The 474470-nt window shown below is 54.3% G+C and overlaps 24 protein-coding genes across 43 annotated transcripts; 8 read left to right on the forward strand and 16 right to left on the reverse strand.

The window, feature by feature from the left end:
• Positions 1-19005: 19005 nt before the first annotated feature.
• LOC140658060 (protein BTG1-like) lies at positions 19006-28274 on the reverse strand. The gene is made up of 4 exons (XM_072875996.1): positions 28077-28274; positions 25853-25993; positions 20186-20938; positions 19006-19995 (listed from the first exon to the last, which is right to left on the reverse strand). The coding sequence occupies exons 3-4, from the start codon at positions 20301-20303 to the stop codon at positions 19643-19645; spliced, it is 471 nt and encodes a 156-aa protein (XP_072732097.1). The 5' UTR covers positions 20304-20938; positions 25853-25993; positions 28077-28274; the 3' UTR covers positions 19006-19642.
• A 265-nt stretch (positions 28275-28539) lies between these two features.
• ATRIP (ATR interacting protein) lies at positions 28540-44550 on the forward strand. Its single transcript, XM_072875976.1, has 13 exons — positions 28540-29033; positions 30044-30126; positions 31676-31846; positions 32495-32610; positions 32914-33074; positions 34476-34571; positions 35367-35496; positions 36686-37417; positions 38004-38146; positions 38753-38844; positions 39765-39848; positions 40139-40388; positions 41750-44550. The coding sequence occupies exons 1-13, from the start codon at positions 28634-28636 to the stop codon at positions 41815-41817; spliced, it is 2526 nt and encodes an 841-aa protein (XP_072732077.1). The 5' UTR covers positions 28540-28633; the 3' UTR covers positions 41818-44550.
• Positions 44551-47544: 2994 nt separating this feature from the next.
• On the reverse strand, positions 47545-70948 carry SHISA5 (shisa family member 5). 3 transcript variants are annotated; one of them, XM_072875953.1, is made up of 6 exons: positions 70789-70948; positions 68544-68712; positions 68098-68172; positions 54054-54169; positions 52758-52976; positions 47546-50814 (listed from the first exon to the last, which is right to left on the reverse strand). In XM_072875953.1, the coding sequence occupies exons 1-6, from the start codon at positions 70844-70846 to the stop codon at positions 50735-50737; spliced, it is 717 nt and encodes a 238-aa protein (XP_072732054.1). In that variant the 5' UTR covers positions 70847-70948; the 3' UTR covers positions 47546-50734. The 3 variants fall into 3 exon arrangements, with proteins under 3 accessions (XP_072732055.1, XP_072732054.1, XP_072732056.1); XM_072875954.1 differs by lacking the exon at positions 68098-68172 and having other exon boundaries at positions 47545-50814; XM_072875955.1 differs by lacking the exons at positions 68098-68172; positions 68544-68712; positions 70789-70948 and adding an exon at positions 67275-67329.
• Positions 70949-74725: 3777 nt separating this feature from the next.
• LOC140658240 (PHD finger protein 7-like) lies at positions 74726-77158 on the reverse strand. Its single transcript, XM_072876411.1, is given in 8 exon segments — positions 74726-75180; positions 75337-75455; positions 75608-75721; positions 75939-76074; positions 76077-76294; positions 76526-76650; positions 76931-77032; positions 77126-77158. Coding segments are annotated over 8 exon segments (1302 nt in total).
• Positions 77159-82922: 5764 nt separating this feature from the next.
• Positions 82923-86430, forward strand: LOC140658241 (uncharacterized). Its single transcript, XM_072876412.1, is given in 9 exon segments — positions 82923-82965; positions 83300-83391; positions 83485-83574; positions 83855-83979; positions 84211-84428; positions 84431-84566; positions 84784-84897; positions 85050-85168; positions 85325-86430. Coding segments are annotated over 9 exon segments (2043 nt in total).
• Positions 86431-89727: 3297 nt separating this feature from the next.
• LOC140658242 (uncharacterized) lies at positions 89728-93224 on the forward strand. Its single transcript, XM_072876413.1, is given in 9 exon segments — positions 89728-89770; positions 90106-90197; positions 90291-90380; positions 90661-90785; positions 91017-91234; positions 91237-91372; positions 91590-91703; positions 91856-91974; positions 92131-93224. Coding segments are annotated over 9 exon segments (2031 nt in total).
• Positions 93225-110002: 16778 nt separating this feature from the next.
• Positions 110003-113514, forward strand: LOC140658244 (uncharacterized). Its single transcript, XM_072876415.1, is given in 11 exon segments — positions 110003-110045; positions 110380-110471; positions 110565-110660; positions 110941-111065; positions 111297-111376; positions 111379-111513; positions 111516-111584; positions 111587-111650; positions 111868-111981; positions 112134-112252; positions 112409-113514. Coding segments are annotated over 11 exon segments (2043 nt in total).
• A 33073-nt stretch (positions 113515-146587) lies between these two features.
• Positions 146588-198745, forward strand: RNF123 (ring finger protein 123). Of its 3 annotated transcripts, none has more exons than XM_072876437.1 (39): positions 146588-146837; positions 149234-149427; positions 150490-150574; positions 153152-153231; positions 154070-154167; positions 155350-155404; positions 155695-155780; positions 156548-156634; positions 157149-157216; positions 158123-158248; positions 158970-159084; positions 159913-160017; positions 160149-160274; positions 161540-161632; positions 161827-161900; positions 162376-162493; positions 162961-163060; positions 163532-163593; positions 163683-163754; positions 164438-164558; positions 165280-165381; positions 166592-166698; positions 167240-167438; positions 168075-168220; positions 168410-168493; positions 169086-169193; positions 172010-172187; positions 173236-173310; positions 173713-173800; positions 174051-174138; positions 174268-174352; positions 181754-181893; positions 182078-182266; positions 183921-183996; positions 184909-184993; positions 197309-197451; positions 197844-197938; positions 198052-198137; positions 198238-198745. In XM_072876437.1, the coding sequence occupies exons 2-39, from the start codon at positions 149346-149348 to the stop codon at positions 198335-198337; spliced, it is 3927 nt and encodes a 1308-aa protein (XP_072732538.1). In that variant the 5' UTR covers positions 146588-146837; positions 149234-149345; the 3' UTR covers positions 198338-198745. The 3 variants fall into 3 exon arrangements, with proteins under 3 accessions (XP_072732538.1, XP_072732540.1, XP_072732539.1); XM_072876438.1 differs by lacking the exon at positions 146588-146837 and adding an exon at positions 148807-148827; XM_072876439.1 differs by lacking the exon at positions 169086-169193.
• Positions 192907-196250, reverse strand: AMIGO3 (adhesion molecule with Ig like domain 3). Its single transcript, XM_072876440.1, has one exon. The coding sequence runs from the start codon at positions 195323-195325 to the stop codon at positions 193796-193798; it is 1530 nt and encodes a 509-aa protein (XP_072732541.1). The 5' UTR covers positions 195326-196250; the 3' UTR covers positions 192907-193795.
• Positions 198746-198821: 76 nt separating the features above from the next.
• Positions 198822-201286, reverse strand: GMPPB (GDP-mannose pyrophosphorylase B). Its single transcript, XM_072876449.1, has 8 exons — positions 201125-201286; positions 200978-201058; positions 200789-200837; positions 199926-200227; positions 199771-199849; positions 199547-199674; positions 199179-199361; positions 198822-199015 (listed from the first exon to the last, which is right to left on the reverse strand). The coding sequence occupies exons 1-8, from the start codon at positions 201251-201253 to the stop codon at positions 198884-198886; spliced, it is 1083 nt and encodes a 360-aa protein (XP_072732550.1). The 5' UTR covers positions 201254-201286; the 3' UTR covers positions 198822-198883.
• Positions 201287-201719: 433 nt separating this feature from the next.
• IP6K1 (inositol hexakisphosphate kinase 1) lies at positions 201720-241299 on the reverse strand. Of its 8 annotated transcripts, XM_072876443.1 has the most exons (9): positions 241179-241299; positions 240529-240584; positions 235893-235992; positions 215171-215479; positions 211075-211420; positions 208509-208719; positions 207728-207912; positions 205311-205486; positions 201720-204430 (listed from the first exon to the last, which is right to left on the reverse strand). In XM_072876443.1, the coding sequence occupies exons 5-9, from the start codon at positions 211295-211297 to the stop codon at positions 203921-203923; spliced, it is 1305 nt and encodes a 434-aa protein (XP_072732544.1). In that variant the 5' UTR covers positions 211298-211420; positions 215171-215479; positions 235893-235992; positions 240529-240584; positions 241179-241299; the 3' UTR covers positions 201720-203920. The 8 variants fall into 8 exon arrangements, with proteins under 8 accessions (XP_072732544.1, XP_072732547.1, XP_072732542.1 ...); XM_072876446.1 differs by lacking the exon at positions 215171-215479 and having other exon boundaries at positions 207728-207909; XM_072876441.1 differs by lacking the exon at positions 215171-215479.
• A 1666-nt stretch (positions 241300-242965) lies between these two features.
• On the reverse strand, positions 242966-249304 carry CDHR4 (cadherin related family member 4). The gene is given in 20 exon segments (XM_072875655.1): positions 242966-242998; positions 243144-243339; positions 244418-244450; positions 244557-244696; positions 244785-244987; positions 245062-245206; positions 245288-245427; positions 245508-245723; positions 245974-246096; positions 246099-246162; positions 246326-246476; positions 246573-246757; positions 246801-246954; positions 247027-247130; positions 247660-247755; positions 247884-247969; positions 248049-248211; positions 248283-248479; positions 248636-248683; positions 248941-249304. Coding segments are annotated over 20 exon segments (2733 nt in total). The 5' UTR covers positions 249197-249304.
• A 532-nt stretch (positions 249305-249836) lies between these two features.
• Positions 249837-252314, forward strand: INKA1 (inka box actin regulator 1). The gene is given in 4 exon segments (XM_072875657.1): positions 249837-250020; positions 251358-251383; positions 251385-251527; positions 251530-252314. Coding segments are annotated over 4 exon segments (945 nt in total). The 5' UTR covers positions 249837-249969; the 3' UTR covers positions 252255-252314.
• Positions 252315-252362: 48 nt separating this feature from the next.
• Positions 252363-260796, reverse strand: UBA7 (ubiquitin like modifier activating enzyme 7). Its single transcript, XM_072875654.1, has 24 exons — positions 260739-260796; positions 260441-260606; positions 259780-259914; positions 259606-259712; positions 259323-259413; positions 259074-259215; positions 258876-258973; positions 258606-258752; positions 258365-258523; positions 258063-258170; positions 257902-257982; positions 257666-257821; positions 257384-257549; positions 257111-257307; positions 256799-256863; positions 256450-256633; positions 256260-256334; positions 255754-255940; positions 255445-255554; positions 255243-255329; positions 254976-255167; positions 253039-253140; positions 252860-252960; positions 252363-252583 (listed from the first exon to the last, which is right to left on the reverse strand). The coding sequence occupies exons 1-24, from the start codon at positions 260777-260779 to the stop codon at positions 252457-252459; spliced, it is 3024 nt and encodes a 1007-aa protein (XP_072731755.1). The 5' UTR covers positions 260780-260796; the 3' UTR covers positions 252363-252456.
• A 113-nt stretch (positions 260797-260909) lies between these two features.
• TCTA (T cell leukemia translocation altered) lies at positions 260910-262015 on the forward strand. Its single transcript, XM_072875660.1, has 2 exons — positions 260910-261335; positions 261921-262015. Exons 1-2 carry the CDS (start codon positions 260959-260961, stop codon positions 261961-261963), a joined length of 420 nt encoding a protein of 139 aa, XP_072731761.1. The 5' UTR covers positions 260910-260958; the 3' UTR covers positions 261964-262015.
• A 54-nt stretch (positions 262016-262069) lies between these two features.
• On the reverse strand, positions 262070-264388 carry AMT (aminomethyltransferase). The gene is given in 9 exon segments (XM_072875656.1): positions 262070-262305; positions 262419-262574; positions 262706-262886; positions 262979-263124; positions 263282-263360; positions 263526-263657; positions 263790-263870; positions 263942-264217; positions 264219-264388. Coding segments are annotated over 9 exon segments (1266 nt in total). The 5' UTR covers positions 264255-264388; the 3' UTR covers positions 262070-262126.
• A 26-nt stretch (positions 264389-264414) lies between these two features.
• Positions 264415-268538, reverse strand: NICN1 (nicolin 1, tubulin polyglutamylase complex subunit). The gene is made up of 6 exons (XM_072875658.1): positions 268336-268538; positions 267585-267758; positions 267082-267195; positions 266549-266620; positions 265087-265191; positions 264415-264937 (listed from the first exon to the last, which is right to left on the reverse strand). The coding sequence occupies exons 1-6, from the start codon at positions 268504-268506 to the stop codon at positions 264896-264898; spliced, it is 678 nt and encodes a 225-aa protein (XP_072731759.1). The 5' UTR covers positions 268507-268538; the 3' UTR covers positions 264415-264895.
• Positions 268539-269978: 1440 nt separating this feature from the next.
• Positions 269979-323792, reverse strand: DAG1 (dystroglycan 1). Of its 3 annotated transcripts, none has more exons than XM_072875745.1 (3): positions 323674-323792; positions 285946-286355; positions 269979-272896 (listed from the first exon to the last, which is right to left on the reverse strand). In XM_072875745.1, the coding sequence occupies exons 2-3, from the start codon at positions 286225-286227 to the stop codon at positions 270488-270490; spliced, it is 2691 nt and encodes an 896-aa protein (XP_072731846.1). In that variant the 5' UTR covers positions 286228-286355; positions 323674-323792; the 3' UTR covers positions 269979-270487. The 3 variants fall into 3 exon arrangements, with proteins under 3 accessions (XP_072731846.1, XP_072731848.1, XP_072731849.1); XM_072875747.1 differs by lacking the exon at positions 323674-323792 and adding an exon at positions 322537-322686; XM_072875748.1 differs by lacking the exon at positions 323674-323792 and adding an exon at positions 291114-291260.
• A 279-nt stretch (positions 323793-324071) lies between these two features.
• MST1 (macrophage stimulating 1) lies at positions 324072-328979 on the forward strand. 2 transcript variants are annotated; one of them, XM_072875749.1, is made up of 18 exons: positions 324072-324245; positions 324718-324859; positions 325025-325137; positions 325273-325387; positions 325663-325799; positions 325873-325993; positions 326095-326213; positions 326306-326471; positions 326571-326701; positions 326772-326874; positions 327011-327147; positions 327276-327311; positions 327394-327505; positions 327579-327656; positions 327722-327868; positions 327951-328057; positions 328535-328674; positions 328755-328979. In XM_072875749.1, exons 1-18 carry the CDS (start codon positions 324194-324196, stop codon positions 328914-328916), a joined length of 2118 nt encoding a protein of 705 aa, XP_072731850.1. In that variant the 5' UTR covers positions 324072-324193; the 3' UTR covers positions 328917-328979. The 2 variants fall into 2 exon arrangements, with proteins under 2 accessions (XP_072731850.1, XP_072731851.1); XM_072875750.1 differs by having other exon boundaries at positions 326309-326471.
• A 45-nt stretch (positions 328980-329024) lies between these two features.
• Positions 329025-335731, reverse strand: APEH (acylaminoacyl-peptide hydrolase). Its single transcript, XM_072875700.1, has 22 exons — positions 335474-335731; positions 335274-335382; positions 335067-335193; positions 334860-334941; positions 334672-334747; positions 334407-334549; positions 333886-334023; positions 333721-333812; positions 333579-333619; positions 333385-333506; positions 333140-333200; positions 332939-333033; positions 332800-332851; positions 332640-332728; positions 330528-330669; positions 330320-330397; positions 330167-330247; positions 329999-330087; positions 329719-329909; positions 329542-329644; positions 329362-329468; positions 329025-329283 (listed from the first exon to the last, which is right to left on the reverse strand). Exons 1-22 carry the CDS (start codon positions 335708-335710, stop codon positions 329145-329147), a joined length of 2394 nt encoding a protein of 797 aa, XP_072731801.1. The 5' UTR covers positions 335711-335731; the 3' UTR covers positions 329025-329144.
• A 47-nt stretch (positions 335732-335778) lies between these two features.
• LOC140657933 (acylamino-acid-releasing enzyme-like) lies at positions 335779-340743 on the reverse strand. 5 transcript variants are annotated; one of them, XM_072875702.1, is made up of 22 exons: positions 340686-340743; positions 339627-339756; positions 339410-339536; positions 339231-339318; positions 339061-339136; positions 338805-338968; positions 338596-338733; positions 338416-338507; positions 338301-338341; positions 338103-338224; positions 337888-337948; positions 337722-337819; positions 337581-337632; positions 337407-337495; positions 337197-337335; positions 337040-337123; positions 336882-336962; positions 336687-336775; positions 336391-336581; positions 336221-336323; positions 336047-336153; positions 335779-335978 (listed from the first exon to the last, which is right to left on the reverse strand). In XM_072875702.1, the coding sequence occupies exons 1-22, from the start codon at positions 340695-340697 to the stop codon at positions 335873-335875; spliced, it is 2190 nt and encodes a 729-aa protein (XP_072731803.1). In that variant the 5' UTR covers positions 340698-340743; the 3' UTR covers positions 335779-335872. The 5 variants fall into 5 exon arrangements, with proteins under 5 accessions (XP_072731803.1, XP_072731802.1, XP_072731805.1 ...); XM_072875701.1 differs by having other exon boundaries at positions 339627-339777; positions 340686-340715; XM_072875704.1 differs by lacking the exon at positions 340686-340743 and adding an exon at positions 340551-340668.
• A 2500-nt stretch (positions 340744-343243) lies between these two features.
• Positions 343244-439858, reverse strand: BSN (bassoon presynaptic cytomatrix protein). Its single transcript, XM_072875699.1, has 12 exons — positions 439671-439858; positions 415753-416152; positions 388654-389433; positions 357215-357649; positions 349098-355721; positions 346233-348348; positions 345181-345923; positions 344739-344832; positions 344473-344616; positions 344221-344275; positions 344038-344134; positions 343244-343515 (listed from the first exon to the last, which is right to left on the reverse strand). Exons 1-10 carry the CDS (start codon positions 439856-439858, stop codon positions 344235-344237), a joined length of 11565 nt encoding a protein of 3854 aa, XP_072731800.1. The 3' UTR covers positions 343244-343515; positions 344038-344134; positions 344221-344234.
• A 4353-nt stretch (positions 439859-444211) lies between these two features.
• Positions 444212-465896, reverse strand: TRAIP (TRAF interacting protein). 2 transcript variants are annotated; one of them, XM_072876075.1, is made up of 15 exons: positions 465648-465891; positions 464248-464305; positions 462891-462974; positions 458771-458810; positions 455999-456126; positions 453143-453237; positions 452425-452538; positions 451398-451485; positions 449721-449810; positions 449403-449491; positions 448503-448658; positions 448254-448302; positions 447590-447715; positions 446992-447042; positions 444212-445531 (listed from the first exon to the last, which is right to left on the reverse strand). In XM_072876075.1, exons 1-15 carry the CDS (start codon positions 465743-465745, stop codon positions 445400-445402), a joined length of 1398 nt encoding a protein of 465 aa, XP_072732176.1. In that variant the 5' UTR covers positions 465746-465891; the 3' UTR covers positions 444212-445399. The 2 variants fall into 2 exon arrangements, with proteins under 2 accessions (XP_072732176.1, XP_072732178.1); XM_072876077.1 differs by lacking the exon at positions 448254-448302 and having other exon boundaries at positions 445441-445531; positions 465648-465896.
• Positions 465897-466049: 153 nt separating this feature from the next.
• CAMKV (CaM kinase like vesicle associated) lies at positions 466050-473821 on the reverse strand. Its single transcript, XM_072876078.1, has 11 exons — positions 473686-473821; positions 470379-470487; positions 469046-469177; positions 468892-468966; positions 468674-468812; positions 468475-468595; positions 467959-468034; positions 467741-467877; positions 467579-467657; positions 467410-467497; positions 466050-467190 (listed from the first exon to the last, which is right to left on the reverse strand). Exons 2-11 carry the CDS (start codon positions 470471-470473, stop codon positions 466930-466932), a joined length of 1203 nt encoding a protein of 400 aa, XP_072732179.1. The 5' UTR covers positions 470474-470487; positions 473686-473821; the 3' UTR covers positions 466050-466929.
• Positions 473822-474470: the final 649 nt, after the last annotated feature.

Below are 474470 nucleotides of genomic sequence, written 5' to 3' on the forward strand. Positions count from 1 at the left end.
AGTTTTACCTTTGGGTGTTTGTTTCCTGCTAAGGCTGTTTTTAAAGGTTACAGACTTTTTAGTATATAAAAGAGCGGCAGCTCTCGTGCTTGCTCCTGTAGTCGGTGTGTCTCTGAATAACTTTGTGCTTCCATACACCAGGTCTTTCGAAAACCTAATAGAGATGTTACAAGCATAAATACAAAAATACATGTAACATTCTTTAAAAAAAACTTCTAAAACATTAAGCTGTTTTCCTCACTGTTACCAACGTGGTTCAATATAGTTTCACAAAGTGCCTCAACACACACACCCCTATATACGAATATACACATATATAATGTGCAATAAATTTAAGACAAATTATCTAAATATCCAAATTCCCTATCACAAATACAGAATTAAATTCTAGATCCCTTAATCCAGTCAATTTTATCACCATGAGTTTTGACTACAAACAGCAAAACTTATCCTTGAATTAGCATTTTAAAATCACCACTAAGGGCCCTCTGAAATTCCCCCTTTACTCTCTTCCTCACAAGGCACTCCATGACAGCAGCCAAACTGACACATCGAAGGTAACTAACACTTGCAAGTTTTCCTCTGTATAATGAACATCTGTATAATTTGGGTAGTAGACAAATTTGACTCTGTATTACAGTCTTCTAAAAAAGTCAAAGCAAAGAAAATGATGCCTTTTTATTTTTAAAGGAGAGAGAAGATGCACCTAGAAGGCTGAAAATAAAACCTGCATGAATCTGCAATGAGTCATTGATCCTTTTTTTAAATGCGTGTGGTGCTGTAACTTAATTTATAATGTAATTTGACTAGAACTTTTTAAAAAAATGGGGGTTAAGTAATTTATACTTTCTTTTTGCCAAAATACTGATTGATAAGCACTTAACGTTTCCTTTTTATTTAACATTATCCTATATCTGCCTACATGAAAAAGGAAATGTGAATCCCGGCTCCTTTGGCCATTTAATAAAGACAAAAACAACAACAGAGGGATGTTTAAAGTATGTTTGTGTCACCTTCTGCATTTGCAAAGTTTCTTTATGTTGTGTAACAGCAAATGGATATATAAAACATACAAGAATTTACCATACTATCCTGACTTACCAAAAGTGTCATAAAGAAGTTTCACTCAGGACTGTGGGTAAGATTGTGGTATTTTATGATACTTGCATTAAAAATTAACTGTACTTCAGAGAAAAAGTATATGGACACTTACTAAGCTTACATGGAGAAGTACAAAGGCAAATAATATCAATATATTGTCTTGCAATGGCAAAACTAATTTGTCTCAATTTTAAAAGGAACTCTGGTATAGCAAGTTGATTCATTTTCTGTTCTTTCATACTTCTGAAAAATGTACATCTACAGAGGAAAAACAAAGTAGAAGTTCTGAGTGCAAGGGTAAACACACTGAGAACACCCACATTTTAACATAGTCTCTCTCTCTAGCAGGTCACTTCCCCTCTTCACCTTTTCCTCCAGCATTCCACAGTGCAGGACTACCACCTGGGCATGTTGCGGGGTTGTTCTGAAAATGCATGCTAAAACTTGGAAACTGGAGGGACAAAAGCCTATTAACATATTATTTCTCTCTGCATTATCAGTTTTTAAATATTACTAATTTCAGGTATTACCTACAATGTGCTTGAACTGAAATATCTTAAGCCTTTGTGCAATTAATGACGTTGAAGCGTGGCTCAACTGGAATTCCTCCAACATGGCTATGTCTTGTGGTATAACTACAGCTTGTGTAGACATACCTGGACTGGTTTTAATTAGCTACCTTGAGGACTGCTAGCACGGAGTTCAGCAACCTTCAAAATCCAGCTACGGATCTCAGTAGATGACCAGGCATTCTATGGTATTTTAGTATGTAAATAAGCTAGTTTAAAACTGCATCAGGAACGCATAAGGTAATGATACCTTCAGTTCTACTTAATGCCCTCACCATTTGTTTTTTGATGTAACGTGAAGGAGTCAGGAGAGCACCACAGTCCTGAAATACATTTCTGTTTCTCTGGGTCCTGTAAGTGCATTGGGTGACTAGGCTTTATGCCACAGTTCCTGTTTCTTGGGACTCTTCAGTGTTGGGGATACAAAAAAAAAATAAAATTAAGGTAAATCATCTATGACAGATCATATGATATGAAGAATAAACTAGTAAAATACTGACATGTAAGGCTATTGTCAAACAGATTTGCAACTAAAAATGAGAAAATAGCCATCCTGTCTTTACATGAAGACAAACAATACATTCACTAATATAAAAATTCTTCCCACCCTATCTTCTATCATCCCATGTCTGTAGTTTTTGCTTGTTTTTAAGTGGCATTTAAGCTATGGCACTGACTTCACATCTTTAGGTTATTCATCCCAGCTCCCCTGGGTCACGCCTGCTATACAGATCATTACACTGCCAAAGCCCACCAAAACATGATTCCCCTCCCAGCTGAGCTGAGCTCTAAACCTTTGCTATGCCCTTTTCCCAGGCATACCCCAGAGCTATTAACACTGGGGTCTCACTTATGCCATCTTTTACAACTTGTAAGTTTACCAAGGAATAAGAATTAAATGGTAAAATCAGTTTACTTATTCACTTTGGGGGAGGAGTATCAGGCAAGTATTTCTTGTTAATATTCGGATGGCCATAAAAAGTTCATTAAATCCAGATCCAAGGAAAAAAAAAATAACATTAGTTGAGACTCATTATAAAATTGGGTGCCAATAATACAAAGGTCTTGTAAGCTTATGAGAAGGATTTTTATGATAATAGCTACATCTTAGTTCTCCAGGTTCCTAAAATGAAAGGCCTCTGTAAAAGAGAGGATATTTCGTTCTTTATGAAAAGAGTAAGCATTACACAGAAGATTCTATCCTAGGACCTAGAAATGTCTGCCTGGAGAAATTAGGTTTTAAAATCACAAATTCAAGGCAGTGAGTCCAAGAATATTGAATGGACATGATAATATGACAAGGAAATTGTGCTACAAAATACTATTACTAATTTTTTTAAACTACTGCACCACTTTCAGTTTTCAAAAGATGCAATTATGTTTAAATAAGACTAACAGTTTTATATTTTTATTATACTCAGACCATCAAAAATGGACTATACTTATGTAACCCACATCTCATTAAAACCTTAAAGCTTTGCTTTTTTTCTATTATCAGGATGATACCACTGCGCCATGCCATAGTTTTCTATTGAATCCATGGTTTATCTATGTAATTCCATACACACACTAGAAATGCAGAAATCTCGTGCTCCAGCTGTCATTTCACCATCTCAGACTCACTGAGAAACACTGACCCAACAAAGGAAGAAAGATTAGAATAGGACTGGAGTATGTCATTTGATGGCTTTTTTAGAAAGGATTTCTGGTACTTCGAACCACAATAAAATATTTTAGAAACTAAGCAAGTCAATGGCTTCAGGAACAGGACTGTAAGTAGCAAGAAAGGTGACTTAAGGTCAATGAAGATAAAGCCACATATATGTTGTTAACAGACCAGAGCTTGTGCAAACTTACCCAGCCATCAATAACCACAGATGTGAATAAACAGACATTATAACTACTAAGAGGTTTAATTGCTACAGACAGTCTGAGGGAGGAAATGAAGTTACAGACACAGCATAAACAACAACTTCTCTGTACAGTATATATAACTTCACAGAATTGCCAAGACAGACAATATTTTTTATGCATAGACAAGATAATTAAATACTGTTTTCCATGCACAGGAGTCCTGAACATTTATTGAGGAAAAAAATACAACTAATTACCAGGGTAGGGGGATAGGACACACACCCAAAAACCAAACGAAAAATAGCATTGTGGTGAATTTTTGGGATCGGTAAGAGAAAATATACGGAAAAGAAGATCTAGTTAGAAACTGTAGGAGGTCTTTAAAGCAGAACACTATGGTGAAATCCTAGTAGCTTTGACAGGGTATTAAAGCAGAATGGAACAAGACCAACCCCATCTAAGCACCTCCTTAAAGTCTGTTCTTACAGCCTTTAATCCTGTGGGCAAGGAAGGAAAGATGAAGGGATAAAGAGCTTTTAGGTCTGGCCTTGTATTCAGTGACATATCAGCGACTGGAAAACAAAATGCTCTTTACATAAAAAGGTGAAAGCAAACTACCAGAGCAGACTCAGTAGCCTGGTCAGAAGTCACGCAGAAGCAGTATTTTTCCTGCTTTCAGGACAGGCTAACACTTATTGCAGATACTTTGCTGTTAGTGTTATACTATTCACTCATGATCAAACACCCTCTTGCAACATGTAACTGCCCCTGGGAAAACACCTCATTGTCTCATATGGCAAACATACCCTAACCTTGTGTTTAGTCCTTGGACCTGTTAATGGTTAAAAGAGAGCACACCTTAAACTTATTTTTGACACAAGCCCTGTGTGACCATCTTTAAATAAGGAAGAGAATATGGATATTAATCTGGTTTTCAGCTAATCTGCCATCATTTGGCAATGCACTTCTGTGGGAAACCTTGAGATCTTCCCCATTAAAACTTTTAGTTCACCAAGTACAAGGTCTCCAGAAAATAAATTACAAATTGACGTAAATTGGTCACACGTTACGGTTCAGTTTATACCCAGAAACACCAAACTGGGTAATATCTGGCGATGGTACAGGACTGAGCAGCAGTTTCTTTTGTACACTTACTGATAAATTCAGATTTGGGTTCTCTGACACAGCTATCAAATACTTTAGAAGACATAACTCCTTAAATTCATACACACCACATTTTATTGACTGTAGCGCTAATAATTTTGGAGTGATCTCTGTATTCAAATGGCAGCATACAAAATGAATGCTCCCCCCCAACCAACTCCCTTGAAGAACCCAGTTTACTGGAATAATAACGATTGAAATGAATAAACAGAACCTATATTTTCAAGAGACATTTTCTCAAATTTTAAACCTCAGATTATCTGTCATCTCCAATACATAAACACAGATATAATGCAGTTTCACAAGCAGAGAAGCCAACATAAAGACTATTCTAGCTCAAAAGGGTGATCTCGTTCTCCTTTTCAAATCTGTCCGTATATTCCTGTGCCCTCTCTTCACATTGCCCTTGGCACATTTACACCCATGTGGCACATTATAGCAGATTATTCATCAAATGAATGGTCAGGTTTTCTTGGGTGGGATTCTCCCCCCCTTTTTTTTTTTTTAATTCTTTAGTTGACTCAGCAAACCAGTGTGACACATTGCATAGCCACCCAAGTCCTCCAGCCATCATTAAAGGAGGAATGGGAACACAACCAAAACCAGTGGGGAGCGGAGGATTAGCCATTTTGTTGCTAGCTCTTTCTCAGACCAGATTAAGCTGATTATGAAACCATACTTCTAGCAGTGCTGCAGAACCTCCTAGCAGGATGAACGTGTGGGGGCCCTTTCAAGGAAAGAAGAAAACGCACAGAATGAACAGATATTTCTGGGTGTGCTCTGAAAAAGCAGTAGAGAGCACATCACCAAAGAAATGTTTTGGGAGAGAGAACTGTATCATTCATGGAGCAGTCCATGAGCTGTCACTTACAGGTTTTTTGGGTTGGTTTTTCTTTTGGTTGGTTGGTTTTTTTTTTTCCCTCCCCCAGAAAAAACACGTATTAGATTTCTGCCATCCCTTTACTGCTAGATCTACCCATGTTAAAACAGAGTGGAAATGATCTGCATCATCAGAGTGTTAATGATAAAGCATGCCACTAAACTATGCTTTATTGATTGAAAACAGCTATTTCAAAGGTGACAATCTACAAGTCTCTTGATTAAGGTGGAATGAAGTGGATATTTAACAAGTGATTATGAGATCTTCCTGATTTGGTTTTGGCAAACATTCAGTGTAAAACAATATCCATTGCAATAAAAATCTTTGTGAAAGTATCTCACTTGGAACAAAAGCATAAGTATGAGTAACGAATATACATCTCACACCTTCCAATAGATTTCTAGAAAAAAAAAAAATCCAAGTTGCCTGGAAAAGAAGAACTATTGCTAACAGTGACAGGAAAATAAATATACTGAAATATATAGAGATATTTTACATCTCTTAAGTCAAGCTTTTTGAGGAATTTAAGATGACTGAGCAAGCATAAATTCTAGATCAAATTCTACACTTCTTAGAACAGAATCAGGCCCAAAGAGCAGTGAAGCCCCTTCTCATGCAAGGCTTGGCACCTTGGAAGGTACAAGTCCACGTGGCATGAATCTATAGATTAAAAAAATATACCTTGATGTTCTACTTGGTGGCTGGTTTTGAACCTATTTATGAATCTGTGATACTAAGTTAGAGTGCAAAAAAAGGCATTTACAAAATCATACCTGGAGATAGACATTTAATTACAATTAAAGAACAGTGACAAAAATATATACTTGGAGCTACTAGAAACATAATTGTAAAATCCATTAGGGCAATCCTGCTACCCAACACAAAACAAAGACAGCAGACAGACCAAAAAGAATTTAAATGATCGTATTTGTCCCCCAGCTAGAAATAAGTATCTGGAAAGAGTAAACAATCTGACAAAAGCAGGAAAAGTAATGGACAGAAATGGTTGTTGGGTTTTTTTAAGAACATGAGGCTCCGGGAGCAGTATGTTTTACAAAGCAAATCTATCAATATCAGACAGACCACAAGAGAGACAGAAAGAGATTGGTAAATCTCTAAACTACTTATTACAAGACAGGTATATTTTTGTATGAACAAAATAGGCTGTTTTTCCATTTTCTCACTTTGCACTGCAAAAAGGAAGTTAAATGCTGTTCACATAATTGCTTGATATACTTTACTTCTGGATGTGTCTGAAAAGCAGCACTGATGATAAAAATAAAAACTCAAAATTGCTCTTCTGTAAGACCCAATTGATCAATATTAATACTTTGTCTGTCACACAGTTACAGGTTTCCAGGAGTTTACAGTGTTGCAAACTAGATGTAGTGGGAAACAGCCTCATCTGCTGGTTTGATGAGATACTATCAGGTGTCTACGATAGTTTAATACTTGCGGGTTGTTTTTTTTTTTCTCTCTCCACTTACATGTCCCATACCTCATACAGTAAAATCTACAGGATTGGGGTTTGGGGTTTTTTTGCTGTTGCATTACATAGTATAGCAGCAGCAAAAACATTTGCACACACTCCTCAGATGATTGGAGAGCCTAGGTAAATTCATTAAAAGGAGAAGCTCTGAATCTACTTTCTAGCTCCTGTTTGTGAATATAGACAGACATGTCTATAGGGATTGCTCAAAGACTTACCACTACTTAGTTTTAAGTTTCTTGTAATTTTACTGAAACTTCATAGTGTTCCTGATCAGCTATTCCATGGGACTATTTGTTTCAAACAAAGTGTTTGATGGAGACTTTTGCTGTTCTTTTTTTGTTTAAAAACTTAATTTAAAAGATTATTGAAAAATATGCTGGTTTATCTCATTAAAGATTAAACTTTTTATTAAGAAGCATTAGCATTGAAACAATCATGGAGAATTTAGTGGGAAACAGTACAGGATAACAGGTCACCCTGAAGTTAAGGATGTATCTTTCACTGTCTTTTTAGTCCCGATGAGATTAAAATCTAAGCTTCTGCTAATGTACAGATGTAATATTAATGTGGACATGAGCTAACTTCTGAGTGACTGGCTTTGCAGTATCAGTATTCTTACAATATTCATTTAAAAAACAACACCACCACCACCCCAGATAGTTACACATATTCTTAAAGTGTCCCCTCCTCCTCATCTGCTGTTACAGATAAACTGCTCTCGGGGCCCTGTGAGGGCACTGACAGGCTGTAATAGAGCTCTGACCGGCCTCCATCCATCTTTCTCTGTAATCCTCCTCTGCAAGCTCTCCCCAGCCCCTCAGAAGGTGCAGCTCTGATACAGCACAGCTGCATGGCCTTGGGTCTGGTGGATAAGCCTGATGAGGTACAGCTGCAAGAAGCCACATGTGGACCTCTGCTGCCGGCTGGGGTCCTTGTCCCTGCCCCAGCTGTGCTGTAGCAGTCAGGGAGCAAGTAAGAGTGGCTGCTCTGCAAGGGAAGGCCAGTCAGGAGCCAGGGTGACAGCAAGGCACCCCAGCGAGGCACAGCATTAAGGGGTGTAGTCCTACAGTACCCGAGGAAGAAGAGCAGGGTGGGTTTGGTGACAGTGACCAGGGATGGCCCCAGGCTGGTGACTGCCAGGCCATCTGTAGTGATGAGGCAGTCCAAGGTCAAGCCAGCAAGTTAAGTCACCAATGCAAGGTATGAGGCCAGTCACAAGCGTACCTAGAACCAAATCCATTGTGTCTCTTCCCTCCCACAGACTGCCCCCCTCTTTCACCTTTCCAAACAACTGGTCATTACCTTTATTACTGTTCTGTGTCTTACACACAGGTTTCCACTTGCCAAGGCCAGGGAATCCTACGCATAAGCATTTTCCATATCCCTGTGTGGTCTGTTAGCCTCATGTTCCCTCAGGACACTGGTCTAAAGTTAATGTAATTTGGTTTTGCCAAAGTTAAAGCTATAATGACTCTGTCATTATTCCATTATCTTGATTGCAGAAAGTATTTTAAAGAATGTGGGTCACTCAGGTTACTTAAATTACCTTGGCTTCACAATTCCATACTTCCCCTTTAGACAAGGCTGATCTCATTCATTTTCAAAGGGCTGATCAGTTCCAGTTCCCTTTCAAATCAGAAGGCTCTGCATTCACTTAACACTTCTGAAAGTCAGGCCACTATTTCAATGTCTATGCTCAGATGGGAGACCCTAGATGCACAGGAAGAGGTTAAAAGTCGATGGAAACAAACAAAAGGAAAAACTTAAAATAGGAATGAGCATAGAGATGGCAGTTATAAAGATGCACTTAAGTGGAAGAAAGGAAAACAGAAGCAAATAAAACAAGAAATGTGCAGCATATCAAAGGCCATAAGCCTGAACTGTTATTCTTGCATGCAAATTGCATTTCAGTGATTAGTCCTAGAACATACCTTATTATGATGTGAAAATCATACATTGACTAATTCTTTATCAAGGGCACTACACTATTAAACACAATTGCGTAAAGAGGCTTTACAGGAGACTCTTCAGGAGACTAGATCCACATTGATTCAAAGGGAAAGATGCCATTTCAGGAATAACCTATATTACTCGCCAAAATCTGACTCACCAAAAGTTGCTCACAGCAATTATTCAAAAAAGGAACACAGCCTAACAGGTACTTATATGTACTCTGTATAGCTATACGAGCTACACATATATTAATCTTCTTGGACAACTCAGAATCCCTGAAAGGTGTAAAAATGATTTATTAGAAGATCCTTGTATAAGGATCACTCTATGATCATTCGAAGTAAAAGGACAAACATATGGATCTTACTCTCTAAGCTTTTAGCCTTCCCCCAAATGTATTCCTTCCAGTTCATGAACATTTTTTCCCAAGGGACCCTCTGAGTTTTGAGAAGAGTCTGAATTTCCTGATCATTTTTATTCCCCATCACCTCTATCTCCCACTCCTGCCATCTGCCTACAAGCATCATTTTACCACATTAGGCTCTTTCTGCAGGGCATACTTTGCAAGATCGACAACACCATGTTTCAGTTGAATGCCAAGTAATCCGCTTATGCATTATCACTTTACAGAAACAAGAGATCATTGGAACACAATGACAGAGCTAACTGAGAAAAAATACACATATATAGATTGATCTATCAGGAATTTTCTCTTACTAACAGTAGATTTTAGAAATGATGCTTTATTTCATATCCAAAGGTGTTATACTTAATGAGATGTATTTTCCTTTCTGCTGGAGTATTCTTGCTGTATCATATTCTAGAAGGACAGTATGGTGTAGCTTTGCTATTTTTTATCTGTGTACATAGATAAGCTTTACAAGATGTTGAGGGTACTCACAAGATCTTCAAAAGATAGGCATGTCCATGTACATACAAGGAGTAAAGTGAAATGACAGCAAGCTTCACAAGCATCATACTGTTCTTTTACACCATGATGCATGATATAAAGTTAATTGTCCTTTCTTGCTATCACATTTTCAGGCCCACTCCTTCGTATTACTGCCAACTTAAAATACCCATTTGATTTCACAGATATTTTAACTCTAGCAGAAATGAAGAACTAGAATCTTTGGTTCTAACAAATATTTACCTTTACCAAAAGTAACTATTCTTCTGCCACCAATTTCCTAAAGCAATCATTCCAAACATGATGTCTAAAGTAAAAGAAGTGTTACTGATAAGTCATTTAAATTAAAGCAAATACACAGGAACCCTTTTATATGAATGGGGAGTTTATATAACACGTGAGAAAGAACATGACCTACTGCTTTATTTGTTTTTATATGGAGATGTCCACAAAGGCACCAAATGGATTACATAAAAATATTAAAAATAGTCCCTCTTCCAAAAAGCATAAACAAAGATGCAAACAACAGCTCCATAAATAAAGCAAGTAGAAAAAAATTTTCCCCCAATCATTAAAAAGCTCAGCTTTGTTGTCTTATAAAAGGGGCAACTACCTTTAGACTTTGCATACAAGTTTTTCAGTTCCTCCATTTTTCTGCAGCACAGTGAATGTTTGTCAGAACACGGGATTATAGCCTGTAAAAGGTAACCCTTTACATGTTCTATATAACGAACACTATCTCTTTAGGTTATAGGCCTCCCATTCCTCTGAAACAGGGAAAACATTCAACAATTACTGAAAAATGTTGGTGGGACAAGGTGAGAGCCATCAGCGATGTGACACACACAGGAAAGAATAATACTGGAAAACCAGAGAACAGTTTGATTACAACCACATGAATTCAGACAAGAAAAGAGCACTTACAAATTTTGGGGGGATAGAGGGAAAAGTAAAAGAAATTAAATGAATTTCAAACAAAAAGATAATCAAATGCCAATTAAAGACTTCAGCATATACCTGTGAAAAAAAGGTTAAAAATTGTAAACTAAGCATGAAACAGGAGACAACTGTATTGTAAATGAAGATGACTTACTGGGAAAAAGACCAAAGGATACATTTTAGGGCTACTAATTCACTGGCAGTTTTAAGTAAGACTAAAACTAGCTGTAGATACAGGCATAAAGCTTAGATGCTATTGCTGAAAATGGAACTCCAGCTTTAATTCGTTTAGTTAGGTGTCTGAAGCAGTGGAAATAATATGCAGTTCATCGCAGCAACATGTTAAATAATTAGTTTATAGACAATGAACCACACCAGGAGATATGTTACTAGAAGAACAATAACCCGGCACTGCTACCCCAAAAAATCCAATCTTCAGAAATATTGAAGTAATCACCAAAGGAAACAACTGCTGTAAAAAAATGCAAATATTCTAAAACATACTAGCAGTAGGTATAGGAAGAAATGTATATATGGCTTTTTAGGATCCTGTCTGATATGCTGAATATGTTACAGGTAACTTTTTTCAAAAGCGTAATTGTTTGCCCCCCACACTTAGTTAACAAAGCTACTACCAGATCTCAATATTCCCAACTATGGATCCTTGTGAAGTGATACTGGAACAGATAATTCTCTTTGCAAAAGTAACTTCCAGGTCATTCAAAATCCTATTGCCGCTAACTAAGAACAGAATACAAAAGGTACATTGTGGTATAGTGTTACACTCACCAATCTGGTACGAAAACAAAAAAGCTGTAATAATGCTGGAAAGAAATGCCTCAAAAGCTCTGGATCAATCTTCCGTTTTTAATCCAGTGCTGGTTACTATTCCAATCCTTACGTTCGTTGTCAAGACATGGTGTCTGCCAATAAACAAGCATTAATCTCTTTTCATTTCACATCGATGCAAAGGTTTAGCAAATTTAATGAGAAAAGATTATCTGAAGGATGAGAAATCACAGAAAGGTGAGAAGGGAGGAGGAGAGGGCAACGAGAAGTAGTCTTGCATGTGCTTTTCTTCCGATTTCTAGTCAAGTAAACTGAGATAGATACACACACAGCCTACTCTGGATCAGAGCTAAAAAGAAGCCCTTTAACTTCAGCAAACTTTTGCTCCCAGATTTCTTATTTCAGTTTTAATTCCACGGAGCATTCAATGTTCAGTGTTTTAGAACATATTTAGAAAAAGAATCAACGTTAAAGGCTTGTGGAAAAAAAGACAAATATCTGTTTATTTTAGAAAATACACACAGCTTTCCTCGAATATATACCATCAAGATATATGGCGCACACATACAGTTGTGACATACTTAACACAGACAAATTATTTTCTTTTCTGGTGAAGCAACTCACAGACAGAACAGCTAAGGTTTCAGCTTTCATTTGATACTTCAGAAACTAAAAGGAGCTCCATGAAGCTAATACACAGGACTCAGTTAAACACTGCAAGTGCTTGAAATGTTCATCTAGGCCTGAGACAAAAGGCTTTTTGTGTTAAACAAGGGAGTAATTCTACTGACTTCTATAGAAGCAACAACTTTCTCTTACTTAAAACGTGTAGCACTGAGTCATTGGAAAAAAAAAAATCTGAAGACTGTCAGAGATATTAGCTAAACATCATTTAGTGAAAAGACTAATGATAAAAGCAAGTGTTCCATAAATACTGCAGTTCATTATTCTGAATTAAATTCGTTCAGCAAAACCTCCATCCATCAAAATATCCAATTCCCCATTAAATGTTCAGCACTACTACTAAATTCAAGTACATATTTAATTACTCGACTGATGTCTTAGCATTCATGCTTCAACCACTTGAAAAAATAGATCACAATCCACATCAAAATATTCAATGCCTTCGGTTTCAGTATCGGTCCATCACACTGTGGGGCAAAAAGAACAAGATGACCCTCTTGTTCTCCTAACACATTTGTACATCTTTTTCCTCCCCCAGAGGAAAAACACTTTGACAAAACCCTTGTATCAACCTTTAACGTGCAGCCAAATGAGACATGCATTTGATGACTTCTGGTATATCCAGGAAAAAAACCCAAAACAGCATACTTCCCAGAAGAAAGGATTTGTATGAGTAACATGTTATTTTGAGCACTAAATAAAATGTTATCTCATCACACACATTAGAAGAATTCCATTTTCATTTATACTTCTGCAACCTTAGAAATACAGTCTTCCTTACAACACATGATAATCCAAATTCACAGAGTAAGAGAAGGCAAGCCTAAGGGGTCAGCTTTTGTTGTAATCCATTCCAAGAATATATAAAAGTGTAAACCACTATAGTTTTTATTCTTTTCCATCACTCCTACATGTGCCTTTATGCAAATCTTTATGCAAACCCTCAGGTTGCACATTTGCAACAGAAACATTCACATAACACTGTTTTGATGCTAATGATGCTGTATAAATAATACGTAGGGGACTAGTGCACAGTGTCAGTTGCATATTCATATCATCCATATGTAAGGTTATTAAAATAGAATTGCATATGAAGATGTTGTACACTAGGAATACTCATTAGTATTTTACTCACCTTTATACAGCATGCAAAGTAAAGCTTAGGTCTTGCAAATAACATAATTTCTAAGTATTTGTGAATATTCATAAATATTTATAAATAACAGGCAAGTTCCTCTCCTCCTCAGAGCCCCAGTGGAAGAAAGCAAGTTCCATGTTCACAGTTAGCATAAAATGAGGTAAGTTTAGTAGTTTGATGATACAACGACCTTGCTTCTGTGCAGCATTCTCTTCTGACTATCTAGAACTACTGGAACAACCGGGGGTCAGTGTTCAGTTTAAGAAGTATTTTCCGGTACAACCTACCTTTTTCCTTGTTTTTCTTGAGTGTTTGTTCATTCTTCATTCACATAGCAGACAATCCTGGGAATGGTACACAGAAGTAAGATTAGTCATCTGAGGCCAAAGTCACTAATGTCAGCTGTGTAAGATGATCAATTTAACAACAGTTTGCATGACTGGGCTCTACACTGCATCGTCCCAAACATCATACTGCAGTCACAAAAACTCTACAGTAAAAATTGCTTTATGAAGTTGATTGTACTTGCTACTACTGAACTACAAATAAAGTTTATGCTCCAGAAAGTTCATATTCAAAGCTACTGCATCACAGCATCTACAAAGACTGTATTTATACTTTTATACGTGCATTTTTCTTTTAAAAATGTGTTCCATTTCAAAGATAAACTTTCATACTTGGTGTATCTCTAGGATTACAAACTTATTTTTCTAATCTGGTTATTTATTTAGCAGAAGAGGTTTGCTTGAAACATTATAGAACCATTTTGTGATATAATTTTTCTTCTTCCTACTAAAGCACAACAGAATTGTTTTATCAGGAGAGATATTTGCAACTCTGTCTTTCAGTGACTCAGGACTGATTTGCTGTTTAATTTAACTGAACAGATGTTTATCTTCTTTTACAGTTTTTGTTTCTTTGGATTTTTAAGAACCACTGGGGAGAATAACTGATACTATATAGCTTCTTCTGCTAATGAGGCTATACAAATATTACCATCAATAATCTGGGGGCCAATAGCTTAAAATAATGATAAAACCAAGTTTGTAACAAATCACAATTTAATTTGCATTCTCATTGCTTCCTGACATTTTTTAGAGATCTGTTAGTCATACTGATTGCAAACAAGGGGCAGCTGAATCTCACAGTGCAAAGTGACTCTCCCAAGCAGACGAAAGATCCTTTCACACAATTCCATTTCAATTAGAATATATTGCCCCCCCCCAAGAAGTCACCCAAATTACAAGCTAAAATCAACAGTTTACTTCTCAATAAAAATTTTACATAGCCTTATAATGGAAAGCAAAATATCACTTGTTATTACTGGAATAAATTCAGTCCCCAGCAAGAAAACAATGAAAATATCTGGGCCTGTTATTCTTACAGCATAAAAATTATCAAGAGTGATTCTGGCACCACAAGAAAAAATAATGTCTAAAAAGTGTGGTGACAGTAAAAAGTATCAATCTTACTACTCAAGAACAAGAATGCCTCTATTAACCCAACAATACAAGTCTTCCCACTCTGCCATAGCAACATGCATCAGCCTGGAGGAATTGCACAAAGCCAAGCTGATGACTGTAGTGACACTACACTGATACAATGTAAGGCAGAAATTAAGATGAGATCAAAGTTCTGAGTCACACCCCTTACCATACCAGTAAGAAAGAAAGAAAGAAAAAAAAACCACCCACACCCAAAAAAAAACCCCACCCAGAAAAACAGAAACAGAAAAAAGCCAACATACATGGATTATTGTGAAGTAAAAAAATCTGAAGGAAGCTAAATATGTGAAAGGAAAAATCCATGGTTAAAATAGCTAAGAAAAACAGCTATGAAAAGGCAATGACCTTTTGAGATACATCAGCAAATAAATGAATTCTAGTACTGAAGAGATGAAGACGGTAAAATTGCTGAAGTGAGGCAAAAAGCCGTAAGTGTTCCATAAACATTGCCTATCTGTATTTGCTAATGCAGATAACTTTGTACTACATGAGGATAATGAAATACTTCCAATATAGTTATGAGTAAAACAGATAATATCAAGATGATAATTTTTAGGATTTCATAAGGAAAAACATAACCACAAGGTCTAGAAAAATGCCCAAGAGAACTGCCTCTGGATATCAGCGGGACCCGATGTCTATTTCCGACGCATGTGAGAATAACTAGAAAACTTCTCCAGAGGACGTATCTCGACATAAGAAAGTAACAACTAATAATTACAGGCAAGTTAGAACACTTTTAATCATGGATTAAATGTAAAAAGGAGGTTAATTAATGAAGCATTAATTAACTTCGTAATAAGTAGTATAATTAAAAGGAAAACAACGTCATTAATGCCAGTCAACATGGTTTTATAAAACAGCTATCCTGTTAAACAAACCTGGGGTTTGTCCTTTGCGTGAGTAATTGCAATAACACTAACTATTTAGACTTTTATAAAGCACTTCACCTAAAACACGTGGCATTCTAGACAAAATAAAAATAACACAGCAAAGAATGCATTACATGAATTAAAAACTAGTTAAGTGAAAGACTTTGTATTTAGCAATTATGTCAGTATTAGATCTGAAGTAATTTTACATCATTCTTAGTGAAGCGAGAATCACAGTACCATCCGCGCTGGTGGAATGGCAAATAATGGTGGGGACAGTGTGATCCGGATCAGTTGGTTTGCTGCACCCATTTCTTGAGAACACATTCTCACACACATATTAAAAAATGGAATAAGTGTTTGCAGAATGTATGTAAATCCCAGTTAAAAGAAAATGATTTATGCTCAAACTTAAAAAGCTTAACCTTTTTAATCCTTTAAATAAAAACCAGACATCATTTGATTGCAGTATAAAGTGCATACAAGAGGCCATACTGAAAGGCTTTTCATCTTGAGGATAAAGAAATAAGGACACCAATGTTTAGAAATTAAACTTAAAAAACATACCAAACTTCATATTTGAACTTACCTAACACTAAAGGTAATAGAATCTGAAACAAATACAGATAATACCCTTATGTCTTGAAGTTTTCAGATCAAAACTATACCCCTCTGTATTCTTAGGTGCAAATAATGAGTCAGGGGTGCAATACATAGGAATTGCAGTACATAAGTGGTCAGACTATATAAACTAAACAGGACCTTCTGTCTCATTTGGATTTTACAACTCAGAAAGACAAATGTTATTTAATTATCTTTGCAGCAAGGCAATGTTTTGGAGAAACAGGCAAATGTATGGTTTTGTTCCTCTATAAATGTTTCTTCCTTCAGCTTTACTTATCCCACAGTTAACCCATCCTCATACAAACAGGCACGAGAACAAATATACCCTTCCTCCATATATTTTTACTGATTCAAGGAGGCTAGCATGCAATCATTCTTCCTATAGAATCCAAACCATTCTGTTCTAAATCATGACTGATCAGATGCAGTCAGCCTTGTGTGATAAGTACATCATTTTAAATGTGTTAAGATTTTGGCTTGTTTGTTGCAATGGCAGAATGCAAAACTTATCACAAAGTTAATTTTATCTACCTCCTCCAAATAACAGCCTCCCTGGCTTACTACCAAGAGCTCTATTCCCTCAGAACAGCCTTTGTGCCGTTACTAGGTCTTTGACATTTTTTTAAAGCAACAGAATGTAGTTCTAGATGTCACAGATATTACAGCATATTTACTTACAGTTCAAGTATTTTATTTGCTTCAGTGGGTTTTCTTCAAGCTCCCCAGTCTCCTCCACCTGCTTGTCTGCAGAGTAACTTCAACTCTATGCCTGTAGCTTAAGTATATGAAGCTGAACTTGAATTACACTAACAAAAGTGTCCCATTCAATGATAAATATCAAACTTGCAGAGAGCATAGGATACCTGAGACATGATGTAACGTATGAAATATCCTACTGAATATGGTAGGATGAATAAATAAGAACGAACAGAATTCACCATGGCTGGGATTAGTCCAGGCTCTTCTCTATTCTTACACCGAGAGACACGAGGCAAAAAAAGAACATCTGAAAAACCTGCTGTACGCTACTTCATGTCAAACCACACCCAGTAGCTGGAAATCATACCTGTGTCCCAAGTAATCTTTAATTCCACTTTAAGTGTTTACCACTATGTAAAATCCACCGTTAAGCTAAAAACTTCATACTATATATTAACAGCCTATCTGAAAAGATGACGTGCAGCAAGGACAATTATCTTTAAAATTAAATTTAATCAGAGAGGGCATCTCACCCTTAGCAGATTTAAAGTTATTCTATTCAATTACTGACAAATCCATCAAATATGTCCCTTAGAGGTCCTAAGGAAATAAATATTCAGTGCAGATAATTCTATCAGGGAAAAAGCGTTCCTATCTCCCCAAGAGAATAAAACAATGTCACAAGAACTGATTTTCAATCTTGTATAATAAAAAAGCAATTTGCCACAAGACCTTTCACACCCATTTGTTAAAGTAACCCAGAAACTTATTTATTAGTGATAGACTAGAAACACACAATCAATTTTTACAAAGTTTTAATTACTAAGAAAATTGCACTTTGCATTTCATTCAGATTAAACAAATACTACTAGACAAGTCTGCCTCCAAGATAATAAGGCAAACAGCAAGAAGTAAGCCACAGCTTCTTCTAACGCAAACAAAGAAAAAAACCTCTTTATGTGAGCTGGAGTCCTACCCTTTCCAGTTTGCTCAGACTTGCCCCTTCCTTCGTGTATGTTTTACCATGTTATTGACATAGCGCAAGACTTTTTTTTTCTTTGCTGACGTACTAACACTAGACAAAGCTCTCTTTCATCAAGTAGTCAACTGTGCTTGAACACCAGACTACCAAAAAACCAGCAATACTAGATACTATGCAGTCTTCTATAGCTAGATTACAAACTGCTGCTTCTTAGAGTAGGAATCACAGTATCTGTAAATTGAATCTTTTACTGGAATATCAATACTAAGAGTCTCCACATAAACCAGCAATACAAAGTTTTGTCATTACATCAAATCCACTGTATTTGATACTTTTACTAAATGTATACCCAACTGGTATTAGAGACGCTGACAAAATGAGAAGGAACTCGACATAACACCAGAAATGGCAGGTTTTTACTTTCCAGAAGAGTGAAGGTAGTTACACTGTATTGATGATCAGTGTTTCACTCTAGCTTCCTAGATGGTTCTAAGTTGAAGTTTTAAATGCAAACTCCATTTCCCAATAAACTCAAGCATTTTTTGCAATAGATCAAATGTTAGAAGAGTACTTTTTCTGCCATTCAGTTTGATACAACACACACTGGAAAAAAAACCCAAACCTAAAAACCAAAACCACCACACACAGCTCTACACAGACAACTGAAGTCTACTCAGACACACAGCCAGCAAGCTTTACTGAAACTAAGCATTTCGTGGTGATCCGAAATAAAGATGAATGTTCAGAGCTACACCTTTCTAAGTGCAAAGCTATCTGTGATGATTAGAAATAGCTAGAGTAAGCTTTGAGAGCAACGTAAAAAGCCTGGGGGAGGGGAAAAAAAAACCAAACCAAGTCCAAAGCAGTTTGAGCAAGTCTTTATTGTTCTACTCCAATAACTAGAAATAACAAGACAAACTAATTCCCCAATTCTTTTTGTCAAAATGTTGGGGCATGATGGTATGCAGCCCTCAAAAAAGGCATGCTTTGAAAAAGGAAAAATAAAAAGTTATTTTTGTGATTTGTGCCTCGCACCAAACTTGAATGACCCTGAGAGAAGTCTGTACAGACAAGTCACTGGAAAGATTTATGTGCAGCTTGTTAGATCTGTTTCCCACCCCCCTTCGTGTTATTGCTCTGCAAATGGAGGAATGTTTTAGCAAGTGTTAATCTTGACTAAAATCCATCATAAAGAGTGCTACAATATTGCTTTTTATTACAAATAGCCAAAACGCCTTTGAAAATATAAATGTGTAAAACAATCAACTGACTGTACAGTGCATTTACAGTACACAATCCAGAAAGTAACATGCAGTGTAAAGAACTGCTTTATACATTAGCCCTTGGCCACAAAGAACTTGGCAGTACTACTACAACTTTAATGACTATAGAGTTAAAAAAAATAATTAAAAACCAAAAATCTCAGTTACATCTAAGTTTACCATGAGACTGGGATACATACATCCTTGTACAAGGAACAGCAACTTTTAACTAGAAACTGTCATCATGCTGTAATTCTTAGAAGGGCTGGATCTGCCAATTCTCCACTCCTCCTTACAGCTGGTCCTACTCTCCAGCGGTTTGGTCGTCTTCCCGCCAGGCTGGGGACTTTCGTAAAGGACACAGATAGACCCATCTTCACCTATGCGATATGACACTTCGAAAGGGTCGACCCAAAGAGTTAATTCGCTGGGTAAGAGCTGGAAGAGTCTCTCGTGGCTCAGTCCAATCATCCCCGCTGCCTTTCCTATCAAGGGGTCCATCTTATGGTTGATCCTAATGCACCGGTACCCGGAGCCCTTGGAGGGCACCAGGGGGAACCAGTGGTGCTTGTAGTGCTCTGCGGGAGGGAACAAAGAGGAGCTTTACCGCGGCCCCAGCGCCCCACCGCCCTTCAGCCCCGCGGAGGCTGCGCTCCGCCGGACTCCCGCGGGGCACAGGCGGCGGCGGCAGCTGCAGCGCCGGCCGGCCGACCGGCCGGACCGGGGAGGCCCCCCCCCGCCGCGCGGGCTCCCGCCGCCCCCGCTCACCGCGCAGCGCCTCCTGCAGGCACTCCCGGAAGCACCGCAGCTGCTCCTCGCCGATACCGCCGGCGGCCCGCAGGAGGCGGGTGACGAACGCCGCCGCCGTGGAGATCTCGGTCCTCATGGCCGCCCCGGCCGGCGCGCACCTCCCCGCCGTTGCCGCTGCCGCCGCCCCGGCCCGCTGCCAGCGCCGCCGCGCCCGCCCCGGCCCGGCCCCCGCGCCTCCGGCCAATGGCGGCGCCGCGCAGCAGCCGCATCACACGGCGGCGCCCCGCCCCGGCCCCCCGCACGGGCGGGCAGGCCGAGGCCCCGTTGGCGGCGGCGGGCGCGGGGCGGGGCAGCCTCGGCGACCGCGGGCGGCCATTGGGCCGCCGCCCGGGCCGGGCCGTGTTTGTTTTGCTGGCGGAGGGGCGGGGCCTTCCCGCCGAGGGGCGGGGCAGAGCACGCCCACCGGGGGAGGAAGCGGCGGGCCGGGACAGCGCCCCGCTGCCTTCCCCGCCGGGCGCGACGCTCGGTCCGCCACGCGTAACGATCAGTAGCAGCGCTTCGACCGGCGAAACACGACTGCACCCCGGAGCACCACGCCTGGGCTTCGCTCTGCCACGCCGCGAGTCTCCACCGGGCCAGCGGCCGGCCCTGCTCCGCGTCCCACCTCAGTCGCTGTGCATCCGCTGAACACCGGCTGCTCCCTGGCAGCGTACGGCTTCCGTGCTTGTTCCTCTCCCCCTCATCCTCAGGGTTCCTCCTCTGTAGGTCTTTCTTACGACGCAAGAGGAAGAACAGGTTAAACACAGGTTTCCTGTTCGGCATTTGCAGCTTTGGCTGCACACACTCCACCGCGTCTCTCCGCTTGCCCACGGGGAGCACCACATTCCTACCCCAGGCTACGGCAGTTCCTCTCATTTCCTGACAACCCTGACCACCCTCAGACATCCACTCCATCACTAGCAGCATTCCAGGCAGACGGGGCGGTTATCTTGCCTTCTGCCCTTTTCACTCTCATTTCCCAAGACCCAACGTGAGCAAAATCTAGAAATACCTCGCCATCTCTTTAGATGTACAACTCCATGGCCAAGACGCTCCCACACAACAGAGCAGCACGAAAGAGACCCCACCGTCACTTAGCTATGCACAAAACCAGTTTTCAGTAAGAACGATGCAAGAACCTATAGGTTATTTTCAGGAAGAGAGGTGGTCCAGAAAGCATCGGTTCTCTTTTCAAAGCCTATTTACCTGCAAGGGGTTGGGAATTCAGCACACTTGAAAAATACATGCAAGAGTTAAGTAACTGAATTCTGTTTAGTGTATGAACTACACAAATTTGCTGCCGAACGTATTGCAGTGAAAGGATGCATCTTTGGCCTGTATTTAGAGTAATGAATTGCATCTTTCGAGTATGATACTTGCCAGTCTGGAAAGATTTTTTTGTTGTTAGAAACAAAGACAAGCCTAATGCTTATTTGTGCATGAAAAGAGCTGTATGTACATCACACACATATCCAGCTTCTCAACTGGCCCTGCAGGCGATGTGGCAGATACCACCAAGAGGAACACAAATGGCTGGACTGAGCAGCATTTTTGTGGGGCACAAAGGTTGGAGCTGGGTAAGTGTTTAGTTCAACAGTTTGTCTTATTCTGATTAATAAAGTACATGGCTCATTCAAGACAAGGAACTTTGCTGATGACTCATTAGCATCATCATTGCTGAGCCTCTGAGTTTGAGGAATAACTACAATTCATCTCTTGACGATAAGAGTTTTCTCTTGACAACAGTTGTCCTGGCAAGTCAGTTTTCCCCCCAAGAGCTCCAAAACAGTAACTGTCAGTAACCCAACAGACTCGGTTCCTCCACACAACTGCCAACGTCAGCCGAGTTTCACAACAGTTTCAGTGACATGGATGCTGACTCAGCACAGTGCAGTAAGAGTGGCAATATTCTTCAGCTATTTTAAAGCTTTTAAAAAGTGGCTGCGTTGGGGAATCTTGGCTATACCTGAGTTTACAAAAAGCTTTCTCTCTAGTTCAAAGACTAAACACAAACTTTTTTCCCTCAGCCTTGAAGTTCTGTTCACAAGTGATTCTTCCTATCACTTTTTTTTCCTCAAGAACAGTGACTAAGGTCAGGATTTTATCACCAGGACTGCCTGCAGTCATAACTGAACACAATTCTCAAAAAGCAGTCCTCTGTCAAGAGTTCATGCAATGCCCCAACCATTTTTTTTTCCTCCTGGCCTTATTTAAATACATCCTCTCCCTTCACTAGTTTTGTGTCTTAAACCCACTTTGGGGAAAAAAAAAAGTTGATTTCTTTACACTGTTGGCTGGGTTCTAAGACTCTATATTCTCCTTTGTTAAAAGGAAGCTAACCACACCTTTATTCTTCTCCAAGGCCTGCCATATGCCAGAGAGCTGGAGGACCCCTTCTTCAGAAGGATCTCACCTTTGAGGAAATGAAGTAATATCTTGTTTCCCCAATTGCACATCTTACCCTTTTCACCTTCCTTGCCTCTCAGCTTTAAGAACCTGACATCACCTGTAGTTCACCAGCTGCAAAAGCCATGCCCAGGGAGTTAAGGGAAAGGGAGAAAAAAAGCCTTGTCTGTAGACCTTTAAAAATTAGATCCAGTTTTGCTACTATTTAGAGATTACCAGAGAGTACTCATTCATCAGTAGAAGTGTGAAGAAAAAACTCAGTCTGGCTAGTGTTTAGGTGTTACTAAGAACCAGTTTAACACAGGTTTAGAATTTACAGAAACTCTCCCCAAACCTCTGTCCCTTTAATCTAAAGGTCAACAGTCATCAAGGCTGTAATTACAGGGATATAGGAGAACAGTTTGTCACAGAGCCAAACCTCATTCCACACAGGAAGAGTTCCCAGGGGAATGCCCAGTTACCTGCAATAGCAGAACAGACAGTTTGTTCATTAAACTATTAGTGAACTGCAGTTCATTTTTGCTAGATTCTGCCACCCGGTACGTTGAAACATTCAAGTAAAAGTCTCATTACATTTACAATTAAAGCTTCTTCAGACTCTTTCTGTTTAAATCTATTTCAAGAAAGCAAGTTCCTATCCAATTTGGACAAAGCTATTTGTAACAGTATGACAGCATTAGGACTCATGTAGTGCCTCCTTACTTAAGGTTACTCAATTAGGATGATTAAGACTTCTCGCCCTCCCTTTCCTCTAATAGGAAGCAACAGGACCAAGACAAAAGGGCCAAGAACCTCAAATGACAAAACTATAGACATTTGTCCAAAACTCAGATGCTATCACCTAGTTTGACAGTCCCACTTAACAGCTTAACTAGAGTATAATTCTGTATGCCATTTTATAGCCTAACCAAAGAGATTCTTAAACAAACAAAAAATAATCTTTCACCTCCTCTTCAAGAAGAGACAGCGGATTTCTGTGCTGCCTCCTCCTCTCACTCACAGCTGCTAGCTCTAGACTACCTCCTTTGCTAATCAAGTCTCGGATCTGGATCAAGATGCTATTTTATTAGAACAAATCTTCACTGAAGTCCAGTTGCATTTCAGTACCTCAAACTTTAGAAGTTAAGCTAAAAAAATTAATCTCTGCTGGTACGTGCACATATCAGTCATCCAATTACTTCAGTCTTATTTTATTTAGTGTTTTGAGAATCAGAACACAAACCCCATTTCTCCAGCTTTGGAGACTTCACTAGTAAAGCTACCCAGGTACACAGGGACCATATCACCCCACATTTGAGCAGACACAATCATGACTTGCTAGTTAAGTTATGTGAAAGTCATTAAAAAAAATAAGACTGAGCCTGCATTACTCGGTCTAGACCACTATTCCTGCACAACAAAATTTTACCATTGCTTTAAGACAAGCTCTGAGTTTATTCTGCATGTTCTGTCAGGTGCTTATCTCAAACACTTCCCCACCTTATTCACAACCCTTCCCTTTCATTTGTGAAATACAGACTTCTCCTACCGTAACTACACTGCATGACTTCAAAGCCTCTAACACCTGACAGCACTATCACAAACACAGTAAGACAGCTACTTGTTTCCAGATTCATTAAAATAATGGACAAAGAAACAATGCTTGCATTGAAGTAAATTATGAAATTCTTACTAGTATTCAGAACAAACATAACATTACTGTTAACAGCACCAAGAACTGTACAAATACAGACATAAGTTATTAAACTTAATGCTTAATTATGCTAAAGAGCTTCTCCCTTCCAGGCTGCATGTGCCCATATGAATATACACACAAATTCCCAATTATATACAGTCTGATTTTACTGTCAGTCAGACAAGGCTCTGCTAAAGCCAGGACAGATATTAAGGGATCTGGTTTTAACTCGCTTATGAGAAACTTCAGCAAAGATCAGAGTAGAAAAGCTTTCTAAGCAAGAAAATAGAAGGTAGTTCAAAATACTGCAAGAGTAAAAAGTTAATGTTTTAACATTGCTAGCACAGACTAATGCTCACTAGATTGAGGTCTGGCACCTGGATCCACTAGTCCCAAGTAGACCACTCAATTGAAATAAGGTAAGAAGGTCTGGCTACAAAAATAAAGAGATGCCACAGTTGTCAGGTAATGTTAAAGTCACATTTTGATTTCCTGTGTTCTCCTCCATGAGTTTCACATTTAAGGCTCAAGGTAAGCAAGCCACAGAAAAACAAAAAGAAATTAATAGGTAGGTATGTATTTGACTTTCATCTCCCTGCCAGAAAATGCTTGCACAGGCAGTAGTATTTAAAACAAACTCTGGGAAGGGTACATCAAGAAACTAGTTATGTGCCAATTATTAAGCTAACCATTTATGTAAATAGGCTGTTTTAGAGAGTACTGGGGGTTCCAATAACACAGCACTGGATATGGTAATTAAACAACAATTTGGAAACACTGTACCAGCACAATTTATCAGTAGCCGTTGAAATATGTTATTTTTCATTAGAAACAAATTTTAAGTACTCGTACACAGAGGAAAAAACCACAAGCTTCTAGTTCAACCCCCTCCCCCCCATTTGCTGGAAGATTTCTATGGCTTTGACAGTTGAGAAGCCTCATCAGACAGCAGAAGCAGATAAACTACCACTACTGTTGACAATTGTTAGGCTTAATAGCCTTGCTTAGCACTAGAAGCTAAAGTAGTTAAAGCCTTAGGCTGCAAGAGCTAACCAAGAGTAAAGTTTTTGATGAAACTAATGTTGCAAATACAAAATTAGCTGAAACCAGCAGATGCAAACAGAATGAAGAAGAAAAGGACCGAGGAAACAACTGCAAGGGAATGAGGTAGCTTCAGAAGAAGGCCAGCCCAGCAACCAAGAAAAGCAGTAAGAAATCAAGAGACCACCAACCGGGATTAAGTGACTTGACTTGGGGATTGGGTAATGGGTGGTACGTTCCAGGAAAATCTGTATGTAAGGGTGTAACTGGGGTACGCAATCTGCAGCAGGGATCTCTCTTCAGAGGCACCCAGCTCAAGCTGCTCTACATGTTGGCTAAACTACTTACTCAACAGACTGGTGACTCGTCCTCATTGACCAGGAGCCTAGGGCCGAGCCCTGTAGAGGCACCACCTACATAGTTCCTAACACAGACTAGGTGGTGGCTACACAATTACTGCAACAGCTACCATACATATAACCTTCTTTCACAAATAATTTTTTAGCTCATCAACTCAGACTTACTTTGTTGTTCTGTTCATCTGCAAGTCATTTCTCTTCAGCAGGAACACCCAGAGTAGAGGAATACAGTCAGTATCTTGGTTTATCTTGTTAAAAAGAAAACACATGCAAGTATTCTATCATTCCAGTTTTCCTCAACTTCAGCTAGAGGAAAAGGAGAAAGTAAAACTTAAGCTATATCATTTATACAGTATATTGTTATTTAAAAGGAAAAATAGTAATAATTAAAAAAATAATGATGATAGCACAAGCCTATTCATTTATATTAAAAAGCACCATTAAGACCAAGTCAAGTCTAAATCAAGTTCCTTCTAGATTACTTAAATTAAGCTCTCAATATATATCTCTACAAACATAGCTGAAACAGAGCACTAGAACCTGCAAGAGGAAGTTTTAAACAAAACAACCAATTTTGGTTTTACCCTATCTCATAGAAGCATCCCTCTATAAACATAACCAAATAAAGCCATTCTTAAAAGCAAGAACTATCTTTTCTTCATCACTAGACTGTGAAGACAAGCATTATGTTACCATTCTTACTACAGGGAGAAAAAGAATATTCCCAAACACAAATAATGGTATCCTCAACAATCAAGCACCAAATCCCTCCATGACCTCCCCAGTTCAGTACACTAATTAATGAAACACAACTGCTTAGAGAAACAAAAAGAAAACGTTAAGCCAGCACCTCAGAACTAAAGTGATACAAGTGTTGTCTCCCCCTGAAACTGCCCCTTTTTGTGTACCTACGCTGACTAGATGCAGCTGCCCTGCCTGCTTAAGTTCAGAGGGATCACCTGTTGTCACCTTAGTAGAGAAGCTGGGGCGAGTAGCACAGCTGAGAACACTGACCCTCAGGGCCTTCTTTTGGCCTTACTGGCTGATCAGAGGCTACTGCTACTTATGCCAGAGCAGTGCATAGATACAGCAAATTACAGTCTAGTGACAATTTAAGTTTGCTGCATATAGAGAGAAATGAACAAGAGAAATCAGAATTCTCTGACAGAACTGGAAATACGTCATGCTAACAGCATAGTGTTTTTCACTTAAAGACTACTAAGGGATTTGTAAACTGATTTATAGCACTGAAAATTGTTACTAACCCTGTTTTAAAAATGTGCTGCAAGACTATAGTCTAGTCTACACTTAAAAAATTTATCAACATAGCTGTGAGCTCACACCCACCTAAGTTATACAGAGCTTACATCAGCTGGAAAGCCTATTTTTCAATCCACTGTATACACCTTTTAAAAACAGACTAAGATATGATTACAAAAGCAAGTTAATGCCAGTAAATTAATAGCAGGTTTTTAGCACAGAATTTTTGCAGATATTGTACTTCCCTGACATCATTATCTCTTACTGGTCCCACTTCATTGGGAAAAAAAACCCATGAAAATAACCTATTTAAGATCCCATTTTCTTTGCTAAAGCAACTAAACATTTAACCAGTAAACAACACGGTTGCCAGTGATTTAGCAGAGCAAATGAAAAATGACTCTGATTACTACCTTTGCAGCAATACTAATGAGGGCAAATATTACAGGGCAAAGTGTCTTTTTTGTAATGGGCTGTTCTATGGACTTAAGTATTTGATTAGGACTGCAATAAAAAAAAAAAAAGGACAAATTTTGAGGACATAACACCCTTTTGAGTCTGCAACAGAAAATCAGAGTAAGTGCTTTCCTGTCTTCACAAGCATCATGAGTCTGTAGAGTAAAAATACTTTCCTTTCCTTACAGTCTTGTGCCTCATATTCCCACGGCGTACAAGCAAAACCACCATTGCACATGTATAGTCTCATGTTCCTCTGCAGCTACCACAGGATGTCCTCACAAAGAAAGGATCAAGAATACAAATGGCCTACTAGGACAACAGCTAGGATCCATATTTGTCTAAATAACTGTAAGGTCTCTCCATGAGCCTGTGCCAGAGAGGTAAGAGCATTGTCCGTAAGTCTCCAAGAGAGGTGAAGACAGCAGAGGTGGCCCTGTCTGATGGCTGGCAGTGCCACAACCCTGCACGGGCAAGTGCCAGCAGGATGTGTCACTGCCACCCTCCCAGCACGTGGCCTGGCGCCATCTTGCCATGGAAAAGCTCAGGGCACCGGTGTGGCCATGCCACAGGATAGGCCAGCACTCGGTCTGGCTCCCAGCAGCCCACCAACCCTGCCCTGCAGGGCCTGTACACCATGACGTCACCAGCTGTTGCTCATGACATCACTGACCTGTCACGGCGGCCCTGCTGCAGCCTGCATCTGTGATGCGACATGAGGCCCAGACGCCTCGTGTGACCGCACCCGCCCAGGCGCTACCGCCACCACACCGTAGCGTAGCGCCTGGTGTTACATCAGTAGGCCAACCCCTCACCACGACGTGCTGTGACATCACCTGCTGGCGGCCTGACGTCAGCAGCCTTTCCCTCACGCTGCTGACAGGACGAACCCTCCCGCCGCCCTCAACCGCTCCGCTCGCGCCTGCCCGCGCGCCGCCCGGCCAATCAGCGCGGCGTTTGCAGCGCGGGTGGCCGCGGCCAATCGCGGGGACACTTACAACCAGCTGCTGCGCGCCGGCGCTGGGTTTGACCCTCGGGGGCCGCCGTAGGCCCAGCAGCTGTCCCATTGGTCTGCAGGAAGCTCTGCCCGCCGGTGATTGGTGGGCGGCGCGGCGCGCGCGGGGCAGCGGGTGGGGGGGCGCGGCCGGGCGGGGGCCGGCGGCGCGTGGGCCCGGTCGGGGTCCGCCGGCGGGGCCGTCAGCGGTTCCGGTGCCCGGGGCATCCCCCGCCATGGCGGCGCAGGCCCCGCTCGGGCCGCGGAAGCGGAGCGGCGCGGCGCTGTGCGGGGCGGGCTGGGCCGGGGCCGTCCCACCGGCCGCGGCGGGCGGCGGCGGGGCCCTGGAGAACGGCTTCCCGCCCCACAAGCGCCCCAAGAGCGCGGGGACGGCCGGGCCCGACGAGGGGCCGGGAGACCCCTTCGGGGACAACGACGACTTCACGGCGGACGACCTGGAGGAGATCGACATCCTGGCTTCGCAGGCGCTGTCGCAGGAGGCGGCCGGCGGCGCCGCGCCCCGGGCGGGCTTCCCGAGACACGCGTGGGGCGGCTGCGGGCCGAGCAGCGCCGAGCGGCCGGCGGTGGCGGGGCTGCCCCGGGGCAGCGCCCCCGCCGCGGGGGGGAAGCTGAGAGGTCAGTGTGCCCGGGGCGCGCCGGGGAGGGGAGCGCGGCCCGGCCGTCGCGGGGTTCGGCGGTGTGCCGAGGGCAGCGCCGGGGGGTCTCCTCCGCCCTGCGAGGCGGGCGCGGGTTTGCCCGGGCAGCCCGGGCTCGGGTCAGAGGCGATGCGGCTGTTGCTGTCACCTGGGTTCCTGAAGCCGCCCTGCGCTTTACACTATTGGGGAAAAAGTTTGTTATCCCTTGGGGAATTGCTTCAGGTTACCCCGTCTGGCTATCGGAGCGTCATGGCGGTATGCCAGGTGCCTACAGGGCTAGCGAAGATTCGAAGAAATGACGCCCGAGCAGCCACACGGCATTAAAGTAACAGTACCGGGAACCTGTTCTCTGGTAACGCCTGTGGTGACGCTTACCTGTGGCGCTGATGCTGCACCTTAAACCTGTTAAATAAAGCAAACGGGTTTCATAAACTGTTAACACGCTTTCAGGAGGGTTTATAGTAACATGCGTGTTGGCTACCAGATTTCTTTTTCCTAACCGTTAACTTTCACTAGTAAATGCACAGTATGTCTCACACTAACAGTTGACTTTCAGCTGTACTTTGAGAAAGCATACAGGATACAGGGTTTTGGTCATAATTAAGTAGAGGGCTTAAATCCTGTAAGTATGTTTTAGCAATGCTACCATTTGTAATCTCACCAGGTACAAAAGTTTTCAGTTAACTCTTATTTGTGCAGGGTGCGTGAATTAAAATTACCTTGGAGGAAATGCTTGCACTTATTGTGGGTCGTCTTACTGTTTTAAGGTATTAGAAATGTTTGGGGGAGGGTTTTCTTCTGTCTTAAGGATTGATGCACAAGCTCTAAAAAAGTGACTGTGGTGATTAGGTGTATGCAGTTTACCCGCTTGTAGTGACAGTATAAATATTAAGATATTCAGACGTACGTAATGGCAAATAACAAAAGTCATCAGTGATGTACGTACATCATCCGTGCTTCAGAACAGGTCTTGGCTTTTTTCTGCAACAGGAAGCAGTACAGAAGATAGTCTGATGAGAGATGCATTCCAGTTTGAAGTACTGCAAACACAGCATGAAGAAATTAAACAGAAGGTTAGCAATATCTTCCCCTCCCCTCTAAATACCACATTTTTTGATAGGGCTAACTGAAAGGTGGGAGAAGTTCGGTTCCACGTGTTTCATTCTAATCAAGTTGATCAGTAATCTTTGAAATCCATGGATCTATTAAAAGTGTCATACTAGAAACAGCTCTAGTAATATTAAGAGTAAGAGCTATATTTTACTTCTTGGTCATTTCAGATTAGCAAATGCTGATTTGTCAGTTTTACTTGTTTCCTACAAAATCCATTCTCTGTCCTGTCAGCTAGTGAGCAAGAGTAGTTTCGTGCAACTTAAAGATTTGAAAAAGTAAAGTGACTTTTAAGTTGTGTTATGTTATTTTACCTTCTGATGATCCCTTATGGAAAGATCCTACGGGCAAGAAATAGATGTGGAAGAGTAAGAAGGTACAAATGCCCATACCAAGTCCATCCTTTTTTGGCAGACAGCTTAGGAAGAATATAAGACCTGAGCAAGTTTATGATGATATTTTACCAGAATATTCTTTTAGCCTCTGGTAAAATTTCATGTAGGTAATTCCTGATCCAGAAATATATGTGTATTTAATATTCTATAGTGTGGGTTTTTTTTAAACGCTTGTGTATTTGGTTTTGGATACGTTTTAGTGTGAAAGAGGTCCACAGCTTAACAACACATTGTGTCAGGAAATGTCATCTTTGTTTTTATTTTGAACTTTGCACCTAGTGATTTTCAGCGGATGGGTCTTGGCTGTTACGAGAGGCAGTAAACAAGGCACAACTTGTGCAAGGCACTCGCACCTCAATAGATCTTTGTTTCCTCACAGTAGTGCTTTCTCCCAGATGGAAGGGTCCTACTCTAGTTACCTTTTTCTCGTCACCCTTACCTCTGTTCTCTGAATCTCTCCCAGCTCTATTATATCCCTCTTTATTGGGGAAGCTGCTACCTGTACACCATGTTCAACATGGGGGTAAAACCATGATTTTACATAGTGGTATAGAGGTGTCTTTCTGCTTTTTTTTTCTCCATGCTTTTCTGAGTAACTCATTTATTATCTCTACAAAGTCTTGTCTGAGTGGTGATGGCTGTTCAGAAAGTATTAGAGACTATATATGTCGTGAAGATACTGTCTGGGGGTGGTAGCTTGTCTTAGGACAGTGTGCTTGTTGGCTGCCATGCTAGATGAAATATTATAATTAAATTATCATTGTTATCATCCAAACAATGAATAAATTATTCATGTGTGTGACTAGAATACTTAAAAAAAAAAAAAAAGAACATAATCACAGAGAAGGCAAAAGAGAAGAATGGTCTTTGACAGATACCAGGATGGTATATGAAGACATGTCTTTGCTGTCATTTTATAATTCTGTTAGAGAAAACAGTAGCAGAGCCTGATTTAATCAGAAAAAGATTAGAAGCAACATTGCAGAATTTCTGAACTGGGTTACAGGAGCATTTTGCTCCATAGAAAGTATAAATACACCTAATTTTCAACCACATAATGATATGAATACAAACTCTTGGTTATATACATCCTTTAATGGAATTCATCTGTTTGCAGCTGAAAAAAATGCAGGATGAAATTCTTACTAAAAATGGAGAAATTAAAATTTTACGTGACTCAATGCAGCAGATGGAGTATGCTATGGAGGAGCAGAAAAGATCATACGTGCTGTTGGACCAGCAAAAATCTCAGACCTTAAGTGAAAAAGAGAGAGAGTTCTCCAAAAAGGTTTGTAAATATTGCAATTACCTGCACATCACATGCAGAAGCTGATTTTATGACTTAATGATGTCACAGACCATCTAGTCAAAGGAAGAACATTTGTGTGAAATTTCCAAACGATGTATGCTTTTATTTTCTTATCTAGAAGAAAGCATTTGTCAGAACTTGCTGAGGGTTTTCTGCCAAAATAAAAGAGTAAAATTCAAGCGGTAGAGAGGGTTTTGTTTACTTCTTGCTTTTTTTGAAGCAATCCCAAGAGCATTAAAACTGGAATGTATATTAAAATGGAAAAAAGTGACTGAATATGCTTTATGACTCTGATCAGATTGCTGTTCCTGTTGCAGTCATCTTTCTGAAAGCCCTGAAGTGGCTGCTTTTGTCCTGTTTACTCTGCTGTTAACGGCCTCACTGTAGTCATGCTCTGCGTGGCACTTGGTCTGTCTTAACAAGTCATATGCTTCTTGCCTGAAATTTTGACACTTGGTTCTAAGATAGTATTAATGGACTAGCATACATAAAAATTGGATCTTATGCAGAGTTCACAGTAAGTAGATGGTAATCTTGAAATCTTATGGTAATCCTAGTTGTTCTGCAGTTCTAACACCTCTAAATTATTCAGTAACAGTAAAACTGTCTTTTTAATTCCTCTTTCAGTTACTGTCATTACAGTCAGAGTTGCAGTTCAAAGATGCAGAAATGAATGAATTAAGAACACGACTTCAGAACTGTGAAAGAAATAAACATGTTACTCAAACAGTTTTAACGCCAAGGTAGGAGTTTTGGAAAATGAATTTGTGTTCCTTTTTACAATATGTGTTCTTAAACTATTAAAGGGGTTTTCTTTCTTCATGCAACTCTTAGCTCCGTTGTCTTTAAAAAATACAACCAAAAAAGTCTGTTGACCTCTGTGGAGTTTGCTCAAAAAGAGCCTTCCTTGTATCTGTGACAGAAATGCAAAGAGTTGATAGTGAAGTACTTTTAAAAGATCAATGTAAATAGATCTTTGTTTATTGTTTACTAAAATAATTACAAAAGAAATATTGATTGATCTAAGTGTTTGATTTTTATCTTAGCCCTAAAAAGAATTTTGCAATCCAAGTGAAATCAGAAGGATGTTCTCCACAGCCTGGAAAAAGATCTTTTCCTACAAAGGAATCCTTCAGTGCTGAAATGTCCACTAGACCATCGTGTTCTTCGGGAAATTTGATTGCCCCGACTACTTTGATCAAAGAAGGTAAACCCATATACAACCTGCAAAATTTTTAGCTGCATATGAACATTCTGCCTTAGGATTTGTACTATGTGATTGAACAGTTTCATTAAGTTCACTGTAGAGAAAAACAAGTAGCTGTTTTATTTTGGGTTTGCTTAAATTTCTTTCTGTTTTATACCAATTGGCATTAAATATCTATGACTGAAATTTGCATCAAGATCATTTTAATTCACACCTTGGGTAATGCCTGTATACCAGATGCCAAGGTGTCAACGATGAAGTGGCAGTTGGCCACTCTTAAAAACTTTCATGTATTATGTGATGAACTAAAATATCCAAATTGTTAATCTGCCTTTCTCATTGAATAAAGAAGAACAGGAAATAATTTGCCTATTTCTTCAACTGGTCTGCTAGTCAGCTAATGTGGTTTTTTTATTCTTGTGGTTTTGGCTTTAAAGCTGACCTTTTGGGGGATTTTATTTTAAAGGGTACATATTTAGCCATATTGAAAGAAGCAACTGAAACAGTATACTCATTTCCTCTTTTATGTGTAGGGCAGTAATTCTCACAAAATTGTATCTTGAAATTCATTTAGTAAAGCTTAGGAAATGAATATATGCATGTATTTGAAGATTGCTATAATATGAAACAAAAATGGTGGTTTTTTATAGCAGCCAACTGCCGTTTTTCCAATAGGAAATAATAAATGGAAGAAATCCGGATATCATCAACTAATCCTTACAGGAAGAGTCATGAAAAATCTGAGATGTTACTGTCAGTTACAGTATTCAATCTGAAACTGTATCGGCAGTATGAACTCCATCAAAAAGAAAAATACAGGAGCCTTAAAGCATTTGTATTGCTATTTTTTCAGCCTCCTGACTATTCGTTATGGTAACAACGCTCAATATGCCTATTTGTTTGAAAAACACACTTGATTATTTGTCTTCTGAACCCTGCAAGGCTTTTGGCTTCAGTTTGGCTAGTAATTGTGACACATGTAGATGATTGAAACATGATGAAATGTTCGATTTATTTATTTATTTTATTTTTAAAGAATTTTATGTTGATTTTTAACGTAGTCATGTAAATCTGTGCTAGTAGTGGGAATTCAACTTAAGGTATTGTTTTTTTCTAAAAGAAAAGTTGAGAGCAATAGCAATGAACAATCTGTGGAACATCTGACAGTAAAGGTGAAATTTTATTCACTTTTCTAATTTATTTTGGGGAGCAATTCTACTTGCATCACAGCTCTTAACTATTGTTTGATGTATCCGAGTTATACAAGACATTTTTTACTGGTCTACTGTCTGTTTACTTACTATGTAACAGCTATGGCTAACTGAATGTATGTAAAGGATAGGTACAGATATACAAGCAATTTAGTTCTCATGTTAGACTCATAATTGCTGTTTGCTTCAGACAGTAAGATAACCCATCCTGAAGTTCTATCCATGAAGCATGAAGCAATCGGAAAAAACGGTTCCCACAACTCTGCACCTAAACGAAATGCACAAGGTAACTTAATTCTGTTCATACAGAAATAGCGAGCATTTCTGAGGAACAGCTCAGATGCCTTTACTAAGCAGCATCGTGCTGAGGAGCCTGCTACATACAATGCCACTGCACAGAACAGTGGTGTTCAGCTAGTCGCTTTTTGCTTTGAATATTGTGATTTTGTAGTAAAACATTTCAGGTTATATTATTATCTTGTGTCGTAACAACATTCTTATGTTGTTATTCTATTTAAGAAAAAAGTTTGCCTGGGTTTTGCTTTATGGAACGATATGGATCAAGAAGCATCTTGATCAAAGCTGACTCTTTCAGTATGAATATATTATGCTTTTTATTGTAAACCAATGTAAAAACAGGAAAAATGTACTTTTTTTTTTTTAAATGAAGGTAAAAACAATAAAGCAACATCTACAACAGTCAACACCAGGACGTCTTCAGGGTACTATTTTATTTCCAATTCAGAACAGAATTGCATCACATAATTTTAATGTCTGGACTGGAACATGGAGGGCAAGTCATCAGGATAGCTATACGATCATTTGGCTTGAGCTGTTTTGCTAATATGGGATTGTAATTAAAATATCTCTAAATATAATCTGGTTAATATTTAAATCATATCTTAACTTAATTTTTCTGAAAATCATTCTTTTGTAGAGAAAGAAAATTTTAATGAAAAAATTCTTTTGAGGTTGAGAGCACTATAAATAAGGCTAATATTTTGAAATATTAATTTTTTGTTGTTGTTGATGTTGCAGTTGATGGTAAAGCTACTCCAAAGACAATTATGTATCCTTTCAGGTTCTATCTTACTAAATGCACTGATGAAGCAGCCCATTGTCCCTGGGTCATTACTAGGACTCTGCCATCTTCTTAGCAGTAACTCTGAGCCTCTACCGGGAGCTGTATTGCAGCCTAACTATTTGGATACGTAAGTTTTTTGTTGTTTTGGTTTGGGTTTTTTTTGTTGTTGTTGTTAAACCATATCTGACGTGGCATTCTCTATACTAAGAAATGCTTATTCATGTAGGATAACTCATTCCTTGTGTTAAATGCTGTTTTGCTTAGGCCATTTAATGCAAAATTTGGAACATCATTCTGCATCTTTGATTATTAATCTTTGATTATCATAGATACTAAACAGCGGAACAACACTAAGAGATAAACTAGGTTAATTATATATTAGGGGAAGGCACAGAAACATATTTTGTAAAACCTGGGAGTGACTGTTAGCAGCTGCTTAAGTTAACCACTTGGACATAAAACTTGCATTGCAATGAGGGAAGCATATAAACATGACCATGAGTTAAGTGGGAAGAAAATGTTGCAAATGTGATCAAAAGAACAGTAGGCTTTATATCTTCAAAGTCTAAACTATGTTCCATTTGTAATGTAGAATTTATGTGCAATTTTCTAATATATATTTATAGTGACCGGTAAAGCATTTTAAATATGAATATTGGATATAAATTATAATTAGTTTTCACTTTAAAGAATTAGATTGTAGCTCCTGAAATACCTTTGCTTTTCTGATACGTTATTTTATTAGTAAGTCTTGTGTTTTCTGGGTCATAGCAAGGCTCATGTCTCATTGCCCTTGCTATTTATGCAAGTAGAGGTGGTGCATTTGGCCTTTGTAGCTGCAGTTTGACTAGTTAATAGCTGAACTCTCTCTCTCTCTCATCTCTGGCCAAGAAAATAATTTTTTATTGTTGTTGTAGTCCTTTAAAGGCCCCTGTGTATTACAGATCAGTAATGTGCAGGTACTCGTCCTTCCCAGAAGCTACCAAATAACATCAGGGGAAGATAAGAATATATGACAGGTTATCAAAAGCATGAAACTGGGAAGCCAATGTTTGAAATGTAGTTTCAGACAATGGCTTATAGTGAGCTGCTGAAGTTACTCAGCTGTAAGCTCTGACTACTTTCACAAGACCTAGGAATGCTTTGAAATTGCTCTTCCATGCAGGTATCAAGGAGTAGGATTTTTTTCCCACAGGCATCTCTTATTACTGTAGCCTTTCTATTATTTGATCCAGAATATGGATAACTCAAATTTCAACTATGTTCTCTGCCTTTTGTTCTGAAGTATTTCCCTTCTTTTAATTTTATTTGGATAGGAAGTCCACACAACTACCCAGCAGCAGGACAGCTCAAGAAGAAATTGCTCCTCTTGTATCCCTGCGAGAAGCTCAAAAACTTGCAATAACAGGATTGAACTTGATTGCTATGGACGAAGGATTCTCAGAAGGAAGCCCAACAGAAAGCCGGAGAGAGTTTTTGCACCTCACACGCTGCAAGATCCGAGGCGCCGTGCATCTCTTGCCCTTGGTAGAACACCATATTGGTGCATACTGTCAAGCAGTACAATTGGCGGACAAGTCAGTAAATGGTTCTTGTGGAAACCATTCAGCTGTTTCTTCCAGAACCAACACAAATATGGTGTCAAGTAAGGAGGACTTCAGGTTGTCTCTTGAAGAAACTACAGTTATATCACTGGGTATTCTTTATTATTTGGCGTTTTATAGCTGGGATGTTGTCCACACATTGCTATCCGCTGAAGTGGAAAAAAGTTCTGCTGCTGGAGATGAACACGTTTCCAAGATGGACAAAAATGTGTTGTGTGATAATCAGTGTGATAATAAAGAAGATACCAGGACACAAGGAGAGCTGCCTGTAACTCCACAGGATGCTCCCAATAATGATCAAGCTCAACATTCTTTGTTTAAAAAGCTGCTTCAGGTTTTAGCTTTTTCTGCTGCAAGAGGCTCCCAGACTGATAGTATACTGAACCAAAGCCTAAAAGTTTTGGTGAAATTAGCTGAAAATTCAACAATGGACTTGCTAATAAAGTAAGTCAGTAATAGCTTTACAAGTATTTCAGACTCTGTTGTTTAGCAGTTTTCATTCTCTGTTGAAACTAATTTGTGCAAATGACAGTAGAAGTTTTGACATGTATGTAATGAATGTGATAATAATCGCCCCCAATTAGCAACAAGATTTGCTTATGATGTTTATATGAAGCAGATGCTGTTGCCTCATTGCATAGCTGTCACTTGAAAGTGAGAAAACTTCTTAAGGCCATATGCAGTTGATCAGAATATCTAACATGTTAATCGTGGTTTTTTTGGATTGCTGGGAGATGCATAAAGAATGAAAGCACATGATCTCATTCTGGTGGGTAAAATGCCACTCTTGGAAGTGAGATATTTTGTCTGCTAATGGTCTAATATACACAACCATAGTATGAATTGCAGACTGACTGCCAAATGTAACAGAATATGTTTTTCAGTATACTTTGTATTTATGATATGTAAGTTGAGATCAGGTATGTTCTGAATGGCTAAAAAGGCACAAATTATGATGCAGTCTACAAGAAAGTGTATTTTCAACTTGTCAGTGCATTTCCCATTTCTAACTCTGAGTTTTCTTTTGAAGTTTTCAGCACTTACTGAGTAGCCAGATACTGCTCCGTTGTCTGTGTCCAGAGACCTCTTTGCCTGCTGTCCTTTTGACTGTGAGACTGTTGTCTGTTCTTGCTCAACACCACATGTTGGTTGCTCAATTTTGTTCTCATTCAGGTAAAAGACTGCATAACACAAAGAGCTGTTACCAGTTGAATTAACTAAAAGTAATGCAAACAGGCCTTGCTCCAAGGTGTTAAAACCCCAAAAGGCAAAAAGCCTGCTATGTTACCTGAAAACTTGTTTTCTAGTACAGTGTTTCAGTTATTGTTTGAAGAGTATTTTGTCTTGTGGTATCTTTCTACATACAGTGCTTTTGATACCCATGTGGATTTTTAAAACTACTTTCCAGATTAATGTTTATTATATTAAAGGTTGATGAGGAAAAAAGGGCTTTTGAGGAGTTTTGAAGTTTAATTTATCTGTGCCCACGACACTGTTGAGTTTAGGGATTCCAGTACTCTGCATGACAAATAGTCTTTGTCCAGTTCCTTATGAATGAAGTAGGACAGTATTACCACAAATGCATATATAAAGTTTAGGGATACTAGTTACTTCAGCACTGCTTAAGATGTCTGAAGTAAAGCAAGAAGTTGAGCCTGTGTCATGAGTCCAAGGATAGCACTCTACATATTTTCTGAAAAGTTTTCTTGTGTGACAAAATTAATTTTTGTCATAAACAATTGACTAGTTGGGAAAAGAACAATGTTATCTCTGTTTCAGACACCTGCCTTCTTCTTGCACTGTACATGTATATTACATCAAGACCAGATAAATCAGCATCCGAAACGCTTTGGCTTCAGCTGGAACAAGAGGTAACCACAGCTGTTTGTTCATATGCTTTTTCCTGCTATTTCCAGTTGGGGGAGTGGGAGAAGCAGGGCAGTGCACAAATTGTCGGAAAACAAGTCCTTTCCTCCAGCTGAAGTAGAACACTGAAAGTATTGGCTTGCAGTAAGAGATTACATTGATTTTTAAGAGTAGCTGCTTGAAACTGAATCAGTAACTATTCTTAAAGGGAACATAGTCATAATAGTCATAGTGAAGTCACTGAAAAAGCAAGAAAGATCCTAGGATGGCTGTAAATGTTCAACACTAAGCTTTATTTTGCCTTTAGATCAATAGAGGAATAAAAGGAAGCAAGATCTATGATTCATTTTGATTGTATTAATTACCTCTGAACTGTATCTTATGAGTTATTACATATAAAAGGCAGTCTGTAGCAATTTACGATTATATTCATTGTATTCAGTGGAAATGCTAGCTTGCTGTATAATAGTCATAATTATATCTAGGAAGAATAGCTTTTGAACTTAATTTGTATTGTTTGTACTGACAGTGGTGACTTGTTTGAGGTTCTACTATTTGTTCCACTTCTGTTCTCATTTGAAAGCATTTTGAACTATTTTTATTATCCCCCTACCTATATTGTTATATTAAGTGTAAACACATTATTTGTATGCAGAATTAAGACCTGCTGCACCTCGTTAGCCTTTCTCATCAGAAAGTTGAAAAGGTTTCTGTGCAAGGCAAATTCTATGTCTATAAAGTTTTACAGGGAAAAAACTTTAACAATTTTTTGTGGTAAAAAAGATCAACTGTTAAGAAAAACAAGAATGTTTGAAACTAGTGATGAAATATCATTTCTGCCTCCCTTTATCTGCAGCTTAATTGTTTGATAATTCTGCAGAACCCTAGTACTCATTGTAATGCAATCTCCATGTTTTTGTAATAGACAGTTAGACTCCTGACAAGGTGTATGCGGTGTTCCAGTCCAGCGGCTTTATTACCTGGTACAGACTGCCAATGTAATCTCGAGGTACGTCACTAGAGTGGCTGAGTTTAACCTACTGAGAACTTAAAGGTACTCAATGCTGAAATAGCTTTTTGCCCTTTTTTTAGCTACAATGAAACAGAAGTGTACTGTGCTTTAAAGGATGCCACCTTCTAGGAAGCTTGCTTTTGCTTGCTAGAAAATATTCTGAAATTTGGATTTCAGATTTGGATTTGGAAATTTTGAAGAGATTAATCAGTAAAGTTCATAGTGAAATAAATTTTCCACTACTATAATTTTAGTTTGTGTATTGAGGTACTTTTTCCCTCTTGCAGGTGGTTAAGGCACTAATTATAATGTTACATAGACAGTGGATGAAGATGAGAAGATCTGAGAACAGCTTGTGTGCATATAAGGAACAAATTATTCAGTTTTTACGGGATGCTGTTTTACTCTTACACCGCCTATCTCAGAAAGATAAACTGTTCCATGAACACTGTTTGGAAGTTCTCCATCAATATGACCAAGCTATGCCAGGCATAAGAGCCATTCTGAAAAAGACTCAAAAATTGAGTGCCTGTGAAGGTAAAACAAGTCAAATGATAATGTTGACTTTTTTCCATGCTGTAGAAATAGAAATTCCACTTCTGTCCCTCATTTAACAAGTACTATGTACCAAATACCATGGATGGTTGTTGCTCAGACCTCTGAAGGTCTGACAGTCTAGTGCTTCTCAATCTTCATTATACTGAATCACTACTCTACTATTCTTCTTTAATAGTTTTATCTTGTTCTTCTCTCCATAGAAATATGCCCCTACTATCTGATCAAACAAAATCCTATACTCCAGCTCTCTTTAGTAGAACAATCTGCACTATATGTTACCTTATTAAAAAAAAAAATCATTATTCCAAGTTTCCAACTAGCATTACACCTCTCTCTGCAATTTAGTTGGGTTTTTTTCCCTGCATCCTTAACATCTCTCCTTTTTTCTTCCTCTTCCCTCTTCTACCCCCAACCTTCCTCCATTACCCCAAAAGCTTCTCTAGCCCATGTCCATCAGGACTTGCCCCTTGCTTTGCACACTTCTGGTGTCCACTTCCTAGAGAGCACCGATCTCATGAAGTTGCCTCTCCTCCTTGTACCTTGATGCCATTTCTTCGTTCACTCATGGCATTATTTACATGCACATTGTAGAGCTGATGCAAAGATTGTGCTCTTATGTCAGTATGTGGTTTGCTACAAGATACCAGACAAGGCATCTGATCTTAGAGCCAGAGTGATAAATCCTTCTGTGTTGGTGTGTGTATTGCATCAGTAAGGCAGGTCATGTAAGCATGCCACTATTAAGTTAGTGACTTTTCCGGAGATGCTAAACAGTGTGCCATGTATTTGTTCTACTCTGATTACTTAGAGTGTCCTGAGGTTTTCCAGAACTTTGCCTAACACCTTGTCTATTTACGCTTGGGAATGAACCAAAACAGTGTAACAGGTTGTGATTTTGGGGATGGTGGTGCACACATGTGCTTGCAAACCTGTAATTAGCATTCAGGTCTTCCTTTAAAACACAAACTACTATGCTTCTGTCCTAGTGGCTTTTTAAAATTAGTTAACAAAAATGAGGTTTTAAGCTTAATAAGTAGTCAGAACTAGTTGTAAGATAACAAAGTGCCCTTTCCTGTTTTTCTACTAATAGCTAAATTTAATTCACTGTCCAAGGTAGTTCTCTCCTCTGATCCCTAAAAAGGCATTAAAGAAAAGAGGGGGAGAAGTTTGTATGACAAAACACATATCTAAAGACCTGTTTGCATTGAACCTTGAAAAAGCATATTTGCTGTAGTCTTCTACAATCAGAATGTTTTAAAATGCAAACAGCTCCCAGCTATAATTGTACTATATCAAGTAGAAAAATGATTCTCTGAAACATGATTTTGTTGTTGTTACAGAGCTGATTTTGGATGAATTGTATCCTCCTGAGCCAGAAGCAGAAGACCAAGGAATGGACTCCAGTTAGCTAACACCTAGCAAAGAGCTCTGTCCTCCCTCATCTAAATCATAATAATCATTGCCAGTGTAAATCTGAAATTTAAATCATCTGTTTTATGAAGCGATGATCTAAAGGTTGCACTCAAATGCACCATAACTAAGAAACATTTCTTTGTTGTGATTATTTTATTTAAGTGCCATCTAAATGTAGCTGAAAGCAAAGAAATTTTGATGTAAGAATTATACTGCAATGTACTGTTTTGCCATGCAAAACCACTCAGTGGATTATGACTGGTTCTCTTTATGAATTTAATCCTTTATGAAATTGCTGTGAATAGAATGGAAATTTCATTATTGTGTTCTCTGTTTTACAGTGACTACAGCTGAATTTATGATGCTGAATGTGCTGAGATGTTTGGGATCACTGAGTTCATATGAAAGTCTTTTGAACATATTTGTTTCTCTTGCAGCTGTAACACTTTCTCGCTTGACTTCCAAAATTTTCACATTGATCTTAGTACAGTTTACTGTGATTTTAAAAACCTTTCTAGAAATAACTTATATGTTCAGTTCTGAGCAAGAAATTCAAAGCCCTATAACAATCACCTGAGTTCACTCATTTTTCTCACTTTCATGAATCTGCTGAGAGTGTAACTATTGAGATGCCAAAACAAAAAATACTAGAGCTTATTTTTTAAAAAAGTTGCCTTAGAAGAGTAAGATAGTAATGTTGAGGAAAGCATTCTATCTCACTAGGCGAGAGAAGGATATTTAAATGTGTGCAGAGTGACTCGTTTTTTTGGTTGTAGTATCTGGGTAGGCACTGCAGTGAAGATGAATGAGCATCTCATTCCTAGGATACAGCACTGATGACTGGAGGAAGAACTGTTGCTGTACCCTTTCAAGTGCGTATGATTTTCAGCTGTCCTACTCAGCTGCAGGTATCAGCTGAACCTTAGACCCTAAAAAGGGAGGTGAGCATGCTACTAAAATGAGCCTACAGGTTTGTGTTTTTAAATAATTTGGAAAGCTTTTTTTATTTTTTGACAGATACTTGATTTAGAACAAGCCTGGCTCCAGGGACCAGGAAGAGGAGGAGAAACAGTACTACAGTGGGAAGGAAGCCCTTGGAAAATTGGGAAACATCCAGTTCTCTGGTCATAACCCAAAGAGGCTGTGTCCTGCCCTGGTGTGCCTGGGCAAAGAGCCCCACTCCAGTGCACTGAACAAACTCTTGACTTGACTTTCACTTTTGAAGAGAACTTTCCCAGAAACTGCTATGCAGGAATAACCAGTGTAATAATCCAGCATCTCCCTAGGGCCAAAGCTCCTAGGTACAAAGCTTCACTCCTTCCTCCCACAACACAGCCTAGGGCTAAGCTACCTCTTCGAGCAACAGGTGGCAGAGGTCCACCAGGCATGGCCTGTTCATTTCTCTAAAACACAAGCTGCCAACTGCTCCTCTCAGTAACAGGTTTCAAGTCCCTTGTAGCATCTGGAGAAGTGCCATTTTCCTGCTTAAACGCAGCAAGGAAGGACACGCAGCAAAGCCACCTGAGTCTGTGTATGCTTGCATGGTAACTACCCTAGAACTGCCACCAGGGCACTGGACAAGACATGCTAGAGAAGTTTGAGCGTGACAAAACCATTTGACTTGTCCACTTTAAAAAAACAAACAAAAAAACCCCCAACAAACCAACACAGCACTTCCTGGCCTTTAGGATTAGAGAGAAGAGCTTGAGAATGTCAGTTAAAAGCCCCTTCCTTACTCAAAACCAAAATAAACATTAATTCTTTCAGAATAGGCCTATGAGCATGAGCAGTGGTAAAGCAGTATCTGGCAGTTAGCTTGCTGTGAGGAGCAAACGTAGAGCTGTCCTAACAAAGATATAATAGTCACAATATCCCAAAATGCAATGACCTGCCATTACTTTTCAACTCCTCTATGCTGTTCCGCCACCTAATTTCTCTAAACATAATTTGAGGTAAGATGCATTTAAACCCCTTCTTTGGGTAAATAGACCAAATGAAATGCTAAGAGAAGTTTGGATGAAAACTAGTAATGAACCCCAAATTGTTGAAGCAATCCATTTATAAAAACTTGTTTAAAAAAATTCCTGGCCTCATCTAAAGGGCATGTGGATGGCAACTTGGTAAAAGGGAGAAGTGTATTACTGCTGAACTTTATATAAACAGAAATGTTATCTGTGGAAAAAAATGCTAGGAAAATACCCGACTGTTCCCTTCTGGCACTGCATCCCTTCCCATCCACCCACTCTAACTGACAACACCCTAACATGTACATCTACACTCTTGATTGTTTTCTTCCACTTTTGACTTTAAAGTGGTACAGCCCAGGCTATATACAAACAAACCAACCCAAAACCCTACACCTTCACCAGTAGAAGTGACAGTAACATCATGGTATTATTAAACTGTAGCTTTTAAAAATGAAGGCATTTTCTGTAACTGGAAAGTTCGCACTCCTAAGGAAAAATGAGGCTGCACTCCTGAAGAGAAAAGGCAGACATAGGTATACTTACAGAACCACCATAATTCATTACTTCTTAAGTCATTTACAGTGACCAATCTTTTGTCAGGATTATTGCAAGATTGTACTGACCTTCAGTAATTCTTTTTTTACATTCTCTTGGGATTTTTCCTTGGGATTAAAGAGATCCAATCATGTATGCAACAGCTGATCATCCCTAGAAAAAAACTGAAGCATTTTTACAGATATGGGGCTACTGGTTTACTATCTTCATGACCTAAAAATAACAAAGCAGACTGTTCTCATCAGACACTCCCTGAAGAACTCACAGCATAGCAGCTCTTTTTTCAAGGACAGTTCGCATCTTCCCAACACGTTACAGATAAGCTGTGCCTCTGTATTAACTGGGAAAAGGAATTCAGTCTGGCATCAAGCACAGTCACAGGACTGAATAATGAAGTATTGAGCAACAACAAAAACACACTAGTCATGTTCTATACATGATTATCACATTCCTCAGTCAGCAGCAGCCACCCATCTGTTTTCTTGCCCATGGGGATGGCAACTAGTTTGCCCTTTGCTGAAAGCTGATATAAGTATAGCTGGCTTTTTCCTCAATGAATTAAGCAGACAGGACTAAGCTAGGCAGGAGCTGGATGAAGAAAGCAATCACCTACTAGCTTACTCATTCCTCAGGCAACTTTATGCAAAAAGGAGGATGATAGCCTTGCTGACTTATATTTTTAAGATCTACTGACACTACCCCTTGAAGAGTCACAGCACAGGAGGAGGTATCATTGCATTGCTAAGCATCTTCCTGTGGCAATTCAAGGACCTGAGGTACTGCATGGATTATAACACACAGCAGTTTATTTCTACTAAAGCTATGTAGAGAGATAAAGTAAATGAAGTTTCATTCACTAAAGTATTTAGGGAATTTGCACAGGTAACACCTTATTTTCTACAACTCGTAGAATCACTGACTATCCGTCATCCACCCGAGAGTGAAAAGTCTCCAGTAACTGATTTAAAAGTTACTTTGACTGCAGTAAGGGAAAGGGGATATCAGAGGTTAATTTATACATATCTTGAACTGTTCATCACTCTAGTGAAACAAAAAGCAAAACAGCAACCCAAGTTGTGGGTTTGCAGGAGAGGAGGGACAGCACTGAGACGGAAACGGCATCACTTCCGAACCCGCACAGCACGCTGCAGCCCCAGGGGAACCAGAGAGGGCCCATGCCTCACCGCACCAGGCAGAGCCTCCTCGCTATCCAGTATTGACAAACATAGTTAGTTGTGTCTTAAACCTAAAGAAATCAATTTACAACAGAAGGACATCCTTTATAACATGGCTAACTCACCCTTAGTGGAGATCGCCATAAAAAGGTGAAGCAGAGGCTACTCCATCAATACAGATGCCTGAGCTCTTAAAGGGATAAAATAACTTATTTTCTTCAGCTTTATCTCACCTCCAGCAGGTTTAACTCAGATACCTTTTTTCCCTCCTATACGGCTTACTTAAAAGCTGTAAATCTGACCAGCTTCCTGCCATGCAGGCTATACTAACAAGTAGATGAGGTCAAATAGTAACCGGGGGGGGGGAAGGCCCCAAATCACTGGCTAAAGCAAACCTCCCAAGTTATCATACATGCCTGGGTATGATACTAAGTTTCCATACTTGGGGGGGGGGGGGGGGGAGATAAGAGAAAATGGCTTGTTTTGCAACAATTGCTAAAGTTTTTCCCTCTTTTGCGTCCAGCTCCTCCATGCAATCCTGCCATGGGTTTTAAGATGCATGCCAAGTTTTGTTCTGGAAAAATCCACACTACCATAAACAACTTCTGATTAAACGTTACAAAAACATCACCAGCAGTATTCCTCACTTAACGCCAGGCTCCTAACTTTTTAGTTCAGCGGTTTGCTCTCCTATATGACATTTTGCTGCAACTTTAGAGGGTGAAGGTACCTTTGAAACCCTACGTGCTTGTTAAAGGAAATGTGAAGGTTTTAAACAAAACAGTAGCTCCTGTTCCTCAGACCTGTGCGCAGAGAGAAGGGACAGCACACAGCTTTTCTCTGAACAGAAGGAGGCTTCTCTGCATGTCACTTCTCAAATTCAGCCATATTGCACAGATGTACCTACTAAAAAGTCATGGGAAAAGAAAAACAGATGAACTAAAAAGTAGTGGCAACAAAACCCATCAGAAATAACTCTGCAATTTCCTGGTGTAATTTCTAGCCCAAGCTTTAATTATACTTATTTTCTAGATTCAGGTTTTTAGGAGCATACATTTTGTCTGCTGTCCCCAGTTAACTAACAGAAATTCTGTTGAGAAAATGTGAAACAAAATTCGAAGTGAAATGATCTACATTTCACCTGCAACACATTATCAGCCTGCAGCTGAAACTCCAACAAATTCAAGAAGTAACATTACAAAACTACCTGATAATTCCATGATAAACAACTCTTTCAGAACAAGTTGGGGGGTGGTGGGGGTGGGGTGGGGTTTGGTTTTTTTTTCGTTTGTGTTTCCCTCCCCTTCTTTTAAATCCTACATTGGAAACTTAGCTGGCAATTCAAGGTAATAATGATTATATACTGAACACCCTCAACCAATTCAGTACTACTTGGTGTCTTATAAAAAGCATTCTTGACCTGCTCAAAGAAAATATTTTCAAGTGAAAGACTAATAAGTCAGGGGCATGAATACAACCTTTCAAAAGCATTTTTTTCAAAACTATTGAAAGTACACAAAAACATTAGCAAAAATGTTTTCACACGGAGTAGAAAGCATCACTTGCCACAGGCTGAATTGGTCAAGTTGATAAATGAGGCATGATATTCAACACACAAGTAAAAATACATGTTGAGAAGATACTAAACTTTAATCAAATTACAGACTTCTTTGAAGTCTACCATCTTGTCTACACTAGACTTTTCAAATGTCTTGGGATTTGTTAGCTAATGCATTCAAACTTCATGCATTTAATTTACTCCTTAGGCTAGACAAGGTCTTAGAAGCAATCCTTTTAGATTAGCTTTGAAGCCTACTGCCAGAATATCATTCAGGAGCTTATATTGTCCTTGCTTTATGTGGTGACCTGTAATTTTGATTAGGCTTCAGTCTCGACTACCAAAAGTGATATTCATGATACAAGGTGACTTAAAGTACACTTGGTAACACTAGATGTCAAACACAATGAAGTAAAATGTAGCTTTGCAGATACACTCCTAAATAATACTCAAATTGAGGCTAAGAAAACAAAATTGATAGAATATACTTCAAACACTGCATTTATTACAAAGGTGCATAGAGTTTATGCCATTTGTTTTGAATACTTACATTTAAACTACAAACAACATACAAAGCTAGGTTACAGTATGTAATAAAAATCAACAATGATTATCTAGTAAATTCAGTACAACAGAATATACTACTGTATTTAATTTCACAAAACATTTCTGAAACAAAGGCACTTACAGAATTAAAAAAAATTAACATATACTCTTTCAACATTTAAAATTTTAATTCCATTCCCCCTCCCCTACGGCACTGTGGGTAACTAGTTTGACATGAAGGCAATAGCTACTTGGACTGACAGATCAGCAGCGCTTAAACTAAAAGTTTAAGGATCAACTCCTCCATCTTTTCTATAACCGTCCCATTTCTCTTAACTATATGAAAAGTTTCAACGGATGGCATGCCAACAACTAAATAAAATTTGGTCCTACGCCTTATTGTTAATGTTGATTAATACACTAACAATAAGAAAAGATCTGGTTAAGTACTCCAATTATGAAGTAAGTGGACCATTTTCTCTTCTTTCAACGAGTTTTGTAACTGAAGTAGTAATACCACTACTAAAGTAGTTCCTTGTATATTCATGATTTATCTCTTCACTTGTATATATAGTTATCATTAGCATATGTTCACTGAAGGAAAGGTGTAAATTTTCAGGCTCCTTAACCCTATCCCTCATCTCATCCCACTGCTCCACATACAGTGGTGTTCAGGGCAATTTATTTGGTCTGTACAACATCTACACCAAAACTTCAGATTTGGGGACCTCTGTTATTGTTGCCACTTTACTTTCCTACAATCTTTTCCTTAGGGATGATGGCAGATGACTGAGCCAACTTCTCATGAAATTGCAGATTTTCTTTTCATAACCAAAACATAACCCTACTAACACTGGCATAAACTGTATGCTTTGTCACATCAGATGGAGGAAAGGAAGAGCGGTGCAGAGTAACAACCTCATGAAGCCCAACACTAGAACACTGTACCTGTGCTCCGAGAGCTGCATGGCAGCTGTGTTCGCTGGCTGCACCTCACCAGCCAGACTCCATCCAGGCAACTGGCTAACAAAGGTGCTGGCATAGTCTGTGCCCTCCTTCTGTATGAATAAACACACAGGGGTAGGACCTATAGCAAGAGAATTATTTCTGCAGTTATTCAGTGCCCTCCCACACATAAAAATTCCACATTTCTAGGGAAACACTTCATCCTCCATACCAGAGACACTGTCCATTTTTGGTTGTTCTCACATAACTCCTAACAGTGTAATGAAGCATTGCCCAATTTTTCAGCTTACGAGGCAGGAAAGAGGAGGGACACACAGATATAGGACATGCATGCGCTGTGAGCGCCTCTCAGCACCATTCCATGCTATTAACTTCAACATTCTGAAAGAGGTGTAACAGAGGGGCATAGGTTGTCATGAATCCCAATGCTAAAAACTTTCTACAAGTTTATTCTGAAATGCCCTGAAGACTTTCTTGAAAAAAAGAATTGGAATAACCTAGAAATAGACCCAAAAATTAGGAAGATAAATAAGGCTGCCTTTGACAGCAGCAGTTTCCATCCATCATATGAGGTAAAATGATGCCACCATCAATGTTTTTCAAACAGTAATATACCCTAAATGTAGAATCACAGGACAAGTGGCTTAATGGCCTCTCTAAAAAAGTAAAATCAGTGTATGAGATATGTCAAAATTATTTCACTAATTCTGTCACAGCGATACATACAACAGACTAGATAGCTCTACTGAGGAATAACAAATTGTGTTTCAATGTTAAAAAAGATAGAATTGTAGAGGACACAAAAAAAAATCATGATTTGTTTGTTCAATACAAGGTGTATAGAGCCAAAAGCCTTGCAAATAGTGGTAATAGTCATGAGGATGTCTCAAGATGTTTCATGACTGCAAGCACTACCTTCTTGAAAATACACTACCTCGCTGTGAGCAAATCCTACCACTCTTCGTTTCCCTGACTTCTCATTCTCTTCTCAGCTTTATGGGAATGTTGAAGACAAAAGGGAGGTTTAATCTCTACTGTGTGTTTGTTGGGCTGGGATTTCTTATCCCCCCTGCACATTATTATTCAAACACAGAGTTTATAAAGATCTATCGTTCCTAGATTCCTGCCATCTACAGTTCCCACTAGAGACACAGTGACAAACCCTAAGCATTTAAAAACCCCAATCTATTTCTGACATCCCATCTCTCCTGTAAAATAAATTCCTTCCCTATGATGAGGCAGGACTGAACACTGGCAGGTACTTCTGCTTAACATATGATTAAGGTGCTAATTTTTCTTCCAAACTCATCAACAACGTATGAATTAAGTAAGCTTGTCCAATAATACTTGGACAACAAATACGCATCCAATAACTTTTATGAAGAATTCTCAGGTTTTCAGCTTTTGATATATTTGTTCTACTAAGTGGCAGAGAGTTTGGGTTTGTTGTTAATTTCTAGCTATAAATTAAAATGGCCTGAGAAAACACCCAATTAAGGTACAGTTTTTAAGCCTTAAAATTGGGAAAGAAAACAAGGAATTTATCAACTCATGTTATTTAGCACAGAAAAATGCAACTAGTCCAAAGACAATTAAATGTGGTTTGCTACCCCTTACTGAAGGCAAATGTGTTTCAAAAAAGGAAAATTCCCTTTTAAACGGTAAGTGAAATGTATTACATTGTAGCTTACCTAACAATAGTAGCTTCAAAATAGGCAGAACATACATAACATATATCAGGTAGTTTCTTAGAGACTAAGTTTTTATGTTTTAATACTGTGCAAAAGATTGCTACAGCTTTAGGTGTTTGATAATGCTCATACTAGACCATTCCTTTCAAAATTATTGCACAGCAAATGTTATTGTGGTTCTTATTTCTGAAGTACTCCTTCTTCATGCTTTTCTCATTGTATATAGAACAAAATCTTTTTGTATTTGCTTGAGGTATAAATTAACAACTTCTGCAAGAAAAATACTCCTTCCTCATACTCAAAGCATTTAAAAAAAAAGACACTGAATTAACTTTCACTTTACTTAGACAAAAGATTGCTGTCTTCCAGAAAAATATACTACAGTTGCACGGTGTAAACAGCACAAATTATACTTTAAAAAGTTTTGTATGCAGAAACATAGTAGAAGATCTTTTCAATAGGTGGGCTTCTGAGGATCCATATAAGCAGGGTTGTAAGGGGGCTGGCTGATTGGGTAAGGTGCTCCAGCACCAGCTGCAAAAGCAAAACACAAGAAAACACAGATTTGTAAAATTTACATTCTGAATTCTACATCTATAATGGCAACTTCTGTTTTGAGCACATGGTTAAGAGGTTCAACTTATCTAGCATCTTAATTGGACTGAGAACAGTTTGTGCTAACTCATAAAGCATCTGCATTTCAAAAGTAAGATCACAAAAACCTTTGTTCTTGTGGGGTTGGTTTTTTTTTTTGGATGCTTGAGTGTACATGTGTATTACAGCAGCCATAAGCACATGGTTAGCCTTCAGGGGAGAACATAGCCTAAAAAAAAAAAAAGGAACAGATCTAATCCAAAAAAACAGCCAGTGGAAGTCAGAAATGCACAAACAACAGGATATACCTGACAGTATGCTGAGAAGTGAAAATAAACCACTGTGCAAAAGAAAAAGGACTAGAGAAAGCATCTTGGGATTCCTTCAGGGAAAATGCTCTCCTGGTGTCACAGAGTTAATTAAAAAATTAAAATAAAAGGGAAAGAAGTATCCCACCACTACTGAGCATATTAAAGAGTCTGACTTGTATACAAGGTGTATATCACTCAGAAGATATGCTTATTTTCTAGTATTCTGAGACAAGCTGCTCTCAAGCAGCATCTTCATTTTGAGGTCTGTCAAATAGCACAAGTTAGTTCAAATAACACAGCACCTGATCAGATCCCTGGAACATGTAAGTGTTGTTATCTTTCGCTGATCTTGTAAAGTGAGTGGGTTTGGCTCCTGTGCGACAGAGCAGGTATTCTCTCCCTTGCATGTGACCTAATTAGAAGACTGCCCCTTGGTTAATAGACAAGAGAAATAAAGGAAAGAGCTCCCATTTTGAGGCATTCTCAGCTGGCAACATGGAAAGTGCTTTGAGATTTTCCCAGGAAAAAAAATTCAGAACTAACAAACCAGCAACAGTTTGAGAAACCAGAGTAGGAGAAGCAAAATGACTAGTTTATTGGTTCCCTCACATGATAAAGATGAAGCCAAAGCACTTTGGGGTAATCCCATAAAACCCACAGCTTCTTCAGAGTTTACAACAGAAAAAGAAAGTCAACAGGCCTGCCAAATCAGTGTTTTTACACGTGGGTCTGGTTTGCACATTGTTAATGTACAAGTTCTAACTGGTTTACAAATGCTTAAGACCACGAACAGATGTTTTATATTTGAGTTGTCATGAAAGAGTTACTTTCTAAGGGCATTATCTACTATTCAAGACTATACTTTGCTTGTTACTTAGAAGGATGAACAGTGTGGTTTGTAAGAGGGCTTGAAGATCCTAGGACAGATAACAGTCTAGTTTTGGCCTCTGTGAACAGACGGGAGCCAATTGTTCAGAGGACAGCTATTACCAGCAGAAGCGGGAATTAGTAATAGCAACAAAGCTGCATGAAAACAATGCTGTGAAAGAAGGAAAGCAGAAGAAAAGATTCTGATAATTCCAACTACTAGTCATCAGCAAACTTGTCTGAAGTTGATCAGAGACTTGTTATTCTATAAACATAGCGACGAACTACTAGAAAATGCCATCTGTGTATAGATTAAAACATCTAGCAAATATTAGATTAGAAAGGGGATGTAGAAACACCCAACTACTATACATATGTTAACTGGACTTTGATTTTAATATGAAATTTCAACTGAATTAGTAAAACATTCTTCTGGATCCACTGATAGTCCTACATACCACCAAACTTTGCCAATACAGCTCCAGCTACATCTCCTCTTGCAATGCTTAACATAGAAATGGTGATGGGTAAAGTTCAGCAAAGGTGAATTACAGCATCCACCACCACTTGAGTTTTACATAATTTGTTTACATTTACATTAATATAGTCATAGAAAATAATAGATGTAAATAAAATAAGATTGGCTCCAATGCAACTGTCTCTTTAGCTATTTAAGAGATGATGAAACACTCAGCATTGCCTTACCTGCCACTGTTTCATGATAAGCTGGGGGTCCTGACGGCTGCATGGGGTAAGGGGGAGGATACTGTGCAGGGTATGGTGCTGCCGGCATTCCCGGTTGTGGCTGGATAGCCACAGGCTGATATCCTTGATACGGGGCTACTGGGTAGTTGGGTGGCACTCCCTGTTGTTGGGGATAGGGAGCATGAACCACTGTAGTGGAAGTAGTGGTGGTCACAACAGCTACAAACAAGCAAAAGGAATATAGTTAGTGCTGGTAGTTCTAGGACATCACCTGGGACAGCCAACAACAGCAATGTAAAAAACATTCTCTGCTAAGATAAATTTCTCACTTCAAAATCTGGGTAATTTCATTTCAAAGTTCCACGAAAGATTTAGAAATGTATACCTCTAAATATCCTTCCATTGATCTCAGTGGTAATGAGAGCCTGCACACACTGGGACAGCAGCCAAGTTATCTCCTTGTCTCTCAACCACAAAGAGCAAAGATTTTTTTTCTTGGACTCTTCAAAAACCAGGAACTCAACCCTGCAGCCAAGTTATCTATCATTTGGTATGAGACTGGAAAAACGGCTCATTTTTAAATGTTATCTGCTTTTAAGGATTAAGGTGATAAAGATCTCCTTTATTAGGTAAGGAGCTTCCTACCACGATTGCCCAAATGAGTTTCCTTTTGTACGTTGTCTACACACCAATACATCCATGTGTTAGTACGTCTTTCTCTAAATAACAGTCAGAAAGGCAAATACACATTAAGTCATCGATTTTTGCAGGAGCTGACGGATCATTGGTTTATATCTCTTATTGGAATAAGGGACTGTTAACACTTTCTAATAAACTGCAATAATTTGTTTTCAAGATCTCCTTCCTCTTTATGCTACAACTATAGACTTTTCTCAAGATTGCACTGTTGCAGTCCTGGACCTTTGGTGTATTTTTCAGGTATATTTTTAAGAGACTGGGAAAAATTTAAGATTTCATTCTATTCCCTGGTTACCTAAACCAAAAGAAAAAAAACACACCACACCCCCACCCCCCCGAATCCACACATTGGGGGGGGTGGGGAAAGAGAACTTCTAAATGCTTAGAAAATATTCCAAAACATCTCTCTGCAACTTCACATTCTGAAGCAGCTTAAATACTTATTTTTAACATTTAGGTATTGCAACTTTTGTAGCAGAGAGGTAAGGCAAGATTATTTTCACCTTTTACAGGAACACAATTTTCCGGGGGGGGGGGGGGGGGGGGGGAAGTCTTGTTCAAAGATGTGAAAAAGAAAATAAATATACAGGTACTTACGCCGTGGTCTTCGACATGCTTTATACAAACAGCAACACGAACAGGTGAGGCACAGAATAATAGTAATTATAATCACTGCACAAACAGTAACTCCAATCGCAATAAGGGTTCCAAAACTGCAAGAAAGACACCAACAGAAGTAGTAAGAGTCTTTCACACAAATTTATTACTCTTTAACCTAACCTTCTGTGGCAAACACATTGCTCCTCCTCCAATCTAGTATTCTTACTACTTCATGCACTTGAGTAAGAAAAAACTGTCAAATGCAGTGCTACATGAGGTCAGGTCTCCTACATCAGTGGAAGCTGACCAAACCCGATCAAGGGGCACGCTCCCCTGTACATGAAGAGGACCCAACACGAGTCTTTGGTCCCTCTCATTTTAGCAGGACTGTGATTCTTGTTATTTTAGTGCAACTGTGTGTCCCTTTATGTATTCCAAAAGGTTACAGCAGTAAGGTTTCAAAATCACTAGTTCGATGATTTAACTTTCCAAGCATTACTTGACTGCTCTGAACACACAGGTAGGCATGCCTGAAATGAAGCACCTCAGACTTCGGGATGACAGCAAGTTCTTTGCACATTCATAAGACCTCCCAGGCCCAATCTTGAGACAATCTGCATACTGAGTAGACCTCTCCATGCTGCAGATTCTTGGCAGGTTCCATGGCATTTGTAAACAGTTGTTTTAGAAGCCACATTTCACATGATTTGGAAGATCTGAAATTCTGCCGACTTTACTGCAATGGCAAGTATGTTATGCTATGTTATGGGAGACAGAAACACTGCCTAAACCACCAAAACCTGGTACTAGTACAAAAAGGCCAAAGATTACATCAGCTTTAGCCTCTGTGATGAGTACCAAATGATGGAGGCAGACGTAAAGCTTCCAGAGATGACTGTTTATAACTTCTGTTTACCACACAGGGAAGAAAAAGTAACACTGTAAAGCATTAAATGCCCAGTGACAATTCCCTTTTAAGTGTTAATTTACATGACCTATTTCCTACTGTCTGAAATCAATAAAGCCCTTCTTCCATAGAAGCCAAAGTCTCCAGCATTTTTATTTCTTAAGAAATGCACCATGCATCAGTTTTGGGAACAATTGCAGGAAATCAGTTTTAATGAACAACAAGCTCTAAAATAACGAGTAGAGAGCTGATTTTATATCCATCCTGTTTTTGCTTCTTCGTAGAGATTTTGGCTACAGAACCCTCTAGTTTTTTTCCTGCTCAGTTTCCTGTTAACAGCTTTAAACAAAATGACACATCTCCAGAACCTCCAGCAATTTTTGCTTGGCTACCAAACAGCCATCAAATGTGAAAATTGTTTTTGAGTACTGACGACACTGGAAGGTTAAATCAGTGACAAAAAAAATGCAAAGCACTCTATCCCTAGCCCAAATTTGGAAGACCTCACCTCAGTCTTCTAGAGCAACTTAACCCTCAGTAAGCTGGACACTGAATATAAGCATTGACAAATAAAACAGGTTCAATTTAAAATGCATTTTTTTCCCCTAAGAGAGGTTCCATCAATTTTATTCTGTTTCTGCAACAGCTGTAAGAAAAAGCTTGGGTAAAATCTCTTTCAAGAATCTGAGCAACAATTTTATCTATCTAACTTGTGCACTGATTTTCTGAAGTACTAAATATAACACTATGGATTTACTTTTCAAGTACTAAATCTAATACTGTGGATTGCTGACGGTCACTGCACCTAAGCATTTACATGTAAAACAGGAAGCAGGAACTGCTGCAACCTCCTGAAGTCACAGAAGTCATGTCCAAAACACTGCCAGGAAAGCAAACAGATGATTGCAACACAGCTGCAAAATGTAAAGATGTATGCATGCTTTGTCACGTTTACTTGCACCTTTACAGAATGTTTTTCATATGCTGACTTGCACATGCAAACACATTCCTAATCATGCCACTTTTAAGTGCTTCCCCCATCCTCATGAGCATTAGTTTCACTTCAGCACAGTAAGTTCACAGCCAGCTCATCTCCATCCAAAAATGCCATTTCTTTCAAGCTTGGTATAAAAAGGAAGATAAAAATGAAATGGGGGGTGGGGGGGAGTTGATAAACATGCCTAATGATATCAGATCCCGAAACACAGGCTGCCTCCTGTCCATGAGGCCAACAGCAAACATAGCTCAAGTTATACTCATTATATAAATTCATATATACACTGGAGAAGAAAGAGAGAGAAGTGTGCACAATGGATTAATACATTAGACTTAACCATCTTGATTGCAACGTTCACAAGAAACAGCATGAATGTCTGTGTCTACGGCCAGCTCTAGAAACTGCAGGATGACAGATGTTAACTACAATTACTGCTACTTGTGGAGTGCCAACAACGTTTTCCTTGCTCTCGTTCCCACTTCTGTATCAACCCTGAGAAAGCTCTCTCACTAGGGAAGTTAACATTTCCATTACACACAATTATTACCAAGCGACATTAGCAGAGACAACAAAGGGAAAGAGTCTTCTAGGTTCCTCCTCGGGCTTTTTCCCCAGTAAAGAAGGAAAAAAATCCATTTTTGCTAGTGAACTATGCTAAGGAAAGAAATTCTTGTCTCAAGGAAAGAGATTAGGCCTGATAAAGGCAACTAAAATTCTTCACTTCTACAGACAATGCACCTCTTTGAACTTTAGCAAAGGCTGGGCAAAATCAAAGAAACCTGAGAAATGGAGAAAACAGACAAAGTGGAGAAACATCTACTCATCATAAACAAACTAACACAGCAGGAAATTGGCAGAGAGCCCTTATCTTTCACAACCAAATTCAAATTCATATGACAAGAGAGAAAACAGCACAAGACCATCTACAGCCAAGCTGGCCACCAACAGATAAACATTAGTCAGTTTGAAGCATGGACTCCATTTACTGATTTTTAATAAAGTTTTCTGCTCACCGAAGCACATATCTCATTGCGTATTTACTACCTCTAATAAGGAAAGTGACAAAAGCAAAGCTCAGGGAATAAAACCCTGCCATATCCTTATTTTCACCAAGTTGTTAGAGACACCCTGTGCATTTTCATCATTTGTCTGCATCTTTGCTAAAATGACACCACCACAGCATGATGACGTTTTGCATACATCTTTTAAAGAGCTAAATGGAGACACATATTTAAAGTACAGGCGTGCCAGGTGCATACACTTTAGAGTGCAGTTCTGTGTTTGTGTGTGTAAACACTGTGATTCAGTTCTAGACACTGAAATACTGTGTGATTACTACAGACCAAAATTATAAGCCTTCAGAAACAACCCAGTGAGTGAAATAACAGACAGGAGTTAGTTCTTCCTAAAGTTTTCTAAGGAGTGTACACAACTGGATTACCGTAGGCATTTTTATCACCTACTTCACAGCAGAAGCATAGTTTTCCTGCCAGTGCTTGGGCTCACGCAGCCTAATGTCTTGAAACAGCAGAAGGTAGCGTGACATTTACAGAAAACAAAACAGTATGTGCTATGAACTTGCAACTCGCAGCATCAACACCCTCTTTCAACACTGAAGCTCTTCAAAACTAATTTTTTTCTAACGATTTCTATTGATAATCAAAACTAGCAATACTCTTCTGGAATACCTGAATGGTCAGGCACTACCTTAGTGTAATAATGTCTGTCCTTTTACTGCCCAAGGAGTACTGCCCTGAGCACTTCTTCCTGAACATTCAGTAATACCCCACTAGTAAAACTACTGAAAAAAGTGCAGAAAGGCTACCACTAATAGAAGATGTTACTCAAGTGAGGCCAGAATGGTGCTCAGCATACTGAAAGGGTTAAATCCCTGACAATCCCTGACTAAGACCTTACTGTGAGTTTCACTTGCATCCTGGTTCTCTTTTGTTTTCTTCCCCTGCAAAGATAGTTTTAGTTACCTGCTGAGCAGAGCTGATGATAGGACATTTCCTGTAACTTCTTACCTGATAGGACTAAACAGGCCTTGAGCAAGCTCGTTAGGCTTCCTAATTAAATCACTGACAACAGGAACTCAGGAGGTTTGTGCCGAAGATAAGCACCAAAGAACTAGTTTAAATCGACCCCCTTGTAACATTCTGAGGCCGAAGGACTGATGAGCTAATTCAATTACTATATATGGACAAAGGAAGCCCAAACTTCAACTAGCAGACAACGTGAGGAAGACTATGGAAGACCACCGGGAGGGTGAAGAGACCCTAACCTTAATTTTACTGCGCATGCTTGGACTATGTAAATGAATTCTGGGAACTCATCACCATAAAACTGCCCTTTTCAGGAAATCTGATGAATATGTATTATTTTTCTGTATATGAACTGATGTGTTGTGCTAACCTGGCGGAGCACTTGTGGTGGAGCGATCCCCTGTGCTGCCCAGTGCTGCAATAAAGAATACCTGCTTAATAGTCATCCCGACTATTGAGTCCTGATTTCGGCTTTTCACGGCAACAATACTTTACTCAGCAAACTGTCTAAGCTTCAGAAGATGATATTCCAGATACTGTATAAAGACTCTCTTGCAGCGTGCTAAATCCAGAAAGCCTATACTCCTTTCTTAAACAAAAATATTGCTTCATTTAATTGCTTTCACTTGATGAATCTGTCTAAACGGACTCTGAAAATATTTGGAAAAAATATATTCACATTTAATGATAACTTAATTACCAACTGTTAGCATTATATGTAAATGAAAAAGAATAGACATAAGGGATTGTAGCTTAAAGATTCTTCCCCTGAATGGTTAACCAACCAACCAAATCAAACAAAAACCAAACCAAAAAACACACCTTACCCCCTGCATTCTGCAAACAAACGTCAGAGTGCAGAAATCAGGGTGGCCACAGCACCAGATCAGAATGCTCTGCTGGCGTCACAGTTTGAACACGGGTTTCCAGAATCCCACATTACATACAACATAGTCTCTAAATAAAGCGCAGTTATAAACAGCTTGAGCTCATTCACTGCCATTTCCTCCTTCTTTCCCTTCACATAAAAGCTAACTTTTGCCAATAATCTAATAGAAAACAAAATTGAGAAAAAACCCAAACCTAATAGCAGTTTTACTGCAGCAATGATAAACTGCAACTTCTCATAAAATCCATGGGAAAGTAAACATGAAGAGACAACTCCCTGCCCTTTCTACCACCACCTCTCTCCTTCCTTGCCTTACTCCACTCCTACCGCTATTCTCTCACCTTTGGAAAGCACTAGATTTTATGTGTAATAAGCATACCTCACAGACTCACCTTACCTTTAAAGTTGTCTAATTATTCAAAATATGTATCAGTTCACATAAAGGGATTTATGCAATCAGTGCCGGTTTTACCCCTTTTGGTACTGCATGAGATGCAATGGACATACTAAAATGCAAGAATCAAACCCAGGATCTAAATAGTACTATTTGTAGCAGTTAATTCTCAAGGCAGTTGTTCATATTGGAGATCTCAATCTTAAACACTGTCAAGTGGAAAAAAATGTAAAATGCTTTGAGTGTATTTAAGGCCTTTTAAAATATCCAAGTTTCAATTCCAGCAACATATTTTTAAACCTCCTTAGTAGTTTGAATCACATAAGTTGGCTTCATCTTGCAAGCCCTGCTGTAAAGAAAGTTTTTGCCTATCTATGCATTCATGACAATGTGACACACTGCAACTTTTGTCTTTAAAAAAGAAAAAATACCCAAATGAACAACCACAAGACCACCTAGTTCTGAAAAAATTGGTTTAAGCCTATTTATTTTGCAAGTTTTAATCTATTCCAAGATTTGTTGCATGCTGCAAGAAACATGTTGGCAGGGCCCTTTTCAAAGGCATGGCTGGTTTTAAAAACAAACATTTACAAATACTGAGTTACAGCTGTAACACAGGGTGGTCTGGAAAGACTTCAGAAGATAATTTAAGCCATTCCTAAAAGTCTAAAAAAAAAGTGTACGCATATCATTCTTTACTGCTCCAGAAAAGGATACAGTTCCCAGAAATGTAACAGAATGCTAAATGTCCTGACTTGCACTGACTCAGGTATAGGACATGACCAAACAAGTCCCCAGACTAAGATGCTTTCCCAAGTCCAACATTTTAGTAACAGCCATACAATGCCACACACTGCCTCCAAAGCTTAGCAGGAAAATAAAGGACAAACTTTTTTTTCTTTTTAAAGATAAAGCAATATGACTTCCCTAGAGTTTTTCAGAGGGATTAGTTTTTCCAACTTTACAAACACCACACTTCCTCAGTTTAATATTTTAGCATGAAGATTCAAAACATAAGAACCAATTTGCTAGAGACTAAAAAAACATTTCCTATTACACAAAAAGCAAACTTCTGTGAGGTTAATACTCACAGGAAAACATTAGCATGACTTTAACATTTGATAGACTGACCAGCCTATTTTAGCACAGCTGGGTTTTGGCCCACAGGAGCTTCAGCCCCTGCGGACAATCAAAATATACACCATATAGTTAAGCGTCATAGTCTGGGTGCTATCACACTAATCAGTGGTGCCAGCCATGGTCTGCTCCAGCCATTTTACCTAGGGGCCGCCTCCCCAAAACGAGATCTCTACATGATCAAGAAGTGTCTAAGAAACAAGGGCCCAGTGATTCCTCTGGTGGGCCACAGGAAACTTAAGACTCAGACTGAATAGCATGGTTTCACAATTATGAAATCTTGAGTAACTGCTAAGTCATCTTAGAAGCTATCCAATGCAGTGAAGTGTGGATTGGAACTGTAATGTCTGCACTGGTCTTTCAGACAAGTGTTAACTCAAGTTAGCACTTGAGAGTGTCCCTTCTAGGGTCCTGCCCACGTACAGTTCCTTAACGTGGAGAAAATGCTTTCATCTCATTTTGGCTAACCCATCAGTGCGGTACCAGCTCAAGTCATCGCTAATTGTAAACTGCTAAACTGCTCTAGCATGGACACAGATTAACTGCCACTGAAAACCACTAAAGCTTATCACAACTTTCCATAGTTCTTTCTGGGTACCCCCTTAAAGAAGGAAAGTTTGCAGCAGGAGCCCCCCAAGACAATCCCTGGGACACCTCTGCTTACCTGCAGTCTAAACAACCCTCAGCTACGTCCCTGAAGTCAGGACAAACCTACACAGCTGAGCACAGCCCAGTGACCCTTAGCATCAGCCAAACCAGCTCTGGCATGGGAACCAATACTAAAGCAACAACAATAATGCCATGGTAAGCCAAGAAGCCCTGCAACTGCAAAAGTGTGCAGCTGAAAAAGAATGCAAGAGTCTTTTGAGAAAAAAGTTCGCTAAATATGTACTGAATGGATCTTTTTTATTTGTTCAAATAGGAAGCTGATGTGGGTTGCTTTAAGCCCAAAATAATAAACTTTAATATAATGCACAAAGAGCTTCTAGAAGTACAGTTAAGTACTACTTTTTTAAAAGACACTAACTTCTCTATTTTTTCAAGTAACATGTAACAGGTTTAGCACAACAAGTTCTTAAACAGCCTATATGAGAAAGTGGCAGGGAGGGAACTTTGTGGAGTTTGTGGTTTTACTCAGACATCCGACACCCGGATCCAACAGATTATTATGGAAGATGTATACAAGCATCTCTTCTTGGTCTATAAACAGCTCACTTGTACTAAATATGTCTGTTTACATAAATTCCTTTGTAATGCATACTAAAAATACAATTTTCCAGGGAAGTTTCCCAGGAAATCTACTATCGTACACTTTGTAGACATTTGAGAATAATTGCTATAGGTAACTGCCACATTAAAAATATGCATGTAACAAGAGGGGAAAAGTCAGAGCTGCATTCAGAGGGACTAAAGTCTTTCATCAACATTGCAAGAGTTAACACTGCAGCTTCACGCAGGTCACAAGACAATTTCAGGCAAGTCCATTGGACCCTCAGCATAAAAACTGTCCTTAAACACAATACAAAGCACTTGCTTCCACAAACTATAAATAAATTTAAAATGCTCCTTTAGTGGCAAAAAGAGAAGGTAGATTGATTACAGGCACAGATATTTAAGGCAAACAAAGTAAGTCAGTCCCCCTCCTACCATTAGGGTCCCAGTTCAACAATACAGGCTGTTACCCTCCACCCTAATTAAAATTTGGGACCAACATAAAGGCAATGGGAAGGATTTTTCTGAAATGGTTAACTGAATTAACAGAACAAGTTTAACTGAAACAAAAAAATTAAGTACCACAGAAAATTTTCCCCACGTAAACAACAAGACTATGAATTTGCTACTGCCGATACCACACTAATTTGAGAAAGCAGATTTAAGCAACTAATTAGAAACTAACTTGGCTAAAGAGTTAAAGTTTTAAATAACATTTTTAAAAAAGGATTTTTTTCTGGCAAATTGCAAGCCACTGTATGACTTGCCAAACACACTGAAACTGCAATCAAAGGAAGTTTAGACTAGGTTACACCCACCAGCGTTGCTTACCATATAACCCAGCTCTTACATGAAACACACCTTTTTCTCTACCCACATTACTCATATGTCATCACATATGTAAAAGTTAGAAACACCGTGTTCAGGCAGGAGCAAAGTTTAAATTAGGTAAATTAATTATCCTATACTACTATGAACTGACATGCTGCCTCCCTCTCCCTCTCTTTGGGAGAAGTATTACTCATCCAGCACAATGAGGATCATCAAGGAAAATCTATCACTGCACAAATAAGAACAGACCTCTGCAGCAGAGGTCACATCTGGCTGACCACTACTTCTCCTTTTAAATGGTATTCATCATTAACAAGACCTTCATAAAAAAAGTCACAAAAGTTACTTTGATGACTGGTTCCTTCCATAACTTAAAAAAATAGAGGTTTTTAAGTTTACCTCTCAGTGGAATTCAGAGCCAGAGATCACGCTAGCAAACATGGAGAGGACTATCACATTAAAAATGAATGGTACAAAATGTTTTTAATAAAAATAGACTTTGTCAAAAGACCAACCTTTGCACAATTGCAAGTTTCCTGAAATTAAACTAATTTGTTCATTTCACAGAAGACACTACAACTGCAGTTTTAAAACGCTAGGCAATTTAAGGACATTCTCCTCCTCCCATAATACATCTACAACACAATCTATCACAGATACATCTGGCTACACCTCAGGCCATGGCAGAAGTATATGAAATGGCAGAGTTGGAGCTAGCTTCAGAACCCACATGCTCAAACTTTCATAGATCCTACTAAATAACAATCATGGTCTTTTAACCATGTTTTCAGGAAGGATTCTGTTTCTCAGGCTACAGGACCCTTCTCTGAGGGTTATTCTGCCTGTGGCTGCTTTGACAAACTCTCTCCAGAGTCAACCTATATGTTAAAAATTTACTGTTTTCAAAGTTACACTGTGTAGAGGCACAGCAAAGCTCACAGGGTTAGATGAGGGAACACTCTACCCTAGTAACTACATACAGTCAATGAAGTACACATCCACAAAAAAAATGAACTCCTGAACGCAATCCAAGTGATTACTCTTACTGTGTCTTTGCATGTTTAGGCCAGGTTGTCTTGGTTTTTGCCATGAAACTGTGTTCTGTAGTTAGAAGAGCACACTAACCCAGCCATGCACATCTGCCTCTTGAGCCAGGACAGCATTTTGCAATCTCTCCTTCCATCTTGGTTTCAGAGTAAATGAACCTGCACGAGCATTAAGCCCACAGCCTGAAGCAGGCAGCTGAGAAATCATTAACAGCAACTCACAACTGCTTTGTCAGCTTTAAGTAGCTTCTTCACTGAGAATACAGCGAACACAAAACCAACTGCTCTGTAATGCAAGTTACAAATTGTGCGAGCTTGTATTCACTTTTCAGGCTAGTAAAAAGCATAGAACAATTTTTTAGAATAGCTTCAAATCCAAATCTCAATTGTTTCTAGACAAGAAGCTTACAGTCCTTGGTGAGATTAGCCTGTGTCTGAATGCAAGCCTTACAGAAAGGGCTCTGTATGCAGTTTAACTCATTTATTACAGAAAATATTGAGGACCAGTAGTGGAAAAGAAATCCTCTGCTCATTAACTAGAGACTGCTTACATTTCTAGAAGTTCTTTTCCAATGAATAATCTTCCTAATTTATTTTCTTATCATCAGCAACCTATTACAGATGCTAGAGCATTCAAATACACCATAAAGTTTGAACTAAAGTCCCTGATAGTGATGGGGAGAAGAAGGAGAAATGGGATATAGTTCAACACCACAGTATTTTTTACTTTGTCTATGGAGAAAGCATATGCTTATAAACATTTAAATTGAGAGACAGCAAATTAGGGTAATCACATCTTCCACAGTTAGAAATTTACTAGTTTTACCAACTTATGCACACAGCAGACCATTGCAGATGCTGCATTTCAATCAAAGGCAGGCAGAATGACATGGATCTTCTCCATTTCACAAAAGGAGAACCAAGTCCCAAGACAAAACATTGATCAGCCCATGACAAAACCCGAATGAGAGCATCCCCAGTCTAACAAGGCCGTCCTGTCTCTGCCAGCTGAGGCTTCCCAGGAAGACTGTCATTCTGCCTCCCTCCTCTCATCACATGAGGATGAACAGTGTTTTCTCAAGCACTACTGTATCTGTTACACAATCTGCTGTAGCTTCAAGGCAGAAACTAATTCAGAAAGAGTCCAATTAACTGTGTACAAAGACAATTTGAAGTTTTGTTTCCATTTAGAAAGACTGACATCAGCTGCCCCAACTACATAATTTTCTTCTGTAACTGATACAGATGTTCTGAATTGCTCCACCTCCTTAAACACTCAAATACTTCACAATTAGTTGAATTGTGGATGTGAGTCATCTAATTTCCTTTTCCAGTAAGGGTCACTATTGGAAAATTGGCATACCAAGGCTAAATAACCATGTTACCAATGCAAATTATGACAACTGCTGTTCCTAAAATGCTTACATTTGCTTCCAAATGCAGTGTTCTGGGAAGCACAATGCTCCCAAGTACTTGAAAGCACATTATTAAGATGCTCAAAAGGAATGTCATTTATTGTCTTTAAAATGTCCAAAAGAAGATTATAGGACATGAACTGGACTTAATAGGGTTGCCCAAAGTGCCTTGCAACCCTGCCTCAACAGCACTTGATATTCAATACTAAATACTGAAAGATATTAACATCAAAGGATGCTAATAAAAAGAAACCTACTAAAAAACTGGTGCTTTGCTTGCACTTCTGCAGAAGACCTCAGAATAAACACAGCAAAAAAAGTAAAAGCACAAGCCAACTAAAAACTCCTCAGCTAGACAAGACAAGGAAGAACATACATACCACTACTAACCCTTCCCTAACGCTGCCCCATAGAATTAGAGCATAATCGTGGCAGGTTTTCCAAGCAGGGAGAAGAGACGCCCCAGCTCAGTCAGCCCTGTGGCAAGTCCACATGCAGTTTGTGACAAGTCCTCAGAGAGGTGAAACTCTCTTGAAAAGCCGGGATTTATGAGCAGTGTGCCAGAGTGGTAACTTGATCTAGGAATAAGCCCGATGCAAGAATGAGGAACTAAACGCTTTCTGACCCTTAATGCCAGGAAACCATCACCTCCTCCTTTTGAAGGGCAGTGTCAAAGGTGGTATTTGCAACTCATGAGAAAGAACAGGGCACTAAAGGAAGTTGCCCTTTGTTGCCTCTCCTCCTGTTACAAACTGCTCACAGACTATCCTCATCTTGCTGGGAGATACAAAGAAATATCTCAACTGACATCAGCCCTCCTCTCCACACAGTAAAGTATTAAACAAACATAGTCATCAAGAAACAATGTAAAATTTGCCTTTTAAAATAAATTGGCATGGAGCAAGAGGGTGGAGTATACCTTGCAGGCAGAAACCAGAGACGACTCTTTCAGAAGGAATACAGCTTACTGCTTGGTTTAAAAAAAAAAACAAAAACCACCCCACCAAACCAACACACACCACCCCCCCTCCCCCCGCTCCCCCCCTTCCCCCCCCCGAAACAAAACCAACCCAAAAACCCCAACACACACCACACAAACACCTGGGCAAAGTCTGTAATGAAACAGAAACCTACTTGGTGTCCAGTGACTACAGTCACAGAAAGCCCTACTCGCTTTCATTCCCGATGTTGAAACACCCTAAACTGGACACCTGGAGTTATTAGTCACTTTGGAAAGTTCTGGGATGTGGTTTTTCCTCTGCAGTCACATCCGGGTGGCTTTTCAAGAGCGATATTTCTGTGAATAATTACCATCTTTCTATTAAAATTGCCTAACCCGAAAGTAAGTTTGATGTTAAGGCTAGGCCTTTGCACAACACATTAATTTTTCACAGCTGTAAAGTAACCGAAAGGAAAAAGCGAAATTGCTAATGACCCATTTTCTCAAGGTGCGACATCAATGAGTCTCTCTTTTTAGACATTCCATAGCTGAAAATAAAGATAATTAAAGCAACTTAGCTGCTACTTCCTAAATGTTTTCTGTCATTTACAAATGCACCTCCGTGGACTGTGGGCCGTGGTAATTCCTTTGTGGGCCTTAGTAATTGTGCAGAGGTTTTTTTGTTTTGTTCATTTGTTTTTTAAAAGACTACATTCTTTCCTTTTCTGTGCTTTTTAATAACTATCCTTGCTGGCAAGGAAAAAAATGTATTTATTACATTCTTTATATTTAACCTTTATTACTCCAGCAGATTCAATACCTCTGCAGCCCCAAAGATGGGAAATGGAAGGTTTTTTTCATATCTTTCTACTAAAAATGCATCAAGAGTGAACGCTGACCGCCAGATGAGGCTCACACCTGCTGTACTCAAACCACGCATCTGAAGATACGCAAGGCAGCTCTGTCAGCTTAGCAGAGAAGAAGGGGCACCCCTGCTCCAAAATATTGGTTGTATCAACCCTTTCCTTATGGAAGACTATGGGGTCAAAAGACACCAAGGATCCAAGACATTCATTTACCCTCTCCACATCGATGTCCTGGCGTGTACCACGGCGGCGCTACCATTCGGCGCCTCTAGCGAGGCTCCCTCCCTACCGTGTACAGAATGCAGAAAGATACACCGATAGGTTATACAACGCAGGGTGCTCCACTCAGCTGTGGCAGAGAACGAGCACGGCCCCGAGTATCCGCCGCACCGTGCCATTCCCAGGAGGCGGGGGCGATGCCGCTTACGCCGCCCCGCCCGCTAAAGGCTACCGACTCCGCGCACAAGGGTTGCTCCGGTGCGGGAGGCACGGTCCTGCCGCGGCACGGCGTGCCCCCCCCGCCCGCCGCGCCCGCTTACCCCATGCTCGCCGCTGCCGCTCGCTCCCCGGCCCCGCCGCCGCTCACGTCACGCCGCTCGCCCCGCCCCCTTAAAGGGCGCCGCAGCCACGCCCGGGGCTGCCGCGCACCTTCCGCGGGAGCGCGCGGCGGCGCCCTCGCTGCGCGCGCAGGCCTGAGCGCCCCCCCGCCGGCCGGCCTGCCCCCGCCTGTGGCGTTACCGCCCCGCCCGGAGCTCGGGCCCCCTTTCTGTGACCCCCGAAGTATTAATTATTCCACTTATGCAGATGCATCGGCTACTCATAGCTCATGAACTACCCCTGTCCTCTCCCTGTAGTCTTCCACGCTATGAAAAATAGGCACGTTTTACAGCGGGACTCTTGTAACCACCAATATAATGCATAGACTTAAAATGAACTTATTTTGCCCGAGACTGAAATAGAACAAGAAATATTGGTAGAAACTAAGTGCAAAAGATGCTAAAAAGCAAGGAGATATTTCAAACCAAAGCAGCCTCTCCTACTGAGCCACTACGGCCCTAACCTGTCAGCATCGAAGAGCACAGAGCAAGTGTGCTAATGCTGTAGAGGACAACCTCCCGTTCAGTAACAAGGGTACGGACTGTCACGTACAGCGATCGTTACGGTCCAAGCCGCACAACCTAACCTCCTCCTCACATCTCTACTTCTTCAAACATTCTGACATGTACGTGAGTTTGAGCGCTCCACGTTCTTAACACACAAATCAGTATTTCTATTTCCATTTTCTATCGACACTGATTGATTACACAATGAAGAACATCTCAATAAATATCATTTTAAAAGCTGAGACTTTGCATGGCTTACCTAGGGCCAGAAGAAATGTAATCATCAGGGTCCGAAAAAAACTGCCTGTAATTTATGTTGCTTGAGTCAGAGAACCTGTATTAACAGAATTCATTTAAAAAATGGAATTTACAACTTAGTCAAGTACCTGGCTAAGTTCCAAACGCTTATGAAAGGTCATGTACACTAAAAAGAGAAAGAGATTAATTTTGTCATCCTCAAAGAAAAATTAAATAGGGTAAAAGTATTTGAAAATGCTCACGAGAACACACACCAGTTCACGCATCAGTTGGTCCACCTCATTGTTCCCATTTTACAGATAAGTTACATGCATTAATGTAGATCTCTAACAGAGCCAGATACAGAGCTGAAAGGTCCCTTTGTAAGTTTTTAACCATTAAACTGTGTATTTTTGTCATTTGATGACAGAATTATAACCTGCTGTATACACTCAGTTTGCCTCGTACCTTCCATCAAGCAGATTACACTCAAATTGTCGTTCTTCATCAAATTTTAAGAATGCGTTAGAGCAACAGTATCGATGCACGCAATCTCCACAGCAGAAGTTGGGACAGGATTTTGCAGGTTGTGCCTTGCCATGATGATCAATATACGCCTGACAATCCTCACCCAAAACTGAAAAGAGTTAAAATCCAGTAGTTAGTAACTAAAGAAATAATCATATAAAGTCTCTTTCTCAAACTGACCATCTCACCAAGGTTAACACTTAAATACGGTTCAAGTATTTTGGTTAGGTTTTAGAAATCAATTATTTCCTTTAGAGTATAGCAAAGGCAAATACTTACTCCTTGCACACAAAGTATCTCGTCTTTGTCAAGTAGCTCTTCCCAACTGTTTACACATACATAAAGAACTGAACTGCATGCAAATACACCTACGAGATGCTCTGTCTGGTGATATTCTCTTCACTACACCTGCTAGTAGCTACCAAATGACTGTGAAGACTCAAAGAGCAACATGACTACCCAGATACGTTAAAAATCCCACACAGGCCCTAAGACCAATTAGAAGAACATGTTAAATTTTCCTAGATATTTGACTTGATGCAAAAGATGCAACACAACTGCATTCACTGTAGATTTGGATTTCCATGTGACTTGGCTGTTTCTACCTGTTGCTTTGTTTACTTCACGGAAAATCCTAATCCTGTTAATCCATGACATAAAACAGAGATGTCACAAAACAGAGATTCCTAGGACTAAAATCAGTCAAGTGGCGTCTTCCCACTGCAAGCATCAACTGCTGCAGCTACAACGGTAAGGAAATAGAGATATTCATGTCATAGGATGTTCTTAAGAGGACATCCCATGGTTTTTCAGCATTGTATTGCATTGGGCTGTTTTCATACATTCCTTAACTGGCTGTTTTCTCTCTCTCTGCCCTCTCAAGCCTGAACAACTGCAATATAAGAACAGCACATTAAAAGCTTCCAACTGTCACATAAAAATACTTCTCAAAGCTTAAGCAAAAAGCATTTCCCAAGAAGAATCTTTAGCAAGAGTATAATTATAACTTTCAGTGATAAATGCCGCAGTCAGCTGGTTTCTATTCCTCTGACCATTTCAGCCATGCTTTAGCTCAGCCCTCAGACAAACCGTGATCCTTTACTACTCAGACCAAGTTAAATGTCCTCTTGCATGTCCACTAAAGATCACATTCACCTTTCCTGCACATCTGTGCAGAATTTGACCCATCAGATAAAGCAACGCCACTGATGCATACAATATCAAGAGCGCTTCTCCTTTTCTGAGACTTCACCTGATTAAGTCCTATGATCATATCTGCTTTTTCTCATCACATGACAAAGTTGGGGAAGACCACAGGCTCCATCCTTTAAGCACAATAACAAGAGAGTTACAGATAGGGCTGCTGAAGAAACCCCAATTATCAATGTTAGCATCTGATAGCTATGTATGAACTCAATTATCAAAAAAGTTTATATAAACAGTGCTGTTTATGCAACATCCTCACTTAACACCTAAGTAATTATATTATCTTGCCCTAAAAGGCTAAAATTTACTGTGTCTTTTAATTTACTGTGTCTTTAAATTTTATAAACTTTAAAATTCACTGTGTCTTTAAATTTTAAAGGCTAAAACTCACCGTGTCTTTTAAAGGCTTTTAATGGGAAGCATCAAGAGTGACCGGCAGCCACTTTGTGGTACGTCGTTTCTCCCTCAATAGTCTTACCTTAGGTTTACCAGTGGAAGTATTCATGAGGTGGGTCCACGCAGCCATTACTGGGGCACTAACTGCTGCTGTCTAGCAACGCATACCGGTATCAGCACAAACCTACCTCACTTCCAGCATAACTTTTCTCTCAGGGAACGCAATTCGCACCGAAACCGCTGTTCAGGCGTGGGTATCTCCTGCCCGCACTGGGGCCGGGCCGCGTGGGTTTGGGGCGCCCCACCCACATGAGCGCCCCAACCCCACCCGCCCCGGCCCCGGCGCCTGCCCTCGCTGGACGCGTCCACCGCCGCTGGGGCGGCTGAGCTGAGGGGTCCCTGCTCGAAGCCAGGGGCTCCCCCATGCCGGGGGCTTCCCCGCAGAGCCTCCGGCCGCGGCAGGAGCCCCCGAGGCCGCCTCAGAAAGAGACGCCGGAGCCCGCCAACCCCCCTTGAGGGTCGAGGCCCCCCTCGCTCGCAGCACCCGGCACCCCCCGCCCCTCAGCCGCCGCCCCGCGCTCACCGGCCGCCGGCAGCAGGCAGAGGAGGCCGAGGCCGAGGCCGCCCCGCCAAGTCGCCATGAGCACCGCCGCTCCTCCCTCGGGCGAGCGGGCGAGGTCTGGGCGCTCCGCCGGGACTCCGGCACCCCCGGGGCGCCGCCGCGCGGCCGCGGTAGCAGCAGCGGGCGGGGCGGCGGCCGGAGGGGCGGGGCAGGGAGGGGCGGGGCGGCGCACGGAGCGCTGGGCGGGGCCGCCTCACGCACAGAAAGAGCGGGAAAGCGCTGGGGGGGCGGTGGCTCCTCCCGGTGAGCGGTGCGGAGTGTCGTCCTGGGTAGAGGGGGCTGAGCCCGGGGTGCGGTGTTTGGGCCCGCTGCTGAAGGCTTCCTTCGTGCAGTAGAAGCCACAAAGTCCTTTTTACTAGAGATGGCAAACACCTGGTGAGGAAGTCACTCCGCAGAGTTCAGGGCAGTCAGAGCAGTACCTGTTCCTGAGGGCTTGAGTCCCGTCGGACACCCTTTAGAGCAAAAAAACCACACGTGCTCTACGGGAGGCTGAGAAGGGGCCTGGGAAATGTCGGTCATGCGAAAGGATTTCCCTCCTGTTGGAGACCAGCAAGCACCTTTCTAGTGCAGGAAGGAGGAAAGATTTGGTTGCAGAGTGACTGCTGAACAGCTCTGTGGAAGTTGGCGGAGAGCTAGAAGGCTGACTCAAAGAGTAATGGTGACCGAGGCGCGAAGGAAATCCCGTGGGGTGGCTGTACAGGTTTGCACAACCCTCTGCTCTTCAGGCAAAGTACAGGCGGTCTTACGGTGTGTGCATGAAGTGCCTTCCTGATAGGCCTTCACGCAGCGTGAAAGTCGATTCAGGCAAGTAGGGAGCAGCTGTCCTCTCTGAGGAAGGCAGGGGAACCTGGGAGACCCGATGGGCTTTTCTGCCCACGAAGAGGCAACGAGGAAGGAAAGGAGCTCTATCATTTCATGATCGCTATACCCATGACAGCCTCCAACCACCACATCACCCACAGGTCCTGAACAGTGATTTGACACTGGTTTAAATGGCAATTTAGATGATGATTAGACAATGATTTAGACAGCAGTTACACACGCTAATACTTACTACACTTCCAATGATTATGCAATAGCTGGATATATAAATGTCACTAGCGTACAATATACTTTTAGGCCTAATGTAAAATGTTGCTTACCTCATTATAGATACCAGATGCTGGGTAAGAGGTCTCTTGACCTCGAGGAGTAACCCTGAGAGGCATCCCTGCTCAAGGGGGAGATCGCTGTCGTGCAGCCCGCTGCCGTACAGGAGAGCTCAATGGGGGGCTACAGATATTTATAGCATAAAGTGATTGTCTCGTACTCAAACCCCCCTTTGGTGTATGTGCAAGAGTGCAGCCCTAGCAGTTTTAGTTTTGTCTAGTCCCAGCTCAGGCTGGTACTGTTAGCTCCTGATAAGACATGGCCTAGACTCCTCGGCTCCTGAGAAGATACGGCCTAGCACAATCCCCAGGGTTTGCACAGCAGGGCTGATTTCAGTCCAGCCTACTTGTGGGTGATGCCTGAACCAAAGTACTGCTCACCCAGTCAGAGTGGGTGCACCCGTCACACCTGGCAGGTTCAGCAGTGGACACAGTGGTGCTTGGTGAGGAAATGTCCCTGCTGCCTGGGCGCTCACCTGAGCCCGCAGCCTGGACTGCCTTCCCCTGGGGACTCCTCCTGCCTCGCCTCTGGATCGAAGCCTGTACTGCAGCACCATTGCCAAAGACCCCCAGGGACTCGTGAAACAGCTTCCTCGGCTGCCCTGTAGCTAGCCCAGGCACAGTAAGTGTCTGAGGGTAAATGGCCTCTGCTCTATACTTCCCTTGTTTTGCTTTTTTTTTTCTCCACGAGACGTCCTTGCAGGCCTTCAGGAAGGCGGCTAGCAAGGGAAGGTTTCAGTCTTCCCTACCCTACTTGCTCCTTCTTCAACTTTTGCAGAATCTTTCCGTCGCAGAAGGATGGGAAGCTCAGGTGTGTTAGGAGATGACTGTGAGCATTGGTAGAGGTGAATGGTCAGCAGTCAAGAGGCTCGTGCAAGTCTCTTCCACTGAGAATCCCTTGTTGTTTATTTCAGGTAAAGTCTTCAGGCTGTTTGAATCCAATTGAAGAGCCAGGGAGATTTCTCAGCCATGTGTTAGGTAAGTCCACAGTCATTGACAGACGTTTTGTACCTGGGACAATCCTGTTGTCCACAACCCTTTTGTGGTGGGAAGTGGGAAAAGTCTGGCTCAGGCTGTGCGGTTGCTCTCTCTCTGTAGTTCCAGCCTTCATGAGGTGCACTGTATGCCAAAGAGTTGGGCAGGTCCAGACTCGTGACTGGGAGGAAGATCTCCTGAGTTCAATAGCTTTCCAAAGGTGGTTTCTGCAGAAGGCTGTTTCTTGAGCTCCACCAATGCTATGACCATGTCCATGTGTGAAATGCTGATTGTTTTCCATACTGGACCTGAAGTTATAGATGAGCTAGAGAACTGTATCAAGTAGATTGTTGTCATATTTGCAGAGACAAGTAAACAGAGGCAGAGAAGCGGAGAAATTCAGTTCTCTTCCAGAAGTGAATTAGCCAGTGAGTCTGCAAAATGTAACACTCTGTCCCAATATCTGGTGCTGAGATGGAAAGAGTGCTTGAACTGCACAGTGTTGTGATGTCCCCGTACCTTGGAAGAGGAGAGAGAGACTGCAAAGTTATTGTTTCCCGGGTAGAAACCTTTGCACTTCTGTGAGTCTGCTGTAAGAGACCTGGGTTAACATAGCAAGTTACAGAGGAATAAACCCCCTGTAGTCTACAGAAAAGTCTTGCTGGTGCTTGGGTGGCTGCACACGGTCCTGCGGATCCAAGGCAGGACCCCACAAGGCCAAGCTTCAGGGCACAGAGTACTCTGCCCTCAATGGCCTAACGCAGTGGTCCCGTGGCCACAAACTGTTGCCGCACTGAGAGACATCCAATTAGAGCTATCCCTGCTCTGAACCCAGAGCTGAAAGCACAGGACTCTGTGAAGCCACCGGTCATAGACATGGGAACGGCTCTCGTCATCCAAAGGAAGCTCTGCAGTTCTCTGAGCTCCTCAGCTATTATCAAATGCCCCTGAGGCTGTCTTAGAACAGAAGCCTCCAGTGCCAACAAGGCCCAAAGCACACGGCCGTGGCACTCGGCAGCCAGCCAAGGCCAGCCCGCAGGGAGGGAGGTCTGGGGAAGGTGCTGCCAAGCTCTGGGGAGAAGACAACCCTGTGGGCCCAGCCCCTACCGCTGCCCCTCGAGAAAGGGAGAGGAGGAGGAGGAGGAGGAGGAAGCTGACAAACAAGCGTGGAATCTCCCAGTGCAGAGATTAACGGCCAACTTTATTGTGCCGGTGGAGAGGGATCAGGGCCAGCACTCGGGGACGGCGCACGGCTGGTCCCGCGGCGGCGTCCGGGCCGGCTGTAGGGAGTTTGGGCCCGACGTTGCAAGCGGGAGCGGTCTCGCATCCGCACGGGCCCAGGGGAGCTGGAGCGTCTGCCGCTCTCAAGTGCTGGGGAGCCACAGGAGGACCCCGATGGCAGCTGGCTGGCGGTGCTGAGGCTGCTGGTCTCAGGTGCCGGGGAGGCGTGGGACGGCCCCAGCGCTGCCTGGCTGGGGGTGCTGCTCTCAGCACTTGGCGCTGGCACGCGGCTGCTGTCACGGCGTCTGCTGGGCCGGCTGTAGGGAGTTTGGGCCCGACGTTGCAAGCGGGAGCGGTCTCGCACCCGCTCAGGCCCAGGGGGGCTGGCGCGGAGGCTGCCCTGAAGTGCTGGAGAGCCGTAGGAGGACCTCGATGGCAGCTGGCTGGTGGTGCTGGGGCTGCTGGTCTCAGGTACCGGGCAGCCGTGGGACAGCCCCAGCTCTGCCTGGCTGGGGGTGCTGCTCTCAGCACTCGGTGCTGGCGCGCGGCTGCTGTCACGGCATCTGTTGGGCCGGCTGTAGGGAGTTTGGGCCCGACGGTTCAACCGGGAGCGGTTTCGCATTGCGGTCGGGCCCAGATGGGCTGGAGCAGCTGGTGCCCTCAAGCGCTGGAGAGCCACGGGATGGCCCTAATGCAGCCTGGCTGGCGGTGCTGGGGCTGCTGGTCTCCAGTGCTAGGGAGCCGTGGGACGGCACTGCTGCTGCCTGGCTGCTGGTGCTGGGGCTGCTGGTCTTGGGTGTCGGGGAGTCACGGATCGGCCCCAGTCCTGACTGGCTGGCAGCACTGGGGCTGCTGGTCTCCGGTGCCAGAGATACAACAGACTGCCCCGATGCCGACTGGCTGCCGATGCTGGGGCTGCTGGTCTCCGGTGCTGGGGAGCCGTGGGAAGGCCCCAGTCCTGACTGGCTGGCGGTGCTGGGGCCGGCGAGCTCCGAGCTGGCACTGGAGGCTGTAACGGAAGCAGGAAGGTCAAGGGCACGGCCCCCCAGGCCCCGCGGCAGGATAGGCCAGAGCGGTGGCCCCGGCCCTCCTGGAGCAGAGAGGCTCTGCCAAGCCCACCCTGGGCACCCGCTGCCCAGGGGCACCCGGATGCTTTGCCTCTTACCGGTGCCCAGGCCAGCACAGCCGTCGCACTCCCAGCGGGCCGTGCTGTTCCTCGAGTAGGAGCAGCGTCTGTGGGTGCCCTCGGCAGTGCAGGAGCAGCACAGAAGCAGTTGCCAGGGCCTGGGGAAGCAAACGGGTTCATGGCTGTGAGGACAAAGTGACCGCAGCACGGCATTGTCCGGCAGAGCTCTTGCTCTTAGTCCTTCTGCTTCGAGGCCTTGGCGAGACAGAGATCCCGTGCGGAGCCCCAGGGTGCAGCTTTGGCAACTTACCCCTCTTCCTCTGCGTGCTCCCTGCCTCCTGGACAAAGGCACTCACTGGCATCGCAGCGGCTGTGCCTCTCACTTAGTCCTGCATATGCGTGGCTGTTCTCCCATGATGGCCGTCTGAAGGAGGAAGGAAACTTGATGAGCCCCTGCTGCCCCGGCATAAGGCGGACGCAGGGCGTCCTTGCTCTTCCCCCCCTGCCCTGTTTCCAACTCCTTCGTGAAGCTGAAGCCCAGAGGCACGGGACAGCGGAGGGCCAGGACTGCTGGGGCAGGCCCTGGCACGGCACAGCGCTTGCGCTCTCCTGTCTTGTGAGCCGGGCAGAAGGACACCAACCTGAAGGGGATTCGGATCCCCATGACGAGCATTTCCGAGAGAAAGAGATCCTTATCTCTACAGAGGGGGCACTGGAAGCAAGAAATGCCAGCGCGCACAGCCTGTCCCTGCAGGAGAAACATGAGGAGCGTGAGTGAGGCCCTGGTGCTGCTGAGCGCCTGCCGTGCCCCGGGGGCCAGGGAACGGCTCCTACCTGGATGCAGCCCCTGTGGAACCAGGCGTGCTTGCACGCTGGGCACACCATGGTGCTGTAGGACTTTCTGTCCCCCACAAGTTCCAGGCAGATGAGGCAGGTGGTGTTCTCCTCCGGAGCCGCCTCCACTGCCTGCTCTGGGCGGTGCTCCCAGCAGAAGGACCTGGAGGCAAGAGGAAAGGGATGGGTGAGGTGAGAAGCGCTGGGTCCTTCCCCGGTGGCGGTGAGGAGGGGAGAGCAGGTGTGAAGGAGCCCCAGACCTTGCCCGGCACGGGCTCTGCCTGTGACTGGCTGCTGGGAAGTGTCACTGCGGGTTTCTTTCTTGTTTGCCTGATGCTGGCAGGAAGAGGACTGAAGGCGAGGAGCCTTCCCCGTGAGGGCCGGCTGCCCTTACCTGTAGACCCCAAAGAACTGGGTGACGCATCCACCTTCCATGGCACAGGGCAGATGGAAGCTGCGGTCGCAGCCCGTCTCCCGGCAGGTGATGGTGGCCCCGCTCTCGCCACAGACGAAGCAGTGCTGGAAGGAGCAGAGCAGCCCCCATCAGCGGCAGCCTCAGGGCCTCCACAGGCAGCCCCACACCTCCGGGCAGGGCGCAGGACGTGGCTGCTGCTGGGTCACAGCCCGCAGATCCGCCTGGCGGACGAGGCGCCTGCGCTGGAGCCTCTGCGGAGCTGCTGGGAGCAAGACTTCTGTCCCAGAGCTGGTTGGAAGGGCTGGGAGTTCTTTCTCGGGGTCTGGGCTAAGCTCCCGCAGACCTCTCCTGGCACAAATCTCCCTGTTCTTGTCAGGTCCTCACCTTCTGTGCTGCCCGGGCGATCGTGCGTCTAATATCCTCCGGGAGAAATCCCATGAGTCCTGTTTCCTTGACCGGTTGCTGAAAAAGCTTGTTGGCGAAAAACTGCAGAAGAGAATAGATGAGGAGATGAGGAGGAGAGTGTGGCAGGCACTGCCTGTTGGAAAGCTGGAGCTCCGGAGCCCTGGAGGAACTCACCAGGCAAAACTCATGGGCACTGTTTCCCAACATGATTGCTGCTGTACCAACTGAAGGCTTCCTTCACCGAATCACAGAATCGTATAGGTTGGAAAGGACCTTTAAGATCATTGAGTCCAACCATAAACCTAACACTACCAAGACCACCACTACACCATGTCCCTAAGCACCTCATCCAAACGTCTTTTAAATAGCTCCAGGCATGGCGACTCAACCACTTCCCTGGACAGCCTCTTCCATTGCTTGACAACCCTTTCAGTGAAGACATTTTTCCTAATATCCAGTCTAAACCTCCCCTGGCACAACTTGAGGCCATTTTCTCTCGTCCTATCACTTGCTACCTGGGAGAAGAGACCGACCCCCACCTCTCTACAGCCTTTCAGGTAGTTGTAGAAAGCGATAAGGTCTCCCCTCAGCCTCCTTTTCTCCAGGCTAAACAACCCCAGGTCCCTCAGCCGCTCCCCATCAGCCTTGTGCTCCAGACCCTTCACCAGCGTCATTGCCCTTCTCTGGACATGCTCCAGCCCCTCAATGTCTCTCTTGTGGTGACGGGCCCAACACTGAACACAGTATTCGAGGTGCGGCCTCACCAGTGCCGAGTACAGGGGCACAATCACTTCCCTAGTCCTGCTGGCCATGCTATTTCTGATACAAGCCAGGATGCCATTGGCTTTCTTGGCCACCTGGGCACACTGCTGGGTCATCTTCAAGCGGCTGTCAACCAACACCCCCAGGGTCCTTTTCTGCCTGGCAGCTTTCCAGCCACTCTTCCCCAAGCCTGTAGCGTTGCATGGGGTTGCTGTGGCCCAAGTGCAGGACCTCGCAGTTGGCCTTGTTAAACCTCATACAATTGACCTCGGCCCATCGATCCAGCCTATCCAGGTCCCTCTGGCAGAGCCTTCCTACCCTCAAGCAGATCAACGCTCCTGCCCAACTTGGTGTCATCTGCAAACTTACTGAGGGTGCACTCAATCCCTTCATCCAGATCATTGATAAAGATATTAAACAGAACTGGCCCCAACATAGAGCCCTGGGGAACACTGCTTGTGACCGGCCGCCAACTGGAGTAAACTCCATTCCCCACCACCCTTTGGGCCCGGCCATCCAGCCAGATCTTTACCCAGCGAAGAGTACACCCATCCAAGCCATGAGCAGCCAGTTCCTCCAGGAGAATGCTGTGGGAAACCGTGTCAAAGGCTTTACTGAAGTCTAGATAGACAACATCCACAGCCTTCCCCGCATCCATTAGGCGCGTCACCTTGTCGTAGAAGGAGATCAGGTTGGTCAAGCAGGACCTGCCTTTCCTGAACCCGTGCTGGCTGGGCTTGATCCCTTGGTTATCCTCTACATGCCATGTGACGGCACTCAAGATGATCTGCTCCATCAGCTTTCCCGGTAGGCTGAGGTCAGGCTGACAGGCCTGTAGTTCCCCGGGTCCTCCTTCCGGCCCTTCTTGAAGATGGGCGTCACATTAGCTAATCTCCAGTCAGCAGGGACCTCCCCAGTTAGCCAGGACTGCTGGTAAATGATGGAAAGGGGCTTGGTGAGCACATCTGCCAGTTCCCTCAGTACTCTCGGGTGGATCTCATCAGGCCCCATAGACTTGTGAGTGTCTAAGTGGTGCAGCAGGTCACTAACCATTTCCCCCTGGATTATGGGGGCTCCATTCTGGTCCCCGTCCCTATCTTCCGACTCGGGGGGCTGGGTACCCAGAGAACAAGTGGCCCTGCTATTAAAGACTGAGGCAAAGAAGGCATTAAGTACCTCAACCTTTTCCTCATCCTTGGTCACTGTGTTCCCTCCCCCGTCTACTAGGGGCTGGAGGTTCTCCTTAGCTCTCCTTTTGCTGCTAATGTATTTGAAGAAGTACTTTTTGTTGTCTTTTACAGCAGCAGCCAGATTGAGCTCTAGCTCAGCTTTGGCCCTTCTAATTTTCTCTCTGCACAGCCTTGCTACACCTTTGTAGTCATCCTGAGTTGCCTGCCTCTTCTTCCAGAGGTCACAGAATCTCCTCTTTTTCCTGAGTTCGAGCTAGAGCTCTCTAGTCAGCCAGGCCTGTCATCTTCCCCGCCGGCTCGTCTTTCGGCACCTGGGGACAGCCTGCTCTTGTGCCTTTAGGACTTCCTCCTTAAAGAATGTCCAGCCTTCCTGGCCTCCTTTGCCCATTAGGGCTGCCTCCCAGGGGACTCTGTCGACCAGTCTCCTAAACAGGCCAAAGTCTGCCCTCCGGAAGTCTAAGGTGGCAGTTCTGCTGACCCCCCTCGCCGCTTCTCCACGTATCAAAAACTCTATCATTTCGTGATTACTCTGCCCAAGATGGCCTCCAACCATCACATGGCTCACAAGTCCTACTCTGTTCATGAACAAGAGGTCCAGCGGGGCACCTTCCCTCATTGTCTCACTCACCAGCTGTGTCAGGAAGTTATCTGCCACACGCTCTAGGAACCTCCTAGACTGTCTCCTCTCTGCTGTATTGTATTTCCAGCAGACATCCGGTAGGTTGAAGTCCTCCACAAGAACAAGGGCTAGCGATCGTGAGGCTTCTCTCAGCTGCTTATAGAATAGTTCATCTGCCTCATCATCCTGGTTGGGTGGTCTGTAACAGACTCCCACCACAATATCTGCCTTGTTGGCCTTCCCCCTGATTCTTACCCATAGACACTGAACCCTATTGTCACAATCATTAAGCTCTAAAATATCCAGACACTCCCTAACGTATAGGGCTACCCCAGCACCAATCCTGCCTCGCCTATCTCTTCTGAAGAGTTTATAGCCATCCATTGCCGCACCCCAGTTGTGCGAGTCATCCCACCACGTTTCCATGACGGCAACCATATCATAGTATTCCTGATGTACAATGGCTTCCAGCTGCTCCTGCTTGTTGCCCATGCTGCGTGCATTGGTGTAGAGGCACTTCAGCTGGGCTGTCGCCCGTGTCTCCTTCATAGAGGACCACCACTTGTGTGCTTTGAGGTGTTCCACTGCTGCTTACCTATTGGCTCCTATTGCCTCAGTATCCCCTAGCTCAATTCTGTTCGACTTCGGCTGTGCCCCAGCGTACCCTGCATATCTCAGAGACACAGGCTAAGTGTCCTCACTGGCACCCGCTACCTCTAACCGTGGAACGTCGTCCTCAGCTTCTCTCGGGCAAGCCTGATATTACTCCCCTCCCCCTTCTTGCAGTAGAAGCCACAAAATCCTTTTTACTAGAGATGGCAAACACCTGGTGAGGAAGTCACTCCGCAGAGTTCAGGGCAGTCAGAGCAGTACCTGTTCCTGAGGGCTTGAGTCCCGTCGGACACCCTTTAGAGCAAAAAAACCACACGTGCTCTACGGGAGGCTGAGAAGGGGCCTGGGAAATGTCGGTCATGCGAAAGGATTTCCCTCCTGTTGGAGACCAGCAAGCACCTTTCTAGTGCAGGAAGGAGGAAAGATTTGGTTGCAGAGTGACTGCTGAACAGCTCTGTGGAAGTTGGCGGAGAGCTAGAAGGCTGACTCAAAGAGTAATGGTGACCGAGGCGCGAAGGAAATCCCGTGGGGTGGCTGTACAGGTTTGCACAACCCTCTGCTCTTCAGGCAAAGTACAGGCGGTCTTACGGTGTGTGCATGAAGTGCCTTCCTGATAGGCCTTCACGCAGCGTGAAAGTCGATTCAGGCAAGTAGGGAGCAGCTGTCCTCTCTGAGGAAGGCAGGGGAACCTGGGAGACCCGATGGGCTTTTCTGCCCACGAAGAGGCAACGAGGAAGGAAAGGAGGCAGAGAGGGTCCAAAAGAGAACTCGGTGGCAGCACTTTGTCCTTCAGTTCTTGACTGCTGTGACTGGGAAGACGTGAGGTCCAGACGTGGCCAGAACAGGTCGTGCTCTTCAGGGGATTGCGATGAGAGCTCCGAGGCAGTCCCGAGCAATGGAGCTCGAATGGAGCTGGCCAAAGAGCTGTGGTCACGCACAGCCTCGCTCTGAAGCGAGGTGCTTGTTCCCTGGCACCGTTCACCTCTGTCGGCACCTAGCTCACAGAGCTCCGTGATGCCCTGGCATCGGAAGGGCGAGCGAAATCTCGGAAAGCCTGGTGAGAAGGAAACCCTGAGCACCAGCGTTTGGCTGGGAAGGTGGCTGGTAGAGGAGGATGGCTGAGGACACTCTAAAAGCAGGAGCAGAAGGGGGCAGCCTGGGAAGCCTCTAGTCACTGCCAGCAGTGTCAGCCAGCTAGTACTGGAGAAGGGCTTCTGGGGGTTTCAGGTTTCTCTCTTGGTCCCGAGTTGCATTTTGGGCCTGGATTCGCCAATACTGGACTTCGCATTCCTTTTCTCCTACTCTGGTTGTGCCTGCGACACCGCTTGGTTTTTGTCCTGGTGTCGCAGGTGAATAATTCAGAGAAGTCATCGTTGTGGGGTTAACTAAAAGGGTTTTATTAATGATTAAGCGATGATCAAATGGCAATTAATCGATGACTGACTGAAAATCAAACGGTAATCCAACGGTGATTAAGCAATAATCGAATGGTAATCAGAATCATAGTATCATTTAGGTTGGAGAAGACCCTTAAGATCATCGAGTCCAACCGTTAAGCTAACACTACCAAGTCCACCACTAAACCATGTCCCTAAGCGCCATGTCTACACGTCTTTCAACTACCTGCAGGGAGGGTGACTCAACCACTTCCCTGGGCAGCCTGTTCCAGTGCTTGACAACGCTCGGCCCATCGACCCAGCCTGTCCGGATCCCTCTGTACAGCCTTCCTGCCCTCAAACAGATCAACACTCCCACCCACTGCCTCCAAAGCTGCCCCACGGCCACTTGCAGCCTCCTACCCCGCCAAGGAAAGGCTCACACTGACTCTGAAAGGCAGTTTCTTGCCATGGCAAAAGGCCCTTTCCGCCCTGACTCCGCAGCTTGCGGTCCCGCTGCTTTTTCTTCTGGAGGCAGCACATCACCAAAGCGCTAAGGACTTCAGGAGAAAGATGTTGGGCCACCTGCGACATTTCGGTGCCCTCCTGCGGTCCTGTGCTGTGCCCCGGCCACCCCCCGCGTCTGAGCGGGTGGGATGTGTGAGCCCAGGCCAGGCTCAAAGGTCGCTTCTGTCCCCTGTATCGGGGAGCCCAGAACCGGAGGCAGTACTGCAGAGGCAGCCTTACCGGTGCGGCACAGAGAGGAAGGATCACCTTCCCTGACCTGCTGGCAGCGCTCCCGTGCCGGGGGCAGGAGCAGAGATTTCCCTTGGCCAGGGCTGGAGCCCTGGAGTCGCACTGCCTGAACAGCGCCTTTCGGCCAAGAGTGCCACCTCGACGGCTGCCCCGGGGGGCCCGCCGTTGGACTCTGCACTTGCCGCGGGAGCAGCCGCCCCGGTTACGCGGGTGCCGAGGGCTCGGGCCCCCGCCTCGGCACTTCACACCCACCCCTGTGAGGCGGTGGCCGTCTCAGAGTGGGTGGCAGGTGGCCGAGGGCGTCCCTGTCCGTATTTGGGGCGCACGCAGGCCAGCGGCGCTGATGTCACAGCGGCCACTGTGACCCGTGCGGGGGCAAGGCCACAAAAAGGAACGCTGGGCTCAGGCCGTGCGTCAGGGCGACCTGGTGAGGTGAGGAGAGGGCAGGGGACGGACGGGGCTTGCGCGGGGCTGCCGAGGGAGGAGGGGGCCCCACGCCTCGGGGCTCCGGGCCTGTGCTGCAAGCTCACCCGCGCCTCGCTTCTCCCTCACCCGCGCCCTGCTTCTCCCTCAGAGTCAGCAGAGGAGCATTTGGAGGAGACACCCCAGCGCTGCTGGGACAGGGACTCTCCAAACGCTCACCGTTGACGTGCGCCATGTCTGCAAGGAAGCGCAAGGCCCCCGACTCGATGGAGCAGGGTGAGAGCAAAGTATCCCTCCCGAGGCCTGGCAGAGGCCGTGTCGGGGTGGTCAGCGTGGGGCCGAGAGCGGTGGCAGGGGAGGCAGGAGCTCCCCACCCACCCCGGGGCAGGGCCCCTCCTTTCCTCAGCAAGCGGGGCCCCGGCTGGGCAGTGGGCACCTTTACTGGGACGCCCGTGCCTGCAGTGCCCCCTTCCTCTCCAAGGCCTCCAGCCCTGCCCATCAGCCAGCTGGGCAGGGACAGAGCAGGCCCTCGGGGGCCATCCCTCGGGGACGCGTCCCCCGGCCCCGCAGAGGTGCTCATTCCCGCTGGCATTTGCTCTCTCCCCTCCAGCATGCATGCTGTGTCGCCGGGCAGAGGCTGACCCGGACATCTGCGGGCGCAAACTGGAGAAGCAAGGGCTCCGTGCCCATGTGTTTTGCCTGGTGAGTTCCTCCGGGGCTCCGGAGCTCCAGCTTTCCAACAGGCAGTGCCTGCCACACTCTCCTCCTCATCTCCTCATCTATTCTCTTCTGCAGTTTTTCGCCAACAAGCTTTTTCAGCAAGGGAGTAGGGATGGAGTTCGCCTTGAGGATATTAGACGCACGATCGCCCAGGCAGCACAGAAGGTGAGGACCTGACAAGAACAGGGAGATTTGTGCCAGGAGAGGTCTGCGGGAGCTTAGCCCAGACCCCGAGAAAGAACTCCCAGCCCTTCCAACCAGCTCTGGGACAGAAGTCTTGCTCCCAGCAGCTCCGCAGAGGCTCCAGCGCAGGCGCCTCGTCCGCCAGGCGGATCTGCGGGCTGTGACCCAGCAACGGCCACGTCCTGCGCCCTGCCCGGAGGTGTGGGGCTGCCTGTGGAGGCCCTGAGGCTGCCGCTGATGGGGGCTGCTCTGCTCCTTCCAGCACTGCTTTGTCTGTGGCGAGAGCGGGGCCACCATCACCTGCCACGAGACGGGCTGCAACCGCAGCTTCCATCTGCCCTGTGCCGTGGAAGGTGGATGCGTCACCCAGTTCTTTGGGGTCTACAGGTAAGGGCAGCCGGCCCTCACGGGGAAGGCTCCTCGCCTTCAGTCCTCTTCCTGCCAGCATCAGGCAAACAAGAAAGAAACCCGCAGTGACACTTCCCAGCAGCCAGTCACAGGCAGAGCCCGTGCCGGGCAAGGTCTGGGGCTCCTTCACACCTGCTCTCCCCTCCTCACCGCCACCAGGGAAGGACCCAGCGCTTCTCACCTCACCCATCCCTTTCCTCTTCCCCCCAGGTCCTTCTGCTGGGAGCACCGCCCAGAGCAGGCAGTGGAGGCGGCTCCGGAGGAGAACACCACCTGCCTCATCTGCCTGGAACTTGTGGGGGACAGAAAGTCCTACAGCACCATGGTGTGCCCAGCGTGCAAGCACGCCTGGTTCCACAGGGGCTGCATCCAGGTAGGAGCCGTTCCCTGGCCCCCGGGGCACGGCAGGCGCTCAGCAGCACCAGGGCCTCACTCACGCTCCTCATGTTTCTCCTGCAGGGACAAGCTGTGCGCGCTGGCATTTCTTGCTTCCAGTGCCCCCTCTGTAGAGATAACGATCTCTTTCTCTCGGAAATGCTCGTCATGGGGATCCGAATCCCCAGGAGGTTGGTGTCCTTCTGCCCGGCTCACAAGACAGGAGAGCGCAAGCGCTGTGCCGTGCCAGGGCCTGCCCAGGCAGTCCTGGCCCTCCGCTGTCCCGTGCCTCTGGGCTTCAGCTTCACGAAGGAGTTGGAAACAGGGCAGGGGGGGAAGAGCAAGGACGCCCTGCGTCCGCCTTATGCCGGGGCAGCAGGGGCTCATCAAGTTTCCTTCCTCCTTCAGACGGCCATCATGGGAGAACAGCCACGCATATGCAGGACTAAGTGAGAGGCACAGCCGCTGCGATGCCAGTGAGTGCCTTTGTCCAGGAGGCAGGGAGCACGCAGAGGAAGAGGGGTAAGTTGCCAAAGCTGCACCCCGGGGCTCCGCACGGGATCTCTGTCTCGCCAAGGCCTCGAAGCAGAAGGACTAAGAGCAAGAGCTCTGCCGGACAATGCCGTGCTGCGGTCACTTTGTCCTCACAGCCATGAACCCGTTTGCTTCCCCAGGCCCTGGCAACTGCTTCTGTGCTGCTCCTGCGCTGCCGAGGGCACCCACAGACGCTGCTCCTACTCGAGGAACAGCACGGCCCGCTGGGAGTGCGACGGCTGTGCTGGCCTGGGCACCGGTAAGAGGCAAAGCATCCGGGTGCCCCTGGGCAGCGGGTGCCCAGGGTGGGCTTGGCAGAGCCTCTCTGCTCCAGGAGGGCCGGGGCCACCGCTCTGGCCTATCCTGCCGCGGGGCCTGGGGGGCCGTGCCCTTGACCTTCCTGCTTCCGTTACAGCCTCCAGTGCCAGCTCGGAGCTCGCCGGCCCCAGCACCGCCAGCCAGTCAGGACTGGGGCCTTCCCACGGCTCCCCAGCACCGGAGACCAGCAGCCCCAGCATCGGCAGCCAGTCGGCATCGGGGCAGTCTGTTGTATCTCCAGCACCGGAGACCAGCAGCCCCAGCATCGGCAGCCAGTTGGCATCGGGGCAGTCTGTTGTATCTCTGGCACCGGAGACCAGCAGCCCCAGTGCTGCCAGCCAGTCAGGACTGGGGCCGTCCCGTGGCTCCCCGACACCCGAGACCAGCAGCCCCAGCACCGGCAGCCAGGCAGCAGCAGTGCCGTCCCACGGCTCCCTGGCACTGGAGACCAGCAGCCCCAGCACCGCCAGCCAGGCTGCATTAGGGCCATCCCGTGGCTCCCCAGCGCTTGAGGGCACCAGCTGCTCCAGCCCATCTGGGCCCGACCGCATGCGAAACCGCTCCCGGTTGAACCGTCGGGCCCAAACTCCCTACAGCCGGCCCAACAGACGCCGTGACAGCAGCCGCGCGCCAGCACCGAGCGCTGAGAGCAGCACCCCCAGCCAGGCAGAGCTGGGGCTGTCCCACGGCTGCCCGGTACCTGAGACCAGCAGCCCCAGCACCGCCAGCCAGCTGCCATCGGGGTCCTCCTACGGCTCTCCAGCACTTCAGGGCAGCCTCCGCGCAAGCCCCCCTGGGCCCGACCGCATGCGAAACCACTCCCGGTTGAACCGTCGGGCCCAAACTCCCTACAGCCGGCCCAGCAGACGCCATGACAGCAGCCGCGCGCCAGCACCGAGCGCTGAGAGCAGCACCCCCAGCCAGGCAGCGCTGGGGCCGTCCCACGCCTCCCCGGCACCTGAGACCAGCAGCCTCAGCACCGCCAGCCAGCTGCCATCGGGGTCCTCCTGTGGCTCCCCAGCACTCGAGAGCGGCAGACGCTCCAGCTCCCCTGGGCCCGTGCGGATGCGAGACCGCTCCCGCTGCAACGTCGGGCCCAAACTCCCTACAGCCGGCCCGGACGCCGCCGCGGGACCAGCCGTGCGCCGTCCCCGAGTGCTGGCCCTGATCCCTCTCCACCGGCACAATAAAGTTGGCCGTTAATCTCTGCACTGGGAGATCCCACGCTTGTTTGTCGGCTTCCTCCTCCTCCTCCTCTCCCTTTCTCGAGGGGCAGCGGTAGGGGCTGGGCCCACAGGGTTGTCTTCTCCCCGGAGCTTGGCAGCACCTTCCCCAGACCTCCCTCCCTGCGGGCTGGCCTTGGCCGGCTGCCCAGCGCCACGGCCGTGTGCTTCAGGCCTCGATGGCCCCGCAGCCTGCTCCGTTTCCCCGGGGAAGTTCACACCCACCCCGGGACCGGCGCTCTCTGCTCCTGCCCCTGCCCCTGCCGCCGGGAGGGTGGCCCGGCACGGCCCAGTCGGTGCCACCGCCTGTCTCCCGGCCAGGTGGGCTGCACCCGCCCACCCGGCATGGCCCTCGCGGCTCACCCCCAGAATCACGCGCCACGGCCCCAGCGACTCTTGACACGCTTCAACTCTGTTTCGTTCTGGACAAGGCTATAACCCATTTCCTATCCTCGTTGCCTAGGTTAGTGAGAATTGTGGCAAAGTGGCAAAGCGGCCTTTCTTTAAAAGTTCAGCTCAGTGTCACGTCTGTATTTGTGGCATGAAGATTTCTTTAGATTGTGTTTCTACAGTAGCCAAAGGGCATTCCCCGTTCCCCAGTTCCGGGTCCTGTTTCCCACCTTGATCGCTGCTCTACCAACTGAAGGCTTCCTTCGTGCAGTAGAAGCCACAAAATCCTTTTACTAGAGATGGCAAACACCTGGTGAGGAAGTCACTCCGCAGAGTTCAGGGCAGTCAGAGCAGTACCTGTTCCTGAGGGCTTGAGTCCCGTCGGACACCCTTTAGAGCAAAAAAACCACACGTGCTCTACGGGAGGCTGAGAAGGGGCCTGGGAAATGTCGGTCATGCGAAAGGATTTCCCTCCTGTTGGAGACCAGCAAGCACCTTTCTAGTGCAGGAAGGAGGAAAGATTTGGTTGCAGAGTGACTGCTGAACAGCTCTGTGGAAGTTGGCGGAGAGCTAGAAGGCTGACTCAAAGAGTAATGGTGACCGAGGTGCGAAGGAAATCCCGTGGGGTGGCTGTACAGGTTTGCACAACCCTCTGCTCTTCAGGCAAAGTACAGGCGGTCTTACGGTGTGTGCATGAAGTGCCTTCCTGATAGGCCTTCACGCAGCGTGAAAGTCGATTCAGGCAAGTAGGGAGCAGCTGTCCTCTCTGAGGAAGGCAGGGGAACCTGGGAGACCCGATGGGCTTTTCTGCCCACGAAGAGGCAACGAGGAAGGAAAGGAGGCAGAGAGGGTCCAAAAGAGAACTCGGTGGCAGCACTTTGTCCTTCAGTTCTTGACTGCTGTGACTGGGAAGACGTGAGGTCCAGACGTGGCCAGAACAGGTCGTGCTCTTCAGGGGGATTGCGATGAGAGCTCCGAGGCAGTCCCGAGCAATGGAGCTCGAATGGAGCTGGCCAAAGAGCTGTGGTCACGCACAGCCTCGCTCTGAAGCGAGGTGCTTGTTCCCTGGCACCGTTCACCTCTGTCGGCACCTAGCTCACAGAGCTCCGTGATGCCCTGGCATCGGAAGGGCGAGCGAAATCTCGGAAAGCCTGGTGAGAAGGAAACCCTGAGCACCAGCGTTTGGCTGGGAAGGTGGCTGGTAGAGGAGGATGGCTGAGGACACTCTAAAAGCAGGAGCAGAAGGGGGCAGCCTGGGAAGCCTCTAGTCACTGCCAGCAGTGTCAGCCAGCTAGTACTGGAGAAGGGCTTCTGGGGGTTTCAGGTTTCTCTCTTGGTCCCGAGTTGCATTTTGGGCCTGGATTCGCCAATACTGGACTTCGCATTCCTTTTCTCCTACTCTGGTTGTGCCTGCGACACCGCTTGGTTTTTGTCCTGGTGTCGCAGGTGAATAATTCAGAGAAGTCATCGTTGTGGGGTTAACTAAAAGGGTTTTATTAATGATTAAGCGATGATCAAATGGCAATTAATCGATGACTGACTGAAAATCAAACGGTAATCCAACGGTGATTAAGCAATAATCGAATGGTAATCAGAATCATAGTATCATTTAGGTTGGAGAAGACCCTTAAGATCATCGAGTCCAACCGTTAAGCTAACACTACCAAGTCCACCACTAAACCATGTCCCTAAGCGCCATGTCTACACGTCTTTCAACTACCTGCAGGGAGGGTGACTCAACCACTTCCCTGGGCAGCCTGTTCCAGTGCTTGACAACGCTCGGCCCATCGACCCAGCCTGTCCGGATCCCTCTGTACAGCCTTCCTGCCCTCAAACAGATCAACACTCCCACCCACTGCCTCCAAAGCTGCCCCACGGCCACTTGCAGCCTCCTACCCCGCCAAGGAAAGGCTCACACTGACTCTGAAAGGCAGTTTCTTGCCATGGCAAAAGGCCCTTTCCGCCCTGACTCCGCAGCTTGCGGTCCCGCTGCTTTTTCTTCTGGAGGCAGCACATCACCAAAGCGCTAAGGACTTCAGGAGAAAGATGTTGGGCCACCTGCGACATTTCGGTGCCCTCCTGCGGTCCTGTGCTGTGCCCCGGCCACCCCCCGCGTCTGAGCGGGTGGGATGTGTGAGCCCAGGCCAGGCTCAAAGGTCGCTTCTGTCCCCTGTATCGGGGAGCCCAGAACCGGAGGCAGTACTGCAGAGGCAGCCTTACCGGTGCGGCACAGAGAGGAAGGATCACCTTCCCTGACCTGCTGGCAGCGCTCCCCGTGCCGGGGGCAGGAGCAGAGATTTCCCTTGGCCAGGGCTGGAGCCCTGGAGTCGCACTGCCTGAACAGCGCCTTTCGGCCAAGAGTGCCACCTCGACGGCTGCCCCGGGGGGCCCGCCGTTGGACTCTGCACTTGCCGCGGGAGCAGCCGCCCCGGTTACGCGGGTGCCGAGGGCTCGGGCCCCCGCCTCGGCACTTCACACCCACCCCTGTGAGGCGGTGGCCGTCTCAGAGTGGGTGGCAGGTGGCCGAGGGCGTCCCTGTCCATATTTGGGGCGCACGCAGGCCAGCGGCGCTGATGTCACAGCGGCCACTGTGACCCGTGCGGGGGCAAGGCCACAAAAAGGAACGCTGGGCTCAGGCCGTGCGTCAGGGCGACCTGGTGAGGTGAGGAGAGGGCAGGGGACGGATGGGGCTTGCGCGGGGCTGCCGAGGGAGGAGGGGGGCCCCACGCCTCGGGGCTCCGGGCCTGTGCTGCAAGCTCACCCGCGCCTCGCTTCTCCCTCACCCGCGCCCTGCTTCTCCCTCAGAGTCAGCAGAGGAGCATTTGGAGGAGACACCCCAGCGCTGCTGGGACAGGGACTCTCCAAACGCTCACCGTTGACGTGCGCCATGTCTGCAAGGAAGCGCAAGGCCCCCGACTCGATGGAGCAGGGTGAGAGCAAAGTATCCCTCCCGAGGCCTGGCAGAGGCCGTGTCGGGGTGGTCAGCGTGGGGCCGAGAGCGGTGGCAGGGGGAGGCAGGAGCTCCCCACCCACCCCGGGGCAGGGCCCCTCCTTTCCTCAGCAAGCGGGGCCCCGGCTGGGCAGTGGGCACCTTTACTGGGACGCCCGTGCCTGCAGTGCCCCCTTCCTCTCCAAGGCCTCCAGCCCTGCCCATCAGCCAGCTGGGCAGGGACAGAGCAGGCCCTCGGGGGCCATCCCTCGGGGATGCGTCCCCCGGCCCCGCAGAGGTGCTCATTCCCGCTGGCATTTGCTCTCTCCCCTCCAGCATGCATGCTGTGTCGCCGGGCAGAGGCTGACCCGGACATCTGCGGGCGCAAACTGGAGAAGCAAGGGCTCCGTGCCCATGTGTTTTGCCTGGTGAGTTCCTCCGGGGCTCCGGAGCTCCAGCTTTCCAACAGGCAGTGCCTGCCACACTCTCCTCCTCATCTCCTCATCTATTCTCTTCTGCAGTTTTTCGCCAACAAGCTTTTTCAGCAAGGGAGTAGGGATGGAGTTCGCCTTGAGGATATTAGACGCACGATCGCCCAGGCAGCACAGAAGGTGAGGACCTGACAAGAACAGGGAGATTTGTGCCAGGAGAGGTCTGCGGGAGCTTAGCCCAGACCCCGAGAAAGAACTCCCAGCCCTTCCAACCAGCTCTGGGACAGAAGTCTTGCTCCCAGCAGCTCCGCAGAGGCTCCAGCGCAGGCGCCTCGTCCGCCAGGCGGATCTGCGGGCTGTGACCCAGCAACGGCCACGTCCTGCGCCCTGCCCGGAGGTGTGGGGCTGCCTGTGGAGGCCCTGAGGCTGCCGCTGATGGGGGCTGCTCTGCTCCTTCCAGCACTGCTTTGTCTGTGGCGAGAGCGGGGCCACCATCACCTGCCACGAGACGGGCTGCAACCGCAGCTTCCATCTGCCCTGTGCCGTGGAAGGTGGATGCGTCACCCAGTTCTTTGGGGTCTACAGGTAAGGGCAGCCGGCCCTCACGGGGAAGGCTCCTCGCCTTCAGTCCTCTTCCTGCCAGCATCAGGCAAACAAGAAAGAAACCCGCAGTGACACTTCCCAGCAGCCAGTCACAGGCAGAGCCCGTGCCGGGCAAGGTCTGGGGCTCCTTCACACCTGCTCTCCCCTCCTCACCGCCACCGGGGAAGGACCCAGCGCTTCTCACCTCACCCATCCCTTTCCTCTTCCCCCCAGGTCCTTCTGCTGGGAGCACCGCCCAGAGCAGGCAGTGGAGGCGGCTCCGGAGGAGAACACCACCTGCCTCATCTGCCTGGAACTTGTGGGGGACAGAAAGTCCTACAGCACCATGGTGTGCCCAGCGTGCAAGCACGCCTGGTTCCACAGGGGCTGCATCCAGGTAGGAGCCGTTCCCTGGCCCCCGGGGCACGGCAGGCGCTCAGCAGCACCAGGGCCTCACTCACGCTCCTCATGTTTCTCCTGCAGGGACAAGCTGTGCGCGCTGGCATTTCTTGCTTCCAGTGCCCCCTCTGTAGAGATAACGATCTCTTTCTCTCGGAAATGCTCGTCATGGGGATCCGAATCCCCAGGAGGTTGGTGTCCTTCTGCCCGGCTCACAAGACAGGAGAGCGCAAGCGCTGTGCCGTGCCAGGGCCTGCCCAGGCAGTCCTGGCCCTCCGCTGTCCCGTGCCTCTGGGCTTCAGCTTCACGAAGGAGTTGGAAACAGGGCAGGGGGGGAAGAGCAAGGACGCCCTGCGTCCGCCTTATGCCGGGGCAGCAGGGGCTCATCAAGTTTCCTTCCTCCTTCAGACGGCCATCATGGGAGAACAGCCACGCATATGCAGGACTAAGTGAGAGGCACAGCCGCTGCGATGCCAGTGAGTGCCTTTGTCCAGGAGGCAGGGAGCACGCAGAGGAAGAGGGGTAAGTTGCCAAAGCTGCACCCCGGGGCTCCGCACGGGATCTCTGTCTCGCCAAGGCCTCGAAGCAGAAGGACTAAGAGCAAGAGCTCTGCCGGACAATGCCGTGCTGCGGTCACTTTGTCCTCACAGCCATGAACCCGTTTGCTTCCCCAGGCCCTGGCAACTGCTTCTGTGCTGCTCCTGCGCTGCCGAGGGCACCCACAGACGCTGCTCCTACTCGAGGAACAGCACGGCCCGCTGGGAGTGCGACGGCTGTGCTGGCCTGGGCACCGGTAAGAGGCAAAGCATCCGGGTGCCCCTGGGCAGCGGGTGCCCAGGGTGGGCTTGGCAGAGCCTCTCTGCTCCAGGAGGGCCGGGGCCACCGCTCTGGCCTATCCTGCCGCGGGGCCTGGGGGGCCGTGCCCTTGACCTTCCTGCTTCCGTTACAGCCTCCAGTGCCAGCTCGGAGCTCGCCGGCCCCAGCACCGCCAGCCAGTCAGGACTGGGGCCTTCCCACGGCTCCCCAGCACCGGAGACCAGCAGCCCCAGCATCGGCAGCCAGTCGGCATCGGGGCAGTCTGTTGTATCTCCAGCACCGGAGACCAGCAGCCCCAGCATCGGCAGCCAGTTGGCATCGGGGCAGTCTGTTGTATCTCTGGCACCGGAGACCAGCAGCCCCAGTGCTGCCAGCCAGTCAGGACTGGGGCCGTCCCGTGGCTCCCCGACACCCGAGACCAGCAGCCCCAGCACCGGCAGCCAGGCAGCAGCAGTGCCGTCCCACGGCTCCCTGGCACTGGAGACCAGCAGCCCCAGCACCGCCAGCCAGGCTGCATTAGGGCCATCCCGTGGCTCCCCAGCGCTTGAGGGCACCAGCTGCTCCAGCCCATCTGGGCCCGACCGCATGCGAAACCGCTCCCGGTTGAACCGTCGGGCCCAAACTCCCTACAGCCGGCCCAACAGACGCCGTGACAGCAGCCGCGCGCCAGCACCGAGCGCTGAGAGCAGCACCCCCAGCCAGGCAGAGCTGGGGCTGTCCCACGGCTGCCCGGTACCTGAGACCAGCAGCCCCAGCACCGCCAGCCAGCTGCCATCGGGGTCCTCCTACGGCTCTCCAGCACTTCAGGGCAGCCTCCGCGCTAGCCCCCCTGGGCCCGACCGCATGCGAAACCACTCCCGGTTGAACCGTCGGGCCCAAACTCCCTACAGCCGGCCCAGCAGACGCCATGACAGCAGCCGCGCGCCAGCACCGAGCGCTGAGAGCAGCACCCCCAGCCAGGCAGCGCTGGGGCCGTCCCACGCCTCCCCGGCACCTGAGACCAGCAGCCTCAGCACCGCCAGCCAGCTGCCATCGGGGTCCTCCTGTGGCTCCCCAGCACTCGAGAGCGGCAGACGCTCCAGCTCCCCTGGGCCCGTGCGGATGCGAGACCGCTCCCGCTTGCAACGTCGGGCCCAAACTCCCTACAGCCGGCCCGGACGCCGCCGCGGGACCAGCCGTGCGCCGTCCCCGAGTGCTGGCCCTGATCCCTCTCCACCGGCACAATAAAGTTGGCCGTTAATCTCTGCACTGGGAGATCCCACGCTTGTTTGTCGGCTTCCTCCTCCTCCTCCTCTCCCTTTCTCGAGGGGCAGCGGTAGGGGCTGGGCCCACAGGGTTGTCTTCTCCCCGGAGCTTGGCAGCACCTTCCCCAGACCTCCCTCCCTGCGGGCTGGCCTTGGCCGGCTGCCCAGCGCCACGGCCGTGTGCTTCAGGCCTCGATGGCCCCGCAGCCTGCTCCGTTTCCCCGGGGAAGTTCACACCCACCCCGGGACCGGCGCTCTCTGCTCCTGCCCCTGCCCCTGCCGCCGGGAGGGTGGCCCGGCACGGCCCAGTCGGTGCCACCGCCTGTCTCCCGGCCAGGTGGGCTGCACCCGCCCACCCGGCATGGCCCTCGCGGCTCACCCCCAGAATCACGCGCCACGGCCCCAGCGACTCTTGACACGCTTCAACTCTGTTTCGTTCTGGACAAGGCTATAACCCATTTCCTATCCTCGTTGCCTAGGTTAGTGAGAATTGTGGCAAAGTGGCAAAGCGGCCTTTCTTTAAAAGTTCAGCTCAGTGTCACGTCTGTATTTGTGGCATGAAGATTTCTTTAGATTGTGTTTCTACAGTAGCCAAAGGGCATTCCCCGTTCCCCAGTTCCGGGTCCTGTTTCCCACCTTGATCGCTGCTCTACCAACTGAAGGCTTCCTTCGTGCAGTAGAAGCCACAAAATCCTTTTACTAGAGATGGCAAACACCTGGTGAGGAAGTCACTCCGCAGAGTTCAGGGCAGTCAGAGCAGTACCTGTTCCTGAGGGCTTGAGTCCCGTCGGACACCCCCTAGAGCAAAACCACACGTGCTCTACGGGAGGCTGAGAAGGGGCCTGGGAAATGTCGGTCATGCGAAAGGATTTCCCTCCTGTTGGAGACCAGCAAGCACCTTTCTAGTGCAGGAAGGAGGAAAGATTTGGTTGCAGAGTGACTGCTGAACAGCTCTGTGGAAGTTGGCGGAGAGCTAGAAGGCTGACTCAAAGAGTAATGGTGACCGAGGCGCGAAGGAAATCCCGTGGGGTGGCTGTACAGGTTTGCACAACCCTCTGCTCTTCAGGCAAAGTACAGGCGGTCTTACGGTGTGTGCATGAAGTGCCTTCCTGATAGGCCTTCACGCAGCGTGAAAGTCGATTCAGGCAAGTAGGGAGCAGCTGTCCTCTCTGAGGAAGGCAGGGGAACCTGGGAGACCCGATGGGCTTTTCTGCCCACGAAGAGGCAACGAGGAAGGAAAGGAGGCAGAGAGGGTCCAAAAGAGAACTCGGTGGCAGCACTTTGTCCTTCAGTTCTTGACTGCTGTGACTGGGAAGACGTGAGGTCCAGACGTGGCCAGAACAGGTCGTGCTCTTCAGGGGATTGCGATGAGAGCTCCGAGGCAGTCCCGAGCAATGGAGCTCGAATGGAGCTGGCCAAAGAGCTGTGGTCACGCACAGCCTCGCTCTGAAGCGAGGTGCTTGTTCCCTGGCACCGTTCACCTCTGTCGGCACCTAGCTCACAGAGCTCCGTGATGCCCTGGCATCGGAAGGGCGAGCGAAATCTCGGAAAGCCTGGTGAGAAGGAAACCCTGAGCACCAGCGTTTGGCTGGGAAGGTGGCTGGTAGAGGAGGATGGCTGAGGACACTCTAAAAGCAGGAGCAGAAGGGGGCAGCCTGGGAAGCCTCTAGTCACTGCCAGCAGTGTCAGCCAGCTAGTACTGGAGAAGGGCTTCTGGGGGTTTCAGGTTTCTCTCTTGGTCCCGAGTTGCATTTTGGGCCTGGATTCGCCAATACTGGACTTCGCATTCCTTTTCTCCTACTCTGGTTGTGCCTGCGACACCGCTTGGTTTTTGTCCTGGTGTCGCAGGTGAATAATTCAGAGAAGTCATCGTTGTGGGGTTAACTAAAAGGGTTTTATTAATGATTAAGCGATGATCAAATGGCAATTAATCGATGACTGACTGAAAATCAAACGGTAATCCAACGGTGATTAAGCAATAATCGAATGGTAATCAGAATCATAGTATCATTTAGGTTGGAGAAGACCCTTAAGATCATCGAGTCCAACCGTTAAGCTAACACTACCAAGTCCACCACTAAACCATGTCCCTAAGCGCCATGTCTACACGTCTTTCAACTACCTGCAGGGAGGGTGACTCAACCACTTCCCTGGGCAGCCTGTTCCAGTGCTTGACAACGCTCGGCCCATCGACCCAGCCTGTCCGGATCCCTCTGTACAGCCTTCCTGCCCTCAAACAGATCAACACTCCCACCCACTGCCTCCAAAGCTGCCCCACGGCCACTTGCAGCCTCCTACCCCGCCAAGGAAAGGCTCACACTGACTCTGAAAGGCAGTTTCTTGCCATGGCAAAAGGCCCTTTCCGCCCTGACTCCGCAGCTTGCGGTCCCGCTGCTTTTTCTTCTGGAGGCAGCACATCACCAAAGCGCTAAGGACTTCAGGAGAAAGATGTTGGGCCACCTGCGACATTTCGGTGCCCTCCTGCGGTCCTGTGCTGTGCCCGGCCACCCCCCGCGTCTGAGCGGGTGGGATGTGTGAGCCCAGGCCAGGCTCAAAGGTCGCTTCTGTCCCCTGTATCGGGGAGCCCAGAACCGGAGGCAGTACTGCAGAGGCAGCCTTACCGGTGCGGCACAGAGAGGAAGGATCACCTTCCCCGACCTGCTGGCAGCGCTCCCGTGCCGGGGGCAGGAGCAGAGATTTCCCTTGGCCAGGGCTGGAGCCCTGGAGTCGCACTGCCTGAACAGCGCCTTTCGGCCAAGAGTGCCACCTCGACGGCTGCCCCGGGGGCCCGCCGTTGGACTCTGCACTTGCCGCGGGAGCAGCCGCCCGGTTACGCGGGTGCCGAGGGCTCGGGCCCCCGCCTCGGCACTTCACACCCACCCCTGTGAGGCGGTGGCCGTCTCAGAGTGGGTGGCAGGTGGCCGAGGGCGTCCCTGTCCGTATTTGGGGCGCACGCAGGCCAGCGGCGCTGATGTCACAGCGGCCACTGTGACCCGTGCGGGGGCAAGGCCACAAAGGAACGCTGGGCTCAGGCCGTGCGTCAGGGCGACCTGGTGAGGTGAGGAGAGGGCAGGGGACGGACGGGGCTTGCGCGGGGCTGCCGAGGGAGGAGGGGGGCCCCACGCCTCGGGGCTCCGGGCCTGTGCTGCAAGCTCACCCGCGCCTCGCTTCTCCCTCACCCGCGCCCTGCTTCTCCCTCAGAGTCAGCAGAGGAGCATTTGGAGGAGACACCCCAGCGCTGCTGGGACAGGGACTCTCCAAACGCTCACCGTTGACGTGCGCCATGTCTGCAAGGAAGCGCAAGGCCCCCGACTCGATGGAGCAGGGTGAGAGCAAAGTATCCCTCCCGAGGCCTGGCAGAGGCCGTGTCGGGGTGGTCAGCGTGGGGCCGAGAGCGGTGGCAGGGGGAGGCAGGAGCTCCCCACCCACCCTGGGGCAGGGCCCCTCCTTTCCTCAGCAAGCGGGGCCCCGGCTGGGCAGTGGGCACCTTTACTGGGACGCCCGTGCCTGCAGTGCCCCCTTCCTCTCCAAGGCCTCCAGCCCTGCCCATCAGCCAGCTGGGCAGGGACAGAGCAGGCCCTCGGGGGCCATCCCTCGGGGACGCGTCCCCGGCCCCGCAGAGGTGCTCATTCCCGCTGGCATTTGCTCTCTCCCCTCCAGCATGCATGCTGTGTCGCCGGGCAGAGGCTGACCCGGACATCTATGGGGAGAAACTGGAGAAGCAAGGGCTCCGTGCCCATGTGTTTTGCCTGGTGAGTTCCTCCGGGGCTCCGGAGCTCCAGCTTTCCAACAGGCAGTGCCTGCCACACTCTCCTCCTCATCTCCTCGTCTATTCTCTTCTGCAGTTTTTCGCCAACAAGCTTTTTCAGCAACCGGTCAAGGAAACAGGACTCATGGGATTTCTCCCGGAGGATATTAGACGCACGATCGCCCGGGCAGCACAGAAGGTGAGGACCTGACAAGAACAGGGAGATTTGTGCCAGGAGAGGTCTGCGGGAGCTTAGCCCAGACCCCGAGAAAGAACTCCCAGCCCTTCCAACCAGCTCTGGGACAGAAGTCTTGCTCCCAGCAGCTCTGCAGAGGCTCCAGCGCAGGCGCCTCGTCCGCCAGGCGGATCTGCGAGCTGTGACCCAGCAGCGGCCACGTCCTGCGCCCTGCCCGGAGGTGTGGGGCTGCCTGTGGAGGCCCTGAGGCTGCTGCTGATGGGGGCTGCTCTGCTCCTTCCAGCACTGCTTTGTCTGTGGCGAGAGCGGGGCCACCATCACCTGCCGCGAGACGGGCTGCGACCGCAGCTTCCATCTGCCCTGTGCCGTGGAAGGTGGATGCGTCACCCAGTTCCTTCCTCAGTACAGGTACCTCCTCTCCCCTCCTGGCTGCCACCGGCGAAGGACCCAGCACTTCTCACCTCACCCATCCCTTTCCTCTTGCCTCCAGGTCCTTCTGCTGGGAGCACCGCCCAGAGCAGGCAGTGGAGGCGGCTCCGGAGGAGAACACCACCTGCCTCATCTGCCTGGAACTTGTGGGGGACAGAAAGTCCTACAGCACCATGGTGTGCCCAGCGTGCAAGCACGCCTGGTTCCACAGGGGCTGCATCCAGGTAGGAGCCGTTCCCTGGCCCCCGGGGCACGGCAGGCGCTCAGCAGCACCAGGGCCTCACTCACGCTCCTCATGTTTCTCCTGCAGGGACAGGCTGTGCGCGCTGGCATTTCTTGCTTCCAGTGCCCCCTCTGTAGAGATAAGGATCTCTTTCTCTCGGAAATGCTCGTCATGGGGATCCGAATCCCCTTCAGGTTGGTGTCCTTCTGCCCGGCTCACAAGACAGGAGAGCGCAAGCGCTGTGCCGTGCCAGGGCCTGCCCCAGCAGTCCTGGCCCTCCGCTGTCCCGTGCCTCTGGGCTTCAGCTTCACGAAGGAGTTGGAAACAGGGCAGGGGGGGAAGAGCAAGGACGCCCTGCGTCCGCCTTATGCCGGGGCAGCAGGGGCTCATCAAGTTTCCTTCCTCCTTCAGACGGCCATCATGGGAGAACAGCCACGCATATGCAGGACTAAGTGAGAGGCACAGCCGCTGCGATGCCAGTGAGTGCCTTTGTCCAGGAGGCAGGGAGCACGCAGAGGAAGAGGGGTAAGTTGCCAAAGCTGCACCCCGGGGCTCCGCACGGGATCTCTGTCTCGCCAAGGCCTCGAAGCAGAAGGACTAAGAGCAAGAGCTCTGCCGGACAATGCCGTGCTGCGGTCACTTTGTCCTCACAGCCATGAACCCGTTTGCTTCCCCAGGCCCTGGCAACTGCTTCTGTGCTGCTCCTGCGCTGCCGAGGGCACCCACAGACGCTGCTCCTACTCGAGGAACAGCACGGCCCGCTGGGGAGTGCGACGGCTGTGCTGGCCTGGGCACCGGTAAGAGGCAAAGCATCCGGGTGCCCCTGGGCAGCGGGTGCCCAGGGTGGGCTTGGCAGAGCCTCTCTGCTCCAGGAGGGCCGGGGCCACCGCTCTGGCCTATCCTGCCGCGGGGCCTGGGGGGCCGTGCCCTTGACCTTCCTGCTTCCGTTACAGCCTCCAGTGCCAGCTCGGAGCTCGCCGGCCCCAGCACCGCCAGCCAGTCAGGACTGGGGCCTTCCCACGGCTCCCCAGCACCGGAGACCAGCAGCCCCAGCATCGGCAGCCAGTCGGCATCGGGGCAGTCTGTTGTATCTCCAGCACCGGAGACCAGCAGCCCCAGCATCGGCAGCCAGTTGGCATCGGGGCAGTCTGTTGTATCTCTGGCACCGGAGACCAGCAGCCCCAGTGCTGCCAGCCAGTCAGGACTGGGGCCGTCCCGTGGCTCCCCGACACCCGAGACCAGCAGCCCCAGCACCGGCAGCCAGGCAGCAGCAGTGCCGTCCCACGGCTCCCTGGCACTGGAGACCAGCAGCCCCAGCACCGCCAGCCAGGCTGCATTAGGGCCATCCCGTGGCTCCCCAGCGCTTGAGGGCACCAGCTGCTCCAGCCCATCTGGGCCCGACCGCATGCGAAACCGCTCCCGGTTGAACCGTCGGGCCCAAACTCCCTACAGCCGGCCCAGCAGACGCCGTGACAGCAGCCGCGCGCCAGCACCGAGCGCTGAGAGCAGCACCCCCAGCCAGGCAGAGCTGGGGCTGTCCCACGGCTGCCCGGTACCTGAGACCAGCAGCCCCAGCACCGCCAGCCAGCTGCCATCGGGGTCCTCCTACGGCTCTCCAGCACTTCAGGGCAGCCTCCGCGCTAGCCCCCCTGGGCCCGACCGCATGCGAAACCACTCCCGGTTGAACCGTCGGGCCCAAACTCCCTACAGCCGGCCCAGCAGACGCCATGACAGCAGCCGCGCGCCAGCACCGAGCGCTGAGAGCAGCACCCCAGCCAGGCAGCGCTGGGGCCGTCCCACGCCTCCCCGGCACCTGAGACCAGCAGCCTCAGCACCGCCAGCCAGCTGCCATCGGGGTCCTCCTGTGGCTCCCCAGCACTCGAGAGCGGCAGACGCTCCAGCTCCCCTGGGCCCGTGCGGATGCGAGACCGCTCCCGCTTGCAACGTCGGGCCCAAACTCCCTACAGCCGGCCCGGACGCCGCCGCGGGACCAGCCGTGCGCCGTCCCCGAGTGCTGGCCCTGATCCCTCTCCACCGGCACAATAAAGTTGGCCGTTAATCTCTGCACTGGGAGATCCCACGCTTGTTTGTCGGCTTCCTCCTCCTCCTCCTCTCCCTTTCTCGAGGGGCAGCGGTAGGGGCTGGGCCCACAGGGTTGTCTTCTCCCCGGAGCTTGGCAGCACCTTCCCCAGACCTCCCTCCCTGCGGGCTGGCCTTGGCCGGCTGCCCAGCGCCACGGCCGTGTGCTTCAGGCCTCGATGGCCCCGCAGCCTGCTCCGTTTCCCCGGCGGAAGTTCACACCCACCCCGGGACCGGCGCTCTCTGCTCCTGCCCCTGCCCCTGCCGCCGGGAGGGTGGCCCGGCACGGCCCAGTCGGTGCCACCGCCTGTCTCCCGGCCAGGTGGGCTGCACCCGCCCACCCGGCATGGCCCTCGCGGCTCACCCCCCAGAATCACGCGCCACGGCCCCAGCGACTCTTGACACGCTTCAACTCTGTTTCGTTCTGGACAAGGCTATAACCCATTTCCTATCCTCGTTGCCTAGGTTAGTGAGAATTGTGGCAAAGTGGCAAAGCGGCCTTTCTTTAAAAGTTCAGCTCAGTGTCACGTCTGTATTTGTGGCATGAAGATTTCTTTAGATTGTGTTTCTACAGTAGCCAAAGGGCATTCCCCGTTCCCCAGTTCCGGGTCCTGTTTCCCACCTTGATCGCTGCTCTACCAACTGAAGGCTTCCTTCGTGCAGTAGAAGCCACAAAATCCTTTTTACTAGAGATGGCAAACACCTGGTGAGGAAGTCACTCCGCAGAGTTCAGGGCAGTCAGAGCAGTACCTGTTCCTGAGGGCTTGAGTCCCGTCGGACACCCTTTAGAGCAAAAACCACACGTGCTCTACGGGAGGCTGAGAAGGGGCCTGGGAAATGTCGGTCATGCGAAAGGATTTCCCTCCTGTTGGAGACCAGCAAGCACCTTTCTAGTGCAGGAAGGAGGAAAGATTTGGTTGCAGAGTGACTGCTGAACAGCTCTGTGGAAGTTGGCGGAGAGCTAGAAGGCTGACTCAAAGAGTAATGGTGACCGAGGCGCGAAGGAAATCCCGTGGGGTGGCTGTACAGGTTTGCACAACCCTCTGCTCTTCAGGCAAAGTACAGGCGGTCTTACGGTGTGTGCATGAAGTGCCTTCCTGATAGGCCTTCACGCAGCGTGAAAGTCGATTCAGGCAAGTAGGGAGCAGCTGTCCTCTCTGAGGAAGGCAGGGGAACCTGGGAGACCCGATGGGCTTTTCTGCCCACGAAGAGGCAACGAGGAAGGAAAGGAGGCAGAGAGGGTCCAAAAGAGAACTCGGTGGCAGCACTTTGTCCTTCAGTTCTTGACTGCTGTGACTGGGAAGACGTGAGGTCCAGACGTGGCCAGAACAGGTCGTGCTCTTCAGGGGGATTGCGATGAGAGCTCCGAGGCAGTCCCGAGCAATGGAGCTCGAATGGAGCTGGCCAAAGAGCTGTGGTCACGCACAGCCTCGCTCTGAAGCGAGGTGCTTGTTCCCTGGCACCGTTCACCTCTGTCGGCACCTAGCTCACAGAGCTCCGTGATGCCCTGGCATCGGAAGGGCGAGCGAAATCTCGGAAAGCCTGGTGAGAAGGAAACCCTGAGCACCAGCGTTTGGCTGGGAAGGTGGCTGGTAGAGGAGGATGGCTGAGGACACTCTAAAAGCAGGAGCAGAAGGGGGCAGCCTGGGAAGCCTCTAGTCACTGCCAGCAGTGTCAGCCAGCTAGTACTGGAGAAGGGCTTCTGGGGGTTTCAGGTTTCTCTCTTGGTCCCGAGTTGCATTTTGGGCCTGGATTCGCCAATACTGGACTTCGCATTCCTTTTCTCCTACTCTGGTTGTGCCTGCGACACCGCTTGGTTTTTGTCCTGGTGTCGCAGGTGAATAATTCAGAGAAGTCATCGTTGTGGGGTTAACTAAAAGGGTTTTATTAATGATTAAGCGATGATCAAATGGCAATTAATCGATGACTGACTGAAAATCAAACGGTAATCCAACGGTGATTAAGCAATAATCGAATGGTAATCAGAATCATAGTATCATTTAGGTTGGAGAAGACCCTTAAGATCATCGAGTCCAACCGTTAAGCTAACACTACCAAGTCCACCACTAAACCATGTCCCTAAGCGCCATGTCTACACGTCTTTCAACTACCTGCAGGGAGGGTGACTCAACCACTTCCCTGGGCAGCCTGTTCCAGTGCTTGACAACGCTCGGCCCATCGACCCAGCCTGTCCGGATCCCTCTGTACAGCCTTCCTGCCCTCAAACAGATCAACACTCCCACCCACTGCCTCCAAAGCTGCCCCACGGCCACTTGCAGCCTCCTACCCCGCCAAGGAAAGGCTCACACTGACTCTGAAAGGCAGTTTCTTGCCATGGCAAAAGGCCCTTTCCGCCCTGACTCCGCAGCTTGCGGTCCCGCTGCTTTTTCTTCTGGAGGCAGCACATCACCAAAGCGCTAAGGACTTCAGGAGAAAGATGTTGGGCCACCTGCGACATTTCGGTGCCCTCCTGCGGTCCTGTGCTGTGCTCCCGGCCACCCCCGCGTCTGAGCGGGTGGGATGTGTGAGCCCAGGCCAGGCTCAAAGGTCGCTTCTGTCCCCTGTATCGGGGAGCCCAGAACCGGAGGCAGTACTGCAGAGGCAGCCTTACCGGTGCGGCACAGAGAGGAAGGATCACCTTCCCCGACCTGCTGGCAGCGCTCCCCGTGCCGGGGGCAGGAGCAGAGATTTCCCTTGGCCAGGGCTGGAGCCCTGGAGTCGCACTGCCTGAACAGCGCCTTTCGGCCAAGAGTGCCACCTCGACGGCTGCCCCGGGGGGCCCGCCGTTGGACTCTGCACTTGCCGCGGGAGCAGCCGCCCCGGTTACGCGGGTGCCGAGGGCTCGGGCCCCCGCCTCGGCACTTCACACCCACCCCTGTGAGGCGGTGGCCGTCTCAGAGTGGGTGGCAGGTGGCCGAGGGCGTCCCTGTCCGTATTTGGGGCGCACGCAGGCCAGCGGCGCTGATGTCACAGCGGCCACTGTGACCCGTGCGGGGGCAAGGCCACAAAAAGGAACGCTGGGCTCAGGCCGTGCGTCAGGGCGACCTGGTGAGGTGAGGAGAGGGCAGGGGACGGACGGGGCTTGCGCGGGGCTGCCGAGGGAGGAGGGGGGCCCCACGCCTCGGGGCTCCGGGCCTGTGCTGCAAGCTCACCCGCGCCTCGCTTCTCCCTCACCCGCGCCCTGCTTCTCCCTCAGAGTCAGCAGAGGAGCATTTGGAGGAGACACCCCAGCGCTGCTGGGACAGGGACTCTCCAAACGCTCACCGTTGACGTGCGCCATGTCTGCAAGGAAGCGCAAGGCCCCCGACTCGATGGAGCAGGGTGAGAGCAAAGTATCCCTCCCGAGGCCTGGCAGAGGCCGTGTCGGGGTGGTCAGCGTGGGGCCGAGAGCGGTGGCAGGGGGAGGCAGGAGCTCCCCACCCACCCCGGGGCAGGGCCCCTCCTTTCCTCAGCAAGCGGGGCCCCGGCTGGGCAGTGGGCACCTTTACTGGGACGCCCGTGCCTGCAGTGCCCCCTTCCTCTCCAAGGCCTCCAGCCCTGCCCATCAGCCAGCTGGGCAGGGACAGAGCAGGCCCTCGGGGGCCATCCCTCGGGGACGCGTCCCCGGCCCCGCAGAGGTGCTCATTCCCGCTGGCATTTGCTCTCTCCCCTCCAGCATGCATGCTGTGTCGCCGGGCAGAGGCTGACCCGGACATCTATGGGGAGAAACTGGAGAAGCAAGGGCTCCGTGCCCATGTGTTTTGCCTGGTGAGTTCCTCCGGGGCTCCGGAGCTCCAGCTTTCCAACAGGCAGTGCCTGCCACACTCTCCTCCTCATCTCCTCGTCTATTCTCTTCTGCAGTTTTTCGCCAACAAGCTTTTTCAGCAACCGGTCAAGGAAACAGGACTCATGGGATTTCTCCCGGAGGATATTAGACGCACGATCGCCCGGGCAGCACAGAAGGTGAGGACCTGACAAGAACAGGGAGATTTGTGCCAGGAGAGGTCTGCGGGAGCTTAGCCCAGACCCCGAGAAAGAACTCCCAGCCCTTCCAACCAGCTCTGGGACAGAAGTCTTGCTCCCAGCAGCTCTGCAGAGGCTCCAGCGCAGGCGCCTCGTCCGCCAGGCGGATCTGCGAGCTGTGACCCAGCAGCGGCCACGTCCTGCGCCCTGCCCGGAGGTGTGGGGCTGCCTGTGGAGGCCCTGAGGCTGCTGCTGATGGGGGCTGCTCTGCTCCTTCCAGCACTGCTTTGTCTGTGGCGAGAGCGGGGCCACCATCACCTGCCGCGAGACGGGCTGCGACCGCAGCTTCCATCTGCCCTGTGCCGTGGAAGGTGGATGCGTCACCCAGTTCCTTGGGGTCAGTACAGGTAAGGGCAGCCGGCCCTCACGGGAAGGCTCCTCGCCTTCAGTCCTCTTCCTGCCAGCATCAGGCAAACAAGAAAGAAACCCGCAGTGACACTTCCCAGCAGCCAGTCACAGGCAGAGCCCGTGCCGGGCAAGGTCTGGGGCTCCTTCACACCTGCTCTCCCTCCTGGCTGCCACCGGCGAAGGACCCAGCACTTCTCACCTCACCCATCCCTTTCCTCTTGCCTCCAGGTCCTTCTGCTGGGAGCACCGCCCAGAGCAGGCAGTGGAGGCGGCTCCGGAGGAGAACACCACCTGCCTCATCTGCCTGGAACTTGTGGGGGACAGAAAGTCCTACAGCACCATGGTGTGCCCAGCGTGCAAGCACGCCTGGTTCCACAGGGGCTGCATCCAGGTAGGAGCCGTTCCCTGGCCCCCGGGGCACGGCAGGCGCTCAGCAGCACCAGGGCCTCACTCACGCTCCTCATGTTTCTCCTGCAGGGACAGGCTGTGCGCGCTGGCATTTCTTGCTTCCAGTGCCCCTCTGTAGAGATAAGGATCTCTTTCTCTCGGAAATGCTCGTCATGGGGATCCGAATCCCCTTCAGGTTGGTGTCCTTCTGCCCGGCTCACAAGACAGGAGAGCGCAAGCGCTGTGCCGTGCCAGGGCCTGCCCCAGCAGTCCTGGCCCTCCGCTGTCCCGTGCCTCTGGGCTTCAGCTTCACGAAGGAGTTGGAAACAGGGCAGGGGGGGAAGAGCAAGGACGCCCTGCGTCCGCCTTATGCCGGGGCAGCAGGGGCTCATCAAGTTTCCTTCCTCCTTCAGACGGCCATCATGGGAGAACAGCCACGCATATGCAGGACTAAGTGAGAGGCACAGCCGCTGCGATGCCAGTGAGTGCCTTTGTCCAGGAGGCAGGGAGCACGCAGAGGAAGAGGGGTAAGTTGCCAAAGCTGCACCCCGGGCTCCGCACGGGATCTCTGTCTCGCCAAGGCCTCGAAGCAGAAGGACTAAGAGCAAGAGCTCTGCCGGACAATGCCGTGCTGCGGTCACTTTGTCCTCACAGCCATGAACCCGTTTGCTTCCCCAGGCCCTGGCAACTGCTTCTGTGCTGCTCCTGCGCTGCCGAGGGCACCCACAGACGCTGCTCCTACTCGAGGAACAGCACGGCCCGCTGGGAGTGCGACGGCTGTGCTGGCCTGGGCACCGGTAAGAGGCAAAGCATCCGGGTGCCCCTGGGCAGCGGGTGCCCAGGGTGGGCTTGGCAGAGCCTCTCTGCTCCAGGAGGGCCGGGGCCACCGCTCTGGCCTATCCTGCCGCGGGGCCTGGGGGGCCGTGCCCTTGACCTTCCTGCTTCCGTTACAGCCTCCAGTGCCAGCTCGGAGCTCGCCGGCCCCAGCACCGCCAGCCAGTCAGGACTGGGGCCTTCCCACGGCTCCCCAGCACCGGAGACCAGCAGCCCCAGCATCGGCAGCCAGTCGGCATCGGGGCAGTCTGTTGTATCTCCAGCACCGGAGACCAGCAGCCCCAGCATCGGCAGCCAGTTGGCATCGGGGCAGTCTGTTGTATCTCTGGCACCGGAGACCAGCAGCCCCAGTGCTGCCAGCCAGTCAGGACTGGGGCCGTCCCGTGGCTCCCCGACACCCGAGACCAGCAGCCCCAGCACCGGCAGCCAGGCAGCAGCAGTGCCGTCCCACGGCTCCCTGGCACTGGAGACCAGCAGCCCCAGCACCGCCAGCCAGGCTGCATTAGGGCCATCCCGTGGCTCCCCAGCGCTTGAGGGCACCAGCTGCTCCAGCCCATCTGGGCCCGACCGCATGCGAAACCGCTCCCGGTTGAACCGTCGGGCCCAAACTCCCTACAGCCGGCCCAGCAGACGCCGTGACAGCAGCCGCGCGCCAGCACCGAGCGCTGAGAGCAGCACCCCCAGCCAGGCAGAGCTGGGGCTGTCCCACGGCTGCCCGGTACCTGAGACCAGCAGCCCCAGCACCGCCAGCCAGCTGCCATCGGGGTCCTCCTACGGCTCTCCAGCACTTCAGGGCAGCCTCCGCGCTAGCCCCCCTGGGCCCGACCGCATGCGAAACCACTCCCGGTTGAACCGTCGGGCCCAAACTCCCTACAGCCGGCCCAGCAGACGCCATGACAGCAGCCGCGCGCCAGCACCGAGCGCTGAGAGCAGCACCCCCAGCCAGGCAGCGCTGGGGCCGTCCCACGCCTCCCCGGCACCTGAGACCAGCAGCCTCAGCACCGCCAGCCAGCTGCCATCGGGGTCCTCCTGTGGCTCCCCAGCACTCGAGAGCGGCAGACGCTCCAGCTCCCCTGGGCCCGTGCGGATGCGAGACCGCTCCCGCTTGCAACGTCGGGCCCAAACTCCCTACAGCCGGCCCGGACGCCGCCGCGGGACCAGCCGTGCGCCGTCCCCGAGTGCTGGCCCTGATCCCTCTCCACCGGCACAATAAAGTTGGCCGTTAATCTCTGCACTGGGAGATCCCACGCTTGTTTGTCGGCTTCCTCCTCCTCCTCCTCTCCCTTTCTCGAGGGGCAGCGGTAGGGGCTGGGCCCACAGGGTTGTCTTCTCCCCGGAGCTTGGCAGCACCTTCCCCAGACCTCCCTCCCTGCGGGCTGGCCTTGGCCGGCTGCCCAGCGCCACGGCCGTGTGCTTCAGGCCTCGATGGCCCCGCAGCCTGCTCCGTTTCCCCGGGGAAGTTCACACCCACCCCGGGACCGGCGCTCTCTGCTCCTGCCCCTGCCCCTGCCGCCGGGAGGGTGGCCCGGCACGGCCCAGTCGGTGCCACCGCCTGTCTCCCGGCCAGGTGGGCTGCACCCGCCCACCCGGCATGGCCCCCGCCGCTCACCCCCAGAATCACGCGCCACGGCCCCAGCGACTCTTGACACGCTTCAACTCTGTTTCGTTCTGGACAAGGCTATAACCCATTTCCTATCCTCGTTGCCTAGGTTAGTGAGAATTGTGGCAAAGTGGCAAAGCGGCCTTTCTTTAAAAGTTCAGCTCAGTGTCACGTCTGTATTTGTGGCATGAAGATTTCTTTAGATTGTGTTTCTACAGTAGCCAAAGGGCATTCCCCGTTCCCCAGTTCCGGGTCCTGTTTCCCACCTTGATCGCTGCTCTACCAACTGAAGGCTTCCTTCGTGCAGTAGAAGCCACAAAATCCTTTTACTAGAGATGGCAAACACCTGGTGAGGAAGTCACTCCGCAGAGTTCAGGGCAGTCAGAGCAGTACCTGTTCCTGAGGGCTTGAGTCCCGTCGGACACCCTTTAGAGCAAAAAAACCACACGTGCTCTACGGGAGGCTGAGAAGGGGCCTGGGAAATGTCGGTCATGCGAAAGGATTTCCCTCCTGTTGGAGACCAGCAAGCACCTTTCTAGTGCAGGAAGGAGGAAAGATTTGGTTGCAGAGTGACTGCTGAACAGCTCTGTGGAAGTTGGCGGAGAGCTAGAAGGCTGACTCAAAGAGTAATGGTGACCGAGGCGCGAAGGAAATCCCGTGGGGTGGCTGTACAGGTTTGCACAACCCTCTGCTCTTCAGGCAAAGTACAGGCGGTCTTACGGTGTGTGCATGAAGTGCCTTCCTGATAGGCCTTCACGCAGCGTGAAAGTCGATTCAGGCAAGTAGGGAGCAGCTGTCCTCTCTGAGGAAGGCAGGGGAACCTGGGAGACCCGATGGGCTTTTCTGCCCACGAAGAGGCAACGAGGAAGGAAAGGAGGCAGAGAGGGTCCAAAAGAGAACTCGGTGGCAGCACTTTGTCCTTCAGTTCTTGACTGCTGTGACTGGGAAGACGTGAGGTCCAGACGTGGCCAGAACAGGTCGTGCTCTTCAGGGGATTGCGATGAGAGCTCCGAGGCAGTCCCGAGCAATGGAGCTCGAATGGAGCTGGCCAAAGAGCTGTGGTCACGCACAGCCTCGCTCTGAAGCGAGGTGCTTGTTCCCTGGCACCGTTCACCTCTGTCGGCACCTAGCTCACAGAGCTCCGTGATGCCCTGGCATCGGAAGGGCGAGCGAAATCTCGGAAAGCCTGGTGAGAAGGAAACCCTGAGCACCAGCGTTTGGCTGGGAAGGTGGCTGGTAGAGGAGGATGGCTGAGGACACTCTAAAAGCAGGAGCAGAAGGGGGCAGCCTGGGAAGCCTCTAGTCACTGCCAGCAGTGTCAGCCAGCTAGTACTGGAGAAGGGCTTCTGGGGTTTCAGGTTTCTCTCTTGGTCCCGAGTTGCATTTTGGGCCTGGATTCGCCAATACTGGACTTCGCATTCCTTTTCTCCTACTCTGGTTGTGCCTGCGACACCGCTTGGTTTTGTCCTGGTGTCGCAGGTGAATAATTCAGAGAAGTCATCGTTGTGGGGTTAACTAAAAGGGTTTTATTAATGATTAGCGATGATCAAATGGCAATTAATCGATGACTGACTGAAAATCAAACGGTAATCCAACGGTGATTAAGCAATAATCGAATGGTAATCAGAATCATAGTATCATTTAGGTTGGAGAAGACCCTTAAGATCATCGAGTCCAACCGTTAAGCTAACACTACCAAGTCCACCACTAAACCATGTCCCTAAGCGCCATGTCTACACGTCTTTCAACTACCTGCAGGGAGGGTGACTCAACCACTTCCCTGGGCAGCCTGTTCCAGTGCTTGACAACGCTCGGCCCATCGACCCAGCCTGTCCGGATCCCTCTGTACAGCCTTCCTGCCCTCAAACAGATCAACACTCCCACCCACTGCCTCCAAAGCTGCCCCACGGCCACTTGCAGCCTCCTACCCCGCCAAGGAAAGGCTCACACTGACTCTGAAAGGCAGTTTCTTGCCATGGCAAAAGGCCCTTTCCGCCCTGACTCCGCAGCTTGCGGTCCCGCTGCTTTTTCTTCTGGAGGCAGCACATCACCAAAGCGCTAAGGACTTCAGGAGAAAGATGTTGGGCCACCTGCGACATTTCGGTGCCCTCCTGCGGTCCTGTGCTGTGCCCCGGCCACCCCCCGCGTCTGAGCGGGTGGGATGTGTGAGCCCAGGCCAGGCTCAAAGGTCGCTTCTGTCCCCTGTATCGGGGAGCCCAGAACCGGAGGCAGTACTGCAGAGGCAGCCTTACCGGTGCGGCACAGAGAGGAAGGATCACCTTCCCTGACCTGCTGGCAGCGCTCCCCGTGCCGGGGGCAGGAGCAGAGATTTCCCTTGGCCAGGGCTGGAGCCCTGGAGTCGCACTGCCTGAACAGCGCCTTTCGGCCAAGAGTGCCACCTCGACGGCTGCCCCGGGGGGCCCGCCGTTGGACTCTGCACTTGCCGCGGGAGCAGCCGCCCGGTTACGCGGGTGCCGAGGGCTCGGGCCCCCGCCTCGGCACTTCACACCCACCCCTGTGAGGCGGTGGCCGTCTCAGAGTGGGTGGCAGGTGGCCGAGGGCGTCCCTGTCCGTATTTGGGGCGCACGCAGGCCAGCGGCGCTGATGTCACAGCGGCCACTGTGACCCGTGCGGGGGCAAGGCCACAAGGGAACGCTGGGCTCAGGCCGTGCGGCAGGGCGACCTGGTGAGGTGAGGAGAGGGCAGGGGACGGACGGGGCTTGCGCGGGGCTGCCGAGGGAGGAGGGGGCCCCACGCCTCGGGGCTCCGGGCCTGTGCTGCAAGCTCACCCGCGCCTCGCTTCTCCCTCACCCGCGCCCTGCTTCTCCCTCAGAGTCAGCAGAGGAGCATTTGGAGGAGACACCCCAGCGCTGCTGGGACAGGGACTCTCCAAACGCTCACCGTTGACGTGCGCCATGTCTGCAAGGAAGCGCAAGGCCCCCGACTCGATGGAGCAGGGTGAGAGCAAAGTATCCCTCCCGAGGCCTGGCAGAGGCCGTGTCGGGGTGGTCAGCGTGGGGCCGAGAGCGGTGGCAGGGGAGGCAGGAGCTCCCCACCCACCCCGGGGCAGGGCCCCTCCTTTCCTCAGCAAGCGGGGCCCCGGCTGGGCAGTGGGCACCTTTACTGGGACGCCCGTGCCTGCAGTGCCCCCTTCCTCTCCAAGGCCTCCAGCCCTGCCCATCAGCCAGCTGGGCAGGGACAGAGCAGGCCCTCGGGGGCCATCCCTCGGGGATGCGTCCCCCGGCCCCGCAGAGGTGCTCATTCCCGCTGGCATTTGCTCTCTCCCCTCCAGCATGCATGCTGTGTCGCCGGGCAGAGGCTGACCCGGACATCTGCGGGCGCAAACTGGAGAAGCAAGGGCTCCGTGCCCATGTGTTTTGCCTGGTGAGTTCCTCCGGGGCTCCGGAGCTCCAGCTTTCCAACAGGCAGTGCCTGCCACACTCTCCTCCTCATCTCCTCATCTATTCTCTTCTGCAGTTTTTCGCCAACAAGCTTTTTCAGCAACAAGGAAACAGGACTCATGGAGTTCGCCTTGAGGATATTAGACGCACGATCGCCCAGGCAGCACAGAAGGTGAGGACCTGACAAGAACAGGGAGATTTGTGCCAGGAGAGGTCTGCGGGAGCTTAGCCCAGACCCCGAGAAAGAACTCCCAGCCCTTCCAACCAGCTCTGGGACAGAAGTCTTGCTCCCAGCAGCTCCGCAGAGGCTCCAGCGCAGGCGCCTCGTCCGCCAGGCGGATCTGCGGGCTGTGACCCAGCAACGGCCACGTCCTGCGCCCTGCCCGGAGGTGTGGGGCTGCCTGTGGAGGCCCTGAGGCTGCCGCTGATGGGGGCTGCTCTGCTCCTTCCAGCACTGCTTTGTCTGTGGCGAGAGCGGGGCCACCATCACCTGCCACGAGACGGGCTGCAACCGCAGCTTCCATCTGCCCTGTGCCGTGGAAGGTGGATGCGTCACCCAGTTCTTTGGGGTCTACAGGTAAGGGCAGCCGGCCCTCACGGGGAAGGCTCCTCGCCTTCAGTCCTCTTCCTGCCAGCATCAGGCAAACAAGAAAGAAACCCGCAGTGACACTTCCCAGCAGCCAGTCACAGGCAGAGCCCGTGCCGGGCAAGGTCTGGGGCTCCTTCACACCTGCTCTCCCCTCCTCACCGCCACCGGGGAAGGACCCAGCGCTTCTCACCTCACCCATCCCTTTCCTCTTCCCCCCAGGTCCTTCTGCTGGGAGCACCGCCCAGAGCAGGCAGTGGAGGCGGCTCCGGAGGAGAACACCACCTGCCTCATCTGCCTGGAACTTGTGGGGACAGAAAGTCCTACAGCACCATGGTGTGCCCAGCGTGCAAGCACGCCTGGTTCCACAGGGGCTGCATCCAGGTAGGAGCCGTTCCCTGGCCCCCGGGGCACGGCAGGCGCTCAGCAGCACCAGGGCCTCACTCACGCTCCTCATGTTTCTCCTGCAGGGACAAGCTGTGCGCGCTGGCATTTCTTGCTTCCAGTGCCCCTCTGTAGAGATAACGATCTCTTTCTCTCGGAAATGCTCGTCATGGGGATCCGAATCCCCAGGAGGTTGGTGTCCTTCTGCCCGGCTCACAAGACAGGAGAGCGCAAGCGCTGTGCCGTGCCAGGGCCTGCCCCAGCAGTCCTGGCCCTCCGCTGTCCCGTGCCTCTGGGCTTCAGCTTCACGAAGGAGTTGGAAACAGGGCAGGGGGGGAAGAGCAAGGACGCCCTGCGTCCGCCTTATGCCGGGGCAGCAGGGGCTCATCAAGTTTCCTTCCTCCTTCAGACGGCCATCATGGGAGAACAGCCACGCATATGCAGGACTAAGTGAGAGGCACAGCCGCTGCGATGCCAGTGAGTGCCTTTGTCCAGGAGGCAGGGAGCACGCAGAGGAAGAGGGGTAAGTTGCCAAAGCTGCACCCCGGGGCTCCGCACGGGATCTCTGTCTCGCCAAGGCCTCGAAGCAGAAGGACTAAGAGCAAGAGCTCTGCCGGACAATGCCGTGCTGCGGTCACTTTGTCCTCACAGCCATGAACCCGTTTGCTTCCCCAGGCCCTGGCAACTGCTTCTGTGCTGCTCCTGCGCTGCCGAGGGCACCCACAGACGCTGCTCCTACTCGAGGAACAGCACGGCCCGCTGGGAGTGCGACGGCTGTGCTGGCCTGGGCACCGGTAAGAGGCAAAGCATCCGGGTGCCCCTGGGCAGCGGGTGCCCAGGGTGGGCTTGGCAGAGCCTCTCTGCTCCAGGAGGGCCGGGGCCACCGCTCTGGCCTATCCTGCCGCGGGGCCTGGGGGGCCGTGCCCTTGACCTTCCTGCTTCCGTTACAGCCTCCAGTGCCAGCTCGGAGCTCGCCGGCCCCAGCACCGCCAGCCAGTCAGGACTGGGGCCTTCCCACGGCTCCCCAGCACCGGAGACCAGCAGCCCCAGCATCGGCAGCCAGTCGGCATCGGGGCAGTCTGTTGTATCTCCAGCACCGGAGACCAGCAGCCCCAGCATCGGCAGCCAGTTGGCATCGGGGCAGTCTGTTGTATCTCTGGCACCGGAGACCAGCAGCCCCAGTGCTGCCAGCCAGTCAGGACTGGGGCCGTCCCGTGGCTCCCCGACACCCGAGACCAGCAGCCCCAGCACCGGCAGCCAGGCAGCAGCAGTGCCGTCCCACGGCTCCCTGGCACTGGAGACCAGCAGCCCCAGCACCGCCAGCCAGGCTGCATTAGGGCCATCCCGTGGCTCCCCAGCGCTTGAGGGCACCAGCTGCTCCAGCCCATCTGGGCCCGACCGCATGCGAAACCGCTCCCGGTTGAACCGTCGGGCCCAAACTCCCTACAGCCGGCCCAGCAGACGCCGTGACAGCAGCCGCGCGCCAGCACCGAGCGCTGAGAGCAGCACCCCCAGCCAGGCAGAGCTGGGGCTGTCCCACGGCTGCCCGGTACCTGAGACCAGCAGCCCCAGCACCGCCAGCCAGCTGCCATCGGGGTCCTCCTACGGCTCTCCAGCACTTCAGGGCAGCCTCCGCGCTAGCCCCCCTGGGCCCGACCGCATGCGAAACCACTCCCGGTTGAACCGTCGGGCCCAAACTCCCTACAGCCGGCCCAGCAGACGCCATGACAGCAGCCGCGCGCCAGCACCGAGCGCTGAGAGCAGCACCCCAGCCAGGCAGCGCTGGGGCCGTCCCACGCCTCCCCGGCACCTGAGACCAGCAGCCTCAGCACCGCCAGCCAGCTGCCATCGGGGTCCTCCTGTGGCTCCCCAGCACTCGAGAGCGGCAGACGCTCCAGCTCCCCTGGGCCCGTGCGGATGCGAGACCGCTCCCGCTTGCAACGTCGGGCCCAAACTCCCTACAGCCGGCCCGGACGCCGCCGCGGGACCAGCCGTGCGCCGTCCCCGAGTGCTGGCCCTGATCCCTCTCCACCGGCACAATAAAGTTGGCCGTTAATCTCTGCACTGGGAGATCCCACGCTTGTTTGTCGGCTTCCTCCTCCTCCTCCTCTCCCTTTCTCGAGGGGCAGCGGTAGGGGCTGGGCCCACAGGGTTGTCTTCTCCCCGGAGCTTGGCAGCACCTTCCCCAGACCTCCCTCCCTGCGGGCTGGCCTTGGCCGGCTGCCCAGCGCCACGGCCGTGTGCTTCAGGCCTCGATGGCCCCGCAGCCTGCTCTGTTTCCCCGCGGGGAGTTCACACCCACCCCGGGACCGGCGCTCTCTGCTCCTGCCCCTGCCCCTGCCGCCGGGAGGGTGGCCCGGCACGGCCCAGTCGGTGCCACCGCCTGTCTCCCGGCCAGGTGGGCTGCACCCGCCCACCCGGCATGGCCCTCGCGGCTCACCCCCAGAATCACGCGCCACGGCCCCAGCGACTCTTGACACGCTTCAACTCTGTTTCGTTCTGGACAAGGCTATAACCCATTTCCTATCCTCGTTGCCTAGGTTAGTGAGAATTGTGGCAAAGTGGCAAAGCGGCCTTTCTTTAAAAGTTCAGCTCAGTGTCACGTCTGTATTTGTGGCATGAAGATTTCTTTAGATTGTGTTTCTACAGTAGCCAAAGGGCATTCCCCGTTCCCCAGTTCCGGGTCCTGTTTCCCACCTTGATCGCTGCTCTACCAACTGAAGGCTTCCTTCGTGCAGTAGAAGCCACAAAATCCTTTTACTAGAGATGGCAAACACCTGGTGAGGAAGTCACTCCGCAGAGTTCAGGGCAGTCAGAGCAGTACCTGTTCCTGAGGGCTTGAGTCCCGTCGGACACCCTTTAGAGCAAAAACCACACGTGCTCTACGGGAGGCTGAGAAGGGGCCTGGGAAATGTCGGTCATGCGAAAGGATTTCCCTCCTGTTGGAGACCAGCAAGCACCTTTCTAGTGCAGGAAGGAGGAAAGATTTGGTTGCAGAGTGACTGCTGAACAGCTCTGTGGAAGTTGGCGGAGAGCTAGAAGGCTGACTCAAAGAGTAATGGTGACCGAGGCGCGAAGGAAATCCCGTGGGGTGGCTGTACAGGTTTGCACAACCCTCTGCTCTTCAGGCAAAGTACAGGCGGTCTTACGGTGTGTGCATGAAGTGCCTTCCTGATAGGCCTTCACGCAGCGTGAAAGTCGATTCAGGCAAGTAGGGAGCAGCTGTCCTCTCTGAGGAAGGCAGGGGAACCTGGGAGACCCGATGGGCTTTTCTGCCCACGAAGAGGCAACGAGGAAGGAAAGGAGGCAGAGAGGGTCCAAAAGAGAACTCGGTGGCAGCACTTTGTCCTTCAGTTCTTGACTGCTGTGACTGGGAAGACGTGAGGTCCAGACGTGGCCAGAACAGGTCGTGCTCTTCAGGGGATTGCGATGAGAGCTCCGAGGCAGTCCCGAGCAATGGAGCTCGAATGGAGCTGGCCAAAGAGCTGTGGTCACGCACAGCCTCGCTCTGAAGCGAGGTGCTTGTTCCCTGGCACCGTTCACCTCTGTCGGCACCTAGCTCACAGAGCTCCGTGATGCCCTGGCATCGGAAGGGCGAGCGAAATCTCGGAAAGCCTGGTGAGAAGGAAACCCTGAGCACCAGCGTTTGGCTGGGAAGGTGGCTGGTAGAGGAGGATGGCTGAGGACACTCTAAAAGCAGGAGCAGAAGGGGGCAGCCTGGGAAGCCTCTAGTCACTGCCAGCAGTGTCAGCCAGCTAGTACTGGAGAAGGGCTTCTGGGGGTTTCAGGTTTCTCTCTTGGTCCCGAGTTGCATTTTGGGCCTGGATTCGCCAATACTGGACTTCGCATTCCTTTTCTCCTACTCTGGTTGTGCCTGCGACACCGCTTGGTTTTTGTCCTGGTGTCGCAGGTGAATAATTCAGAGAAGTCATCGTTGTGGGGTTAACTAAAAGGGTTTTATTAATGATTAAGCGATGATCAAATGGCAATTAATCGATGACTGACTGAAAATCAAACGGTAATCCAACGGTGATTAAGCAATAATCGAATGGTAATCAGAATCATAGTATCATTTAGGTTGGAGAAGACCCTTAAGATCATCGAGTCCAACCGTTAAGCTAACACTACCAAGTCCACCACTAAACCATGTCCCTAAGCGCCATGTCTACACGTCTTTCAACTACCTGCAGGGAGGGTGACTCAACCACTTCCCTGGGCAGCCTGTTCCAGTGCTTGACAACGCTCGGCCCATCGACCCAGCCTGTCCGGATCCCTCTGTACAGCCTTCCTGCCCTCAAACAGATCAACACTCCCACCCACTGCCTCCAAAGCTGCCCCACGGCCACTTGCAGCCTCCTACCCCGCCAAGGAAAGGCTCACACTGACTCTGAAAGGCAGTTTCTTGCCATGGCAAAAGGCCCTTTCCGCCCTGACTCCGCAGCTTGCGGTCCCGCTGCTTTTTCTTCTGGAGGCAGCACATCACCAAAGCGCTAAGGACTTCAGGAGAAAGATGTTGGGCCACCTGCGACATTTCGGTGCCCTCCTGCGGTCCTGTGCTGTGCCCCGGCCACCCCCCGCGTCTGAGCGGGTGGGATGTGTGAGCCCAGGCCAGGCTCAAAGGTCGCTTCTGTCCCCTGTATCGGGGAGCCCAGAACCGGAGGCAGTACTGCAGAGGCAGCCTTACCGGTGCGGCACAGAGAGGAAGGATCACCTTCCCTGACCTGCTGGCAGCGCTCCCGTGCCGGGGGCAGGAGCAGAGATTTCCCTTGGCCAGGGCTGGAGCCCTGGAGTCGCACTGCCTGAACAGCGCCTTTCGGCCAAGAGTGCCACCTCGACGGCTGCCCCGGGGGGCCCGCCGTTGGACTCTGCACTTGCCGCGGGAGCAGCCGCCCGGTTACGCGGGTGCCGAGGGCTCGGGCCCCCGCCTCGGCACTTCACACCCACCCCTGTGAGGCGGTGGCCGTCTCAGAGTGGGTGGCAGGTGGCCGAGGGCGTCCCTGTCCGTATTTGGGGCGCACGCAGGCCAGCGGCGCTGATGTCACAGCGGCCACTGTGACCCGTGCGGGGGCAAGGCCACAAAAGGAACGCTGGGCTCAGGCCGTGCGTCAGGGCGACCTGGTGAGGTGAGGAGAGGGCAGGGGACGGACGGGGCTTGCGCGGGGCTGCCGAGGGAGGAGGGGGCCCCACGCCTCGGGGCTCCGGGCCTGTGCTGCAAGCTCACCCGCGCCTCGCTTCTCCCTCACCCGCGCCCTGCTTCTCCCTCAGAGTCAGCAGAGGAGCATTTGGAGGAGACACCCCAGCGCTGCTGGGACAGGGACTCTCCAAACGCTCACCGTTGACGTGCGCCATGTCTGCAAGGAAGCGCAAGGCCCCCGACTCGATGGAGCAGGGTGAGAGCAAAGTATCCCTCCCGAGGCCTGGCAGAGGCCGTGTCGGGGTGGTCAGCGTGGGGCCGAGAGCGGTGGCAGGGGAGGCAGGAGCTCCCCACCCACCCCGGGGCAGGGCCCCTCCTTTCCTCAGCAAGCGGGGCCCCGGCTGGGCAGTGGGCACCTTTACTGGGACGCCCGTGCCTGCAGTGCCCCCTTCCTCTCCAAGGCCTCCAGCCCTGCCCATCAGCCAGCTGGGCAGGGACAGAGCAGGCCCTCGGGGGCCATCCCTCGGGGACGCGTCCCCCGGCCCCGCAGAGGTGCTCATTCCCGCTGGCATTTGCTCTCTCCCCTCCAGCATGCATGCTGTGTCGCCGGGCAGAGGCTGACCCGGACATCTATGGGGAGAAACTGGAGAAGCAAGGGCTCCGTGCCCATGTGTTTTGCCTGGTGAGTTCCTCCGGGGCTCCGGAGCTCCAGCTTTCCAACAGGCAGTGCCTGCCACACTCTCCTCCTCATCTCCTCGTCTATTCTCTTCTGCAGTTTTTCGCCAACAAGCTTTTTCAGCAACCGGTCAAGGAAACAGGACTCATGGGATTTCTCCCGGAGGATATTAGACGCACGATCGCCCGGGCAGCACAGAAGGTGAGGACCTGACAAGAACAGGGAGATTTGTGCCAGGAGAGGTCTGCGGGAGCTTAGCCCAGACCCCGAGAAAGAACTCCCAGCCCTTCCAACCAGCTCTGGGACAGAAGTCTTGCTCCCAGCAGCTCTGCAGAGGCTCCAGCGCAGGCGCCTCGTCCGCCAGGCGGATCTGCGAGCTGTGACCCAGCAGCGGCCACGTCCTGCGCCCTGCCCGGAGGTGTGGGGCTGCCTGTGGAGGCCCTGAGGCTGCTGCTGATGGGGGCTGCTCTGCTCCTTCCAGCACTGCTTTGTCTGTGGCGAGAGCGGGGCCACCATCACCTGCCGCGAGACGGGCTGCGACCGCAGCTTCCATCTGCCCTGTGCCGTGGAAGGTGGATGCGTCACCCAGTTCCTTCCTCAGTACAGGTACCTCCTCTCCCCTCCTGGCTGCCACCGGCGAAGGACCCAGCACTTCTCACCTCACCCATCCCTTTCCTCTTGCCTCCAGGTCCTTCTGCTGGGAGCACCGCCCAGAGCAGGCAGTGGAGGCGGCTCCGGAGGAGAACACCACCTGCCTCATCTGCCTGGAACTTGTGGGGGACAGAAAGTCCTACAGCACCATGGTGTGCCCAGCGTGCAAGCACGCCTGGTTCCACAGGGGCTGCATCCAGGTAGGAGCCGTTCCCTGGCCCCCGGGGCACGGCAGGCGCTCAGCAGCACCAGGGCCTCACTCACGCTCCTCATGTTTCTCCTGCAGGGACAGGCTGTGCGCGCTGGCATTTCTTGCTTCCAGTGCCCCCTCTGTAGAGATAAGGATCTCTTTCTCTCGGAAATGCTCGTCATGGGGATCCGAATCCCCTTCAGGTTGGTGTCCTTCTGCCCGGCTCACAAGACAGGAGAGCGCAAGCGCTGTGCCGTGCCAGGGCCTGCCCCAGCAGTCCTGGCCCTCCGCTGTCCCGTGCCTCTGGGCTTCAGCTTCACGAAGGAGTTGGAAACAGGGCAGGGGGGGAAGAGCAAGGACGCCCTGCGTCCGCCTTATGCCGGGGCAGCAGGGGCTCATCAAGTTTCCTTCCTCCTTCAGACGGCCATCATGGGAGAACAGCCACGCATATGCAGGACTAAGTGAGAGGCACAGCCGCTGCGATGCCAGTGAGTGCCTTTGTCCAGGAGGCAGGGAGCACGCAGAGGAAGAGGGGTAAGTTGCCAAAGCTGCACCCCGGGGCTCCGCACGGGATCTCTGTCTCGCCAAGGCCTCGAAGCAGAAGGACTAAGAGCAAGAGCTCTGCCGGACAATGCCGTGCTGCGGTCACTTTGTCCTCACAGCCATGAACCCGTTTGCTTCCCCAGGCCCTGGCAACTGCTTCTGTGCTGCTCCTGCGCTGCCGAGGGCACCCACAGACGCTGCTCCTACTCGAGGAACAGCACGGCCCGCTGGGAGTGCGACGGCTGTGCTGGCCTGGGCACCGGTAAGAGGCAAAGCATCCGGGTGCCCCTGGGCAGCGGGTGCCCAGGGTGGGCTTGGCAGAGCCTCTCTGCTCCAGGAGGGCCGGGGCCACCGCTCTGGCCTATCCTGCCGCGGGGCCTGGGGGGCCGTGCCCTTGACCTTCCTGCTTCCGTTACAGCCTCCAGTGCCAGCTCGGAGCTCGCCGGCCCCAGCACCGCCAGCCAGTCAGGACTGGGGCCTTCCCACGGCTCCCCAGCACCGGAGACCAGCAGCCCCAGCATCGGCAGCCAGTCGGCATCGGGGCAGTCTGTTGTATCTCCAGCACCGGAGACCAGCAGCCCCAGCATCGGCAGCCAGTTGGCATCGGGGCAGTCTGTTGTATCTCTGGCACCGGAGACCAGCAGCCCCAGTGCTGCCAGCCAGTCAGGACTGGGGCCGTCCCGTGGCTCCCCGACACCCGAGACCAGCAGCCCCAGCACCGGCAGCCAGGCAGCAGCAGTGCCGTCCCACGGCTCCCTGGCACTGGAGACCAGCAGCCCCAGCACCGCCAGCCAGGCTGCATTAGGGCCATCCCGTGGCTCCCCAGCGCTTGAGGGCACCAGCTGCTCCAGCCCATCTGGGCCCGACCGCATGCGAAACCGCTCCCGGTTGAACCGTCGGGCCCAAACTCCCTACAGCCGGCCCAGCAGACGCCGTGACAGCAGCCGCGCGCCAGCACCGAGCGCTGAGAGCAGCACCCCCAGCCAGGCAGAGCTGGGGCTGTCCCACGGCTGCCCGGTACCTGAGACCAGCAGCCCCAGCACCGCCAGCCAGCTGCCATCGGGGTCCTCCTACGGCTCTCCAGCACTTCAGGGCAGCCTCCGCGCTAGCCCCCCTGGGCCCGACCGCATGCGAAACCACTCCCGGTTGAACCGTCGGGCCCAAACTCCCTACAGCCGGCCCAGCAGACGCCATGACAGCAGCCGCGCGCCAGCACCGAGCGCTGAGAGCAGCACCCCAGCCAGGCAGCGCTGGGGCCGTCCCACGCCTCCCCGGCACCTGAGACCAGCAGCCTCAGCACCGCCAGCCAGCTGCCATCGGGGTCCTCCTGTGGCTCCCCAGCACTCGAGAGCGGCAGACGCTCCAGCTCCCCTGGGCCCGTGCGGATGCGAGACCGCTCCCGCTTGCAACGTCGGGCCCAAACTCCCTACAGCCGGCCCGGACGCCGCCGCGGGACCAGCCGTGCGCCGTCCCCGAGTGCTGGCCCTGATCCCTCTCCACCGGCACAATAAAGTTGGCCGTTAATCTCTGCACTGGGAGATCCCACGCTTGTTTGTCGGCTTCCTCCTCCTCCTCCTCTCCCTTTCTCGAGGGGCAGCGGTAGGGGCTGGGCCCACAGGGTTGTCTTCTCCCCGGAGCTTGGCAGCACCTTCCCCAGACCTCCCTCCCTGCGGGCTGGCCTTGGCCGGCTGCCCAGCGCCACGGCCGTGTGCTTCAGGCCTCGATGGCCCCGCAGCCTGCTCCGTTTCCCCGGGGGAAGTTCACACCCACCCCGGGACCGGCGCTCTCTGCTCCTGCCCCTGCCCCTGCCGCCGGGAGGGTGGCCCGGCACGGCCCAGTCGGTGCCACCGCCTGTCTCCCGGCCAGGTGGGCTGCACCCGCCCACCCGGCATGGCCCTCGCGGCTCACCCCCCAGAATCACGCGCCACGGCCCCAGCGACTCTTGACACGCTTCAACTCTGTTTCGTTCTGGACAAGGCTATAACCCATTTCCTATCCTCGTTGCCTAGGTTAGTGAGAATTGTGGCAAAGTGGCAAAGCGGCCTTTCTTTAAAAGTTCAGCTCAGTGTCACGTCTGTATTTGTGGCATGAAGATTTCTTTAGATTGTGTTTCTACAGTAGCCAAAGGGCATTCCCCGTTCCCCAGTTCCGGGTCCTGTTTCCCACCTTGATCGCTGCTCTACCAACTGAAGGCTTCCTTCGTGCAGTAGAAGCCACAAAATCCTTTTTACTAGAGATGGCAAACACCTGGTGAGGAAGTCACTCCGCAGAGTTCAGGGCAGTCAGAGCAGTACCTGTTCCTGAGGGCTTGAGTCCCGTCGGACACCCTTTAGAGCAAAAACCACACGTGCTCTACGGGAGGCTGAGAAGGGGCCTGGGAAATGTCGGTCATGCGAAAGGATTTCCCTCCTGTTGGAGACCAGCAAGCACCTTTCTAGTGCAGGAAGGAGGAAAGATTTGGTTGCAGAGTGACTGCTGAACAGCTCTGTGGAAGTTGGCGGAGAGCTAGAAGGCTGACTCAAAGAGTAATGGTGACCGAGGCGCGAAGGAAATCCCGTGGGGTGGCTGTACAGGTTTGCACAACCCTCTGCTCTTCAGGCAAAGTACAGGCGGTCTTACGGTGTGTGCATGAAGTGCCTTCCTGATAGGCCTTCACGCAGCGTGAAAGTTGATTCAGGCAAGTAGGGAGCAGCTGTCCTCTCTGAGGAAGGCAGGGGAACCTGGGAGACCCGATGGGCTTTTCTGCCCACGAAGAGGCAACGAGGAAGGAAAGGAGGCAGAGAGGGTCCAAAAGAGAACTCGGTGGCAGCACTTTGTCCTTCAGTTCTTGACTGCTGTGACTGGGAAGACGTGAGGTCCAGACGTGGCCAGAACAGGTCGTGCTCTTCAGGGGATTGCGATGAGAGCTCCGAGGCAGTCCCGAGCAATGGAGCTCGAATGGAGCTGGCCAAAGAGCTGTGGTCACGCACAGCCTCGCTCTGAAGCGAGGTGCTTGTTCCCTGGCACCGTTCACCTCTGTCGGCACCTAGCTCACAGAGCTCCGTGATGCCCTGGCATCGGAAGGGCGAGCGAAATCTCGGAAAGCCTGGTGAGAAGGAAACCCTGAGCACCAGCGTTTGGCTGGGAAGGTGGCTGGTAGAGGAGGATGGCTGAGGACACTCTAAAAGCAGGAGCAGAAGGGGGCAGCCTGGGAAGCCTCTAGTCACTGCCAGCAGTGTCAGCCAGCTAGTACTGGAGAAGGGCTTCTGGGGTTTCAGGTTTCTCTCTTGGTCCCGAGTTGCATTTTGGGCCTGGATTCGCCAATACTGGATTTCGCATTCCTTTTCTCCTACTCTGGTTGTGCCTGCGACACCGCTTGGTTTTTGTCCTGGTGTCGCAGGTGAATAATTCAGAGAAGTCATCGTTGTGGGGTTAACTAAAAGGGTTTTATTAATGATTAGCGATGATCAAATGGCAATTAATCGATGACTGACTGAAAATCAAACGGTAATCCAACGGTGATTAAGCAATAATCGAATGGTAATCAGAATCATAGTATCATTTAGGTTGGAGAAGACCCTTAAGATCATCGAGTCCAACCGTTAAGCTAACACTACCAAGTCCACCACTAAACCATGTCCCTAAGCGCCATGTCTACACGTCTTTCAACTACCTGCAGGGAGGGTGACTCAACCACTTCCCTGGGCAGCCTGTTCCAGTGCTTGACAACGCTCGGCCCATCGACCCAGCCTGTCCGGATCCCTCTGTACAGCCTTCCTGCCCTCAAACAGATCAACACTCCCACCCACTGCCTCCAAAGCTGCCCCACGGCCACTTGCAGCCTCCTACCCCGCCAAGGAAAGGCTCACACTGACTCTGAAAGGCAGTTTCTTGCCATGGCAAAAGGCCCTTTCCGCCCTGACTCCGCAGCTTGCGGTCCCGCTGCTTTTTCTTCTGGAGGCAGCACATCACCAAAGCGCTAAGGACTTCAGGAGAAAGATGTTGGGCCACCTGCGACATTTCGGTGCCCTCCTGCGGTCCTGTGCTGTGCCCCGGCCACCCCCCGCGTCTGAGTGGGTGGGATGTGTGAGCCCAGGCCAGGCTCAAAGGTCGCTTCTGTCCCCTGTATCGGGGAGCCCAGAACCGGAGGCAGTACTGCAGAGGCAGCCTTACCGGTGCGGCACAGAGAGGAAGGATCACCTTCCCTGACCTGCTGGCAGCGCTCCCCGTGCCGGGGGCAGGAGCAGAGATTTCCCTTGGCCAGGGCTGGAGCCCTGGAGTCGCACTGCCTGAACAGCGCCTTTCGGCCAAGAGTGCCACCTCGACGGCTGCCCCGGGGGGCCCGCCGTTGGACTCTGCACTTGCCGCGGGAGCAGCCGCCCCGGTTACGCAGGTGCCGAGGGCTCGGGCCCCCGCCTTGGCACTTCACACCCACCCCTGTGAGGCGGTGGCCGTCTCAGAGTGGGTGGCAGGTGGCCGAGGGCGTCCCTGTCCGTATTTGGGGCGCACGCAGGCCAGCGGCGCTGATGTCACAGCGGCCACTGTGACCCGTGCGGGGGCAAGGCCACAAAAAGGAACGCTGGGCTCAGGCCGTGCGTCAGGGCGACCTGGTGAGGTGAGGAGAGGGCAGGGGACGGACGGGGCTTGCGCGGGGCTGCCGAGGGAGGAGGGGGGCCCCACGCCTCGGGGCTCCGGGCCTGTGCTGCAAGCTCACCCGCGCCTCGCTTCTCCCTCACCCGCGCCCTGCTTCTCCCTCAGAGTCAGCAGAGGAGCATTTGGAGGAGACACCCCAGCGCTGCTGGGACAGGGACTCTCCAAACGCTCACCGTTGACGTGCGCCATGTCTGCAAGGAAGCGCAAGGCCCCGACTCGATGGAGCAGGGTGAGAGCAAAGTATCCCTCCCGAGGCCTGGCAGAGGCCGTGTCGGGGTGGTCAGCGTGGGGCCGAGAGCGGTGGCAGGGGGAGGCAGGAGCTCCCCACCCACCCCGGGGCAGGGCCCCTCCTTTCCTCAGCAAGCGGGGCCCCGGCTGGGCAGTGGGCACCTTTACTGGGACGCCCGTGCCTGCAGTGCCCCTTCCTCTCCAAGGCCTCCAGCCCTGCCCATCAGCCAGCTGGGCAGGGACAGAGCAGGCCCTCGGGGGCCATCCCTCGGGGACGCGTCCCCCGGCCCCGCAGAGGTGCTCATTCCCGCTGGCATTTGCTCTCTCCCCTCCAGCATGCATGCTGTGTCGCCGGGCAGAGGCTGACCCGGACATCTATGGGGAGAAACTGGAGAAGCAAGGGCTCCGTGCCCATGTGTTTTGCCTGGTGAGTTCCTCCGGGGCTCCGGAGCTCCAGCTTTCCAACAGGCAGTGCCTGCCACACTCTCCTCCTCATCTCCTCGTCTATTCTCTTCTGCAGTTTTTCGCCAACAAGCTTTTTCAGCAACCGGTCAAGGAAACAGGACTCATGGGATTTCTCCCGGAGGATATTAGACGCACGATCGCCCGGGCAGCACAGAAGGTGAGGACCTGACAAGAACAGGGAGATTTGTGCCAGGAGAGGTCTGCGGGAGCTTAGCCCAGACCCCGAGAAAGAACTCCCAGCCCTTCCAACCAGCTCTGGGACAGAAGTCTTGCTCCCAGCAGCTCTGCAGAGGCTCCAGCGCAGGCGCCTCGTCCGCCAGGCGGATCTGCGAGCTGTGACCCAGCAGCGGCCACGTCCTGCGCCCTGCCCGGAGGTGTGGGGCTGCCTGTGGAGGCCCTGAGGCTGCTGCTGATGGGGGCTGCTCTGCTCCTTCCAGCACTGCTTTGTCTGTGGCGAGAGCGGGGCCACCATCACCTGCCGCGAGACGGGCTGCGACCGCAGCTTCCATCTGCCCTGTGCCGTGGAAGGTGGATGCGTCACCCAGTTCCTTCCTCAGTACAGGTACCTCCTCTCCCCTCCTGGCTGCCACCGGCGAAGGACCCAGCACTTCTCACCTCACCCATCCCTTTCCTCTTGCCTCCAGGTCCTTCTGCTGGGAGCACCGCCCAGAGCAGGCAGTGGAGGCGGCTCCGGAGGAGAACACCACCTGCCTCATCTGCCTGGAACTTGTGGGGACAGAAAGTCCTACAGCACCATGGTGTGCCCAGCGTGCAAGCACGCCTGGTTCCACAGGGGCTGCATCCAGGTAGGAGCCGTTCCCTGGCCCCCGGGGCACGGCAGGCGCTCAGCAGCACCAGGGCCTCACTCACGCTCCTCATGTTTCTCCTGCAGGGACAGGCTGTGCGCGCTGGCATTTCTTGCTTCCAGTGCCCCCTCTGTAGAGATAAGGATCTCTTTCTCTCGGAAATGCTCGTCATGGGGATCCGAATCCCCTTCAGGTTGGTGTCCTTCTGCCCGGCTCACAAGACAGGAGAGCGCAAGCGCTGTGCCGTGCCAGGGCCTGCCCCAGCAGTCCTGGCCCTCCGCTGTCCCGTGCCTCTGGGCTTCAGCTTCACGAAGGAGTTGGAAACAGGGCAGGGGGGGAAGAGCAAGGACGCCCTGCGTCCGCCTTATGCCGGGGCAGCAGGGGCTCATCAAGTTTCCTTCCTCCTTCAGACGGCCATCATGGGAGAACAGCCACGCATATGCAGGACTAAGTGAGAGGCACAGCCGCTGCGATGCCAGTGAGTGCCTTTGTCCAGGAGGCAGGGAGCACGCAGAGGAAGAGGGGTAAGTTGCCAAAGCTGCACCCCGGGGCTCCGCACGGGATCTCTGTCTCGCCAAGGCCTCGAAGCAGAAGGACTAAGAGCAAGAGCTCTGCCGGACAATGCCGTGCTGCGGTCACTTTGTCCTCACAGCCATGAACCCGTTTGCTTCCCCAGGCCCTGGCAACTGCTTCTGTGCTGCTCCTGCGCTGCCGAGGGCACCCACAGACGCTGCTCCTACTCGAGGAACAGCACGGCCCGCTGGGAGTGCGACGGCTGTGCTGGCCTGGGCACCGGTAAGAGGCAAAGCATCCGGGTGCCCCTGGGCAGCGGGTGCCCAGGGTGGGCTTGGCAGAGCCTCTCTGCTCCAGGAGGGCCGGGGCCACCGCTCTGGCCTATCCTGCCGCGGGGCCTGGGGGGCCGTGCCCCTGACCTTCCTGCTTCCGTTACAGCCTCCAGTGCCAGCTCGGAGCTCGCCGGCCCCAGCACCGCCAGCCAGTCAGGACTGGGGCCTTCCCACGGCTCCCCAGCACCGGAGACCAGCAGCCCCAGCATCGGCAGCCAGTCGGCATCGGGGCAGTCTGTTGTATCTCCAGCACCGGAGACCAGCAGCCCCAGCATCGGCAGCCAGTTGGCATCGGGGCAGTCTGTTGTATCTCTGGCACCGGAGACCAGCAGCCCCAGTGCTGCCAGCCAGTCAGGACTGGGGCCGTCCCGTGGCTCCCCGACACCCGAGACCAGCAGCCCCAGCACCGGCAGCCAGGCAGCAGCAGTGCCGTCCCACGGCTCCCTGGCACTGGAGACCAGCAGCCCCAGCACCGCCAGCCAGGCTGCATTAGGGCCATCCCGTGGCTCCCCAGCGCTTGAGGGCACCAGCTGCTCCAGCCCATCTGGGCCCGACCGCATGCGAAACCGCTCCCGGTTGAACCGTCGGGCCCAAACTCCCTACAGCCGGCCCAGCAGACGCCGTGACAGCAGCCGCGCGCCAGCACCGAGCGCTGAGAGCAGCACCCCCAGCCAGGCAGAGCTGGGGCTGTCCCACGGCTGCCCGGTACCTGAGACCAGCAGCCCCAGCACCGCCAGCCAGCTGCCATCGGGGTCCTCCTGTGGCTCCCCAGCACTCGAGAGCGGCAGACGCTCCAGCTCCCCTGGGCCCGTGCGGATGCGAGACCGCTCCCGCTTGCAACGTCGGGCCCAAACTCCCTACAGCCGGCCCGGACGCCGCCGCGGGACCAGCCGTGCGCCGTCCCCGAGTGCTGGCCCTGATCCCTCTCCACCGGCACAATAAAGTTGGCCGTTAATCTCTGCACTGGGAGATCCCACGCTTGTTTGTCGGCTTCCTCCTCCTCCTCCTCTCCCTTTCTCGAGGGGCAGCGGTAGGGGCTGGGCCCACAGGGTTGTCTTCTCCCCGGAGCTTGGCAGCACCTTCCCCAGACCTCCCTCCCTGCGGGCTGGCCTTGGCCGGCTGCCCAGCGCCACGGCCGTGTGCTTCAGGCCTCGATGGCCCCGCAGCCTGCTCCGTTTCCCCGGGGAAGTTCACACCCACCCCGGGACCGGCGCTCTCTGCTCCTGCCCCTGCCCCTGCCGCCGGGAGGGTGGCCCGGCACGGCCCAGTCGGTGCCACCGCCTGTCTCCCGGCCAGGTGGGCTGCACCCGCCCACCCGGCATGGCCCTCGCGGCTCACCCCCCAGAATCACGCGCCACGGCCCCAGCGACTCTTGACACGCTTCAACTCTGTTTCGTTCTGGACAAGGCTATAACCCATTTCCTATCCTCGTTGCCTAGGTTAGTGAGAATTGTGGCAAAGTGGCAAAGCGGCCTTTCTTTAAAAGTTCAGCTCAGTGTCACGTCTGTATTTGTGGCATGAAGATTTCTTTAGATTGTGTTTCTACAGTAGCCAAAGGGCATTCCCCGTTCCCCAGTTCCGGGTCCTGTTTCCCACCTTGATCGCTGCTCTACCAACTGAAGGCTTCCTTCGTGCAGTAGAAGCCACAAAATCCTTTTTACTAGAGATGGCAAACACCTGGTGAGGAAGTCACTCCGCAGAGTTCAGGGCAGTCAGAGCAGTACCTGTTCCTGAGGGCTTGAGTCCCGTCGGACACCCTTTAGAGCAAAAAAACCACACGTGCTCTACGGGAGGCTGAGAAGGGGCCTGGGAAATGTCGGTCATGCGAAAGGATTTCCCTCCTGTTGGAGACCAGCAAGCACCTTTCTAGTGCAGGAAGGAGGAAAGATTTGGTTGCAGAGTGACTGCTGAACAGCTCTGTGGAAGTTGGCGGAGAGCTAGAAGGCTGACTCAAAGAGTAATGGTGACCGAGGCGCGAAGGAAATCCCGTGGGGTGGCTGTACAGGTTTGCACAACCCTCTGCTCTTCAGGCAAAGTACAGGCGGTCTTACGGTGTGTGCATGAAGTGCCTTCCTGATAGGCCTTCACGCAGCGTGAAAGTCGATTCAGGCAAGTAGGGAGCAGCTGTCCTCTCTGAGGAAGGCAGGGGAACCTGGGAGACCCGATGGGCTTTTCTGCCCACGAAGAGGCAACGAGGAAGGAAAGGAGGCAGAGAGGGTCCAAAAGAGAACTCGGTGGCAGCACTTTGTCCTTCAGTTCTTGACTGCTGTGACTGGGAAGACGTGAGGTCCAGACGTGGCCAGAACAGGTCGTGCTCTTCAGGGGGATTGCGATGTGAGCTCCGAGGCAGTCCCGAGCAATGGAGCTCGAATGGAGCTGGCCAAAGAGCTGTGGTCACGCACAGCCTCGCTCTGAAGCGAGGTGCTTGTTCCCTGGCACCGTTCACCTCTGTCGGCACCTAGCTCACAGAGCTCCGTGATGCCCTGGCATCGGAAGGGCGAGCGAAATCTCGGAAAGCCTGGTGAGAAGGAAACCCTGAGCACCAGCGTTTGGCTGGGAAGGTGGCTGGTAGAGGAGGATGGCTGAGGACACTCTAAAAGCAGGAGCAGAAGGGGGCAGCCTGGGAAGCCTCTAGTCACTGCCAGCAGTGTCAGCCAGCTAGTACTGGAGAAGGGCTTCTGGGGGTTTCAGGTTTCTCTCTTGGTCCCGAGTTGCATTTTGGGCCTGGATTCGCCAATACTGGACTTCGCATTCCTTTTCTCCTACTCTGGTTGTGCCTGCGACACCGCTTGGTTTTTGTCCTGGTGTCGCAGGTGAATAATTCAGAGAAGTCATCGTTGTGGGGTTAACTAAAAGGGTTTTATTAATGATTAAGCGATGATCAAATGGCAATTAATCGATGACTGACTGAAAATCAAACGGTAATCCAACGGTGATTAAGCAATAATCGAATGGTAATCAGAATCATAGTATCATTTAGGTTGGAGAAGACCCTTAAGATCATCAAGTCCAACCGTTAAGCTAACACTACCAAGTCCACCACTAAACCATGTCCCTAAGCGCCATGTCTACACGTCTTTCAACTACCTGCAGGGAGGGTGACTCAACCACTTCCCTGGGCAGCCTGTTCCAGTGCTTGACAACGCTCGGCCCATCGACCCAGCCTGTCCGGATCCCTCTGTACAGCCTTCCTGCCCTCAAACAGATCAACACTCCCACCCACTGCCTCCAAAGCTGCCCCACGGCCACTTGCAGCCTCCTACCCCGCCAAGGAAAGGCTCACACTGACTCTGAAAGGCAGTTTCTTGCCATGGCAAAAGGCCCTTTCCGCCCTGACTCCGCAGCTTGCGGTCCCGCTGCTTTTTCTTCTGGAGGCAGCACATCACCAAAGCGCTAAGGACTTCAGGAGAAAGATGTTGGGCCACCTGCGACATTTCGGTGCCCTCCTGCGGTCCTGTGCTGTGCCCCGGCCACCCCCCGCGTCTGAGCGGGTGGGATGTGTGAGCCCAGGCCAGGCTCAAAGGTCGCTTCTGTCCCCTGTATCGGGGAGCCCAGAACCGGAGGCAGTACTGCAGAGGCAGCCTTACCGGTGCGGCACAGAGAGGAAGGATCACCTTCCCCGACCTGCTGGCAGCGCTCCCGTGCCGGGGGCAGGAGCAGAGATTTCCCTTGGCCAGGGCTGGAGCCCTGGAGTCGCACTGCCTGAACAGCGCCTTTCGGCCAAGAGTGCCACCTCGACGGCTGCCCCGGGGGGCCCGCCGTTGGACTCTGCACTTGCCGCGGGAGCAGCCGCCCCGGTTACGCGGGTGCCGAGGGCTCGGGCCCCCGCCTCGGCACTTCACACCCACCCCTGTGAGGCGGTGGCCGTCTCAGAGTGGGTGGCAGGTGGCCGAGGGCGTCCCTGTCCGTATTTGGGGCGCACGCAGGCCAGCGGCGCTGATGTCACAGCGGCCACTGTGACCCGTGCGGGGGCAAGGCCACAAAAAGGAACGCTGGGCTCAGGCCGTGCGTCAGGGCGACCTGGTGAGGTGAGGAGAGGGCAGGGGACGGACGGGGCTTGCGCGGGGCTGCCGAGGGAGGAGGGGGGCCCCACGCCTCGGGGCTCCGGGCCTGTGCTGCAAGCTCACCCGCGCCTCGCTTCTCCCTCACCCGCGCCCTGCTTCTCCCTCAGAGTCAGCAGAGGAGCATTTGGAGGAGACACCCCAGCGCTGCTGGGACAGGGACTCTCCAAACGCTCACCGTTGACGTGCGCCATGTCTGCAAGGAAGCGCAAGGCCCCCGACTCGATGGAGCAGGGTGAGAGCAAAGTATCCCTCCCGAGGCCTGGCAGAGGCCGTGTCGGGGTGGTCAGCGTGGGGCCGAGAGCGGTGGCAGGGGGAGGCAGGAGCTCCCCACCCACCCCGGGGCAGGGCCCCTCCTTTCCTCAGCAAGCGGGGCCCCGGCTGGGCAGTGGGCACCTTTACTGGGACGCCCGTGCCTGCAGTGCCCCCTTCCTCTCCAAGGCCTCCAGCCCTGCCCATCAGCCAGCTGGGCAGGGACAGAGCAGGCCCTCGGGGGCCATCCCTCGGGGACGCGTCCCCCGGCCCCGCAGAGGTGCTCATTCCCGCTGGCATTTGCTCTCTCCCCTCCAGCATGCATGCTGTGTCGCCGGGCAGAGGCTGACCCGGACATCTATGGGGAGAAACTGGAGAAGCAAGGGCTCCGTGCCCATGTGTTTTGCCTGGTGAGTTCCTCCGGGGCTCCGGAGCTCCAGCTTTCCAACAGGCAGTGCCTGCCACACTCTCCTCCTCATCTCCTCGTCTATTCTCTTCTGCAGTTTTTCGCCAACAAGCTTTTTCAGCAACCGGTCAAGGAAACAGGACTCATGGGATTTCTCCCGGAGGATATTAGACGCACGATCGCCCGGGCAGCACAGAAGGTGAGGACCTGACAAGAACAGGGAGATTTGTGCCAGGAGAGGTCTGCGGGAGCTTAGCCCAGACCCCGAGAAAGAACTCCCAGCCCTTCCAACCAGCTCTGGGACAGAAGTCTTGCTCCCAGCAGCTCTGCAGAGGCTCCAGCGCAGGCGCCTCGTCCGCCAGGCGGATCTGCGAGCTGTGACCCAGCAGCGGCCACGTCCTGCGCCCTGCCCGGAGGTGTGGGGCTGCCTGTGGAGGCCCTGAGGCTGCTGCTGATGGGGGCTGCTCTGCTCCTTCCAGCACTGCTTTGTCTGTGGCGAGAGCGGGGCCACCATCACCTGCCGCGAGACGGGCTGCGACCGCAGCTTCCATCTGCCCTGTGCCGTGGAAGGTGGATGCGTCACCCAGTTCCTTCCTCAGTACAGGTACCTCCTCTCCCCTCCTGGCTGCCACCGGCGAAGGACCCAGCACTTCTCACCTCACCCATCCCTTTCCTCTTGCCTCCAGGTCCTTCTGCTGGGAGCACCGCCCAGAGCAGGCAGTGGAGGCGGCTCCGGAGGAGAACACCACCTGCCTCATCTGCCTGGAACTTGTGGGGGACAGAAAGTCCTACAGCACCATGGTGTGCCCAGCGTGCAAGCACGCCTGGTTCCACAGGGGCTGCATCCAGGTAGGAGCCGTTCCCTGGCCCCCGGGGCACGGCAGGCGCTCAGCAGCACCAGGGCCTCACTCACGCTCCTCATGTTTCTCCTGCAGGGACAGGCTGTGCGCGCTGGCATTTCTTGCTTCCAGTGCCCCCTCTGTAGAGATAAGGATCTCTTTCTCTCGGAAATGCTCGTCATGGGGATCCGAATCCCCTTCAGGTTGGTGTCCTTCTGCCCGGCTCACAAGACAGGAGAGCGCAAGCGCTGTGCCGTGCCAGGGCCTGCCCCAGCAGTCCTGGCCCTCCGCTGTCCCGTGCCTCTGGGCTTCAGCTTCACGAAGGAGTTGGAAACAGGGCAGGGGGGGAAGAGCAAGGACGCCCTGCGTCCGCCTTATGCCGGGGCAGCAGGGGCTCATCAAGTTTCCTTCCTCCTTCAGACGGCCATCATGGGAGAACAGCCACGCATATGCAGGACTAAGTGAGAGGCACAGCCGCTGCGATGCCAGTGAGTGCCTTTGTCCAGGAGGCAGGGAGCACGCAGAGGAAGAGGGGTAAGTTGCCAAAGCTGCACCCCGGGGCTCCGCACGGGATCTCTGTCTCGCCAAGGCCTCGAAGCAGAAGGACTAAGAGCAAGAGCTCTGCCGGACAATGCCGTGCTGCGGTCACTTTGTCCTCACAGCCATGAACCCGTTTGCTTCCCCAGGCCCTGGCAACTGCTTCTGTGCTGCTCCTGCGCTGCCGAGGGCACCCACAGACGCTGCTCCTACTCGAGGAACAGCACGGCCCGCTGGGAGTGCGACGGCTGTGCTGGCCTGGGCACCGGTAAGAGGCAAAGCATCCGGGTGCCCCTGGGCAGCGGGTGCCCAGGGTGGGCTTGGCAGAGCCTCTCTGCTCCAGGAGGGCCGGGGCCACCGCTCTGGCCTATCCTGCCGCGGGGCCTGGGGGGCCGTGCCCTTGACCTTCCTGCTTCCGTTACAGCCTCCAGTGCCAGCTCGGAGCTCGCCGGCCCCAGCACCGCCAGCCAGTCAGGACTGGGGCCTTCCCACGGCTCCCCAGCACCGGAGACCAGCAGCCCCAGCATCGGCAGCCAGTCGGCATCGGGGCAGTCTGTTGTATCTCCAGCACCGGAGACCAGCAGCCCCAGCATCGGCAGCCAGTTGGCATCGGGGCAGTCTGTTGTATCTCTGGCACCGGAGACCAGCAGCCCCAGTGCTGCCAGCCAGTCAGGACTGGGGCCGTCCCGTGGCTCCCCGACACCCGAGACCAGCAGCCCCAGCACCGGCAGCCAGGCAGCAGCAGTGCCGTCCCACGGCTCCCTGGCACTGGAGACCAGCAGCCCCAGCACCGCCAGCCAGGCTGCATTAGGGCCATCCCGTGGCTCCCCAGCGCTTGAGGGCACCAGCTGCTCCAGCCCATCTGGGCCCGACCGCATGCGAAACCGCTCCCGGTTGAACCGTCGGGCCCAAACTCCCTACAGCCGGCCCAGCAGACGCCGTGACAGCAGCCGCGCGCCAGCACCGAGCGCTGAGAGCAGCACCCCCAGCCAGGCAGAGCTGGGGCTGTCCCACGGCTGCCCGGTACCTGAGACCAGCAGCCCCAGCACCGCCAGCCAGCTGCCATCGGGGTCCTCCTGTGGCTCCCCAGCACTCGAGAGCGGCAGACGCTCCAGCTCCCCTGGGCCCGTGCGGATGCGAGACCGCTCCCGCTTGCAACGTCGGGCCCAAACTCCCTACAGCCGGCCCGGACGCCGCCGCGGGACCAGCCGTGCGCCGTCCCCGAGTGCTGGCCCTGATCCCTCTCCACCGGCACAATAAAGTTGGCCGTTAATCTCTGCACTGGGAGATCCCACGCTTGTTTGTCGGCTTCCTCCTCCTCCTCCTCTCCCTTTCTCGAGGGGCAGCGGTAGGGGCTGGGCCCACAGGGTTGTCTTCTCCCCGGAGCTTGGCAGCACCTTCCCCAGACCTCCCTCCCTGCGGGCTGGCCTTGGCCGGCTGCCCAGCGCCACGGCCGTGTGCTTCAGGCCTCGATGGCCCCGCAGCCTGCTCCGTTTCCCCGGGGGAAGTTCACACCCACCCCGGGACCGGCGCTCTCTGCTCCTGCCCCTGCCCCTGCCGCCGGGAGGGTGGCCCGGCACGGCCCAGTCGGTGCCACCGCCTGTCTCCCGGCCAGGTGGGCTGCACCCGCCCACCCGGCATGGCCCTCGCGGCTCACCCCCAGAATCACGCGCCACGGCCCCAGCGACTCTTGACACGCTTCAACTCTGTTTCGTTCTGGACAAGGCTATAACCCATTTCCTATCCTCGTTGCCTAGGTTAGTGAGAATTGTGGCAAAGTGGCAAAGCGGCCTTTCTTTAAAAGTTCAGCTCAGTGTCACGTCTGTATTTGTGGCATGAAGATTTCTTTAGATTGTGTTTCTACAGTAGCCAAAGGGCATTCCCCGTTCCCCAGTTCCGGGTCCTGTTTCCCACCTTGATCGCTGCTCTACCAACTGAAGGCTTCCTTCGTGCAGTAGAAGCCACAAAATCCTTTTTACTAGAGATGGCAAACACCTGGTGAGGAAGTCACTCCGCAGAGTTCAGGGCAGTCAGAGCAGTACCTGTTCCTGAGGGCTTGAGTCCCGTCGGACACCCTTTAGAGCAAAAAAACCACACGTGCTCTACGGGAGGCTGAGAAGGGGCCTGGGAAATGTCGGTCATGCGAAAGGATTTCCCTCCTGTTGGAGACCAGCAAGCACCTTTCTAGTGCAGGAAGGAGGAAAGATTTGGTTGCAGAGTGACTGCTGAACAGCTCTGTGGAAGTTGGCGGAGAGCTAGAAGGCTGACTCAAAGAGTAATGGTGACCGAGGCGCGAAGGAAATCCCGTGGGGTGGCTGTACAGGTTTGCACAACCCTCTGCTCTTCAGGCAAAGTACAGGCGGTCTTACGGTGTGTGCATGAAGTGCCTTCCTGATAGGCCTTCACGCAGCGTGAAAGTCGATTCAGGCAAGTAGGGAGCAGCTGTCCTCTCTGAGGAAGGCAGGGGAACCTGGGAGACCCGATGGGCTTTTCTGCCCACGAAGAGGCAACGAGGAAGGAAAGGAGGCAGAGAGGGTCCAAAAGAGAACTCGGTGGCAGCACTTTGTCCTTCAGTTCTTGACTGCTGTGACTGGGAAGACGTGAGGTCCAGACGTGGCCAGAACAGGTCGTGCTCTTCAGGGGGATTGCGATGTGAGCTCCGAGGCAGTCCCGAGCAATGGAGCTCGAATGGAGCTGGCCAAAGAGCTGTGGTCACGCACAGCCTCGCTCTGAAGCGAGGTGCTTGTTCCCTGGCACCGTTCACCTCTGTCGGCACCTAGCTCACAGAGCTCCGTGATGCCCTGGCATCGGAAGGGCGAGCGAAATCTCGGAAAGCCTGGTGAGAAGGAAACCCTGAGCACCAGCGTTTGGCTGGGAAGGTGGCTGGTAGAGGAGGATGGCTGAGGACACTCTAAAAGCAGGAGCAGAAGGGGGCAGCCTGGGAAGCCTCTAGTCACTGCCAGCAGTGTCAGCCAGCTAGTACTGGAGAAGGGCTTCTGGGGGTTTCAGGTTTCTCTCTTGGTCCCGAGTTGCATTTTGGGCCTGGATTCGCCAATACTGGACTTCGCATTCCTTTTCTCCTACTCTGGTTGTGCCTGCGACACCGCTTGGTTTTGTCCTGGTGTCGCAGGTGAATAATTCAGAGAAGTCATCGTTGTGGGGTTAACTAAAAGGGTTTTATTAATGATTAAGCGATGATCAAATGGCAATTAATCGATGACTGACTGAAAATCAAACGGTAATCCAACGGTGATTAAGCAATAATCGAATGGTAATCAGAATCATAGTATCATTTAGGTTGGAGAAGACCCTTAAGATCATCAAGTCCAACCGTTAAGCTAACACTACCAAGTCCACCACTAAACCATGTCCCTAAGCGCCATGTCTACACGTCTTTCAACTACCTGCAGGGAGGGTGACTCAACCACTTCCCTGGGCAGCCTGTTCCAGTGCTTGACAACGCTCGGCCCATCGACCCAGCCTGTCCGGATCCCTCTGTACAGCCTTCCTGCCCTCAAACAGATCAACACTCCCACCCACTGCCTCCAAAGCTGCCCCACGGCCACTTGCAGCCTCCTACCCCGCCAAGGAAAGGCTCACACTGACTCTGAAAGGCAGTTTCTTGCCATGGCAAAAGGCCCTTTCCGCCCTGACTCCGCAGCTTGCGGTCCCGCTGCTTTTTCTTCTGGAGGCAGCACATCACCAAAGCGCTAAGGACTTCAGGAGAAAGATGTTGGGCCACCTGCGACATTTCGGTGCCCTCCTGCGGTCCTGTGCTGTGCCCCGGCCACCCCCCGCGTCTGAGCGGGTGGGATGTGTGAGCCCAGGCCAGGCTCAAAGGTCGCTTCTGTCCCCTGTATCGGGGAGCCCAGAACCGGAGGCAGTACTGCAGAGGCAGCCTTACCGGTGCGGCACAGAGAGGAAGGATCACCTTCCCCGACCTGCTGGCAGCGCTCCCCGTGCCGGGGGCAGGAGCAGAGATTTCCCTTGGCCAGGGCTGGAGCCCTGGAGTCGCACTGCCTGAACAGCGCCTTTCGGCCAAGAGTGCCACCTCGACGGCTGCCCCGGGGGGCCCGCCGTTGGACTCTGCACTTGCCGCGGGAGCAGCCGCCCCGGTTACGCGGGTGCCGAGGGCTCGGGCCCCCGCCTCGGCACTTCACACCCACCCCTGTGAGGCGGTGGCCGTCTCAGAGTGGGTGGCAGGTGGCCGAGGGCGTCCCTGTCCGTATTTGGGGCGCACGCAGGCCAGCGGCGCTGATGTCACAGCGGCCACTGTGACCCGTGCGGGGGCAAGGCCACAAAAAGGAACGCTGGGCTCAGGCCGTGCGTCAGGGCGACCTGGTGAGGTGAGGAGAGGGCAGGGGACGGACGGGGCTTGCGCGGGGCTGCCGAGGGAGGAGGGGGGCCCCACGCCTCGGGGCTCCGGGCCTGTGCTGCAAGCTCACCCGCGCCTCGCTTCTCCCTCACCCGCGCCCTGCTTCTCCCTCAGAGTCAGCAGAGGAGCATTTGGAGGAGACACCCCAGCGCTGCTGGGACAGGGACTCTCCAAACGCTCACCGTTGACGTGCGCCATGTCTGCAAGGAAGCGCAAGGCCCCCGACTCGATGGAGCAGGGTGAGAGCAAAGTATCCCTCCCGAGGCCTGGCAGAGGCCGTGTCGGGGTGGTCAGCGTGGGGCCGAGAGCGGTGGCAGGGGGAGGCAGGAGCTCCCCCCCCACCCGGGGCAGGGCCCCTCCTTTCCTCAGCAAGCGGGGCCCCGGCTGGGCAGTGGGCACCTTTACTGGGACGCCCGTGCCTGCAGTGCCCCCTTCCTCTCCAAGGCCTCCAGCCCTGCCCATCAGCCAGCTGGGCAGGGACAGAGCAGGCCCTCGGGGGCCATCCCTCGGGGACGCGTCCGCCGGCCCCGCAGAGGTGCTCATTCCCGCTGGCATTTGCTCTCTCCCCTCCAGCATGCATGCTGTGTCGCCGGGCAGAGGCTGACCCGGACATCTATGGGGAGAAACTGGAGAAGCAAGGGCTCCGTGCCCATGTGTTTTGCCTGGTGAGTTCCTCCGGGGCTCCGGAGCTCCAGCTTTCCAACAGGCAGTGCCTGCCACACTCTCCTCCTCATCTCCTCGTCTATTCTCTTCTGCAGTTTTTCGCCAACAAGCTTTTTCAGCAACCGGTCAAGGAAACAGGACTCATGGGATTTCTCCCGGAGGATATTAGACGCACGATCGCCCGGGCAGCACAGAAGGTGAGGACCTGACAAGAACAGGGAGATTTGTGCCAGGAGAGGTCTGCGGGAGCTTAGCCCAGACCCCGAGAAAGAACTCCCAGCCCTTCCAACCAGCTCTGGGACAGAAGTCTTGCTCCCAGCAGCTCTGCAGAGGCTCCAGCGCAGGCGCCTCGTCCGCCAGGCGGATCTGCGAGCTGTGACCCAGCAGCGGCCACGTCCTGCGCCCTGCCCGGAGGTGTGGGGCTGCCTGTGGAGGCCCTGAGGCTGCTGCTGATGGGGGCTGCTCTGCTCCTTCCAGCACTGCTTTGTCTGTGGCGAGAGCGGGGCCACCATCACCTGCCGCGAGACGGGCTGCGACCGCAGCTTCCATCTGCCCTGTGCCGTGGAAGGTGGATGCGTCACCCAGTTCCTTCCTCAGTACAGGTACCTCCTCTCCCCTCCTGGCTGCCACCGGCGAAGGACCCAGCACTTCTCACCTCACCCATCCCTTTCCTCTTGCCTCCAGGTCCTTCTGCTGGGAGCACCGCCCAGAGCAGGCAGTGGAGGCGGCTCCGGAGGAGAACACCACCTGCCTCATCTGCCTGGAACTTGTGGGGGACAGAAAGTCCTACAGCACCATGGTGTGCCCAGCGTGCAAGCACGCCTGGTTCCACAGGGGCTGCATCCAGGTAGGAGCCGTTCCCTGGCCCCCGGGGCACGGCAGGCGCTCAGCAGCACCAGGGCCTCACTCACGCTCCTCATGTTTCTCCTGCAGGGACAGGCTGTGCGCGCTGGCATTTCTTGCTTCCAGTGCCCCCTCTGTAGAGATAAGGATCTCTTTCTCTCGGAAATGCTCGTCATGGGGATCCGAATCCCCTTCAGGTTGGTGTCCTTCTGCCCGGCTCACAAGACAGGAGAGCGCAAGCGCTGTGCCGTGCCAGGGCCTGCCCCAGCAGTCCTGGCCCTCCGCTGTCCCGTGCCTCTGGGCTTCAGCTTCACGAAGGAGTTGGAAACAGGGCAGGGGGGGAAGAGCAAGGACGCCCTGCGTCCGCCTTATGCCGGGGCAGCAGGGGCTCATCAAGTTTCCTTCCTCCTTCAGACGGCCATCATGGGAGAACAGCCACGCATATGCAGGACTAAGTGAGAGGCACAGCCGCTGCGATGCCAGTGAGTGCCTTTGTCCAGGAGGCAGGGAGCACGCAGAGGAAGAGGGGTAAGTTGCCAAAGCTGCACCCTGGGGCTCCGCACGGGATCTCTGTCTCGCCAAGGCCTCGAAGCAGAAGGACTAAGAGCAAGAGCTCTGCCGGACAATGCCGTGCTGCGGTCACTTTGTCCTCACAGCCATGAACCCGTTTGCTTCCCCAGGCCCTGGCAACTGCTTCTGTGCTGCTCCTGCGCTGCCGAGGGCACCCACAGACGCTGCTCCTACTCGAGGAACAGCACGGCCCGCTGGGAGTGCGACGGCTGTGCTGGCCTGGGCACCGGTAAGAGGCAAAGCATCCGGGTGCCCCTGGGCAGCGGGTGCCCAGGGTGGGCTTGGCAGAGCCTCTCTGCTCCAGGAGGGCCGGGGCCACCGCTCTGGCCTATCCTGCCGCGGGGCCTGGGGGGCCGTGCCCTTGACCTTCCTGCTTCCGTTACAGCCTCCAGTGCCAGCTCGGAGCTCGCCGGCCCCAGCACCGCCAGCCAGTCAGGACTGGGGCCTTCCCACGGCTCCCCAGCACCGGAGACCAGCAGCCCCAGCATCGGCAGCCAGTCGGCATCGGGGCAGTCTGTTGTATCTCCAGCACCGGAGACCAGCAGCCCCAGCATCGGCAGCCAGTTGGCATCGGGGCAGTCTGTTGTATCTCTGGCACCGGAGACCAGCAGCCCCAGTGCTGCCAGCCAGTCAGGACTGGGGCCGTCCCGTGGCTCCCCGACACCCGAGACCAGCAGCCCCAGCACCGGCAGCCAGGCAGCAGCAGTGCCGTCCCACGGCTCCCTGGCACTGGAGACCAGCAGCCCCAGCACCGCCAGCCAGGCTGCATTAGGGCCATCCCGTGGCTCCCCAGCGCTTGAGGGCACCAGCTGCTCCAGCCCATCTGGGCCCGACCGCATGCGAAACCGCTCCCGGTTGAACCGTCGGGCCCAAACTCCCTACAGCCGGCCCAGCAGACGCCGTGACAGCAGCCGCGCGCCAGCACCGAGCGCTGAGAGCAGCACCCCAGCCAGGCAGAGCTGGGGCTGTCCCACGGCTGCCCGGTACCTGAGACCAGCAGCCCCAGCACCGCCAGCCAGCTGCCATCGGGGTCCTCCTACGGCTCTCCAGCACTTCAGGGCAGCCTCCGCGCTAGCCCCCCTGGGCCCGACCGCATGCGAAACCACTCCCGGTTGAACCGTCGGGCCCAAACTCCCTACAGCCGGCCCAGCAGACGCCATGACAGCAGCCGCGCGCCAGCACCGAGCGCTGAGAGCAGCACCCCCAGCCAGGCAGCGCTGGGGCCGTCCCACGCCTCCCCGGCACCTGAGACCAGCAGCCTCAGCACCGCCAGCCAGCTGCCATCGGGGTCCTCCTGTGGCTCCCCAGCACTCGAGAGCGGCAGACGCTCCAGCTCCCCTGGGCCCGTGCGGATGCGAGACCGCTCCCGCTTGCAACGTCGGGCCCAAACTCCCTACAGCCGGCCCGGACGCCGCCGCGGGACCAGCCGTGCGCCGTCCCCGAGTGCTGGCCCTGATCCCTCTCCACCGGCACAATAAAGTTGGCCGTTAATCTCTGCACTGGGAGATCCCACGCTTGTTTGTCGGCTTCCTCCTCCTCCTCCTCTCCCTTTCTCGAGGGGCAGCGGTAGGGGCTGGGCCCACAGGGTTGTCTTCTCCCCGGAGCTTGGCAGCACCTTCCCCAGACCTCCCTCCCTGCGGGCTGGCCTTGGCCGGCTGCCCAGCGCCACGGCCGTGTGCTTCAGGCCTCGATGGCCCCGCAGCCTGCTCCGTTTCCCCGGGGGAAGTTCACACCCACCCCGGGACCGGCGCTCTCTGCTCCTGCCCCTGCCCCTGCCGCCGGGAGGGTGGCCCAGCACAGCCCAGTCGGTGCCACCGCCTGTCTCCCGGCCAGGTGGGCTGCACCCGCCCACCCGGCATGGCCCTCGCGGCTCACCCCCCAGAATCACGCGCCACGGCCCCAGCGACTCTTGACACGCTTCAACTCTGTTTCGTTCTGGACAAGGCTATAACCCATTTCCTATCCTCGTTGCCTAGGTTAGTGAGAATTGTGGCAAAGTGGCAAAGCGGCCTTTCTTTAAAAGTTCAGCTCAGTGTCACGTCTGTATTTGTGGCATGAAGATTTCTTTAAATTGTGTTTCTACAGTAGCCAAAGGGCATTCCCCGTTCCCCAGTTCCGGGTCCTGTTTCCCACCTTGATCGCTGCTCTACCAACTGAAGGCTTCCTTCGTGCAGTAGAAGCCACAAAATCCTTTTTACTAGAGATGGCAAACACCTGGTGAGGAAGTCACTCCGCAGAGTTCAGGGCAGTCAGAGCAGTACCTGTTCCTGAGGGCTTGAGTCCCGTCGGACACCCTTTAGAGCAAAAACCACACGTGCTCTACGGGAGGCTGAGAAGGGGCCTGGGAAATGTCGGTCATGCGAAAGGATTTCCCTCCTGTTGGAGACCAGCAAGCACCTTTCTAGTGCAGGAAGGAGGAAAGATTTGGTTGCAGAGTGACTGCTGAACAGCTCTGTGGAAGTTGGCGGAGAGCTAGAAGGCTGACTCAAAGAGTAATGGTGACCGAGGCGCGAAGGAAATCCCGTGGGGTGGCTGTACAGGTTTGCACAACCCTCTGCTCTTCAGGCAAAGTACAGGCGGTCTTACGGTGTGTGCATGAAGTGCCTTCCTGATAGGCCTTCACGCAGCGTGAAAGTCGATTCAGGCAAGTAGGGAGCAGCTGTCCTCTCTGAGGAAGGCAGGGGAACCTGGGAGACCCGATGGGCTTTTCTGCCCACGAAGAGGCAACGAGGAAGGAAAGGAGGCAGAGAGGGTCCAAAAGAGAACTCGGTGGCAGCACTTTGTCCTTCAGTTCTTGACTGCTGTGACTGGGAAGACGTGAGGTCCAGACGTGGCCAGAACAGGTCGTGCTCTTCAGGGGGATTGCGATGAGAGCTCCGAGGCAGTCCCGAGCAATGGAGCTCGAATGGAGCTGGCCAAAGAGCTGTGGTCACGCACAGCCTCGCTCTGAAGCGAGGTGCTTGTTCCCTGGCACCGTTCACCTCTGTCGGCACCTAGCTCACAGAGCTCCGTGATGCCCTGGCATCGGAAGGGCGAGCGAAATCTCGGAAAGCCTGGTGAGAAGGAAACCCTGAGCACCAGCGTTTGGCTGGGAAGGTGGCTGGTAGAGGAGGATGGCTGAGGACACTCTAAAAGCAGGAGCAGAAGGGGGCAGCCTGGGAAGCCTCTAGTCACTGCCAGCAGTGTCAGCCAGCTAGTACTGGAGAAGGGCTTCTGGGGGTTTCAGGTTTCTCTCTTGGTCCCGAGTTGCATTTTGGGCCTGGATTCGCCAATACTGGACTTCGCATTCCTTTTCTCCTACTCTGGTTGTGCCTGCGACACCGCTTGGTTTTTGTCCTGGTGTCGCAGGTGAATAATTCAGAGAAGTCATCGTTGTGGGGTTAACTAAAAGGGTTTTATTAATGATTAAGCGATGATCAAATGGCAATTAATCGATGACTGACTGAAAATCAAACGGTAATCCAACGGTGATTAAGCAATAATCGAATGGTAATCAGAATCATAGTATCATTTAGGTTGGAGAAGACCCTTAAGATCATCGAGTCCAACCGTTAAGCTAACACTACCAAGTCCACCACTAAACCATGTCCCTAAGCGCCATGTCTACACGTCTTTCAACTACCTGCAGGGAGGGTGACTCAACCACTTCCCTGGGCAGCCTGTTCCAGTGCTTGACAACGCTCGGCCCATCGACCCAGCCTGTCCGGATCCCTCTGTACAGCCTTCCTGCCCTCAAACAGATCAACACTCCCACCCACTGCCTCCAAAGCTGCCCCACGGCCACTTGCAGCCTCCTACCCCGCCAAGGAAAGGCTCACACTGACTCTGAAAGGCAGTTTCTTGCCATGGCAAAAGGCCCTTTCCGCCCTGACTCCGCAGCTTGCGGTCCCGCTGCTTTTTCTTCTGGAGGCAGCACATCACCAAAGCGCTAAGGACTTCAGGAGAAAGATGTTGGGCCACCTGCGACATTTCGGTGCCCTCCTGCGGTCCTGTGCTGTGCCCCGGCCACCCACCGCGTCTGAGCGGGTGGGATGTGTGAGCCCAGGCCAGGCTCAAAGGTCGCTTCTGTCCCCTGTATCGGGGAGCCCAGAACCGGAGGCAGTACTGCAGAGGCAGCCTTACCGGTGCGGCACAGAGAGGAAGGATCACCTTCCCCGACCTGCTGGCAGCGCTCCCCGTGCCGGGGGCAGGAGCAGAGATTTCCCTTGGCCAGGGCTGGAGCCCTGGAGTCGCACTGCCTGAACAGCGCCTTTCGGCCAAGAGTGCCACCTCGACGGCTGCCCCGGGGGGCCCGCCGTTGGACTCTGCACTTGCCGCGGGAGCAGCCGCCCCGGTTACGCGGGTGCCGAGGGCTCGGGCCCCCGCCTCGGCACTTCACACCCACCCCTGTGAGGCGGTGGCCGTCTCAGAGTGGGTGGCAGGTGGCCGAGGGCGTCCCTGTCCGTATTTGGGGCGCACGCAGGCCAGCGGCGCTGATGTCACAGCGGCCACTGTGACCCGTGCGGGGGCAAGGCCACAAAAGGAACGCTGGGCTCAGGCCGTGCGTCAGGGCGACCTGGTGAGGTGAGGAGAGGGCAGGGGACGGACGGGGCTTGCGCGGGGCTGCCGAGGGAGGAGGGGAGCCCCACGCCTCGGGGCTCCGGGCCTGTGCTGCAAGCTCACCCGCGCCTCGCTTCTCCCTCACCCGCGCCCTGCTTCTCCCTCAGAGTCAGCAGAGGAGCATTTGGAGGAGACACCCCAGCGCTGCTGGGACAGGGACTCTCCAAACGCTCACCGTTGACGTGCGCCATGTCTGCAAGGAAGCGCAAGGCCCCGACTCGATGGAGCAGGGTGAGAGCAAAGTATCCCTCCCGAGGCCTGGCAGAGGCCGTGTCGGGGTGGTCAGCGTGGGGCCGAGAGCGGTGGCAGGGGGAGGCAGGAGCTCCCCACCCACCCCGGGGCAGGGCCCCTCCTTTCCTCAGCAAGCGGGGCCCCGGCTGGGCAGTGGGCACCTTTACTGGGACGCCCGTGCCTGCAGTGCCCCCTTCCTCTCCAAGGCCTCCAGCCCTGCCCATCAGCCAGCTGGGCAGGGACAGAGCAGGCCCTCGGGGGCCATCCCTCGGGGACGCGTCCCCCGGCCCCGCAGAGGTGCTCATTCCCGCTGGCATTTGCTCTCTCCCCTCCAGCATGCATGCTGTGTCGCCGGGCAGAGGCTGACCCGGACATCTGCGGGCGCAAACTGGAGAAGCAAGGGCTCCGTGCCCATGAGTTTTGCCTGGTGAGTACCTTCGGGGCTCCGGAGCTCCAGCTTTCCAACAGGCAGTGCCTGCCACACTCTCCTCCTCATCTCCTCATCTATTCTCTTCTGCAGTTTTTCGCCAACAAGCTTTTTCAGCAAGGGAGTAGGGATGGAGTTCGCCTTGAGGATATTAGACGCACGATCACCCGGGCAGCACAGAAGGTGAGGACCTGACAAGAACAGGGAGATTTGTGCCAGGAGAGGTCTGCGGGAGCTTAGCCCAGACCCCGAGAAAGAACTCCCAGCCCTTCCAACCAGCTCTGGGACAGAAGTCTTGCTCCCAGCAGCTCCGCAGAGGCTCCAGCGCAGGCGCCTCGTCCGCCAGGCGGATCTGCGGGCTGTGACCCAGCAACGGCCTCGTCCTGCGCCCTGCCCGGAGGTGTGGGGCTGCCTGTGGAGGCCCTGAGGCTGCCGCTGATGGGGGCTGCTCTGCTCCTTCCAGCACTGCTTTGTCTGTGGCGAGAGCGGGGCCACCATCACCTGCCGGGAGACGGGCTGCGACCGCAGCTTCCATCTGCCCTGTGCCGTGGAAGGTGGATGCGTCACCCAGTTCTTTGGGGTCTACAGGTAAGGGCAGCCGGCCCTCACGGGGAAGGCTCCTCGCCTTCAGTCCTCTTCCTGCCAGCATCAGGCAAACAAGAAAGAAACCCGCAGTGACACTTCCCAGCAGCCAGTCACAGGCAGAGCCCGTGCCGGGCAAGGTCTGGGGCTCCTTCACACCTGCTCTCCCCTCCTCACCGCCACGGGGGAAGGACCCAGCGCTTCTCACCTCACCCATCCCTTTCCTCTTCCCCCCAGGTCCTTCTGCTGGGAGCACCGCCCAGAGCAGGCAGTGGAGGCGGCTCCGGAGGAGAACACCACCTGCCTCATCTGCCTGGAACTTGTGGGGGACAGAAAGTCCTACAGCACCATGGTGTGCCCAGCGTGCAAGCACGCCTGGTTCCACAGGGGCTGCATCCAGAATCACGCTATGCATGCTGGCTACTCCTGCTTCTGCTGCCCGCATTGTCAAAATGAATATCGATTTCTGATGGAAATGCTCACCATGGGGATCCGAATCCCCAGGAGGTTGGTTTTATTTCTTCCCAGCTCACAAGTCAGGAGGGTGCAAGCGCTGTGCTGTGCCAGGGCCTGCCCCAGCAGTCCTGGCCCTCCGCTGTCCCGTGCCTCTGGGCTTCAGCTTCACGAAGGAGTTGGAAACAGGGCAGGGGGGGAAGAGCAAGGACGCCCTGCGTCCGCCTTATGCCGGGGCAGCAGGGGCTCATCAGGTTTCCTTCCTCCTTCAGACGGCCATCATGGGAGAACAGCCACGCATATGCAGGACTAAGTGAGAGGCACAGCCGCTGCGATGCCAGTGAGTGCCTTTGTCCAGGAGGCAGGGAGCACGCAGAGGAAGAGGGGTAAGTTGCCAAAGCTGCACCCCGGGGCTCCGCACGGGATCTCTGTCTCGCCAAGGCCTCGAAGCAGAAGGACTAAGAGCAAGAGCTCTGCCGGACAATGCCGTGCTGCGGTCACTTTGTCCTCACAGCCATGAACCCGTTTGCTTCCCCAGGCCCTGGCAACTGCTTCTGTGCTGCTCCTGCGCTGCCGAGGGCACCCACAGACGCTGCTCCTACTCGAGGAACAGCACGGCCCGCTGGGAGTGCGACGGCTGTGCTGGCCTGGGCACCGGTAAGAGGCAAAGCATCCGGGTGCCCCTGGGCAGCGGGTGCCCAGGGTGGGCTTGGCAGAGCCTCTCTGCTCCAGGAGGGCCGGGGCCACCGCTCTGGCCTATCCTGCCGCGGGGCCTGGGGGGCCGTGCCCTTGACCTTCCTGCTTCCGTTACAGCCTCCAGTGCCAGCTCGGAGCTCGCCGGCCCCAGCACCGCCAGCCAGTCAGGACTGGGGCCTTCCCACGGCTCCCCAGCACCGGAGACCAGCAGCCCCAGCATCGGCAGCCAGTCGGCATCGGGGCAGTCTGTTGTATCTCCAGCACCGGAGACCAGCAGCCCCAGCATCGGCAGCCAGTTGGCATCGGGGCAGTCTGTTGTATCTCTGGCACCGGAGACCAGCAGCCCCAGTGCTGCCAGCCAGTCAGGACTGGGGCCGTCCCGTGGCTCCCCGACACCCGAGACCAGCAGCCCCAGCACCGGCAGCCAGGCAGCAGCAGTGCCGTCCCACGGCTCCCTGGCACTGGAGACCAGCAGCCCCAGCACCGCCAGCCAGGCTGCATTAGGGCCATCCCGTGGCTCCCCAGCGCTTGAGGGCACCAGCTGCTCCAGCCCATCTGGGCCCGACCGCATGCGAAACCGCTCCCGGTTGAACCGTCGGGCCCAAACTCCCTACAGCCGGCCCAGCAGACGCCGTGACAGCAGCCGCGCGCCAGCACCGAGCGCTGAGAGCAGCACCCCCAGCCAGGCAGAGCTGGGGCTGTCCCACGGCTGCCCGGTACCTGAGACCAGCAGCCCCAGCACCGCCAGCCAGCTGCCATCGGGGTCCTCCTACGGCTCTCCAGCACTTCAGGGCAGCCTCCGCGCTAGCCCCCCTGGGCCCGACCGCATGCGAAACCACTCCCGGTTGAACCGTCGGGCCCAAACTCCCTACAGCCGGCCCAGCAGACGCCATGACAGCAGCCGCGCGCCAGCACCGAGCGCTGAGAGCAGCACCCCCAGCCAGGCAGCGCTGGGGCCGTCCCACGCCTCCCCGGCACCTGAGACTAGCAGCCTCAGCACCGCCAGCCAGCTGCCATCGGGGTCCTCCTGTGGCTCCCCAGCACTCGAGAGCGGCAGACGCTCCAGCTCCCCTGGGCCCGTGCGGATGCGAGACCGCTCCCGCTTGCAACGTCGGGCCCAAACTCCCTACAGCCGGCCCGGACGCCGCCGCGGGACCAGCCGTGCGCCGTCCCCGAGTGCTGGCCCTGATCCCTCTCCACCGGCACAATAAAGTTGGCCGTTAATCTCTGCACTGGGAGATCCCACGCTTGTTTGTCGGCTTCCTCCTCCTCCTCCTCTCCCTTTCTCGAGGGGCAGCGGTAGGGGCTGGGCCCACAGGGTTGTCTTCTCCCCGGAGCTTGGCAGCACCTTCCCCAGACCTCCCTCCCTGCGGGCTGGCCTTGGCCGGCTGCCCAGCGCCACGGCCGTGTGCTTCAGGCCTCGATGGCCCCGCAGCCTGCTCCGTTTCCCCGGGGGAAGTTCACACCCACCCCGGGACCGGCGCTCTCTGCGCCTGCCCCTGCCCCCGGGAGGGCGGCCTGGCCCGGCACGGCCTGAGCGCAGCGCGGGTCCCGCGGCGCGGCCCGCCCGGCGCCGCCGCCCGTCTCCCGGCAACGCGGGCCGCGCCCGCCCGCCCGGCATGGCCCTCTCGGCTCGCCGTAGCGCGGCAGCGGTGGCGGCGCGGCCGGGCCGGCGGTGAGTGCGGCGGCCGCCGGGCCTGGGCCGCTCCGGGCTCCTCCATGCCCGGCCCCGGCAGTGCTGGAACCCCGCTGGGCCCGGCCCGGGGGCTGCTCCTTCCGCCGCGGGGCTGGGGAGCGGGCAGGAGGCTCTCGGTGGTGTGGCCGGTCTCGGGGAGTGCCGTCCGGTTTTGGGGGGGAGGCGCCCGATTGGGGCGTGCCTCCGCGCCTGGGGGGGGGGGTCTGAGCTTTGGGGGCTGTGGGCAGGTCTGGGGGCGCCCCCGGCTTTGCGGGCGTTGGTGGGCATGGAGGGTGTCGCTGGCCTTGGGGCGGTGTCTGTGGCTGCAGGGAGGTGTCCAGTTTAGGGGTGTCTCTGGGTTTGGGGGTATCACTGGGCTTGGGGCGTGCCGCCAGCCCCGGGGGTGCTGCCGGCTGTGGGACGTGCCTGGTTTTAGGGTCGGTTCCTGGATTTGAGCAATGCTGCCCGGTATTTCTGGTTGGGGGTGCTGCCAGGTTGGGGGTGCTGCGGAGACCCGTGCTTGTGGTTAACGCGGAGCAGTTTTCCGGGCAGCGCGGGGATTTCGCCCGCCTGGCTGTCTCCGGTGCCGGCTTCATCCCCGCTGCCCTGGCGAGAGCGGGAGCGCTTGGTCGGCAGTTGCCAGACAAAGCTGTGTTTGCTGGCCCAGCTTCTCGGCCTCTTCACCTGCCTACAGTCGGCTCAATTTGAGATCTGGCTTCCCCCACATTGTTTGTTCTGCCCTTCTGCTGGAAGCTGCTTGCCATTGCCCAGAGAAGGGAGCTTAAGCCGTGGCCAGGCTCAGAGCTGGGTCTCTTTGCCAGAGCTGCTGGGGCCGGTTTTGTGAATCGCACACGGGAGCAGCGAAGGGGCAGATGCGTGTGTCCCTGCTCTGCCCTTTCTCTGACCTGTTGAAAGCAGCATCTGCTCCAACCAAAAAAAACCCCCGGCACTGCAGCAGTGCCAGCAGTGCATCTTATTCGGTGCTGGTGTGGCCATACTGCGCTCTCTGCTTGGGCATTCAGGCTGTTTCAGCAGTGCAGGTACTGGGCCGGCCACCCTTGGGAAGAGCTAGAGGCACTCCCTGCCACCCTCGGGTGTTTTTAACTTGTCCTGACAGGCAAAATCATGTCTCTCACGTTTAGAGTACTTTTAGGATAGTGCACGTTGTGCTCTCTGCTCTGCTTTGGTAGTAGGTGATGTGTTTCTGTTTATAGTTTGATTGTTTTAGTCCTTGTTTTGAGTCTCTGATGCAGATCATTCAGAGCCATTGATCCAGGCTGGTTTTTGCTTTGTCCCTGCGATTTCGCTCAGCAGTGCTGCAGGAGGGATGCTGGGCAGTGCTGCTCCACTGCTGGATGCTGGGGTGGCCCTGAGGAAAGGGGCTTTAGGAAATCCATTCCCGAGTCTAGCTAAAGCTCAAGTGATCTTCTGCCAGTGGAGTTGCCGTGGCATTTGTGTCACCTGGCACTACCTTTTCTTGGGTTTCTGCTCTGTATGAGATTGCCGGCAAGCACTTAATTCCCGCAGCCTTTGCTCCTGTTGCATCTTCCTGTGTCACAAAGTGGTTTGTCAGACAACTGTCCAGTGAACGAGAGAGACTTCCAGTGATGGTCAGCTATCGGGGCAATCAGAAACAGGAGAGGGGTGTAGCCTAACATTTTGAAGCTGGATGGAACTAGCAACTTGAATTTATTATTTTTGTCCTGGCACATGTCACATCAGCTCTGATAGCATCCTTTGCATTCTAGTGATACCAGGAAGGGTCATGAATCTTTAGTCTCATGGCAGGTTTTCACCTGTAAACACTTCTGCGTACTTCTATCTGCGTCTGCTTTTGTCCCTAAAAAACCGACAGCTGGGTCTTTTGCTTTGTAGTCAATGATATTCTTTTGCAGTCCAGTTCATCTGCATTTGTTTCATTCCTTCTCCCTCTCTCTCTGTTTTGGATAGCAGAATAATCTAATAACCTGTTAAACAGAAGATTAACCAGGTGCGTATTCCTGTCTTAAAGAACACAGTGTGGGAGAGAAAGGCAGAAGTGTCTCATCAGAACACGAGTAGAAGTGCGATGCGGTTGCCAGTTCCAGCGGTGTTTGGCAGTGGTGGTAGCTGCGGCCCTGTGCTGGCTCAGTGCTTCTGGCTTAAACTCAGTGCAGAGGTGGCCTGTGTTTCTGGCTTGGTTCTGCCTGTGGGGCCTGCCTGCTTTGGTTGGAGTGGGGCCTGTGTGGTTGTCTGGAGTGTGGCTTAATGCCTTGTCTGCTTTGGGAAGATCTTGAGCTGTTGGACAGGTGGGACTGAGAGCAGGGTTGGCAGTTAGTTGGCTTTGGGCTCCTGTATGATGTCATTAGTGCAAGGACTCTGGCTATTTTTTGTCTTATCCCTGTTGTTCAATCCAGGTACATCAACCTCCAAGAACGGGAGAAGTCTAAAGGCAGCATCCTCCCCAGCAAGTTTTGTTCTAGGCATCTGTCCATCTTATGTCCACTCTGGAAGTGGTGCCTGTGAAGAATGACGTCAAGAGGTGCTGGGACTGCTTTTTCGAGGAAGAACTACAGGCTGAGCACCGAGCCAGAGAAGTCCAAGGTCACAGGTATGGGCCTGTTCGTGCCGTGTAAAAGCAGGACCACTGTGGATCGGGTGAGCGCCCCTTGCCTCACTTGAGATCAGCTGCCTTCCAGTTGCAGTTACCTTGCTGATGTGAGGTGTGGTGGGGCTGAAACTGAGCAAATCCCTGAACTAAGGTGAGGTTTTGGGAGGGACGTTCCTGTAGTACTAAGGACTCCAGAAGCTCATGTCACAGTGCCCTTTCTTCGGCACACAGCCCTGCCTCATGAAGCTGGAGAATGTCATGTTGCCTGCCTTCGTCCCATCTGATTCAGGGAGTTCCCCTTCCAGGATGAAAAGTTTGTCAAGTTCTAAGAATAATACTTTTCTGGAAAATTTTGGTACCTGCTAGGCAGTCTGTTTTCTCTTGGACTCACCAATCCAGCAGAAGTGTGCTTATGAGACCACAAATCTGGCATTTGAGGGCACTGTTGCACCCAGAAATAAAGCATGCTGCATCAATGTGACACTAGGGATTGTTTTGCACAGTGAAAGCTAAAGTAAGGCATACATCATTAAAGAGGGCTGTGGGTTAGACGAGATGAACTGCATCTGCAAGCCCTTCTATCTCACCATCTTCTAGTGCAGTTAAGAGATGTAGGTACTTAAAATGTTCCAGGTATGAACAGGACATCAGGAATTGCAATAGTGATAAGATTTTTATTTTTATTTTTATTTTTTGGAAATGAAATTGGATTCCCACCTCCAGCTTTTGAAGTTACTTTATCTGGAAGTAGTACAGCAGGATTCCTGAGGATGTAGTTCCACCTGTGGGGACCAATTTATAGCCTTATGTCTGCTATCGCAGAGCGGCTCAAATTGGAAAGAGCCCTTGTTGTGGAGATGCACCCCATAATGCTGGACTCTAGGGCTGCTAGTGAAGACACTAGGATGGTGAATGACTTTTGAAGCTGCGTTTTCCACTGTGTTGATCTGCAAACTTGAACATCATTTTCCCATAGTTACCAGTTTCTTGCTTGTACATGAAATTCATGTTTGAGTTTACCTCCTGACTCCCTAAGCTTATTTCCTTTCTGTTTTTCACAAGGGATCGTGAACAGCAGGCTGCTGAATGATTATCTGCATCGCATCTTTACCAATGCTGATGGGAACCAGCCTGCAGCTGCTTACAGGTATCGGACTTCTTCTCATTCACTACTTGGCAAGCGATGCTGTATCAGTCCCCAGATATATAACACTGCGGTGAAAGGAAAGATCTTTTAGTGCCACACAGTGATCTTTGTTAAAAGCACAGCAGCACCGTGTTACAGAAATTACTTCTCGGTCTTGTCCTTTAATGGCTTTTTCAAATTGCAGGGCTTGCTGGGAAGGATTCTTCAGAATTTTTTGCATGAAAAGCCCCATATACAAAATCACTAGGCAATATTTCTGAAATAAACAGGCAAGAAGGCATTCACCTTATTATTCCCTCTTTGTGTAAGGGACACTTTCCTGTTCCCTCTTTATGTGTAAGGAAGTGCAAAATGCACAGGTTTTAGGTACAGTAATAAAAAATAAGTCATCAGTGCCCTGTAAACTAAAAGCAAGGCTATTATTGATATATGGAATAGCATACATTTCTCAGGCTGTGGAACTGTTGGTACTTTTATTATTAGGAGTCACCAAAGGAAACGAAACACAAAATTCCTCTTTAGTGTCTGTTTTCGTCTATTTGTTTTCAGTTCTCCTTTACCTTGTAGCCCAGAAACTTGTAGCTTTGGATGAGAAAAATTTCCCTTCCATTTAGCTCTTTTGCCAGAGGCAAGTCAGACAGGTTCAGGGCAGGTACGAGTGTGGTAGAGCAAGGGAGGCATGTAGCTCCTGCTGGGTGGTGGTGCTGCAGAGTGGCTGGGGTCACATTCCACGGGCTATACTTAGTACTGCCAGCTCAAATGTGAGCTCAGAGCTGCTAAAAATAGCTCTTGGCCCTCTCTGCTCTTGGTGAGCTAGGGTTATGGCAGGGGGGAGGCAAAGTGGGTCATGTTACTTTGCCACGAGCTCTCCTGCCAGCGTGCCTTGGAATATTCCATCTGCCTGAGCATTTTGGTTTTCAGTATTTCTCTTTGCCTGATTAATGACGTGAAAGCACAGAACTGATAGTTTGTTGGACTGGTCTCTCTCTTTCTTTTTTTCCTGCCTTCTACCCTTTTCCCTGGGCTTGGCTATTTGGTAGAAAGCCCAGTAGCAGTCAAATAGGTCTTGAAAATAACATTTGCCATATAAGAGCAACTTTTATGGTATGACATCTTGTCTTCAGAGGCCTAAATTCCTCATGAGGAGCTTGCTGCAGACATCTCTCTGGCTGTCTCATGCTCTTCTAACCTCCTTCCAGAACTCCTCCTCCATGCTAGCTGCTGATTAAGCTGCTTTGCTGAAGCCACCCTCTCTCATGCCAACCAGAACTGATTCTTTGATTCCACTTCTGTGCATCTTCACATCCATCAGGCTTTCAAAAGGTCTCTCACCACAGTCTTAGGGAAACCCCTAGTCCTGGAGAAGGGGGAAGTTGTTCCACAGATGGCTTTGGAAACGGGAAGCAGGGATAGGAACAACTAGTGGCTCTCACAGTAAAAGGAGGTCCTGCTGGGGTCCCTCAAAAGCCTGCAACATGACCTATGTTGTTCCGTGTATCCTTGGGAGACTTGGAAAGGGAGAGAGCATGAGGTGGGAAAGTTCGCTGCTGTTAAAAGACTATTTAGAGCAATGTAAAGGTAAGGTAGCTGTGATAGTGGCTGGATAGTGAAATGGTCTTATGAAACTCAGTGTAGGGAAATGTAAAGTGACGCATTGAAAGGGGAACAGCCTCAACATTGTGCATAAAATGATGGGCCCTGGGCTGATTTTTACTGCATAGGAATGAGATTGGGGTGGGAATACTAAGTCAGAAAAAGAAAGTAGGAAGTTAGGAGTTGTTAGGAAAGGTATGTAGGATAAGGAAAATCATTATGCCACTGAATAGATTTGTGGTTTACCCTCATCTTGAGTATCATGTGGTTCTGGTTTCGCCGACTCCAAAAGGGTATTTTATTGCTGCAGAGGTTTTGAGGAAGGGTAAGAGCAAGTCAGATGTCTGGAATGGCTCTTGTACAAGGAACAGCTAAGTTAACTAGCCTTGAAAAGAGAGGAGGGCAGTATGAGAAAGTTCTCTAAAATAGTGGCTCAGAGGGGGTGCATGAGAGACTTCTCCTCAATATGAAAACAAAATGGTTTTGGCTGTTGTCAGAGAGAGGATGCTGGGCTGGCCTGACCTTTGTCTGAACTGCTACAGCTGCTGGTGTGGTCTTCTCTCTTCTTTTGTATTACAAAATACTTGGGGAAAAAACAGATCCTGACTTACACCATATCTGTATGATGCTGACTGCAGCAAAGTCGTGGTCCACAGTTGTTGGTAGTACAGATGGTTTCTTACCACTGCTGTACTGCAGTACAGTTTTCCTACTGCCACAAAATACTCCAAGCAGACTGAAGACTTTAAGATCCTTTGTTAACTACTTTGCTTGTTCACGCTATATTTGGTTCTTGGTTCATTCATTGCCCCAACACGCTGGGCAGCAAATTCCTCAGATGCATGACAAGAAGCACTGATCAACAGAACTTCCTGGTTCATGTCTCACAGCGCAGGACTGTGCGGACACATGTGTCTGGGCTGCAACTGTTTAAAACTTGGAGACAGAGTTTTTTAAGAGCTCCCGTGCATGTTTATTCCCTAGAAAGCACCTGACGTTCCAGAACCTGCAGGAGCACCTTGACCGATTGCTAGCAGAGGAGAATGGCTCCGAAGACAGTCGAGGTAGGAGACACTGAGTATCTGTCCAATTTGTGCTTCTGCTTGGGCTGCTTAGTTGGGAGGACAAGTTGTATCATGAAAGGCAGTTCCCTGAGTGAGCATTGTTCTGCCCTCCTGTGCTCTAATTTATTACACCTTTAAATCCTGCCTGTGGACAGGCTCATCAGCCAGCCCTGGAGCAGGTCTGCCTGCAGATGGAAGAAGCATATTTCCAGGCGAAAATGCCTGGAAAAGCAGTTTGGGGGCAAATGTTGGAGGTATTTCACTGATAATGATATGCAGAGCCATTGCTGTGACCAGCAGTGTGCAGTGCTATCCTCAGTGGGAAATGCAGAGGCTTGTTGACAATTTTTACATACTGGTCTCCACTGTAGGTATTCACTTTGGGCCTCAGGCTGTTGCCTGTATTCTTGCTAGTATCCGTTTCCCTGAATGAGTCAGGATGTGGCAGGATACAATCTGGCTCCTCTCCTAAAAAGAAGAATTTTTCTTGCTGGCTGCAATCAAAGTGTGATATGTTGGCCAAACATTTGCCTCAGAGTTTAGTTTGGTCTTTGAATTTTGCCAAAGTAAAGTTTTCAGGCAATATGGAAAACTTAACATATGACCTGAATGCTGCATAGCTAGGACCTTGTGTGTTGCTGTGAAAACTTCCTTTTAAATCTCAGTTGTGTCTCCTCTCCTGAGGTTCTCATGGTCTAACATGGGTAACGCTATTTTAGTCTTCCTCCACTGTAGCAGAATCCAGGTGCTGTTGTAGTCTAGCTGGAGGCACTCATCAGGTGTACTGTTAAATCCTGCACAGCTTTTCCTAACAGGTTTTCTGCAACTGTTGTTTCAGATCAGGTAGTAGAGGGCCGGCTTGGGCCCTCTACTGTGGTGTTGGACCACACGAGTGGTTTCGAGGGGCTCCTGCTGGTCGATGATGACTTACTTGGGGTGAGTGTGATGCTGGGTGCAGCAGAAAATGGTCTTGTGGGACTAAAAGCACTTTGGGCTTCTTGGTTTGTTCTTCATAACAACCCTGTTACTGGCTTTGTAGCGTGTTGTAAACGGAGTCTACCCAGAAAGCTGCAGGATCCTGGAGGAAACGAGCTCTCTTGGGAAAAGGTCTAGCAGTGCCCCTAAGTCTCAGCAGGCTCTGAGTAGAGCTGTGAGGAGGTGAAAGGATTACCCTGGCCCAGGGGCTCACTGAAGAGCTTGGCTAAGCAGAGGAAAGGCCAGCAGCCAGCTTTCCTGTCCCTCCCTCCAGCAGACTGCCTCTTCCTTCCTTCCTTCTGGTCTTCTCTAATGGTGGCGAGAGGCTGAAGCTGAGGCTTTCCTTTCTCCTTTGTTTCCACTAGCTCCCTGCTTGCTCCTTAGCTGATGTTCCTCATGCAGAAAATCAGCTGAAAGAATCCACTGGAATTTAAGCCTTCCTAATTGAGTAATTTCTACACCCCTTTCACCCCTTCACTGAGCATGCACATCCTGTGCTCATTCCCTCCTTAATCTATGTATCCTGTTTTACCTCTAGCAGAGGAGGCTGCCCTGGCCTCCCCTCTCCCGTTAACCACCTGCTGTAGCTTACCCTGGCTGTACCCAGAACTTACCCTCATATCGGATCAGACTGGCTTGCCTGTGAATTCCTTGTTGCTACCTTCATCTCTTCTTCATGGTCTGTCCTGAGATTGAGAGAGTCAGGAGTTAACAGAGTTCAGTTTCTGGGCAGCATGTTACCTGCCAGTCCTGGGCTTTAGTCTGGACACCCTGAATCTATAGTTTTGTTTTAACTTGTCCAGGATTCAGGCATCTTTCCTATATAGTAGTCACTTTTGTATACCTGTCACAATTCACTGGGAATCTGTCACCACGTTGCCCTTGTACTGCTGCCGTGCTGCATGCTTCACTGGGGTTTAAGTACAGGTGAGCTGTGGGGAGGACCTGGGTGGTTCCTCAGGGCCTGTCGGCTCCAAGTACAGCTGCTGGGGTGGGGAAGATGTCCTGTCTCTTCCCTACACTGTGCTTGTGATTAGCTCTCCATCTTGCTTTGGTCTTGAGGGCTAGGACAGAGGGAATGGGTACCACTGAGCAAAACTGTCTTTTGTCTGACTTTAAAATATCTTTTGTTTGTTGGTCCAGGTGATTGGCCACAGTAACTTTGGCTCCATCAGGGCCACGACGTGTGTGTACAAAGGTAAGGAGAAAAGCAGGCGATGGTTTGGGAAAAGACCCCGGGAAGAGTGTGTGAAGAGATACACAACTAGAAAGCTCTTGAATATACTGCAGTTCCAGATCTTGAGCCCCCTCTTCCCCAGTTCATCCACTGACTTTTCCAGGAAGTCAGAAGGATGGAGGGAGTGAAGAGGTGGGAGGGGAATGCTGGGGCTGTCCCGAAGCTCCTTTGTGTGCCACATTCTTTTCTGTGGGAGCAGTGTCTCTAACAGTGAGCAGGGATTTACTGTGTGGCATCTCTTTTTCTTTCAGGGAAATGGATTTACGAGGTGCTCATCTCCTCCCAGGGACTCATGCAGATTGGCTGGTGTACTCTCAACTGCAGATTTAATCAGGAGGTAGTGTAACTGCTGCACGTGGCACGGGGCTGCTCTGTGTTCCTCCACTGCTTTTTAGGTCAGTGTGGAACATCGCATTGGTGCTGTGCTCCTGCCCTGCTGGCATTTTGTGCCCAGCATACACACTAGAAATACCAAGTCTGCTGTTTTAAAAATCCTTACTAGACTTTCTGGTCTGTGTTCACTGAATGGTGCACAGTGTGAAAGCCTAGCACGCTGGGTGCGTTGCTGTGCTCTTGCTGCACATAGCCACTGCTATGTGTTGATTTTCAGCTGGTGTCTTCTCCAGAGGGTGTGTGGGTCTGCAGTGCTGGCAGCCTGTCTCTTGGGATGGCCCTCAGCAGCTGGCGCTATGCGGCTTTTTTGCCCAGGAGAGGCAGGCCCAGGCCAGCTCTTCTCAGGCAGCAGTGGGATGTTTGATGCTGGGAAGGGACGTCAGCTGCAGAGTTTCACTAACTTGCCACTCTGCCACACTGGGAGGGGAGGTGACAGGCATCCTGGGGGGTTGCTTTGACAAAGTTTGGAGGTGTAGTATGCCAGTATTCTTCTTCTGACCCAAAAATGAGTAGGGAATGGTGTATTTCTCTGAACCAAAGATCACAGCCCATTGGATTCACTCCTAGAGTGAGGGCTTTTCCCAGACAGAGCATGTGTGCTGTCAGTTGCTTTCCCTGTCTGCTGGTCTCCCCCTTAAAGCTGCTTTTGCAATGAGAGGGATCCTTTATGCTTGGTCTGGTCTGAGTCTCCTCTTTCATACTTTGGTGCAGGAAGGAGTTGGAGATACGCCAGATTCATATGCATATGATGGAAACAGGGTGCGCAAGTGGAACGTGACTACTACCAACTATGGCAAAGTGAGTAGCTGTCCTCCCAGGAACAGGATATAGAGTAAGGAGAAGAAAGCAGGTGGCTCCTCCCGCTCACTGGATTCTGCTGGGCCCTGTGAAATGCCCTCAAGCTGTCCTCTCTGCTTCAGCCTGCTCTTGAGGAGGCTGTGTGCCAGCAATTGTCTGTACTTTAGGGGTGCTGGACATGCTATGTGGGTGCTTTGTTTAGCAGCCCCAGCAGACTGATTCCCAGCATAGTGCTGCTGTTGATCTCTGGAAGGCTCTGGTCCTCTGTAGCACATCAGAGGATGATGTAGTGCTGGGATACATATAAGTTTGATCCTGTGCACGTTCCTCGTGCCGGAGGGGAAAAAAAGATCCCAATCAGTGGCTTATGTGCAGCTTCCAGAAGTGTCTGAGAATGCTATGTGAGCTGCTGTGAGAAGGAACTCTCTTCTTCAACCCTGAATCACAAGGGACTGGTTGGGTTGCAGTCTTTCTTCTGGATGTATGTTTAACCTTTTCTTTCCCTTTACTGCAGTCTTGGGCAGCAGGAGACATCGTCAGCTGTCTGATAGACCTTGATGAGGGCACCATTGCTTTCTGCTTGTAAGCATCTTTGCCCAGTTCCCTGCTTTGTTGATGTCTGTGTGTAACATAAAGGTTTCCTCACTGCTCAGCAGGTTGCTGAGCCCTATTTCTGCCCTCTCCCCTTTAAATTCCTTGGTAGTTCCAGCCTTTGCTTTTCTGCTTTGTGTTCAGAAACCATCTAAACAGGCTGTTGAGTCTCCTAAGATCAGGTGAGAGCATTAGGCAGAAAGATGTTCAAGCTACAAAGTCTGTGTAAGTTTGCTAGGATTTTGGAGGGGAGGGCATCTCTCGTGATGCTTAATATTACAGTTGGCTGAGCCACACTGATTCCTTTTGTGGCCAGTGTAGACCTTGCCTGTCCTAGATTCACAAGGAGCTGTGGAAAGGCTGATAAATCTCCAGCCTCCAACTCCCATGCACAATGAGCAGAGACCAGCCTGAGTAGGAATTGTTCCCTGGCCCTAAACTACAGCCTGCAACAAGTCAGCTGGAATTAAAGATGGCTAGATGCTCCGTGTCATCTTTTAGAGAATATTAGATTGAAAGCATTATCCTTCTATTTCCACCAACATCAAATGGATGAGGCCAAAAATGTCACCTGCTTTTAAAATGTCTTGCTGGTTAGTTATCTCGTAAGGATTTGGGTTGCCCTTGAAGCTGAGTGGGCTCTGCATATTGTGCAGACTCCAGTGCCTTCCTGGGCTGTCATATGAAAATGGGAGTGTTGCTGTGCTTGCCAGGGCTCTGGCTCAGCAAAGCTGTGACGTTTGCATGTGTGCCAGGTTAAGAGTGACAGGAGGCATGACTGACTGATGTGTCTGTGTTGGAAAGTTGCTGGGAGGAGAATGCGGATACCTGGATTGCCCAGTTGACCTCAAAACCCTCCTACTGTGGCTAAAATGTTGTGGGTTTTCTTTCTTTCAGGAACGGCATATCTCTGGGAACCGCTTTTGATAACATCACGAGGGGCACTGGAATGGCTTACTTCCCTGCAATCAGCCTCTCATTCAAAGAGTCCGTTGCTTTTAATTTCGGGAGCCGTCCACTCCGATATCCTTTGGGTGTGGGGAGAGGAGGTCTGAAGGGAGAAGAGCCTGTCCTAAGACCATCCTTGGAGGCTGTAGAATATACATACCTGACTGCAATTCACTTTCTTCTGTTGGCACTTGTGCTCAGAGCAGGGTCAAGGAGAGAAGAACCGGATATCTCTCAGCTGGAGTAGAACTGCAGGGCACACAAAAATCAGTGCTGGTCCCTGACAGTTTCTGAAATGAGATTTGCTTTCAGCTCTGAATCAGCAGCTACTGCTGCAGCTGGGGGCTGCCTGTTCCTGGGCACTCAGATCCTGCAAAGATCTCACTCTCCAGTTTTGGAAACGCTAATGGTGCTGTGCTGCTGAGCCTCTTGGCCACTGGTTTCTCCTACCTCCCAGCCATATGGGACCTCTGATATGGTATTGGAGTTGCCTGCTGCCTTCCTGTGCGAATGCTGAGACCTGCAGCTCCTGTCAGAGCAGTCCTGGGTGTGCCTGCTGATAGCTGTAGTGGAGGCTCGTTGGTCTTTCTGATAAGAGCAGAAGTGTGGTGTGAAATACTTGCTGCTTGCAATATTGAGGAAGTGGGGATAAGAGCTTGTGGCTTATCATCCGTTTAGAAGGCACTGTGGTTTGAGCTGTGACTGGGGCATGCGTGGGTATGAAGTAAAATAGAGACACAGTCTTTTCCTTGCACAAACAAAGTCCTGAAAGGATCAGACCTTAACGCTTGCCTACTTATCCAGTGGAAGGTTACCGCCCCTTGCAAGATCCTCCCGTTGCAGACCTAGTGAAGGCTCGCAAGCTGTTAGGCTACTTGAAGAATGTGATCCATATTGGAATAGATGTGACGGTAGGCTAACGTCACTGGGTGGATCTGTGGGGCACCATGCTGGGAAATGTGGTTCTGCACTTCTCAGCACATGCTGGCAGCTCAGTGTTTCTGTACACCTGAGAGTCTAAATGCTTGCGTGCTTTTGCATGGAGCGTGCATGTCTCTGAAGCTCTTCAGCTTGTAAAATGGGATTCCTCATAGTTCCAGGACTTAATTTAAATCATAATGGGCTTTGTTGTTCTCAGTCCTATGAAGTTTCATTCCCAGAATGCAAGAGGTGATGTTTGTCAGGGTCAGAACTGCTGGATTTGATTTTTCAGCCTTGAAAGAAGCTTGTTCATATCCTAAACTTTTTACTGATGTCCTGGTGCAGTGATGTGGTGAAATTCTGTCAGGTCTGCCTTGAGAACTATTTTGGCTGTGGCACTGTTCACTAGAAACCATTTTTTTCCACTAAGGTGAGGGATGATCTGTTTATGCCCAAAGCATAGGGAACGCCATCTGCTACAGTCTTGGCTTGAATGGAGGCCTGCTTTACTAGTTGACCTCCTCTGTAGGGATTCCCATTTGCAGATTATTATGTACACTTGAACCCTTTTGGAAAAACATTGTCAAGGTGCATGCATGTGGCTGATAGTAGGCTGACATCTGGACTGCACTACAGCTCTCCAGAGGCATGGGCCTGGCTGCTTGCCATCCTAAATTCCCATGTTCAAGGTTTTTACTACAATCAGGCATGGGACAGCAAACAGCGACTGCTCCAGGCCTCTGGTTCATTCAGTCGTTGGTGCATGGGTGGATTGGGCTGGTTCCAAGCCATGTGTTTTTCTGGGTTTGTCATTGCAGGAGGGGAAGCTGGTGGAGAAGGACACATCCATGTGGCAGCTGCAGGGAGAACCCACAGTGTTGATTACATTAGCCCACATCTTCAATTATTTCTCCCCTCTTATGGTGAGTTTTGCCTGCCCATCGCAAGCCTCTGTAGGTTCTTGTTATTGTGCTTGCAAGGGGAGGTAAACCTCAGCTTTAGCTGGGAAGCGACTGTGCCTTGGAGGACTGTTGACCTGGCTCTCTGTCTGCAGTGCAAGGTGTACCTGGTGGAAGATGTGCTCATGACCTTCCTGTTGAGCATCCTTGAGCGAGGAGGGGCAGTGGAGGCCCATCCCCTTATTCAGCAGCTGCTGGATCTCATGTGGCTTCTTATGGAGGTGAGTTGCTAAGGTGCTGGTTCCTCCCCAGGGATCACAGGGAGACCCTGGGAGGTGCTGAGGACAGGAGCCTTCCCTAGAAAATGCTGGTAGTGATCAGCTTCTTTCCCTTCCTGGTAACAAGATCCCTTTTTTTGTGGGAGACCACCCTCTCACCTAGCTCATCTTGCTGCTGCTTCACACCCAGGGAATGAAGGTTGAATGCAGAGTAATTGGTGATGGTGACACTGGCAATGAGCTAACAAGGCATTTCTAAGCTTCTCCTACTGCTAAAGGAACTGGTGATGTTGAATAACTTCCTGCTTCTGGGAACATCAAATTTATCCATAAGAAATGAGTTGGTCTCTTGGATGTTGTTAATGCTTATGTGACTGTGGAGGTCTTAAATGCCGCCATGTGCCCCAAGAGGTCTATCTGGGAAAGTGTGCAGGACTGAGTGTGGAAAAAAAGTGTGCAGGACTGAGGTGGAAATGGCCACTGCACTCACCACCTCCAGCACCGCTGGGGAAAAACCTCCTCCAACTTCCCATGCCCCTTCCTGTCCGAGCTGGATGAGGTCACTCCTTCCTGGGACCCTTGTTTGAGGCAGCCTTTGCTAGCCACTGGGAAGCTGCGGCTGCTGCTGGGGTCCTGGGGTGGTTACACAGAGCCAGTCACTGCCAGGGATCTGCTTGGAGACAGCATGTCTGTCCTTTGGGGTAACCATTAACAGATAAGGGCACTGGCCCAGACAGCTGTCATGAAAAGTTTCATTGAAAAATGCCATGACCCCTTAAGGCCCATCATCTTAGAAGTGAAGCTGAACACCCTGGTAGGGCTGCTGTGTTTGTGGAAGAGTTGGCTCTCATCCTGCTGGTTGGCTATGAGTTGGACTCAAAATGACAGCTCTTCCATCATCACATTTACACAAGAGTACCTTCTTTCCTTTCTGGGTTGGTTCTGCCAACACTGCATATTGGGTGGGTTCAGGGGATACGAGGATGGGTGACTCAGCCCAACTAAATAGGACCTGGGACTTTGGCTTTTTGGAGATGACTTTTGGGTTAGTTTTACTAGCGCAGAAACTTGTTTCCCTGTAGCAAAGTGATGGCACCATCTTCTGCTTGGACTCTCTCCTGTGGAGTCAGATGGACAAACACTGTGGGTTCAGAGCACCTGCTTTTTCAGTTCAGAAGTGAATGCTTCCTTCCAAGGTCACACTCTGGGAACTACAGCTGTTCCTGACTCCATGCCGTTGCTGTTCAACGTGTTTCTTATTTTCTCAGGAATACGAAGTGCACGAGTGCCTCAAGCAGCTACTGATGTCCCTGCTACGGGCTTACAGGTTCTCCCCCATCATCCCAGACCTGGGATTACAAGTGAGTTGTACTTCTGAATCCGCAGGAATCTGTGACTAGCCAGCTTCTGTTATGTCCCCTTGTCCAAAAGTACACGATGTTTTGGATTTTGCACTTGTTTGATCCAGAGATGGCAGTTCCATCACATTGTACCTATTGGAGGGTTGTATCCTCTTCTGTAGATGGAGTCACTTTTGCTTCTCCTGTTTCCCTAGATTCACTACCTCCGGCTCACCATTGCAGTCTTGAAGCATGAGAAATCCAGGAAATATCTACTCAGCAATGTTCTGTATCCTTTATGCCTCCTCTAGTCTCAGTTCTCCCTGCCCTCAATAATGCAGCCAAGGAGATTTCAAGGATCTGCAGGTTCTGGGAGACAGAAGCCACCCTATCTTTGAGAGGTCATTTCTGATTTCTCAGGTCTCCTCTGTCTGCCTGACACCATTCTCTACAAAGTCCTGCTTTGAGGAAGGGGAGCAGTGTCATGTAGTTCACATCCTACTAACACAGAGGACTTAATTTCTACCTGACTGACCTCTCTAATGTCCCTAGAGCAAAAACACATTCAGAGCAGTCCAGCTGCCATGCTAGCGTTTGAGCAGCCGCTGTGTTAACTGCGTGGGGCTTCTCCCAGGAGAAGGGGGCTCTGGATCTTGCAGAGCTTTGAGTGGTTGTTTGGAAAGGGGTCTCTCACTACAGCTCTGGAAACGTGCCCCGTACCTTCTCCCGACATAGCTTCTGTGCTTGCTTTAACTTGGCCGCAGCTTTGATGTGCTCCGTTCGGTTGTGTTCTTCTACATTAAGAGCCCACTGCGTGTGGAGGAGGCTGGTTTGCAGGAGCTCATTCCCACCACGTGGTGGCCAAACCGCTTCACCAAGGAGGTGAGTAAGGGCACATCCACTAAGGAGACTGAAGAAATTTTGTGGCCTGCTGTCCCCATCATTTTCTGGCTGAGGAAATTGGATGGCCCATGTTTCCAGCTGTGTTAGCACTGGTGGACTCCGCAGAGCTGTGTGAGAGCTGTAGCCTCTCCATTGCCCTGTCATCTTTATTGTCCCCTTAGAGGGGATGTTTGGGGTGTGTTGCTCAGGACAGGGGAGGGGGACAGTTTTCTATGTCAACAGATTTGGAAGGGAACTTCACAGCGTCTAAGGAATTACAGGTTGACCTGTGTGGCTGCAAAAGCTCTCCTGCCCTTGCTCATTACAAAGCCAGGGAAGGCCTGTTTATGTGTGCTGCCACCTGCAGTCACGTACTTGCACATTGTTTCGGTGAGTTTCTGGTCTCCCTTTGGCAAGACGTTTTCCGCATGCAGTGATCTACTAATCAGTGTCTGTCCCCCAACCAGGGCAAGGAGAGTAAGGAGGTGAAGGAGGAGAGTGCTGAGGAGAGACTGAGGCGGCGGGCATATGAAAGAGGCTGCCAGCGGCTCAAGAAACGCATTGAAGGTCTGTGAGGAAGGAGGGAAAGTGCAAAGATCCCATACCTTTTGTGCCACCAGGGAGACCAGCCCTTGAGCTGTTTCCAAATCCCCTTCACGACCTGAAGTCCAGCTGTGTTTCTGCCAGGACAGGCTGTGCTGCAGAGGCGGGGGCCAGCGATGCTGTTATTTGGTGGAAGGGTGTGAGTGCTGGGACCCCACTGCACAGGCTTGCAGAATCCCACCACGGGACATGAGCAAACCGAAATTCCCCTGTAGGGGCATTGTTTATTAGCTGTGGATGAATTTATTGCTAGGTGATGGAGGAGAAAATTCTCACAGTGATGGGATTAGCATTCTGCTGGCACCGGTTCTTCCTGGGCCCCCTCTGCTGAGGAGGTAGCCTTTCTCCTGGGGACAGGGTACACAGCTGGGGTTAATATGGGTAGTTGCTCTCCAGTGCTTGGTTTCTGATGGCAGACATGTGTCCCCATTTTAGTGGTGGAAGGTCTCCAGGTTCAGATTCTGAAGCTGCTGCTGAACAACAAGGACAGAGGAGGGGTGAGTGCTCTGTGGATCTTTTGCTACAGTATCTCCACATCACAGTGCTTGTCAGGTGTAGGTTTACCACCTGCTTTTCCTCCTGCCAGGGGGAAGCCTCCAGGTACATCTTCCTAAACAAATTCCGCAAGTTTCTTCAGGAGAACGCTAGCAACAGAGGGGTAAGTCAGAGGGCCAACCTTCCTGCAAGCCTCACCCTGAGAGCTCTCTGGCACCTTCAGGCTGGGAGCTCTGCCCTTTTGGCTGGGCTGCTTCCAGCAGTTGATCAGCTGAGGTCTGGATACAGCAGGGAGTGGGGAGGAGGGAGAAGATCTGAGGCTAGAAACCAGGCAGCTTATCCCAAGTCCTATGCAGTGATTTATGGGAAAGCAGTCCTTGGGAACAGCCTTGGGTGGGAGCTGAACGTCCTCCTAAAACCTCACGGGGAGCACAGCTGTGGAGTGCTCTGCCACAGCTGGCCTGCTGGCTTTGGCATCTTCGCTGCTTAGGTGGGGACTGTTCTTCTGGCCCTGGATCAGGCTGTTGGCCTGCAGCTTTGGGAGGTAGGCATGCACTGTTGCAGGAAACCTTTTCTTCACCTGCATCTCTGTGTTCATGATCAGCCCCATCTTTCATGGTGGAGCATGTGGTATCCATCCTCCTCTGTCAGACCAGCTTGTTGTTTCAGCGCCCAGGACTTTCTAGAGGTGGAAACTGCTGCCTACCATCAGGGCTGGGCTCTCTCCCAATGCTGGAAGCTAGAGATAATAGCAAGGCTGAAGTTTCTGCCTGCCCCATGTGGCCACTGGGACTAAGATGCACTTTCACACCTGCCCTGATGGCTGAACTCTCATCCTTGCCCTAGAACTTGACTGTGTTGTGCCCGCCAGAGTACATGGTGTGCTTCCTGCACCGGCTTGTCGCTGCCCTGCGTTTCTTCTGGGATGGCCACAAGGCAAAGACCCCTGCCACACTGAGCAGTGAAGGTAAGGCCTGGAGGAGAAGCTTTGGGGACATTTCTGTGGTTAGGACAAGGTTTACCTCTTGGCAGTGCTCTCTAGGATGTTGGAATTTTTGTGTTTCTCATGGGTGCTTGAGCGTTCTGTCACCCTGTGTCTGTAGTTCCCAGTCGCCCTGGGAAATTCCTGTGTGCAGATCTATTCCAGTTAATATCCAGACCTGAGTCTTGCAAAGGGGCACCTGTAGTGTTTGCTGGTTTCCCCTGTATGGTCTGGAGCAGAGTCCAATATTGATTATGGGTCTGTAGGAGGGAGCTCAGTGATCCCGTAGTCAAAGTTTAGGGGAAGATATTTGTCTGTTTTCATGGTTTCCAGACTGTGGGATTAAGCAGAAACCAAGGCAGTGCCAGTTGCTTTCCCACCCTCAAACCCCACCTTGCCTGGCCTGCCATGATCTGCTTGGCACTCCCTTTTCTTACTTTAGGCTGACCCTTTCTCTAGACTCAGCAGTGCCTTACAATCCTTGTGGGTTGCTTCTGTTCCTGCGTGGATCTAATGGTTGCTTCGTTGTGGAGATCACCTCTGCCTTATGGCTTGCACCAATGGCTTGTGCTTTTATGACAACAAAAGTTGTCACTAAATGTTAGTCCAGGCTGGGCCCTGGGGTCTGTCTTAGGAGGGCTTACATGTCTGCGTGGGTCTTATGCATGGGACTTGTGGAAAAAACAAATCTCCTTCTGTGCTTTAGAGGCATACGTCCCTCCTCAACTCTTCTATAATGGGAAGGTGGATTATTTTGACCTTCAGCGGCTTGGAGGTCTCCTGTCTCATCTTAAGAAGACTCTGAAAGGTAAGTGCTCTAATTTCCAATACCTGCATCCAGGTGCTGGCTGGAGTTCACCCAAGAGACATCCCAGGGAGGGAGCCATGGGTAATGAATTGTGATTAAATTTAAGGAGAGGAGACTTTAATTTTAATGAGATGCAAATTACACTGAAGAAGACACCATCCCTCTTGGGTGGAGCATACTTTAAGTTAACAGTTTGCTGTTTATATCCCTGAATGGGGCCTGTGGCAGGTGGAGGGAAGGGGGTAGTCTGGGAATACCCTCTGGTGTGGTGCTCTTGCTGCACCACAGCTGAGGGCTGGGAGCTGTCAAAGCGCTGACCATCAGCCTGGCTCTGCTGGGTGTGAAGGACGTCCAGGATTTACTTGCTGTACCACTCCGGGCAAGCAATAGCAGCCCTGTGTGTGTACTGCAGCTGCATGTTTGTATGCAGCACACTGCTCTGGCAATAGATTTTCAAAGCCTTCCTTTTGGAAGGGTTAGAAACCCCTTGCTGTTCAGTCAGACTTGGTTTGTCTCTGGTTTCTGGCTAATGTGGCAGTTGCCTTTGGCTCAGATCTCTCTTCTCCTTCCCCAGTGTGTTTGCAAGATTAGGACCATTTTCCCTGTCTCAAATTGATCCCTGGCTGTTCAAAATTAGATTACTTAATTTGAGAACTATGTAATCTCCTCTGGTCTCTTACCAAGGTCTTCCTGGCCAGCTTTAAAGACAGGGCTATGGACTAGAGGACACGTTGTTCAGGCTTTGTACAGCGTAGCCGTCAGCACAGCCTTCCTCTGAGCTGACAATGGTTTCTGGTCTGAGTCTCAGTCCTAGTGACTTGAGGACATATCATGGGACAGAATTGAAGAGCTGGATGCTTAAAAAATGGTCTCAGGTCCTGAATTTCCTTCCCTATGCTAGTCCAGTTTGGCCCTGGTGGTTGTCTCTTAGTTCCTCAGTTATTCTATTTGTTGGTGGTAGGACCAGCAATAGAAATGGGTCCTGGGTGAGCAGCACCCGTCGCTGCTTGATCTCTGCTATGTTAGCAATAGCAGACCTATTCCATGTAAGGAAGCTGGGGGGAAGGTGGGCTTGTTCTGATGCAGCATCCAACTTCACTGGCTGCTTCTCTACTGCTGAGAAGCAGGAAAGAGGATGAGCCTAGAGCTGCCTCATGGGAAGCAAAGGGTGACTCTTGCATTCATGGCTGCTTTGGTGTGCTCTGTGCAGATGACCTGGCTGCAAAAGCCAACATCCTGATAGACCCTGCAGAGCTGCAGGCAGTGACTATGGACGATCTCGATGAAGATGAGGAATCGGCAACATCGGCGGCACAGGTGAGCCGTGTACTGTTGTTCACCTGCGGGGGCCCTGGTGCCAGGGCAGCAAGCTCAGCCTCTGGCTAGAAAAGCTTTGCTTTAGAGGAAGGCAGTGTCTGGGCCAGGACTGTAACCAGCCCATGGGCAGTCAGATGAACAGCTGCACTTGCATGAGGGTCACTGAAGATCAGCAAGGTCCTGGATGCACCAAGTTTGAGCAGCCAAATTTTCTTTGCTCTGCTCTCTCACTACCCACTGATCTGAGTATGCCCCTTCCCCTCCATGGCAGCTCTTGATACTTGGATTTGAAAGGGTGCAAGGCAACTGCAGACAGAGCAGCTTCTTGCTGTGCAGATCTGCTGCTTGTACCTGGCATGGGCCCTTAGAGGAAGGAATATCCATTTGCTAACCTGGCACTGCTGGCCCAACCATGATAGGAAGGGTATCTGCTCACCTTCCAGTGGCCACTGTGCATCTGTACCAACATCCTTGCAGGGACAAGGGAGGAATAGCGGGCAGCCAAACAGCTAAAACTTTTTCTCCCTTAATTTCTTTTCAGTCTCAGCGTCCCTCTGCTGCCCTGGCCATTGGTGGAGCTCTCGCTAGACCTGGCTGGCTCAGCTCCCCCACCCTGGGCCGTGCCAACCGCTTCCTCAGCACAGCGGCCGTCAGCCTGATGAACCCGCGTCGGCCTCTTGGCACCCTGGAGAAGATCAAAGTGCGCACGCTAAGTGTGGAGCAGCGGACAGAGGAGGACAGTGAGTACTCTGCATGCTAGCGTGGCCCAGGTGGTCCCTGGGAGAATGGTGTCTTCCAGCTCCCAGAGCAATAAATTGCTTTCCTCCCAAGAGGAAAGCAATCTACTTACTGCCAGCATTGCTCCTTCCCGTTCTCAGAACATGCTGACACCCACAAGTCCACAGTTAACCACTTTGCCATCCTGAACGTGACACTGATGCTGTCACTCTCTGCTTGTAAGAAGACGCTGCCTTGGTTCCTGCAAGTGCAGTGAGACTTTGCAGGGAGGTAGTTCAAAGGCAGCTGTAGCAACGCTTGCTCTGAACACAGACCAGCCGGAGGATGGCGTGTGCAGTAGCAGCACCGTTGCTGTTGGGGCAGGCCAGGCAGGCCTCTGAAGCATGTACAGGGCTCAAGGAAGTGGGACTTACGTGGCCTGGGTCTGTTTGAACAGATCTGGCAGATCAGCCTGGTGCAGGCAGTGAGATGGGAATGGTGTGTTAGTGTATCTAGTGAATCTAGTGACATGGGCTGGGAAGGAGCACTGTGTTACAGAGGCACAGCAGGGCTTTGGCTTCAGAGAGGTGCAGGCAGAAGCTGAGGTGCCAAAATGCCTTGCTGAGAACTTCTCTCCTGTCTTGGGGATGCATTTGCAGTTGAAGGCAGCCATGGAAATGAGGGTCTCTTACTGGGCAGACCCGCAGAGGAGCCAGAGCAGCCCATCACAGAGAACTCCCTCCTGGAAGTCCTGGATGGGATAGTGATGATGTACAACCTCAGCGTCCACCAGCAGCTTGGGAAGGTAAGCAGCACGTGCTATGCAGGAATCCATTTCCCTGACCTCCATGCTTCTACACTGAATCTCTGTTTTCTGCTTATTCAGTGATTGTGTATGCCCTTTCCTTTCCTCCTAGCCCCCATGGGGGATCTGGTTGCATGCTTACATGTCTAGGCGAAAAAATACCCTTGTTTATTGTTGCTTGTTTTTCAGATGGTTGGTGTGTCAGATGATGTGAATGAATACGCCATGGCACTGAAAGACACAGAGGAAAAAATCAGCCGCTGCCCAAAGAGGGTAAGTGTCTCTGGACTCCCAGCTTCCTTCTCTGGAAGAGCCTCGCTATCTGGCAAAAATCACAGTGGGTGATTTCCAGCCTTGGAGCGGCCAATGTCTTGGAGTGGGTAGTAGCCCATGCCTGGAGCTGGCAGCCGCATGTCATACTGTCCCAACCCATTGTACCACTGCCTCAAGGAACAGAGGGGCTGAAGCTACTATGTGCTGCAGGCACCTCGGAGCCAGTCTCCTGGGGTGGGGACCCTCCAGTGCTGGACTTGCGACACATCTGTCGTATTCCAGCTGCCGGTGACTGAGCGTATCTGACGATGCATTAAAAAAGTATCCCTGACAGCAGTTGACCCTAAGCTGCTGCCCATACTGGACCAGCATCTGCATCAGGCCTTGTGGGCTGCAGCTGAGATGGATAAGTGCTCTTTATAGCACTGCTTCCCACTCCCTCTGCAGAAAGGCTGCTGACCCCTTTCCCTCCTGCCAGTACTCCCTAGCTAGTGCCAAGGTGGTATTTGCTTTTGCATTGTTTATCCCTCTCCGAAAAAGGATGCTGTAAATGGGAGTGACATCTGCCCACACATCTCTGCACTTTTTTCAGAGGAGAGACATCCACGAGGAACTGCTGAAGAGCCAAAAGGTCTTCTCTGAGAAGCTCAATCACCTAAGCCGACGCCTCGCCTGGATAAATGTCACCATTTATTCAAAGGTGGGCAGAAGCATAACGTGAGCAGTTCAGAGGAGATTGAGCAAGTGTGCCTCTGTATCTGTGCTGCTCGGCTCACGTGTCACAAGTGTCATTCTTCCTGGTGTTGGAGCAATGCCGATGATCTGTGGGGCTTGTTTCTTCCCTTCTTGTGCGTCAGAGACTCCTTCCTAGGCCTGGACCCCATCCTGTCCCAGGCTTGGTCCCATAGTGTTTGTTAGGACACAGCCCAGTCTTCTGAGCTGTGCGTGGTGCTGTAGGCTTTCCCTTGGGGCATCAGGCTTCTGCACCGCAGACAGAAGGGTGCAGGTCAAAGGGAGATTCAGCTCTCAGGGCACATCTAGAGGATAGAGGCTACTGTGAACCATTTCCCTGAGCTGTTCTGTGCATCACAGGGGGGTCTCACTAGTGCTGCTCTTCCTGAAATCTGCAGGATCCAAGCCTAGGGTTTTTTGTTCAGGTGTTCTCCCCTTCTTCACTTGGTTCCCACATAGAGAGAGTGCATTCTGCATTTAGTAATGCAGTGACTGCACAGGTTGTCCCTTCTTCCCTGCATTCACCATTTTCCAGGATAAAGTCTCTGGTCTGTTTTCTCATGAGCAGTTTGTGCTCTTATGCTCTGCAGATCTCTTCTTCCTGTCGTCCCTTGCACATTGCCATGCCCCATCTGTGTTTGTAGCTTTTTTGCGCTGGGGAAGAAGACACGTTTCCCTGAACATGCAGTGGCAGCAGGGTCTCTGCATGTGTCTCAGGATGTAAACAGGGAGGGGAAGAGTGGTAGCTCCTATGGACACGTCTGGCAGAGCTGCAGTGGCTGATCCTGACTCACGTGCTCTTTGCTCGTCCCCTCGTTCACTCCCAGAGCAGGACTGCAAGGCACAGTGCTGCGCTGCAGAAGCTCTCCAGCTGCATTAGCGTAGCCCATGCTTGCCAGAAAATAAACCTTTCTTCCCGGACTGCTCTTGAAAGGCTGAGGGACATTAGCAGTGTGCATTGCAGGGATTGCTGTGATGGCCCATGCAGAAACACTGTTCGTGTCTCTAGATGATCTGTTGTCATATTAAATGCAGGTACCCGCCTCCCATCAGGAGTGCAGTGTCACCTTTCTGGATGAATCAGCAGCATCTGGGAGTGAAGGTTACAGCCTTCCCCGCTTGTGCTCCTTCCTTGGTCTGCTTGGCCGGCAGGGAGAGCAGGTCACTAGCTGGCTCTGGCTGTGAAATGTGCCTCGGGAGCAGAGTGAGCTTGCTCTGGAGAGGAGTGTGGCTGCATGGAGGAGCTTGTCCCTACTGCCTATACCTTCAGGGCTCCGTCTCACAGCTGTCACAGGTGCCTGCAGTTTCCCGGTGGAGACATCCACCCAGCAGGCTCCTGCGTCCCTGGGACTTGTGTGCAACGGAGGGACGCATCTGTATGAGTGTTGCAGGCACTGCTGATGCTGATGGAGAGAAAGAGACTGGTTCTGTCTAGAGGTGAAGTCCTGCTCTGTGCTGAGGTGTCAGAGCACGGGAGAGGCTGCTTCTTCCTCGGGGGAATTAGTCATTAGTTTATTCTAAGCTGTGGGATTCAAGGGTAGACGAAAGGGAGTGCTACAGCTTAAAAACACTCTTAGTTTTAAAGTAGATAATCCTGTCTTCAAAACATCCCCGTGGGAAGACCATTTCAGCTTATTTTATTATGACACTGTATTTATCCATCACACTGTGGATAATCACATCTTTTGTTGTATCCTCTTGGGGTAGGCTTTCTTCTAGCTTGGCAATACCTGAGATTACTTTTTGAGATTATCAAGTCTTAATAAAACCAAATGCAGCTTTCTTTACCGTAATGTTTTCTGCACAATTGCTTTTTATACTGAAAGCAACAGTTGAGCTGAGTTGTGTGTCGGTGTCAAGATAAAGATGTCTTTTGGTCAATTTAGTTGATTTACACTAGTTCAGTCTAATTTACAGAACAAACCCATGTAAATCTCCCAAAGATGGTATAACATACTTTAGAAAAGCCACTAAGCAAGTGAAATCACTTATCTCCACCTCTAATTTTAATTTTTTTTAATTAGAAGTGTAACACTCCATCTATTTTTATGCAATTGCTATTGCTTACGATATTTCTTGGCATTGGAGGATACGAAATAATAACTCCTATTTTTATGGCTTTGTTGGTGCTGATTTTTATGGCTTAAAGTTATGTAGATGCCCTTATATCTCCTGTTTTTAATTTAGGACCCCCTGAGTTTTGCTTAGAGAAGCAAGAGGCCGATGTTCCTCAGGACGTTAAATCTGGTTGAATGGCTGGCACAGAATCCGAAAGGCTGTGGCCACCTATTGCAAAGATCTGAGTTGGTATGAGCTTTAAGCCTGTTCCCATTTAATTCCTACAAAGGACCAGCTTGCTTTCCAGCAGATTTATGCTGTGTTTGCTAGTGCCTGCCTTCCTTCAGCCAGTGTACTTGGAATAAAAACTAGCACGCCTTTTTTGCCATCCGGCCTGTGTGGTCAGATACGTCCTACCAAGGAGTAGTTCTTGGAGGGTTTCAAGGCTCAGTGAGATAAAGCCATCTGATGTCATGCTGGTTATAGCTGTGCTCTGAGCTTGAGGCTGGTGTAGAGATCTCCGGTTGTTCCTTCCACCTAATGCTTCTGTGAGTCTGCGAAGAGACTGAATGGCACAGATCTGGTTAATGAACTTAGAGCAGTGGTCTGAGGAACGTCTTAGACATGGAGATGTTTCTGAGGTCTAAGCATGGTGCCGACTGTTGCCTTTCTCCAAAGAGAAGCTGGGCAAAACTGAATGGGGATTGTTGTGTTCTCTCTGGCCAGGAGAAGATGCAGGATATATATTGGCTGCTGCGAGTGTGCATCCGCACCATCGAGCATGGCGACAGGACGGGCTCACTTTTCGCTTTCATGCCAGAGTTCTACCTCAGCGTGGCTATGAACAGCTACAGCGCACTCAAGAACTACTTTAGCCCTGTAAACAGCATGGAGGAACTTCCAGGTAAGGGGATGGGGAGGCCTTGCTAATTCTGGCCTGATAAAGTCTAAAGCAAGCCACGTCCGTATGGTGAAACAGTGGTAGTCAGGCGTCCTGCCTTCTGTGTCCTTTCCTGGTTGTGAGGTGCTGCACCAGTATATTGGCTGTGTGCTGCGGGGCAGGCGCTGGGTGCTGTTCCTTGAGTAGGTGTCCGATGGTGAGCCGTGACCATTGCTGAGCTTAAGCAGGGAGCCTATGCCTTGCCCAAAGTTGTCGCAGCGTTGGCTCTAGTGAAAATCACTGGCAGCTATGGATTTTGTTTCCAAGGAGGCACCAGGAATGGGCTGGGATGCTGGAAGATGTGATTGCCCTGGCACTGCATGCCACTGCCTGCTGGTCTCTGTGTGAGGGAAAACGTGCTGTGAGTGCAGGAATTAGGACTGCTTTCAAATGTCCCTGGGATTTGAATATATTCCTGTGGAGATGACCACCCACTTGACGCCAAGAGTCTGTGTTTAGGTGGATTCCCCCTGTGCATGTTCTGTGCTTTTCCTGACTAAGTCATCCCAGCGAGTTCTTAGCAAATTGTTCTGTGCTTTCCAGAGCCCGCGAAGGTAAGAAGAGCTTCTGTTCCCACCAACAAGACATAGCTAAAGTGTACGCATCCGTTAAGTGGGGGCTGTGCCTGCTGTTCAGGGAGCAGTAGAATTAAATGGTAGCAGATTTCTTCAGGGCCTGCAGGCTGGATATGGCTTTTCTGTGTAGATCTAGGGTGTTATTTGTGTTGCTCAGCCTCTTCTGCACTAGGCATCTCTCCCTTGCCATCCAACTCAGTTGCATGGTTTTATCTGTCTCCAAGTAACTGTTTTAGACTCTGCAGACTGAGGCGAGTGGCTCTGTTGGAGGTGAATGTGCTTTCCCAGCTGTCTGCTTTGGCAACTAGACAAAACTGCAAAGTTAGCTGTAGCAGGAACGAATCCCATGGCCTGTGCCATGTCCACAGGAATGCTGGGACCACAGGGCTGCCCATCAGGCTGTTGGCGTGACCCCTGCTCCCTCTTTCTCTTTGCAGGCTACGAAGAGACCCTGATGCGCCTCGCTGCCATCCTGGCCAAGCATTTTGCTGACTCAAGAATTGTGGGCACAGGTAAAGCTGCACTCCTCTGCTTTGGGGTGATAATGTTGCAGGTCTGGCTGGTCCCACTGCCAGTGGCTCACCAGACTTCTGTTGGGATCTACCTGCTGAATCTGTTGAGTGCTTTACACCTCCACGTACAAAGGGAGGCTGGGCACTGCTGTTGTCCAGTGTGTCCTGCTTATTCCAGGGTTAGATACATGACCTAGGATACCCCTTTGAGAGCAGGACTTACATCCCAACTACTTGCTTGTCAAATCTGGGGTTACTTCTTAGCTGCCTGAGCACAGGCATGCTCTCCTATGGGACAGCTGGGACAGCGAGCCTCTGTAAGTGCATGTGGGTGCTCAGGTGCTCCCTGGCATGCTGCGTGTCCTGGGATGCCTGGCCTAACCCCTTCTCATTCCTCAACAGACATCCGGGACTCCCTGATGCAGGCATTGGCCAGCTATGTCTGCTACCCCCACTCACTGCGTGCTGTAGAGAGGATCCCAGAAGAGCAGTAAGTGCTGCCCTGCCTGTTCCCAGGGAGCTGGGGCAGGGCTGGGGTGGTGGCAGAGCCGAGTGGGGGAGCAGGCGGGCTGCCAAGCACCAGGAGCTGCAGCAGGGTGCTGGAGTTGGTTTGGGGAGCCTCCTACCACCCTTACACCAGTGGCTTTGCTCTGTCCCAGCTCTGTGGGTCCTACCGTGGGTCCTATTTAATCCCGTGTCCCCAGACCCTTTGTGGCTGACCTATGTCTTTCATCTGGCAGGCGGATCTCCATGATGAAGAACCTTCTGGCTCCCTATGAGCAGCGACCCTGGGCACAGACCAACTGGATCCTCGTCAGGCTGTGGCGGGTGAGTGTCCTGTGTCCCTGCCCCTCTCACCGTCTGGGGCTGGATGGACACTGAGCATTGCACTTTCCAGTAGCAGCAAAATCCAACTGGTTTCCAGCCTCTAAGATCTTTCCTTATCTCTTTTACCAGGGCTGTGGCTTTGGATACAGATATACACGGCTCCCACACCTGCTGAAAACCAAGCCTGAGGATGCCAGCCTCCCCAGCCTGCAGAGTGAGTGGGGCAGGGGATTGACACTCGGGATTGTGATGGGTGGTGAGGGAGGACTGGTCTCTTCCCTAGCAGCCATCCCTACCGTGGGCCAGGCCAGCTGGTGAGATGGCTGCTGAAGTAAGGGGATCCTGGCCAAATATCCAGGCCTGACCTTTGCAGCCAGCGTTTCCTTTCCTGGACATCCCGTCTCTCTGCACTGGCTGGTGACTCTTTTGCTTGCTGGGTGGTGGGTTAGATCCATCATGAGGAGGAGTTCTGCCCTTCAAGGGAGAGGAGAGAGGCCCAGGGCTGCATCCTTACCAGAGCTTTACCTCAAAATGTAAGCCTGGGAGAAGGCTCTCTGATGTCCTTATCGAGCAGCTGCTGCGGGGAAGCGTTGGCGAGTATGCCAAGCGGTAGGAACCCTGTGAGAGGCAGTGGGTGCCCGAGGAGGCAGGGCACTGGAGAAGTTTGCAAACAGGGTGTTTTAACCAGGCATCTCTCTCGGAGCCTGGCAGAGCCTGTCCTGCCTTTGGCATGGCAATTTGGTTCTCAGCACTGTCACCAAAATGAGGGGTTTTGTGGCTCTGTTGTGGCTGAGAAAGACGTGGGGAGGAGAAGGTACCTTTCTTGAGCTGAAGGACACGTCCCCAGCTTCACCCTTGCAGAGTCTGGGCCTGTCTGGATACATTCCAGACCCCCCTCTGCTCTGGAGAAGGCTTTGTGCCGGACCTTGCTCCTGGAGAGCTGCCTGGGGAGGGGGGACAGAGGGTGCTGCAGCCTGACATGGGCAGGTGGCATGTGGAGGTGCATGCTAATCCCCATCTGGTGGGGAGAGCTGCCTGTCGCTGTTTTAACGGCACTCTTGTTCTCTTTCTCTCTCCTGCCCATGGGTGCCCAGGAGATCTCTCTGTTGCTAGTTTCCAGAGTAAGTTTGTTGTGTGACCCTCTCTTGTCTGGTGAAGTAGCTTTAGAGAGCTCCCTCCTTCCCCTCTTCTGTCTAGAGACACCCTTCTTTGGGGGGCAGAGGGCTTCACACAATGATCGCTTTGCTCAGTCACGTCCCTGGGAGATGCCAGGGGGACCGGTGCCCACATGGCAGTCTCTGAGGCTGCGTCATGGACCCGCTTTTGCACCTATTTTATCAGGGTTACCTCTGGGGTCAGAACCCTGCCGCAGCCCTCTCGTCCTTGGAGGACGATGGGGAATCCCTGGTACGTATGCAGGAGGGACCTCGTGACTGTCCCCTCACCCTCCTACCGCACAAGCAAGCCCCCGAGTGGCTGCCACCAGTCCCGTGGGACGGTGACTGAGCTTCCCCCATCCCGGGGAGCTCTGGGGCTGGAGCAAAGTTCCTCAGCTTTCGAGGCCTCTCTCCATCCATCTCTGGATGGCTCCGCAAAGTCTGAGCCTGGAGTGGGCTGGGCTGGCTACTGGGGACTTGCTCCTGGGATTGCTATTTTAAGGCGCAACCAAATCAATAATGAATGCTGATTTAATTGAAGAGGGACATGGGACTCAGAGGTGTCCTTGAGATGCTGCCCAGGGAAGGAGGAGGAGATGACACCCCCCCCGCCTTCCCACCCATCAGTCTTCACCTTGTTGCAGTTTGAGCGTTGGCAGGGACAACGGGACAAACTGCTGAGCTGAGAGAAATCCCTGTTTGTCTGGGTCTGCTTCTGCAGGCCAGTCTGAAGGGAGCTTGGGCAAATGCCTCTTCTCTGGTGCTCCAGCCTCTCCTGCTTTGAGGATGCTTCCTTGGAGGACTCTGCACAGGAGGCAAAGGTGGGCTGGCGCTGCCTTGCAATACCCATGAAACATGCAGAGCACAGACCACCTCGTCTCCTGCACTGCCTTTTGCCCATGCTCACCAATGGTGAGCAACGAGATGGCTGCCTGGGTTAGCCCAGGGAGGAGGAGAGGCTCAGAAAGGCCGTGTGTGTTCCTGCCTGCTCCCTGAGTTGATCCTTAGCCCCGCTGGCACCAAACGGCTGTCGTGCAGGCAGGGCTCTGCCTCCAGTTTGGCTCCTGAGAGCAGATGGGGACTCTGTTCAGAGGCGGGGGCAGTTCCGGTCGGCAGCTGCTGTAGGAACTTGTTTTGCTTTCATCGTGGCTTATAGGCAAGGCCGGGTGCTGTTACGGCACGCACACGGTGAGCAGCAGCGGTGGCCCTGTGCCAGGCCCAGCCTGTCTTGCTTTCACCAAGCTGCAGGGTGGCTTCAGGTTGCAGCACAGGGCTCCTCTGCCCCAGGCCTTCTGCCCACGCATCCATCAAGCAGTGGAGGGCGGGTGGGTGGGACCATGCGATTATCTAGCTGAGCTGTTGTGCAATGTGGGATGGAGAATTCACCCATGTCCCCTTCCCAAGTCCAGCAAATTGCCTAAACTAAAGAAGTCTTTCAGGAAGAAATCCTGTCTCGATCTGACAACAGCAAAAGCATCGGCTGGTGGTAGCTGAACTGTCCAAACCCTTCTGATTGTGGTTCCTCACCCTCAGAAATAAATCTATCACTTTTTCCTGATGGGAAACCTATCCTCACCTCATCTTCTGTCTTCAACTGCTGCTGCTCTGTCTTTCTCTGCTGGGTTAAACTCTGTGCCTTACAACATTTTATTATTCAAAAGTGCTTGTATACCAGGGTAAACTCACTTTTTGGTCCTTTTTAATGGTGAAAAGAAAGTGTAGCCTCTGTGTCTTATTCAGGAAGAGGTTTTGCTTTTCTTTGAGTGCCGGTGTTCAACCTTTACATGTTTTTAGCAGCCCCAGAGTTGCCAGTGTCATGCTGGCTAGAACGCCTTCTTGATCTGCTGGTCAGGGAGCCAAAACGTGCATTAGCCTGTTTGCCAGCGCTTTGCTCTGGAGGCATGCGTGAGTCCCAGGCACGCGCTGGTGTGTCCTGATGCCTTGCACTCGACCTTACTGATATCTCATCCCCTGAATGCAGTTTGCTTTCCTTCTGCCTCACCCTGCAACATTCCCTTTGGTCCTCTCTAAATACATCTTTGAACGGGCGCAGTTTACCGGTGACGTGGCTCGCTGCATCCCCAGCTTACCTCTTTCACTGCTGTTTCATCAGGCCAACAGCCACAGCCACTGAGCGGCAGCTGTGTCACATTTACATCTGGATCCTTTCGAAAACTCAAATTAACGTTGGGTGGAACTGCTTTGCTTCTGAATCTGGTCCGTTTTGGGCTTTCCTCCTCTGTCCTCCCAGCTCTACTGTAGATGCTGCAGCATCCAGAGCCCCCCTTGGGCTGCTGACCAAGAAGTCTCACAAAGAGCCCTGTTATAAATCTTCCTGGGTGATTAGCAAACTATAAAGTACATAATTATCTTCCTGTGATGAAAGTACATGACCCTGCTTCTTTACAATTATCTAGTAGGAGCACTTATTGAAGGCTTCCACTCTGTCTGCTTTATTAATTTTTAACTCTGTCTATTAATGGCCCTATGCTACTGTTAGACTTTCTCCCATTACTACTTTTTTTAATAATTCTGCTAGAATTTTTTCCTATAGTTGAAGAAACTTTGCATGTAGCGTGGCTAGTCATGGATGTTTCTTTTATGTCTTCTCCTTCTCTTACCCCTTTTCTCCTTGTTTTCATCAACCGCTGACTATGTTTGATTATGTTCACTTTACCTTCTACATTTTAACTTATGTCTTGGCTTCATCCTGGTCTCAGTGAACCTTTTAACCCAAGTGCTTGCTGTAGCACTGGGGCTTTCTGGCTGCCTAATAATCTCCTTAAAGAATTCGGTGGTTTTATTCACTATTTCCCCACACACACCTAGATCTTTTTTTTTCCTCTGACTATTTTGCTTATATTTTTGCGAGGAAGTTTCAGTTGTGGAAACATCAGATATATCTGTAACCACTTGGGGCCACGCTCTGTTGCCCACATTAAATGTATTGAGGTCATAATTTCTGGCCTTGGAAACCCACCAACTTCTGTTCCAATGACTGATCTTTATCTGTCATAATGAAGACTAAGCCAAGATTGAGTGGCTTTTGTATTAGGGAGTTACAAGTTTTAGAAACACTAATGACATACTAGTGCGAGGATCAAGGAAGTAACCACATCAGTGAGTATCTACAGCCTGCCTATGAAAAGACATCCCTGTCTGAAATGGCACACGTAAGGGCTGTGTCGTTACCCAGGAGGGTGGTCATAACTGAGACGTGAAGGAGGTGAGTGGGAATGCCTCGGCAAAGGTGAACATCTTGCACACGAAGATGAACACAGCACCAGGGCTAGGTTTCTGGATACCACTAATGATTGCCCCATGAAGAACCTCATGTGGGAACTCATATGCAAGGGACAAAGCTGCTCTTGCTGTATTCCAGGGCTGGTTCCTTATGTTGCTTTCAAAGAGTAGCAGTGATCGCAGTGGCTTTTAGATTCAGAATCCTCTTGGGAGCAACAAAAGCCAAGGAAGTCCATTGTTTCCTGGTGTTAGCTTAAAACCTTAAAAAAACCTACGTAACTGTGGAGAAGTTTGACAAGAGACACCACTTTTTAATGCTTTTATAGACTGACACAGTCTTTGCCAGCAGCAGGGAAAGCATTTAAGAACCTAGAATTGGAGGTTTGGAGCAAATTCACACCACTTATTGGAAAAAGACCATGAGGAAATAGTCATTGGCTAAAAATCAGGATAAAGCAAGTTATTACAAGCATAAGAGCATCCTTCAAAAAGCCAAAGCTGCCTTCAAATGAGGTAAACTTTGGCTGGGTGATTCATTTTGAGATCTGCCCTGACTTGAAATGTTGGTAAAAGAGGCTTTGGCGACAGACCAACAGGACAATCCTCAGAGCTCATCCGTGAGGAGTGGTGATCCTTGCCTAGAACTGCTTCGGTACTTGAAGGCTGGAAGGGGGCTAGTATGTCAGCAGTTTTAATAAAAAGTGCTTTTTACACGTTGAGGGGAGGCTGGGGAAAAGAAGACACAAAAAACTCAACCCTACGAAAGGACCTTCCAATTCTGAATGACTGGGAGAGAAAACATAAATGGAATTCAGCATCGCCAGATGTAGAGTAGTGAACGTGAGGGGAAAATGTGATTAAAAGTCAGTGGGCTGCGAGCTGAGCATAACCCCTAGAGACAAGATTGCAGGGTGGGCTCCCTGGGACCTGTTTGTGCACCCTTCTGAGAAAAGAGCCATGGTATTTCAAGTATGATCTCCCCAGGGCCAAGCAGAGGCGTGACACCTCCCCTTGATCTGCTCAGCACATCCTCCTGCCATCACCCACCTCTTAGTTGTAGCGAGAGCCTTCACCTGTCCAAGCTGGTGTCCTACAAAACCCCTTTAACAGTGCTCAGACCGTTGTTTCCCAGCCAGGACGGATATTTGGGGTCATTCTTCCCCAGATGCAGAATTTTCTCCTTCTTGTCGAATATGATCATTTTTTTTGTCCCAGTCCTCAAGTGTCTCAGGGTGCCTCTAGCGCATTGGACAAAGCTCCTCATTTAGTGTCATCTGCAAATTTGGTAAGGGTGTGCTGTGCCACATCTCCCGTCGCTGACGGAGAAGACGACGAGGTGGGCTCCAGTGTTGATTCCTGGGCTTGTCCACTTGCGCCTTGCGACCAGCAAGTTCCTGAGGATCTTGAACTGTAATTCTTACAAAAGGGTTATCTTTGAACTTTCATCCTGTTGTAATCTTTTGGAAAATATCAGCTTGATGCCCAGTCAAAGGAACAAATTACACAACAGCAATTATGAGAAAAGGAGAACAGAACAAAAACAAAACCACGTTATGCCTTTGTGCAAACCTGCCACACGCTTGTGGTTTGGAAGCTGCGTGCGCTTCTGATTCCACCTCTCCAAAGAAAACCTGGGAGAACAGGCAAGGCTCAGGGAGGGATGGCGAAGGGGACAAAGATGTGACGGTTTCTGTATGAGAAACTGCACGGGCTGGGGCTGTTCCCCTTCAAAAGACTATCATAAAGGTCTGAAATCATGGCTGGCTGGAGGAAGTGACTGCAGAGCAGCATCTCTCTGTCTCTCCCACCAGAAGGAGGGGGCTGCAAAGAATAAATATTGTCAAATAAAGCAAGTAGGAGCCAAGCTCAAATCCGAATTCCTTCCGCTGCACACAATTGAGCTGTGACATGTTGCTCCAGGACACATTCAATGCTAAAGGCTTACACAGTTTCAGGAGACACTGGGCAAGAAATCCACTGAGGATCACTAAATACATAAAAAGGACATCTGGCCTGGGCAGTCCCTGAGCCACGTGTAGCCAAGGGCTGGGGAGTACTTGTGGGTGGGAGTAGGACATCAAAGACATTTGTCATGATGCAATCCCTCCCAAAGATGTGCTTTTAGGCAGGATCAAAGTCAGGGCGCTGGCCTGCCTGGAGTGATTTTGCACTGTGAGACATCAGCGCGTCCTCCATAACAACAGAAATTCATGGCAATTATTAGTGGGTATTTACAGAATAATTTATCCTGTTCCCATTTGAGCTGATGGTCTCCTGCCATCCCCCTCTGGTTTTGCTAATCCCAGCTAGCAATCTGCCTGTAGTTACGCCTTGCTTCTCGGTCCCTAGGGATGTGATGGAGGTCGCCGCGTGTTTCCTTTGCCCATGCTGGCCTTTCGAGCAGGCTGCCACCCCAAAGACCCTCTGCAGTCACAGCACAGCTGTGCCAGTGCTGCCAGAGTTTCTACCTGCTCTTACTTACTAATAGTTTCTAGTAGAGGGAAAAGTAGTTGGATTTTTTTTTCTTACACTTGGTAAATCTTTTCAAGTTTCTTTCTCCAAGCCCTGAATTTTAGTCTGTGGTTTGAACTCTGGTAACCCTCCCGGGGAGAAGATTCCATCCCATTTGTGTGTCCCCCTCCTTTCCCTGCCCGTGCACGGGGACCGGCACCCCACACAGCCCTAACTCTGTGTTTCCCAGCTCCTGGGTCTGACCCCGTCTGTGCTCTTGACAGCAAAAAAGCCCAGAGGCGAGATGCCACGTACCACAGGGATGTGTCTGTGCTTGGGCTGAACCTGGCCGGGGAGCCTGCTGAGCACACAGCCAGCCTCAGCTCCATGCAGAAACCTCTTAGCAGTGGGATTTGGTAGATGCCTTCCTCCCCGGACGCAGGCAGGCAGGCACGGCCACATGAGGCCAGGGCTGGCCATGCAGGCTCCAGGCAGCTGCCGCACGGCTATCAGGAGCAATTAATGCTGAGCTGACCATGGGCCTCTGCAGAGGCGAGCACGAAGGGTGCTAAGCTTCAGGGCAGCGCTCTCGTGCACATGGGCAGCAATGAGCACGCAGGGCTCTTCCCTGGTTAATTCAGGCTGGCATTGCAAAAGAGCGCTTGGAGGCCCAACAGGCGAGATCTCTGCTCATAATAGTCCTTGCCCCCCACCCACGGCCGCTCTGGGACCAGGCCACTGAAGCTGTTGCTGTCTGGTTTCAGAGCCGTGTCCCTCCACCTTGCTGCAGCGGCACATGGCAGACCTGCTCCGCAGTGACCGTGACCTGGCCCCCAGCTTCCTCAACAGTGTCCTCAACCAGCTGAACTGGGCTTTCTCCGAGTTCATTGGCATGATTCAGGAGGTTAGTGTGCTGCCCGGGGCTGTGGTGTCTGGCACTCGATGGGTGCCCGTATCCCGCATGCAGACACGACTCTTGGGGCTGGGAGTGCAGCGATTCCTTGGCACGCCTGGCAGCTGAGCTGGGCCGGGGGTCGCAGCCCTCTTGGGAAGAGGCACCTTGTTAAGCTGTCTCCCTCGCTTGGCAGATCCAGCAGGCAGCAGAGCGCTTGGAGAGGAACTTTGTGGACAGCCGCCAGCTGAAGGTGTGCGCCACCTGCTTTGACCTGTCGGTGAGCTTGCTCAGGGTGCTGGAAATGACCGTCACGCTGGCGCCGGAGATCTTTCTCGACTGGAATCGCCCGTCGTCAGAGCTGCTGCTTCGGAGGCTCGCCCAGGTATCATCCTTTTGCGAGGTGTGAAGTGTCCTCCGAACGGGCATGGGGGGCCCTCTGTCCTCTCTCCAGATGTGCTATGAAGTGGGGGCTCCTGCTGCAAATGCTGTAGTACTTAAAGCTGCTACAGCAAACCTAGCTGCTGCAGAACAAGTGGTGCTCCCTAAAATTGCTACATGGCAACTGCTCCCCTCCTTTGCAACTAGTCTGGCCACAGCTGATTTCTACCTCTACCGGGAGGGAGGATGACAGTCTCTTAAATCTTCCTTCAGAGGGGCAGTGGCCAGTTTCTTCCACCCAGTAAATGCTGAATGCTCTTGTGACAAGCAATGCTATCAAGTTTGGAGAGGAGGTGTGGTACATCTGAGCAAGAGCTATAGAGAGTATATCTGGCTTCACAGGGCACATGCCCCAATGTTTGGGCAGGCATCTTGGTCCTTTGTCCCTCAGTCCTAGACTATGGTACCAAACATCTCCGCTTCCCTGCTGGGGTGACCAAGACAGCCCCATTCCAACCCGCAACACCCCTTAGGATCCAGTAAATTAATTCTAAAGCATGAGCAACCCTGGAAAGCCCTGAGGACATGCAACTGCTCTTGTATGAGCCGGCCTGGTGGAGAACAGTCATATATACCTTACCTATACCGCAAGGGTTGGGTTGCTCCAAGGGTTGAGGCTCAGGGCTCTGAGCAGATGAGGCAAAGCCAGATACAGTGGGGTCTAGTACGGCAATCTTGAGGGAAGTGCTCAGCCTGGGATCCCAGGATTTTCCCCGTGCAAGGAGAAAATTGAGGGGCCCTTAGCAGGTGGTTTAGGCAAGCTGGGGAATAGGCAGCAGAGAGCAGGGTGCTGCAGCATCCCCCTCGTGTCCTGGTGCTGCCACGAATCGGTGCCCCAGCACTGAACGTGCCCACAGAGGGGTGCAGGGTTCTGCTCTTTGTGCATGAGGGTGACAGGAAGAGGGATGCTGCATCTGAGAGCCGGTGCACAGCTTGCAGCAGTTGTGTCAAGCCTGGAGTGGTCCCCGCTCATCCCACTGGGGGTTTGGGTGAGAGCTAATGGTGGCTAATTAAGTGTCTTTACAGTTGATTCCTTCTGTGCTGGTCATAGGCAGAAATCTCTGCCTGCGGTGATGCTCTGTCAAGCAGAGAAGCAGATATTGTTCTCTGCGCTCATCCTGTGCTTCAGGGCTGTCTTGCTGCCAGCTCCAGGCAGGGCAGGACTTGGACTGTGCTTCACCCCGCTGACACTGCTTTCGCCCAGCAGCAGCTGCCAGCTTGCTCTTCACAGGCTGTGGCTGTCCTAGGGACTGTAGCTTCTGCTTGCCAAGAGCTTTTAGCCACAGAAGTAGCTTGGCATCATCTGTAGGTTGGATTCAGATTTGGGTGGAAGATCCTGAGATTCAGGTGTCTTGACCTCAGTCTGACTCTTCCCTGGGAGGTTTGGGTCTGGTACAAGCACTGTGGTGTGGTGCCACCTCCCTCTGTGCCAGGGCCAAGCTAGGACACTGCTGCGAGCCTCCCTCTGTGCATCCACCAGCTCCCAGGCACCGAGCCTGACCTATAAGGACGTGCTGCCCCAAAGCATGCCCTTTGGATGCTGCTCACAGGAAGACCCATCCAGAAAATACAAACCCTCTCTGCTTTTCCCTCCACAGCTCTTGAACCAGGTGCTGAACCGTGTGACAGCTGAAAGGAACTTGTTTGACAGAGTGGTCAACCTCCGTCTGCCAGGTGAGTCCATGCATGGACTCTCTGTCCCTCTCCATTGAAAACATGCTGGAGGCATGTCCCTGGGAGGTGGGGGATGGCGTGTGCTGAAGGTCGGCGCAGAGGTGTATGGGATCAGACCTCAGGCCTGCCACATCCCTGGCTGGGAACCCAGCCTGGTGCTGTGGACTGCCACAGAAGTGCTGTCTTCAGAAGACATGTAAATCCTCCAGGCAGACCTGAGCTTTGATGCTCTTCCTAGGCCCTTAGCCTCTGTCTGCCCAGCAGCTCTGGTTCCCCCCAGGATCTCTGTCCTTACGAGGCAACTGATGCATGAGTCTGGCTGTCTGTGGTGGAAGTGGCAGCCGTGCCATGCTTGGGCAGGGGGGTATCTTGCTAGGTATTGATGTGACACAGGTTAGGTGGGAGCTGTTTGAAAGGCTCAAAGCCCTGGACAGATTGCAGTTTAGGTAGCAGACTTGGTTGCTGTGCTCTGCATCAAGTAAAGGGTGCACTGAATTGCTGGGGGAAGCCGTTCTCACCAGCATCAGCCCTCTCCCTCGTGGAGGTGACTGTGGGCAGCTGAGTTGTGCCTGTTAGCAGAGACTGGCTCCAGGTGCTGTGTTGTGGGCATCCTGTATTTCCTGTACAGCAGCTGGATTTTCCTGCCTGCTTAGGAGGGGACAGACCACCTTCTCCTCTTGAGGCTTGGAAGAGGCAGGGGTGCTCCATCGTCAGGGCAGTGCCTGAGTCCAGGATTTGCATTAGTGGGGGGGACTCCTCTGTCCTTAACGAAACCCACGGCCCCACCAGAGAGCCCAAGTCACGGTCCCTACCCTCCTGGACTGCTCTGCTACTAAGTCTGGAAGCAGCAGTGCAGCCCTACTCTGCCTGTCGTGCGGTGGCAGCAGCTCTGTCTTTCTTTTGCTTCCGTAGGGCTGGAGAGCGTGGACCATTACCCAATCCTTGTGGCCGTGACGGGGATACTGGTCCGGCTGCTTGTGGACACTGATGTTCAGGGGTGAGTGGCTTTTGACTTCCGAAGCACAGAGTCGCCACATGCGGCATTGCTTTGGGTGCGGCAGTAGTCAGCGCTATGGGAGGTGTTGCAGGAGTGATGTGGGTGCGTGGGGACTGAAACAAGGCAAGGCAGATGTGCACGGAGCAGGCAGAAGCCAAGGAGCTGCATGCCCCTGCAGCAGCTGCGTCCCAATGCTACTGCTGGATGCAGAATTCCTTCCTGTGGTCCAGGAAAGCCCTCGTGAGAGGTAGCTATGAGGTGGCGTACCGACAGCACGTGCACCTTCCTACCCAGGATGGGGTCTGGCACTCCATGCAACAGGACAGCTGCTGTCGGAGGTTGTGAGCGCCGCGTGTAAAAGAGCTGTGCTGATGCAGTGATGCAGGCAGAATGCTGTGACACACAGCAATGGATGCAAGGGAGTTCATTAAAGCTCATTCACTCTGGACACGTCTTGGGGAGACATCAAAATGTGTGCAGAGCTCTCTGGCTGCCCAGGCCTGTGGCACAGGGGTGAGACAAATTCTGTCCAGGCGCTTATGTGATGCTGATTTTCAGATGAAGCAAATCTTCTTGTCTTTATGGTAACTAGCTATTCAGAGAGACAGCACTGGGGGAATGATGTGGCCAGACAAAGCCACAGATGACCTACTGGTTTATGTGTGTCTGTGCCTGCTTGTACCGAGTCCTGAAAATAGGCTCATGCTGGTATCCTCTGCAGCCCTGCCTTTGCTCTCTCCCAATGTCATTTGTAGGTGTCTTGCCCAGCCACCATGCCCTGTAGGATGCTGAAGGAGATGGGGCTCTTCTGTCTGCACTGCAAATCCTGCTTGTTCTCACGTTTGGAGAACATGATAGTCTCTGGCTTTGTGGAGAGTGGAGCCCCATCTGGCCGAGCAGCTCAGCCCTGCAGCCAGTCTTTCAGCTTCTTCTCTCAAGGACTCAAAGATGTACACAAATGTATCTAATTATATCCTGCCTCCCGTGACTGCTGCACCAGTCTCACAGCCCCAAGTGTAACAGTGCCAAGAGCTTAGCACAAGGTCATTGATCAGTGGCCTTTCTGGACTGGGATTGGGGGTGGATTTTGCTCGCCCCCAGAATCCTGCTCTGTGGAAAGGGCAAACATCATGAATTTGATACCACAGCAAGACACTTCTTCCTGGAGGGAAAGGGGAGGTGATAAAGCAGTTCCCTGCATGCTAGGCAGGACAAGAAGTCCTACCCTGGCTCCCTGTCCCTTGAACTTCTGTCCCAGACCAGGTCGCTTGTAGAGTCAAAGATGGGAAGGGATAAAGCTCTTTCTCTGACCCGCAGTTCAGCAAACTCTGAAGAGCGCTGTGAAGATGGTAGTGTGATGAAAATCACATCCTTCCCAGGCCACAGGGAGTCCTGGGGAGACAAAAACCTTCCAGACTGTGTCTTCTTTACCTGAAAAGCCAGTTGTGCTTTGGGTTAGGAAAACCCGGGCAGCCAGTGTCAAGGGGGCTGTACATCGCCAAGCGGCACTGTCCCGTCTGCCAACGGAATCCTCTGCGCCTTGGGCAGTGGTGGGCTGCGCGGTCACAAACCAGAGGTGCCGTATCCTGTGGTGTGCAGTTGGGAAGTAGCAAGTCTCTGACTGATCATCAAGGGCTTTGTGGTCACCTCCTTGGGCACTGGAAAGCAGAAATAAAAACAAAACGGGAATGATGCGGGCAAAGCATCATGTCCTTATGGTGGACCTAGCTGAGCAGGAGAAGCACAAGGTGAAACAGGAGGAAGCCTAGGGAAAAATGTCTATAAAACAAAATGCTTCTACATGCTTTTGCAAAGCCCTGCAATAAATCTGAGGTTTGATAAGTCACTGATACATAAAAAGCAAGCAGACATTGCAGGGGGGCCATTGAGGTCAATCAGGAAAAAGAACCAAGGCTAAGTGGCTTGGAGACCCTCTACTGCTACCTGAGCAGAGGGGACGGCAGCCTGATGGCAGAGATCAGCGTGGCTGCAGGCAGAGTACCTGACATTGCAGGGAAAGCTGAGCTACCCGCCCTCTTTGCAGCACTCACTCTGAATTGAGGACTGGGGTGCAAGTGTTGTAGCCCGCTTATGGAATGGTTCTGCTCTGTGCAGGCATGTTCAAAAACAGCAAACAGGGCCAGGGGGGAGAAAAACAGCAGATATGAGAGGAAAAGCAGAGGCTTTTCTGCTGCCTTTATGTTCCTCGAGGGTTCGGTCCTGGTTTGATCCTGTGTGCAAGTCTCTTGGTAGCATCGCTGCAGGGTGCTGTAGGACTGGGTGGTGCAGCTGGGGTGAGCAGAGCCCCATAGGGATCTCCTCCCCACAGTCGCCCGAAAACCAAGGAGACAGGTCAACAACGGGTGGCCCAGAGCAGGGCGATGGGAAGCATCCGTCTCCAAGCGCATGAGTAAGAGGATGGTCCATGGAATGGCAAAGGGAATTCAAACCTTCCTCAGCTCTGTAGGCTCCCATGGGAGATGATTGCCATGGGTCATGTTGGTGCAGGAGGTAACTGAAGAGATTTAAAGGATCCCATATGTAACCAGGCTCTCCAGAGCAGACTCATTTTATATGAAGTCAAGAGGAAACACTTTTCCTTTTTCCTTTTTCCCTTTTCCCTTCATCTCAGTGCAGCGAGCATGGTAACAAGACGGGCTTCTTTTCCTTCCTCGGAAGCATTCTGCCTGGGCAGTGCTGGAAGCAGGTAGAAATCTCTTCCAGGTCCCATTTGGCAACTCCCAGATTGCCACAAATCATTAACAGAGAGATTATCTGACCCGCATTTGCATGTAGGAACTTCTGTGTGGGAAGTGCCTAGGACACTAGCTGTTACCCTGACTGGTACCCTGCGAGGAGGCTCTGCCCCAGAGGATGAGGACAGGGGACAGGACCTGGGTGAGTTCCTTGGCTTGGCTGTGGTTTTTCTGGGTGCCTCTAACCCAGTGAGCCGACGCTGTGCCAGGCACTTGGTTGGAAGGTGCTGCAAGCTTTGCTCTGGGACAGAGAGGACAGGTTCATCTGGGGGTTGAGGAATGAAGTCTCATTTATGGGGCCAAAACATTCCAGCGGGGAAGGGTGGGAGTAAGGAGAGCCAGGGCCCTGACGACTCATCCAGCCGCGTTATCAGGCTGCAGTCAGATGCCTCGGCTGCTCCTTGCCCAGCACAGGACGCTCAGCCAGGCATCAAGTCCTCTTGCTATGGCCTTCTGGCACCAAACAGAGCCATTAAGCACAAGGAAAGGGAACATTGCGCAGGCTGGGATGTGATGAGACAGTTGATACATGGTACGCCTTAGTCCCTAGATGGAGCGGGCTATGCTTTTGCGAGAGAAAGAATGCATTTCCTCGTCGGGTCCGGCAGGAGGGCTGGTGCTGCTTATGGTGAACCAAAGCTTCAGTGTCCACCTCATCTGGGCTTACTGATCTTTGTAAAGCCTCCATGGGTCACTTAACCACAACTCCCAAATGCTTGCTGGGGGCTGGAGGGCGGGAAGTAAAACCTTACGCTGATAACCAGCGTGGCTCGGCTCCCTCGCAGGACATAACAACCCTTGGAAATGGGCAGAAGAGCATTAGTGCAGGGCACAGATGGGGAGGCTGCTGGCTCAAGCTGGGGTCCCTCAGCAGAGGGTCTTCTAGTTCCCACAACAGGAGCTGTGTTTCCCAGCAGAGCAGCTGCCTGTCCCTCAAGGGCTTGCCGGGAGGGAGCTAAACCTCGTCAGCAGGCGAGAGCGGGGCCGCCTGGCGCTGCGGGCTGGGCTGTCTCACCAACAGGCAGCAGCTCCTTGTTTTAAAACTATTTTGGCCTCTGCAGTGTTGTTTTGGGACTGCTCAGGCCTCCTGACGTGCTGCCCCCTCCCAGCCCTCGGGTCTGACAACAGCTGGGCAGCACCTTCGTTGCGGGGAGTCCCAGCGCCTGGCAGGGCCGAGGAGGCAGGGACGCCCGTGTGCTGCCTGTTTGCCAGGCCCTGGTGACTGAGCCTTGGTTTTGCAGGGAGGAGAGGGAGGGCAGGATCTGGCAGGCTGAGCCAGGAGCTGGGCTGAGTCGTTGGGTCCGTGCCACAGACCCTGGCTGCCTTCAGCCGGTATCATCCCCCCGTTTGTCTGCTAAATAATTGAGCAGATTTTCTATTAAGCCTCCTTTGGAGTGAGCTAATGGAGCGGCGTTGGCCAGAACTTGTGTAAGGATCCTGGCGAGAGCGAGCGGCAGGAGAAGCGGCAAGGCGCGACAGTGAGGCTATTGGTCCCCTGCGTGCGAGGACATGTTGTAATTAGGACTGGCCATATCAGTTGGAAAAGGCTTTGTGGAAAGCGAGTGGCCACCCCAGAGTGGAGATGAGCCATGTTGTGCCAAGACTCAGCTGCCGCTCTGCTCCTTGGGCTTCCCCCATGCCCCGTGGACACTATCCACTCAGAGGCAAGAGGAGCGAGGCCAGGCAGCGCGTTCCCCAGCCCTGCCCGCAGCCGATGCTCTCAGAGTGAGTCTGGAGGGTTAGGGCACCTGCACGGAGCCGGCAAACTTGTCCGCAGCACAACTGTACAAGAAATGACCTAAGCAGCCTTCAGGGTGCATCTCCCAGGGACTTCTGCCCAAAAGATGGAGACGACAGAGGGAGGAGCGCCGTGGTCATCAGGAACATGGTGCTACCAGCCCGCAGAGCACAGGGCGGGGATCCTGGGCCAGAAACCACCACGCTGTGCCAGTGGGATGCTGAGCACGAGCCAGCAGGACCTGCCAGGAGGAGTGGCACTGGGCTGATGTGATGTTGGGGTAATTCTGGCTGGATTGCCGCACTCTTCTCCTTTGCACAGTACAGATGGGTGCAGAGGGATGGACTGGCAGGAGGGAGGTTCCCTGGGCAGAAGTAACACATTGGTGAGCAGGAAGGATGGTTTGGGGGTCACCTCCACTGGAAGTCACAGAAGATTCCAGTCTGCAGGTTACTAAACTCAGCCTGGCCACCCGTGTGCTTGAGCCTTACTGGGACCCTCGGGACTTGGCTGGTCCCCGCTGGACATGGTAGTTCTTTGCAATCCCGTAGGACACTGTGATTACTGATCACTTAAACACCGATGCTCCTCAACACATACTGATGAGCGAGCTGTGGTAGAAGGAGGTGCAGGAGTAGACATTTCATGGACCACTCAGTCTAAAGGAGTCCTTGCTACCTTGCCCTAAAAACTTGGAAAAGGAGTGGTGTGCGAGTCTTGCAGTACATAACGTATCGGGGTGAGTGTGAGCCAGAGCACGGAGGAGTCACTAGCTCAGACCTAGGTTTCACAGTTAAAAAAGGAGTCTGGCCTTACTGGTCTTACAGTTTTTACAAGCTGCCAGCTCTAAATGCTGTGTCCTGAGCAGTGGGACTGCCAAGGCTGGGATCTCCATCCCCTCGGGGCTGTTGGCCACAGGCTGGGTAGCAGGAGCAGGCGTCGTGCTGCCCAGCACCAGCCCTTGCTGCTTCAAGCTCTTCGGAAAATCATGAGCGTCGTAAGGAAAGGATCCAGGTCCAACCATGTACATCGTGTGTCCAGTCCCAGCAGCAGCACTGGCATTCAGCACACCCACATTGCCCTGGCTGAGATGTGAAGTGCCAGGGAAGACAGGATTCAGCCTTGGAGGCAGGTCCCCAAAGCTAGTCCTTCATCCCCGCGGGCACAGGTGCAGGTCCCTGCGTGCCAGGGACGCCGTGCTTTGTACTGACCCATTACTTTACCCTGCGGAGTCAAGGAGTGGGAGGCCAGTTTGGCAGCAAGCTGGGGCTATAATGGTGTAGATAGATGGCTGTCGAGAGAGGATGGTGTATTCCTCAGGGACCATCCATTACATTTCCCAGCTCCTGCCTGTCAGGGAGATTGTACTCGTGGCTGTTTTTCCTTGCTGAGGTGATTTGCCTTTCAGGCTGCTTAATGAACTGCTTTAACAGTTCAAACTGCCTTGCCTTGCTCGTCAGAGCAGCAGTGTGGTGCAGGGTCCCTTCCGAGCATCAGAAAGGTGTGAAATGCAGCAGCAGGATTTTCCTGGGTAAAGGCAGCGGGGAGCCCTTGGGAGCAACACTGATATGAACCTCAGATATGCTGTCCCCAGCATAGTGGGGCTCAGCCTTCCTGCAGGGATAGGAGAGTTGCAACCAGGCTAGAAGAGCTCCTTGGCTTCTCGAGGCTGGAGTGTCCCCAGAGAGGCCCTCAGGAGCTTTTCTTACACTCCAGTTGGCCTGAACTTTCCACGAGCTTCAGTCATTAGCCTCAGCTGAGGATGCAGATTTGCAGGAGCACTAATGCCCAGGAAGCTGATGTTTGCACCGGGGAGGGGGAAGGTTTGCAGGGAGACCTACAAGGATGGCGACAGAAGAGCAGCAGATGGGTAACACCCACTCCAGGTGCCGGAGCCTGGAGCAGCACTTCGCCTTTCCTTTCGGAGGAAGACATGGTGCTTAGATGTGGCACGTGCTCCGGCACAGGTACCGCCTTGGCAGGCACGGGCCATGCTCAGGGCAGTGCCTTTGTTGGGTTTGGATCTGGGCCCTCTCGGCGGTGTCTCCTCTCTTTCCCAGACATTCCCAGGGCAAATTCAAACCATCCTTCCCGTGGGATCCCTGCCCAGGTGCAAAGCCAGGGGATGGCATTGCCTCAGCTCCATCCTCGAGAGGCAGGGTGCCTCTCACCTCTCCATCCGGCACCGAAGCACCTCGCCACCCCCCGGCAGCACCCCAGCGGAGCTGGCTCAGTGTCCCGGCCTCATCAGGAGCACTGCGCTAACGCGAGGTGACAGGGCCGGCAGCGGCGGGCATGCAGGGAGCGAGAGTGCCGGCCAGCGGGGCCTGTCGCTCCGCATCCCATCGCCTTCGCCAGCTGCCAAGCAGCGGCCGCAGGGCACACGGCAGTGGGGCACGCATCGCACGAAGCTGCACGCGAGATCAGTGTCAGGAGGGGCGCTGGGCGGCTGCGGCTGTCTCAGGATAGCTGCTCTCCCCTACTTGGATGGATGGGGGGTTTCTGACAAGCACTTTGAGCGTGGTTGACTTTTTGCTGGGAAAAAAGCTGCTTGTTTCCCGGCTGAAAAAGCTGAAGGACAGGCGCTAGAGGTGTCCTGATGCCCCAGGGACCTTACCCTCCCACTGGTTGCAGGGCTGCCAGCAGCTCTGGGGGCAGGGGTGCACGGCCATGAGGGACTGCAGGTTGGGGAGAAGGTTTGCAAGGGGACCTGGTCCCCGTTTTTGGTTGTGTCTGGCTGTGCTCCTGCCTGTGGGGTGGCCCGGCATCCCTCATGCTGCAGGTGATAGCCACACGCTCCTGCTCTGGCTGTGGAGCAGGCAGTGGTGGCCGGCAGATGGGGGACACCCTTATCCCTCTGCGGGATCACACAGGCATTGCGGGGCTCCCTGTGCCGGGGGCGATGCAGGGCTGGGCCCCAGGGAAAGCGGTGCAGACACCCAGTGAGGTGAGGGCTCCATCCGCAGAGTGCTGGGATGCAGCCAAAGACAGGGCCAGTCCAACCCCAAGCGGGTGTCCCCAGGGTGCCTCTCCCCCACACCTAAATCCTGCTCATCCCTATTGAGGTCTGGATGTGCCCTTGTGTCGGTGGCACTGCTCCCTCCTCAGCTCCCAGCCATCACTAGAGACCTGCCCTCCTGGGGACAAGCCACTGGGCACTCCTCTCGCACCATCCCCAGGCCACCAGCTCCAGCTCGGCACATTTAACCCCCTCGCCGAGGCCAACCTAATGCTGTTTGATGGGAACAGAAGCTGCGAGCCCAATGCAAATCACCAGCCCAGCAGGAATTCAGGGCTCCCTCAGACCCCCAGACTTCTGCCTCTGTGCCCATGGGATGCGGAGCGGCTCCACGCCGCTGCCCTGCAAGGGCAAGGAGACACTCAGTCCAGTGTGAGCTTAAAAAAATAGGCATTTTTATTTCAATGTAACTAGAGAATTACAACCCAAGAGAGGAGAGGATTACTCACATTTATCGATAGGCCTATTAGATTACTGCCTAAATAGCTGTGCTTTAGCAGCGCGTTTGTCCGCCTCAAGGAGAAGCAGCGAAGGAGGGTGGTGCATCTGAGACCTCATCGTCCTTGGTGGCACAGGGAGGTCTGAGCAATGCGAGCCGGGGCACTGTATCGCATCACCTAATTCTGCCTTGACTATTTACAGCTTCTCAGGAGGCAAAAGCTTGTAACATTTGCTTGGCTGCATGGCTGGTTAGGTGCTGAGCTCCATCCCTCCTGCGTGGCCATGTTTGGAGAGGGGCACCTACCCCCCCTTTGCGATGGGATCATGCTCCCCCCGCTCCTGGCCACGGCATGCTGATGGGGACCGGCACGGGGTGGGCGAGGACAGTGGCACTGCCATCCCTGGGAGTCCTGGCATGAATGAGGACAGTGCCCCACTTGTCACGGCTATTCCTTGGCCTGGGGGTCCATGGCGGTGGCACCAGGTTGGGTCTCGCGTGCCTGGGGATGTGGCAGACTGCCGGCCCCAGCTCACCGTTAGGGAGTTTGGCTGCCTGAATGAAGTGCGGGTTTCTCAGGCGTGCTGGGTTCGTCAGCGTTACCCTTGTGCTAACGAGGCTGTTGCCAGTGGCTTGCACGAGGAGCTCTTGCTGGGCACCAACATGCTCCCAGCCCAAAACCCACCAGGGGCCCGTGGCTGAAGCAGTCGTGGGTGATGCCGATCTCCCCCGCGGGTTGCGGTCAAGCCAGGAATTCAGGGTGCCAAATAATCCTGCTTCTAGCAGCAATGGAGGAGAACAGCTCTCAGGAGGCCCCAGCTCTCTTCCCAGCTCCCTCCCTCCTGCCCTGCTACGACACAATGGGAGTGTCCGAAAAGATGGAGCTGATGGACTCTGAGTCTGACTTGAGCTGCAGGACCTTGGGGTTCTTGGCGTCAGGGAAGTCCTCGCCGAGGGCCAGGCGGATCTTGCCATTCTGCGTCTCCCTGACGGGCTCGAGGAAGACCACGTGCTTGTTGGCGCTGACTTTGCGGTTTGGCCCGTCGGTGGCGGGGGGGGTGGCGCTGAGGATGGAGGACTGGGCGCTGCACTCCTGCGGAGGGCTGAGAGGAGCCGGCTTCTTGCAGCAGCTGGGGCAGCGGCAGGGCGTGAGGTACAAGTAAATGAGCACGAGCAGCAGGCTCACAATGCACCCCAGCAGGGTCGTGAGGCCGGTGCTGAAGGTCTCCCCGTCCGGCTTGGGGTAGTGGACCGTCACGTTGACTTCGCATAGCCTGCTGAAGTTGCGGGGGCTGTTGATGGCCAAGCCCACGTAGACCCCCGAGTGCCAGGGCTTGGCTACCGCAATCTTCAGGCTGCCGTTGCGGTAGACCTCCAAAGAGCGGTTGCTGTTCCCCGGGTGTTTGATGGGCTCGTGGTGAGGGGAGATCCACATGTAGGTGGTGGCTGCAGCCGGCAGGCTGGTGTTGCAGGTGAGCAAGAGGGTCTGGCCCACCTTCACGGGGAAGGGCACGGGGTGTGCGTCTTCAGAGCCCGCCGAGCAGTTCTCGAACATGTGGCTGTATTTGAGGAACTTGATCAGGGACCGGGGCACGTTGTCAGACACCTTGCAGGTGTGTTCCTCAAAGAAATCCTTCACGGAGCTGAAACCTCGCTGCTTCCAGCGCTGGAGCATCAGGTAGAGTGGGCAGCTGCACCTGACAGGGTTGTTGTGCAGGTACAAGCCGTTCCTGATGTTTTCGGGCAGAGCCGCAAGCTCCTCCACGGGGATGCTGCTCAGGCTGTTGGAGGAGAGATCCAGCGTGCGGAGGCTGTAGTTGCCCAGCCCTTGCACTGAGCGGAAGGGGAAGGCGGTCAGGTTGTTCCAGCTCAGGTAGACTTTCCGCAGGCTGCTCAGCTTGGCGAAGGCGTTTTCCTCCACTCGTGTAATGCGGTTGTTGTAGAGCAGAAGCTCCTCCAAGCTCACCAGTGCGTCAAAGTAGTGCGTCTCAACGGCATGCAGGTGGTTGGAGGACATGTCGAGGTGCCGCAGGTAGGAGGCATTGTGGAAAGCCTGCGGAGAGAGGTCCTTAATCTGGTTGTGGCTGATGTGGAGGGCCTCGAGGTGCGGGAGGGCGGCCAGCCAGCGGTCGTGGAGCTGGGTGAGGGCGTTGTGGCTGAGGTCCAGCGTGGTCGCGGTGGGCGGCAGCGCCTGGGGCACGCGCTGCAGCGTCTGCCGGCTGCAGCTCAGCAGGTCGGAGGTGCAGATGCAGGCGGCGGGGCAGCTGTGGGGCAGCGGGGAGGCGCGGGGAGCGCGGCTGTGGGCACACAGCTGGAGCAGCAGCAGCAGCAGCTTCGCCACCCAGGGCCAGAGCGGGTCTGCGGGCACCCACGGGGCCATGGTGCCGGGCGGGAGCCTTTGCGCAGCCCGGCGGCACGGCCAGGCTCAACGAGACGCGAGAGAAAAACGCGCCGCGGTCCTCCCCGGTCTCCCCCGTGCTGCCTTGGCGGGGGGGGGGGGGCTCTACCAAGCGTCCGCAAATGCCCCTTTGCACCTCGCAGAGGAGGATCCCGACTCCAGCCGTGGGGCTTGAGAAGAGTTAACGGGCGGCATCGCCCTGCCCCGCTCTGCCGCGTCTCATGCGAGGCTGCCGCGTACCTGCGCTCCAGCCGGCCGGGGGCTGCCCGGCGCCCAGCTGCGGGGGCGCGGGGGGGGGCCGCCGTCCGGCATCGGGGGGGCTGAGACGCTCCAGCGGGTCGGGGCTGCGCTCCGGGCCCGGCGGACGCCTCGCTGCCTCCCGGAGCTGCGCGTCCCTGGAGCGCGAAGTTTCTCACGGCTCGGCGCGTCCCCGCGCTCCGGCCCCCGGTGCGCTCCGGCCCCCGGTGCGCTCCGGCCCCCGGTGCGCCCCGGCCGGCACCTCCCGGGGAGCCGGGCTCGCTGCGGGAACGCGGTCCCGCTCCGGCCCCTATTTACGTGCTGGCGGAGCGCGACGCGTGGGCCGGGCGGGATCCCATTGGTCCCGGCGCGGGGAGTGGTGGCCGCGGTGGTGGCCGTGGCCGTGGCCTCCTTTGCCGTCCTGCGAGCGGGCGGGGAGATGCGCAGCCAGCGCTGGCCCCGTGGGGTCCTTTGTCCCCAGGGGGTGCTCGGGGCCACTTCACCGACCCCCCGGCCTCCCCGCTGCGCAGCCGCGGTCCCTTCCGCTGGAGACCGGCAACCTCGCCCGGCTGGAAGCCGTAAGGCGGCCGCGCCGGCTGCTCCGCGACCGCCCGGCCTCCGGGAGGGTGCCGCCAGCAACCCGCCCCCTCCTCACCTCTGGGAGCCCCTCGAGTCCGATCCTGCACCCAGGCTGGGAGCGGGGATGGCGGTCATGCCCCCCCCCCCCTCCCCCCCTGCCCAGCACCCAGCCGTCCTTCCCGCTGCTCTCACCCTCACCACCCCCTGCATGAGCTGGCAGGGACCCCCCTCACCCCCCACCCCCCGGCCATGGGGCGAGCAGGGCCGGCCGAGCCCGGCGGGGTCCCCACGGCGACGGGGTGCCGCCGGCTGCCAGCGGGGAGGGGGCGGCCCCAGGGTGAAGGACGCGCAGGAATGTCATTGCCCGGAGCCCGGGCGCGTTAGTGGGAAGCGGAGAGCTGGGCTGGGGAATTGGTTTCCATTAGGGCAGCAAAAAGCCAATTTGGCGGCTGCGGCTGCCGCGCGTCGAGGGGCTGTTAACCCCCTGCACCCCGGCCCAGGCTCAGCCGGTGCCGCCGGGCTTCTCCCGTGCCCCCGCTCGCCTCCTGCCGCCGGGGCAGCTGCGCTTGCCGGAGGGCCGGCCACGGAGCCAGCTCTGCTCCTCGCCGAGGGCCGTGAACAGGCCCACGGCACTGGTGCTTGATGGAGGCACTCGTTAAGGTGCCCTTCATCTGTCCCGGCTGTCCCCGCTGATGCTCGAAGCCAGGGAGAGCCACGACTGCTCCCTCCTGCCTTGTGGGGGCACCCGCTTGCCCCTGGAGCCCTGCCCTTGGTGCGGGGGCGGGGGGGCCACAAGCCCGGCATGAGGCTGCTGCGTGGCATGTCTCCTTTTACCCTTGCAGTGCGGTGACGTGAGGGTGGTGCTGGCTGCTTCAGCCGCCCTGCAGCTCCCCAGGCTCCGCCGGGCACCGGTGCACAAGGGCTGCAGCCTCAGCAAGTGCTAATGCACCGTATTGATCCCCAGAGCCTCTGAGCGGGGGGTGGTGGAGGAGGAGGAGGGCTGCTGCCCTTCAGCTGCATTTGACCATGTTTCCCCAGCTCGATGCTGGGGGGGGGGGGGGCCACCAGCTGGGGATGCAGCCGGGTGGCCTTGTGACCGCAGGGTGGATTGTACCTAGGGCAGAGGCCTGACTGTGTGTCCCTTTGCAGGGCCGAGCGTGCGACGGCGGTGCTGCTGGCAGACCCCTGCTTCCAGCTGCGCTCCATCCAGTACCTGCTGGGCCATGCCGAGCCCTCGGCCCTGGCAGCTGCCGCCCCAGCCACGGACAAGCGCCATTTCTCTCTGCACACCTGTAAGTGTCGGCACTGCGCTGGGAGCTGGGCTGTGCTCACCACCCAGCCATGGCTGGGATGGGGAGGCAGGGCTGCTGGCGTCTGTGTCCCCTGCGACGTGTCCCAGCCTCCTTAGCCCTGGGGACAGGGGTCCGTGGCTCCCCCACAGTCCCCCAGTGGTGGCACTTGGGATGGGTCTGTGTCCAGTGCCTGCTTTTGGCAGCAGTTTTGTCCCCTCACAGCACCCAGTGTCCAGCTTGCTGTCCCCAGCATGGGGTTCCCTGTCCCCAGCACCAGGCTCCCTGTCCCGGCTGGTCCCCGAGGGCAGCTGCAGAGCCCCATGCATCGCCCAGCAGCTTTGGGACAGCCTGAGGGTCACATTCACCCACACACACCCGGTTTGTCCCCACAGACACGGAATACATCAGTGCCGAGGAGCTGGAGAAGGTGGACAAGATGCTGAGCCACCTCAGCGAGGAGTCCAAGCAGGCAGCTGCCACCACGCTGGTGAGTCCCCTGGCCCAGTCCCGATGCTCAGCAGCAGCCCCAGCTCCCGGCACAGCTGCTCTGGGACACGGGGTTTTTGCTGCCACCGCTAACTGCCTGGTGCCCCCCCACAGCCCACCAGTGAGGAAGACCTGTGCCCCATCTGCTACGCACACCCCATCTCGGCCATCTTCAGACCCTGCTCCCACAAGTCGTGCAAGTGAGTAGCTCGCATGCGCAAGCCCCCCTCAGGGCGACTGCCAGGCCCGGGCCCCCCGTGCCGTGCAGGGGGGCTCACGCTCTTTCCTCCTCTGTCCCAGAGCCTGCATCAACCAGCACCTGATGAACAACAAGGACTGCTTCTTCTGCAAGGCCACCATCACGGGGGTGGACGACTTCACCAAGCCAGCCAGCTCGTAGCACCCAGCCCCGCACCGCGGGCTCCCCCAGCTGAGCGGGGCAGCCCCCCTGCCGCACACTGGCTTCTCCCCGGACGCTCACCCTGCTCGGGGCTGCGGGGCCCTTGCCCACAGGGCCACGACCCAGCACAGGGCCGCAGTGTGGGGCAGGGGGCTGTAGGGAGGGGGACGCTGGCGGGGGGGAGGCCTGATGCCAGGCTCTGGGGCGAGCATCCCCCTCCCCCAGCGCCTGGGCCATGGCAGCCCCTCTGCCCCACAGGCCGTTCTCAGGGAGGGGTGCCCAAGGCCTCGGCTCTGTGGCAGGCCCGGGGACGCGCGGCTGGGCGTTCGGGCTGTTAACTTGCCCCTGGCTGGGGGCTGACTTCATGAAACGCAGCATTAAATTATTCTTCCTTATATGGTGCCCTGAGACATGGGGAGGGGAAGCCAGGGCAGCGCTGGCGAGCAACCCACTGCTCGGGCCACACTCAGATGACACTCAGCAGTAGATGGAAATACAAATATTTAATCCGAGTAGAGCCGGGAGTGCAGGGCCCACCAGGGGCTGCTACATGATGATGCGTGGCTCTGGCACAGACTCCGCGATGGACTTGTGTGGCAGCACATTGGCCCCATTGAGGTAGAGCTCGTCGTTGACGATGACGTCCTCGCCCAGCACTGTCACATTCTCCATGCGCACCTGCCCCAGAGAGGCCCCGTCACACCTGCCCCGGCTCAGGGCTCAGTGCCACACTCCTGCCCGCAGGCATTGGCGCATCCCTCCATCCCTTCGGCCGCAGCCCGAGGAGTCAGGAGGGCAAGAGCCGAGCCCCCATTCCCCGCAGGGGCACACACATCCTCACCCACTGCCCCACGGAGCAGCTCCAGCCCACGATGCAGGACTCCAGCCAGGAGTGGGAACGGATGCGGGCCCCCTTCAGCACGGTGCAGCGTTTGATGCGCACCCCGTCCTCCACCACCACGCCGGCCCCAATCGTCACGTTGGGGCCGATGACGCAGTTTGCCCCGATCTTGGCGCTGGGGTCCTGGAAGGAAGAGGGGCTGCACCAGGGCCGGGAGGGCAGCCAGAGCTCTTGGTACAGCCCGCGCCACTTGGCCAGCGTGGGGACAGGAGGGCACAGCTTGAGGACGGCAGCAAGGATGGCGGTGGGAGGACGCAGAGAGCCCGTGAGGCGTGCCCAGGGCCGGCGTGCTGGGGGCTGGCACTTACCACCAGCACGTTCCCTACGACACCGGGCCCCGAGTGCAGCTTCTCGGGGTGCTGAGCCCGCAGTGCCTGCAGGTACATGCACATGCCTGTGAGGAAGTCTTTCGGCTGCCCAATGTCCATCCAGAAGCCTGCAGGGACAGAACCACGGTGACAGCCCCCAGCACGGGGGTGGCAGCGCAGGCAAGACCCCCCCCATGCTGCCCGCACAGTGCACAGGGCCTTACCCTGAAGCTCCATGGCATAGAGCTGCCCCTCCTGCGCCATGGCCGGGAAGATCTCCTTCTCGATGGAGGTGGGGCGCAGCTGCAAGGACGGGGCGCAGGGCTGAGCGGGCGACCTGGCCCCCCAGCCTGGCCCAGCCCAGCGTCCCAGCCCCTACCTGGATGCGTTGCAGGATGCCAGGGCTGAAGATGTAGAGCCCGGCGTTGATCTTGTTGGACACGAAGACACGTGGCTTCTCCACGAAGCGGCAGATGCGGCCGGTGTCAGCCTCGCTCACCACCACGCCGTACTTGGCCGGCTCCTCGACGCGGGTCACCACCAGCGAGCCCTCGCCACCGTGCTGCCGGTGGAAACGGGCCAGCGCCGCGAAGGGGAACTCGCAGATCACGTCGCTGTTGAGGACAAAGAAGGGCTCCCCGCCCTCGGCCAGCAGGTCCCGCGCCAGCGCCAGTGGCCCCGCTGCCCAGCTGTGAGTGACCCCGCAGGGACGGGGCGAGCCCAGTGCCCAGGTCCTCCTGGCCCCACCTGCGCCTGCCCCAGTGTCCCTGCTCCCCACTGGCCCTCCCAAGTCCCCAGGCCCCCTGGATCCTCACCAGCCCTGCTGTCCCTGGTCCTTACCGTGCCTGTCCTGATGTCGCTGGTCCCTCTCTCATCCTGCCCATGCCCATCCTGGCATACCCCTCCTGGTGTCCCCAGTCTTCCCAGCCCTGCCCATCCATAACCACCCTGCTGCCCATGGTGTCCCCCTCCCAGTGTTCCCAGTGTCCCCCAGCCCTGCCCATCCATAACCACAGGGCTGCCCGTGGTGTCCCTCGGCCCTACCCATACCCACGCTGCTCTCCACGGCGTCCTCCTCCCGGTGTCCCCAGTGTCGCCAGCACTACCCGCGCTCCCCCTCCTGCCCATGGTGTCCCCCTCTCAGCGCCCCCAGCCCTCCCCGTACCCACACCGGTGTCCCCGGGCTTCCTCCGTCCTGCCTGCGCCCGCCCCCGGCCCCGCCCGGCCCTGCCCGCACCCTACCTGTGCCCAGCGGCTCCTTCTCGTGGGACAGGGAGATGCGGATGCCGAGCTGCGGGCACAGGGTGAGCGGCGGGAGGCGAGGGGAGGCGAGGGGAGGCGGGGGGAGGCGGCGGGAGGCGACGAGGGGAGGCGGCGGGAGGCGACGAGGGGAGGCGGGGGGAGGCGACGAGGGGAGGCGGGGGCCCTTACCCGCTGCTCCTGCTCCCGCATGGCGGCCCCCAGCGCCTCCGACATGTAGCTCACCGCCAGCACCACGTGGCTGACGCCGGCCTGCGGGAGCGCGGGTCAGCCGGCGGCGGGGCGGCCCCCGCGCCCCCCGCCCGCCGCCGCGCCCACCTGCCGGAGGGCCTCCAGCTGGTGCAGCAGCAGCGCCTTGTTGCAGAACTCCACCAGCGGCTTCGGCCGGCTCAGGGTCAGCGGCCGCAGCCGCGTCCCGAAGCCGCCCACCAGGATCAGCGCCCGCATCCCCCCGCCGCCCCGCGCCCGCGCCGACACGTCAGCGCCGCGCGCGCCTTCCGCGTCACCGCCGCCCGCCCCGCCTCCTGCCGCCCGCCCCGGGTCCTGCCGCCCGCCGCCGCCCCGACGGCACCGACGGCCACGGCCGCGGCGGGACAAGCCGGCGGAGAGCGGCCGGCCGCCGCGCCGCGGGGACAGAGCGCTCCCGCTCGCCTCCCGGGAGCTGCAAGGCCGGGTCGTTGCCGCAGCACGGCGGCGGCTCGGGGAGGGGGGGGGGGCCGCACCCCACCGGACCCTGCCCGGGGCCGGGAAGGACAGGAGCGACCGCGCTGAGAAGAGGGCAGGGGAAGGGCCGTGCCCTTCGCGGGACAGAGAAGGACCTTAAGCCACCCGCACAGGGGTCCTGCCCGCGCCCCCCCCCCAAGCCCCGTCCCTGGGCTCAGACGGCGGGGAAAGGCAGGCACGGCACACCGCGGACAAAAACAGATCCTTTAATGGTTTTTGGTTCTCTGTGAAGCACAAACAGGTGATTATTCATGTAAAAACAAACGGGGGGCAAGGCTATGTACAAGCTGTGGAGTCCCACCGCGGCGGGCCAAGGGCAGAGGCGGCTCCCGCGGGGCAGAGGCGGCCCCTCGCCCCCCGCCCCGGCCGAGGGAGGCAGGGAAGGGCAGGAGCCAGGGCCGGGGGAGGCGGAGGTGCTCCCCAGGAGGAACGGCCCCGGCCCCGCGCCTGCCCCAGCGCAGCCCGCCGGGGCCAGGGACAGCAGGGCCTGCGGGGGTAGCGCGGCCGCTGTAGGGACCTGGGACAACGCTGCTCAGCTGCTCCAACAAACCTCCCTCCCCGCTGCAAACCTGTTCCCTGAAAATCCCCTGAGCCCTGCCTGGCGGGGCAGCCACCCACAGAAGCGATGAAGTGTAGGAGCCCAGCGCAGGGAAGAGGGGCATGAGCGAAGGTCCTCGTCCAGAGAGCTGGAGGGGAGCAGTGGCTGGGGCAAGCTCTAGAGCAGCCGGGAGAGGGGCGGAGGTACCATTTAGGACACAGGCGCTGCCCCTGCCCCCTTCCACACGCCCGCTGCGGCAGCTAGAGCTGGCCGCCAGCCGAGCACCAACACTTCCCAAGCAGACCGTGCACACACAGAGTCGGCACACATGCTACATGCGAGTATTCCCCAAACAAGCTTTCCTGAAGTAAAAAAAAAAAAAAAAAAAACAACCCACAACAAAAAAGCCCACAACCCTGGCCTTGCAGGCACCCAGGCAGTTTCTCGGCCAGTCCGGGTAATGGTAACACCATGGAACAAGTCAGTGACACCAGGGAAGGAGCAACCAGGGGTCCCAGCACAGAAACACAGAGGGGGTGATGCAGAGTGGGGTACGGTTGGGTACCACCAGGCCACAGTATCAAACGTTAATGCCCTCATCAAGGGAAGCCACAGGTAAAGCACCAGCTCCGGGAGGGAGCCCAGGCAGCAAAGCACATCCCAGCTGGCTGTTTCATCCGCAGATTGTTTATTTTGTGAAAGACTGACTCTGTGAAGCAAAGCTAAACAGTCAGGCGATGGCACTCGCCACTCAGCTGGGTCCCCCCTCCCCTGCCCCCCAGACACCCCCAGGGAGAACAGGAGTCAGCCCTAACCCTTGGCCTCCCCTTCCACCATCCCCGTGCACGGACCTGCCAGAAGAGCGGGGGCTGCAGGGCAGAGGGCCCTGCCGGGGAAGAAGGCAGCCTCGCGCTGCAGCCCCCGGGGCCCCACGGCAGGAGGGAGATACTCGCGTACAACCTGTGGGACCAACGTCACACGACGGGAAGGGTTGAAATGGTCCGAAACGCCCCGCTGCACTGCTGGGGTCGCGTTAACTGCTACAGATACTATTGCTAGCCCACGAGCTGAGTTCTTGCTTGGTCAGTGGTCCAAGACAGAGTTACTCTCACAGAGCCCCGTGCCTGCCTGTACGCAGGCTTGCCTATGCCACCCCATCGGGGAACGAGCAGGGCCCAGGCTCGAGCACAACTCCAGGCATGTGGCATTCCCTCCTGGCCGCAGCTCTGCCAGGGGTTGCATTTGGTCATTTTATTTCCACGTTTGGGTTGGTTATTCACAGTGCCCAAACAGCAGAAAAAGGCAGCATCAAAAGCAAAGCCCCATCAGCAAAACCCAGGGCAGAGCTAGCGCCACCAAACACACGGACCAGCACCTGTGCTGCTCGCCATCAGCCCCACAGATGCTGCCAACTGTTAGTCAAGTGCCCCTTCCAAATAACCCAGGAGAATTTCAAAGGGAAGGCTCTCCCAGGGGCTCCTGAGGCAGGAAGCTCCTCAGGCCTCAGCTCCAGCCCCCTGAAGAGCTCCGTGCTCTCCTGCTTTCTCTTCCCTACGTCCAAGGTCCTCCCTCCAGAACGCACACGCGATGAGTGAAGAACCGGGACACCCAACACCCAGCAGGCATCTACAGAGCCTCCTCCAGAAGGCGGAGAGCTAGTGCGGTCAGAACCATCTGGGCAGCATGAGGAGCTCTTCCGTCCTGCCTCCCCTCAGCTCTTCTATCCAAGTACATTTAAAAACAATGGAGCAATACAATTGTTTAAAACCAAAGTTGTCTGCTTTTTCCTGTGGTAGTAGGTGGTCTTGCCTGCTCCTGCCACCAGGACAAGAATAAGAGGCTGTAGCCCAGGGCTACTGGTTTTCCTCACGCATCTGTTCCATGATGTTGATGAGGCTTTCCAGCCCGAATACATAACCCATGTCGGGTCCGTCATGCACAGTGGGGTCATCGCGAAAGCCTTTGAACGTGCTGTGTGCAAAGTCAATCATACGCACATCCACCTTGGGCTGGGCCGAGGAGCCGGGCTCCGTGCTGCTGCCATCCTGAAGGCTCTCTGGGAGAGAGCTGTCCACTCGCTTCAGCCGCATCTCCGGCCGGCGCTCCACAAACATACCTGCCCTGCTGTCCTTCCCATCGTAAATTATGAGAAGGGAACTGGAGTAGAAGCGGTAGGAGGCCTGTCTCTCCAAAACTGCCTTCAGGCTTCGCAGTTTGGCGAGGACAGGCTCAAAGAGGTCCTTGCGCAGCTCAATGCCATTGTGGAGATACTGGTAGAGGGCATTGCGGAAGCCCTCGATGGAAAGACCACGTCCATAGTATTTATTCCTGCATAAGTAATGCCCTGTGTCCAGCTGATAGACCTAGAATGCCAAAAGGAAATGCACATCAAGTGGGAGCAACAGGTTAAGGCATGCAGAGAGCCCTGAGCTGTCCTGCACTGACAGGGCAGAGGGGACTCATCCTGTCCCCACCACGCCCATGAGGGAGCAGTAAACAGCTCTGCCTGTTCCCTGAATCCCAAAGCAGCTGATGGGTGCAGCCCATGGGCACAGTCAGGGTGCTCAAGCACAGGTTCTCTCCCAGGACACCCAAAGGGTGGCTCTTCAGTCCGAGCGTTCCCAAGAAGCATGACACAACAGACCCCGAGGCTTAAAAAGCCAAGTCTTACAGCAACTCGGACAATCCTCTGGCAGCGGGAGCTGCCGGCACATATTGCTGTTATTATGTGGCATGTGATTAATGAGGGGCCCTCATTGCTTCAGAGTCTGTGGGCAGAGATCTGGATTGCAAGATCCTTCTGTGGGTGGGGAAAGGAGTGACTGTTGCACAACAGCACCAGCAGCAAACCCTTGGGTGCAGGGCCTAGCCACAAGAGGAGAGCAACTTCTTAAACTCTCAGTACAGCACAGAAGCAAATGTCAGCTGATGCTGGGACAGAGGGACACCTCCCTCCCCAGGCACTGTGATTCTAGCTGAACACTAAGCCACAAAAATCATTTTATCAGAAAATCCCCTAACTGTCTGTGAACAAAACTGCTTTGGGTAAAGCGGGCCATCGGGAGAAGCAGATTCCTTTGTTCTAGGCTTAGAAATGAAGACAAAAAGCACGTACCATGAACACTGGTGTACCTACCTGAAGTGGAAGACTGTAACTCAGTGCTCAGCAGAAAATGCTAACTAGGAGGTCTAATGGGGCTGCGAAAGGGAACGTGCAGCACCTGCAGCTTCGGGGATCCCTACCTGCATCCCACACACGCGCACGCCCAAGGTGGCGGAAGTGCTCTGTTCACACTTCTTCATCTGCCGAGCAGCCTTCTCCTCAGACGCATCATCTCCATGCTGTCTGGTCCCCATCTTCAGATCAAGCACGCAGGGAAGCTTGAAGTGATGCACCACGTTCTCCAGCAAAAGGAACTCTGGGAGACATGTCAAGGAGAGCTCACCTGTCAGAGACACCGCTCCCCGGGGCCACCACGGACAGGGACTTGGGCCAGCGTGAGACAGGTTCAGGCAACAAACAAACAGGAACCCGAAGAACAGACAGAACAAACTGTTTGGGGAGGTGAAGAGAAGTACAAAACCCAAACAGTGGCACCCAGGCTTTCACACTTGGTAGAAGAAATCAGCCTGGAAAGTGGAACGGCCAACAGTAAGCAAGGAGAACACATGCAGGCGTACTGGAAACTCAGCAGGGGGAACCGAAGAGCAGAATGCTAGTGTCAGGAAAGGCACAATCTGCCGGCAAGAATTGCTGATACATTAAAGGAGAGCTTAAAGGCTAATCATATTAGCAGTTTAACCATATGGATAAACAATACAATCCCCATGGACTGAAAACTCAAGACTCAAGTAACAGCACAGTACTGTTGCTATGGCCTGCCCAGAACAGCAACACTGCCCGACACACGGGGTGGAACCGGAGAGGCTACAAAGGCAGGAAACAGAACAGTAAAAGGAGCCTTCAATTACCAGCACGCACAATGGGCAAACCCTCCATTAGGGCACAGCACTGAGAACAAGCTTGTCCCAAAGGGGAAAAATCAACCCTGACGTTTGCCCCAAGAAGCCCTGCAGGGCACGGTTCAACATGTCATGCTGAAATGGCAACCAGAGCACAGCTAGATTAAACCTGCAAGGAAGTTTAATGTTTAGAAAAATCTATCATCAGCTATGTTTGATTTTGAAAGAGGAACTTCATAAAAATAAGGAAGTGTGATTAAAAAGAATAGGACAGACAAGAAGAATTACTTCTCTGCAAGTGATGCAGGCTATTTAAAAATAAAAGCTGGAGGCTCAAAGCACACATTTGAGAATAGGAAAAGGAAGCCCACAGAGTTAAAATGATGAAGAATACAGCTATTAAAAGTAAGGTTGTTTCTACGTGAGGAAAACAATCAAGCTCCAGCAGGTGAAAAAAAACCAACCCACAAGCTGGCAAGTTGAGGAGTCATTTGCAAAGGCACAGAAAATAACAAATCCATCTTTAACCGTATGAAGAAGCCTGTCTTTAAACCCTGCAGGCAGTCTAAGCACAAAAGGAGCTACAGGGGAGGGGGGTGGGATGGGGGTGTGTGAAGAGACCCCCTAAAAAGAGAAATAAGATTAATATTTTGCTTCTTTGTTTACTGGGGAAGAGCTTAGGGGATTCCCAAGGCAGAATTCTCTGCATTCAGAGAATTCTCAAACTGAAATGCCAAGAGAAGAGATTGCATGTTGAACAGAAAATCAGAGATGTGTAACTCATTTAACACTGCCTTACTACCAGGAGACTGAAGGGAGGCTACCACACCACTGATTTGCAGAGACCTGGGGAACTACAAACCAGCCTCACTGGTCTTACAGCCAAAGTCACCAGTGGGGTCCTTCTGTGGAGATCCATGCCATTCAACAAGTGATCCAGAAAAGCGAGTGAACAGCAAGATGACAAATTTGCTTGTAGTACTAAGTTACTCAAGGTTGCAAACATGAGGAACAGTTGTGAGAAACTCCAAAAGGATCTATGAGACTGACTTGGCCATTACATGGGCAGGCAAAATTCTCTAGAGTTAACATGCAAGATAAGGAGAAAAAGGTTTTTAATGCATAAAGCAGCGCATTTTGAGACAACTATTACCAGCGAGGAGTGGGATCTTGGGGTAATGAAACAGCACTTAGAACAAGAGCGTGTTAGGAATTATGAGGGAGAGGAGAATCAACAGCATTAAACACCAGAGGAAATCTCTGGTTCACCTGCATCTTCCATATGGTGTGCACTTCTGGTCATGGTCTCCAGAAGGAGAACTGGAAGAAACTCCAGAAAGGTGACAAGGACGAACACAGCTCCCTCCCAAAGGATTACCGAACAAGGCAGACCTGCATCTGCTGCTGGGCAAAGCCTGACATGAAAAACTACAAACTGCACAAGCCAACAAAGAGAAGGACCAGAAAAGAAAGAAAACACGGAATCTAGCCAGAAACATGGCTTCTCTGAGCATCAGTGTCAGACATTAGTGTCACTGTATGGGGAGCAGGAAGGAATAGTAAAAAGAAACATGTAATACAGCTTTGCTTGTGTGAATGACGGGAAAGCAAAGGAAACAAGCTGCCTCAGGCACAAATGTGTAGGCCAGAGCAGCAGCAGCAACCTGGCACACTCAGTTCTGCTTCCCAAAGGATACTGTAGAGTTTTCGGTCCTTGGACTCTGACCGCATGCGGCTCAGCTGCTGCTTATGACAGCGCAAGCTCCAGGGGTTATAGCTGATCTTTTCAGAGCTCAGACCGCTGTTCCCGTCCAACATCTGAAATGGAACATCTGAATGGATGTGCAAGTCCACCCGGGGACTCTTCGTTTCCTGGATGCTGCTGGTATAAAGACAGAACAAACTTGCCTGTTAGAACCCATGCATTCTTCAGATACTTACGACTGTCATACCTCCCCTTACACACGACTATCTCCTGTTCCTTCTCCTGCTGCACACTTCACACAATACAAACCTCCTTAACAGCAAATCCTCACTAATACCCTGGGCTGTGGACCCACGGTCAAGGATCTGGTCTAACATCTGCAATTGATAGAGTAAGCAGGAACATTTGTTTCTCAGGGAGCACCAGCTGGTGTGAGAAGGCAGAGACCCATATTCAAAGTACCCTCGGAAGAAACCTCTGGGTTAATAACCAGGTGGACTGAAGAGTGTTTGAATCTGCTCCACATGCTTTGGTTCCACATCCAACAAACTGCCAAGTGTATCAAAAGCACTTCACATGGATGAGTTCATCCTGAATCCAGCAAAACTCCAGACACAGTTTGCAGTGCCACAGCGTGCTGGGCTAGCAAGTGCAAGACAGCCTGCCCACTGTATGGAAGTGCAAAACGCTCTCAACAAAAGAAGCACCAGAGCTGAAAGGGAACGAGATATTTGCTGCTCATCATGTTGTCACTGGGCCCTCAAAGCTTTTACCTTTCAGTGCTGTCACTGGCCAGGCCAGGTTTTTCCTCCTTGTGCTCAGTGCCGCTGCTTGATCTGTGAAGGCTCCGACGCGAGTGCTTGCGTCGTGGCTGGTCCCTCTCTGGCATATCATCCTGCTCCACAGCCTCGTTCTCCACATAGGGATAGGCCACCAGGTTAATGTAGCCGTCGCTGTCTCCCTCAAAACAGACAGATACCACACCTGCCAGAGAGAAGTGACATGTCAGTTCTGTTTCCCAGGGGAGGGAATACACAACCACCAGCACCCAAACATTCAACAAGAGAGAGGAAAATGTAGCTCAGAGCAGCAAAGCAAATCCAGAGCAATGAAAGGAGGTTTAAGACTACAAGAACCCGAATGTTGTTAGCACAGCACAGAGGAGAAATCCCCCAAACAGTGCCCTGTGTCGCTACCTGAGCGAACGGTCAGCAGCAGCAGGGGAAGCTCTGCCACCCGCAGGAAATTAAGGACAAAAGCGCAGCTGGGAGGCTGAGGGGTGTGATTATTTCCTTCCATTCAGTCTTGCAGCAAATGTCATCGAACTGGAGAAAGTCAAGCACAGTCTAACAAGATGCTGAGGGGGGCAAAGCATACAAAAATATCTATGTAGTTCATTTGGGTAAGTATCTATGTCCTGCAGAAGCGTTCCTTCTGTTGACAAGGACATCGCTGGCCAAGTAGGGGTGTGCTTTCTCTGCTAAAGGAGCTCTCCAGCATCTGAGCTCTGAAGTACAGAGCTCTGAGGCTGAGGTAACACCTGCCACTCTTATCACAAGTCAGCCAGTCTTGCAGAAAAGGGATCTGCCAGGTTCCAGGGCTTCCTAGCAATAAAAACAGGGGGCTCTGGAAGTAAATACCTCAGCCAGGGGCAAGCAAGCAGGACCATTTGTGTCCTGTCCAGTTTTACCTTCTGAAGGCTTCTGGAAAGCACCATAGTCCAAGGGAAGGTATAGATCTTTCACAGCACTGAATATATCTATCTGGCGAGCCACAGAGCAGGACAGCTGACACTTCTAGTTAGGGCTGACATCTTCATCTTTGGGACTCCCCCAGCCCTGTAAATGAGGCTATCAGCCCATCTCCTAACTTGCAACGACAAAAATCTTTCATTAGCTTGTCACCAGTATTGAATAGCTGCCAGGAGTATCAGATGCTAGATGCACCGAATCAAATGACTCAAACATGAGGAAACTTTGCACTGCTCAGTTGATGCAGGCCATCATGTTACTGTCCTTCCTTTTCCCTTATCTGCACATGACAATGCTAACAAGGTTCAGGTGGCTCAACACAATTTCAGAGCAGTTCAGCACTCCAGCTTGTCACTACATAAATGCCACTCCAAGTGTTCTGGCTGCTTGGACATGCTCCTTAAGATATCTCTGTGAAAGGGCAATCTTACGGTAACATCCGAGTGCTCAGACAGGAAATCTCATCCCCAATATTCCTCTCGCCCACATCAGTAGGAACAATTTCTGGGACCATCAGGAAACTGTACAGGACTCTCAGATGAAATCCCACACTGGGGTGGAGGTGCATGTCCTATGCCTTTAGGCTACCAGGAAGCATCTGACTTCAAGACGACAGGTCTCCATCTGGACTATCAGCTTCATCAGTTTTAAACACATCTCCCAAGGAAAGCCTGACATCATATCATTTCTAGTAACTACACAGGCTTCAGCTGGGATTTCTGATGGGTCACTAGAGCACCGTATGGCCCCAGAGTGGCTTGAGGGTACAAGAGGATGCGTCTGTTGGAGACTGTATCTTTCACTCACAATCTGCATAGACACAGGTAGGTAAGCTGACACTGCTTCGAGACCTTCAGGTGGCAGCCAGATCAAATGGCAAGACCCTGAACAGATGGTGGTCCCAGCTGTCTGTGAAGCACTGTCCTCCCAATGCCACGTGGTGACAAAGAAGCAGAGGCAACAGCAACACTGAGTCCCCCAGGCTACCTGCCAGTGTCACCATCCTGAATACAAACGCACATGGCCAAAAGTGTATCGAGCTTTGGAAAGATACAGATGAACTGACAACCTCCTACAACGATACAGACACTGGAAAATTCCATTCCTTCAAAGTGGCTGGGGACAAGGCTTCACCTCAGCGCTGGGAAAGCAATGCTTCCTGCTTCAGCGGCTTTCTGATACGGGTCCATAAAAGAGATGGGATGAGGAAGCAATAAATTACAGGACTGGGATGTGCAAATGCTCAGTATATGATCTAACTTCATTTGCTCAAGGTCGAGGCTGTAATTGACAATAACTTGGTAGTGAAATTAATTCAGTTACACATCCATAACCTTAAGCTTCAGACTACAACTGTCACACTGCATATTCTCTGTCTAGAAAGAGGAGCACATTAAACTCTGCATGCCTACAAAGAAAGACTTCCTCCTTCCCAAGGGCTCCTATCAAATTGCTAGCCTGCAAAAGAGAATTATAAACAACAAATAAAATTACACCAAAAGACAGCAAGACATCAGTAGCTGCAGAAAAATGGGAAAGCAGGTTCTTGAAGCATGTAACTGCATTCTGGAATGACAACAGGCCTCACCTTTGTACTCAGGCGTGAACTCCTTCATTTCCGGGGGCAGAGATTCATAGAAGCGCTGTTCTCTGGTAATGAGGGGCTTGCAGACGGTATGGTCATCGTAGCGCATCATGCTGCTGTGGCCACCCACCTGGTGAATGAAAGGCTCCAGCAGGACCCCCCGGTCTCCGGATCGAGTGGCATTCTTGCCATACTTGCCCACTTCCATGGTTTGACAAACACACATTGCGTTGGGCACCAGTTGCACTCTTGGAGCATGGGGAGAGCCACATGGGCTGGGAGGGGTAGCTTAGCAGCGGTCAGGCAGCCACAGGGGGGAAATCCTGGCAATCTGCTTCCTTACAATGATCTGAAAAAGCAAAGGAGATTCCTCTGAATGGAGGACCACTTGCATTCACTCCCTGTTGGCTCGGAAAAGTTTTTATTTATTTATTTATATCCATAACTGTTCCTCTTCTGTTCTCTGTTTACATCCCACTTGTTCCAGCATGCTCCTCACCACCTCTTTAATCCTACAGGTAAACACACACTAATTTGGAGGCAGTCTCATCTAGAGCTTCTTCAATAGAGCTGACAGGAGACAGGGAAAGGAGGAGGTATGAGTATTCTGAGCCTCCCATCTTTAGAAAATACTATTTCCTTCCTTTAGTTCATTTTATTAGTAAGGCAAGGTGCTAATGGAGCACAAACCACGAGCTACAGCACAATTAAAACCAAGCCCACACCTGCCTATCAGTAACAGTGACTGACACAGGCAGAACGAACATTTCAAGAATATGAATTCCACTCCTTGTGCCTCTGCATTTTTAACATCTAAAGGACAAAATAATTCCTGTTCACCTCCTACTCTAACACTGTTTTTCCTCCTTTACTGACTCGCTTCTCTTCAGGCTATGACATGAAAGATGCTCAGAATAAGACAGTCATTCTGTCGCTGCGCGTATGCTGTAACTGAATGGATTCCACTCAGATTCTCTCCTTTATTACTCTAAGCCCTTCAGGACAACAACTATTTCCTGATGCTTTCACAGTACCTATATGCACAACAGGTCCCTGATCTCTAGAGGTAGGCAAGAGAGATCGCTAAATCCAAATGAGATTAGAAGTGCTTTGGAGAAGACAGATGCCCTTTTCATGTCTGCAGAGTGCCTGGCACAGACACAGGATGATAGAAAAGTAAAAGCCGTCCAAATTCTCTCCAGATGATTTGCCCTTTCCAGCTTGGATCATAGCTGCTCCTGAGGCTGCTGGGGAAGACACCACAGGATTTCCTCACAACGATGATCTACCCAAAGTCTTTGGTACAAGAACCATATGGTGACTACAGTTTCTGAATTCATCAAATTTCCAGGTTTTTAGCACAGCCACAGCCGAGGGCAATAATTTAAGAACTGAGGGATCCTGGGGGCCTGAACAAGGGACACGGTTCAGGCAGTTCCTCATCTGGCCACAGTGTGTCTCCACAGCTACACAACACTGCCAGGCTGGGGGAAGTTCTGGATGAAGATGGTCTCTTCTCCCTCCCCTCCAATTCAATCATGTAAGAGATGCAGCTCAAGAGATTCAAAAGGAGGGGAGATACTTCCTAAAATGTTTAACCCAATCTAACCCAAAAGCTCCCCGCAACAGGACAATGCTTCTCTCCCTGTCCACACGTTCCTCCTCGCTCCCTCGCACTGGATTTGGGGATAGTATGAGTGTACGTACAATTGAGTTGAATCATCTCACTGATCCGATGGAAGACATTTCCTTTTGTGGTTACATGACCACACAACTACATTCAGTGTAAGGGGAACAGTGTGATTACTTAGCTTGCTTTTGAGGTGGGGGGCAGGGAATAGGAGGGGAAAAAAACCCACCACCACCACAGATGGTCCCTCTCTGTAGCAACTCACATCAATGTCTATTCAAGGTATCCTTCAAAGTCTCTGTCTCCTGAACTCACTCAGAGCCTAAGTCATATCACAAAGAAAAAAATGCAGTGGATTTCTTTCCTCCCTCTTATTTGGTTTATCAACAAGAATAAATTTCAGCAGCAGAGGCTTGCTTACATCGTATGTGTTTCAGTTTGGTCTAATAGTAGTTAATGTCCGAGAACAAGCAAGGTGCCAGCATCTGCAACAGATCAGAACTTCACAGATTTCAGACAAATGCTTTACAGACTTAAATCTCCCCTTGCTGATGCAGCTTTGTCTTGGATTCGGTTTCTTTTATTTTGCCAATATTTTGCCAGCAGAGTTTTCAGTTATTCCAAACAATATAGGGGACAAGTTTAACTTCACACCTTCCTGTAGTTTAAACTTCACAGAAGAGAAATAAGAGATTCATCTGTGTGATAACAGTAGTTGCCATACTCGGGAGACATGCATATCACGCTCAGGTCTGGTACTAGTCCCAGTTTTCACTGAAAGCCAATCACAAAATGTCTCAGGGTCTCAGTTTTGCCAGTGACAGCAGGAAGTACTATCATCCATACTTTAGAGAAGGGGTATTATGTAAGCAGACTCACTAGCTTCAGACACCTTCACTAACTTCAGATGGAGATCACAAACACCCAGGCAGACACACACACATCCCCCCAAGGCCCACAGACTGTTCTCACAGTTAGGAGTGCCTCACCTATGGGCTACAGGCAGATTTCAGCCATCGGAGCAAGAGATCTGAACCCTTTGCCTACTTTTAGCAGCCTTCTTTCCTAAAGGTGAGCAACAGTGAAGCATATGCCACCTGAATTATTCTGAGGACAGCAGCCACGCACTCTGCAGAGTCCCTCAAGCTTTCTCCGCTGCACAGCCTAGAGATATCCATGAGATGACTGCAGTCCTCCAAGGGCTCCTGGGAAAGTGACAATGAAAACAGGCTGCAGCCAAGAAGCACCCCAGGCTCACTGCCAAGTACCCCACCGCCCCCAAGAAAACCCAACATGACAAGTTTCAGATGTGCGGGCACACCTGGGAGGGAGTGACAGCCACAAAAAAAACCCATTCTGTGGCCATGACACAAGAAAAGGAGTGGGCTCCAGGTGGGGAGAGAGTCCAAACCCGGTTATGACTGCTCCACATACTCATCCATGTCCTTTAAAGAAAACAGTGATATAGCCAATATTTTCCCGCGTACAAGTGAACGTGAGAAAAAATACTTTGTGGCAAGTATGATTCTGAGACAACATTTTTAAAGAGGAAGCTATCTCCAGGGCTTGAAAAACAGACACTTTATAGTTCAGATACAGCTTAGCGTTTTTCAGATGACTAACTCAAAGTAAAGGGTTATTACTAAACATGGACACTATCCACAAATAAAGACAGAAGAATCCCAGCAGTTTCAAACAAATATAAAGCACAAAACTATTTGAAGGCCTAAACATTACTCATCTTTCCTCTGTTAAACAAAGGCATGGGTTCAACTATTTTAGCTGGCTTATAAAATTCAGAGTCCTTCCAATTATACTGTAAAATGCAGTGCACAATCCACACAACAGCTTGAGGGAGACCAGTTCATCCAAGCAGATCCTTCGGTATCCTCCAACACCACCACTATAGCTCAAACAGCAGTAAGACATTCAGGCCAGTTTAGCATTCCCCCTTCCAACAGACTGATCTATAGTTAGCAAGACAGATCGCCCATCAAGCCAGACTCACGAGAGGCAGGGGGTGAGGTTCAGGAGCAGAGTTATCAGTGACTACAGAAGGACATACCACGTCCCATATTCTGTTCCCAGTAAAACACTCTTGTATGGGAAGAGAATTTGCTCTACAATACTTAAGCCTAGATGCCTGTTTGTCAGTGTATCTGCTCCAAATTTGAACTGCATACCTCACTGTTCAAACATGTACTTTTTAGCAGGATGGGCATAAAGAGCAGCAATAAGCTGTATTTTCTTGTAGTAACGCACAAAATATTTCCAAACAAAAGTCAGGAAGACAACAAGGTAACTCTGTTCTTCCTAACCATTAAGTGGGGTAAACCCTGCCCCCAATACCAACACTACCCTCCAGCAGGGAATATGCCCCTCCACAGAAACAGTGCTGTGCTCTTGAAGATCCAGCCAGAGTACTCTTAAACATTACTGAACCCTGGCTGAAGACTGCTGATGTCTTACCAGCCCACCACCAGAATCCAGGAGATGCCTGCTCCTGCCAGTTCACAGCACCAGAGGACCGCCACCTGAGGATGCCAGCACAGGAAAAAGGGAGTGGGAAGAGCAGGGATGTCCTCTTTGATGGCGTAACTTCAGGTGACAGGGAAACTAGCCTCAGAGGTCACCACACACTTGAGAGGTGGGGGCAGAGAGCTGCACTGTAGCGGGTGTGAGAATTACTGCAGACCGCACTGTGATGCTGATGTTTCCACTCTTTATAAGCAGTCTTGTACAGGAACACTGTCAATGCTTCATGACTCGTTAGTAAAGCTATTTTCCAAAACAAAAAGGAGAACAAACATTTAAAATTGTGATGCTTTACACAGCAAGAAAGCTGACTGCATTAAGCACTGCTGACTTACACCTTTGTTGTAAGCTGCTTTCCAGCATTGCCTTGCTGCAGCTCCTAGGACTGTGGCCAGCCCTCAGGACCTGCAGTGCTGAAGACTAAGGCAGATGGCCACTGACGATTCTGGAGCCAGGCCACAGGCGAGGCGTAAATACTGATCCCAAGGTGATGCTGACAAAAGTTGGACTTTCCCTTAACAACCCCAAAGCAGTCAGGAGCAAAGCACAAGAATACAAAATACCAGTATACAAGGCAAGAGGACTACAGCACCAGTACCTGGTGACTGCTTCTTGTGAGCTAGACTTGTTAGGAAAGAGAAGTAGCAGCTAGCATCCATGCTGAAAAGCATGGTGTCTTCTAATCATGCTGGACTGGGTGACCCAACTTCTACAGAAGAAAGCCCAGTCTAAGAAAAAAAAAAGCATTTCCCACTGTGCTATGAGATCAGCTTCCCAGCACAAAAGCTGACCCACAGGCCTGAGACATGTCTGTCTAGTCAGCAGAAAATGGAGATGACCCCCGGGACCTGGGCAGAGAACACGACTCTCCAAGAACCTGCGGCAACATTTAGGATGTAACCAGAAACATTTGGCCAGCGTAGTATCCAGGAAGCTACAAGCCTCCCTAGCCTGCTTGAGCACACAGCTTTGAATCCTGAGCCTTCCCCTGCATCTTGTCCAATGCTTTAACTATTACCAAATACAGCCCTTTTTGGACATGCTGCCCTCACCAAGGCAAGTGTGGCTCTTCAGATCGAGGCCAGATAGTAGAATACGATCCGTATGCATGCATCAAAAGTGAAACAGAAGTCTTAGGAAAAGCTGCTGAAGAATGCCAGCTGAGGAAGAGAATGCCAACAGTGAGGCTGCTGGGGGAACTGCAGTAAAGAAGGCCAGGAGAGGACAATATCCACTAATAGGTGTGCTCCACCCCATGCCATGAGCTGAACAAAAGCACGCTTCCTTCACCAGTACTTTTCCTGCCTCATCAACAGGGCACAAATGCACCAACTGCTGAAGCGTGCACAAGGAAAGAGCCTAATCTACTTTAAAATAGAGCTTGATTGAACTTACAGAAAGGACCACATGGAAAATAAAATTAAGCTTGTAATACGAGTCCTTAGGCATACCCTATGTTTCTGTCTCCTAGAGATCTGAAGGAAGACTATTTGTGCCATACTTCTATCACACTGATCACAAAGCTTCAGCGCTTCTACCAATGAGAGAGCCTGCGAGACCAAGAATTTTCTCCTCTTCTCTTCCTAAGAAAGGAGCGGAAGCCAAGCCTTTTCAGCTCTTTCTGAAGAAAGAGAGGCTGAGCTATGCACTTTTAACTATGGCTGGAATGCCTAAACCACTCGGTAAAAACAGTGCCTAAATCTGGGGTTAAAGAAGGCTTTTTTCTTAGAGGCCAGATTAGCAGGAATTGCAAAGGCCCTTCTGCTGTCACCTACACATAAAGCATGGCATGCTTTCAAGGAGGGATGAGGTACTTGAACTCCTTGCTAGGATCTAGACCCAGGGCACAGACAATACCTGTTTTCTCACACTGGCACACTACAGTGGTAGCTTCTCTCTTTTTTTTTTTTAAACCCAAGCCTTAGGACACAACAGTGCATAGGGAATGTCTGTCACGTTTAGCAACATATGGAGCAGGTGCTCTGCAACGTTTTGTGAACATCTGTCATACAGCTGTCTGCAAGGGAGGGTAACCAAAGCCGGGGCTCAAATGGCCTCTTCCAGCTTGTATTCCTGTTCAGCCTGATGCTGGAAAAGCTGTCACTACTGCGATAACATCAGGCTGGGGAGCAGGAAAGGACTGCACGTATCAGGGATGATATAAGCTGATTTAATTCCCTTGCTGCTCTTTTCTCCGGGCTTTCCCTTCTTCACTGGAGAAATGCAGTGCATTGGCAGGAGGGCACAGGCTGCCTGGGGACCTGCCAGTCCTTGTCACCGCTATCAGTGTCACTGCAAAGGGGAGGCTGGAGGAAGGTCTAGCCCTGGTCCAGTCATCACCACTCTTTCCTCTCCAGTAGGCAGGGAGAGTGGGAGCGAGAAGGAGCTGAGCTGCTGAATCCTGCTGCACCTCGCCACAAATATACCCTGCCTCAATAGTAAAGGGCACCTTCCTTCTCTGTTCAGAAGCACTGGCTTCAGTCCAAGCTTGAGAGTTTCCATAGCAGCAAGACCTGATCAAATATGTACATTAACAAAAGGTTGCTTTATCAGTACCAGCCCAGAAGATTTTCTTCCAAGCTTGTGCCTAGGAGAGCAGGGTCAACCAACATCAGCTTCGCATTTTATAGGAGAGATTTGAATATGACACACGCTTTCTAGGGAAGAGCTTAGGGAAGATCAACGCTTTTGAGGCCTCATTGCTCAGCTTTCTGTGAGCTAATTTCTGGCTTCTCCTCATCTCATTTAAAAGAAGAAAAAAGTCTCCACTGGATACAGGTTATTTTTAAACTATTCCAACGCAAATGCTCCCGTTCAGCACAGCTCTCAGATCCAACAGTCAGAGACAGTTAGAAAGGAACTTACTTTCAACAGTCACAAACCATAAGGAATCAACCTAACCCACCAAGACATTTCTTGAATTCACACTAGTGAAGGGACTCAGAAAACTCATCAACAGGCTCACCAGCAGAAAACTGTAGTCCTTGCATTCACAGAGGGTGGGAAAAAGGAAAAAAATTTCACATCAATCCCACTGAAGAGGTTTGGCTCAAAGACTAACTTGGAAAGAATTTGTAACTCAACTTATAGACTGAATAAGCAGAGGGAACAATTTCACCTCCTGCCTCAAAAATCCTATGTTTAAAGTTTTCATTAATGCTGGTAATAAAGCACACCTGCTATTCAGTCACAGACCTTGGCCTCCTCCCCAACAGCGAGGCTGAAATAAGCCAGCCACATCCCTAAGGAAGTCCTGAAGGACTGCATGATTATCCAGGTAACTCCACGCAAATGCCTCCCCAGTAGGAAGACGATGGAATGACTATGCTGAGTTCAGCATGAGGAGGAGTATGTTCAGAAACACTGCACTTTCATGTCAGCTGTGGGTACCAAATTCTACAACCTCAACAGCATCAGAAGGTGGGACAGATGAGCAGGTAAATGCACCACGCTCATCTGCTGACACTAAGAGAATGAGTCAGAGCTGGTGATGCTTGTACTGAACCAGAGGACAAACACGCCACACAGCAAGCCACTGCTGGCAGAGAAAAGGAAGGTGCGATTTTGTGGTAACGTGCACAGAGCTTAGCCAGATGGATGGCATTGGGGAGGACTGCTCAGTGCCGGGGGCAGCCCCACCAAACCGACGAGAATCCACTGCCATCAGGTGAGTGGCAGCCTCAGGTTTGTGCCACAACAGGGGCGAAGAGAATAACTGGCACCTCCTAAGTTCTTACCTCATCTTCCCCTGGTTAAAAATGCCCCAGAAGTCCTTGGAGGTGTCAAGGCCAGACCCAAGGAAGTCAACGTGGCCTAATCACGTACAGAGTAACTGCTGGCCCCTGAGATGGAAAGATGCTGTTGTCATACACATGTGCAAGCACCTCTGGAGCTTGAGCTCCCACTCACACCTCCACACAGACTTGACAAATAGAAATGGTTGTGCACCTTAGGCTTGTGTCCCTCAGGCTCCTAGTCAGTACAGATACCCAGAAGGCTGGTGGGAAGATGGCACAAGATCCTCCCAGCTTGCGCAAGAACAAGAGGAAACCTCCAGTGAAAACCACCAAAATCCCAGAAAAGGGAAGTACTTGTGCAGCAACAAAATCAGTTTTCAGGCTTGAGAGGGCGGTTGACAGGAACTGAAAGGAACAGTCGATGTGCTGCATCTTACACCTGCCACACACAGAAAGCAAAGCACAGAGGCCAAAGTGAGGATTCTGCAACAGGAAAAGCAGTCAACTCCCCCGACTCAAGAGCAAGGGCACACATATACTCCACTTTCAGACCATATGTAAGCTGCCAAAGAAGAGAAAGGAGGAGTGTTTTCTGGCTCTTTGCCCTCCACCGTCTCATAAGGAATCCTCAGAAGATAAGGGAAAAACAAAAGAGAAAAAACAAGACCTACCCAGAAAAACAAAATATAAAATCTATTTGAAATTAAAAGTCAAGCAAAAAAATTTCATCTACCTGCACTTCATAATTTTTTTCTGCGTTCAGAACATGTAAAAACATTGAATTAAGGAAGAAAACTTAGGTGAACAGCTAGGCCTCCAGCGCTCTCATAGGGAAATGACAGTCCAAAAAATGGGGGGTTTTTGACAAAAAAAAAAAAAACTTGGTCTGCACAAGGAAAAAGTACATATTGATACTTTATTCATCCACCATGTTCTCTCTAGTTCTGCAAAACAGGGCAGATTTTGGGGTGGAGAAACTTTGCCTTGGTTGCTCTTTAAAGTGATCCTCCACAATGAAACCAACTCCATCCAAATGCCTGGCTTTAAAAAAAATACCCATTGTTATGTTCAGATTTCTTTTGGCACTAATCGAGCCAAATCAGTTTCTAGTTCCTCCTTCAGTTATTTCTTCAGACCATGGTTACACAGGCAATCCTTTGACAGCTGCACCAGCATGAGCAGCACCCTCCCACTCAACGCTGCTCTGCTGGTACAACTGTTTGCAGCCTCACCATGAATCAAATTAGGGAACTGATCGCAGTTAAAAATAAACCAGCACTTTGTTTTGTTTTTTTTAAGGATTACTTTTCAACCCAGGTCAGATCCCCAATCTATTGTGCAGCTGTACAAACAGTTGTATCAGCACAAGGTGCCTGAATTGCTGATGGTTATCCTTGTGCCTAAAGCCAACGTTTGCATTCCCAGCTCACCTCTTATTTAATGGCTGCTGTAGAACAGGATTACTTACTAAACTGAACACGTAGGGTACTTTATTGCTGCAGCTCACAACCGCGTGGAGGGTCTCTTTAATGAGACAAAATGAGGTCACACTGATGAGTATCCTACAAGTAAGGCATGGCTACTGAGCTCCCTTAAGCTGTTGCTTGTCCTAAATTATATGTCATTTTTGCAGTCTGCATGCTGAAAGAAATATAAAAACATGACTAACAAAGTCACTGATGCGAATTAACAGCTTTGGGCCAAGTTCTGAAACAAAACTCTCCTAGAAATTGCATAACCATTAACTATCTTGGTGATCTTCCATTCAAAAGAACTCAAGCCTACGTGATGTGCAGATTCCCACCGATTTGAAGACTGTGACATTCAAGGAGCGGGGAGTCTATCTGCAGTTTTGGCAACTCTTCAATTGCAGCTGAATTTTAATTTTAACATGGAAATACAAAAAGAAAGATGGAAGACCAAAATAAGCACTAAGCAATCATGAAATGCTAGCATGCTTTAGAAATGACCATGAGAGAAACAGACTGAAGGTTCTTTTCCCAAATTACCAACTCAAATACTGTTTGAAACAAAACCAAATGAAAAGACTTCCTATTTGATGGCTGCCTGGCAACCTACTGGAAAGGACTTGGTTCTCAGTTCTCTGCTTTCAGCTGGTGACAGGTATCCACATCAGACACACACCATTATGTAAGGCCTTCTCATTGAAAACAAGGCACAAAAGATTGAATAACCATTAAGATTTGACTTCTGGAAGAGGGTAGCAGGCATGTTAACGAAAGCTTCAGGAAACAAGATTTCTACAGTTTCTGTTGTGTCTGCTCTAGAAGGCAAGAATCACAGCCTCTAAGCTGTTCAGCAGCCTTGTTTTGTAGATGTCGTCAAATCAATCCACGAGGACACAGAAAACTAACAAAACTGGTATTTGGCAAATCTTACCCTTTGTTCCTTCACATGCATCTCAGGCTATAGTTCCATGACAGCTTAAATAAATCTAAGTCAGCACTCTTTAAAGCCATCCTCTCTCCTGAGTCAGCACTGGCACTCACCTGATCCTGCTCAGAAACCAGCCTGGCAAAAAAGTTAACCCAGAAAAAAAAAAAAAGTTGTTTTTGCCAGTGTGGCTTCCTGAACTGGTTTAGTGCCAGCGCCCAACCAAAGTAAAAGGGGAGAATCATCCAGCAGGGGAAGGGCAGGCAGAAGAGTAGCAGTGCCAATTTCATGCAGCTTCAACTGTCCTGCAACCACACGCTCAGAGAACAGTCTCACCCTGACTTGAGAGACATGAGTTGCTGCCCCCAGCAGAGAGATCACCAGCATCAGCACTCTTGCAGACAGCTAGATTAAGTACCTGATCTGGTAGGAAACTAAAACAGCAATATATAAAACAAAAAAAGCCTTTAGTTGTCAGCTGGATCAGGTCCCAAACAGATCTGACCATGAGGTTCAACAATCCCCCTAGCATCAAAAGAAGGGAGAAAGTGGGAACCTGTAACTAAAGGCAAGGAAAGGAAAGGAAAGGCTAAAGTTCAACTTCAAGCAACTCTTACTCAACATAGACAAAATATCACAACAGGACTATATAACATTTATACAAAAACACGTTTGTACAAAAGATTTAATTGTACATTAAAAAATCAGCAATCTAATTCTTCATGTTTTAGTTGTCCACAACACACCATTAATACTTAAAATGCTCTATTTCTTCAAAAATAAATCTTTAAGTTATTTGTTACCAGCATTATTTTCAGAGCAAAAGAGCTACTAAAAATATATAGGGGAGAGTGAGAAACAGCCTGTTGTGATTAACTAGGGCATGACAAACAGCAGCAGCACGTGCAAGCAGTACCGGGGAGCAAAGCCAGGAGGAACAGTGACAACAACATTATACAAACAACATTGATTCATGAACAACAAAGAATTCTTAGAAACTGCTGCCTGGGTTATGTCCAAGGCTTTCTTTACCTTGTTTAAACTATTAAGAAAGTCACTTCAGAAAGCTGACCCCTTCTGCACAACCAAGCTTTTCTGGAAGCAAGAGCTGATCCATCTAAACAGCTTTATGTAGGAAACCACTGCAACAGTTACTGTGAAGTGATCCATAATCAAACTGGTTGCAGCAGTAATGCATGCAGCTTAAGTGCAGGTACTGCCCAGAGTAGTTGTCAATCAATACACCAGAGCTCCTTGCGTGCTGCATACTCAGAAAGGTGAAAGCCTCACCAGATATGTCACAGTGACACTAAAGGTGACATGAAGCTGGAACTAGTAATTTGTCCCCTGCCTCACCATGAGAGGGGTCTTGTGCCATCACAACTCCAACAGCTGCAGGTATGTACCCCTCATCTGCTGGAGACCAAACACTTCACCATCCACTGTGCGCTGCGATACCTTAATGCTAGTGACATTATAGGGTCTTCTCAGAAGAATTTCACTTATTCATAAGGTACATTTCACGACTTTAGCCTGACACCCATTTCCTCATGATCGACATCTGTTTTAGCTAGCTCTTGTCACTGCTTGTAACACCTAACTCTGGACACAGCACTGATTAAATGGTGGATTCCTGGAAGACCTAGTTTTGCCTCAGAAATGCAGCAAATTCAATTTCTGCTTGTCATCTTGCTGCCACTTGGACGACAGCACACTCAAAGAACAGTCTGGGCTACTTCCATACACAATTCATTCCTCCAAAGTTCAGAGTTAAAGCTGTGGCTGCCTCTTGAATAAGTGGCAAGTTTCCAGCACTACTCTATTTGCACAATCTTGCAAAAAAGTAGGTCTTTTTAAAGAAAACAGTATGTTCATGAGCAAAAGCTACAATATCTCTGTTCCAACAAATGACCAGAATATCATAAATCAGAAGCAAGAAGTTTATCTTAATTCTTGACTGCTGACTCTTAGGCACTAACATTGGAAGTATTTCTCTTTAAATACCAAAAACACATATTAAAGGATTTTAAAACCTAAGAAAATTCAGTAAAGTCATCATTTAGGACAGCATTTAGACACCTGAATTTCTCACCACTCTCCAATACAAGTAAAATATAGGTGCGACAAAATAAGGCAAAGGTAAAACTGCGGTGAAGCTGCATAGTGCTAAGCAGAAGCACATGGTCCCATTTAGATGAAAGCATGCTCTAAGCATCTCAGGAGTAACAGACTAGTATCTGTATAGAGTAAGACTTCACAACACTGTCACATAAGATTATCAACCCTGTATACACACAGCTGTCTTCTGGCAGGTAGCCTCTGCTTGTGCAAACCTGAGGCAGTAGGAGTTTTACAGAGGTCTAGACTCTTGCAGGATTCATCTAGATCTATTTTCCACTGCTGTGAGATGAAATATGAAAGAGGAAGAGAAACTGATCACAAAGAGGCAGAGCTTCGCACAGGGATTGTTTCTCACTCCATAAAAGGTGACCTCCCAAAGCCTCTTTGACTCTCCTCTCCTTTAAGAGGATTATGAATCCTACCCTTGGGAGACTCTGCTCAGCTACTGGCCCACTGATATTACACATTAATACTATGTCTTGTCTCTTCATTCTTATCAGCAGACATATCAGAAGAATTTATAAGGTCACTGCTCAAAGATCAGGACTTTAAGTGGAACCTCTAATGCAAGCAGGGAAAGCCACAGCCAGTGGCATTTGGTGGGGACTCTGCTTTGTGGCTGCCACATGCCCAGCTGCGGGCCTGCTTAGTGCTTCCCTGCTCAAATGCCAATTCAGCTTATTTGCACATGCAGGCTACCAACTACCCTTGGAAGCAGACACTTAATCAAGGAACAACTGAAAACCAGAGATCATCATATGCTAAAAATTCGGGCAAGTCTAGTGAATGCAGTTCACAGCTCCACAGCTCATGCAAGCCAAAGACAGTCTCAGGGAGCACTAAGCCCAGGTGTATTTTCAAGTGAGGAGCAGCAATGCACTGCAAGAACACACTGGCATCTCAAATGGAAAGCCAAGGAGTAGACTGCACCAAATTCAATTACCTAATTCTTTGTTTTCACAGACACCAGGAACCAAGAATTTGAGGACAATTCTTCCCCCATTCTTCTGGTTTTTTGCACCTTCCAACAAGTCACCATTTGGACATTTCTGAATGGAGTCTGTGAAGCAAGTCTTGAATGATCCCGAGACAAACAGTAACCAAGAAATCATTTCCCTTGCCACTTCATAGCACACACATGTGAAGCAATCTATCCTGCCATGCAGGTGAACATACACGGTTTTTCCTTCATAAAGTAATCAAAGTTAAAATGCATTATGAATTCCATAGTTACCAAAGCTGCAAGGACTAGACATGAAGAGAAACCTTAACGGGTAGGAACACATTGCCAGCAAGGATGCAGAATATCTGTGAATGGAGATTTAGGATGAGATTAGACACATATACAAGCTAATCCCAATGGATACAGCCAGTTCCAATTTGGGACAAATGGTATAATGTTCTCAGAAGGAAAAAAGAGTATGTGGCTAACACAACAGAAGATCTTAACAGATCTGTAAGAACACTGCACGTTTTTGTCTGTTTCAGACTACACAGTGCAATAGCTAAGTGAAGCCAAGAGTTAAGAGTTTTAACCAATAACTGCACAGAGAAGCTACAGGGTTAACCACAGAAGCACAAAAGCCACAAGGAGCTAAACCCATGAAGAACTATTACAAAAGCTGTATATGCAGAGGAGCTCAAATTACATTCCTTAAGTAGTTTTGATAAAATAAGAATGATCTACAGCTTTCCAAGAGACCACTAACTGAAAGACAAATATAAGCAGCTTGCGGTGAACTTGGATTTTTAGCATCTGTTCTCAACTTTTGAATTATGATGCTTTTAAAACAGAAAAAACAGCTTTGATTAAAAAAATGTCAGTTGCTGCAGATAATTGATTTCCACAGAAAAATCCACAACTAGGACAAAGCAGAACTTCTAATTGCTATTTTTAATTCTGCAGTGACAAAAAACCTCAAGACAAACGTTATGTAAGACCATTAACCTCTTTGCTCATAACTGGCACCTTAATTTAGCACACTACCACACTAGATAGCTTAAACTGAATTCTTGATGCCAAAGCATACCACTGGCTGCAGCAAGGCAGTAATAGCAATAATGTAAAGGAAAAAAAATCCCAAAGCAAGCATCATATACTGAATTTTGCAATTACAGTTCCTTGGGCACAAGTAGATATACATGAGCCTGTTCAGCTCTAATGAAACAATATTCTTTCCAGATTGGTAATCCCCCAAAAATTATCAGATGCTCCCTAGTATCTTAGGAACACTGAAGAGAAATCAAAGTACACAGCAGATCTGGACTGACAGAAAACCTCCAGCTCACCTTTTATTCTAGAAAGTGGGTCAAACCCAAAGAGGCTGTAACCTGCTGAAAAGGAAATTATGTTTTGAGCAACTGTTTTTCTTCTTTACAAACTAACCTCTCAGCATTCCACACACATCCTCCATGGCAGTTTAAGTCAGGTATGACCAAAATCTCCCAAACTGCCATGTATTGTACTTAACTGTAGTTCAGTGGCTATCACATACACAAATAGGACTGAGCGAAAAACAAAACAAGGTAATCTTGAAGAACATCCATGTCATACCCCCCTCCCCCAAGAAAAGACAGATTAATCTTCCACACTGATAATAAGCAAGACTGATGAATTTCAACCAGACAGACTCTTAAATACTGTCTTCCATCCATTCTTATCACATTGTAGCAAAGAATTAAATGCAGGAGGAAAAGAAAGACTGATTAAGAGCCTACTTTTAGAAGCTATTGTCCTGCTGTGTGGAAAGAGCTCTCTCTATGAATCACCAGTTCATCCTCCTCTGACTCCATTTACTCCTCAGAATTCCCTGATGTGCTTGAATTCATACTCCACCCATCCAGACTGTAATGTCCCTACTTGCATACAATAATACTGTGGGAGGCAGCATCAAAACACTCAGTAAACAAGCTAAATGGCCTCTAGTGCTCTTCCTCATCCACAAATCCAGTTATTTTATCACAGAAGACAATGAGGTGGGTCAGACACAACTTACCTTCGGTAAATCCATACTGACTGTTCCCAGTCACACTCCATTGCCCAGAAAGGCATACCAAAAGGACCTGACCCACGACTGTCCCCGGGACCAGCCTGTAGGTCCTGGCATTATCCTTTGGGCCTATTTTGAAGACAAGTGCAACATTTGCCTTTGTCAAGTGATCACAGACATCCCAGCACCTCCGTGACTTTTCAAAGACACCCAAGATTGGCATCACTGTGACACAGCCAGCTCAGCACCTTTGGGTGCAGCCCATCAGGTCCCATGGACTCACATGGCTCAAATTCTCTTGAGTAACTCCTCACTCTGTTTTCATTTGCTTCTGATTGCCGTTTCCTCCTTGAACCCTGCCTCTAAACACAGGAGCCCAGGAGACCTTACCGCTGAAGACTTAGGCATAAAAAGCACTGAATACCTCAAGCAAGTCTGTGCCAACCATCGCTCATTCAGCCATCTCATTCAGCAGATTCTTTGTTTAGCCTTTTACTGCTGATGTAGAGGTAGAAGCTACGTCATAATTACCAGGGATGTTGTAATAAGCACTATCCTGAGAGAAAGCAGCTGTTTCCATAATTCAAAGACAGAAATGCAGACTAACATAGCTGAGTTTGTTCTGTCTGTATTCCAGGTTGCCAAAGAAACCACAGGTCTCTCTGCAGGATGTAAAACCAACTTGCTGGAGAGTTGCATGACCCCATTTCGAAAATGTTTGGCAAAAAAGCCTGCCTCTCACTGTTGGCCAGGCTGAGTGAATTTAGCAAAGGGAAGTTGGCTCTGTAAAGAGCAAACCTAGGCCCTCCTGAAAACGCGTAAGAAAGTTTCATGGAGAATCTTCTTTTCAGCTTTAATTAAAGACGAAAAATCTAGATGATGGAATAAGGAACTAAGATTTTTACCCAGTTAGATGCCAACTAGCCAGACTGCTCTAGGTATAGAAAAGGAGATGCTTTATGATAACTCCATATTCTCATGGTTTTTACATGCATAATATCTCAGTATATCAGATGAGGGGGAACAGCAGGAAAAAACTCAAAGCTGTTCTAATGCTCCCCAAGAGAAAGAAGAACCAAACGACACAAAACGTTTGCAGCCTAGGTCATTGCTGCAGGCTTCTGGCATTGAGCAGGCGTCTCGTTGTGCCATGCTCACATTGCCAAAGCAATGGCAGTGCCTGCTGTGTCTGAAAGCTAGCACGGAAGTGTAACACAAGCAAACAAAAGTACGTTTTATCAGACTCCAGAACTCGCAAGTCTCCCCTGCCCCCTCCTGGGAACAAGGTGGATTTGAAAATTTCAATATCTATTTCCAATGATAAAATTGTTTACTTGGGCAAACAACCAAAAGAAAACCAGAAAGAGCTTTTGCCTCAAGCAGGAGTCCCTTCAGCAAAGACATGGATATTATTAAGTACATCTCCTTCAGCAGCAGAGACAGACTCAAACGGGATTTTCTTTACCCATCCACTGAAGTCACTGACAGAAACTCATGCCTGCCAGAAAATGGCCTGACAATTCACTACAGCTCAACTGTTATGACTAAGCCGATTCATTTCCTAGGTCACGATGCAGATGCGCAATGCAGACTCCCTGTCCTTTACTCCAATATCTCCACTATTTACTTCTGCAAAATAAAAAAAAAAAATTTAAAAAAGATAGCAACTACAGCAAAACTTGCATAATACGCATTAACTGCTCATAAACCTTCTCCACAAGTTACGGAAACCACATTCTGTTAAGCTGCTGACCGAGCCCTGACTTAAGCAAAAACCCCTTTGCAGTGACTTGCCACCCCACATATTTATGTTGAGATCTTAAATGCAAAAGACAAACAGACCTCATTAGGGCCAGAGGAGAAAAATTCTCCCACCTGCCTCTTTCCACCACTGCTAACAAAGAAAACATCGTGCTACTGTTTGTCCATGCATTTTTGCATTTCACAGTGTTAAAAAAAAAAAGTTGCACTTTCCTCTTCACCTCCAGAGTGCAGTCCTGCAATACTCTGCTCCTCAGAAAACTCAAGCAGATATTCAAACACTTTTCCTTTGTCTCTGCTTTGCATGTGGGCTACTGAGGAGGAAAGCTAAGCAAAGACCCCACATCCCACTCCCAGCTGTGACAAGGAGAAGGGAATTTCCAAAGGAATGGAGCACGGCTACTGTTAAGCAGCCATTTAGGAACTGCGAAGAGAAGAGTTTCTCATTTTGAAGAGACTGACCCCGCAATAGAGATTCAGGAACTCTATCCAAAGAGCACATTGTGAGCAACGACACGTTCCGGGCTCTCCCCTCCTTTTGCAAAGTCAGCTGGTAAGGAGCAGAAGCTGGCTCCAGTACTCAGGAAGCAGCACAAATGTTTTGTTTCCTAGGAATCAGGACAACATCTAGATTTAAGCCTACCAAGTCTGACAGTTATGCATCAAGGCCAAACACAAACTTGCCACGAAGAACCATCACAAGCAAGCTAATCTCACCCTTAAGGCCTTTCAAAACCAGCATTTAATTTGGTTCACTTCAAGCTCACTGTAAAGCAGCTTTACAATTCCTACGATACGCTGTGGGGTGTGACACCGCTCTGATCCATCTCCTCCTTAGATCTATACACTGCCCTTTTTCTGAGCTGAGAATTAATTATACAGAAATTAACAGTGTTAGATAAAGGGATTCCAAGCAACTGGCTCTCTTAAAGGAACTGAGGACTACAGGATCTCTGCCTTCAGGAAATCTGCAGCAATGGCCATTCAGTACAACTCATGCTGTTAGAGAACAAGCTTAAGATCCAAACAAGCAAACATCAGTACTACGCCCATCTTCTCACTTGTGGCCAGAAACAAACATATGCTTAGCCGCGGCGTGGGTTCTACCTCTGCCTCTTGTCACCACTAGACCACATCAGAGTAGCATCCTGACCTGAGCAAGTTCTGCCAAAATTGCAGGTGATACACAAACAGCAGCTTTCAACAAAAAGATTAATACTCTGACTTTAATACATTGTTTGCATAAGCTCCACTCACCCCTCCATGTAAAGCAAGGCAGTAACAGTAAGCTTCACAGCCTCACGCAATCTGGAATTTCACTACCCAAGAGGACTTTAATCTCACATGTGCAGGCAGTGATATACCAGGGCATTTCGGCAATCAGAACCGAGTTTGAGTGTGAATGGAGGGGCGCATGCATTAGAATTTTCTCTTTCTCTGTCTTACTGTGAAGATAAAGCTGAAAACACATTTTGCTTCAGCTACGCTTGTCTTTTTCTACGTGGGGAAGCTGACAACACTTACATCTGGCAGGCCCCAAATGGCATCATGGGGTTTTACCAGACAGCCCAGCTTTTGTCTGAACACTGTTAAAACATTTAAAGCCAGGAGAAACACAGCAATTCTTACATCTCTCCGCTGATGTTTAACAGGTCAGCAAAGTGCTCAGTTGATTTTGTTAAGAGAGTCTTTAGATAATCATAATCTGAGGTCATCCAAACGGAAAGACAAGAACTAGGAACAGGCTACTGGTTTTGGTACTTCCACTGAATGTTTCAATGATCTTGGTCAAACCATTCAGTCCTGGTGTACTTCAGCCATCAGCAAAACAGCATTTCAGAAAGGAACAGCAGGATAGTCAAGTAAGCTACCCATATACTGTTTTGAAAAGACTGCAGTTTGGTGATCCTTTTATTTTCCATGATCCCCTTGCACTCCATTTCAACTTAGTCTTACCATTATAATTAAATTCTCAAGATTTTAAGAATTTGTGTCCTAGTCCATCAACAATTGAATTGAGTTTGTTAATACAGACTCAAATTAGGGCACCTCTTTAATACAGACTCAAATTAGGGCACCTCTTTCAAGTGAATGTGGTGCTGTTTGGCTGAAGAACCAAACCCTTTAGCAACTTTTCTGCTCAGATGGCAAAAACAGAAAATCTAGGAGCACATCAGTTCCACAGAACATAAAAGCAAGATTATCCAAACAAATTCACTTCACCCTGGTAAACAAATTCTTGTGCCAAAAGCACAAGGAGCAGCTGTTATCTAGTGGTTTCTTCTCCTAACGTAGTTCCGAGACACTGACATTAAACAAAATTTGGGGCTTGCTTAAGCATCTGAAAAAGGTCAAGAGAGTCAGAGAAATCCAAGGCAGTCAGATGTACAGTACTCCAGCTTATATCAATGCTCAGGACACAGCTTTATTTATTGTATGAGAAAAGGGAACTGCAGGTTGCCCTGCAATGCCGAGTGGACACCCATTCTGGAATAAATATAGCAAGGTTTGTAGGGATAGGTAAAATCTTTTATTAGACCAACTGATAAAGGATGCCCTCCTCTCCTGATGCAACCCCTTCTATTTTTACACTGCTGATGAAAAAATTAATTCAGCTGGAAAAGACATATTTTGGGGCCCTACTTTTTCTACCCAATCCTTCTTTCCTTGGAAAAAGCACTAGTCACAGTGGCAAAAAAAGCACTCGCATCACTGTCTACTTCTCAATACCCTCAGCAAAACAAGCTTTATTTTAAAAGTGCAGTTTTATCACAACGGTATCTACATTAAGGGATTCCACTGGTAGAGCTGCACTAGGCAAGGATGAACATGCTGATTAATGCAGCTGTCCCAAGCATTTGTAGCAGAAATGACCTTATAAGCACGTCCACAGGGAGTTAAAGCCACATAATCACGTTGCAAATCCATGCCCCCTACTTGATATCAGTTTAATTTTCCTAAGCAGATGACCGTTAAGGGTCACAGGCAAGAAAACATGAGCTGTAACTTCCCAACTTGACACTTCATTGGGATTTTTTCCATGAGAAAGTACCAAACAAAGATACATTCTCATATACAGTACATCCTCTTGTACGGTCAATCCACTTTTTAAAAAAAAAAAAAAACAAAAAAACACCACAAACACACCACAGAGAGGAGAAGGAAAGAGAAAAATCTGAGCTCCATGTTAGGGAAAAAAAAAATTTCAATGCAGGTGCTGCAAGAAAGTAAACAATGCCATGGAAAATACAGTGATGAAGTGCAACATTTTGTTTTTGAGGTTTTGAATAGGAAATAACTTAAAGTTTCTGTCATAACAAACATTTTAGACAAAGACAGTGCACTAAAGCTAGCACATAATTTAAGTAAAATATATGATATAGTATCTGATGGCCCTTAAAGCTAAGGTAGCAGATTGTTTGAAACTAGCTACAACTCTAAAGAGAATTTCATACAAGGATACTCTCACATCCCTTGAGACATTACAAAATCTAATATGGCAAAACATATATGACACACAACTTGGGGTCATGGAAGGGATTTTGATCTGGGCCTTTTGTTACCCTGCTACTCTTCTGGGAATCAGCATAATCTGCAAGACTCTCAATCACTCATACTGAAAATCTTAAAGCTGTTAAAATACCTCAGGGGTTGTTTTGTGGCTTGCAGTATGCTCTGGAAGGTAAAGGGCAAAGAATTAAGAGAGATGCACCCACCACTTGAGTGAAAATGAAAGGCAATCTGAACCTGAGGCTATCTTCTCTGAAGATACATGAACTGGACGGCTAGTCACAGCTTCAAGCTTGACAAGATGCTATACATTTTGAAGGGCAAAAAACAAAACTTGGCATTTAAAAACGTCTCCAAGATCATTTTACGAGACCAGGAGCCAGCACTGCCATCCTTTGGTGCCTTCTTCTAGCAAACCTCACACTTCCAAGGGAGCCAACTCTGGCTTTGCAGAAAGAAATATTCAAGAAGGGAGCTCCTAGATGCCAAAGCAGCAGTCCCTGAACACAGTTCACCCTACTGTATTTCTTAAGCTCCTTCCAAAGGAAGGGACCTTTAATAATCCATTACTACTCTCATATACATTCATTACTACTCTCATATACGCTGACACTGGACAGCAGGCCTCTTGGAATACTCTACCACACCAGCCAGTTCTGTTCTAAAGGTCTGAAACAAGAAACTCCTCCCTTTCAAATGAAGTGAAGAATCAAACAAAGGAAGCCTATATTTAACTTCCTGTTCGCTGCAGCAGTTGCAAACAAGTTCTTGTAAACGCTCTACAGGTCACAAATGTCCAGTATCTTACCTAAATGTTAAGCTGCTGAAGTAGACCGCAACGCTCTTTCCAACAGGCTTTCTAGAGTGCCACTTACAAGGGCTGAGGCCACTGGCTAAGTAACAGAGTTGTAAAGCCAAAGCAAAAAGAAAATAATTTGTTAAACCTGATTTATTGTCAAATTGGCTTGCGTCTATTTATTAAAGTGCAACACCTGCATATATATATATATATATATATAAAAAAAAATAAATAGCTTTTGCCCCATATGCTAAAAAAGCACAGCACACATTCATTTGGAAGACACACAGATTGTGGCAAGTTTGCTATTAATAGCAGGTTTGTCTCAAGTGTATAAAAGCTACCTTGATTTTTCACACCTTAAATTCCTCTAAAGATACTGGAACACCATGTTGCAGCTTCTACAAAACATCAGTCTACCAAATCAGATGTATTCTCACAGCCATCTGGGTTACAATACATCCTGGGCCATATATAGCTAGGGAAAGCAAATTTACTCTTCAATTTTCTTCTCCAGTTCAATACAGTATGATAACAGGTGCCAGAAGCGTACCCTCTCAGACTGAAAGCCACAGACTAACAAGCACTACGGGCAGAAAATAACACACAGTTCCCTTCTTTGACGATCATAAGAAAACTGCGAATGATAGCAAACCTGAAACAATAGAAACTCGTTTGCACTCACAGAAGAGTCAACCTGCCAAGCTCACTACCACAAGATACTGACCTTATCAGAATTTTTTAAAAGGTTTTGAATTTTCTTCTGGTTGTCATGTCACAATAGGATGAAGTACAAAAACCACAAAGTCTGTAAACACTTCACAATCTAACTTGTAACCTTTAATTGCCAGGTTTTAGGAAGGTATTTTAACTGCAGTCAATAAAGAGCTTGGTTTACTTTTGGCTGGTGAATGATACAATACCCTTAACTATTTTAACTAAGAATATTTGAGTCGAGCTGCATTTACAAATCAGAATTAATTTTTAAGACAACTGGTTTTTGTTATTAGGTGAACCAAGTTGTCAATAGGTTCACTGTATTCTCAACTGCTGAAATACAAAAACTGCTGAATCTGACACATACAAAAGTGTCAGTCCTAAGGATGCTACATGACTAATGAACAGACCACAGGAACAAAAATACCTGTGATCTTACTTAACTAAAGCTAAGAATAATTAAGGGGAAAAACAGAAACCCCGAGTGCTGCTATTACAGGAAAAAAAAAATACCAGCATGCATAGCACCTGAAGAAGAAAGAGTGAAAACTTCATATTCCGCATGGTGCACAACACTGGTACTTATTCAGTCTGACTAATGGAGTTAGAGGTTTTCTCTCAGTTCTGGAAAAATAAAAGATGCGTAAAGCATGCCTGATAACACTTATCAGTCCAAATTTAGCTTTGCTTCAAATTTTAATAAGTGTATTCAGGTCAACACTTGTGGTAAGAACTGCAAAATACTAAGACCTCAATTACATAAACAAGATTTGTACCCAACCAAAGAAAATGCCACTTGCACAGCATAAGAAAAAACACAATATTTGGTCCAAGTGGGAAACAAAGCAAACCATTCCAATATTTGCAAAAGTAAGGGTAGCCATAATCATTTTGTATATGGTCACATCTAAGCAAAATCCGCATATTCAAGATTAACCTGATGTGGGTTTTATTGTGGGACATGTGGGGGTGTTTAAGAAACTATCTAAAAAAATCTGCATATGTAGTGTTTCAACACAAACTGTGCTTCAGACTGCTTTAACAATTCCTTTGAGACAGACTCAAAAGACGGAAGTTAAAAGGACTTTTTTTCCCCCCCTACGTTGTAGGATGAGAGTCAAGCCCCATGAATGTGACAGGCATACCGTCCTCAGATCTGCCATGTAGCTTTACACACAGACCACAGTTCGGAAAAGTGAAATATACCTTCCACCTGGCAGCAAGTGTTGTTGAGAGCCTTCCAAAGCTCCAGGACTTTACTAGTTTTACTTACAATCCACAACTCAAACCAACACAAGACCTCATCTTCTGCAATAGCTCCAACATTTTTATTGAAGTTACTCTTTGGTTTGATTCAGCCACTGACTAAGACACAGGACTATGTAGCCCCCTAGGCTTCTCTCCCAAATCCTTCCTGCTTTAAATAACTCACTGACATCTGCATTCACTGGTGCACTGACTTTGGTGTTCGAAGCTGCTTATCACCTATAGTTAGCTGTAATGAGATCATGACTGCCTCCCCACACATGCTTAAGCTGCTTAGACAGTACTGTCAAAGGACACAGAACAAACAACCAGCCCTATCTTCTTGTGCCTTTCTAAGATTTCTAAACTCACTTTTTGGAATGCTTGACAATACTTTGATACCAACAGTGGACAATGCTAATCGGAATTAAAGATTACATTGTATTTTGCTTAAACCCACTCTGGCAGTTTAAAAAACGGGGAAAATGCAGCTCAGCATAGAACTACAGGGGAGAAAAAGAGAAATGTCACAGCAGAATATATAAGCTGTACAATAGTTCACCTTAGATCAGCACTTAAGTCAGCTGTGACAAAGACACAGGAGCATCCCCTGCAGAGAAGGCACTGCATCTCTGCTCTCCCTACCCCAGCATCTTTGGTCATTACCTGTTGCACTTCAAACTAGCACAGACCATTAGTCAAAAGGTCAGGGGCCTCCCCACCAGAAAAGTGAACTGTGTGACACAACCACTAACCACGCTGTCTCCCAAGAAAACGAGGTCATTCGAGTCTGCTGGCAAACAAATGCTTATACCACAGGTACTACTACTGAGTCATATCTTTGTTGATAAAAAACTGGGAGAAAACAGATATGCTAGACTTTCTTCCAAATTTAGAACAGCACAAAGTAAACCCTTTCAGCCTGGAAGACTATCAAGCCAGCCTATCATCTTTCAGCAAACTAACCTCAGAATAGAAAGGAAAAAATAAAAACCAGACAATGAATGATAGAGTTCTGAAATCATTGTAAGATAATTCAGCTGCAATTCAGCCACCTAAATGGCTAGAATTGCTAGAGCATAAGAGCTAGCCTCCAAATCTTGGAAGCTTAGTTCTTATTACAAAGAACTGACACCCATTTGATTAAAAGTTAACAAATATAAAACAGGACTAAGCTTTTCACTCTGTTCTAGTGCACTTACCTGGGCATTCCTGTAGTATCCTCCAAAGATAAGAGCACACCTCCCACAAACCATATCTACATATACTTACTTGAAGGGTAAAATTACAAAGTGAGAGGTAAAAAGCAAGCAGTTTATTTCTCTTTGCATTATATTTAAGGTGGCTGCATATGTATACTGGGCAAAACAGAAAAAAGTTACCTTAGAGATGTCACCCAAGCTCTCTCTGTTGAGCAGTCACTGGAATATGGAGCCAACCTCTCACAATCAAGAGGGAGCAGGACGCCAGAAGCAAGTCAGCCTACAAGATGTTGTATGGAAATGAGTTAGCAAGTGCTAAATTAGCTTTTGTTTAGATCTTTACTTGCTCATCAATTCAGAATGTTTTGAGAGCACACTTTCCCACAAGTCTGGGACCAGAATTCACGAGCTCCTTTCAAATGCTCTCACTCATTCCTCTGGGCTCCGACAGATGCTCTTTACCAAACAGACCACTGGGGCTGAGGGGACCACTGCCCCCATCTGCCTCCTCCATACCTCAGCTGATTACCAACCAGCAGGTGGAGCAAAATGGGATGCCTGCCTGTTCTTCATCTGGCCTGGTTCACAAGATACTGATGGGTATTAATGAAGAAAGGCTGAAGCATAGTATATTAAACTGTGGCAGCTGAACAGGCACTGCTGTAGGCCCTAATACAAGGGTAGTAGCGCTTGGAAAAGCAGCAGGACAGCTGGTGGAGGAGATAACCTTTCTAACTACAAAAGCTAAATCAGAGACAGCTTATCTATCAGAGCTCTCAACCACATGTAGTAACATCCTACCAGGATAGGCACATCACACCTCATAACCTTTTTCACTGCTTTTATCAGATTTGGTTGACACAGATCTTCTACTAATATAATTATGGCAGCTACGCCCATGTTATTTTTGAACAGAAACAACTGCACCAATGTTAACTACCATGGATAGCATTATACAGAGGCATCCTATAATAGCCAAGCTTATTCCTTTACTCCCAGACAAGGGGATAAAATCATTTGTTGTGAATGAAACTGACCACATACTGACAGGGGTTATGCAAAATAGAAGAAAGCTGAAAGAAGCTTGTCTTTTATACACAGTTAATGCCACCCAAAATGCATATAGACAAGCCTACAGAAATAAATGAAGGCAAATGACTTGCACCTTAATACTATCCTGCAGAGTAGTTTGCACTGATGGGGACTATATAGGAAGCACTGACACCCCAACATGCCAATTAAGAGAACTGCATCTATTAGAAAGTACATCTACCCGAACAGCATGCTGGGAAAGCCAAAAATAACAGCTGCTGCCACATCAGAACAGCACAAGCACTGCGTACAGGAGATGCCTGCAAAACAGAAACTAAGCAGCCATGCACAAACACTTCCTCTTCCTCCCCCACCACCCCTACGACAGCAGCAACAAACCCGAGATTAAACACTTGCCAGCGTCCTGCTCTGCATTCCTGTCGCATCAGGAATATAAAAGAGGGAGACTGCTAGCTGCTCCTCCATACATCTGAAGGGTTCCTTAAGTTTACAGGAAGTAATACAAATACTTGACATAATTCTTGCTGAGGTTTCTGTTGCATTTTCTTCTTTTCTTTCACTCCTTTTCTCTAGCTCACCCATTTCAAAGCTCACTTGGGACCCCTTGTATTTACTAGGCTTGTTTTTGATACATTCCTTCTCAAAGACTGAGAAGTCAGAAATAAAAGCAGTTGTTCCTAGGCAAGTCACATTATATAAACAAGGAAGCACAGAGCCACAGCTCTACTGAGCTGCCACACACAAACTCTGCAAGTCAAGTTCAAATCTAAGCCCTGCCCAGCACCAAGACTGACGGTGTGACACTGTCAAATGCAAGAGTAAACAAATCAGGCTGCAGTTTTCTGTCAATACTAACTTCTGAAACTATAAATCCCAGCATCAACACTCAACCATGACGTGCGTGTCTCAAACACATTACAAGCTAATTCCTGATGGGCAGACTGGGGGAACGCAATGGCAAGTGATGTGCCTGGGTTACAATGCAATGCCCAAGTAATGGCCCAAACAAGGCCCCTGTCAGATTTTCTATGTCTTCAGTATCCGCATTTCAAACACAGATGGAAGAAACATACCTCCTCTAGAACACAGGCTGTGAATATTCAACTTCAAACTTACCACCTACATTTCTTATTCCAATGGAAACCACAAGACAGTGCCACCCCGTACTCCAGTGTGCCAGCCAGAACTCACCAGATCCATGACAGCCTTTAGACGCAGAGAAATCAACTAAAAACTGAAATCTAAAAAGACAAGTGACCAAACCTTTTTACAAACATGCGGTGATCCACTGAACCAAAGAGACTGTGCCCTGTAAGCAGGTGGTCAACAAACAGCTCCAAGCTTGTACAGGGCTCATCATCTCACACTAGCCAAGCTCAACAAGGTCACATTTTCAGAGTTTGATAATTCTACCCAAAATGAATAAGCTGCATATGTGGGGGAGGGAAGGAGAGAAGAAACAAACTAGGCAGCTCAGATGGGATGAGAATAGCATGCAATGCATGATTAAGAAATCATAATGCTTGTTCAGAAGGCTAATTAACTGATTAAGGGTGCAGATAGTACTTCAGCCTGGGCATTTTTCAACCTCTGAGTGCTTGCTACTCTAACCTTGACTTCTCACTACATGCAATGCAATACAGAATAACTTGCAAGTCAGTTGACTTACACAATCTGCCATGAGAGGGGATCCCAAAGCACATCTAATTTTGCTTTCTATAATATTTTTATAAGAAGGACATGCCCAGTACTGTCATCCTGATGATGAAGCACACAATGACACTATTCACAAAAGTAGCAGGAAAGAAGCATGGACGCTACTGTTCCATTTAATTTTTAAATATATGTAAATATGTTATATAAAAAATATAATTTTTAAATACTAAATAAATAAATAAAAACACATTGTTGCACTGTTTGACAGTCACAGTGCAGGTTACCCTGAGCAAGAATACTCCATTCCACCACCAGCCCCATGTTCCCACCATTGCCCTTGCACCAGCAAAATCATTTAAGCACCCACAAAGCTGGGGAGAAAAAAAAAAGTCAGTTTGTCTTCAGTTTGATCAGTTCATAAGTCAGGGAACTCTGATTCCCAGCTGTCGAAACACCCCAGCTGGTACCAGTGACAGGGCAAGAACCTCCTGTTAGTTGCAGTCTATACTTACATGAGCTTAAACTGACTGTGAAGCTACACGCAGGAGGTGGCACAACCAAAACTCCTGGTGACTGGAAGCTGATCCTAGCAGCTGTCCCCTTTCTCATCTCAACAGTGAATCGTGCTCACTTACTCTTTTTCTGTCTAAGAAACATACAAAACTGTCACGAGGTGCCTACTGGATAACCAGAGCAGAAACTAACTTAGGAAAGACACGCTCACTGTTCAGAAGAAGGCCCTACCAGCATATGCTACCCTTTTCACCCCTGTGGTCATCAGGGATTCCTATGGTAATGACCTCGTATACATCAACTTCCCGCTCAAGGAGCCAAGGATCACTTCCCCTGCTCTCCCCAAAGTCCTTATTAGACAGGAAACAAAGGCAACACCATGAAAATGGCACTTCAGATCTGCCTAACAGGCTCTAACCAGGATGGCATAGGCTGTTCATCCGTGCACCTGGAAATGGTTGTGCTGAAAGAGCCGGGGAGGTTAAGAAACACACTAACACTATCAGAAGAAAAATTAGCATTAGGATGATTCAAAATATTGACAAAACAAGAGTTTTCTGCAGTTGAAACATCAACCCAATGTTATCTTGCTATATACAGAGTTCACACTTAATCTTTTCAAAACGTACCACTTTCCTTCCAGCTCCAAAACAAAGCACTTACCTTAGGTCAGTGCTAAACTAACCTGGCCACAGAAAAATACTTCTCAATCTCAATAACAAGGAACTGTCACACAGGATTAGGATGTCCCTAATAGACCTATTTAGGGTTATAGTGACAACATCTAATAACTGACATATCTAATTCTAAAACACTTCCAAGCTCCTGACAGAATTCTGTAAAAGGGAAATCAAAGTCTTAGTTCAGTGACATATAACAAGAATACAGTATTTTTCTCCATCAAAAATCTGACCATACGCACATAGGTCAGCATATCAGCTGCAGATGACAGTTCAGTACAAAGAGACTTGCACAAGACATTATAGTATATTATTTTGTGAGACAAGTTACCAACTAAGTTTACGTAAATAGGCCTACTGACTACAGAAATATTACATTAAGAATGAACAGAGACCCAAGCCCACACCGTTCTGGCACCGTTCAGTGCTTCGTTAGCAAAGGCCAATCTTGGAATTCAGCTTTGGAAGCTCTGAATACCAAGTTAAGCCAGGTGAACCTGAATGGAAGAAAAGCAGATGGAGCAGAAACACAGCAAGACAGGCTGAAATGAGAAAGGCAGCACATACTAAAGCATATTGCTGGAAAGAAAAATGGGGGCCTTGCTGATTCAGAGCTTTAAGATGGAGGGACACTGAGCCTGGCACCAGTTTAAATTCAGAGTAGCTGAAAACTGAACAGCAGTCAGTATCACCTCTCCTAATTAAACTCCTACTTGGAAACCCCAGGGAAGGTTGTTGGTTATGGTCCAGGTCTGCAGACCCATGAGCACATCCGCCTCTGGGGACTGCCAGGCATCTTCCGGTAAGCCATGGGGGCAGCCAGCATTACCAGGGCCTGCCCACACCCCCTCCTCTGCAGGGGTGACAGTACGTTGGGACGCAGGAAGGGCCCCCAACCCCACCAGCTTCCTCACCATGTTGGTTTCATGTTACCACCGTGGTTTGCCGAGTTCCTTCCTGCGCGCTGCTCCTGTGAAGGGAAGGGCACAAAGGGAGAGGACGCTAGATCTGCTTGCCAGGCAGGGCCCCCGGCAGGAGCACCACGGCCCTGCCCAGGCACCGCGCTGCCCTCGGGGCCGCCCGTGCTGAGCCCAGCTCCCAGAGCTCTCCCCCCGCAGGGGGACGACCCTCCCGCCCTAGCTGTGCCCCAAACGCGCCTCGCACGGGCAGCACCTGGCTCGCACCCCCACACACACCCCACAAACACGAGGACGCGCCTGGCTCCCCCCTTCCCCTCCTCACGGGACCGCGCCTGGGTTCCCCCCCATGGGTCCGTCCCTTCTCCCCCCACCCCCGGCACGCCGGTCGGTCCCCCACCTCACCCCGACTCTTCACGGTGCCTGTGTGGCCCGTCCCCCCGCCATAGGGCCGCGCCTGGCTCTCCCCCTCCTCAGTCGGACCGCGCCGGGCTCCCCCTCTCCCATCCCGCCTTACGGCGCCGTACCTGGTTCTCCCCTTCCTCCCCTCACAGGAGCACGCCCGGTTCTCGCTCCCTCCCTGCACGGCAGCGTGCCCGCCCACCCGCCCTTCAGCATGCCCCGGGCCCTCGCCCGATGTGGCTCACCGGAGCCGGCCCTGCCTGCCCAGCCGGGGGCTGGCGACACCGAGCCCCCAGCACCGCCGCTCCCCGCCGCCCGCTCCCTGCCGTTCGAATCAACAACAAGATGGCGGCGGCCGAGGGGGCGGAGCCCCGATGCTGGCCGTCATAGCAACCGCACCGCCCAAAACCCGCCCCGCCGCCTCTTGCGGCAATCCAAAGCTGGTCCCCGCCCACCGGGGGCGCCTTAGAAACTCTGATAAGTCGAAGTCACCGTCACTCAAGCGCAGAGCCGCTCCGCCCCTTTTCCTGCACGGCCTGCCTCCGGATGGCCGCTCACGTTAGGCACGTGTGACGCCCTCCAGTACCCCGCCTCCCCGCGGGCTGCGCCGCCTCATTGGCTACCCACGGGGGGACGCTTGGCCAATGGGCACGCCGGGCGCGGGCCGCGGGCCCTGCAGAGCCGGGGCGGCGCGAGGCGGGGGCGCGAGGCGGCGGTGTGAGGCGGCGGTGTGAGGCGCGGCCTGCCGGGACACGGGTCCGCTCTCCCCCCGCGGAGGCCGGCCTCGGAGACGGGTCTCACGCCGCAGCCCGCCGCATCCACCTTCCCCCGGGGTCTTGAGCGAGTGCGGCGGCCCCAGAGGGGCAGCACATCCCGCTTGGCGCGGTGCATCCTGCAGGGTCAGCCGGGCTAAACCCAGCTTCCCTCACTGCAGCCTGGCCCCAAACAGGTCCTTGCGCTTGGCTGGCCCCTTGGAGCAGCAAGTGGAACATGTTCACGCACCAATCCGGTACAATAAAGGTTTAATTCCCGAATGGTCACAGTTCCTGTGGGCTGAGGGCAAGGGCACCCCTTGGCAGAGTCACACAGGTGACCCCTCTTCATGTGAAATTTCACGGCTGGCTCCTGCCCTCCCCTTCCTAGCCACCTACTCCCCAAATTAGTCTCTTTCCTCTTATCCCGCCAGCACTTCGTTTCCCTGGGAGCTGCCGGGGAGACGTCCCGTGGCGCACTCCTTTGAAATTCAAACAACCGGTTTCCCACCTCCCTGCGCTGACTGACTCCTTCAAAGCGCTCTCGCCCATTCAACAGGCCCTGCTAACTCCCCCAGCATGTCGCGCTTACCTGCGTGCACGCTAATTCACTTTTCCTCCCAATTAAGAAACCTGGCCCCTCTGCCGACCAGCTGCTCATCCCGCCCGCTTGTGCCTGGGAGTGCTCGAGCAAGGGAGAGCTCGAGGGGGAGATGGGACACGGGGTGAAAGTTCCTCAAAATTACCCATGGTTGAATTTTCTTGCCCCAGATCACGTCTCTGCAGAGGACTGCCCTGTCTGCGTCACATCCAGAGGCTACGGAGATGCTGCCGTGACCGGAGCAGACCCTGCTAAAATCCTCAGCACGTTTTTGCAGTGCCAACCCCAGCCCGGGGCCAGTGCTGCCGTAACCGCCATCCCGGTCCTGGGTTGTGCCACCCACATCCCTGACTGGAGCCGGCGCTAATGACCGCCACAGCCGGACAGCCACCAGTGGGACTGCTCGGCCACGGCACTCCCCATGGCAATCACGGCAGCGGGTGCAATCTCTGCCACCATTTATTGGGTCTGCGCTAGCCGGGGCAGTTTGGGGGCTGGCTGCGCCCTGTGAGCAGCGAGTTTGGCCACGCAGGAGGATCCCCTCCTCCTCCCAGGCCCGAGGGCCACAACCGGTGTCTGCCAGTGCCTGGTGCCCTGCCCAGCACGGCCTGCAGGGAGCTGTGGGTCACAGGGAGTCCCTCGCTGGGTCGAGCCGCTCAGATCCAGCGCCGTGCCCCGGTCACGCTGTTGAAGAGATGGTCCCTGCCGGTGCCTGAGATGGGAGGTAGCACTCAGCCCTCGCCCCATGCGTGCTGCCCGGATGTCGCTGCCCGGTGCCGGTCTCTCCCATCCCCCAGACCCCTCTGCCCCGAGGGACGCAGCCTGAGGCTGCAGGGGCCATGGGACTGGGCACTCACACGGGTCCCGGGCACAGCCATCGAACTGTCCCTGTGCAGAGGAGAGACGGGAGAGGGTGCTAGGGCCCCAGGGTGCCCACCCGTGCCCCCGGCAGGGTGCCCGCCCTCGCCGCCATGGCACACACTTACTGGGCTGCCGGCGTGGGGGCGGCTCCACTCCTCCTTGCCACCCCTCTGCTCCGCCACGTCCCAGAAGCTGTGGAGGGGGCGAGGGGAGGGCACGCCGTCGGTGACGGGCCCTCAGCCTTGACCCTGAGGGATGCTGCCAGGAGTGGGTCACCAGCCAGGCTTGGCACTGCCGGCTGTGCTGTCGAGCCCGTCACCCCGACTGATTTCCACCTACCTGATCATGCCCTTACCCAGCCCGTGTGTGCCTGGCATGGCCCTGGTGCCGAAGGGGACCGCAGCGCGGGCTGGGCTCCCCCAAGCACCGCCACCTTTCAGCGATGCCCGAGAGCAGCAAGCCGGTCTGCCAGCATGCCTCTCGTTTCCCCGCGTGCCGGTGCACACTGCTGTTGTGCTCGGAAGATGCTGTGCTGGGGGAGCTGCAGCCCTGGAACCCCCCTGCTGCCAGCGCTGCCTGCAGGGGCTGAGCCTGAGTCTTCTCCCTTTCATGGTCACTACAGCCCTGGTGCCACCAAGCACGATGTCCCCAACCTCACCAATGAACGTGGATCCAGCCATGCATCACCCTGGAGCAGTTACGCTGCTGGAGGCGGCTGTTAACCTGCTCACAGGCTTGCATGCCTCCTCCTCGCCATGCAGACGCCTGGCGTAGGCTGGGCCGGCTCCAGTGCTTCCTGGGCTCTCCCCTCTGCCGCCTCTCACCCTCGGTTCATCCTCCCGGGGGGTGTGCAGCCTGCTCATCTCCTCCCGGGGCGCCTTCCCCAGCAAATCGGGGCTCCCCCAGTGAGCTGCAGTGGCCCCAGCCCTGGCACCAGGACTCAGCCCTGCAGCAGGCCAGTGCCAGCGCTGTGCCATCCCACCCTGCCCACTGCAGAGTTTCTGCCCCAGCCTGGCCACCAACATGGCTGTACCCCCGCCAAATCGCTGCCTCTGCACCCATGGCTCCCATCAGTGCAGCAACCTCACCCTGCGGCAGAGACAGCTCCCTGGCACAGCGACCAATGGACCACAGCCAAACGTGGGGTACGTTAAACACCCCCCACGCGCTGCATCTCCCGGCTGCCTGCGAGGATGCTATGGGAGCCTGTGCCAACGTGCATGGCTGCCCCTTGCCACCGATCCAACCGCCCTGGCCATGCAGCACCCACCTCTTGCCCAGGGTCTTGTCAGGGTCTTGGTTGCTGCGGGAGGAGCAGAAGGCGGCTGTGAGCCCCTGGCCTTGCTCGCTATGCCATGCCATGCTATGCCATGCCGTGCCATGCCGTGCCGTGCCGTGCCAGGGCTCACCTGCACAGCAGGCTCCGGGCCACGCAGCCCAGGGCGGCCAGCAGCAGGGCACCGGAGACAGTCAGCACGGCCACAAACCAGGCCGGCGGGTGCCATGCCGCCTCCGTCCGCATGACGACCAGCGGCTCCTTCCGCAGCGTCTGCAGAGGTGGTAGGGTGAGGGGGCACAGGAGGGCCGGGAGGCCTGATGGACGCGGGAGCACTGCCCGGCCAGTGGGCTCTGCTCACCATGTGCCGGGTGGTGGTGCTGGGTGGCACCGGGGTGCTCGGGGGGATGATGTGCACCACCAGTGCCACCACAGTGCTGCGGCGGGGGACACCAGGGCCACCCCACACCTCCACCAGCAGCACGAAGGTGCGGGGCTCAGCCAGGTCATCGGGGAGGTAGAAGAGGGTGTTCCCCTCCAGCTGAAAGCGCCCATCCTCGTTGCCTGGACGAGAGGGACTGCTCAGTGCCACAGTGCTGTGAGGGCCTGGGTTTTGCTGTGGCTTGGCCACTCCTCACCTCCAGCGACGGCGTATGCCAGTGCTGCGCCGTCAGGGCTGCCCTGGCACGCCAGGCGGGTGACAGGCTGGCGGCCGCCCAACCTGGCTGTCATCCGCAGCTCCTGCACCTCGGGGCTGCACACCGGCGCCTGGTCTGGCACAGCCTGCCAGGAGCACGGGGAGGCGGTATGGCACCCGCGGTGCTTGCACCCACCGCGGTTCACCCGACGGGCTTGCACTCGCACCTGCAGGCGCACGGCCACGTCACACAGGCGGCTCCGCCGCTTTGCCGGGTCCAGGTCATTGCGGGTGTCTGTCAGCCGCACTGTCAGCCTGTAGCTCTTGTGCCGCTGGGAGTCGAGGGGTCCCACCACGCGGATCTGGCCTGCGGGGCGGCGCGAGCTGCCGGGCACCTGCAGGTGCCACAGTGTGCGGCGGGGGCTGGGGAAGGGGCCGGGCTCTCACCGGTGCGCATGTCGATGGAGAAGGGCTGCGCGGGGCCGGGGCCCCCCTCCAGGCTGTACTCGAGGCTGTCCAGTGGGTAGTCGCGGTCGGTGCCGGCCACGCGCCCCACGGTGCTGCCGAAAGCTGCTGTCTCCAGCACGGTGAAGGCGGCACCACTGGGGCATGCCGGTGTGAATTCATTGATGGGCATCACCGTCACGAACACAGGCACAAAGGCTGTGTGGAACACGGTGGCTAAGCCATGCTGGCACCACCCCACAGCCCACACCGGGCTGGGTGTGCTCTCCCCCGGAAAGGCTGGGGGACACAGGGACGATCCCTGGGGCAGGCGTCTCTGGGGCAGCAGGGGAGGAACATGTCCTCTGTGATCTGCTGGTTTTGGGGTCGGGAAGGGCCTTTTCCCACTTCCCCCGTGACCTCCTCCATTGCACCCCCCCAGGCACTCCCCGGGGACACGGGCACTCACTGCTCCGTGGGGGCTGCCCTCCCGCCGTCACCACGACGGTGGCTGTGAACTGGAAGCCCACAGCGGCCACAGCCTCCGAGTCGTAGTCCAGGGTGCTGTTGACCTGCCAAGCCAGGACAGGGGGGTCAGGCAGAGCCAGGGTGCCCTGTAAAGCTGGGGTGTCCCGCAAAGCCAGGGTGCCCTGCAAAGCTGTGATGCCAGGGAAGCTGGAGGGAGCGAGGCGGGGAACAGGGAGGCCTGGGAGGGCAGAGAGCCCCAGAGCCCCAGCCCTGGGCGTGACAGCACGTCAGATGGTCCCCGCTGTCCCTCTGGGCTCTCCCAGGTCCTGGGTGCTGCCCGTGGCCCTGCTCACCTGCAGCCGTGGCCCCTCCATGCGGAAGCGGGAGCGGGAGGCAGGGGGCCCCTCGAGGGCATAGCGCAGGCCCTCCTCGGCGCCAGCGGGGTCGGTGCACCTCAGTGTCACCAGGGTGCTGCCGGGGGACACCGTCTCGGGCACCCGGGACCTGCAGCGGGGCGGCCAGCAGCTCAGCTCCCATCCCCCGTGTCCTGGGCACAGCAGAGCATCCCCCGTGCCCCACTTTCCCCCCCTCGAACTGTACACGGAGAGGGCCGGGATGCAGCTTGGCGCCCGCTGGTCTGTCCCCTGCACAGTGATGTTGAGCACGGTGGTGGCATGGTCAGTGGGGTGCAGCACGTTATAAGCCCGGATGAGCAGGCGTGCGTGGGCCACCTCCAGCTGGCAGGTGCTGCGGATCTCGCCTGTCACTGCAGGAGATGACATGGCCTTGCGACAGGCATGGGGACGGGGACAGGGTGGCCCTGGGGACCTTGCTGCCCTGCTCACCCTCATCAATGGTGAAGAGTGCGGGCACTGTGGGAGCCACGATGGCATAGCGGACGTTGTCACCACTGGCGTGGACCTGTGTGACCACCTCCAAGGGGCCGGTGCCCTCCGGCACCGTCACGGCCCGCTGTGGCTCGCTGCAGGCAAGGCGGGCAGCGTGGCATGGCCTGGTGCCACCAGCACACCCCACCCGGCCCAGCCCCACTCACAGGAAGGTGACACGGGGACGGCGCGACGGCAGCACCTCCACCGTCACGACCCCGCTGCAGTTGTGCCCGTGGCGGTCCATGACCTCGATCTCCAGCCTGTATGTCTGCAGGGCAGCGCCAGGGCGGCCATGGGACAGCCCCGAGTGGCACCAGGGACAGGGATGGGGACAGAGTCAGGGGTAGGGATAGGCATAGGGATGGGGACAGGGATGGGGGAGACAGAGGTAGGGATGGGGATGAGGATAGTAATAGGGACAGGGACAGGAATAGGAATGGGATGGGGACAGGAACAGGGACAGAGACAGGAATGGGAAGGGAGACAGGGACAAGAATGGGGCTTGGGGCAGGAACAGGGGTGGGGATAGGGATGGAGATGCGGATGAGCTGGACACCAGAATGGGGATGGAAACAGGGACAAGGATGAGGACTGGGGCAGGACTCGAGATGCAGAAGGAGATGGAGCCAGGGGTGGGGACAGGGATAGAGACAGGGCTGGAGCACTCCCAGGGCGAGGGGGAGACGGGTGCCTGACGGGAGGAGCAGGACGCGGCGAGCTGCGGGCAGTGCCAGCGAGGGGCTAAGCCCAGGTGGGCTGAGAGGTGGCTGTGACAGCCCGGGGACGCTGCTGCCCACCTGGGTGTCCTTGCTGGGGTCGAAGCCACTGGCAGGCGCCAGCACCAGGCCCCGGCGGGTGAGCGCAAGCGGCGTGTCGTGGTTTCGGAGCCTGAACTGCAGAGAGACAGGCAGCGGGAGGAGGGTGGGAACATCTGTCCCCACCTCCACGCCCGGGGTCCCGCTGTCCCCAAGGCTGCTCCTGCTTGTGGGGGCTGCAGGACCCTGGGGCAGCCGCCACTCACCGTCAGCCCACCGAGCGGCTGCGGCAGCACTGCGTACAGGGGCGTCCGGGGTGCCGTGTCCGCCAGCACCTGCACCATGTCTCCCCCTGTGGCACAGCAGGCTGTGGGAGCCCAGTGCCAGCTGGCACCCACGGCCCCTGCTGTCCCACACCCCCCGGCTCCTACCCGCGCTGGCAAAGGGGGCGTCACAGCGCAGCGCCTGCCCCACCGTCACCCGGACAAAGAGACGCTCTTCCACCTCATCCTCCCCAGGACAAGCAGCCCGCAGGGTCAGGGTGTACTGGTTCACCTGGCGGGCATCGAGCTCCGCACCAGCACGCAGTGTCACCTGCCACGGGGACATGGCACTCAGCAGGGTGCCCGCAGGTTCCTGCCCCACTCCCTGTTCCCCAGCCGCACCTCTGCCTGGAACGTGGCGGTGGCCACGGGATCAGCGCTGATGGCAATGGGGTTGAAGGGGTGGCCAGGCTCGATGCCGTGCAGGGTGACGTTGGGGCTGCCGCTCACATTGCTGCAGGACACGGTCACCTCGGCCACGCGGGTGCCCGGCGCCGCATCCTCGCTCAGGGCCACCACACGCGGCAGGTCAGGCAGGGCTGGCGGGAGACCCCGGGAACCGGCCTCACACCTGGCCAGTGCCACCGACGGCTTGCCCAGCCATGCTTAGGGAGCCCTGCTCCTGCACCCGGGCACCCACGCGGGCATAGGTCTCTCTGCTGGGTGCAGCAGGGCCCATAGCACCCCGCTCTTACCTGCCGCTCTGACGAAAGTCCCTGCAAAGAGGAGAGTGTCACCCCAGCCTGCCGGGGAGGCCTCAGAGGTGCCCCCGTGACGCTCCAGAGATGCCCCAGTGGTGCTGGGATATACCCCGGCAATGCCCCCAAGGTACCCCAGTAACACCCTGGCAATGCCTCGAAGATGCCCCAGTGATGCCCCCTCCCTGCCCGAACCCATCCAGGCAGCTGCCGCCCCCTCTGACCATCCTGGGGTCAGCCCCAGACACAGGGGGGCAACGGGGGGGAGCCTGTCCCCTGTCCCCCTCCTCTCGGTCCCCTACCCAGGGTCTGGTAAAGGACGCCCGCTACGCTGTGAGCCTGAAGTGCCTACCTGGGGCACGGAGGCTGAGGAGGAGGAGGAGGAAGGTGAGGCTTCCGTGCGTGCCCATGGCTCGCTGGCTGTTTGGGACAAGCTGGAGCCGGTTGCCACGGCTGCTGGGCACCACCCCGGTCCAGCGTCACGCCGGCCACCCGCGGCTGCCAGCCCGGCCCCAGGGCAGGGACAGGGCACGGCCCCGGTGCCCGCAGCTCCCGCATGCCTCTGTCCCAGCCTCTCGCCAGCCCGCGGGTGCCAGCCCCGGCCGGCGCAGGGCAGGCGGGCGGCGACGCTCCGTGGGGTTTCGCTGCCAGGCCACGCTGCCTCGCCATGCGGCACGCTCAGGCACCGGGCAAATTAGCTCGGAGCTAATTTTTGGCCCTGCTCTCTCCTTCATTTGCAAACCAGAGCCGCTTCTCCCGGAATTCCTATTAAGCGCTATTAGCTCGCAATTAATAGGCGCTGGCGGAGCGCGGCCCCTGTGGCCGGGGTCACCCGTCCCTCCTCCAGCACTCGACCCTGTTTTGGCAGCCCGGCGGCCGCGGGTGCCTCCGCCGGCGCCCCGTAACGGGGCCGCCCTCCTTCCCGCCAAGGCTTCCCGGCCCCGGCACCCCCCGGTGCCCGCGGGGCCGGGGCGCTGCCGACCGGGGCACCGCCGACCGGCGCCCCGTTGTCCCGCCCTCCCCGGCCGGCGCCCCGGGTCCTGCCTCGCCCGGCGGTGCCCGGTCCGGCGGTGCCCGGGTGGCGCCCGGCGCGGGGCCCCGGGGCGGCGGGGCGGGGCGGGGCGGGGCCCGGGGCGGCGGTGCCGGTGCCGGTGCGGGCCGGGCTCACGTTACGGCGGCCCCATTGGCTGCGGCGGGGCGGGGCGGTGCCGCCCAGGCAGCGCCGGGAGGCGGCGGGCACGGCCGGGCGCTGCGCCGCGCTCCGCTGCCGCTCCGCCGCCGCCGCCACCGGCACCAGCACCGGCGGGACCGGGAGCGGGGCCGGGCCGGGCATGCACAGCGCCCGCCCGGACGCCTGCCCGGGCCAGCTCGGCGCCGACCGGGTGAGTGCCGCCGCGGGCACCGGGAGGGGACGAGGGGACGGGGCCACCCCTCCCCGCGCCCCGCCGCACCGCCTGGGCATTGCTGTGATGTCAGGGCACTGCCAGTGACATCAGCGCCGTGACATCATGCGCAAGGCCAAGGCGGCGCGGGGGACGCGGGCGTCCGGTGGGACGCGGGCGACCGGTGGGGGCACGGGTGGCCATGGGATGCGGGTGGCCGGGGCCACGGTGTCCGGCCGTCAGGGTGCCAGCCGCACCGCCACCCTGGAGCTGCCGCCCTGCCGCCCGCCGCGGCTGCCCCGAGGGGGCCCGGCGGTGACAGGGTGGCCCAGCCGGCTCCCCCGGGCCCGCCGCCCGCCTACCCAGCTCCCCGCGGCTGGGTGCGCCGGTGTCCCCAGCCAGCGCCGGGACCGGGCGGCCCGGAGCGGTGGTGGCACGTTGCCAGCAGGGTTGGCTGAGGGGGTCCCAGCCAGCGGGGCGAGGGGGACGGGGAGCGGGACAGGGACCGGGCCGGGGACGGGGATGGAGAGGAGGACAGCCCGGCCGGCAGCTCTGTCAGGGCCGGCCGGAGGGGGCCGGTTTACCGGGACGGGGGAGCGATCCCTCCTGCTCGCTCGGCTTCCCGTGGCTCCAGCGCGGAAAGGAAAGCGGACGTAACACCCTGCTTTTGGGTCCAGACAATAGGAATTCAAGAGCGAGGAGCGGCCCGGCCGCGGGAGCCAGCCGCCCCTTCCAGCGCCCGCCCGGCCGCGCTCCGTTCGGCCCTGTCTGCCCCGGCCCCCCCGCGCTCCCCGCTGCTTTGGGGGGCCCTGGGCGCAGGCCTGGCTGCACCCTGACGCCAGCCGGGGTGTCCCCGGCTGGAGGGCACAGGGTGGGTGGGGTGGCCCTGCCAACGCGTGGGGGGAGCGCCCCGCCCCGGCACCCGTGGCTGCCCGGGGGCCGCAGCTGGCCCCGCGCCGCCGAGCAGGGTCCCGCCGGTGGGGTGTCCCGGCTGCCGCCCCGCCGGGGAGGGGGGAACCGGGGGGGGGACGGGGGGAGTGCAGCAAGGGCGCCCGGCTCCTACGTGCCGTGGCCCTGTGTCATTTCCCGCAGGCACGGCCGGGGCTGGGTGCCTGCTTGCTCACCCGACATGCCGCTGCACGCTGGCCTGCTCCGCGCAGGAGCCGCCGGAAAGCAGGGCCCGGGGCTGCGGGCAAGCCGGGACCTGCGCCCCGCTCCCCGCTCCCCGCCGCACGCCCGGCTCTGCGAGGAAGCCCCCGCGGGGCCGGGGCCGGGGCCGGGGCCGGGGCCGGGGCCGGGCCGGGGGGCGGCGGCGCTGACCTGCCCTTTCCCCGCAGCGGTGCCGGCGGGAGGCGGGGCCGCCCGCGGGCGCACATGCCCGGCACGCGGCCGGCGTCGCAGCAGCCCGGGGGCGCCGGGCCCGGCCCCCGCCCCGCCCCGCCGCGGCCCAGCTCGGCGGCGGACTCGGCCTGCGGCTTGGAGCCGGGCGGCGAGGAGGAGGAGCGGGGGGCCCGGCCGCCCGCTCCCCCCCGGCCAGCGAGCGCAGCCTGGAGTTCGACTCGGGGTACTCGGAGGCCTCGGGGGGCACCTGGCGGGAGGAGGAGGAGGAGGAGGAGGAGGAGGAGGAGGCGGCGCCCGTGCGGCGCCGGCACCCGCCGCCCTGCCAGCGGGCACACCGGCTCTCCGCCGGCCCCGCCGCCCCGCCGCCCGCCCCCGCCCGCCGCGCCCGCCCCAAATCCACCTCGGACGCCTGCCTGGAGCAGTGGCGGGCGCCGGAGCCGGCCGAGACGCGGGACTGGACCGTGGCGCTGCTGTCGCAGAGCCGGAACCGGCAGCCCCTGGTGCTGGGGGACAACTGCTTCGCCGACCTGGTGGAGAACTGGATGGACCTGCCCGAGGTGGGCGCCGAGCCCCGGCGCCGAAGCCCCGCCGAGCCTTCCCGCCGGCTGGCCAAGCCCCCCGCCTTCCTGCTCAGCCTCTCGGGCAACGTGCGCCGCAAGCTGGCCAGCATGGCCCGGCCCCGGGGGGCCGAGGGCGCCCGGCCGGGGGGCCGCGAAGCCACCAAGCGCTTCTCCTGCCCGCTGGGGCTGGGCGGGCAGCCCAAGGGCGCCTGCTTCCACCAGTCCCACAGCAACATCGCCCAGCTGGCCACGGACTTCCACCGCTTCACTGCCCTCATGAACAGCCGCAGCCGCCAGCCCATCATCTGCAACGACGTTATCGGCTACATTTAGCCCTGCCCGCCTCTGCCTGCACCCTCCTCCGCTGTAAATAAACCCCGGTTTTGTACGGTACGGGCGCAGCAGCGTTTATGGGGGAGGGGGGAACTGCCTGCACCCCAACGCTGGGCAGGGGTGGAGGTTGCGACGAGGCCCGATGCATCGGAGCGCATCCTGCAGCTTTTATTGCACGGGGTGAGGGGTGCTGGCCCCCCGCTCAGGGTAGGGAGCAGAGGAGGGGGGGGCGGGCATCTTCGGCCTCAGCATCCTCTCCCTCGCACACATAGTACAGCTCCAGCTCCCGCTGCCGTGGCTCCCCGGCATCCTCCAGGTTCTCCAATAACCTGTAGCAGGGAAAGGGGGTTTTGGGGATGCTGGCTTGTGCCCCCAGCCATGGCCGGGCTAAGGGCCCCCCCCGGGGCGCCCGGCCAGGCTGGGGGGGATGCAGGGGCCGGCAGCGAGGGGCCGGGCAGGGGTCCCGCCACGGGAAGCGCTGCCGGCAGGATGTTTATCCAGCAGCTGGCTGGGAGCTGCGCTGCAGCTGGAGTGGCTCAGGGTGGAGGGAGCGGGGTCTGGCAGCCCCCCCGGGGCAGGATTGGGCCCCAGAGCCAGGGACCTACCTCTGCGCCCGCTGCCGGGCCCGTGTCTCTTCATCCTCCTCCCTGTCGTACAGCACGGTGTGGCCGCGCAGGAGCATGGTCACGGTCCAGCCGTGTGTCCTCTGCAAGAGGTGGGTGTCAGGATCCAGCCGGGCACCCCCCAGGGTGACCCAGCTGGGTGCTGCCCGCAGCAGGCTCACCTGCAGCCAGTCCAGCACCTCCTGCACCGTCATCTCCTGCCCGTCTGCGCCGACTGCCCGCAGCTCCAGCTGGTCCCAGCAGCTCCACTCCCGCCCGCCATACTGCAAGGGGGAGCACGGGGTAGCAGCCGGCACTGGCACCCCACACCCCGGCTGCCCAGCCCCACGGGGCAGGGACCGGTGGGGCACAAGGGCCGGGGTACAGCAGGGCAGGCAAAGGGACCGGTCTGAGGGCAGGGGGACGGGGGCACCACCGTGGTCCAGGGGCAGTGGGGGGGGGACGACAACCATCTCCCCAGCACTGCTGGAGTCCAGGGGCACCCAGGGGCACAGCCATCCCCCTGGCACTGCTGGGTCTAGGGGGCGATAGGAGCACCGCCATCCCCCCCCCGGCACCACCAGGGTCCAGGGGCAGTGGGGGGCACCTCTGCCCCCCCCAGTACTGCAAGGGCCAGGGTTGGCGTGGGGCCGGCGCTGCCCCCAGCCCCGGGCCAGGAAGAGCGCACAAAGGGCCATTGAAGCGCTGCCCAGGCCCACACAATCGCCTCTTCTCACGCCTGTGGCCCCCCGACCCCGGCTCTGGCCCGAGGGGGCCAGCGAGGCGCCAACCTTGGGGCCGAGCGCTGGATACGGTCCCACGCCGTCTGGCACGGCCGCCCTGCCATCTGCCCTCGCTGCAGGCAGCCCCAGGCCCTGCCCAGGGCTAGCGCTGGCCCCGGCCCCGCTCGGGAAGGGGCGTTCGCACCTGGCCGCTCTCCCCTCCTGCCTTCTGCTGCCTTCTCACCTCCTGCCTTCTGCTGCCTGCACTTATCCCACCGGGGTGGAAAGGGCTTAACCCCATCCTCGCCGGGGCGGCACGAACCCAGGCGATTGCCCAGCGCAGAGGGAATGCCAGTGCCTGTCCCAGCGCCCCGGAAAGCCCGTCCCGCTGGCTGAGGCTGCCCCCCAAGGCGGGCTCCCGGGCCCCTGTGGGACCGCAGGTCACGCCAAGCGGGCCCGTGGGACGTGTGCTGCCACCACGGCCAAGCGTCCGGGCACGTCCTCGCCGCGTGACGCGGAGGTGCCAGGCGCTGCTGCGGTGACCTGAGGGCACGGCCGGCCCCGGCAGCATCCTCCAGGGAGGGATGGTGCCAACCTGGGGGCACCGTGGCCAGGACGGCACGGGGCCGGGCAGCCTGTGGGGCGCGAGGAGGCCGTGGGGCGGCCGGGAAGCCCGAAGCAGCGCCAGAGCCGGCGCGAGGCGGTGGAAGCGGCTCCCTCCCCCTCTTCCTGCCCCCGGCCCTGGGCCCCCCGGGCCAATCTGGTTCCAATCGGCGCTTCCTGCCGCGCCGGAAGGGCTGCCTCGCACGCCATAAACCCCCAGACAAAGGGGCCTCTATCGTCCAGACGGTCCCAATCTGGGTCTGCCCCGCCCCCGCTCTCCCTCCCCAGCAGAGGGGCTGTGGCCAGGCCCTCCGCTGCCGGGACCCCCGGCCCTGCTCCCCCCGGGCAGCCCTTCCCGGCCCGGTGCCAGCTGCTCTCCGCCTGCTGCAGCTGGTTTCCATAAGCCAGATGTAGGCGGCTGCCGTGGCCCCCCGCCCTCTGGCTGCGGGGCTCGCTGTGGGGCCCAGTGTGGGGCGGCGGGGCTGCCTCAGCCCCACGGGCGCCCCAGAGCGTCCCGGTTGGGCCCGAAGCCGGGGCGAACAGGACCGCGGTGGCGGCTCAGTGCCAGGGGTCGGCCGCAGGAAGGAACCGGTTCCTCGCTGCCATGCCTGGCCCACCGCGGGACCCCGATCCATTTCCAGAGCCCCACAGCCAGGGCTGCCCCTCCTGCATGGCCACCTCCTTGCTCCTGGGCCCCCCTGGCATCGCCCCACAGCGGCTGCCGCTGGGAGCTGGGGCACCCCGAGACCCCTGGGCGTCCCCCACCTGCACTGCCCCTGGGGAGAGGGTCCTACCCGGTAGGTGGGGGGCGGCAGGGGCTGGACGCGGAGCAGCAGGCAGTTGGACAAGCAGAGGTTGCTGTTGCGGTAGCAGCTGGGGTCCCGGCACCCCCACACCAGCTTGTAGACCTCCAGGCACGCCAGCCCGGCCACAGCTGCCGTGGTGGTGATGATGGCAGGCACGATCCGCCCGGCGATCCGCTTGCTCTGAGGACAGGAGGGGTATCACCAGCTGCCCCACATGGGATGGGGACCCGCAGCCCCGCAGGCTGTCCCCCTCACCGTCAGCCAGTCGGCAGGGGGGATGCCGTAGTTCTCTGCGCGCAGGTTGGATGCCGCCATGATGAAATCTATGTGGGTGTTGTTGTCCTGCAGGGAAGAGCGCGGGGACATCAGCCTCCCGTGGGGCCATCGGCGTCCTGTGGGGACTAACAGCCACCAAACCCCCCAAGCTGAGCAGAGCCGCCTGCCCGGCCCCGGGTACCTTCTCGAAGTGGATGGGCTCCATCATGGGCACTTGTGCCTCCTCACCCCCTACCAGCTCCTGTCTCCGCTGCACCAGGTCCTGGGTGAGCTCCGCCAACCGCCTGTGGTCTGGGGGCACAGGAACCCCTGGGGTGGTACCCCTGCACCGTGGCACTGTGCGGGGCACGGCACGGTGCCCCCCCTCTCGGTCTGGGTCCTCCTGGGTGCTGGGGCAGGGACGAGCGGCACCGCAGCCCCACCGCCACCAGGCTGGAGCCGGGGGCCCCGGGATGTGCCTCGGCAGACCCAGGGGCGCAGGGAGCCTCACCTGCAGGCGCCTGCACCTCCTCCCGCTCCTCTGCGAGGGGGATCTGGAGCCCCTCCTCGGGCACGAAGGGCGGCAGGACCACGCTGCGGAGGATGGTCCGGACAGACGCCCGGTCGCTGCATGGTGGCACCTTGTGCGCTTGGGCAAAGAGGTGGGCAGCAGCCAGGATGTACTCCAGGTGGGTGTCCTGCGCAGGCAGAGCACCCCGGCAGCCAGGGTGGCCCATGAGCCCACATGGCCAAAGGCTGCCCACTTTGCCCCGAGGCAGAGACGGAGGTGCCTCTCCTCCTCCTCCCGCAGCAGAGCACGCGCGGGCTGTCCCCAGGAGTGCCCTGGCCAACCGGGGGACGGGGACAGACCCAGCCCAGGACCTGGCAGCCCTGGACAGGCTGTGGCAGATGGGGCAGACTACCGTCGGCATCCACCGTACCCCTGGCACAGGCTCCGCTCTCCCCCCCGCCCGCACTCTCCCGGTGGGTGGCCCCGTGGCTCTCCCCTGCACTCACATTGTCGGGGTCAAACGTCAGCGGGTGGGGACAGCTCCTGTCCCCTACCCAGAAGGGGACACCCGGGCTGGTTTCCTGGCACAGGGAGAGCAGAGTCAGGCCTGGGGACACTGTCCCCCCAGCTGTGGCGGGGTGGCCGGCAGAGGGGAGAGGGTGTGGGGGGTGCCAGCCCCATGGGTGCCAGGCTCACGTGCTCCGGGGGGAAGGTGTGCAGCAGCTGGGCAATGGCATCGTGGTAGCGGCTCTGCCAGTGCCGGCGGGCCCAGCGCACGCAGTCCTGCCAGTCCCGCGGCCGCTCCCACAGGCTGCCCCGCACTTGCTCCAGGACCTCCAGGGCCTTCCCCGCCGGCAGCTGCTCCGGGAAAGCCGGGTCTCTGCAAAGCCAGGTGCCACTGCTGCTGCCCTGGGAGCAATCCCGTGGGACACCCCAGGCAGTATGCGGCGGTCTGTCCCCCTCTCCCCAACGCCGGCAGCAGCGGGCAGCACCCGGGCAGGGCTGGCAGCTGCTCTCCCGGCGCCGCTCCCCCAAGCCCACTCACTCCATGAACCGGTTGACGTGCTCTGCGGGCAGCTGGAAGAGCCCCTCAAACTCATCGCGGGCCCACTGCAGAGAGGGAGCAGGGATTGAGCACTGGGACCCCCCCCTCGTGCCCCCCGGGACCCCCAGCCCAAGCCCGGGGGGAGGGAGAGGCCACGCCGGGGCCGGCAGCAGAGCTCAGGCTGCCAGCAGGAAGCAGCTGGGGCCGTATCCTGCCCGCAGCCCGCTGCCGGGCCGCGGCCGGAGGGGGAAACGGGAAAGGAAGACAAAGGTGCCAGGGCTTCCTCGCCAGGACCGGTGCGGCACAGCCTACCTGCAGCGTGTGCTGGATGGTGCGGGGGAAGTACCGCAGGGTGCAGAGGGGGAAGGTGCCGTCCCCGGGGGTGCCGGCCGGCCCCAGCGGCTTGGTCAGGGGGGGCACCATGGTCAGCACGTTCCCCCGCGGCCCCTCCGTGCCCGAGTCCAGCAGCGGTGTGAGGCAGCGGAGGCAGCGGCTCTCCAAGTAGGTGCCTGCGGGGAGCCAAGGGGTGCTGGGGAGCCGGGGGGCACGTCCGGGGGCTCAGCCCCTTTCCCCCCCAGCACTCACGGGCCTCCAGCGTGTCCAGGGCACCGACGACGCCGTCCAGGCCCCGGAAAAAGCTGTCCCCGTAGAGCGGCTCGGTGGCAGGTCCCACCTGGTTCTGGTGAGCTGTCACCCTGATGCAGGGGTTCATGCGCCGCACAGCCGCCGCGGCCACCACCGACTTCGGCTTCTGCCAGGGCAGAGAGGGGGTGGGCAGCTCTCCCCCACCCCGCGGCCCTGGGGAGCCCCCAGGACAGCCAAGGTGCCCTTCGGGGGGAGCTCGGCCCCCGCCTCGCGGCGCCTCACCGATATATCCGCCGAGCGGTAGAGGAACTGCCGATGGAGGTTGGAGAGGGCGACGGTGTCCATGTCGGTGACGGTGAGGTCCCCGCCTGGCCCCGCTGCCAGCCCCATCATGGCAAAGTTTTTCAGCAGCTCACAGCCGATGGCACCAGCTCCCACCTGCCGGGGCAGAGCCACTGCAGCTTGCCACATGCTGGCCAGCCACTCCGCAGCCTCTCGTGGCACCCACCCCGGCTCACCACCAAGTACTTCTGGCGGCCCAGCTGCTCCTGGAAGGCGTTCCCGAAGACGGCGATCTGGCCATCGTAGCGAGAGCCCCTCTGCCGGGACAGAGGAGCCGCATGAGCGCAGGTGGCCACGGCACGCCTGGCACCTGGGAGGGCTTGGCACACGCTCTCACCGGGGCGCAGTCCTCCTCCGTCAGCTGCATGGCCCCCTCCAGCGCCAGGCACTCCAGGGCGTCGAAGTACAACCACTGGTCCAGGGGCAGGAACTTCCTGGTGATGGCCTGGGGCGAACAGGGCCCTCGCAGCTCGGCGGCCAGTCGGGTCCCCCCCCCCGTAGCCCACCCCAGCCCTGCTGCCCAGTCTGGCGTCCCCAGGTGGGCAGCAAGTGCCCTCTTGTGGTCACCAAACGCCGCTGGACAGCCATGCAGAGCATGACCAGCGGGACCCCAGGGCTCAGGACCCCCGCCCCGCTCACCTTCAGCACCTCCTGGGCCGCCAGGGCCCCGACAACAGCGGCCACGGGGCACAGGTCCCCTGCGCTCACGCTGGCAAAGGCTCGCACGACGTCCTCGTCCAGGGGACCCTGCTGCGCGCCCAGGCTCCGCGCCAGCTCCAGCACCCGCTCGGTGTCCGCCTGCGGGCAGAGGGGCGAGGGCAGCCCCGGGCAGGGTGGCAGGGGGCTGGGGAGGCCAGGCAGGGGCAGGACGAGGACTCACCAGCGCCCTGGGCCGGGGCAGGCGACCCTGCTCCCCACGGAAAGCGTGCAGGGCCTGGAAGGCAGCATGCAGGCTGCGGCTGCGTGGCAGCTCCTCGGGACTCGCCACCTGGATCCGGGGCTCTGCCAGCGCCTGGCGCAGGGGCTCCTGCCGGCACAGCACCAGGGCTCAGGCGAGCGCTTTCCTGGGGCCGGGGCATGGCACGGCACAGCACGGCATGGCGGTGCCCCAGCCCCGGCGGCAGCACTGCGGGGCCAAGGGGGGACTTACGCAGGAGTGCACCTGGGGCAGCCGAACCTGCGAGACCAGGCCCCCGCAGCGGTAGGGCGAGAAGGTGCTGGTGTCGCCGATCTCCAGCCTGAAGGCATCTGGGGACGAGAGGGGGACGGACGTCATGGTCACCGCCAAGGACCCGGCGAGTTCCCCCAACCCTGGGCCGGGGCTGCCAGGGCCCCCTGGGCAGCTCACCCAGCACGTGCACGGGGACGGGATCCTGGCTGTTCAGCTCCGTCATCCCCTCCACGCCAGAAAACGTCACTAGGTCACCATCGCAGAAGAGGTGGCTGCGGCTGTCCTCTGTCCCCATGCATGTCACCACACCCGGGTTGCCCTGAGGAAGGTAAGGGACGCGAGGGCGCAGGACCGGATCCAGGTGGCATAAAGCCACTGGAGGAGGCAGCGGTGTTTCGGAGAAGCCTGCTGAGGCTGCCCTCTTACCTGGGAGATGTGCTGCACGGCGGCACACGCTGGGTCCCCTTCTGCCGGGTCGTCAACGACGAAGTGCTCCCCGAAGTCACAGAACAGCTGCCTGGCGAGGACCGATGGGCTTTTGCTGGAGGAGCCTCCTCGCCAAGCCGCCCAAACGCTGCCAGGCCCTGTGTGGGCTGGGCAGCCCCGCCAGCAGGATGGGGACACGAGCTGCAGAGCAGGGCTGGGGGCTGTGGGGACAAGCCGAGCCAAGCCAGAGCCACGGAGGGACCCTGCGGCAGAGACCCCTTACCCCGCCAGCCCCTTGGTGTCGGCCACGATGAAGCAGATGCCCCGGGCATGGCAGAAGTCCCCAACGCGGAGCTGCTCCTCCAGCGAGGACTCAGTCAGCACCACCACCTGCGCCAGGGCCGTCAGCGGGTGCCGCCATCCCGGGGGGCCCCGGGGCGCAGGAGCGTGGGCTCACCTGGAAGGAGGCAAGGAAGGCCTCCGACAGCTCCCCGGTGTGAGCTGCCACCGTCACGCGGGGGTTCAGCTCGGCCAGGACCTGCTGGGACGCCTCGGCACGGTTCTGGCCTACATCGCTCTCGCCCAGGAGGAACTGTGGGGTGGGCACATCGCTGGGCACCCCACGAGTTTGGGGTGCTGCCCGCCACAGCAGGGCACTCCATGGGGCCCTGCCTGCACTGGCGGGGGGCCCTCTGCTGGGGACCATACCTGTGACATGTGACACCCCGTGGGCCCTACCCGTGACGGCGAGGGGCACCCTGGACCATACCCATGGCAGGGTCCTCCCATTCCACACTCCTCACCAGGACCCCCAACCTGTGCCTGTTACTGGGAGCCCCGCACCCCGTACCCCTACCTGCAACAGGGATCCCCCCAGCTGCACCCGCACCCGTTACCGTGACCCCCACCCGCACCTGTACCCATTACCGGGACCCCTGCCTGTACCCATACCCATTATGGGGACGCCCATCCATACCTGCACCCGTTACCGGGACCCCTGCCCGTGCCTGCACCGTTACCGAGACCCTCACCCGCACCCGTACCCACTACGGGGACCCCCGCCCATACCCGTGCCCGCAGCCAGGCCCCCGCCCGGCCGCGCCCGGCCCCGCCGGTACCTGGTGGGCGCGGTCGGCGGTGCAGGCGGCGCCGCGATCGTGCAGGACGACGCGCCCGGTCCCCGCCAGCACCAGCGCCGCCGCCACCTGCGCTCCCGTCCCGCGCAGCCCCGACACCAGCGCCGCCGCCCCGGCCAGCCGCCGCGCGCCGCCGCCCAGCACGTACCTGCGGGGCAGGGGCCGTCAGCGGGGCCCGGGGGCCCGCCGCCCCGCCCCGCCCCGCCCCGTCCCGTCCCCGCCCCGCCCCGCCCCGTCCCCGTCCCGTCCCGTCCCGTCCCGTCCCGGTCCCCGCACGCACAGCTGCCGCGAGTACAGCCCCTCATCGCCGCTGCCCGCCATGGCGGCCCCGCCTCCGGGAAGGGCCCCCCCCGGAAGGCCCCGCCCCCCGGAGGCCCCGCCCCCGGGAAGACCCCGCCCACCCGGGAGCCCCCGCCCACCCGGGAGGCCCCGCCCACCGGGAGGCCCCGCCCGCCCCGAGGCCCCGCCCGCCCCGAGGCCCCGCCGCGGCCGGCGCAGCCATGTCGGCGGCGGGCTGGCAGGCGCCGTGGCGGGCGCTGGGCGCGCTGGGCCGGGAGCTGGCGGCCGAGTGGGCGGCTCAGGACGTGCGGGCCGTGCTGTGCCAGCTGCTGCTGCTCTGGCTGGGCCTCAGCCTACTCGGCGTTCGCCTGGCCTGGCGCGCCTACGGCGGGGCGGTGGCCGCGCTCTGCTACCGGACGGGGCCCGCCGCCGCCGCCGCCGCCGCCCGCCGGCCTCCCGGCACCGGCACCAGCCTGGGCCCCGGCGCCGCCTCCGGCCCCGGGCCCGGCCCCGCGCCCGCCCGGCCCCGCGCACACTCCCTCTCCCCCGCCGGCCCGGCCGGACGCAACGGCGCTGCCGAGCGGCACTGCCCGCCCCGGTGAGTGAGCCCCGACCGCTACCGGGCCCGCAACCGCTAACCCCCGCCCGCCGCGGCCTCCCCGCGGCCCCCCCCCCCCCCGGCCCCGGCACAGCAGCGCCCTCCCGCCTGCACCCCCGCCCAGTGCGCCCCAGTGAGCCGCCCCCCGGCCCAGTACGTCCCAGCGAGCACCCTCCTGGCTGCACCCCCGGACCAGTACAGCCCAGCGAGTGCCCCCCGCCCAGCATGCCCCAGAGAGTAAGCTCCTGCTTGTGCCACCGGACCGGTGCACCCCGGTGAGCACAGCCCAGCTGCACCCCGAACCAGTATACCTCAGCGAGCACCCTCCATCTGCGCCTCGGGACCAGTATGCCCCAGTGAGCGCCCTCCTGGCTGCGCTCCTGGACCAGTACACCCCAGCGAGCACCCTCCCATCCATGCCCGCAGACCAGTGCGCCCCAGTGAGCACCCTCCTAGCTGTGCCCCAGACCAGTACGCCCCAGTAAGTGCAGCCTCAGCCCTGCCCACCTCACACAGGCAGGCGGGTGCCCCTGCCCCATGCCGGGGTGCCATCCCAGCCCCGCTCACGCTGCCCCTCTTTTGCAGAGAGGGCCTGGCTGCGGAGCCGGTGAAGACGCACCGGGAGTGAGGAGCACCGGGACGCGCCGGGCACTGCCTGCACCATTAAACGCTGTGCCCCACCCGCTGCCTCTTGCTTTGGCACCTGCCGCCATCACCGGAGAGGAGGCCAGGAGAGCGGGGCAGGGGCGTTTATTGGGGCCGGGACGCCGTGCCCGTGGCGGGCGCTGGCCTCACTTGGCCATGTAGTACTGGGTGGGCACAAAGGGCATCTTGGTGACGAGGGCCGGGTGCTGCTTCTTCCGCACCTCGACGGCGAGCGTGGTGCCGGCCCGGCTGTGCGCCGCCTCCACGTAGCCCATGGCGATGTTCTTGCCCAGGGAGGGCGAGGGGCAGCCGCTGGTCACCGTGCCTGGGGACATGAGGACACGGGGAGGTGAGCGGGGGCTGGCAGCCCCAGCCCCCTCCCCTGCCGTGGGCACAGCTCGGGGCCGTGCCCATGCCAGCCCCGCTGCCCCCACCTACCCACAGGCGTGCCCTCAGGGCCCAGGATGGCCGTGTGGGGCCGGACGGGGGGTCCCACCGACGTCAGCCCCACGCGCTTGCGCTTCGGCTTCTCTTTCACTTGTGCCATGATGATGGCTGCGCCGGGGAAGTCCATGGCTGCACGCCGGCGCTTGCCTGCAGGGCAGAAACAGACGAGGGTCAGCAATGCCCATCTGGTCCCCTTACACCCCGCTGGGTTCATGGGGACACCTCGCCCCTCTGCCCACCCTGAGGAGGAGGTGGGGGCAGACGCGGCCCTGGCCTACCCAAGGTCCACAGCAGCCCAGCCTCTACGGGCGTGGTGGTCTCGTCGATGTCATTGCCATAGAGGCAGAGGCCAGCCTCCAGGCGCAGGCTGTCCCTGGCCGCCAGCCCTGCCGGCCACACCTCGGGAACACCCAGCAGCCGCTCGGCCAGCTCCACCGCCCGCCCTGCGGGCACCGAGATCTGTGGGGGGACATGGGCAGGGTCAGCAGAGCACGGCCTTCCCCTCCCTTGGTACAGCAGCGGGGGGGGTGCTGGCGCGGCTCCTGGGGTACCTCCACGCCGTCCTCGCCAGTGTAGCCGCAGCGTGTGACCCGGCAGCCCGGCACGCCAAAGACCGTCGTGGTGATGCTGTTCATGAAGGAGAGCTTGGCCAGGTCATCCGGCAGCCCCGCCTGCAGCACCCGTGCCATGGAGGGACCTGGGGAGGCAGGTGGCTCTGGGGGACGGCAGTGTCCGGGGAAGGGCGGGATGCAGGGAGGGCACTGACATCCATCGGGCAAAGGCCCAGAGGAGGGCGCAGCCCGGCACCTGCCGAGGGTGAGGCCCCACAGGGTGATGCGTGGGGCCCCCGCTACCTTGCAGAGCCAGCAGCGCGTTGTCCAACACCTCCAGGTGGACGTCGCCGCCGGTGGCCTGCAGCTCCGCCGCTCTGCCCTGCCAGGGTGACAGTGGGCTGCTAGCACAGGGGCCGGGCGGGTGCCAGCCCCGCGTGTGGCCGCGGCCACCTCGCCCCGCACAGCCACGGATGTCACCAAAAGGTGGGAGGACTCATCCCCGCCGTGCGTCCCCACCTCCCACGGGGCTCGGTCAGCCCCGTACCCTCATGATGGCCAAGTCCTTGTCAGCGCAGCCGGCGTTGGACACCACGTAGAGGTGATCTTCCAATGTGTTGGTGACGATGAGGTCGTCCACGATGCCGCCCCTCTCGTTGGTGAACAGCGTCAGGGTGCCCTGCGGGACGCGGCCCTCGGGAGCGCGGGCAGGCTGCCCGTCCCCTCCTGTCCCCTCCGCCCACGCGGGGCGTCCCTGGGGACCTCTGACCCCGCCGGACACCCGGTGCCCCCCCCCCACGGTGCTCCGTACCTGTCCCGGCTTCAGCTCGGCGATGTCCCCCACCACCAGGCTCTCCATGAACCTGACGCGGTCCCGGCCGTACACCCGCGTCTGGAAGGGGCCGGGGGGGGTGAGGCGGTGCGGGTGCCCCCCCGGCCCCGGCCCCGGCCCGCCCCGGCTACCTGCGGCATGTGGGAGACGTCGAAGAGGGAGCAGCAGCGGCGGGTGTGCAGGTGGGACTGGAGGTGGCCCTGCCCGTAGTGCAGCGGCAGGCTCCAGCCGGCGAACGGCACCATCCGCCCGCCGCGGGACCGGTGCAGGGCGTCCAGCGGCGTCCGCTTCAGCCCCCCCTCCCCGGCCCCGGCCCCGGCCCCGGCCCCGCTCAGCAGCGCGGAGCCCGGGGGGCGGCGGGGCAGCGCGGCGCGGCAGCCCGCCCGCAGCATCCTCCCTTCCTCCTCAGCACGGCCCGGGCCGGCCCCGGGGCGCCTGGGACATGGAGTCCGCCCGGCGCCGGCCCCCGCCCCGCCCCGCACACCGGCACCGCCTCCGCCGCCACCGGCCGCGGGGATGCTGGGTGCGGGTCCTGCCCGGGCACGGCCACCCCCCCCCCCGCCCCGCCGCCGCCGCCAAAAGAGACAGGCAGGCACAGGCAGGACCAAGGTAGCAGCTTTTAGTCGTGACCGAGGCTCTCCCCGCCGCCCCCCGGCACCTCCGCGGCCCCCCGAGCGCGGTGGGCGCCAGCCCCGCACCCCCTTGTCTGCGGGAGCCTCGTCCTGCGGGCAGCGCAGGCAGGGCCGGGCAGCGCAGGCAGGGCCGGGGCCGCTCCCCGGGGCGGAGGCAGGGTGGGGGAGCCGGGCGCTGCCCGCGGCAGGGAGCAGCAGCACGGGCCGTGCCGGGAGCGGAGCCACGGCAGCTGGAGGGCACCGGGGTGGGAGAGGCTCTCGGGGGACTCGGGGGCGGCAGCGCCGCCCACCACGGCCAGCCGGCACGGGAGGAGCCGGGGAAGGGGCGCGGGGGGGGGCCCGGAAACCCCCCAGGGCCGCAGGGACACAGGCCGACGTGGGAGCGCAGGAGTCCGTCGCTTGGGCCCTGGGAGTGCGGAGGAGCCAGCCCCCTCCCGCCAGCACCGGCGGGGCTCACGTGTAGGAAAGCAGGTTGATATCATAGCAGCCATCCACCTGGAAGAGAGCAACCGTCGGTCCCCGCGCTGCCGGGACACCCCACCCCAAACCCCCACCCCATCCCGCCGGGAACAGCCCCCTCCGGGGGGGCTCTCCCAGCAATGCGGCGAGGCCGCAGGCCCCGTGAGCAGGGTGGCAGGACTCACGTCGAAGCGCCCGATGCGGGCAGCTGCCTGGCGAGCCCGGATCACCTCTGTCAGCACCCACATTTGCTGGACCTCCGTCGACACCTTCTCTGGGTCGGGGAGCTCCTGAAAGAAGCGGGCACAATGCTGTGGAGCGGGGATGGCCCAGATGGGCTGGATTGCCCCGGGCTCGGGCAGCGGTGTGGCCGCATGGCTGTGCCGCCTGGAGAGCCGGGCACTATCGCGATGGTGCCCACGCTCCCGACCTGCCGGTGGTTTCCCAACACAGGGTGAGCAGGGCCCCACTCTAGGAAAACAGTCAGCTGGGGTGACCCTGAGCCCCGGCACCAACAGCCCATCTCTGCTGGCAGGCGTCCAGGGCGAGGACAGAAAGCAGATCGCTGGCTAATGATTAAAAACCTAATCGCACAGTCCAGAGTTTCCCAACAGCCTCCTTCCGCGGTGCTGCCCGGGCCTGGCGACAGAAACCCCGCTGCAGGCGCCGGTTCCCCCCCGCAGACCTTTAGCCAGGCGGGACGCGCAGGCTCAGCAGCAGCTCTCCAGGCCGGGGCAAAGCTCAGCGCCGCTTCTCCCCTGCCCGGCCCTGCCTGCGGCACCGGGCTGCTGGTGGGTGCCTCGTGGTGATGCTGGCAACAGCCAAGCCCAGAGCAACCCCCGGCATCTCCCCCAGACCACCCCTTGCCAAGGGTGACGTGATCCAAGCGATCAGCAAGGGACCGAGGTGCCTTCCCCAGCCTGCCGGCCAGCCGGGAGCGGACCAGAGCTCCCACACCTGCCAGGGCTGGCAGAAGCCTTGCTGCCGCTGCAGCGACGTGAGCTCCGTAGCACCGAAGCCCGGCGGCAGAACTGCCCCAGAGGCGCTGGGGCGCATGGCACCGCTCCTGGCCCAGCCTGCTCCTACAAGCAATGCCAGTGGCTGACTCAGGAGGTTTCCGTGGGCGAGCCAGCTGCCCGCCCCTGCCATGCTCTGCCCGGACTTTGCTCACCAAAGGCCACCGGCCAGGCAGATGTGGCTCACAAGCTGTAAACATGTGCCGTGGCTGTGACCTCCCTCTGCCCACGTGCCGCCCCGGCTGGGCAACGCGCTCCCCAGGGCGCACCCTCTGCAGAGCACCGGGGACCAGCCAGGCTACCCCGTCCCTGCACATCCTGCCAGCCGGCTGAGCGGTGCTGCGCACCCACCGCTCCCACAGGGACGTTCCTGTCCCCAGACTAGAGGGCAGGTAGACTTAAGTGTCACCTCAAATCACACGTCCCCACAGAGGTATTTTTCTTCTGAATGCTGCAAACTACTTCCAGCACAAGGCGAGGCATTTCAGGGCTCCACAGCTATTCCCGGTGGGAGCCTGGAGCCGATGGGGCTGGGATGGGGCTGGCAGCCTCACAACTGACGTTCGTGCCCATGGCCGGCACCCAACTCAGGTCCCTCCTTCCCCGTAATACCTCAGCAGGGACTACTCACCCCGTGCAGGCTGGCTGGCTGCTCCGGAGGGGTCAGCTGGGAGAGCCAGGAGGGGAAATCCTTCTGGGGGCTCTGAAATAGATCCAGAGGGTCAGACAAGGGGTGTCCCCGGTCCCACCTCCATCCCTCACACCATGCAGCGTGCTGCGGTTTGGAGCCCACCTGTATTTATATTGGTATGGGTATAAGTATCGCTTTACCATTATTAAAGGGAATCTTGCGTTTAGTGTGGGTGTTTGCAACCTGTAATTTGTCGCAGCAACCTCCAGCTACGTCCCGCTGCTCAAACATCCACCTCCAAAACGGGCAGGGCTGGGGCTGGCTGGAGCAGTCCGTCCCCTGGCCTCCAGCGCACCAGGGGACCCCAAGCACCCCCGCAAAGGACAAGGACTTGGACCCACACCCCTGTGTCCTCTGGAGGGAGCCTGAAGCCCCCGGAGCTGCGGGGAGCAATGCCAGGCTCAGGGCTGGGGATGGCGGCCTGGATCCCCTGCCTGCACCTGGCAGGGAGGGCAGCACCGGCACCTCCTCACCTTCTGTCCAGGGGGGAAAATCTGCAGCTCCTCGATGGTGAAGTGGAGCCAGACCGGGGAGGGCTGCCGCAGGATGAACCGCACCGCCGTCACCTGGTCCATGTCACACAGCATCTGAAGGGGCAAGGACGGGGGGAGCCGTCACCGCCGGGGGTACAGCAGGGGCTGGCCACGCGCCAGGGCAGCTTTTGGGATTTGCTCCAAAAAAAACCCAACCCACCCCAGACGGAAGGAGCCCGAGGGAAATGTCACCTCGTGGCGGCTGCCTGGGCCGAGCAGGGCACGGGCAGGGGCACAGGCAGGGCCGGCACGGGGACCCCCGCTGCTGAGAAGGGCTGGCAGGGGCAGGAGAGGCCCCGCAGGGCCGGGCTGCCGCTGCCGTGGGGGCACGGTGGGGCATCAGCACAGGGCCCCGGGGACCGGCAGCCGTCCCTGGGGGTGGGCAAAGAGGGGTGACCCCAGCGGCGCGGGTGACGCCACGGCCTCCGTCCGGCCATGCCGACCTGGTGGCGGCGGAGGGAGAAGTAGTCCTGGGAGCCCTCCTCGGTGTGCGGGCAGGGCATCAGGCAGTAGTCCCGCAGGCAGGTCACCCAGCGGCGGGAGCCGGTGGGCCCGGGGCGCTGCACCCGCACACTCAGGAAGGCCGTGTAGAAGTTCCTGAAGACGATCTCCTGCACCTGCGGGACCGGCGGCCTCAGCCGCCGCATCGCACCCGCACCGGCATCCCCGCCATACCGGCACCAGCATCCCCCCCCATACCACCACCCGCACCGGCATCCCCGCCATACCGGCACCAGCATCCCCCCCCATACCACCACCCGCACCGGCATCCCCGCCATACCGGCACTGGCACCGGCACTGGCATATCCCCCCCCATATCGGTACCAGCACTGGCCTCCCTCCTCCCCATACCGGGACCGGCACCGGCACCGGCATTCCCCACACTGGGATGGGCACTGCATCCCTCCCCCATACCGGCACCGGGACCGCCCCCAGCACCCCGCCCCACACCGGTACGGGCGCTGCCCCTGGCAATACCCCGGCACCGGCATCTCCCCGACACCCCCGCCCCCGCCATCACCCCCGCCCGGTACCGCCCCCAGCGCCCCTCCCCACACCGGGACCGTTGCCGCCCCCGGCATCCCCTCCCGCCCCGGCACCGGCGCCGCCCCGGCATCCTCCCCCCTCCCACCCCGTTCCGGGGCGGCCCCGGCACCCCCCGCCCCAGGCCGGGCCGGGCCGGGCCGCACTCACGTCGGCGGCGGCGCCGCGCGGAAAGCGGAGGTCGATGACGGCGACGCCGGGCCGCGCCGGCTCGGCCCCCCCGCCCAGCTGGAGCGCGGCGGCGGGGCGGGGGGCGCAGGGCAGCGGGGAGCGGCCCGGCCCGGCGGGCGGCCCCGGCCCCGGCCCCGCCGCTCCCGACATGGCGGCGCAGCGCGGCCGCCCCTCCTGGGCGGGGCCGGGCCGGGCCGCGCGCGCTGGCGTCACGCGCCGCGCCGGCCGGAAGCGGGAAGCCGCTCCCGCCGCCAGAGGGCGCCCGCTGCCGCCGCCCCGCGGCGGGGCCGGGCCCGTGAGGGGGCGCGGGCGGCGGCGGCAGAGGCAGGGCTGTAGCAAAGCACACGGTTTATTGACTCGGTACGGTTCTTTACACAGCGCGGAAGCCGCCCCCGCGGCGCTGACACTCCCTCACGGCCGGCGCGGAGGGGCCCGGGGAGAGCCCCCCCGCCGGCGCGGGCAGCGCGGGCACCCACCCAGCCGCTCGCCCGGCCGCGGCAGCGCGCCAGCCCCTGAGGGAGGGGTGGGCATGGCTGCATGTGCGCCGGGACACCCCCCCCACCCCCCCGCACAGGGGTTATTTCTCCTCCCCCCAAACGCACCCCGAAGAACGCTCAGGGAAAACACAACGTAAATCCATGCTTACAATGATTTAGCACGAAGGAGAGAAAAATAATCTCTAGAAAGTGAAGGCAGAGGCAGCTGAGGGGCAGGAGGCGGCCGGGGGCGGCCCCGCGGCTCAGACAAGCTCGGCCTGCGCAGGGCAGCGGGTCCCAGGGAGCTGGTACTAGGAAGCTAAGCTCGTACAAACTGCTGGCAGCGGTACACCGGTTTTTAAGTCATTTTTTAATAAAACAATTTGAGGCTGTATCAAAAATTTAGTAAAAAATTAGCTTTGAGAGTTCACTGATTTTTTTTTTTTTACTCTTAACTATTCCTGGCGCCTTTTTTTTTCCTTGTTTTCCTTTTTTAATTTTTTTTTTTTATTTTTTTAACTTTTTATCTTTTCCAACAGCATCCGGGAGCAGAGCAGCCGGGAGGAGGCGTGCAGCCCGGAGCTGGGCCCGGCGAGGCCATTCCAGCACGGCTCTCAAGGAGGAGTCGAGGCAAAGAGACAGCACCGTGCTCTAGAGAAAACACCCCACCGTCGCCAAAACACCTCACGGGGAGGGGGTTTTGCTTAAAAAAGACCACCCTGGACCCGGTGCTCGCCAGGCAGCGGAGAAGCCGTCGCAGCGCGGGGCCCAGCTCGCCCTCCCACGAGCCCCCCCCGGCACAGCACTGCACCCCGAGGTGCAGGCAGCTGCCCCCATGCTTCGCCATGGGTACCCCAAGCCAGTCTGACTCAACTGATGACTATTTTATGATGCGTGAGAAAAATAGGATATCTTTGATTTAAAAAAAAATAGTAATAAAAGAATCAAACCCCGAACCAAGAAGCCAATCTCCCCGAGGAGGAGGAGGAGGAGGAGGAGGAGGAGGCTGGCTGTCCTTGAGGGCCCCCCCTAACCAGCCCCTAATCGCCCTTGGAGCTCGCCTGCAGCACAGCACTGCCCTCCCCTCCCCAAAACTACACACCTCCGTTTAGGTAAACAGCAGATTAAATGTAAAAACTTAAAACATCGACTTCAGAAAGTCCCTTGAATTTAATTATTTTTAGGCTACCTTTCATGTTACGTCCTGTAGCTAGACACACGTGAATAGAAAAAACAGTACAGTTAGTGTTAAAGGCAAACAGCGGAGACCCAGAGTGCTACCCCAGTGCTGCCTGCTCCTCCCGTCCCGTCCCGTCCCGACCCGTCCCAACCCATCCCGTCCCGTCCCGTCCCCCCTCCCTGCCCGCCGGCCTGGCCCCGGCCCCAGCCCCGGCCAGAAGCCCAGTCGCCGGGAGGGCGTGTTTGAGCCGAGAATTTTTTCTATGAATAAAATAAAACCAAAGCTTGTTAGGCAAAAATAAAACAAGTGTCCCCCCGCGTCCCGCGAGCGCTCCGGTGCGGCGGGCGCAGCCGGGGAGGGCCTGCTGGGGAGCGGGCTGGGGTTTCGGGTTCCCGGCTGGCGAGGGGGCTGCCGGCCCACAGACAGCACCGGTGTGGAGCTGGAGGCCCCTTCTCCCCCGAGAGCCTCCCGTTCGTTAAGGGGGGACGTAGGGCGGCGGGGACCTGTACGGGGTCATGTTCTTCGGGCGGGAGCCTTTCCCCTCCATGGGTGCGGTGAAGGGAGGGGGAGGCTGGTAGGGCGGCGCGTTGGGGTCCTCATCCCGCAGCGGCGTGTACTCCCCGATGGTGTCCTGGTTGAGCGGCGTGGTCTCCGGCATGCTCTGGTTGGGGTACTCCGGGGGCGGGAGCGGGGCTTTCTCCTCCTGGAGGATGAGGGGCATGCTGGAGGATGGCGGAGGCTTGGAGTCGTCCAGCTCGTCGGCAAAGATGATGGGCACGCCTTTCTTTATGAAGGTGGCCTGGTCTTCGATGGTCAGCTTCCCTTTCCTCTTCTTGCGGTAGCAGATCATGGCGATGATGCCGGCCACGAGGAGGATGGCGGCCACCACCACAGCGGGGATGACGGTGTGCAGGTACACGTCGTCCTCGCTGCTCTTCTCGGGGTCTTTGCCTGCTGCCACCGTTGGCGTCGCCTCGGAGATCACCCTTCCGTCCTTCGTCACGGGGATGAACTGGATGTGCCTGCAGCTGCCGGAGCCAACCACCGACACATTCAGAGGCTTGAACTCAGGCTGCAAGACGTTGGAGAAAGCCGGGCTCGGCCTGCCGGAGTCATCCGCAATTTTTTTGCTTAAAGTCCGGATCTGCTCCCGGGGGCAGGGCTCCAGGGGCAGCGTGTTGTTCGTCCACTCCACTACGATGGAGCCTTTGGCGATGTCCTGCACCGTGATGGTGCTGCTGTTCCTGTCGCCAAACGCCAAAGCCAGCTTCTTCACCAGCATGATCTTCTTATTGATGTCGTTCACCACCGCGTTGTGGTCCCCTTCCAGCCTGGCCTTGAACTTCACCGGAGACTTGTCCCCGTGCGGGCGTTTGTGGACGTGGATTTCGAAAGCATCCACAGCAAAAAGCCCGCCTTTGTCGGTCGCATACATGAAGTACTCGTGCTTCCCAACGTGGTTGTGGTCCGGCATGCCGTACATGAGCTGGCTGGTGCTGTTGAACTGCACCCACGAGTTCTCCTCTATCATCTGCTGCTCCTTCAGCTTCAAGGTCAGCTGCAGTTTGTCAGTGGTGGTGTCTTCCTTGTCGTAGAAGGTATCTGACGGTATTTTAACCTCGAAGTAGGTGCCCTCCCACGCGTCGACCCTGTCGATATGGTTCGTCAGCTTGGGTGGCTCATTTGGCTCCCAGGGCCGGGGAATCCCGCTAGCTGTGGTGCGTACACGGGTCGGCGGGGAGGCCGTTGTCAGCTTGGAGATGGGGGATCTGGTCGTGCTGGGAGGCTTCGTCGGACGGGGCGTTTTGGGTCTTCGAGTAGGCCTTCGCGTCGTTGCCGTGGAGGAATCTGTCGTGGATGGCGTGGCTGGCTTCAGCGTGGAGACTCTTGGTTTCTTGGTGGTAGTTGTGGGCGGTGTGATCACTGCCGTGGGCTCTACGTACCCGGGCATCGTGGGGCGAATTGGCACGGAGGCTGTGCCAGTGCCTTCTGCTACCCTGGTTGGCTGGATCGGTCCCAGAGTGGGTGTCTGGACGATGGGGCCCCTCGTTCTGATGGTGACCGTGGGCTTCCTCGGCAGCGGTATGGGCTCCCGGACAGGAGGTGCCGTCGTCTCTGTGGGAGGCGCGATGGCGGGTGACGTCGGGGTGGGGACGATCCTGGTTGGGGGTTCTTGTGCGGCAGTGGTGGGCGGCCCGATGGCAGTCAAAGGTGTAGGGGTGGCGTTGATCTGCCGCCGCATCCTCTTTGGGAGGTGAGGTTTCTTGTTAGCAATGTGCCAGCCAACAACAGGGTAGCCAAGGCGGGCAGACATGGTTCCTTCCTTAGCTGGAGCCTCCACCTTGCTGATGTTGGGGACGCTGTTTTGGCTCAGAGAACATCCCAGTTTCCATGAGAGTAAGGCCCCATTTTCCACCACCTTCTTTGCATTTCCCGGTCCAGCCATGAAGGCCGACATGTCAAAGAGTCTGTTATTTACAACAGGAACCAACTTCATGTTATGAAGTTCCACCTCCGAGAAGCTTCTCATTCTGTTTAAGAGTTCAATCCTCTGCTTTGGTGTCATTTTTGTTAAGTCGGCATCCAAAATGACAGTCAGGATAGTGACCGGCTCTTCCGAGCCGCACACGAACGGCGCTGCGTCACCTGTTTCTTGGACGGCCACTCGCACCGACTGAGGCTCGTTGTGGTCTTCTTGGTGGACCTCAACGGAGAAGACGTTTGCGGTCTGCGGCACATAGCTCCCGTTCGGAAAGGGCTGCAGTGTGGTCACCGAGATGTAGTGGACGCCCTTGTCTGTGTCAAGGGGCAGCCCTTCCAGGGAGCTGCTCTCCGTGTTCCAGTGTAACCAAGAAGGCAAGGAGTCCTTCCCAGCTTCGGAGATCTACCAAATAAGAGAGAGAAGAAGGTGCTTTTAGAAGTACAGCATTAGGACAGGTTCTAGCAGCAATAACGCTTAATTTAAAGGATTAAAGAAAAAAATCTGAAGCGTAACAACTGGGGAAGGAACATCCTGTCAAGAGCAGGACAGCCTGTGTCTGCTTCTCTGCACGTGGCAAGGACGAGCTCTGCAGGGCACACTGGTCCCAAAGGGCTGAAGTTGCCACGGGAGGTCATCAAGTCCTGCAGAGGTCCCTCGCCCGCAGGCACCAGCTCTCTAGCACTTGCTGTGCAACTACTAAGCACAAGTGATTCATTTTCTCTGAGGGCAGAAGGGGAGTTCAAGTCACAGGGACAGCTACGAAGCTTAGGGCCAAGTTATGTGATACAGCAGAGCTGATCCGACGACTGCCCTCCTCCCGCTCCCTCTTCTTCCTCTCCCATCCCTGCCGTCTCGCTCCTTTCCTCACCTGATCACACCCTGCAAGCCCATTGCTCCAGCAGCTCAGCAGAACATAGGTTTTCTCTGTTAACTTTCTGCTTCGTCCCGCTGCCCCCAGCAGCCAGGCCGAGCCGGAGGGGTCAGAAGCTGGCAAACCATGGCTCGCAGTCCCCTGCCCGGCTGGAGCACACCAGCAATCAACAAGCAGCAGCAAATCCCGAGAGCTACGCAGCCGCTTAAAACACAGCGTCCTCCTGCACTGCCAGAGGAACGGCAAGCTGGGGACGAAGGAGGGAAGCAAACCTGACATCTGCTCAGCACTGCACTGTGATGGCCGGCACGGGCTGGCAGGGACACAGTCCACAGGCTGGGGCACTGCTGGACATCACACAGGACGGCACACCGGCCTGGCTTTATACTCAGAGTTAGCTTAAAATGAAGGATTTCACTTTCATATAATAATTTGCTTCTGCAGACCAGAAACAACAGGCGGCTTTGGCCCAGCCCGCAGGCACCTCCAGACTACAACGCACTATTTACTACCTCTTTTAGGTCAACAGCAACACTTTTTTTTTTTTACATGACTTGTGGCGCAGATTAGCGAAGCACAGTCCAAGAGCACAAGCCTCCCCTTCAAAGCGTGCAATCCAACAGCAGGAGCGATGTATGCAATGATGGCATTTCCATATGCTCCAGAGGAGGGAGCTGGCGGTAACCACACCAGCTGCCTCCGCTTCCCAGCTTCCTCATTTGTGCCTTTCCGAGCCCACCCTCCTCTTCCAGCCTCGGGTCCCCTTCCCAGCCAGCCCAGGTCCGGAACCTTCAGGTGCCCTGGCCATTTTGCTCTTGCAGAGACGACGCCGGTTCTCCCCACCCCGGGCGGGGGAAAGCCACGCGAGTCGGAGCCCCGGGCACTCCTGCCTCCCACCCCAGGCCGTAGCCGAGGGTGGACACGAACCCCCCAAGCCCCCTGTTCCCAGCAGCTGACATCCGTCTGTCTGCGCTACAGCCGCTCGCCAACCACGAAGCACAGCGGAGCTGCTCGGGCTGCACGGTGGAAGGGGTGACGCTGCCAGCTCAGCGGGCTGTGACATTTCCTGGGGCTGTAGGTACCCCACGGCGAGTAACCTCAGCTTCGCCATCCGCCTGGGCTCAGAGGCGTTTGGAAAGTGCCCCGGCTGGGCTTTCCAGAGCTCACCACAAGGTATCTCCCCCCACACCCAGAGGAAACAGGACGCTTTGGGGCCCACGGAGACAGATTTAGCAGCCTGGTCGAGGCTCTGGGCTTGCAGCAGTCCAATGCAGAGCCACGCTCCAGCTCTCCTCCTGCAAGGGTGCTTTGGTTACTCTGCAATTCTGTAAAGCTCATACATATTTCATAATTTATCCAAACGCAAAGCTTGGGGAGGAGCTTTGCAAGGAAATCTGCCTGGCAGGAGTGCCGCCGTGTCCGGCAGCAGGCACAGAAATGGGGCTGGACTTGCCAGACCTGCCTAACCGCAGGCCCTGCTGGGGAAAGCCCCTGGGAGAGACGGAGGAAGAGCGATGGCGGTGCCGCAGGGCTGGGCACGCTGCGAGTCCTGGGTGCCTCTCCCACCTGCTCCCCCCCCCCCCCCGCTGCAGGCAGGATTAGGCAGCCACTGAAAGGCAGGGCAGCAGGGCTCGCAGACTCCCCCCCTGCTGTGGGTTTTGGCACACTGAAGGGTCTGGACGCGCAGCTCCGCAGGGGTAACGTAGGACCCGAAAGGCTTTTGGCGAGAGCAGCCCGAGAGCTTTTGTGCAAGAGCCGCAGAGGGTTTCGGCCATGACCATAGGGGCAACACTCTCGCTCCTCTCCTCTGCAAAGGATCAGCCCCGCTTTTGGCCAGCCTGGACAAGCTGGAGAACACATCACGAGACACACACTGGGTACAGTTTATACAGCAGAGTTTAAAGCTGTTAGCACAGCTTTTGGTTAACTCCTCAGCAGCAATGTATGAGAGCAGGAAATTAAGATTCCTGCTTACACCAGACAGAGAAAGCCGCCCCACGGGCCATACGCCCTGATGTATCCCACTCAAAGCGAGGTGCTGAGATGTGAACATCCTTCCACTCAGCTTCGCTCTTTACCCACATGTCTGGCAGAAAACAGCGGGTTTTGGCAGCGCTACTGCTGCGTGCACCCTCTCCCCCACCGCAGCAAGAACAGGAGCTGCCTTTACCCCAGCTGGCCCGAAGGAAAAGCAGCCCTTCACCTGAGACAGGCACAGGGGAACAAAGGACCAAATTGTCCTTCCTTGGCATCTCTTCTGCCAAGAGAGGACAAAGGCAGGGTCGGATCCTGCCCAGCCAGAACCAGCGCTGACCTGCACTTGTGTTCCTTCTTTAAAAAAAGTGTAATTTCATTGCACCCTCTAAAAACTGAGATGCCAGGACAGGGCCCAGTGCAATACAGCATTTACATTAGCAGGAGCTGGGTGGTGCCACTCTTTATCCCCTTGTGCCAAAGTCAGCCGCTAACCTGCCCATGGGAAGGAGAAAGGGCAGGGCACACGTTAAGAACAGAAACATAAGGAGCCAGGACAAAGCCACAGCGTTATTGAGGCTTACACGATCTACAAGAATAAAAACTTTAATATTGAGTGGTTACATGCACACTGAATGTGCAATTTCAGGCTACATTTGGAACAAATCTTCCCCTTCTGTGCACTCTGCAAAAGCCCTTAATTACAGGATCACACACTCCATACAGAGCTTTCCTGTGAGCCGGGGGTTTCTACTGCTCCCTCCTCCCCAGGCACGGCGCATGACTTGGGACAACTTGTTCCAGCAGGGATGCGATGGCTGCAAAACATTTATAAACCCACTTAAACTTGATTTAAAAAGAGCTGAGCTAGTTCAGCTGTATTCAACCTGCGAGACGTGGACTGTTTCTAAGGCTTCTGCAAGAGGCGATTCAGAAAAATCAAATTTATGTGTATTACGCATATGAAACCCATGAAGATGCCTGTGCCTCCCCTGGGAAGTCTTTAGGAAGGCAACAAGTCTTCAATGCCACGGCTCTGCTTTAAACACAGCTACCGCCCTGGCAGCAAAATTCATCCATGTTCATGTGACGAAGGAAGAGCCCCGCAAGATTAGAGTAGATAATCAAAGCAGTTATTGGGCTGAATAAAAATACTTGTTCCTAAATGAACGCTAACCAGCAGAGCCCTTGGCGTGGGCCTGTGCTGGTCACGGTCGCTGCTGTGTTCATGGTGGCATGAAAGTGGGAGCAGGGAGCCCTGGACTCTGTTCCTGCAATGTTTCCTTCAAATATTGCTTCAAAGGGTATTTGTTAAGGCTATCCATAGTTAATGATTTGGGATCTCTAGTTTTCATGTAAAAAGTTTTCCGGTTTTCTACGTATGCAATAAATATCAGCCTTAAGTCCTGCCATTTCCCTCAAGGGATCTGGTTTCAAAATAACTCTTCCGTTGCTCAAGAAAAAAAAGGCTGCCTTTGTTTTTCCATTATTTGAGATAATTGTAAATGAATGCTTATCGGGTAAAGATTACACAAGCCTGGCAGTGTACTGAAGACCATTAAAAAATTAGCCATGTTCGCGATTTTAAACACACACAGTGGTCTGGCTGGCTTTGAAGACCTTGTTCGCAAAGTCCTTTCAGATATACATGGCCTGTTATTTTTAGGCCAGACAAGAACAGTCAGCTCATGAGAGAAGATAGCTCAGTTTGATTTGTTTTTTTAAACTTAGATCTTAAAGCCCTGTAGACAAGACAAAGATAAGCAAAGGAGCAGCAAGCACAACTGCTGCCTGTGAGGGAATTCAGGCAAAAACCACATTTTTGCCTGCAAGAGTGCCCTCTAATCCTCCAAGTATTTAGTCCTCCTCCTCCCAATGAATCCTCCAAAATGGAGACAGGTACTGTACGATCCTGAAATAGGTCTCTCTGGCATACCACTATGAAATCCTCCCAGCCCTGGAGCTGTCAGAGGGGCTGGCCCCAGCCTATGCTGCCAGACCTTCCCGTGGGCAGCAGCAGCAGCAGCAGCAGGGACTCGGCTCCTTCCTGCACCCTTTCAAATCAGTCCAAAAAAATTCCTGACTGCTTTTGGGCAGGGGTGAGCATGGATGCTCCTGCAGCTCTGCCAGATCTCCCACCACCCCTTTCTCCTCCCTGTGTCCAGCTGTTCCTGAGAGACAGACCCCGTGCCAGGGATTTCATTTGGATTATAATTACTGATGACAATTTACTGTACGACAGACTCCTCGTCTGGGTTGCTCCTTCAGCATTACCCTAACACACAGGGCCAATAATGAAAAATACCCTGGCTGAGCCCTGTCTACATCTGAGCAGAAGGCAAGCTGAACTGTGCTCAACTGACTGACCTAACCGGTGTTAAACCAAGTCTGCAGCGCTCAGGCTTCTGCAAGCAATTAACGAGCAGGCAGGGGAAAGAAAATGGAAAGGAAGACAATTCAAATGCAAATATAGCTGCAGAGGAAGAGTCAAACCTAAGATGAAGCTTGGGCTTAGGCAAACAGCTTAACCCCCTGCTAATGCAGCAGCACGGAGCAGTTTTGTCAGCAGAAGCAACAGGCGGTCTCAGCCCCAAACCAGATACGTGGGCAGGCAGATTTCGGGCTGCCTCGTCCCGCACGGGCCAGACAAGTGGTTTCACATCCACCCCAGCACTGCTGGAACCACAGGCACTGCAACGATCCGTGGTGCTGGCACAGCCAACCTGGAGGCAAGAGAAACAATGAGAATGTGGGGCTACAGACTCCGAGTCAGGGGATCAAGTCCTCTTTTGGGAGGCAGGCTCTGCCCGTGGGTCCATCAGGTACGTTCCTCTTCTTCACCGACACGAAGACGGAGCCAGTGACTGCAGGCATGGGGCGTGCACTCAGCGAAGGCCTCCGGGCAGCACGGCCCCGGGCAGGTCCTGCAGCAGCAGAGGCTGCTGCACTGGGTCAGGGAACGTGATGGCTCAGGGCGGGAAGCTGGACAGCCCTCAGACCACAACAGCCACTTGTCTTTGGCCCCAAGGAACAGCCCTGACAGGGAGGCTTGCCAGGAGATGATGCGAGAAGGAGCCTCCAATCTTAGATCCCGCTTCCTTTCCTCAAATACAGCAGAACTGCAAACTAGGACATCAGACAAGGCACAGAATACAGTGGCAAAAGGAGGATGGGCACCTCTTGGAGCCTTCTGCTCGCCAGGCACAGCAACGGTGCCACTGCACAATGCTGCACTATGGGAAAGCTCAGTCTGAAGGAAGGAAAGTTGCATTTACTTGGCACAGCGAGTGGGGAGGGATCGCAGCACATGCACTTCCCTGCAGAGGGGACTGCGATACCTGCCAGAGCTTTTGCATACCCTCGGCAGACAGAGCAGCTCATGGACAAAAACAAGCTGCTCCAGAATATTTCATGCAGATACATCTGCCCCTGAAAGTCTAAAAACAGCCCAGAGACTTCACTGATTCTCAGAAGTACGTCAGCCTCAGTGACCCGAGTCTTCATTACCAGCAGGAGCTCACCACCTCTGTTCAGAGACCGAAAGCTATATGGGAACAGCCAGTAATTGGTGCTTCCTTTGTGCACAGGGTAGGTCAGGATGGCTACGCTAATCCTGCATTTCGGCTGGTCCCAGCAGAAGCCCTGCAAAGCTCTTCCTGCATGTCTCCACTGAAGCTGTTGCCTTAGAAAAATCAAACCTTTCAGCTCGGAAAGCTGAGCTGAGGGAGAACAAGGCTGCAGAGGCTCTATCACAGGTCCTGGCCCTCGACTTCCAAGTTCAAACTTCAGTCCCTGAAGGACCAGGCGGCAAAGCTACTTCGAGTAGCTGCTCTACTTTTACGTGCTCATGAAAACCCAGACGAGAAGTTGATGTGTCTGCTGCTAATCTGCATTTTCCAGCCATTAAAACAGGCAAGCGAAGCCTCACGCACAGAAAGCAAGCCCCCTCCTTTGCGGATGCAAGCACAGGGCTGCGCGGACGCAGCCTGCCCGACGAGCAGCGCTTTGTCTCGCCAACTTCTTTGCAATCAGTAAAATGGCTTCGCAACGGCGCAGGCTGAGCGGCTACGCCCAGCTCATGCCATCCTCGCATACTCCTACCATGACGGCTTCTTTTCCAGATGCGCCTCTGTGTTTGCTATAAGGGCACTATTCAGCGTCCCACTCTGCCTGGGCAAGGGAACACAACAGCTGTTTCACTGGGAGGTCACTACAAAACATTGAGTGTCCCAAGAAATCCTCCTTTCATCGCTTCATGCAAGCAGCTTGGAAGGATTTGTTTAGCCTTATTGTTGGAGCGGGAAGGCGCAGCCCGCCCGCGCCAGGGCTGGGGTCAGCACAGGCTGCCCACACCCCGCTTTCCCCCTTGTTCGGGGGGGCGAGCGCGGGGCAGGAAAAGCCTCAAACAGCTTAAAAAAAAAGTTCAGTCGGGCTCTTCTTTCAGCATGACTTTTTATAAGCGAAAGGCCAAAGGGAAGCAAAAATACCACACAGCAGGGATGCCAAGTGCTGGGGGTTTAGTGCTGCCGCCGCACAGCTAACCAGCCCTGGCAATTTATTCCTGCCATCAGCAGATTACTGGAAAGCTGGCATTCAAGAGCACAGCAAGGAAAGGCGAGCCGGATCCCGCAGTCTCAGGTTGGCTCCTTCGCAGGATTCTCCTTACCGTCGCATTCCTCAGTCTCCCCGGATGCTCAGGGCAACAACCCGTAAGAGCAGGACAAAACAAGGAACTTCCCAGCCCGCCTGAAAAGCTAGTTTATAATTAGATTGAGTCACTTTTTCCACTCCTCCAAATTCACAGCTTGTTACTAAGCGTGCACTGAAAATGCCAAATTCCCTGACTCGGTCTCGCTGCAGGAAAAAGATAAGCGGCCCCCTCGCCCCCCCCAGCAGAAATCTTATCAGCTCACCTTATTGCTAAGATTGCAGCATGGCAGCTAAGCAAAGCCCTGCCCAAGAAGTCCTTTGCCTGGACCTGTTCCAGGCACTGCCATTTATCCCAGCGTGCTCCCCTGTAAACAGCGGCTGTTGCTACACCTCCTGGTCAGCCAAAGTCCAGGAAAACTGGGGACCCTGGGAAGGAGATGAAGCTCACATGCTTCGACAGAGAGAACCTTTTAAGATACCCAAAACTTGATGACACCGCCCCTCAGGAGCGCTCTTTGCTTGTCTTCCTCCTTTTGAGAAATGCCATTTTAATAAAATTCACATTCAGTTAAAACTCTTTGAAATAAGGATCATTGCAAGAGAAAAAAAAAAAAAAAACAAACAAAAACCCCACCAGTATTTCATGTTTTTCTTCCCTGAAACTGAGTGTGTCCTGGCACTGCAGGCTGGTTGCTGACATCCAGGCCTTTGCTTCAGGGTCAGAGCAGGGCTGAGGCATGCAGCACAGCCCCGGCAGCCAGTACTCAACGTCAGGACTCCTGCAACCCAGTCTCCGCGGATCCTGTTTATAAAACAAGGTCCCTGAAGTCTGATAAGAGTAAAGCTGTTCAATAAAAGCCACTTCAACAGACGGCAAATAGAACAACCATTGGAAGATCAGGATCCTGCTTGGAAAGCAAGACTCCTTTCTGCCCAGATTAATATCCAACACTCCGATAACCCCACAAACCTGCTGCATTGCTGCACTGCGTAAATCAACTATGTGAGTTAATTCAGTTGTTCTAATCACTTTGCCACCAGCTATGTTTGCATACAGTGACAGCTTCTTGGGGCCCCCGCTACGTGTTTTATCTGTCTGCCCGACAAGTCCTGGTGAGACCGTGCACTTCAAAATGAAAAAAAAATCAGGAGCCAAGACACAGCCAAGAACGGGTACGACTTAGCTGTGCTCACCCGAGAACTTCTCCTTAGCATCGGCTAACGAACCTGAGCAGCAGATCTGCTGTGGGATCCATCCCATGCCTGACACTCCCAGGACGAAGGCAGGTCAGCAGCTTTACGTATCTTCAAGGAAGACGCCGCAAATCACCTGTTTGCACAGGGATGTGCCGTGGGAAGCAGTGCACACCAGGAGTTTCTCTCCTTCCAGCATGCTTCATAGACCCACCTTTAAACAAAAGCCATTAAATTGCATGCCTTTATATACTGTGGGCATATGCATTTAGGATATTGGACTGTGCAAGGGCTCAAATACCTTGTGGGTACGCTGGTATTGGAGGGAACTGGATTTATCCCTGCATCCCAAGGGAAAGGAGCAGGTATTGCCACAGCAATGCCAGTTAGTGACTGTACTTAATACTCTGATCCAAGTACAGTGCCTGGTGTTTCTGGAGCAGCATCTGCAGCCCAGACATCTCCTGTTCACTGCACCCAGCCTAGAGAAACGCCGTCACAGCCTCTAGTCAGAAAGCCCTTCTCACAGGCTTGGAGACGCCAGATGCTTTCTACAGCAGTTCCCACACCAAGTCAGATCAACAGCCTGCGTGGAGGATGGAGGTAATCACCACATAAACGCCCTCCTTTTTTTCTTTCGTGGGCCAAGGCCAGTGTCAGCTTTCCCAATTTGTGGCAGGGTATCATCGCTGGGGGGATGAGCGGAGAGCCATGCTTACTGCAACAGCCACCATCCCAAATGCTGACAGAGGTGCTATCGGCGTTAGTGCCACTGTCCTCACCTTGATGATTTGTGTCATCACCCAGGCAGCGACGCGAGGCTTAGGTTTTTGTACAAGAAAAGTGGGACAACATTGGAGACGGGACCAGCAGACCTCATAGAGACCAAGATCAGCACTGCAAAATCAACGATCCCACACCTTGCTTAATGTCTTCTTCTGGGACCTCAACAACTGGAAGCAGAAAAACCTACAGACCTGGATATTTCAGCTGATGGCAAAATGTCTAAGCCAAAGTGAGGCAGATATGGAAAAGCAAACAACTGTAGGATAAATCAAACAAGGTTATTTATAGAAGAGAAAAGGAAGTTTTGATGCCTTTATACGAGGCTCTGGTAAAGTTTAATCTAGAGTATTTTGTGTAGCTGTGGTCATGCAAACATAAGAAAAATAAACTTAAGCTGGAAGAGGTGCAGAAGACAGCTGCAAAGATGAGGAGAGGGAAAAGAAAGCTTATTTTATGAAAAAGACTAAAGAGGCTGGCTTGCTTAATCAAATAAAATCAAGACAGGGGAATATGCCTGTCACATAAATACATAAAGGAAGTAAATATTATGAAGGTAGAACCAATTTAAGCTAAAGGGCAGCACATATAAATATTTCTAGCCATCTCTAAATTTAGGCTAGAAACTGCATTTTTAATCAGAGCAGCCAGATTCTGGAGCAGCTTCAAATGGAAGTGGCAGGAACAGGAAATCCACCTGGTCTTTGGTCCGAGCGCGATCTGTTCTTCAACAACAGGACGCAGCTGAGAGGTAATGGGTCAGACTCCGCACAGCCTTCGGTGGAAATGGGGGAAGGAGATAGTCAGCCAACGACAACTGATCATGGGGAGGGTACCAGCACCAACGCCCCTGGTTATCCTGCTCCCAGCCAGCGTCTGCCAGGAGCTAGTGGGAACCTGCACACCTTCGCACTGCCATCTGCATGGCAAGGGGTTTGTACGATATGCGGTGATCGAATGTTTTAACCAAAGTCTTGTGAAAATGCCAAGGTTTTGGTGTCAAATGCAGCAGGAAGGGCTGCAAGGTGGCAAGCTGCTGTTAACCCTTTTGGGAAGGCGCAAAGAGTTTTCATTTCCAAGACACCTTCGGACACCAGGAGAGCAATCTTGCAGCGAGAAGCCTTGCTGTAGTGAGGAAGCTACAGGACAGCATCTGGACTGAACTCCCACCAAACTCAACAGCCGAAATACCTGCAAGCTGCAGCCACCCTTCAGAGGGCACGTTAATGCCTGACCAAGGCACCCGCTCAGCCAGACAAGGTACAGGCGAAGGGGGCTTCTACTTGCCAGCCATGAGTTACAATGGCCACAAAGCCTTGCTGGCAGCTGGCTCTGAGCAATACAGAAAAGAGACTCTGAAATTAAGACACAAAGTAGGTTCTTTTACTACTTTTATGCGTGTCCATCTTTGCATCTTGAGCGCGTTAGAATAAACTTGCTTTTGTACTTAACCATAAAATCTCACCTGTTCTCGAGCAGCTTGGGGGTGGGAAGGCAGGGAGACACTGGCGACTGCTCCCAGGAGCACATACCTGATTACGCACAGAGCCCACATATCTGTGCAGGAGTGCATGCCTGCGAGGCACTCCTCCGCCACGCTGCAGATGCCTGGCGTTGTTTCCATCCCACAACCAAGTTTGCAGAGAAAAGTATTTTGTCTACAGCCGGCTGGAATCTGCTAACAAGCAGGGAGAGGATCTGAGAAGCAGCTTCAAGGCGATCCCCACCACAATACAAACTGAGCCTAGAAGTAATCAGCGGGGATTATCTAGAAATGAAGCAATCGCACCTTCTTCAGGCTCCAGATGGGAAGCTCCTGGGAGCCTGGGGACATCAACTGTCAGCTTTTTTTAAAAAAAATGAAATTATAGCCAATTTCTTAGAAATCAAAGGGGACTGAGCATAGGCAACCACATCTCATTGTAAACTCCGACCCACTGCTTCACCTCAAAGGGCACAGCCCTTATTCTTTCTTATTAGGGTTTAAGTACACCAGGTAGCTAGATCCAGAAGTATTACGCTTGTACTGCTCTGGCTGAGAAATGCAAGGCAGCCTGAGAAAAAGCCCAGAGCAACTTGCCCTGAAACTTTCCAGTAAAACAAAAATGCACCCCAGCACCCAAAATTGCCTACGCAGTTCTCACTAGCCAGGAATCAAATCCCCGTAGCAAAGGTCAGCTGTGCTCAGCAGCCAACACGCAGTCTCTGCAAGGGAGAGACCTTCCAGATACACTGGCTAAGCGAGGCTGCTAACAGTGCCCTAGAGCCTGCTGCACTTGTAAAATCAATTTCAAGGTGAACAGATGCACCACACTCGGACGAGCGTGAAAATCGCTCCCAGCGTTTGCTGAACTACACACAACTAGTGACTGTTGGGTCCTGCTCCAGCCCAGTCCATTTGCGTTTCTTCGGGCATCTGTTGGTGTCAGCAAACACGCCTCAACACCGAAGTGGCAGAGGTATTGTTCGAAGCTATCAGGTGGGGTGGAAATAATCTATCAGAGGATTTTCCTGTACCTACTGGAGCTATCACAGACGACTTTTGTGCCAGGAAAAGGAAACTGAGGAAGCTGAGGTGTTATACAAACACCGAAAAATATTCTTGCCATCAACGCAGCCATTAGACAACACCAGAACAAGCCATTCCAATGCAAATTCCCAAACCAAAGTTATCATTTCTGTAACACAAGATCTTGAGCTCACTGCACCCTTCAGGACTCCTGCAGCCCAGTGCTGTAAGTGCCCCGCGCTCAGAAAACAGGCAGTGGTTAAAGCAGGGCAGGCACCACCGCCTCCCATCCGAGCCGGTCTCCTCGGCTGCAGAGGCAATTAAATGTCACAGCCTTTGCTTTGAAACCAGCTTGTCCCCTTCTCCGACTCCTCTAGCCAGGGGCTCACCCACCACCTTCCTCCTCCCCATCTGACCGTCTGTTGATAACAGATGCATTATTCAGATTTTCTGCCTACCACTGGCACGTCACGGTCCCGGCACCCTCGCTGGAGCCACTGAGATCACGTATTTGGATTGAGATAACTGCGTGACAGTACGCAGAGCTAAAACAAATCTGCCTTCAAGGAGAAGCTGAGATGTCAGACTTTCTCCCGACTTGCTCTCCATCTCCCTCTGATCTTCTGAGACACAACAGAAGGCTGTCTTTTTATAATGTTTTCTAAAAATGGATTTTTAAAACTATTTTTCAATTTTGCTCTTTGAAAAAGATTCCCGAGATTGGAAGGTAATTCTGTTTTTTAAGAACAGAATTTTCTGAACTCCACATGATCCAAGCAAGCAAATGCTGAGAAGACAACTTCTCAGCACCCTCCCAGGAAAGGGCTAAAGATGAGCAAGTGCGTGTTCAGCAGTGTGCCTACCCTCCTCTGGGCTATTCTGACACTTTCTTGCCCTTAGGACCAATTCCAAAACTCAGATTTCAGGTGTCTGCAGTGCCAGCAGCATGAGGGCAAGTGGGATAAAGAGAAAGGCTCCCATCTTTCCCAAGAGGACTTAGGGACGAGGCCAGGAGAGACTGTGTCAAAGGCAGCCCAGAGCTGTGCTGGCACAACAAGGTCTATTTGTCTAGCAATGTTTTGTTACCACAGTGAAGCAAACTCCCCGAGCGTCAGAGCAGCAGCCCCAGGGAATCCATGGCTCCCCAGATCCCGAGGCAACATCTCCTTATGAATGTGCCCATCGTTCCAGGAGCCTGAGCCGTTCCAGTATCTCAGTTTAAATGCAGCCAACAAACCCGATCAGTCATCCCTGAGGAGAGAAGTCTCCTCTCCGTTACAGAAGAAAGGAACTTTGCAATGAGGTGAGGACTTTTTTTTTTTTTTTTTTTAAAATCCTTCTCCCATAGTCCTACAAAACCTTAAGGCTGCTTCACAGCACCCTTGTGACTCAGCCCCATTAGTGGGGTGACTAGCTCGACTCCTGCAAGAATATAACCAAAAATGAGCCTCAGGGAATGGCATTTCTCACCTGGACAATTTCTCCATTGGAAGCAATTAAATCCGTGGGGATGGAGACTCTGAAGAAGCGTCCCACCACGGCAGAGCTGTCCGGTATGCCCACCACGGCTGGCACAGTCTCCCGGAGGTCCGAGAGCACAGAGTGCATGGAGGCCTCCAGCTGGTTTTCCCAGTCCCGAACCACTTCTGCCGGCTCGCTGGGCCAGTGGCAGTGAGCAGAGGCCGCCAGCAGCAGCACGGGGAGCCAAGTCCTCCCCAGGAAAGGGGGCTGCAGTAGGCATCCAACAGTCATTCTTCCCGGCAGCCTCGGCAATGGTGCTCCAGCCGGAAAGGGGACCACAAGGAATCTCCAGGCACCGCAGCGCAGGCAGGGGATCCACCAGTCCTTCACAGCAGCCTCATCCTAGGAGTCCTGGGAACCTGGTTAAACAAAGGAAACCCAATCAGCACATTAATTACGATATCCAAGCCAGCCAGCTAACACGCACAGACCTCCTCGCAACAGACAGAGGGCTATCTGCCACACTACCCTCTTCGTTTCAGCTTTTTGATTTAACTGCAAGAGTCACCACCACCATTAAAGAGAGCAAGAGCTTCTCAGCTCCTCTTCTGACGTACAGCATCTCTAGAAAAACAAGAGCCTCCTGCTTTTCCATGCACACAACCATGTTTCTGCTGCTCTGGAGCCACAGCACCCTGAGATAGCCACAGGCAGGGAGACAGAGCACCGAAACCAAGACAGAGCACAAGGGTAATAGGTGACCTTTCAAGGCAAGCTGAAGTCAGGCTGGGGCATCGGTGGATTTAAATGCCAGTTACGCAGTATGAAGGTGCCAAGAAACGTTCGGTACTCCAGAGCTGCCGTCTTGATGCACAACAGATGCTTCTGCTCCTCTGACCCATGAGCCTGGCTTTCAAGCCAGATTTCTTCTCAGTTCCAGCTTTTGGTATTAGTGTGTTTAGACTTGATTTGGGGGCCAGCAATATGCCCCCCAAAGTCAGACCGAAGCTATGCACACACAGTGTTCCACACTGCTACCCGCCATCCAGCTCCCTCCTGCTTGCACAGCTCGCCCGTCCCCATGCTCAGCCAAGAAGCATCTCCAGCTCTCCCTCACTTTGTTGTTTTCTTCTTTCACTTGCTTCCTCCCCATCCCCACCCTCCCTCTGGTCCCCTGGTTCACAGCTCTGCTTTCTCTCCTCTGTTCCTTTCATACATTATTTCCTTCGCTTCCCCAGCTGCTTCTCCCTCCAGACTGTGTTCAGCCATGGCACACAGGAGTCAACGGACCTGCACCCCCCCCCCCTTCCTCTTCACAGCCTGTTTGCAGGAGAGCAAGTGGGTTCATGAAAGAGGACAGAGCCCTTTGAAGCCCAGGGGAAGCCGTACTGCCTACTCTAGCATCTCGGTTTGCAGCTAGCACAGCCCTCTAACTAATTGGCAGTAACAAGCAGGGCAGTGGGTTATGCAGGACTGGAAGACAGACACACGGACCAAGCGGGTGTTGCTCAGCCTCCCAGAAGCACACAGGACTGGGCGTCCTCAGGCCAGGCACTTGCATGTCTTGAACCAACTCCTTTTTTCCAGGCTGAGAAGCAGCTCCAAATTCCCAGAGCAAACCCAGCCCAACTTCTAACCACTGGCTCCCAGTCCTCTGAGCACAGCTCTGATTTATTTTAGCCTGTTCCAGCTGCATTGTGTGATGCACATCAGGCCATCCCAAGAGACCCCAGAGCCAGACCGGGTGGGAAGGGAAATCCCCCTACGTCTTGCCGTTGCAGAGCTCCCAGGGCAGCACGACAGCAGGACCAGCCGACCCGCTGTGCTGCGGCCAGGCAAGCACGTATTGCCCACCACGGGCTTGCAGAAGCAGGCAGAGGGCCTGTCCATGCAGGCAACCAAGCCCGAGGTTACCACAGCAGGCTCTAAGAATAATAGGAGAGATGATTTGGTTGCTTACCCTAAAACCTGCACTCTAGAGAAGCTGAGAGGCAGCGTGCAAGGACTAGCACATCCTCACCCGTGATGGGCCTTTTCACAACAAACCACTCATGCAGAGGGGCCTCCATCTCCCATCCCAAGGTAACGGGTCCAGCGAGCACAGTCACAGCTAGCAGAGGGCTGTGGGTAGCAGAAATCGTGAGCTGAATGCAATAACCTCTGGCTACAGCATCCACGAGGCAGATATCTCTTCGGACCGCTGTCAGTTGCAGAAAGCCTGTCTCAAGTGAAAGGCAAAAGAAACAGCAAAGGCAGAATAATATTGCTGAAAACCACAAGACAGATGGGAGGATGGCTGGTGTAAGACGCCAGCGCCAGAAGAAAGCCCATTGCCCCACTGCTATTGTCCTTCCAACTGCCTGAACCGACTGGGACAGGAATACACCAGATGAAACAACAGGGAAGCCAGGTCTGGGGTCTTCCCAAAGGCAACTGAGCACATGGTGGTCTTCACCTGGAGTGAGATGCCTGAGCTGCTTCTCCAGAGGTTATCATCACAACAGATGAAGTGGCTGGGCAGGTAAGGCCAAGTCACACTTCCTACAGGGCGCATCTCTCCTACCAGCTCCCTGCGTGGTCAGAGGATGAGTATGACACGCACCAATTGATTGTGGATGAACCCAGAGTCACCTCAGCGAGTAGACATCTACCACAGCATATGTCCGGTGGAGAATATCCAACAGGTTGTGAATGAGCTACAGAGACGGAGCAGCCTTCTGCAAGAGGTCCTGAGGCGGCCACTGATCATCACAGCAGGAAACTGGGGGACTCTCATCCCTGCACAGTGCCTTAAATAATCAGAAAGAGGAACCACCACCTTCAGCCTCCGTGGAGTCCGGGGTACGGACACTGCAGTGATGACACCTTGTCCATGAGCTACTTCTCCTGAAGCCTGCTCGTTGGAAAGTCCTCCTGCGCGAGGGACTAGAAAGCAACCCACACAGCAAGTACAGGCAGGATCAGAGACTCACCAGGAGAGAAATGCGGCAGCAGCAGCACCCAGCAGCCCTGTGGCTGCTGCAGGGCCAAGATGCTATCAGCATGGAAACATGGCTGCCTCTCACAGCTGCGCTGAGCCTCCACATCTGAGCAGAGGAGAAACGCCCCAGACAGACAGACACCCAGCGTACAACCGCACAGAGCTGTAAAGACGCCTGGAGAGGTTCGGCACCACGTCTTCAGGCCAACCCCGCCCCTGGCCTGTCACGGCTGCAGTGGAGCTCGTGCACAAGCGTGGTACAGCTCTGTGTTGCTCAGCCAAATGACATGATCTGGCCTTGGGCATTTTTGTTGATGGAGAGGAGTATTTGGGCAGAAAGGAGCTGGTTCTTGATATCTGTGGCGAGCAGGAGAGGAAGATGAAGTCATCACCCATTTCAGAAACAATTATTGGAACAGGCAACAAACACTGCCCGTCTGATACATGCCCCTCAGCCAAGCAACTCACGCGCTGTCCGTGAAGATGTTGTGTGACACTCGCAGGTCGCACAAATTCAGAATTTCATTTTTGGGGAACTACAGAAGAATAGCGTTTGCACATGGAAGCGGAGCACACAGGAGGTATAGGAGGAATTCAGTAGCTGATAAGAAAAGAGAAAAACACAGAAGAGCTGAGAACAAACTTGCACTGCCAAAAAAAAGTCTCTTAACACAGCTCCATCTCACCAAACAATTGACAGAAGCTGAAACAGTGCCAGCCTCTCACACTGTGTGCTAAGGAGGAAAGGCAGGGTGGTACAGCTCTACAGATAGCTGGAACAAGGCATTGCCCCGCAGCACTGAGGTCCACCTGGACTATCACTTCAAGGCAGAATGGTTTTTGTGATAGGAGGTCCACTGCCTGAATGCCAGTAGTCCTGCTCAGCAAGCCCAGCAGCCGCCAGCACTGCAGGTCTCCATGCAGCTGCAGAACAGAGCGAACGTTACCTGCAGCGAGGCTGGAACAAGCACTGGGGACGTGCGTGGTGCCTCTGCCAAGTTCAAAAGCCCAAACCATTTCACATGGTACTACCACGGGCAAAACACAGACTGACTTGTTTGAGACCTCATCCCAGTAGTATGAGGAAAAAGTCAGTGTTCTGGATCATCGTCCACGACCAGCAAGCGGCACAGACCTGGAGCTCTCCAGGAGCAAAAATCTCAACACTTCACACAAGCTCAAAACAGGGCCAAAACCCAAACGCAGATGTCATTCTGCAGTGGCTGTCTGCTGATCTCTGGGAAGCATCAGGCCGTAGGGCCAACTGACTTAGACAGCACTTTCAAGTTACAAGGGAAGGCTGGACCACCCCAGCTTCTCCACATGGCACAGCACTCCTCCTTCCAGCAGGTTCTGTACTGCCCAGTTCCGCAGAACACACACAAAGGTTCAGGTTAGTCCTGAATTTCAGGATGTTTCGTTCCATCTGATCTTCTGAAAGAACCGACTTTCTCTTTATCCTCCTGCTTCTGAGGGCTCTTTTGGTCTCAACTTTGAGCTTCCAGAGCATTGGATGAAACATCAAAGTCAGTATCAACATCTGCTTCAGTCCTAGCGCTCGGTGCACGTGCCAGTGTTGATGCCTGATCTCCTGTGCCAAATCCCCATCTCAGACACACGGAACTGGGCCCGCTTGGTGAAGTTATGTTGATATGATGCTGCACTTGATATGATGCTGACTTGTCAAGACAGTGCTGGAGCTTGCTCCTTCTCCATGCAGCTACAAGGCCCACTGACATGTTAAGGACATGCTCCACCTTCATTATTCAGGAACGCAGAATAGCGCAGACAGAAGATGGGAGGAAGGACTGAAAGGAAGGAGTAAGAGTAGGACAAAGTAGCTACTCCCAGCCACGCATCTTCCCAGAGACCTCTCCTTCTGCCCACCGCAGAATCAGAAGCATGGGGTCAGGGGAAGAGTCCTGGCAGCAGGAGCATGGCTGCCCTAGAAGTCATTCTTCCTCTGTGGCCAATTACACCACCACTTCAGCAAGAACCAGTGAAAGTGAAGTCTCCATCCAGCTGCATCTAATCCAATTGCTCAAGCACACAATCACATCACTAGGCTGCGGTAATTAATCACTGCCAGCATATTAACACCACTGAGCCTAGCATGCAGAAAGCTCAGGTAACCGCCGTGCAATTCTCTACTCCAGATAAGAAGGTATTTAGGAGAGTTAGGAGGAATCCCACTTACCTGATTGCTTATTTACCAATATCCTCATTAAAGAAACAAGAGGTCTTTCTCTAAGGCAGCAAACTCAGACTCAGCTAAAGAGGGCCAGTGCAACTTTCCAGAACAGAGCTATTGTCTCTGCAAAGATCTCTTGTGCGTGTTTCCACAGGAGGATCTCTGGGCAAGTCCCGTCAGCTACTGCGCGTCTGCGTGTCAAGGCAGCAAGCAGGAGGAATGATGAAATCCAGCGTCACCGGCCAGGCACACAAAGATGGCACTCTGCCGTACATGCTCCCCGGTCCAAAACTCGACAGCAGGCACCGACGGTGCCAGCCCGGCGGCGCGGTCCAGGCAGCGGTGGCTGGTGCTCCGTGCACATCTGCGCTGCACTAAAGGAGTCTGGGGAGGGGGGCAGGAGGGAGAAACAGCTGGGAGGCAGCACGTCCAGGCAGAGCAGCCCATCACCAAGTTTATGAACTAATAGATACGGTCTCCTCAAGACTAAGAGCATGCCAGTCTGCAAGCCTGACATTATATGCACAAAGAACACTGGAGCGTGAAATTTAGGAAACAGTAAGAGTTTCTGCACTTGCCCAGCTCCAGGCGTTCCCTGAAACAAAGGCAGCAGCCCCTCCAACAGCCTACGTTATAAGCTACAGGAACATGCTGCAAATGACTCGGGGGGGTTATTTCCAACCTCAATGGCTTCAGCCACGTACGTTTGCAGAAGATGACCCAGGCTCCAGACGCTGCTGCGCGAGGGATGAGTTATGGAAAGGGACATACAGGAGGGCAACTGCACAGAGACGCATTTGTCACGCACAGACTAACCGGCACGCAGCTGCTGCAAGGGAACAGGCAAGGCGGAGGAAGGAAGATTCACCACTAGCCATAGCTCCCTGCTCAGCTGTGCTCGGAGCAACAGCATCTGTCCCACACAGTGCTAACCAGGCATCTGCAGGGATGGTGGCTTTACACCGAGACTGGATGTCTCTCTAAAAGACAAGTTTATTGACAAGTTTTTGGCCTAATGCTGCAATCACAGCTGCCTGCCTATAGCCACGCGTACATCAAAACCAAAGTAGCAGGCAGCTCGGCATCAGAGATGGGACTGCAAGAGAAAGCTGCCTCAGTGGAGAGCCCCAGATCAGCGCTCCTGAAGCCCCGGGAGCCCCTTCCACCCTCTGCCCGCTACAGCCAGTTGACAAGCTTGCCATCATTAGCTGGTCACCCCAGACACCATCAGCCCAGGAGGTACAAAAACCAAGCTATACTCGATTCTTTGCCCTAAAATGGCATTTCAACATGCTCTTCCGCAGCTATGCCCACCCTGTATTGTCACCAAGTTAAACGCCCAACCGAACTGACATCTAGCTCAAAGGACATAGACACAAAAAAGATGCTTTTTTCAGTCTCATCTCTTCTTGTATTTCTGCATTGCTCGTCCCCAGCACATCTGGTGTCAGTAACAGGAAACCCTGACACTGAAAAACTATCTAGGGGGAAAAAAACCAAAACCAAACCCAAAACAGCAGTGCTAAAAATGTGCGCCGGACAGGGAGACAAGCAGCACCCTCCTGCTGATGGGGAACACAGCCGCGAACTGTCACTGACTTGTTGCTTCAAGTCGCACATGCCGCAGGCAGCTTTGTGAAGCTTGTACAGGAAGTGGTCACAGCAATCGACACCTTGCAGCGGTTTTTATTCTGCTAGAGTAAGCACTAAGATATTTAACTTTCCTGTAGCTAAGAGGAAGCGTTCTACTACGTTCCATTACCTTTTGTTTGAAAACTACAGTTTTGTGCCACCAAGAAGGGATGAAGCCCTCTCACAGCCCTCTCATTTGCATCTCATGTCTCCCCTTGGCCAACAAAACCTGCTCGCAGCTCTCCCCCAGCCTGGGACCGGAGACGCCGACTGATGCCTCTGCTCCGACTGACAGACAGCGGAGTGCTGAGCGAGCAGCTCGGGGAAGCTGGAGCGCCCAAGACACCGCACAGGTTTTGCGTTCATTAGGACATGTGATTGCCGGCACTTCCTGCAGAGGCAGCTCTGAGATAGAGAGAAAAGATGCAAAAAGCAGAATTTCCCTTTTTCCCCCTGTATTGCATCTGCCTGTCCAGAAGCTGGGCCACTCTACTGCTCTTCCCAGCTGGGGACTCTGCTCCCGGGAAGACTTCTTGCCCTGGAAAAGGTAAGCACTGAGGATACGCTCCCGGTAGCCGTGCCTCCAGCAAGAGCTGTGGAGGGGAGGAAGCAGCCCGGCAGCCCCCCGGAACCCCCCGCCAGGGGCACTCCTGCAGAGGTGTGTGCAAGGGGCACTGCAGAGCAGCAGCAGAAGCACAGAGGACACCAGAGCCCTTCTGCCAGCTGGACACGGAGCGTGTTTTTCTTTCCCTGCAGAGTACATTTCCCCTGCAAGGTGCAGCGGTAAGACTACTGGAGGCAAGCACCTTCCCCAGCCTCCTGCAGCCCTGGGGAGGCAGGAGGGGATAAGTATGGTACCCACAAGCGCCTCTTGACTACGCACTTGCACGCTGACCTGACACATTTGCTGGAAGACCATATGGATGTCCCCACACTTGTCAATCCTGCTCGAGTGGCCCCTTGCAGCCCGTGTGTGCTGCTTGTCCTACGCCTGAGCCGTGCCTCAAATGGTCGCTGCGCCTGACCCGCAGCCGTGACCGGCAGCCGCAGATTTTGGCTGGGCGAGACTTTTGACTCTTTGATGAAAGTTTCTGCAACCACAATCAATCCCTTCCTCCCACTTTGTTATTCCCAGACAGCCAACTCAGATCATATCTTCAAGTGCATTCAGTTGAAAGGAAACTCAGATATTATCTTCCCAAGTATTTAGAAGGCCTCAGAGATAATTTTTTCCCCTGTAATTACAACCATCGCAGTCAGGTAGAAATGCCATTTTCCTGCCTGCTGGTAGCAAGCAAATTAGGATATAAATACCCATCAAGAAGCAGAGGACTCCAAATAATCACTGAGGACAGCTTCATCAGTGCCACCCCACACGTTAAACACTGCTTGCACCCTCCGACCGAGCCCTGTCGAGGGAGGGCTTGCAGAGAAGGGCAACGGGGATCATCAACAGTAGAAAATGGATCCTGCCTGGAGGAAGCTGGAGGAGAACAAAGCGGGATGCACTGCAGCATAAAGGCGATGGGGACCAAGAGCCCACGCTCTCCTATAATAAAGGGACCAGAAGCCAAACTAACCTGAACCAGGCTCAGACCCAAACAAAATTAGTTTCTCCCCCAGGACTCAAGGAGGTTGTGAGCATGAATGTTAAAACTTCATGAAGGTTAAAAAAAAAAAGGGTGGGATGGGACGGGACAATTCAAACGCCAAGGCAGCGTTTCTGGCTCAAGCAGCACTTCGTGACAGATAGCAGGATCCCGGGACGGCATTCAGGGAAACGATGACTCGCATTCCTCTCCAGGCATCTTCTCCCGGCTGTTATTGGAAAGGGCATATAGGCTAAATATACAGCCGTAGCAGGGCAGAGCAAGGGTCTGTCCGCCTAAGGGCATGCAGTTTAACCTGGCTTTGGCTTCACTTGGGTTTCCAGTGCGTAGCCAGCCAGAGCAAGCCCCTCCAAACTCTACTTGTAACTCCTGGTTCTGTCTGGAAACAAAGTGAGAGAGTGTAAAAATCCTGATATTTAATTCTATGTTTAAGGGAACACAAGCTAAAGCTAGTACTAAAATCCACAGGAAATTAAACTACAAAAGGTTAAAACAAAAAACCAACCAAACAAAAAAAAAGATGGGGCTAAGAGCTCCTTCCATACAATTGCTATAAAAATGCATATTTGGAAGACAAACACGACAGGCATGTATATATATACATGCATACGAATGCTTTATCAGTTTCCAATATTTAGTAAAAACCAGAACTCAAGGCACCAAGATAAAATAGGTATTTTTGACTCTAGATTTCTCTTTTGTCAGGAAAGCTTCATACCTTGCTGAATTTGCTTGAAGTTAATACTGAAGTGAAGACAGTGGTGTTACAGAAAAACATTTTAGCAGAAGCCATCCTGCAGGAGAGCCTGTGACAGAGGAAACCCGGGCTGGCAGAAGCACCTGGGTAGGCAGCTGACAGATGAGACCAAAGCACCGCTCTGAAAAATTAGAGCAATTTTAATTTGGACCACAAAAGAGTTCTCACTGGTTCGCGTACACAAGGCAGCAGACCAGTCCCCACGACACCGCACTCGGATTTGAGGGGCACTAATTGCTAGAAACATCGGAAGCAGAAGATGTAGGACACTCAAGATAAATTCCCCGGCCCTCCCCGGGCTCACTGTGCCATAGCAGCTTGTGTTCACTGAAGTCTGATTCTGGACTCTCTAGAAACGATTTACATGGGGGTCCAACTGGTTTATATGTGAATTTGCAGGGACAAAGCTGAGTTTTATATAGTTTTAAAACTAATGTGGATTTCTGTACCAAAATACAAGTCCTCAAGTATACCAAGGTCAGCCCAGGCTGCCTCTGCCTTCCCCGAGTGTACCAAGAGCCCAGACTGTCTCAGCCACTCCCATCTGTGAAAGGCACAAATGATGATTTCTAAAAAAGCAAAATAAACTTTGTCTAACAAGGTATCTAGAGGACCCCTCAAGCAGCTCTAGCCAGAAAGTACAGCTGAGGCGCCCGATGGCAAGAAGAGAAAGCACAAACCAGCAGGAAGCAAGATACAAGATGTAACTTTTTAAATGCAAGGACTACGAGGCATCAGAGCCCGATCTTGTATTCCTCAGCGGGCAGGTTGTTCCCCAGCTAGCACCAAAGGACATGTGCAAGAGCAGCCGGCGTGACAGTCACCGCTGTGTATCCTGTCCCCTGGTATCACTCACCATCCACCAGCTGTTTCAAGTTAATTCACACCAGTTAACGACTTTTGATAGTAGTCACCCAGCTGGAAAGCAGGGTTCTGTCGAAGGTGCTGCTTCAGAAACAGGTTTAAACCAAGGCACTATCACTGCCAGGTGACCACAGTCTTTTCTCCACTCCATGCTCCAAAGGGACAAAATAATCCACAAGCCTCCAGCAACACCTGAAATCTCAGCTGAAGCCCGGAAAAATACTTCCTCCCTAAGCTGCCCTATTGTACTATGCAGGAGATGTTCTCTTCAGATGTAGTCAGGAGCACTGAAACCAATGAGGCTAAAAAGATTTGCATCTCTTGCTTGATTTCTTAATTGAACTAAAGGCTGAACAAAACCCCCTATGAGGCTTCAGAGAATCCACATAGAAGAGAAACGACGAATATCCTAATCAGAGAGGAAGCTTCCACTGGACATTTTGTCTTAGGTACTAAAGAGTCCACACAAAAAGAGAAAGACCCTGAGGGATAAACTCCCATGTCTAGCAAGGCAGGAAATCTTGCCGAAGTTTCTGCCACAGTTCGGCTTTCGGAGCACATCACACAATGCACGAGTCCCACAGAGGAGAGAGGTGAGCTTTGGTGCGTCCTTTTAGCCAAAACTCTCCCACCTACCTTGCTGCCTATTTTTAAAAATAAAAAAGGTATAAAGCTCTTTCTGTCAAATTAGCAAGCAGAAGCAATTGGAGGGGTGAAGACGGACTGATGGGCAGGGCAGTCCTGCAAAGCCCCTTCTTAGGAAACCTGATCATACTTCCAAATCCTGTTCTGAAGGAAACCCTTCCAAGGATCCAGCTCTGGTAGTACACCAGAGCCTGGCCAGAGGGCTTGCAGCAGGACCCTCGCCTACGTTTTGGCCACACAATGGCAGAGCAGAGTACTTTTTTCATCACCGGAACAGCCCTGTGCACCAAGAACAGCACTGGGGCTTCCTTAGGACATGGCAGCACTGCAGGCGCCAGGCAAACATTAGCTGTGCTAATGGTACTGAAGCAGGCAGCGAAGCGCTGGAGCACCCCAGAGCAGGCAGCTTGGGCAGGTGTTCCTCCAGAGTGAGGAACAAACAGCACAAGGGTTGCAGGAACCACATTCAAATCTGAAAAAAAGAGAATCTTGATGAGGTTTCATATTCAAGAGTCGCCTCAAAATGCTGTTTGGCTGGACTGCTTTATGGAACGGCAGCCACATTCCAAGGGTTTATAATCACCTTCTGGGTATTCCACAAAATTCCTCAGATAACGAAATATTTCAAGAAGGTCCTTGAAAGTGTTTAAGCACCATAATTTCCTATAGGCTGATGTTACAGCACCAGGGCTTCAGCACTAAGCACAGGACTGGAAGGCAAGGCTTAGGATCTCTCCCCTACCTGCCAGGGACAAGATCTGCTGCCACCAAAGAGATGTAAAGCACAAACAGCTGATATTAAGCAGACACACAAAAAGGCGAGCAACACCAACAAAAAAACATTTTCAGCACTTCAGTTACATATGCAGCATCATTTATATTCTTTGTGGCAGCGTAACTAAGGGCAGGCACATTCTGTTTAGAAACATCCCGCCGTTCCATCAGCTTCACCACCCCACCCTACAACTCCAAGCCAAGGCATTAAGATTCAACTTTATGGAGCTGCTCAGCCCTGATTTATTACTCAGCTAGCAAGACTGCCATAGCTCTTCATTTAAATATATTTACCACCCAGTGATTTATGCAGAGCAGCCAGGGCATCAGCCATGGACCTGCAACTTTCAATGTTTCTCATGAAAACTATTCTAAACGCCTCTTGGCAGAATGAGATGTAAATGTTCCAACTTTAACCATCAAGCATAAAATGGGAAAGCTGCAAAATGAAGCAGCATTGCTCCCATGCCACAGAGGCAGAGAAAGCTTCTGGAGCAGGAATTAACTCCCTGAAGATCAGCAGCTTCCAGTTAGGCAGCACATTTCCTTAAACCTGCAGAAATTCAGGAGCCACCAAAAACCATCAAACTGATAACCTCCTCCTGCAGGTGCACATTTTTATAGGTGCCTTCTCCTCTTGCTAGAGACCAGGGAGCAAAGGGCTGGACTGCTTCAGTAAAACTGTCTGCTCTTCGCAATAACCTCTGGCCCAAGCTGGCCAGCCTTTCGTTCACGTAGTAAGTCTGAAAGCAACAGATCACCGACAGCACAAGCTTACCGAGGCAGAAGGACAATGCGAGGCTTCACAGGTCCATCTGCTTCCCAGCTGCTCTGGTGCAAGAAGACTGATTTAAATGAAAAAGCAAAGATGAGCACCTTAAAAGACAAGACACTAATAGAGCCTGTATCACATTCCTGCAGCATTAATTTCACCGCATTATCTTTCAGCTAAATTATCTTGTTTACCTGCACTACATAATTAAAAAATAACCCTCATCTGGTTTTGACCATGGCCTTCATGGCTTCAGCCAGGAGTGGGGAAGGCTGGAGCTGCTCATCACAGGTCCACCAACACAGAGATAGCTGCAGCTTTTCTTGCCACCCTGCTCTAGTACTGACAAAACAAGAGACAAGCTGAATTATTTCAATGCAAGACCATTCAGACAACTACATTCAGGACCTGGCCAAAAAGGGCTTACCCTTTAGAGAATCAACCCTGACACGCACAAAGCCAGCACGATCTACTAAATACATTGCAGGGTAACGTGGCCTTCTCTGCAAGCAGCGCAGCACTGCACCTGCATGTCAAAGAAGTTTCAAGGGTTGCTCCAAGCAACCCCCCTGCAGCAATTCCAACACAAGCACATCCTGCCAGTGCTCAAATTCCACAAACAAGAAAGTCCAAGGGACTGAAAAAAATTGCTTTCCAGAAAGCATGGTTTTAAATCCATTTCTGACAAGTTTCAGCTTAAATTAAAGTCTTCATATGGCAGCAAAGACACTTAACATGAGTTCCTGTAGACTCCTGACTTTTCCTGCTGGCAGGGAGAAGCCAGTGGGTAACTGAAAAAAATAGGATCGAATTGATCTGCTCAGCCACTAGACACGTTATTTAAAACTGGGACCTGGGTAGAGGCAGAGTACGTGCAGGAAAAAGGGGAGGCAGAGAGACAGCAAGGACAAGACAAGGAAAACTGATGTTTTTCTTCCATAAGCAGCCACAGAGCCCACATAGTGTAACACATTTGCAACAGTTAACTAGCTAGCACAGCATCTGGTATGAGTCCTCAAAAAATGGTCCTGAGGTTTTGCTACAGCAGAAAAATCCAGTAATTCCTCTCTTCCTCACAGGAAATCTATCTTGTACGGGTCAGAGAGGCTAGAAACAAGAAATCCATGTTTTTGAGGGGGAAAAAAAAACCCAAGTTACAGTGTATTTCGAATAGCGTGAGCACAGGCGGCATACCTCTATTTTGACTTGCCACTGCAGTTTTTACACAGAAGACAAAAGACTGCGGCCTGCCTTCCCAGCACACCGACACGGTGTCCCACAGCCTCCTAGGTGACAGCAGCGTGGACTCACAGCTGCACAACGACATGGAAGATGGCACCAGCTGTGTCCTGACTCAAGCGGGAAGATTAAAACGTGAAGTTGTAAAGAGAAAAAAAACCTGGAATAAGATGGGACAGATCCTGTACTGACTTCTTTCCCAGTGCAAAGTTTCATGGTGAAGCATGGGATGACTACCTACTCCCTCTGCAAGAATCCCAAGAATGGGGACAAAGGCATCACAGCTCCAGCGTATGCCACAGGAAAACAGAGTTGGATGCCATTCTGATGCAACAAGGAAAATCAAACCAGCACTCAGCTGGGTTTTGCACCAGTTCAAGCCTCTCTGCGCCAAGCACCATCTCTTCTTGCTTCCCACGTACACTTTGGACACCCAAAAAACACTCTCCCCTTCATGCCTGCATTTCTTAGTCAAGTTAGGCATACTCAGAATTTGTAATCCTTTGCTTAGAGCAGTGCCTCTACGCCCATATTTTCATTACTTCAAGCTCTACTCCCATAGAGCCGTCTCCTCTGCCTTGAGGCACCCAGAGCAGGGCCCAGCCCTAGGCAGTCTGTGCTGACCCCAGGAATGAAACAAGGACCACCCCACTTCCCAGCCCAACAACCACGCACAACAGCCCTAAGCGTTCCTGAGAGCATGTAACAGCAGGCAAATACATTTGTTCTTAATCACTCCAAGCATCATCTTCTGAATCCACCCCCAAGTCACTCTTGCTTTGATTTCTGCTCAGCACTCGCCTGATCCTCATTACTAATGCGATGCCCAAATCCCAGTAATTGGTTTAAGAGGGCATCCCGTTACTAGCACCCACTGGACTCTCCTCAGTGCTCACACAGTCACATTCCTATGGCTGTTCTTATATCTCAGTAAATCTGAAACACTTCCCAGAAAAACCTCATGGCTCATTGCTATCGAACAGCATAGGAGAACATAAACAGTTTAGCGAGAGCATAAGGGCTGTATGAAGAGAGATGCTCAAGCACCACAGGAAAAAACACAGTCTTCGAGTTGCAGAGAGGCCGTTAAGCTCCGAAGGTGTGTTCAGCTTGCCTTCCTTTTACAGCACTGCTGCAGATGCGGGGAAACAATTAAACTGCTTATCACAGTATGGCCCATTCAGCCTCCAGAGCAGGAGAGCAATTCCAATCCCCAGGTGGCAAGCGTAGCAATTAGGTACCCAATTACGTGCACCAAAGCTTCGCTTTGCTTACATTATTTTACTTCAATGGTTATATAGTATTTCCTTGGCTTACTGTCATTAAAAGGTGGTAGGTTCAGGGACCACCAGTAGGTCTCAGCTGAGATCAGGTCGGTCCTGCAGGACCCAGTTGCACATTGTCTGGCATCTGGAGGCTGCAGAACGGTCCAAATGTCGGCAGGTGACTTACAAGTCATTCAGCAGAGCCAGTGACAAAGCCTGGTCACAACCACTGTTTCCTCACCTGGAGGGGCTAGGCTTAAAGTTTAAAAATAAAAGAACAGTTACACTGCAGCCAGGATCAGCCTCCAGCTCCACAACAGCCCACCTCTGAAGAGCAACTCTGGATTGGCGCTTGAGCCTCTTCTGGGCTTAATAACAGGTTGTAGGGGAAAAATGTGGTTTTAGCAGCTCAGTCCATCCCTTATAAAGCAGAGATGCCATGCCAAAAAAAACTCTGCTTACTAGTTACAGCCACCAAGCACTCACTTAGCAGGTCTCCGATCAGGGACCACAGCGTTCTGCTGCACCGCAGCATCCCCACCGTCACTGGCTGTGCGCTGGACAGGAGGATGCTCTCCCCTGCATCACGAAGGTGTTTCACATAAAGCAGTTAGCCATTTTAAAAGCAGTAGATAGTCAGGACTCACTCACCAGCCTCCCCAAGGGAAGCATTTTCTTCCAGCTCAGATGAGGTCTCTACTGCAGCTTTGCTGCGTCTTCAGCCTTTGCTGGACAGGCTGAACTCCTCAGGCAGAGTTTTGTACCTGGCGCTTCCTAGAGTCATGTGTGACAACAGCTACAACAGCTGGTCAGCAGCTGTAGCGAGAAGCACGATATAACGATCAAGAATGATGCCGTTTTGGGACTTCTCATATATAATCATAAGTTCAGTGTTGTTCTCCAAAGGCCTCCGCTACCTTATTGCAGCAAAGTCCAGAGCTAGCAAAACCAGGTTACAGAACTGAAGCACCTTCCATAAAAAACAGGAAAAAAGCTTTCAAAGACAACAGCGGTGCCTCCCACCGCAGGACAGCAGCAGAAGACAGACTGCCTCTCCTTTATTCCTCAAGACCTTATGCCAGCCAGGAACTTTGCTCATTCGTGTAGGCTAAGCCTAACCCCTCCCCTCTCCCAGCAGCATATGATGTTGCTCTAGGTAATGCAAACAATACTTAAACCTCAAGGTTGCAAATAGTGAGTTAAAGTCAGAATACCTGAGAATTAAGGTTGTCCATGAGCTGGTCACAGCGAGCACCACAAGTCACTCCTGTTCTCCACCCCTATTCCAGCTTTTTGTTCTCTCTGCCTGTGAGACAGGCCAGCCCTTCACCCATCCATGGCTGTCAGCCCAGCAGAGCCAGGATCCTGCTCCCAGAGCTGGGCATGGCCAGTGGCACCATCTCCCTCCCACCCCAGCAATGATTCGGCCCCGGCCCGCAGGAGGCCCTGTATGGACAGGATCTTTGAAAACCTTAACTCAGCAGATCAAGTCTACAAAGCACTGGTGAACTGGGAGCCTTTCAGACGCCTGTAACCTGATAAGATACATAAGATACGGGGCATTTTTGCTGGGAGAGGAGATGGCACATCCTTTGCAACCAGACCGGCAGCTGCCAACCTTCCAGCCACTGTGCCAGACCAAGTACCTCTCAATGCAAGCAGTTAGGTTCTGTTTGTTTTTTTAAATACTGGCAACTTAAAGCTTTTTTTTATCCTTTAACTCTTGGAAATGGCTGAACTGTTTTTGCTGAAAACCTGAAACAAAGCCTGAGGCAGGGACACAGCATGGGAAATTCCTGTGCGAGCAATTAGGTTCAAGAGTTAAATGCAGCTCCACCGTCAGCCTCTGCAGCAGGCAGTGGGACCGCTGGCACCGAGACACTCGCTGCTCCTCCACACAGGCCTGCGGACAGAAAACTGCCCCAGCAGCTAAAGCAGGCTACCCCACACCCAGAGTCGGAGACTGCATCCACTCCAAATGGGAATTAATCCGGGGAAGTCCTGCAATAGGGAGCTCCGGCCAAATCACTGCGATTGGGAGGCAACTTCTTGGGAATGTGCTAAGGGGCTTACAGCATCTGGACGTGCGTGCTGTGCTCCCTGGTTACTGCCGCTACGCCCTGCTCCATCCCAGCCTCCGCCTGATGATTCCCCTTGAGGGCAGCTCCATGGGAACATTACTCACCAGCTGACCCACGTCCAGGCGTGAGCCGGGCCGGGCTGCGGAGCTGCACGCAGGGCAGAGGGAGCAGAGCGGCAGGCCGCAGTCAGGATGCTGCCCTCCAGCTGAGGCCGCAGGCAAGGTGCTACGCAGAACGCAGTCAGGTAGCAATGGAAGTGACACAGTGATGAGCGTCACTGCTTAAATTGCTGCCTTTGCTCCAGAATCCAAGCTACCTCAAAACCTGAAGGAAGCACCTCCCAAATACAAGCCCTGTTTAGGCAAGGTGGTGCTGTCTGAGCAGAGTTTGAAAATAACATTTTGCTGCTGTAAAAAGTTATGTTCCTGAGGTCTTTATTCTGTGCCGTAGTACTGCCTGCTCCCTTATTTGCACTGCCTTTCTTCCTTGAGAAAGCTATTTCTTTCTTGCACTGCTCTTTCACAAAAAGAAGAAACAATCTGAAGAAAAACTGATAAGAGGACTCTGGGCAGATGTGCCTTCATTTTTTTTAAAGATATCAACAATCTACATCAGCAGTGTCCCTATGAAGGCAAATCACTGAGACTGGAGAGGGGTGCCCTGAAGCACTGCAGAAAACAGCACTATCCAGACAGGGTGAAGCAGCCTAGCAAAACACCCGGCAAGTTATTTAAGGAGAGGCCTAATCACATCACCTACAAGTCCACGGCTTCTTCTGGGTTTTGCAAGGACCTGCGCACAGAACTGGAATGGATCCGAAGCACTCAAATCACATTCACAGAATGAAGGCTTAGAGGCTTGGAAAAACATCCATAATGTCATTTGTGACAGCAGGTTTGCTCTGCTTGTAACATACACTGCCAACACACCGGGGAAAGCTGCTTAGAGATCAACAGATAAAGGCTTTTCACCATTCAGCCTGTTACTTCATATAAATCAGGTTGTCCTGCTACCGAAAGGCATCCCCATATGAAGTGTGAGGTGCTCAAAAAAACCCAGGAGCAGCAGCAGCAAAAATCAAGTCCTCACACCGTGGCCGAATCCCTTCAGACCTCCCCCCGATGACCAGAGGGTCCTGCTCCCCTTTCTACAGGGGCAGTTCTGCAGTCTGGAGCTGCACTGTCTTCTCACTTGTCAATGCAGGTGATCTCCTCAAAGTACCACCACCTTAAAATAGGGTTTCGTCCACAGAAATAACTCCAGACTCCTCAGAGATATGAAGTCATGTTTTGAAAAGCAACAGTGCAGCAAATTCCATTAACTAATTGAGTCTGCCCTCTACTTGGGCAATGGGGAAGCATGATTTCCCAAAGCCCATCCCCAAGATACAACATGTTATTTACTAGGTACGCTGCTGCGACCCTTCCAGAGTGATCCAGAGGATCTGCCACCACCACCCCGCTTCTTCTGGCCTCCTGGAGCAGGGACTCCTGCACGGAGCGTGCCATGTCCCACAAAAAATGGGAAAACTACCCTGCTCTTATCTTCAACCCCAGTAAAGGCTGGAGGGGGTTGGAGAAGACATGCACAAACGAAGCCAGAGGCAAACAGTAGCTCTTTAGAGGAATAAACCACTCCGTCAGCCTGCCGTGATTGATAAGTACATCTGCCAGTCCCCACCTGCTGTTCACATTCCTGGCATTTCTTTCTGCAGCATTTTCTCCCGAGAAGGGACCGGCTGCTTATCAACTGCTGCAGAGGAGATTTAAAGGAAAGGAAACAGGCCCCAGCTTAAACAAAACGAAGAGATTTCAGGCCCCGAGCATGCCAAAGACAGTTTTCTTGCATCAGATCAGGGAACCTGCTGAAGGGGTTTATTCCAGGAGCCCTCGCAGGTTCAGAAACTCACAACGGGCGTTAAGTGCTCCCCTTTGCTGGTTCCTGCCACCATACCTCTACCAAATTCCTGGCAGGTAAAGTGTGGGGCTCCAGAAAAGTCTCTCTACCCTCCAGCTGCTCACGCCAAAGTCATTTTCTGCACCGGTAAACCACCCCCTAGAATAAAAGGGAGATAAGGGTGAAAACACGCCAGCCTCTCCAGAAGGGCGAAGGCTTCGCTGCCTTCCCCGCAGCGAAGGGCTGATTAGCACCAGCAGCCGGGAGCCCAGGCAGGACAGCTGTTCAGAGCAGCAACAGATATTTCTGGGAGTGAAGGAGCAGGAGTTTAGTTCTGGTTTTCAGCCCTGGACACAGGCTGGGAGTTCCTCCTTTTCTTCAAATTGGTTTTAACGTGGCAAGACAGTGAAGGAAAATAAACCCATACAGCTATGGGGGAGCCTCAAAGCAGAGGGGTGGACCACGAGCCTGCTTGTTGTCAGAAGAGGAAAAAGCAGCTCCGAGGAGCTCTTAAGAGCTCGGTGCCTTTAAGATCCTGACCTCTCTGTCAAACTTGATCAAAATTAGCTATTAGCATCAAATTTATTAGAGCGCATACCCGTACCGAAATCTTATCAGCCTGGTTGCCGCAGGGAGCCAAGGCAAAGCAGGGTTTCTGGAGTTTGGGTGCCCCAGCACCCATCTAAAGGTGATTTTCTTTCACTGCAAGAGGCACAAACACAACTACAAACACGTCTATGAGTTCTTGCTTCTCTGCCATCTTTGGGGAAGGAAGGAGAAGGCAGCAGGAAACAAATGCAGCTTTCCCCACACCTGAAGAGGAGCAAAATGCAAACCAGCTTTTTATTTCAGACCAGGGTGGTTACTTCCATCGACAGGCAGTACCACTCCTTAAGGCAGACAGTGTAGCGGTGCCTTTATAAACCAGGGTGAATGCAATACAAAATCTGACTTATCCCGGACGCCCGTGGGGAACGTCCCAGCCCCGAGAGCTGTGGCTCGGCAAGCAGGACACCCGCAAACACCGTGAGCACCGGCCAGTCCCCTGCCTTTGCAGAGCAGCTTCCCGACCAGTTTTCGAGGGTATTTCCTTCCCAAAGCTGCCATGCTCGCTCTTACGAAGGAGCCAAAAGTTAGCAGCAGCAAGGGAAAGGGGAGGGCGAGCCAGGTGTGAGCAGCATTTGATTAGCTGGCTAATGGGTGCAGCTGTCCTCCGGTTTTACAGCTCTTGGAGGAAATTTAAACAGGAACTTTCTATAAATTAACTGCCCATAAAATGAGCATGTTTTCTCAACACACCAGAAGGTCGGGAGAGGTCTGCTCAGCCCCCCGTTCCCAGGACACCAGAGTTCCGAAGCAGGAGAACGTGGATTTAGCCCATGCAGTGGTAAACTGGTGAAAGCACGCTCACAAAGCAATCAAAGTCATTCTCCGTTCACAGCAAACTAATAATTTATATTCCCCCTAAAATCCCCAGTGCAATCCAGATGTCTAAGTAGCCTTTGTCCCAGAAAGCAAACTATACAACGGCCTCGGAAAGACACCCACGGCTCCGCTTGCCAAAGTCCTCGCAAGGCTGTTTATTCTGCGGGAGCGACAAACACATTGATTTCAACTCCTTCCAGGTCTGGAAGCTGCAAGGTGGTTATAAACACTGTCCCTAACCTTTCTGGCTTCCTCTTCCTCGAGAGGATTATTTAAGAGGTAAGAGCTGCCTGTTAGGGATATCCTGTTGATAAAAAGGCACCTGACTGGTTTCCAGTTTTGAGGAAACCTGGAGGATGGGAAAAGCCAGTGCAGCAAACATGGGAAATAAAAGCAAGCAAGCAAGCAAATTGCTGAGGGTGCACAAGGAGGACCAGTGTGCGTGGTGCGATGCTCACTCCCCGTGGTCACCCTGAGCCGCAGGAGGAGAGCCCCTGGCAGCGAGGACCCCGGGAAGGGCCCTTTCACCAGGGGACAGGCTGGCTCGTCCCAGGAAAAGAGGAGCAAGTCATTTGGCCTAAGGGCTGAATTCCTCTGGCAGCACAAGGAGGGCAAGTCCACAGCTGCACCTGTCCCTGGGTAAGGGGCCCACGCCAGCCGGGGTAAGGGCTCGCAGCGGCGGGCAGCCCCCACCACCCTGCTCTGGGGCCGGCGGGCAAGAGCAGTGGGTTTCCCATGCTGGGGGGCTCAGCGCAGAACCCTCCCGGCACGCTGGCTCTCCCAGCCTGCCGGCAGCAGCCTAGGGGTACAGCACCCCAGGGAAAAGCTGTGCAAAAGACCTATGGAATTGTTTGGAAGAGTCAAAAATAGAGTTTGGGAAATGAACACAGACCAGCCGTACAACTGTTCCAGGGATATTTTAAGTATTACTACAGTTGCATTCCAGTCCCTGAGTATATTTTCTATAAACAAGTATTTTAAATCACTTTGTTTCAAAACTTATTAGTCAAGTGCAGTGCAACGCTTCAAGTTTTAGACCTGTAGGCTGCCAGCCAAATTTGCTGCCGATTTTGAAAACTGTGCCCTATTAGCTAGGTTATAGTATAGGATCATCTTTGGGGTTTTTTCAGGTGCTTTTCTACAAACACATTTATTCTGTATTATAACATTAGACCTCTACTAATCCATCAAGCCCGAGTTCTGTGGATTAACACATTTTTGTTCACAAACCAACAACACTGGTTTTCTTTTCAAATCTAGGGTTTTTTTCCTTTTTTACAGGCCAATAAGCAAAAGAAAATACACCAGTAATTCTGCATGCAAAGTAACTCTCTTTAGAACTAGGTATTTTTCTCATTGACAAAGCCACAGCACATACAACTGGCAGCAATTTCTGGGAGCCCCGTTTGAGCAGTGTGCGAGGCTGCCAGGACACAAGTACTGCACGTAACAAGCCAACTACACCACAGATGTGCCAAAGCTCCCCAAAGGCATTTCTCCTCTAAAGAGAGGGCAAAGTGGCATGCCGAGGGAAAACAGATCATCCTACGTCCTAACCTGGGTACCCTGCCTCCAAAGAGGGAGCTAAGAAACTGCTCGCCTGTAAAAGTTTGTGTCAAAATCCTTCAACGGGGCTGTGCAAAGGCAGGTCTAGACCCATACACCTCTTGAACCCAAACACACTGCATTCACAGTCATATCTAACCCAGACGCGGCAGTCGGCAGTTTTGGGAGATCCAAAGCACTAGCAAACAGCAGGGGACGGTGTAAAGGGGCTCTGCTGGTCGCTCTGCCCCTCCAAGCTCCCGCCCCATCAGGGACAGCGGTTCTTGTGCACCGGAGATACCAACAAAACACAGCTTAACCTTCAGAGCATAGATTTCCACCAGCGCTTTACAGTACACAAATATTAATATTTGCAAATAAATCCAGGCCTGCTTAATCCAAAAAACACACAGCTGCGGCCAAGCATGTGTTTTCTTTGGAGAACAGACCAGACACTCCGAGCCTGGTTGCCTTACCTATTTTTGAAAGCCAGATTTCAGTCAACTGAACAGATAACAACCAAGCTGAAACACCAACCCTCACCACAAAACTTCCTGCTCTTCAAGCCCTTGGTTGCTATTGAAAGGGGGAAAACACCCCCAAGGTACTGCAGTCTCTACCAGCCCTGCCGGGGAGATGGGGAGAAGGCATGCCTGCTGGGTCAGGTACGCGGGGCAGGTAGCTGCCTGCCAGCGTGCCTCATGAGTTACCAGCTAAATCAGGTTAGAGGAGCCATGCTCTGTGACCGTTCAGCAGGAACGGGGCTAGATGACCCCTCTATCTCCCTTCCCATCCTTACAGCTCAGGCTGTAAATTCTTCAGGGGCAGCTGTGAGCAGGAGGTCCTGGTGGAGCACCACTGGTGACGGCTAGCTGGGACCTCCGCAGGGAGCCACAGCAGTGGTTCCGACAGCTCCAGGGTAAGGATGCTGGGTAAACCTAAAAAACTGTGAAAAATGTTAATGTGTTGTACTGGTACGCAGACTGCACCTAAGAAACTGCTTAACCGGACGCAGGTAGAGGAACTGAGGCTAAAGTGGAGTGATTTGTCTCAGGGGCATTTATCGTAGGTGTAGGGTACCCAGCGTGCCACCAGCATGAGCCACATAACTGTAGGGTAGCTTTGGGGTGTGGGGACTTGCAAGGCCACCTGTACCAAGATGACCATAGCAGCGATACAGCCATACAAGGTTGAGATTGCCTAAGTAACCGGAACGCCAGATTTGGGTATGGATGTAGCGAGGTTGAAACCAATGAGCAAAAAGTAATAAGGGGCTGTTCTTTGGGAGTCTGGGCAGAGAAAGGGAGGGACAGGGGCAATGAAGAGGGGGGTCCAGAAATAGAGGGGGGCAGGGGGGAAGGAGAATAAGGTACAATATAAAGAACAAAGGAGGGTCAATCTTCCTGTGGTAGGAGCAGGGGCACCTAGGGACAGCCATGACCCCGATGTGCAAGTTCAACCCCCCCCGGACAACCTGCTGCATCTCCACCCAGCCTGCATCCAGAAGAGTTGCCATGGGAGGCCAAAGCGGGATGAACTCGCACCCTAACACAAAGTGGCATGGGAGGGAAGGGTGACAGATTTGCAATTCAGCAGTAGTGCGATCCGTCAGATTTAGCAGTAATAACTACCAGCTTTAGAGTTGTAAGTGTGCAAAATGCTCTAGCTGTAAATTACTATCGGAGGTGTTTATTAGTGAATCAATTAAATAGTCAATAACTTGACTAGTTTCTCAGTAGAGTATTGCTTCATAATAAGCATAGCAGTCTCTCAGATCAGCTATGCCTCCAGCCTGCAGCCCACAGGGGCTGGACCAGAGCAGGGGCTCAGCCGGATCTCCCAGCCCAGAGGTCTGGGTTAGCTGCTCTCTAGGTACCTCGGTTAAGCAAAAGCACTTGGTTAAGCCTGCATGGGTGGATGCAATCTGGGCTGCTTGTGTCACCCGTTTGTACAAAGCCTGACACGAAGAGGCTGTGACACACCACTACCACGGTGTGAACACACCATTGGCCACACTTTTAATAGCTTCTAATAATAAACCAGGATAAAGAGCTTAAAAGTTTGAAGTGCCAGCGTAAAGCACACCTGCAATTAAAGGGACACTCCTCAACCACACCACGTCAGCAAGACCAGCGAGCCAGCCATGCAGGGCTGGGGACGGGGCCCACCTCAGGTCCTCCCACTCTTTGAGCGGGACTGAGCTAAATCCTCCCTCTTCCAGAATTCGGTGGCAGCAGAAAAATGAGCCGGTCTCATTAATTTCACCTCCTGCTGCCTGGTGAACTTCTCCGCAACAAAAAAAATGATTCAAAGCTATGCTGGTGACCTGGCAACTCGAATCTTCTGTGGAGCAGGAGGCAGCAAACAACCTGCCGCAGCATCACTCATGTAATGGCCAAGTTCCGCTCTTGCTCCCCAGAGCTCAAGTTATTCAGCTAGGTACTTTAAAACCCAGCTAGGACGCCTAGCAAGGCAACAGCTTCTCTGCAGGGCAGTCTATGCAATAGAAGGATGTCCATCGTCAGCTGGTGGCTCAGCAAAGCCTCCTCTGACTTGCAGGAGACCCCAAGACCGGCACGACACAGGCAATACCACCAACTCCTCCCTGCAGCTTCCTCTGAGCCTCACCGGAGCCAAGTACACCGGGGCACCCTATATTCCTGTGATTTCCAGAGTTCAAGTTTATTTTTTAATCTGATAGTAACAGTAGAAGACTATTAAAAAACCCCACACTGGCCTGAGCGGCTCCAGAGTCTAAAATAAACATGCCAAGCCCTATTTGTGATGGAGTAAAAATAGCTTGTTTCTCATCCCTTCCCAGGACCTCTGCTTCGTACACAAAAGCTTCACAGGTTAACTATAAAAATACCAGACGTGCAAGGAATGTCTTGAGTTGAGCTTTACACTGTTTGGAGGAGTTCAGAAACCCACCTCAGCCCCGCAGCAACGGGACGCACCCTCAAAGCTCATCTCCTGCCCAGGGCTAAAGGCCAATTCCCTTTAATAGAAACTACCATCCTTCTGGGGAAAAAAAAACAACCACCAAACCAAAAACACAAAAAACCACACTTCACTGGAATTACATCTTGTGCTCTTTCTTGGCTGGATACCTTTTAAATGACACTTATTGCAAAGAGCATTAACTGTAAAAGCTAGTGCAAAGCTGTGCTGCAGCTGGGACAGGCTCCCCAGGAAGCGGAGTGAGCACAATCAGCGTCTGCATCAAAAGGAGAAGAGATACTGCGGCTGGTCTGGCTCACCGTAAGAAACATTGCTTCATAGCAAGTTCTGCTAAATTAACTTTTTTCCAGGGCCTAAATGTAGCTCTCCTGTCACCTGCAATGCTCAGGCCTGAAGAGAACAGAAAAACAAGACCTAGGAGAGCAGCACTACAGGAAGGCCATCACGACACTGAGTTTAATCATTACATCATTTCTAATGACAGATCAGCCGGACCCACAAGCGAGCACCAACCTATTTACGACTCAGGCTTTAAAAAGGACCAGAGGAGAATCTGCAATGCATCTGAAACCTGCTGGTATTTATACACGCACTAAAAGGTGCCCCAGGCAAAATGCCAGGCGTACGCATCCCCAACCCTGCGGGCAAAGCTCGCAGGAGCCACTGGCCCCAGGAGCCTTCCCAGAAATGGCCGGCAGCCCATCCAGGAGGGACGGGAAGGTCCCGGGCTGCCGGCACATCTCCCTACAAGGCAGTCCTGACAGCGACACATGCAGCCGTCCATCTGCTGCCGCGCTCTCCCGCCTCGCCGCGGCCCGAGAGCACGTACCAGGCTTTAACTGGGCTCTAATCCACCCCAGACAACACGTGGCAGGCACTGGTTTTGTGGCACCCTGAGACCACCTCTGCCAGCATACCCACCTACAAACACCGCGCTCCAGCACCGGCTCCGCTTTTGCCATTACAATTCATCTCCAGAAACCTGGGCTCAAATTGAGGTGGCATAAATTTAAGCAGCGATTTGGGGCTTTGGGTGAGACGCAGCGACATCTCAGAAGAGCTCTTAGCACAGCTACACTCATTTTAAGTGACAGGGACAAGAAAAACAAATTTGCTTGCTAAATACACATTTAGTTTAGCTGGTCATATTGAAAAGCTCAACATTAGTATTTTAGATTATGTTCTTAAACATTCAAGGCCAGCATTTAGTGAGATCTGTTACATGGGTCCTTAAAGTTTCCCCTACTTGATTAAAGCAAATCTTGAGTCAAAGGCTTCAGGAGATGGGAAAGCCATATTCTCCCCCCAGCTATTTCTTCCAATTACTAAGCACCCTAGCAAATAAGAGAGAAAAAAGTTCACCTTTTTCCAGGTTTTAATTTGTCTGGCTTCCTCCTCCTCTTGGTATAGACTTTCATCATCTATGGTCAAAACCATTTCAGAGAACAAGGAGAGTGATCTGGCATTTTCCAGCTCTCGTCCCACCTGCCTACACACTATCACTGAAGAGTCACCTCACCAGATGCTTCAAGGTAAAAACCACAGCTTGTCTTATTTACCTTAATATTTTGTGTTAGCCATTACATAAATACTGCTGCTCTTAAAGGAGGCTTCTCTCAAGTACCCTGCTCTCCTCACCTGCCATCGCTTCCCAGTCTTTTAGCTTACTCTGAAAGGGCAGGACTCCTGGAAATAAATTCTCTTCTCTGGTAGGCACTGGTATAACAGCCCAGCCACCAAACAAGCACCAAATAACTGCGACACACCAATAATCTCACCCCATATGTGCAGCCCAGGATTTCAGCTCATAATTCCACCCCCCAACGCATGCATTACAGCGATACTCCCGTCCCTGACGCAAGGCGATGCAGTGCATCATTCTTCCTTCCTACTCTGGTGCACTTTTCCTCCTATTCAATGGCCCACAAAGATCTCAAGAGATCACGCAACATGGGACCCACGAGCAGCACGCATTCTCCTGTGATGGCAAAGACTTGGAAACTCAACATTTTGTAGAGAAAGGAATGGGTGAACCTTCTCCCTGACTCATCCTCCCGGGCTAGATGTGCCCTGGCCTGAAGCCCCACAGCATCATCACAGCCAGCTTCACGGTCATTTTAAGCTGGTGTTACTTCCAGAGGAAGCATTTTCACCCCATCCCCATCCCAGTCCTCTCTCCCCTTCATGCTGGTACAAGTGTTACAGCTGCACAGAGAAGGGGATGGGGGAACCCACACACATTAAAGAAACCCAGCAAGAGACAAACAAGAGGCCAGTTTCCATCTGGCTCAGCTTCCTGGCTGATTGCGGGGTCTGCAGGACCACTTCTCTTTTCCCTTGCACCAGCACAAGTGAAAGGCAGGACCTCTTCTGCCAGCAGCACCAGCTCAAACCAACCGAGAAACCAAGCACGCCACGTTTGGACCCCGTAAAAAACTGTGCCATACAAGAGCACTGCACAAAGTCGCCAAGGAAAACCCAAACAATTCCAAAAGATAAAGGGAAAAAGAAATTAAACTGGTTTCAGCTGGACATCTCCCATTCATTTCCCACTATTGTCCTAACCAGCATCTAAGCAGCACATACTGACAGCGAGGGCCACCTCCCACAGCCAGCTGCATCCTAGTAGCATGCAACACAATTCCCTTACAGCAGAAGTCTGCGACTGGATCTATTCCCCATTAATAGTCTGCTCGAGCACTTCTGGGCAAACTGCAGCAAGCAGGCGAGTGACCTGACGCAGGTTTCTTTTCAGCTACTGAGCCACTTTAAAAGACATCTAAAAATACATTAAATGCTTTTCTCATGTGACTTTTCTATGCAAGGGACTGCTCTAAAGCCTGCCAACAGCAAATGGAACAAGACGCTGCTGCAAGACCTCTTTCCTGCACCAACGGCCTCCGCATCGTCAACTTGTTTGAGTCCAGGAGACCAGCCTAAGATAAAAACCCGGAGCAACATGCAGTCTGCTCGGCAGCATCAGCTACTGATGGAGCACCATTTTCCCCAAAGGGCTATGCTTCCGTTCAGGATCACCACCCAGATGGGGAGCAGCAATGTTTTGCGTTGTTTCTGTTCCAGAAGGATCTTTAACTACTTACCCCCAGAAGAGTTCAAATGTATGCTCCTCCCGACCAAGCCTGAAGAAGAAAAATAACTTCCCAGCTCTGCTGACACAGGTAATTCCTCTCCATTGCGGAGAGGCAAGGTAAACAGGACAACTGTTTGCCTTTAAAAGTGCTTTGCAAGTCAGCTCAGCTGGCTGCTACCACAAAACCCAAGCAGGAGGACACTGGCCACTTCAATTACTCCAACTGACCCCCAAGCACATCTCCTTAGAGTAGCTTTACGTCACCAAGTTTCCCACCAAGACTCTTCCTCCACTCCCAGTGGGGAGCAGACAGCTTTTGTGCTCTGTTGAGATGTGGACCCGTGTGCTTAACAAGCTTTTGTACACGCCTGGGTCTGCTTTAAACTAGAGCAGACGCTGACATGCCAGGAAATGAAAGTTGTCTGCTTCTGGATCAGTTCAGGCTGCAGAGCTGAGCCATCTGCTTCTACGGATACTGAGGGTGGCTTTTCCTCGCTCCAAACCAGACACCTAGCCGTGTGCCCAGGCGGCTCCTAGCTTCAGCTGACCTTTTCCAGTTGGCACAGCCCGAGACTGCTGGTCCCAAACAGGGCTTAGAGTCAGCTGCGCAGAATTCGCTAAGAATCATCATCTTAAGTCACTGCTTAAAGAAGAATCCCACCCCTAAACACTTGCATAGGGATCAGCTTAGCCAACCTGAATTCCCATATATGACCAGAAAATAGGACTTCAGCATGTGAAGCACTCTTCCCCGGGCTCTCAGCTGGAGTGACCAAGCCACACACTACACCAGTCCAAAAGACACTCACAGGGAAGAGCTCTGCACCCAGCCCTGCTCTCCATCATCTCCCTCATGCTGGTGGTGGACTGCTTGTCCAGCAGGATCTGAGCTGACCAACCCATCACAAAACACAGGTATGTGCAGCCAGGGCACAAAGGGCAGAGGGCAGAACCGCCCCTATTTGCAGGACCTTGATCTCCTCTTAACTTCAGGAAAAATCAAATCCTAAGTCTCACTGCCTCCTCTGTTCTCTGCTTTTCCTTGTGGAGCAGGGGAGAAGCTGCCTCAAACGATCTCCTGAAGCATCATATCACGGCAATGGTTTTCAACCAGCATGTGAACAGACTGTAAGAAATCCATAAAAGGTGCGGAAAGGCTTACCTGAAGTCAGCAGGATTAAGTTCGCTATACAAAGTTATGCACCTCCAGGGGAAGCTTTAAGAGCCTGCAATTCAGGGAAGAGAAAAGGGCTGGAGGCTGCTGAGCTGGGTCACGCCAGAGCAAAGCGCACAGCACCAGGATGCAGCACAGAGGTCTGCAGGAAACAGCTTCTTCCTGTGACGGCAGGACAGTACCACGACCCCTCTCCCCCGGGACGCCCACGGGCCAGCCACGGCCGACTGCCAGACCGGGCTGAGCTCGCAGAGCCACGTCCAGTTTGCAGATCAAAAGTCACCGAGGCGCCAGCGAGCGATGCACAGCCCTACCCGTCCCAGCAGGTCCCGGCTGCAACCTGCCACCACCGCTGCTGGGGCTAGGGGAAAGCAGGAGGCGGAGGCGAGCAGCAGTCGCACCCTTTCCACTTGACCCAATGACTAGGACGTTTCGGGAGCACGGCAGGCTTTAACGTAGCAGCACAGAGCCAGCATGGCGGGGAGAAAGAAGAGGAGGGTTGCGATTCCAGTTTCCAGGAATAAGGGGCATGCGGTACTATGGTACCAGCGCTGGGACACTGGCTTGAGGGGAGGGTGGTGACTGAACCACATCACAGGTCTGGAGTACTGCTTCTAGACTCCAGAAGCTCGTCCACCTCTGATCGAGGCTTTTAAGCAAACCTTCTCACGCCTCAATTAGCCATGGTAATCACGGACTACTTCACTCTGCCACTTTCAGCAGACAGAATCGCACACAACTTTTATCCCGGCTTATCACCATTACCACACAGGGGAACACCGCTGCCTCCTCAATGCTTTAAGTCCACAATATACAATTTTACATCTTTACCAGTAGCAAATGAAGCCCTTTTTCATGTTAGCTTTGATTACAAAGTTTTCATGAGGCTATGAAGCCCTATTCTTATACTTTTCTTACAAACAGTTTACTACCACGGATTCATGGGGTTTTGCATCCAGTACCTTACAACATGTTGCTTTAGCTTCCTCTGTACATTTCTGAAGGAGATTTGTATTTATTCTCAGCAATTGTTATTCTCAGAAGATCAAACTTCTTACCTCCCTAAAGGCTGACTCTTGATAGTCAAAATTTTATTCTAAGATGCGATAAAATGTTTCCTGAAAGAGCAACCAGCACAAGGCTGTTGGCATATGGATAAACATAAAGCACCGGCTTCACAAACACAGCTGGAAGCACAAAATTCTCCACGCAGAGGACACAAAGTTTCACATTTTGGCCAAACGGCTCACTCCGGGGGAACTGAATTGATACCGTGCAAACACATGCAGCGCCGTGTCACAGACCTTTATGTTAGATTACATGAGATTGTTAGCCCAAATCACTTCTGTATTACTGCCACCAACAAAAACATTAGTGCCCAGCCTGAAAAACACCTGATCTGACCTGGACAGTAATTAAAGTAAGGTTTACTGCCCTATCCCGATGCGTTATTCCACACAAGGTGGACAGATCTGCATTGTGACCACGCTCCAAGACTTGCAGGACCACTTACAACCCCACAAAACAGCTATTCTGTGCACAAACACCACGTGGCAGAAGCTTTAAATGAACTCACTGCGAGAACTAATGAAATCAATGATACAAGTTGTTTGTGCCTATTAAGTTCAGTTGTTGCCAGTACGACTGAAATTACACTTTCCAACGTGTCTTCAAGCATGTGCTACTGTACAGCATGCAGGAGAAAGGAAAGATGCTGAGGATTTTTGGGAGCAGATAGGCAAGGGGTTTTTGAAGTTTAGGAAAAATATGAGAGGCAGCTTCTCCCTTTGAACTGGTGCAGTCCCACCCTCGTCTCCAGCCAGTCTTTACCCTGCATCTGTAGAGCTAGAAGTCTAATTTTTTGAGAAAAAGAGACACAGCTACACTGATTCTGTGTTATCTTCCCGATAGGATTCTGCAAAGTTTAATTCAGAGAAGGTTTTAGAATAACCACCTTTTATTCTCTAATGCAGGCCCCAGGCACTATCATAAAAATTCCACTAGAAATATTTCCTTTGGGGTGGGAAAACACCATGCATGGTCTGTCATGCAGGAATCAGCTCCTACAGCACAGAGAGCTCACACTCCACAGAAATCAAGACCTAACTAGAAAGTTTAAGGGACATGAACAAGGAATCATTGCAGCCTCAAATATTCATATCATTGCAATCCCAATGTCAAAATCATCACACCAGATTTTCCACTGGCATCAAACTCTATTTGTAGATGACTGCAAGACCATTTTATTAGAACCACCCCTTATTTTGGGAAAAGCAAAGTACTCGCCCTCAGAGAAAGCAGATCTAGAGAGAGGGTCTTTTCCTTAGAGGAAAGAGAGAGCCCCAAAGTGTTCGGTCTCAGCACACACACACATTTTTCTGCGTCCTGGCTCAAAATGCCTCTCGCTACCCACCTAGAAGCCCACACCTGCGCAAGGCCTTCCTGTAGGAATCCCAAGAGCCACAACACAAAGATAACAAAAGATCTCACCTTACATTTCTACACGTTATTTCAGCAATATTTAGAGAAAGGCTGATGAAACTTTTCCTTGCTGTAGAGGAAACTCTCAGCTAGAGACCAGTACTGAAGGGCTGCTTTAGAGAGTAAGTTTATGGGAGAGGCACAGAAGCCATACTGGAAAAACTCAGCAACTACTCCCATTCTGATTAAAGCGGTATCTGAACAGCATCCTGGACCACTGAATAACCGAGCAAATAGAATAATAGAGACAGGGATCACTTATCAACCACTCTTGCTCCCTCTCCCCTGTAATCGATAAGTCCCAAAGAGGACACGCACACAAGGAAATCCTTTCGGGGCCTCATGGGAGCTCTGGGAAGAGATGTTTCCCGAAGAGCCTGGAAGAGTCCTATTGGGGCTGACCTTGCACAAGAGAGGGAAGAAGCCTATGTGACAAGAAGCAGGCAGTGCCACCCCAGCAAGGGACCAAGAGCATAGACAACCCCCACGTCGCGATCTGAAGTTGTGACAGTGGCATGAGGCTTTCACATCGCCTGTCGTAATTCAACACTCAAGTGGAAAACTGACAGTTCAAACTCTCGCCCAAGCCTCTTCTTACTGAAGCTCATCCAAAATCAATCCCTAGCCCTTGGGACTGATATAAAATGATCAGTATCTGCTGCTGGAAACTCTCATCAAAATTACTGAATGCTAATCCCCCCCCCTTAAGGAACACACTTCACAGAAGATTAAGCTTTCTGAAGTCTAAATGTACAATCTAGTTCAAAAAAAGACAAGACCCAGTATGAATTCATTGCCTACATGCATTCAGCACTCGTGTGACCTGTAACTATGCTAGAGTAAACTGAAACCTCTCCCGTAATCACTTTTTCAGCCCCTGAGGAGGGAGGGGAGGAATGCCGCTCGTCAGGTCCCTACCAAGGAGTATTTGCAACATCAAGTACTGCAGGAAGAGACTTCTAAGCCAATTTGTTGGAAAGCTCTGAGGAGCCAGGATACAAAATATTTCTGAAGCTGCCCATGTAACCCTCTATGAATTGAGCCCTTCTCAGAAAGCACAGTAGAAAATACACACCACACCCTTATTCAGGGTTGCAATGATGGCAAATGCCATAGCTGAGCATTGCGGTGAGACCACAACACAAGAAAAGGGGAAGAAAGGAGATCTCATCAGTGGAAACCTTCATTCAAATATATCTTTACAGGTCAGATGAGGCTAGGAGCCTGTTTTTCTAAAGAAAACCCAAAACAAAGCTGAACACTGTCCACCTGCGGGGCTGGGACAAGTTCTGCTGCTGTTTCCAAGTCCCAGTCTCTGCATGTGAAGATCTGCCAGAGATAGTGTACTGTGAATCCCACCAAGAATTACTCTCCAGGCCTAGAGGATACCTGCAGGACAGTGAAACCAGGGGGACAACTCAACCCTGAAGAACAACATATCTGTTACAGCTAAGATCACCATCCCAAGGGAGAGCTCTGCTGATACAACGGCTCCCTGCCTCCAAGGATGGTGCGGCTCCCCTCCTGACCACTTTGCCAAGCCAGTGGAGAAAGGGTCAAGCTGAAAAAAAAAAGAACAATTTTATGCCAAGTTAGCAGGATCAGTTCATCAATGCATCAGCTCAGCACCACAGCTGGCACGTGGGAGGAGGCAAGAGGGCACAGCTGAAAGCAGGGAAAGAGAAGGGCCCTTTTAAGAGCATCAAGCCATGAGGCTGGCTGAGGCAACCGCTCGTCCTGAGCTAACCCACCCCTCTCCAGCACAGGGACCATGCCCACCTCTCCCTCCTCCTCCATGCTGGGCCTCAATTCCACTCCACCAGCGCTGCCAGGGTGCTGACAAGCTCCTTCTGGCTGCGGCATTTAGAAGCTCCTTCCACAGACAATTCAGGTTACTAATTTGTAGAAAGTTAACCCAGGAAAAAAAAAGATCAGCTCAGCAAGATGACTGCAAACACCATGGCCACAATGACGTGTCTGGAGGTCAGACCTCTCCAAAAGCAGCGAGCCTTATACCAGCTCAGCCATCCCACACAACTTCACCCTCTGCTGCTCGCCGCCCCTCACCCCAGCACAACCGCGATGGCATCAGGACTGACGTGGCCCGGCAGTGACACAGCTCAGGGGGTCACCCAGCAGAACACCACTTGTGTTAAGGTTTGGGGGGCTGTGGTGAGCTCTCCGCAGTTAGACCAGTTAGACAAATGCAAGGGACACTGTAAGGGCCGTGGGAGCACGTGGTAGCCCAGGAGCCCCCTCCAGCTCTCGGGTCCCAGCACACTGCCCAGGGACGGGACCCTGGACACAGAAGAACCGCAAGGCTGCGTTGCTGATTCCGGCGAATTTCCTAGTGTGCATCAAGCCTGGCTCCTAGAAACCAGCACTGCCAGGCTGAGGTGACCTTGAGCAGGACACGGCATTCAGGAAAACAGGGTGCATTCCTAGGGTGCCTTACATCGCTTGCACCCCAGCTAATAACTTGGGCAGAAGCCACCATCAGGCAAGAAGCTCCAGCTGTAATTCAGGCCATGGTTTCAAGACACATCTGCCCATCTGAGCAGGTCACCGCCGACAGAAGAGGCCCCGTTGCTTCCCCCCACCCCGAACAAAGCCATGCCACTCACCTTGCCCTGTCTCCTCCTCATCAGATACCCAGAACAGCTCACAAACCACATGCAAGAGCCAGGGAGCTTTCTGCTGGTGCCCAGGCGATCAGCTCACGGGCCCAGCAGGCACCCGTGAGAGGAAGGGAGCGGGCCTGCCTGGCCAGGGGACTTGGACCATCTCCTTTGGAGAGCGTTGCACCAGCAGATCAGCTCGGATGCTCATGAAAAATGCAATGACAAAGAAAGTGGTAACATCAAATATATACAACCATCCTTCCCACTGGCAAGCTGAATTTTTATCCCAGAAAAGCTGAACCAGAGACAGTTTAAGCCAACGGATAAGTGCAGGGAGACACACAGATAGAAAAAGATACTAGACTAGGAAGTGCACCTACCTAGCGTATTCACACAGGTTAATATATTAACTTTCCGTCCAGCAGCACCTTAGTAGTTTGCTCAAATTTATTCAATCTCACAGAACAAGCCCTAAAAGCACAGGTTCTTTGGGTTGATCTTTTATTTTTCACTGGTTAAACATGGTCACAGTCTTCTGCGAATCGCATTTAAGGTACAGAGCTCTCCAGACTGCACAAACATCCTAAGAACAAACATTTTCAGCATACCAAGAGCTCAGATACACTAGGTCAATCCAACTGTGTTTATTTGTATTTCGCCCAAATCACCGCCGAAATACTTGGAGCTCAAGGAGCGACAGCCTCCCACTGATTCAGCAAGAGACCAGAAGTAATGGGTAGACAGTCTACAAGCGCCACAAAGAATGCCAGAGACATTTATTTACATGACCCCTGTTTGCCCAAGGAGAATTCAGAGTTTGCATGTTCCTCGTTCAAATTAATTACTACTAGAATTAAATCTTCTGTACTATTCCTCAGCTAACAGAAGGAAAGGCACAAACAATCCAAAAATTATCCCCACAACGAAACTTTTAAGACAGCTGTCATTGCCGAAACGAGACAGACGGTTTTACTGCCGTCAGCTGGAGTTCTTCCCCAGGCTGGCACAGCACCCTGCTATCTCTGCAGGACAATCTCTCTCATTAGCTCTCCAAGGGACTTGGAAAAGGCAAGGAGACACCATTCCTGCTGTTGAGCAACACCACTCCTGCCACGGCAAAACCATCACGCCCTCTCTGCTAGGCCGACAACATGCCGCCTCTCACACCTGTGCTGCAGACACTAAAGCATGAAAATTTCCACAGGACCTGGCTGCTGCAACTGCACCGTCCTCTTCTCCATCAGACCTGAGCGGGACCACCGGTCTTTATAGTGCAAAGCACCTCTCCGGCTCGTCAGCTGGCACGCTCGCACAAGCCAGGATGCAGCAGCGCTCCCTCTGATGTTACCCCCTCACTGCCGGAGTACAGCTCTGCCGACAAGAGACACGCGAGAATTCCTCCAGACCAGCCGTCTGTGGAAGATAAGTTACGGTCAGAGCTTTGAGCCAATTCTAACCACCCACTTTACCGCTGAAGCTGGTGAGAGGTCTCCCTCTGTCACGCGTCCTCCTTCATTCCTCGTACCAGCAGAGCCCAGCACTCTGGGCAGAGTGAGAGACAAGAGGAGAAAGAAGTGGATAAGCAGTGCTCGAGCTAGCAATGAGTACCAGCCATTTCTAAAAGCAGAGGAGTGCTCGGGGTTAACAAATCCCATACAAAACCTACTGGTATACAGTGAGGCACAAAACACCTTTACTGCTATCAGCCCCACAGCTTTTGCCAATTCTCCAGGCCTAATATCAGCAATTAAACAGAATTTACTGCTCCATTTACACAACACTGAAAGAAATTAGTATTTCTAAGCTAGCATGTGCTGTCAACAACATCATCTAGTTATTCAAGAATTCATGCCAGCTCCCAAAGAAGTGTGCGCACTCCTGCAGCAAGAAGACGGCGCGACCTGGAATCAGCCAGGCTTTGCTGATTACTCCTCTGAGTAAACAGTGGTGTTCCCAGCACTTCAGCTTGCTCTCAAGCTTCTCCTGTTGGCATACTACCCTATATTTAGGATAGAAGAGCGCAATAACAAGCATTGGGAAGAATGAATAAGTGGTTTAGGATGCTCAGAATAGCGGCAGAGACTGTGAGAAGAAACCTATGCTGAATTAGAAACTCTTAAAGCGAGGAAAGGAATCTGTAAAGCTAAAGATGGGAGGAGACAGCGTTCCATATATAAAATTAAATAACGAATTTTGTTAAGGACAGCATTCCCAAGGCAAGAGACGCTAGGGGTCCGTCCATCCTGTAACAGCAGCGGGCAGTGGAAAGAAGCCGTTGCCTGGAGGGGCTGAGAGCAGATGGGTGAATACTTGGTCTTTTTATACAAAAAGAGAACTTTAGTCTCATTTCGGACAGGTAAGCGATATCAGTGCCACTTTCCCAAGCCTACAAGCCCAGAGCTCTGGGACCAAGGGAGATGCAGCACCTCAGGGAGTGACTGCAAACCCTGCTGCCCAGCTCCCACGTCCCCCTGCCTGTACCTTCCCATGCCCCTGCCTGCACCCTCCCACCCACGAGTAGCAGGTTAAGCTCTAAAAGCACACAGGGGGAGTTTGCGGCCTGCAAACCTGTAGCAAAACTTGCTTAAATTCATACCCGCTGACTTGATGGGCGCTGGAGACTCGGGTGAGCTGCTCCGCAGCCTGTTGCTTCTGAGGAGCCAAGGAAGCCACAAGGAATATTCTGCATTTACGCCTTTTTGTGCGGCAGAACCATTTACTTGCATTTAGTCACCCGGACCGCTGACTAAAGATAAAAGTTTGACTGTGGGTGTGTTGCGCCCGGAACAGCCTCTGCTGTTAGTCACGCTCGCGGCGCCGGGACCCAAGGTCAGCCCCGGGAGCCCACGGGGCCCCACGGAGCCCCCCCCCGCGAGGCCGGCGTGTCCCGAGGCCGCGCCGAGAGCCGCGGGGCTGCCCTGGCACCCTGCCTGGGACTGCGAGGGGAGCGTGCCCGGAGAGACGCCAGACTCCGCCGGACACCTGGAAATCCACCTGCGCTCCCACGGAGCCGAGCGGGGCCCGGTGAGCGGGGAGAGCCGCCAGGGGCCCGCGCGCCCCGCGGGGCCGAGCCCGGTCAGCCCCCACGGGCCCCAGCGCACACGGCCAGGAACCACGGCACGGCCGGGGAACGGCCGCCGCCACCTCCAGCACCTGCGCCGCTCCCACCGCCCCCGCCGGCGGCCGCAGCGAAGCCCCACGCCTCGTCCGGTACAGCCCAAGCCGGCCCAGCCGCTCGGTGCCCCGGGCCGGGCCCGCTCCGCCTCCCGCCCGCCGGCAGGGCCGGCCCCGCCGGGCACCCCCGGGCGCGGCGCCCACCCAGGCCCCGGACGGCCCCAACCCGGCGGCCCCGGCGGGGGCTGGGCACAGGGCGGCGGGAAAACAACGAAGAGGAGGGCAGCGCGGCAAGCCGGGGGCAGCAGCGCCGGGGCCGGACCCCGCAGCCAGCCCGGGCCGCCGCCCGCGCCCGGCCTCGGCAGGCCGCGGAGAGGCGCGCCGAGGCTGAGGCGGCGGCGGGCCGCCCCCGCCGGGCCGGGCCGGGCCGCCCCGCTGCCCGCGCCCCGGGAGGCCCGCGCCCGCCGCGCCTCTGCCCAGGCCGCGCCGCCGCTCCCGGCCCCGCTCCGCCCGGTAGGCCAAGGGCAGGGCGGCCCGGCAGGTGCCGCCGCAGCCCCGCGGCGCCGCCGCCGCCGCCGCCGGGCGGAGGCCGGGCCCCCCCGTCCCCGCGGCCCCTCACCGTGCGACGGCCGGGCCCGGAGGCCGCTCCCCGCCGGCTCTCGCCGCCAGCGGCCCCGACGCACCGAGCGGGCGGCGCGGCGCGAGCGCGACCCCGCGCGGGCACGTACCTGGGGGAGGGGCGCGCGGCGCCTAGCAACCGGCGGCACGAGCGCGCCGCGGCCAATCGGCGCCCGGCGCCCGCGCCCGCCCCGCCCCCTCCGCCCCGCCCCACCTGGCCGCGCGCGGCTCCGCCTCCCCCCGCGCCCTGCGGCCGTCCCGCGCGGCCCCGCCCTCCCCGTCGCCCCGCCCCGCCGCCCCCTCCGCTCCCGTTTGGTCCCGCTCCAAGCCCCGCCCCGCGCCTCCCTCCGCCCCCCCCCCCACCCCCCGGCCCCGCCCCCTCTCTGCAGGCCCCGCCCCGCGCCCCACGTGCGGCCGCGCCGCGGGGTGACCCCGGCCCCGCCTGGCCCCGGGCCCGCGGGCAAATATTTGCCTGGGGCCGGCCCCGCGCTGCGGCAGCCTGGGGACGCGGGGCCGCCGCTATGCAGCCCGTGCTGGGTGTCCTGCTCGCCCTGGCCGCGGCCCTCGGCTCAGGTAGGGCCCCGGGCTGGGCCACCGTGGGGCTGCCGCGGGGCTGGAGGGCGTGGAGCACCGCGGGACCTAGGCAGGCCCAGGGGCCAGGCCGGGAGCCTGCCGGCCCCTGCCCTGGCCCGCGGCAGAGGGGGGTAGCAGGAACTGGGGGGCTGCAGCGGGTGCTGAGCACCCTGCTCCGAGGGGCAAGGATCCCACGCTCCATAGGACAGACATCCCACGCTCCATGGGGCAGCACCCCCCCTGCTCCGTGGGGCAAGGGTCCTGTGCTCTGTGGGGCAAGGATCCCGTGCTCCATGGGGCAGCACCCCCCCTGCTCCGAGGGGCAAGGATCCCACGCTCCATGGGACAGACATCCCACGCTCCATGGAGCAGCACCCCCTTGCTCCGTGGGACAGGGATCCCATGCTCCATGGGGCCCAGGTGTCCCCCCTGTGCCCCCACGGGCACGCTGAGCTCCTGCCGCACTCCCCAGGCCACCGCTCACCCCTCAACGACTACCAGCGCCTGCGAGCCACCGAGCTGCTGGCAGTGCCCGCGGACCCACTGCTGCCGCTGCCGGAGCGGGGCCCCGCAGAGCAGTGTGCCCAGCGCTGTACCGCCAGCCTGGCTTGCCGGTGAGCAGGATATGGCAGCACCGCGGGGCGGGTGGGAGTGCAGGGGGCCACGACACCGGGGTCACTCTGTGCGCTTGGATGCTGGGTGCCCGCGTGTGTGCCCCCCGGGCCGCACGGGCCCTGGCCCCGCAGGGTGCCGTGCCATGCTCCCGCTGTGCCTCCCAGGGCTTTCCACCGCGACCGGCAGAGCCAGCTGTGCCAGCTGCTGCCCTGGACCCAGCACTCACCCCGTGTCCAGCTGCAGAAAAACATCCACTATGACCTGTACCAGAAGAAAGGTGGGCTGGTGCCGTGGGGGGGCACGGGGACACCACAGACCGGGCACAGGCCACCCGGTGCGGGGCTCCCCGCTGCCCGTGCGCCCCGGCCCAGCTCGGCCCCAGGGCTCTGACGCGGCCCCCTGCTCTGCCCAGAGTACCTGCGGGACTGCATTGTGGCTGACGGCACCAGCTACCGCGGCACGCGGGCCACGACAGAGAAGGGTCTGCGCTGCCAGCACTGGCAAGCCACAACACCGCACGATCACAGGTGCCCCCGTGTCCCCAGCTGCCCCTGGCACCTGTCGGTGGCCCCGGACAGCACAGGACAGCGGGGAACGGGCTGGGGACAGTGTGGGGGCAACGGGGACAGCGTGGGGGCAATGGGGACAACGGGGACAACGTGAGGGCGATGGGGAGAGCACGGGGGCAATGGGGACAGTGCGGGGGCAATGGCACCGACTGGGGGTGGCACAGCCGTTGTGGCTGTGCTGGCCCCGGGGCGAGAGGCTCCCAGCAGCACTCCTACCCGCCCCGCTCCCACAGATTCCTACCGTCCCCCCGCAATGGGCTGGAGGAGAATTACTGCCGAAACCCCGATCAGGACAAGCGGGGCCCGTGGTGTTACACCATCGACCCCAACATCCGGCACCAGAGCTGCGGCATCAAGAAGTGCGAGGACGGTGAGTGCCACAGCCTGGGGGTGCCCCGTGCCGTGTCCCCATCCTCCCACTGAGCCCCCCCGGCTGTCGGCAGCCATCTGCATGACCTGCAACGGGGAGGAGTACCGCGGTGCTGTGGACCACACCGAGTCGGGAACGGAGTGCCAGCGCTGGGACCTGCAGCACCCACATAAGCACCCCTACCACCCTGACAAGTACCGGCCCGCAGCCCCGGGCAGCGCGCAGCCGCCCCGGCCATGCCAGGTGCCGGGGTGCTGGTGCCACCCTCAACTGCTGCTCCCCGTCTCCGGCACAGGTACCCCGACAAGGGGCTGGACGACAACTACTGCCGCAACCCCGACAGCTCCGAGCGGCCCTGGTGCTACACCACCGACCCCAGGCGGGAGCGCGAGTACTGCCGCATCCGCCTCTGCAGTAAGTCCCCGCTGGTGTTGCCACGCGGCTGGGGCCGGGGGTCCCGGGTGCCAGCCTAACCCTGTCGCTCTGCCCCTCTCCGGCCACGCAAGCAGAGAAACGCCCACGGCCCCTCAATGTCACCACCAGCTGCTTCAGGGCCAAGGGCGAAGGCTACCGGGGCCGAGTGAACGTCACCGTATCGGGGATCCCCTGCCAGCGCTGGGACACCCAAACGCCCCACCAGCACCACTTTGTGCCCGAGAAGTACCCATGCAAGTAAGGGGGTGGGGGGGGTGCACCTGGGGAGGGTGGCAGTGGGCAGCGCCCCGTGGGTGCAGGCTGGGGTGGGGGGCACCCATGCGGCCCCTCCACCAGGGACCTGCAGGAGAACTACTGCCGCAACCCCGACGGCTCGGAGGCACCGTGGTGCTTCACCGCCCGCCCCACCATCCGCATCGCCTTCTGCTTCCACATCCGCCGCTGCTCTGACGAGCTGAGCACCCAAGGTGAGCCGCCCCCGGGCACCCGCCCCTGGGGTGCCTGCCGGGGGTTCCAGCCCTCCCTGCCTGTCCCCAGACTGCTACCACGGCCACGGCGAGCGCTACCGCGGCCACGTCAGCAAGACGCGCAAGGGCATCACCTGCCAGCCCTGGGCTGCCCAGGCGCCCCACGTGCCCCAGTGAGTGTGCGAGGGAGCATGCTGGGGGGTGACGTGTGGGGACAGGGATGAGGATGGGGATGGAGACGGGGTTGGGGACGGAGATGGAGATGTAGGGATCGTGACAGTGATGGTGGTGGTGACTTCCTCCCGGCAGGATCTCACCCATCACCCACCCTGAGGCACACCTGGAGGAGAACTACTGCCGCAACCCCGATAACGACAGCCATGGCCCCTGGTGCTACACCATGGACCCCCGCACCCCCTTCGACTACTGCGCCATCAAGCCCTGCTGTGAGCCCCTACCCGCAACCCCTGCAGAGCTAGGGGGGCCCCCGGCAACGCCCTGGGGTGGTTTTTGTCCCCAGTGCCCCCACCCCAATGGTCCCACCCCGATGCCACTCTCTGCTTTCTCTCCGCAGCCGGCAGCATGGTGCCCTCCGTCCTGGAGAACGCAGGTGGGGGCCTGTGGGCGCCGGGTGAGTGCCGTGGGGCGAGTGCCGGTGGCACGGCCCCGGCTGACGCCCGCTCTGCGCGCAGATGTGGTGGCATTCGAGCAGTGCGGCCGGCGGGACGAGAGGCTGCAGCGGAAAGGGCGCATCGTCGGCGGCCAGCCTGGCAACTCGCCCTGGACCGTCAGCATCCGCAACCGGTGAGCAGGCGCCCCGCCTGCACCGCCCCACGGCCAGCGTCCGCCCCGGGAGCTCACCCCCCTGTCCCTGCAGGGCCGGCGTGCACTTCTGCGGGGGGTCCCTGGTGAAGGAGCAGTGGGTGATCAGCACACGCCAGTGCTTCTCCTCCTGGTAAGGCCGGGGCTGGGGCGCGGAGTGCCAGGAGCCCCCCGCACCCTCACATCCCCATCCCGCAGCGACGCCGACCTGGCAGGCTACGAGGTGCAGCTGGGGACGCTTTTCAAGAACCCTGGCCCCGGGGACCCCGACCAGCAGACCATCCCCATTGCGCGGATCGTCTGCGGCCCCTCCGAGTCCCAGCTGGTGATGCTGAAGCTGGTGAGGTGAGTGGCCGTGCCCCGGCCCCCACCGTACCCCGCTGCTGGCCGGGCTGGCACCACATCCCGCCCCCCCCTCTCGCCGCAGGCCGGCCGCTCTGAACAGGCGCGTGGCCCTGATCTGCCTGCCGCCCGAGCGCTACGTTGTGCCCGCAGGCACCGTCTGCGAGATCGCCGGCTGGGGGGAAACCAAAGGTACCCGCCGCAGGCAGCCCCTGCCAGGGTGTCGTCCCCTGCCATGGCATCCCCTGCCCATGCCATTCTCCTGCAATGACTGGCATCCCCCTGCCCACAGCATCCCCATGTCCATGGCATCCCCCTGCCTGCAGCATCCCCTGCCCCACAGCGTCCCCTGCTTGGAGCATCCCCCTGCCCGCAGCATCCCCCTGCCCGCAGCATCCCCGGGTCCCTGGCATCCCCCTTCCATGGCATCCTCCTGCCCATGCCATTCCCCAGCAACAGCATCCCCTGCCCACGGCATCCCCTGCCCGCAGTACCCCCTGTGAGGGCGCTCCCCCTGCAAAGGCGTCACCTTGCATGCTGCGTGCCCCACCCGTGGCATCCACCCACCCGTGGCACCCCCTGCCGCGGCATTCCCCCTGCCCGTGCCATCCCCCTGCCGTGGCATCCCCTCTCCGTGCGTCCGCTGCCCCGCGTGCTCACTGCCCGCAGGCACGGCGGACAGCAGCGTGCTGAACGTGGCACGGCTGCCTGTGCTGGCCCACGGCGAGTGCAACGCGGCGCTGCGCGGGCGCCTGAAGGAGGGCGAGCTGTGCACCGCCCCACTGCGTGCCGGCGTGGGGGCCTGTGAGGTGAGCCGGGCCGGGGACTGCTGCCTCGGGGAGCCCGTGGGCGCCGGCACCGCGGTGACGCCGCTCTCTGGGTGCCGCAGGGAGATTATGGGGGGCCGCTGGCCTGCCTCACCGCCGACTGCTGGGTGCTGGAGGGGGTCATCATCCCCTCCCGCGTCTGTGCCCGCACCGACCAGCCCGCCCTCTTCGTCCGTGTCTCCCTCTACGTCGACTGGATCCACAAGGTGATGAAGATGGGCTGAGCCGGCTCAGCCCCAGCCTGGCACAGCCGCCAGCACGCAATAAAGGCTCGGCCGTGGCCGCGGGGGTGGGCGCTGCACAGGGTCTTGCACGTTTATTTAGCCCCAAACCCCAGTTCGCATCCCATCCTGCCCCAGGCTGCGCTCGCTCCGTCCTCCTCCGGTCCTGGTGTGGTCCCCAGGGCCGGCGGTCACCCCGGGGCTGGCACAGCCGCAGCGACACCGCGGGCACTAGGGGCTGTGCCGTCCCGGCCCGTCCTGCCGGGGCTGCCCCAGGTGCTGGAGGAGCCAGCGGGCGCAGTTTCCGAAGACGTCGGCCTCTGTCTCCACGCCGGCCAGCGCGTGGCCGCCCGCCGGGTACCACAGCAGCCTGCGGGGTGGGGTGGGGGATTCTCAGCCAGTGCCCTGGGGCTCCCTGCCCAGCCCCGTCCCCCTGCACCCCACTCACCGCACCGGCACGCCCCTGGCCCGCAGCACCCGGTACAGCTCCAGTGCCTGCGTGGGGCTGACGCGCCGGTCCCGGGCGCCCACGCACAGCAGCACCGGCGTCCGCACCTGCGGCACGGCCGGCAGTGGGTGCCCGGCACCCCACGCCCGGCACCCCGCACCCGTCCTGCCCCTGCCTTACCCGGGCCGCCTGGGCGATGGGCGAGCGCAGCAGCATGGCAGCCACCTCCTCGGCACGGGGCACCCGCTCGAAGGAGTAGGGCAGGCCCAGGGAGACGTAGCGCCTGCGGCATGGAGGTGGTGGCGGGTGCTGTGGGGACGCGGCACGGCACGGTACGGGGTGGGGGGTGGCACTCACCAGTCGGGGATGTCGGAGGTGCCCAGCAGCGCGGGCAGGTTGGAGACCGGGCTGCGCAGGGCGCAGGCTTGGTAGCGCTCGGGCTCACGGGCAAGGAGGTGGAGGGCGATGAAAGCTCCGTGGGAGCCAGCCAGCAGAGCCAGGCGGCGCGGGTCCAGGGGCTCGCTGCGCAGCGCCTGCTCCACCGCCAGCTGCACCCGTGCGGCACCCGCCATCAGCACCCCACCGGCAGCACCCCCCGGCAGCACCTCCCGGCACCCCCCGGCCCAGCACCCCTCACCTGGGTGTCCGCCACATCCTGCTCACCCACGCGGGCGAGCAGGGAGCTGATGCCAGCCTGACCAAAGCCCAGGGAGCCGCGGTAGTTCACTGGGGAGAGGGGGGCCATGGGTGCCGTGTCCCCGGCGGGGCACGGGGACGACACATCCCTGGGCTCCCCGGCACTCACCCAGGAGCACGGCGAAGCCCAGCCAGCACAGCGCGGCCATGCTTGGGCGCCAGCGGGCGTCAAAGACAGCGTGGGGGCCACCTGGGGCCGGCGGGGATGTCACCCAGGGTGCGACCAGGGCCACCGGGGCGTCCCCGCTGTCCCCTCACTCACCGTGGGGGCACACGACGAGGGGGTGCGGTGCTGTGCTCTCCGGTGGGCTCAGCAGCAGAGCCTCGAAGGCCTGGGTTCCTGTGCCAGGGAAGGGGTCCCACTCAGCACCCACCACCCTGGGCACCCGGCACCCTGCCCACCCCCCACACCCAAGGGTCCCCGACACCCAGGCGGCACCCAGGTGCTGCGGGGACCCCCGGGCGCTCACCGTGCGTGGTGGGGCTTTGCCCGCTGCAGGGTGGCCGGACGGTCAGGGTCTTCCAGGTGACACCAGGCACCGTCGGGGCATCCTCCACCGGCACCCAGCGAAGGGGCAGCTCCCGGCCTGCCGGCGGCAGCACCGCCACCACCTGGGGACGAGCACCGGGTGGCACCAGGGCACCCCTGCCCCAGGGCAGCTTGCCCCTGCCGGGGCGTAATCGGCCCCAATGTGCTCGCGGTCCCAGCTCTCCGGTGCTCTGCGGTGCCGTCCGGTGCTGTGCCGCATCATGCCGTGCTGTGCTGTGCCATCCCGTGCCATGCATGGATGTGCCACGCTGTGCCCGGTCATACTGCTCCGTGCCATGCTGTGCTTGTCCTTGGCCATGCTATGCTGTACCTGGCCTTGGCATGCTGGGCTATGCCACGCTGCACCGCTCCTGGCCACGCCAGGCTCTGCTGTGCCTTGCCACACTGTGCCACGCAATGCCATGCTGGATCTGGCTGTGCCACGCCATGCTGGGCTGTGCCACGCTGTCCTGAGCTGTGCCTGGCTGTGTCATGCCGTGCCACACCACGCCGTGCTGCGCCACACCACGCTTTGCCATGTGTATTGGGTTTGTGTGGCCAGGTTTTAGTAGCGGGGGCGGCTACAGGGGTGGCTTCTGTGAGAAGCTGCTAGAAGCTTCCCCCATGTCCAATAGAGCCAGTGCCAGCCGGCTCCAAGACAGACCCGCTGCTGGCCAAGGCCGAGCCCATCAGCGACGGTGGTAGCACCGCTGGGATAACGTATTTAAGAAGGGGGAAAAATCCTGCACAACTGCAGCCAGAGAGAGGAGTGAGAATATGTGAGAGGAACAACCCTGCAGACACCCAGGGCAGTGAAGGAGGAGGGCAGGAGGTGCTCCAGGCGCCGGAGCAGAGATTCCCCTGCAGCCCCTGGTGCAGACCATGGTGAGGCAGGCTGTCCCTGCAGCCTGTGGAGGTCCACGGTGGAGCAGGTATCCCCTGCAGCCCGTGGAGGTCCACGGTGGAGCAGGTATCCACTGCAGCCCGTGGAGGTCCACGGTGGAGCAGATATCCCCTGCAGCCCGTGGAGGTCCACGGTGGAGCAGATATCCACTGCAGCCCGTGGAGGGCCCCATGCCGGAGCAGATATCCACTGCAGCCCGTGGAGGTCCACGGTGGAGCAGATATCCACTGCAGCCCGTGGAGGTCCACGGTGGAGCAGATATCCCCTGCAGCCCGTGGAGGTCCACGCCGGAGCAGATATCCACTGCAGCCCGTGGAGGTCCACGGTGGAGCAGATATCCACTGCAGCCCGTGGAGGTCCATGCCGGAGCAGGTGGGTGCCCGAAGGAGGCTGTGACCCCGTGGGAAGCCCGCGCTGGAGCAGGCTCCCGGCAGAGCTGTGGCCCCGCGGAGAGAGGAGCCCAGGCTGGAGCAGGTTTGCTGGCAGGGCTTGTGACCCCCCGCGCCGGAGCAGTCTGCTCCTGAAGGACTGCACCCGTGGAAGGGACCCACGCTGGAGCAGTCTGGAGAACCGCAGCCCGCGGGAAGGCCCCACGTTGGAGCAGTTCATGGAGGACTGTCTCCCGTGGGAGGGACCCCACGCTGGAGCAGGGAGGAGTGTGAGGAGTCCTCCCCTGCGGAGGAAGGAGCGGCAGAGACAAAGAGCGATGGACCGACCGCAGCCCCCATTCCCCTGCGCCATGGGGGGAGGAGGGAGAGAAATCGGGAGTGAAGTTGAGCCCGGGAAGAAGGGAGGGGTGGGGGGAAGGTGTTTTAAAAGTTGTTTTTTATTTCTCATTATCCTACTCCAATTTGATTGGTAATAAATTAATTTTTCCCCAAGTCGAATATGTTTTGCCCGTGGTGGTAATTGCCGAGTGATCTCTCCCTGCCCTTATCTCGACCACGAGCCTTTCGTTATATTTTCCCTCCCGTCCAGCTGAGGAGGGCAGCGACAGAGCGGCTTCGGTGGCACGTGGCCTCCAGCCAGGGTCAATGCCAAAACCACGCCATGCTGCGCCTGCTTATGCCGTGCCACGCCACGCTATGCCCGGCTGCACACCGCCGTGCCGTATCACGCGGTGCCGCGCGGTGCCGGGGCTCTGCTCACCAGGCTGGGAGGGCGGTGCGGGGCCGAGCAGGTGGCCACCAGCAGGTCCCACTGGAGGGTGAGCAGCTCCCAGCACCCTTCGGGCAACCCTGGGGACGGAGAGCGTGCCAGCACTTACCGATGCTCGCCGGGGCACCACGGGCAGCCCGGCGCCACAAACCTGCGGTCAGGTTGGTGACGGTGGCCGCCTCCGTGTCCACGAGCAGCAGGTCCTGGGAGGGGGCAGAGCACAGACGGCCGTGTCACCGCGGGGCGCGGGGGCCGTGTCCCCATCCCCCTGCCCCATCCCCAGGGCTCACCGTGCGGCTCCGCTGCGGGGTGCCCAGCACGGCTCGCCGGCTGTCAGCCGCCCAGCACCGCAGCGGCAGCGTTTCGGTGTAGAGCCCGGCAAAGGCTGCAAACGGGGCAGGGCGCTGGTGAGACGAGACCGTGGGCACCCAGCGTGGCGGGGGTCCCAGCCCCGCGGCGGCGCCCAGCCCTGCCTGCTGTGCCACGCTCACCCTCTGTGGGCTCCCACACCACATCGAGCACCGTCACCGACTGCCTCGTTTGCCAGGTGAGCTGGGGAGAGCCAGTGGTCGGGGACAAGCCCCCACCAGGGAAACTGAGGCAGGGAGATTGAGGGACGAGCCCATCCCCCCGTCCCAGCCGGGCACGGTGAGAGGCTGTGACATCCTGGGCTGGGTCCTGCGCCAGCAGCACAGGGTGGCACAGCCATGCCCGGTGCCCGCAGGGCCCTGCTCACCATGCGCAGCTGCAGGCACTGCCGGTGGGGTCCCCCCAGGCCCCCCTGCAGGTAGAGCAGGCGCCGGCCATCGGGGCTCAGCCGGGGGGAGCAGGCGGCACCACACTCAGCTGACAGCAGCTCTGTGGGCGGCAGGGGGTCAGCAACCCGGGACCCCCGGGACCCAGGGCACCCCCCGTGTCCCCGGTGCTCACCGCAGTGCCCACCGGCCAGGTCCAGGTGGAAAATCCCCGACCTGGGGAAGAGGCGTGGGTCAGGCTGGAGCCCCACGGCCGTGCCGAGCCCCCGGCACAGGGCGGGCATCCTGGCACGGCGCTGGGTGCCGGGGGGACTCACCTCCTGTTGGAGCAGGCGCTCAGCCCTAGGCGGAAGGGCTCGTGCCACCAGCCCACGAACACCACACCGCGGTCATCCGGGGACCACAGGGCCTGTGCAACAGCCGGGCTCGTCCCACAGACCCAGGCTGGCCCCCCCAGGGCTCTCCCTGCACCCCGTCCTGACCTGGCCAGGGGAGAGGTGCTCCGGGACCCCCTCCAGCACTGAGAGGCTGCTGCTCTCCAGGTCCAGGGCGCAGAGGACGGGCACGCTGCGGGTGCCCAGCGCCTCCCCCCAGTCCTCGCGGTACACGAACCGCTCGCCCTGTGGCACAGCCCTGTCAGCCCCACGGCCCCAGACATGGGGCTTCGTGCATGGCCTGCTCGTGGGGTGTATGGCATGCTCATGGGGTGCACGGCGTGCTCATGGGGCACGTGGCATGCTCACAGCATGCATGGCACATTCACAAGGTGCAGAGCATGCTCATGGGGCACATAGCATACTTATGGGGGGCACGGCACGCTCACGGGGCACGTGCTGCGCTCACAGCGTGCACAACACACTCCCAGGGTGCACAGCACGCTCATGGGGTGCACAGCACAGTTATGGGGTGCACACAGCATGTTCACGGGGTGCACAGCACGCTCGTGGGGTGCACAGCTCACTCATGGGGCGCACAGCTCACTCATGGGGCACATGGCACCCACCTCTTCATCCTCATCCTCCTCTGCTGGCCTGGCTGCTCCCAGCACATCCCAGGGGCAGGGGGGCCGTGGTTTGGGGCGGCTCTTCTCGGCCACGTAGAGCAGCCGCTTCTCCGAGCGGGACCAGGCCAGGCAGGCGAAGGGCCCTGGCACAGCGAGAGGGTGCCAAAGCGTAGCCTGGCGCAGGCACAGCTGGGCACCGGCCAGGCACCAGGGCCACCAGCCGTGCCGCCCTTGCCCGGGCAGGGGGTGTGGGGAAGGGCCCTACCCTCCGTGTAGACCTCCCCGTGCTTCCCCAGCGCTGTGAGGTCCACGCTGTGGCTGCGCCCACCGCTGTCCCACACCTGGGGAGATGGGGGTCAGCACCGGCACACCATGGCCGCGGCACCCACCGCCCCGTGCCGGTGCTCCAGCCGCCCCGGTGAGCCCCGAGGCTGCCGCGACAGCCCACGTTACCTCCAGCAGCTCGTGGCCCTGCCGCGGGCAGCGGCTGAGCACGGCACGGTACTGCCCCGTGGGCGAGTCCTGGCTGAGGAGCCTGAGGGCAGGAGGGCGGGAGGCTGCGGTGAGCGGCACGCTGCAGGCACTGGCCATGCCGTGGGCACCAGCCATGTCACGGGCACCGGCCACACCACCCCATCCCGCAGCCCATCCATGCCGTACTGGTTGTGGATCTCGGCGCTGAGCGCTGCTCGGCTGACAGCGAGGCCGCCGCTGCCCGTGTGCCGCAGGCTGTAGTGGCGGCTGAAGCGCAGGAGCCGGCGGCGGGGCAGGTCGGGCCGGCTGCACTCTGCGGGAGGGGGCCGTCAGTGACCCCTCGCAACGGCCCCGTGGGCCGAAAGCGCCGGGGTGGCCGAGCCTGCAACTCACCGGTGTAGAGCAGGAAAGTCTGTCCCCCCGCGGTGGCCCCGAGGGCGGCATGGGTGACGGCAGGGAACCGGCTCAGCTCCCGGTAGCAGGCAGCGGGGCCGCCGGCCGCCTGGGCGGAGGAGGCAGAGGCACGCTGGCGGGGGGCGAGCTCACCCCTCTGCCTGTGCCCACGCCGCCAAAACGGGGCTGTGCCCACCCACGCGGCCCCCTCGGGCCCCCTCGCCCACCTCTGCTCCCCGCTCGGTCCCCGAGGCCATGGGGCCTTGCTCCGCCGCGCTGGGCCGCCGGCGCCTGCCGCTCGGCAGCGGGCGGGCTGCCAAGGCATGCGCGAGCAGCCTGGCGCGAGGGGCCTGGCCAGCGCCGGCCCTCCAGCTGCCCCGCGCCGCCCACCGCGCTGCCCACCGAGCCCGTTCACCCTCTGCCGTGCCACGCTGCATCCCTGGCAGCGCAAGCGCCGACCCGCACGGGAGAAGGAACCAGTGGCCACGAGCCCCTGGGGCACGGGGAGCAGAGGCGACGCTGGTGCCGGCACCACCGTCGAAGACGCATGGGGTGCTGAGCTACATCATTTATTGGGGGCCGGCAGCGGCAGGGGGTCGTTAGCACCGCAGGTGCTGGAGCAGCCACAGCACCATGTTCATGAAGCCGTCGGCTTCAGCCTCGACGCCGGCCAGCGCGTGGTTGTTCCCCGGGTACCAGAGCAGCCTGGGGGGGAGAGGGGGGTGAGCGCCATGTCCACACCCCCCCACCCGGGCACCCAGCACCTCGCTCACCGCGTGGGGATCCCCCGGGCCTTGAGGGCACGGTAATACTCCAGCCCCTGCTTGGGGGGCACGCGCCGGTCATCCTCCCCCAGCATCAGCAGCACGGGCGCGCGGACCTGCAGGAGCGGCACAGCCTCAGCGCTGGCACTGCTGGTGGGGACGGGGACGGGGATGGGGACGTACCCGGTCGACGTAGCGCATAGGTGACTTGTGCAGCATCTCCGTCCACTGGGCCGGGTCCGGCAGTGTGTCGGGCGCGTAGGGCAGCCCTGTCTCCGTCAGGCACCTGCGGGCGAGAGGGACGGGGGCGCGTGCAGGGCCAGGGCGGAGGGGGCCGGGGCGGCGGTACTCACCAGTCAGGGATGTCAGTGGCAGCCACCATGGAGGCGATGTTCACCACGGGGTTGCGGACCACGCAGGCGTGGTAGGTGTCGGGGAACTGGCCGAGGAGGTGGCACGCCAGGAAGCCCCCGTGCGAGCCACCCACCAGTGCCACCCGGCTGGCGTCCAGCGACTCCTCCTGCAGCACCCGCTCCACACAGAGCTGCCACCACGGGGGACACCCGCTGAGGCAGCTGGCCCCGCTTTCCCTCCTTGGGGGTACCCGCGGGAGTACCGGGTGCCCCAGGACTGCACGCCGGGGCCATACCTGCACGTCGCACACATCCTGCGTGCCCACGTTGCCTGGCAGGGAGGCCACGCTGTCCTGGCCGAAGCCCAGCGAGCCGCGGTAATTTACTGGGGGGTGGGGGGGAGGCATCAGAGCCCTTCCTGCCCCGGCCCTGGCCCCACTGCGGGCACCGTGCCACCCACCCAGCAGCCCCGGCCCGCAGGCATCGCTCACCCAGCAGCACGGCAAAGCCCACGCGGCAGAGCGCTGCCGGGTACAGCATCCATCCGGCCGTGAAGACGGAGTGGGGACCCCCTGTGAACGGCAAAGGCAAAGGGGGGTGACGCTGCCTGGCCGGGGCAGGGGCACAGCGGTGGGGGGCAAGCTCTTACCATGGGGCATCACGACCAGGGGGGGCTTCTGGGCAGCAGGGCCCTCGCTCGGGCGCAGCAGGATGGCATCGAAGTCCAGGCCCCCTGCCGAGGCGGGGTGGGGGTGTCAGGGCTCAGCGAGGGCGGCGGAGCCCAGCCCGGCCCCGCGGGCACTCACCGTACTGGGGGTGCTCCTGCTCTGGCGGGGGCTGCAGGGTGCGGATGCCCCAGCTGATGCCGGGCACGGGGGGTGCGTCCTGCAGGCAGACCCACCGCGCCTGCGCCTCCCAGCCGGCGACGGGCAGGACGGCCACTTTCTGCGCAGGGAGAGGCGTCGGTGCCCGCACCGAGGGGCTGGTGGGCGCTGAGGAGGGGGGCGTCACCTTACCAGCGTGGGGGGGCAGCTAGGGGTGGAGAACCTGGCCACCAAGATGTCCCGGTCGATGGTGAGGACAGACCAGCTTCCCTGGGGAGCATCTGGGGAGGAGGGGGGGTCAGACCCCCAGGCGTGACCCTCTCCCCAGCCCTGGCACCGGCACGGCCCCGCCGGCCTGGCACTCACCGGCCGTCAGCGAGGTCGTGGCACCCGTCGCCGTGTCCACCACGAACACGTCCTAGGGGGACGAGGGCAGAGTCCAGCGGAGCCCTGACCCGGCCCGGCCCTGCCACGTCCCCCCTGCCGTCCCGGCACAGCAGCCCTCACCTGCTGGCTGCGCTGGGCCGTATCCAACACGAGCCTGCGGCTGTCGGCCGTCCAGCACAGCCCCGGCAGAGCGCCGCAGTAGATGCCCGGAAAGGCACCTGTAAGGAGAGCGGCAGTGCTCAGCATCCCCCCGAGCCCCTCTCGCCGCCCCCAGGGCTGTACTCACCCCACGCCTGCCGCGGCACGGCCTCCAGCACCGTGCTGGTGTGCTTGGTGTACCAGTCGTACTGCAGGAGACATGGCACGGGACGAGTTTTGCAGGGTCTCAGCCTGCCCGTCCCCATGGCAGCCCGGGGAGGGGGCACCACTGCCCTCCTGCCAGCCCCCGCCCCGGCACGGGTGCCCCGGCACCTTCCCGGTGCTCCCCCCGGTGCTGCTCACCATGCGGAGGCGGCTGCACTGCTGGTGGGGGCCCAGGGCATCGTTCTCCAGGTAGACGATGCGGCAGCGGTCGGGGCTGAGCCGCGGGGACCACACGGCCCTGGTGTCCTCAGAGAGCAGCTCTGTACGGGCACGAGGGGATGGTGAGGGGCTGCAGGGAGCCGGGGTGCCGGCGAGGCTGGGGCGCGTGCCGCTCACCGCATCTCCCGCCCGTCAGGTCCACGTAGAAGAGTGCCGACCTGCCGGCAGAGACGGGTGTTACCGCAGGGCCGCGGGGCCTGGCTGTGGGGCGGGGTGTCCCACGGGGACTCACCGGCGGTTGGTGCAGTGCCGCAGCCCCAGGCGGAAGGGCTCGTGCCACCAGCCCACGAACACCACGCCAGTGTCACCGGGAGACCAGAAAGCCTGCGGGGAGGGGGGGGGGGAGCGGTTCAGCCTGCCGCTGACCCCCGAAACTGCCCTGCTCTGGTTCCCCAGGGCACCCCGTCCTGACCTGGCCGGGAGAGAGGTGCTCCGGGATGCCCTCCAGCACGGAGACACTGCTGCCCTCGATGTCCAGGGCGCAGAGGACGGGCACGCTGCGGGTGCTCAGCGCCTCCCCCCAGTCCTCGCGGTACACGAACTGCTCGCCCTGCGGCACAGCCCTGTCAGCCCCACGGCCGCCCCACCGGCCCCCCCCGGCCTGGGGCGGGGGGACCCCACCTTGAGGGGCGTGTCATCCTTCTTGGGGCACCCCACGTCCTCGTCGGAGGCGCCCAGCTCGGGGGCCTTGCTCTGGAAGAAGGACTCGGCCTTGGGACGCTTCTTCTCCGCCACGTAGAGCAGGTGGGTCTCCGAGTGCGACCAGGCCAGGCAGCCAAACTGGTCTGCAGGGGCGGGTCAGACACCAGCCACCCCGTCCCCAGGACCCCAGGTCCCCCCAGGACCCCACGTCCCCTGGCGTCCCTCGTCCCCTCACCGTCGTCGTAGACGCTGCCGTGCTTGTCCAGCGCCGTCAGGTCGATGCTCTTCACCTTGCGGTTCTGATCCCAGACCTGGGGGCAGAGATGCCGGGGCGGCCCCGAGCCGCAGCGTGGACCCGGCCCTGAGCCCCAGCGTGGATCCGGCCCCCCCCGGCCCCCTCCTCACCTCCAGGAACTGCTTCTCCTTCTCCTTGCCCGGGACCTTGCGCAGGACGGCCTTCAGTGCCCCGCTGGGGGACTCCCGGCTCAGCAGCCTGCGGGCGGGTGGGCGCCCGTCACCCCCCACCATCGGCACCCCGAGGGGACACCGGCGCGGGGGATGGGATGGGACGGGATGGGACTCACTCGTCCTTGATCTCAGAGCAGGTGCCAGCGGGCCCCGAGTAGACGACGGAGGCCCCGTCGTGGAAGATCAGGTACTGGCGGCAGAACTTGACGTTCTCGGCCCGCGCCAGGTCCCGCTGCGACCACTCTGCGAGGAGCACGGTGAGGACGCCCGCCGCGTCCCCACCGGGCAGGCGGAGACCCCCCGACAGCCCCAGGGCCCGCCCCATCCCCATACCGGTGTAGAGGCTGCAGTACTTGCCCCCGTACTGGGTGGTGACGTCGGGGCCGAGGCAGGCGGCGCTGAGCCCCGGGTGCCGGCTCAGCTCCCGGTACAGCTCCACCATCTCCTCCGTGCTCGGCAGCACCTGTGGGACCCGCTGGGCTGGCTGGGGGTGCAGGGCCGTGCTGGGGCGCAGGGGGGCAATAACCGGGGAGCGGCGGGGCACAGGGGCAGTTACTGGGGCACCAGGTACGTGGGGGGGATTAGGAGGGTAGCGGGGGCAGTTACTGGAGTACCAGGGGTGCGGAGCCGGGACAGTTTTACCGGGGGGCACTGCCCGGGGGTGCGCCGCCAGGGCAGCTACTGGGGTGTAGGTGGGGTGCAGGGCTCCGGGACAGTCACTGCAGCGCCGGGGCAGGACTGGGGTGTAGAGCTGGGGCAGTGGCTGGGGTAGCAGTGGGGGGGGTGCCAGGGGGCACTTACTGGTACCCTAGGGGGGATCAGGAGGGTACTGGGGCAGTTACTGCGGGGGGCGGGGCCGGGGTTCCGGGGCAGTGCCGGGGGTGCAGAGCCGGGGCACTTACTGGGGTACGGGGGGCGGGAGGGTGCCGGGGTGCAGAGCCGGGGCAGTTACTGGGGTACGGGGGGCGGGAGGGTGCCGGGGGCACTGGGGTGCCGGGGTGCAGAGCCGGGGCACTTACTGGGGTACGGGGGTGGGAGGGCGCCGGGGCAGCTACGGGGGACGGGGGCAGCCCCAGGGATGCGGAGCCGGGGCAGCTACTGGGGTACCGGTGGGTACGAGAGTACCGGGGGCAGTTACGGGGTACATGGGGGATCAGGAAGGTGCCGGGGGCAGTTACTGCGACAAGGGGGCAGCCCCGGGGTGCGGAGCCGGGGCAGTTACCGGAGCACCGGGGGCAGGCGGGTGCCGGGGCTCACCGGGCGGGGCGAGGAGGGGGCAGTGCCCGGGACGGGGCTCCCGGGGCGGCAAAGAGGGGGCGCGGGGCAGGGCGGGCGGGCGGACTCCCGGGGCAGTGACGTCACCGGACCCCTCCCCCCCCCGCAGCCCCTCACCGGCGGCTCCATGTCGCGGCGGCGAGGCGGGGCGGGGCCAGCGGCAGCACTTCCGGGACGGGGGCGGGGCCGGCGGCGTGCGGCACCTCCCATTGGCTGCTGCGCTCGGGCAGCCGCCCGCGCTGCGGCGCCCCCCGGTGGGCGCGGGCGGCGCCGCGGGCGGAGGCCTCGGGGCAGGGGCCGGGGTCGGCGCCTCTCCCCGGCCCGGCCCGGCCCCGCTCTCCGCCGGCGGCCGCTCCAGCCCGGAGACACCGGTTCACCCGCGGGCCCCCGTCCGAGGCCGTACCCAGGGGCTAGGGCGCGGCCCCGCAGCCTCTGGGCCGCCCCGCAGTGGCTTCCCCAGCAGGTGTCTGCGGCACAGGGGCTCCGTGTGCAGGCCGGGGGGACCGGGCCCTTGGGGCCCACAGGGACCCCCCAGCCCAGCAGCCCGGCCGGGGGGGGGGGGGGGGCGGGAATCGGGCCCTTGGGGCCCAGAGGGACCCCCCCGCCCAGCAGCCCCGGGTGCCGGCCGTGGAGCCCGCGGGAGCTTGGTGCCAGCCAGGCCCGCAGGGCTCCCAGCCCGGCCGCCCCCACCGTGCCGGGGGTCCACGCCCCCCCCGCCCCTCTCGCCGCAGGCAGGAAGCGGGGCCAGTCCGGGGTTTGTGTCAAGTCCTTTTTATTCTGTTCCCACAGAAACACCTGGTGAGGGGGCAGCTTCTGGGAGGGAGTCACGACACAGCGGCGGGGGCGGTACGGCACGGTACGGCACGGTACGGCACGGTACGGGGTCACTACGGGTGGCACAGAGCACAGCAGACACGCACACCGTCACAATGTTCAGAGGGAGCGCACCCGGCATCGCACTTACCGCTGGAAACGGCACCTGGCCGCGCTCGGCCCTTCGTCGTTGCATGCTCCGTCCCCCCGCCCCGGCCAGCAGACTGCCGCGATTCGGGCTGGGGGCCCGGCCCCGCGGGGTGGGCGCGGAGGCGAGGTGGCGGATGCGCTCGGGCGCCAAGACGGGCCCCGGCGGGGGTCTCGGTCCCGCGTGCGATTTACACACTGTACAAGTATTTACAGCGCGAGGAGCGGCGGGGGCCGGGGTCCCGGAGGAGGAGGCACCCTCAGGCTATGCACTTGTCATCAGCGGGGGGAGGCGGTGGGGGTGCGCAGGGCTGGGGTTCTCCTCCGTGGGGCTGCCCCACGGGAGCGCTGCGCTCCCCCCCATCCCACGGCCTCCGGCCTTTCCCCTGCCTTGGGCTCGGGCAGAGCCCCCTTGCCAGGGACCTGCCGCAGAGCGTGGGCTTCCCACGGCGACCGGGTCCTCGATAACAAGTGCATAAATCTGCTAAGAGCTTTCAGTACAGCGATGGACTGATGGAAAAGAAAAAAAAGTCCAGGCAAAGAACAGCAAGCACTGAAAGGCAGGTGGAACCGTGCAGAGAAGTAGCAAGCCATGCTCTACGACGGGACAGACGGTCACGGGCGCTAGGGCTGCCCTTTGGCAAAGTGGCCCTCCGTGGGTCGAACATGCCACGAATTCATACGCACGGGTGGTGGTCGATAAAGAGTAGTTACCGGGTCGCTTGGTGGCACGCTTTGCAATGAAACCCTTAGGCGCGACATTGAACTGATTAGCTATTCACAGGTCTTGTTCTGGAGTCGTGTTATTTCGTTGCATAGAACATCAGGCGGGGGAGCGGGTGGCTGCCGCCCGCCGTGGGGGGCACTGGGGGGTGCCGCCGGCACGGGGAGGCAGCGGGGCCCGGGCAGCGTGCGGCTATACGCTGGTAAGCCCCCTCCTCGGGCTGCCTTCCTCCCCCCCGCCCCGGGGAACCCCCTCCTGGCGGGGCAAGCGGGCTTTGGCCGCTGGCCACCGCGCCGGCCCTCCCCGTGTCCCCGCAAAATGGCTTGAGAAGGACTTGGATTGCACAGTAAGAGGAAGGATACTGCCGGAGGCAAAGCTCTCCTGATCTTGTTCCACGGGATTTGTGCTCTTTTGTAGCCTCCTGCACTCTATTGCTTCTACAGACGACAGCCCGTGTGCTAACTCATCGCACAAAGCAAAGAGGGAAGAGGATTTGGTAGAAAGATTTAAAAAAAACCCCAAAACCAAAATAAAATGAACCCAGAGAAACTGAGAAAAAAGGACACCCCCCCGACAACACCCCGTGCCCCCCCCCGGTGCGGATGAGGTATACACAGAAATCAAAGTGGGATGATTAAGGCTGTTCTTGAAAGAAAAGGGGTGCCCGGCGGTGGGCGCGCTGGCTGCGTGGCGAGGGCGAGCGCGGCCCTTTCAATGCTTCCAATGGCTTCGGGGCGGCACCGTGTGCCGGGACGCGTGCCCGGCCGGCGGCCACGTCGGCAAAGGCAGGCTGTGACGCCTGTCAGAGTCCTATGGCCTCGTATTTCGGTAGTGAAACAGTGTTAGGTCCTAGCTGACGCGCTCCGGGGGCTCCCCAGGGGGGCCGGGAGCGGGCCGCAGTGCAGGGGGCACGGGGATGGCCCCGGCGGGGCGGATGGGGTCGGGAAGGAGGAGCGGCGCCCACGGCGCTCAGCCCTCGGCTCGCGGGGGGGGGGGGGCGGAAGAAACCTATGAAGAGGCCAGACCTGGGGTTCGGAGGGAGCAACTCTGCGTATAATCTTGAGAAAGGGCCGCGGCCCACCTATGGGGCCTGACCTAACGGTCTGGATCAGGCCCGTCCCCTCGGGGCAGCCGCCGGGGCTCGCCGCGTGCCGCGCTGGAGCTGCTCGCCAGGCGTGGGGGGCACCTGCCCCGGGGCATCTGCCAGGCCCCTGCTCGGCTGCCGTTTGGTCCAGCATCCAGGGATCGCCCTGCTTTCAAAAGCTTGCAAGAGACAGAGAAAGAGGCGTTAGCCTGAGCGGCGATGTCCCCGCGGAGGGGACCCTGCTGAGCGGCAGCACCGGCCCGAGCGAATGGGCGGCAGCAAGCCAGAGGCACTGCCGGCAGAGCAGCTGCTGCCGCCCCCGCGCTGGACGGGCTCCCGGCGCAGAGCTCGGGCCGCCCAAACCTTCCCCGCAAACCCAGGGTCCGCACCAGCATCCGCGTGGCATCGGCCCACGCGGCGCTGCCGAGACTGGGGAACAAGGCCGAGGCCCCACGCCGTGGCTTGGGGCTGGGGCTCGGGGACGAGGAGGGGGATGAGCGGCCCAGTGCAAACGGGATGGGGCTGCACCGTGGCCTTCTCACTCTGGGGGCCGGGAGCGTGGCAGGGCAGCGCTCAGTGGGTGCCAAGGGGACGGCGGTGCTGTGGAAGCCCCGGGGACGGCACGCCGGAGGGGACCGGTGTGCCGGAGGGGACTGACGCGATGGAAGAGACCGGTGTGTGGCTGTGCCCTGGACGCTCACCGTTATACTCAGAGTCTGGCGCCGCGTGCTGAATTCACTGGCTTCTTCATAGGTTTTTCCACTGCAACAACTCGATCTCCACTTGCTTCCCAAACTCCTGTGGCGGGAAGGAGCGGGAGGGCGTCGGGCGCGGCCGGGGCAGGGAGAGCCCGCGGCGCAGCGCGCGGCGCCAGCTGCACTCACCTTGTGCCGTTCTCTCACCAGAAAGAAGTGAACTTCTTGCCGAAAGCTGACACCGCTGCGGGGAAGGCGGGAGAGGTGTCAGCACGGCGCAGCCGCCCTGGCCGCCCGCCTCCCCAGCCCCCAAACCGCTGGTTTTGCCCCAAACCGTGGGAGCGACGCATCCCGCCGCCTGCTCCCGGCCACCCCCGCGGCACCCGGCCCCGTCTCGGTGCAGAAAAGCATCGCTGCCCCGTCCCTGGGAGCAGCCCTCACCTTCAGTCAGTTTGCCTGCTTGTTCCGCTGCCCCCCCCGGCAGGATTTTGGAGAAAACGCTCTCTCCTTCCGCCCCGGGCTGCCCCGTGGCTGCCCCGGTGGGACCACGCGGCCCAGCCGCCCTCGGACCAGCCTTGCCGTCTGCTTGGGGACAAAGCGAGCCTCTGTTAGCGGGGGACGGGCCCGGCCGGGGGGCTTGGCCAAGCCCCCGGGGTGCCAGGCAGCCGGCGCGGCAGGGACGGCACCGCGCCACCGGGGCCACTGACCTGCTGCTCCCAGGGGCTGTGCCGCGGGCGCTCTCCCTGGCTGCTGTGGCACTTTTGCTGCGGGTTTGGATGTGTCCGTCTGCTCTGCTTTCGGCTGGAACAGGGAAAACAGCTCTCAGGGTTTGCCCTCCTGGCAGGTGGCCCGGGCCGGGAGGCGACACTGAAACCCCCTGACGCTGTGGGAAAACGGCCCCGCAGCCCCAAAAGCGGCAGGAAGGGATCCAGGGCACAGGGGTGTCCCCTCCCAGGTCCCCTCGAGGGGACGGGCTGCTCCTGCGGCACCCAGGGCCAGCCACGGTGGGCACACAGGTGGGACACGCCTTGCCCCACAGCTCCCGTCCCCAACCCTTCCCCTGCTAGCCCTTGGCCTCGGCCAGCTGGGCTGGTCCCTGGCAGAGCCGCGGGCCGGGGAGGCAGCCGAGCCGGCCGAGCCCCTACTTACCGCCGGTGCTGGGTGCCCGCCCGGCTGTGCGTGGAGCGTGGCCGGTGCCTTCCCTGCCACCTGGGCTGGCCCCGGCTGCTGCTGCGGTGGCCGGGACGATGGGGGTCCCTGTGTCCTGCCCCTGGCCTCGGGCTGCGCCAAGGCCGCCGGCTGGGCAGCCTGCCGTGCCGCCGGCTGCTGCCATGCCGCCTGCTGCCCTGCCTGCTGCTGCCTGGCCGCCGGCTGCTGCGGGTGTGCAAGGGGCTCCGGCTTCGGTGCTGGGGTGGCCGGCCCGTGTGGCTGTGGGGGCTTCTGCGCCTTGGGAGGCTCGGCGCCATGGTGGTGAGCGGTGGGGCGGGACGGCGGGGTGTACTCGGAGGAGCCGGGGCCGTAGGGCGCAGGCGCACGGGGCTCGGGCTGCTGCGCCTTCTTGGGGGTGGCCGGCGGACCGTGGCCACGGGGCTCGTGGCGGCCGGGCTCCCGCGAGTGCTGCTTGGCTGAGCGGCGTGGGGGCTCGTCGCCGGCGTGTCGGGAGGTGCCGGCGTGGCGCCCGTACTCCCCGTGGTGCCGGTGCTCGCGGTGCTGGGGGTAGTCGTTGTGCTGCCACGGGTCCTCATCAGGGGGCTCGTCGTAGTCGTGGTAGGTGTGTTTAACCGGGGGTCTCTTCTGTGAGGAAGAGTGGCCACCGTAGTGCCTGACCCTCTCCGCCCGCGCCTCCCTGGGCTTATCAAACCAGTCTGTCTCCTCCTGACCCAAATGATAGGCTTCGGAAACCAAAAACAAACCACAGTCAATCTTTCACTCAGGGCCGCCCGGGTGGAAGCCATGCAATGAGGCGGGAGAGGCAAGCAGCGGGCACGCGCGTGGGGGACAGCCCGTGCCGGTGGGGATGGGACGCGGCACGGTGTGGCGGGGCACCGCATGGGACCGGCTAACACCAAACACCCGGGGTGGGGGGGAGGAAGGCACGTGTCAAGCAAACTGAGGTGGTGAGAGTGTCTCTGCGTACGAGCGGACGGGCATGCCCCGAGGAAGCGCCATGCTCTGGGGTGGTCACCACGGGGAGCCGTTACCTTCGCTGTCCGAGACAACGCAATGGGCGTCGTCCATGCCGTAGCCCTCCTCGTGCTTGTACGAGTGACTCCTTGGCACGTCTTTGATGTGCTCTTGCACATCAGGCAACGAGTGGCTGGAGCAGAACTGGGAGCAGGGGTCCCCCGCCGACTGGGGGCCGGGCCCCCCCGTGGCACGCGACCCCCCCACCGCCTTCCCCAGGGGGCTGACGGGGCTCTCCTCCTCCGAGGGCTGTGTGCGGATGGGTGCCCGCCCGCGGCTCTGGCTCATGCCAAGGGACGAGGGCTTGGAGCCGCCTTTCTGGGAGCGCTCTGCGCCCTCCCGCTCGTAGGACTTGCTCCGGCCGCCCGCCTCACGGCCAGAGGACTTTTCCACCCCGTAGCCGGAGGAGCGGGTTCTGCTGCTGGTGGAGTAGACCCGCTCCTCCTCGTCCACCAGATCCCGGCTGGAGACACCGTAGTACTTCTGCTGCTCGTAGACGTTCTTCTTCAGGCCATAGGTGATCTCCTCCTGCAGCTTCTTGGCCCTGGAGGCCACGTTGCTGCTACTGACCGGGGTCGTCACCGCATAGGAGGCTAAGTCCGACTCCACGTCTTTGGCTTCTTCGATGGGGGAGAACTTGGAGATCTTCTGCTCCATGCCCTGCTTCCTGTGCTTGCTGCGCTTCGAGGAGACAGCGGGTGCCAGGTTCTTGGACGAATGCTTCGGCAGTGCCGCACCGGAGCCATGCTTGTCCGGCCGTGAGGAGTGCCGGTACTCACCATCCCCGTAGTAGTAGGACGAGCCAGCGGAGCTCCCTGACACCCTGCCATTGCTCTCCGTGCCCCGGTGGTAACTGTTCTTTCCTCGATGGTCGGGGCCATGGTGGTCGTAGATGTCCTCCTCAGACTCCTCCTCGGCTCTGGTGTAGCAGCAGGGCCGGCTGGAGCCCTCGGCGTCCCCCAGCTCGCTCTTCTCTCTGCCGTGGCGGCTGTCGGTGGCCGTGCCCACTGGCTCCGCTTTCTGCCCCTCCACCGCTGGGCTCTCCTTGGTGAGCTCACTGATGTCCTCGATCATCACGTAGTTACGGGGGATGTTCTGCTCCAGGCTGGTGTAGAGGGACTCGGAGGAGAAGCTGGCTGAGGGGCCCTGCACTGCGCTAGCTCTCTCGGCCGGCCGGGCCTCGGGCGCCTTGTACTGCTCATAGCCGCTGCTCACCGTCGCGGCGCTGAAGGTGACATCGGGGACGGCAGAGGAGCTGGTGGCCGCACCAATGACCTCGTAGTTGGTGGGGATCTTCTGCTCCAGGTCAGCCAGCGAGGTCTGCCGTGGCTTCTGGTGCCCACCAGCCATCTCCGCCGGGCTCTGGAAGAGGGCAGGCTGTGCCGCCGGCACAGCGGCCACGCCAGCGAAGGCGCTTGGGGCTTGGTAGGGGTTTTGGGGCCGGAAGCCTGGCTGGCCTGGGGTGCCCAGCTCCGGGTACACGGCGCTGGGGGCTGGGAAGGTGCCGGGTGAGGCGAAGGCGGGCAGCGGGGCTGCTGGCAAGCCGTCCTGCGAGGTGCTGGCTGCGGGGTACTGGGGGGGCTGCAGGCGTGCCGGCGGGAAGGCGGCGGGGCCCTGTGGGGCAGGGTATGGGTAGGCGCCGTAGGAGGCGGTGGCAGCGGCGAAGTCGGGGTACTGCCCGGTGGTTGCGGAGCGCAGGCCGGCGCCGTCGTAGGCGGCGAGGCGCAGGCTGTGCAGCTCACTGTCAGACAGGTAGTCGCGGCGGTCCCCGGGGCAGCGCAGGTAGGGGTGGTCCCGCCCGCCCCCCCGCTCCTTCAGCAGCGACTCCTTGCGCTGGGTGATGCCCAGCTCCAGGTACTTCAGCTTGGCGTCGATCTCCTTCTCCTCTTCATCCAGCTCCGCCTGCTTCTTCCGCAGCTTGGTGGCCTCATGCTCCACCAGCTTCAGGTCGCGGTCCAGCTCCTTCAGCAGGCTCGCCTTGGTGACTGGCGCGGTGGCCTTGGGGGCCAGGCTGCTCAGGTAGAGCTGGGGGGCAGCTGGGCTGGCCAGGGGGACGTGGGGCTCCTCGGGCGGCGGGCTGGGCAGCGTCCGCTTCACCTTGCGCACCAGCGGGCTCGACTGCAGCCCCCCGACCTGCAAAGCCAAGGGACACCTGGTCAGGAGCGCGGGCAGGTGTCCCCCCATGTCCTCCCCGAGCATCACGGAGCTCCTCCCGTGCCCCGGGGTTGCAGCGAGGTGGCCCGCCGTGCACGTGTCCCCCCACGCACCGAGGAAGCGGCGTTTATGTAAAAGCACAATAAATAGGATGGAAGTAACAGGCAGGGCGCTTTCCGTGAGTAATTACCGGGGGTGGCAGACAGCCAAGCGCCGGGCCGGCCGCGTGCACGCCGCTGCCTGCCGCAAAAACTGCTTTCTGTCCTCGGGTGCTTGGCAGCGGGGCTCAGGGGAGCGGCTGGGGGCTGCTGCTGCCCCGGGAATTGCCCTGGGGCTCTTCACGGGGCGTTTGGCAGCCCAAGGCAACCGCAGCGTGTGGGGGAAAAGGTGGGAGCGAGAGCCACCGCGACCTGAAATGGAGCCGTGCATGGCGGCTGCTCCCTGGGAAAGGAGGGGGACCTGGCCGGGGCAGGGGGCAGCCCTGATCCTGCCACCCGGCAGCACTCCTGCCCACCGACGGGCTCGTGCAGCCCGTGGAGCTCCAGGGCCTCCCGCCGGCTTTGGTGCACGCGTCCGTGCCCACCAGCTGCCATCAGCTGCGGCGGGAAGCCAGCCTTTTAAAATATTAATTGCCGCGGCGCTAACGAAGCGCTAATGAAACCAAAATGTCCCAAGGGGCCTCCTGGGGCCGTTCCCCGAGGGAAAGGTTGTTCCCCGCGCTGATGTACCTGGGTGCCAGGGAGCAGCGGGTGCTGGTAGAGGGAGAACCTGTCCTTGCCGGCCTCCTCGGCCGTGGGGCTGATGGGCTTGGGGTCGGAGAGGGAGCGCTGCATGGTCTTGATGGGGCGCGGCAGCGTCTGCTGGCGCTGGGCCGAGTCGGCGAAGTGCTTCTGCGGGGGGACGTGAGCCTTGTTCAGCCGCTCACTGGTGGCGAAGGAGGACTCCAGGAGGCGGTGGGGGGAGGGGGAGACGGGCGAGTAGAGGACCTGGGGAGAGCGAGGCGGCTGGCGGGTCACCAGCTGGGAGAGGGAGTCGGCCGGCAGATGGGACTGGTAGCCGATTTCCAGGGGGTCCGGCTTCTTCTTCTCAAACTTGCCCAGGGTCTGCTGCCGGACGGCGTGGGGGTCCAGGGGGCCCGTGCTCACCATCTGGATGTTGGTGGAGTAGGGCGGGATGGTGGTGGGCACTGTCAGCTGGGGGACCACGACGCCGGGCTGGGGGGCTGGCTCCGGCTCCGTCTGGCAGGCCAGGCTCTCACCCCGCTGCGTCTTCTCCGGGGCCGAGATGTACTTGACAATCTCCACCCGGGGGTCATGGGTGGTGATGTGGATGGAGGGGGAGACGCGGAGGAGCTGGTCAGGCTCCGTCTGCACCGAGCAGTCGCTGATGGTCTGGATGCCCACGCTGGCCGTGCCGCGGGCCGCCCCCTCCGGCTTGCCCTCAGCGCCAGCCTCAGAATGCCGCGAGGGCCGGGAGCGCCGGCGGCGCACAGGCTGCTCCCACTCCCCGCTGTCCTCCTCGTCTGTCTGCACGCTGCAGTCAGCGCTGCGCCGTGCCCGCCGCCGCCGCGACAGCAGGTACCGCTCCTCGCTGTCCTCCTCATCTGTCTGCACGCTGCTGTCTGCCGTCTTCCTCGCCGTGAAGGCCTCCCGGGCCGCCTCCTTCTCGTAGGCATCCCGCAGCCGCGGCATCGAGTTCCTCTTCTTGATGCCCCGGCTGGGCTCCCAGGGCTCCTCGGCTTGCAGCGACATGTCCGAGGCCGAGCTGCTGAGCGGCCGCTGTGGCGTGGGGTAGCGGGGACCGGCGGGCCCCTCTGGCAGTGCCTCGCCCGACGGGGGCCACACCTGCCCGTTGTGCGGGGGGCCCCGCGGTGCCTCGGCGGGCCCCTCGGGTGGGCGGGCGGTGGGCTCGGTGGGCGCGGGGAAGGTGCTCTTCTGCCGCTTCTGCTCCTCCAGCTGCTGCTGCAGCTGGTGCTGGAGCTGGTGGATGTGCTCGAGCTGGAGGCGCTGCTGGGCGAGCTGCTCCCGCTGCAGCGCCAGCTGCGCGTGCCGCTCCTCGTGCTGCTGCTGCAGCACCTGCTGCTTGATGCACTGCAGCTCCTGCAGCTCCCGCTGCACCAGCAGCTGCTCCTTCTCCCGGTGCCGCTGCAGCTCCGCACGCTCCCGTTCCAGCTCCTCCTGCAGCCGCAGCTGCCGCAGCTTCTCCAGCTCCACACGCTCCCGCTCCAGCTGCAGCACGTGCTCCTGCTGCTTGCGCTGCCGTTCCTCCTCCCGCTCCCGCTCCTCCCGCTGGGCCCCGTCCAGCAGCGGCTTCGGCACCGCGGCCGCCTGCCCGCCCTCCTTGCCGGCCACCGGCCCCTCGGCACGGGGAGCAGTCCCCGCTGTCTCCGCTCTCTGCAAGCCACCGGTGGGGGCAGCGGGGGCTTTCGGAGCGGGACCAGCACCCGCCGCCACCGCCGCTGTGCTGACGGGCTTGCCCAGGTAGACAGGCGTCTCCATCAGCGAGGCCGCCGGGGCTGGCCGGCCAGGGGCCGGGTAGCGGTAGAGGCCCTGTGCTGCCAGCGGGACACGGGGGGTGACAACTGGCAGCCTGGCCAGGCTGGCCAGCGGGACCGCCGCCACACCGCCCGGGCTGTAGGGTCTGTACAGCCTGCGCAGCATGGGCCGCAGCACCGAGGCCGGCTGGGTGGTGATGGGCAGTGTGGAGGCAATGGGCGTGTTGATGGTGGAGTAGATCATGCCGTCGGCGGCCCGCACAGTGGCGGTGGAAGGGAACATCTGCCGGACAGCACCCACGCGGACGCCGGGGACATTGTACTGCGCCAGGCTGCCGAAGCCCTGCCGCGCCTCGGGGAAGGTGGGGTTGTATATCCCGCCGGGTTTGGGGGGCGCGGGGCCCTGCTGCTGAGCCGCCAGCCCCGCCGCACCCCCTGGCCCGGCGCCGGGGCCGTAGGGCAGCAGGTCAGGGCCGTTGGCGTGCCGGCCCCCGTACTGGTCCATGGAGTTGAGAGCGGCGCACATGCGGCTGATCTCGCGCGCTGTGGTGGCACTGTAGTGGGCCAGGCTGGACTCCTGGAAGCTGGCCAGGTCCCCCCGGGGCGAGAAGCGGTAGTCGGAGTAGATGTTGGAGGCCGAGCTGTACCTCCGCATGGGGAGCGGATGGCCCAGCAGCTCGGCCGGCTGGCGGAGGTCGGAGAAGGAGCCGTACTGCAGCCCCTGGCCCAGGTAACCCCCCTCGGCAAAGCCCACGCTGTAGGAGTGCTTCATGGTGCTGAGGTCCACGGCGGCATCGCCTGCCGGGGACGGGAAGGGCTGATCCCCCTTTGTGGGGTAGTAGCTCATCCCGATTTCAGAGAGGTTTGTGTCTGACATGGAGGAGTACAGGCGGCCAAAGGTGCCGGCGGGATAAAACTTCTGCTCCTCGTAGAGCGCGGGTGCCGGGGCTGGTTGCTCCTGGTAGGGGAAGGTCTCCGGCAGCTCCGGCTCTCTGCTGCCATAGAGGGGCCCGCTGGCTTTCCGGCCGGGTGCCGCCACCTCCCCGGCTTTCTTCTCCGGCATCTTGGAGGTGGGGTTGAAAGCGCCGGTGCAGCTGCTGCCGAAGGGGAACTTGTAGACCACGTCGCAGCAAGCCACCTGGCTCTCCGGCTTCACGCCCGTGAGGTCCAGCACGTTGGCTGGCGGCTCCTCCTTCAGCACTTTGGTCACCGGGCCAGCTGCCGCCTCCTCCATCTGCACCATCATCACCTGGGACTTCTTGCCGCCCAGGGCGAGGAGAGGACTCTGGCTCTTCAGCTCCACCGGCACCGCCCGGTACAGTTCTGAGCCCGGCTCCGGCGGGAAGGGCTGCGGGAGGCTGACGACGTTCTGCGCCCCGCCGGTCTGCGCGATGAGCACGTCCTTCTTCACCATCTGGCCCGGCACGCCGTACCTTGCAAACTTGGTCTGGGGGGCAGCCGCGGGCTCGGGCTTGCCGCCGGCCACCCCGCCGGCTCTGACAGCGGCCGTCTGGACACCCTGCTCCACCTGCTTCACCTGTGCCAAGCACACCGGGCTCCCAGTCCCCTGCCCAAAGTCCACCCGGCTCTGGAAAGGGTCTCCGTAGACCACAGGCTGCTTGGGCTGCGAGAGGAGCATGGGGGAGGCGATGGCCAGGCCGGCGGTGCTGGCTGCCGCGATGATGGCATGGGGCTGCTCCTGGGCGTTGAGGTTGATGATCAAGGGCTGGATGGCCGTGGACTGCCGGCTCGGGATGTGGTCCAAGGTCAGGCAGTACTTCCTGGCCTCTGTGGCCAAGGAGGTTAGATCCATGCCTTGGTCCGTTATGATGATGGGGGCGGTCTTCAGCGCGGTCCGTAAGTCCACGGCGTTAGTGCTCGGTGCCTTGGGCCCTGGCTCGACCCGGGATGTGCCGGGGACGGAGGAGATGCGGCAGAGGGAGATGTTTTCCGCCGGGAGCGCGCCCCAGCTGTACAGCCCCGCGATGCCGTCGGCGGCTGAAGTCACAGCAGGTGCCTTCTGGGCTTGCTCCTTCACCGGCTGTGCCCTGATGTAGGCACCCGGCGGCTGCTCCAGCTCTGGCACCTGGCTGTAGCCATGTGCCGGCAGCTGCCGGCTCAGCCTGGTGGGGGACGAGGTGGGGGACGTCGAGGAGCCAGAGCTGGCCGGCTTGGTTTGGCTGGCCGCGTCGGCCGCCAGCGTGATCAGCATGAAGGGGGCGTCCTGCGAGGAGGGCTGCCGAGCAAGGCGCGGTGAGCCCGCCCGGTGCGGCGTCTGCGTCCCCTGTGCCACCATGGGGGATGAGGCGGTGGGGCCGGCGGCGGGACCCTCGTAGGCGAGGAGGGGGCTCTGCGTCTGCGTGGAAAACTCTGCCGTGGCCTTTGCAGCGCGGGTGGGACTCTGCGTGGGGGAGGTGGGCGAGAGCGGAGGGCTGGAGCTCTTGAAGAAGGGGTACGTCTTGGGCGGCGGGGGCTTGCTGTCGCTCGCGGACGGGAGCTTCTCCCTGGCTGTCTGCACGCTGATCTCCACTGCCGCCTTGCTTCTGCCGGCGTCCTCTGTCTGTGAGCCGTAGCTGACGGTGCTCTTCACTGGGCTGTAGCTTCTGGCGGCTACTGACGGGGCCTCCGGAGCTGAAGAGCTGTAGCTCCGTGGTGTGCTCCCGGGGCCGCTCGCCACCGCTGTTGTCACCGCACTGGTGCCTTTGCCGTAGGCGTAAGGAGGGGCGGCAGCCTTAGGTGCCGGGCTGGGTGCTGCTGGGGTGCTCTGGAGCTTGGCCAGGTCTTGCCCCTCTTTCGCAAAATGCTGGGTGACCCGGACGTCAGGAATGGCCTTGCCTGCGCTGCTGTCAGAGGCGGCAAAGGAGACGGGAGCGGAGAGCTGCGTGGGGCTGGTGCCGGGGGTGAGCGGACCGCCGTTCTGCTTCATCAGGTCGGCGTAGGCGCTCTCGGCGTTGAGGAAGCGCTTCTCCTGGTACGCCTCCTCCTGCCCCTTTGCCTTCTCTCCCTGCTCAAGGGCCAGGTCGAAGGAGGAGGACTGGTGCATCCTGGAGATGCTCTGCGAGGTCTGCAGGATCTCCTCGTAAACCGCTCCCGCCTTCGGCAGGGCGCTCGGATAGCCAGGCTGGGAGGGGTGCGTGGGGCTGCCGTCGTACCGGTACTCCTCGGCGTACTGGTACTCGAAGCCATTCTGGCCCTCAGTGCCGCGATAGCCAACCTGCTGGTAGGCGCTGCTGTAGGAAACGTCCGGCTGGGACTGCTGGACCTGCTGCTTCTGCATCATCTCCGCCTTCCTCATCATCTCCTCGTAGGCTTCCTCAGCGCTCTTGAGGGGCTTGCTGGCAGGCTGGCTGGGGCTGCTCTCCCCCTTCTCCGTCGGGGAGTACAGTGACATGAAGGTGGGCAGGTTGTACTCGCTGCCCGACTTGTACAGCTTGGAGGCCACAGCGTCGAAGCTCTCGGCCTCCGAGTCGACGGAGGGCGAGTACTCAGAGCAGGAGGAGCGGTGCAGCTCCTCCATCTCCGCCGCCTGCCGCAGCTCCTCGGTGGGGGAGGCATCCTCGATGGGGGAGAGGTTGCTGGGGGGGGTTTTGGAGCGCTCCCTCCTCCGCTGGGCCCTCAGCTCCTCCTTGTCACGCTTGGTCTTGCGCGCCGTGCTCCGGATGCGCTGCTGCTCCACCTCCCGCATCTTCTCCTGCTCCCGCAGAAGCTCCTCTTCCTCCCGCAGCTCCTCCTCCTCGGACGAGTCCTCGATGGTGGGCAGCAAGGGGCCATGCGAGCGGTGACGAGCCTTCCTCTGCTGCTTCACCTCCTCCAGCCGCTGCCGACGGCTGGGGCTGCTGTCACTGTCCTCCTCCAGGGAGGAGATGGAGGTGGGCGAGGTGCCCGAGGTGTAGCTGGGTGTTGTGGCCGGCAGGGTGGAGGAGTACTCGCCCCGGGAGCGCTCCTCGGGGGAGCCCGTCAGGCTTTCCATCTCCAGCTCAGGCTCCCGGTCCAGGCTGGCGTCTGCCTCCTGGCCCATCTCCATCTCCCGGCCGTAGCCGGTCGTGCTGTTCAGCTCGATGGTCTTGAAGCGCCGCAGCCCCCCCTGGGCCGTGCTCAAGTCATCGCCCTCCACCGCCTCCAGCTCCTTCCTCTCCTCCTTGTACAGGCTGCTGGGGCCGTGCGACAGGCGCCGCTTGGCCGACGCTGGCTCTTTGCCCTTCTCTGCCTCGGCCTTCTGCCCGGCTTTGGGGACGCCGTACTTGGCGCGCCCGTAGCCCTCCTCCTCCTCCTCCTCGAGGTTGTCCTCCTCTGCGCTCATCTCCAGGATCTGCCTCCGCATGAACTCCTCATCGCTTGCCTCCGCCTCCCGGCCCGTGGGCCGGGGGGGCACTGGGGAGATGCCCCCCTCGCTGCTGTCCTCCACGTAGTCGTGCCGCAGCTTGCTGCCGAACTCGTCCGAGGACTCTGCACTCTCCCGCCGCTCCCGCTGGTTCTCCCACTCCAGCGAGTCCTCGTCCTCCTCCAGGATGTCCTCCAGCTCCTCGTCTGAGTCGAAGGCTTCGGGGGTGATGGAGAGGTACCGCGGTCGCTGCCGCTGCCGCTGTTCCTCCCGTGGCTCCTTGCCGCGCTCGGCGGGCTCCGGCGGGGTGCCCCGGCCTTCCAGGAGGGGCCGCATGCTGCTCTCCAGCTTGGTGAGCTCGGAGGGGCTGGGGGGGCTCTGCCCGGCCAGCCCGGTGCCGCTCAGCTTCTCCTCCTCCTGCTGCACCAGGCCGGTGATCTCGCTCTGCGAGCTGGAGATGCCGTCGGAGGAGTAGCCGGTGTCGCTCAGGCTCTGGGGGCTGCGGGACAGGTCCGGGGGGTAAGGCTTGCTCCCGTCCTGCAGGCGAGGGAGAACACAGCGTCAGACCCGGGCAGCTGCTCCCCCTGCTTCCCCCCACATCCTCCCCTGGGGAGCACCCAGAAGGTCTGGGCAGTTTTGGGAGCCAGGCCAGCATGAAGGCTGGGGGCCGCCCCGTGTCCCCCCCAGTGGCTCGCCAGCAATTTGTCTGCACGCTAACGAAGGCAGGTGACGGAGTGTGCTGCAAGCAGGGGATGGCACAGCAAACATCCTTGGGGGCACAGGCATTGTGGGACTCATAAACATGTTTAAAAAACGGGTCCCGTCAGCGTTATCTCCCCAATAACTAACACGAGAAGGCTGTCTCATAGCAATATCAATTTTTTTACTACCCGCTACTTAGAGAGCCAGTGGTGGCCGAGCCCAGCTGTAAGCCCTGGGGTACCGATGGCTGCACGCCCTTCCCTGGGGAAGGGGTGCGAGGGCAGAGCTGCCTGCCGCTCTCCCCACAGGCAGCTGCCTGCACAGGGAGCACTGCTAATGGGGGGTCTGGGGAGGAGGCAGCCCTTGCACCCCGGTGCCCGGCCAGGCTGGCACAGCGGCACCGAGAGCACAGGAGCTTCGCCAGCGGCAGCCGTGGGGGACGGCCGCCTTTTAATGAACTTTAATTTCCCTGACTGACAGCCCTGCGAAGCAGCCTTCAGAAGCAGAGCGGCCTCCAGGATCCTCGTTAGATGCCAGCAGAAATAAACAGGTCGTTTTAATTGACGTTACAATTAGGCAGCACGGGGGCAAGCCTCCGAGCCGCGGGGAAAGCATCGTCACGCCTGGCCCCCGTGCTACCGGCAGGGCCCGTCACCCCACCAGCACGGAGGCACCACGGACCTTATTTGATTTCGAAAGTGCCAGGAGCCTCTTCCCCAGGGGCTGCACAGCAGCATGGGGGGCAGCTGTCCCCTCCCGGCTGGGGGGGACCTCCCGCCACGTCCCCTCCCCGAGGGGGGCTGTGCTGGCTGCTGCTGGGATGGTTGCTCATGGGGAAAAACCATCCCAACGCAGCCAAATGTTTCCCCAAATTGTACTGAATTTTAAAAAAGGTGGGGCGAGGAGCTTGAAAAATGCCCCCTGCTGCAACATGAAATGTTGTGAAATGAGTTTTCCATTTAACGACAAATTCGAATTCCCTTATATTATTTTAAAACAAATCCAAAGACGACCTGAACTATTGTATTATGCATAAATCGATGTAATCTTAATAAAGAGAAGGCAGATACCAGCATGCTGCTATAGAGCGTGTGAAGTCCCTAAGCGGTTTGGAAATGCCGAGACAGCAGCGTTTGAGCTCACCGTTTCCCAAAAGGCTGTTTCCCGAGGCAAACAGGCCTGGCGATGTGGTTTCTGCTCTGACTTGGAATAAACCCCCCTGTTTCCGAGCACGGCCGCCGGTGGAGGCACGGCTTAGCACCGCACCAGCCCTGGGTGGGATGCGGTCCCCAGGGACGCTCGGAGCCGGACGCGCCCCGAGAGCTCACCTCCTGCTCCTTCGCCCGTGGCGCCTCGGGGGGTGCCCGGCTCTCCTTGCTCTCCACCTCCGTTTTGGGGGTTGTGCTCTTCCCCTTCGGCGCAGCGCTCTCAGGAGCTCTGGAAGGCTCTGGGACAGCTTTGGGCAGCGGCTTTTCCTCTGCCGGCACCGGGGGCTTCTTCTCCACCGGGGCAGGGCTCGGGGTCCTGCTCTGCTCGGCAGCCTGAAGGCTCCTCGCGGGCGAGGGCTGCCGCTCGGGGGGTGCCGCTGGCTCGGTGGGCGCCGGCGCGGGTGCTCTCTGCTGCTGGCCGGTGGCCGGCGGCTGGTGCCGTGGGGAGCCGGTGGGCGGTTGCTTTGGGGCAGGCAGTGGCATCGGGGCAGGGTCGCCGAGGCTGCCTTCGAGCAGCCGCTGAGTTTGGCAGTTCAAGCAGAGCCATTCGTTCTTCTGCAAAACACAGAAAGCAAAAGTTCTGTTGAAACTCCGGGAGCTTTGTCCCAGCAGGGACCTCACTGAGCAGTTCAGCTGATGGGACACACGGCGATGGTGCAAAGGACTCAGCCCGCCCAAACCAAATAACTGGCTTTGGAGAGGCCAGGCGGTGAGCTGGCAAGTGCCGAAATGCCGGTGCGGGCTGTGGAGGCGCGCACACGGCGCTGGAGCCGTACTGTACAAGCCGTCTAGAAGGAGAGACTGACCGTCCAGCTTAAACCCACCCCTACCCCCGCCCAGACCTCAGTGATGTTTAGCCAGAGGCACCATGGCTACGACGCAGGGATTTCACGCTCTCCCCCACCACACAGCATCAGCAGCTCTTTTCATCTCCAGTCTTGCCGGTATTTGGGTTTTAAATGAAGTTAAACAATGAAGGCAGATACTGCCATAGCTTAACACTTCTCAGGCTCCGTACAGTTCTTTCTCACTCTGATTTGTTTTCCTCGATACAATAAAGGTTTAACAGCATAATCATAATACTTAAGGATCTTTTTTCCTAGGTTATCAGAAAATACTGGGTACACAAGTACACAAAAATTTCCCCAAGACATTACCCAAAGTACACGCTGTGCGGGAAAAGAACAAGACAATCTCGTCTAGTGAAATTCCCAGCAAGAGCCGTCGTTTTATGGCCTGGAAAAAGCAGCTTGCAAGCAGGGCTGTGAGCGGCAGAGAGCCTGCGGGGCTACGGCAGGGGCTCTGCGTTTTCTCTTCCTGGCCTTTCTTTCGGCACCCCGGGGGTCTCCTGTGCCGGGGAGACCCCGCTGACAGTCCAGCACCCTGCGCTTCAGCCTGACCGCCCGCGGCAGAGCGCTACACCGTTACAGCCTCGGATGGCAGAAAACCAGCGAAGGGATAACTGAATTTTCCCAAGCCGTGGGAGAGCCCCGGCCCCGTCAGCAGCCAGCGCCGCACGGAGCTGCGCGTGCACTGCGAGCACGGGCTGTGCCGCAGCAGCCAGCGCAGCATTTGCCATCGCACCCCGGTGCCCGCTGCAGTGAATGCCTCCGGCAGCAGGAGCTGCAAGTTGCCGAGCTCCTACATGTGCACGAGGGGGCAAGAAATCCTGCCCGTGGCAGCCGTGGGGAGACGGGAGACAAGCAAAGCCACCAGCGCCCAGCAGGAACATCTCTGGCAAACCTCTCGGAGCTCTCCGTCCCCATCTTTAAGAGACCTCTGCAGCCCCACCAACGCCCAGCACCGACACCCATCACGCTGCTGGATGCTAAAAAACCAGGGGCTCAGTGACGATCTGTGACCGAGGCATCTCACAGCCCTGTGCCAGCACCCCACAAATGACCCGTCCCTCTCCCACGGTCCCACAGCCTCGCTGGCTCGGTGTTTGGTTATCCCACAGCACCCCTGCTCCCTCTCAGAGGGGTCGGCTCTGGAGCAGCTCCCCCATACGTATAAGGTGGCCGCGGGCATTTCCCAGCTAACACGGCCAACAGGATTAAGCTGCCCCTGAGAAAAATGCAAACATTTGACAACTGGCTGATTTGCTAACAGCTTGTAAATCCCGAGATTTAGTGCATCAAGATTAACTAGATCCCATGAAGATAATAATAATTAGGCTGTATTTAGTGCTTTACACGTCCAAACCGTTGGGTGCCCAGGAAGTCAGGGTGCCCCTCGCCAGGGCGGTAAGCGGGTAAGGAGCTTACAGCAAAGGCACGGCGGCGCCTGTCTGAGTCTCTGTGCTTAAAGATGCTGGAAACCACGGCCCCTGTCAGGATGGGGATGGGGGCTTGCTCAATGCCGAGGTTTGCTGCCCGAGGGTGCACCGCGGCAGTAGGTACGTGGGTTTTAACCGTGCGGAGCACAGGCGATGGGGAGCCAGGGCCAGCGAAGACTGCGGTGCACGGGGAAGACCAGCAGCGCACGGGCAACGCCGCTGGGATGCAGAGCGGGCTCCAGGTGAAGTAAAGCATTGATAATTAAAGAGCGGGATGAAACCAAAGCGCGCCTGAGATGCCATCTGAAATGAAGAGGCGTTGGCACGGTGGGGTGCGCTGGAAACCGGCCAGCCGGCAGGCAGGGGGGCCAAGGCGCCGGGGGCTGCTCAGCCCCGCCGGATTATCAGGTACACACCTGGGAGGGTCACCGCCCCGACCGCTCGGGCTCCCAGCCTTCCTTGCCCCCAAACCACCAGGATTTGCAGAGGAGTTATGGAAAAAGTAGGTTTCCGGAGAGAGAAACGGTGCTCCTGCGGTCAGTAGGGGCAGGACGGAGCCCGGGGTGCGGGGCAGCCCCGGCCAGCGCCCAGGAGCGAGCGGCTTCGTTCAAGGCTTCATCACATCCGAGTGGTAACGACTACCCCGGTTTTTAATTGCGCACCACGTGAGTGGCATTGGGAAGCGCAGGATGCGGCCGCAACTCCCGCAGGCTCCGCTGAAGGGGCGGCGATTGCCGTGGGGAGGGCTGCCCACGCTCCCTCCAGGGGCACGGGAGGACTCGCAGCAGCCCTGCTCGCAGGGGAGCCCCGGGGCTGCCGCCATACCCCAGGGCAGTACGCGGGGACGGGGCATGGGGCCGGCGAGCATCAGGGTCCGTGGGCGTGGGGGGTGCACCCGGCTCCCCCCGAGCTCTGGCATCCGCTGGCAGGTGGCCACAGCCGCGCTCGCCAACCTCTGCCGGGTTTTACCCTGCAATTGTTTTAATTTACTAATGGGCGACAACAAAACTGTAATTAAGTAAAATAGAAGTCTCCCCGCATAATTTTGGTCAACGTTACTGCTTGGCAAGTTAATTAAATGCTGAATCCCCCAGTGCCGCTGGGGTTTTTTTTTAAACGATGGAGTCAGCAAGCTTCAGCATCACGGTTGCACACCAACCCCCTGTTCAGCGACTCGGAGGTCTGAGAGCCTCGGCAGGAGCCGGCACTGCCAGAGGCTTCCCAGGCTCCCCCAGAGGCTTCCCGGCTTCCCCAGTTAGCTCCTGGGGGCCAGTCCCACTGTCCCCATCACCCCCGAGACCCTTGCTGCAACCTCTCCGGCTTCTGGGAGATGCACGACCGTGATCTTCATCCCAGCGCAAACCTCTCCCCGCAATATCCTCCCTAGGACTCTTCCCGGTTATTTATGGTCTATGGTACTATTTTACACAATCAAAACGATATCTATTAAAATACCAGGACAAAAATCTGTACAAAATAAGATAAGCAGCATGAGGTATAAGTATCTCGCAAGCCAGATCTCATCTCCCAGCATTAAATGTGGTGAATCTCACCAGAATATTTCATTTATTTGCTGACAAGTACTGTGCAGGGCTCATCACTGTGACAGATGGGTGCCTGGAAAATATGGAAAACACTTCTGGTATCTGAATCAAGATCCAAATTAACAACAAGAACCTCATAAAATCACTTCTCAAGCACTCCTCTCAGCCCCGCTTGCAGGAAACCTCCCGTTTAGGAGGGCTCCTGACATCCACCCGCAGCAGAATTGGGGGCATCTCACCGTATGATCCCCTCTCCCAAGCACTCAGCACCCTGCTGCGAAGAACACCCCAGCTCTGTCCATGCTGTGGAGGGTTTTTAGCGCAGTTTTATAGGAAAGGGACTGAGTCATGCTTGATCACTGGATGCCAGGGCTGTTTCAGACCCATCTCGGGCAGTGCCTGGGATCTGGCTGGCAGGTTCTCCATCCTCTAAGCGCTCCTGTGCCCTTCCCTCCCCTTGGCAAAGATGCTCTCTCTGCCGGCAGCCTCCCCGGGCAAACCCCGGTGCTCATTCATTTCGCTCCCCGGATTCCACTGCCCGAGCGCTGGCTGATGCTCTCTCCCCCTTGGTTTCAGCCCATTCCCACAGCTGAACTCTCCCAAGCCCCTCTGAATCACCGCCCTGCAGCTGGAGGCACCACACCCCTCTGCCAAACCCCTTCGACCGAGCCGCTGCAGTTTTAGGAGGCGACAGGGAGCGTGCTGACCCGTGCCAACCGGCGCTTCCCTGGGTCGCTCGCCTACGGAGCGGAGGAGGTACATCACAGTCCCGACCACAGCACCTTCACAAAGCACGTTTTCAACCTCGTGTGCCGTCAGCAAATAACCACAGGCCTGGTTTTACCTCTGCCCAGCCCTTATCTCTCCTAGGAGGCTGAGGCAGCGATGGGATTTGAGACGAGGGCGAGGAAACGTGCTGCCGCGACAGCGGAAGCACCAGAGATCAGGAGACGAGATGGAGCAAATGCAGGAGATGCTCGCTGGAGCTGTGCCTGTGGCAGGAAGAGACCAGAGAGGATTCAGCTGGTCCCAGCGCCAGGAGGGGACCGAGACCGAGGGGGACGTGGAGGCAGCAGGCAGGCAGGGACAGCCCTGGGGACGGGCAGGGCTGCCTGTGCATGCACGCGTGTTCACACACCGCCGCGGGACAGCCGCCTGCGGGTCAGGGCAGGGCAGAAAGCGCAGGGTGTGCTATTGCTCCGACGGTGCCTTTTTTCCCCTAAAAACACCCTCAAAATCCCGCTCAAGCTAGATTCAGAGCTGCCTTCGCTGTGCTTGCTAACTGCATTTATGCTGGCATATGGGTGCTGCTTCTGAAGTTTATGTGTGCATATATATCTCTCTCTCTAGATCTATCTCTCTATATATCTATCTCCCTATATATATATCTATTAAAAAAACCTGTAAATAAAGAAGAAGCGCTAAATGCAACTCAAACACCGTTCAGCAGATCGCGTCGTGTTTCTCGAGGCCGGCTGGCCACGCGCCAAAGCCGGCCCGGCCGGGGGGCAAGGGGGGCTGGCGGGCTCCCCAGGGAGTGGCCGCCCACCCCTCCCACTGCCCGCTCGCCGTTGCAGCCAGCGCGGCACAGAGCCAGCGCTCCCCCGGCGTAAAGCTGCGGGCTCCCGGAACCGTCCGCAGGGAAAGGCAGCGAGGGGACCTCACACACCGCCCGCAGCCGCGTTTCCTGGGCTGCCGACATCTCCACGCTAATTGACTTCATTACCATCAACTGGGCAAGTATTAGTGCAAGCAGGGTTCACAGATTAGCCCAGCTGAAAACCACCACAGTTATTTCAATCTCTTGCTAAATATAGCATTTGACTAAGCAACCCAGTGATGTGTTTTCCAGCATCAGCCTATTCTTATCTGTTCCTGTGGCCTCTCTCAGGCTGATGGAGCCGACAGTCCCTCCCCAGCCCTATTTTAGATGTGTGCGATGTATCGGTGGCCTTCACACCGCAATAACGTGATTAAAAGCAGCGCAGGGTAATGAGCTCGCCGGGACGAGCTCTGCATCACAGGGCTCATTTTCTGCCTCCCATCTGCTCCGCTCCATCCCTCTTCCTCCTCTGTGCTGGGACCTCTCCCGGTTGGAAAAAAAGACACAGAAAAAGAAGATGGGAGAAGCCGCGCGCAATGGCTGAGCGTTGGGGCTGCCGTCAGCCGTGCCGGGAGGGAATGGAAGGACATGGGCAGCGGCAGCTCCCAGCCGCAGCTCCATGGCAGCCGGAGGGGAGACGCGGTGTCTCACACCAGCGTTCCCTCCCCTCGCACCCAGCTGCTGGCCAAAACTACCCGGAGGGGACCTGGAGCAGGAGCAGCAGTGTCTGCCCCACTGCTCATCTCCTTTACCGGTGCCACAGAGAGGAGAAGGCAGAACAGAGACGGGGAGCTGGACAACAGCCAGGTGCCCAAGCGGCCATCGCAGTCCTGTTCCCGCAGCGCCCGCGAGCATCCTCCTCCCTCGGCTCTCCCTTCTTCCCCGCGCACATGCCCCGCACCGGGGACTGTTTCCCTTCCCTGCTCCTGGCCACAGCAGGGACGCATCAGCCCTCCACAACACAGCCCAGAGGTCGGAGAAATGGCACCCGGGGTGTTCACAGCCTCCCACCCCGCAGTTCGATACACCACACAGCCAGAGGATTATTCCAGCTGAAAGTCTTTGACTGATGAGTAATAGCAATGCTCCCCTCCGCTCGCCTTCGAGGAATAGCTGTGCTCTTGCCAAGTCCAGCTTATTCCACTGCAGCAGCCGATGGCCGGGCCGGTGAACGTCACCACGGCGGGGAGAAAGCAGCGTGAGGCTCTGCGGCCGTAGGAGAGCTGCAATCGTGGTTTCCACCAGCATGGCCAGCCTGGACCACCTGCGGCTTCTCGCCCGGCTGCAAACCCAGCAGCCGTGCCCTGGGGTCAGGGCATCGCCGCCCTGGGCAGCCCCGCCTGTGGCAGACGCGGAGATCTGCAGAAAACCGATGGGCTTTTTGGGGCGCTGACCTGTGGACAGGGGCATACGCTGCCCTGCTCTGTCTCCTGAGCTGTCCCATGGCTCCCAGCAAGGGTCCTTCCCAAATTTGGCTTGATAGAGGCTAGAGGAAAAGGCCACCAACTCTTCCATGTTATTAGGAATCATGGTGTTAGAGTTAAGCTTAGACTGCTCTTCCATATTATTATTTCACTGTCGGGCCCAAATAATTTCATTCCATGGAGCTGGGAAACAAGCTCGCCTTGAAACGCCCGACTCGAATGCCAGAGGCCCAGTTGGGTAACCAGTTTGGATCGTCTGGCTAGGACCCCAGAATAAAGCCCCCCCCAGCCCTGGCATCCAGCCGCAGCACCCACAGCCGAGCGGCTCTTGGCACGGACCAGCTCTGCAGCATCTCAGCACCCGCATCCTTGTGCGGCCGTAGCCATCAGGCTCGTCTCTGCCCCTTGCCCACCTTCCACCACCTCCAAAATTAGGGCAGCTGCTGAGGCAGGAAGCACCTTCTGTATTTTCAGAGCTTAAAAAAAAAATCTTTTTGAACGGCAAGAATGTTTCTCAGTCAAAGGATTGAAACTATTTTGCAATCAAGGAAGCGTATTTCCAAACGAGCCCGACTGCGAGAGCCTGGGTGCTGTGTGGGCTGTGTGAAGGGGCTGCTAAAAAAGGGTACACAGCTGTCCAAAATTTGGAAACCGGTGCTTTTGCAGAATATATATAGACATCCCTCCCCACTCAACATATTTCCTTCCAGTTCATTAGATTAAAAAAAAAATGTAAAAAATCAGTAGGATATTGAAGAGAGCAATTTGATGCTTTTGGCTTGTCTAAAAGCCACGGGACCAATTCCCAGGGCTGTGGGTGAGCATCCATCGCCCTGGGAACGGCCTGCTGAGCATCGGTGTCACTGCCACGCTTCTGCAACAACACAGGCAGACATCCAGCAATAAACCAGCTGCCATCAGCAACGGGAAGCGGAGATGCCATCTCCCAGCACGGCAATGGCGGTGGAGAGGAATGCAAGCCGGTTTGCCTCAAGAGGGTGAGGAGGTGAGACATGGAGGCCAACCACCTCTAGGTGGGACATGGACCATCCTCTGCTTTACTATTTGAAGAAGAGAAGGCTAGTTCTGGGCCTAGGCGAGACCACCAGAAATATCCATCCTCATTCAGACCCAACAAGTTCACCCACCACCGTCTGCACCACGTCATCCCTCAGCACTTTGGTTCAGATAAACTACGGCCTTGATTTCACATGGTGGCCACCGCTGGGCAGCAGCTTTAGTACTCATTTATCTCTGTTATTTCCAATCTGGACGTGCTCCCTTTTTTCCTGGCCATTGGCTACCACCATGCATCTCCTGCTACCTTGACCGTTACCGATGTCCCCTTCTGCAGAGAGCAGGTGGAGATAAAGCTGGCTCTGGCGTGGGGCAGACTCCAGACAGAGCACCTTTTCAAAGAAGTGGGAGAGACAACACGTCCAGGCCGGGCACCCAAGAGTGCCATCAAGGGAGGAGACGCACGAGCGCAGTGCTGCGTGTTTAAGAAAAAGGAAAATCACAAAGAGTAAGAAAAATAGGAAGAACAAGAGAGCAAGTCTCGGATGGTGAAAGCGCTTTTTGCTTTCCTTTTCACTGAACCTTACTATTTGTCTCTGTTTTATCTTGGAGAAAGAGCTAAATTAACTACCAGCTCAGTTCCGAGAGACTGGATCCAAATGGATGAAGAATTAAGAAGATTTTCTCTTCACAATAAAATCCAGCCAACGGTATTAAAGCAGCAGAGGGTTTGGTCTGGTTTTCAAAGATTAGCTATGGCTGTCCCAAGGAAGACAAGCTCCAATTTTCCCATTTTGCTCCAACGTGGCATTTATAAAGCTGCCTGGATCATTTACAGTCGTTATAGGCCAGACCGCGATGACCATCATTTAACCACGTAGACGAGAGGGACGTGACTCTTGTCCCCTGTTGTGTTCCAGCTCCCCGTCCCCTCTTGCCCACGCACAGACCGGTTGCTCATAGGGCACCCTCCCCGAGGACCTCGCGGGTGCCTCCTCCAGCGCTGCCAGGGATGCACCCTCTGAGAAACCACATCTTCTCAGCAAGCCCCGCCACTAACATCACGACTCGGCTCTGCATCCCCCGCTAAAACCCACCAGCACAGAGGCAGGAGTCTATTTTCCCCCTACTGATAAAGAAGCAATATATTGTTCATTTTTGTTTGAATCGATCCGGCCGTGCATTGTAATTTACTCCGTGATGTAGTACTCCTTAACGAGATTTATCAGCCTGCCAGCCAGCCTTATCTTTAACAGTCCCCATTATCGGGATGTATTTCTCAGCCAAGGTTAACAGCAGCAGGAGGATCTCTGAACACCGGCTGCATGATAATAATCCTGCAATAACGCCCAGGAGACGTATGTCAGGGCCAGCAGAGCCCATACCCTGGTCACCACGGATCCTAACTCCCTTCGGTGCATTGGCATGGTGTAGGTGCAAGGTGTTTCTCGTGGCCACGCTGCTACTTCACGCATACGTTTGATGAAATAACCGTGTCTCTTCAGGAACTGTTTGAACCCATATGCGGCAGATTTCAAGTTTGCAGCAAAATAATGCTTGCAAAGAGAAACCTGGCAAAAGTCTGCAGAAAACAAATATAATACTCTATTTGTTTTTCCAAAAGAATGGAAGAAAATCCAAGAAAAGCTAAGTTTATCAGAGAAGTCTTATTTAATCAAAACCTTGGTTTTTCATAGGCACTAGTATTGACTAAAATATCCAGCCATCCAACTAGTAATTTTCTGCATCTGATAAAAGCAGATTCAAGCTGTCTGATTGCTCTCTTTTAAATTGCAAAGAGCCCCAAGTGTCTATCAGGCAGCAGCCACTCACTTCCAAACCAGAAGAAAATCTGCGTCTTCAAGAGCTTCAGCTTCCCTCCCGTTACGAGCGGTTCAGTCCCCAGTCCCCTCATCCCCAAACCAGTCTAGCAGCAGCAAATGGGGCTTGAACCTATTTCATGATCACGATGGATCCTTTTCAAAGCGTGTTGGGGAGCCATCGGTTGTACAGCTTAGAAGCTGAGGACATCACAAACCGATGTCCTGTGGCACCTGCACAGTCATATAATGCTTTCAAAACTTTAAAAATAATTACAGTATTTTCCCAGGAGACAGCCCTACGTCAGCAGAGACTGAAAACCCCACGTGGAGGTGGCCGGGGGTACTCAGGGCTCCACCGCTGAGACCTGCCTATCCAGCTTCCCAAGGTCCCTGCACGTTGGGTAGATGCACCACCAGAGGAGACATCTGCTAACAGTTGTCCTCAGCTCTCCCAGGCCCTGCCAGAGAGCCGGAGCTCACCCCCGGGCTTTCCTGGCTGTTTAGCACTTGGAAAATGGGGCACCAAAGGCCAAGGGCTTCGCCTTTGGGTTGAGAGCAGCCAGTGCTGCGCAGACACAGGCAGACATCTCGGGGTAACCATGACCCCACTGATTTCAGCCCTTTGCCTTCCTCTCTTTCTCCATCCTGTTCTGTTTCTGTTTCTATGGCCCCCACCAGGATCTTTACCCTGAAATATGTGTGTTCCTAGAGAACTGGAAGCTTTGGTTTCCGTGGGCAATGCTGTTTGATGCCATTCAATGACTGCTGCTTCAAAAAAAGCCCATATGCCCTCTTCCAGGCTTCAAGATTGTGAGTCCTGATTTCAGTGGCAGAAATATTTTAATTAAATGAACTACCTTTATGGAATAAATCAAGTGATAAGCTTGAAAAATTAACTCTCATAATCTTTCATGCTGCTGTGCAGATCAATAAACTATTACAGTAAAAGGCTGGAAAACGTTCTAGAAACACAGGTTGTTACAACGGAGATGGATGAGCCATTTTACTCCCCAAATTATACACATCAGCATCTTTCCACGCTCGTGCCTTGCACGCCCTCTCCTCCACCCTCTCGCCTGCTGCCCACAGCAAAGCTGGAGCACAGCCAGCGGCTCCCAGCCCTCCTCGTCGGGAGAGCTTCTCCCTCCCTGTCCTCACTGGCTGTGCTCATCCCATGCGATTCCTAACTGCACCAAAATGCCTAAAATCTGGGCTGTAAGGGCATGCTTGGGGAACCCAGGAGTTGCCTACAGAGGGGATACGCGTCTTGGTGGGTCCAATACAATTTTCATCATCTTCGAGACTTATTTTTAAATTTAAGCTTATTTTCAAAACCCTCTCCTTTTAACTTAAACTTACTTTAAAAATAGCTGATAGCCTCCCAGCTGCCACGTGGTGATGTGATGGTGACCCCGACCTGGATGGATGTTCCCACCAGCAGTGCCAGGTCTCTCTGCAGCTGGGAGGTAGGACCTGGCTACAGGCGCTGGGGGTGGAAGAGCTGAGGTTTTCCATCTGTGCTGGTTTTGGCTGGGGTAGAGTTAATTTTCTTCATAGTAGCTAGGATGGGGCTGTGTGCTGGATTTGTGCTGGAAACAGTGTTGATAACACAGGGTTGTTTTAGTGTTGCTGAGCAGTGGTTACACAGAGCCAAGGCCTTTGCTGCCTCTCACCCCACCAGCCAGTGGGCTGGGGGGGCACAAGGAGCTGGGAGGGGACACGGCTGGGACAGCTGACCCCAACTGCCCAAAGGGACATCCCACACCACATGGCATCATGCTCAGCATGTAAAGCTGGGGGAAGAAGGAAGGGGGGGATGTTCGGAGTGATGGCGTTTGTCTTCCCAAGTCACCATTACGCGTGATGGAGCCCCGCCTTCCTGGAGATGGCTGAACACCTGCCTGCCCATGGGAAGGAGTGAAGGAATCCCTTGTTTTGCTTTGCTTGCGTGTGCGGCTTTTGCTTTCCCTATGAAACTGTCTTTGTCTCAACCCCCGAGTTTTCTCACCCTTCCAATTCTCTCCCCCATCCGACAGCAGGGGGAGGGAGCGAGCGGCTGGGTGGGGCTGAGCTGCCGGCTGGGGTTAAACCACGACAGTCCTTTTTGGTGCCCAACATGGGGCTCGAAAGGTTCGAGATAACGACAGATGCGATTGGAATGTGCTAGATAGAATTCATAGCTGTTATTGCTGTTTAGCTATTAACGGGCAGGCTCCTGTGCTTGCCATGGGGCTTGCTTGCCTCACTGTGTATTAGAGTCTAGGGCTTGTTAGTGGCTGCTTTTTGCTCTCGCTGCTTGCCGTGCTGCTGCGCTGCTGATCATCTGACTGTGCTGTGCCTGGGAACGTTCTGATAACAGCAATGGCCACGCGCCTGGGCTGGCAGATGGCCAGGGCATCGCTGCTGGTTCTGTGCTGCTGGACCGGACAGGCTGGAACTCCAGTGTGAACTCGAGTCGAAGGGACTGTGACCTGGGGATAAGCCCATGCCAGAGCAGGTACATCTCAAAGCGTCCGTGGCCACGGTTATGCCTGTGCCGCAGCAGGTATACCTCTGATGGCCTGTGGCCCAAGGATAAGTCCACGCTGGAGAAGGCACACCTCGAAGCATCTGTGGCTGTGGACAGGTCCGTGCTGAAGCAGGTACACCTTGAAGCATCAGTGGCTGTGCACAAGGTCGTGCTGGAGCACCTGAAAGCGTGTGGCCATGGATAAGCCCAAGACAGAGCAGGTACGCCCCCGGAGGGATTGCAGCCATGGGCAAGGCCACGCTGGAGCAGGTCTATCTCCGAAGGCATCGTGGCCCATGGAGAAGGCCACGCTGGAACAGGTGCACCTCAAAGCGACTGTGGCTGTAGGTAAGTCTATGCCGCAGCAGGAATACCCCTGGAGAGACTGTGGCTCATAGATAAGGCTCCACTTGGAGCAGGTACTCCCCTAAGGGACTGCAGTCTGTGGATAAGTCCAACTGAGAGCAGCGGCAAGGGGAAGAGTTCATTGCAATGTTAAACCCGATGGTCTGGTCCAAAGGGACCAGGAGTGGAGACTGTAATGGAAATGCCTTTAAATTGTTGTAACCCATGATTTGAGTTGCATGTTATAGGAATTACTATGGGAGGAACCACCTGAACCAATGGAGGAGAAGCCTTACAAGAAGCAGTGCCAGCACAGCAGCGACCCGACCTGAGCTGGCTTTGGTGCCCAGTAACTCCACGCAACGCACCGCTTCTCCTGTCCTGAGTGACCAGCATAACAGATGGAGCCCAAAGTCATGGACTAAATGAACTCAGTGGGTATTTGTGGACATTTTACAGACTTTTCACAGGGGTGGTCCATAGACTAACGGAACAATATCTGTGTTATTATATGAAAGGAGTGGGAGGGTGGTGGGGGGTAATGAGAATGTACAGGATAGCGTGAGACCTGAGCATGACATAAATGGTATGGAATAAGGGATGGAGAATGTGCTGGTTTTGGCTGGGGTAGAGTTAATTTTCTTCATAGTAGCTAGGATAGGGCTGTGTGTTGGATTTGTGCTGGAAACACACAAATGGAAGTGTTGATAACACAGGGTTGTTTTAGTTACTGCTGAGCAGTGCTCACACAGAGCCAAGGCCTTTGCTGCCTCTCACCCCACCCCACCAGCCAGTGGGCTGGGGGGGCACAAGGAGCTGGGAGGGGACACGGCTGGGACAGCTGACCCCAACTGACCAAAGGGACATCCCACACCACATGGCGTCATGCTCAGCATGTAAAGCTGGGGGAAGAAGGAAGGGAGGGATGTTCGGAGTGATGGCGTTTGTCTTCCCAAGTCACCGTTACGCGTGATGGAGCCCTGCTGTCCTGGAGATGGCTGAACACCTGCCTGCCCATGGGAAGGAGTGAAGGAATCCCTTGTTTTGCTTTGCTGGCATGCGTGGCTTTTGCTTTCCCTATTAAACTGTCTTTATCTCAACCCACGAGTTTTCTCACTTTTACTCTTCCGATTCTCTCCCTCATCCCACCGGGGGGAACTGAGCGAGCGGCTGGGTGGGGCTGAGCTGCCGGCTGGGGTTAAACCATGACACCATCTCAAGAGTAAATGCAGCAAGAATGAAGCTAAGAAGCCAAAACAAAATGAAATGGTGAAGTCCACATAAAATGGTTGCTTTAAAAACAAATTTTTAAAAACATCACATGCATCTTTGCTCAGTTTACTATGCGTCTGTGAAGGCATTTCCTTCCCCAGCTGCCCTTTTTGCAAAGGCAGACAGATGCCTGCAGGACCTCTTGCCCACCTGAAGCCACACGAGGAACTACCTCACGCAAACGCTTTAAGTAATTTAAGAAGCTCCCCTTCCAGAGCAGTTCAGGGCCACCCCAGAAACCTGCTCCTCTGAAGACTGGCAACACTCATCTGACTTCCAGCCTGAAGAAAACCCCAGATTTTTTAAAAATATTGCTGCCTAGCTCTAGTTTGCTCTTCTTTTCCTGATGTCCTATTTGCTTTCGGCAAACAGATGACTGTTGGTCATACTTAACAGCTCCGAGCAAATCAGGAAATTATGTAAAGATGGGAATTTCACAGCTCCTTTGCAGATGGCGAGCCCTTTCAGCGCAGCGCGGGTGTTCGTTCCCGGCAGCCAGTGGGATCTACCACCGCAGCCCACTGGCCCGAGCCTGTGAAAGCCAGGGATTGCCGGGCTGGCACTCAGCCCTGCTCATCCAGGCGGTCCAGCTCCAGAGCCTGGATGCAGCCCTGGCTAGGACAGAGCCACAGGCAAAGCCACAGCGCAGGTCCTATCCTTACACCCACATTCATGCTTTCAGGGGTTATTCCCAACCCAATACCTCATTTCTTTGCCAAACTAGAGGATTTTTTTGAGAATATCTGTTCTCTGAGTCAACCGAACCCCACTGAAATCAATGCTTTTCTGTTTCAACAGGCTTAGGAACCAGGTGCTCTTTGTGCTCCAAACAATTAAAAAAAACCCAAACAAAAAAAAAAAACCCAAACCAAACTCATGTCAGAGATCAGAGACTGCCTGCTAGTTATCTCCCAGTCATGGCACAAATAAGGGCCAAAAGCTTCTAGCCGTGGCACAGGAAAATGTGAAGCATTCAAAGGTGCAATCTGAAGATCCCAAAGCAGATCTCTAAATTAGAAAAGCCCTCTTATCTCTCCTAAAGGTGTCTCCATTTTCGCCAAATCCTCCCTCCGGGCTCCAGCATTTTGTACTCTTTGCTTCAACTCACTCAGGGCAACAAGGTCTCCAGGCTAACTGCAAAACATCTTCTCCCCACTTCCCAACCTCACCTTTCTTCTTGGTTTTGTGTTGTGAGAAACGTAAAAGCCAATGCAGGACCTTGCTCTGCCGTGCCACTTCTGCTGCGGGGCACCGAGCAACTCGTGTCCCACTCTGTCCTGGGTGTTGACTTCATTGGGTGCCAAGGGGCTCTCAGAAAATCTACCTTTGAGATGTTTCATCATGCCAAGGAAGAGGATGGTGAAGGTTGTCCTGTGTCCATTTCCCTATGGTCACTCCTCTGCAAGGAGAGCATGGCACAGGGCATCGAGGGATGAGAAAGGCATGAAGGACTTGGGCTGTTCTCCACTTAAGGTCTCCTAAGGTTCATTTCATTTAATCGGGCAGCTGGTCTCAGCAAATCATCATCTGCCCCAGGCATGAGATGAGCATCTCCAGGGCAGGGAGCCAAGACCCTTGCAAGGGGTCACCCTTGTTGGGTTCCACTCTCTCCATCAGTGTGGAGAGGTGCCTCTGCTGCCAGCTCAGCCTGGGTACCAGACCTGCAGACACCTAAAACCAGAGGAGACAAACCCTACCCTCAGCAGCAGCAGAATCATAGAATGGTTTGGGTTGGACGGGACCTTTAAAGGTCATATCTGGTCCAACCCCCCTGCAAGAGCAGGGACATCTTCAACCAGATCAGGTTGCTCAGAGCCCCGTCCAACCTGACCTGGAATGTTTCCAGGGATGGGGCATCTACCACCTCTCTGGGCAACCTGGGCCAGTGCCTCACCACCCTCATCGTGAAGAATTTCTTCCTTATATCTAGTCTGAATCTACCCTCTTTTAGTTGAAAAACCATTACCCCTTGTCCTATTGCAACAGGCTCTGCTAAAAAGTTTGTCCCCGTCTTTCTTATAAGCCCCCTTTAAGTACTGAAAGGCCGCAATAAGGTCTCCCTGGAGCCTTCTCTTCTCCAGGCTGAACAACCCCAACTCTCTCAGCCTTTCTTTGTAGGAGAGGTGTCCCATCCCTCTGATAATTTTTGATCATTTTTGTGGCCCTCCTCTGGACCCACTCCAACAGGTCCAGCTTCCCCTAGGCCATGGCAGAAGATGCCCAGCGGAGGGTCCCCGCGTGCCGAGCCGGCGCTGGGCAGCCTGGGCAGGGCGGCGCGGGGGTCCCCAAGCACAGCACACCTCGTCCGCAGCACGCTGCCTTATTTTAGCAGGCAGAGCAGATGGCAGTGGGAAGATAAGAAGGCAAGGCAGAATTGAAGAGAAGGCTTTTGAAATAAAGCCCCGTGCTCTGCTGAGGGGGTTTGGTGCATTTTGATGGTCGTAGCCAGGATGAGCTTTGAGGCAGCTCAGGGGTTCACTGGTGGGGGACCTACAGCCACAGAGAGCAGAGACGTTCTCCCCGTGGTTCCCTGGTTCCCAAATACCGCTTGGCAGGGACAGCTGGCCTTGGCTCAGCACGGTCTCGGCGAGGCACAAACAGAACTGAAATAATCCTCAGCAAAGGGAGGCAGAGCCCTCACAGAGGCTTTCAGCCCTGGCAAGAAGGTGCTTCGGCTCCACCACCTCCTGCCCGCGGGGCTGGGACCGTTCCCCTCCCCGATGCCGCCGTGGGTTTCTGCGTGGCTGAGCCTGAACATCTCTCAGGGCTCCTCAGGATCTTCCCCGCCTGAAATGCAGGGGATGCTCTGGAGAGCACCCTGGTTTTTCCTCCTCTCTGAGCCCCTGCAGAGCTGGGGACCATAACAGCAGCGCGCGGGGACCAGTCTAGCAGCGGTAGTCCTGAGCCCAGACTCCAGGGCACGTTGAGAAGATGGTTTATCCCCCTGCCCTGTGCAGCCCTGTGCCCAGTGCTGGCAGCAGCACAGCCTCCTTGCACCCCAGAGACCGTACCCCACCAGCCCGGCTACCGGGATGCTCAGGGAGACAGTGCCAAAGGCTTTGCAAGGCAGACACCATCCACGTGGCATCTGATGACAGCCGTGAAGCCCGAGCATCCCTGCTGTCCCCTTCGCCCAGTTCCACGTCCACCATGACCGGCAGGATAAAGCACCACAGGGCAGGGAAGGGGAGCCCGCAACAACCACAGCCATATCCTCCCGGATCTCTGCCTCCACCTTGCCCTCCAACACAGAAAATACAACTCCAGCAGCTGTGCCTTTAAAATTGTTTCTCTTCCAAATGCCCCGGAAAGTTGTTTAAGTTGCAAAGTATTACCTGGGGCTTTCACATCAGGTTCTTAATTAGCTGAAACAATTTGCTTTGTTGGGGAATCGTTTCCAGGAGCTCCTAAACGGCTTTTAATATCAGCTCTAGGAACAGCCTCAGAAGAGAAAAGCATTTCTTCTGGGTGGCGAGTCGAGCACCCAGCTACACCTCTGCCTCCCCCAGCCCATTTCCTTCTGCCACACAAAGAAGTTGGGCAATTTTTAACAATCAGTTTCGTATTCCCTTCCGCCGGTGCAGGAGCCTTCCCAGGCTGAGCTCTGCAAGCTGGTATTGCCCTCGGCGCCTGAAGTGCAGGCAGGGGGACACTCAGCTCTTGGCTCCCCAGAATCGCCCTCGCTGGGAATTCCAGCTCCCTGCTGCGGGCAGGAGCTCGTGGGGGAAGAGGGCTGAGACTGCACCAGAAAGAGCAGGAGACTTCCGATCACACCAGGGGTATAAAGCAACCTCTCACACACCCGAAAGGAGGCCTTTTTGCTGCAGAGAGAAGGTGATAGCATTCCCTTTAATGGGTTCCTTACTTACAATTGCTCATTTTGCATGCTTTCTGGAAGATCTCACTTCTCTAGGTACCATTTTGAGCAACATATTTAGAAACTCTTGGCAAAGTACAAAATAATAAATAATTTTGGATGTCCTTTTCCAAGAGGGCAGGCACATCAGCTCCCGCTCGCAGGAGCGAAGCAGTCTCCTGAGGGTATGGCAAAGCCTTGGCTACGCTCCCTCTTTAAACTTTCATTTTGTGTCCCATTTCTCATCCAGTTTCTTACGCCTGGCCACAATCACCTTTAAAATTTGGGGGATTTTAAATTAAAATTAATTGGGTGGCAGAGCACCCGCACCAATGCCACTTGCAGGCAGCATCCCCCATCGTTGCCCCCGATGCTGGCGGTGATCGGCCTCGAGCAGATGCACGGGTGGGCACGGGACAGGGAAAGGTGCCGGCATTCCCTCCGCGCCCACGCTGGGGGATGGAGACGTGTCCCAGCTACAGCCAGATCTAGCTGAATTAGGGAGAAAAGGATAATGGGGTAAAAATCAAGGAACTCCAGAAAAATTATTCTAGCAAATTACCAAATAACTCTACAGATAATTTGGATGCGACAAAACCTTGAGTCTGCTGTTTCACCAACAAACAGTCCGCGATGCGCCAAACACCAAAGGAGGACGTTACCCAGCGTTACTTATGTTAGCACGTGACGTAGCCAGAAGCCTCAGATGCTGTCTTTGGAGGAGCCAAACAGGACGGCAGAAGCTGTCCCCAGGGTGGGTTTTTTCTGCTCTTTGGTGCTGGCGTTTGCACAACAGGAAAATTTTTTGGAGAGAAATACATTTTGTATTAGAGCAATCAATATCCTTAGAAAGCGGGCAAGCCTCCGGAGGCACAGGAGCCCTCGCCAGCCCGGCCCCCGGCACCCTCCTCTGCTTTGTGAGCTTCTCAAGGGACGTTTCCTAAAAATTCCCCGTTTTGTCAGGGAAGGATCGCACATTTGATGGAGCGTTTTATCCCCCGGGGCTTCTAAATATTGCCTACACGATCAGACCCTACTCCAACACACCCCGGCTTAACCTCATTTATTTATGGTTAAGGCCAGAGCAGGGGCAGGGCGCGGGCAGGAAAATCGGCCGCCTGTCCCCGCAGAGCCAGGTTTCGGCCCCGGGGGAGGCGGGACGTGCCCGCTGCCCCAGGAGCAGCCGTGCCTAGGAGGCCGTTGCAGGCACCAGCAGCGCTGCTCCGCACTCAGCCCAGCTCCCGGCAGGGCTCCCCGAGCTCAGGCACGGCCTCGCGCTCGCAGGACGGACGGTGGGGCCGGGGAGCACCCGACGTGCCGCGTGTGACACCCCCTCGCCCGAACACTGCGGTAGAGTCGTCACCCACGTTTTGGGGGTCAGACCTCGCGGTGCCAGAAATAAGGGGTAGCTAAGGCAGAGGCAAGAGGAGAGATGGGGACTCCCCCGGCCCCAAACATGGGCGCTGGCTTGCAAGTTGCCAAGCGCTTCAACTGCCCAAGCGCTGGACAAGCCTTTCCACCCACTCACGGAGCAGAAACGGGATAAAAATCAAAGACTGAAAAGAGTGCAATTGTTGCAGGATCAAGTACGAGCATCTACGTTAATACCTCAGCTTATAATTACAATCACTTACGTTAATAACTGCACCTCCTTGCTAATCCCTCCTAAACTTCTGATTATTGGAAAGGAGCTGGTTTACAGCCTTACATGAAAAATGAGACTACGGAAGCATCGGGCTTTATAAGAAATCCTGTATCAGCACCAAGGAAGCTGCAGCACGGCTTTCAGTCTGCCCAACAGAGCAGCTGCTGCTAGGCACATTTTATAGCAAAAAAAAAAAGAGACATGTAGGAAAATGAAGCTGTCTCAGTTTAAATAGCAGGGGCAGAGATGGTGTTCTGTACTCAACAGCTTCACTGAAAGCTGGGAAACGACCAGGGAGTAGAAAATGCAGGGACATATCTTCCCCTCTTCTGCTCTGTGAATAAAACACACGCGCAGGAAGCCAGGGTCCAGAAGATTGAGGAGCCCGGATGCCACGACGGCAGGCATGCAAAGGCTTTTAAGCAGACGAAGAGGCAGATGAACCCCCGGGGGGGTCAAAGTGCCTGTAAAGGTTTGGCACCCAACTCCTCCACACGCTAGGATGCGGGTCCCCAGAAGCCATCACAAGAATTTCCACTGGGAGAGCAGAAAATAAGTATAAATAAATAATAAAACCAAAACGGTTTCTAGTGTCTGGGGCTGTGCCAGCCAGCCCCTGCCCTGCGGTGCCACATGGGCACCAGGCTTCTGCGAGGACCTCACACCTCTAAGAAATCAAACTGTCCCTGTGAAACATTTCCCTCCCAAGTGAATGGGCAAATGTCAACCAAAAAGGCGTTTAATCACGTGTTTCCAGTCAGTTCCTGACCCCTATGTCTGAAAAACCATTCAAAAGGTGGCTGCGAGGTGGCCATGGGCCACGCTAATAGGTCCACCACCGAGACTGAAAATCAGCCTGGATAATACAAGAATGAAACGTTGCTCAAAATCTCCATTCAGAGACCTGCACGACTCAGAACCTTGGTGTGCTTCAAAGAAAAAGCTTATTTTCACTTTCTATTTTGCTTTTGCATTTATTTTTGCTGCAGGCCAGTACCATCCACCTTCCCCAGCTCATCAGCCCAGCAACCAGGCCAGGAGGAGGAGGAAGCAGCCGGCTACTTGGTGCACGCCCCCGCTCCATTCAGCTTTTTGGCTTTTAACACGCTGTGATGTTTTATTTTTTTAAATAAAAGTCTGAAGTGCCCTGGCTCGCACTGTTTGCTCCTTGCAGCCACCTGTATTGCCCAGCGAGAGGATCCCCATGTGCAGGGCACATTGCACCAGAGCTCTACTGAGTCCTGGGCACCGGGACAGTGCAGAACCCCAATTCCCCCAACAATATTAATTATACGAGGCTTCCCTTTCAACAGGGGAGAGAAAGGTCCTGTTTCACTGGAGACCAGAGTTTACACTGTGTTGCAGGGAGACTCAAGAAGAAGGATGATGGTGAGGGCTCAGCTCTTCATCCTGCACCTCCTGGCAGTACCACCACTCTGCTGGGGATCAGGCTGCATCCCTTCAGCAAAGCCCCACGGCCATTTAACAGAGAAAGAAAACGAACACCTAGCTGGCTGACTCCCGAGCATTCACTTGTAACCGCACTGATAACGCCGTTTCTTTGCATAGATTTTCTTCCTTTGCCCAGCGGCATTTTCTCCAAGGCCCAACGTACTTCTCGGGAGATGGGACCTTACAGTCCTCACCTCGCATGGCTCGCCCCAACACACGCGTCGTCAGGAAAAATAGGGCACCCCAGCACACAGCAAGGACTGAATGCTGAACTACATGGTATGTGAAACGTTATTAAACCAGGGGGAAACCCTGCAGTGGTTGAATTGTAGATGCCATAAAACTCCTTCAGGTCCTGTTGGCCCTTGGAGAAGGAGGCAACCTTCACTAACATGCACATGGCTGATGAAGGCTTGGCCTTGCTTCAGCAGCACGGTATCAATGTGCCTCCAGTGCCACGAGGCTGTGCTGCCCACGTGGGCTTGCCCTGCCCTTGGGCTTTACCAACAACGGTTTCCATGTGGGAAGGAGGGAGTCAACACAAGAGCCTGGCCTGAGCTAGCGATGCCCATCCCCAACACATTCCCATCCAGCTGGTAATCCCATCATCAGCATCACCGGTGGCTTCTTCCCCAGCATGCCCTCATGCTTCATTGTCAGCAGCCCCTCTCCTCACTCAAATTTTGTTTCATGGACCTTTTACAGATGCTAAAGACAGTAGGATGCAACTGCAAAACGCTGCTGGGTTCACTAGGAGAAATGACGCTGCTTTGGAAGGTGGATCAACACCAACAAAGTCAGTCTGAGATGCTCCCATCACAGCTGGAAAACCGAGCATCTCCACTGCAGCCCGGCCCTAAAGCTGCCTCCCCCTCAACCCACTCAGAAATCCAGTGTTACAAAGCCAATTAAACGCTCGATTAAGTGTCCCAACGTGTTCCCAAATAAAGTACTACCATGGCATATTATTAAAAAAAGAAAAGGAAAGAAGAAAGCTCCAGGTTGTATAATGGCCTGTGAGCACATCAGGACAATCTGTGCCTGCTCGCAGGGGTTGGAAACAGGAGCTGAACAGCCAAATCCCCTCGCCATCTCCAACAAAAAGAGCTGTTTCTCTCTCTGCCCACTGCATCTTCACACCGAGACTCTGATTTACGTGGTCCCACCAGCCTCACCGTCTGCTGCCGGTACCTGCCCGGGGACTGCACGCCTCTACCATCAGTCCCCATGTCGCTGCTCAGAGCGCGCTGCTCCAAAGATCCCTTCCAACCTGACCCTCAACCCAACCCAACTTCTTGCCTTCGTAAGAGCAGTGTCCGCCACAGGCAGATGTTCTCCACCTCCACCAGCAGCCCCTGCTATGGGCAGGGGAAAGGTCTCATGACACAGGAGCCCATGCTCTCCGCTGAGCGGCCTGGATTCAAGGGTCAGTGCTACCACGTCCTGCCAGCCCCCAACAAGTCATCCCGCCAAGCTGAGCATCACAGACATGATCCAAGTGACACTGCCCCTAAAGCAGAAGTAGTCTGTAATCCTATGTAGCATGTTTGGAGGCCACCAAGCAGCCCCAGCCCAGCCCCCTCTGATCCCACCACCGCCTATCCCAGGGCAGAGATGGTGATAACCTACTGATGTTGGGTACCAGTCCCTGCCCTGGGGACTGCTCCTGAGCTTCTTTAGCCGCTGATCATTCAATACAAGATACAGCAGGAGCAGGAACGAGGGTCCAGGCTCTTCCCCCTCCTGCTGAGAGCCTCCACGCCTCCCCCGTAACGTTACCCTCCTCCTCCCCTGCTTTCCTCCAGCATCTCAGGCTCTTTGCTGCATCTGGCACGCCTTTAGGAGGATGCCACGGGAACCTCTTGCTTTGCCCCCATGCCAACTGGGTGCCCAAGCAAGGTGTCCGCTGAGGTCTGCATAAACTCCCTGTGAGCGGGGCTCATCTGACGAGTTACGAGGACACCTCTCAGGCTGGTTCCGCAGTGGACTTCAGTGACGCTGCCCAAGCTAGCGGAGAGGCACGGGCCTCCTCGAGGCATGGGGCTCCAGGGTTGCCCCAGCAGCACAGCTGCCAGTTCTGACTTGAAGAGCAAAGGCAGAAAATCCTGTGCTAGAACGAGGCACACCTGAATTTTGTGAATGAACTGGATTTTTTTGCTCTCCAGCACTTATTTATAAAAACCTTTCTGATATCCATAAGGCACTATGGCAGCTCTAGCTTGTCCTGCTTCCTCTCTGTGCTTTTACCTTGCCTATTTTTGCTGCCTTCAACCTTTCATGTGTACAACAGTAACTCTTTTCAAAGCTTCTCAAGGTCAAGAAAGTCCCTAACAAGGCACGTTAGGGCAGTTATTGATCTTTTCTCAGTCTTTCCCAGAGCGGCTCCAAACTGTGAAACCTCAGTCGGGAGATGGAAAGTTACTCAGGCCCTTCCCAGGCTGGTGAATTTTAATATTCATGGCACTTGACTTGTGAGAATATCAAATCCTCTCGCAGCAATAGCCCCGTATGTCTGTCTGCACGTCCCTGCTGCAAGGTCGCAGTCCCCTCCATCTCCTTAAGGACGGCTCAGGCAGGTTTCTGAAGAACGAGGCTGTTCCAGGAAAGTTTCAGGGACAGAATACCATCACCCCTTAGAAGCAGATTTGCAACAGCTACCAAAATAAGTGTCTGCTGGGAAAAGCAAGCAAAGCTTAGCAGGGGACAGGAGCTGGCATGAAGACCTAACCACGTTATATGGGCAAAAAGCATTTCCCTAAACCGTTCCTGGGCGCTTTCTAGGAAAGACCATGATCAATACCACTCAGATCAAGTTTCACCATCAATTACAGCAGCACTAAATGCACGCTACTGCCTAACGGGACAATACCAGTTGCCCTCCGCATTCCCAGCCTGAACTGTGGCAGGAACCGGCAGAGCCTCCCTTCCGTAGGCTCCCATTGCTGGCCCGGCTCAGCGGAGCCCGAGAAGCCCGCTGCTCCCCCAGGGCTTGCAGGCACTGCCCTGTGCCCACCCACACACATCGCTGCCTTCTGCAGGAGCAACAGGTGCTGGTTTGCCGCTAATGGCAGCGAGCAATGCTGCTACAATTCACGGCAAGATACCGGGCCTTACGGGTTTAGCCCGCAGCACCCTCTTGGAGAATATCAGCCCGTGGGTCTTGTTCACCCCAGCTGGCTGTCGGGAGCAGGCTGCCATGCCCGGGCAGCAGCTGGCACACGGGGGCTGTGGGACCGAGGCAGCGGTGTGGGCAGCCACCCACCCCGCGCCGAGCTGGTGGCTCCAGGAGCTGGCAGGGCAGCTGCCTGCACTCTTACGGGCTGTTTGAGAAGGCCATCTACGATGGAGGCTCAGGTATCCGCATCTGCCCAGCGCCGTGGGCTGGCCCACAGCAGCAATACTAACGCCCCAAAAGCCAAAGGGCTCCCTGTTTTAAGCCCAAATCTTTGCACTTCCTGCTCCATGGTGAGTACTTGGGCTTTGCTCTTGACATACCCGCTGGCCTTCCCGGCAAGACAGCTCAGGAGGACACCTTGGCACTGCTGGCCCAGGCAGCTTGCTAGCCCAGGAGCACAGCAATACGACAGGCAGCGGCTCCAAGTCCTAGGGCACAGCAAATATGCTCTGGAAAAACAGCCTGGCATCAGGGAAGAATCACTCACTTCAAATACATCTTCATTTAGAAGCAAAGAAATACCTTACCTTGCTCAGCCACTGTCACCCCTCTGAATATATAGTTTGGTTTTATGAACAATTGAAAACAATCTGCAGGCGCAGGCAGCAGCTTCCTCCGAAGCATTAATCAGCAGGGTTCACATACGGCTGACGTTTGTCCGTTAATAATATAATTGCATCTAAAGGAGGAAAGGAATCTGGAGCTCTAGGGTTTTTTTTTCTGATTAAAGAAAGGAACAGCAGTTCTTCAGATAATTTTCTAAGTGGCCAGAAGCTGAGAGCAAGCTCAGCAAGGCAAAGCCAGCATTTGGAGTAGTCCTAGAACCTCTAAAGACACGACGAGCAGAAGACAAGAGCCTGCAGCGGACGTGGAAGCAACACCTAATGGGGTTCTGCAGAAAAAACAGCAGTGGGGTCCAGAGGGGCTGCGACAGCCACAGAAACACGGATTGCATGGGTGGGACACCCACGGACGCTGTGCATCACCCATCTGATGGGACTCCACTCTTAACTTAAACTAGTCTGCCGGGTTACGCATCACCACTGACCCCCAGCCCCACTTCAGCCCCTGCGCTTGCAGGAGCCGCCGGCGGGGAGCCTGGCATTGCCCAGCCCAGCAGCAGGAGCTGGCTTAATTACAGCGGGTTAAGCAGCACAGAAAACTCCTGAGTCACAGCGAGCTGTTAATTACCAATCTGTAAAGGGATTCGAGGGCTCACGCCGGCAAAGCCGACTTCATCTCGCGCTGTCATATGCAGCGCTCTCGGTTTGACTTAAGTTTATGTGACTGACCTGAATATTTATACCCCTGGGGCTGGGGTATTTTTTAAAAATTGTGATTTCTACACAAAAATTCAGGAGAAACCCAGCAACTGCTGCACTCTGTGGCCTGCATCTCTGGCTACCTCTTCCTCCCGCAGGAAACTCCGGGGTCTAACCCCCTGCCCACCCTTCAGCATGGCACCTCGCTCCTCCTCCTGTCCCCGGAGAGGGGACCCAGCCGCCTCAGCATCCAGCCAAGCCCCAGGGACCCTGCCAAGTTGTCATCGCAGGACACACGATTTCAGGGAAAACAGCCTCAAAGGAGCGACTGGCAACAGCTGCTCCCTGCTACATCAGGGGCCGCAGAGCGCGTCCGTCGGTACCCTTTGGCCCTCTGAGCCCGGTAGGAATAACAGAGCCCCGATTCCTATAGAAAAACAAGGCCTGCAAACTTTTGGCACCCATCGTGCCCCGTCAAACTGCTCGTCACTCATCTGCCCCGTCACCACGCGCAGGCAGGCGGCTCTTTGGATGGGTTTCATACGTAGAGCATCACACGGAAGAAGGACACGGGGTTCTCCGGGGCGGCGAGCTCCCAGATCCCCAACACGGGCACTGCCTGTGCGCTCCGGAGGGCAGGAGGCAGGTTTTTCTTAAGGCACCTATATCCTGCTTTTCCCCCTGGAAGGAGGCAGTGGGGCTGCCCGGGAGCCATGCACGGCCCCAGACGCCAGACCGGGGCTGGGATTTCTGCGCCGGGACAGTGCTGAGCTGGAGGCACTCTCTTAACCCGGCTAATCCTCTTTGGCCAGGAGCTGTCGGCTAATTACACGCCCAGTGAGAGCACGGACCCTCGGGAAGGGGGCAGGGAGGCACGGCAGACCGGGGGTTGAACACAGGCTCGTGGCTGCCGGCTCCCACCTGCAGCGAGGGTAGGCAAGGCAGGAGCCCAGCACTGCTCCCCACTCGTTTTTTCCCCCCTTCTATGAAATTTATGTGCCAACACTGAAATAATTTTGGCACAAAACCTTTCCTCAGCCCCCCTTCTCTAACCCATCCTCCAGCTGCCAGCAGCAACACCCTGTTCTGCGCAAAGGCTGATCTCACAGAGATTTTTCCATCTAATTGAACTCCCTCTTTCGCAGGCGTTCCTCCCTGCAGCCAAGCGCAGGAGCCGCCGCGGTTGCTCCTGCAAGTAGGGCAGGCTCAGCCCCATCCTCGGCGTCAGCGTCTCGAACCCGAGCTGCACAGCATCATACTGTGGGGAGCTGTTCTGCTCGGGGCCCGGTTTTGCCCAGCGGGAGGTCTTGGAGCATGATGGAAAGCGAGGCCCAGGGCTTTCTGGAAAGTGCTCGATACCGTGATTCACAAGCTCTTTGCAAGAAAGCCATCTGAACGGGCTTGTTTGTACCTGGCTGCAGGTACAAGGGGAGAAGCAGAAGGGGAACATGTCCCACAAAGGACCCAAGCAAAGGCTGTTCCTGCGTCCTGTTGACTTGTGATATCACATTCAGGATAATGTATGTATAATGCACATAATGCATTATTTTATATGCATATAATAATGAACATACCAGCATTCACTGGTGAGACCAGACAGATGCAGCAGCACACCCCGACAACACAAGCGCTAGAAAAAGGATGCTTTTTGTAACACATGGGGAAAGCAAGAAAACAAATGCAATTTTAGGATGCAGATGCTGCGTGGCAGGTACCACAAATCAGTAAGAGGACCCTCCTGAGGGGAAGGCACCCCTTGGGGGTCACCACCTGGCACCCAGGGAGCAGCAGTGTTCTTCAATGAAACTTGTCACAGCTCCTGTTTCAGGCTGGTTAATTAGGCAAAGGGGCATCCTGCCATGCTTATTTAGCAACACAACGTGCCTAGTTCATTTGTTCCTTAATACAAAACCCTTGGAGTCAATCGGGGTCAGTCAGGGTTACCAGGAAAGCATTGTGCAGCACAGGGCAATCACACTGCAAGCCAGCTCTCGCCAGATCACTTGCTCCCTCAGACTCTGCTGTGAACAGGCACGATTTCTTAAATCCCCAGTGAAACGGCCCAGCATTTGGTCTTCCTGCAACAGAAACCGCTTTTCTGCCTGCATGTCACCAGGCTGAGGCTGTAGGGAATTTGGGAGAGCCCCAAAGCGACAGCTCTGACTTGGTGGGAACAGCTCATGGTGCTGTTCCCAGGAGCTGGCTCCTGGGGGAGGTGTGATGAGGTGGGAGGAAGCTCCAGGCACCTGTACGTCTGGTAATTCACATAAACAACTTATTTAAAGCTGGGTAACGTGTATCATGGTGAGCAAGGAAGAGAAGTGGAGGTCAGGCACACTTTTGGGCTTCCTCTCTCTGCTGGTCATCCACAGCCTCCAGAGCCATGGGCCACCACGGCCCACACGCTTCCCCTGGGATGTGCTGCCAAAATGCCATGCTCGTACCTGAACCCTTCACGGGTCCTAGGCTCCCAGTCCTCACCATCATCTTCTGACCATGCCCAGAAACTCTCCAAGACCCAGGGCCAAAGGAAAGCCAGCCCTGCTGGTGGATCTCGTGGGAGCTCTGGGCTTGGAGGCACTACCCAGCTGCTCACAGGCAGGATGCTCTTGGAGCAACCTTCAGCTGGACCAGCCTGCGCGAGCACTCAGCCCCCGGCAGTGCAAAGACAATGACAGAAGTGCAAGTCACCCTTTTCTTTTGGTGGCTCGGTACCTACGCAACTCAGCTGGTGAGTCCGCAGAAAAGAAGCAATTTTAGTATTTTCTTCTCTTTTGCTAGGTTTGAGTGCGCTCGGCTGAATGAAGCGCTGGGGAGGAGGCAGCTCCTTGGATACCTCCCCAGGCGGCTGCAGAGGGTGGGAGGGGACGACAGGGACCTGGAGCCTCCAACTCCATCTTTAGATCAGGAGTGGGATGGGGATGAAAATACCATGGGTAAATAACAGCACATCTTTCCAGGGAAATCAGAAGTTTTAGGGGGCTGCAGATAGGGGCAAAAGCCTTCCCTGCTTTCTGCATTTCACTCTGTTTTCTTCTCCCCATTTCATAACAGCGATCATCAGACAGCGACACCTCCCGCATCTCCCCACTGCTGAGAGCGGTCCAGACGTTTGACCAGTTGCCCCTCCTGACGTTGACCGTGTGTCCAAGTAGTTGGGACCTGTCATGTCCCACTGGTCACCCATCCACACAGCAGAAACAGACACAGACACGCAGCAGGAGGTCTGCTTCCAGCAGCACGCAACAGCCTAACACGGTCTCACCTCCATCGGCAGGCTGGTGCATCTCATGAGGTCTCTCTAAGCACGCAGCTCCCCTTCCCGAAGACCTGCTCTGGCCACGTGCTCCCCCCAAGATCCACCTCAGCTACTTGCAGGGACTAGTCCTCAACAGCCACGATGAATTTGGAGGCGAGCGCACGCTGAAGCACTAGGGTTAGCGTGTGTTAGGATGCCCTTCACCCTCAGCATTATGCGTGATGCCACCACGGAGCTGGGGTCCCCCCAGGGAAGCGGTGCTGCCAGCGTGCCCTCTGGCTCCCATCCTACTACTGGGGTCATCTAGGCCCCCAACAAGTACCAGTCTCAGTTCTGGTGGCGTTTCCCACTGAGCTGCGACAGCCCGCACCGATAGACGAAGAGCAGTCTCCCTCAGCGCAAGTTCATTAGTGCCTCTGTGGCAGCAGAGGTGACCTAGTTAGCGAAAATACTTGTCCTGTGTGAGTATGCAAACATTATTTAGGGTTTTTTTCCCCTCCCAAGATGGTTATACAGTTTTGCTATGAAACTATAATCGCACACAGCCCACCTCCAACACTGTGACAAAGCCTCAATTGCTTCCAGTGACGATACAACTTTGTTTGCAGAAAATGGATTCTTTTAGCACCGTTTTGCTGCAGAACTCCATCCTTCCTCCAAAAACCAGGCCACCATGGCCCATGCCCTCTTCCTCCCTGTGACTCACATTGTTTGAAGCCGGGGGTGAAGACTTTGCCCGGGTTCCAGTGGTACATACAGAGGATGCTGCCAGTCTCACCCGCAGCTCGCGCTCCTCTGCACATACCCGACCTCGGCTCAAATCTCCTCATTAGTTTGCATGCAGCTTCCAAGGGCAGTTTACAGTAAAGGTCCTAATTCATAAAGCAATTAATGGATCAAGCCTCGCTACTTCAAAGAGCAAGTTCTGGTATTTGTGTGAATCTTGGGGCTTGGGACAAGCTTGTGTAAGCTGCGGGCAAAAAGAGGATCAGACCACAAAGCAATTTCCTCAGAAGATCAAGCAAACCTGAAGCCCGACTGCATTAACAGATCTTGCAGTGTTGTCCTTTTCACAGAAAGCATTTGTTAAGAACATTCACAGCTCAAGTGTTGCATTTATTCCTCAACTCTTAAAAAAATAAATCCCATAAACCAACCCATCTATTCTGAGCTGGATAATGGTTCTGTGTAAAGGGAAACAAAACCCAAGACACCACAAAGCCCAGGTGGGACTTCACTGTGGGTCTTCACTCTATGTGAAGGCACGTGGATATTGCAGTGATGAGCAGTAGCAAGAAACTCTAAGACGGCCATACGCGCAAGGGTGAGTTTGCCAAGGGTGTCTGAAGGCGTTTACTCAAGAGCTGAGGAAGCCAAGACAGAGTGCAGCCTTCAAAATCTGAAATTTAATCCCAGTTGTCAGCTAGTGACCCTGGAGACAAGTGCTGGGGAGAGGTCACCTTTCTGTGGTACCTGCAGAGAGCACCATGTTATCAGGTACAACCCAACCCCAAATTAATTCTCTAATTAATTAGTTAACAGGCGGGTGCCAAGGGGAGCACATTAAAGCCATTTAATCAACCCGTGAGCTTTCTGACAAAACACATCATTGCCCAAGGGCACGCCAACCCAGGGCTTCAGTCCTACCCAAGGGACTACACAACGCTTGGACACCTTCTCTTCTCACCCAAGCCCTCAGGGTAGGAAGGAAGCAGTAGTAGGAGCAACAAGCAGAGCGTTTCAGTCAAAAACAGCATTAGGTACAAGGAGGTGGCCATCTCACAGGTTTACACCTCCACACCCACACTGCGCGCCGTGCTGGGAGAGCGGCTCTCCGCTGCCGCGAACGTGACCATGAACAGCAGCAGCTTCAGGAAGAGGAGAAAATTACTGGGTGTAATTGAAACTGCAGGGAGGGGCTAGGGACATAAAATGTAATTATCCGCCATGGAACGCAGCCAAGATTAGCAATCCTACTTCTGGTCATTTAGAGTTCCCATTAACTTTTCCATGTGCTGATTATATCGGTTTTGTGTCTTACTGGCTGCGAGATGCAGCACTTCCAGAAGCAAGCCCTGGGCGTCCTCTCATAATGGTCTCAAAACGCCTGTAGAGGAGGGATTGAGGGTCTAGACTTTAACTGAGGTCTTCCCCAAGGGTCTGGAAGATCTCCCTCCCTGGCTAGCAAGGGGGGAGGAGAGAGTAGGAGGATGCTCCATCTGAGCTCCACCAACTCCCCTCCAGGCATTGGTGGCTAGAGTTGGCTTTTTGGTGCTTGGGAAGATGACCTGGGTGGGCATCACAACAATTCAGAGACCTCCTAGACTATAGTTGGTGAGACTGGGTGGACCTCGGACCACCTGCACCTCCTTCTCCTCTCCTTGCACTCCATCTCAGCAGGCTGCATGATCCCCAGCCAATTCATATCCAGACGGCACCACGGACGTCTCCACACCCATCCTCTGCTCAGCCCCCTCCCCTGCCCTGGCCCCAGGCACGACAATGCAGGGTCCTTGCCATCTGGAGAGGGCAGCAAACTCCAGCGGGACATTGTGTGCCCTCAGCTGATTTGAAATCCTCTTGCTGAGGTCCTGCCACCTTCCCGCCCTCTACCATTTTCCTTGCACCCTCACCATCTGAGGATGCAGGAGCTGTAGGACATCCTTCACCAGCCTCCTCCCAAGCCTGGCTAAGGTGTCCATCCACAGCACCGTGAGGAGGATGCTTGTTGGTGACTCTGGCACCTGCATGACCTGTTTCTATTTCCTCACCCTGTCCACTGACTCCTTGAACACCTTTGGGGAGCAGTGGGCACTGCTGGGGGTGCCCCGAACAACGGCCACCCCTTGCTCCACTCCTCGTGTGAAACCAGCATGAAATCAGTGTACACATATGAAATCCATGTCTTTGTCAAGAGGTAGAGGACCATGGCCTCCAACCCTGGGGCTTCCCCCGGGGGGGACCTGCCTTCAGCAGCTTCTTAAAGGCTTTTTTAAACCTTTGAAGGAAAACACACCATCTTTTCCTCTATTTTAAGTGAGGAGAGAGCACTGACCCTCAGCTCAGAAGGCGCCCGCCCCCGCCAGCCCCCTTACCTCCACCAGGTGAGGTGTGGGGTTGAAGCCACACATATTGCAGACCTGCTGCCGGCAGGTCGTGCAGGTGTTGTAGTTGGGGGGCTCGCCGGAGCCCACGTTAATCTCCGCCTTGCAGAGGGGGCACGAGACCCTTGCTTTCGGCACTTCCTTTGGCTTGACGCCCTGCTCCGGCTTGCCTGGCTTTGCGGCCGGTGCAGCACCAGCCCGGCCCTGCGCCCCTGGGGCTTTGGGACCAGCTTCTTTGCTGACATCGCTGAAGATGATTTTTGGAGGCACTTTGCCAGGAGACGGCTGGCTCGGAGGGGGGGCCTCTGGCTGGACAGACATGAGTGTGCTCGCCTGGGTCAGCAGGGACGCCCCAAAGCCAAAGAGCTTCCCTGTAAGCCCCTCCTGGGGCTGCTCTTGTGCTCCAGCCCCGGGGGCCGGGGCAGCAGGCTTTGCCCCCACGTCTCCCGTCTTTCTCTGCTCAGAGGAGGAAGGCTTGGCTTGCTGATGCTGCGGGGAGGACCTGGCCGCCTCCTGAGGTTTTGGCTGGCCTTGGCCATGCGGTTCCCTCTGTGGCATCGCAGGGTGAGGTTTGGGTGGCTCGGACGGCAGGGCGCGGGAAGCCGGTGGGGACTTATCCACACCCGGGGGTGGCGGGTGCTTGGCCGGGGAGTGGGAGGGGGATGGCGAAGGAGAGTGCAGCTGCTGCTGGCTTTTGGAGCGAGGAGCAGTGGTCATGTCCATCCCCAGCGCCCGCTGCATCTGGCAGTTCAAGCACAACCATTCCTTCACCTGCAAGACAAGGAGACGACATGGGCAGTGAGTGGCAGGCAGCCCACAGGCAGCCCCAGCGCACCCTCAGGTTCCCCTAAACAAACCCTATGTAGCTATAGGAACAAGGCATCAACCCCCAAAACGTTTTGGTACCACGTTCTTCGCAAAAGTGTCTTGCAGTCACAGCGAACAGACCCCATCTGTCACAGGTACCCACGGCACAACATGCCGGTGTGAAAGCAAGCTTTAATTAGCGTTGGTTTGCTTCCAAGGCTTCTGCTGTAAAGCTCCTGCTAGCCACGAGGCTCTGCCTGCAGGCAGCGCATTTCGTGCCTCTCCTGGGGGAGAGGAGCCTTTCCAAGGGCTCCCGGCCCCATCACCAGGCCAGAAAACAGCCAGGGCCCCTCAGCCAGGAGCAGAGGGCTGGCAGGAGGTCCAGGACAGCTCTACAGAGGGATGCCACTATAATGCACATGTACAATTGCAACGCTCCCCAGTGCCAGCACACTGCCCACTGCTGCCGGGTACCTCCCGGGGGAAAAGCTGCCGTGACATGCCCGATGCTTCCCCAGGGCCAGCAGAGATGGCTTCTCTGGAACTGGTGCGGTAGTTGTGATATCCCACCCAAAAATTGGGCGCTGCAGCCCGTAAGGGACAGCAGGGAGTGGGTTCTCCTTGTGCGATGCATCTGTGCTGCTGGGCGGGCAAAGCGCCGACTGGGGAGTAAACAGTTAATTTTCACTCTTGCCAGATGAACTTTTGGATGTAAATGAAAAATACGATGCTCCCTGGCTAAGTGGTGATAAATGAAAGACTTCCCTCTCGAGAGACCTTCCGTGTGACACGCTAATGTCAGAATTAAGTTAATTAAAGAGGCTGTATGAAAGCTGTGAGCCTTCCCATACGAGGAATCCCCAGGATGCTCAGTGGCTGTGCAAATATTAATATATAGCACAGTCAGCAGGACAACCGGGTCTGCCTGCAAAAGATTTCTCCAAGACAAGCAGCTAAGGTGGCAAAAAGGACCAGAGCATTCCCCAAAACCAGAGCAGTATCCAGGACAAGCGGACCCAGTGCCTGGCAGGGGCTGCTGCATGCACAGCACCGACAGCTCCCAGCCCCTGCGCGCTCCTGGGGCTGCGTGTCCCACGGGCCAGCACACGCTGCACGAGACGCGGATTTTCCTGCCTTTCGTTTCAGGAGCAGCCTCCTCATCCCAGTGTTATGGATCACCTCTAAGGCTCGGCTTAATCCCCGCTGCAGAGACATTAACCACCCCATCGCCTCGCCAAGCCCCATGCCTCCAGGGCTGCGTGGCCTTTTGGTCCTGCAGCTGAAGGCGTGGGCGCTGCACAATTGATTCATAACCTGCCCACAAGGTTTTTGCCCCTACACTCCAAGGACAGGCACATTTTATCCTCCTTCTACTCACAAGAGCTGCCTGCAGAAACGTGCAGAGGCAGATGTGCCCTGAACCCCTCCTTACAGGTCCCCTCCCCAGGAGGACTTTCATAAAGCCCAGCCTTCAAATATTGAACTTTTTAAAACAGAGGAAATTCAGATCAACTAGGAAAGATGGATTAAAATTAAAGAGGGGGTGCATGAACAAACCTCCGCCTGCCCACTATGCCCCTTCCACTCTCTGCCCAGCACCTGGCTGGCTCATGGGGCTGCAGAGAGCTCTGCATTGCCTCTTAGTCTCCAGCAAAGCTCTTCCCACCACCTTACAAGCCTGGTTGCACGTCAGCTCTGTGCTCTTCTCAGCCTTCACTATGCTTGCTGAGCTCCCACGTCACCATCCCCACCAGCCTCTGCTCAAGTATTTCACTCAGAGCCGAGTGAAAAGCAGCTGCAATTTTTCCCCAGCAATTTTGCGTTACATGGTTGTTTCTCCAAGCCGTTCCAAACAAGCCACATTAAAGCAATATTTTCAGGAACTAAATATAATTTTTATAATTTCTTATGGTCTTGCTGTCTCTCTTCTGACATACAGAATTACCCGCGTTATTTTTACTTTCACATCCCCTGGAATTTCTTCCCACTATTCTATTTCAGGAGAGCGTCTCCCAAAATCCTGTCAGCTTTGCCCACCATCCCCATCAGCTCCGATTAAAGGAGAACCAATCCTTTCTATTCAGGTTCTCTCTCCCTGCAAAGTTCCCGGTATCTGAGAAATGCAAATCTTCCCTCTCTACATAATCTCCTTACCCGCACTTTAAGACCCTTCGGTGAGGGGGAAGAGGAGATATTCCCAGACCCACGTTGGGGCTGTTTGCACCTAGATTTTAAAGGACCACGACCACAAGGTACGTAGCAAAGGACACGCTCCACACTCCCTCTTTTGTATAGTCTGTATTTATTGTAGCCTGGCACAAGATTTAGCTTATTTTCTGGAATAGGAAAAATACTTTCCCACTCTCCTGCATAAACTTCCAAACAATCAAACAAAATAGAGGGAATCCAACTGATTGCCCTCGACTGTCTGCCAGCTTTAATGAGAAGCAAGTGCTGCTGGTGAATACCGAATGGCTCAGAGCTCCAGCTTTGCTGGTTCACCCCCTCCCCGCGCCACGCACGGTGCTTCCTTTGCCCCGGCCAAGGCTGGTGCAGGAGAACTGCTCCCCGGGCAGCGGGAGGCACCGGCCTCAGGTCCCACGGCCATGCAAGCTGCATGTGGCTCATGGACAAGCTCACCAGGATCTTCCTGAACTCAGGGGCTGGGGAACAACATGATCATTGAAGCTTTCTCACTTTCCACAATAAACCTGGCTTATGCAACCGAGACAGAAAAAAGCCAGGGGGCTTTCAGATGGGATAGAAGCCACCAAATTGCTCTCGGTGACTTGGTGAGCAACTGCTGAGGAACGCCTGTCCTGAGGAGCGTGAGAAAGCTGCAGGAAATACGGCAGCATGCTCCCAGAGCAAGCATTTGAAATGTAAATTTAGTTGGGATTATCACAAATTGCCTGACCGGCCTCTACTGATGCAACTGATGACACAACGTGTGGATTACACAGATCAAAGATGACTTAAAGGATCCTGGAGGGAAGATAGTAAAGAGGAAGGGCCAAGTCATCTTGCCAAAGATCCTTCCCCCAAGAAAGAGAAAGAAGGACGGAAAAGCCTGGGTGTAAATCTTTACTAATCCAACCCCTGAAAGTTTTAATTTGGTGGAGAACTGGGCAAATAAGACACAGAAATAGATGAAAAGGTGGACTATTCGGTTGGCTTGCATCACCATCCTCCAGACGCTCCTCGTCTTGCCTGCAGATTCGTCATGCAGGGAGAAGATGCTGAGAAAACAGTAAAGAAATAGGGGCAAGAATAGGAAAAGAATAATTTATCCTGTTGCTGCTTCATCACTGCTAACAGTCTGGGTAACTAGCAAAATGAAATGTCAATCGGTGAGAAGAGAAAAACCCAAAATTATTGAAAACTCTAGTTCCAGCTCACCTTCTGAGTGCTGAAGTCACCGTTATACCCTAAAATAAGGGGAGGTAAAGCTGCGCTCTCTGGAATAGCCTGAGACCGACTGCTCAGAGCATGCTAATCTCCTTCACCCCAGGAAATCTGACTGGGGGAAATACTGAAAAATACAAAGAAAATGGGGATGTAGACAGTAGCTCTCAAACCAAACTGATGCCTCCCTCGATGAAGAGCGAACGAGGCCAGCTAAAAGTGAAGGTGGCTGCTGCGCAAAACAAAGGGCACCATTAGAAATATAAAATCAGCAAATATCGGAGCTCAGCACACCAACATCAACCGAGAAGCTGTGAAGTACTTAAACCATATGAAAACAAAGGCGCTTCAGGAAGAAGTCTCTCGGGGAGCAGTAGGAAGGATTGATTGAGGGCATTAGGGACAAAGGCCATCCTAGAAAGGACAGAGGTCCATCACTGGGTAGAGATGGTAAAGCTGTTAATGAGACTGATATGGCAGAAGTGATGTAATTACTGTCATCGAACATTTGGGAAGAAGCAGGATAACACTCATTACGAGGATGAAGCATTTCCAACTTATTAGCAATCGAGAAGAACATTCAACAACATCTACCAGCACCAGAAGATATTTAAATTTGGCAGATCTGAATAATTTTGCATCCAAGAGATCTAAGAGAGCTAAGAAAACTGCTGCGTGCTGATGTTCATTTTTAAGAGGAAATTTTAGAAGACTGGAAAAGTCTTCTGCTTGAATATCCAAGAAGGCAGAGGTACGGCCTGAAGGTGACAGCTAGCCAGACATCTGTCCAAGACAAAGCCAGCGCTGGATTCACACAGCAGAGAACTGAAGGGCACGCATATACGCCAGTCAATGTGGTTTTAGGGAAAAATAGGTCACGGCAAGCAAACTTGATTTTATTCTCTACACATTTGATACTAGTAATGCACAGAAGCCATATCCTTGATGTCCAAAAGGTGTTTTGACCTAGAAACGCATGACATGCTGACAAAAAAAAGCACTATAAAATCTGAATAGTGAACATGCTAAATGGATTTCAGACTAGTTACCTGGCTGATCTGGGAGACAACAAGGATTCACCACTACTTGAGTATCTCACCATGGCTAACACTACTCACACGTGGTAGATTTTGGTAAAAAGATAAATATCGACGAAGACGAGTCTCTGCTGCCTGGCAAACCTGCGCTCACTCTGTGCGGGAAGCCCAGAGCTGGAGGTAGGAGTGAGGAGGTGGCTCAGTCTCCTCTTCCAGCACTGAGGGACTCCTTCCACAGCCCTCAACGGTTCCACACCGACATTTTAAGGAGATTAGTAAAACACTGCAGGAGATACAGACCGGATCTGTAAGTGATTCTAGGGATGCAGAAAATGTCTGAAATGAGAGAAGTAAAGAGGCTGATCTTTTTCGTTTATCAAAGAGAAGATTAAGAAGTGACTTGATTACGGTATAGCAGCACATTCAGGGGAAACAATATCAGGTACTAAAAGGTTCTTAATTAGGCAGAAAAAAGCATAAAAAGAACTAATGACTGGAAATGGAAGCCAAATATATTAAGCATCACTTTTAACAGCAGATGTTTCTAACCATTAAAGCAAATTATACACATGCTGTTGGGCTCAGCAGAAGACTCGGGGAGGGAAAGCTTGCAGGCCTTTCATCTATAGGGTATTTTATACCTGTACTGATCTCAAAAGCTTTGAAAGTTTGAGCCATCCCGCCTTTACTGACATTTGGTATGTCTGCATCCAACACCTGACCTGCCCCAGCCCTGCATGCAGCACCCAACACGCCCATGCCCACCAGCCTTACCCTTCCCACCGCAGACCCCTGCAAGGTCCCAGAGTATTCCTCTAACCCCCCTCCCAAATCCTGCTATTCCCCAACGCGCAGGCGGGTCTGCAACCTGCAGCATTCGTGGGGTCACGGCTGCCAGACGTGCCTCCCCCTCTCAGTGCCGCCCTGCAGCTGCCAGCGCTGACCACTTCCAAATCCCATTAGGGATGAAAACTGTCAAATCAGCATCTCCTTAAAAAAAAATGTAGGCAGGAATATACACAGCACATGCTGGCTGTGCTCAGGGCAGGTTTAAACACCGATACGAATTACAGATGGGCACATGCATGGTGGGCCAGATCCCGACCCTCTGCAGAGGGCTGCACTACAGGAGAGCAGTGTTTTGCACAGGTACGCGCAGGCGACCAAAAAGCATCCCTGTGCGCTGCGGCTTACCGATCCCTCTAGAAAAACACCTAGAAAAGCACCCAGCTAAAAATTATGTGAAGCAATAGAGACAGCTTGAGTTTATAAGGCTTCTAAAGTTATTCCACCACCACCTATTTTAGGAAACTATGTGGAAACAGCCCGTCCCCTGGATTTGTTACCAGGAGATGCAAGGGAGGACTGGTGATGTGCAGGTTGTTTTGTTCTCCTCAGGTAAGACAATACAGCTCTAAAAGTATCCTAAGTATAGAGTTCAGCCTTTGCAGTAGACAGGAGAAGCTTTAAAATGAGCTGTAAGCAGAAAGACTTCTTAATTGAACATCCGAGATCTCTTCAAGCCCAAATTGAGGATTATAATGAAGAATAATTCTGTCTCTGCTGAGGGTTGGTTATTTGGGACCATTTGGAGGTCACCCAGGATGCTGTCCTACTACATAAAAATAATAAAACCAAAAAGACTAGGAGAGCATTAGATGACCATATTTAAGACTTTGGAGACTTGAGACTGAATGGTTCCTCACCAGCTCTACCCATTTACACCACCTCACTGCAGCCAAAGCCATCTGACCTTGCTACCTATACGACCCTGTGCCCGATGGCCTCCTCTGATACTTCAGGAGCACAGTCCATCTGACTTGTTTTAAATGATTATTTTAGGCTGGGAAGAACAGCTCCCAAGTCATCTCGAGTCAAGCGTGGTCAACCCCACCCAAGGTTGACCACTTTGAACAGGATGGAGCAAAGGAGCTTTGTCCAGCAGAAGATGCAACCCATCCTCCTTCTCTGGCACGAGACAACAGGATGCACAACTAGCTGAAAAACAAGCAGCCAAGTTCATGGGAAATCACAGGAGAAAAGGAGCGTGGGTTTTCTCCGAATTGCCCAAAACATGTGTATTTAATATTCTCCAAAACTGGAAACCCTGAAAAAAAAACAACAAACCCCTACATATTTGGGAAGAGCAAGACAGCAAGCCTTCAGCAGGAGCTCTTCGACTCCAAGAGCCCCAAGCAGGCACCTGCCCCAGAGCCCCCTCTCACGAAGCCAACCCCAGCAAGTGCACCCCAAGGCCACGGCCACAGCTCCCTCCTCTGCCTTTCGCAGGCACCAGTACAGCCAGAACTAGATGAGTATAAAAATAACCACAGCTGGAACTGGGTAACGAAGGTACTGTGTTAATCAGGCTAATAGGGAGGCTCAACGCCAAGGATCACTGACTGGATGAAGAAGGGCTTCATTAATGGGTGCTACTGGCTTATCCTGGAGGAACGCGGCAACAGCCTGGCCTCTCCCTAGAGCTGCAAGAGCTGCCAGTGACCTGCCTGAGAGTGTCCTTAGGTGCCTCCAACTCCGCAGCTCTGCCTGCGGATGAAGAACCGTCGTCTCACGAAATCAGCCAGTCAGCGAAACATCCCTTCCCCTCCATGCCTCCCAGATCCGCTCTAGAGGAGCTCTCCAGGGGGCACGTCTTGCGTTTTACATTGTCACGCTGAAATCTGCCAAAGCCACGTACCCTGCAATTAAAGCAACATCCTGATCCAAGAGAAGAGGCAGTGCTAGAAGGCAGCCCTTGGCTAGAGAATAGAGGGAACAGCAAACTGTGGCAGGGAGCTGGGACACTGCTGGGAAGGCAGGAGGTGGGAACGGCTGTAGGAGAGCAGGGAAAGCTCAGCAAATCCTGGAAGAGCTGCTGATGCATGGAAAAAAAGCTAAAGGTACTGCATGGAGAAGGCTTCCCACACTATCTCAGACTGGCCGGTGGAGCTTATGACAAATACAAATATATGCCTTATTCTGAAGTTTGGGGTTTGTTTTTTAAAGCAGGACTATTGCTGATTTCTCCTACAGCAACGCGGGGACAGCTTGCCACAAAGCTCACGCAGCGAGGGTAGGAAAAGCAGCCCTTGTTGTTTGGATCAGCGCACAGCCTGCGCGCAAGTGAAATGAGAAGCCTGCAAAGCCTCCCGTGGGAGGCTGCAATGTGGTGTACCAGCCAGGGTCTGCTCTGGGGGGCACAGATAACCTCAGGAGATGAAGTCTCCCAGGCTACCTCTGGAGGACCGGGAGCAGCCCAGGGTGCAGGAGCTGTCGCACGTCCGTGGCCATGCTGCATGTCAAGACATCATCAAAATTCACAAGTGCATCCAGGTGGGGAGGAGGCGGATACAAACATGCAAGCGGCGTGGGCTGAAGCTTCCTGGTCCAAATCTGAAGCACAGATCGAGGAGAACCCCGGGCTCCAGAGGGACTGTGCAATTAGGAGTGTTTCAGCACTTAATTGACAAGGGAATTGGTCACCGAGACACTTCTGAAAAAGGCCACCTTATGCTCATCTTTATCTTCAAAGATCTCAATACAAATAAAATCTAGTCCTTCGCACTCCTGCCCAGAAGGGGACGCCACCAAAGCCATCAGTAATCATCCTGCTAACGCCTGCCAGAAAATAATCAACTTGCTCGCTTGCTGGTGAGCAAGAGGAACCAACCCCCAACCTCATCCTTCACTGCAAACAACAGATGGGAAACCACATTTGTTCAGAGAATCGAGCTGTGGAATAAGACAGTGCCATTTTATCCTATTAGTCACTTCTTAACCAGTCTCCTTTTCTCTAGTTAGCACTCCTGCAACTAACCAACGGCTGGTAGAGCAAGTCTTCTCTCCCCAAAGGGCGTCAGAAGGCACTAACACACGTGAGGCTCTGCAGGTCCTCTGGGTTTGAGGCAATCTCCAGCTCCTGCACCTCGCCGTTCGGACAATCTTTACCCACGCCACGCAGCCACCAACACAGAGATGAAGCAAACATTCAAAGAAAATAATTGCATGCTGCAGAGCTTTGCAACTGACCTTGATCTGCCATCACACGCAGGATGGCTCTCCCCCAGTAGCATCCCCCACGGCTAAGGCGCCGGTCGAGCTGCTGGCTCCTCGGGAAGGGCAAGCATCCCCTTCTTCACCACTCGCCCTTGCTGGCGGAGAGAAACGGATGGGCAGGAGGAAACCTTTCCAGCGCCAGACCCGGCGCTGCTCCTCTGCTTCCCCCAGAGCGCGGGTCCCCCACCCCAAAGCAAGGCGCTGCCTAGCTAAGCACGCCAGCAGTGCCACCGCCCGAGGCGAAGGGACAAGTCCTTCCAGTTCATTAGGGAAGGTTTCTTTTGCAATTTGCTGCCTCACTAGCTCCTGTTTAGACAGCCTTTGTTCCCTGTCCGCAGGAGCGCATGAAAGGTTTGGACGTCTGTACGTGCTCAGAGGATGCTGTCCCCTGGGCCTGGTCAGGGAGGATCGCAAAGAGCTCACCCCAGGTTTCAACCTCTTGAGCTTTGCATGCTGACGTGCTCTAAGTGCAGCCCCAGGTCCCCTCCTGCTCCGTAATGCGGGACGTCCACATGAGCCCTCTCGGTCAAGGAAAGCCTAATGGCTTGCTTTGCCTTTTTCTGCTGCTGCTCCCGCACCCTGCCGCCAGCCGAAGGACAGACGTCCAGAGTAACAGCAGCCTCCGGTCCTGCTCGCTTACTGTCTTCTGCAGAACTAAAACAGCGCCTGGGAGGCAGCGGGGAAGCTCAAAACTTTCCTGCCCAAAGCAGAGAAATACACGAGGCCGTGGGGTTTCTCTGGGTGCAAAGCGACTACCGTGTAGAGCAGTGATACAATTCATAGCTATAATGCTATAAAGAGCATAGGCTGCTCTCAATAAATAGACTTAACAGATTAATTTAAAAACAGCCCAGTTCCCTGTTGGTAACACAGAATAAAATCATCATTCATTTACTGTATGACTCCACATTTATTCAGTTATGAGTGGGCCCTGTTGCAGCCTTGCCCATGAGTTTCTGGCTCCTTTGGGAACCCTCCTGGACAATTACAGTAATAGTAGATAATGGCTGTAGCTCAGGGACTAAGCTAAACACACATCAATATCTGAAGGTCATTTTACGCCCCAAACTTTGCATTACCTTGGCAGCATCAACGTCTGAGTACAGCACAGCAGCAGCCAGGGTGGAGAGGATCGTGATCCTCTGACCCAGCAGCGAGCGTCTGGGATGGAAGTTTTTAAACAATAAAGACAATCCTGGTGCTAGTGTCGACAGCCCAAAGTATTTTCAGAGACAGAGTCACAGACCAGGTGTTACGGCCTCACGTTTTCTGCAGACTGAAGGAGCCAAGTTAGGTCTCACTTACCCTGGGCCAACACGTATTTATGAGTGAAGCCGCTGGAACGAACAACTTCTGCAAATGAATACATCAGAGTGGATCAATGCATCAAAGGAGAATGTATTTTCTGTCTTTTTTTTATTATTCTGGATTAAATATGTAATAAATGCTCTTGTAGATGTTAAGGCCTGAAGATAGACAAGCCATTGCACAATCTTTTTACATACCTAAACAGATTTAATTGCTCAATTATTCCAGATAAACACGATAAGTTCCCTGCCATGAATAATTTATAATCCAGCTAGCCACACAATCTGTGAAACACCAATCTATGGCTGCAGCAAAGGAAAAGCGAGCAGATGCCATGATCCTGAGACACCCCGGCTTGTTACCAAACGTTGGCCAAAGGGGCAATAGCATAAGCTGCCCAAGGCAGGTTTATGCCCAAGGCAGGTCTGATCTTGCTTGAAATCCCTCAGCCTGTGTCTTCATTTGGGTTATCGTGTTGCTCGGAGGATACAAATATTGAACAAATTAAATAGGCACAAGATTCAGCTGTGCACCTGGGAGGAGACAGGCACAGTACATCCCCGCTCCGTTCATGGTTGGGACGGGGCTGGGACAGCCCTCCTCAGGAGCCGGCTGTACTGGTTTCTCCAGGAATTTCATTAGAGGATCGTGATGGAGCGTAAGAGCCGCAGTGAAGCCCGATGGGACACAGCGCACTGGGGGACGGAGGCCTGCAGGGGCTGTCGCGAGGGACGGCACTCAGCACCCTGCGGAGGAGGCAGGGGAAAGGAGGACTGCTGGGGGAATGAAAGGTCCTGTCCAGCCGGGACTTACCACACTCGGATAGGAGAGACCCAAGAGAGGGACCTGGAAGGTGTCCAGAAGGAGGGTTAATCCTAAACCCATGACGAAGCCATCGCAGGCAGCCCCCTTCCCACGCAGAGGAGTAACGAACCGCAGCGCTGAGCGCTGCCCGGGGAACACTGTGGTACCAACCACACATCAAAGGGTAGGAGGGGCAGGTACCACCTCCGGGCTCCAGTGACCCTGAACGAACGCAGCCCTTTCCTATCGGGCTCGGGGCCCTACCATAAACCTTGAGCATCTTTATGACTCTGAGCAGCAGACAAGAGGCGCTGGGTGGGCTTCCTCCAACCTGGGCACCCCGGACTGCCTTTCCCTGCCCCGCTCCCCACTCTTGCTAATAGATGCTCCTGCATCTGAATTTTATTTACACTGCTGCTTCGTTCCAACAAACCCATATTAAAGGCTTCGGGATTTTGCCCTGATATCCTGCAGCAGCAAGGAGAGGGGGCTGTAAGGGCCTCTGAAAGGTTTTGGCTCTATCCTCTGCCCCCAGGCAGGATCAAACACGCCTGCATTGCTGCCGACAGATGTTTGTCTAATTTGGTCTCCAAAACTTCCCACCAGTTGTGGATTTACCGGGTGGGCAGCGAAAGGGGGAATAAAGGGGCTTTGACTTAACTACTCTCACTGCTAGAAAACATTCTCAAAATATTAACCTAAATCTTCCTTGCAGTCCAAGTCCATCACTTGCCATCCTACAGACCACACACACTGAACAACAGCTATTTTATTCAGCAAAAGTGGCCTACGACCAGCTTCCCTGCTGAAGGCGTCTGTCCGGGGGAGCACGTCCCAGCACCAAGACCACAACGTGCAAAATGTCTCCTAGAGGTGACCGGCCACCACCTTCACGCTGCAGAACTCTTGGTCTTGATCTCCCTGGGGCTCCACAGCATGTCCATGGCCTTCAGACCCAATCAATGGTTTTCTGCGTTTCCAGGTACAGTTTCTGTGCATTTTTAGGAGCTGCTCAGGCAGTGTTGGAGGACTGCGTGCTATGAAAGGAGCTCAGCTTTGCATGGTCCCAAAGCAGCCTACGGACCACCTGCCCCCAGACGTACCTCCCATTTTGCCTTCTTCTGGAGAGACCCACTTGGGTGGCCCTGGCACCTGAAACAGGCTTACAAGTATGGCCATAAACACCAGCAACAGTTTGTCCAGTCACCAGCTACCTATTTTAATAAAGCAGAATAGGTTTTCTGTGTTCCTGAAAGGAACATTTTTTAAAAGTGTTAAAAAAATTTAAAATGTTTAAATTTTAATGTTTTAAAAACCATTTTACATCCAAAATTCCTATCCCCATCCAAAAGCACCTGGAACCAGCTCATAAGTCATAATCTACTACGTAAAATGTATCAATTCCAACACAAAAATCTGCAAACAATTAGAATTTGAACAGATACCTGTAAAGCCACATCCCTGTTAATTGGGTTTTTATAGCCATTATATACCCTCTAAGAAGGGGATACTTAATTGCAAGCCAGTCTACAATAGCAATCACCCTGTCTTCAAAAACAAACGCTAATTGAAAAACAAGATTAAAGTTGGTCATTCAAATCATGATTTTTTTGCTTGCTGATCTAAAGTCATTATCGCCATGGAGATCTAAGCTGATACACCCCGGGAAGGTCCATAAAGTCTTAATCAGAAAGAATCCTGCTATCCACAAGGCTGCCTCCTCTGTCGTCACCCAAGCCAAAATACGAAGTTACTCAAATAGGGCAGCTCTGCTGCCCTCCTGATGGGGGGCTCAAGGATCACCATAGGGCAACCTGCCCGGGACTCCTCAGCCCCATTTCAAACCCTGCGCAAGTTTACAATGAAAGTTAGTTTTGTTCTGCTCAAATGAGGGGCCGAGTCCTCAATTGCAAAACTAGAAACCATTACAGAAGAGAAAAAAATTTCAAATAGAAATTGCTCAGTTAAAAAAAAAAAACAAGACCCACACATTGCAGAAGCAAATCTTTCCTCCACCTTTTTGGGCTTCTTAGCTTTTCTTTGAAAGATCTCCAAACAGCAGCAGCTTTGGGTCAATACAAAAAACCCAACCAAACAACAAAAACACCCCAAACTCACCATGCAAGAATTCTCTCACAAACACCCTTTGGTGCAAACAGGCCACTGTCAACCACTATTTTAATGCTGCCGTTAGCCCCCTATTGCCCGCACAGCCGGCTATCGCACCCCGCGGTGCACGGGGAGCGTGCCCCTTGCCGAGACACTCCTGAGCCCCCTTGCCCCCACTGCTGAGCTACAGCAACATTTCTAGCACCAGTGGCTGCAAAGAGAAGATGGAAAGAGGGATGGAGATGTATTGGACACAGTGGTGCATGCAACCCCAAGCAATAAATACCAGAGAAATAAATCAGGTTGCTCATTTGAGCAAAGCATTTAAGAGCTCCTCGACGAGGACATCCGTCCCTGCCATCACAGCTGACAACTCAGTCCGCTGGAGCAGACCAGTGTTTAATGAAATCTCAAATTAATTTGTCAAGCAAAGAAAAAAAGGCTTCTCTTGTAAATACTGCATTTTTGATTAAAGCATCACAGCTGTGACAGACAGCTATCTCCAGGCAGCTATCCTATGCCTCTGGCAGGACATTTTTGAAAAGGTGCACAGCTTCTATAAAAGCATTTCTTAGTCAAGCCCTATAGCTCAATACATCATCTTTAGGTGCCAAATGCGCCCAGCACCTCCATGCTGGGTCCCCTCCACTGGTGCTGCTGCCGCAGCCAAGGAGCACGTTGGACTGGGTGATAGGCAATGCAAGCCGCAGCGCTCCAGAACAGCACCACTCCGTGTCCATCCAGGCAGAAGGGAAACTACAGAGGAGCAAACTGCACAGTTCAAGCTGATTTCACCCCCCTTTGATTTGTGCCAGTGCCAATTAGAAACCGCTTTTGGAGAGAAACAATAAATCTTGTCGCTGCGCCCCAGCGACGCGAGTATAATTACCAGCCACGGGGACCCTCTCTGATCTACGGTGCATTCTCACAGGCGAGATAGCAGGACCGATTGCTGCTCCCTCCACGTTCGGGTGTTCAGCTGGAGAGGTCTCACTCCTGATTTTTGAGTGTTGTGCATCAAAACCTCCAGCTGAACGGTGGGAGCTGCACCGACTGCGAGCAATCAGACCCAAACCACCTTAAATTGGGCAGATAAGGGATGGATTGGCTGGCAAGAGGGAAGCAGCGGGACCTGGGCACCGGGGGGGGGGGGGGGGGGGAAGGGGAAACATTTTACATCCAAATAAATACCACCTTCCCATAAGCTTCTATCTGCCCACAGCCTTGTCTGCTGGTGTTAACTCCCCTGCCTGGCTAGGCTGGCTCCTGGCGCTCTGCAGAGAAAGGAAAGGAGGAGAAGCAGGTCTGAACCATGGTGTGCAGCAGGCATTGGGATGCAAAATGGCACACCATGCACGGCCAACATCACCTCAGGGGATGCTGCTCATCAGTGCACAGCGACCCACGCGCCCAGGGAGAGGGTCTTGCTGTGCTGAGACCTTTGCTTCCCAGTGGGATGCAGGCTGGGTGGCATGGGGCAACTGCCTGCAGTTGGAAGACATGGGAAAAGGGGTTGGCTGGAGAAGAAGGGGGACTTGGGGCAACAGCTTGAGCTGGCAAAAACCATCAGTAGGGGCAATGAAGCCTTCACTTTTTTGTAGAAAGTAAAATAGTCCCCATTATTGGCTCTTGGTTGGGGTGGCATGGCTTTCAGATCACTTAACGCAGTGGACCTGTTCAGAGCCCTCCAAATGACACGTCCTTCAAAACCATCAGATCATGGGACTTTTCTGGGCAGACCTGTAAAAACTTTATGCCCAGGATCTGCATGAAGCATTATTTCCACACATCCCCCAGGTCTCAATGAGAATTTAGCACCTGGAATTAGTTATGGAAAACGGTATTTCAGAAATTGCTGGATTTTTTTTCTTCCTAATTCAATAAAGCAATAACCATCGTCTGCTGAGAGCAAGTAATGGGATCCCAGAAGCAGCTCAAAGACAGATGGCAGCAGCAGCATGCCTGTTTGATGATATTTCTCAAAGCGCTCTCCAATTTGAAAGCCACAATCATATAATCTGGAAAATTAATATGGCAGGTCAGAACATAAGGTAGAGTTTGTAAAAATGGATTTTGGGTCATTAGCTGGCCTGGCCCAGCATCTCAGTACTGACTTGGGACTCCAAAAAAAGTCGGGACTCATGCCCCAGCCTACCAAAGGTCCCTTGGGCAGGTTGCTCAGGACTAGATGAAAGCAGCATGCCTGGGTACAAGGGCTCAGTTTAACTGGGCTTCACCTTTTGGGGGGACCCCTCCTCTGCCCCAGCACTGTTGTTCTTGCATTAGCACGCTGGGCTCCATCAAACACCAAGAGTATTTGCTTTTCTCAAAGCTCAAAAGGTTTTGCAATACATAGAGTACGCACTGCCCGTCACGGGCAAAACAGAGGCAGGCGTGCTCAAGGACAAGCCTCTCCCCACAATAAGTATGTGCATTATTTCTGAGGAATCCAGAAATTCAGGTAATTCAACTCTTCCTCAGGTCCCCAGGGTAACTTTAGCACAGACCACTAGTTTTTAGCTAGACCTTTCCACTAGACCTGGTATTTTATCTACTGGGCATCATACTCTGTTCACGGGGGAAAGGAGCAGCAAGCAGCGCCTTCCAGGAGACCAGGAGAAACACAGGAGGTCTCCCAGGGAAAAAAGACGACGTGATACATCTGAGAGCACAGGAGGGGCTGAGCAGAACCAATGTGCGGCCCAGAGCCACAACAAAGCTGGTTTTGGAGGAACCCCACAGCAGAGGAGTTGCAGGGACATGGCCTTTCCAACTTCCCCCCACCTGCGTCTTTAGGCATTGGAGTACTCTGCAATTAAGACAGAGGGGAAAAACCCCAAAACTGAAGTCCCAAGGGGAGTTCCCATTCCTAGAGCCAAGCCTAGCGGTGCCCCTGCTCTGGCACGCCCAGCTGGTTGCTGCTCTATACGTGCACCTCTATACGTTTGCATCCTTAGCAGGCTTTTAATAGGGAACGCTTGCTGAGCCCACATTTCTTGCAAAGCCGAGCTACATGCAGTGACAAGCTCGTTTGCTCTTTGGGGACAGGGCTTCAAATAGCTGCTCGCTTGTGGCAATTAAAACGGGCAGAGTGCTGCCACCAACTCCGGTAGCCTGTGCTGTGACTGATGCAAGCGCCGTCTGTAGTGCTCTGATAAGGATATTGGATGATTCAGAATAATCAAGGCTTTGCTGAACATGAGCCCGAGTATTTGTGCTTCTGTTTCCATCTAACGGGAATACTGCGTCGTGCTCATTAGAAGGGGGAGAGGGCTGCTGGAGGTAGGTGAGCACCAAAACTTCGTCTCCGTAAGTCTGATGGGCACATCTGTCCTGCCCACCACTCAGGTCTCGTCCATGGAGGTCTCCAACTCAAGGGTCCGGCCAGTCTAACCCCATGGCTTGGACACAGCAAGGGGGTGACAGAGCAGGGGGGGAGGGAGCAAACAGTCAATGTTAAGTCTTCTTCCCATCTTGGGGGATTTCCATGAGCTGTGACCAGGCAGTAGGGGCTGCTGCACAAGCAGTTGGGGCTCAATTAAGATGCAGGAGATGGGCAAAGTGGGCAGGGCAAGGGAGGAAGGGGAGGGACACAGTGGCCCTTCAGTCTTCAAAACTGACTTCCAACTGGTTTAGTGCCATGTTATGTCCATGCCTTAACTCGTTTTGACAAACCTGTAATCCCACAGACCTGCTGCATAGCCTACTCCCATCCCATACAGACCACATCTTTCCCTATTGAGCCATTCCAACAACTTGGCTTTGATTTCACCCGGAGCAGAAAGCCAAGCCAACGGCACAGCCTATTTACATGAATCAAAACCAGAACTCAAACATCCCACCCTTCGGCCGTCCTCGATCAAAAGGTTTACAGCCTAGATAAAATGGCATTTCAATCAGAGTTAAAATAACCAGTTTTCATAGTCCAATTAGCACCATATCCCCTCAGATAAGGGCTGCCCAGGAGCACAGCTGCATATTACCTCTCCAAGATGAGGAGCTGGGTACAACAGGAGGGTGAGGTCTGGGAGCAAGGCTGGAGCTTGAATTAAAGCGGTGAGGAACACCTCAGGCAGGAGGCACAAACTGCTGCCCCACAAACACCTTACTGCATTCACGGGGCTGTTTTCAGAAATCTCTGATACTTTTCAGTCCACCACACTACGTGAGTCCCCTCTCAGCACCTAAACATGACCATGGCTAAGAAACGGGGTTAGGAAGAAGCAAGTTGGGTTTCTGGTGATGGGAGCCCACACAGCTCTATAAATAGCATCGGTGATCAGCTAACATTCAGGTCAAAAAAGAGATAACTGCTGAGATGTCACCACCTCTGCCAAGCACGGCTATCTTTAAAGACCAAACAAACCTCATACGTCGTTACCAGCCAGGGTGGGAAGAGCCACATCACAGTGTCCCCTCCTGCGCCGGGGCTCTCCCGCTGGGCACCCCTCTGCCGCACCAGAGACAGCACCGTAGGGGATGCAGAGCGGGTAGTGTCTGACACCCCCCATTATAACCACCCTGCTCTCTGCTGCTTGTAGAAAGATGGTAAACAGGAATTAATTTGTCTGGGATTAACTTAATCCCCGTTGAAGCACTGAAAGCGTTTGAAGTTTCCACCGAAGCACTCCTCGAAGGCAGCGCAGCGTTTTACCACCAATCACACACGGCAAACAAGACCGTACAAGCAAGGGCTATGAAGCCCTGTGCAATGGCTGCTCTTCGGGATATTTTGTGCGTGGTGAGCGGGATCCGGAAGGACACTCAATCACATGTGAGATTTCATGTGCTCGACTGGTAGGAAAACCTTGAGCAGCATCCGCGTGAGCAAAATAGCTCCATCCACCACCACGGGCTGTAAATGATCTTATTCCTCTGCCTGGGGACGTCCAGGGGAGGGAACCGAAAGCAAGTAGCAGACACAGCAAAGCTTTCAAAAACATGGGGAGCCTCTGACTCGGTACCCTGCTCTGCTTTGGAGAGCGTGACAGCCGCTTCCGATCCTCAGCTTGCTTTTCTTTTTAATGATAAAGTGATATGGGAGTTGAAAGCTAGAGGAAAACCACGTCTCATCCAAGCAAACAGCTTGCCGTAACTTAATGTACCGAGGGAAGGACGACGCGGGGCGGTGGTGGCTCAGTGCATGTGGCTTGCTGGGCTTGGTATTTATCAAGTGACAGAAGATGCCAAGAAGGAAGCGGGCCACTTCCCATCTCTCAGAAGTATTTGTCTTTACTTGCAGTTGTTTTTATTACCCCTCTTCACTGCAGCATCGCTCCGGCATGTGGGAAACCATGCTCTCCCATCCCCTCCAAACAATTTAAGACGTCACCATGGACCCTTACGTGTCCCCGCAGTCAGGTCCCTGCTGCCGCGGCTCACTGGAGCCAGCCGTTGGCAGAGGGGAGCCACCATGAGCAACAACAGCAACACCATTAGTCACCGGGAACCGTTTAGCCAAGATCTTTTTTGACATTTTCCGCAAGTGAATTTTGCATTATTTGAATCATCTACACAGAGCGCAGCGAAAGGCGGCATACTGGGAGGAACAGCCAGAATTACTCATGAGCTTTTTTTTTGTTGGCTCTAACTTAAATTGCGATCTGTCGAACAGACAAGTCGCACATCGCTGCAGACTGCTGGGAGAAGCCCCTGCTCGGGCTGCAGCAGGGGCCGAAAAGGCAAATGAGTCATTTATATGGAGAAAGCCTCAGCAAGTACAAGTATGCTACTCTCCAGCTTTGTATTAGTTGCTTTATTCAGTGCTAATCACCCCATTAAAAAAAGATGGAGCAGAAATAAATAAAAAGAAGTCCAAGCAAGAGAGAACAGAAGCATCCTTCACTGCACGCTGCAGACACAGGATGAAGTGAGGGCTGGGATACTTGGTGTAGGGATAAGGGGATTAAGAGGTGAAGAGCAATGGTGGGGAAGGGCTAAAATACAGGAAACACATACACACACAACCTGTTGGTCCAGGGCGATAAATTCAAGGTTCTATCAATATTTTCTCACCATTAAAAAATGCAGAATATTCACTGCAATCACAAAGAGCACAGTGCCTAGCTTTTCCATCGTGCTCACAGCACGAGGTGCTCTTGAAGAGAGCTGTAGGGCTTCTTCAGGTGGGCACATCCCCAGCAAGCGCTGGTCCTGGCCAGCCCACGCCGCAGATGCTAGCTGAGCACCAGGGATGGGAGCTGCCCCACAGCAGCAGACCAGACCAGGGCAAGCATCCCTGCCCGGGCGGGTGCTTCTCAGGGCAGGTGCAGCCCAAATCGCTGCATCCTTATGAGAAGGCAGCCGCCACGACAAGCCCTGGCTCCTGCAAAGAGCATCACACAGCGCATACAGGTCACTGCTGGCTGAAGCTCTGCTAAAAACAAACAACAAATTGGAATAAAACTCACATTTCTCTCCTATTGCGCAGCCTGATCCAATGGAAAATTTCTCCCAGATCTGCAACGTAACGCTAACGACAGATTTATTTTTACAGCTACATCATGAAGAAGGATGATCTCAAAAGAGAAACCATTCTGAAACGGGCAACTTGACTCAGCAACACAGGGGTCTGGCTGGATATAGGGTGCAACCTTACCACGTACACACCCAAAGAGCTGTCTAACACCACAGCAGCACACAAGTCCTGCCTGCCCCAGGGCGTCCTGGGCTTTGATCTGATCACAGGAGGAAAAAGCATACTCCTGAACTTGCTGAAAGGTGCACAGAAGGGAGGACCGCTGCTTACACAGCCAGCCCTGCAAGCTTATGTCCCCAGCTGCCTGCTCCTCTGCCACAGCCACCACAAGCGTGACACCTGGGGGGGAAATCCCCCGGGGGATACCAGACCAGAGAAACACTTACTGTTAAATATTATCCCACTATAAGGACTGCTTGAGATCCAGCATTTTTCAGACCCAGGACCCATTCTTTAAGGGAAGGGGGAACTATAATCTCTAAATACAGCCTCGCGTTTCTGCACAAACACAATAACACATCTTCGAGATGCGGTGCTGCACGTGTGCCAACAGCTGAGGCTGCTTCACAGCCAGGAAAATGAATAGCCAGCAAGGTCCCAAGGGCAGGAGAAAACCTTGTCGGCTTTGCCATTCAGCAAGAGGAGAGACCGCGTAAATGTAGTCTCACGGCTCCTCCTCTGCCGTCAGTCCCGTTGCAAAGAGCTAAATCAAACCCGGAGCTGACGCACCCAGGGAAAACTTGGAAGTTCAGGAGATGCCATGCCAGCATCGCCCCACACCTTCTCAATGAAGAGCCAGGAAGGAGAAGGACCACTTTGGTTGTTTAAAAAGGCAGAGACACAGGGGAGATTAAATGTCTCAAAAATCATGTTTAATTACCTATTGGCAAGCAATATATTCACCCTTCTTCATCCAGCCCTCACCCCTTGATGCTTCCCAAGCTCACTGGTCAGGGGACACATAGTCCCAGAAACCGCCACATTAACACCCAGGAGGAACGGGGCGGCGTGTCAGAGCACAACATACTGCAAAATGTGGCTTCAAGCCACATAAATTACAGAAACATAAGTTACAGTCGTGCTCCAACAACTTCAGGGCTACCCAGACCACAAGGGACCTGCGCCCAGCTGCTCCCCACCAAATCGTTTCGGCATCTATTAGACCCCAGGGTAAAACCGCTGAACCCAAGGGGGATTTTGCCCACGCTTACACAGCGGGCATCAGAGACCTGTAAATGTTTGGATGTTCACTGAATGACAGGCAGGAGATGAGAGGGATGAAAATAGGAGACTGGGGATTTACTGCTACTAATAATGGCCACCGTTTTAATGTAGAACTAATAACCCCCCTGGCACCCCTAAGCACAGCCCTTTGCTCACGGGGCCACTGAACCAGTGGTCACTAGTCAAGCCAAAGCCTCCTGGAGCGCAAATACTTCAGACTGGATCCTTAATTCACAAAAACAGCAGGTTTTACTGAAAATCGGACACTAACACGCTGCAAGGTATAAAACTGAGACGATGGACCGATTGAGAAATGGGCTCTTAGGAAAAGCAGCATATGAACACCTTCACAATTTCTGCAACATTCAGTCTCTTTTTTTTTTTTTAAGTTATGTGCTAAGTGAATGAGGTGGTGCTGCCAGCAGGCCCCACTCCTGCTGGTGGAGCTGGGCTGGAGAAGGCTTTTCTGAATTTTCTTACAGTATTGAGCAGAAAACCATCCACCGGTACATTATGATGGGATAAATACAGCCCTATCCTGTACATTCACACTTACATTAGGAGAAGTGGGCCTGTGTGAACCTCAGGAGGTTCAACAAGGTCAAGTGCAGGGTCCTGCACCTGGGTCGGGGCAGTCCTTGGTTTCAATACAGGCTGGGGGATGATGTGATCAAGAGCAGCCCTGCGGAAAAGGACTTGGGGGTCCTGACGGACGAAAAGCTGGACATGAGCCCACAATGTGCGCTCGCAGCCCAGAAGGCCAACCGTACCCTGGGCTGCATCACAAGCAGCGTGGCCAGCAGGTCGAGGGAGGGGATCCTGCCCCTCTGCTCTGGTGAGAGCCCACCTGCAGTGCTGCGTCCAGCTCTGGAGCCCTCAGCACAAGGAGGACATGGAGCTGCTGGAGCGGGTCCAGAGGAGGGCCACAAAAATGATCCGAGGGCTGGAGCACCTCTCCTACGAGGACAGGCTGAGAGACTTGGGGTTGTTCAGCCTGGAGAAGAGAAGGCACCGGGGAGACCTCCTAGCAGCCTTCCAGTACTTCCAGTACTTCAAGCAGTACTTAAAGGGGGCCTATAGGAAAGATGGGGACAGACTTTTTAGCAAGACCTGTTGTGACAGGACAAGGCGCAATGGTTTTAAACTGAGGGAGGGCAGATTTAGACTGGAGTTAAGAAAGAAATTTCTTACGATGAGGGTGGTGAGGCACTGGCAGAGGTTGCCCAGAGAGGTGGTAGATGCCCCATCCCTGGAAACATTCCAGGTCAGGTTGGACGGGGCTCTGAGCAACCTGATCTGGTTACAGATGTCCCTGCTCTTGCAGGGTTTTGGGCTAGATGACCTGTAAAGGTCCCTTCCAACCCAAACCATTCTATGATTCTATTATTTCATTCTCACCACCTCAGCTGATGGTGTGCTTCCCATTAATACAATTTAAACATTTACCTAAAAACTTCAAATTATTTTTGTGGATATCTCCTCCCGCTACAGATAACTCAAGAGCTGCTGAGAGGTTTTCCTCTCCTGAACAAACAACCTTGACCACTGTTGGGAAACCAACCAGCAAGTTTTTAATCCTCCTTGAGACTTTTCACATTTCACTTGCAAAGGTCCATGATCAAAGGTTGGTGATGATCTTACATGGCACGGAGCATGTAGGGAACAGATTTATTTTCAAATATTTTAAATATTTCATGTTTTCATATTACATTATATTCATACTGTAAAAAGTACAAAGAATCTCTTCGATCTCCTTAAGTAGAGCTAAAAACGTGGACCAGAACTGAAGTTTAACAAGTATTACCACTTCATACAGTCACAAACACAGCAAATACATTCAGAATGGCCTGGGGACAAAAGCAGGGACTTCAAAAAGAAAGTAATTTGGTGAAGAACATACATGTATAAATACGCTTCTTTTATTCAGGGTGGGGGAAAGATATCTACTGCATGCATCTGAATACTTCTGGAACTGCATCTGATGAACACGATTTCAAATTGAAAAAAGCACAATGGAAACGTAAGGAAGAACACCAAGATCTTCTATAATCCCAAAGCAGTTGCAAGCAAACCTATTAGGCAGCCAGACAGTTTGAGTGTCATTTCGGCACTAACTACAGCACATATTTTAATGCTGTGCCACTGCTCTTGATTAAAATCAAAACCACGTTCTAAACTTTTTCGGTTTAGTACTTAAGATGGGAAGGAAATGAATTAAAAGAAACACAAAAAATTTTAAAAGAGCACTGAAGAAGAAATTAATTTCTCAAATTAGCAGTGTGCAGTGGCACTTCAAAACCCCAGAGAAACAGAAAGGATGCCTGCAGGTTACTCCTTGTGATACCAAACAGAGCAAATCCAATCAGATGAACATGCTGCAGGATCAGTCAGGCGAAAGCCACAGGAGCAGCATTACAAAGTGAAAGATGTACAAAAAGAGGATTTTCTAAACCTATTGTACTGGCTTGAAACTGAGCTGTTCCCCCCGGAGGAGATGACAGCCTTGCCGGTATGGTCCTGCAGAACAAGCTGTCCAAAAAAACCCTCAAAGACAACACAGTGGAAAACTAGAAAAGAAGTTTTAATGAGAAACTGAAAATCCTACTAGAACATTAGGGCTACAATATTGCATTCAAAATAACGCATCTCCACTCAAAAGCCTATTTCCTACATAGGTGTGTAAGCAAACTTAAATTTTACCATGCTATTTCATAACTTCTTGTCTTTAGTGGTGCCACCATAGCTCCCTCCTTCACATTTCCCCTTGCTTAAAATAACTGTCTACGGCAAGAGCACTGACCTTCAGGAATAAGTGAATGAACGAGAAAACTGGCACACCAGCATGTAACCAAATTGAAAACGATGACAGCAGTTATCGCATAGCGCGGAGATGAACAGAGGGAAGAATATGATTATCCACATGTAAAATATTGAGTGACACCGACAGCAGACAGGAACTTCTGTTTGCCCAGTCTTGTGAGACAAGAATGAGCTGGTGCTCAAAGGAATAAAAAGACAGCAAATAAAAAAAACAAAAAAGATTTTTCTTGCTCAGCAAGCAATCAACTCAAGATGCCATAGAGTCCAGCTGCTTCGTCATGATAGAAATTCATTACTTGCCTTTAAGATAAAATGACCATCAAGCCAGAAAAGGAATAAAATAAGAGACAAGACAAAGAAAACTAATTTTTCAAAGGCACGTATATGCTTCTGAGCAGAAGGTATCACCTAATTATCGAGCTAAAGTGTTTTGCTAGGGGGTATGGCTAACCCTCCTCTGAAAAATCTGCTCTTGCTACTTGTAAGTGGCAGGACGGAGCATGATGGACTACAGCTCGTATACCAAGTCTGTTGTTATTTTATTTTTATATGTATAGAAAAGATATATTTAAAAGCTATTTTATAATTTATATATTTTATATATATACACACATAAAAAATATAAAAGACACATCAAGCTTATATAAACATCAGGCTCTCAAAAGGGTTTCAGAAGTCAACGCACATGGCTGTGTTACACCAGACAAGTACCAGAGTTCCCACCTCGCCACACCTGTGGTTTCTGGCAGTCCCACAGATTGCACAGGAGAGGATGTACCAAGTAAAACACAATTTTGGTTTTCCTGGGTTTGGTTTTCTTCGAAAATGTGATATTTTCGATGATTTAATTCTACTAGAAAGCCTTGAAAGCAGAAAGAGAAGTTACAAATCCATATCTACTGCAGCACAAAGTAGACACATCAACTATTCACATGAAAATATATTCATAAGGAAATGCAAATGGAAAATACAACCCCACAAATCCCCTCATTAGCAATACTGTGCAGCCACCCAGCAGCACCTGCCGGGTTTGAGGGACCAGACTGGATGGATGTTTTGCCCTGTGAGGGACGGTCAAGCAGTGGAGCAGGTGGGACCGGCAGATCCATCCTTGGGAGTTTGAGACCCAACCGGATAAAGCCCGGAGCTCCCCTGCCTGATCTCTGCTTTGAGCAGAGGTTGGACTAGGTGACCCCTGGAGGTCCTTTCCAACCTGGCTCCTACCATCAAGAAAGCAAGCAACCTCCGAGCTGCCTCCCATTAACCCTTTTTAATGCCACCAGACGGCTTCAGACGCCTTCCTATGCGACTCTAGAATAGCAGCACAAGTGATGATGCCAAGGAAGGCGAGTCACGCTTCAACAAGGCAGTAAGCACCGTCGCTCCCCCAGCCAGCCCAGCACACGGGCTGCCAACACAAGCTGCAAACAGCAATCCTGGACAACTGTTTTCATCCCCCAGCTCCCTCAACGACCTACTTACAAGTCATAAGGTTGCTTGCTGTTGAAATACATATTAAACTCAGAACAAACAAAAAAAACCACCCCACATCTTTTTTCATCCCAGGTTCAATTTTTTGAATGATGTTTAAAAATGCTCCGCAGTCAATCACATTTCAGAGGGCAGAGACACCTAGAGATGCCTCGAGATGGCCTAGAGATGCTAAGCAGAAACTCCATGCACACACACATTTTAACATGGGTATCTACAAGAGAGGCTCCGGGTAGGGGCCACTGCGGGAAAGCTCTGGGGGCAAGGCAGTGGAGACCGGTCCCGGCTGACCAGAAACTGAGCAATAGGTGCATTTTTGTTTGTTTATTTGCTGTTTAACTGCTACTCTTCAGAGCAGTTGGCCAACTTTCAATGCAGTGCTTGGACAACAAAATAAATGTTTAGCAAATCAATTTAGAAGTGAAACAGAAGTGTGACCCATGGCATTTCCTTGCAGAAGCCTGAATTTCCACCTCAGGGCCCTTTGTTAAGGTCTGAGACCTTATTCTGATCTTCACAGGAGTAAGTATGTCTTTACAGGGGTACAAAAGCAGCACCCAGCTAATTATGTCTCGCTATGCCAGGGGTATCAGCTCTCCTTGCTCTCCAACCTCTCCTCCACCGGGAAAAGGGACTGGAAGGCAGGAGTCTCTCAAACAACGGTGTTTAGAAACCACTGTCTGGTGTCAGGAGCAAGCACTGCGTGCCTACCAGAAACAGCTACTGGCAATAAAACGTGGGTACCCAGGGGAATTCAGTGCCTGAATCCTCTTTTCTCGCACACTGGAGTGGCACAGTGGCTTTCCAAAGCACGGCTTAGCATTTCTGTTATTAAGCCTGAGAGTAGGAATCCAATGGTTTAGCTCTTAACAGCTGCAAAAAGCATCCACGTCCCTTCCCACCCTGTGTGGAAGTCTCTGACCTGATGGATTGGCAAGGAGAGCCCCAGCCAGCCCCAGCACCCCTTGCTCGCCATTGCTGCCAGATCCGCCCCTGGGAACCCGGCACATCCATTTCACACATCCCACATGGCACGAAACACTCCCCCGGCAAGGCACCATCTCACGCACAACTTCGCACTTCTCTCCTGCCACCAAGCCTGACGCTGTCTGAAACTCACCCGCCACCAAAACATCACCACCCGGGATGAGTCAGGGTCTAAGACGATTGACACCTTGGGGCTGCCAACAACCCCTCTGCTCTCCTCCCGCTGTTGAGTCCTTCAACTTCAGGGCAGTTTTGTGTACGTGGACCTCACCTCAGCCAAGCATTCTGGGGTCCCAGCAACAGAGACTGAACCTCTCTGGTGGTCTACCATTTCCCTTTAACTAATTTGCCTCCCTTGCCTCATTATAGCTCACATTATCGCAATTATCCCGATTAACCAGCAGAGCCCTTGCTCTTGGGCAATGCTTCGCAGCTGCCAAAAGCAAAGGTGCAACTTCTGTGCTTGGAGAAAACAAGAACCTCTCCCTGCAAACCTTGGCGGCAGCCACAGCACTGCCCACCCGAACCGGCCGGAAAGGCTGCCCGAGGAAGAGGAGCCGTTACCTGGGTGAGGTGCGGGTTGGGGTTGAAGCCGCACTGGTTGCAGACTTTGCTGTGACACTGGGTGCAGGCGTTGAAGTTTGGCTGGCCGGGGGAGGAGGTGAGCTCTGTCGTCTTGCATATGGGGCACAACGTGCTGCTGGGGAGGGGGGCGATCTGCGGGAGCGAGTAGGGAGAGGTAGGGGTGCTGCCCCGGTCCGGTGACGCCGAGGGAGACCTCCCCGAGCCCTGGCTCCTGGCATCCACCTGCAGCGTCCTCCGCGGTCCCTCCGCCGGCGGTCCAGGCTGGCCCCGGCCCCTCATCTCCCGGGGGCTCTGGGAGCTGGGTGCAGTCTGTGCAAGGGAGGGGGATGCTGACCGCTGGCCCGCGGCCTGATCCAGCTGCTCCGGTCTCCTCGGCGTGCTGAAACACCATTACAAATACACATAATAAGCCAGGTTTAGTACACTTAAATGATGCCTGTCAATGCAGAAAACATCTAAAGCACTCTCGCCGCTCTCGAAGCCCCAGCTCAGCCAAGGAGGCATGGTGAAACCACACTGCAAACCAGGGAAACTGTTCAGATCAGCAGAAGGATACACTTTACCTTATGAAATGAGGCACAATTTCAGCTTTCTCTTATATAACCCAGCAGCAGAGATGTAATTGAATTATTTGGCATATTCCGAGTTGAACTTTAATCAGAAAGTTGCACAGAAAACAGGAATGAGAAGTTTGGGGCAGCTCAGCCTCCTGCCAGCCAGGGGCTCCCCGTTAGCATTTTTCCAGCCCAAACCAGTGCTCAAAGAGGCAGCAGCAACTCTGCTTTGCAGATTGCCAAGCTCTTTCTGCAGGGAGACGGCCAACGTGTGCTAAACCATCTTTTCACAACCTACTTTTATGAGTTGCTGTGAAACAAAAACCCCTCCAGAAGCCCCAAGGTGGCAGGGGAACTACTTATACTTTCTTGACTGTCAAGTCACAGGTGAAAGCAACTTGAGGGCTTGTTTCCCAGGGGCCACAGCAGTGGGAAATTAAGAGAGAGGGCATCAGCTCTGCTGTAGTAATCACTACTAAAATGAGAAGCATGGGGAACAGGGACTTGCGTGGGCTGGCTGCCCCCCAGCTGAACCCTCTTCTGGGTGATGTGAGTCTTGGCTGGACAGAAAACCAGCTGGGATGCATCAGGTCGCCAGGACAGGGCTGTGAAACCTCCCTGTGAAACCCCAGCTACCCAGAAGGAGCAATACTGAGCTCGGCACAGCACCAGCAGCAGTCCCCATAGCCTGCGTAGGATGCTCAGCACCCCACGGTGCGTGCTCCCTGCCACCCCAGAGCTCGGGGAGAGGGTCCCGCAGCCCCAGGGAGCTCTGGAGCAGCTTCAGCTGCAAGAGCTTTGAGTTCTCGTGCTGGTGCGAGGTCCCACAGACCCCACCTCCCACCTTATTTCAGTGCAGGTACCCTGCAACGTGCTGCTGACGGACCACGAGTGCATGAGAACGAATCTGTGATGGAAGATGTTTACGTAGTTACAGGGGGTTTAGGTAACAGAATCATCCGGTGCGCACGCTAATCAAATATTTCTCAAAAAGGCAGAAGCCCTAATGCCCTTACTACCTGTGATCTACAGCTGTTTAAGGAAAAATATTACTCAGAATCTCAAATCTAATAAATTGTTGATTTACCTAAGCAGGGTCTGACCTTATAAAGGTTTAAAAAGGGAACTTAAATGCATAAAACTAATGAAATTCAAAGTGCATGTTGCCACAGTAATAGGAAGTCAGATGAAAATAAATATTAAAATAGCACTTTGGGAATACTTTTCGGCTGCAGATTGAAACCCACTTCTCTGAAGGAGGAATTGCACAATAATAATAAAGCAAAGCAATAAGGGAGTAACTGATCTGCTCCAGACTAAAGAGGAAACTGCACCTGGCCCTGCAGCAGGACACCTGCAGAAAGTGTCATTTGCACGCCTTGCTCCTCCATCACGAATGCTGACGCCCCTGAGTTCAGAACTGGGATTTGCCTCCTGATGCTGAGGGCTGCAAAGCTGCTGCCCCATGAAACGTGTGGCACCCGTAGCTGGTGGGGATGGGAGAGCTCAGCCCCAGGCACCGGCAGAAAGTACTGTCAGAAAGCAAAATGCATTTCCTCTCCTTAAATTTATTTCTTATAAAAACAGCATCTATGTATTAGAATACATACTATCCCAACGGTGTATTAAACAACATTGACATAAAATTATTTGAAAAGATTAATGTCAAACGGTCAATTATGGTCAAATAACTGTTGTTTGGAACAAGAGAATGGTTATTCCACTGCAGATTTCAAAATTCAAATTTTTTTTTCCCATTTGATATGAAAAAAATGTTTGCCACCAAGTGGGAATTCTGACTCCAAACCGGCTCTGACCACAGAAATACCACCCAACTACGGTTTCACTTCCCAGCTCAGTGAGAAATGGAAAAAAACTCACAGCAGCTACCCACAGCGGAAGTGTTTAGCAGTATATTAGTAGTTATCACTGTTTTTGCAGCTGGTATTAGTCGTACTAGCAGTCTGGCTTATTTAGTTCAAGTACCTTTCTTTAAATAAAGAGTGAATTTTTTGCTTAGTGAATTTTTTGCAAGCAAATCAATGTGAGGAGCACCATACCTCTGAAGCTGTGCTCCGTCAAGAGGAGCTGTCACACAAGGCACAGACAAGTTTACTACATTTCCTACCCAAAACAGAGCCTGTGGCTCCCTTGAAAAAACAAAACCCCATAAGAACAAATAAACAAGGTGCTGTTACTTTGCCTTGAGCATCATTCCTGGCGCAGAAGAGGGAGGAGGGCAGCTGGGCACTCGCTGCCCGGCGGGACAGTGCTGCTCCAGAGATGCTCTCCCGGCCCGGGATGGAGCTCCCTCCCAGCTCCCTTCACCTTTTCAGGTGCAAAGAAATGCCGTGCACCACCTCCATCCCGCTCCCAGCAGCGGTTTCATTCTGTGCGCTTATATCACCACTGCATTTATTTATTTTCTAATTATCCAAGATGCCTCAGCCGTCCCATGACACGGGCTGGTGTCTCTCACTTGCACCAGTTGAACGCGTCTGTGAAATTTTAAGACCAGAAGGAATCATCTGGTCGGTCAAATACAGCAACTAAATACAGGAGAGAAGCCCCAGGAAAGAACATGAGGATAGTCGCATGGACTCAGACGCAGGCCCACGCTTGTTGCACCTTTTGCTAGGACACTCCAATGTTTGTACGTCTTGTACCCATCTACAAACCCTTTTTTTGTTGTTACACAAGTCCAAACTGCAGCTCATCCCCTTTTTTCGTTACAGCCTTCTTTATCACTGATAAAAATATTAACTAGCACCAGGCTGCTAACTGGGTCCAAAGGAATTCCCCCCAGTGCTACTAGATCGTTCATTAACAATTAAACTGAGATGTCTTAATAAGGCAGGATTTCACCCGTTTGATGGGGGCTGTATTGATTTTGCACTGCCCTAATTGTTGAATTAGAAATATTGGGCGATGCTCCATCAAACATCTCCGCAGGGTCCAAATTCAGCAGCGCTCTCACAGTCACCAACAATGTTATAATTTTGTCCAAGTAAAGAATATCAAGTGTGTTTGATTAAGCTTATTAACGATTATACTGTCGAGGTTTCCATTTATTATATTCTGTCTATTAACGCCTTATCAAGAGAAGGTCAGGCAGGCAGCTCCATTAATCTGCCCACAATCACCAGCAGGTTGAGCAGCTGGGAAGATGCCATTTTCTTCCTCTTTTTTAATTTTTAAATTGAAAAATGATGGCTTTCTTCTTGCTTTCTAAACTCCCTCCATTTTCCAGCATAAAGCTGACACAGCCTCGAACCAGGCCACGGCCAGGCGCCTGCCCTGGTGCAGCCTCAGCACTGCCCACCGCCAGCCCTCTGCTCCGCCGCCTCTTGCCCAGCCTTCTCCAGGTTCGTTGGAGCTGAACTCTGTCTTTTGAACGTGGAGCATCAAACCGGCCAAAGCAGCACACAGCACCAGCCTCTGCTTTCTGCGGAGAGGAATACAGCATCTCACTGTCAAGAAGTATGCGGGGTAGTCCTCGGTCTGCAACATCAGAAGCCTGGGTTTCACTCCCAACTCTGCGGCGTAGCCGTACCACCTCTGTTCCCCTCCCTACGCTGTGAAAGAAGCATCTGCCCATCTCCCGACGTGAAGCACTGCAAAACACCCACAAAAATCAACCCTCAGCTCTGTGCAAGAGAGAAGGCTAAACGGCGAGGTGGCTTGCCACGTAGCCCAGAGCTAAAAATCACCCTGGCAGATTAATCTGTACCCAGGTCTCCTTCTCCGTCAGATACCTCTCCTGATTAAAAAGCAGCAGAACTTTCCTGGTTCCACTCGGGAACAAGCACAGATATGAAACCAGCCTTTCTATTTAGGGCTGGTGCAAATGTCCTGGCAGGCTGGGAGGAGATGGAGAAGGACTAGGAGGGAACAGCTGACTGAGATGATCAGAAGCATGAACAGCATAACGAAAACCAAGGGCAAAGCCATTCTCCAGAAAATGGAGCTCAGCAACGTAACGTGTCACAAGCACCTCGCATTTTTTTATGTCTGATTTTTTCGCTTCCATAAAAATGCCGGTTTTTCATTGAAATAACAAGAATTGGGAAGGCTTTAACAACAAAATCCTATTTAGAGCCAAACCAAATGTTAGACTTTCAGTTGGCTGGTTAAAGTTTAATTTCAGAAAAAGATAATTTATCCTAAACCTGACTTTTGATGGCATGGCCGTGCCAGTGAAAAGATGACAGTGGCTTTAGGAAAGACGAAAGCAAAACAGTGACATAGTATTGGTTTACAATCCCTTTCCAGTAAAGTGGTACAGCCTTCTTATTTGGGACTTCCTAGCCAAAGTCAGGGCCTGTAGAAGGGAATTGCTCTAATTTAACTCAGGTAAGTTCATTGGTGCCACTAAATTTTACAGATAAGACCCAAGCTTGGAGCCAGCATCCCAAGAGGTGTCAAGAGGTCCTTTTTCATACAAGACGCTAACTTGGGAGCAATAACCATCGCGAGGTAAATGCCAACACCGTTAACATCTTTGCTATAAAATCAAGTAATAATGATATCACACAAAATCTACACACACGGCTCATAACTCAAGTCTTGTTCAGGCGTGGTGTGTGGAAAAGTTCCAGAGAGAGCACGTGCATTGGTTTTCTCCTAATTTATCGGTTTTCTCCTAATTTCACGTCCCCCCCTTGAACACACTGGCCACATCCATCTGCTCAGCTGCCACCAAACCCCGGCAGCGCTCACATCCATGGGTCTTGGCATTCCTGGTCCGAGTAAATTCTTCAGGAGCTGCAGCCCTTTTATGCAACTGGGAATCATGGATTGCATCCCCTTCTCTGCCTGGTGCCAACTGAAATGGATCCCTGCTCGCTGGGAATTGATCTAATTACTGCATTATAGTAGATAAAGATAACATGAAAACAAACGGCACTATCACATGCCGTGCTCAGGCTTTCCAAAGAAGAGCTGGGTTTGTCCATGGAAGGGAGCTCCTAGCTTCACATCTGTATCAAAAGTAAGCAAAACAGGGACATGCAAGTCTTTTCTATTAGTAGAAAAAGAGGGAAAACAAATGACTGCTTACCTGCAGTAAAACCAAGGGTATCGGAAGCAAACAAATCAAGATGAAGCATGAAAAGAGAGAAGATGTGTAGACGCTCACACCCAAAAGAGGGAGGCTGGGTTAACGAACAAGAATTAGAGCTGCTCAGCTACGAGCAGAGATTTGACCTAGTTGGTTTGACTGAAACCCGATGCGAACATCCACATGACTGATTTTAAGAATCACTGAATATAACCTATTTAATAAAAAACAGGTAGCTAAGCAAAAGGGGAGTTGCACTCTAGGTCAAAATGGCACTGGGCTTGACTCAGAAAAACATAATTCCTAATGCTTACGGGTCGGCATAGGAACTGTGTGGGATAATATCAAATATTAGCTGGTATATACTTCCTATCAGCAAGTCAGACTAGAAAATAGGACATGCAGCCTTTTAATAAATAAACAGAAAAAGAAGCGTCTGATGTGGAGGGCCTCCGGTTTCAGCTACATGCACTGAAAATCTCACACTAGCGATGCTAAAACATCCTCTGAGCTTGGGAGTTTTATTGGTGGCGGCTTCGTAGCTCTCAAAGTGCTACATCCGACATGGGGAATCCTGTATCAGACTCTGCTTTGACAAAAAAAAAAGCAGTTACAGAATTAAAAATCAGCACCTGCTTAAATCCAAGTGCCCCCGACTTAATTACATTTATGTCCACGCAGGAGGAAGTTCATGCTGGAAATGTGTGTACTGGATGGTTTAAAAACAGCGAATGCCACACAGCTGAAAACAAAATAGAAAATATGAAACGGTGGCTAGAAACTGTCAGGGAGTATTTTATTAGATGGCAACACAAGCACTCTTGTGAAAGGCCACGGTGTTCAATGGCTTGCTTTTGTGAGCAGTGGAAAAACCCTGTTCTCCTGCAGCTTTGTGCTCCAGGGTTGCTTTATCCCCGTCAAATACGATGCAGCTTCTGTCAGGCATTTTCCCCGTGACCAAGGCATCCCCAATGCGCATCTCCTGATGCTGGATAGTATACTTCAGCTCCTGCTCAAGGCTTTCACCCAATCTGGGCAATCACTCGGGTCCCTAACCTCCACCCACGTACCTGTTCTCATAAATAGAGAGGAACATGATATCCTCGAGTCCTCTGCCTCCCCGTTAAACCCCACTGGGATTGGGGTTCAAAGAGGGGCTGCCAGGCAGGCGGTGGCATAAGCCACTTGCACTTAACGCACCAGACTAACGACCTTCCCCAGAGGAACCGCGTCCCAGCACGATGCTGCCGTGTGGCAAACAGCACCGCAATGCACGGCATGCCCCCTTCCTCCTCTGGCCCCCAGTTTTGCAGAAGATAACACACTTAGCGCTGCTGTCAGCTTTTCCCTTAGTTTAAAATGCAGAGGTCTACGCAATCCATGGAAAGGTAACAAGAACCAGAAGTTTTCCAGTTTACATCTACATTATAGGTGCCTGACTTGGTATACTGCAAAGTCAAGATTAGGAAGAGCCTCAGTCCGCCACAAACCAGTTATTCTCCATCTTATTAGCATCATGTCTAGTTCAGCTGAGAATCAGCAACAGGCTAACACATCAATGCCACTCATGCTGCTGTATAAAGCACGGTTGTTGAGAAGCATCTGCCGTCTTATTAGCTGAATCCTATGTACCAAAAGAGGGTTTTATGACTGATTTAAGCTCTAAATAAACATTTACTTGCTTATTTTTGTTCCCACGCATTGCCTTTTTGTTTGTGAATCATTATCAATTGCAGTTGGACTAGATGATTGTTGCAGGTCCCTTCCAACTGAACTATTCTATTCTATTCTATTCCAACTTTGCTATGTGACAAATAAATACTTAATTTGCACCTAACTTGGCCCTGGTTGAGCTAAGAGCCATTTCCCTTAGGGAGCTTTGCAACAGAAAACCAGAGCAAGGGCTGCTCGCACCCACCAGCCCAGCATCCCCAAACTTCTCTCCGGAGAATCCCAAGATCTGACATCTACTAGTCACCCTACGTAGCCCATGATGAACATCTGCAACTGAATGCAAGGCAACTGATCCCCATAGAGTCCAGAGCAGCCTCTATGAACCCCAAGACCTGAACTGGAGTCAGGGGAGGCTTTTGCATACCTCCCACAAGCCCCGGCAAGCCAGAAAGTCACCAAGTGACTGGCAGAGCCCCACGTGCTGCTCTTTCAGCTGCCAATGCGTGCAATGTGCAGCCACCGCTGCCAGGATCTTGGCCAAGCCCCTCAGAGCCACCGGTAACTGGCATGACAGAAGAGCCTGCAGGTAATGATCTCAGTCCAATATATATCAAAGAGATTTCTTCTGAGATAGCTTTGCAGGAGCAGGCACACTGAAGGTTGAAAGATTTGAACAGGTCTCCTTTTCAAGTGATATAAGTGTTGCTGAGAACATTTATGATCTTGAACTTCAAAGCATTAAAATCTCTCGGGGATAAGTGGGGTGTCCGATATCCATTCTGCCTCAGCGTCAGGGAAAATCTGTTTCCTCTGTGATAGCAGAAAACTACATGTAAATCTTCCGGAGACAGAGTAGAAGCCACTTCTTGATTGTGATGCAATTAGCTGCGTGGCGTGGGAGGATTGGCACAGCTAGCCACTGAGAGCCAGGAGGGTGCAGATGCAAAGCAGGAGCCCTGACTCCACCGTGCCTGGAGAAACGCCGTCCCTGGGGTGAACGTGGAGCTATTAGAAAGGTCCACTGGATTTCTGATCCAGCGTCTGCATCTCTCTGGGCACTTAGGAAGTATCTGAAAGATATAAAGCAAGGAGGAACGGTAGCTCTTCCAGTGTATGGGTGCAGTCAACTTTGGACCATCGGTGCAGGTGAACAGCAGCCTTGGAGCCCTTGAGGAGAGCTGGAAGGAGAGGAGGCAGCGGGCAGGCCAGCCGCTGGCCCCAAGGATGCTGTCGAAGGGGACGATGCTCAGCAGAGCTGCCCGGCTGCAGGACTCTTTAGGTCCCCCGCTGTTGAGCATACCAAACTCCACATTAATTCAGGTGGGCGCTGGGGGTGGCCATGCTCAGGGGATGCTGCAGGCTGGACAGTAAAGCGGGCTGCTGCCTGCAGAGCTCCTCTCCTCTTTATTGCAGGGCTTGGCAGGTCTGCAAGAAATGATGAAGGGCCCTGCCACAGGGATACAGCCGTGACCAACACCAGGGAGCACGCAGAGAAAGGGTGGCTAAAATGGGGATAAATGTCCCCAGAAGTCACAGTGAGGAGTGGGCTGACAGCCGTCCCTTCAATCTGCTTTCAACGTGTGGCCTCCATCTCCTTCCCAGGTCCAACCGATTGCTGTGAGCAAGTCATTTATGCATGTTAAAAATAATATAATTTATAAAGGGTCATGACAACCTTGAAAATACTGCGGACACCAGAAAGGACAAGTATGATGGGTAGAGTACCCCAGCCAAGGAGCAACCGCTCCCCTCTGCCTCCATCCACTTCCATCTTATAACCGAGCTCCAGCAATTAAACGGTAAAAGAGCTGATTGCCACAGTCACATTTAACTAAAGACCTTCGTTCCAGGAAAGCTATGAGCACAAATTACTGCGCTGTATTTATGAAGAGCCGGCAAAGCCAAAAGACAAACCACGGCGTGAAGCTAAGGAATTTTTATGGCACACGGTTCATGAAAGCTTATCTTGTACATCTATGCTTATAAACCCCTCCCTCGAGAGCCTCTCTGATTTTAATTGGCAGCAACACAATTTTCTGTTTAGGTTGTTAACTATTCCCTGAAGCAATGCAGAACAAAGCCACTTGCTCTTGACTTAGTCCTGCAACATGCACGGTGCCTGCTTTGAGATGCCAAAATTGACGACAGAAACTTTCAGTAACGGTGACCATAACAGACTCAGCTTCAATCTATTTGCAGGACTGGAAAAAACACACAAATACACAACTACTATAATATTTAGATTTAAATGGGGGAAAAAAATAAATCAGAAAAAGTGAGAAAGTTTCTTAAAAAGAAATTAAAAGCAGCAGGTGGAAGGGTAAGAAAAGGAAGTTTCCGCGGCTCCTGTTAGCATATCAGGCCCTCAAGCAAACCACACACTATCAAGAAAGGGTTTAAGACATGGCCATAACAAGACAACATAATTAAAGAGTGGAGCAAATAAGGCTACAGGAGTGAAAGGAAATCCTTCAAAAAGTAAAAATTGTATCTAGATGAGAAAAAACAAAACAAAACAAAACAAACAAATTTTGGCACATTAAATTTAAAGCCCTAATAAAGCATACAAAAAGAAGTCCCTGAAGGAACAACTCGTAAATTGGGCCAAAAAAAAAAAAAAAATTTCTAAAACTTTAGAAATAGAAGATCTGCCAAAGAATCTGGAAAACTGAAAGAAGATTGAAATGCAACAGAAATATTTAAGGAATGCAAGACTGTAAAAGAAAAGATAAATCCAACCTTTGCCATGCTGTTTGCTAAGGAAAAATTTATGAAGATTCCCACACCGGAACTGATTCATATACAGGATTAATCTGAAAAATTGTCTCAGTAGAAGAAATGTTAGGATAAAAATCTAGAAAGCAAGAAGGAAAAAAAGAAGTAAAAGATGGTGAAATAAGGGGAAGCCTTCTTGTGGGTTAATAACTGATCGATTTAGGACTCCAAGGATAAGGGTAGATGGTCAGGTTTTCATAACTAGAGTTGCAGGACCCTGCCATGGGATAAACGGGATATATTCATAAATGCCCTGGGAAGGAGGGGAATAACAAAGGGACAAGTTTGCTGAGCCATACAAATGTATTCAGAGTATTCAAAGCTAAAACTGAATGCAAAGAGTTTTAGAAGGCTCTCCTGAAACGGATGTTTCGAAACGCCGTGGCAGGTGAAATCCAAGGTCAAGAAATGCAGAACAATGCACAGAAGATAAGACAACCATAGCCACGCGTAGTGATGGGCTCTAAATGAGATGTTGCCACTCTGCAAAGAGTTCTTCAAGCCATTTTGGACAGTTCTCAGAAAATGTCAATTTCAAGCTCATCAACAAATATAGAACGATCCACAAAAAAACAGACAATTAAGTTATTTTGGGAAAAATGCATTCTGGAAAGCAATTCAAAGAGAAGAGGCAGAGGCAGCCCATTCCCTTGACTTGCTTCTGCCTTCCCCCCGCCTCGGAGAGTGGCACGAAGGTCTGGTTTTGCAAGGCTCCCTTTTGAGTTTCAGGCTTGATTCAGTCCAGGAGCTGGAGGGTTTTCTGCAGCTGTTGGCCCGCTGTGGGTAAGTGCTCTGACACCGAGAGCGGTTTGCTGCTGGCGGGTAAAAAGGGGTCAATCCCAGGGGTCTGGCTCCACCAGGACAGCATTCATGGTCCTGTCCACACCACCCACGGGTCCCTGTGCTTCTACGAAACCTCCAGCAGCAAGAAGTTGGTATTTGACCATTAAGAAGCTGGGGAGACTGCAGGGCCCTTTTTTTGGATGAGTTCCACCCATGCTCCAAAATTAAAAGCTGATGCAAAAAAAATGTATCATTATCCATCTCCGTGACAGCTTGAGTCAACCGAACTCAGCCCGGAACGAGGAACAACACTCATTCCAAGCATAAAAAATAGGAAGATCCATCAGAAAGAGAAGTGCTGTTAAAAAAGAGGCGGTAATGATATACCAGAAAGAAACCAGCTTGTATTTTTAGAAAAAGGAAAGAAAAACTCCGTTAAAACAGCAATTTCCAGGAGAGGAAATCAGACTACCCTACTGTGGAGAGACAAACAGCTCCTGGTGACTGCAGCGAGCAGCCACAGAAAAATCCTGACTTTGCACACCTATTTGTTTGAGCCTGGGCAAATGAAACACGAGACCTAATATATTTTCGTGTGTGTGTCTGTGAAAAATTGTAGCATTTTTATCCACCCTGCAATTGTGTCTTTGCACCTCACAGCATTTTGACCATCTCATAATTGTCCCTCTAACTCTTCCCCAGGCCATTTAGGTCCTTAATTTTTTTTTGGTTGCGTCAGGTTAGCAGGAGAGCTGACATCTAAGGTGTGGAAGAGCAATCAAGAGAAGATCATTTGGGCAGGGACTGAGGGAACAGTGATCAACTCCTGTCCTCCCTGAAGAGCTCCAAGTACTGCGCACGTAGAGGGGTACACGGCAAAACTGATGAGCCCACATTTTCCCGCAAGGAGGAGAGCTTCGTGTCCAACACGGCCAGATACCATTTGACAAAAACTTCACGTCAGGTTGTGGTTGTCAGAAACACTTCTCAGCTGCAGAAGTTTCTCCATCCCTGATGTTCTCCACACCGGCACATGTGGTCCAATAATGTCTATTATTGGAGACAAGACCGTGGTTGCAAGTGCCTGCTGGGGACGCTGCCCTGGGGCTGCCAGCCAACTGCCTTGTGCAGGACAGGGTCAACACAGTTGTTTGTATGTCTTAGATTTCCACTTTCTGGTTTTCAGAGATTTGAATTGGAAGCTCAAATGTGAATGGTAAATCAAACTCGGAATTAACTACATTTTCGTGTGTAACACTTGTTATTCACAACAGGAAAGATAAAGCAAACCCAAAGAATAATACATTACCAATACTGTCAGAGACACCATCAACTTCAGGATTTCAAGCTGTTCAGTTTAAATGTACTTTTGAAATAGGAGAGTCTGAAATTCCCCTGCCAAATTCTTTATAGGATCAAAGGAAAACACTTCTCCAGCATCTGCAATTCTTTGAGGCGCCTTGTCCCGCACGCATTTCCCTGCCACACATACCTCAGACCAGAACATTTGTCCCCAAAGAGACTGACGCATCTGCATATTTGATGTATCTGTCCTCATGGTCCCATCAAAAGGCTTAGCTTGGCAGAAGTGGAAGCAAGTAAAATTTAAGGCTGAGAAGTTAACTTGATAAGTGAACTGGATTTTAGATATGTTGGTAAGTAAGAGGCATTCTATTACTACCCAAAGCAGCTAGTTGATTTTGTTTGCATATTTCAAAGAAAAAGAAATGTGTGATAATTTGTTAACTCAGAGTGTTTGGGACTGTATTTTTAGTTAAGCATAAATCAAAATTAAGTTGGTAATTATCAACATGGGTTGGATGAAACCGAGTTGTATAGCCATCAGGAATCATATCCTAATCCATTAACCAGTGCAGCTAGGAGATACTTCAAGATGAGAAAGGCAGATAAAATAAAGCACAAAAGGGATGCCTAAGCAGATACTTCTGTAGAGTTTTCTCCCAGAGTGATGTTTCTGGATGCCTTATTTTTGCCAGGTTAAGGTAGTCAATGGCATATAACATAGTAATACAGACCATCTTTTCCACTCAAACAAGAACCGATCTTCTATGATAATGTTAGTGTAACCAGTCCAAACCAAGTCTAATAAAGTGGGAAACGGGCTCTACCTGCTCTGAAAATCACCACCGTGAAAGGTTCGAAGGATGGCAAAGGACGACGTGCCCCCTCCGCTGCTGAGCCCTAGGTGGGAGGATCTCACCCAGAGGGAGGAGGGCAGGCTGGGGGTGCGCTTGCAGGGCCAGCAGACTGGAAGATCTCCACCCTATATAAATGGACACAACCCACCTTTCCTTGCACGCTTCCCCGCTACAGGATTCCCAAGCAAAACATCCACAACAACTTGCAGACAGGGGGGAAGGAGAAGGCTTGGAAATTTCCGCTCTTTAGGACTACAGAGCTGCCCTAAATACAAAGGACAGTCGGGGCAGATGCTGAGCAGCACGGAGTGATTTACAGCGATGTAAGCAGGACCCAGCATCGCCGCCTCACGTACGCCAGCGTCGGGAGTATTGACGGAAAGCTACGGATGCTGCCTGGCCCCGACGCAATGTGCTCTGGCACTATCTGCTGCAGACATCTCGCAGGTTCATATCAGAGGAGACGCAGCCCACGGATGTGTTTTGGGAGCAGCCTGACAGCGGTTTTCCCACCCTTGTAAGAGCCATTCCCAGGATTAGAGGAGAGCAGAGAAGGTCTGCAAGGGCAGCGGTCCAAAGGATCGCTACCAACTCCTGCCTGGTCCGTCGAGAAATCTTGATATGAATAGGTAAAAAGAAACCCAAAATACGGTGGCTTACCATCGGTGGGCAGAAGACAACAAAGCTGATGCACTTCAGAGGAAATACAGGGAAAATCTGCGCACCTCAAGGACAACACGTGGTTCGCTGTGTCCTATTGCTGGTCCTACGAGGACCACATTAATGGGTCCCAAACTCGGAGCCGCCCCGAGTCCCAGACTTGGAGTCAAGAGCACAACAGGGGTTACTGTAGACAAGCTACTGAAAAAGCATACTGCAAAATTAAAATGGAAGAAAATGCATTACTCTGTCCTGTAGACTTGGAGGTCGTTGCCAAGCACGACAAGAATGGTTTAGGCTGTAACCACCTCGGGTGCTTAAACTAACTAGATCAAACCCAGCCTGGCCAGGGCAACACGTGCTAGCGTCGCACTGCCCAACTGCAGCACAGACCCACCTGGAAAGGGTTCAAACCATCAGTGTTTACTCTGGCAGTTAACTGGGAGTTTAGTATTTAAAAAAAAAAATGGAAAAAGAAGGAAAAAACCCAACCAAGCAACAATTTGTCTCCCTAAGAAGATTAATAGGTGCATTTAAAGAAATCAGTCTGTAGGCTTAATGAGAAAGAGGCAGCAAAATCCTAAATGTGAGACCTCCTACGGTTTTTCAGTCCAGCTGTACAATCAAATAATAGTTTATGTAACTAGGATTGGAATAAAATAAATTAAAATTAATTTCATGTTTCATCAAAGGGAAAAGTACAGTTCAGAGTCAACGTGGAAAAAGATCTAGATCAGCCCTGCATTTTCCCCAAGCCTTTCATAAGCTTCGTATTATCAGCCGATTTGTTTTTTTCACAAGAGGAAGGCAAATTACCAAGTCCCTTAAGAACTTATTATAAATTTCCAAATTTCAACTATTCCTATTTTATAACTCATAACTTCACGTATCTGTAACAGAAATGTTTTCTTTAGGAAATGAAAGAAAAAAACCACCACGCTGTTTTTCCCAGGCTGCAATCTGTTTTTTCTGGTTTAAAAAAAAAAAAAAAAGTGGTTAACAGCTACATGTCAATCTTTGAAAGTAATTCCCACACACAATTTCATCCTTTCGCAGACATTAAATATGGCAAAATCTCTTCATAGTCCTCCCATCTAGACTGATGAAGGAAGGACGCAAGCTACCAACAGACTCCTTCTCATACTGGGGAGCCCACGGCAGACCCAGTTGGGTCTCACACGGGCTGGCGAGAGGGGCAGGACCCCTCTGAATCCATTTCATAGCTGCAGAAGACACGTCTAACATTTACTTCACGCCCACGTACAACTTCCAAAGACAGAGCACCCTGAGAAGGAGCACCCTGAGACTGTGTCAGAAGAGGTCTCCTAACAGAGCTCTAAATCCATACATAAAGCCAAATTCCAAAATAAATCCCCCCATTCACAATGCTACAATCCTCAGGAGAGCACTGGTCCTGCAAAGGGACATCCACTGGAGCCAGGTTTGGCGTCAGCCTCACGTCCCTCTTGGCAACTGGAGAAGCTTGTGAGCCCCCACTGCCAGGAAAGACTCAAAACAGGCTAAAAGGCGATATTCTACTGGCAGGGAAGAAAAAAAGGGAAAAAGGTTCAAAGGCTGCTCTCAGTTATTGACATCTGGCCTCTGAAAGTCTCCCTACCCTGTAATACCTACACAGACATCTGTGCCTCCGGCACCCGGGGCCGGACGGAGGAGGGCATGCCAACCTCAAACAGACTGGCTGAAACAGTGAATTTTGTCACATCTGCACCAGGAAACATTTTGGTCCAAGGTGATTTTTTTTTCTGCGGCCTTCAGAGAGCTGTCAAATCCTCATCTGAAAGCTATTCAGCATGGGAAACTGCTTTGTCATGTCTGAGAAACCATGGTCCCTGGCAGGTCCTGGAGCCAAGTGAAGAACGGTTAGCCATACCTGCTCAAAGAAACGCAAAATTCAGCAACATTTCTCAAGCAGCATGGATGCATTTTCCCTTTGAGCCATACAGTATCTGCTTGCTCTAGGTTGCATTTCAACTGTCAAAAAAGGGGGCAACCTGCTGAGAAGAGGGCAGGAGATGCTCTTCTTGTGGAGAGCAGCTAAGCATGCTGAGACAGCAAAGGTTCAGATGACTGCAGGTGGGACAGGCAGCACGTCACCGGCAGGAGATGGCAGCCTGCACCTCACATAAGGATTCAGAAGCTGCAGGATATCCTGGGCAGAAGTCACAGCACAGCACTGAAGCCTGCTCAGAGGGAATGAGAAAACACTGAGAAACACAGGGATGGCCTCGACGGTCTTCAGGGAGGAGAGGAAGAGCTCACGGGTCAGAGGAGCCTGTGCGGAGCTTGCTGCAACTCGGGAAGTCATTGTGCAACCCCGACGCAGCGAGAAGGCTTGGTGTCCATACCTTACCTCCTGTACCACCTGCTGCCCGGCTGCGAACACGGAGGAGAGGGGCATGGTGGACGAGGGTAGGACCATCACATCTTCTCCAAAGGCTCAGCTTCGAGTCCTGACCCATGTGCCAAGGGCTGCCCCCACTGCATCCTGGCCACGCAACCCGCCCCACCATCTGGCTGCGGAACCAGAAATGGGTGAACATCCCAGTCACCATCGCTCCCTGCTGTGAAACTGGCTGGCCAGGACGGCCCAAGCCCAAGTCTTCCCACACACCTGGGCTTGAAGGTGTCATTATCCCTCAGGGAAACATATGGAAGTTAAGCCACAGCTGCATGTCTCAAACACATGGACTACCACAGGCAAACCAAAGCTGCATTTTGGCTTTGCAAAATAGAGTATCTCATTTAAGATCTTAGTTGTTACCTTGTTAGCGGGACTATACGATGGGGTGTCTAATGGTGTCTACCAGTGGGTAATGGCCCAGAGGTCTCCTCCAGTCCTGTGCTCCTACCTTTGCCCACCGGTACCTTACACACCCTCTTACAGTCACTTGGCTCTTGGAGAACTGAGCCCATCGTCACCAAGCACTAACGGCTTCCGAGTGGAGATGTTCACCTCGTTGCTCTGGGGTAAAGGCGTAAAGGCTCTTCCTAACACCAGGAAGCGAGAGGAGGACAAGGGCAGGCTGCTGAGGCGACCTGTAAGCAATGGGTTTTCAAGAAGAACTGCTGCCACAGGAGACACTAAGGATGGGGACAGGAGAAAGGTCTGGGGACAGACTGGGCAGGAGAGGGGTTTTTAGTCTTGTAGCTCTTCTTAGAAGATGCCTAATACACTTTACCGCATTAAATATACACGCATTTTTCTTCTATAGACAATGACCTAGAAACACAACTAAATCATTTTTGACAAAAGAGAATGCACCAAACTATTTAATCACATCTTCATGGGGAATAAAGCCAGTATGAACAGCTAATCTGCTGTACATCACAGAAACTATAGTTCTGGGCTGAGGGAGACTGCATATTTTAGGACGTGAAGCTTTTATTTAAGGTTTGTGTGATCATATATCCCATCACACCCTCTGGTAAACTGCTGCTACACTTATTTATGCTCACTCTTTATATACCTTTTGTTGCCATTTGGCTAGGTTGGACCTCTAAACTCCAGATTTGGGTTTGCCTTTGTCAGCCATCGTGACTACCACCCAGTGCCAGAAGTTGGGCTGGATGTCATACCATTACTTCTCATCTCAAGCCAAACCATGACACTTTAAAAAAAAAAAGAGAAAACAAAACAAAACAAAAATTGCATTCAGACGTGGCGTTTCTTGACTTGGTGGATAATGTTCCCCTGCCTCTGAGGAGCTCAGCATGGGCAGGGAGCTGTTGTCTCCTGCCCCATCAACCCACCGTCCCCAGCCTGTTAATGGGGCCAGGGCCTATCTTTGATATCAGGCACGCATTAGTAAGATATAAAAAGGCCAAGAGTCAGCTAGATATCATCACCAGTATGCTTAAGTCATCTTTGACATTAAATATGAGCAGAGTACGGGTGAGGAGCCCCCCAGGAACATGCCTTCCAGCCTCGCTGTAAAGCACAGGCCAGCATTAGTAGGATGCAATGATACTGCTCCCTCTTGTAGGCTCCTAAACAGCTCAGCTGAGGTGCTGGGTGTTCTCAGCGAGGAGCCAGCTCACTGTATTTACAAAAACTTTTCAGCGTCACTGACATGAAAAGCAGTCCGACATGCCCAGTGATGACTGACAGGCTGCATAGCAGCACTTCGTGGTCATGCCAGAGCTCAGCACCTCCAGGCACTAAAAAAGACCAAAAAAAACTCTTCATAAGAACAGTCGTGCCCATGGATTGATGCAAAAATAACAAATCTGTCATTCAAACAGACGTTTGAAAACACAGCAATGGCTCAACAGCGACAATCTCGATCTCAAGAAAATACGTGCAACACTCATAACAGTTTACGATGTGTGGGACCGGGATGACCATCAGCACTTGCTGTCACTCACCAGCCGAAAAAAACCCGAGCAGCATCCAGGAACAGCAGCGCTCACCAGCGAAGACGACGTGATAATCTTATTTCCACATTTAGTGAAAAAAGAGAACGCCATTGACGTGGAGCCTGTTTCACCCTACTGAGCTACCTGGTTTTAGGAAATGCAGTTTGCACCCTGCCTGCCTGTCACATCCTCTCAGAGGTGCATCTCATACGCTAGGAAATGAGTCTGATATTGCAACAGGATTACCGGAAAAACACCCTCGGCTGATGGTGTGCCACTGTGCCAGTCACACCGGGGAATGGGTGAAGAGGGCTGCACAGAGAGGCAGGGCTTGCGGCAGGCAGGTTGTATTTTTCTAGCAAGTGGGTGTCCAGATGTACAACGGGTATTCCCCAAACCCATATAAACTGCAGGAATATGCCACGGCACTGAATACCTGTTTGCACTGAATTGGAAACATGATGGGAAGCATCAAATATGTGCTCAGTTCACACAGCAGAGAAAAGAAACAGCTTTATTCAGTCACGTTGGAGAAGCAGAAGCCAGCCCATCGTGCTGTTCGGCACGACACACGGCGTGGAGGGACCCACCGGTCCCAATGGATGCGGTCACTCGAGCTGCGGTACCGCTCCCGAACACCAACGCAAGAGGCTGAGCACCAGTGCTCGGGATTTCGGCACACAGAAAGCGGCCCTGCCACAGCTGCAAACTGCGCAAGAAGGAGCCAAAGAGTCCTCCAGCTTTTCAACCAGCACGAGCCAACAGAGCGAAGGAAATCAACCCTTCCGAATTCTTCCACGTCTTTCTTCCTGAGCAGAAGCGGACAGCGTAGGTACATCCAGGAGCCCCTCGCACAGCAAAAGCAAAGGGCGAACAGGCATGCCTTCAGCACAACATTCAGGTTGGTTTCAGCAGTGAGAAACCCCAACCTGTGAAGCAGATTGCAAATCTGTGTATTTGTTTTGGAAATAAAGGCATTAATATTTGATGCCAAACATTCTGAATATTGATGAGCACGTTCACAGAAGAGGTTTTGGAGTTACTTAAGCACCCAGAATTGTGCCGTCTAAATTCGGTGGCCTAATGGCTGCTGTCAGAGCTATCAAAAGTACGTAAAACACCGCTTGCTAAAGGGAAGGCGCGTTGCAGCTGACACCGTCCGCCCATCACGGGAGAGCAAAATGAATTGAAGCCCAGTGGGATATTTAACACAGCAAATATTTTGACTTGATCCGTCAAGTAAGCCATTTTGTACTCCTCCTTTTACCTTTTATTTTGCTTACACAAGGTTTATGAGCTTGAAACATTGCATATCTGTTCTCCTCCTCCTCGCTTAAACCCAGCCTCAGCTCCGTCCTGACCCTCCAAATCTCTTATACCAAACAGACTAACACTTACTAAGCGCAGGTGCATGGCAGGCTTTTCCAGAGTGCCAGTCCGCAGCTCAGCAAAAGGCCAGGAAAAAGCTATTTTAACATTTGAGGAAAAGGTTTTCCAGCGATGCCTCCGACGGCAACGTCTCTGCACGGTCCTGCTCAGGGCTCAGTCTCTTTGGGGACAGCAGCGCATGGAAACAAATATGGAGCTGGCTCTCCAGAGAAGTGTGAGCCCTGCCCATAGCCTGGTTTTCCACCACACGGTCTTGTTTTATTTCCAGCACAGACATATGAAAATGGACATCAACTGCCCATTTCTGCAAGCTTGTGAAAAGTGCTCATTTAAAAAGAAATGGGCACACTTGATTTTTTTAAAAAATTACTTTTATGTATATGTTTATTACCTATCATTGCTGTGGTACTTATGGCAAGAAAACAAGCCAATACCCAGCAAATGCAAGTGAGCTACCAACAGGGCAGAACGGAGCATCTGAATGCACAAACGTTTTTTCCAAACTTGAGCTATTTTCTCTAATTTGGAGGAGTGCTTCCTTCAGTCCTGTTTCTACTATACTCTTTCCTATCACCTGATTTTTTACTTCAAGCTCCACTGCCTGCCAAACAAGTTGATGCTGATTGTATAGCAGGGTAAACAGGATCAACACTTGACTTGCCGTTTCAAGCCAAGCAAAGGCTTCGGGGGAGCGCTCACAGCACACACCGGAGCTGCTGCCACGCAGTACTGGAAACTTCCCTTCCTGACCACTTCAAGACCTTCAACTCGCAGCAAGCCTACCTGGAGACTTGAGAAATTCTGGGGTATTCAGTAAAGCGGCTTCTTCATCACAGAAAGCAAAGGTCCCGGCGGTCTCTGCCGTGGGAGAAAGCTTCCTCCCGACCTTGAAGCCCAGCAGCCAGCCCGGCTGTTTGCAACACACATCTCCCAGGCTCCAGAGGAACAGCGATGCTAAAAGCACTGCTGCTCCCACCGACAGCCCGGGTATTTGTGGCCGGTCCTCAACGCTTCCCAGGAGACCAACCCTCTTCCCCTCTCCCATCCTTCAGCCTTAGCTCATGCATCCCGGCGTCAAAAAAAGTCTTTTATAAGCTCCAGGGCTGAGCAGCAGACAGAGCGAAAACCTGAATGAATTGGGCATAAATCAGGCACAGACAAATACGGTCAGAAGCAGCAATAAAGTCTCTCTTCAGGATACCAGGAAAACCAGCCACCTAAAGCGCGGTGCCCCAAGCTACGTTTCTAAACTTGGGATCATCCCTGCTCTGCCATCCAACCCCTCTTCATCAGTCCCTCAAGCTGCACCGTAAAATGAGCTTGTCCCTTGTGCTTAGGGGGTCTCTTTGGAGGAGCAGACCAGGACTCCGCTGCCAGGCAGCTGCAAAGTTTTCAGTCCGAATGCACCTGCAACCAATTTGTGTTCCTTTGATCCCACGGGTTAATAACGCTCCATCTTTTCATCTCCTCCCAGGCAACAGAGGCTCCGTTTGTCCAGGCCGACTAACAGCAGCCCTTCCCTCCCTCCTCTGATTCAGCATCACCTTGCCCGAGTACCAGAGCTGGGCACAACCCCCCTAGGTGAGATTTTAGCAGCGCCTTGCACGAGGGTAAGGTCTTCCCATCTGTGCTGAAAATACCTCGCCTGATGCAATCCTGCACCGCATTTGCCTTTTTCAGAGCTGCACCCCGCTGGCAGAGCCTAACCGTCTCACGGCCAAGCACCGCACGCATCCTCCCTTCATCCTCCAGCACCTCCGCTCCCCGGCCCTGCCGCGCCTCGCCCAAAGCACGCAAGCAGAAAATCAAAGTTTCTAAATATCGGTAGATGTTGCAACCTGGTGAGGAGACGTTACTTCTATAGGATGTTTTCTACTCTCTGAAGTCTCTCCATAGTGTACGCACAGTTTCTTGAAAACAATTATTATGAATTTAAACGCAAGACCCCGAAATCCAGCATACCACATAGAAGGTGGTCAGACTATTTCCTATAACACAAAGCAAGTTGTGAAAAATTACACAGAAAAGCAACATTACTACAGTTTGCACTGGCTTGCGTACACATTTAGGTTACTTAATTCAGAGAAAAAAAATAATTGCCCAGATATTGAGAGAAATTCACTTTCCCTTGTCACTTGGGATTTCTGGAGTGGCACTTTTTGCACCGCACACCCGCTGCTCGGTCAGCACGAGCCGTGCTTTGCTAAACCTCTTACAACATCTGGTCTATCTTATGTGCCCACTCCTGCATCTCAAAAAGACGACTTTCTTCTTGACGCCTGTTTTTTCCTTCGTTTCCACTTTGCTACCTTGAATTAGAATCCCTCAGCGTTATCTCGGCTCCCCACACCCCTCCCACACTCAGTTTTTAAACACTGGTACAGATCAGCATCTTCCCCATCCCACCGCCGCTCCGCAGCAGCCTTCACCGCCAGCCCGCAGAGCCCTGCACAGCCCACCTCTTTAATTGCATTAATTAATTGCAAGGGAGGGCAGCTCCCCGGCAGCAGCTCCCCAGGAGAGGCAGGAGCGTCAGCTCAGCGTGCGAGGGCTTGGGCACGGCTGGCCAAACCAACCTGGTGTTTCTGGCAGGAGAGGAGCGAGGATGGCCAGCGCTGCAGGACTGTGCTCCTCCATCCCGCCAGCTCCCTGTGCTCCGGGACTCCCGAAGCCCCCGGGACCCCCAGCCCCGCTACCCAACAGCAAACGCAGACCCCGGGCAGCAACGGGGGAGCCCCGCAGCAGCACCAAAAACGGACAGAGACGGCAGATCTGCACGGCTCCCTCGGCTGATCTTGTTACGCCGGCCTAAATAGCCATGTGGGTATTTAATTTTAAATTGTTACGAGCAGCCTATGAACAAGTTCTCTCTGGCAGAGTCTGAAGCAGAGGGGTCGGTGACTCTTTAGCAAGTGGAACTGGAAAAACAGAAAGGAAAACGGGCACGATTTCGCTCAGGGGTGTTTTTTCACACGCCCTGTGTAAGAGCTAACAGAGATTTTACAAAGAAAAGCCTGCCCGCAGCTTGGCCACCCTGTACGATCCCTGAATCCTGTCTGGATGTTAAGGTGCAGCCTGCAAGCAGCGATTGCAGCCCACCGGCTGGGAGCGAGAGGAAAGCACTGCCAGGCGAGACCACAGCCTCCCGTTCAGGCTCCCGCTTGCATTTTCCCCATTTGAAATAACACGACCGGCAACGCAAGCAGAGCTCATCGCTGCACGGGCGAGGTGGAGAGCCCGAAACGCCGCTGCCTCGGCCACGCGCCGTAGGCAAACTGCCCACCGAGGCAGACTGTCCCCCACATCCCTCTGTGCAACTTTCTGCTCCTCACGTTTATTTTTCCAGATAGCAGGATATTTTAGGATCGGCTTTTTTTTAAAGGAATATCTCCAATCCCACGCCCGCTTCCGAAGCATCTCCCTCCCGGCCGGCGCTGCCTGGCAGAGGGAGGGCGGCTCGGCGCGGTTCCCCGTGAGGTTTTGCACCGATGACTCCCGGCAGGGCTGCACGTCCCTCCTGTTACATAACGACCTTTCCCATTTGGGGCCGGCTCCAGTTGGGGTGGCCGAGTTTGGGGCGCTCGCATGCCCCGGTGCTGTCAGCTGTGTGCCGCCGGGCACCGTCCCCCCACCCTGACCGGAACCCCCAGCCCGGGCTCCCCAACCCTGAACCACAACCCTCCCTCCTCCTAACCCCGCTCCCCGTGCGGCCGCCCCGGCCTTCGCTGCCCGACCTCTGCCCGCCAGGCAGCACCCACCTTTCTCCTGCCCCCCAAAACGCTGCACTCCTCACTGAGGGCGCGCCATCCCTCTCCCGCACCCAGCCCCAAACCACACCCTTGCCTTCCCCCAGCACCCACGGGTGTCCCCGAGCTGCCAGCTCCCCTGGGGCTGCACCCTCCAGCAGCGACCTGCCTTGGGCGCCTCCGACTTCTCCCTAAGCCCCATCCACCCCCCTGGCCTGCCCGCACCCCCGCCTTCTCCCTGCCTGCCCGCCCGCACCCCACACGGCTGCACCCCGGTCTCCCATCGGTTTGCACCCCTCGCACACCCCTCTCTTTCCCCGCCTGCCTGCAGGCACCCCACAGCCCTGCACCCAAGCGGCAGCTCCTGCCCGCGCCCCCGCCACCCCCTGCACCCCGACCCGCAACCAGCACGCCTGCGCCTGCCACACCCAAAACACGCGTGCCCCAAACCCCCACGCCCAACGCCCTGGCACCCAGCTCTGCCCCCCGCGCCCGCACCCCCGCCCCAGCCCCGCGCCCACCCACGACCCGCAGCGCACCTGCTCCCGCACCCCCGCGCCCCCGCCCCGCCCGCTCCTGCGCCCACGCCCCCCGCTCCCCCCCGCCGCCCGCCTGCCCCATCTGCTCCCGCGCCCCCACGCCCCCACGCCCCGCACCGGCCCGCTCCCGCCCCCGCTCCCGCCCCCGCCCCCGCTCCCGCTCCCGCTCCCCGCGCTCTGACCTGGGCCCGGCCGCGGGCGCGCTGCCCGGGAGCTGTCCGCCGCCGCCCGGTGCTGAAGGCGGCTTGGCGGGGGCGGGCGGCGGCGGCGGCGGCGGGGCCCCGCCGGCGGCGGCGGAGGCGGCGGCGGCGGCGGCGGGCGGCAGCTGCCCGTCGTCGCCGCCGCCCTCCAGGCTGGCCTCGTTGCCCATGGCGGGCCGGGCGGGACCGCTCCCTCAGCGCAGCGCCGCCTCCGCCGCCATCAGCCCCGCGCCGCCATCGCCGCCTGCCCCGCCGCCCCGCGCATGCGCCGCCCCGCGCCCGCCCGCCCGCTCGCGCCGCGGGCACGCGCGCCGCCCGGCCAATCGCCGCCCGCCGCCCCGCCCTCCCCCGCTCCCTCCCCGCCGGCACGTGCCCCCCCCCCCTCGGGCGTGCGCCGGGGCAGCCAATGGCGGCGCGAGGCGACGGCGGGCGCGCGGGAGCGCCCCGCCCCGCCAGGCCCAGCGGCCAATGGGTGCCCTGCAGCGCCCGCACCGCCAGGCGGCGCCCCGCGAGCTCACGCCCCGACGGCCAATGAGCATCCGGTCTCCCGTGAGGTCACACCCTGGTGGCCAATGAGCGCTCGCTCCCCCATGAGGTTACACCCTGACAGCCAATGAGCACCCACTCGCCCATGAGGTCACAGACTGCTGCAGGATGTCACACGCTACCAACCAATGAGCATCCCCCGCCCCTATGAAGTCACGTGCTGCTCCAGGATGTCGCGCCCTGCCTGGCCATAGGCTCTGCACCCCCCTTGGGAGGTCACGGTCTGTCAGCCAATGAGCACCCTCCTCCCCCATGAGGTCACGGGCTGCCCCAGCATGTCATACCCTGCCAGCCAGTGAGTGTCCCCCGCCCTTGTGAGGGCGTGGTCTGCCTTGGGATGTCACACCCTGCCAGCCAATGAGTGTCCTGATCCCTGTAAGGTCACAGGCCGCCCTGGGATGTCACACACTACTGGCCAATGAGCACCCTGCTGCCTCATGAGCTCATGGGTTGTCCTAGGAGGTCACTCACAGCCAGGCAATGAGCATGCGGCTCCCTGTGAGGTCACAGGCTCCCCAGTGAGGTCACACACTGCCTAGTGGGTAAGCACACTAGCAGCTCGCATGTGAGGTCACGGGCTCTCTGATGAGGTGACAGAGCCCTCAGCCAGCAAGCACCCAGTCCCCCACAAGGTGACACGGTGCTCAGCCAGCGATCATCGCTGCTGTTCCATGACGTCACAGGGACCAACCAGTGAGCTCACACGCTCTCCCTAACGCCGGGGCTCAGCCAGCCAGCACTCAGCTTCCCCAGGGAGGTCACGGGGAGCCCAGCCAACCAGCACCCCCCTTCCCCATCAGGTCACGCAGCGCTCAGCCAACTGGCTTGCCCTCTCTGCATGAGGTCACAGGCTACCTGATGAGGTCACAGAGCACGGGTGCCTCGGGGAGAGCGCCCAGCCCAGCCGGGGGCTCCCGCCGTGCACCGGGACGGCGCAATTACACCTCACCCAGATCTCGCCGTAGTTAATGAGAGCAGCGATAATTAACGCTGCCGGGAACAGCGGAGCCCGGCTCCCGCAGGAGGCAGGCGGGGCCGGGGCACCCCGGGGCTCCTCCCGCCGCCCCCCGTGCCAGGGGCTGCAGCCCAGAGGCCAGCCCGAGGGGCTCAGCACCCCTGCCCGCCCGGGGGCCGCCGGGCTGCGGGCTGGCCCTGCTGCCTGCCCCTGGCTGCCTTGTCTTTGCTGCCTGCCCCTGCTGCCTGTCCCCTGCTGCCTGGCCCTGCTGCCTGTCCCCTACTGCCTGCCCCTACTGCGTGTCCCCTGCTGCCTTGTCCCTGGCTGCCTGTCCCTCCTGCCTGTCCCTGCTGCCTGTCCCTCCTGCCTGCCCCTGCTGCCTGTCCCCTGCTGCCTGTCCCTCCTGCCTGTCCCTGCTGCCTGTCCCCTGCTGCCTGTCCCTGCTACCTATCCCTGCTGCCTGTCCCCTCCTGCCTGCCCCTACTGCCTGTTCCTGCTGCCTGTCCCCTCCTGCCTGTCCCTCTGCTGCCTGTCCCTGCTGCCTGTCCCCTGCTGCCTGTCCCTGCTGCCTGTCCCTCCTGCCTGCCCCTCTGCTGCCTGTCCCTGCTGCCTGTCCCCTGCTGCCTGTCCCTCCTGCCTGTCCCCGCTGCCTGTCCCTACTGCCTGTCCCTCCTGCCTGTCCCCCTGCTGCCTCTCCCTACTGCCTGTCTCCCTGCTGCCTGTCCCCTCCTGCCTGTCCCTCCTGCCTGTCCCTGCTGCCTGTCCTCTGCTGCCTGTCCCTGCTGCCTGGCCCCTACTGCCTGTCCCTAGTGCCTGTCCCCCTGCTGCCTGTCCCCGCTGCCGGTGTCCCTGCTGCCTGTCCCCTGCTGCCTGCCCCTACTGCCTGTCCCCTGCTGCCTGTCCCCTCCTGCCTGTCCCCCTGCTGCCTGTCCCCGCTGCCTGTCTCCCCGCTGTCTGTCCCCCTCCTGCCTGTCCCCCTCCTGCCTGTCCCTACTGCCTGTCCCCTGCTGCCACCCCGCGGCCTCCCGCTCCCTCTCCTGCTGCAGCCCCCGCCCCGCTGCCCGGCTGCGGCCCGGCGGGGGGCAGAGGAAGGACCCCCCAGGGGACCCCCAAGGGACCCCCCCAGGGGACCCCGGCTCCCCGGGGACAGCGAGCTGCCTGCCCGCTCCCCACCGACAGCCCCGCAGGGGACGAGCCGCCGCTCCCAGCGTTTAGCACGGCTCAAGCCCTGCCAGCAGCCGCTTCTTACGGGCTGCGCGTCAACGCGCGCGCCACGCTCCATCCTAAAATGAACGCGAAACTGGGTCTGGTCTCCCCTCCGGTTCCACCGGAATAGAAGCCGGCTCCGACGTGCCCCTGGAGACAGCACCTCTGCCCCTGCCCGCCGGCTTGCCCGCCCCTGCCTCCCGCCAGCCCGGGGAGCGGCCGTGCCCACGGCCAGGGCTCGCTGCCGGCCTGCTCGGGGCCAGCTGTAGGGTGTGAACCGTGTAACAGAAGGAGAAAAGCAGCTTTTGAGGAGCTGAAATCATCACCCAGCAAGAGCACAAAGGCTCCAGCTCTGGGCTGGGGCAACGTGTAAGTGCAATAAAACAACAAAAACACATCGGAAGCAACTTCTAAAAGCAGCAAGTACAGGGGAAGCTGGAGAGCGCAGGAACGGATGAAAGGGGAGCAGGACTGACAAGAAAAAAACTGTTTTGTTTTGGGTTTTTTTGGTAGTTTGTTTTTTCTCCCAAAGAGAGAAGACTCAAAACATCCGCTTTAAACTCGGCAGAGGGTTGAGCAGCCGCCAGCAGCAGCCCCAGCTCAGGCAGTGCCCAGCAGCTGAGTGCCCTGGCTTAAACTTGCCTTGGTGCCAAAGCCCAGGAAAGCCGTTCAGGCGACGCCAGCCTAGGAGATCGCAGCAGATGGAGGAAAACGCTGCCCAGGCACGCAGCAGGCAGAGCCAGCACCAAGCGACACCGAAACGAAGGTCCTTTGCTCACTGCAGTCTGAGCAGGAGAACTTTTTGGCCCAGGATTAGTTTATTTTTCAAGTAGAAATTAGATTAAAGTAATAGGGGGCAGCAGACCCAGCTGAAGTCGAACACGAAGATGCCAGCTCGCGCAGACACTGCTGTCCCTGCTGGAGGGGACACTGGGCTACGCGGCCCCTGGGGCTGAGCTTCACAGGCAGGGCAGCCCCGGGGCCGTAGCTGAGTAGGGGACAGGGCTGGTTCGATCAGATGCAAGTACTTTCCCCGTGGCTCTGACAGGTCCCCAAGCCAGGGCTAGAGCAGGGCAGCCCCAAAAGCCCTTCCCAATGCCTCCACTGCAGGCTGGGACCAGCTCTACCTTTATGGGTAGGCACAGCACCAGCTCTCCAGCACCCCACCACAGAAACCCACATCCCTCACGAGCCAGGCACCCAGATCTTCACTGCTGCCTTCTTAAGTAAAAGAAGGCAGCACTAAAGGGCTCCCTGCAGACCCTCTCCCAGGCTTCTCTTCTCCAGAATTAACTCCACTTGATTAAGCCCCCCCTCCCTTCCCCCCAAGCTTCTTTTCCAGCCCTCTGAACCCTCTTCTCACACTCCTCCAGACTCTCTACCCTCTATCGTATAGGTTGGAAAAGACCTTTAAGATCATCGAGTCCAACCGTAAACCTAACACTGCCAAGCCCACCACTACACCATGTCCCTAAGCACCTCATCCAAACGTCTGTTACAGGGATGGCGACTCCACCACTTCCCTGAAGTGGCATTCCATGCCATTCAGCAGACAGCCCCAAGTGATGCAGGCAAGACACAGCTCGTGCTCTGCAGGCATTTGCCTTGTTCACTGCCCTGGAGACGGGCATCACTTTCATCACAGCTTCACCCCACCACAGCCCTCGCCTGCAGAAGGGGCCTGTCTCCTCAGAGCTGGCACCACAGGTTTCAGAAGGGTCAGGCACCTCCACCACCCCACGCTCAGCGCCTGAGCTCAGCCCTCCACCCTGAGCTGCAATAAGGAGACCACCCCTCAGAAGCCAGTTGTGTTAACAAGTGTGCACAGTGGTACATTTTATTCCCTAAAGACATGTTTTTAGCCAGTCCAGGCACTGAGGCTTCCAGCCTGAAGCAGCTGGAAATAGGAAACATCACAGGTTTGTACAGGACAGAGTGCTGTAGTGAGGCACCTCACCAAGTCTGCTCCTTGCAGCTTGAACAGCCCTGCTTCAGCTGTGGGGCAAGAGGGGAGCTCCTGTCCATGTCTCCAAGCTGAAGAACCCCAGACAGGTTGAGCCCCATCAGTCTCCCCCTCCCCTGAAGGGAGCCGTTCTTCAGCACTTCTTCAGGCCGTTCCAAACCCTTAAATCACTACGGAGGCCAGTTACAAAAAAAACCAAAACCGCTACAATCTCATTAAAAAATAGAAATTCATAAACGAGTTTCACACCAACGCGTGCCAAGAACAGAGGTCACACCAGCACAGCGGTGTCCCCGTTTCCAAGCAGGGCAGGGGGTCACCCCCAACACCCTCCTCCCCAGGTCAGCAATTTCAGTGCCAAGTCTGCAAAAGCGCAGTGGACTTCATGGCCCAAAGCAGGGCAAGGCAGAACACCCCAGGCTTGCCTGTGGGTCTCCCCAGCCCACACAGGCCTGCAGCAGAGGGAAGGTATTTAATTTGATGATGAATATACAGCCACCCTGCAGCAACTTAGGCCAGCACTGCTCTGCCCTCTGCACACTTCTTCCTCCAGAAAACTTTCTTGGAACTATTTACACCAGGCATAGAGCTGGTCCAGGTCCCTTCTCGCTGCTCTCGCTCCAGACTGACATCCCAGATACCCTTCCCACATCTCTAGCTTGCCGCTGCATCCAAGAAGTGCAGTTCCACCTCATGGCAGAGCGCCCAACAGCAGCAGCAACCGTAGAGCTCTGAGCAAGCCAGAAGATGAGAAAACCCTGTTTATTCTGCATGAAAATAGGAGGAAGGAGGGGTAAAATGGGGGGTGGGGTGGGGTAAATCAGTCCAAGCGTTAGCCAGAGGCTTGGTCTCCTGTCAGCTTGCTGCAAGGCCAGGATTCTCCCCAGGGCAGCTGGTCTCACCACACCACAGCATTGGTGCTTTGCAAACAGTAGACCCCCGCACAGCAGTGGTTGCACATTGCTTGGTGCCAGGCTCTGGGCAAGAGCGCTCAGCCCTGCGGCCGCCCTGCCCAACCGCTCCCCAGGAAGGCAGGGGCTCTCACTGCAGGAAACTGTCCAGTCTGGCTTGGCTGCTGCTGGAGGAAGATGCGGAGGGAGCTGCAGATGCTGGCCTGGAGACATTCTTCTTCTTGCTCCTCACTGCTAACGGACGGATTTCTGCCAGGTTTGTCTGGAGGTAAAACTGTCAAGGAAAGTAGAGACCAAGGCCCTGGGGACACACGTGATCCAATACCTGCTGCAGACTAGCCTGAACCGCAGACCTGGGACCTAGCCATACATTTGCACCCAAAGAAAAACTCCCTGCAGGACAGGCTGGGCTTTGCCCCCTACTCACAGCAGCAGAGCTCAGGCATGCTCCTGTCCCATGAGTCAAGGAATGCTTCCCACTTCTATGCTACCCCCTTGCACACAGAACAGCGTTTAAGCATAGCTATCAGAGCTTCAAGACCTACCCTGCGTGTCAGAGCCAGGACACTGCGCTGGGAAAGGCACAGCAGCCAGAGCCTGCAGCCTCCCAAGGCAGAGCAACCCCAAGGGAAGAGCCCTTGGAGCAACAAGTCCTCTCTAACTCACACGGCATCATACAAATCTTCAAAGACACAGAAGTGGCAGAAACTAAACATCACTGAACTGTAAACAGTCTTGAGCAGCCACTCGCTGCAGCGCTGAAAGGCAGGTGCAGGCCGTGCTAGCAGAACCGCAGGGTTACACAAACAGCACTCGGGCAGCACTCAGGCTTAGGGAAATGAGCTGCTCCTCCCTCGGCCGTGTGCGAGGGGCGGCACTGGGATGGCTGCCCACCTTCTCCATTCACCTCGGCCTGGCAGCACGGGCACATCTGGCTCCAGAGATCTGGCTCAAGCATCTCCCTGCCATTGGGTGCCTCCACCCCTCCACAGTGAGGCCACAGGAGCAGCAGCCCAACGTTTCCCAGCAGGTCACGACTTCCAGCTCATCGCTTCTCTGCTTCGCCCTCCTGGTTTTCTACAAAGAGCACAAACCCCCTCCAAAGTAGCACCAGGAGCTAGAGCAGTGTCAGAGCCATAGGTGCACCACACACCCCTCTGGCAGCACTGCCCGGGGAAGGCAGGTGAGGGGCAGCCTCCGCAGGGGACGGTACACTGCTCCTGCATGAGGAGCGGGAGCCAGAGGAGCTCCCTGTCCCCGGGTGAGCTCAGCCCAGCCGCTCCTCACCCGCTGCAGGGCTGCCCACCAGGACAGGCACGGCCAAGCAGCAGCGTCCCGCAGGAGCAAAGGCTTGGGCTGCACGGGCTGGCAGGCATGCGGCCAGAAGAGGCTGCACTACGCTGCTGCTCAGAGATCCCAAGGGCAGAGGCAGCTCCTGCAAGTTGTACTGATTTCTAGTTGATATGCTTCTCTGAATGAGCCGCCTCTGATAATGCCCTCAGCAAGTTCAGGTCCTTGATACCTTTGCTGAGCTCAGACTTGTTCGAAGTCAGATAGAGAGAAATCTGATGGTTCCTTGACGGTCCTAGCCCATTTCTGTTGGCTGGGGGGCAGGACTCCCCAAGATGGCTGAAACAGAGATGAGGTTCCCACTCATCACCGCTGCGGTAGTGGTGCTGCAGACAGCACCGCTACTGCCATGCGAGCTGCAGGAAAGGATACAGGCTGTATGAACTTTGTTCGGCCTCCCAAGCCATCGTATCCCATCCTCACCTAGGAGAGAGAAAGAAATGAGCCTGGAGCAACAGCACAGAGCCTTGGCTACCTCTCCTCATGTTGGTTATGGGGAAGGGGGAGCCTTGCAGGCCACAGGTTCTGGGGAGGGGTTACAAGCACCTGGAAACACTCGGTACTTGTGTTAAGCCCTCATCTTTGGAAAAAGACAGACCCAAGGGTGTTAGTAAAGTTTGGGTAGCTTGGGTTGCTTTCTGATGCAAGCTGAGCCTTCCAAGCAGCAGGAAGGCTTAGGATTTTGTCACTGGGACTGAAGAATAAGAGAAAAATACCCCAAGCTCCAAGGAGGTGGAGGAATGGGAGATGGAGGGCTATTTAGTCTGCTGCCGGGAAGGGAATGAGCATCTGTCATCCCTGGAGCTCTGCAAGATTGGGAAGTAGCCAGGTCATGCTCCAAGATTTATTTTCTGCACACTGTATGTGGGAAGGTAAAAGCCTCATTTGCTTCCTCCTCTAGGGTCACTTCAGGACAGAGGCGTCCAGTGCCAGCCCTCGACAAGCTCACCAACTGGACAGTCATACTTACAGTGCCCGTGTTCTTGTGGGGACCCAGCAAGCTACCCGAAGATGGCTTCTTGGAGAGAACAGAGTTCCTGATGAATGCTGGCAAGAGTCCTTTAAGAGCATCATCCTCCAGATCATCTGCCCAGTTCTGTCCCACAAAATAATGAGAAAAGCCCTTTAACCAGCATGATCTGCTGAATTTAGTCCACGTACAGGGAGCACTAATAACAGACAGCTATTTAAGGTAGTAGGTACTGCTGTACCACATGTCAGGCCAAAGAACAGCAGCTTCAAACCTCCCACTGGGGCTCATGTGGAGCAGCACTTGGGAGGCAGGACATTGCACCCAGCAAGCCTGGGAGAACAGCCCCCTTAGCCGACCCCATGGCCCTTGTGGTCAGCCCCACGCTGTGTGTGTGAAGCACCTCTGAGGCAGGATAATCAGCAAGAAGCACGTGGGTCCCCATCCTCCCTCTCCTGCCCAATTCCAGGAGGCCTGAGGCAGCAATACAGTGTTTCTAGGAGACTGTCAAGCAAAGCACTTTGAAGCATGTACTGTGGTTCTATAGATGGGCCAGTCTACAGTCACAGCATCTCCTACATGGAAAAAATGAGTCCTTTGTCCCAAGGTTATTAAGAGCAGAATCAAAGGGGTGATACATAAAAATCAAGATTAGCCCTTTTACCTCCACTGTTTCCTTCAGAACTTTCTTCGCCAGATTTACCACAGGAGGCCTGTAAGAAGCCCAAGGAGCAAATCAGCAGAGATTTATTGTTCAAGTGGAGCTGGCAAGGACAGACAAGGCCAAGCAAATGATGACGAAACTTGCAGCACGACATCAGGCAGCTGGAGAGCTATCTGATCTCACACAGCAACTTCCAAAGAAGCAAGACTTTGATCTCCTTTAGAAGCAGAAAGAGGAGGGAGAACTCACAGCTTTTTATCCAGCTTCTGCCTTTTTGCAGGGCTGAAGAGAGATCTGCAGGGCTGATGTTCAGGGGTGTCCACATCAAAAGTAGCATCTAGATTGATCTCATCGCTGTGGGCCGGGCGGTGGAGCTTCGGGTGCCGCAGTTCCACAGGAGCGGGGCTGCAAGGCCATGCAAAGTGTCAGCCATCAGGAGACCACTGCCTGCCACCCAGCAGACGAGAGGACGACAGAGCTGCACACTACACAACTGAGTTGCAAGACAGCAGTGGGGACCAGGATCAGAGTCCCATTCTGCTTACAAGTCACAGAAAGGACAAGCTGAATCCCAGAGTTTATAGTCAAAATCCCAAACTACTGTTCACCCTCAAATGGCCTGCGCTATAAACAGCAGCACTCTGAGCCCAGGGAAACACACTGCTGCTCTGTGTACACAACCCAGCTTGCTGTACTGGGGTAATAGCACAGGCTCCTCGAAAGGGCTTGATAAAAACATAAAAGATGCCATTTTTCAGGCTAGGTTCCTCTGCCTGGCAAAGATCTCTGGTCTCCATATGCCAGGGCACACTCACTAGAAGGCCAACTCTGAGGCAACCAGAAGAGCAGCTTTAGGGGTATTTACTGGGCAGGACATATTGGCAGAGTTTGTCAAAACATAGCCCGTTCTTCCATCCCTTCCTGACCCAAACCCTCCAACACACACACTCCTTCCAGGTAAACCAAACACCATCTTGTCAGCAAGAAGAAAAACCACCAAAATAGGATACAAGGAGCAAGACGACCGCACTACTGCAATGCCTGCCAGACTAGCACATCTTTGCCTCCCCAGCTAGTTAAACTGTCAGCTTTTATTTTAGACCTGCCACCTCTATCCTTGGCCTGTATCTGAGGATGTACTTCACTAACCTTTCAAAGACTAGTCGACTGAGTGTCTCTCTGGTTACAGATGGGACTTTCAGAGTATCCTGCAGGATGTCTATCTTCTTCTTCAAACTCTGGAGGGAAAAGGGAAAGCAGACAGCAAGATAAGGAAAGATTTAGTAGCAGATACTTTGCCCCTTTTCCATAAATCAGCATCAGGTGGAGCTCAGAGGTGGGGCAGATGAGAGGTATGGTGGGCTGGGTAACCTAGTCACTGAGCAAGAGCCAGCATAACTTCTGGCTTTGCAGCTGCAGGCCATGGCCAGCTGCCAGTTACTGCAGACCAAGGAATGATATTCTCACCAAGATCTCCTTGTCCGCATTCTTCAGATCCTTCTGGGTGCTTTTTAACTCCTCCTTTGTCTTCTCCAACTCCGAAACTGTTTTCTGCAGCTGCAGAACAAACACCCCCAAACAGCAGAGTGCTAGTTACAACACGTAGGTAAGGGAGACTGCAGACCCCCATGAGAGCAGTATGCTCTGCAGCACATGCTACTTTCCAGTTGCAGGGCTCGGTTTTCCTGTGGCAGCCTGACCAATCTCTCCTGTATCAGAGCAATCCAATGCCTGCCCGTTTCCTCAAGCTGCCTGCAGAGGGATCTCCAGGGCTGCTTGCCCAACACAAACCTTCCTATAGCATTTCCCGAGCATTTATGCCTGATGGTGACAGCTTTTCCCTGCTCTAACACTTGGTGGCTGCATTCTGAATTCCTGCAGGACTTTGAACACACCAGAGCACAGGAATTGCAAACCGCAGGCTGGAGGATGGATGTGCATCAGCAGTAGTGGCACATGGACAAGCCTGATTCAACAGGGAAGCATGCCAGGAGCAGCAGTCAAGAAGTGGACTGCTACCACATCAGAGGCATTTGTGGGTTCTGGAGTCTGGGCCAGCCCACAAAGTGTCGGTACGGTCAGCTCTCCGTCAGCCAAGCCCAGAGCCCTGAGTGCACTGACTCGCATCCTCCTGACCCAAGCCGGTGATTGCAGCTTGGCACCGACTCAGCCAGAAGCAGCCTGATTCCAGCAGCAGCACCTCATGGAGGGGGTTAACTCCCTTGGGGAACAGCACAGCAATCTGAGAACCTCCTCCTCCATTTGAGGGGACCACAACAGCTACGGCCAGGTAACAAAAATAGGCCAAATCCACCCCCAGTCTCCCACTTTGTGAGCCTGGATGCGGGCATGCCCCAGGGAACACCTGTGCCTTGGAGGTGACATGCACACACTTTTCATGGGGACTTGCTACCAGAACTGACAGAAAGCGATTCCTGACCTGAGCTAACAGAGCCCAGCCAGGCCTGGAGCAGGAGGAGCACAGCAAGAGAGGCACGGCAGCAGCTCCGTGCTCTGCGCCAGGGCAGGACCAGCCCAGGCAGGCTCTGTGCAGAGCCACCTGCATGTCTTCACCACACCCCAGGGACCTCTCCTGCCTGGGCTCAGCATCACGCAGGAGCCCTGGCCCAGTTCAGTCGGCTGAAGGCACAAGGCTGAGTGTGACTGTGGTTGTGCCAAGCCAGGGCTAAGCCCTGCTCAACTGGTGCTGGCTCCAAACCCCTTCTCACCTTTCCTAGGGGCCCGATTCTGCAGCAGGAGTGGCTGGCAGCTGAGCTAGCTCATGCTCAGCAGTTTGGCAGGATGAAGGCAGTGCTGCTTCCAGAGCCCAGTGGAAGCAGCGGAGCACCTGCATGCTGCTGCCTTCCAGTCCAGGCTCCCTGCCAAACTCTGGCTGGCTCTGCACATGCTGCCCCACCAGTGTCCCCAGAGACTGCACTCCTGACAACAGCCGATGAGCCATTCACTCACCGCAGCATCACACCCTGACCCAGAAACCCCAGCCTGACACTTCCACACCACCCATACGTACCACTCAAGTAGTGCTCAGTGTGGGAGGGGGTCACTGCAGAGGGCTTGGGCCACGGTTATTGACAGGGATCTACAGACCAGATGTCACCTTGGCGACTCACACTCTCCCTTTACCTTGTTATTGACAGAAAACAGCTCCTTCTTCAGCTTCTCTGTCATCTCACTAGAGATCTTCCGAGCCTCCTTCAAGTTTTCATATTCCCTGCAAAGAAACCAGAAGACTCATGCTGTTTATGATAGGATTGAGCTAGAACTTTTCAGAGGCAACCCAAGACCCTTAATTTGAAGCTCTGCGACTGCAGAGCCACCAGAGAAAACCCAGGAGACACAAAGCCCTTTAGGGAACAGAGCTGAGTGTACTAACACTGACCAACAGTGTCAAACATACCGCTACACCACGCGGGAGAAGAAAAGCTGCAGAGGATACCATGCCTGAGAACAGGGCATGAACAGAATTCACCAGTAAAATGGAAACTCGATCCAGACATTTCAGTTGCCAGTGGAAAAGACAGACAGACAATAGAGCAGCCTCCATGCTGGCAGCAAATAAGGGACTTTGCTTTAAGTGACTTTTCAGAGACTTCACACTATTGGCCATGCACATTCATTCCCAATTACACCACAGGGACACTTGCCTCATTACGGCTTTGTATCAAAGCTGCAATTATTCAGCTGCCATCAGAACAGACCCAAAGAAGCTGTAGTTTTGCCCAGCAGGACCAGACGGATTTCCAGGTAGGGAGGGCAGCACTGCAGATTTGCCTTGCCAGAGAGCACTCGAGGCCACAGCTGCACAGTGCAATGCAGCAGAGGGTACAACCTGGAGCCCCTCATCCACTCATTTCCCCCCGGGCGTGAGAGGAGAACAGAGGGAATAATAATCACCACCTCATAGGTGCACTGACAACTCTGGAGACAGTTCCCATGGTGACATGCATGTCACTACAGTGACAACAGGAACAGTTCAGTGTGACAGGCTCCAATCTAGGTCCCCAGGATCTGCCAGTCAAAACCCAGTGGAGGCCCAAACAGGCGGTGAGAGCCCTGCAGAGCCTGTCTGCCTGCCGGTACTCGGCAGAGGGTTCTCCCTAGGGACACCCAAAACAAGACGAGCCAGCTGTGCCAAGTCCGCAGCACCTACTTTTTCAATGAGACACAGTAGATTGCAAGCTGTTCCACCGCTGCCTGCCCGACCCCCATCTCTCTGATCATCTCCTCCACTTCGGGGCGCTGGCTCTGAAGCAACAGCTCAATCCTGCACAAAAAAAAAGTACCCTCAGCTCATGAGTCACATGCTGGGAAAGAGGCTGGAGCCCTGCTTCCCCCAAAGGAGCTGGTGCAGCCTAAGCTCCCGCTGCAGGTGCTCTGGATGTCTCTCCCACAACAACTGCCCCACCACAAGCAGGGCTTTTTGCTAGGGAAGAGTAGTGCTACATGGGCAGCCTAGACAAGGGGCAGCTGTGCACACATACTGCACATGGGGCCGATGGCTCTGCTCTCGGGCCTTATAGCCCTGTGGCTGACTGCTCCTGGGCTGGGATTCTGCCCCAGCATCCTCTAACAACAGGAATGGCACGTAGCCACACTCAAAACACTAGCGATGAGGCCAGTCTGTACACAGTACCGTGCCTTGCTGCTGTTTAGGGAGAGCAGCCATCTGGAAACATGGCAGGGGCAAGAGCACAGACAGGCAAGGGCAGGCCTGCTAATGCAGCAGTTTCCAACCTTACGGGGTAAGACAATCCAGCATGTGGAGGTGGATGTTGCAGCAGGCACAGCAGGACCCCTCCCTCCCTCTCCGAGATGGAGAGGGGCATGCAGCCCAGCCTGCAAGGCCCAGGGAGAGCCCGGGATCTCACCGCTCCATGGTTCTCAGCTTGTTTCGCAGACGGCGGGCCTCCTCCTTTGAACTTCTGTTATCCTCCTGCTGCTGCTCCAAGAATTTCATCTGCTTCTGCAGAGAAGCAAGCGCACACAGACCGTTAGGAAGGCTCCAGGGATTGTTAGAGAAACATCCTGGCTTATGCGCACTGCGGGCAGCTGGGAGCATACATTGGCTCTTAATGCTATCACCACCTCAGCAGCCCAGGATTACGGAGAGTTTAGCTCCCTCCCCGCTGCACCCCTAGCTCTGCTCCTTGCAAGCGCAGCAGGGTCTCAGTGCTAATCGCAAGACGAGTCCAGTGCTGAAACTGCGTCTTAGCCTCCTTTCTACTGTGAGCGTTTGTGGGGTTGGGCAGTACCCTGTCCACAGCGACAATTTGTTTTTCAAAAGCAAGGGAGTCCACGGCAAGCAAACCTCGCTATTGCTTTTTCCTCCATGCACAGCTGATCCCTGTGCTTTAGCCTCCCGATTCTCCTTGCCATTAGCTGCTTAAAACATCAATAGGAATGCGGAGTGGGTCTCTTCTGGGAGACCTCAGCCAAACCAGACACCCACCCGGGCACTTCTCTCACCTGCCTGGAGAGGCTGCAAGCCTATTGCAGCCATCACCTTTCCAGGCTCTCCAGCAGTAGGCAGCAGTAACAGAGAACCTCAGCTGAGCTGAAAAGGCACAGATCTGCAGTGTGGCAGAGGACGGGGAAAGCTGGCCTGAATTAGCACCGTTCCGATGCGTCAGTGTTGTCTAGGTTTGTGTGAGCCTGGGCACCTCGCACAGCAGCTTCAAAAGGCTCTGGGCCTGGTTTCAGCACAGTGCTGACTCCAGGGAGAGGCCTGGGCAAAGACCATCGCCCCGTAAAGCTCCCTTCCACGCAGAAGTTAAAGGATTTTATCCACTTCCTGCCACAGAAACCAAACACCTGTGAAACTGCTGGGACTTTGCAGAGGCGCAGTGTTGCAGGCTCACATGTTACTCTTGCTTAAGCAGAGCCCATCTTTGGCTCTTCCTAACCAGAGCTCTCTGCACTTCGGATCCCCAAAGCAGTGTTTTGAGCCAGGCTGGAGCAGAGTTCCTAGCCTCAGACAGCCTGAAACAGCAGCAAACTCTCATACAAAGGTTCAGCAGCAGCTGACAGCGCTAGCAGAAGACAGGAACAGCTCGCAGCCTGTGGGCTTGACCTGCGTCACAGCTAGTTAAGCCTGTATTTTCACTGCAGAAGTTTAGTGCTTTAATCTTTAATGATGCAGTATAAGACAGTGCTTGGCATTCAGCTAGGAAACCCCGTACACCACAGAAGAGATACCTCCAGGTCCCTAATCCTTCTGCCCTGCCCAGCTTTCATTAAAAGGACTTAAGCATACACAGAGGGTTTTGCTACAGGCAAGATAACCAGAGAACTTCCTCCTGAGGTGCCAGGAGGAAAACCAAGCACAGAGATGTTGAGTTGAGCAGCAAGCACCAGCTTCCACTGTCAGAATTGTTTCTGCAGGAGTAGGGAGCATCAGAAGTATCCTGCCACTGCTACAGCTGGGATTCCAGGAGCATCTCTGGCATGGCACAGACTCAGGCTACCTTTACACCCAAGCAGGTTGGATATAATCCCATGGTCAGGCAAAAAAAAAATGTGCTGGCTCACAGCAAGGCCTGTCTGGCATTAATTCCTTACTATCTCTCTCCTTCCACCCTGTGACAGCACCACATTGCTAGTGTCAGGCAGACCTTCTGGACTGGTTCCTACCAGGAAAAGCGCAGCTGCAGGTGACATACAGCAAGACGACCCCGCAACCCATGTACAAGCTCTCCCCAGGCCACTTGGCCTTGCAGGTCAAGGAACATGATGCAGTTTAGGCTACTGGGTCAGACCCATAGTCCAAGGGGCAGAGATCTTGGGAAGTGCAGTTGACCCCCTACCCTGCCTTTTGGCCCGCAGCTCACAACCTCACCTGCCTGAACCCCATCTTCTTGTGACAGGCACATCATCTTCACACAGTGGAGACTGCCCATCCCAGCACACCGCCAAGGCAAAGTCGCTCTCCTCACCACAAGACATCCCAACAAAGCGTCTCCTGCTCTTACCCTCTTTCACTTGCTGTTTACGCACAGTACATGACTACACACTGAGTCACTGCACGCTGAAACACAACAGGAATATTTGATCCCTGGACTTCATACATTACTAACCTAACCAAAAGAAAGCCCTGGCAACAGAACAGAGGCAGGAGAGTTAGCTGGATCAAATCCCACTCAGCTGAAGCTTGCAACTCTCCCTCCATATATTTCAGTTTGATTTCTCCTCCAATCAAACTAAGAAACTAATTTTCCTTGAATCCCGCCTGGCCTAAACCCATTTCAGAAGAACATTCTACCGCAGGGAGCCAGTGTTTTGGTAATGGGGCGCTGGGGCCAGTTCCCACTCTTGGTTCATGCTGCTACCTTTATGATCAGCACTGCCACTTCATTAGCAAGGCTCAGCCAGCATCCCCAGGCTGGGCTGGCGTCTCTCCCCGACTCCAGCCACCTCTGCCTTGAGATGCAGCCCCTTGTACGCAAGCCACAGGCCTGGCTTTTATGCCTCTGAATCACCCCCAAGTGGAGCACACTCAGGACCTTGAGACCAGCGACACCACCACTCGCTTTGGATTAATAAACCCAACATGAAAACCCAGCTACACTGCCCTTCTGTCATTCAGAGATCAAGGAGATGGGAGTCTTAAGGCACGAGATCCAAAATCCCACCAGCACAATTTCTTTATTAGCAGGGCCCGTGGAGATCTTCAACAAAACTAACACCGACTATGCAATGGTTAGTGCTGCCAGGGACGGGAAAGGTACCTTGAGAGAGGAGCACAGCATCTCTGTCTCTCCCAGCACCTTCTGGAGCGACTCTATTGTGGCATTGCGCACATCCAGAGTGTCCCTCAGCCCATCCACAACAGCCTGGCATTCCCGCTTTTCTTTCTCTGGAAAAGAAAAAGGAAAAAGGTCATGGCCCAGTAACCCAGACTTCAGCTGCCCCACAGCAGCAGAGCACAACACACAGACACTGCTTGCAGTCTCAGGCTCCAGGCTGCTAGGAGCTGGCCGTTCCTGTAGAGAGCCATTTCCCTAAGAGCTGTCTGCACCAGGGTCTGTAATGAGCAATTGCTTCTCCCAGTGCCAGCAGGCTTCAAGATTTTCTTTACTAAAGATAACAAGTTCCTTTTAATAGCTTTCCAGTGCCAGCCCTGCTAGCATTAAGCTGATGCATCTTAACTCTTGCATGCTCTCACAGCCAGACTTGCACAGGGAAAACTGTTCTTGTGTTACACCGAGCCGTCACAGAGCTGGAGAGCCGAGCCCCCAGCCTGTCCTCTCCCCATGGAGCCTTATGTGCGGGGAAGCCCTTCGGGGGCTGTCGGGTGGCTGCGTACAGCGATCCACCACACTGCTGCGTCACCACGCTGCTGCAGCTACCCTCACCACGGCACCTATGTCGAAGGGCAAGAGGCAGTAAAGCAGAGCTCTGCTGGGCACTGGAGACTTTGCAGGACACGCGACAGCTGAAGCAGATTCTCCAGAGCACCCACTTTTTGCAGGTCACAAAACCTTTGAGTCCTGCTATCCCTCCCCATGCAGGCAATCCAGGAACAAAGCACATGCCTCTGACCGCCAGAGAGAAGGTAGTGGAAGACACCACCAGATTTCAGTTTTGTCGAGACAAGGGAAGAACAGCTCACAAAGCAAGAACCATCATCAGGAGCTGACAGACCTAAGCAGGGAACAGCCAGCATCACTGGAAAGCTCGAAGCAGTTGGGCAATGAGGGAAAGCAGCAACCCCTCCATCTAATCCTGCTGAGAGCAGGGTAAAGTCTTCAGCTCAGTATCTTCTGTCTTTGCTAAAATAGTCCATGGCTCCAGCCTGACAACGGTGGAGAGCAAATCAGTGCCTTTCCAAAAAGCTGTTTCTCCTTGCAAGCAATCCATTTTCAAACACATTCCATGGAAGCATGACCTGCAGTGCAGCTTCACTACTCGATCATACAGTAAGAGAGCCACGTGGGACTGGGGGAGAGGAACATATCCCAGCAGAAGCACACAGGTGGCTAGGGAAACACAGATTTCTTCCTTAGCAAAGCATTTTCTCCATTGATCTGAATAACCCTTCCTCACCAGAGGCAGCACAGCCTGGAGATGCTCCCCTGCATTTGCAGGGACTCCACATCCACCAAAAGAGTTAGGGCTTCCCCCTCCTCCGTTCCCAGCTGCCCAGAGGCAGATGGCAGGAGTCAAACCTCCCTGTGCTGCAGGAATGAGTTTTCAGCTCATTCAGAGTGCCTCCCCCAGCGCCTGCTGGGTCTGCTCAGAGCTCCGCACCTCTAGAGCCATTTGCAAGCTGATCAGAGACTGGTAATTACACAGCTCCTCTACAGCACACAGCACATCTTTAAGTGAAGAATTTATACGCAAGAACCACCAGAGAGCAGAGTGCCCACAGCAAAGGAGGCAGGAGGTGGGAAGGAGCTTCTCATTTCCAATATGAAGAGAGAATGGGACAGGGAATGTCAAACCCAACCTCTACTCACCAGAAGTCGAGAAGATAAGCAGGCCTTCGAGCAGTTTTTCTTGGATAACATCCTAGCAAGAATCCCAGCCACCTTCCCCAGAAGATCTGGCTCTCTATCAAGTCACTAAACTCAACCAAGCTGGCAAGAAAACAGGCCTCAGAATAGAGACATGCAGACCATCCAATTCTGCTCTCAGGCTAAGGACTGAATCCTGAATCTACTGGCTATTCATGTCTGTCTCGTGCACACAGGGACGGCAGAGGAAAGACGACTCTCAGGGCGTGGGTGAGCCCCCAGCATTCTTTAAAGATTTTTTTTCTCCTTCTGCTAGTGTGTCTTTGGATTTCTGTCACTCAGACTGACATTTTCCTTTCGCTGCTCATGACTCATGTTCTGATGACAGGCTGCCTACAGACGATGCTTAAAACCCATCGACAAGTCTCCAGGGCTTTTGCTTTTCCTGCCTCCCTCAAACATCCTCTAAAATTAAAGATGGGAAAATGGAAGCGCACACACACTGAACTCCGTCTGCTCTTCGCGCGACACATGTGGCACTGCAACAGCCAAACAAATCCAAAGCCTTCCCACTGCTGCTTGGGCACCACTTTTACCCCCTCATTTGTTAGAAGGAACAAGCCTTTGCCATATGCAGCTGTGAGTTTCCCAGTGAGCAAACCAAGGGCTTTGCTTTCAGCAAGCCTGCTCCAGATATAGCCATGCTGCACTTTTGTAGCTTGTGATTAGGAAGATGGGCAAAAAAATTGCATATATGTCTCTCAACTTTCAGAGAGCTCCCCAGTTACGGCAGAGCTGGGCCAGGGCGTGAACTCTGGCTCTGTCCTACAACCTTGGTACAGCTTTAGGTGCTCTCGCCTCAGGAAAAGCTCTGAAGAAGCTGCTCCAGCAAAACAGTTTGCAGCCTGCACCACGCCCTAGGCTTCAGAGAGGGCTGGGCTCTGCACACGGGTTCCTCAGGCCTGGGCAAGCCACCTAGCACAGGCAGAGCCCAGGACCTGCCGATCATGGGCTGCCTATCCCCCGCAAGCAGCTGGAACTCACCTTTCATGGAAAGCTGAGCCTTCACCTTGTCCAGTTCATTCTGAAACGACACACAGAAAACCCAGTTAGGAAATGCCCTGCAGAGGAGCTTGTGCCAGATCTTAAGAGGACCCGAGAGGTTTCTCAGCAGGACATTTGCACTGGCCAGGTGCTAAGAAGAGAACGCAGTCACAGCAAGCACCAAGTTACAAGCAAGCACTAGCACAAGGAACGCAAAGAGCACCTCCAAATGGCATTCTTCAGGGGGAGAAGAGAATATCCCAGTTTTGTCTTAGCCTTGTCAACCTTGTGTTTCTCACACTGTCAGTCATCTTGTTTTAGCTGAATAATTTTGGAAGGCTCTCAGGGAAACACAGGAAATCAGACAGGAACAATTTTTATAACATTTTACCTAAACAAGGCAATAAGGCAGGGATGTTGCCAGACTAACTGGATTGAGAGTTGCTTTGAACTGAAGTGAACTTTAATCGGGTGCAGGTGGGAGACAGGAGGGCATGTCCAAATGTCTGAAAAGGTAACCAAGCATACAATCAAAAGGCACTAGCTAGCATTCTGACGGACGGTGAAGTCACTGCAGTTCAGGATGCTGATATGAGCTAGCAGCTCAGTCAAATGGCCATAAACAGATCACCGGTAAACCAATCCATACCAAACTGAGGGCACGTAACATCTCCTGGATGCCACAAGGGTCTGGGGAAGGTCAAATGTTTCTAGCACCTTCATTAAGGATCAGAAAGAGGCAGCAAATGCTCGATAGTTTAAATTATAGATAGCAAAGTGGTACGACTTAAGAACACTGGCAAATAGCCAAAGGAAGTATAGAGAGGTTACAAAGTAGGGCAATATATAAATATATATATATATGTGCATGTATATATATAAAGACAGATAAATATATACAGGAAAGAGTCAACAGAAGATGACTTAAAAAGCTGTGTTAGAGAACTGCAGAGGAAAGCACATAAGAAGTCAGGCAGGAACTGCAGTGGAATAAAACCACAATAAAATGCCAACACAATACTGAAGCAGAGCACACAAATCTGTGCAACCCGGAACGCTACATGCAAATCTGAGCTGAGAATAGCAGCACCAGTGACCATGGATCTGACAGGACCAGAGCGAAGCTCTGCTAGTGACAATAAAGGCAGGAAAGAGAATATGGGATGTAAAGCTCAGTAAGCAGAAGGGACTAAATGCAAAGCCTAGCAGAGCTGACTTGGATTTGCCCCCAGGGGCACAACAGCTGGCGGGCTGACATGGAATTAACTCTGCTGCAGGAACTATTTTGGAGTAGCTTCCTCAGAGTCCTATTCAGGAACGATTAGTGAGCTCACAAGATGTGCTAATTAGCATGATAGCAAAGAAATCCCGGGCTACTGCGGGCAGCTATGTAACATTACCTCATTCATCAACTTAATCTGAAATGCCTCGTCCTCCACCACAGCTCCTAAAGGCTGCTCCCAGTTTTAACTCCTCTGACTGAAGCTCTCCTCTCTCTGCCAGCCTGAGTTACAAGACCACGTTTTCCCAAGATCAAATAAGTTTATCCTGACCACACACAGACAGCTGTCCTCCCAGGTTTCTACTCTCCCCAGCAGGTTTACAGGCAGGAATCCTCCTCCTCCTGCCTCCTTTTCACCAAGCTGAACAAGCCAAAGTCTCCTTTCCTTTGGAAGAAGGGCTCTTGGCTCCCCAGATCACAAGCGACTCAAAGTGTCAGGTTCCAGACGAGCTTCACCGAGGTGTTACACCCCAAAACTCACACTTTTCTTGCTCTGGGAACAGCCACGTGGAGATTGTTCTGATCACTGAGGACCATCTTTAAGAGCAATACAGGATAAACCCAGGCTCAGCACTCAGAAACGCTTGGACATGTCGCAGTGTGCAGCCTGTGGTCTGCAGCTACTCCAAGGAATCAAGTTCCCTCCAGTGTTTCAGTTGAAACTGATGCCCGGTGGTGGGAAGCAAAGCAGCCCCGGCACTCCTTTGACCATAAACATTTCAGAACAGAAGGAGAGTGAGGAATAGCATGAAAGGCAATTATTATCCAAAAAATCATTTGGATAATTCTGCAACAACAAGAAGAGGTTTCAGATTATGAAGGAGCTCTTCTGACCACTTATAACTGGGTGCAGAAGACTGGTTCTCAGAAGAGCATCCCAAGCTTGTCTCCCCAAGACAACAAGCAGACCACAGCTACACACTCTGCTTTCTAGCACATTGAAGCACACTCCCTTGCCCCAGTCCAACCTTTTCATGGCAGGAGGCCAAATGCTCATTTCAGGACATCTGTGGGCTGCACAGATACAGCTCCAGTTGATTACGGAGCCAAGTACCACTCTACGCCCAGGCTCTTGGAGGCACAGGCAGTGGTTGGCAAACAAACCCTGGATTTGGGGACTTTTTCCAGGTGAAATCACTTCTGGCTGAGGAAGTCACCACTTTTTTGCAGACAGAACTCCAGTCTAAATGGACATTAAATCCCACTCACGATGGTTGCCCATGTTCTTAAGGTGCTCCGTATCCTCCAGAAACAAGGCAGCACACAACATAGAACTGGTGACAAACCAGCATCAGCCCAGCAGCAACCTGAATCAGTGCACGGGGCAGTAAATGCCCACACAAACTAACTACGCTAATCTACACAGAAAATATTGGGTTCTTTCCCATTAGATAGTGACCTCAGCGCTCTCGTTAGGGAAGCTGCACGCTCAGGGCTAGATGTGGCTCTGACAGCCACACAACAAACTTTGTAGTAGCGTGATGAGTTACCATCAAGCTTGGTGTGCAGGAGCAGCTCCACAGTCCTGCCCTTGAGCAAGGGAGCAGTGCTTCAGCGCAGCCTGCCTGGAGGGGAAGGCTGGGGGAACACATCTTAGATCCTGGGGTGGGGGTGAGAAGGAACAGAAAGCTTTTCTAGGGCAATTTTCTCCAGTCAACCCATTTCTGAATCACGCATCTATTTACACTTGCGAGAACAGATCTGAATACTCACTAAAGGCAACGTTTATCCGCCCCGAGCCATTGCTTTGCCTCTAGGGCACACAGCTTCAGGTGCCCAGGGATGCTTTTTCATTTCCTCAGCACACATATTTTGGCCTTCAGTTTCTTTATTAGCGGTCTTCAAGAATGACAGTGCTACTGACACTATAGTCTGGCTGGCTTTATTTTAAAAACATACGATATACATATAGCATTGTCATGGCAACTGCTAATTATGGTAATTGCTGCACATGCTGATTCTAAACACAAGAGGGTACAAGCGTCCCATTATACCAAGGTCAACTGATTACATTTTTTTGGAACAGACAACTCCAAGACATAAGGAGCCATGCTTCATCCACACTAAACAAGGAGGAGAACACAGAACAGCCACTCTGCCTTCATCCCTTCTCACGCCCAGCTCTCCGCACCTAAGGGTGGCACTTGGAGAACACCACCCAGCATCCCAGCTCCAGCCAGGATCCCCACCATGGACACAGCCCCAGCACTCTCCACTCCCCTGCTGGTGCAGCTTCAGGCAATCCTTTTCCTAATTTCTCTTGGGAAAGCACGATTTATCACCACCCTGCCCTGCTTCCTTACAGTCCGTGCAAACAAACCCACCTCCAGAGAAGTGAGGAGGTGGCACTTCCTCTAACAGCCCCTTCTTTCCAGAGGGGTTAGCAGGACTTGTGCACAAAAAAGCCACAGACACCAGCAGCAGTTCATTGCATTTGGGATTTTCCTTCTCCTGCCTTTTGGAAAAGCTCTGTAGCCTCATCCCCAAGGCTTTGAGACCCAAGGGAGAAGCAGCAGTTGGATGTTTATTTGATGCTGCTTCAGGAGGTTTCCGGGTCAGGTGAGAACCAGACGGAAGAGCAGTAAAGTACAGGAGGCTTCTTGATTTGGTCAGGGGGAGCTCTGAACCACTACATGGAGACTTCCTTACAACAGAGCTGAGACTGAGCGAGCACCAAGAGGGAGAACAGGGACAGGCAGGAGACACTGATGTGCTTCAGGTCTGAAACAGGAGCACAGCGAGCACCAGCTCAGGAAGCAGCTGTTGGCAGAGGACCAGCAGCCCCGTCTGCACTTCCAAGATGCACCACACAACAGAAGAACAACCCAGTCAAATTACCTGCAAGGTCTCTGCATCCGGTGCTGCCTGCTCCTCCAGGGCAACATCAAAAAACAGCTTATTGATGATGTGTCTTTTGCCGACCTAAACACAGGAGACAGAAGAGGCTGGTGGGTGCAGGTATGGAAACACAATGGATATGGAAGACAGATGGAGAGGGAGAAGGTACCATCTTGTCACTTGCCATGAAAGGCAAGTCAGATCATGTGCTTGACATCATTAGCAATGATACTCTGCTTTGGCTCATCAGCACAGCAGCAGACCCCCCCCCCCCCCTCAGTTTTGGGAGCATGACTCCAGCCAAGCTCCTGAGCCGCAGCAGAAAGATTCAGGCATTTCTGAATCAAGCGCAGTCTGTTCTCTGGCAGCTAAGGCCCAAGCAGCTGACACTGAGCTAACACGATGCCAAATCCTAAGACAGAAGTATGTGCTGCTTTCTGCAGGCAGAAGGTGCTGTAATTGAATTTGATAGCTCTCCACACCTCCCCCATGCAGTTACAGCTTTGTGTTTTAAGTATTATATACAGTCATGACACCAGCTAATTGCATAGTTACTGCTACATAAGATGTTATTTCGCGATAACTCCATGGTAACCCAGAGATGTAAGAGGCAGTGAAGAACAGAGGGAATCAACAAGTCAGGGAAGGAACAAGGGCCAAGACCTTGAGAGGAAGAAAGAAGCACGAACACAGAACAAGCCCAAGCTGCAGCTGGCTAAAAGCCTACATCTGAATGTGAGGCAACGTCTCCTGCAGCTGCTACACGCCAAGACCCACTGGCGGCATCAAGGCTGGTGACACAAGGGACTTCAAAGAAGACCAGGTCCTGATTAAGCCACTGGATGCCCAAGCCTTGGCTTCCATCTCAGAAGCAGAGCACATCCTTCCCTCCCCAGCCTTTGCTTTTCTCAATGAAGGGCCGAGTGCTGCAAAGCAAGGACTCAATTATAAGGACCACGTGCAGCAGAATGGGCTGCTTACCTGAGAGGAAGCAGCAGGGTACTCTAGAAAAACAAGCCAGATGTCCTGATTAACCCCTTCCAGCCCTTTCTGTCATTATGCCAATACTTACTCAGCATAAATAAAAGCCATGAAAGCCCAGAGACCCTTTCTAGAGAAGCTACAACACAGACAGCAGCTGGGCACCCTCAGACCACCCCTTCTAATCAGAAGGGCTGCTAAGGGGCGTTCACCCTCTAAGCCTTTGGGGAGAGCCTCAAGGGACAGAAAACTCTCTCTGCTTCATATCATGAGCCTTTTCCTCGTACCACCACAGGCCTAGGCCACAGCTCATCGGTGCCGTTTGCAGAGCATCATGCCATAGAAATACAGAGGTGTACCTAGGTGATGGTTTTACCTGGATTCTGCACTGCGGGCAAGTCCGGCTTGGTGCTGTATCAAACCACTGGATGAGGCTGAGAAAGGAAAGGAAAACATACGGTGAATCCTCAAAATCCAGGAGTGCTGCTCCCAGAGGCCACCCCCCAACTCACCAGGAGACAGCAGGATGCGACTCCTTTTACAAACTAAAAACGGAAACACATTTAGTCCAGAGGTGCAGCTAACAGGAACGCCATGTTCCAGCACGCACACTCTACCTTCACCTCCGAGACAATTCCCAGCTGAATTTAGCACGCCAGCTTATCTTTACCAGAGCAGAGATTTTACAGAGCTCAGATCTCCCTGGGAGAGAGTCTTTGAACAACTGTAGCTTCGCAGGAGCGAACGGATCCGCACACGGAGCGGCACAAGAGCTGCTATATCAGGATACGACAGCCGACAGATCCCTGGTTTGGTCAGCCCCAAAGGGTGCCATTGACTCCAAACACGCATCTGCAGAGCGAGGGAGACTGGGCCGGTCTCTGCTCCGAGATGATGAATGCAAACCTGTCGGGCTCCTCAGGAGAGCTACTAATGCATTTTGCAACCAAGCCATCACGTCACACTTGGAAGGGTTTATTTTTGGAGCAGGGTAACAATCTGGAGCTGGCAGGTTACCTTTGGAAGCTCTTCCTCCTCCGCTGGTCGTTAGAGGAGGACGAGCCCGAGCTGCGCCGCCGATTAAGAAGTGACCATTGCACCAGCGAGCGATGGTCCCTCTCCAAGTTCGTTAGCCAGAAAAGCAAATGCCCGCACCCTCCCCACACACAGAATTTATTTCCTCAGAAGAGCCATCTCTTTCCAACACAAACACTTGCAAAACAGTTCCGGCAAAAGCATGAAATTGCCTGGGAGGCTTCACTCATAATCTAACACCGCTCCTTCCAGATAAACACCCTGTGTAGGAGCGATCTGCTGGCACCAGCCCTCCTGGAGAAGGGATACCACAGCCAGCGGAGTGACAACACAGCCGAGGCTCCTGCGGCAGCTTCGTGAGCTCCTCCGGACCCCTGCGGAGCAGAATCGCTGCCCCGACGGCCCCCAGAGCGGCCGGGGCCTCCACCGCTGAGAGGGAGGAGGCAGCGCCCCCGGCTCCCCAGCCCGGGCGGGGGAGAAGGGGGTCACAGCGGGCACCAGGGGCGCAGCGAACGCCCAGAGCCCCCTCAGAGGGGAGCGGCCCGAGCAGGGGCTCCGGGGACAGGGGCTGCCGGGCGGGAGGGCGGCGGGCGCCGGCCACGGGCTCGCCCCGGCTGGGGGAACCCGCAGCCCTGCGGGGCCGGTACCCCGCGCCGGCGAGCGGCTGCCGGCCCCGGCCGGAGCGCCCGCCCGCCCCGCTGCCCCGCAGACGGCCCCGGCCCGGCGGGGCGGGGCGCTCACCAGGCGCGGTGGAAGGTGTGCCCGCAGGGCACGGCCGCCACGTCCCGCTCGTTGTCGAAGAAGTCGGAGCAGATGGTGCAGTGGGCCCGGATGGGCATGGCGGCGGCGCGGCGGGGCGCGGCCCCGGTACCGGTACCGGAGCAGCGGCGCGGAGCCGTGCGATTCAAATCCGGCCGCGCGCCCGCCGCTTCCGGCCCAGCCCGGAAGTGACCTCACGGGGCGAGCGCGGGCCCCGCGCCCCCACTCCGGGGCCGGGGGCGAGGGCGGAGCCCGAGGGGGCGGGGCCTGCGGGCGGGGGCGGGGCCGCGCCCTCCCCCGCCCCCCCCCCGGTCTCCCCGCCCGCCGCGCCCGTGTACCCTGAAGCCTAACGATGGCAGCGAAAGCTCCCTCGCGGGCGCTGGCCGGGACGAGCTGCCCTGACCGCCTGGGCAGCAACGCCGCTCCCGGCCTGCCCGGGCCGCCCCGCCTCACTCCGCCCTGGCGGCGGCCGCGCCGTCCGCCGCCGGCCCGCGCGGCAGGCACCGGCACCCCGGGCCCCACAGAGAGACGGGGCGGGCGGCGCCGGTGCTGTCTCAGTTTGTCCTCAGCGGGGTCTTTATTTGCCAGAGATACAGCGCGGGGGCGCGGGCACGCGGGGGGCGCGGGCACGCGGGGCGCCGGCGGCAGCCGCAGGCAGAGCCGGCCCTGCAGGCATGCAGCTGCGGGGGAGGGAAGCGGGGACCGTGGAAGGGGGGCACTCGGGGATCCTCCAGACACGACGCGTGGGGGCCGTGTGGCCGCCCCCCGGCGGGGGGTGGGGGGGTGGGGGACGGGACCCGCGCTCCCTCGCCCCCTGCGACGCGTCCCCCACCCCCACCCCCCCCCGGGGCGGAGAGGGGGTGCCGGTGCTCTGCCCGCTGGGGCCCCCCCCTCCGTCCCGCGCGGCCCCACCCGCGGTCCCGCACATGCACGCGTGTCCCGGGGGGCCCCGCGCGACGCCCCCCGGCCCTGCGGGGCGTGTGGCCGGGGGGGGCTGCCCCGTATCTCTGGGCGTCCCCGGGGCGGACGGCGGCGGGGGACAGACTGAGAGAGCGGCGGTGGGGACGGGGGACGGGCACAGACCGACCGGCAACGCCACCGAGGGGGCCGGGAGGGGCCGGGGCGGGCGGGGAGGACGGGCTCCATGCAGGGCTCTGCCCCGCGGCCGGCTCTCCGTCGGGGCACGTAGAAAAGGGGGCGCAGGCGGGGGCGCGGGGGGCCATGCCGGGGCTATGTACAGAGGGGGCGCGGGGGCCGCCGCCGCTCAGCCGGTCTGCTCGCTGGGGGACTCGGCGGCGGCGGTGGCAGCCCCGTCCCCGTTACACGTGGTGGCGGGCGGCGTGCCGGGGGCCGCGGGCTGCGCGGCGGCAGGCGGCGTGCTGGGGGCCGCGGGGGCCGCAGTGTCCGTGGCGGCGGCGGCCGTGGCGGCGGTGGCCGGCGCCGGGGCCGGGGCCGGGGCCGGGGCCGTCTCCGTCTGCTCGGGCGCCCGCAGGCGTTTCATGAGCGTGGTCACTCGCACGGCTTTCTGCGGGGGGAGAGGCGGGGGGGGCCGTGGGGCGCGGGCGCTCCCCTGCCCCTGGGCCCCTCACCGGGGCGCCGGGTCCCCCACCGGGGATGCCTGCTGGGGGCTGGCGTGGCCGCGGGGGCTGGCGGCCCCCCCCGCGCCCCCCGAGGCTGACAGCCCCGTGAGGGGGGAATGGGCTCGGCTGAGAGGGGAAACTGAGGCACGGGGCGCCCCCCCCACCTTCCACTTGGCCCGGGCGAAGTTCTTCTCAATCTGGGCGCAGACGCCGTCCTTGATGTTCTTGTCGGAGGCGGCGTTGCCGGAGATCCTGGGGAGGCGGGGAGGGGTGAGCGGCCCCTGCCAGCCCCCCCCCCCCCCGGGCCCCCTGGCCGCCCCCGCCGCCCCTCACCACTCGTGGGAGATGGCCTCCTCCGCCGTGATCCGCTGGTCCTGCTCCACCTCCATCAGGCGCGTCACCAGCTCCTTGGCTGGGGGCATGGGAGGGGGGGAAGTCAGCACCAGGGGGGGACAATGTGGGACCCCGTGTTTCCCCCCCTGGCGTGGGGCTCACCCGCCTGCGAGATGTCGTCCCAGTACGGCGGGTCGAACTCGTAGTCCCCAGCCAGGATTTTGCGGAAGAGGTTCTTGTCGTGGTTCTCGTAGTCTTCCTCGTCTGCCTCCTCGTAGAAGGGGGGGTTCCCCGAGAGGCTGGGGGACGGGGCGGGGGGCTCAGCCCGGCCCCTGGCCCCCGGCCCCCCGCGGCCACCCCGGCCCTCGCCCCGCACTCACAGGATGTACATGATGACGCCGATGGCCCAGCAGTCCACCGGCCGCCCGTACCGCTGCCGCCCCACCACCTCCGGAGCTGCGGGGGACAGGAGAGCAGCCCTGCCCCGGGATCCCCAACGCCCCGGGCCCCTCGCCCCCGGGGTGATGGGGAGCGGGAGGGACCCACCAGGAGCACCCAAGATAAGCCCCCGGGGTGATGGGGAGCAGGAGGGACCCACTGGGAGCACCCAGGATCAGCCCCCGGGGTGATGGGGAGCAGGAGGGACCCACTGGGAGCACCCAGGATCAGCCCCCGGGGTGATGGGGAGCAGGAGGGACCCACTGGGAGCACCCAGGATCAGCCCCTGGGGTGATGGGGAGCAGGAGGGACCTGCCAGGAGCACCTGTGACCATCAGGAGGGACCCAATGGGAGCCCCCAGGACTGGTCCCCGGGGCGGCGGGGAGCATCAGGGATCTGCTGGGACCCCAGCAGCACCACCCACCCCTGCGTGCCCGCCCGGCTGTCTCTCACCCACCCAGGTACTCGGGGGTGCCGCAGGGCTCCTTGATGAGCCCGTTCTCCAGCTTGGCCAGGTGGAAGTCGCTGATGACGATCTTGGAGTTCTTCAGGCGGTTATAGTACACCAGGTTCTCCAGCTGCTGGCACAGGAGCCGTGAGCACCGGGGCAGGGGGCACGCCAGCACCCACGGGTGCTCCCACCCCCTCCCCCCCACCTTGAGGTTTCTGTGGACGATCTTGAGCGAGTGCAGGTAGGCGACGGCCTCCAGAACCTGCCGGATGACGTTGCTGGTGTCCCTCTCCGAGTAGTAACCCTGGTCCAGGATCCAGTCGAAGACCTCCCGGCCAGTGGCCCTGCCGACAGCACCTCTGCCGAGATCCCCCCCGGCGGGGGCACCCCCAGCCAGACCCCCCCCATGCCCCTCAAACTTACAGCTCCAGGAAGATGAAATACTCCTTGCGGGTGATGTAGACGTCCACCAGCTGCAGGATGTTGGGGTGCTTCACCCTGCAGAGAGATGGGGGGGTGAGCGGGGGGTCCCCACTTTGCCTGGTGGCACGGGAGCCCCCCCGGCCCCGGTCCTCACATTTTGAGGATGATGATCTCGTTTTTGGCCGCCTTCCGTACTTTCCGCCCGTCCCGCTTCAGGAACTTCTTGCAGGTGTACAGCTTCCCTGTGGTCTTCTCCTTGGCCCGGAAGATTTCACAGAACTCCTCCCTAGAAGGGCGCCCGCAGCCATCACCCCCCTGGGCACCACCGAGCTCGGGGCACTTGGGTGGTCCCCAGGCCCACCAGCATCCCCCCCATCCCAGCAGCGAGGGGAGATGCCGGGGGGGTGGAAGGAAGCTGCGGCTAAAAACCTCTCCAGAGCAGGGGGGAAAAAAAAGGGCAGTGAGAAGGAATCGACAAGGAATAAGCAAATCGATAGGGAAGGGGGAAAATTTGCCAATTAAAAAGCCCCCTCCCCGTGGCAGCCGGGGTGGGACCCGCTGCGAAGCCGCCCATGCTGAGGCAGAACAGCAGCATGCCCCGACATTAATGCAAGCACCGCGGTCGGGAAGAAAGAAGGGGAGACGCGCCGGTTGCCCCGGGGTGCTGCAATATTTCTGTTCTATTATTAATGGTGCTCGAGACCATCGTCTGGGCAGGAGCCGCAGGGGAGCCCACGGGGGGCACTCGGCACCACTCTGTCAAAGCCTTTGGCTTTCCAACCCCCCTGGCCGCACCAAAATCCTCGTGGCCACTGCCCCGGGTGCAGGGGAACTGGGACCCATGGGCTTCGGGACAGGCTGCCCAGAGGATGGAGCAAAGCTCTGAGAGCCCCCAAAAAGGTCCCTGCCGCCACCCAGCGTCACCCTGCCAGGCATGACCCACAGCCAAGTGTCCTAGTGTTTTGGAGGCCGACGGAAAAATTTCTGGCACGTGTTTTGGGGTCAAACTGCTCTCAATGGGTCTGAGGGCTTCATTTTGCGGAGGAGAGGAAGCTTCATTGCTTCCTAATGGGTTCCCCAGCACGGCAATAAAAGTTGCGGGGAAGCAGCAGCGCTCCGCTCCCCCCCAAATGACATCTGCCCTCTCCTTTGCTGGAGCAGAGCCCTCCTGCTTCCCGGAGCGCTCAGGGAAGCCGGGATCGTGCAGAATTGCTGCAATCCCCGCAGATCTTGGGGGGAGGAGGGAGGGATACGGGCAGCTGCCCAGCTCCAGCCGGCAGCAGCAGGGAAACCTCGTTGCCCTCTTCAGAGCCGGCAGTGAACACCCCCACGCGCCCGCCAGCGAGAGGGATTCGTTAGGGGACAGTCACCCCGAAACACGCCCTGCCCGTCCCAGCTGGGGACCGGCACCCCGAAAGCCCCCGCGGGCAGCATCGTGCTGCTCCTCAGCCCGGGGCACCCCCGGAGCCGGGGAGGGACCAACTCACGTTTTGATGACCTGGCCCAGGTCATATCTGTCGGTCACCTCGGACGGCTGGTTATAATCTTTCTTGTCTCCCAGCGTCACGCAGCCAAACGGCATCGCAGGGCCCGGTGCTGGCAGGGCAGGGAGAGGCGGTGAGCACCCTGGCACCGCCAGCCCCCCCGGAGCCGCCCCAGGCCCCCCCGAGCCGCGCTGATTAACGTAAAACCTGCCGAAGCGCGGCAGCTGCTCGTGCTCCCCGGCTGCGCAAGCCGCCAAGTGCCCAGCCCCACCGATGTGCGTCCATCCCTGCGGCGCCCGGCCACTCTGCCTGGGCTTGGGCTGCCGGCGCGGCCGCAAGCCGGCTCCTCCGGCTCTCTTTTGCAGATCGCTAATGATTTATTAAGTAGCCAGGGCTAGCACAGAGCTCGGAGCACCCGCTGGGGAGGCAAGCGGAGGCGAACGGACCCTTTCCCGTTTCTGAGCCCGGTTTTGCCCTGCGGTGACATTTCTGTAGCTGGGGCTTCCCCAGGCGGAGCATCGTCGCACACCGTCACATGTGCAGCGAGTTACACCAGCCTCAGCTCTCCGACTCTTACCAGCCCCGACGGCCCCGCTGCAGCAACGGGCAGGTGGGCACCGCGGTTTGGTGGTGCCAGCCCTCCTGCCACCAGCAGCAGGCAGGACACCGGCCCCGGCACGTGCCGGCTCCTCCAGCCCTTTAGGAATGACGTTTTGCTCCTTGCTTTCCTGCCAGGAACCCTTCAAAACCAGACCCTGCTTGGAAGCTTCCCATCAAAAAATTGGTCCCATAAAGTGATTTTTTTCCCTTTCCCATCCCATTACTGGGAGGAAGTTTCAACTGACGTTATTTTCTGACGGCTCAGAAGGAGAAAGGGCTCCCAGGCCCCCCCAGTCCTCTGGGACGAGCCCGAGCGGGACCCACGATGGGATGCTGGCACGACGCTGGAGGCACCCATCGCCCAGTGCTAAAGCTCCCAAAACACCGTGCTGCAACATGCTGGCCCCGCCATGCCGTGCCGGCAGTGCCCGGGGCCCAGCGGTGAGGGCCGCGGGCAGGATGGCAGTGTGGGATGCGGGAGCCGGCATCGCGGGTACCCAAGCGCCGAGCCTGTTGCTATGGCAATGGGAACTGGAGATGCAGAAAGCGGCACATCCTTTGGAGGGGGCAGGGACGGGCAGCACCCGGCAGCACCCGACCCACATGCGGGTGCACGGCCCCGTTCCCGCCGCGCGGGCCCCGGGAGGAAGGTGGTCCTGCCCGCAGCACCCAGGGCATGCACCTAAGCGCTCCCTGGGGTGATTGACCCCAAATCTGGGTAGGACGCGAGTGCAGTGAGCCGGGGAATGGGGCAATGCTCCTTCCTGCCCCCATCTCTTGGGGCTGACCTGCCTCCGTGCCTGCCCAAGCGATGCCCACAGTATGGGTGCTCCCACCTCACACGACACCCAGGCATCCTCCTGCCAGGAAAGCCCATTCCAGGCAAGAGCACCTGTCCCCGTCCCACTCAGGGTGCACCCACTCCCGAAAGAGAAGCAGAGCACCCATGGGACACCCTTCCCCGTGGCACAGACCGGGGGAGGCTTTCCGGCCCACACTCAGCTCCTCCCAACAGCCTCCCCAGCAAGCGTGCCCTGCCTGGCACCTCCGTGTCCCCGTGCCACACGACACCAGCTCTGCCGTGCCACCGTGCCCAGCCGAGGGGGACGAGGGCTGTCCTGGCAGCCGCTGGTGTGGCAGTGGGCTCGGTGCGTGGGCCAGCAGAGGCCGGGCTGGCCTGCGGGCAGGCAGGAAGGCTGCCAGCACTGGCAGCGTGATGCCAGGATTAGCCGGGAAGGGACCCGGGCGGGATGATATATCGGGATTTTATTGCTGTCTCTGCAAGCGCTCAGCTAATCTGCGCTCACAAAATTAGTTCCCGTTCTTTAGCGGGGACCCATCCTGCCGGGGCTGAGCACTGGCACCCTCCCCTGCCCCAGGCTGGCTCGGGGGGGGGGCTCAGCGCACCCGGGGTACCCCACAAGGGAGTCCGGCGCCCAGCCCCACATCGGGGCCAGCACCTGCGCCCCACAGGTGAGAGCAGCCCCGCCGCGGCAGGGGCACCCGGGCAAGCAGAGGGCGAAGGGGTGAGTGCTCCCTCCCCGGGGTGCTGGGGGGGAGGCTGGGTGCCGTGCTGGCACCCGCGCGCAGCTAGCCCCCCCCAAAGCGTCTAATTTGGGAGCAGAAGCAACAGCGGGTGTAAGACAATAGCGGGGAAGTGGGTGGCCGGGTGCGGACGGCACGGAGGGATGACGCAGCCGCGCAGCTCTTGCCAGCGGGCCCCCCCGGCCCCCCGAGCCCCGGCCCTGCCCCACGCCGCGGGGTGCCACCGGCCGGCGCTCCGTCTCCGGCCCCGCTTCTAACCTGCAGCCGCCCTGGACGTGTCCGTGGGGGGGGGGTCCCCGCTGCCCTCCCGCCCCCCCCCCCGCCCCCCCAGCCCGGGGGAAGGATGTGCCGGGGAGAGGCATAAACGCGGCCGGGCCGAGGTGGACCGAAATATTGCCAGTGCAGGCAGCAGGCAGGCAGCGGGGAGGCGGAGGGGCTGCGCCAGCCCCGCGCTGCCCGCAGGAGCCGCCCGGGCCGGGGCCGGGGCCGGGGCCGGGGCCGGGAAGGGCTGGGGGAGCCCCACCGCCCGCGGGGCCGGCGCGGAGCCCACCGGCCCCGGCCCCGGGGGGGTGCGGAGGTGCAGCCCGGGCCGCGCACCGCAGGGGAGGTCTCGGCCGTGGCCGGCTCGGAGCGATGCGGCAGCGGGAAGGGAGCGGGCTGCGGGAGAGAGGGGCAGGGGGCCGGCCCGGGAGGGGATGCTCGGCGGCGGGGGCGCGGGTCCCCGGCAGCAGCCCCCCGCCGCGGGGCCGGCCCGGCTCTCCGGGCTCCGCGCTGGACGCGGGGGCGGCACCGGCGCGGGAGCGGCCCCGGGGGGGCGAGCAGGGAGGCGCGGGGGGAGCCGGGCTCCGGCATCTCGCCGTGCCCGCGGCGCCCGTCGGGGCTCGGGGTCTGCGGGACGCGGGGTGCCGGCGGGGGCGGTGCGGCAGCGGGCAGCCGTCGGGGCGCACACGCACCCGGGCACGGGCCGGCACGGCCCCGCCGGGGTGCCCCGGGCCACCGGGGTGGGGGGGGAGAGTGGGGGGCAGCCCCGGGCCAACAAGTGCCAAACCCCGGCAGCGCCCCCGCCCCGGGCCCGGCCCCCCTCGCCCACGGCACGGACCGGCTCGGCTCGGCTCGGCTCGGCTCGGCTCGGCGCGGGGCTGTCCCGGCGCGGCGCCGCGCTCACCTGCACGCCTCTGGACCGCAAAGGGGGCCGCGGCCCGGGGCCGCCGCTCGGGGGGCGCGCCCCTCCCTCCCTGCCGCGCGGGGCCGGTGCGGAGCCGAGCCGAGCCGAGCCGAGCCGGGCGGAGCCGAGCCGAGCCGAGCCGAGCCGAGCCGAGCCGTGGGTCCGTCGCGGCGCGGCCCCGCGCGCCCGGCGCGGCAAGTTGGGGGGGCGGGACCGCGGGGCCCCGCCCCCCCGGGGCGCCCCGCCCCGCCCCGCCCCTGACGTCACCGCCAAACTTCGCGCCCCGCCCGTCGGGCGCGGGAGAGGCACCCGCGGGGGCGGGTCACGCGTGGCGCTGGGACGCGCCCCGGCACCGCGGCGGGACGGGGCGGCCGTGCCCCCCCCCCCCCCCGGGGCGGGCGGCGGCGGCAGAGCCACCAAAACCGGGCTGGGGCACGGCCACGCCGCGGGGGCCGGGGACCCACGCGGCGGCGGCTCGGGGGGCGTGTAAATACCCGCGAGGGCCCGCGGCTTGCTGCCTCCCAGCTGCTGGCCAGCCGGGAGAGCCGGGGCTGCCTGCGGGTGTCCCCGGAGCCACCGCCTGTCCCCGCTGTCCCTGTACGAGCTCCTCACCCCGGGCGGTGGCTACCCAAAGGGCGGCTGTGCCCCACGGGCCGCATCCTGCCGAGCCCCAGAGCCGGGGCGGCCCTGGTGTCACAGCAGGCTTCACTGAGATGGTGGGGACCGGTGCGAGGTGCAGAGCACCGGGGTGAGCCGCGGTCCCCTGGGCCGTGCCGTGGCCACCA

This window comes from Ciconia boyciana, chromosome 11 (genome assembly GCF_034638445.1).
Source record: "Ciconia boyciana chromosome 11, ASM3463844v1, whole genome shotgun sequence".
In the NCBI taxonomy this organism is placed as follows: domain Eukaryota; kingdom Metazoa; phylum Chordata; class Aves; order Ciconiiformes; family Ciconiidae; genus Ciconia; species Ciconia boyciana.

Bases quoted from the DNA above. Each gene is read 5' to 3' on its own strand.
- LOC140658060 (XM_072875996.1), bottom strand. From the start codon at position 20,303: ATGAGGACCGAGATCTCCACGGCGGCGGCGTTCGTCACCCGCCTCCTG. The intron at 19,996-20,185 runs GTGAGCGGGGGC...TCCCTCCCGCAG, and splicing joins CCTGCAGGAGGCGCTGCGCG to AGCACTACAAGCACCACTGG.
- ATRIP (XM_072875976.1), top strand. From the start codon at position 28,634: ATGGCGGCGCAGGCCCCGCTCGGGCCGCGGAAGCGGAGCGGCGCGGCG. The intron at 33,075-34,475 runs GTAAACCCATAT...TGTTTGCTTCAG, and splicing joins GACTACTTTGATCAAAGAAG to ACAGTAAGATAACCCATCCT. The intron at 39,849-40,138 runs GTACGTCACTAG...TCCCTCTTGCAG, and splicing joins ACTGCCAATGTAATCTCGAG to GTGGTTAAGGCACTAATTAT.
- SHISA5 (XM_072875953.1), bottom strand. From the start codon at position 70,846: ATGGCGACTTGGCGGGGCGGCCTCGGCCTCGGCCTCCTCTGCCTGCTG. The intron at 54,170-68,097 runs GTAAGCCATGCA...TCTTTCTTGCAG, and splicing joins TACATTTCTTCTGGCCCTAG to TTTTGGAACCCTTATTGCGA. The intron at 52,977-54,053 runs GTAAGTACCTGT...GCTTGTTTGTAG, and splicing joins AGCATGTCGAAGACCACGGC to CTGTTGTGACCACCACTACT.
- RNF123 (XM_072876437.1), top strand. From the start codon at position 149,346: ATGACGTCAAGAGGTGCTGGGACTGCTTTTTCGAGGAAGAACTACAGG. The intron at 153,232-154,069 runs GTAGGAGACACT...CTGTTGTTTCAG, and splicing joins TGGCTCCGAAGACAGTCGAG to ATCAGGTAGTAGAGGGCCGG. The intron at 169,194-172,009 runs GTGGGCAGAAGC...CTCTCTGGCCAG, and splicing joins ATGTCACCATTTATTCAAAG to GAGAAGATGCAGGATATATA.
- AMIGO3 (XM_072876440.1), bottom strand. From the start codon at position 195,325: ATGGCCCCGTGGGTGCCCGCAGACCCGCTCTGGCCCTGGGTGGCGAAG.
- GMPPB (XM_072876449.1), bottom strand. From the start codon at position 201,253: ATGCGGGCGCTGATCCTGGTGGGCGGCTTCGGGACGCGGCTGCGGCCG. The intron at 201,059-201,124 runs GTGGGCGCGGCG...GCGCTCCCGCAG, and splicing joins AGCTGGAGGCCCTCCGGCAG to GCCGGCGTCAGCCACGTGGT. The intron at 199,362-199,546 runs GTAAGTGCCAGC...TCTTCCTTCCAG, and splicing joins TCGTAGGGAACGTGCTGGTG to GACCCCAGCGCCAAGATCGG.
- IP6K1 (XM_072876444.1), bottom strand. From the start codon at position 211,297: ATGTGTGTTTGTCAAACCATGGAAGTGGGCAAGTATGGCAAGAATGCC. The intron at 208,720-211,074 runs GTGAGGCCTGTT...TCTCTCTGGCAG, and splicing joins GTTCACGCCTGAGTACAAAG to GTGTGGTATCTGTCTGTTTT. The intron at 204,431-205,310 runs GTAGGGATCCCC...TTGGCATTCTAG, and splicing joins TGCGCGTGTGTGGGATGCAG to GTCTATCAGCTGGACACAGG.
- UBA7 (XM_072875654.1), bottom strand. From the start codon at position 260,779: ATGGCGGGCAGCGGCGATGAGGGGCTGTACTCGCGGCAGCT. The intron at 258,171-258,364 runs GTGAGCGGGGCG...TGTTCGCCCCAG, and splicing joins CGGCCCAGGAGGTGCTGAAG to GCCATCACCAGGAAGTTCCT. The intron at 256,634-256,798 runs GTGAGTGGGCTT...CTGGCTTTGCAG, and splicing joins CACGTCAACCGGTTCATGGA to AGACCCGGCTTTCCCGGAGC.
- TCTA (XM_072875660.1), top strand. From the start codon at position 260,959: ATGTCGGCGGCGGGCTGGCAGGCGCCGTGGCGGGCGCTGGGCGCGCTG. The intron at 261,336-261,920 runs GTGAGTGAGCCC...CCTCTTTTGCAG, and splicing joins GAGCGGCACTGCCCGCCCCG to AGAGGGCCTGGCTGCGGAGC.
- NICN1 (XM_072875658.1), bottom strand. From the start codon at position 268,506: ATGTCGGGAGCGGCGGGGCCGGGGCCGGGGCCGCCCGCCGGGCCGGGC. The intron at 266,621-267,081 runs GTGAGGAGGTGC...GATCTATTTCAG, and splicing joins TTTTCCCCCCTGGACAGAAG to AGCCCCCAGAAGGATTTCCC. The intron at 265,192-266,548 runs GTGAGTAGTCCC...CGCTTCTTTCAG, and splicing joins AGCCAGCCAGCCTGCACGGG to GAGCTCCCCGACCCAGAGAA.
- DAG1 (XM_072875745.1), bottom strand. From the start codon at position 286,227: ATGACTGTTGGATGCCTACTGCAGCCCCCTTTCCTGGGGAGGACTTGG. The intron at 272,897-285,945 runs GTGAGAAATGCC...CTTATTTGGTAG, and splicing joins CCAATGGAGAAATTGTCCAG to ATCTCCGAAGCTGGGAAGGA.
- MST1 (XM_072875749.1), top strand. From the start codon at position 324,194: ATGCAGCCCGTGCTGGGTGTCCTGCTCGCCCTGGCCGCGGCCCTCGGC. The intron at 327,312-327,393 runs GTGGGGGCCTGT...CTCTGCGCGCAG, and splicing joins CTCCGTCCTGGAGAACGCAG to ATGTGGTGGCATTCGAGCAG. The intron at 328,058-328,534 runs GTACCCGCCGCA...CACTGCCCGCAG, and splicing joins CGGCTGGGGGGAAACCAAAG to GCACGGCGGACAGCAGCGTG.
- APEH (XM_072875700.1), bottom strand. From the start codon at position 335,710: ATGCAGCGTGGCACGGCAGAGGGTGAACGGGCTCGGTGGGCAGCGCGG. The intron at 335,383-335,473 runs GTGGGTGGGCAC...TCCTCCGCCCAG, and splicing joins AGGGGGCCCGAGGGGGCCGC to GCGGCCGGCGGCCCCGCTGC. The intron at 330,248-330,319 runs GTGAGTGAGGGG...CGCCGGCCCCAG, and splicing joins CCTCGTCGTGTGCCCCCACG to GTGGCCCCCACGCTGTCTTT.
- LOC140657933 (XM_072875701.1), bottom strand. The intron at 338,734-338,804 runs GTGGGGTCCCCC...GCTGTGCCGCAG, and splicing joins AGGATGACACGCCCCTCAAG to GGCGAGCAGTTCGTGTACCG. The intron at 336,963-337,039 runs GTAAGAGCTTGC...TGCCGTTCACAG, and splicing joins CCTGGTCGTGATGCCCCATG to GGGGTCCCCACTCCGTCTTC.
- BSN (XM_072875699.1), bottom strand. From the start codon at position 439,858: ATGGGCAACGAGGCCAGCCTGGAGGGCGGCGGCGACGACGGGCAGCTG. The intron at 416,153-439,670 runs GTCAGAGCGCGG...ATGGTGTTTCAG, and splicing joins GCGCCCGCGGCCGGGCCCAG to CACGCCGAGGAGACCGGAGC. The intron at 389,434-415,752 runs GTAACGGCTCCT...CTTGTCTTGCAG, and splicing joins CCAACCCGCACCTCACCCAG to GTGAAGGAATGGTTGTGCTT.
- TRAIP (XM_072876075.1), bottom strand. From the start codon at position 465,745: ATGCCCATCCGGGCCCACTGCACCATCTGCTCCGACTTCTTCGACAAC. The intron at 464,306-465,647 runs GTGAGCGCCCCG...TTCCTTTCTCAG, and splicing joins CACACCTTCCACCGCGCCTG to CCTCATCCAGTGGTTTGATA. The intron at 447,043-447,589 runs GTAAGTATGACT...TCTCTCTCCTAG, and splicing joins CCCACAAGAACACGGGCACT to GTGAGGATGGGATACGATGG.
- CAMKV (XM_072876078.1), bottom strand. From the start codon at position 470,473: ATGCCGTTTGGCTGCGTGACGCTGGGAGACAAGAAAGATTATAACCAG. The intron at 468,596-468,673 runs GTGGGGGGGAGG...CTGTGCCAGCAG, and splicing joins TCGTCCACAGAAACCTCAAG to CTGGAGAACCTGGTGTACTA. The intron at 467,498-467,578 runs GTGAGGGGCGGC...CCGCCTCCCCAG, and splicing joins GAGGCCATCTCCCACGAGTG to GATCTCCGGCAACGCCGCCT.